The sequence below is a fragment of the Sceloporus occidentalis genome, unplaced genomic scaffold (assembly GCF_023333645.1).
Source record: "Sceloporus occidentalis isolate IW3139 unplaced genomic scaffold, rSceOcc1.0.p SCAF_8, whole genome shotgun sequence".
In the NCBI taxonomy this organism is placed as follows: domain Eukaryota; kingdom Metazoa; phylum Chordata; class Lepidosauria; order Squamata; family Phrynosomatidae; genus Sceloporus; species Sceloporus occidentalis.
Window position 1 is genome coordinate 10,444,292 of NW_028316988.1, and position 459,134 is coordinate 10,903,425.

The window sequence follows — 459,134 nt, forward strand, 5'->3', positions numbered from 1 at the left end:
AATCCTATTGTGATCTTTTCTCGGCAAGATTTGTTCAGAGGAGGTGTACCACCATGGCATGCCTCTGAGGCTGAATACACAGACTTTACATGTAGACATTGATGGAGATATAGATTGATATCGGGTGCAATGTCTTCTCCTTGCCAACCCAAGACAATCTACTCAAGACAACTGCAATGAAGCAAAGAGGAGGACGGTGCCATAAATTGTGAAAAGCATCTCCTGAAACGGCGTTTCGCACACAGGGGAAGGAGGCATCATGTGCCCTTGGAGGAAAGGACCTTCTTCGTCGTCTTCTTTTTAATGGATAATTACAATTCGAGAACCTTCCCTTCCTGGAAGCTCTCTGAGATCATTAAAGGTAGGAGCTTTCTAACGTCGGGAAAGTCTTGATTTACCAGGGGCTGCATACTCAAATGCGGCTTTCCGCTCCTGGCTGCCAACCTGATTTGCAATATCATCAGCGCAAATGGGCTTTTCGGTCGAGGGATCGCTGGAAGGACAGCCGCCGAGCCATTTCTTCCCAAGAGGCAGGTCAAGGCACCGGTTATGGGTGGCACAGGTCCAGGTCCAGATTTTGGTATCTAATCTGGAGAAGCACCACACGAGAAATGGAGCCTTCATCTCTAATATTTGTCCACCAAAATATCATTTTCTGCATAGAAAAAGGTGCTTCCTTTGCATCATGCATTTTCCTACCAAAACAACCGTGCACCAATTTTGTGCAGCTTTCCATCAGTCCAGGATTCGTCTAGTTAAGGTGACTTTGACACTCAGAAAACATGTGCTTCTCTGCCATTTGTGGAATTTTATCAATGCTCTTTCCATGCGTTCCAGTTATGGCGGGGGAAAAGAGAGTGGGCCGCAAGAAGCGACTCCCGCCGTCTTCACCTCCGCTGCCCTCCTCAACCTGTCTCCCTTGTATAATTCATTCCCTACTAATTGAAGGTTAAATGTAATATTGAATGTTTGGGACTTTCATTACCCGTTCCTGATGGCTTTCTTTATGGCAGGAGGCTGCTTTTTAAGAGCCTTTTCATTTCCTAGCCTAGCAACCGTGAAAGACACAAAAGACACACTCTTTTTTCCACGCATGCATGTGTTTAGTAGCCGGGCTGTCTATGGATACGAATGGGTTTTCATTGGGGCCGACTCAATAGATCTTCGGTGGAGAATTATAAAACTCGGCTAATAAAATTCACAGAACACAGATGAAGCTACTTAGGATGAGTCGAAAGCCATGAAAATCAAATCCAACAGCGTCGCCACAAATTAAGAAAAGGCTATAGCCTCATGGTTTGCAAAGTCCCAGGACGTTGCTCCAAAGTATTTTTTCTTTATCGTTTCTTTCTAAAGAAATATTCCTATTCCCACTTTGTATCTAAAAATCTCAGGGCGATGTAAAATCACATCAACTGAACCAATGCTCAGACAATGCACCATACTCAGATTTCTGTACATTAATCCCCATGTAAGCAATGGATTTCCACATTTTTTTCAGATGTGCAAAAATATATAGGAGGGAGCGCATTGGGAGACCATCCATTATTATGGTGGCTGGGCATATTCGATAGAAAAGGGATGCACATTGCTTATGGGGGGATAGAATATATATAGGGAATGGGGACTCAATGGGGCATCCAAGGGCATGGCTGCCTGGCTAAGAACATGAGGAGGAGCACTTGGTTGTTTATTCAAGTCATTGCTGACTTATGGCGACCCTAAGGCCAAGCTGTAATGGGGTTTTATTGACGGGATTTGGTCAGAAGAGGTTGGTCACAAGGCTGAGAGACTTACCCAAGATCGACCAATGTGTTTCATGACCAAGCCAGGAATCGAACCCTTGTCTCCAGAGTTGGAGTCCAACACTCAGACCATGCTGGATCTCTAATACAAATCAAGGATGATGGGTCGACCCATGATTACTACCCTACTCTTACTGTCTATGCTGCATTTCCATGTTCAGACACAACATGCAACCAACCATGGAGCGGCAATAACAAAGGCTAGCAAATCCTGCATCTGATGAAGAAGACCAGGTCTACAAAACCTTTGTCCAGTCCATGCATCTGATGAAGTCTACCAATGCTCATGCCAGTTCACTCCATGCATGAATGGCAGAAGTGAAGGACAAATAATCAGATTAATGACAGAGGCAGGGAAACAACCAACCTTCCAGGGATGACCGTTGCCTTAAAGACCTGTTTCAAAACCTTCAGAAACATCTAACCAGAGAGAAAACAGACGATTGGCATTTCATCCCCGAACTCTTCTCCATCTTATATCAAGCGCAGGCGCCTTTTCCTTCCGCTTTCTGAAAGCGTGCCATTAAAACAAAAATCTGGGCCCATTAGCGTTCGTAGCGCAAGGTAGCGAGAAGCCTACTTCTTGCCGAAGGCAGGTCCATAAATCTCCAGCCTTAGATCTTAAAAACCAATCAGGGATGTTAAAGGGACGTAGATTGGAAAGGTACGCATCGCCTGAAATTTATTTAAAACCTCATAAGTCAAGTTAGAGCTCTTTCAGATCTGTCCTAAATCTCGCTGGAGGCGATGGAACTCTTTTAAAAGAAAATCAAGAAGGATCAGTAAAGTGTTAATATTCATTTGAAAAACAAAGTGGTCTGGAGAGAAGGAAATTGGGGATTGTATTAATAATCCTGCCCTACCCAACGGATCTTTTGGAGGCCCATATCCTGCATTGACTACTTAGTTACAAATACATAACTAAGTAGTGCCTCCAAGTCCACCTTAACAACCAGCAGCTCCATCCAGAGAAGGAGCTCTGTTTAGCTGCTGATCGGGGCAGAAGGATGGATTTTCCAGCTTTTTCCTGCCAGCAAATAAGGCAACAAGGAGGGATCCTTCTTCTGATTGTCGCAGAAACATTATGGAAACATTATGTTCCTTGCAATCCTATCCACAGGCGAACAGACCTCCTTCAGCCAAAGCAGCTGCTGGTGGTTAAGATGGGTTCAGGGCAACCTTTGCAATCATGGCAACAGTACCACAATCCTGACTCTGCAGCATTACTGAATACTGAACCTGCCATATTCCCAAACTCCCTCCAACATTCATAAGGTCATCCCCCTCCCCCGGCCTTTGGCTACAGCTTTCCTCCTGCTTTCATCCCTCAAGGACCACTGCTAAAACTGCGCTTGTTGCTCATGCACTTTTAGGCTGCATCAATAGACGTCTAGTGTCTAGATCAAGGGAAGTAATAATGCCACTCTATTCTGCTTTGGTCTGTTCTGGAATAAACTTGTGTCCAGTTCTGTGCAAAACAATTCAAAAAGGACATTGAGAAACTGGAGCCACGTGTCCAAAGGAGGACAAATAAAATGGTGAAGGGTCTGGAAACCATGAAGCCCTATGAGGAAAGACTGAGGGAGCTAAGGGATGTTTAGCCTGGAGAAGAGAAGGTTAAGAGGTGATATGATAGCCCTGTTTAAATACATGAAGGGATGTCATATTGAGGAAGGAGCAATCTTGTTCTCTGCTGCTCTAGAGAATAAGATGGAAGCTCCAGGAAAAGAGATTGCAGCTCAACATTAGGAGGAACCTCCTGAGAGTAAGGGCTGTTTGACAGAGGAACACACTCCTTCCTTGGAGATTGTAGTGGAGTCTCCTTCCTTAGAGGTCTTTAAACAGAGGCTGGATGGCCATCTTTCAATGGGGATGCTTTGACTGAGAGTTTCTGCATGGCAGAAGAAGGGGGTTGGACTGGATCACGGCCCTTGCGGTCTCTTCCATCTCTACGATTCTATGATTCAATGATCCCCATCCCCACAAGTCTTGCATTACTAGAGCCATTCATGGTCTGGTTATAAAGGTTCTTCCTGGGCAATAGTTCACTCCATGCATCTGATGAACTAGACCAAATCTATGAAAGCTTATGCCTGGTTTATGCATTTGATGAAGCAAAACCAGTCTACAAAACCTCATGCTTAGTTCATGCATCTGATGAAGTAGAACAAGTCTACAAAACTTTATATCAGTTCATTGCATGCATCTGATGAAGAAGACCAAGTCTACAAAAGTTTATGTCTAGTTCATAGATCTTATGAAGCAAACCAAGTCTACAAAAGCGTATGCCCAGTTCATGCATCTGATGAAGAAGACCAAATCTACAAAAGTCCAGGCTAAAACATCTTTTGCACAGTTAGTCTCAAAGGTGCTACAAGGACCCTTTGCACACTGAGCATGGAGTTACACATCTGTAACTATAGCTCCAATACAAAACTCCAACACAAAACGCCACCCTTAGTTTCCAGCTGCCCCTCTTTCGAGGGTGGCTTCATCTGCAGGAATTACCAAAGTATTTGTTTCCCCTCTTTAGCCCCACAAACACCCTTCGCTGAATCATTTATTAGTCAAGTATGTCGAAAGCAGCTGGCAGGAAGAAGAGACTGTCGTAAAATTTTACCATGCAATACTTGCCCGCTCAGCGCTGTCCCTGCTGTTAAAGACACAGCTGCAGAGGCCAGCTGAGACGTTGGCAACGCCAGAGAAAGCCAGGAAGGGGCCAGGAAAAGAGCCAAGCTCTTGACCTTTCCTGAGATACTGGCTCCTTTTAGCTAGCCCCAATTCTCCCTTTTTCAAAGCTAAAACTATATACGCTGTGTCCCCCCCAAAAACAGCTAATACCAGTTTATGGTGGTTATTTGAAGGCTATGTACACGCATTTATATTAAAGAATATATATTATAACAATGATTTAATCAATAGTTACAAATTCCATCTTAAATTGCAATTGTAGGTAAAGCGTTCAGAATTACTATCCCTGCAAAGCAACGTACCACACATCTACAGCGCTATATAAATAAAGAATCAAAATCAAGATAATAATAATAATAATAATAATAATAATTCACTTAAAGTTTTTCTTGTAATTTTGCCACGCTTCTCTGCCATTGCAATCTTTAATGCTGCAAGTGCATTTGGTTTTCCAGCATTAACTCTATTCAAATAACTTGTTCTGTTCATTTATTGTTAGGCAATCTGCTTTGTTAATTTTATTGGTGCTGAGAACTGCTATGTATTTTTAGCTAATTATTGCTATTGTGAATTGCTTCGTTATTTTGTTGTTACTGTTTATTTGCTTTGTACTTTCTTTACTGTTGTAACCCGCCCTGATTCCTTGTGATTGGGTGGGCTATAAATAAATCATTATTATTATTATTATTATTATTATTATTATTATTAAATAAATAAATAAATAAACTCTATTTTTCAGGTGCAGGAAGAAGCTGTTATGGGAGCATACATTTTAGGATGGACATCTTATCTATCTCAGGAAGGGAACATCTAGGGCTTGGGAAGTATGATGATGATGATGATGATAATAATAATAATAATAATAATAGGATTTATTTATATCCTGCCCAATAATAATAATAATAATAATAATAATAATAATAAATCACTGGGAAAGCCTTAGCACTCATATCTATGGGGTCTATGGGGAATGCATGACCCATGATTCCCGCTTTTGCCTTGTAAGAATTGCAGAGAGAGAGGCTTGAACCCCAGGCAATACCTGGAACAACGGTCTCTCTCTATGCAATTACCTGCAATGTGAAAATGGCCTTTTTCTTCCTGCTTCTCTCTCTCTCTCTCTTGCAGCAAGGCCCTTTTAGTGCCACTAAATAAAGCAATAAAGGCATACATGGCCAAGCTTTACTGGGCAGAAATCTGTTTTGCTGCTTCCCAATTAGGTTTTTATCACCGCCTGGCATGCCGAGGGAGGGATGGGGCTGTCCTGGAGCCAGGGTTTCCGGGGTCAGAGTCGGGTAGGACTTTTCCATTCGCAAGAACAGTGGCATCCCATATTACCAGGCCTACGGCTCTCTGTTCCCAATAAACTCAACTGCAGTCCCTATAATCTCTGTCTGGAGGATGTGGGTTTCCCTGGGTGAAATCTCTGGGTTAGATTAATGGTGATAATGGTGTCGTTCTATTCTGCTTTGGTCAGGCCTCACCTGGAATAATGTTGTGTCTGGGCACCAGAGTTCAAGAAGGATGCGTAGACACTGGAGAAAGTCCAGAAGAAGGTGACCAAAACGGTGAAGGGTCTGGAAACCATGAAGTCCTATGAGGAAAGACTTAGGGAGATGCTGGGGATGTTTCACCTGGAGAAGAGAAGGTTAAGAGAGGACATGAAGGGATGTCACACTGAGGATGGAGCGAGCTTGTTTTCTGCTGCCCCAGAGAAGAGGACATGGAGCAATGGATGCAAGTTATAGGAAAAGAGATTCCAGTTTCTTCATCATTCACAGATTAAGAGCAAGCTTGTTTTTCTGCTGCTCCAGAGAAAAGGACATGGAGCAATGGGTTCAAGCTACTGGAAAAGATTCCACCAAAATGGTGAAGGGTCTCGAAACCATGAAGTCCTATGAGGAAAGACTTAGGGAGATGCTGGGGATGTTTCACCTGGAGAAGAGAAGGTTAAGAGGTGACATGAGAGCCCTGTTTAAATATTTGAAGGGATGCCAGATTGAGGAGGGAGCAAGCTTGTTTTCTGCCGCTCCAGAGAATAGGACCCAATGGAGCAATGGATGCAAGCTGCAGGAAAAGAGATTCCAGTTTCTTCATTATTCACAGATGAAGAAGAGAAAGTTAAGGGGTGACATGATAACCCTATTTAAGTATTTGAAGGTAGGCCATATTAACAATGGATCAAACTTTTTTTCTGCTGCTCCAAAGAATAAAACCCGGAGCAATGGATTCAAGTTATAGGAAAAGAGATTCCACCAAAATGGTGAAGGGACTGGAAACCATGAAGTCCTATGAGGAGAGACTCTGGGAGCTGGGGATGTTTAGTCTGGAGGAGAAAGGTTAAAGCCCTGTTCAGATATTTGAAGGGATGTCATATTGAGGAGGGAGCAAGCTTGTTTTCTGCTGCTCCAGAGAATGGGACATGAAGCAATGGATTCAAATTACAGGAAAAGAGATTCCACCTAAATATTAAGAAGAACGTCCTGATGGTAAGAGCTGTTTGGCTGTGGAAGATGCTCTCTTGGAAAATGGCAGAGTCTCCTTCTTTGGAGGTTTCCAAACAGCTCTTGGATGGCCATCTGTTTCTGGGGTGTTTTGACTGTGAGTTCCTGCATGGCAGAATGGGGTTGGACTGGATGGTCTTTGGGGTCTCTTCCAACTCTATGATTCTAGATGAACTGAATCAATTGCTGGATTATAAATCGACACATTGGTCAATCCCTCTGGCCCTATGGGTCTCCCCTGGTGGCACTAGCAGCAAGGGTTAGGGTTTGGCTAATTTGGGCCTCATTCCTGCTACCTTTTAAACCGGATTGCAAATAGGTTTGGACCGTTTTAAACTAACATGGTTTGCATTTGAACCAAATCATTGAAGCCAAAGTGATTTGGAGCAGGGGGGCATGCGCTAGACCCATTTAACCTGCATCTCTTTGACGCTGATTTTTTCCTCATCTTTTTGGATAAATCGATTCTATGCAAGTGTGAACCAGATGTGGATTGGATTCAATTTAAATTTGCCCTCCAGAGGGCTGGAGCGGGTCCATTTTGAATGGATTCATGCGTCAATGTGAACCGCAAGTGAATTATTTTACAGGGGGGGGATGTGATTGGAGCAAACATAGTGGGAACCACGCTCCACTGTCGAATCTGTGCGTCGATTCGGATCGCAAACCGATGTATTTGTAAGTGGGAGTGAGGCCATGAACTGTTTAATAACTCAACATTGTGTTACTTGACCACTTTGGTGGGATGCGATATATCATGTTTGGTGGGAGGGAAGGGTTATTGAAACTTGCCCATAAAGCGCATACAGTAGACCCTTGTTATACGCTGGGGTTTGGTTCCAAGATCCCTCGTGTATAACAAAATCCGTGTATGCTCAAGACCCATTAAATATAATGACATAGCATAATGATGTCCCTTATAAAAAATGGAAAATCAAGGTTTGATATTTGAAATTTATACTTTTTTTGAACATTTTCAAACAGTGTATGCTTGAATCCGTGTATAAAAAATCCGTGTATAAGAAGGGCCGACTGTATTTCAACTTGGCCTCAGAGGGAGCGATCAGGCAGACCCAGCAACATCAGGAACAGCCTAAAGGAAGAGGCCCCTCCCTCCTCAACTGTCATCTTGGCCTCAGAGGGAGCGATCAGGCAGACCCAGCAACATCAGGAACAGCCTGAAGGAAGAGGCCCCTCCCTCCTCAACTGTCATCTTGGCCTCAGAGGGAGCGATCAGGCAGACCCAGCAACATCAGGAACAGCCTAAAGGAAGAGGCCCCTCCCTCCTCAACTGTCATCTTGGCCTCAGAGGGAGCGATCAGGCAGACCCAGCAACATCAGGAACAGCCTAAAGGAAGAGGCCCCTCCCTCCTCAACTGTCATCTTGGCCTCAGAGGGAGCGATCAGGCAGACCCAGCAACATCAGGAACAGCCTGAAGGAAGAGGCCCCTCCCTCCTCAACTGTCATCTTGGCCTCAGAGGGAGCGATCAGGCAGACCCAGCAACATCAGGAACAGCCTGAAGGAAGAGGCCCCTCCCTCCTCAACTGTCATCTTGGCCTCAGAGGGAGCGATCAGGCAGACCCAGCAACATCAGGAACAGCCTAAAGGAAGAGGCCCCTCCCTCCTCAACTGTCATCTTGGCCTCAGAGGGAGCGATCAGGCAGACCCAGCAACATCAGGAACAGCCTGAAGGAAGAGGCCCCTCCCTCCTCAACTGTCATCTTGGCCTCAGAGGGAGCGATCAGGCAGACCCAGCAACATCAGGAACAGCCTGAAGGAAGAGGCCCCTCCCTCCTCAACTGTCATCTTGGCCTCAGAGGGAGCGATCAGGCAGACCCAGCAACATCAGGAACAGCCTGAAGGAAGAGGCCCCTCCCTCCTCAACTGTCATCTTGGCCTCAGAGGGAGCGATCAGGCAGACCCAGCAACATCAGGAACAGCCTGAAGGAAGAGGCCCCTCCCTTCTCAACTGTCATCTTGGCCTCAGAGGGAGCGATCAGGCAGACCCAGCAACATCAGGAACAGCCTGAAGGAAGAGGCCCCTCCCTTCTCAACTGTCATCTTGGCCTCAGAGGGAGCGATCAGGCAGACCCAGCAACATCAGGAACAGCCTGAAGGAAGAGGCCCCTCCCTCCTCAACTGTCATCTTGGCCTCAGAGGGAGCGATCAGGCAGACCCAGCAACATCAGGAACAGCCTGAAGGAAGAGGCCCCTCCCTCCTCAACTGTCATCTTGGCCTCAGAGGGAGCGATCAGGCAGACCCAGCAACATCAGGGACTGCCTGAAGGAAGAGGCCCCTCCCTCCTCAACTGTCATCTTGGCCTCAGAGGGAGCGATCAGGCAGACCCAGCAACATCAGGAACAGCCTGAAGGAAGAGGCCCCTCCCTCCTCAACTGTCATCTTGGCCTCAGAGGGAGCGATCAGGCAGACCCAGCAACATCAGGAACAGCCTGAAGGAAGAGGCCCCTCCCTCCTCAACTGTCATCTTGGCCTCAGAGGGAGCGATCAGGCAGACCCAGCAACATCAGGAACAGCCTGAAGGAAGAGGCCCCTCCCTCCTCAACTGTCATCTTGGCCTCAGAGGGAGCGATCAGGCAGACCCAGCAACATCAGGAACAGCCTGAAGGAAGAGGCCCCTCCCTTCTCAACTGTCATCTTGGCCTCAGAGGGAGCGATCAGGCAGACCCAGCAACATCAGGAACAGCCTGAAGGAAGAGGCCCCTCCCTTCTCAACTGTCATCTTGGCCTCAGAGGGAGCGATCAGGCAGACCCAGCAACATCAGGAACAGCCTGAAGGAAGAGGCCCCTCCCTCCTCAACTGTCATCTTGGCCTCAGAGGGAGCGATCAGGCAGACCCAGCAACATCAGGGACTGCCTGAAGGAAGAGGCCCCTCCCTCCTCAACTGTCATCTCGGCCTCAGAGGGAGCGATCAGGCAGACCCAGCAACATCAGGAACAGCCTGAAGGATGAGACTTCTCCCTCCTTTAACTGTCACATTGTATTTTGTATTGTACTGCAATTTTTTACTGTATACCGCTATGATCATTGCGGAATAGCGGTCTATAAATAAAATGTATTATTGTTATTATTATTATACCAACTGTGTTTCTTTATTACAAAATTTATTCCTTTTTGGGAAGCCAGCATAGATAATTATTGTTCACAAAGTAGGCTTGATCTCGAAATAGCTGAGAGGCAGCGGGTTCCAGCGAGAAGAAACCTGCGGAGTTTAAGTAATAAGCTGTTTCCTTCAAGCGGTGGCCCTTGCGTCTTTGAGAAAGAAAGAATTCAGCTCATTTTTTAAAGTCTCTTACTATATCCAATGACACCAGCGATCTGTCATATCTATTTTAATTGGAAGAGAAGCCTGGGAGGTGTGTGTGTGTGTGTGTATTCAGATTTGGGTAAACCTGAGCCTTGGGAAAAAAACCTTTATATAAAAGGAACGGTATCATTTCACCCGGACCATAAATAGGCTTTGCATTTCCATTTCAAGCAACATTCCCCATTAAAATCCATTCAAGGTGTCAAAGTGATATAGGAACCAGAAGGAAAACCTCACACAAGTTGCTAAGGCCCTTCGTGTTACATTTGTTGAATTGTTATATTGCATTTATCAAGGGGTCTTCCAGGGACCCCACATGACGTTTCAATATTACCCCAGACATCCACTGCACATAACTGACAAATGGGATCCAATCTCACATCGCAGACTCGGAGCGATGGGTTATTAGGAGGGAGTCCAAACAGACGCTTACTTCAAAAAGAAAGGAGTTTGCAAATTGTGGGTTGCTTGATGTCTTGGCGCCTGGGGAAAAAGGAACAAAATACATCACACCATCCCTGCAGGGTGGCAATGTGGATCAGAAACAGGTAGGAATCCTGTTGGGATCCGTTGTTGTTGTGTGCCCTCATGTCTGACGTATGGTGACCCTAAGGCGCACCTATTGTGTTGAAGGTAAGTCAACACATAGGACCTTCTCACACGAGGCACTGACCGCGCTGGAATTGTGGCCCAAATGCTTCAGAAGCGCAGAGGTGAGATTGCCGGCCGCGCTTCTGGAACGTCACTGAAGTGCATCCCGTCGAAGAATCATCCACGGAGCAGCTGTCTCCATGATAATGGCATCTTCCGTTGTGCAAAAAAATGGCCGCTCCGCGAACGTTTTGAGAACAGAAGAACAGCGAAATGCCTCAATGACATTTGAGAAGTGTGACTGAAGCATTTGGGCCACGATTCCAGCGCGGTCAGTGCCTCATGTGAGAAGGTCCATAGGTAAATCTGTTGTAGTTGTTGTTGTGTGCCTTCAAGTCATTCCCCACTTATAGAGACCTATCATGGGTCATAGTCCAATGCGCAAACCACAATGCATCTGCAACTCGTCGTTGTGTGACTTCAAGTCGTTTCCAACTTATGGAGACCCCAAGGTGACTGTAGGCCATGTATTGTTATGTTGCCCTTTTTGTAACTGTTACCGTCGCATTTTTATTTATCCAATTCTCAGGCGATTAAATCGATTCCAATCCGCATCTGGTACACACTTGCGTGGAATTGATTTATCAAAAAAGACGCAGGAGGAAAAAAATAATCGGTGTCAAAAAACATGGGTTAAATGGGTCTAGCGCATGCCCCCACCTCTCCAAATCGGTTTGCATGTGAACCAAGATCATTTAAACCGCTTCAAACCAATTTGAGAAACCGGTTTAAAATGTAGTGGGCATGAGGCCAAAGAGAAAAGGAAGAAAAGTGAAGAGGAAGAGGAGAAAAGAGAGAAGGAGAGGAGAAGAAACGGAGAATGGGGAAAAGGAGGAACAAGAAAGGGAGATTGTGAGAATGGATGGTTTGAAAGCAGCAACAATGGAAGAAAGCATGAGGATGGAAGCATCTCCTCCATGTGCAAAGTCTAATGATCTCTCACCACAGAAACCAAAACCTTCGCAGCCGGCGAGCGGAAGGAAGAGGCCTTCTTCTTTTCCTCTCCAGGCCTCACGGCGCATAATGCTGCCCTTGTCGCCTTTATTTTGCAATGAGGGGGTCATACCTCTAACTGGAAACAAAAAGGTGGAAGGGAGGGAATTAACTTTTAGGTTGCATCCGCGGAGTCTTTAATGAAATGGCCCGAGGTGCCATAGAATTTCTTCTTTTTCACGAAAGCCAGCGGTGCGCCTGGTTAGAGAACAAACGCTATTTGGAGCAGGTCGATCGGATCCTCTGCGGGTAACATGGCCTGCAGCTCCCTCTCAAAGCCTGCGCATGGCAAGCAGGGATTATATATACACACGCACAGCATCCTTCTCCTCCTGGCCAAAGTCTGGATGGCATTTAAATCCCCAAATACATGACGCAGAGCCAAAAGGGTGTCATCATGCCGTGCCACGGCTGATATGGTGCCCTACAAGAAGGAGATGCATTTTGCTGCTGCTTTTTGCTTCCTCCGAAGGCCAGATTGAGGCCGTGGCATGCGGCTGCAGCGGCCCCAATCCAGGGCAAAAAGGAGTGGTGTCATGTAATCGGTGTATTTTTTGTTGGTATGTTATTTGCATATATATATATATATATATATATATATATATATATAAATAGAATCATAGAGTTGGGAGAGACCCCAAGGGCCATCCAGTCCAACCCCATTCTGCCATGCAGGAAATCTCAATCAAAGCATCCCCATTGACAGATGGCCATATATATATAAAACATATATACGTACAGTCCTCCCTCTGTTCTCGCAGTTTTTGGACTTGCGACCCTTGCTTATGCGCAAGGGATAAACAGAGAGAGAATGAATGTGGCACACACCTGCACAGCCCCCCCCCCCCACACACACACCCAAGCCTATATTCAAGACAATGGGGCTTGAATATATGCAAAACTCCAATGGAGCGACTGTGTGTGTGTGTGTGTGTGTGTGTGTGTGTGTGGTAAATATATATACACTTGTCCCTCCATATTTGCGGCTTTGATATTTGCGGATTTAATTACTCACAGATTTGATTAATACGTTCTCTCTATGAATATCTAGGTCCTTCAGCGCAACTCTATGGTCAAATTTAACTAAAAGTGGCACTGAAAGACCTAGAGATTCCTAGAGAGGACACTCTCCTAGGCCTTTATAGCTCCTCCAGTGCGTCTCTATGGTCAGTGTCTGTTGGACATTGACCACAGAGTTGCCATGGAGGACCTAGAGATTCCTAGAGAGGTGTCTTCTCAAGTAAAACCATGGTGTTTTTGTTATTTGCACTTTTTCCATATTCACGGTGAGGGTCTTGTGCCCCTAACTCTAGTGAATGTGGAGGGACAAGTGTGTGTGTGTGTATTATAAATAACTATATATTTATAAATAATAATTAAGATTGCCAGGCTCTGGGGATTGCAAACTGAAAGCAGAAAGGAAACACAAAGAGAGAGACAGAGTAGGAAGGACTGCGCTACAGATGTCAGAATGGATATTATGGCCCCAGAAAGTGAGCTCTGCCGAAGATGAAAAGCAGATCTACCAGGATGAGGCAGCGGCGTTGTTTCGATTGCCGTTCGTGCCGCATGCGCTGCGAGAATAACCGTTCCCAGCAGCCGCATGCAAGCCATTGAGCTGGAATCGCCCTCCGCTTTCCCTGGTCTGGCTCCAGGCGATGCCTGGGGTGATGCCAGAAGCGATCCTTTTTAATGTGCGCCGGGCTTTTCGAAACGAAAGTGCGCGGATATGAAAAGCGTCAGGAGGAACAACCAGGGACTTGGAGGAAGCCGGATGCTGTCGCTGCCACAGTTTATGGGTCAACAGTCCAGAAAAAAATTAATAATCGCTGTCAATTTACATTGGCGAATGCTGGCGGACATCTTGCAACCATTAGTTAATGCTTCCAGGACAGATTACGCTCTTGCCTTTCGCCAGAGGATGGTTCTCATATATATGTATATCTGTGTGTGGGCTTTAGGGCTGCCATGAGTCGGAAATGACTTGAAACAGCAACGGATGGCGCACCGATCTGGAACAATGGCGGGGTTGTTGCGTCCGCACACCGGAAACAGCAATTTGACATGAACTTATCATTCATCTTTTCCCCTTTGAATGTAAATGCAACAAGATTTGAATTCTCAGTTTATCAGCAATGAACTGAACACATTGACACTTTTCTTCTTGAACCCAGGGGTGCATCTACACTGTAAACATAATGCAGTTTGACCCCACTTTTGACGGCCAAGTTTGACAGGATGGAGCCTTGGTTGGTAAAGTGGTGTCAAACTGGATTATTTATGCAATGTGGATGCATCCTGAAAAGGCTAAACCACTTACAAAACTACTCATTCTAGAAAGCCATAGCATGGAGCCATTGCAGTTAAAATGGTATCAAACTGGATGACTTCTGCAGTGCAAACTTTTCTCTGTCCCTCCATCGTTCATATTGCCGACCTGCTTTGGTAAAGCTCTGTATACATTTCATGTCAACGTGACAATGGCAGGAATTTAATAAACCGGTGCATCAAATATTCATCCCGATACAGAGGCGTAAGTCATTTTCAACGTGCCAAAACCAATGCAGCCGGTTCATTTTTAATGAGACGCCTGTAAAACAGGTTTCCCGGTCTCCGACGAGCGGATGCAGCAACACAATACATTTACACAACGCAAGGGCTTCTGCGTTGTTGGCCTTGTTGCCATTGCTTTCCCCCCCCTTTATATTAAACTCCCCAAAGAACCGGCGCTAAATAATGCAAGACGTTTACAAAGAGACCTTCTGTTTTCTGGAAGCGCTTTGCTCTCTGGGTCAGGAATTGAGGAACATTTGATACAAGGCACTTTCTTTTTTGGTACCACTTTCAGATTTCCAATTTCTAAGGCTGCGTCCGCACTGCAGAAATAACCCAGTTTGACGCCACTTTAACTGCCATGGCTCTATGCTATGAAATGATGGGTTTTTTAGTTTCGCAAGATATTTAGTCTCCTCAGGCTGCATCCGCACTGCAAAAATAATCCAGTTTGACACCGCTTTAATCTTGGGATTTTGAGTTTTGCAAGATATTTAGTCCTCTGAGGCTGCATTCGTACTGCAGAAATAACCCTGTTTGATACCGCTTTAACTTCATGCTATGGAATGCTGGGATTGGTAGTTTTGCAAGATATTTGGCTTTCTCGGGCTGCATCCACATTGCAGAAATAACCCAGTTTGACGCTGCTTTAATGCCACGGCTCAATGCTATGGAACTTGTTGTTTGTTCTGGCATCAGATCCATCTGACAGAGAAGGCAAAAATATCTCACAAAGCTAGAAATCCCAGGATTCCATAGCATGTAACTCAAGATTAGGGAGAGACAGGGCCAGGTGTGTGGGACGACCACTCCCAGCATCCTGTGCATAAATGGGAGGTTCTGGGGAGGGGTTGCAGCGAGGGTATTGGAGGCGTTTTGCATTGCTCCGTGGCAAGGGCTCTGTCTCTCTGCTTTTCAGCCAAAGGTTCAACTCGCGATTCCTTGCTTTGCGCTGCCACCTAGTGGCCAAAGGGGGAAGTACAGCAGGGTTCATTTCAAGGCAGTTTTTAAAGGAAACCTGCATTTGCCAAACTTCATTTCATCAGTATTTCCTAAGAGTTTGGACCAGACTTTCTTACCCCTTTTTAACCCTGGAGGAACCCTTGGGATAATCCCAAATGCAAGGAACCCTTGCGCTTTTGTTGTTGTCGGGTGCCTTCAAGCTGTTTCCGAACCTATCATGGGGATGTAGCAAAATAATATAATGTCATAACAATTATTATTATTATTATGTTATATTATATTCTAGTATTTTATTATTTATATTATTATATTATATATTTGTTTATTATAACATAATATAATATGCTATTATTATTATTATTTATATTATTATTATATTATAATATATTGTAGTAGTAGTATTTATATTATGATATTTAATAATAATAAATAACAGGTGTGTCTTGTAGAGCAGTCTGAACAGTGGGAATTTCAGATCCAAACTACAATCCCAGGATTCAAAGGAGGGGAACTGGAGCTGGCAAACTGGTATTTAAAAGATACCGAGATAGCATAGTGCTCTAGACTTTTCGTAGCTCTGTATCCCGTGCTTGGCAACCTTGCCCTCTACAAAGATGGCCGCAGAAACCTCTGAGCCGCCTTTGACTATTCACGAACTGCCTGAAGGAAATAGGTCTCTTTTAGAGGGATGCCCTCAACAAAGATGGCGACACTGGTTCCTCTCAGAGGGGTAAAGAAACCTCGGGAATAGGAGGCGGGGCTAATGACTCGGGGAGGCGGGCTTCTTGTGTGCGTCCTGATTGGAGGAGGGTCTAGAGCGGAAGTAGCCGGAAGTCAGGGGATGGAACCAGTGGAGCGGACCGGGTTGGGGACTAGCGGCCTCCTCCATGAGGCCCAGGAGGGTGAGCGCTCATTTGAATACGCTGATTTATGCAAATACATGCTAATATGGGCCTAAGGTTGGCGGCCATTTCAGGTTGTCCATTTTCCCCCTCATGCTTTGTTAGTCTCCAAAACAGCCCTGCGAGGGAGGCCCAAGAATGCTATGGAATTCTGGGAATGTGTAGTTTTGTGAATTATATATATATATATATATATATATATATATATGGCAATTAATGATTGGTATATTTGAACAATGACATATATATATAGAGAGAGAGAGTGAGAGAGAGAGAGTCATTCAAGTATACAAATCATTAATTCTTTTATATATATATATATATATATATATAGTGTCATTCAAGTATACAAATTGTCAATTCATGTGTGTGTGTGTATATATATATATATATATTTAATGGCTATATATATGTGTGTGTGTGTGTAATGAAAACATATATATATATATATATATATACACATACACATACAGTAGTCATGATTCAAGTATAGAAACCCTTGACTCTCCTTTCCTTCCTCCTGTTGCTGCATCTCTAAAAGGGACGGAGCCCCTTCCGTTCCTTCGCCCAAATCTCTCTCCCAAAGGCCCCAATCACTCTCCTGCCAATGAAGCTCCCCTGGGTTTCCTTGGCGTTAATCCCTTTTCCTTCGAGGGAAGAAGTGCTGTGTCTCCTTTTTCCATCGCACTCTTTCTCCACGATCCCTCTTTCCAGTTCCCTCCTCTTCTTCCCTCCGTCTCTTATTCTTCACATCTCTTCTCTCTTTCATGGCTTTCTGGCTGCCGTCCTCATTTCTTTTTGCGTTACTCTATGACAGGTGTCCATTCTTCCTTGGCTTTTCCATTTCAAAAGTGAACCAGCAGAACTAGGAAAGACTTGGTTTCAGTCAGGCTTCAAACGCTTCCCTGAAGAACTGGCTTTTAATGATTTAACGAGGAATCGTCATTTTTCATTGCAAAGGCATTACTGTTTAATATAACCTTGAGGCCTATTCCGAGATTTAGGTTTCATTAGAAGAGACATACAGACTAAGCAATTCTTCTGAATAGCTTTAAGATTAATTTGCAATTAATTTAAAAATGGGTTATGAAGATGATTTAAGGCTGCATTTGCTCAGACCTTCTTGGTCTCCTTGCCTTCTCTGCCATTGACCTTCTCTGTCTTTCTTTAGGCCTATCTTAGGTCCAACCCACACTGCAGGAATAACCCAGTTTCAGACCACTCCAACTGCCCTGGCTCAGGGCTAGGGAATTCTGGGAATGGTAGTTTTGTGAGACATTTAGTCTTCTCTGAGAGAGCTCTGGTGCCACAGCAAACTACAGTTCCCAGAGTTCCCTAGTTTAATTCCCAGGCAATTGAAATTGGTGTCAAACTGGATTATTTCTGCAGTGTGTTTTGGACCTTAATTAACAAAGCCGCCATCAAAGAAGTTCCTTTTTACAAAGTCTTTCCACAATTGCGTTGTAATCCCATTTGGGTTTGAGTTGAGAAAGACTGTTTTAGGATGACTCTTAATAATAATAATAATAATAATAATAATAATAGAATCATAGAATCCCTACATAACAGTAATAAATAACATTTTAAACATTTTAAAAATCAATTGGAAACAATCAGAGCCAGGAAGGCGGGTTTTGAGGGGTATTCAGAGTATTAGTCCATTTTAGACTAATGATCTGCTTGCAGTGGAAGCAGCGGTCTTTTTTTCTTTTAAACTCTTTGGGATTATTATCTTTTTTAATTATTTGTTAATTTGTCGACAGGGTTCTTCACAGAAAGCGACCGACCCACGGCCGTCCAAGAAGCTGAAATGTGAAAAGAAGAACCCGGGGAAGTTAGAGGCGCAAAGAGACGACGATCATCGCGCCAGTGCCAGCCACAGACTTCGCTCAGGAGAACCTGCAGATAAGTCCTCCAACAAAGACAATCCGCACAATCGCACAATGATGCTGCAGAGCGAAGGGAAGCTGGAACACAAGATGGATGCCGAAATGCCAGCGGCAGAGCAACCCAGCCTCTGCATTCAGCCGTTAGCGTCAGATTCGGACATCTCTTTTCTAAAAAGTGACGGTGGAGCTCATTTCCAGCCCCACATTCAGAATGTGGAGGAAGAAGAAGAGGAGGAGGAGGAGGTAAAAGAAGAAGAGGAAAGCGGTGGAGCCGGGTTGTCCGATGACTCGGAGATGGAGCCAGAAGAAGCAGAGAACCCGTCGCTGGAGTTGGACAACAGTGCGTTCTTGAACGAGGATAGTAACCAGCCACTGCCGGTGGACCGGTTCTTTGGAAGCGTCGCGTTTGTGCAGGTAAGAGAAACGCAACAATTTGAACCAGGATTCAAAGGATAAGCCTGAGCATCCTTCCTCTGGTATATGCCTGAATAACCTTGGTGTGCCTGGGTGCCATATGTTTGGTTTCAAAGCCTCCAAGGCCACATAAACTGTAGCTGTCTTTCCGCCAGGAGGAAAAGACCTTTTTATTTAGCCTTTGGTTTTTAAGGCTCTTGCAGCAGGTATTGGTGGATACGTCTCACTTTGAACATCTTAAGGATATGGATAGGATTTGTGAAGTCAAAGGCTTCCATGGCCAACATCCATAGTTTTTTGAGGGTTTTTCAGGCTAGAACATAATAATAATAATAATAACATTTATTTATATTCTGCTTAATCACTTGGAATCCAAGCGGATTACAACAATAAAACAAGATACAGTTAAAATTCTAAGAAACCCCTAACCCTCCCCCCAGTATACAAACATAGTAATATTAAAAAGAAATTAAACCAGAGAGATATTAAAACAATAGTATAAAATCACAGTTAAAACCAATAGAAGAATTGTAAAAAAGAACTGTATACCAGGGGTCCAGATAGGATGGAAAAGGGGATGGAGAAAGAGGAGAGAAGTGAAGGGGGGAGGCAGGAAAATGGAGGTGGACCTAGTCTGGAAAGGCCTGTGGCCAGAAGAGATGGTCACATAGCTCGAAAATCCCACAACATCTATGGCTAGGCTTCTTGGTGGGATGAGAGCCGCCACTTGTGTGTTGGAGCCTTCCCAGATCCTGCTGGAGAGGCAGCATAAAAATGCAATTCCTGTCCTGTTCTATTCCATTCCGGAGCAGGGCTGGTTGAGTAGATGCCCAGAGAGGCTAGACTGGCACCCTCCTTGATCTCTGCTGTTTTTGAAGACTGGGCTCACAGAATTGTGCCGTACTCTCCATCTGTGTTTCGTTTATCTGTTGTTAATGGCTGTGTTTTTCACTGGTTTTGATTTTATGGATGGTTTAATGATTTTTTTAAAAAAAAACTTTTGTATTTGGTATGTTGTTCAGCTGTGTCTCTTTCAACCGCTACAACCCCTGCCTTGAGTTGCAGACTGGGACAACGGTGGTGATGGGGGGGGGGGGGGGGTGGCAGTAATAATAACAACAACAAGATGAACTGAACTCCAACGATTGTTCCTCCCAAACTTCAGCTCTAACACTTTGTTGGCTCTCCCATTTTGCCTTTGTAATCTCCTCCATTTCCATGCCCTGCTGAAGCCTCCCGGTTTTAAGGCTGAATTGGGCTGTGCTTTTTGTCCCCCCAGGATCCTCCGCCGGCTCCCCTCACAAGGCCCACCCCCAGCAGGAGAGAGTTCCGGAAGGCCCACTTCATAGCCAAGGACGACGATGACGAAGAGGAGGAGGAGGAGGAGGTCATTTGAGGGCCCAGAGCAGACCTTCCCCTTTCCGTTATCGCTTTCTCTCATGCAGCCAGGGACTAGAGCTCTGTCTCAACAGGGTGGCTTCTTCTTTGGAAAGGTCCATCCTGACATGGCCGCAGAGCCATGGACAGCAGGATTAAAAGAGGCCAGTTTGGGACTAGTATTTCCCTGAGAAAACCTCTTTGGACAGCACTGCTTACTGCAATGGTGAGAGAGGACGCATAGTTCTCAGAGACCCCGTAGTTTTCTCTCTCGCTGTTATTAGGCTTGCTTTTCTTGTTTTGGTGCCTGCTTTATTTGACCAAGGAGCAGGTTGTCTGCTTGATCTCTGCTGCTCACTCTGAAGCTGAGTGTGGGCATTCGATGTCCTTGTCCCTCTGGATGGGAGAGAAAACATGGCGACCTGTAACTGGTTTTGGGGACCTTGAGTCTTAACAGCACAACCTCTCAAAAGGGGCTTGGAGATGCAAAGAGAAATCTTAGGACGAACTATCTGCACATTCATGGTGCCCCAAACTTATTATAGTCCTTTCTTTTTCAAAGAGGTTGCCATCCCTTTTGACTACAATATTTTTGTTGGCCAAGGTTTGTGTAGCAGCAGTTAGAGCACTTGAGAACCAATTAAACAATACAACACTGCCTGTTTTGCAAAGTTATTCACAGCAGGGAGGAATCTTCTCTCCGGGTTTCACTTTTCCTGATGACGGAAAGGAAAGGAGCCAGAGGCTTTCTAAAGGAAAGCACTCCTCACATTGGCAAGGAAGTTGCTTTTTCTTTTCAAGGCAGAAATCAATAAAATGTACAGAAAGCCAGGCAGCTGTTACTCTCTTCTCCAAGCTCTTTCTTCACAGTTTCCATCTCAAGGGGCAGCTCCTAAAACATAAAAAGGGGGCATTTTGGACTACATCTCCCAGATCTCTAGGCAGTGCAGTCCAAAAGGTGCCTTTCCCAAGCACTGAGCTGGTCAGATGCCCATTGGTGGCCATGAATTCACACTACAGGTTCAGTCTCCCTTATCCGGAATTTTGAAATCTGATATGCTCCAAAATCCAAACCTTTATTCATGGGTGGCTGAGATAATAATGGTTCAGTGTCCACAAGCTTTGTTTCATGCACAAAATTATTTAAAATGTTGTATACAATGACCTTCAGCTGTGTGTATAAAGTGTACATGAAAGATGAATGAATTTCATATTTAGACTCGAGTCCCATCGCCAAAGTATTTTGTTATGTACATATATGCAAATACAGGTATTCCAAAATTCAAAACACTTCTGGTCCCAAGCATTTTGGATAAGGGAGGGCCCGACCTGTCTTTTGCTCATTGGCCTTTCCTTTCTCATAACAGATACATCTGCCTCCAGAGAATCAGAAATGTTTATATTTAAAAACATTAATACAAAGTTACTTGGATCCCTGAGAACTGAGCTCTTATCACAACTCTGGTTTCGTTTCTACAATTATTACACAATGAAGCATTATACTGTTGCATCTTACTAGGCAAAATAATATAAGAAGGCACAGAATCAGTACTTGCTTCCATAAGTCCTCCTAAGGAAATGTATTCAAGAAGCAGGTTGCAGTGTGCTAAGAGCTATGGAGAACAAAATGTAAGAGGAAAGGTTGGGGTAGTTGGGCACATTCAAGCTAGAGAAGATGGAGGGGCGACTGGATTGCGATCTTCAAATATTGCAAGGGCTATGCTAGAGAGGAGGGTTTAAGCCTGTTCTTTGCTGCCCTAGAGAGCAAGACCACATCTAATGGTTTCACGTTACAGGAGGATAGATTTGGATATAAGAAGAAACTTCTTGACTGCAAGAGCAATGAAACCAATGACCCAAAGACATGGTTGGACCTCTTTCTCTGGATGGGTCTTCCAAAAGAGCACCTATGCTGGAGAAAGCCTTCAGCTTGGGGTTTCTAAAAAGTACTGCCTACCCCACAGATAGGAGTAGGCAAGTGGCGCTGGAGGAAAAGGTAGAGGCAATGAGTAAGATGAGAGCCTGCAATATGATCATGGACAGACATGACCACTGATGCAGACTATGGGGTCACCTATCCCACTGCTCAGAAATGTCTCCTCTTGTCCGCAGCCTGAGAAACCAGACTCCCAGCAAACGCCCAGCCAGGGTTATTTCCGGATCTTTCGGGCACGTTTCGTTTTTTGGTAGATCTTCTTTTTATCGCAGCCAAGGTTGTGGTTTGTCTTCTTGTGGCAGGCAATGTGGACGAGTTTCAAATTGTCAACAGTGAACAACAGCTGGTAGAAATATTCCCAGTCCACTTCCCTTTTGTCCCGGTCCTTAATGGCTTCGGCCAGCGTCGGGAGGATCGTCCGTTTCTTCTCGATTCTGAAACGGAGGAGAACAAGAAGACATGTATATCCACACTACACAACTGCAGCAGTAGCTGCCACAACTCCATCCTATGGAACTGTGGGATTTGTTGTTCTCTGGCCCACTCTCCTAGACTACAGCATTAAGGTTCTCTGGCAGAAAACTCCAGTACCTCCCCTTGAAGATTATGAATGAATGAATGAAATTTTATAATTTTATAGCTTCTTCATTTGAACAGAAAGGAGGTTTTAACCATCACCAAGGAGATGGAGCATGGCATTACACGCATGGAGCTACTGAAATGCAGAGTTAGTGTGTGCAAATGTGTGTTGTTGCAGAATGCCTCCATTGTAAGTTTAATTCTGTATGGATTCTGCAATGAAATGTGACTTGGGGGAACATAAGTCCCCTCGCCTTGGTGCATAAAGATGCGTGTATTCTGTATCTCCAAACACTGGCACCCAGTCCCCCTTAAGACCAAACAAGCCGTTTCATTTTGAGCATCCAAAATGGATGCCACACACAATACGTTGATCGCCACGGTCCATCGGATGTTGCCCAGGTACGTACACGTGGTCGAGGTTCCAGGTGCTGAAAAGGATCCGACTCTCTTTGTTCCCATAAGGATTGATGGAGTGTCTGCAAGGACAGTCCTTGGTGTCGAAAGGCCCCTGTTGGAGATACAACAACAAAGAGCTGACGCTGAGAAATTGCATTGCGCAGGGCAAGGCGGTGGAAGACTGGATGGCGCCTCTCTCAAAACAGGAGCCCTGGTGGCACAGTGGTTAAATGCCTGTACTGCAAAACCACAAGGTTGCGAGTTCAAGACCAGCAAAAGGGCTCAAGCTCAACTCAGGCTTGCATCCTTCCAAGGAGGGCACTAAAATGAGTATCCAGACTGTTGGGGGCAAATTATTACAGTTGTAAACCGCTTAGACACTGCTTAGGCGGTATGAAGCGGTATATAAATGAAGCTTGTTTGTTTTGTTTGTTTGCCTCGAACACAATCCTTTACCGTAAAAACTAGATATCACTCCCTGATGTGCTAGCTTTATTATTAGTTCTGACTGCTCCAAAATGCATAGTATAGGCCTCTTACAGACTGCCAAAATAAAGCTGCTTCGGGTCTCTTTGGAGGTATACTGTTTAAATGATGCATGCACCCTAAGAATCCGGAAGCTGCACCAAAGCTGCACTCCAGTGCTTAGGAATGGAGTGTGGCTTTGGCGCGACCTCCGGACTCTTAGGACCCATGCATCATTTAAACAGCATACCTCCAAAGAGACCCCAAGCAGCTTTATTTTGGCAGTCTGTAACAGGCCATGGATAGTATGGAGCACATTTGTACCATGTTGAGAAGTCCCTCTGGCCAAACAAGCCTCACAAAAATTTTGTAAATGTGTACCAAAAACAAGCCTCAAAATATCCCTGGAGATGTAGGGGATATTTCCACACGTTTTGGGTCCACTTTGAACTAATCTAGCCTCAAGAGAGGCTTTTTTGAATCAGGAACAGACTTCTGCTCACTTCCTTTTGTTTAAAGGGAGAAAGAGTCCTCTTCTGGATCTAACATGGCCCAGGAAGGCTCCCAAACATGGTGACAATGTGCCCTAGGTAACATTTGGGGGCAAAAATGGTTAAGTTGCGGGGTTTATAGCAGGCATGAATGTGGCTCTCCTACGTCTCCAGAGGGGGCTAATGTTTCTCAAATGTGTGTTTCCAAGAATAAACCTTACTTGACAAGAAAACCAGCCTTCTGGCGTGCAAAGACACACGTTCTCCTCCTCCCTCCGGTCGAAGTAGCAGCCGTTGTACCTCTCCGACTTCAGTTTCTCCATCATTGCTTCTGCAATCTGTTGGAATTTTGTACGGAGAGGTGGATGGATGGCGGACGCATAACTACTAACCTTACAAGAAACATAAGAAACATGGGTTTCCATGGCTGAGCAGGGATTCAAACACTGATCTGCCAGTGTCCTGCTCCAATTCACAAACCACTACCAGTCAAACTACACTTTGCACTGAAATTATAAATGAAAATCATCAACATCGATCAGAAAACTCCAGATAAATGTACTAGTTAATAAACAGAATTGCAAGACTGGGGGGCTAAAACTGAAGACCTTGATTCATCAACTGTTTAATCTTTCCAAAATGATGGGCAAGCGCAACTGAATGTCTGAATATAAAAACTGCTACCTCTTTCATGTAACCTCGGATTCTGCTCTCGCAGCTGTACCGCATGTAGCTGGACTTCGTCTTAAAGCGAGATTCAATGCCTGGAAGAGAAGGAAAGGATGCCATGGTCTCAATCGGTTGTAGCAAATTCAGCATGTTGTGTAGCCACTTATCAGCCTACCCACTTGCTGATATACTACAAGTATATCCAACGGCGCAACAACCATGGAGGCTGAGGGCTTCCATTGAAAGTCAGTATTGCTGACTAAGATGGCGGTGAGAGCCCAAAGGAAAGCAGTAACCAGAAGACTCTGTGTGTGATATGCCAGGGCTTCTACTTTCCTTTGCAGTGATGGCAAAGGAAGGCAGGCCAAGTCTGCCAGCCTATTTCTTATCTTCCTGACCTCCTTCACAAGCCTTTTCCTCCCAGCCAATGACACTGACACCAGTATAGTTACTGGTGCTGCCAGTAAGAGGAGTCCAATGCCAGTGTAATTCCAGCATAAATTCCACAGCGTAAAGTACATGAGAAAGGAAAACAAATAGGTGTGTAAAGGACAGAGCTCACCTTGGAACCACTTTTCGTCGTCCACTCGGCTTTCTGCAGCAATGTTTTCACTGAGGTTGTGGATCAGGTCCGCCAGCAGTTTCCGTCTCTTGGGGGCTTGTTCGTCGGAGAGCAAGCCTTGAGCGGCGCGGACAACGTCGTCCGTTCGGCTGGAAAACGCATCCAGAAAGCGCTGGATCTCGCTCACGTCTGCGGGGGACAGGAGTCAAGGAATAGCAAAAGAGACCAGGAATTAGCCCTGAATAATAATGCAGTTTGACCCCGTGTTAACGGCCACGGCTCAACGCCATGGAATTCTGGGGTTTGTGGTTTTGTGATGATTTAGCCTTCTCTGTTAGAGAGCTCAGCTAACAAACTACAAATCTCAGGATTCGAAAGCACTGAGCCACAGCAGCAGTTAAAGAGGTGTCAAACTACAATATTTGTGCAGTGCAGATGCATCCTGTCCCCATTTCTCCCTTTCTTGGAGTGTTAAGTCCCTTGTGGAGGTCTGTACAGCCTTCTGCCCCCAGAAAAACTCCATGACTATGCTGCGTCCCTTCTTTTTGAGCGCAGACAAGCGCAGGAAGCATAGGAGGAGAGGCCTTGGCCATACTTACAGCCCTGCCACTTCTCTCCCGGGGGCAACAAGATCAGCTCGGAGTTACCCTCCACCTTCTTGAAATAGGCCTCCGTCATTTCCGTCCCGTCTTCGTATAGACACAGCCGGGACCCAGGGCAAGGGAGCTGCGGGGGAAATCACACGCGGGTCAAAGAGGTGGCCACCAATCCAGCCTTCCTCATAGAGCAGTGAAGTCCAGGTTTTGTTGCTAGCAAAGTACACAGAATCACAGACCACAAGGGCCCTCCAGTCCAACCCTGTTGTGCCATGCAGGGATTCACAATCAAAGTATCCCCAGCCGACTCCGAAGGAGCGTCTTCCTCTGTTGAACAGCCCTTACTCTCAGGAAGTCTCTCCGAATGTTTACTGTAGTTTGCACCTATTGCTCTATAGTGTCCTATTCTCTGGAGCAGCAGGAAACAAGCTTGCTCCCTCCTCAATGTGGCATCCCTTCAAATGCTTAAACAGGGCTATCATAGCACCCCTGAACATTCTGGGAAGAATGAAGGATCTGGAAGCTCCTTTCCTCTCATTTGAATCCATTGCTCTGTGTCCTATTCTCTGGAGCAGCAGAAGACAAGCTTGCTCCATGCATCCTCAATATGGCCTCCCTTCAAATGCCATATCACCCACTTCGTCCAGAGACACTGGCTCCATTCAGACATTTTATTTCAAGCCACAGTTAAAGGAGCCTTAATTTCAGCACAAAGGACAGATGAAAGGAGTAACTGAAATGTAGGTTCAGTCGAGGGTTTGTTGCTAAGAGCTGCCAATGAACCCTATGGAATGGATGCATATATACACTGTATATATGTTTGCATTTGGTGACGTCTCACATGTCGTCACAAGCACCCATCATCCCCTTCCCTTCCCCATTGTCCAAGGCTGATGGGAGTTGAGAAAATAAAGCACTTCCTATGGGGCTGCAGTTCCAGGGCGCCGCCAGCAGGAGGCAGTGGCGCCCTCCCATTTGGGGCTCTCTCTGTGTTTTTGGGGGGTCCTCAACCCTCCTTTCTCACCTGGAGCAGGGCCCTGGCTTTGGCGAGCAACTCCTTCAAGCTTTTGGCCGCCACCCCGAATTTTCTGCCTCCTTCGGGTCCGCGGACCTTGAACGCCTTCGGTGCCATTTTGCCGAAGGCCCGCCTCGAACCGGCAGACTCCCGATTCTTTCCCTTATCTTCCTGGCCCTGCAGAAGCGGGCGCTGATTGGCCGCTAGAGATGTCCATCAAAACAAAGGCACGGCCTCCTCCCTTGGCTCTTAAAAGCGCAGCGCCCTATTGGCCGCCAGGGATGTCCCTCAAAACAAAGGCACCGCCTCCTCTCTTAAAGGTGGAGCGCCCATTTCCGTTACTCCTCGAACCAAGTAAAAACGTTTCTAGAAATAAGATTATTTATTAATTAGAGATAAACATTTATTTATAAATAAACATTTATGTATTTTATTCAAGAAAGCGAAATCTTTGTAAAGGGAGAGGGAGTAATTGGCTTCTGCTTGTTGACGCATGCGCAGGATGTCGAGTGAAAAGTGACGTCGCCGCCCTTTGTTCTAGCGTACAGGAAGTGCCGCTCTAGGAAGTGCCTCTCGCTAGTCCCAGCCACCTCCTCGTTGTTTGCGCCTGCGCAGTAGCGTCCAAGCGGTTGCTAGGAGATTAGTGGCCCTAGTGATGGAGCCGGAATAAAGTAGGTTGGAAGGGGGGAAAGGGCGGATTGGGGTCAGGGGGAAGCCGGGGAGAGGAGTCCCTAGGGCCCTGGGGGACTCCCCGCCACTAGAGGTGCCTCTTGCCTTCATAAACAGGCCTTTTGGACTACATCTCCCATCATCCTCAGCCCCAACAGTGAGGCTGAGCCCACACTGCAGAAACCAACCACTTCGACGCTGCTTTAACTGCCATGCTGGGAGTTGTAGTTTATTCTGGCCCTAAACCCCTCTGAAAGACTAGGCTCAAGGCCTCACAGGACTACAAATCCCAGAATCCCATGGCATTGAGCCAGGGCAGCTAAAGCGGTGCCGAAGTGAGTTATTTCTCCAATGCAGATGTAGCCTTCCTCCCTCTCTCTCTCTCTCTCTCTCTCTCTCTTGAAAGTGTCTCATTTATTATTATTGTTGTTGTTGTTGTTGTTGTTATTATTAAATGACATTATTATTATCATTTTAATGATTTGTCATTATTATTATTAATGAAATGGCATTATTATAATTATATTATTATTATTAAAGGACATTATTCTTATCATTTTAATGATATTATTAATATTTAATTGGTATTATTATTTTAATGATATTATTATTATAACTGTTTTGCTATAGTTATTTTACTAGAGTTTTTACTAGAGCTATTATCATGTTATCGTTATTCTGTGGGTCGCTTTAAGGAGGGAGGGGAAAGTGGGGTTGTTTCATTGTATTATATGGTCTCTACTGATGTAATCTGCCTCGATCTTGTTGAAGAGGCGGGAAATAAGTAAATAAATATTATTATTATTACTATTACTGTTATTATTTCTCACCCTCCTCTGCCTATGGATCGCGACAGGGAACACCAACAGACCCACAAATACGTAGCATCAGTAAAGAAAACACCAAGATGTCAGTCAACACAAATATCAGATCCAAAGCACACTGCGGAGATAGTCCAGTTTGAGACCGCTTTAACCACTGGAGGATCCTGGGAATTGTAGTTTATTCTGGCATTACAGCTCTCTGACAGAGAAGGCTGAGTGTCTCACAAAGCGACAGTTCCCAGGATTCCCTAGCACTGAGCCGGGGCAGTTAAAGGGGTCCCAAGCTGGATTCGTTCTGCCAAGTGTGCTTGGGACCCCTGGTCTCTTGGCTGGCGTTCGCTCTGGAGGAGACGGAGCTGCTCTCTGGTCCAATGCAATGCGCCCAGTCAATATCAGACCCTGAAGGTTTAGCAGCGCATGCGGTTTACCTTCTAATAATCCTCCGTTGCCTTTCCTTCCAGTTAAGCTCAAGAGGGCAGGATGCCGCACAAGGTTGGGTTTATTGTTGTGAGTTCATCAGGACACGAGGATGGCTTCAGCGCAAAAGAACTGATGGTCCACGCGCCGACCGTCAACGGATGGAGGTCACCAAGGTACACAAAGTGGAGGACATTTGAGGATAAGCGAGGGCCTGACCTCTTTTGCTCATTGGCCTTTCCTTTCTCATAAGAGATATCTGCCTCCAGAGAATTAGAGATGTTTATTTGTAAAGCATTAATACCAAGTGACTTGGATCCCTGAGAACTGAGCTCTGATCACAACTCTGGTTCCGTTTCTACAGCTATTGTGCAACAGGTCGCGACACAGCGGCATCTTGTGCCTTCAGCAATCATTTATTCATTTTTAAACATCTTTAAAAACCTAGTTTGACACGTTGAAGTGAAGAATAAAATGCATCGAGAGGGAACCGTTATGGGGTTTTCCCCCTGCTTTTATGTTACTTGGTTTACCGGAAGTCATGACATATAAAGGATTGCTCCTGGATTTGGTTACCATTTGATGACTGGATATTTTAAGGAACTAATTGAGATGTCTAATTCAGTATTAGTATTTTATTGATTGTTTGGATTGGATTGTATTATTTTAATGATGTAATCCCGTTTCAATCCTTGGAAGAGGAGGGATATATAAGTAAAAATTATTGTTTTCTTCCATTCCAGGCTCTGCCAATATCCCCAAGAAATCGTCCTGCAGATGGTGGAGCGATGTAGGATCCGGAAACTGCAGTTGCTGGCTCACCAGTACATGATCTCCAGCAAAATTGAATTCTACATCAGCGATAACCTGCCTGAGTACTTTGCGCCGTACAAGTCGGAGAGGTTCCGAAGGCTGGGGTAAGCCTCTCTTTCGAGTTTCCGAGTCAAGGAAGTATTAGTCCCACTAAAAACACACTAAGCACATTGTGCCCCTGAGAGAATTCGAAGACACAGCTGTGTTAGTCTGGGAAATCAGTATGCGAAAGGATCTTGCCGCACCTTTGAGACTAGTTGAAAGAAAGAAGCCAGAAGTGTGAGGTTTCATAGACCTGAGTCTGCTTCCCATGCATCCAAGAAAGTAGGCTCAAGTCTAGGAAAGCTCACGCTGCCAACTTCTTAGTCTCAAAGGCACTAGAAGATCCCTCTGCATATTGACCCTCCTGGGAGGTTCATCCCAGAACTAGAGGTGACCTTAGAGGAAGAAGGGGACCTCTATGGAGGGTAACGTTCTCAGCGGCTATTAGTCCAGGTACTTCCAGAGTTTCCAAGTCAAGGGAAATAATGGTCCCGTTCTGTTCAAGCTTCTTCTGGAGTAGTGTCTTCACTTCTAGGCTCCTTGTTTTACAAAGGCTATGGAGAAGTTAGAGCAGGTTTAGAGAATGGCAACAAGGACTCAATGGGATGCATTCCAACTCTTAAGGTTCAATTGTTTTATATATATAGCAATAGCAAGTACATTTCTGTACTGGTTATCAGTGCACTTAAGCTAAGCAGTTTACAATGTGTAAGCTAATATATATATATATATATATATATATATATGCGCTCTCCATGTCTCACTACAAGGAAACCGAATAGGAAAATGAAGAAGGTGGAAAGGATTTTGCATTGATAAAGCCTTATAGCTTTCAGGAATCTGAAGCTTTTAAGTGTCATGGTGTGTCACATGAGCAAAAGCCATAACTGTATCCTCATTTTTTGGTTTCAGAAGCCCTTGTTTTGAGATAATAAACATTTAGTGCTTAGTATGTTATAGAATCATAGAGTTGAAAGAGACTGCAAGGGCCATTCAGTCCAACCCCATTCTGCCATGCAGGAAATCCAAATCAAAGCATCCCTGACAAATGGCCATCCAACCTCTGCTTAAAGACCTCTAAGGAAGGAGACTCCATTATTCTCCGAGGAAGGAGTATGTTCCACTGTCGAACAGCCCTTGCTCTCAGGAAGTTCCTCCTAATGTTGAGCTGGAATCTCTTTTCCTGGAGCTTGCATCCATTGCTCTAGGTCCTATTCTCTGGAGCAGCAGAAAACAAGCTTGCTCCCTCCTCAATATGACATCCCTTCAAGTATTTAAACAGGGCTATCATCACCTCTTAACCTTCTCTTCTCCAGGCTAAACATCCCCAGCTCCCTGAGTCCTTCCTCATAGGACATGGTTTCCAGACCCTTCACCATTTTGGTTGTTCTCCTTCGGACACATGGCTCCAGTTATCCTGTTAGCGCTCACGATGCTCGTAACTAGATGAGCTGTATTGCTTCAAAAGGCCACTGCTGCTTGGCAGTCATTATTAGCAGATAGTATTTGAAGTGTTTTTCCTTCTGCCATGCAGTTACGTCTCTCTCTCGGATAATGAGAAGACTGGCTACAAAGCCCGAGAACTGAAATCAGTCTATGTGGATGCTGTTGGCCAATACCTGAAGTTGACCTTCCACAAAAACTATGTCAATCGGTACAACTTGTACAGCCAGGTAAAACACTTTTTTTTATCTTGTAGGTGGTACTTCTTGTTTGGCTAAAGTAGTTCTGGGGGTCTTTTCTTTGTGACTCTGTCTTGTCCTCTCCGAGATCTTGGAGTGTCATTCTTGCCAATCTGTTGACAAAACCAAAATAAACAAAGCAGCATAGTTTTGAAATAACGAAATTATGCAAAGTAAAGGGTTACTCTCCTTTCCTCTCAGTTTGTATTATTCTTTTCACAAGAGCCATGATTCAGAAATGCATTTTTTAAAAACAGGTGCAGAGGATCCTCCTCATCTCTCCTTTCTTTCTTTCTTTCTTTTCTCTCTCTCTCTCTCTTTTAAAGGTTGCTCTTGTAGCCATAAATATCATCGGCGAGCCTGCAGATTTCAGCAGTGACAACAGTCATGTAAGTCATGAAATGGTGGGATTGGAGAAAATTTGGAAGACGCCCAATTTTGGTTTCGGCTAAACCAGGGAGATGGTTTGGTTGTAACGTCACTCAGAGCTGGGTTTCCCAGGGCCTCTGTGGGAGACCAGTAAATTAGTCCTATAAAAACAAAGACTCTGCAAACATCCCGTGGGTATTTCATACAAAAAATATCCTGTGCCTTTTTCTTGCTCTTTCCAAAGGCTTCACGAGAGAAGCTGATTGACCATTATCTTGGAAACAACCCAGACGAATCGGCCTTAGATGGAACATACATTGGGTAAGGATAACTATGATATGACCCCCTCTTCTCCAATGTGGCCACACTTTCATCCCCGACGCTGACGCCACTCCTGACGCGTTTTCCATATATACGCCTGAATGTGGCTGTCTCTCTCAACCCCAGGAAGCCCGACTCCATTTCACCACTGGATGATCTGGCCTTTGACATGTACCAAGACCCAGAGGTTGCCCAGATAATTCGCAAACTGGATGAGAAAAAACACGAAGCGGTGCGCAAGGAACACTACGATCAGGCCAAGAAACTCAAGCAAGCCATTGCGGACCTGCAGAAGGTATTGCCAGAGCATGATGAGAATGGCTGTGCCATTGTTCATTTGCCCTGGAGAACTTGGTGGGGATATTTGGAAGGGAATTGACCTAGCAGAAGGTGCCATGAGGCTGCCTGAGTTGTCTGGAGGCTGCTTTGCCTTCAACAGTGATGTCTAAGCCCTTGAATTTCAGGTTGGTGAGCGGCTGGGCCGCTACGAGGTGGAGAAGCGCTGTGCAGTCGAGAGGGAGGACTACGATCTGGCCAAGCAGAAGAAGCAGCAGATGGAGGAGTACCGCCTCAAAGTCTACCAGCAGCTGGAATTACACAACCTCCTTGATCCGGACCTGATGGTGGGTGACGTCTGCATCAGTACATGTCACACATGCATTTCTTTACATGTCCCGACCCTTGATGCCCATTGGACTAGGAGTTGAGCAGTGGAGCTCTTCCAGCGAATGTTCGGGTAGCTTCAGGCATTGGCTCAGCCAAGGGGCCACAGGCTACACTTACCCCATTTTTATGAAATGAACAGCGATCAGTTTGGGAGGAAAGGCCCCCGCAAAAGGTCTGAGGGTGGAGAAAACAAAACTGTCAAGGGCAATGGTACTCCCTGAAGGTTTTGGTGGGACAAGGGGTCAGTTGTCCATCTCTAGGCCAAGAGTAATAGTTTTTTCACAATCTGGAATTTTGTAACGTTTTCAAGCCATGGATGCAGAATCCATGGGTAGGGAGGGCCAGCTGTATTAGATTCTTCTTAAACGTTAGGAAATAATTAATCTTTGATAGGATTTCTTCCCATGGCTCATTCCTCCAGGTCCGGCGGCCCCCCGACTTGCCTCTTGACCCCCTGGCTTATCCTGCCACGTCTCCTCACCAAAAGAAGCCTCTGCTTTCTCCCCGGCGGGACAGAACCGAAGCGGAGGCTGCCGAGGCTTTGTCTCCCGAAAAGCCGCCAGAGGCTCTTTCTCCTGAGCCGGTTCTTGCCCAGAGCCCCTCTCCTCCTGCAGCCCAGGCGGCCCCTCTCTCTGCCGAATCTGGAAATCCAAAGATAAATGTAAGCTTTGTTTTGTCTCGCGTGTGATGGGTTAGCCAGGCTTCAGAGCTCTTTGATAGAGAAAGCTAAATATCTGACAAAACGACCAATACCAGACTCCTATAGCATTCAGCCGTGGCAGTTAATGTAGTGTTGTACACTGTTATTTCTGCAGTGTAAATCCAGTTTGAGACAGCCCCATTATTTTGCAGTGCATGGGGAAGAAAAGAAGGAGTGGGAAAGGAACCAATGGCCTGTTACAGACTGCCAAAATAAAGCTGCTTCGGGTCTCTTTGGTGTTTAAATGATGCATGGGTCCTAAGAATCCAGAAGCTGCACTCCAGTGTTTAGGAATGGAGTGTGGCTTTGGCGCAACCTCCGGACTCTTAGGACCCATGCATCATTTAAATAGCATACCTCCAAAGAGACCCGAAGCAGCTTTATTTTGGCAGTCTGTAACAGGCCAATGTCTCCTGTGTTTGACAGCGTCTCCTTTCCCTGCCCTAGGCTGACTTCATCCCTTACGACGAGAGGCCTCTCCCAGCCATCCGGAAGCAGCAGCAGGAGGAAGGGGTTGCTTACCTGGATCCTGAAATGAACGAGGAGGACCTGGGAGACACGCCAAGAAGTGGCACTGTGGGAGAGCCAGAGCCATTGACGGAGAAAGCATTGAGGGAGGCCAGCACAGCCATTGAAGTGTTTGGCGAAGGGCTGGTAAGTTACCTTTCAGAGTAATTTGTTGTTGTTGTTGTGAGACTTCATGTCAACTCTGACTTAGGGTCACCCTACCTTAGAGTTTTCTTGGCCAGATTGATTCCAGGGAGTTTTGCCAGGGCTGACCCTGGTCAGCTTCCCAGGTCAGATGGAGTCTGGTGATGGAGCCCATAAATGACTGCTTAGCAAGGGCCTGTGGATGGTCCCAGTCAGCAATGGCTTCTCTCCCAATGTTTTTGTTTGGGGCAGGTTGCTGGGGCCTACTCCAAAACGTGGTCCTACCGGGAAGACTCATTGCTCGCAATTTACAAAAAGATGATGGAGGTGTCTCCCAGTACGCCAAAGGAAGACCTGAAGAACCTGCTTCGGGGTGCCATCTTTCTCATAGTGAGAGCCATAAAAGACATTGTCTCATCGGTGAGTGGGACCACAGTCCAGAACTATGCGGTCTGTGTGACAGGGGTAGGCCTTTAACTTCTTTCTTTCTTTCTTTCTTTCTTTCTTTCTTTCTGTTTTGTTTTGTTTTGTTTTGTTTTGTTTATTAATGTGTTTGCAAGTCTTCCATGTGCAGTCCCCTAAAACATTGTTTTTAATGCAAACCCATGGGTCGTTAGCTATGGCACCATTGGTTTCCTGGAGATGCCAGGAGTTGAATCTGAGATCTTCTCTTTGAAAACATGCGTTCCGCCACTGAGTTACAGCTTGCCCCTTTCCTTGGGTCCTCATTTCTAAAAGCAGATCAGTGAGTTGGGGGGTCATTGCAGACATGTTTCAGTGTCTTGATGTTTGTCTGCTGTTTGGTACGGCAGGTTTTCCACGCTTCCTTAAAACTTCTCAAAATGATCATCACCCAGTATATCCCCGCGCATAAGCTTGGGAAGCAAGAGACCGCGCATTGTGTGGAGAGGACTTTTCCCAACCTGCTTTCCAGGACCGGAGACTCCTCTGCCCGCCTTCGCATAGCGGCTGCCAACTTCATCCAGGTAGGTCAGCCTGCGGAGAAACTGTGTGAGATGAAGGCTCCAACTTAGCTCCTCTGTCAGCAGCCTGCAATGGTTCTGGATTGTGCCATGGGCAATAAAATCAGTTCAGAGTCCTGTCAGCTCAAAGTACTTACCTGAAAAAATGGAGGAAGAATCCAGGAATCAAAATACTAGGGTTCTTCGGATATCCATCTTCATAGGGCAGTGAGGTCAAAACTCTGGCCCTCCAGGTGTTTTGGACTTCAGCTCCCAGCATCCCAGACCATTGGCCAAGGTGGCTGAGGCTTCTGGGAGCTGAAGTCCAAGACACCTGGAGGGACAGAGTTTGGACATCACTACTATAGCGAGAATGAGGCTCATGCATTATATTGTTTTAATGTATTTTAAGAATTTCAGTCTTTTTGAAGTACTTGATTTTAGCACTGAATTTGTTTTAATTATTGTAGTCATTTAATTCTATTTTAATATACTATTTGTGTATGTTTTTAATTGTATGGTGTGTTTTTTTAATGTTGTAAGCCACCCCAGGAGAAGGATGGGATGATTATTATTATTATTATTATTATTATTATTATGTGTCCTTCATGCCATATTTGTCTCCCGGGGCTCTTAAAACTGCTGCCAAAACTCAGAGCAAACCACACTACTTGAGTTTGGATGGCAAACAAGGAGAACCTTTTCCTGTTTGCTTTTCCTAGCTTGCTTCCAAAACGCAGAGGTACAACTTGCTGTCCAGTTTCAGCCATGGAGAATTGTTTAACTGTTATGTCATTATGCTGCTGTGTCATATATATCCCCATGTTATTTATTCATTCATTCATTCATCGCTTTTTCTTAGTTGGGATTTCAAGGCTGCTTACAACGGATTTTTAAAAGGTGACATTTCTCTTCCCAGGAGATGGCCCTCTGTAATGAAGTAAGGCCCCTTCAGATCATCCCTGCTCACCTGGTGCATCCCCTGAAGCCAAATTCTCCAACGCATCTCGCAATGAGCCAGGTGGAATTAGTGGAACGGTTGCTAAAAGATCTTGGGACGGATAACACCGGCTTCACCATTGACAACGTCATGCGCGTAGGGGACTAAGCTGCTGTGTTTCCTTTGCCCCTGTTGGTTTTTATCATGGGATAAATCATCATAGGGTTTGAGTCACAGAGCAGAACCTCTCCCTTCAAGGGTTTGAAGTGTATCCCATCTTCACATTCCACTTGAACCCAAGCAATCTTAAATTGTTTCCAGAAATTGTTGTGCCTCTAACTGGCATGCATAGAAAGAGGCTTCTGTAAAATGGATAGCCATCAAGGGATCGCAGGTGCTGTGGCTCTATTTCAGAAGAAGGAACTGGTGAAACCAGCTCTGATTTTTCCTTGCCTAAGAAAATCCTGTGAAGTTAATGGGGTTGCCATAGGTCAACAGGCAATTGGAGGCACAGACATACACATCTGCAGGAGCCAAGCCCTCTTTGAGTGGTCCTAAGTGGTATTGTATAAACCAGTGAGAAACATTTGCCATCTGTCAGCCTAAAGTTTTGTTGTTGTTGTTGTTGTGTGTCTTAAAGTTTTTCGCAACTCATGGTGACCCTACCATGGGATTTTCTTGGCAAGACTTTGGCCCCATACAGACAGGCCAAAATAAAGCTGCTTCGAATCACTTTGGAGGTATGCTATTTAAATGATGCATGCATCCTAAGACGCCAGAAGCCATGCCAAAGCCATGCTCCAGTCCTAAGGACTGGAGTGCAAGTTTGGCGCAGCTTCCAGACTCTTAGTATGCATGCATCATTTAAAAAGCATAGCTCCAAAGTGATCCGAAGCAGCTTTATTTTGGCCTGTCTGTATGGGGCCATAGTCTCCCTGTGATTCTGAGGGTGTATGACTTGGCCAAGTGGGTTTCCATGGCTGAGCGGGGATTTCAACCCTGGTCTCCCAGGGTCCATTGCTCAAACACCTACACCACAGTAACTCTCCAGCCTAACCTAACCAAGACAGCAAATGCTCTCAGGCCAGCCCTATCACCTTTCAAGACTGTTCCTCTTCCTTTGCTCTCAGTTTGCCACAGGCGGCCTGGAGCACCGGGTCTACGAGGTCCGCGAAACAGCCCTCCGGGTGATCTTGGACATGTACCGCCAGCACCGAGCCATCATCCTGGATTACCTCCCTCCTGACGACGCCAACACCCGGAAGAACGTTCTGTACAAGACACTTTTCGACGGGTTCGCTAAAATAGACGGCAAGCCCACGGAGTCTGAGATGAGGGTAAGTGCAGGCAAAGCCCCAACATTTGTTTTGGGGTTGGGGAGCCATCAGGATGCAACAAAAATGGGGGAAGAAAGGGAAGAGTCCAAAAACCAGGCGGTCAATGGAGCTAAGATGCTGAAGGCATTTGTTTGTTCTTTTCTTAGGAATCTTGTATTGCCTTATCCTTTTTCTGGGTTGTTTTTCCTGCTGAGTAAAGTTGTTGGAAGTCATCTGCAATTATTTGTCTTAGTTCACTCTGTTCACTGTATTCTTTTTCCTCTTTGTTCAATTTAATTATTGCATTTCTCTCCCTTTCGCTTTTTAGTTTAGATGCTAGCCATTTGCCTATTTTATTAGCACGCTCCAAGTGATAGTGTTTTATGTATTTCATCTTAGGCCTCTTACAGACTGCCAAAATAAAGCTGCTTGGGGTCTCTTTGGAGGTATGCTGTTTAAGTGATGCATGCACCCTGGGAATCCGGAAGCTGCACCAAAGCTGCACTCCAGTGCTTAGGAATGGAGTGTGGCTTTGGTGCAACCTCCGGACTCTTAGGACCCATGGATCATTTAAATAGCATACCTCCAAAGAGACCCGAAGCAGCTTTATTTTGGCAGTCTGTAACAGGCCTTATTTGCTATTTCAGGTATTTAATTTTGGTGTATTTTGTTCCTTATACCTTGCCAGTCTTGTTGAATCTTTTTGTTATTTGGTGAGCTTTTAAGCTCTTGCTCTTTTTGTTTAAGTGTCTCCAGGGGTGGGGCCCGTAATATTTCCTAATCCTAAACCAATTGCAATGGCAATATTCCAGACATTGCCATTCCAAAAGATGGGGAAGTCCACCCAATTCATGGCATTGACCCAGAACCCCATGACTCTGGAGCATGTTGCATATGCATATGTGTCCTTTGATAGGCGCAGAAGAAGGCAGCCTCAGAAGAAGCCGAAAGACAGAAAAAGGATGAAATCAAAGTTTTGCAAGGTCAGCTGGCTGCTCTGAAGGAGATGCAGACAGAAACTCAGGCAGCAAAGGTACCCGGATCTTAGGAACATTTGGGGCAGTTTTGATGTTGTGCGCAACTCACGCACATGGGAGCGGAGGGGAAGCGTTCCTTGGTGGGAGAAAAGCGGGCTATAAATGGAATACAATAAATAATAAATTAAGTTTTCTACATAATCTGTAAAATAGATTAATTAACTCCTCATTAAAGATTATGACATTAATTAAACTTTAAAATACTTATACTTTCCTTTTCTTGTAGGAGAAAGAGGCCGATTTTCAGAAATCCAAGAATCCAGGTAGGCTGCTGTTGTTGTTTTTTAATGATAGACTCTCATAGAAGATGTTACCAATATTTCTGGTGCTTTGTGGAACTTAGATGTTCCAGAGCAAAATACCCCAAACTATGTGCTCTAAGAAAGGGGCCACTATAGAGCGCAGGGACATAACTTCAAGAAAAGGGGGATCTCATGGCCTTATAGAAGCCATATTTTAAAAGCAGCAGACCTGCAATTTTCTTTTGTTTGTCCCAGGAAGAAACTGGAACTCCAAGACAGATCAGAACCGGCCTTTTTCCAGACTTTAATTTGAGTGTTGGGATGATAGCAGTTTCTCCTCATGAGAGTTATTGCCTTGCGCTCCCATGCCCTCTCCTCCAAATAGGTGACATTTTCATAGGGGAAGGTCAGGTTTTTTATTTTTTAATTGAAAACAAATGTTGAAAATTAAAAACATTTATACAGTCTTCAGATTGATCCAGAATGTGATGAGTATTATTGGTTTTTAACAAACAAAAATTATTAGAGAAATACTGGCAAATGTGCAAACTTAAATTAATATTATACAACAATTTTGTATAAGTCATACTGTTAATTTCATTTCACCATATATATATATATATATATATATATATATATATATCTGTCATCCTCTTGTCAGGTAATTCATTTTGCTGCATCATGAAACTGCCAGTATTATTAACCCTTAAATATTCGTACTAATATAGGTCAAGTTTGAATATCTTCCTGGTTCTTTCTTCCTTCTTTCTTGCCTAGTTTCTCTCATTCCACCTTATTATACTCTTTTTAGCCTTCCTTCCTTTCCCTCAACCTCTCTTTCATAACCAAACCTCACTTCTCCCTTCATCTCCTCACTCTCATTCCTATTCTCTCTACTTCTTCTCCATCGACTCTCTCTCTCTCTCTTTCTTCCACTAACTTTCCTTCCTGCCATCCATCAACTTACCCTCACCTTCTGCAACATACTTAAACCTGCTGTTCACCTTCCTTTTCCCAACTCATACCTCTCCCAAACATTCTCTTTCCAATCATCCTTGGCTTCTTTCCTTTTATGCCGGGTCAGTTGATATTAATACAGACCTTTTTTCTCCATTTTCCATGTGAATTTTAGCCTATAATAAGAAGCAGATTTAAATTTTTAGCTATTCTATTTTGAGCTTAATGCTATACATATTGTTAGCTTTAGATTTATCATTCATTTGTGTAACTCTATAATATCCCCTTTTCAGAATCAAATAAAAAGTGTCTATTTTAAGCCCTATTTATCTGTGATTTTATAGACCTCTATTCTATTTTACTATAGTTTCAAAAAATTAATATATTTTAAGTCCTTTACCTTATGTCTCTTTTCTCATTTAACTTTCCTCATATCTTTTCTCAATTCTTTATAACCTTATTAACGCACCTTTATTTAAGTCTCAAGTCGAACTAGTGATAACTAACAGTAGCGGTCTTCCTCCATTCTTTATCTAATCATTCCAAGGTCTTACTCCATTCTTTTTTCCCTTCATTTTTCAACTGATTTCTAAGAAGTGCCATTAATTTGTCCATTTCTATTGCATCATATATTTTAATAATTGGGGGGCTTTTTGCTTTCCATTTTTGAGTCAGTGCTATTCCCACCATTGTTATTAAATAATGAAGACTTTTTCCATACTCTTTATCTAAGTCCTCTTCCCCCATATTTAATAAAAATGTTTCTGGTCTAAGTTTTAATTTTCTTTGGAGGATTGAATTTATTACACCTCATACATCTATCCAATAGTTTTTGACAGTCTTACATATCCAGAGACAGTGGTATAGTGTCCCAGGTTCTTTATTACACGTTCTTTATTCCCTGGTCAAGTTATTTAATGGTCTAGCCTTCTTTTCTTTTCTTTCCGAAAGTTGACATCTTAAAAGCCCCACAGCCTACGGACGTTGCAGATGATCATTCCTCTGTCACAAATTACCTTGACAAGTAAGTGCAAAAATTGCCTGCCAGGATTTACCCCAGGGAACATACTGTGAAATAATAGTGGTCAAAACCATCCTTTCTTTTAATTGGGGAAGAGTCGAACTAATTGACGTTTCCAAACTTGGCTACAGAGGTAGCCTAAGGTACAGCAAATTGCATCAGTCCAGCTTTGAGCTTACTAGTATGTACACTGCCATCTTTAGATCCACCAGAACAGCCCTCCTGTTGCATCTGCACCCAAACCCCATTCCTGCCCCAGTCCTATTTTGTCCTAAATCAGACAAAAATTGCCTTAGGGTTAGGGATGCTGGGAAGTCTTCCAGTGAAGGTATGACATGGGGCTGTGGCCTATGTGGGAACCAGATGTGGCCCCTGGGTCTGATGTTCATCCCTCTTTTAGGCAGTATTGAGATAGATGGAGCACAGACTGCATTGAGCCCAGCTGTCCCTTTACCTTTATCTCTGCCCTTGCTTCTTCTCCCCCATTCCAGCCTTTGCATCTTCTGTGGGGAAAGAGATGAATCTTTCACAGAGGAAGGCTTGGATCTCCACTATTGGAAGCGCTGCCTCATGCTAACCAGATGTGATTTCTGCAAGCAGGTGAGACCTTCCGCTTTTGCCAGGGTTACCATGAATATTTCTACATATGCCAGGGCATAAAAACTTCTTCGCTGCTTATGTAGTGAGCTTGTTGCCCTCTTGATTTCATTACAGAAATCGATCTGCCACCAATCCCATGTCTTGGTCAGATTTACTGCCTCTGCACCTCTAGGCAGGGCTGTCCCCTTTTCTCTTTGACTGTATACAAGTGCCACTGCCATTTGCACCTTTTCCCTATTCCAGATAGGAGTTTAGCAAAACCTTTGTTTACAACCAGGAGGCCAGGTCTGCTCAGGTCTCCTCTCAGACCCAGATCCTCCTCCCTTTCCCTGGCGCAGGTTGTTGAAATCGCCAGCCTGACGGAGCACTTGCTGACCGAGTGTGACAAGAGGGACAATTTTGGCAAGTGCCCACGCTGCTGTGAAGCCCTTCCAAAGGATGAGCTGCCCCGCCACATCAAGGGGAAGGCCTGCAACCGTAAGTGTGCCTTGGCAGACTTGGTGCCAAGAAACAGACAGGGTTTGGGACGAAGGCAGGTTTACTTACCTGAAATTGAGATGAGAGTTCTGTCTTGTTGCCATCCACTAAAACCTGCTGTCTTGATGCTTACTTCAGCAGGAAACGGGGAGATTTTAAAAAGAGATATTGTTTCTGGGTTAGTTTGGGACACAAACAGTGGGCCCAACAGGAGACTATGGCCTGTTACAGACTGCCAAAATAAAGCTGCTTGGGGTCTCTTTGGAGGTATGCTGTTTAAATGATGCATGCATCCTAAGAATCTGGAAGCTGCACCAAAAGCTGCACTCCAGTGCTTAGGAATGGAGTGTGGCTTTGGCGCGACCTCCGGACTCTTAGGACCCATGCATCATTTAAATAGCATACCTCCAAAGAGACCCGAAACAGCTTTATTTTGGCACTCTGTAACAGGCCTATGTGCACTCTTTGCAAAAATAAGATCTGTCATGTAATACCTTAGCCAAGACATTCGGAGGGGGACCTCTTGAGCATATGCAGAATTCCCCTCTTCTAACCCACAAGCAAACAGAGCCAGCTTCTGGGTTGCCGTATTGTGGTTTAGCGATTAATTGCTGAGCCTTTCCCATAGACCGGTCCCCCATAAAAGTGTCGCATCCAAGTGTATTTATTCAACCTGCTGGCTTACCTGAAGTTTCTTGTCTTGACTCCTTGCACTGACTTTAAAGAAGTGACACAGTTGCTACTTGTAGAAGGATAAGGAGAGCAAGACCGACCACAGTCTCATTGTGTGGGATGGCGACCTGTCCAAGCCGCTTCTTTTGTACAACAGTTCCCAGAATCCTGGAGCAGCCAATGCTGGCTAGGGAATTCAGTGTAAAAGAAAAGGCAATTTTGCCAAGCTCAGATATGGGAGGATGTAGAAAAGGGGCAGGTGAATGACTGCCCTTACCTTATCCTTTACCACTGATGAGGATGCAGGAATGGCAGCCACCTTGTTTCATACACAAATCAGCACAAATTGAAAAAGAAAAAGATGCCCACAGTGTCCCACCTCTGTCTGACTTCTGCCTTTCTTCCTGCCAGCTGCCAAACCTGAAAAGGTGGCCAACCGTTGTCCCTTGTGCCACGAGAACTTCACTCCAGGAGAAGAGGTGAGAGAGGCCTTGGGTTGCCTTCCCTTTAGCACAGCTTTTGTGCAGAAACAGTGGGCTTTGCATGGGATGTCCTTCCCCTGGTGTGTCTCTTAGGCATGTTACAGACTGCCAAAATAAAGCTGCTTCGGGTCTCTTTGGAGGTATGCTATTTAAATGATGTTTGGGTCCTAAGAGTCCAGAGGTCGCGCCAAAGCCACACTCCATTCCTAAGCACTGGAGTGCAGCTTTGGTGCAGCTTCCAGATTCTTAGGATGCATGCATCATTTAAACAGCATACCTCCAAAGAGACCCAAGCAGCTTTATTTTGGCAGTCTGTAACAGGCCTTAGAGTCAGAGGGAGGGAATTAGCCACACCTTGGAAGGGCCCTTTTCCCATTCAGAGAGGATCATCCTCTATCCTCAGCCAGCCAAAGACAGGGGACCCTTAACCAGAGTGATGTGAGTTTGGGGAGAAAGACAGGCTATAAAGTGAATGTATAAATAAAGATATCTGGTAATTACATTTATGTTCTGCCTTTCCACTAAGGAGCTTAAGGCAGCTTATGTGGCGCTCCTTATCCCCGTTCCTATTCTCACAACAACCCTGTGAAGTAGATGAGGCTGAGAGAGAAGGACTGGGCTAAGGTCACCCAGGGAGTTTCATAATTCCATGTGGGCTAGAATTGGAATATTCCCTGGTCCAGAACTGTGCCATTGCATCTCACTATCTATTACAGAAAGCGGGAGCTCCCTTAACCCATAGCAGTGATGGCAAACCTATGACACCTGTGCCAGAGGTGGCACTCAGAGCCCTCTCTGTGAGCATACGCACAATTGTCCCAACACAGACTTCACTAGAGTTTGCCATTAGAAATCCAGAGGTACATGGCACTTTGTGATAAATAAGTGGGGTTTGGGTTGCAGTTTGGGCACTCGGTCTCTAAAAGGTTCTCCACCACTGATCTATAGTGTTAAAGAAATGCAAAGTGTGTGACTCAGTCCTGTCTTGTGGTGTCTCCCCTCCGCTTCACTTTCTCATCCATGCAAAAGGTCTGACCCCTTCTTACCTTCTCCTCCACTCATTCCACTCCTCTCCCACAGGCCTGGAAGGTGCACCTCATGGGCAAAGATGGCTGTCGCATGAACCTGAGGCGGACCCAGATCTTGAACAAGAGCTTGCCATCGCAGTCCGTCACCGGTAAGGCCTCCATTCTGCACATTGTAACCGCCCCACTCAAAATGGCCAAGGATAATGCAGGAATGGGGAGAGTGCAAGGCTTGAGGGGTGGCATTTTGCATCCCCCAAAACCTCCTCTTCTATAAAACAGAATCAGTCAGTCAGTCAACCTTTATTGGGCATAGAAAAAAACATGCATTTACAATAAAACCTCAGGATCGTTATTAAAATTTAAGCCATACTCTTGTTGCCTCTGCCAGAAAATTGGCCATTAACCTGGTAATATGTGGGTTCCTATCTTCTAATAAGTATTCCACTGATAACCCATCCAAACAAATATTCATTTCCAATAACCTTCTTAGCAATTTTCCCCCTCGGAATGATATACAATGGACAAAGCAATGAAATATGATGGAGAACATCTGGAGCTTGATCACAGAATCAGTCAAAGATATTTCAAAGTAACCCAAACCACCGCAATATTTGGCAGTGAGTTGGGACCACTTGCCTCCCGCATCCCCTCCAGTCCTCAAATAAAAACTCACAAGCCCCATTAAAATCCCCCATTAGATTCCAAACAGGGACACCCTACAGCCTCTCTTCCTCAATTCAGACCCCACTGCTCCTCTTCTGCTTTCCAGGCAGATCCGCCGCGCCGCTCAACCGATCCGGGCCAACAGCCGTGAAGCTTCGCTCCCCTTCGGTCGGAAGCAAGATCCCCACTCCACGCGGAGGCTTAAATAAAAGCACTGGCAGAACATACGCCAAGCGATGACATGGATCTCTTCTTCCCCCGAGGGTGTCTTTGCAGGTGATGATGGCTACACCCGGTCTCTCTTCTTTGCCCAAGCGGCATGCGCCCCTGGCTGTCGGCTAGTTGCCTCGCTCTATTTATGATCGTAGATTGGTTCTCTGATAGGTTGACTGCATCCACCCACGCCAGCGCTTCGGTGTGGAGCAGTTTGGCCCCACAAAACCCCTGGCCCTTTAAGCCAGTTGGGGTCCCGTCACCCCTTGTTTGTTATCACTGGTTCTCAGGGTACTTAATCACTTGCCGCTCTCCTTGAGAAGCAAAGGGAGTGGCAGAAGGAAGTTAAGCCATACCTTTTTTTGCCACCAACGCCTCCGTTTAGTCCTCTGCTTTTCGTGTTGTTTACCATGAAGCTCTCATCCCAATTCCAGCGAGTTGTCATAGACCTTTCCTAGGCAAAGTGAACTGCAATCGAGGTACAGACTGAAGTGTTCATAGGGCGCATTTGAAATGTGCGTTCTCATTTTTCTTGGGGTCCACACAGAATTCCCCTTGTTTTTAGTATGGGTTTCCATGGGAGCTCTTCCTATTGAATTCTGCTCCTGATCCCTTGTCCTTCATCTGTCACCTCAAAGAGGCATCTCTGCTTCCCTCCTATGAAGACTGAGGTCCTTTCTAATTAGAGGCGCCAGAAACGGGTGGCTTTAAATGCCACCTCAAGACTTTTTTTCACATACATTTGTATATGATCAAAAGCCTTGTCCAGTTAAAAGGTATCTCTCTTTGTTCTCTGTGTGGTGTGCTGATACAGTATCGCACACAAGTGTGTGTTAGTGTAAGGGGCATAGCAGAGTGGACTGTGAAAGTGTTCACCTGTCCTGGTCATCTTCTCTGGTCTTCTCAGACCAGGGTTTTGGCTGTGTGTTCTGCTCTTCTTCATGCAAACCAAGAGCGCATCTACTGTTATCGTGTACTGAGCAGATACCCACAACCTTTGCCCCTAATTCCCCACATTCTTTGACAGGCGTATTGATGCAAAAAATAGGGAGGCCTCCTTTTGTGGATGGGGTTTTTTTGGTGGTGCTTACATCACACAAGCACCAGCCTGGTTCTGTACTAAGCACACAATACCTGCAGCCTCCATACACATCATGGTCTTGCTTGGAAAGGTCAGGGAAAGATGCCAGAAGATGGTCCAGCCTTCAAGTTGTATCTGACATATGGGGACCCTATCATGGGGTTTTCTAGGGTTGAGAGTGTGCGATTTGCCCAGGGTTGCCCAGTGGGTTTCCATAACTGAGTGGGAATTCGATCACTGATCTCCAGAGTTGTAGTCCCACACTCAATCCGCTGTTCACAAAAAGCTGGCTGGCTAGTTGGTTGACATTTCCCCAATATGTTTCCCCTGCATAGTTCTTTTTCCAGCAAAAACCAAAGAGCATCCTATAAAATCCCAAGAGGCATAACATAGGGAGCTCCCTTCTTTTCAGTTCATCCAGCCATATATTGCTACCACCAGTGGCAGCAACCCTCCAAGGTTCATTTCAGCCCCGCTTGGCAGTGTCAAGGATGGAACCTGGGACCTTCTGCATGCAAAGCATGTGCTCTACCCCAGACCTGTGGGTCCCAGCTGGACCATCTTTCCAAGCAAGGCCATGATGTGTATGGAGGCTGCAGGTATTGTGTGCTTAGTATAGAACCAGGCTGGTGCTTATGTGATGGAAGCACCACCAAAACAAAACAAAACCACCCTTCTTTTGCAGTTGTCTGGAACCACATTAGACTTACTCAGACATAAAGAGAGCTTGGAAAGCTACTTTTAAAAAATGTACTAAGTTAGCAGTTACAGTCCCAGGATTTGGTCCCAGGACACACACAGATCACAGATAGCAAAATCTGTGGATGCTCAGGTCCCATTATATGCAATGGGACCTTTTTTATATATAAGCTTTTATAACATGGCAAAATCAAGATTTACTTTCTGGGAGGGCGAAGAAACCTTTTTAGTAGATTCAAGTCGCAGATGGTTGAATCTGTGGCTACAGTGGAAATGCATAAAATGCGTCACGCAAGATTTCTGAGAGACAATCATGTTTATCTGTCGCAGCGTAAAAAGGGAAAAGGGAGGCGGGAATCTGGCAGCATCTTGAAGACTAACTGATTTATTTTAGGATGAGTCTATGATCCTATGAGTTTTCATGGGTTCAATCCACAAAAGCCAAAATGTTTGCAACCAGATGTGTCTCAGAGTTGGAATTTTTTCAGGTTTTGAAATACCCAAGTAGCATAATATATAGCTGTACTGTTTTCTCAGGCTGGAGAGATAGACATAAGGATCAGTGAAATGGGAAGCGTAGATTCATGCCGAACGCTACACTTAGATGACCGCCATTTCACAGATGCTCAGTCTTTCTCCAGCCTCATGCCCTTCTTCCAACTGGCCGCTTCCACTTTCAGAGTGGCAGTGGTGCTTCTGCTCCTTCTACCTCTCCAAACTCGCTTCTCATTCGTTCGCTACTTGCGTGGTTTATGAGATGTGAGGCTGGAGAGTGTTCTGCTTCCTGGGACAATCCTGTGTCCAGTTCTGGGCACCATAATTCAAGAAGGATGGGGACAAGCTGGAAAGTTGTCCAGAGAAGGACAACAAAAATGGTGGAAGGTCTGGAAAACAAACCCTCTGAGGAGTAGCTGGCTATGTTTAGTCTGGAGAAGAGAAGGTTCAGAGGTGATATGGTAGCCCTGTTTAAATATTTGGAGGGATGCCATATTTGAGGATGGAGCAAGCTTGTTTCCTGCTACTCCAGAGACTAGAACATGGATCAATGGAGGCAAGCTGCAGTAGGAGATCCACCAAAGCGTATTGACAGTAAGAGCTGTTGGACGATGGAAGATGCTGCCTCAGAGCTTGGTGGCATTTCCTCCTTTGGAGGCTTTTAAACAGAGGCTGGATGGCCGTCTGTTAAAGGGAGGGCTTGGATTGAGAGTTCCTGCATGGCAGAATGAGGTTGGATTGGACAGCCCTTGGTTTCCCTTCCATGATTCTTATAGATGAAGGAGCAGGAGTGCTAGCACCGCCGCCTCAAAGGCAAAAGCGGGCAGCTGGCAGCATAATTTTAAGGAGGTTTTTGGATTTCTGGATTAGGGGTGCTCAACTTGGACCTTTTTCCCTGGGTTGCTTTTACCCCCTTCCAGGCTCATTTCAATTCTGGAAGGAAAAAAACAACCAGTGTTCTGGCTGGGATCATGGGAAAGGGCTCCAGACCCCCCAAACTGACCCACACTATCCCTCATAACATACAACACTTTGGCTAGAGATTGCTGCCATAGCCATAGGTGCGCATCGGCGTGCCCTCCCTCCTCCTCCTCTGCTTCGGATTCGGAGAAGACGGGTCCAAAGCCTCTTCCAGGTTGCCATTGGTAGCTTTGCCAGGAACTTGGAGGCAAACGGGCAGCTTTGTGCCACCGAATGTGGCCCCGACTATCCTAGGAATGGCTGCAAAAACGGCCCGAGTCCAGAGTTGCTGTTTTTGTTGTTCTGCGCACTCCGTTTTTGTTACCCTAAACCAAGTTGGCGTACGTGTTCCTATTTGCTCTGAGACAATAAAAGGTCTATATTTTTAAAAAAGAAGCAATGGTAAGGGTTTTTTTGGACGAATGGATTTTATTTACACACACGGCAATGGACAGAATATTATTACCCACTGTTGATGTTGTTGTTGTATGCCTTAAAGTCATTTCAAGGCTATGGTGAACATATCATGGGGCTTCCTTGGAAAATATTTGGCCAGAGAGAGGGCTTGCCGTTACCATCCTCTGAGGCTGAGAGAGTGTGATCCGCCCAAAGTGACCCATTGCGTTTCCAGGGCTGAGTAAAGATTTCAGCCCAGGTCTCCAGAGGGTCTGCTCCTCTGGAGAAGTGCAAAAGGATGGACTGGGACCAGAGGAGGAGGATCTGATCCAGCTCTGGGATTTAGGGCTTGCCATTCATTTTGGGTAGAAGCCAGTGTCATTGAAAAGAGGTTGGGGGGGGGACATGGTGTCCCTCCCTCCAGCCTTAGTCCCCGCCCTCAAGCTCCTTTCTGGAAATCCCCAGAAGCCTTATGGCCAATATGTGGGTCTTTGGGGGGATGATGGGGATTCTAGTCCAAAAAACTCAGAAGCCCCATTCCCTCGTGTCCTGGAGCGCCCTCTGGCGGCAGCAGAGAGGGCTAGTTCTTCTCTCTTGGGCCCCTGGAGGCTTTGGTGCAAACCCCATTATGATTCCCTATCCTGGAGCGCCCTCTGGTGGCGGGAAAGGGGCGTTGCTGGCCATCTGGCTCCAAGGGGCCCATTATTCCTGGCTCTCTCTCTGGGGCGCCCTCCTGCGGCTGCAATGGCACACTGCAGCCTCTTGGGGGGGTTTGGGCTGGCTTCCTCCCAAAGGACTCTTTCTTGACCTGTTTTCAGGCAAAGGGGCCTTTGGGCGCCTCAATGCAGACTAGCCCAGTTTGGGGAGCTGGAGAAGACTGACTACCATCATCCCCAGGAGGCACACAAAATGGCGGCGGGGGGGTCCCACTCGGCCTTCCTCGGCTCCAGAGCCCTTCGGGGCCTCGGAGGAAGGCACTTCCCATCATCCCCAGACGAGGCAGAAGGTGGGGGCAGCCCCAGCTCAAACACTTTGGAATGAAACTCCCATCATCCTCTAGCCCTCAAGGGCAGTGGCGGTCATTTTTCCTGGGGGGGTGATGGGACTTGTAGTCCAAAAGCCGCCTAGGGATCTTGTAGTAGTGTTTGTAAAGGAGCTCCTCAAGGTTCAGGGAGCAGCAGACCTTTTGAACTGCAGGACCCATCATCCCCCTTCCCAGGGTTGGGGTCTTGGAGGACACTTCCCATCATCCTCATCAGGAATAGCACTGAAAGTGGGCGTGGCCCCATCGCCCTCAACGCTGCCTCCGTGGCCCCGCCCCCTGCTCCTCGGAGGTGCGCGCGACCCGGAAGCGGAAGCGGGGTTGTCTGCCTGTCCCCGGAAGGCGGCGTTCTGGGGCTGGGGAAATGGCGGCGCCGGAGGAGGATCCGTGGCCGGAGGTGTTGGAGCCGGGGCCGGCGGCTCTTCCTCGGCGGGAGCTGAGCCTGGAGCCGGGGGAGCCCCTGGAGCGCCGCGTCCGTTCCTCCGGGGGCCGCCTTCCCGCCGCCTTGGGCCGCCTGGGCGCCGCTCTGCGCCGGCTGGAGGTGCGCGGCTGCCTGGCGCTGAAGGAGCCGGGCCCGGCGCTGGGGCTGCTGTCGGGGCTGCAGGTGCTGGCGCTGCCCGGCTGCGGCCTGGGCCCCGAGGGGCTCTCGGCCTCCGGGCGCCTGCTCCCGGCCTCCCTCCGCACCCTCGACCTCTCCGCCAACGGCCTGGAAGAGCTCCCCCTGGAACTCGGAGGCGGAGGAGAGGGCCAGGGCCAGGGCGCCGGAGCCTCTGGGCCGCTGCTTCCCGAGCTGCGCCTGCTCAACCTCCGCCGCAACCGGCTCCGCGCCCTGGGCCCCGGCCTGGCCCTCCACGCCCCGGCCCTCCAGGAGCTGCTCCTCGCCGGCAACGCCCTCCGCCGCCTCCCGGGCGCCATGCTCCCCGGAAACACCGGCCTCCCGCATCCGCCGCCCCGAGCCCCGCGCCAGGCCCCGGCCCCCGCCTTGGCCCTGCTGGCCACCCTCGAGGCCTCCGGGAACCAGATCCAGGAGATGGACCCCTCCATGGCCAGGCTCACGGGCCTCAAGGCGAGCAGGGAGCCCCGGGAGGGAAGGGAGACAGGGGAGCTCTCCTGCAGGAATACATAAGGCCCTGGAGCTCTAAGAAGTCCCACCTTCCTCTGCCATGCAGGAATGCCAAGGACCCAGCCCAGCCCCCTTCTGCATCCCAGAGTCAGAGGGAACCCTGTGTCCATACATTCTAGAGCTGGAGGAGGAGGCCCAGGGACATCCAGTGCCACCCACCCCACCAGCCCAGGGATGCAGAGCCCCTCCAATTGGGAAGGGCCTCCAGGGACCCTGCAGGAAGCCACAGCCAAAGCGTCCCCATTGGCAGATGGCCGCCCAGCCTCTCTTGAAAGACCTCCAAGGGAATGTGTCCCACTTGCTCTCAGGAGGGTCCTCCTAATGTTGAGCTGGAATCTCTTCCTCTGTAGCTTCCATCCATTCCTCATTGTGTCCTGTCTCTGGAGCAGCAGAAAACAAGCTTGCTCCCTCCTCAACGTGACACCCCTGGGCCGGCATCCCAATGCCTTCGCCCCTGAGAAAGTGCCAGGAGGGCCTGGGTGGCTAAAGACTCCAGTTCCTGAGACAACCAGGGAGCCAGGGTGAAGGGAAAGGGGTTCCTGCTCATCCTCTGACAGAGAGAGCAAGGGCTGGCTAAAGGTCCCCTTGGCGCTCTCCTACTGGGCACAGGTGCCTCCAAGGCCCTCTAGCCCAGTCCGCTTCTGCCATGCAGTCCGCTTCTGCCATGCAGTCCGCTTCTGCCATGTCAAAGCTCTCCCTGGCACAGATGGCCCCCCAGCCTCTGTTGGAAGACCTCCAAAGAAGGAGGCTCTACCAGCGTCAAACAGCTCTCACCATCAGGACGTTCCTGCTAATGTTGAGCTGGAATCGCTTTCCCTGTAGCTTGCATCCATTGCTTTGTGTCCTATTCTCCGGAGCAGCAGAAAGCAAGCTTTCTCCCTCCTCAGTGTGACACCACTTCAGATATTTAAACAGGGCCATCGGAGAGTTGAAAGGGACCCCCAAGGGCCCTTTAGTCCAACCTCCTTCTGCCATGCAGGAACTCACAATCAAACCGCCCCATTGACAGATGGCCACCCAGCCTCTGCTTGCAAACCTCCAATGAAGGAGATGCCCCTGCTCTCCCTGGCATTGGAGGACCCTGGCATGGCCCACCTGGGCAGACACGAGGTGAGGAGGGGCAGCATGGGCATTTAATTTGGGCACAAAGGGTCCCAGATTCAGTCCTTACCTTCTCTAGTTCAAAAGATCTCACATAGCTGGACTGGGACAGAATCCTTTCTGTCTGAATGCTGCTGCCAGTTGGTCAGATAGGCTTGGACTCATGTCTGAATCAAAACAATTTATCCATCTCTCTGTTTTTATCCCTCGACAGACCTTGGACGTCTCCAACAACCAACTGTCCGAAATCCCTGTGGAGCTGGCCGACTGCCCTAAGCTGAAGGACCTCAATTTGAAAGGAAACACCCTGAAGGACAAACGGCTGGAGAAGATGGTGAACAGTTGCCAGACGAAATCCATCCTGGAGTACTTGCGGGCCGGGGGCCGAGGGGGCGGCAAGGGGAAAGGCAAGCAGGACGGTCCAGAAAGGGAAGAGCCAAGGAAGAAGAAAAGAGAGAGGGCCAGGAAGAAGGCAGGCAGCGACGCCGAGGAGGAGCTGGAGGAGGCCCAGAAGCTGCTGCTGAAGATCCTCCACATTGCCGAGAACCCGGCGCCTGTCGTAGTCAAAGCCAGCCCCAGTGTCAAAGAGGTCCGGCCGTACATCGTCTGCTGCGTGGTGAGAGGAATGAATTTAAGCCCAGGAAACGCCTTGAAGAGGTTCCTTTCTGTCCAGGTAGGGCTCAAAAGGTGGCACACTTCGCCCTCCACTTTTGCAGCTTTAGCGGATTTGATCATTTGTGGTTTGGGCTGATATGTTCTCTCCCCAATAAAGCATCCATTTACTCTTTAAGAAACAAGATGATAGAAAAGCACATTAAAAAACATAGTTCTAAACTATAAAACATCCATTTGTCCCCAGAGAGCCTTAAATCATTACTATTAGTAATTTCTTAACTATATATATATATATATATATATATATATATATATAGTATACAGGAAGATGTCAAAGTCAGTTTGAATCCTTCCAAATGTTTCTTCGGTGCTGTTTAGCTTATATTAGCAATATTGAAATGCAAGGCCAAGCTAGGACCAAAAGTAAATTGTAACAACATTCCAACATTTTAATTTATTGAATGATAGCATTCAGAACATAGTCATAAAATGTAAAAGCACTGCAAAAGTTTATTAAGTTTACACTGGGGGGAAAGGATGGTAGAAGTACTGAAAGCAATATGCAGTACTGTATATTGTGGTTGATATGTCCTCTCTAGGAATCTCTAGGTCCTCTGGTGCAACTCTGCCAGAACATGGCCAAAGAATTGTGCTGGAGAACCTATATGTTCCTATAGAAAACACTCCTCTAGGCATGTGTAGGTTCTCCAGTGTGATTCTGTGACCAACCTCTGGCAGATGTTGACCACAGAGGTGCACTAGAGGAAATAGAGATCCCCACAGAAGCGTTCTCTTAGGCAAAAAGAATAGTGGTTTCTTTAATTTACAGTTTTCCAACGTTCGTAGGAGGTGTTTCGCCCATAACCCCAGCGAATGTGGAGGGACCACTGCACTCGCAAATTTTGGGGTGCGTTGACTTGTCTCTCACATAGTGGCTGCATCTGCACTGCAGAAATAATCCAGTTTGGCACCACTTTAACTGCCAGGGCTCAATGCCGTGGAATCCTGAGATTTCCAGTTTGTTGTTGTGTTATGTTTAATAAAATATTTAAAAATTAAAAACAAAAAACGAAACCCACGGGGTGACCTTCGGCAAGCCACTCTCTCTCAGCCTCAGAGGAAGAAGGCAAGACCAAACCTCCTTAAGGGAAGCAGAATAATAATAATAATAATAATACACTCATATATAATTAAGGCATACATAGAATATTATTATGAATACCCCACTCTTCAGCCAAAAGGCTATCAATGTGGAGAAATCTTGTAGCACCTTTGAGACTAAGAAGCTGGCAGCATAAGCTTTCATAGACTTAAGTCTATTTCCTCAGATGCATTTGCATTAATAGTGGCAGTGGAGGTTGCCAGGTCAGTGTTGTTTGACTAGCCTCGGTTGTACTCTTAAAGGAGGCCCTGTTTCCCCAGAGTCTTTAATACCCTTTTTTCCTTTTAACTGCTTGCTTCCAACTTCAGACTAGACTCCATGAGGACGTCTGCGAGAAACGGACGGTGGCCACCATTGCCACACACGACTTGCGGCTGGTGAAAAGTCCTCTTCTGTATGACGTCCGGCCGCCAGATGATTTGAAGGTAGGATGAGCTGTGACAAAACGGCAATTCCACTGAGCCAAAGGTAGAATTACTTTGCCCTCCACATGTTGTCAGACTGCAACTCACATCAGCCCTAGTAATAAGTTAAACTTTAAATGGTTTGTTTAAATAAGGGTGGCATTAATGGAGATAGATTTTGGGCAAGCCACCCTCTCTCAGCCTCAGAGGAACGCATGGGTAGATCTCCTCATGAACAGAGAGATCTTGTAGCACTTTTGAGACTCATTGAAAGGAAGAAGTTGGCAGCATGAGCTTTCCTAGGCTTAAGTCTAGTTCCTCAGATACATTTAGATGCAATAATAATAATAAGTAGAGAGATCTTGTAGCACCTTTGAGACTCACTGAAATAAAGAAGTTGGCAGCACGAGCCTTTAGCATCTGAGGAAGTGGACTGAAGTCTAGGAAAGTTCATGATGCCAACTTCTTTCTTTCTGTGAGTTTCAAAGGTGCTACAAGTTCTCTCTACATACTGATCCTACAGATTAACATAGCTATATCTTTGAATTCTTCTCAGTGGAGACAGTGGAGGGTTTCTTTTATCTATTAAATTGTTTCTTTCAAAGCTATGAAGGAAAGAAGGGTGGAATTCCACCACTCTTAATTTTGCCGAATTACTGCTGTCGTTCACTCCAGTCCGACTGAGTGAACTTTAAAAATCAGTTGTCTAAATGCACCGGCATTTGAGCCACATTTTGAACGGCATCCACTAAAGTGGCGAGGGAAAGTGGCCGTAACCCATGTATGTGCTTTTGGTTGGCGAGGGGAGCCGCCCTCGAAACTGTGGCTGATGGGAATGATGGTGCTTGTGTTGCAGATCACCCCTTTGGGCCGGAAGGAGGTGAAGGCGAAAGACCTCCTGCGGCAGCTGCAGTCTGAAGCTGAGGAACAGCGGAAACAGAAGAAGAGGCAGAATATCTCTGGATTGCACAGGTTAGTGCTCACCTTTGGCCTTTTAAAACAACATGGAGTACAAACGTTTTAAAGGCGTTCAACATAGCCATTGAGACCCCCATTATTGCACATCATCTCTTGGATGTGTCCATTGATCTTTCGCCTTCTTTGCATCCTCCTGGTCCAGGTACCTTCAGTTACTCAATGGGAAGGAAAACTACCCCTGTCTCATCGACGCCGAGGGCACCGTGATTTCGTTCCCGCCGATCACAAACAGTGAGAAGACAAAGGTATGGCCAAGTCCATATTTCTAACCTGGCAAAACCAAGCATGGAATTAGCCCTGTGCAATAGGTCTCATTGCAAATTGAAGATCCTTACCAGCTTTGAAATGACAGCTCCTTGTAATGTTGGGATCATTTGGAAATTAGCAGAAACATGTTTGTTTGTTTTTTCCTCTTGGCAAGCCTTTTCCCAAGTTCCAAGAAAGCTTTTCAGTCTTTGCGGGGACCGGTTTGTAATTGTTTTTCTTAGGCCTGAGAATAGTAGAAGCCCGTCATGAAATTCCTTGCTCACGTGGCATTCTGGCAATTTCCCTTCTCCACGTACTTTTAATTTTTAAAGCTTGGAAAGAGCACATCTGACCTGCTTCTGGAAGTCACGAGTGCCACAAGCCTCCAGATCTGCAAAGACATCATGGACACCCTCATTCTGGTAAGGATCCTCCTCCGTTTTGTGCCTTCCCTGCTCTGTTTTCTCAGTCACAGGCGCCTGGATTTTGCTCGACGGGCGCATGCTCATGAGAGGAGACGAAGTTGGGTGGGAAGAAGAAACATCCTCATTTTGGGTGGGAAATGGACCTGGCTCAAGCCCTTTCCAGCTGTGAATTTCCACAGGGTGAATCTATATATCTGGAGGGCAACACGCTGACATGAAGGGAACTGAGGGAAACTAGGAAAAGCTTTCTCTGCCTGAGTGGAAACCACACAACCCTCTAAATGTTGTTGGACTCGTAAGTCCCAGCCATTCAACAACATAGGCATTGGTGAAGACTTTGAATGTTATTGTTTTAAGGTAGGGGGATAGGGGATCGTGTAGTTGTGGTTGTGTGTGTACTATGTATATTATTGACATATCTTGCTGTTGTAACCTGCTTCGATCCATAGGGAGAGTCGAGATATAAATAACATTTGTTATTATTATTACTAGGAGATGTGTTCCAACTTTCTCAGGCAATTCATTTTGTCGGCATTTCTGAGGGGTTTGCTCTTAGCCATTGCAATCTTCCTTTCTTTCAATTGCAGAAGATGGCAGAGCTGAACAGGTCTGCTTTGGGGAACATGGATGGGGAACCAGGTTCGGATCACGACTCCAATGACGAAAACGCCAGCATTCCTGCCGCCTCGCCTCTGGTCTTGGAACAGGTTCGGGTCGTGGACACGGATGGGAACCTGAAGGTCCTCTATCCCTCCAAAACGGACCTGGGCACAGTCTCATCTCTCGTCGCCGTCATCCATTGAGCGCCTTTGGCTCTCTCCTGTCGTGGGGTATGTCCTACAAGCGCCTGTGCGCAGCAGCCTCACTTTGGGACAATTTTAAAAATACAAAGCGGCAAAATATATCAGTCGCCTTGCTCTGGTGGGAGGGTCGGAGGGTTCATGCGAGGGTTGGCACGGCAGGGTTTTGTGGCCTCAAAAGAGACTGGAAGCCCCGCTTGGTTAATAAAACATAATCAATACGTGAATGCATTTTATTAAACCAAACACACCAGATGCCTTCACTTCAGAGTGACACTCCGATTTCTATCCTGACATAGCCGCACTCTTGTGAGAATGCCTTGGCCAGGGACAGATGGCCGAAATGCCATATTGGCCAAGGGTCAGGGAGGCAGGCCTTGGAACGGTTCCCAGCGCATGGCCACTAGCCAGGCCACCCTATGCGCCTTCCCTTTTGCCAAGGATGTGTTCCTTTCCCTGCCTTTCTGAGCTAGAGACAGATGGAGACTGTGGAGGTCTGGCTGCCATTTGCTGGCATCAGCTAGTGCCAGGGGAAAGGGAAACAGAGTCTGAAGAGACCCCAAAAGGGCTCTCCGGTCCAACCCCATTCTGCCATGCAGGAACTCACTATCAAAGCATTGGCCCCCAAGTACAGTCAGCCCTCCCATGGCTCCAAAATAGTCCCAAAACAGATACAACCCACAAAAGCAAACCTTGAGTTCTCCATTTTATGTACGGGGCCCCATTTCACTATACTATGGGGTATATTGGGACTTGAGCATCCAGTGATTTTGGTAACCATGGAGGATTGGGGGTTTTTCACCCTGGACCCAAACCCCAGCAGATACCAAGGGCCCATAATAATAATAACTATATAATGGGACTTGAGCATCCATGGGGTTTGGTATCAAAGGCAGGCCCTGGAACCAAATCCCAGCGGTGGTTCTCCTGCGGGGCTCCCACCTCTGGCCATAAAAGCCCGGCTTGGCTTTGGGGACTATTGTAATTGTGCGCGCATTGAAAGCTGGCCATTTCCTCAACAAAGGTCACTCAGAGATTGGCTGCAGTGGCCCACACTGACCCTGCCTCAGTCCCTGCCCCTTCCCCAACAAAGAAGACCCCGAGAGGCAAGTGTGTGTGTGTGTGTTTCTGTCTTGCCCAGGCCTTGAGCAAGAGGACAGCTGTGGCCTCCTCTTTCCAGGTAAATGCAGGGGCAGCAAACACTGAGGAGGGAACCGGGCAAGAGCCAGGGCAGGCGGCTGGCCCTCTTCCCTGTCCTTTGGACACCAGCGGACACCCCTCCTCCTGCCCCCGCCAGAGGCTTCTGAGAAGAGTGATGCAAGGTTTCATCATCTCTGGGAAAGGCAGCGTCCTCCCATGGCATCCCATTGGACTGCATCGGGGGCGGTGAGGGGTCATGCCCCGGGGATGCAGAGGCCAAGGGCAGCCGGAGAGGGAATGGCCAGGGCCCCTTGTGCCTCCAGAAATTGGGGAGGGGGCCTGCAGGTCCCCAGGAAGGCAGGGAACTGTGAATGGGGCTGATAGGGGATGAGGAGGAGGTTTAGTTTTGGGGCCCCAGGGAGCTGTCCAGGAGAGGCAGAGAGGTGGGCAAGGCGTGGGCACCCTGTGGGCATTGCTCCGTCTTCATCCCCTTGCGAAGATCTTCCTATTCAGAGATCAGTGGCTGCTGCACTTAATGCCTCTTGCTTCTTTTCACATGGACCTGATCCTCAGGCCTTACTTTGCTGTTTTGTGTGGGAATGGGGCCCCTTCCATGCGCATGCGCCCAAGATGGCTATTCCAGCTACTGTGAGGCTTTCTGTGGCCTCAGAGCAAGACTGGGGCCCTCTCAGCCCCCAAGGGCCTCCGATGCCCCTGGAGCCCAGCTGGGAGGCGGAAGGCCTCTGCATTTCTGAGCCACCTTCGGGGGCCAAGGAGGGGAGGCTGTTCAGGCGGATCAGTGCCAATCGGAGGCCCTGGAGGGTCCGGTAGTCCGAGTACTAAGGGGGCAGCTGGGCCTTTTCTCCTGACGACAGAAGGGCCTTCTTGGCAAGGTCTGTCCCGAGGCCAGGAGAGGGCCACTCCGGTCGGCTGGAGAGAGAGGGCAGGGAAGGCAGAGGCAGCGCACGGAGGCCGCTCTCGGGGCGCAGGGGCTGCTTGGCGTTGGCTCCGGCTGCCTGCCGGCTTCGCCTTGACGACGACGGAGAGCCATCTGCCCAAAGCCGAGAAGGCGCTCTCCGCCGCTTCTGCTTCCAGACCCAAACCGAGCGGCGGCGGCGCCTGCCGCGTTTTCGTCCCAGCGGCTGCTCTCTTGCCAAGAGGCCTGTCTCCAGGGCCCCGAAACCCGAGGCCTCCGGAGAGACGCCTCGCTGAGAGCCAGGCCCAGTCGGCCTTTTCCGGGGCTCCCTCCCTCCCTCCCTGGGAAGAGCAGCCCGCGGGCCCCGCGCCTGCCTCCCTGCTTCCGCCTGAGTGACTCACTTCCTGTTCCTCTCCCCGGAAGAGGCCTCCGCCTCCGCCTCCTCGGCTGACTCACTCCGGCCCCCGAGGCCCTCTGCGCACGGAGCAGCGCCCTCCCTCTCTCCCTCGTCCTTGGCCCCGCCCCCGCTTCCTGTCCCTGGCGCCGGAAGTGGAGGAGGAGGAGGCCCCGCCCCCGGCCCTCTTAAGCGGCGCCTCCTCGGTCTTTCACTCGGTCGGAACCTCCTCTGGGCCAAGGAAGGAAGGAAGGCAGGCAGGCGGCCCAGGGCCCCGGATGCCCAGGTAAGAGCGCTCCCGGGCCAGGCCTCCTCCTCCGACGGAAGGAGGGAGCGGCGGAGACGGAGGCCCTGGCCGCCCTCCTTCCTTCCTTCCTTCCTTCCTTCCTGGCCGGGAGGAAGTGACGGCGGCAGCGGAGGAAGAGCGCCTGGCGGCCCAGAGCCCTCCGCGGGGCCCCTGCAGGCGCTGGCTCTGCCGCCGGGCCTCTGGGCTCTCAGCCCCACTTGCCCTGGAGCCCTGGCCGGGAGAGGGACTGACGGCGCCTTCGCTTCTCCTTTCCCAGGAGGGACCCCAGGAGGCCAGAGCAGCGGAGACAGCAGCCCTCTTCCAGGGCCGCAAGGGCCCATGGCCTCCTCCGCGGGCATCGCCACTGCGCCAGGCGCCCGGCTCCCGCCCGAGGACGCCCTGCAGGCCTCTTGCGGCGGCGGAGGCGGCGGAGGCACCAGCCTGGGCCCCAAGTGAGTCCGGCTGGCGCTGCGGAGGGAGGGAGGGAGGCAGGGAGGGTCCTGGGCAGCCGCCATCCCTGGCTGTCTCTGACCAGCGCCGTCTCTCCCCGCAGCCCCTTCTTCAGCGCCGCCTGCCGCCGGAGCCCCTCGGCAGGGCCCCAGCAGGGCCTCCCCCGGGATCTCGGTAGGTCCTCCGAAGAGCCTCCCGCTGCTCCTGGGGCAAGAAGGGGCCGTGCCAGAGGCCTTTATGGCTCCCGCCTTCCATCCAGAAGGGGAGGAAAGACTCAGGGCAGCTGGGGCAGGGCTCCCCTGGACTGATCCCTGGCGAAACGGGGCTCTCACCCTTCCCTTCCCTCTTTCCATGCCAGGCCCCGATCCAGGGAAAAGGCCTGCTGAGGATGCCTGGGCCCTCCCTGCCTGCCCCCATCTGCTGAGGCCCCCAGACCAAGAGCCTGCTTCTGACCGGACCATGGAGCCTCTTGCTGCCGCTGCTGCTGCCATCTTGCTGGGCTTCAGCCAACTCTCTGCTTCCGATGAGACGCATCCGCATGCGCCCCCCCTCAAAGGTGGCCCCCTCCCGGCCGCATCCCCCAGCGAACGCAGCATCCGCCCGCTGCCCCCGCTGCCTCCAGCCGAGGAGGAGGAAGAGGAGGAGGAGGATCAGGATCGCCTGGCACGCCACAAGGAGGAGGAGGAGGAGGAGGCTGACCGGGAGGTGGAGTTCCTGACCAGTTCGGACACCGACCGCCTCCTGGGAAACAGCAGCCCCTCCACCTTCGCGGCTTCTGCGCAGGGACAGCACGGCTTCCGGGGCTGCGGCCAGGTCAACTACGCCTACTTCGAGGCCGCTGCAGATGAGATGTCTCCTGGGGACTCTGCCAAGGCTGGCCCGTGCCTTCCCTCGGCGCCCCCTCCGCCGCCACCCCATCGGCTGCACCGGCGCTTACGCCGCTCGCACTCGGGACCCGCTGGCTCCTTCCACAAACCGAACATAGTCGTGCGGGTGTCAAACCAGTTCCGCCAGGTGTCCCCCACTTCAGATGACGATGCCAAACCGGAGGTGCCCCCCCGGGCCCCGATCCCGGCCCGGGCACTGAAGCCAGACTACCGGCGCTGGTCGGCTGAGGTGGCTTCGGGGGCCTACAGCGACGAGGACAAGCCCCCCAAGGTGCCGCCCCGGGAGCCTCTGTTCCGGGGGGACTCCCGGACGCCCAGCCCGAAGAGCCTGCCCTCCTACCTTCATGGAGTGATGCCCCCCACCCAAAGCTTTGCCCCAGACCCCAAGTACGTCAGCACCAAGGCCCTGCAGAGGCAGCAGAGCGAGGGGGCTACCCCGAGAGGGCCCTGCATCCTGCCTATCATTGAGAAAGGCAGGAAAGTCAGCTCTACCCACTACTACTTGCTGCCGGAGAGGCCCCCCTACCTGGACAGGTACGAAAAGTTCTTCCAGGAAGCCAATGAGGCTGATCCCACTGGGGACATAGAACCCGGAAGAGATGGGCAACCATGGAGAGAGAGGGAGGCCGACCCGGTCAGGTTGGCACCGGCGTTGAGGGCCGAGCTGGGGGCCCCCATCAAGCGCAAGCATTTCCCCTGCGTGGTCTCTCCCTAGGAGCAGGAAGGACGGTGACAGCGGCAGTGGCCATGGTGAGAGAGTTCATGCGCACAGCATGCCTTTGCGTGGGGGGCTTTGGGGCCCTGACAATGCGCCATCCCTGCCCCCCAGCACACACAAAGTGCCCCTGAGCTGCTTGTGGACTCAAAGGGAGCAGAGGGAGATCTTTGGGGGTGGGAGTCGCCCAGGGCCCCCTCACCTGCGCCTGTCGTGCAGGACCCTCAGCGTAGGGAGGGGGGCTCGGCTTTCTGCTCTCAGTTGTACAGTCAAGGGAAGGTTTGGAGAAAGAATGGAGAGTGGCAGCTAGCCGGTTATTCCATAACCTAGAGTAATATATAGAAATATACATCTCTGTACATGCATATATAAATATCCATCTATCTGTAGAGAGAGATGTAGATATTAGAAACTTCCATGAGTAGGAACTGATTTGTTGTCTTGCCAGAGAGGGGAATGGCCTCAGCAGAAAGTGGTGGGAGGACAGTTCAGTATTGGGGAGGGGGTGATGGGTCCCATTGAGGACGTTCTTTTTTTACAGGGCGCGCAGGGTCCTCTTGTGCCAGGAATTGCCAGGTTGCAAACAGGTTGCCTAGGAGGGGGCTAGTCTGTCCCAATTTCACATGCCCCTTCTCCCCGGCACCATTTGGGTGTGTTGCTTCACAACCTCAACAGCACCAGGAGCCATTGTGTTTGGGGTGCTAGGGTGCCTGGGTCTTCTCTTGCCTGGGCATTTGCGGTTCTCTGCCTACCTGTGCCATCTTAAGGAAGCCCATGGAAGACGGGTGCCTCACGAACTAAGGCAGCAGAGCTGCAAATAAGGCAAGGGGGGACCCCACCCCGCCCCATGGGACTAGCTCCTGTCCTCCCCAGAGGGACGGGTTGAGACACAGCTGAGTGGCACAAGCGGGTCTTGAGCCACCTCCTGCCCAGTGTCCAGCCGGTGGGAGAGGACGGGAAGGAGCCTGCTGTGCCCTTCAGCAGAAAGGCCTCTTTTCTTTGAAGGCTGAAGCCCTATCAGCATCTGCACCTGCTTCTCCTCTCAGTGGCCTCTCTGACCCATTGAGGTTGTTTTGGGGGGAAGCAGTGGGGAGGGCAGCGAAAGGTGCTGCATTTTATCTCGCATGCTCTCCCCCGCCGCCACCTTGAGCCTCTTTGCCTTGGGGTCTCCCAGTAGCTGGAAGCACAGTAAATGCCTACAGTTTCAAAAACTGCTAGACAGAGGTTCCTCCCCACAAGTAAAACTTCAGGGAAGTAGTCTTGGTTCTGGGACAAAACTAAATGAAGGTGACATAGGTGTTTTTTAATTAATGCACTGAGGCTTGTGCATCCAGTGTACAGTATTGAGGAAGATATAATGAAGATGTTCACTTTGTATTTTGGATATTGCCATATCTTGGATTTAATAAAGTTACTGTGTACTTATTTATGGTAGCTTGCAATCCCCTTGTGCTTTCTTGCCTGGCAGAGTGAAAGGATGCCTCTCATTTTGGTGATGTTGGCACTCTCTTTCAACGTACTTGCTTTCCTGTGCCTTCCCAGACCCCCCAAGTGCTCCTGTGCCCCTCAAACCCCTGGGGACTCACCCAAAGTGGCACATGGTGGGGGGCTGCTCTGCTTGGTGATGGGGCAACAGTGGGAGTTGATCCCTTGTCCGCATCCAGGAGAAGGGGAGTGCACGCTGTGAGAATGTAATGATGGCAATGGGTGGCTGATGTCCCTGGAGATGCGGGGCAGGGAGGAAGACCAGGTGGTGCTGGTGGGGCAGCAGAGGGCTTGGGAGGAGGGGAGGGGATGGCCATGGGAGCCTGGGGGGCAAGTGGGGAGGGAGACAAGGCCAGATTTGCAGTGCTCCAGTTTACAGTGCTCAGCAGCGTCTGGGGCACAGGCAGCTTGGAACCATGGGCCCTTTCTGTGGTCAAGAGTCCAACTGGGCTTCCATCTGGGAGGAGAAGGCTTCTCACCCAGAGTTTCTGCAGCTGGGCTTCAGTTTTGGGCAAGGGGCTTGGAGGATGAGGAGAGCCCTCCATGCCTGAAAGGTGGCAATGCTCCCGCCCCCAGCTTCCGCTGCTGCCACCTCCGCCCATCCTGTGGCGTAATTGAGGCCCAGCATAATCCCTGCCCACATGCCAATTTCCCTCAGCGCACCATTTCCGCCTCACACTCCCAAATTACAGGCGTGGAAGCCACAGGATCCACGAGCCAGCCACCCTCCTCTCCTCAAGTTTGCCTCTGTGGGGAAAGGGTGCTCACCGAAAAGTGCTCCTAGCCTTCAGCCAGAAAAGCCTCCTCCTCCAAAACAGCACTAGGGAGGATCCAGGGCAAAGGACAGGAGGGTCCACTGGGCTGAGTGAGGTGGTCTCTCCTGCCTGCCAAGCCATTGCCTCTGTGGGGCAATAACCAACAAGACTGACTCACAAAGGCCACATCTATGGGCTCCTGGCCCCGAGACAGACAGTGAGAATAATGCTTCATTGACACCTGGGAATGGCTGAGGGCTAGGAGGGAGAGAGATGTGCTCTGGTGAGAAGAGGCACTGTCTGTGCCAGCGTTGCTCTTTTTCTCCAGCCAAGGGGATGCACACACATGTGGGTAGAAGGGGATGTGCTATGGCTTAAGTGCCCAGTTTGACCACTCCTTGGGTGCTGTTTGGTCTGGTTCTGTCCTGAGACGCAGTCCACATGGCAGCAGGGGCCCAGGATGCCTCTCTCCCACCACAAGAGTGCTTTGCCCTTGGACTGGAGACCCCTGTCTGAAACCAGAAGTGAGCAACCTCCAGGGAAGGTCAGGAAGAGTGCCCAGCCTGATGAAAACCTGGTGCCAGTGGGTTCTGCCCTAGATTTTACATAGGTGCCAACCAACCCGGAATCTGACTCTGAGGGTCTCATCTGTGGCCAACCTTTGGGGAACCAAATGCTGACTGCTATAAAGAGGCGTGCGGAGCCTTTTGCCCCCCAAGGGGCACATGGGCTGTGGGGGCTGACGTCCCCAAAAACTTTACCATGCGGTTGTGTTTTTGAGGGCCTGACAGAGTTGGTGAAGGCAGAGTAGCTCTCCTGTTCTGCAAAGCCCCCAATCCCAGCAGCAGCAGCAGCTTCTCATTGTCTGAAATGCCATCACCAGACTATAAAAATGGAGGCTGGAATAACTCAGAAATGAAGGGGTTTGTCTTCCGGTGCCTGAGCCACACTTGCCTGTCCGGTTGCAACGCCTCTTCCAGGAACTGAGATCAAGGACCGGATAGTTGCCATGGCTAGGCCAGTGGCACTAGTGGGCGGCTGATGAGCTGCAACTGGCACTGTGGGCAGGTTGTTCAAGAGACGCTGCCTTGCAGGGAGGGCAGACAGACAGCCTCTTTCAGAGGATGTGGGATGAAGAAGCTGGCGCCAGCATGGAGACCTGTGGGACTGCCTGAGGGCCTCTCAAGGGACAGCGCAGACACACACCGGCTGCCCTGCGAGGGTTGCTGTGGTGCTTTTAAGAAACGCGCTTCACTTTCCCTTTGAGCGCCTCTTGCTTTCTGGCCTTTCTTTGGAAGCTGCAGAGAAAGTTTCTCTGCTTAGTCTTGAAACTCAGGTGGGGCTGCGGGAGCCCCGGCTGCTGCCTCCTGGGCCCCACGGTCCCCCAGGTGGGACAGCCAGGCCTTGGGGGAGCCCCCCTTGCCACCAAGAAAGAAATGGAGGGGGAAACCGCTGCTGCAGCAAACACCATTGCCCACCTGCCTTTTTGCTTTGTAGGGGCCAGGGCAAAGCCAAGCTTGCTGGGAGTCCTGCCAGCCCACTGAAACCAGAGCAGGACTGTCTGCCCTGCCACCCATAATTTGAGGAGATTCCCTTTGTTTCACATTGTGTCTTCCATTTGCATTTTCAACTAGTCAAGCCTGGTCACTTTAGAGGGAGGTCAAAAGTGCCAGAGGTATGCTAAAAGGCAGCTGGAGGAAGCCCTTCCGCCCCCTCCCTGTCTTTGGCACACCCTTCGGGACAGAGGGATGGACGCACTGGGTCAGGAGGTCTGCAAGGGCTTTGGGGGTGTTTCATCCTCAGAGGCTGAAGGTGCAGAGAAAAATGCACCTAGCTGGAAGGCTGCCTTCCATATATTCTCTTGCCACCTATTACTATCATGAAGGAAACAAAGGAAGACATTTTGAGGAAATAGGAAATGCTTGGGAGCCATTAAAATGATTGGATTAAAGCCTCTCCCCTCCTTTTTTAAGGAGGCAAGAACTGGACCACTGGCCCCAGGAGGCAATACATCGATGATGGGAGTTCCACTTGCCTGATTCAAAACTCAAGCCCAGGGACGGTTTGAACCTTTAAAGCCCAAAGCAGGGTCTGGGTCGGGTCACTGCCGCTGCCTCCTCCATTACAAATGGAGCCCTGACTCTTGAGGTGGCCACCTGGGCTCCTTCTCAGAGTCCTTCTGGCTAGTGAGGCATGGTGGGCATTTGCCCAGACTCCCCCATTTCAGTTTTACTACAACCACTGATGAAACTCATTCAGCTGACTTCATGTTGTTTAAGGCAGACTACCAAAACCTGGTGGGGGGGGGGGGAATTTAAGCCGTCTGGGGCTGGCAGCTGAGATGGAGACAGCTTAAGCCCTGCCTCCTCTTGGGCTGCTTTGAGTATTTTCTGCAACTGGTACTTGAAAGCGTTAACCACAAACTTCCAGGGCACAAGGTGCCTATGGGGCAGAAGCCCTCTTTTATTGAAGGTGAACAAGACTGATAATGGGGAGAAGGGTTGTGGGTGAGGAGGCAAGCTCCATTGTGGCATCAAGACACCCTCCCTCCCTGCTACTGGCAACAAAATTCACTAGTTGGCTCCAAAGACAGCTGCCATCTCCACACCGAGGCAGCCACCCCTCACCATGATACTCTTCCTGTGCAACTGGACTGAGGCGGCTCTCTCAGTGGGGGGCAGGCAGGGTGCCCCTAATCTTTCAACACCAGGGGAGCCTTCACCTGGGCGGCCACCTCCTTCCCCAGCAGCTCTTCCACAATGGCAAGGCCAAACTCAAAGCTGGTGCCAGGTCCACGGCTGGTCAGGATGTGCCCATCCTTCTCCACACGATTCTCAGAGTACTTGTAGTGGTCTGAAGAAAAAGAAAAGGCCGGCCTCAGGGACAGAAGACAAACAACCCAGAGGCACAAAGGACTTTGCATGGGCACCTGGGGGGCTCCTAGGTCAGGCATCAATTCTGTTCTCCAGGACTTATGCCTTTGGCATCACCCAGCTGCTCACGGAATGGGAATGTGCGGCTCACCAGAAATCTGCAGAGAACTATGTTTTACTAAGCACACAGAAGGTCCCCCCACTTCCCCCTGCCCCTTTGGGCACTTACCTCCACTCATCATCTTGTCCTTGGCCAGGGGGTGCGTTGTCACTTTCCTTCCGAACCCTATTCCATGCGCCAGGAGAGCCGTGGGACCTGTAGAGAGCCACAGGGAGGAAGGGCCGTCACATGCAGGTGCACACTTTCCGGGCATGGCACATGCAGGGGACACAAGGAGGGGAGCCAAGGGGCTAGTGTGCATTTCAAAGCCTCCAGATATACTATTAGAGTTCAAAAATCCTCAGGCTCAAGAAACCAGGTTCAAGACCAAGCATCCCTTGTAATGATCCACCCCTCTCCTGAACATTCATCTCTGAATGAAAGCATACAGGTGTCTTATGCTACAGTTCCACTTCTAAAAAGACTGCATAAAGCGGGAAGGAAGTGCAAGGGCCAGCTAGTCCACTCCCATTCTGCCATGTAGGAAGACACAAATAAAGTACTCCTGGAAGACATCCCCATCCAGCCTCTCTTTAAAGACCATGGCCAAGCAGGGATTCGAACCCTGGTCTCCAAATTATCTGATTCCCCCCCCCCCCCCGCAAAAAATATGCAGCAGCTGCTGTTGCTCATGTTTGTGATGGCAGCTTCTGCAGCCCCCAAAAGTGCAGCTGAGGGCCTCTGGCTCCATGGAGGAGAAAGAGGAAATGGAAAGCACACCAAACTGGCTGGATTTGTAGCTGATTCAAAGGAGATTCCAGCCCCCTCCCCACAATCTCTAGCATCAAATCGCTAATGCCAAAAATGACGACACACACTTTATCACTTCAGCTTCTAATACCACCAGAGGAGGTATGGCCAAACCACGGAGCTGATGAAAGCACCCAGCGGAAAGCATGATAAGGCTTTTCTGGGTGTGCAAATTCCTGTTTATGCAAAAGAAGGAGGAAGCCCCTTTTGAGCTCAGCTCAAAACCTTCTGCAGGGGAAAAAAAAGCCAAAGCCCTTCTCAGGCCAAGCTGGGGCTCCTCAGGTCTCGGGGTGTTTGAAGCGGGGCTCCAGGAATCAGACTATCAGAACCATCTGCCAGAAAAAAGCCAAGAGGAAACCAAAGCCACAGGGAAGGAAAAAACGTTTCTCAGCAGGTAGCAAACACCCACGGCCAGCTTCCGGGCTGCAAAACAAGACGTCAATGGGGCTGCCTGAGAGAAGGTTGCACCACGCAGGGCAAGAGGGCGGATGGGGGCCACTGGGGGTTTCCAGCTCAGACCCACCCCATGTGCCCCACCCCCAGCATCACACACTGAAAGCACCTATATGGGCCTGCAAATTGCTAGCTCCATTGCTAGCAGCGGAGCAGTCGCCTGCCACAGGCCCCTCTGGCACCATTCCCTCTGTGGCCAAGTTGTGGGGGGAGCACTCCCTCAGCCCTCCCTTGGACCTGGGACCCAAACAGGGAGGGGACTCCCCTGGACTGCCAAATACCATTGCCCCCCATTGCCCTTCTTTCTCCCTGGGAAAAGGCCTTTCCCCAAGTGACCCAAGCCCATGGGTCACAGCCTCTGGGAGCGAGGAGGGAGTGGGGTCCGGAGGAGGCAGAGGATTCTGCTCTTGAGAGAAGGAAGCTGGTTCCTGGGAGGAAGGTACTGGGGGGAAAAGAAGGCTCCATCTAATGGCAGTGGGGCATTGCCTATGTGTGTTTGTGGGCAGTCAGCACTGCCAGGCCTCTTTCATCTGCCATCCAAGCCCAGGAGGACAGCAGTGACCGTCATGGGCAGCATTCTGCAGCAGTGCAGGGACATAGCCAAGGAGGGGAGGGGTCTTGGGGTCTGGACCCCGTCCCTTCCATTAGAAAAATGAATGGTGTGTGCTGCTGCACCGCTGTACCCAAGCCCCATTATAATGGTGGCACTTAGTCTGGACCCCCCCCCTTCCTAAAATCCTAGCTACGTCCCTGAGCGGTGGCCAGAAGGGATCTGGTTACCCCCCCCCCCAACCTTCCCTGCCCAGATGCTGCCCTCCATCCAGATAAGCAACAGAGGAGGAGGAGGAGGAGTAATCCTAGCCTGGCAGCATCCAAAGGGCAAAAGGTACCAGAAGGTCACGCTGGCACAAATGGCTGCCTGATCAGCCAAGGGAGTGCAAGGTGGGCCTCTCAGCCAATCTGGCCAATGAAGGAGGGGGCTGGGGGGGACCCACGGCCAGCTAAGCCCCTTCTCAGAAAGTCTCCTGTTTGCCTTCTGCCCCAAGGCCTCCTCCTGGCACACAGACCTGCTTTGCCTCAGGAAAGAGGCAACCTAGGCATCCGGGGCCTCAAGCTCTCCGCTATCAGCCGGGCCCCCGAAGGGCAGAGAGCAAAGCCTCCAGTCTGATAACAGGAACCGGATCTTTAGAAGGCTCTCCTGGTCTCAGAGTTTCCACTGAGCTCCCACGCTTCCCTTGGGGCTCCCCACGGCCGCAGCACCAGCTCAGGAGGGCCACACACATGGACCCTTTGCCCCCCCAAACCTTGTGGGGGTCTTGGGGCCCCACCTGCGCAGATGGCTGCGATCAGCCCTTTCCTGGCGTCCTGGTCTTTCAGGACTTCCTTCACCGCAGGAGACTGCAAGGAAACAAACACGGGATGAAGACAGGACTTCGTTGCAAGCGGCAAAAGCGCGCAATCGGCAGCACATGGGCCCTTAAAGGGAAAAGGAAGCTGGGGGGGTGCACCCAACAAGGAAAGGGGCCCAAGGGATGTCTCCCAGAGCGCCAGTCGGTCCAGCTCAGCCCACGCCCCCCAGGAAGAGAGCTAATGGTTGGGGGGGGTCAGAGAGGACCCCCGGGGCCCTCAGGTGCCTTTGTGCCCCCCAAGGGGCCCAGAGGGGGGGTTGTGCCGAAGAGAGAGGGGGAGGGGCCAGGGCCTTGGCCCCTCCCTCTTTACCTGGCAGAGGTTCTGGGCTCCCAGGTTCCCTCCGGGCAAGAGCACCACGTCGAAGGGGCCCTGGAAGGAAGCAAGGAAGGAAGGCCGAGAGAGAGCCGGATCAGGGGCAGCCCCGGTCGGCCGGCCGCCAGGGAGGGACCCACGGGCCCAGAACCCACCTGCTTCCGGGCGTCCTCCAGGCTGGCGTCCGGGCAGATGAGGACGTCGCGGCTGCACCGCACCGGGCCTTTCCCGGACACTCCGGCCACCGTCACCGAGACCTAAGAGGAGGAGGAGGAGGAGGAGGAGTGCTGCTCAGCCCAGGCCCCAGGCCCCAGGCCCCAGGCCCGCCTCCCTGCCTCCCCGGGCGCCCCCCCACTGACCCCTGCGCGGCGGAGGAGGTCTGCGGGGATCACGGCCTCCATCTCCTCCGCCCCTTCGGCCAGAAGCAGCAGCGCCCTCCGCGAAGCAGCAGCCATCCCCGGCCGCCTTCTCCTCCTCCTCCTCCTCCTCCTGGGTCCTGCTGGGACTCCTGGCTCTCAGTCTCCGTCGCTGCCTCGGCGGCGCATGCGCAGGAGGAGGGGGCGGGGCCAGGGCCACGGAGGGGATGCCGGGAGCGGTAGTCCTGGGAGGTTCCTCCAGTCGCCCCTCCGGGACGACGGCAGCGCCTTCCTGGGCGAAGGCTGGGCCCGTTCCTCCGCCTTCCTTCGGATTTGCTCATGTCCTTTGTACGCCGCCTTCCTAAAACATCGCTACAGCCTGAGGCCCAAGGTGTGCTGTTGCTGCTGTTGCTGTTGCTGTTGTTGTTGTTGTTGTTGTTGTTGTGTGACTCGCCAGGAGCCCCCTCCTCCCCCTCCCTCTCTCCCCGGGCGGGGATCCCCTTCTGCCGCCGCCCGTCACGTGACCCTGCGGTGACGTCCCAGCGGGGACTCCCTCCCTCAAAAGCGCCGCTCTGCCCCTCCGCCCGACAGAGGCCCCGCAGGAGATGGAGGCCGAGGGGAGGCTGCCTGCCCTGCTCAGGCTCATGCTCATGCTGATGCTGCTGATGCTGATGCTCCCGGGGGCCCGGGGCGGGGGGCGAGCCTGTCCCGAGGGTGAGCGGGGGAGGCGGCCCCTTCTTCCTTCCTTCCTTCCTTCTCTGCCTCCCTCCCTCCCGGACTGACCCTTGCCTTCCCCGGCGGCGGGGCTCTTGCAGGGACCTTCCGCGCGGACCCGGAACCCAACGGCTGCCTGCCCTGCGACGTCTGCGACCGTGAGTCCCTGCCTCCCTGCCTCCCTGCCTCCCTTCCCTGGGCTGCCTCCTCCTCCTCCTCCTCCGGGGCCGCTGCCTGGCTGCCTCCTTCCCTCCAACCTCTTCCCCTCTTGGCCCCCGATGCTGCAGAAGGCCGGACCTACCGCTCCCGCTGCAACGCCACCGCCAACGCCGTCTGCCTCTGCCCCCCGGAGAGGAACTGCGGGGGCAACGCCTGCCTGCCCTGCCAGGACCAGGAGGGCTGCCCCCAGGGAACAGAGCCCAGCCCCCGGACAGGTGAGTGGCCCTGGCCAGGGAAGGAGGGCGCCAGGCTCCGGGCCAGGCCCCGCCAGCCAAGCCCGGCCTCCCTCTGGCTCTCTCTCTCTCTCTCTCCGCCCGCAGGCTGCCAGAGCTGCCCCGAGGGAGCCTTCAACGCCCGCAGCAGGAGCAGGGACCCCTGCCGCCCCTTCAGCCGGTGAGTCCGACGCCCCCGGAGCCAGGCCTCCCTCCTCGGACTCCCTTGTTCCCCTTCTTCAGATTGGAATGGACTGGCCGGGTGGGATAGTTGCTGACCAGTGGTCGCTTTGGCCAGGGATTTCCTAGCCATTTCAGGGGCCCATTGCCTTCCTCTACACAAGACACCCCTCATGAATGTGCCGGGCGGCAAAAAAGAGCCCTCCGCAGCCATGGATTCTGCATCGGCAGATCTGACCCTCCCTGGCTTGGAAACATTGCAATTTTAGAAAATCCGGGCAAACGGTGGCCTTGCCATTTGACAAGGGCCCCAAGGGACAGCCCCATTGCGCCTGACGGAGTCTGAGGGCCACAGGCTTTGGGGGCTGTTCAGGAAGGCCTAGAAATCAAGACTCAGCCTCTGAATGAAATGGCCATAGACAGGAGGATCACAGCGGCACACTTGCCAAAAGCCACACAGGATGCGCCAGCGCCTCGTTGATGCTGAGATTCTCGGCTGGAGGCTGGCTCTCTTGGCGCAAAGGCTACTGCCGGACTGAAGGTGCCTTTCTTGGGGGTTTCCGTGCCCCTCTGGGCTTCCCTGCAGGTGCCCCAATGACCGGATCCTGAAACCTGGGACCGAGAAGAGCGATGTGGTTTGCCAGCCAGAGCCAACCCAGCCCCCCATGCCAACCACGGGGGTCTCCCCCATTAAGACGACAGGTATCAGTGGTGATAGTGTCATTATTATTAACAGCGATGACTCCGGCTGCCTCCCGGCTGCCCTTCAGAGTCTCCTGACCCAGCAGGGGCTGCGGGTCCATGGCCCCCTTTAAGGACCACCAAGACCAACGCAGCCCATGGCACCCCCTTCCCAGCTCCTGAGCCCCTCCTCAGGCAGCATGGACTCTCTGCTGCTTGGGCAGCCTTCAGAGTGGCCTTCAGGAGCCAGGAGCGTGCCCAGTTCACAGGGCAGGGAAGCAGTGGCTGCTTCTGCTGCTCTGGCGGGGCGGGTGGGTCTGGCATCCCCAGAGGCAGGCGCAGAGCTCTTGGCTCTGGCAGGGCCTGGGCCGGCCTCTGAGATGCATTCTCCTCAGCTCCTCCAGAAACAGATGGCCAGATGGTCCCCATTGCCATGTCCGTGGCAGCCCTGCTGCTCTGCCTCCTGGCCCTGTGCATCTCCTGCCTCGTCTTCAGGTCATGGACCCAAGAGAAGTCCCAAGAAGGAGGTAAGGCCAGCCTGCCATCTGCTTTCTTTCTTGGGGACCGTCCTGGGGGTGAGCACCGGCCCTTTTGACCCACAGGAGCACGGGGTGTAGCTGCCCCACACCTCGGCTTTCAATTCTTGGAAGAATGGGCAGCTCGTCCTCCCCTCCCTTTGGTCGGGCGCTGGCTTCCCTGCCCCAGAAAGATCAAAATGAGACCTGGCAGCCCCCAAGGGGCCAAGGAAGGGCCCTTGGCGGTTCCCCCTCCATGGGTCTTCCCTGATGTAGGAACTTTTGGGTGATGCCAGCTGGGGGCTCTGGGTGTGAATCCTGGGGGTCTGGGCTGGGAGGACACGGCAGGGTTGGCATGGGGCCCTGATCCTTTCTTCCCAGGACCCCACAGCTGCCTCTCACGGCCTCTGCTCTCCCCACAGGGTCTGCCTGCCGTGGTCAGCCGGCCCAAGAGGTGGACGACTGCAGCTACTGCTACCCAGAGGAAGAGGAAGGCGGTGATGGCTGCAGCAAAGCCTCTGGGGCAAAGTGGGAGCTGCTGCTTGAAAAAGTCCCCTAAGGAGCCCCCCTAGCTCTGCTCAAGGGGCCTTCCTCAGGAGGGAGGATCCTTCTACCAAAGGAAGAGGGGCCCAAGAAGAGGAGCCCCATAGGAGATCTGTCTTAGATGCGAGAGGGAGTGTGTCTGGAGGGGGTCCTTGAGCTTCATGGGGCAGAGGTTCCTCCTTCTGCTCAACCAGAAAGAGGGGTTCTTGGGCTGCCCCCACCTGAGACCTCCTCCTCCCTTGGGCTCCCACTCCTCTCTTTCAGGACTGGAGCCCCCTCTATTTTTTCTAACCCCATGGGTGGGCCGGCCTTCCTTCCTTCCTTCCTTCCTTCCTTCCTTCCTTCCTTCCTTCCCAGGGGCTGCTTTGCTTGGTCCAGACCTGTTCTGGAGGCTCCAAGTCCAGATTCTTCCAGACTGCAGATGCACCTTCAGTCCTGGAGAGCATCTGCACTCAGCAGTTACAGCAGTTTCATTTTGCTTTAGCTGTTATGGCTCCTGGCATCTGGGGAGGGGATGTTCAGAAGCCTCATCTTGTGTATGTAGATATGTTTGCGTATGTGTGTGTGCATGCTTCCTAACTGCAGGGGATTCAAAAGGCCCCTTCCCAAACTGCAACCTCCCCACCACCACCACCATGGAGTGTCTGGACAGATGGAGCCACAAAGGCGGGTCACGTGCCACCAAACTGCCACTTTTTGTGAGTGCCCTGGGCTTTCAGGGAAGAGAAAGTGCCAGCTGTTCCTGCCAACGCCACCAATGTGGTCGTGCCATCCTCTGTCATGGCACATGGCAGTAGCTCTGCCCCAGGTCCTCCTCTTGTCTGGCTCTCTTCATTACTGGGGGGGGGGGGGCATCCAGGGGACAAGGCCCTGCTTTCAGGTTTCCTGAGCCCCTTGGGCACCAGTGCAGAGCCCCCGTCGACAGAAGGCCCTGTCCGCTCTCCCTTCCCCTTCAGATACACACTCGTTCCATCCCTGTGAAAAGGCCAAGAGTTATGACTTGCTGCGGTGCTCTCCTTCCCACCTCTTATATGAGTCTGAGTCGGCTCTGGTGGTTGAGCCCAGTGGAAACATCTGGTCTGTGTGCTTGGAGCCAAGAGGCGGGTGACGACAGTGGCTGTGGTGGCATGTACCCTCTCACGCCGCAGAACCAGGGCTGATGTTCACCCACCGCAACCGGAGGAGGAAGCTGGAAACATTTTGACAGCACCAGAGCCTCCTCTCCTCTGCCGTCACCATGGAGGGCCATAGACTTTCCAAGCCGCCTTGAGAAACTGTGTGGCCACCAGTGAGGTCTGTGTAGTGTGTGTGTGAAAATCCTGCCCTCTCTGAGAAGGTCAGGGCTGCTGGAGAAGCACCACCTTGTGCCTGTGATACTGCAAAAGATATGCAGAAGTAGTGCTCTTAAAAGAAAAGGCTTCCAGAAGTGTGATCTTGTCCTAAATTTTATATGATGTGATATTTTTTTATGGATGGAGAAAGAAGGAAGTCTTGTCAGAAGCCCTGCGTGCCACTTGTTGGGATGGGGACTCTCTGGGGGCTCCTTGGAGAGAAATAAATGCTTCCAAGGAGTTGCTGGTGGCCGTTCCATTCCTCCAGTTTGACTTTTCCTCGGACCACCTGCCAGGGCTGTCCATCCTTCCAACAGCCCAGACTCACCTTGGCAAGCGCAGCTCTTGCAGGCCTCCCTCCTGGACCCTCCTTTGGGGTCCTTCTAGTGACCAGTGTGTGTTTGTGGGGAAGGCACTGACCCCCCTTCCATGGCTGCAAAGGTCAGTGACCTCTCTCAGTGACCATTCTGCGAGCGTCTCCCTGCGAACATGGGCAAGAAATGTGCAAGAACTAATTCTTATATAAGGGCACCTTTATTTTTTTAAAAAAAAATATATGCACGCACAAGCATAGAAAAGACATAAATACACAGAGAGAGATTGAGAGTAAACTTGTTTTCCAGAAGAACAAAGCAAAAAGGTTTAGCACCAGATGCAGCTGCTTTTCTTATAGCCCACACTCCACCACCACCTCTAAGTGTGGCTGGATTAGAACCTCCATCATAACTCCAGTCGGCATGGCCAATGGTTATGTGGGTGATGGGAGATGTAATGCCCACAGCATCTTTCTCCAGTGCTTGAAGCCAAAGGGTTGCTTCCTGAAGGGGAAGAAGGCAGCCTGGAGCCCCCCTTGGCCAGCTGGCCCAGGGCTTTTGCTTATGTCCTCCACTGAGCCTCAAGTACGGGACAGGAAAGGCTTTCATGGCCCACATTTTGGGGTTCCCAGCTATAATGGGGTGTCCCGGAGGCTCACAGGTGCGGAAAGCTGCTGGCAGGCTCAGGAAAGCCTCCCTGCATTTTGTTGCCCTTTCATGGCAGGCAGGCAGGAAGGCAGGGGACCCTCGTGTGGAAGCACATGGAGGCTCCACCAGTAAACATTGGCTGGATGAGCATTGCCCTCCCAAGGGGTCCAGACCCAGTGGTGGGGAGGCTGTGAGTGGGCTGGCTCCTGCCTGACGATGCCCTCATGCCCCTCTTGAGCAGAGATGGAGGCTCTCTGTTGGGAAATGTATGCTATATCCCAACACTCTCCCTGCTGGAAAGAGCTTGCCCACCTATGTGCAGCCCATGTGTGCATGAATGGAGTTCAGAACAACCCCCGCTGAGAGGTGCTCATGTGTCCTTGGACCCGGAAGGCAGGGGAGGGACCTAGCAACAGGTCTCCAATCCAGTTCTTTTGACCTGCTCCCCAAAGGCAGCCACATCCCCACCTTTTGCTTCTGCTTTCCTGGAGTCTCACCCAGAGCGCCTGGGGCAGGAGGCTCCTCTGCTGCCAAAGCCCCTGCCATCAGACCCTCACTGCTGCTTGCAGCCTTCCCTCTTCTCCCTGGACTTCTGTTGGCCCACATTTTCTGGATGTCGTTTTGTTGGGGACACAAATGGAAGGGCTGCAGTTTCCTCCAAGCAGTTGAAGACTCTGTCCACAGGGAGAGGGCTGCTTGGGGCAGCAGCAGAAGAGGCTGCGCAAAGGAGGGAGAAAGAAGAGAGCATGGCTCCAGCTGCCCACCTGGCAACACCCCACCTCCTTCCCAATGGCCAGTTCTCTAAAGGCTGCCTTTTAAGGGGAGAGTGTTGAGGAAGATGGTGTGGGGGGCCTGTTGGAGAAACCCTTCCCTCCTGCAGCGCCAAAGGTGCCCTGGGCACAAACCACGCAGAGGTCCCCCTCCTGCTGTGCCCCCCCCCCCCAGTGCCTTGGTCTGCTGCAAGGTGCAGAGTTGCCGGGTAAATGCTGGATCCTGACAACCGCAGGAAAAGGGCAGTTGTTCCTCTGCCACCTTCAGCAAGGGAGGGTCACAGAAAGCACAGAAGCAGTGCCTGCAAATCACCAAGAGGCAGGGAGAAAAGTGGGACCGCAGCGCTGCAGCTGGAGGCATCCAGACCAGCCATGTGGGTTGTTTTGCCCTGCTGCCATGTGTGCCACAGTCCAAGCACCAATGAAACCCTTCTCAGATCCCACACAGATGCCACTCCAGGCCACCATCAGCAGTGAGGGAACCCTGCTTGGAGCAGAGCGGCACCTCTCCCTCCCCTTCTCCATGTCTGTCCATTCTTGGAGATGATGGGTCTACCTTGGGGACAAAGGGCAGAGGCCTCAGAGGGAAGGCAGTCCAGTGCTTTGGCTCTGAATGTTGGGTCCAGATCTTCAGCAATATTTCGGCAAAGCAGCCGCCTGAGGGAAAAGCAACAATGTGAGGCAGCTCACATAGAAGAAAGACCCTAGCCACAGTTGCATGACAATAATAGGGCTGTGCGCATCAGAGGAACAGATAATAGTCCTTTTCCTGAGGATTCTAGGTTCCTCGATGGTGCACAATACCTGAGATGCCAAGTACTGGGGGAGATTACAGGGCAAGGACCAAATGTTGGCATTATTGGAAAATCTCTGTCCAAGTCCCCTGATAGTGCATCCTAATTCCTAAAGACAAGAATTGGGTTCAAGGTTTCCAATTTCCTCTCCCCAAAGGTGCCCGCTGTTGTGCGGTACACCAGCTCACCCCCTGCAGCCAACTGTGTGGCCTTCTGGCGTGGGCCCCTCCAGTCTCTCCAGGGGCTGGACCCAAATGGCGGTGGCTCCGGCGGACATGAGCTGGCCCCTTTGGCTCTGCTGGGCCTTCTGGAAAGGGCACCAGAAGGAAAACCAGGAGGAAAAAAAAGTCAAAAGTCAGACAGAACAGAAAAGCAAGAGCTCCACTGCCCCCCACCCCAATGACTTAGGATCTGCCTTCCAGCCCCTAAATTGGCTGATTTTGGCAAGGGCTGGATGGCTTCCAAAGAGAGCTGCCTCTTTCTGAGGCTGAGCCTCCAGTCAAGGCGGGGCAGATAGAGGGCTCCTCCTTGCAGGAAGAGGCAACTACTTTGAGACACCCCCCCCCCATCACCTCTTGGCTGCAGCCGCCACTGGGCCCCCTCTGCATCGGCTGGGTGAGATGGTGTGGGCCCTTGCTGCTGAGGGCTACCAACTCCTGGCTGGGCTTCCTCCAGTGTGCTTTCATCTCCTGGCCCTGGATGTAATGTGCAATCTCCTGGAGGCAGGGAGGGGGATACATGGGCACCCACATCATCCCCATTGCCTCCAGAGGGCTGGTGGAGATGGCCTCCCCATATGTCTTCTTGGTCTCAAACACCGCCGCCCCACAACGAGGCCTAAGGATGCCAGTCTTGGGCTCAGATGCTGAGAGCAGTCCCTTCTGGGACACACTGCCAGCCCCACCCCAGACTTTTCTGGGTCCCCCCCCCCCCCCATCTCCAAAGGCCTCCCAAAACCAGGAGGTCGGTCAGGGCTCTCAAAAAGGCTGTGAAGGAGGCAAGTCCATGACCAGCAGCCCCCTCCCCTGACCCCCCCTCAGCTTGATCCTTACCCCCCCAACAAAGCAGGAGAGGGCAGGCCTCCATGACCAGCTGCCAGGCAACCTCAGTTGGTCCCTGGACCCACAATATCCCCCTGGGAGCTGTCCAGCAGTCTGCCTCTTGGTCTCCCCTCCTCCCTCTTACCTCGTCTTGTGCTACTTGGGCGGCTCTGTAGTCCTCTCTCTGCTCCTGGCTCCTCTGGGCTCTCTGCAGGTGGCAGGGGGAAAGGAGTCACACCTCATGGACCCTGGCCCACATCGCCCTTCTGCCCCACCAAGGAAGCCACAAGGCCTCTGGCTGCTTGGGCTGCAGCTGCCCTCTTGTGCAGCCCCTTTCCTGCCCAGAGAGAGGGGTCAAGGGAGGGATCCTCTCACCAGGCGGCTCCACTCCTCCTCTTGCAGCTTCCTGGCAAGGGCCTCATCCTGCCGGAGCTGCTCCTGGGTCTGGGCCACTCTCCGACCAAGGGGCTTCATCCTACGCACTGAGCCCAGACAGGGAGAAAGGCAATGGTCAGAGAATGAAGCGCATCCCTGAGGGGACAAGGCCCATGGGACACATGGCTGCCCTTTCACAGTGTTTGTGGCAGGTACACTTTCTGTGGCCTGCATGCACAGGGATTGGGGAGGGGGCCTGAGGAGAGGGCCCCTGAAAGGGCTCCTGAATGGGGACAGGGACCCTTGCTGGCCCCCTTGGGGCCCTGGACTTTGAAGAAGCCCCTGTGGGTCCATTACCTCCGCTGCCTTGGCCGTCCCGATCCTGGCTTTCAGACGATTATCCTCCTCCCTACCTTTAGCAAAGCTAAAGGCAAATCCACCTGGGCCTAAACTGCTCTGTCTGCTCCACCTGGGAGGAGTGCAAACAGGTCCAGGCAAGTCTGGCAAAGGCATCCCGGCATCCCGAGCCAAGCCACAGCCAGGCAGACGGGCGTGTGGGCGGGCAGGCAGGGGCCTGTCTGTGCCAGCCTCTGCTCCACCATCTGCTCCTCCCCACTCTCCTCTCATACACTCAAGACTCCAGGTTCTCTCTTAAGACACCTGTGAGGGCTGCTGATCCCAGCAGGAAATGTTCAACCCCAGCAAATCCCCCACCCATATCTTCTGGGGGGCAGTCAGGCAGGGCACCTGGGGCTGGCTAGGAATAAACTGGCAGGCCACTCTGCAGGGCACCTGGTCCCAACCCAAGGGGAGAGAGGGAGCCCAAATCTCCAATGGGTCCCCAGCCCAATTGAAGTGCCTCTGGCCATGGTGCAGGGGGTACCTGGCCTCCTTCCACCTCCTTCCTCCCTCGGAGTCTCTCTGCTCCATCTCACTTTGGACGGCCCCATCCATCTTCTCCCTTGGAGGGTTGGGGGAAGGAAGGGCAGGGGGAGGCACCATTTATGGGGCACGTGCCACGTGTGGCTGGTGGCAGAACAAAAAGGGCACCCCAAGGGGCCTGATGAGCAGAGGGGAGCCCCAAGGCAGGCAGCCCCCCAGAGAGGGGGCAAACGATGGAATCCAGTGCTGGGGAAGGGACTGCTGCCCCACTTTGCCAGAGCAGACTCAGCCAGACTGGCCTTCTGGCCCTGCAGCCAAAAGGGTCTGAATAATGGGGGCAGGAGGTCAGGGGACCCTTCTGGGCCTGACCCTCTTTCTTTTCCAGCAAGGCAGGAGGGTCAGCTCCATTGCCTGCTTTCCTCCCCCTCCTCTCCGGGGTCCATGTCCTGCTGCCTCCCCTCACAAGCCCAGTGGTGGTGAATCAGATATTGTCAGGCCATGTGTGTGGAGGGAGTGGGTCAGTGTTTTTGCAATGGGGGCAGCCTTGACGTCACATGATGAATCACCAGAACATGGAGGGGGGGAGACAGAGGGGGAGTGCCTCTTGCATTGCTGCCAAGAGGAGCCAACCTTGAGAACGTCCCCAAAACATGGCTAGCTCCTCTGAGGGGGAGAGAGAAGCCCCTCATGAAAACCAGGACGCTTGGCTCCAGGGGTGAGCCAGGACTCCATTTAATTAACTTGAACAACAAAAGGAGCAGCAAAGACGTCAGTGGCAGCCATCCAGGCCTGGAGGTGCCAAGCCCACCCCCCCAAATGGGAACAGAGAAGGACCCACAGGAGCAAGGTGCCGTCTTCGGAGGGTGCCTGAATTAGTGGGTGCCTCCAATCTGGGCTCCCTGGAAAGAAGGAACCAGGACAAAAAAGTGATGGAGCCAAAGGAAGGGAAGGGGGGGAGCCCAAAGGGGGAAGGGGCCAAGGCGTTGCCCTCCATCCTCACCCCACATACTCTCCTACAGGCAGCGGGCCAGAGCTCAATCTTCCAGGACTGCAAAATCCCAACACATTGCAGGGCAGAAGAGACAGAAACCAAGGCACACATTGAGCCTGGGCCCCCGGGGAGCCCCCATCCCCCCTTTGGCCAACCTGCTAGGAGCCCCTCGGGTGGGGAGAGCCAAGGTTGCCCCTTCCCAGCACAGCCTCAGGCCGACATCCAAACTGTGGGTGGGCAGCCTGGGCCTCTGGGCTATTTTTGCAGCCCCCCGCTATTAGGCCAGGCAGGAGGGAACGCATATTGGAAGGGGGCTCGCACCTTGAGATTGGTTGTAACATCGAGAGGGTGGGCTTATGTGTTTGTGCTTGCATGCACACACACACACACGAGTGTGAGTGTGTATAAGGCAACCAACAAAGTTTGTGTGTGTGTGGTCTAGCATATGCTGTGATTGTGCAATAGAAATGTGTGATGCAGAAGTTACAAGCGCAGGAGGGGTCCCAGCTGGTGCCAGAGCCAAAGATTTGAGAGAGACTGGGGGGCGGGAAGGCACTAGATGAGACGTGAAAGGGCCTGGATTTTCCAGGGGAGAGTGGTGTTTTCATTTGGCGGTTCCCTTCTGGATGAAACCAGCCTGTATGGCTTCACAGCCAGTCCCCAAATGTGGACAAAAGGGGCCCCATGGCGTGTGGGTTGTTGCCACAGCGTGGCTCGGCTGGCAGTCCCTCTGGCCCTCCATTCGGCTCTTTTTTTGGGAGTTTGGAAAACAACAAAAGTCCCCCCGCCCCCTGGTTCTCCTGCTGTGTTTTGTTGTGACCTGCAGCAAAGCTTCTAAAAAATAACCTGCGTGCCTTGCTGTTATTTATCTCACATTCTGTATAACTTTGTGCTTTGCACTTTACACTGCTGCATAAATGTTAGCAACAAATGTAAGCAAGGAAGCATCACTGGACAACTGCAAAAGTTGTCTGTGTAAGCTGAGAAAGTGGAACGGAGTGAGGTGGACCTCTGTTCCCAGGCTGATGGGCTCTGGAGTCCTTTTTTTGCAACATTAACAGTTGTCCAATGGAGTGAGAAAGTTAGCTTGCATCAATGACCTTGCTGGATACGCTTTGGTTACTTATGTAGTTTAACGTTTAAAGATAGGAAAAGAGTAGCTCTTGCTCTTGCTGGCCAGCCTGTGCCCTCCCCATGGTCCACCACTTGCCTGCCCTGCCCTGCCCTGCTTCCAGCCTCGGCCTCCCTCCTCAGAGCTAGCAATGCTGGGCAAGCCCTCTCCAAAAAGCTGCCACCCCCCCCCCCGACGATACTGGTACTAGAATCACTGAGAGGGCCAGATGCGGGCAGATGTGCCCATGACTTCATCTCAATGCTTATTTTCTTATCACGGGGAGAAGGCTCCCACAGGAGCCTCTGGGGGGGATCTCCTTCATCCGTCTCCCCAAAGGCAGGGCAAGGGGTGGCAGTGGGGCTGCCATGGGGGCCCTTGCCATTGGCTCTTGCCTTGTGTCAGGCCTGCCCGGCCCATCCATCAGCCTTGCCATCCTCTGGCCATCACTGCCAATGACACATCCCCATCCTTCATTAGAGTGTGATTTATAGCTGGAAGGTGCTCTCAGATTTTTATGTCCAATTTATAAACTTTCTTACTCCCCACCCTCCTCCTTCTGTTACTGCGTCTGTCCGCTTTGTCCATCAGGCAAGGAGACGGGTAATTTATTGACTGAAAACTGCGTGGAAGGATGACATCAACGCACCCAGTGCTGCGGCGTGTGTCCCGCCTGCGGACCAGGCGCCCATTGGAGGAGCTGCTGGGGTGGAGGTGGCGGGCGTCACCGGGCCACGGGGGGAAGAGGCCATATAGGCCCAGGGTGGGGGCGACTTGGGGAGAAGCCACGCCGGCTGGCCAGGGGTCCCAAGCCAAAGGCAGACGCTGAGTTCGAGGCATGCAGGTGGGCAGGATGGAGAAGCTGGGCTGGATCTGCCTCTCCCTGGCCAGCCTCACTGGGCCGGTCTGTGGGGCGCTCTCCCCTGTGGCCATGACCAGAGACCTCACCTCTTGGTCCCCGGGTAAGTAAGAAGGCCCTGGCCCTCCTTCTCGATCCTCTCCAGTGGCACTTCTCCACTGGAGTAGAAGACCCTTGGGCAGTGGGAGGCTTTTTTTTAAAATCCAAGTGACCCAGGTGCCTATGACCCCTGCCCAATTGTGGAGGGGTGGTGGGAGACGTTGGGGACACTCAGTGCTGTACCCATGGGAATGCTGGCACTCCCAGGGCAGGAGGCACTTGGAGGAGCTCAGGCCCCTCTGTTGGGGATGCCACCCAAGAATGAGGCTTCAGGGCTTGGTACACCTTCCTTGTACCCACCCCTCCCTTGTCAATGCCAGGCATGAGTCGTGTGGAAGTATCCATTTCTTAAGGCATCAGCTGCCCAGCTTTTCACCTTGATGCCTAATCATTGTAGAAGGGCTCTCTCACCAGCATCCTTGGGCCAAGTGAAGGAGCAAGCCCTGAGAGGACAGATAGGAAGAGCTGGCTGGGTGCTTGACAGACAAAAGGGAAGCCAGAAGGCCTCTGTGGGTTGTTGTTGTTGTTGCTGCTGGTGCTGCTGCTGCTGCTGGGGTTTCCATTGCAGAGGTCTCAGCCAGATTAGCCCTCGCTGCCAAGAAAACCCATTTTGGGGGCCTCCCTTCTCCCAGAGGCTGAGGGGCCCAAAGTGCTCATTCTCCACAGGAAGCCTCTGACTCCTCTTGTCCCCAAACAGCACCTGACGGAGAAGATGCCAGGCTTGGTCTGGAGGAGCTGAACAGCCAGAATCGGGGGGTCCTTCGGCAGAGCCTGGCAGCACTTCTGGGCCTCGAGGAAGATGATGACCCTCCCAGCAAAGCAGGTGAGACCAGGAGACCCCTTGGCCACCTCTCCCTCCCCGGCCAGTCATCCTGGGCAAGTCTGTTCATCCAGCCAGCCCCCCTCTTGCATGTCTCCTCTCCCCAAAAGAGCCGCTTGGTCATCCCTCTGCCTCCCTTCCAGGTCTCCGGCCAGACAGCTTCCAGCCAGAAAGCGTCAAAAAGGTAAGAGGGAGCCGCCACACTAGGGGCCAAATCCTGTCTGCTGGACAAGGGCACCTTTCCAAAAGCACCCCACTGATGGCCGTTGGCAGCCAGCTCAGTTGGCACTTAGGTAGCCAGTTATGGTTGGGGAGAAGAGAGGCTGGCTTGAGCCAAGTCCCTGAAGACCCGTGACCCTTCGGGGCTACTGTGGCTACTACTAGTCTCTTAGTCCATTGGCTGGACATCCTGAGAGTTTCTTCCAGAGGAAAGATCTGGCTGGGTCAGAACTGCCAGTGGCTCATCCCTTCTTGGCCAGGTGGCATGGGAGGGTGAGGCTGGCAGGAGAGGAGGCCATGTTGGCTGCACTGGTCTGAGATGGGAGATGCCCAGTAGGGATGGAAAGGAGATTTGTCATTATTAATTCCCAGGTTGAAAAACAGGTTTCCCAACAGATGGGAAACTTGGTTGAGAAGAATAATGGGCTAGCAAGAATATTCATATTGCCTGAAATATCATGGAAAGACATGGCTCTTTGTACAAAGACATGTTTTCTGTGCAGCAAAAACATCCCTCCACACCATTTCAGGGTGTTCATATGTGGGAAGAAGGCTGGGGAGGAACATCCGTTTCTCCAGCAGTTAAAAAACTACCCCAGTTCTTCATCTTCACATGCGAGGACAAAACAGTGAACCATTTGCCTCCTCTTTAGCCCAGCATTGCCAGCTGGCTTGCCCCTCCTTCAGCCCCTCTGCAGGCTGGACCCTTGGTGCAGGGACGTAGCCAAGGGGGGGGGTCTTGGGGTCCAGACCCCCCCCATTAGAAAAATGGTGTGTGCTGCTGTGCTGCCGCACCCAAGCCCCATTATAATGGTGGCACTTAGTCTGGACCCCCCCCCCTTCCTAAAATCCTAGCTACGTCCCTGCTTGGTGGGTTTCTCTTTGTTGTCTGCTTCTTTCAAAATGTGCCCACTAAAAATCCGCAAGAGCCTGTGTTTGGCATGAATGGGCTCCACTCTTTGCTACTGGTTCCTTCTCGAAGGGTGGTTTGCCTCTTTGCAGCCCTTCCTGGCCCAACCTGACCTCTGCCCCCTCTGTCCTCTTCTGCTTCTCGCCCTTTTTTTGCCCAGGTGCTCCTCACAGGCCTCCCCCGGGCCATGCTCCTGAGCCGCTTGCTGGCGAACAACAGAAAACAGTACAAGAAGCGTGGCAACCTCTCTGAATGCTTCTGGAAATACTGCGTGTAACCGTCTGGGAGCAGCAGGTTCTCCTCTGGCTGGGCTCTCGGCCCCGGCCATCCCTCCTTAATCCATGATGTGATCAAGAAATGTGTTCGATCTCTGCATATAGACCTGTAGCCTCTCAGCCATGGCTGAAATAAATGACATCTGAAGTGGCAAAATTGTCCATGCTCCTGGCTGTCTGTGGGATGAATAAACCTCTGCTTGGTTTTGCTAAACACCTTGTTGGCCAAGTTCTTTCTTCTCCTCCCTGCCAGGGCCAGCGGACACATGGGTGGGCAAGAGGGGTGGGCATCTGTACCTTTTCTTCCCAGGAAGGGTGAGCGCTTCAGCCAAGCAAGTGGGCCCTTTGCCAAGGAGGGGGCCCAGACTGGGCCTCTGGAGCCGATCAAGGGCAATGAACGCTTTCATTCCCTCCTCCCAAAAGGGCACGGCCATCCTCATCCAACACGGTGTGCACACATGTGCTTCTAGGAAAAGTCTGCCCCCCCTTTCCTGTGAAAACTACCCCTTCCTCCATGACAATCCATAGTAGGAAATGACTCAAAAGATGGCAACATGGCAGGCTATGCCCATCTCCTCTATGCCCTCCCCGCTTGAGAACGGAGCCATTACGAGAGACTGGGTGGCCCTCATCCACACGCTTGAGGTGCTGCCAACACATGGGCAGAGCGCATGCCCCACACTCATCCGGTGGGAGGAATGAACGTGGGCAGGAGCAGACTTGCCCCAGGGATCCCTCCCGGCTGAGAGGCAGGTGAGAGGGAGGAAAGGGGGAGCATTTGGGAGCAGACCCCTTGCCTTCCGGGGAGCAGCAGGGCTGGGTCTGCTCAGGACTTGGATGGGGCCATTTCAGAAAACTCCGAACAAGCTCCACCAGGAAACGAAAAGAACCAACCCCTTCATGTTGCACAAGGAGGGCCAGGAGCCTGCCATTCAATTCCTTTCTGCAACATTCCTCCTTTCTCCCTTCCTGGGGCCCAAGGTGGGCTCTGAGTGGCAGGATCCGCACCTGCTCCAGTCCACCTTTCTCCCTCCCTCCTTTGCTGGTGTTGGGCAGCTTTGCCAGGGGTGGGTGCTGCATGCTGGTGGCCTTCCCCTTTGCAACCCAGGGGTGCACTGCCGCCAGCTCTCCCTTCCGCTCCTCAGTGAAGCATGGCTGCTGCTTCTCCCGGGTGGCCAGCTTCTCCCCGTCCTCCAGCAGCACCTCCTCCTGGATCCTGGATGGGGCAGGAGAGGGTTAGGTGGGTGAGCATCCCCCAATGCCGCTGAACTCCCAGACCCAGCTGAACAGCCTCCCGAGGAACCTTCAGCCCAAGTTTGGCTGGGCTGCAGCAGCACAAAGGGCACGAGTGGCGCAAGTGGCACACCACCTCCCCAACTGCTCCACTGCCACTCAGATCTTAAGAGCTCAGTGTGATGCTGAGTAGGAAAGCTGCAGCCATCACAGTAATCCCTAATCTGCCAAAAGCTTCCACCCATTGCTTCTTGGCCTTTCCTCTGATGCAGCTTCTCTCTCAATCTCCCTCACCTAAAAAAGGCCTTAGAGGAGATTAGGTCACACATGCCCCCCACCCCTCATGACCATCCAGCCTTTCCTTTGGAAGATCCATGTGGCAAAAAGCCAGGCAGGAGGCCATAGCCCCCTGAAGCAGGAGTAAATCATGGGGACTGGCTCAGGCCAAGGACCCCCAACCCATGCATCCCCCCCCCCCCCCAGCTGGCTAAGCTCTTCCTTCCCTCTCCTCCTTTTCTCTTCCTCTTTTCGAGGCTGCAAAAAGGAGGCATCATGGCTGGCCAAAGACCCGCTGCTGCTGTCTCTGCAGCCGAATTGTTAACTAAGCCTTGTGTCTAGAAGTTACTGCAACAAGAGACAACCTTTCATTTCACAAGTCCTGGCAGAATTTGTGTCTAGAAGTTACTGCAACAAGACACATCCTTTCATTTCACAAGTCCTGGCAGACTGGCTCTGGCCTAAGCCTGCAAGCAAACACAGCCAAAGCGAATGGCTACTCAAAAGGTCAGAATCAATTCGACAGAGAGAGAGAGAGAGAGAGAGACATATGTGACATTTGGGAAACATGACTTCTGATCCTATCGGCTGTCAAGCGCTCTGATGGTTATTTATTTGGCTATTATTCCTACTGGAGATTGTGCACAACAAGTCTAGACACACAAACTGAACACTATAATGATGCCAACAGGAAGGAATTGCTGAATCACTGTAAGCAGCATCACTATTCTTAGAGAGCCTCAGACAAATTGTTTTCTTAAGTCAAGGACACAAAAAAGAATCTTCTCTGGGTTTATTTTCCTCTGTTCATTCTCTATTTCTCTCTCTCTGTGTGTGAGAATACTGGAAAAGGCTGCTATCTCCAGATCTGTTGATTAATTTTGCCTTAGCAAACAAGAGGAAGTGGAAAGTCAGATGCTTCCACACTCAGAGGATGGCGCTGCACATGCAGCCGATCTGCTGAAAGGACAGGAGCTGGTGCCCGCTGTTCCTCCTGTCATCCCCACTGCTGTTGTTGCTGGCGGTATCTGGGTTGTTGCAGTATCTGGGTTAAATTTTGGGACAGCACAGTGTTAAGTACAGCACCAGCAGTTCACATCTTGGGCCTTCCTCCTGTAAGCCTTCCAGCTGACTAGGCCTCCGTGTTGACACCCATAGCTGGCACCAGAGCTGATGCCAAGAGATGTGGGCCTCTGGGGATGGCAATGAGAATGGCTCAGGTGTGTGTGTGAATGTGCATGTGAGGAGGGGAGGGTGTGAGTGCTGGCGATGGCAACGTTGGTCCAGGACCCTCCCACCACCCTTGGGGGCAGAAAGACTGGCATTGCCTCCATCTGTGTCTGTCTGTCTGCCCACCCCCAAAGACTCACCACTGGGCAGCACTGTCCCTGGAGCCCTGTGGCCCTCATCCAAACGCTGACTGTGTGACTCTATGTACAGCTGCTGACCCATGTTCTCCCATCCATTGGCATCTGCAAAGACCTGCTGCGGCGTCACTTGAGGGGGCAAAAGGAAGGCATCATGGCATGGTCAGGCTGCTGGCCACAGGAGAGGAGCCTCTGCTTCTCCTCTAGAAGGGCCCAACCCCATTCCTGGCAGCAGCTTCTCCAGGCAGAGAAGGCAGGAGAGCAGCCAGCCAGAACTGACAGTGGACCCAAGGCCTGGCTTGGATGGGCCAGCTGCTCCGGTTCTTGTCCTTTAGCTCTTAAAAGCCCTGAGCTCCGACTGCTGCCAGCCCAGTCAAGACCCCAAGGGGCAAAGCACAGAGACTTCACCATCGGAAGAGTGATGCTGTCATTTGGTCCCATTGCCCTCCTTACTAGTTAATGTGTGATACACAAAGTTCTATACTTTACATGAACACATTTCTGACATTGTGATGGCTGCCCATTGCATCTGACCAAGAGGGCAGAGAGGGACTTACTGGTTCCCTTGGCCTTTCCTCCATGCAGTTTCCATTAGAGTCTCTGGAAGAAGCAAGACTCGATGTCATGTTCGTAAGATCCGCTGCTACCCAGGCTCCCATAACTGCTAGAAGTGTTGCTGATCAGGCTTCTTCCTTCCTTCCTTCCTTCCTTCCTTCCCTCGAGGCTCCCCTCCATCCTCGCTCTGGGGCTATGGCATTCTCTTCCCCGGGAGCCACCGCTATCTGAAGGCGGCCCTGCTGCTCCCTCTCTGCGAAGCCCATGCTTCCTCCTCTTCCACCTTGTCCCATCATCCACAGGCACCAAGCCATTGCTGCTCCCTTGAATGCCCCCCCCCAAAGCCTGCCTTGGGAAGGGCCCTCTTGAGTCTGAGGCACCTTAGGCCCCTGGAATGCCTGGGGCTTGCCTTGTCCCCTTCCCCATGAAAAAGTAACTTCTCCAGGTCTTGGTCAGCTCCCACCCCCAGGACCGTCGACAAGAATAGAAATGATTGAGGAGCCTATTCAGCTAATGCACTTACTTAACATACATCCAACATGGGACCCAAGCCTGTTTAAATTCGCACTACGGACCTTAAGAGACACACTCCATCCTGTAATTAAGAACCACACGTAACAAGAACTTGCATTTTAGACTGAACTGTGAAAATGTGTACAGTTAGCAACTAAAGGATCTCCTCCGTTGGTCATAACTGGACCCTTTGAACTGGTGAAGCTGGTGCCCAATGGGCCAGACCCCTTGCTCTCTTCCCATCAATGGCAAGCTCTTCTTCAGAACTGCTTTGCCCTACGAAATGGCAGAGACAGGCTGCCTCCAGCTCCATCCCAAACACAACGTCAGATGATGTGGGAAACAAAATGTCTGCCCTGGTCGGGGTTTCCACAAACAGAAAAGTGTTGTTGTCATTGTTGGGCTTTTTTGCAGCCCAGGCTCAAGCTGAAATGAATCTTTTTTGCTTTTCCTTTCCAGTTCCCACAACGGTGGGAGAAACATCACCAATAAGAAAAAAAACATCACCAATAAGGAAGGGAAAACACACATTTAACGCTCCAGTGGAACCGAACAACGGAATCAGCTCAAAATGGCCATTGCACCTGTGTCAAAAATGAGTGGAAGAGTCCCTTGGCAATTTGCATGCCAGCATCTCGCAGTTCTTCCTGAAGTTCTTGTCTTCCGCGATCATAGCCTCCGGAACAAAAACAGCGATTACTCTGCTCATTTCCTCTGTGGATTTCCATCTTAATGTCACAATCCTTCCACCCCACTGAAAAAAGGAGGGAGAGAAAGAGAAAGAAAACATGCCAGAAGAGACTACAAATCCGCTTTTATTCAACTGTTACAAGGAAGGCACCTTTTCCTGCTGCAGGCAATTAATTCCAGGACGCTTCTCTTCCTGCTGCGGATTTATTCACTGAGAAGCCGTCGGATAAGAAGAGTGTTAGTTAAAAATCGTGGTAAGTGTTACAAAACCCAAAAAACCCCTCCTGTTTTGTTAAGCTCAAAATTTAGACAATTAGTGTTAATATTAATTGCAGTATGATTGACATGACAATAGCACTTGTTATGAAGGAAAAGCAACATTTCATGTGTCTTCAATCATCAGCCTGGTAAAGCTCCCAGCCCCTCCAAACTAGCAAGATGAGAAATCTGACATTATTATAAACATGTTTTTACAAACAGAGGGAGGAAATGGCCAACCCAAACCCCCAAAACACAGCCCTGGGCCTGTTTGACTTTAATGGTAAAGCAGCCTTTTGCCATTGCTCATGTCTGGAGGCGCCCCGAAAACAGACTGGGAACAAGGGGCAAGAGATGGCAGACGAACATTCCCAAGACAGCAAACTAAGCAAGTTGGTTTACTTTTCAAACACTGCTTTTGCAGACACCCTCCCCATCATCTTGCTGGGAGTGAAGTATTTCTTGCAGCTTTGGCTTTTACAGGAGGACAGCTCCTCCAGAAGCTTTCATTAAGTGCATCCAGGGTTATAAAAAGATTAGGAATACTTTGTGGCATTTGTTCAGGTCAAAGCAGTAAGGCACCAAGTTGTGGCAGTTTACCATAAGAAAAATAGGAACGGTATTGTGCAAGTGTTTTTTCTTTTGTCTGAAAAATTGTAAGGTATCTTTGGCAGTTGTTAAGTGCTAAGCATGTGCAGCACCATCCCGTCGTAATGTAAAAGCTGTGTGAGATAGGCAGGGCTTGCTGACGGTAGCCAGACAAATAGGAAGGTACTATTAAGGCCACAAAGGTGACTCCAAATGGCACAATGGTGAGTGAGAGGGTGACCTCTTCCACAAAGGCACTAATGAAAACTGGCACCTGTCTCTTTTCCAAGCGGCAAAGGCAAAGGATACTCACGGGACATTAAAAAACAGTACATCCCGGAAATTGCCCTTTTGTCCCAGAAGAGACTGTCTTACGCTTTCCTCTCTAGCTCACACAGCTCCCAGCATCCCCAGCCCACCCAAAATAACATTTACAAATTGAAGCATGCCACTTAAATAAAGGCACACTGCTGATGAACTACAAAAGGGTTAATGTGTCAATCCAAAACAATGCTTGATTTGCGCACCGTAGGAAAGCTTGACAATGCAGCAAGTTATGATGTCGGAGCCTGGAGTTTCTCGCTGATAGCTTCAAGTCCAGGGTTTTCCCCAGTTGCTCATGAGGACGTACTCCAAACTGTGTTTAAAAACCACATAAAACAAGATTTTATGCCTTAGCACTGACCTGTGAAAATATGCCTAGTTAACAGCTAAAAGAACATTCCCTTCACAAAAGATGTCTTCCATTGACCATGACCCTCCAAATGGACCAGACCTGTCATTCTCTTTCCATTGGTAACTTTCTTCTTCAGGGGCTTCTGATAGCTTTCTGGGAAACAGCTTTGGCCTACCAAATGGTAAAGCTGTTCTTTTCATGCCATGTGAGCCAGGTCACCTCTGGCTCAATCCCACAGCATAGCATCATACAATGTGGCCTGAACCTATGCGATATGGGATGAGAACAGTGGTCTTCCTGGCGGCTGCTCTGCCATCTTTTGCTCTACTCTATTCTGCTCTGGTCAGGCCCCACCTGGAATATTGTGTCCAGTTCTGGGCAAAACAATTCAAAAAGGATGTGGAGAAACTGGAGCCATGTGTCCAAAGGAGGGCAAATAAAATGGTGAAGGGTCTGGAAACCATGAAGCTCAGGGAGCTGGGGATGTTTAGCCTGGAGAAGAGAAGGTTAAGAGGTGATATGAGAGCCCTGTTTAAATACTTGAAGGGATGCCAGATTGAGGAGGGAGCAAGCTTGTTTTCTGCTGCTCTAGAGAATAAGATGGAAGCTCCAGGAAAAGAGATTCCGCCTCAACATTAGGAAGAACTTCCTGAGAGTAAGGGCTGTTTGACACACTCCTTCCTCGGAGAGTAGTGGAGTCTCCTTCTTTGGAGGTCTTTAAACAGAGGCTGGATTGCCATCTGTCACAGGGAGTGCTTTGATGGAGAGTTCCTGCATGGCAGAAGGGGGTTGGACTGGATGGCCCTTGGGGTCTCTTCCAATTCTATGATTCTTTCCTTCAAGGCTAGAATGGCTACAAGGCCTTCCTGCGTGGCTCACATTCCGACTACAAGGATGTAGGAACAAATAAAACCACTTTGCATGCAGCTTTTATGAAGAGACCTTGATACCCAGCGGATCCATCATTAACCTCTCTGCTCCAAACAGAAACTGTAAACTACTTCAGTATTCTGGATCTCTACTTTAAAAACCCCAGTGCAGCCCAGGGAGAGCCATGAAGCACACTGGAAAGCAGGGCCACAACTTTCCTGCCTCTGAGGTGGTGGCGGCAGCGAAAAGAGAGGGCTGCTAGCAAGGGCATAAGTGTCGCAAGGAACGCTCCCGGGTGTGTTGTTTTGCACCTTGGAGCAATGTGAAAAACTTACCAATGATGATGATTAAGAGGACAACCACCACAGCTATTAATATGGCCCACATCTGGAAAGGGAAAAAGAAAAAATGAGTATGGCACCAAGTGTTTACTTCGGGAGACAGAACTTGCAACTTCATTTTTGGGAAAGTCCTGTAAGAATGTAAGAGGCAAGCGACCTCCAAGGTGACAGAACTTGTGGCTTGGAGTTGTTCTTCTTTTGCTTTCAAAGAAAACACTATAAAACAACCCCAGGCCACCTTACTACAGACGCAAGTCCTGGAAACCTTCCAAATTCAGACTCGGTTATGTCTGGGGCTTGGAAATGTGAGCGCAAGAGCAACGGATCTTCCATCGCAAAGTCTTTCCTGTGGAAGCAGGGACACACCCGCCACTCACACAAAAGCAGCTGCACAAACACAGGAAGTCAGGGCACTTTTGTGCAGAGGCCTAGGAAGGCCTGTGGCAGGAGGGCAGTGGCTGCGCAGGGCAGAGCAGAGCCGGGGGCTTCTGGGGCACGACGCCACGCTGCCTGCGGGCGATGCCCCGCCAACCACCCACCGGCCCTCGACCTGCAGGAAGGAGGGCAGGGGGCCCAGTGGCCAGAGAGGGCCCTGAGTGGTGGAGGTGGCCCACCTTGCAGTTCTTCCACCAGAACTTGCGCTTCAGCTTGGCGGCGTTGGTCTCGAACTGGGCCGCTCCCGCTTGCAAGGCGTCCGCCCGGTCGTCCAGCTCCGAGAGCTTCTGGTCGCGCTCCAGGACCTTGTCCACGTTGACCCTCATGATGTCCACCACCTGCGGGGTCAGAGGTCAGAGGGGTCACCCCAGGCCCTGCTGCCCTCCCTGCCCTTTGCCCCCTGCCCTTTGCCCTCTGCCCTTTGCCCCTGCCTCGTCCACTTGGCTCTGCGTCTGCTGGAGTCGGAGGCTGGGGCCGGAGGAAGAGGAGGCTGCTCCGGGGGCTCCGGTGGTCGACCTGAGAGAGAGAGAGAGAGGGGGGGCTGAGGGGGTCCTGGGGAAGGGGCTCTGGGGGACCCCCCTCAGGGAAGGGAAGGGCGCCTGGAGGGGCCCAGGAGAGGCCCAGACCCCAAAGAGGAGGAAGGGGAGAGGGGGGCTGCAATGGGGCCTCCAGGGCAGGGCAGGGCAGGGCAGGGCAGGGCAGGGGGCTCACATGGCGTCGTCTTGCTGGGGGCTGTGCTGCTGCTGCTGCTGCTGCTGCTGGCCTTGGCCCTGCTCCTCCTTCTCCGGTTCCGGGGCTTTTGCACTCGGAGGCCGGCCCCTCGCCTTCCTCCTCCGCCCAGCTGAGAGGCAGCCAGCCAGGCAAGGCAGGCCGGCCAGCTGGGAGCCGGAGGAGGGGCTCCAGGGCCGGGCTGCTGCTCCTCTTGGCTGGGCGCTTGGCAGAGCCAGGCCTGGCAAGGAGGGCCCCTGGGCCCCGCAGAGGCCTCCCTCTGGGCAGCCTTCGCCGCTGAGCTGCCTGGCCTTGAGCCCAGAGAGCCAGCGGAGGGCAGATGCCCTCCTGGGACATTTGGAGGATAAGAAAAACCCCAGACGCTTCAAATGGGGAAATTTTCTTCTTTTTAATTTACAGCAGAAAGAATATAAAGCATTCAGAAAACATGTTCCATATTTTAAGGGCAATTCAAAACATTTTGCATGGTTCCAGCAGCTGAGTTCTTCGACAGATCCATTGATTCAGTGATGCTTTTAACATGCACAGTTACAAAAATAAAACTTACAAAAAGAGAGACATCTATACTAGGTTCACATGCAAAGTCTGGGGGAGACCCCCGTCCCCCCTCCGTTGGGGCGCCAACTACGCTGTGGAACTGCCAGGAAGCGTGCAACCGTCCAGGGGGTTCATGTTATATCCTTTATTTCTTTCACACAGGGCCATGCGTCTCGGGGACGTCATGTCGCACGAAGGAGCGATTCTAGTTTGGGGGAGACACAAGGGGAGCTGGCTCCCTGGGTCTCGGGGGCCTCGGTTGTCCGGAAGGAAGGGGACCAGGTGCCCTCCCTGCCCCAACCGAGTCCTGCCAGCCAGGGAAGGGCAAGAGCGGGGGCATCTGGGACTGTCTTGGGGGAACTGGTAAGCCAAACATGCCAGGTGAGCCACCGCCAACACACCCAAAGGGCATCCGTCTGTCCGCTCCATCTGGCAAGGGTCCAGCTGGAATAAGTGCATGGTGTTCCTGCAAGGATCCCACTTGGAGTTTCCTACCGAACGGAACGGGACAGAAGGAAGGGAGGAAGGAAGGAGTGACAGCCACGGGCCTCACACTGCCCTGCGGGTGCCAGCAAAATGTCCCTCTAAACCCCCTGAAAGGGCAGTGGGACCCTTCCCAGGCTTGGCACCGTGAAGGCCCAGGCTGCCAGTCCTATGAACACACCACCAAGCCTTGGATCTGGAAGGAATCACAGGGCGAAATGACCGCTTTGGGGAGAGAAAGAGAGAGCCTAGTGCTCTCCCTCCGAAAACCCTTATGGACCAAAGGGGAAGGGGGCCACTGAGGCCATCCCTCTGGCCAGGAGGGAAAGCAAAAGGCCAGTCCCAAAGAAGGAGGCCAGGCCCACTCCTCTTCCTCTGGCAAGGGCTGCTAGTGGGACAGGTGGAGGGCTGAAGGGAGCCCTTCTGGCTTCTGGGCCCCCGGCTCCCCGCGCAAAGGTCCCTCTGTCCAAGAGACACTGTGCGCAGGGAGCCAGGCCCTTCGGCCTTTGCCTTTGAGGGGCTTCTGGGTCGGTTCATTTCTGCATGTCATAGAAGGGCCACAGAGCAGGAGGCGCTTCAGCAACCCCTTCCCACCCCGCTCCCCCCACTGTTCGGTTTTCAGTCCTGGCAGTGAACAGAATCAATGAGAGAGAGAGAAAGAGAGAGAGAAAGAGAGAGAGAAAGAGAGAGAGAGAGCGACGCAGACACACACACATAATTAACAATGCTAGAAAAGGCACCAAGAGCACTGACCCCAGGCTGGTTTTTTTTTGCCACAATCTTTTGTGTGTTTTAAATCTTTCTTTTAAAGACACCCTTTAAAAACAGAAACAAAAACAAAACAACTTCACAGAATTGTGAGTATTTTTAGGCTTCACAACAAGCCTCTTGAGAGCAAGACTACTAAACCTCATCGTTTCCTCATCTGGGATCAAGCAAGAGCAGTTCCTGTTCCATCAACCAAAAGGGTCCCTCGAAAGGCCAAGGGGGCCGGCAAGGAAGGCAGGTGCGCCACGTGGGGCTGGGGGCCGAAGCGGGCCCAGCCTGGGCCTTGGCGACTGGGCAAAGGCCCCTGGGTCCCCGAGGAAGAGGAGGACGATGGTGCCCATCGGTGCCCCCTCCACCCGCGCGCTCTGCCTTTCTCTTGACCAAAAGGACTAATTTAAAACAGATTTCTTTGGCTCCTCTCTATGTGGAAATAGCAATATACCATGACACCCCAAACAAAACCTGCTTGCGTCTTTTAACACTTTTTAAAAGGTTTTTCTTAAAAACGTTGTGCAATTTTAGGTACGTTTGTCTGACTTCCGGCAGGAAATATGGACGGGTGAAACGTTTTGTTCTCTACTTCCCTACTGTTTCTTTTTTCTTTTTTCTTTTTTTAAAGTTTATGTTCATTCTACGTGTTCTTTATTGGAGTGAGAGTGTATGGTGTTAAGCTAGATACAATTTTGTATTTTTATGATTATCTGCTTTGCAAAATAACTTAATTTTTTTTTCTCTTAAGCAATATTAGCATTCACTTTACTTGGCACCATTGGCAAAAAAAGAAAAGAAAGAAAGAGGAGAAATTAAATAACAACGGAAGGATAATTGAGAAGGTCGAAAGAAACGGAAAGGAAACTCCTGGTAGCCAAAATCAAATGTAAACATATCTCTGTTTTTTTAAAAGTAACGTTACTTTGCCTTTTTTCTAAGTCTAAATACATTAGCTCTTTTGCTTCTGCAGTTAGTCATGCTTTAGCAAAATGTTCTTCTAAAGAACATTTAAAATAAAGTTTCTTATAGTGAAATAAAGTTTTTGTTTCATTTTACAGACCGTAAGCCACTAATGCTTTGCTTTTTCGTTTCTTTTTTTCCTTGAATTCATGCACATCTGTTTTAAATATATACAATATGTACAAACATCCACACTCTTCTGGCTCATTCAGACAAAACTATACAGATACGCCAAGTTCTCTTGCCAAGTTATTGACCCTTTGTGAATAAAATATTTAGCAATTAATCAATATATTCCCTTTCAAATATTTATTTCTCATTTGCCATTTCTACTTTCTCTCTATATACAGAAACTGCCTAGCTTCATTTTCTAAAAATGTTTTTTTGAGATGAAATAGCCAAAAGAAGGAATTTACTGGCCGGAAACGCAGCACCACGCTGCCTCCTTCTCGGTGGCCTCAGTGTCCAGTCGGCTGATTTGCGCATGACTCTTCGGTCGAACAAGAGGTTTGAAGGTTACCAAAAATGCTTTACAAACCATTTGCAAGTAAATAAGTAAAAATCTTGAGTGTGAAGTAAGGCCAGAAAATAAAGTGCCAAATATGAGAAGTGCATATGGCAGTTGATAGACTTGAAGGCTCGAGAGAGAGAGAAAGGAAAAAGGAGGACACTGAAAAAGGACCTTTTTGCTTGAGCTGCGTACCCCCACCATTGCCCCCCCATTTGCAAATACCCGTTTGCTTTAAAAAGACCAACAGCTTTCTGGGGGGGGAAAAGCAATTGCCACGGGGCGCAAGACCGGCGGATCTGAAACGTCGCATGAAAGTGTGTTGCGGCGAGCGGATTCGGATGAAGAACGGAAAGGCGGAGGAAGAGTGAAGGAAATGGAGGGGTCTGGACCCCGAAAAGCAAGGCCCCCCGGAGGACCTCCAGCGCTTCCCGGGTCTCGGAGATGATTGACAGGTGCAGGAATAGCGATTCTTGGATTGTGGGGGGGTTGCTTTTTTTTTTCCCTTTTTTTGGTATAATATTTGTACAGTTCCACACATTGTTTGTTTGTTTGTTTGTTTGTTTCAATACAGCCCTATATGAAAAGGATATTTAATTGCTTCTCTCTTTGTTTTTTTTTCCTTTTCTTTTTGGAGAGGAACGAAGCAACGCATGAAAGATCCTTCCGGGTGTCACTTATCCCCCCCCCATGATCCAACCAAAGATTTGAGTTCCAAGATGTCTTGCTGAACAAATTAAAAATTGTCCATGAAAGTGCAAATGTAATGACTAAACATTACCATTAAAATCCTGCAGCTGATGTTCTCAGCGTTGCAGTCAGTTTTTTTCATAATTAAATTTGTAATTGTTGTTGCATGTTTCTGCTAAAAACAGAAAATGAAAACAGTCTGAAAAGCAATGTCACATTGCTAAGGGATGCCGCCGCTGCTGCCGCCGCCGCCGCCGGGGCCACCTCTCCCTTCAGGTTCCTTGGCCCTTTTCAATTCTTTCACTCTGAAAGGCAAAGAGAGGGAGAGAAAGAGAAGCAAAACCGTTTGAGGCGACTACTGCTCCCCGACCTCTTTGTGTCAAATAGTAAAAGCCAGGGATCCATTGCGTCTGTCTTGCAAATGATACAACCATCTTAATCCCCTTCCCATTTTCCCCGCCAGGAATCACGCTGGCAGTGTTGACTTTTGCAGACTTCCTTAGTTGTGGATTTGATTAATATGTTCTCTCTAGGAACCTCTAGGTCTTCCAGTGCAACTCTGCCAGGAATTGTCCATAGAGTTGCACAGCAGGAGCTAGATATTACCAGAGAAAACACTTCTCTAGGTGTTTGTAGGCCATCTGGCGTGATTCTATGGTCAACGTCTGGCAAATGTTGACCCTAGAGTTGCGCTGGAGGATCTAGAAATTCCTAGAGAGCTGTTCTCTAAGGATTAGTGGGCTTTTCATTTGTGTTTTCCCCACTTTCACAGGAGCCCTGTGCCCTTAATCCCAGCAAATGCAGGGGGCCTTTGTATGGAACTGTTTAGTGGTATATTACGCCAAATAATGAACTGGAGCATCTGAAGTTAATTCAGCAGGTTTTTGGTAAAAAGAAAAAAAAGTAAGCTGCTCTGTTGCTTATGCGCTTGACTTGAGATTACAGAGGCATTCACCAAACAGTAAAAATCTGGGAAATATAGTTGGTTTCAACCTGGACGCAGGGAAATGAGCCTTTGGGCTTAGTGCAGGTAGACTCTGGCTGTCTTTGCAGCCGGCCTGCCTTACTCCTGCCTTGCCCCCGGTATGTTCCTGGTGCACTGCAGCGGCCATTTCGCCTTCACACAGCATGGCAGCATGGCAGGAGCCGAGGCCGAGGCTCTCTGCCCCTTCACCACGCAGAAAAGCTCCTTTGCCCTCTTGCATTGCTTCTCATGGCTGCCAATCTCCCATGGCTGCCTCCTGTGAGAGGCTCCTCCAGATGGCATAGAGGAGCATGTTGAAGGAGGCACCTGGGCTGCCTGCTTCCCTGTCCAGTGACATCGTGAAGCTTGGAGGGCTCAGAAGGGGCCAGAAAACCACCTGTCACCATGGCTGCTGAGAAGGCAGCTCTGCCCCAAGGAAAAGGTGGGTGCCAGCGGCAGCGGAAGAGTTGGGCACATGCCAGCAGCCTTTCCCTGGCTCCCGCCTGTTGCCTTGGTGCCCTGTGAGTGACGGAGGGCCATGTCTTGTGGCAAAGTCCACTTGGTTCCTGTGTCTGTGGAGCTATAGGACGGGGCTGGCAACGCCTTGCCCTTTGTCCCGGTGGTGGAAGGTCTGGGGCAAACCCTGGTACTCAGCAGAAGCCATATTGAGCAGCTGTTGGTGGGGTGGAGCAAAGGCAGAAACCCTAGCCCTCTTTTCTTCCTTTGCCAGCCAAACCCTCCAGAGAAAGAGGCTGTCTTCTGGATCTCATTGAGACTTTTCCTGGCTGCAGCCCCAAATAAATGCACCATCACCTAGGAGACAGCTGAGATAGCATAGGCAAACATTAAGACGTTTCGGCGGAGGAACAACGTGTGGCAGGGAGGCGGAGGAGGGAGGCATGCTTCTCCATGCAGCATCCTGTTAGGCGCCCATTGATTGCCCGAGTGTTGAGGCTCCCTGCCAGGCATGCTTGACTACTCCAAGCTGGTGGCACCTTTGTGGGCGCATGCCAAGTCGTGCACAGTCTATGTGAATGGAGCACCTGTGCTGGTCAGGGGAAGGGGCAGAGAGGACCCACATCATGCTTCATTGGGGCTCTGGTCAATCGGCATGCAGTGCCCCACTGATCCAGACCTGTTGCTATTGCTTGGGAAAACGCATGCAGCTCTTCACATAGTCCCATAGTTCCACCCACCCAATGGTCACCACTTGCATTTCACAAAACCCTTGGATGCACCTGTTTTGCCCATAAGAGACCAAGAGCACAACACAGGGCCCAAACCCAGCGCAAAGTGGGAGAGATGCCTCACCATTTGAGGCCAGGCTTCCAGTCTTGACTGGGAAAAGGGCCACTCAGCCAGAGCCCCCCCTGCCTGCACCTTCCCCAGGGTACAAACTTCCTCTCTTTTGTTGGAACCATCCCCTCAGCTTCTAAACCTGGTTTATGAGATAAGCCTTTTTAAATTAAAGAAAAAAGTGATAGCCAATACACTAAGGATGGATTATTTGGCCTCCCTGTTTTTGTGGCAAGGATTTCCTGAGTGACAGCTTGACTGTGGGGTTTGTTGGTCTTTGTGGCAGTCCACGTCTGGGGTGTGTGGGTTGCCTCCGCTGCGTCTCTGGGAGAGGAGGCCCACTGTGGATGCCTCTGAGATGACCCCCGATGAAGAGGAGGATCCTTGCCTGCCGCCATGCAGCCTTCCCAGGTCAGTGGGCTTACAAGCAGGGAGTCTGGGCTGTTAGTCCACAATGCGGCCAAGGAAGGGGCACAGCTTGTTGAAGCCATGGAAGCATCCTCCTCCTCCTCCTCCGCTGAGCCATTTATTCCTGCCCTTGGTGACCATCTATCTGCTGACCCAATGGGTTTGGGCTACTTGGAGAGAGAAAGAGAGGGGGGGGGGATTTTGAAGAGCAGGGAGCATGGCTGAGCCACAAGCGTCTTGCAAAGCTGTCTCTCCAGCGCTAGAGCTGTCTACAAAAGGCAGCGCAGGAAAAGAAATGCTGGATGAAGTGGGCAGCTTTGAGAAGAGTCAGCAGGAGGTGGTAGAGGTGGCCAAGGTGGCCGTAGCCCTGGGCAAGGGAGGACAAGGGAAGGAGAGACAGCTCTCAGTTACCTGTTGCTCTTAGAGCAGGAATGGTGGGTGGGTGGTTTAGGGAAGGGGGGCTCCTCCTTCCTTTCTCCAAGGCTCTCACTTGGGTCACAAAGACAGGAGAGAAGGGGGCCCAGCGGGAGAGACACCCCCCCACTGCATGACGCCTGCCACCTAACAGACAGGCTGACACTTCAAAAGCACTCCGCTCCTGAAAGAGGCAAAGGGAACAAGGTTACTGGGCAAATTGGGCCTGGGTTGCTTGGCCAAGGCTAAAGACCGCAAGAGAGGCCCTCCTCAAAAATGAGAGCATGCCCTTCTGCAGGTGTGCAGCATCACAAGAAATGTGTGGAAATGGTGTGATAGCTCACGCCAGCCTGAGAACGGCAGCATTCATGCACAGGGGAGGGCTGGCCGGGACACTGGTGGGGTGAGAGGCGCAGGGAGGCAGCATGCCGGCCGCAGTGCACCCTTCCTTCCTTCCTTCCTTCCTTCCTTCCTTCCTTCCTTCCTTCCTTCCTTCCTGTTGGACTAAGGCTCCAGCAGGAAACTAAGGTTCAAATCCCAGCTTCATCCTTGGAAATCCTTTAGATGACCCAGGGCAATCCCCTCTCTCAGCCTCAGAGGAAGGCAGTAGCAATCCCCCTCTGAGAAGGACACCTAGCCAAGAAAACTCGGTGATAGGATTGCCATTAGTCAGAAAAGACTTGAAGACACACAGCAATAGCAGGGACACCCATCTCCTTCTTTTCCAAAGTAAAGATCCAGCAGACCTTACAATGATGGAACACAAAAATGGACTCCATTGTCCAATAATTTATGCCGCCAAAGTGCAAAGTAGAGCCCCATCCCTTCCTTCCTCCCATGATGGTGGCAATGATGCATGCAAACATATGAGGAGCCCTCCTCTCCCCTCTTTAAAAAGGAGTTTTCCTCCAACAGTACAGAGCCTTGCCAGGGAAAAAAGGGGACTCCCTTCACCCTCCCCTGCAGCACTGACCACAAGAGTAAAAAGAATTTACTAATGTGTCTATTTCACTGACCACTATTCCTGCAAAACAAACAAACAAACAAAAAAAACCCCGCTTGGTTAATTTTCAGATAATGGTCAAAGAGTTTCCCAAATGATTCCCCTGTTTGAGATCCATGGGAGACGCACCTCAGGACTTTTAGGATTTTAGGGAGCTACTAAACCAGTTTTAAGCTTGTCCTGTGGATGAGCTCTGAATCCAGTCATAAAAAAGATGCCTGCAGCAGCCAACTCCCTTCAAGCCTGGGGCTGGGTGGGTCAAGCCAACATTTCTGCCCCTGTGGTTTCTCAGCATGCCCCCAACGAACAGAGCCCCAGCCGCTTTCCTGCATGCACACCTCTTGCAGGCTCTCCCCAAGTGAGGTGCAGCTGTAGTAGCGCTGTAGTACCCCCAGCAAGGGTTAGTTGACTGGCCAGTCGGCCCTTATGCTTACTGAGAGGGACCGATGGATGTGAAACTGATGGGCATTATTATCTCAGCTGCAGCCCCCATGCAAGCAAGCAGAAAGCAAGAGTAAACAGAGGTAGAAAGAGAGAGAGAGGTAGAAAGAGGGAGAGAGAGATGTATATATATATATGTATGTATAAAAATAAATATATGTGTTTGTGTGTGTGTGTGTGTGTGTGTATATATATATATATATATATATAGGTATATATAGGTATATTATTGTCAATGGAAGAGAAACAAGTCCAGCAGGCAGCAGCTCCACTCACCCTTTTGTACCGCCTGTGGTCCGCAAGTGGGCTTCGGGTGGGAGCAAAATGATAGCAAAGAGTGATTAGCACACACAGACAGCAAGAAGGGAGAGACAGAAAGAGAGAAAAAGAGAGAGAGTCAGAGGAAGAAGGTCCTTTACTCAGCACTTCCTCAGCTCAGGGCAGGGCAGGGTGGCCTACTTTGGAGGGAGGGATGGAGAGGAGAGGAAGAGGAGAAAGAGGAGACGACACCGGGGCAGCCACCCTGCCATGCCTTGTGCCCGTGTGCGTGCTTGTGGGCAGAGGGCCATGGGTGGGCCAGGTCCTCTTCAGGAAACAGCAGGCCAGCGGGCAGCTAGGAGTCACCTGGACTTCTGCTTGGCCACCAGCTAATTGCCCATCAAGGGCCACTGAGTTATAAGCAAACACTGCCTTTTAGCCAGTGGGTTGGCCAGGGCACATCCAAAAGCATGCCCTTTCCTTGTCCGTCCCCACGGGGTGAGTACCTACAGTATGTGTACCCAGGAACTTTGGGTCTGAATTGTGTGGAACTCAGACCAGACCCCCCTACGCAGAAGCCCCCTTGGAAGGCAAAGTGACCACAGCAAACACGGGGCTTTGGCATGTAGGGCTAAGGACTGTATGGCCCTCTAGATGTTGCTGGACTGGAACTCCCAGGGGTCCAGGGGGAAGAGCCAGGGGTGGGCAAAATGTACCTCCTGCTGCTGAGGGACTACAGGTCTCATCATCCTTTGCCCCTGGTTGTGCTCGCAGGGAGCAGACAGCTGTCACTGTCCAACAGCATCTGCAGGGGCTACACTTGGCCTTCCCCTGCTAGGTTTACTGATGGAAGAGAAAGTCCCATTGAGCTCAAAGGGATTTCCTTCTGAGCAGCAAGGACCACTCAGGACATTTTGCTGCCTGAGGCAGAGAGAAAACGCTACTCTCCCGCACCTCACCTTTCCCAGAGTTTGTGGCAGCCCCAGGCAGCCTTCCCCCCGGTCCCTCCCTCCACTAAAAAGATACCTTTTCCATTCTGTGGCCCCAGTCCCTTGCCCTCTTTGCTCCAGGGTGCCCTCTTGCAAACTGACCCTCTCCTTCAGACCTTCCCCATGGCCATGCGGAGGGCCATAAAGAATACCCAGTCATTTTCTCACCCTCAGCCCCAGCCCCAGCCCCAGGTGCCTTCTTGACACATGGCGGCACTGCCTCAGAAATGTGTGCATGTCTGAGTACTCTTTACATGTCAGGACTTCTTTCTGGAAAACCTGTTTGCAACAAGATGAGTGATCCTTTGGAAGAGAAAACATGGGGCTAGGGGTTTGGCATGCAAAACAACATGTTTTCTACACAACAGAATTCTTTGACAAAGTTCTTAAGTATGAACAGCTGTTGAAAACTGCTCTGAGATCTTCACATACTTGTTGAATGGAGATAAAACCGTTGTATGGATTCATTCATACATACAAGAATGAAACAAGGGCAGATTTATGCCCCTAGTGTTTTCCAAGTGTGTCAGTTCAAGTGCAGAGAAGTAAAACACCAAGAAATCAAGTGATGGACAAAGTAGTGCCAGAACTGACCCAAAGGTCAATGCCAGGGCAGTTGCCAACACAAATATGCTAGCTCATATCCCACTGAGTTTCATGAAAGAGAATTCAGTTCAGATTACCTGCTCCCCAATAAACAAAGAATATCAATTTTAAAGGGTTGACAGAAAAGATCTTCCCCAGTAAAAGGACCCCAGAACACTAATGCATGTGAACAGGCTCAGAGTCGGAGATACATGAGAGCCCTTCGGCTGGACAAGAGGCAGCAGGAAGGGAGAGAGAACAGCAGAGCCAGGACCGATGCTGGATGCGGTTGTGGAGGTGGCAGGGAAAGGGATCCCGCATGAGACAGGGCCAAAGATGGCCTGGCTGGCATCCTACAGCCCTCTGGGGTGGCCACATTTGGCCCCTGGAGTCCACTCTGGCCTCCTTTTGGAGAGCTGGAAAAGGCACACCAAAAGCAAGACGTCTAAGGACTGGGGTGGGTTGTTGATTGGCCTCTCCCCTACAAGGAAAGGGTCCCCTTTGGTTTGGGAAAGAAGGACTGTAGAGAGAGCAACAAAGGATGTGGAGAGCCACACAGAGAGGATGCTTTCTGAACAGCAGAACTTGTGGGTGCATGAGTGGATGTGTCTGTCTGTTGTTCAGTGTCACCAAGGGGGGAACAAAAGATCCAGGGAAGGCAAAGGGCCCCCTTAAAGCAGGGAGGGCCCTGGGTCAAGCAGGACAATCCCACTCTTGGAAGGACCAGGACAGCTCAACGGAGCCTCCATGTTCGGCCTCTGAGAGCCTGCCGTTGCTGCCAAGGGGCATCGGGGGGAAAGCTGCATTTGTTGAATCTGCTGGGCTTTTCTCATAGCTGGAGCTCATGTGGACGCATGCATGCATGAGCAGGTATGCACTCATGCTCCCTCCCTCTCCTCCTCACTTGGAAGTGACCTCTCTGATTCCTTGATAGTAATAACGTATGGCAGGTGCCCCAGTACAAACCAGTGCCTGCCAAAACCACTTCAGACTTCAAAGCCAAATGACTGGTGGCTTCTGTGGGCACAGCAAGTGCCCTACCCTGCCCTGGAAACTCCCTGGCAACAACAGTATCATCAAGCACCAATGGAAGGATGGCTTGTATTCCACCCAGAAAGGTTTTGGAGTGAAAGAGAGAGACAAATATTTAAGTTGACTAGCAGTTAAGTAAAACCACCTGGGATGTTGGGGATGTATTACCTGTGGCGGCAGCGTCGTAAGAACCGCATGATCTTGCGTGCAGCTTGATCCTGCTTCTTGGTAAGCAGGCTGCTTCTGCAAGAGGAAGGGGAGGAGAGGAAGCAGGGAAGTGTCAGGAAGCCCAAGGCGGCGCTCTTTGGGGGGCTTCCCAGGGCCCCAAGGACTAGCCCCCCACCTTGCCCTCTCACACGGAGCCCCACCTGAGCTTTTGCTGCATGAGGGCAGCCGTCCGGCGACTCTGCCTTCGCTTCCCACATTCCTTGTAGCTGCGGTAGAACTGCTGGATGAGGACAGCCGCCCGCCGGCTCTGCTGGAATTTCTTCTGCTCATAGTAGCTCCGAAATTTGCTCTGAATGAGGATGGCAGCTTGGATCATCTTCTTATAAAGTGCATACTGCAAAGGATGGGATGTTGGGGGGCACAAGGGAGCATGAGAGAGAGAGAGAGAGAGAGGGAGACTGAAGCATCCCATGGCCAAAGGAGCAGCCACCCGAGGAGGAGGACCATGCGCATCATGCCCAGTGGAGGGGCCAGGGGATGGAGGCATCCCCTCATTGCAGTCTGAGCCGGGGGGGGGGGGGCGCAAAGAAGAGGGGAAAGGTGCTACCTACAGAACACTTGGTCTTTGAGCATCCAGATTTTGAAAAATGAACCATGCAAAAAGCAGGGGTACACTATTTGTGTAGGTGGATTTACAAAGGCCCAGGAGAGCTGGTCTAAGATGGAAGAAGAGGCACCTCTTGCTGCTGTCCCCATGGAAGGGAGAAACCCCCAAAGAAGAACGTGGCTCTGGTGGCCTCAACCCAGCCCATGGTCTCCTGCCCATCTACTCCAGGGCAGTGCTCTGCCTGTTCTTGCCAGGGAAGATGGCCTCACTCCTTGGGTAAGACTGGTGCCAAGATGTCTGCCATGGCATGGGGTCTTGAGCATCCTATGGAAAGAAGCATGGGTGGCAGAGAAGGAGGGCAGCGGGCAGCCCCAGACTTCTCCCCAGGAGCTGAGAGAAGAGTCAGCGGAGGGAACCTCCAGCACCCCGCTCTCTCACAACAGCATCCGGATCCTTGGACAGACCAGGCCTCCCTCAGCTGGACAAGAGTTGCTCAGGACCACTACAGACTTTGGGAAGAGGGTGCCTTTTCTTCCTTTCTCCCTTTCCAGTGATGACACCTTGTCCCCCACATGTAGAGATCAGCAACAGGGGAAAGCCTTTCTGTAAGTCAGGAAAGGTAACACCCCTCCTCACTCTCCAATCTCCCCCACAGGAGGCTGGCTTGTCTGATTCACCCTCCCTCCCCCCCCCCAAAAAAAATCACGTGGCTGCTTAAGCTGCCATTCATGTGGTGTTCAGTTGCTGTCCTCCTTGCCCTCCTTTGGCGCATGTGTTTCCTTGAGACAGAAGGAAACTATTCGAGGGGCCCACTCTGAGCGGAGGGAGTTGGGGAGGGTTTTGCAGTACAGATGGTGGACCTGCTCCCCACTCCTTTTTAGACTTCCTTTTTATTTTCCAGTCAGAAGGTAACCACCAACACATTTTGCCTACAGAATAAGTACTGAAATGGGAAATGGGATGGCTGTCCCTGCCCCCCTGCCCCTCCCCACGTCCCATTTCTCAGGAGGATGGTGCAGACAAAAGGAGGCACCTGAGAAGCCAAACGTCCGTGGGCACCACTGAAAAATTGCACTGAAATTCAGTTCCATGATCATAACTCTGCAACTTCTTTCTTCTGTTCATCTTGCACTGGTTACCCTTCACCCTCCCTTCTCTAAGCCACCCAAAGTTCCTCCACCCCCCAAAAATCCACTGCTGGCCAGGGGTCTCTGGCATTAGGAGCCTGAGACTGCCACCCTCCATCTCTTCTGGTGGGCATTTGCAAGAAAGCAGCATTGCTGGCATGCATTTTTGACTCCAGGGCTGGATGGAACCCAAGTATGTTTCAGCAGCAAAAGAGCTGCTTCGCCATGAATGTGAGAAGCTCATGAGGAGAAAGGCTTGCGTGCACATGGGTTGTTTTTTTTAAATTCATTACCTTCAAGGCTATCCAAGTAAGCTTGGCAGGGGAGAAACAGAAAATACAAGATTAACGGTCAGTCCTGGCGTCCATCTGCTGTCTTTTGGAGGGATCCAGGGAAGGAGGAGCAGCAGAACTGGCTCCCTCAGCGGAGAGACCCCTGCTTTGGCGGAGTGGCTTCTTCGAGTCCAGCCTGATTTGGGCTCAGCCCCAAGCCCAATGCTCTGGGCAGCCCTTTTTGTTGGCTGTGGGGCATGGAGCTAGGCTTTGCCTGTGTGTCTGGGGAAAAGCCACAGCATCCCCATGCCCACCCCCCATTGCACCTCAAAGAGCCTTTGAGACCAAGCCAAGTGGCACCTTTAAAGGCTAGACTGGAAGGGATGCATCACCCATTTCAAGTGAGGGGCATTTCACTGGATCCTAAGCTGTTTGCCCAGAGCGGCGCTTTGGGGGATTGGCAAAGGGGAGGCCCAGGGAGTGGTGCTTCTGTTGTTCATGTGGGAATGTGGTGTTGGGAGAACCAGGTAGAACTGGGCCTACTGTCTACCTTCAAAGCATCAGCTGAGTAGGAAATGGAAAAACCAGGCCCTTCAACGAAGTTTCCCAAAATGAAACAAGGGTGAGAATGGCCGCTGCTGGTCAAACAGAGCCCCAGGCAGCCCATGACTACCTGGAGAGGTCCCCAGCTCACCTGTTTGTATTTCCGGTAACAGCGTTGAATGACAGCAGCGGCCACTTCTTGCTGCTCCCGAAGGGGCCGTCCCTGGAAAGGAAAGGGAACACCTGCTTGAGGAACTACAGCTGGCCAGTTCGCCTGGATGGGGGCTGTGTGGGTTGCCTGGTTGTATATGGGGACAGGAGATGGACGCAAGCAAGCATGGCTGCACAGAATAACAGGGAGACAAAATAGAGGCCAAGGACCAGGTGTTTCCAAGGTAATCATGAAAATGGAGACACCAGGCGCAACCACAGGGGTCTCACAAAGTGCTGGCAGAAGGGGAACACCAGACACAGTCACCTCCCTACGGCCATGCTCCAAGAAATGCTTTCTTCCAGGCCGATCTCAACCCCCTGGGCTCCACAGGAATGTGACAGGGACAGCAGGGACTGTGGGGACTCTGAAGTGGATGCACAGATGGCAAAGAAGGTGGCTGCCCAATGAGCGTCCAGGCGCAGCTCCTGGTGCAACCTCAGGTGGCTGCCTGATGCCTGAGGAATTGCTGGGGGATGCCCACCTGCCCACCACAGATATGTTTTCTCCTAAAGCAGAGGCAAATAGCCTCAGATAAGCCCCCAAACAAAGGTCCGGTTCTTTGCAAATGGGCACAGAAAACAGAGTGAGCTAACAGCAAGGCTGGCTGGCATCCCACGAAGCACACCCATCACGCCACTCATCACAAGAGGTCCAAATGGGCCCCAGGTTTGATCTCCTCTCCTTTCCATTCTGCTCAAAGGCACCTTCCTCCCATAGCCAGAAAGGTTACTCCCAAGGGAGCAGGGGAGGCTGGGGGACTGTGGCTACTACTCTGGGCTTTTCCCTTGGCTCCCCTGGAGAGCAGTGGTGGCCGTGGCAGCTCTTCCTCCTCACCTTGTATTTCCTGAAGACGGTCTGGACCAGCTTGGCAGCTTCATAGAGCTCCCTCTGCTCATGGTCAGAGAGCGTGAGCTGGGCAAACTCACTCTCAACCTTTTCGCTGGTGGAGGCGCTTAGGAATTCAGACCAGTCGGTGGCTGAAGGGAGGCTGGGCTCCTCAAAAGCCATGGCGCTGACGGGCGAGCTGGCGGGGCTCAGGCTGGTGTTGGAAGGAGGGGTCAGGGCTCCACTGTAGAGGCTTCTGTGGCAGCAGGAGGAATAAGAAGGGGTTAGGGGACCTCTCTGACCCCCATATGGAGAAACAACCCCCTTGTGTGGACGCATATGCAGGTGCTGGAGTGAGGGCCCAAGTGCCACAGACCTGATCTGGGCAGCACTTGGCAAGTGGTCAATATCCGCGAGGTAACTGGCCAGCCAGCTCATTGATGTGCCAAGGGGGGCACTCTCCGTCCTCTCAGCCAGAGGCGTCTCTGCTGGGGCAAAGCTCTCCCCACGCTTGATCCTCTCTGGTGTCGCCTCAATGATGTGCTCTGCCAGCGTCATCATGGTCACCTGCAAGTATCGGGGAGTGGGAAGGGCAGAGTTATTGGAGGCTGGGGTTGGGGTGCAAGGGGGGCAGCCCCCCACTGCTGGACTCTGACCCCCCCAGTTGATTGGAGCAGAGGGGGAGAAAGGGAGGGGAAGGGAGGGGTGGAACGGCAAAGGCTGAGCCCCAGAGATGCACCAAAGGGGCTCCATTTTGCCACTGGCCCTAAAGGATGCTCCTTGGCCAACCATAGCCACGAGGGTCATCCTCATTGGCCCCTGCTGGGGGCTGGATGGCCACCCCACCCGCCTTAACACATGTACCTCCAGGACACCCTCCCCTTCCAGGATTTCCCTAGTACCCCTCCTTCTTGGAAGTAAATTTTGCCTTTCTTCTCAGTAAAGATAAGACTGATGAGGCTGAGTGTTGCTGCACTTGGGGCCCAACTGGAAAGGCATGTTATATGAGGCTGGGTCATGTTGGTAGTCTAGCTGGGTCTGGCACTAACTGACATAGCTCAAGATGTGGCCTGTATTTGCACCCTACTCAGAAAAGCTCTTGCAACATTTCTGACTATTGATAGCCGCGGTTCTTTTGAGGCCCCCAACTCTTTTGAGTAGGGCATTTAAAGCACTTCTTACTTTTGCAAATGTGGCCTGAGGAGAGGCCTTTTGACCTTTTTGAACATTGTTGTTGTTGTGTGCCTTCAAGTCATTTCCGACTGAGGGCCACCCTAAGGCAGACTTATCATGGACTTTCCTTGGCACCTTTTTTCCAGAGGGGTTGCCATTGCCACCGAAGAGCCAAACCCCCACAGAGAAGCATCCCCTGAAGAACTTCTGAGTTTAAGGCCAGATTTGGTCCTGGGGCCCAAGAGAACCTACTCCTGCCACCTCCCCACCTTGTGCACACGTACCTGCAGGTCATCCACATGATGCAAGCAATCCTCGCTTTCTGCAGCATCCTGGAAGGCCAGCAGCTCCGTGTCCATCGCTTCCCGCTCTGGCCCCACCAGGGACCGCTGGGCCCCCAAGTCCCTCACCAGCATCAGCCCCTTGGGGCTGCCAGCCACCGGCATCCCAGGCAGGCCAGCCATGTAGGTCTCTTTTGGGCTCCACTTGATCCCAGAGTTGCTGCCGCTACGGTAGCCAGCCAGGTCAGGGCCCAGCTCCTGCGGATAATCCCGCCCCGTGTGCCGGGGCCTGGTTGTCTCAGGCAATGAGGTCTTGGTACCAGCGGAGTGCTTCCGGGCGCTTGGCTGCTCCAAGCTCAGGGCGGTGGAGAGGAGCTTCTCCTGCCGAGCAGAGAAGTATTCGGGGTTCAGTTTGTGTTTTTTGGGTGCTGGGTAATCCTTCTGGCTCTCGCTGCTGTAGTAACTGGAAGGTTCAGATCGAGGCCGCCTCAGTTCTGAAAAAACAAAGAGAGCCCATTGGTCAGGGCTGGAGGGAAGAGGTGGCCAGTCAACAGGGAAAAGGACAGGGAGTGCTGGACATCAGGCATCAGGGAAGGACTGGCCAAGGAAGGCAGGAGCTCCAGAGGGTCTTTGTTATGACCCCTGGGATGCCCACAGCCTCCACCCTTCCTCTGCCCCCTCCCTGCCCCTCCAGGGCCTCCCATTCCATCCATCCCAGACTGGAACAAACTGTCATCTGAAGCCATGGCTTGGACCCAGTGGAAAGAATGATTAATTTACCAGAGAGCCTTCACTAGTGGAGCACCCAGGAGGAGGAGGACGAGGAGGCTATGCATGTAGGCGCAAGGATCATACATAGCTTGGTTAACTAAATTGAGATGCATTTGTCCAAATCAATCCTCAACGTGCACCAAAGTCCCCAAGGAGCAAGCGAGGCATGGCAGAGAAGGGCCATGCTCCACCATCCTTTGCACGCCTTCTCTGCATGGCAGGAAGCAGCACAACCCACCTGTGTTGGAAGTGGAGATGACCATGACACCCTTCTGGGGCTCCTGAGAGGCCACCATTTCGCTGTGCCACTGGGTGATCCAGTTCTCGCCAGTGGGCTCCTCGCGCGAAGGACAGGGAATCCGGGAGGGCGGGCGGAGGCGGGCCTGCTCTTCCCGCTGCAGCTGCTCTAGGCACTCGGCCAGTTTGACATGGCCGCGGGAACGGGCGATGGCCAGGGGCAACCTGCCGAGGGAGTCTGGGATGGAGATGGCGCTCCTGTCCCACTTGTAGAGCACAACAGCCGCGTCCATGTGGCCCAAGGCACATGCCCACATCTGCAGGAGAACAACCCTGGGTCAGCACCGGGTGGGTTGGGGGGCTGGCGCTGCTGCTGCAGCAATCTTTTACAAGGGAAGCCGAATCTCCTTCTCTCTGTTCTCAGCCTTGGCAGGTTTGGAAAGCGCTACAGAACAGGCAGACCAAAGGGCAGGAGAGCTGCGAAGCCCATGGCCTTAAAACAAAGGCAAAGAGGAGCGACCCGTGCAACTCTCTTGCCCTCCAGCCTTGAGGCTTCCCTCCCACCCTCCTCTCCCTCTGAGGATGATGGTCAGGGGGCAGGCAGTACCAGCGGCGTGCAGGAGAAGTGGTCTACGTTCAGGGGGTCCACCTCCAGCTCCAGGTCAATGCTATCCGCATGTTTAGTGCTGGAGAGACAAAAGAGGGACGGTAATGCCAGGCTGCTTCTTCAGGGGAACCTCTCTGCTGGGTTGGGAAATAAATACCAGTGGGGCACCCTGCTTTCCACAGAGGGAAAGGTCACAAAGCACCCCAAAGGCAACAAAAGCTTCTTGGGCAGAACCTACAACTCTGCAGCACCTGAAGAGAAACCAGTTTTCTTGGGGCTTTCTCTGTAGTGGCGCCTGGACTGTGGGACTCCCTGCCCAGGAAGTTAGGCTGGTCCTATCTTTTTTAAGCTTCTGGTGGGCAGCCAAAACAGTGCTGTCCGGCAGGGCATTCAGTGTCTGAAATGGCTGCTTTAACTGTTTCGACTTTTGGATTGTTATTAGACTGCCTTTAGGACGTTTTGTAATGTACTGTTTGGCTCTCTGTATGATTTTAATCTTTGTTTGTTGCCTTGGGAGCCTTTGTGGGTGGGGAAGTGATACATAACAACAACAACCACAACTTGGATATGTGTGCCTCCAGTGGAGCTCACTTATCCCACTGCTCCTTCCTTCCCATGGCAGCCCTGACCCTTTTCTCCTGAAGCCTGGCCTTGGGCACTCACCGCCACTTGAGGAGGGTCTGGATGAGGGTGGCATAGCCCTGGGCAGCCGCCAGGTGGAGCAGAGTCATCCCCCGGAAGGTCTTGGAGTGGATGAGGTGCTTAGACCTGGCCCAGCAGGCCCGGCTCATCATCTTCTCACACACAACCACCACACGGCTCTCAAAGCAGTTGCCCAAAGCGGCCGTCGTCCCTGAGATGCACTGGGAGCAAAGGAAGAGTCGGTTTTCTTCTGTCCGCCTTTTTTGCTGCCCAGCACTCCCATCCATGCAAGGTAACGGGGAACGCAAGGGCTTGGACGACTCTAGAACTCAGTTGCATATCTTTGCTCTTTAGGATCTTGTCTAGTTCTTTCATGGCTACCCTTCCCATTCCTAGTTTTGTACTGATTTCTTGAGTAAACATTGAATAATTTTTGGTTGTTGTTAACTGCCCTGGAATCAATCTTGACTCTGTAGATGAGTCTTCTCCTAGTCTTCCTAACCCCAGCTGCTCTGCTTAGTTCCTGCATATTTATACCTGTGGCCTCCTTCATAGAGTCCCTCCATCTGGTGTGTGGTCTTCCTCTCTTTCTCCTTCCCTCCACATTTCCTAGCTGTATTGTTTTTCCAATGAGTCATGATGTTGCCAAAACATGATAGCCTAAGTCTAGGCATCTTGGCCTCTGGGGAGATTTCAAGTGTGGTCTCTTCTTATTTCTGGACTAAACCTTACTGAGGGGCAAAGAATGGGGCAACTGGTGGCAGGCAGGGGGCCTAAATAACTGACATGGATAGATCAGCTCCATGTCAGTGTGTTGCATGTGCGCAAGTGTAATGAATGGTGCAAAGGTGCACTGGAGTGGAGGGAGCAATGTCTGAGGGCCCTGTGCAGTCCTTGGGGCTGTTGCTTCTGTTGCTTTCTCCAAAAGCCCATTGGGGAGGAGGAGGAGGGGAAACCCTGTTTGACCAACTCTCCCCCAGAGTTTGCCTTTGCTTTTAGCTAAGCCCCCCACTTCACCCCACCCGAAGGGGAGGTCCTCCTGGTGGCCCAGAGCTTGGGGGCTGGTACCTGTGCTTGGCCGCCCCCTCCGCCTCCGGAGCCCCCTCCACCGCCTCCTCCACTGGGGGCCCCAGGGGCTTTGTGCGGCTGCTGCTGCTGCTGTTGGGGCCCCGGGCTCATCTCGGCCATGCGCCTCTCCATCTGCTCCAGCCGCTCCAGGATGGACATCCTGAACTGGTTCTCTGGACCAAAGAGAAGAAATGGGGGGGGGGGGGTGAGGAGGAGGAGGCAAGTGAGGCCCCTGGGGCCCAAGGGCCCATGTCAAGCCTGCCCCATGGAGGCTCTCCAGGGGGCTGGACCAGGGGTGGCTCTCCCAGGGGCTCCATAGGGAAGCCCAGCAGGGCACCCCCCCTGTCTCTTGGAGGGATGGGGACTTGGGGCCACTCTCCTCCCTGGGAAACTCCTCCTCCACGCTCTGTCTCTCCTCCACCGGGGCTCTCCCACCCGAAAGCCCCTCACCCCCCAGGAAGGAAAGCAGGCAGGGAAGACATGCAGTCCCCTGGGAAGACCCACATCCTGGCTGAGCCAAGGGCAGAAGGGCGCTCACCGTCGAGGGAGAGCCAGTCGTGCTGTGGGGAGGGCAGGGTGGGCACCGCCCGGGCTTTGTATTCGAAGACCACTGAGTTGGAGATGACCTGGCTGTTGAAGGCCACTTGCAGGGCCACGAGCCCCGTGTCATGCGCTGGAAGGCAAGGAAGAAAAAGAAAAAGTGAGGCTCTTCCTTCTCTGAGGCATCCCAGGAGGAAGGGAGCCAGGGTGGGGGACCATGGTGGAAAGGCAGCGGGGACAGGGCTTCCCATGGTCCCCTCTCCATGGCCTTTGGAGGCCAGGGAGGCCAGAAAGCGGGCCAGGGTCTCCTCCTGCGGGCCCCAGAGAGACAGGGGCAGGGGATCCTGCATGCTCAGAGGCAGTCTCTCTCTTTCTCTCTCTCAGCTTCAGGGAGTGATGGGAAGAAGGAGCCAGGAGCCTTGGGCTGGCCTGGCTGGGCAGAAGGAAGCCACAGGGACTCACCTGCAAGGCATCTTCCAGCCAGGGCTGCCAAGGTCTGGATCCCTCCCTCTCTCCCCCCAAGAAAGTTTCCCAGAGGGCCCCCTTGGCTCACCTGGGCAGTAGCAGCGCAGGACCCCTGGCTGGATCAGGGAAGCTGGGACAGAGACCTGGTCAAAGAGGCAGCTGTAGTTGTTGCTGGCCTCCTGCCAGGGCCCAGTGATCAGCACCTTCACGCCCCCCTGCGAGGAAGAGCAGAGAGGATGAGGGGCCGCCAGTGGGGAGGACCCCCCAAAGGCAAGCCCGAGAAATGGGGAAAGCTCAGCAGAGTCAAAAGCCAGCCCACTGCCAGGCCAAAAGGCCACCAGAACACATAGGGCAAGGGCTAGGGCTTCGGGTTAGGGTTGGGGCTAGGATTTAGGGTTGGGGTTTAGGGTTGAGGTCAGGGTCAGGATTAGCGTTAGGGTCAGTATCAGGGTTAGGATTTGGGGCATACAGAGCTGGCAGATGGTTGTGGGGGTATTAGTGCTTAAGAGAGATTCCACCCCCACCCCCACCCCCCACCCCCGCTGCCACAGAATTCTCAGGCCCTTTCCTGCCTTTGTTCTAGTATTTTATGTGGGTGGGAGCAGAAGAGTGGGCTGTGTGAATGGGGGGGGGGGAGCAGGAAGGTATTGCCATGTCAGCATGGAAAGGATCCCCCCCACCCTCCTGGCCCCCCACTCCCTGAAGTGCTGCACCCTGTTTCCCACCAAGTGCTGGAAGAATCCCAGCTGTGCCAGGCGGGCATAGGGGCACCTCCCTCCCCTCCTGGGCAACCCCAAGGCACTTGCCCCAAAGAAACAGCTCCCCACGGGTCACCCTAGCCCACCCTGGTGGTAGCGACTGATGACCCTTGTGTCAGTGGGGCAATGAATCCACTCCAGGCTTTGGTTAGTCTTACAGGAGCTCCCCGAAGTGCTGATCCTTCTGGGACTTATTCAAAGCCTCCATTGGAGCCAGAAGGGGAGTCATGCCCATCTGGAACTTCCACCATGACACAGACTCAGCCACCCACCCCATGAACTTTCTGTGGCTCACCTCTGGGTATGACCACTCGGGTGAGTAGTCTGTCACCATGAAGAGGCGCCCACTCTGTTGGAGCATTCCCAGGGTGCCTTGGGCTGCTGCTGCCGCTGCTGCCGCCGCCGCTGCCGATACCACCTCGGTCACATGCATGTAGGCCATGGTGCTGGCCCCGTTCTCTGCGGCGCTGAGGTGGAGGTTGGCTTGCTGAGGGCTGCAGCAGGGGATGCACATCTCGGCCGGGCCGTAGGAGGATGAGGCCCGGTTGCCCTCCTCTGCCGCCTGGGTCAGCCCAGCACCGTCTCCAGAGACCAGCTGGTGGCCGTAGAGAGCGTTGCCCCCACCCTCCACCGAGATGAAGTCGTTGATCAGGTCGGAGAACTGGTTGCTGAAGGAGATGTCGAAGTGATCCAGGCTGAGCTCCATGTTGGAGGTGCTGCTGAGGGCTGGGTGGGCCACCGGGTAGAGGCCAGGCACCATGTTCCCCTGGAGGACGGGGAGGCCCCCACTCCCATTACGCAGAGCCCCATTGGCCTCAGGTGGCAGGTAGTGCTCCGTGCCGCAGGCCTGTAGCTCTCCAGGCTTGAGCAGGCCTTCGGCTCCTTCCCCATGTGGCGAGGTCTCCATTGGGACCTCACCATCAGGCGCCATGCTCTGGAAGTTGGCTTGGAACTGCATGAGCTGAAGTGAGGAGGTGGGCTCGATCCGGGCCTCCACGGCGCCATTGCAGTGGGAGGCGCCCGGGGGTGAGGCCTCCGTCTTGACACTGGGGAGGCCCAAGGGGCCAACGAAGGAACCGCCCCCGCCATCAGTCAGGCTGTTGTGGGCGCTGGGCTCCAGGGGCAAGGGCTTGCTGGGGGCCTCCTGCAGAAAGAAGCTGGGCGAAGGGGTCTGGTGGATGTGGGGGCTCTGGACCGGCTGGCCAAAGCCTGAGGAGGAGTAGTCCTTGTTGGAGTCGATGGCGCTGAAGTCCATCTGCTCCAAGGTGGTGCTGGGGCTGAGGCCGCCGCCGGATGGGAGCAGGCTGGGCCCGGGGGCCAGAGTCAATGAGTTGGAGGAGGTGGCGGAGGAGGCGGATGAGGCAGAGGAAGAGGAGGAGGATGAAGAGGAGGAGGAGGAGGAGGAAGAGGAGGAGGAGGAGGAGGAGGAGGAAGAGGAGGAGGAGGAGGAGGAGGAGGAGGAGAAGGCGGCAGCCTCCTTGGAGATCTGTTGCTCGAAGGACGTGTCCTCAGTTTTGATCTCTTTCACCAGGGCAGTGCTGAAGTTGAAGCTCCGCTCCGTGGTGGGCGACTGTCGGAGATTGGGACCCAGGCAGCCGTCCCCCTTAGGGCCTCCTCCACCATAGGTCTGGCCTTGCTTGGGGTTGTTGAGGAAGCAGTCAGGGTCAAAGTTCATGGTTGTCTCTGGCATCTTCCTGCTGCTGTCCAGCGTGGTGGAGAGCACTAGCTCCTCTGAGACACTGGCTGGCAAGATGGACAGGCCTTCAGAGCTGCTGGCTGTTGTCGGGAAGGCAAACTTGTGGCCCTCTGAGCTGACAGCCAGGACCAGCCCTTGCGCCGCCGCTGCCGCATCTGAGGAGAGGAGGTGCGAGTTGGGGCCGGTGGTGGGGGACATGGCATAGACGGCCTCGCTGGTGACGTCCGACATGAAAACAGCGGCCGCAGCGGCGCTCTGAGATAGATTCCCCATGACGGAAGCCACAGTCACGCTGGAGACCCCTGTGACGGCTGGGCTGTCAGCCACATCCGGGTCGCTGTTCAGACCGCTGCTGATGGAGACTGGGGAGTTCTGGGTGGTGTCAGGGACCTCCACCTGGTTGGTGGAGGAGACTTCCGTGCTGTTCTGGTGCAGCAAAACTGGCTTGGCCACTTTGCCATTCCGCTTCTCCCGGCTGGTAGCCTTGCCATGGCTGTGCTCGTTCTTGCCCTCAGAGACATCATTGTTCTGCACTTCGGAGTGGACGCCGTATCCGCTTGACCTCGGCTCAACCTTGGGGGAGATGATCCGATGTTTGGCACTGTTGCACTTGTGGTGCACGCTGCTGCTGGCGCCTGTCCAAAGAAACGAAGCAGAGAAAGAGAGGAAGGGGCCCTGGGTCAGCAGGAGACGTGGCCCAACGGGACACAGCAAACCAGCCTCCCTTGGAAATGCCACTCCAAGCCCATACAGAAGGGGCTTAATGGTTCAGAGTGGGTTTGAATGGGAGGGCCCTTGTGGTCTCTTCCAACTCTACAGTTCTATGAAACACCATTTTTTCCCAGAAGTCCTCTGCCAGCTGCTATTTGCCTCTCTAAAATAAAGCAAACAGCAGCTTTGGGGGGGGGGGCAATTTTCAGAGGGGAAATTTAGTGTGTGCGTCCATGAAATCCCCTCTGTCTGAGACTGCCCTGCTGCCTTCATCCTTGTATGGATCAGACCCTGGTAGCTGCTTTGCTCAAGGAAGGAAATGTGAGTCGTGGCAAGCAGAGGATAAGTGGCCGTTCTTGACCAAAGAGTGTCTGGTGTGGCCCTCACCTCACTAATGCTCTTTGTCTCCTGTTCTGTTCCCTGCCTCTGCTGCTTCTATGCCTGGGCCCTGCCTTCAGAGAGCTGTTATCCCCATGCCTCCTAGCCAAACCGACGTGCCCCTGAACCTGTGCCACCAGATCTCAACTGATCTCAGAAGCCAAGCAGGGCCAGGCCTGGGGGGGGGGGTCGCTGGGGCTATTTTTTCAGGGAGGCAATGGCAATGGTAAACCACCTCTGAGTCTTCCTCGCCTTAGGAAACTTTGTGGAATTCATGCAGCAGTGGGGCTTTAAGCCAATGTGATGGCAAACTCTACTCCTTTACTTTTTGAGCAAGTGTGAGAGCTTCTCTGCTCATCCACTGGATCACCTGCTGTATTCTAGGGCTGGGGAAGAAGGGGTTCTGGGGTGCGAGGGTCAACCCTGCCTTGGCCTTGGCCTCTGGACTGTCCACCCAATGGTTGTCCAGCCAGGGCTGGCTTTTCTCTGCTCCTCCTCATTCAACTTCCCTCCTCCCTAAAACTCCAGCCCTTTTGGGGAGGACCTTGTGAGGGCTAGAAAGGCAGAGGACGCAACATTCCCCTGCCCTCGCCCCTTTTGGCCTTCCCTGGGCGCCTCCTCACCCAGGTTGCCGGTGCAGAGGCAGTTGTGCGTCCGAGGCTGAGGTTTGGTCTGGTGGCTGTCCAGGATCTGCTGCACCAGCTGCTCCACCGAGAAGCCCGAACTGCTGTTCCCGTTGCTGCATGTCCACTTGATGCCGTGGACTGTCGGGGGGGGAGGGGGGAGAAAACGAGAGAGAAAGACCATGCTTGAGAGAAGGGTGGGGGGATGATGGGTGTGGGGGTCCCAAGGCCAGCCCCTGCCCCCTCTCCAAACCAACCCCAGGGCCAGGCTGTTGTCGCTTTGCATTGGCTGGTCAGGGTGGCACCCTAAGATCAGTGGGTGTCGTGAAGGCTTTTAGTTTTTAGGTTTTTTTCCTTTTTGGAAAAAAGAGTCCTCTCCTCTCTGCTACCTTGGCTAAAAAGGAAGACGCTTTCTAAGGGAGAAGAGAAAAGCCAGGATAAGATGGGACTTGTTGTCCAAAAGAGGAATATGTTCCAGGCTCTTAAAAGGAGGCACAACTTGGCCCCAGTAGCATGTTTTTAAGAGGTGGCTGACGTGAGAGGAACCCAGTCCAGCCCTTCTTCTGCGGCCCACAATTTGGCCCCAAAGGCTTTGGAAGCACCACTGAGAAAAAAGAAATCCACAAGGCCTGTTTGATGAGAAGGTGGGATGCTTATGGCAAAGGCACAGTGGGCCAAGCATGCCTTGCCAGTGTCCTGAAATTGAGCACTGCACATCTCTGAGACTCTCTCCCCTGCTAAAAACCCACCCCCCAAAAGCCAGTGCTGGTTCTGGGATGATCCAGCTGGCCTGGTCCTGCTGGTGGTGCTTTTTGGAAAGGTCATCTTCCTCCATTCTTCCTCCTCCTCTTCCTCCTTCCCCTTCTGTTGTGAAGGTTATAAAATGAAAAGCCACTGAAGGGTGACAGATTGCAAAGAGAGAATTTCGGGATGCTTAATGTAAATGAGGGGCTCTCTTGGCACATCCAATATGCAGATTGTCTAGCTTTCCTCCCCCTCCTGCAGCCCCTCAGAAAGAAAACCTCCTCTGAGCCAGAGTGGTTAGCGCTGCATATAAAATACTATCAAGATGGCTTTTAACATGTCACGCTTGGCTTCCTGACACATAATGAATCAGCAGGAAGGGAGGAAGAGGAGGAAGAGGAAGGTGGGGAGGGAAGCCTTGGGAAGGGAAGGCAAGAAGACGCCTGTCGCCCGCCTCTCTCTCTCTCCCTCTCAGTCTGTGTTGGAGGGGAACCAACATCCCCCAACGCCGGGAAAGCCTCCCAAGGGACCCTCCTTGGTCTGGTCACACAGGAGCCAGCTTAGCCAAAAGGGCAGCTCAAAGGCATGTCACACATACAACCCCAAAACAGCTGACTTTGCACTTTCTTCTTTGGCCTTCCTGAGTAATTCTTCCAAGCTCATGATGTTTTTCACAAGTATTATGGTGTATCTTAGATTATTGATATCCCTTCTTTCCTGTTGTCTCCACTTCTCCTTCTTCTGAGACTAAGCCTGCTCTTTGTATGCCATTTTCTGCAGAGTGACAGTGCAGCCTTGCCTGACCTTTTGCCAATTGTGAGCCACTTGCTTCTCCTTCTTTCCTCCTTCCCCAGCCCAGCCTTTCTGAATGGGAAGGAAAGCCCCTACAGCCTCCTCCTCTTTCTCCTTCGGCACGGCAGCCACACGGTGGCACTGGCAGACCGGCGAAGGGGACGGATCCCTCTGGATCCTCTCTGGTACAATATTAAAGCTTTTGTTGTTAGGGGACCCAATCTCTCCTAGGGCTGCCATAATTGTCCACTTTTACCAGGGACAAAATGTAGGACAAATTCAAGACCAAACTGTAGGGCAACTGCAGGACAAAACTCAGCTCAAAATGTAGGACATTTAAGGTCCACCATTTTTCTTCAATGTCCTACATTTTGGGCTGAGTTTTGTCCTGCAGTTGTCCTACAGTTTGGTCTTGAATTTGTTCCACATTTTGTCCCTGGTAAAAGTGGACAATTATGGCAACCCTACGAGTCTCCCCCCCACTTTAAATATTCTATAATCACCAAGATTACGGTCTTAAGAGTTTATGTTGGATGTTTCAGGCCCTGTGCTTTGAATAATTAGGTGAAAGAAAGAACACGTTGCTTATAGATTACTGACATGGAGCAGTCTTTGTGGAAGCGAGGCTGGTTGTGATGTGGGGAAGGAGGAATGTGCCAGGGAGGGTCGATGGAGGGAGCCCACGGCTGGGCAGGCCAGCCAGCCAGAGGTCCCTTAGGAAAACCCCTCTTTCCTCGGGAGCCCCTGCTGCCCCAAAAGGGCTCTGTCTTCCCCCACCAGCCCTCAGCAGCCCCTCTAAACCCTCCAGTGAAGTGCAGAGGCTGGTCACCTGGTGTCCAGAATGCCTCTGAGCATGACAGGATTTGGTCTGGAGAGTGCATTCACCCCTCTGCGAATTCACCCATGGCGTGGAGGAATTCCTCTCAGCCCATGGGCACCACCTGGGCCTTGAGGTGGAAGGAGGAGATGGGGAGAGATGAGAGGCCTGGCAACCCCTCTGCCACTCTCAGAGACAAAAGGGTGCTGGCACCACACGGTGCCCCCTCTGCAAATCCAGGCTAGTTCAGAGGGACTTAGGGAAGCCCCACCCGGCCGGCCGGTGCATGTGGGGGGCTGAGGAACATGGGAGGTGTGTGTGTGTGTGTGTGTGTGGCCCCACCTGGCTGCTAATAGACTTTAAGCCCAGATGGCCAAAGAGGAGTAATGGCCTCTGCCTACATGGATATCCCTCCCGACCATCTTAACTGAGAACAACTATAACAACTCAGTAAAATGCCGACACAGACCTCCATGGGCTTTCTCGGAGACCATGACTCTTAACACCATCACTTTTCTTCTGTATGATTTTAGCACCCTTGCCAGATGAAGAAGCCAGTGAGACTTGGAAAGTTTGCATGGTGTGTTTTGTGCCTTTTGAAGGCAATTGCTCTTTTGTGGATTTTAGATGTTTTTTGTGTATATCTCTGCATGGCGCCTGGGCCTGGTAATGCAGTCCAGGGCCTGGAGTTGTGCCACCTGAGATCCTTGCCAGGAGAAAGCTCTTGTGAAAGGGGGCCAACTTCTCGGGAGGGAGTTGGGCAGATAGGGGGCAGATGGCAAGGGCAGGAGAGATGCTTGCCTGAACACTTTGCATTTCAAAGGCCTGGAAGATCTTTTGAAAAACCATTTCTTTGGTATCTGTCTAGGGAGCTGCATTGCACAACAGGCAAAGAAAGGAAGGTATGGGTTTTTTGTAGGTTGAGTGGGGGTCAGGGAGAAGAAGAGGGAGGGAAAGAGGCCCTCTCTGCCAGGCTCAAGCATCCTCCCTGGACACGGTGCTTGGAGGCTCCATGCTTGGATACATCGGCAGGCAGATCTCCTTGGGACAGAGGAACTAAGAAGCATCAGGAAACCCAGCTGTGAAGCCTGGGATGGAACGTGATTTATGTGGAAATGGGAGGGAGCTTAATGGGTTTGGCTCTAGGATTCAGGAGCAGGCGCTGCACTGGGCCCAAAGGGAGCCTTTCTCAGGAGCTGCTACTGTTCTCCTGGCCTTGATCCACAGGACAAAAAGCCTTCTGGTGCTCAAGGGATGGTGCTTTGGTGGACCCCACTGGATGCTCCCTAGGTCCTGCTTCCGTTCCCTCCTGAAATGGGCTCAGCTAAGAGTCGCCTTCCTCTCCCCCAGACTCCAAGGTCAGCATTATCCTCAACCCCCAAATAATCTAAACATCATTATCAACATCATGAAAACTGGGACCCTTTTAAAAAAACAACCAAGTTTGCTTTTCATGGGGTCCCTCTGATTCCTGGACAGATACGCATCTCTAAACAGGAAAGAGGAGGTGTGGATGGACACCCGCTGGAGAAGCTAAATCATTGGGCAGAACTTTGTACTTTGTACTCCCCCCCAAAGCATAAAAGAGATTTACAGCCGGCGTGGTGTCATTCTCGCACCGGTTTTTTCCTTCCCTGACGCAGTGCAGATTTTGAAACCTGCTGCTACCTATACCCACCCCCACCCCCTCCACTGAGGGCTGAAGAAGACTCCGCTTGGCCCTTCTCCATCCCAAACAGGGTGGGGGGCATGAGGGCACGGCCATTGGGCACGTCCTTTGTCCCCTGCTTCTGCCACAGCCCTGCCACGGCCTACACAAAACCACTGAAGCTCCCTAGAGCCCCACAGCCTCCTCCAGGGAAAGGCCAGGCCCATGCCAAAGGGGCAGGCGCAGGAAGAACGGAGGCCAAGGGATGGTGGGGAAGGATGGGTTCCGCAGCTGGGGGCAAAGGCCAATTCTAAAGGGGTCTCTCCAAGTCTAGCACCTTGGATAGTCCCTTTAATGTAAACCTCTCAGAGATGATTCACTGACTGGCATGAGACCCAAAGAAGGGAGCTGCCCCACATCTTGCTGGAGTATGCGCTTTTGCAAGCATGGTGCGGGGTGGGAGTCCCTTAGCTTGGAGGTCCACTGTTCAGGCCCCTCTTCCTCCCTGATCATGCATCTTTGGGGCCAATGGGAACAACCCATTGAGTCCTATGTTTGAGCAGAGCTTGGAAAGGTTACTTTTTTGCATTGCAGTTCCTGGGATCTCCCAGGCAGTGTGAGCTGTGGCCAGTGCTGGCTTTGGGCCTCTGGAGATCAGTTATGCCTCCAAGTAGCATTTCCCAGCTGCGATGCAGAGGGTGGGCTGGAGGGGCTGGGGCCAGTGGGGGGCGGCAGATGGTGGCCTGGTGGCAGTGGACTCTCCCTCAGCCTCTGACCTCTGAGAATGAGTCTGGAGGAACCTGCTTGGCTCCTGCCACAGCTCTTGTAGCTGCAGGACTAGAGAATGAAGGAGAAACATCATGGTCACTTCCATACTAAACTAACCAAGGAAAATTGGGAGGAAATTGGCGGGGGGGATGTGTCCCTTGGACAAGCCCTTTGGGCTGAATGGAAGAAGCAACCGAGGCTCCGTTTGGCCAGGGACCTTCCCATTCCCCCCTCCTCATTTCTCCCCCTTTCTTTCTCTTTCTCCTATTGACAAACCATTTCTTCTTCTCTCCCATCAAGAACTTGATCAGAATTCTTTTTAAATATATTCATTTCACAAGCCCCCCTTTGAAAGGCGATTTTTGTCTCTCCCTGTCAGCAGCTAGAGAAGTATTTTTCACAGATTTCCTGAATGAAAATAAAAGACAAATCGAACATTTACGCTAATTGCGTATGTTGGTGCTAATTTAATTTGCATTTCAAACTCAATTATCCTGTCAAAAGGAAGCTTGGCAGAGGTTTAAAGAACATTCCTCTGCCTGAAAAAACCTGAAGGCACACACACAAAAAGAAAAGAAAACCCAATCTCAACAAATAAACTTTGATTGAAGCCCCAACAAGAAATGGTAGAGCTGGGGGGACCCTCAAGGACCATCCAGTCCAACCCCCTTCTGCTATGTATACATAGGAATACATAGGATCCTAGAGGACATATAGTCTGACCCCCTGTTCAGCATCAGGATGGCACTGAAAGATGTGAGCAACCAAGGGTTTTCTTGGCATAAAGAGGAGCTTTGCCATGGGCTGACCCTGAAGCTGAGACAGTGTGACCCTTACAGAAGAGAAGGGGAGGGGTGGGGTGGCAAATGGCAGGGATTCTGCCACGGATAACACTTAGCATTGGAAGGGATTCCCAGGGGTCACCTTGTCCAACTGCCTTCTACCATGAAGGAATACCTAGCATTATAGGGTTGAGTTGAAGCTGGGAGCCTGGGCCTTGCCCAAGCTCACTCAGTGAATTTCTATGGTGAATTGGAGGCTAGCATTCTAATCCCAGCTCAGCCATGTAAATCCACAGGATGACATTGGGGAGGTCACACTCTCTCACTCATGGATATTCTGAATATACTAACCTATCCTGTGCTGTCCTATCCTATCCTGTTGTATCCTATCCTATCCTGTCCTGTCCTATGCTATCCCATGCTATCCTATCTTGTCCTATGTCCCTCTCACCATCAGTGCACTATGTCTCTCCTTCTGCTGTGAAGCTGAGAGCATGTGCCTTGCTCAAGGTCACCCAGTACAATGTCAGCCTGTGGCTTTACATGGCTGAGCTGGGATTAGAACACCATAGAAATTCACTGGGTGACCCTTGGGAATCCCTTCGAATGCTAGGTGTTATCCGTGGCAGAATCCCTGCCATTGCACCCCACTGCTCCCCGTCTTCTCTTTTGTGAGGGTCGCACTCTCTCAGCCTCAGAGGCAGGGCATGGCCAACCCTCTCTCTGCACTCTCTCATGGTGATGCTAAGGCAAACCTACCATGCATTTTTATTACTTGATTTTATTTTTGGCAAGGGTAGTTCAGAATATCCATGAATGAGAGAGTGTGATGTACCCAAGAAGGGGGTTGGATGAGATGACCCTTGGGCATCCCTAGGATTTCACCCCACCTCTGTCTTCTCTTCTGTGAGAATCTGAATGGGAAAGGAGCATGACAAGAAAGGAGAGAAGGTCTGAAACGCTCTCTCCTTTTGTTCTCTTTTGCTTTTCAAAGGCAAGCTGTGGGCAAAGATGGGGGGGGGGGGGGACATCACCCTAACAATGGAAATAGCCTCTGGCAAAACCCAGTATGAATGGTAGCTTTGCTTACACAACATGCGCAAATCCTGGCCATCCAATTGTCAGCCAAAGGGTCCTCATTCCTTCACTTCATTTGGAAATGATTAAAAACCAAAATTCTTACTCATTGATCAAGAAATGCTAATCATTCCTTCTCTTTAAAAAGCTTACGAAATCTTCGAATAACAGATATTTTGTGTGTATCAAATTTTGACGAATACTCTTTATGTCACTACAAGTTTCTCCTTCTCTCCTCTGCCCATTTTCTTGGCCCTTTGCATTCTGCAGCCAGCTTGGCAGAGAGATTTGCCAGGAGTGAGGCCATGCATGGCCTGATCCAGGCCCAATCTTTATGTGGCAGCAAAGGGGGCCTGGGTTGACTTCTCCCCACTTCAGACTGGGCAGGCTGGGCTGGTGGGGCCAGAGCGGAGGAGAGGGTCCCGGGAGGAGCTGGACCGGCACTGGCAGAAGGCAGCCGGAGGACAGCACCACCATGGCGGCATGTACATCCTGGCAACATGTTAACACACAATGCACACAGAAGATGGACACAGAAGACAAGTGGATCCAAGGAAATATTGTGTGTGAGTGTGTGTAATAGCAAATATGTGCCGATTCCCTAGACCTGCAGCAGAGTCTCTGTTAATTTAAGCTTTGTTGTCGCATACTAGGTGATTCTTGTTGTTCTAGAGATCAGCTATTAAAGGCGCCTCCTCCTTGCATCTCGAAGGCCCCAGTCCCTGAAAGGCTGAAAAGAAGGGGTCTCTTAGACCCGCAGTGATTGTTGACTCTGCTACAAATATCAGGGGCTTGAAACACAGCCCCACAACCAAGCCCCTCCACCAGGCGCTCTGGTTGCCTTACTTCCCCCCTTCCTTCCTTTTGTAGAGCAGCCTTCAACGTTTCCAAGAATGAAACTTGAAATCATCTTTGCTCCCCTCTGCCTTGGAGAAATGGGAAATGGGACAGTGCTGGACACACTTACAACTATCCCCCCCAAAAAAACACACACGGTCAGTTCTGCAGAGTGGATCTATGGCAGCAGGACCTCTATGGGTCTCTTGGTCCAGAAGGAGAAGCCTCTCTGTGTCTTGGGAGGAATGGGGTGAGAGGGGGACTTTTCCTGATGCCCCCTTGTTACCAAAGCCAGCCTTGCCCTGGGGGTGAGGACCTCGGACCCTGACCTTTGGCTGAAGCGCCTGCCTCTGCTCCCCCTCCCCAAGCCCCACCTACTCACACATGGGCTTCAGCTGGCCAATCAGCTCCTCCTTCGTCCATTTTGCCCACTCCTTCTTGTCGGTGTTGATGGAGCATAGGATGGGCCCGCATGGCTTCCCACAGTCCTCGATGGCAGGTACATTCAGGTAGTGGACCAGCACAATGTCTGGGTTCTTGAAGAGAGACACAACAGGCAAAGCGTCACCATCTTTTGTGCTGCTGCATGTGTTCCTGCCCTTTTGCTTTTTGGGTATTCACGGCAAGGATGAAAAATAACACAATACTGTTTTATGGCAGCACTAAAACCACAAAAATAGTAACCATGGCCCCATACAGACAGGCCAAAATAAAGCTGGTTCGAGTCACTTTGGAGGTATGCTGTTTAAATAATGCATGCATACTAAGAGTCTGGAAGTTGCACCAAAGCCATGATCCAGCCTGGATCATGGCTTTGGCGCAGCTTCCGGACTCTTAGTATGCACGCATCATTTAAACAGCATACCTCCAAAGTGACCCGAAGCAGCTTTATTTTGGCTTGTCTGTATGGGGCCTTAGTATTGTTCACCACGAAGTAGTGAGCCAGGCAGAAATATTACTGTACCGTACGTAGTGCGATACTGAAACCACCATATTATAAAATTACTTTGATTCTTTCAGTTGTATTCGTCAGAAAGCAATGAAATACAAAGTGAAGCAACACCACAATACTGTAGTTTGATGGTAAAACACAACCCTACAAAAGCAGTGCTACTTTTGCTCTTTCCTTATTGCTCAGAACAAAGTAGTAAACTATGTAATACTGTCACAACACTGTACTACAACGCTAAAACCACAATACTGCAAAGGTTTACTCTTGTTACGTACATACAAAAGCCAACTGCCCATCAATAAAAGCACAGAAAGGGCTCACAGTAGAAGAGGACAACATTAACCAGTGAAACCCTCCATTTTTATCAACTGTGTTCCAAGAGCTCTCAACCGAAAGTGGAGATGCTTCATCCATGGAATGAGCAACAGCTTCTGCTCACATGCAAGAGGGTTGCTTATGCTTTGTGCCGGTTTTTGCTCAATCCCAAGGTTTGTTGTACCCCCAAAAGGTAAAAAAGTATTTAAAAGAACACAAGTTACTTTTTCAGCAATATAATGTGTCATGGTAACATTCCTGCTTTTCAAGATAGATGGCAACCATGTGCAAAAAGTGCAGGAAGGAAGGGAGACTCGGCCTCCGCTGACACAGCGACCCACTGCCACAAACTTTGCAGTGAAGAATGTCAGCATTGCAGGGGTTGTTTTTTTTTTGGGGGGGGGAATACACAGATTAAACCGACAACCAAAAGAAGAGTGAGACGACCACAAAGCGGCCCCCGCGATGGGAGAAATGCAAGACTGAAAAATCAATCCCTCTCCCTGAAGTCATTTGCTCCCAAATTCAGAAACGAGAATGAGTGCTCTGGAATTATTTATAGAAATAAACAGGATAATGGTGTAATTAAAACCCTAATGTTTCATTAATGCTGCTGGAGGGCCGGATTCGCACGCCTGCCAGCCTTTGTGGGCCAGAAGGGAGAGTCACTTTGCTTTGGGGCAGAAAGTACCTGAGCAGCAAATAAGCTCCCCACCGACAAGGAAAAGGCTTGATAATGAAGAAAGGCTGCGAGGGAATTACTCGCTTCTCCTTCCGATGGGCTGAAGAACGCATAACGCATCAGGGGCCTGAGCCGGGCAAGGACCAAGGCCAGAGGGCCAGAGGGAAAGACAGGGACGTAGCCAGGATTTTGGGAAGGGGGGGTCCAGACTAAGTGCCACTATTATAATAGGGCTTGGGTGCGGCAGCACGGCAGCATGAACCATTCATTTTATCTAATGGAAGGGGGGGTCCGGACCCCAAGACCCCTCCCCCCTTGGCTATGTCCCTGGGAAAGAGCGGGGAGAGGGGGCTGAGCTGTGTGCCTGGCTCCGTCTTTGTGTTGCATACCGTCATAGAATCATAGAATCATAGAATCGTAGAGTTGGAAGAGACCCCAAGGGCCATCCAGTCCAACCCCGTTCTGCCATGCAGGAACTCCCAATCAAAGCATCCCTGACAGATGGCCATCCAGCCTCTGTTTGAAGACCTCCAATGAAGGGGACTCCACTACACTCCGAGGGAGTTTGTTCCACTGTCGAACAGCCCTTACTGTCAGGAGGTTCCTCCTAATGTTGAGGTGGAATCTCTTTTGCTGTAGCTTGCATCCATTGCTCCATTGGGTCCTAGTCTCTGGAGCAGCAGAAAACAAGCTTGCTCCCTCCTGAATATGACATCCCTTCAAATACTTAAACAGGGCTATCATATCACCTCTTAAACTTCTTTTCTCCAGGCTAAACATCCCCAGCTCCCTAAGTCGTTCTGCCCCCGTCAAGCCAACTCCGTTTTGTGGTAACCCTATTGAGGGCTCTCTGGGCCAGAATTTTTGGGAGGCAGTTTGCCACCATTGCCCTCCTCTAAGGCTTGCCCAAAGTCACCCAAAGTGCTTCCATGCCCAAGCGAGGACTCAAACCCCGGTGTCCCAAAAATCCTAGTCTAACACTCAAACCATTCCGGCTCATAAAAGATGTCCATGAACCATTGCTTTAAAAACAATCCCAGCAGATGATATGGTGGTTGCACTGTCAGACCCAGCAGAAAGCATCAGCGACAGTCAAAACAATAAAAGAATATGGAAGGCTAGCAGGTCTAAAAATTAACAAGAAAAAGACAAAAATGCTAATTATGACTATGACAAAGGCCGAAAAAGAGAAACTGTCGCAGATATCAAATTTTGAAATTAAGAAAAAAGTAAAATATTTAGGAATTAACATAACTACAAAAAATTCGGACCTATACAAAAACAACTATGAATTAGCATGGTAAGAAATAAAGCAAGATCTTCAAAGATGGGCAAAATTAAAACTATCATGGATCAGAAGAATATCAACAATAAAAATGAATGTTACATCTAAAATGTTATTTTTATTCCAAACTCTTCCCATAATTGCAAATGAAATCTCCTTCAAAATGCGGGGAAAAGACCTCAACTGCATTGATTTGGAACAAGAAAAAACCATGAATTGGACTAAAAATTCTGCAAGAGACAAAAGAGAAAGGAGGACTTCATTTACCAAATGTTAAACTCTATTATCATGCCTGCTGCTTAGACTGGATCAGTGATTGGATTACATTAAAAGAAGAAAAATTACTACGATTGGAAGGATATGGACTATTATACAGCTGGCATGCATATTTAATCTATGATAAGTTAAAAGTTAACAAAAAATGTAAAAACCACTTTATCAGAAAATCCTTAATTCGAATCTGGCTCAAATATAAACCGAGACTCATACCAAAAATCCCAAGATGGACTTCATTAAACGAAGCCTTCTACAGAAGAGAATGTATGATAAAAGATAAATGGATAACGTGTAAAGATCTTATAATCCAAGAAGAAAAAAGATATAGACTAAAATCACCAGAGGAAATAAAACAAGAGGGCTTCAATTACAATCGGTTCCTATATAGACAAATTACTGAAAGATACAAAACAGACGAGAAAAACTTACCAGATTGAAAAAGGAGAAACGGAGGTGGAGAAATTAATGCAACAAGGAAGACAACACCGGATATCAAAAATATGTAAATGATTACTAAAGTTTGAGATGGAAGGGGGATCGATCAAACAATACATGATCAGATGGGCTCAAGGCATTGGGAAACCAATTTTACTTGAAGGATAGGACAGAAACTGGAATAAAAGAATAAAACGCACATTAAGTTGCGACATAAAAGACTCATATTATAAAATACAACGCAATGGTACCTCATGCCTGAAAAACTAGCAAAGATCTACAAAAACTCAAAAGACACATGTTGGGATTGTCAAAAACCAAGGCTGAGGTACCATTGTATAAATAGCGAGGCTTCAAAGTCGGTCTTGATACCTATCGTTTTTGCATTTCTTTATGGATGGTGGACCAGGACGTTTTCGCGCGCTGACATTCACTTGCGGCGGGAATGTCAATGCGCGAAAACATCCCCGTCCACCATCCATAAAGAAATGCCAAAAACGATAGATATCAAGACGGACTTTGAAGCCTCGCTATTTATCCGGGGCACGACTGATAAGGAACTAGAATCTAAAGCAGGAGAAATGGCATTTTACCTAACCTCAGCCGCACGATTCGTATTGGCGAACAATGGAAAAATAAGGAGGAGCCCACAAAGGAAGAATGGATTGAAACAAATGATGAAATACTGGAGATGGACAATACTGGAGATGCTTTGATTTGGATTTCCTGCATGGACAAACGGACAATCTGTTGAGAGAAGGTGATGCCAATCGGTTTAATAAAGATGGTCACTGGTAATGAACTATCTTTCTAAAGGAAAAGGAGAGAAAGGTGTAATTGCCTTAAAGGAATAGAAAATAAATTTAAATCTCCTCTATCTATCTATCTATCTATCTATCTATCTATCTATCTATCTAAATGTAAGGATAATTATGTGAATATTCTACATTTTAGATATAAGAATAGGGGCTTGTTCTATAACTAATGAATTAAGAAGGGAAATAACACATTTAATTAATAGTAAGGAATTTGAAATACAGAAGATGGAAACTCAGAAAGTCAAAAGTCTAAAACACAATATCCAAAGTGAAGGAAGGGAAGTACTTTGTATTTAAATGCTTAGATGTGAGTAAGTATGTCTGGTTTTTTAATTCTTTCTTTTTTCTTTTTAGGTAACGCATAACTTTTGTTTGGTGAACTGTGTCTTTATATGTATTTTTATGATAATAAAAATAAATAAATAAATAAAAACATTCCCATGATTGACTGCAGTTTTTTTGATGTCTCAGCATTTCAATACATATATAACATATATCACACCTTGTACACAACATATACAACAAACATTACAAAGCAAAGCATTTACCACTATCCGCATTCTATACTAATCTAACAAAATCCCCTAACCTCCTTATTATATTTACTATTTCCAGAAACCTAATATACAAACATACTCTCTGTGTATCATCACTTTATGCTGTTGTTGTATATGATATTTGTTCAGCTTCCATTTAGTTCATACTCAGTGTCTTAACAAGAATAGTAACTGGCTTCAATATTACCAATTGACTACAGTTTTTAAGAAGTAACTTCTCATCTGAAAATGCCCCTAAAAGCTACTTGGAAAAGCAACTAGAAAAGTCACCTTTTGCACCATTAAAGCACCATTATTCCCACGTGTGACATTCCTTCTCCGTGCCACATCCTTGCGCCCTTGTAATGTGCCTGCAAGAGCGACCGGTTATGGGTCACACCATTACTTGCGCATAATGTCCAAGGTCTGCTTTTCTTAGGAGGCACTGCTGGGTGGATTTGCAGTTTGGCATAATGCTGATCTTGCTGGCACTGGCTGTTATTCCTTGAGGGATTGGAGAGGTTTGTGCCCCTTTGACCTTTGGATGTGCTTGACCCTGAGCTGTCAGTGTTTGACCATTAAGTTGTTATCTCTTTTTTCTTGCATGTGGCTGTTATTATGGCCTTGGCACCATTTTCTGTGCCTGGCTGTAAGGGCAAATGCTCTATGGAAAATGCTCTATGGAAACAAACTGATTCTGGGCAGCAGTGGTGTGGGCCCTGTGGCTGGACTTCCCTCCTCTTCCTCCGGCTGCAGGGTCTGTGCGCATGAGACCCATGGCTCTCTGTGGCTGCTCCCCTGCCCTCATTCGAAAGTCTTTGGAAGGGCCTCACATTAACCCCAAAAGAGAGCAAACCATGCCAATGCCAGAGAGGAGGAAAAAAGAAAGGGGGGGGGGAGGAGAACCGGGGGGGGGGGGCTAACCCAGCCCTGGATGGTAATTCAGATATTTCTGAATTATCTGAATTATCATCTCTTTGCTTGCTTCCCTTCGCTATAAGGAGTGCTATTAGAAAGGTGTGGTATCTATCTGCCTATGATTGTGAATTAATGCTGCCCTGGATGCTGTTATCTCAAGAAGCCCATTGAGTCCTTCATCCCCATCAGTTTTTATGGCCACAGAAACACGTCCTCCGCATGGAAAGCCTTCCCAGCATCCCTCTTCTCTCCCAAGAAAAGACCCCCCTCCACAGAGAAAAACAGCCCCAGACTCCCCTCCATTGATCTGTTGCCGGAGGCTCAGGAAGAAGTTGGCTAAAAACAATGCCACGCAAAGGGCACCCTAAATACGCACCCCACCACCGTCCTCAAGGACACCCCCCAAAAGAAATGGACTTACAAAAACCAATGGCAAATCTGCAAAGTCCTGTTTTTCTTCCATTTCTCTTTTGACTGATCAAGCATGGATTAAAACCCAGGGCAGATTTCACCATCCTGCTGGCATCAAAGCCTCTGGCTTTTGACTAGAACCAGTATTTGCTTCAGGTTTAATCCAAACGTTTAAAAAGAAAACCATCCAAGGTATTTATTTGCAGGCTTTACTAAGTTTTGGCAAATTAGATGGTTCCTGTCAAGTGTGGACTAAAAGCCAGAGTGAACGCAGGCTGCTTCTTCCTACAAACCCAGTTCAAGGGCAGCGTCAGAACCTCAGATGGCTCTGGACCAGGGTCCTGTACTAAAGTTACTCATAAATCATCATTCCTATGGAATTCCTATGAATGCAACAGTTGTGACAAAAGCAACTAGCAACATCAAATGGATACCTTTACACACTATAATATCATACGCACAGCCTAAATGTATATCCATGGACATAGTTTCACGTGGCTAAAGTGAACATTTAGATGTGAAAAGATGTTTTTTTTAAATCAATCAATCAATCAATCAATCAATCAATCAATCAAATGAATTTAAAAAATTAAACCCTGACACCACATTGGGTCCCATAGTAAGGATATCTGTCTCAGTGCTAATGCCTCTTATTACTTTGGGCTAGAATGGGGCATGACTGGGATTTCTGAATGACCCCTTGGGACAAGACCGAGGTTAGAGAATCGTTTTCTAATAATATTAAAGTGTGTGTGTCAATGACAAGGTTTCATTTATGGAACTCCTTGCCACAAGATCAGGCCAGGGCTGAGATTGCTCTGAAACGGGACTTTGAACATCATGGTGGATGCACCTGAGGTTCAGCAGTGATTCCGGCTCAGGTTTCCAGAGAGAGGAAAAGGTGGCCAAGTTCGGACTGAATGCCAGAGCAATTCCCTTATATTTGGGTCTCACTGGCCTCCTGGGAATGGTGACTGGGGAAAAACAATGGAGACATTCATGTAGGTTCATGTATAATTCAGGCATGGTTCTGGTGATGAGAGAAAAAACAATTAGCTAACTGCCTGCATCAGCTAATTTCAGTTAATTAGTTATTTGGATGGTCTAGTTACGGAAGGGTAACGCGTTCCAGGACCAGCACATCTGTCAAGAGGGATGGATGTAGGCATCTGGAGCCAGAGGAAGGAAGGAAGGAAGGAAGGAGAAAGAATGCTTTCCATATTCACATTTCAGCCTTCTGTCCTAACTGATTTCAACCAGGCTGTTCATGGACTAGGGCTGATACTATCTTAAATTGTTTTAACTGGTTTTAAAATGTCTGTTTTTAATTGCCAAGATATTTAATATATATTTTCAATTTTTAAAAACTATTGTTATTATTTATTGTTTTAAACAGATTTTATTGTAAACTGCCCTGAGATCTTCACCTATATATAGGTTGGGATAGGAACACTTTAATGTAATAAATGGAATGAACAACATGATAAAATACAATATCTTGCCCACAACCAGAAATATTTGCATTAAAGAGAGAAGAAAAGTCCCTAAAACTTTCATCAACATTTAGAAAAGCTGGCTAAAAACACAACCGATCTGGGATTGCAGAAAACAATGCACCTGGGGGTTGTTGTTATTTTTGGGAACTTGAAGAAGGCATTAAAGGGAGATGGGTGGGGATCATGTGGTTCTCTGGCCGAAATTGCGCATGTGTCTTTGGGTGACCATAGAATCAGAGAGTTGGAAGAGACCACAAGGGCCCTCCAGTCCCATGCAGGAACTCAGGCCCAGGACTGACAGTCCCTTTGGACACACAGCTATTGCTAAGGAACTGTCAGTGGTTCAGTGGAACTGCTACTCTGGGTTTTAGTCTGAACTTTAAAAAAAGGCTACCCAAGGCACCTCCACTGGCAACTGGCCTCCACCGCCGGGCAGGGAAGAAAGGCAGAGACCCTGTCCGGCGCCTGGGTGGGTCCAGGTTGGGACTGGGCCCTTGAAGGAGGAAGACTCCAGCTGGAGAAGTGGCTAAAATGGGAAAGTGGCCGCGGTGGAGGTTTTGATAAAGAGAAATGCAGCCAAACAGCTGTTTGAGGCGTGGTTGCAGCTTCATCAATGCTAAGTGGTCCATAAATCAAGCCAGCCTGGCACTATGTTCCTTCCTGGGCCTACCATTAATCTTGTGCCAGTTCTCATGAAAAATGAAGGAGGGAGGCCGGGCCATCGTGAAAACGTATACATTATCCAGAAAGTAATAATGGTGCGTTATGGTGCTCTGGATCTCCCAGAAGAGGTGAGGGTGGCAAGGCGCATGCGCACACAGACCCTGGAAGTTGGGCCCACAAACCAGCCATGGCCCTTGCTTCGTCCCCCCCGTCTCACGCTAAGGCCAGGCGAGGGAGACTTTTCCCTTCAAGGGCCCCAAAACAGAAAGGAAGCAGCTTCCCCCAAATCTTTGCAAAAAAGACCAGGACGGAGCCCAAAGGGGCGGCCAAGCAGCACACAGGTTTCCAACATCTCCTTGCAAGCTGTGTGCTGCTCTGGGGTGTCCCTGCCATGTCCCCAGAAGCAATCATGTAAACTGTTCATAATATTCTGGAAACGTATGATAACAACTAGAAGATCGCTGGAGGATGCCTTTCTGGGCGGCTGGGTGCTCTTCCTGAGCTGGCGGACGGAGACATGGGTCCATGCGGGGGTCTGTGTGTCTCCTCACAGAAGGCATGCCATGCTGGGGACAGAGGAATCTCCAAAAGGAATCCCTCCAGAGAGTTGTTTGAAATTCCCTTTGCTTCTTTTGAAATTCCTTAGAAGTTCAACTCTTCAAGGGAGTTCACCTTGAATTCACCTTGAAATTTCACTTGAGGCCAAATTGGCAACCAGCTCTTCTTTCCAGCACTCAAGGATATGATTCTTGACCATGAGAGCCGAGACAAGGTCCGGTGGCCATTTGGAGCAAGCTGGGACTGGGCCACTGAGATCTTGCACGAGGAAGATCCATGGCATCTCCAAACAACTTACACCAGAAGGAAGCTGTGGTTTGGTGGGTTGAGATGAGAGGGCGCACTTGGTCACCTTTTCCGCCCTCGTGAGGAACCTCCCAGAGACAACCATTGCTCTTATTTCCTTCTCTCCCCACAATCTAATTGAAAAAGGTCTCATCCAGCTCTTATTTTGCGGGGGGGGGGGGGGGCTCTGCCTCCATTTGCGCAAGGAATGGCTCCGGAACAAGCTACTCCCGGTTAATGTATTCCTTTCTGCTGCACATCACTCCAGGCCTGCCTGCAGAAGCAAAACATTTTATGTGGCTTTGACATTGCAATGTGGGGGAGATGGGCAGCAATAAACACAAGTTTTGGGAGAGAAGAAAGCGCACCACTGAGTGCTGAGAAACTCTGAGAGGGTTCATGGCTTTCTCCCAGCAGGAAGGGTGGAATATCTCTTGGTCCCACACCAGCCACATGCGATGGGTAGGCACTCTTCTGCTGTCTTCCCTTATGTGGCTTTGCCAGGCAGACAGGAAGGAAAAAGCCAAGATGGAGAGAGGGAGGGATGGAGGGATGGACAGAGGGAGGGAGGGAAAGAAGGTGGCCAGCAGAGCAGGCAGGCGGGCACAAGGCTGGGGCTTTGCTTAGGACAGAAGTGCTCAGACTCAGGAAGAACTTGAATCTGTTCCAGGTTTGAGCTCAGCCTTTGAAGTTGCAAAAGAATGGGATGATCCCAGGCCCCACCAGTTCACAACCCAGTTCCCATTAACTGAGGGCCCTGTACAGCTCTTAGGCCGACTAGACTGCAAAGGAATCTCCAGTACCCAGAAGCTCAGGGCCCAGGATAGTTCTCAGGAGGACCAGACTGCAAAGGAGCTGCAAAGGATTTGCCACCACTGCCACCCTCTGAGGCTGGGAGAGCATGACTTATCCATGGCTCCACAGTGGGTTTCCATGGCCAAGAGGGCATTTGAACCCTGGTCTCCCAGAGTCCAATCCGGCAAGATGTCTCCTCCTCTTCCCGGAAAGTCCATTGCAGAGTCCCACCTTTGCAGTCCCTGCCCTGAGATATGCCAGGGTTATAAAGAGTTATCAAGCAGAGCCCTAAGCGGTTCCTTCCCTCCCAAAACTGAGGCTGCGGCAGAACAATAGAGGCAGCAAAACAGGAGATATTTTAATTCCAAAGCAGAGCTGACATTCAGCAAGTGCTCTCAAGGTTTATGGTGACAGCGAGGGCCAAGGGGAATCTCTGGCGTTTATCACACTGAGGTTATTGGAGCTAAGATCAGGGGTGACTGTGGGTCGAACAATAGGAATTGACGTTATACCGTGACTGTTTTATCACACCTGGTTGCCCTTCCGTTACCCTTCCGAACTGAGGGGGAATCGAATCCAAGGCAAGTCATGTGATGCGGATTCAGGCAAAGCGGAGTGAGTGCACATTGTATTTCCACACTGGTGCAGACCATGGGGATTCAACAATTCAAACTGGGACCCTTGCGCATGCTCAGTGGGGCTCTGGACGCATCCTGAACCTTTGCACTTCCAGGGAGAAGAAGGGAGCCTGGTTCCACTTTCACCTGAATGACAGCTTCCTGTTTCTTCCTCCCTTCTATTCTCCCATCCCTGGCAGCCAAATTCAAAGGGATCCTCCCTGTCAGAGCCCCCAACCATTTCATCCACATCGACATCTATCCTCTGGTCATTCTCCTCATCTGTTTCATCTACATCTCTCCTTCCCTTTGTAACAGTTGCCTTCTCTTAGGTTGCATCCACACTGGGGGGATAATACAGTTTAACTCCACTTTAACTGTCCTGGCTCAGTGCTATGGAATTCTGGGAACTGTAGTGTCCTGAGACATTGAGCCTTCTCTGCCAGAGAGGTCTGCTGCCTCAGCAAACTAATAAATTATTATTATTATTTTAAAAATAAATTATTCTTATTATTATTATTATTGGAGTTGGAGTTTGTTGTGGGGTCTTTGGCTTAAGGCTATGGAATTCTGGGAGTACCATCTCTCCCTCCAGCCTCTGTTTCTTTCCCTTCAGATCTGCCATCTGGACCCACCCTCCATCCCTAGCCTCACATGAAGGATAGGGAATGTCACCTATCTCTAAATGCCCTCTGCTTCACCCGAATGTATCACCCACTGGCAAAACTATTGTTATTGTTGTTGTTGTTGTTGTTGTTGTTATTTTGCAGTGAATGTTTTTTTATTAATAATAATAATAAATTTCTTTCCCTGCAAAATAATCAGTGTAGAAGCTGCAGTTCTACTTGGAAGTAAACCCTGCCTCCCCCTTGGCCCCACTTTGGAGGACGCCTGCCCCCCACCCCCAAAGAGTCCTTTAGACGCTTTACTAACCCCACTCTCTCTCTTTGCCCCCCCCCCTTTTTCCCTTTCTCCTCGCCAGCATGGCTCCTCTCCACCTTAAAACGTGAATGCATTCTTTCAGGGGGGAGCACTGGAAGCAAATGGGGCAAAATTGCAGCACGGCATCATGGGAAATTTACAACCCGGGGGTTTTGCGGTGGTGTCCCAGAGCACAAGCAAAGTGTCATTCCACACCAGACCAATCAGCAGTGAATTTGAACCAAGCCCCAATGCAAATCCTGTCAACTCACTTTTTAGTGGACTCCCCAAAATGAGGAGCCAGTAAGGGTTCACTTTGGAAGCCCCATGCAAAGAGCTCCCATTGAAAGGAACCAGGTGTGAAAATACTTTAACGTTATGATGTGAATCCGCATTACTCGATTCGCACTCGCCCTGGATCTGAGCTGGAAAAACCCCGTTTGATAAACGCCTCTGTGACGGCCAAATCCAGCTGGTGGTACCACAGCTCTTATCTCTCGCCAAGGAGAAGAGCAAGCGGAGGACCTTCAAATCCCGCAGGAAATGGAGCCGCTTTCAAGCTCTCTTGGCTGAGATTCAGGGCTGAAGGAAGGAAGGGAGAAGAAGAAGTGGGAGCCCCCTCGCCTTGTCAATAAATAAATATTTCATGGCAACAGAACTGCAGGTGTTAGCCGAAATCTGCTTGTAAGAGACTGGAAATAGGACTGCTTGGCTGACGCTGGGTTTTTCCCTCTCTCCCCCTCCGACGACCCGCTCTCTTTGCTTCATGGGATTTCACTCTTTGGTTTCAGGTTTTAAGCCCAGGTTCCAGGCTGCCTTCCTGGCTTCCATCGCCCTTTTCACACTCATTCTGGGCCAAAAGCAGCAAGAGTTCCTGGCCAGTTTTTTTACTTCAAGGTGGAAAATATGTCCCAAGTCGGTCCGTTCCCGAGGAGGGAGGTGGGCTTGAAACATAATAATTGGACAACCAGTTTACTCTTACATTTCTTATTCTTATTATTACCACCACTATTTATCAACACCATTATCATCATGACCATTCTTATTTATATCTTGTTTTCCCCCAGAACTCTGATTTATAAATTAAAACAAAGGCAGTGTAGTTGAAACATACAGAAGATACATTGTTTTACTCTTCAAAGACGCAGCCATGTTAGTCTGGATCAGTATGCAAAGGGATCTTGTGGCACCCTTCAGACTTAGAACTTTATCACATGCGTTTTTCCCCCCGTTACGAGTACGAGAGGAGGATGTTTGTGTGTGCGCATGACCAGCCAAAAATGGATTTTATTGCACGCCAAAGCGTCCTCCAAAAGGCCCCGTTCCATCCCCTGGCGCCAAGCCATCCCCATTCAGTGCTGAGGGGTGTTAAATGGTGCCCCTCAGCACTGAACGGGGACAGCTTGGCGCCAGGAGACAGAATGGGGCCTTTTGGAGGATGCTTTGGCGTGCAATAAAATCCATTTTTGGCTGGTCATGCGCACACACGAGCATCCTCCTCCCGTACCCGTAACGGGGGGGGGGGGGAGAAACGGGTGCGATAAAGTTCTTACAGAGAGAAAGAAGTTTGTCAAGGGCCTATGGACAGACACTGATACCAGCAAGTGAGCAATGTGTGTGCCTTTACTAACTGAAATGCAAAACTTGTGGGCATGGTGATGGGCTGCCAGTGTCATGGTCTGAACATTGGACTAGGGCACTGGAGGGACTAGGGTCCAAGCCATGCTCAGCTATGGCAAGCCACATGCTTTCACCTTCAGGGGAAGGCAATGGCAAACCTCCTCTGAGTAAATCTTGCACAAAAGCCCCTATGATAGGTCCACTTTAGGGTCACCATAAGTTGGAATTGACTTGAAGGCACACAACAACAATGACACTGATGAAGAGGTGAGGAATTCAGCTTTAACCATGATCATCCACAACAGTAGTTAGGGGACAATAGTTTGAGGAAGGGGGTTATCTAAAGCCAAGATGAGGAGATAAACATTCAAATAATGGGAGAAATTCTTGGAATGTGGTATGATGCTGCTCCCTTGCTAAATCCCCTCAAGGCACCAGATTGCATCTGATCTTGGACTCTAAGCAGGGTCAGCGCTGGTTAATACTTGGATGGGAGACCACCAGGGAATCCCAGGTGCTGTCAGCTAGATTTCAGAGGAAGGAACTGGCAAAGAACCTCTGAAAGTTCCTTGCCCAAGCAAACCCCGTGAAACTCATGGAGTTGTCAAACGTTGACAGGGAGCTTGAAGGCAGGCACAGGCATTGACTCCAACTCTGGGGCTCAGGGTTTGATCCTGGATGTGGATCAGAGTGAAGGTGGAGGGGACTCTCCTGCATCTCGAACCCGCTTCCAGGGCAGCCCCTCCAGCAACAGCTCTGCTGCAGCTCCACTGCCTCCCTCCAACGCCTGCCAAAGAGCGGAGCCCATGTACGCTCCTCATCTGCACTGTGCCAGGGCACCACCAGCCGCATCTGGATGCATGGACCAGACTTTGCCATATTCTGCTCTGAAAGTTCCCGGGGCTCCTCTTCCCCTTCCTCCACAAAAGAGATATAAGCATCAGGGAAAGGAGGGGAAAATGGAATCTAAAAAGCGTTGTCAACTTGACTGATTTTTTTGCGGCTCCTGTCACTGAACAACCATCACCCTTCGGAGCTGGAGCCAGGCAATAAAACGGATAGAACTAATAAAAGGGAAGGCAGGGAGATTTGACGGATCTGAGCGGCCCTGACAGCTGACACTCAATTTCACCTGGGGCCAAATTGAAGCGGTGACAGGGAAGGGGCTGCCAATGCGGTGACCCTGAGCCAGCCACACGGACTGTTAATCTGGAGCCGAGTGCGAGTGCGTGATTGTGAGTGCGAGAGTGTCTCCCACTCTTGGTACATTCCCCAGCAATGCACAGAGCCTGAGTTACAGGATGGCCACCCGCCGGGAAAGTCTGGTTGTGGTGAATTCATCTCAGGATTTTCTTGGCCAGATTTCTCCAGAGGAGATTTGCCCTTGCTTTCCTCTGAGGCCGAGAGAGTGTGACTTGCCCAAGAATTCCTCTGCTCAACAGAGATTCAGACCTTGGTCTCCCAGAGTCCTGGGCCAACACTCAAAGTGCACACCACAATAGCTCTCTCCCCATGTTTGAAAAGCACTGAACGCATGCAAAACACGGGTGGAATCACTTTTAAGTTCCCCTCCAGAAGAAGTTGGAGACTGTTGTTGTTGTCTGATGCAGAAAACCCACATTCAATTTATTTGGTGGCCAAAGAGGAGCCAAAAACAGGCTGCCGTTGAGCATGAAGGGGGTGTTGGGCTGCACAGTGGTCCCACATTCAGCTGAGGAATCAGCCGTGCTGCTTTGCCACTTTGCAACAGAATTGTACAGCTCCACAGGCAGAGATTGGCACTGTGCAGCCCCAGTCTTACTGGAAAGAGTTTCTCTGAGCATGAGCAAAATACCAAAGGCCTTCTGCTTAAGGCTCCCCCAGTGACCCAGCCGAATTGTCAGTGTGTCCTCCTGTCCCAAGGCTGCGAGAAGAGCCACTTTCCTCCCATTGCCTCCAGGGTCCCTGCAAGGAAAAGCAAAGCATTTCTTCTTTGCATTCCTTGCTCATTTGCATTCCTTGAAAAAAGCTCTAAAGAACTGATTAGAAGTTTTAATTGTTTCCAGCAACTTTGAAGCCATAAAGCAGCGTGGTGTGTGTGTGTGTGTGTGTGTGTGTGTGTTGCATTGCGTTGCGTTGCCTGGCCATAAAAGTCTCCTCCCCTCCAAACCCAAGGCTTCATTTATTCCAGAACCGGGTACGGTTCCCCCTGTGCGGCTGCCAAAGGAAGGCACTTTTGAAGTCCTTTACTTACTAATAAATTAAAATGGTCTGAAATCATTAGCAAGCACATAAATTGTTTTAATTGACCTGAACTTTGTTCTGACCCAAGCCCCTCGCTTGGGGGACGCAGTGCTTTCCGGGGGGCTGCCATAACCAACCCATCTCCCCCACCCAGCAGTCCTCACTCTGAAAGGGGTCCTGGGGCAGCCCAGCCCACTCCTGGAATGGAGGGAGACTCTGGGGGTCTCTGTGGGGCCAGAAGAAAGCTTTGCTGTGGGTCAGATGGCCCCATAATCCCCAAGGGAGCTGTTGAGAGTGGGAACCAAGTTGGGGGGCCGCGCAGTGGAAGGGAGGCGAAGGGGGTGCAGGCCATGCTCCTCAGGGCAAGGATGGGGGGGTCTCTCTGATCCCCCTTCTTCCCAGTTTCAAGAAGGCTTCCCAGGGGCTGCGCCTGTCCAAGGCCAGGTGGGGCCAACCAAGCCCCCCCCTCTCAATCCTCTCTGGGAGACCCTTGACCAGAAAACCCCCAGGAGAGAGAGAGGCAAGGTGAGGCAGACATAAAGGCACAGAACAACAACAACAATAAGGAGGGCCCCACATATCCCCCTCCGATTTATGGTGAGGCCGCCTTGAGTTTTCTTGGAAAGATTTCATCCAAGGGGACTTCCTCTGCAGCTACTGAGAGAGGCACCCAGGGGGTTTCCTTGGCCAAGCAGGGATTAGAACCCAGGGCTCCCAGAGCAACACATAAACGACAGTCCCACACTGCCTCTCATAGCAGCATGCCTCTGGTTAGCAATGAATCACTCCCAAGAGACCCCTCAGTTCCTGTCAGCCCTTCCTCAGGAGCATGAGGGCTGACCAAGCCTCATATGCCCCCCTTGAGAAGCCCACCCCAAAGAAAGGGAAAGATCTGTGCTGGAAGCCCCCAACCCATTTCTGCTGAGTCGGTAGTTTAGTCATCAAGATTGAGAGGCTTTGACATTGAGACTTTCAGACAACAGTGAGGATGATGGCCGCATTAAATTTCCAGAGCGCTTCTTCCACTCCAGGTCTTTTTATGACCACTGGAAGCAGGAGGCGCACCTGCCATGCATGGCAAGCCTGCCCCTGAGTGTGCTGCACATGCATGCAAAGATTTTATGGGAAAAGCAGCCAAGAGAGAGGGAAGGCAAGTGAAGGAGGGAGGTTTGAGAGATGCCTCCACAGGGAGGGCAGCGTCTAGCCTGGAAAGCTCCCAGGAAAGGGCACCAGGATGATGGAGAAGAGCCGCCTTCCTAGAAACTAAATAAGGCCCTGGGAATCACCCTTTGCCAGTGTCTGACTCAAACACAGGGGCCCAAAGGCCAGCAAGCCCCATGGGGGTGCCTTTTTGCTCCTCTTAACGTATCGATTCCAAAATATACTGGGGTCATTGCATTCTGACACATTCAGAGAGCTGAAAATCACAGCATTTGGTGGAGAACCAAATACAAGGAGCAGCCCATGTCTGGATCTAGCCATCTGTCCAGAGGGTGCAGGCAATGCCCACAAAGAGCCGATTCCTCAAAGGATTCCCAGCCAGGAGGGCATATTCCATGCACGGTGCCATCTTTGGAGGATCTTCTGAGCTGCCTTGGAAGCACAGTGGGCACACATCTCCCAGGGAGTTAAATGCCTGCACTGTGGCCACTCCCTCACAAGCCACTTACACTTTGTAAACCGCTTATACATTGCTGCACGGCATAGAAATGCACTTGCTATTGCTATTATGTCCAGTTCACACTGCTCTCTGTCACAGATCATAGAGCTATTCAAGTGCCACTCTGGCCCCAGAGATGCTGCTGAGAGACCCCTTTCCACCTAGACAGCCCCAGCCCCCCTCACTGCTAGCAGGCTATGGGGGACCCCCACTTCCCAGGGCTCCTTGAGACGGCAAGTAGAAGCCTCTCTGTGTTTGTGGGGATTCCTGCTCCCTCCAGCCTTTTCTTCCAAAGGCACCCAAGGCTCCCCCCCCTCGCCTCTTGCCCAGCTCTGCTTGGCTGCTCCTTGGATCTCTCTGGGCTGGAAGACAATGCTGGGCACGTCCCTGTGGTTGAGCTTAGTGGCTGTCCGGCTCCTGCCTCCTGATCCGAAGCAGCACCTCTCTTGTCAGAGCAGAAGCGGACACAGGCGGGCGAGACCGTTTCAGAGACCCAAGTAGTCATAACCCGGTGGGCGCATAAATCCTTTCCCTTTGACAGGGTGGATGATTCCCTTCATTAGACTGCTTAGCTTTCCAAACACACACCATCCTAATTAGATTTTGCATTTAATTTCTTGGAGTAGGTTGTGATGGGGAGACGGTATTTGTCCTAGATAAATGTATTCATTAATTGAGTCTATTATAGTGTTTCCCCACTCCAAATCCTTCTGGTAGGAGAATGGCAATTAAACATGACCTTGGTTTGCATTTTTTCCCTTGCAAAAACTACCCATCAGGCTGGGTTGGTCAGAGATGGCAGACTCTCTCCTGGCTAAGGTGGCTCTGTGTCCCATCTCGGCCTCCCCAGGTAGGCTTGCCATAACTGTCTACCTCCAAACCTGGACAAATGTAAAAAAATGTAGGACAAAATTCCCCCCTGTAGGACATATTTTGAAAATGTAGGACATATTTTGTAAATTAATATAAATGGCAGCAAGCCTTCTTGGAGGCGGAGGACACTCCTCTGCCTCCGTAGAAGGCTTTGCCGATCCCGGCTAGGCTCTGAGGAGAGAGGCTGCGGCAGCCCAGCTCAGCGGCAAGCCTTCTCAGAGGCAGAGACAGGGCCTAGCCAGTGGGTTGGCCTCCAGAGGAGGAAACCGTGCGTCCGTGGCCTCCTCTTCTGGAGTCCAGCCCACTAGCTAGGCCCTGCGCGGCTCTGCCCCAAGCCCTCCTTCCTGGCAAGGCCTAGTATGGCAGCTAGGCCTTACATTACTGCCGCTGCCACGCTAAAAGCGCGGCAGCTAAGAGGGAGGAGGTGGTGACTGGGAGCTTCTGGGACTGCTGCCATACCTGGGACGGGACGTTCCAGATGGTTGAAAAACCGTGAATGTCCCTCCCGGAACCGGGATATGGCAAGCCTATCCCCAGGCCCAATGACCAGCTGACTGGCCTGGCTGACCAAGGGGGGGAGCGATGCCAAGTGCAGGTGTGCCTACCTGGGAGGATCCTTAACCAGTGTCTGACCTCCTGGAAAAGAGAAAGGTTGTCCTTTCTTCCCAAGGTGGCCAAAGGTGTTTGCAGAGTGGTCCTATAAAGCAACCACTTTGCCTCTTCTCTTCCCATGTAAACGCAAGGATGGAGCCAAGTAAGCACCATTAGGCCTGACTCATGGAAGCTATAAGGAGGCATTTGTCACCCTGATACGTTTCATGTATAATTTAGGGGGAGATCACCAAAATGGGGGAGAGAAGGAACAAGAGGAAGAGAGAGGGAGGAGAGAGGGGAGCTCTCTGATAACTCCAAAGGGGGGTTGGCTCTGAATCTCTCTCTTTCTCACTTGCACACTTAGTGTTTCAAGGGATGCAGCTGGGCCTGGATTGGGAGGATTTGATCTCGTTCCCAGCTCTTTGGAAAAGGGGCACAGGGGTGCTTCACCCATCAAGAGACGGGGAGAGCAGAGCAACCGGCCCACAGTTCCCAGTAGAAATGGGGAGGAAATTAGATCCTAGTTGTGACCAGTACCAAACAACACTCCTGACAAACAGCCCAGAGAGTTCCCATCAGGGCTGAGGCAGACCCAGCAATGGACTGTCCTCTTGCCCTGCTTCTTCCTGAAGCTGCAAAATGGAACATTTCTGGCTTCCCAAGCAATGCCTTTGCTTTTGATTTTAAAAGAGGATGTTTCTAGTGCTCATTTCTTCAAGATACACCTAAAAATGCATGCCAGGAGATGCCTGGGGCTCAAAGCTAAGGATTGATTTATATCCCTTCTTTTCTCCAGACCAAGGATCGCATGAGTACCAAACTATCTAAATTATGAAAATCTGAAACCGATGCTTATTTTCAATACATAGCTAGCACCAACTGCAGGGGCTTATCACAACAGTCTGGATTCATGCACTCAACAGTGCAGTTCATGTCTTTATTTATTCATTTTGTTGCCCTGGGCATCTCAGCAAAGTCAATTTGAAGCTTTAAAATCTTAGAAATCTTGGTGGCCCTGAAAAACGTTTCCTGCAGTCTGGTTGCGCTGCAGCCACGGGAGGAAAACTGTGGGCTGAAGGGAGCTGCTCGGAAGGGACATGCTGTGGCTGTGCCACGGGGCCTCCTTCTTGCACATGTGTGTCTGTGGGCAGGAGAGAAGAGGCCTTGGGGTGTCCTGAGGGTGACCTCACCGCACAGCGCCATATGGGCTACGCAGCCATGCCTTAAATGCGTGCCAAGAAGAAGGGCATGGTTGCTCGCTCTTACGCTGCTTAAAGGGAAGCAAGAAAGGGAGCTGAGCAGGAGAATCGGATTCAGGGAGGTAAAAATAGAAGACGCTGGAGCTGGAGTCGGAAGTGCTGGGTTTCATGGTGTCCTCCCCCCCCCCCCATTTCTGTAAAAGAGAGCAGAAAATGCAGAGTGTTCTCTTGCAAGAGCCAAAAGACAGCAGCACTCTGTGAATAACAAAGTGGGGATCTGCTCTGATCCACTAACCCACTTTAGAGCAGCTTTCTAAAACAAAAGAGGGAGAAATTCTGGCTTTTTTACAGGGATGATTCAGAGCTCAGAAGTGGCGCAGGCGGGTGCTCCTGGCGCTTTCCCAGTTGGCCCCGGTCCCTCCTCTGGGAATCAGAAGGACTCGGGGGCCTACCTGGGCAGGCAGCAACAAAGCCAGAAAATCCAGGCTGCCTGCCCTGCACAGGGTTTTTAAGCATAACATGGTTTAGTCCTGTTCCCTTTCAGCATTAAAAAAGGACGGGGGCCAGTTCTGACCTATGGGGCAAATAAGAATCTCTCCATCCTTCTGCAAATCTCCCTGAACCTTCTCCAGAGCTTGATGGGAATTCCTGGACTGTTAATATTTCATTTCCGCCCTGGGCAACGAAGAACCCAAAGGTGGAAGGAATGGCAATTCTCTGTGCCCCTCAATGGGCTTTGGTGTTGAGCCTGTTAAGAGCAAATATTGCTGCAGAGATCCTGAAAAGGCTGGGTCATGGCACCATTCTGTCATGCCCACATGGACTGATAGTTCTCTCTCAACAAATCCATCACAGTTACATGACCAAAATTGAAGCCCAGGAGGCCTGGCCAAGGCAGCAGAAGTAGCCCAGCATTTTGCAGACCAGGCCAGGGAAGGCGCTGAGCATTTAATGGGCCATCGCAAGCAGGTGCCACCCCTGGATGAAGCGTCACAGAGTAACCCCCCTTTGTTTGACTGCAGGCGAGGGAGTGCTCCCTCCCATGGCACAAAAGTGCCAGATGCAGCGAGAGAAGGTGTGCAGTTTGCAGGTGCCAGGGTGGCAGATGGAGAGGAACCTGAGCACCTCCTTGGGAGCAGAGCAATCTAGCCTTGGGCGAGAAGAGGCCTTTTCTGGGGTGCTGTTTTGGGTGGTACAAATGGCCCCTGAGAGTGAGAGGTGCTTCCTCAACATCCTAGTTCCCCACCACCAGCACCACCATGCTAATTTCTTCCAGCAACATACCTCCCTGAGTCCAGCCTGAGCCTGTAAACAACCTCACACTTCATCATCCCTTCTGCTCTGGCAGCCAAACTGTCTTTGACGTAGCTGGCTGGAGCACCATCCATTTGATGCTGCTTTGCTCTAAGTGCATTTTAATAATGCATCTTCTCTGTGCAGGGCGGCTGTGAAGGTGCAGCGCTGGAGGGCGGGGGGACGGCGGTGGGGCCGAAGGGGTGAACGGAGGATGTGCCAGGCTGCCTCAGAATTGAGCAGTTATTCATTATGGACACTCTCCTGGAGGATCGCTGGGAAGACAATAACTAGGCTGGCGGTCTGGGGATAATGATCAAAGCCCATTTGGACCTGGGGCATCGTTCGGAGGCATGATGAATGGTGTCTCCTGTTTGCTAATGTGTTAAGCAGGTTCTCCACATGCAATGACCTCCCATGGCTTGCTCCTCTTTCTGCTGACGCCGCAGCTTCTCGCCTCGCAGGGGGACTTTCCTGCTTTTGGAAGCTCTGCCAATCCCCTGCTCTCCTCCAAGCCAGGTGTTGTGGTGGCTTCCCTTTGGATGAAGGCACATGGGAGGTTGCTTTCGGTGGCACCCATTCCCTCCTGGATTATCTTTTGGAGGGGAATCTTCTCATGGCATGAACTGGTTGTGCAAGAGGATGTACATACGCCCTCATAGAAATGCACCCATCCAGGAGAGGCCCACTGAGTCAACCCAACAGTCCACAAATAACCCCACAGGTCTGCTCTCACTAAGACAGGACTGGGGACTTTGTGAAGGAGAAATCCCACACCTTTGCTCCCTCTTGCTTGCAGCTGCTTCCCCAGTCTTTCCTGGCATGCGTTGCTGCCGATTAGTTATGCACAACTCCAAGAGGGTGCAAGTGATGCCAACTGGGGACAGAGGGAGAGGTGATTTAATGCCATCCTTCCTGAATGGCTGCCTCTGCTCCAGGAAGGCAGAGCTTCTGGTCCCTAGCAATGTGGGGCTGCGCATCTGAAATGCACTGCAAGGATGGGCCCTGAATGGCTAAGCAGTCCCAGAGCGGTGGTTCTCTCTCACAAGCACTTGGAAACACTGATTTATCTATCTATTGATTTATCTCTTTGTTTTGCAAGCAGTGGCTTCTTCATCCTGCAAACCCCATCACCACCACGGCTCCTTGATGTGGAAATGAGCCTCACTGTGTCACAAGACGGAGGGAGGAGAAGCCGTGTGGCAGTGGTCCTCCTCAGGGAAGGGTGCCTTGCGAGAAAGTTTTTGGGGAAAAGCAGGACAGAAATAAACAGAATCACAAAGAGAACCAGTGTGGTTGAGTGGTTTATGTGCTGGTCTAGGGCTTTGGGAGACCAGAGTTCAAATCCTCACTAGGCCATGGAGACCCTCTGGGTGGCCTTGGACAAGTCACACTCTCTCAGCCTGAAAGGAAGGCAACGTCAAGCTTCCTCTGAGCAAAGCTGGCCAAGGAATTCCCATGACAGAGTTGCCATAAGCTGGAAACAACTTGAAGGCACACAACAACAACAACAGTGCCAGCAGGGGAATAAGTGGGAGGAGGCAGCTTCAACATCAAGATGGCAGAGGACCCCTGTGTTGGAAAAGACAACATGCTTGGCTTGGAAAAGCAGAAAGCAGCAGGAAAAGAGGGGGAGCATACGGCAGGCGGATGGGGCCCAGCAAGGAAGCCTCGGCTTCTGCCCCGAGTTGCAAGGCCTGAGTTGGGCAGCTGGTGACCGGGGGGCATCGGAGGCCAAAGCTGACTTTGGGGACCCCCCTCTTTTTCCACTTCAGCCCTCCCTAGTCTGGGACACAGAACAGATGCCCAACACACTTCCCTTCCTGTCCTTTCCCTTCCCTTTCCAAAGATTTTTAACTTTTGTATTTTTAAAATAATAATTTTATACAATTTGAATGAAATTATTTCAATTGTATTAAAGATGTATTGGTAAGTTTTAAAACAATTTTATCTGTGAGTTGCCTTGGATCCCACTCCAGGAGAAAGGTGGCATGTGAATAAAATGAAATAAATAAATAAAACAAATCTGCCTTCCCTTCCCTTTCTTTACAGGCTTTCCAAAGTTCAAGGTGATTTACATAAAAGTGCAATAAAGCAACAAAAGAAGGATAATTATGCATAGAAACGAGCTGAATGCAGAGGAATGAGGAATGAGATGGCACAGGTTGGCACTGCAATGGCAGAGTGGCTGCTCAGACAGATAGACAAGGAACGGACAGCCAAACGGAGCCGCCGCTTTCTCTGCCCCCAAAGGGATAGACTGGCCTTCCCAGCCTGGCTTGTTCCAGATGTGCAAGCTGGGAAGGGGATTCTGGGAGCTTTTGCTGAAAACACCTCCCTTCAGCCTAGGAAGCCCATCCAGTTACACAAAGGCTGCAGGCACACCTGCACTTCAAGAAGTTCAGTTCACAAAACACTCCTGAGTGCTGCTTTGGCCAGAGCAGAGCTGGGCCCCTTCCAGGCAAACCCGCTCAAACGTTGAATACAATCGCTTTTCCTCTATCTATTGATCAGAACTATTTCACACTGCTTCTCACCTGCCCAATTCCAAGGGAGAGTTTGCATCACCACCATAAAACAATAAAGCAATCCTAATGCAAGTGGGGGTCCCAGCAGCTCAAGGCTGGAGGAGGGAAGCCAAGGGTTAAAAAAGGAGAGAAGGAGATGGAGGGAGATGGATGGTGGTCAACAACCTTTGTGTGAAATGGCAGCCAAATGTGCAACCAAAAGTACAGCTGACTTGGCACTTGCAAAGACATGGCATGCCCAGCCCCACTTCTGGATGTTCTTGAACTGAGTCCAGGCCTTTGACGTTGGACAAAAATGTCCAGTCTCTTTCATAGAGGAACTTCCACAAGCCGAAGGCACTCACAGGATGCCATGAGGGTCTGCATTTTTAAAGTTAAGCTAATCCACACTCCTCAGAGCCATAGATGGACTGGCAAAGAGGCAGGGTTCGCATTCAGCACTTCTCCAGATTTTGCAAAATGTGCATAGATAAATACACATAAATTGGGAGAAATGACAGACAGCAAAGTGCATTTTATAAGTGCAAAATAACTAGTGCATTTTAGTCATTACACAAAGAAATTTAAGATGTTCCCAGGCCTTAAAGTAACATTGCAAATGGACTGTGATATATGTTGGGAAAGAAAGCTTCCCAGGCTGTCAGCCCTGTGTTGTGTGTGTGCCTTCCAGTCGCCCGTTGACTTACGGTACCCCGTGAATGAACATCACTGGGCTTTCCCTAAAGACAATGAATACCCTGGCCTTTGCCTTCCTCCAAAATGCACCCCCAGCAGTGTCCCCTCCAAGAGCTGCCTTGCCCAGGCTGCCAGTCCCACAGTCCCAGTGGAAGAAGCCCTTCTCTTGCCCCAATGTCTCTCCATGGCTACCAGTTGCCCAAAACCAATCCAACGCATGGTGGGCTCTGCTCTTTACTCTGCTACTGCCAATCTCCTCGGCCACTTGCCAGTCTCTGCACCTGGCAGCTGCCAGCGCTGCCACCCGCCTTACAGGGCTTCTCAGCCTCAATTGGCCAGTGAGTCATTTCCTTTCCAAGGGACAAAAATATCCGCCCCATGCTTCCTTTGGCGCAATCACCTTCCCCCTTTTCTTTTTAGGTGAGGGTTGCTGCCAAGGAAGGTTTTGTTTTAGAAAACTCAGCCAAAGGGTGCAGTAGATCAGGGCCTTGGCTTGCAGTGTGTTATCGGCTGCATGTCGTTTGACTTGGACCTCCTTTTAATCTGTAAGCCACCTTGAATCCTACTGGAACATAAACAAAGAGACTCAGAATGATGGATTGGTGGCTGTACTGGGTTTTAGTCAAATGAGACCCTCCAGGAAACTACAGCAGCCAGAAAGACTGAAAGGTGGCTGGCTAGTTGGCTGGCTGGGAAGATTGCCCCATGCAGGCTTTAGCTAACTGGTTATTTTGGGGGTGGAAGGGGCAGGGTCTCCCCTGCTAAAAACGAGGAAGAACGCCTTGATGGTAAGAGCTGCTTGACTGTGGCGGAGGCTGCCTGGGAGGATGGAAGACTCTCCCTCTTTGGGGTCTTTGTTCAGAGGCGGGATGGGGGTCTCTCGGGAGAGCTTCAGTTGTGGGCTAGAGAACTCTTAGGGGTCCCCTCCAATTTTGAAAAAGCTGGCAAAGCACTGGCACCCCACAAGGACGATCCGTCATCCGCAACCTCGGCCCTGATGTGTATCCTGGGGAGAGAGCAGGGGAGAGGACCCTCATCTGGGTCTGGATGTGTGTGTGTGCATGTGTGTCTGTATATATTTTAAAAGCAATAAATTACTAAAATACCCAAATGAATGAAGTTAAAAATGCACTGTGCACCCCCTCCGTTTTGCCGCCATCAAAAAGTCTCCCCTGCAACCCATTCAGTATTCCTGAGATGTCCAGACTGGGCCAGTGGTGGGTGGGCGGCCTCTTCTTTTTTTTTGGGGGGGGGGGTCTCCCCCAATCCCTTCCTTTTCTTTCCTCCTCCGAAATCCAACCCAATCCAGGCAGCAGCGCCCAGGAAGGATGCCGGGCTCATTAGCGGGCCTTTTATCTTAATGAATTTCAGCAGGGATAAATGCAAAGTACCACATTAGGCAGGAAAAATGAAATGCACAGATATAGGATGGGTGATGCCTGGTTTGAAAGCAGAGCATGGGAAAAAGACGAAGAGGTTTTAGAGGATCACAACGTAAATGTGAGTCCACAGTGTGATGCAGCGGCCAGAAAAGCCCCAATTCAGTCTGCAAGCTGGCTTTCGCTTTCTTTCCACTGAACAAATTCAACAGGTTACAGAGCCATTCCCAGCCTGGGGAGGAGCACTTTGTCCCTGCCTGCCATGTTGCTCTTCCAAAATGGAGAACCTGTCATGATGGGGAAAGGGGGGAAGGAAGAAGGTGGCAAAGCCCATTCGGCCCCAAAAACGCAGATGGGTGGCACTGGATTCAATGCTTGGCTCTTCAGTGCTGGGATTGACAAACTGAGCAGTCTTGCTTTCCCCCACATTTCAGTGTTTTGCATCACAAGTTATGAAGAAAGCTGTGAATTTTGGGATATTCTTCTCAAAACAGAAACTTGAAAAAATTCTCACCCCGTGATATTCTGGCAGACAAGCTGGTAAAATGCAGGCTACTGCCAGGTGGAATCACTGCCGGCTGCCAGGCCGATGAGGGCTCCCTGTCATCTTGGAGAGAAGAGCAGGGAGGATTCGGTCCTGGGCACAGCCTTGCTGTTCAGGATGTTGACCAAGTGGGACATGTCCAGTGGATGGTGACCAGGAAGGTCAATGGTCTGGACACCAAAGACATAATGAGGAATGGCTTAGGGAGCCTGGAGAAGGGGCATCTGTGAGGTGGCATGAAGACCATCTTGAAATATCTGAAGGGATCTTCTCTTGTAGACGATGGAGTGAGTTTGTTTTCTGCTTCTGCAGAGGGCAGGACCCTCAAAATGGAATGGAACCCACCCAGCCATCCATGGACGGCTGCCGCACAGATGGAGATGCACCAACGGAGTGGCTTTCCTTGGGCTGCGTTCCAGCAAAAGAAGAGCCAAAGCCAACTCTTGTTGAATGTTTTCCCTCTGTTGCCATTAGCGACCACCGACAAATGTTGGTAGGGATGTCAGAAATGTCAGAGCAGTTCCTTAGAAGAGCGTCAGAGAAATTGTTGGAGATAACTTCCCCGCAGCATTTGTGTGTGTGCGTGAAATCATACACTTCACTGGGTGAAAGAGAAATAAAACAAAAGATTATCTGACAACAACAAAAGGTAAATGAAGCACAAAACCTCCTTGGGCTGCAGATCCGGATGGCTGAGGACGGCAGAAGGAGCTCCAGGCAAAGCAGAAGGACGGTGATGGTCTCCCTGGCAAGATAAGGGCAAGGAGAGGCCAGGCTCCAAGGGCCTCCTGGTCTGAAGAAACCATCCAATACAGACACATGGAATAAAAATGTAACCCACAGCCCAGTAGGACAAACCCATGGAGAGCTGTGCCTCAAAAGACAGCTTTTGCCAGTAGCCAGGTTTAACTTAGTACCAAAACGAGGCCACAGTTGGTGGCCAGGAGGCGGTCCCATAGCATTGGTGCCACTCTCAAAAATGCCATGTCACAGGAGAGCCAGAAAGGAGGCAGCCAGCGACTGGAACCGACAGGGAGGCCTCACTCATGGGCATTATGGAGGCCCTTGGCTGGGTCCTGCCAACCTCTGTGCCCTTCTGAAGAAGTTCATAGAGAAGGGTTAACTCACACAGAAGAGAAAACCCAACTGAACGCATGGGACCTAGGACTGGCCAAGATGCTGCTGGACACCATCTCCCATCATCCCCAGCCAGCATGGGTGATGGAAGTGGTAGTCCAAAGGCACTTGAGGGGACTTATGTTGCCTGCCTCTGCCTTGGCACAGATGGATCCAAGCATTCCCAGTCCTGTGTGGTCTGTCTCTCGGTGTCCACATTCAGGTCAGCATGACTCAGCCGTGGCACAATGTCCAATAGAAAACACTCTGTCCTTACCAGGCACCTGACAAAACAAATCCATGGCAACCCAGGCTCCTCCTGGTGGAAAACCAAAAGCTGATGATGACAGCAAGTCACTGCAGGTCAACACCAACAACGGCGACTGAGACGACGGACCCCTCTGCAGGATACGGCTGGAGCCTTTGGAAATGTGCAACGCATGGATCTCCGGTGGCTGACTGGAATCGATTCAGTGCCATCTCCCAGCAGGTCACAAGTAATAATCCCAGGCAGCTCCCTGGAGAGATCTGCCAGGAGGGCTGACTCTGGATCCCTCAAGAGGATCCCCATCATTTGGCCCTCCCTTTGGATGGCAAGCAAAGCAGTCAGTCTGTTGTAAGAGTGAGACAGAGAGAGGGGGAAAGAGGGAGAGCGTGTGTGTCTCTCTCTCAAATAAAGCAGGCCCCACGGAGGCATCTATAAATAGAAAGTTTTAAATTAAAAAGAGCTAATCCGCTCCCTGGACGCTTGTAAGACAGAAAGCTGGGCTGCCGATCCAGGAGGAGATTCAAGATGGAGAGCCAAGGCCCTCCTTCCCTCCAGACCCCCAGGGCTTCCAGCATTGGTCCCGAGGGAGGGCAGCTGTCTGAGATGTCTGATGGGGTTTCTGAGGATGTGCTCCATCCATGGGGAGGAAGAGACACAGGCCTGACTCTGATAAGGCCCTTCTTATCACCCTCTGGGTCCATACCGGGGGATGGAGGGATGCTAAGGAAACACTGAAAGGAGGTGGGCTGGACAGACCCATTGTCAGCCATCAGGTAGCTGCTCTGCTCTGGAGAAGGAGGGTGGACTGGATGAGCTCCAGGGCCTGGTGGCTGCCAGCTCAGTCAGTTGGCCACTCTGGGCTTCTGGCCCAAACTGTAAAGGCACTATGCAAGGTGCTGAAATTCCATCCACACCAAGGAGCTCCAGGACCTGGACATCCCCTCAAAGCAGCACACCTTCAAGGAGCTTAGTTTAACAAGAAAAGAAAAGGAAGGGGGGGTTAAGTCAGCTGAAAACCAGACCCTCCATCGGAGGCCTTGACAGTAGAAGTGATAAGTACCTACTGTCCTTTTATGACAAGCAAAGACTTCTCTGAAGATGCCAGCTACAGATGCTGGCGAAACATCACGAATAAACTCTTCTAGAACATGATCGCATAGACCGAAAATCCCACAAAAAACTATGGATGCCAGCCATGAAAGCCTTTGACTTCATGAAGACGTCTCCCTTTCCTCCTTATGCACCGGTCTGGCAAGCTTTTTCTCCCCTGCAAATGCCATGCAGATGAGGGACAAGAAGGGGGAAGGGGCAACGTGGGCCCTTCAGGGCAAGTGGTTTGGCAAGGCCACTTTCAAAGCAAATATCAAACTGAGATGCTAATCCTGGGCCCAGGATGGAAGGAAGAAGGCGTGTGTGTTTGGGGGAACCTGGTCTCTGAGCCCTGACATGCCAACCTGGCACCACATCAGAAGCCTTGGCAAAGAACCAGACGTCTCAGCAAAGCAGCCCTGAAAGCATTGCGTGGGGCAGGGAAGCCAGAGAGGGATGAAGGGAGAGAGGAGGAGGAGGAAGAGGAGGAAGGCAAGATGGGGAAGAAAGTCTGTCCCGTCACTAATTATAGGCTGATGCTTTCTCTGCTTAAATGTTTAAATCACAAGTGACAGCTGCAAATCAATCCCCTTCTTTGTTGGAGAGTTTTACATGAAATATTCAGGCACAGGGAATGCCTCCATTTATTCTGATCGTTAATATGACAAGACTCCATTAAAATAAACTGGGAAGAGAAGGTGGTGGGGAGGTAGTTTTGTGTTCTGCACCCTGAAAAACTGGATTAGGCTGGGGAATTCTTCCTCCATGCAGCTTTCCTTCCTTCCTTCCTTCAGAGAGGAGGGTGGAAGAGGGACACAGCATGTGAAAACTTGTTTTGGAAGTCTAGATCCTAAGCAGGGAGGCTGTCCTCCCCCCCCCCCATCCCACATGAAATGCAAACCATTTGCACTCATCAACACCCATTTATCATGTGCCAGTCTGCCAACCACAGGCCCCCAGAATTCCAGCTGGGAAGAGCAACTTCCCAGGATGAGTCTGGCCCGGAGCCAGGGAAGTCATTAAAAGCAGCCCCTGCCGCCTTCCCAGGGAGGATTTTGCCCCCTTCCAAGCTACAGCTGGGCAGGGAAGACTTATGCCAGCTCCCCTGCAGCCCAGACCCCTGGACACCTCTGAACCATGAACAAAAGTATGCTGAAGCCAAAGCATATGCATGGATGCTGGAAACCTAGGGCTGGAAACGAAAAGCAGTGATTGCAAGAGTCTCACTGAAATCACCCATTTTGCAGTAAGAATGAACAACGGTGGCAAAGGATATAAGATTGCATGAGCTCCCCATTCTTTTCAGATTCTGGTCTACCAGGTTGGAAGACAGAAATGCATTTCTTGCCCCAAATAAAGTTGGCTCCTTGATCCACCAGGCCTGGTCTTCTAATTTATCCTAGAGTTAGAGGGGAAGGGAAGTCCTCTTCAGGCCGATATTTGGGTTTCTTCCACCGCATCTACACATGACCAGCCCCAGCAAGGAAGGGAAGGAGCAGAGGGGGCCCACACAGTAATGCCTGAGTGATGATGCCCAGCAAAGGGGGCCCAGGGGCCATTTGGAGGGAAGGTCCCCTCCTGCCCCTTCATTGTGGCAGCTGCTGGGCTTTGGAGGGCACCTTTGGTCTTAATTTCGGGGTCCTGAGGTTAATGCCAGCTGAGCCAGCTGGGACACTGAGCCAAGCTGTGGGGTGCCCAGCCTGGCTTTGATGGAGTGATGACCTTCCTGGGGTTGTCTGCAGAGAAGCAACTTTTCTGCAACTAATCAGCCAAATTCATTAAACTTCCAAGAGGCAGGCAAAGATCACATGGGATGCAGCCAATTAATCACTGCGGTTGAGTGGCGGCTGGTGCGGGCTTTCAGCCTCAACCATCTTTCAGGTGACCACTGGCACCTCCCTAGTGGCCTCTCACCTGATACATTATTCATGGCCAAGTGTCCAGCTGGCCACCACCTGTTCTGGGGACTGGGTGAAGGGGAGAGTGGAGGGTCCTGTGACCGAACCCAAGGCAGGCGGAGTGGGGTGGATGGGAGATGGTGTGTGTGTGTGTGTGTGTGTGTGTGTGTGTGTGTGTGTGTGTGTCTGTGTGTGCAAGCTCCTATCTCACAAGTCCTGCCTCGAGTCCAGAGCCTTGGCATGGTGCTCCCTTCCCCTCCTTCCTGGCTGCCTCTGTAACTGCTGCATTGGTCATTGCAGACACCGGCCCATCACTGGGCTGTAATTCATGGCTTTCCCGAGGATTCTTCCTCTAACTACTGAGGTGGAGCTCAGGAGGAGCGGGGGGGGGGGGGCTTTGCCTCTCTGCACGTCAAGCTAATGTGATGTGACTTCCTTCCAGAGTCATTACGCTTCTCCTATGGCGGCTGCCAGCCCAGACAGCGATGGGTGAGTGTGGCTTTGAAGGCGGCCATGAGGCACCTATGCTAACATGCCACCCTCTTCTCTCTCCTTATCCTTGCAGTTTCTCTGATGGGTCTCCCAAGTGGCCGCCTCTGAATTCAGTTTTGGAACAAATAAAGTTCCTGGGAAACCAGCTGCCGCATCCGATCAGTCTTGGCCTCCTCCTCCTCTCTCTCTCCCTCATGGACAGATGCACCCAGGAGAGCCTGAGCCCCACCGCCATCCCCAAGGCATTTTGCAAGTCACACTCTCTTAGCCTCAGAGGAAGGCCATGATGGCAACCCGCTCTGAGCAAACCTTGCCAAGAAAACCCTGCAATAGGGTCATCATAAATTGGAAAGGACCTGGGCACACAACAGCAACTACTGAGTCCACTGGGGCAACTTGTTGTACATGGTGAGAAAGAGGATGCCACCAGTCTGAGGGATCTCCTCCCTTTCTTACACACTTGTGGGGACCCTCCCTGGGGGCATGGCCATGGCCCCACAGCCACAATAGGCCTCTGTGCCACACCTGCCCCCAGCGTGGAACAGTTTGAAAATGGCCCCCTTCTGCTGTGGATTGCCTGCCACCATCTCAGTCCCTCGCTTTGCCAGCCTCATCCTTTGGATGGACACAGTCTTGCAAAGTGGGTCACCTGTGCACCCATCTTTTGCAGAGGTCCATCCCCAAAGCAAAGCTCATGTATCTACTTGTGGACACACATCATTTGTCTAAAGAAGAAAGGAGGCTGCCTTCTCACAGCATCTGCCTTTGTTTGCAGCTGGGCGTTGAGGGTCCCTTTGCTTTGCAACATAAACCAGGAAGCTTCCAAGATCGATCTATCTATCTATCTATCTATCTATCTATCTATCTATCTATCATTAGACAAAGAGAGGGAAGAGGGTGTGAGCTATGGAGAGTTTCAGGGCCTCTGGGGAAAACACGCAGTAGGGATCTTGATGGCAAAAGGGCCCCCAGAAACAATCCCAGATGGACTGAGAAAACACCTGAATGCCCAGAAGAGCACAGCTGCAAAACACACAGTGACTTGGAGCGTCATCCGGTGACACCTTCGGATACCTGGATTCTTGGACAGAATCTGGATCTCAAATGGTCCAAAACTCCAGTCAGTCATGGCTGTCCGACTGGGAGACTGATGATGATGATGATTATGTTTTCATGGTTGCTTTTAGTTGTATTTATGGTATTGAATAGGTTTGCCATGGCTACCAGTAGCACAATGGATGCACTGAAGCAGCAGGAGTCTTTTAGGATGGCTGCTGTGTATCCCTCTCTGTCTGAGTCTGTGTGATGCTGCTCAAGGGCCCCCTTCTCTCCCATTCTGCCTCAGAAGCTTCTTAGGTAGGTCTGAGTAGGTCCAAAGTGGCTGCTCAGGACATGGTCCTGACCTGTGTATGTGTTTGTTGCACACACCCCAAAAAAGGCCGAACATCAGCAGTGGCCGGTGGTGGTCACTGCCTTGGCTTTTGATCCAACTTTGGAAGGAGTTCTTCAGGGTCATGAGCCATAAGGTTCAGCCTGTGGGGGTGATGGGGGAACCCTCCAAGCTGCTCAGCCTGTTTTGGGAGACTAGAACCCAAAGTGGATTCACCACTCCATGGAAACTGGAGCTTTGAGCCCCCATTGGGACAGAGCCACCTGAGGTGATGGGGCAATGTGCCCCCTGACATGTCACCCTGCACAAGAGCCTCAGGGACAGAATGCCAGTCCATGCCCCTGCTGCCCTGAGACCCAACAGAGGCCTGGCATGGAGGGTCTGCCTGGGCAGCTGCCCTCAGACATCCTCCAGCCCCATTTCCTAATCCCATCCGCCTGACCAATTACTTGGACATTAATATGTTATTAAACTGAGAAGAGCCTGAAATTACAGGTTAATGGCCTTGAGACAAATAAGAAGGACAAAGGAATCCAATGGCTGAATGCAGGGGGAACACTCCCCAGGGGATGGCAAAATTCAGGACGCAAGGAGGGGGTTTGGATCAAGAGTCAGGGCCAGAATCCATGCCCCCCCCCAGGAGTCATGGCCCAGGCAACAGGGGCCAAGGAAGGACTCCCCTCCCAGCCATGGGCATTCATGGGGCGACTCGGGGGGGGGGGAGCTGGGAGCCAATCCTGCCCCTAACATGGGCGACCCCCCCCAACTAGGACCAGAAAGACAGCAAGGTCACCTTTGTTTTGTGTTTGCAAAAAACACTTACAACAAGGTGTACAGCAAATGCAAACTGCACTTCTGCAGAGGAGCTTCCACAAGTGTGATTCTCCTTGTTTTAAGTAAGAATAAATGCTGTTTTTTTGCTTGTGGAAGGTGGGCTGGGGGCTTGAGGGTCTGATGCGCTTCCCAACGGGAAGATGAGGAAGCAAACTGCTGGGGGGCTGTGGAAGGTCCCTTGCAAAAGGAGGGCCACCAAGACTCCTCTTTGCTCTGAAGGAGCCAGAGCCCCAGAGCCACTCCGCCTGAGCTCTACGGGGGAGAATCTGCAGTGAATATTTTAGCCTGTATTTTGTGTTAAAAGAAAGAAAGAAAGGAGAGAGAGAGAGAGAGAGAGAGAGAGAGAGAATGTTCTGTTCATCATTTTCAAGAGAGAATGAAAAAAAGAGAGTTTCCAATTATCATATCTAAAATTCATGATTCCTCCTAAATTTCTGACTAATCAAGGATATCATAAGCCTAATCATTTAAGGTAATTATCTTTAAAAAGTAATTTGTCCTATATTTCAAAACATAATGAGTTCCCAAGTGTATCCAAAAGAGAGAGATGGTGAAAATTACAGATGCGAGTGTAAAAGAAGGAGGAGAAGAAGCAAACCTTGCTTCCTCCTCCATCATCATCATCATCATCATCATGGAAAAGTAATGATCTCTAAGCTTAGAAGGGTAGCACATCAGGGAAGGAATGGCAACCCTCCTTTCTCCTGACATGCTGGTCTTCTACTTGCAGGGTGGGAGGTGTTTGGGGTATGGAGGGATCCTCAAGTTCTCTCCTAACTGCAAAAAGCTCCACATTATTGTTTCACTCAGCACATGAGTGACCTCTCAGCTCTCACGTCCCTCCATTATAAAAGACGGTTGGGATGCTGATGGGAAGGAAATGGGGAATTATCCTCTCAGGGAAGTATTCTCCTGACTCCAAATGGGACCCAGATGTCAAAGGAGAAGATGGCCAGACTGAGCTGGAAGAGGAGGCCGCCTTTCTGAAGATGCTAAGACACGTCCTTCTGATTACTATTTGTTATCAAGCTGATTTTGATCTCCGGGAATGCTGTGAACAAGAACCGCCAAAAGCCCCATTCATCCAACCTGTTGCTCAGGTCTTGCAAAGCCAGGGCAGCTGGTACTTCTTAGACTGAGTCCATCCACAGGGAAGATGGTCTTTCTCTCTTCCTATTGCCTGCCACCTTACCAAGGAGTCATGCCTTCCCGTGATATGCCCTAAGTACGACAGCCTCAGTCTTGGCTCCCAGGGAGAGTTCAGGACTGGCTCATTCGTTGTTCTCCTTAGCATTCCTTGGTGTCTGCAGCACCATATTTCAACTGAACCAACTTCTTAGTCGCCTTCTTTGCTGCCCAGCTCTCACAACCAGACAGAGAAATGGGAAACGCTACTTGATGACTTGACTTTGGTGCTTAATGCTGTGTCTTAAAACACTTGAGGCCCCGATCCTTCCTGGCAAGTCCTTCCTTGTGGGTGCACATGCTTTCAGGGGCCTCAAGGGCAGGAGAAGCCAGTTTCAGGTCCTTTGAAACACAGGGAGCCCTTGGTTTGCTCTGGGTGCAAAGGCCCCGGGTACTGGAAGGGCTGGGAGGATGGAGGTCCCTCGCCTGGGCTCCTCTCGCCCCCTGGACTCACTTCCATCCATCTTGCGCTCAGCTGAATGTTATTATGACTCTCACGTAAAGGCAAGACTAATGGATTTCTTCCTTGAGGCAATTAAAAAGTGATTTGTCACCCGCCAAGATGTATGGCTTCGTATCGGCAGATATTACTTTGCTTGTGCCACTGACGGAGGCAAGGGAGGCAGAGGAGGGGAGGAGAAAGAAAGAAAGAAAGAAAGAAAGAAAGAAAGAAAGAAAGAGGTAAGACAGACCCACCCCACCACGGCCCACGCTGCATTCAGGGCTGACAGGAAAGTTCAGCCTGTGGCTGGCAAACCTGGAAGTTGTCCTTGGTGAGCCACTTTCCTCCTCCATCATCTCTGAGCTGCTCAAAGCCTTGCCCAAGAAGACTCAGCAGGAAAAGGAAAACGGAAGGAGAAGACTCTTCATCTGTTCAAGAAGGAGGAAGAGGCTTAAGGGGAAGAGAAATGCCAGGACTGGCCCCATGGAACAATGGGGGACCAGTGGGGACCCCACAAGTGTGGGAGAGGCTCTGCCCCTTTGGAGCCCTTGGTCTTGCTGCTGCTGTGGGAAAGCAGCCCAAAGGCTCCCTGAACCAGGCGGGACTTTGCTTAGTAAAGGATCATTGCCTCAGATATGGGAGAGGGGAGATCCTTTGGAAAGCTACAACTCCCAGAATCTCCCATCCAGCATGGCCAGGGCAGATCATGGTCAACATGCACTCCTTAAAGCACCCAAAGAGCTGTCCAAGGCGTCGGAGCAGATGCCTCCCTTCATTCCTGTCTCATCCTCTTTGCTCCCAAGCCCGTGGGGGGGGGAACCTGCCCGTGCCAGGCCTTTGACCCCCCTCCGGTCTCCCAGCGCATCAAACTTTAAAGAACCCACATGATTTCCAAGCACGGCACAATGCCAAAGTCTAAGGCGCTTCTCTTTCATCTCTCTTCCTCTCTCTTATTTTTTAAAAAGCTGGAACTTTCTGCATCCAAAGGAGATGGAAAGGAGAGCAGCCAGCCTCCTCCAGCTTTTGCCCACTAATGGCTCATATAGACAGTTTTTCACCACCATTTACCCCCTTTTAGCAAGTGACCTTGGGTAACCTTGCCGCTCTCTTTCTTTCTTCCTTTCTTTCTCCCCCTTTCCTCTATCCAAGGCTCCTGAGAAAGCAGATGAAAGACCCCCAGCCCTCTCTCTTTCCTTTGCATTGCTTCGTGGAACTGGGGGAGGGGAGGCTAATAATGAAACAAATCTGATGTCCTGCAACATCAAACGCTCCTTCAGATAAAGGATAGCCATGGAAAACCCTTGATATTCAAAGGGACTCATGGAAAGTGTCTTTGCTTTAAGCCAATCCTCTCTACTTAAATTGGAAGGCCCTCCTACCCAGACTGTGAAACAGTTGGAGTCAGTAACTCAGGGCTGATTTGGGGGAGTTTATTTTTTGGGTGAGTGTATGTCGTCTGTTGCTCATTTGCCACACCAGGAAGCCACATCATAATCCACAAGGAACGCATGCGCCATTGCCAGCCTAGTGTTCCCTGCCCTCCATGCCTAACCCTGAGCCATGCATGCAAGGCATCCTCTTGGCCACTCAGCTCCATCTCATGCCCCAAAGCCACCAAGTTCTTCTTCATAACCTGGTCTGATGCCCAGAGGAATCGTGCAAATCTCTCTCTCTCTCTTACACACACAAACACACACACCGTGCACAGAGTGTCTCCTCCTCCTGTGTCTTTCTCACTCAGCTCCGGCACTTGAAGGGTGGAGCAGGGGAGAAACTACTTGTAAGAAATATTTCTAATCCACAGATCTCTTTTTCACCAACTATTGTTTGCCTGAACGAGAGACATTTATTAAGATTAATGCCAGGAAAAATCAGATTCTTCCTTTCTCTGATTTCCCCCAAGTCCCCCTTGCCCTTCCCTCTCTATTGATGGAATGTGGACCTGCAGGAAACCCACCATCCCTCATTTAACAGGTACATTTTCTGTGCCACGTTCCGGCTGAAGAATAAGACTGGCAGCCAGGGGCAGAGTGGCGCAGCCGGACCCTCTGCCTCCAGACCCTTCGTGTCGGACCCCCATTGCTTCGCCCACCGAGGCACCAGCTGTATGCCCCAGGGCCTGGGAAGCAAACATCTCTCTCAGTTTTCCCCCTCCCGCCTTGTTTTGGCAACTGATGAGTCCATGCTTTGGCCCTGAAACAGGCCCCGGGGGGGGGGGGGGGGCATTGCAAGGAACACCCAGGTTCATCTTGCTCAACCCTGTTCCTGGGAAGGAGTCCATAGCTAAAACACCCCTGAGAGGTGGCCATCCAAGCTCTCTTTAAAAACCTCCTCAAGGGAAGGAGCATCTGTCACTTCTACAGTTGTCCATTCCACCATCAAAGAGCCGTTGCCATCTGGAAGCTCTTTCTAATGTTTAGGTGGTCAGTCTTCAGCAAATGTCCTTAAAGAAAGGCTGGACAGTCATCTCTCAGGAGTCCTTTACTGGAGTCTTCCTGCATGGCAGAAGGGGGCTGGATCAGAGGACCCAGAATCCAAATCAAAACACCCCAAGATGCAAAAGAGAGGCGGCTTTGCCCTAGCTCCACAATTCTGTATCTCTATTATCTGAAGTTGGTTTGAGACCTGGGAGAGAAGGATCCCCAATCGGGTGTGTGTTGTGTGTGCATGTGAGTCTCAGCTGCTGCAGACCTTGAGAGTCAGGAGGCCAGAAGAGGCCCACAAGTCCTCTGATTTCATGGGCCTTGAAACCTTTGTGGGTTTTTTCCTCCTTCCCCTGCCTTTTTCCTTCTCATCTCCACACAGAGCTGCTTGTTTCTCCACAAACAAAACCCTTGACATGAAAAGCGGTGGCACATCTCTGCAATTTGTCTCTTTCATTACATGGTTTTTGGGAGGAAGGAAGGAAGGAAGGAAGGAAGGAAGGAAGGAAGGAAGGAAGGAAGGAAGGGGAAGAAGACCAAGGGCATCTGGCTCCTCCATAGTCAATGAATCCCCAGCCTGTTCCTTGGATTGAGACACAAGATGTCCTGCAAAGGGATCCCCTGAGCACTTGGGGCCACACATTGCCCAAGCCTATCCCTGGTCTGCCTCTGCAGAGGAATGAAAGGGCTGAAGACAAAGAGGAAAAGTGGGAGCAGGAGGAGGAGAGAGAAGCATCTGAACAAGCAGATGGCAGAGGATTAACCAGGGCCCTATCTGGCTAACTGGGATGGTGGGAAGGTGCTCCTGGTCTTTAGACTCCCACAAGTGTCTGCATTGTTGCTGATACCGATGCTGCTGATCCTCCCTCTTCCTTACAATGGTTGCCCCAATCCTCCCTTGTCCCCCGGTGCTCCCTCTTAATGGAGAGAGTTTCAGCAGCAGAAGGTGCTTCTCTCACTCTTAATTAAGCATTTTCCGAGTGATGGAGAAACTCCCTTTGGACACATTTTGAGACTCCAGCTGTCTATAAATTAACAACCAGCTCTGGGACTTCTGCGAAGAAGGCACTCAATGAGTCACCTGCCTCAAAACCACCAGTTCCCCCCACGGCTCCTCCTTCTCACCCATGCACCCCACCCCACCCACTTTCCTCTTGTCTTCTCTAATGGTCCTGTGATGTCCCGTCTGATGCAGGTTACAGTTAGAAGTGGGAACTCTGCTGTCTTGAGCATGGCTCTAAGCCTCCCCAGGACATGTGCCTGGATCGAGGGGCAGAAATGGCCTGTCTGGGAAGAAGGCTAAGCTTCACTCCATCTCTGAATCCCAATAGCTACCTGGGCAAGTGGCCACCAATGCAGAGCCAGAGGGCATGCTCATGCAGGACCCTTTCTTTCCTTTCCAAATTCTTGGGTCTACGGATGTGCCACATGGCCAGGAGCATAATCCTCCATCTCCTTCCCCCTCACAGGCAAGAATCCAAAATTTCTGTACTGTATTTCTTGCTGGTTGCAAAAATACATACTTACAGAGGACCTTATCACACATGGGGGGGTTTGCAGCTCAGATCCGCAGTCACTCCTGTTCTAGCAATGCAAGGCGTGATGTTTTTTCACACCAGATCCAGAGTCACTCCAGTCTAGCAATGCGAATTAAGGTTAAAATGTGATGTTTTACCACACCGGGTTGCCTTTCAGTTGCCCTTCCGAACTGAGGGGGAAGCGGAGTCAATTCTATTCCAAGCAAGTCACGTGATGCGGATTCAAGCAAAGGGGAGTGAGTGCACATTGTATTACCACACCGGAGGGTTCAGCGATTCGAATGGGCACCCTTGCACATGCTCATTGGGGCTCTGGATGTTGTCCTCCTACCCTGCCCCCTCCTTAGCTGTCATCCTTCATTGGGGTGAAGAAGCAGTCAGGGGATGATGGGATAGATGGCAGTTTGGCAGAGAGGGTGAGATGGGGATGCAGGAGCAATCGGGGGATGATGGGATGGATGGCAGGGGGTCACTGGGGCCAGGATTGGGATGCAGGAGAAGGCAGGGGACGATGGGATAGGTCGCTGGGGTTCCCTGGGGCCAGGATTGGGATGCAGGAGAAGGCAGAAGATGATGGGATAGCTCGCTGGGGGTCCCTGGGGCCAGGATCGGGATGCAGGAGAAGGCAGGGGATGATGGGAATAATGAGATGGGTTGCAGGGTGGCAGAAGGGGAGAGATGGCATGAAGGAGGAGGAGCGGAATGATGGAGCAAGACTCAGGGGGCCAAGGAGGTGACATTGGAGTGGTTTTCCACACCAGATCAATTCGCAATGCAATCAAAGTGAGTCTGGAAGTGAATTCTGTGAAGTCACCTTTTTTCCGGTTTTACCAAAATGAGGGGTCACTTTGGAATCACTGCAGAAGCACCTCACAAGGAGCTCCCATAGAAAGGAATGGCGTCTGATAACACATTCACATTATGACATGAATTCGCATAGTTGGAAGCACAGTTACATCGGAACTGACCTGCAAAAGCTCTAAAAATCTCCGTGTGATAAACCTCAGAGAGAAGTGTATATTTGCCACAAAGTGTGCAATTTTTCTTTTGCACAAATTTTGTTTTTGGGCAAAGAAGTCATATCCACCCGACCTGCTATAGTTGAATACTCCCACTCTCATTTGATAATATGGAAAACAGACGACGATTCAGATGCTTTAATTCCCTTATTGCAACACTGCTAGTTGATTAGTATTGTATTGTATAGAATAATATTGTTATATAATGTTGTTTTTAATCTGTTGTGCCCTTTGCAATTTGTATTCTCAATATTGATGTGATCCCGCCTCGATCCATAGGGAGAGGCGGCAAATAGAAATAAAAATGTATTATTATTATTATCATCATCATCATCATTATTATTATTATTATTATTATATTCTTAGAAGCAAAACAAGTTGTTGTTTTTCCCTTCATGCAAATCAGTTTGTCACAAAAGGGTCCCCATATGCCAACTACGATAAAATAAAATCTTGTGTTGAATGGACATTTTCTCCCGGGGGTCACTCAACCTGCCGAGAGTGGCTTTCTCACCAAGAATGAGACAATCTCTGAGGATCCTTTGCCTCCTTTGCGGAGAGGGACTTTCCTACCAGCCCATGGGTTGTCTGCAGCATTATGAGAGGCTGAGCACAATCTCTTCCTGGGGAAGAGCGAGGCACACATACAGCCAATGGAGAGATATTTTAGAGCTGTAATTCTGTGTTCCTGATAAGAGCCCAGAGAATACAGGCAGCATGTTAACCACTCCTGCTAAAAACGGGAGAGCGCTCCCAGAGATGCCTCTGGGGCTGGTGGTGCCCTCAGGGCCTCCCTGTCCTTCTTCTATCTGGTGTTCAGCCCAGAGACCCAGAGGGTTCGGGGCAAACCAAGAGTCCCTCGAAGGCTCCCTGTCCCAACCAAGATAAGGACAGGTCCCTTTGTGCTGGAAAGCCCCCCCCCCCCGCCTCCATTCATTGCTGCCCGTGGCTGGGCTGATAATATTGTTACTATGGTGGCAATCTCCATGCGGAGGAATTGTTCTTTTGAGATAGGCAGAGAGAGGGGGAAAGAGGATGGAAAGAAGGCAAGGCAAGGCAAGCTGGCAGTTTTGCTGTGTCCTTGTGGGAGCAGCAGGGAGATTCATCACTATGCAAATCATTACCCCAACAACTGAAGCATGGTGTCCTGGGGGTCATCAAGGAAGCAGGGAAATCTTTCAACCAGTCCTGAAAAGCTGATGCGGTTGGCAAGGTGGTGTTGGGGAGGAAGAGGGGTCTTGGTGGCAATGGAGAGTGGTTACAGCCCTTTGCAGGAGGCAGAGGTGTGTTGTTGTCCCCTTTCTCTAGGCAAGGAAGGACTTGGCATGTGCGTTTGATTCCTTGGGTTGCCTTTGCTCTCAGGTCACAGGGCTTCCCTGCTGCCTCCAGGCAGAAAGGGGAACGCAGCAGCGCAAGAACGATGCCAAGCTTGGCACACATCTCCCCATTCCGGCCTCAAGAAGAGAGTGGGATCTCCTGCTCCCGGGTTTCATACAGCACCTTTCTGCCTAAGACTTCTTTTACTCCTTCTACCTTCACAAGAGGTGTGCAATGGGGCCTTCTCAGTGGGGAACTCTTTCCCTTGGGATGCCTGAAGGGCTTCCTCCTTCTTGTCCTTCCACCAGCAGGAGAAGGCCTTTCATTCCAAAAGGATGTGGAGAACTGGAGGTTTTTCTCCTTTTCTTTTTAAAAATGAGATTTAAAGAGCATGCTGCAACAGTTTAATTGTACCACTTTTGGTTATTGCTGTGTGCTGTCAGGTCATTTCCAACTTATGGTGAACCAAAAGTAAAACAGATTTATCCAGAAGTCTGTCCCATTGCCTACCTTTGAGGCCGAGAAACCAGGAGGCAATTTGCCCCAGGTCACCCAATAAATCTCCATGGCTGAGTAGGCTTGTCCATGACCCAGGATTCCCATCCTGGCTTTCTTCCTGCCAATGAAGGTCAGATCCCAAGATCACTTTCCTTGTATCTGTGTAGCATCCTCGCTGCCCTGTGACTCAGTGGGAAACCCAACCACCAGCTGGAAAAGGTGGCAGTGGAAGTCATTCCACATATGGCTTCCTGGCTGCATGGAAGGAAGATGATGGCTTCTAGCCGCATGAAGCTCCCTTGGAACTGTCCTGGGAACAAGTAAAACACTCCCCCTTTGAGCAACTAGGCTGGAAAGAGAGCAGTCTGGCATTTCTGGGCTGCTAACGGATCTTCCCTCAGCAGCGTGTGATTTCATGCTTCTCTGGCCGCTCTCTGTCTCTGAGGAAATCCAAGCAGCTGGGAAGGAAAACCTTCTGCAAAGACTGGCAAGGCATGGAAAGGCCACTCGGTGCCCCAGAGATTTCACCCCATTAGTGCTGGTCTTCTGCACTAGAAGTGGCTGCAATGCCAGGGCTATCCAAGACTACATTTGGAACCCCAAACGGACCCACACATCACTGCTAAGGGATAATAAGCATTCTTCGTGGGCAATGGAAGCAGCAGGAGGACTACAGCAGAGGAAAGCATCATGGTCCTTCAGCAGCTGATGGAGGCTTGCATCCCCTCAAAGCACGTAGTAAAACTGGGTCCCTGAAATGACCGTCTGGAGAGGATCAATACCCCAGAGTTGTGTGTCTGGATAGTGACTCCCTGCACAAGGCAAGGCTGCAGCCCTGACCCACAGAGAGGCAAATGAAAGGTGTGAAGGAAACTGCCCTCCTGATAGATATCCTTGAGCTGCAGCTAGGCCAAAGTGTCAACAGTCTAGCAGGGCCTCCTGAATGCAAAATGGCCATTCCTGTGCCATGTGCAGCTGTTAATGTTTGACCATTAGGTTAAGAAGGACTCTAGGACCCATCTCTACATTCCCTGAGGTGAATTCACAGAGAGGAGGCTGGTAACATTCAGCATCAGAAACCTTGGGCTCTTTTGAAAACGTTCAGTGGGAACTGGTTCTTGCCCCACTCAAGAGGGGAGATGAGAATAATCTGGACGTATAAAACAACCCCTTCCCAACCTGCTCTTCCTTAGGCAAGAGAGGATGCTTTTGGAGGGAATCACCGCCAGGGAAGGCAGGAGTCTCTCTTTTCTGGTGTGCTTTGAGGGGAAGAAGCAGAGAGGCTCATTTCGAGGTCTTGCTCAGCTCCAAATATCCAGGGGATTTCCAAGGGAAGCCAAAGATGGTTTCGATAAGATTCACAAAACTTCTTGAGGAGTCAGATGCACATTCACAGCACAAATGTTCAAGGTGAATTTGGAGACTCAGCTTAAGTCAAACACCAGAGGAATTTTAAGAGAAATGCAAGGAGCCTCTTGCAAAGGAGGACAGAATTTCCCCAGCAGGTGCAGCAAATCCTGATCTTGTAGGAAAGGGAACACTGGAGAAGTCTGTTATAACACAAGGGCTGCAGAAGGATTGCCTCTTTGGCCAATGGCTCCCTTACATCACCTGCAACTCGGGCAGAAAGGGCAACCTGTCCTACTCCCCTCCATCAATGGCCATGGCCACGTCTGGTGGAAGGGAGGTCCTTAAGCCCATCATATTTTCAGAAGCACAGCTCATTCATCTGTTGCAGCACTTGAATGGCTAGAACAAGAGTTCTAGATTCATGGGATTTATTTGACCTCATTTTTATGGAATGAAGGCTGCAGCCCCTTCCTGCAAGAACCAGCACCTTCTTTTGGCTTCCCATGTGGTCCTCCTACCTGGAGATACACCTGGTGCAAGAGGGAGAGAGCCTGGGCAGAGGCTTTTAAACTTTTGTTCTAGCCATCATTTTCAATTGTTTTAACTCGTATTTTGAACTGCCAGAGATGTGTGAACTGGCCCCAGGGAGCCCCACTGAGAGCCCATTGCTGAGCTTCTTTGGGAAATGTCCTCCTGGGACAGGCTGGGCACCCGGCTCCCCTGGCACCTTTTCCTCTCTGCTTGTGAGAAGGGGCTCACCTCACTGCCCAGTTCACTAGTTGGAGGACAGTTGGTTCCAATTTATTCCATTTGTCTCTTCATCTGGTCTCAACAGGCTGCATGCAAGAGAAACAAGGAGGGAGGCAGGCAGGCAGGAGAGAACCACAAAGCGAGAAACTCCCCAGCCTTAATGCAAAAACAGCAGAGAGAGAGAGAGAGAGAGAGAGAGAGAGAGAGAGAGAGTTCTTGTGTGTGCCTGCAGACACTGCTTTTCCAGATGATTGTTGTGTTAATGAAGACAACTGGCCTTGGTATTTAGACGTTTCCAGGCTTGGTGGTAAGGCTGCTTTTTCCCAAGCATGAAGAGACCATTTTAATAAGTGTCAAAACACATCTTTCCAAACTGTGCAAGCAGCAACACAAGGCTAGAGTAACTCACCTCTGCCTCTCCAGTGCGTGTGTGCGTACATGCGTGTGTGTTTTTGCGTGTTGGGTGCCTTGCAAATGCCATCGCACTCCTGCCTTGCTGCTTTCATGCCAGACACCAGCAGATGGAGGCTGAGATCTTGCTATGCACAAGTCCTGGTGAACACGTCCTCCTCACATCGGTGAAACTGGAGCACAAGGCAGAGGTCCAGCTCTATAAAAATGCCATTTCTTATCTCTTCATTTGTTCCATTGTTTCTTATCTGCAGAGAGGCTTCTCTGGGCTTGATTATGATTAGAGAGAATAATGTTGCAATTTGCAGAAATGCCCAGCATGGATGTGGGGAGGCTGGGACTGTGTCTCTTGCAGCAAAGTCAAGAAAGGGGTCTGGTGGCACCTTGAAGATCAACCAAGGTTTTGGCTGTCATCTGCTTTCAGAGACTCCTGAGTCCACTTTTACATCTGAATAAGTGGGACTAAGTCCTGTTTCAGCAGGACATGGACAGCTGAGTGTGCAATGTGCCAGACCATGTAAAAAGAGGCGGTTGGGTGCCTACCACCTGGGGTGGGCTTATTCTGTGCGTTTTTACATTCAGGGGTTGGCATAGATGGCCCTTGGCAATCCCTTCCAACTGGATGGTTCTGTAGTTCTTGTATCTCCAAGCCTTGTCCTCTCCCTTGCAAAGTAGGCAGTGGAGGAGGAGACGGAGGGGAAGGAAGGCGCCACCAGCACCACTGAGCCGGGTGTGATTGCGAATTAAATTGCCTCTTCGAAGTGCCGACGGCAGGCCCGACATCTCCTGTCAAATTCATTAGAATTGCAGAAGTCCTGGAACGGCTGTGACAAGGAGGGGGCTGCACACCGCGCATGGGAGACGGCGGACGCCTCCGTGTCAAACTGTTTAGTCCTCGTTGCTATAACAACAGGAAACATCTCTATCTGGAGTGTGCGGCAGCGGCAGCAGCAACACAATGCACCCCCCCTGTTCCCATGTGCAGAGGGTCCCCTGCATTCTGTCACAATGTGGAGGCATCCCCCTCAAAAAAAAACCTTTGCTCAGGTGGGCAAATGGCTGCCACCACCAGCCCCACCATGAGAGCCCCCCAGGGCAGTTCTTCGCAACGTTTAGGCAGAAGCTCTTGTATGTGAAATCCAATGGTGCATGTCCTTGTCTCTGGAGGAGCAGGAAACAAGCCCCATCTTCCACATGACATCCCTTCACATATTTAAAGAGGGTCCTGTCATGCCACCTCCCAATCTTCTCTTCTCTAACATAGCCATCTCCCTAAGCTGTTCCCTGAAGGGTTTCATGGTTTCCAGACCTTTGACTATCTTGGTTTCCACATCTTTGACTATCTTGGGTGTCTTTGCAGCTCAGATCTGGGGCATCTGCGGATCGGGCCAGTCGCAATCACATGATAACGAGAATGTATTTTCATACCTGGTTGCTGTTCCGTTGCCCTTCCGAACTGAGGGGGAATCGAATCGAAGGAAGTCACGTGATGCGGATTCAGGCAAAGCAGAGTGAGTGCAAATTGTATTTCCACATCGGTGCATACCATGGGGATTCAACGATTTGAACTGGGACCCTTGCACATGCCCAGTAGGGCCCTGAAGGGCCTGATCCCTTACTTGGGTGTAAAAAAACCCTCACTGGGCAAGTCACACTGTCTCAGCCGCAGAGGATGGCAAGGGTGAACCCCCTCTGAACAATCCTCCCAAGGAAACCCCTCGGGCAAGTCACACTCTCTCAGCCTCAGAGGGTTGCAAGGGTGAACCCCCTCTGAACAATCCTCCCAAGGAAACCCCTTGGGCAAGTCACACTCTCTCAGCCTCAGAGGGTGGCAAAATCAAACCCTCTCTGAGATGTGAAGGCCCATGAAAAGAACTAGGATAAAGACCATTTTTGGCTCTAGTTTTCCTGAATCATGATAAAATAAAATACTCCATAATTGATTTTCTACCTTTTTCAACCCCCCCCCTTTTTACAATTTCCCCCAGATTTTTGCCCTACAGTTGACACACACACATGCACACATCACTACCACCAACAACAAAGAAGCTATGTGTATGTTTTTTGTGTGTATATATATATATGTGTGTGTGTGTGTGTATATATGTGTGTGTATCTATATATATGTGTGTGTGTGTGTGTGTATGTGTATATATATATGTGTGTGTGCGTGTGCGTGTATATATGTGTGTGTGCATGTGTATATATATATATGTATGTGTGTGTGTGTGTGTGTGTGTGTATGTCTCCGAGGTGCAACAAGATCTCTATAAGGATGTATGTTAATGTTTTTGAAATAGAGCTGGAGGGAGAGATGGAACTCCCAGAATCCCATAGCACTGAGCCAGGACAGTTAAACTGGATTATCTCCCCAGTGTGGATGCAACCTAAGAGAAGGCAACTGCTACAAAGGGAAGGAGAGATGTAGATGGAATAGATGAGGAGAATGACAAGAGGATGGATGTAGGTGTGTGTGTGTATGTGTGTGTGTGTGAAGAGAGAGAGAGGCAGCGAGGGAGAGAGCGCTGGCTGGCCAGGCCCCTCTGGAGAAGGTGCAGTGGGGACGGAGAGGGAAGGAGAGAGAGAGCTCCAATGGAGCGATGATCGCTCCCAGCCCCGGTTCCCCTGAAAGCAAAAGGGCCACTGGAAGCAAATGGGGCAAATTGCAGCAGGGCATCATGGGAGATTTGCAACCCGGGGGTCTTGCGATGGTGTTCAGGAGCACAAGCAAATTGGGATTCCACACCAAACCAATTTGCAGTGAGTTCGAACCGAGCCCCAATGCGAATCGCGTCAATCCTCTTATTTAGCGCACTCGCCAAAACTTGCCAAAATGAGGAGCCAGTAAGGATTCAGTTCGGAAGTCCCAAGGAAGCCCCATGGAAGGGGCTCACATTTAAAGCAACCAGGTATGAAAATACATTCTCATTATCACGTGAATGAAAATCGCCTGCTCCACAGATGCCCCAGATCTGAGCTGGAAAGACCCCGTCTGATAAACGCTTTAAGTACCTTGCCCATGTTCCTCCTCCCCACACATTCCAGTTTGTCAATGTCCTCCTTAGAGTGCCATGTCTGGAAATAGACATTGTTTTGTCCTGTCCTGGAAGCCATACCAACAACATAACAATACACAATGATGCTGTCTTGGTCAGCCTAGATATAGAGGAAGTAAGAAGGACATCCCAGGAAACAGGGGGCTTGGAGAGCTTGCTTTAGGCACAGCCTTCATGGCCCACCTTCTAACTTCCAGCTGCAAAATTCCCTTTTGGCTCAAGTTCAGAATCCAAAATCCATCCTGTCATTTCTGGCCCATGGCAGGGAGGCAGAAAATCCCTCAATTTCTCTCCAGCTTGCCTTTGAGCCAACTCTTCCAGAAGGTTGCAAAGCAATGGCAGGTAATGAACAAAAGCCATCTCATATTTAGGGAAAGGGGACACATTAAAAAGGTTGCAAAAGGGTAGAATGAAAGCAACAGAGAGCAAGCAACAGCTGCTTCCTTCCTAATTTACTCCGCAGGATCTCCTCCAGACAAGGCACACAATGAGGCCTCTCTGCCTCCTAATGGGGCAATTTCATCTTCATTTCTGTATGGCAACATGAAAGGAAGGAAGGAAGGAAGGAAGGAAGGAAGGAAGGAAGGAAGAAAGGAAGGACTGAAATGCACCAAATCCAGCAGTCTCAGGTCTCCCTCTGTCCCCCTCTGTCCCTGGATTTTATAAAAATAATTTTCCTCTCTCTTATTTTAAAATGGGGGGGGGGGAGTGAAATGGGGAAGGAGACGATATCTATTCCCCAAACCCACCAGCACTGCAACCCAGATGTCACTAAGGACAGATCACAAACTGACAATGTATTATGGGCTTTTACGCCATCCGTTAAAGCCTGAAGCACAGCCTGGAGCTTTGGGCTCACAGGAGGCTACTTCCATATCGAAAATCACTACAAATTCTGCAAAGAAAAAACAGGTTCTGAAATCACACGGATTCTGCCCTCAAGTGAACCGGTCCGTTTCTCTTATTTTGCGTTGTTTCCGGTTTTCCATTAGCCATTCTGTGGGAACTCACAAGAGGGATGAGTTTGGAAATGTGACTCAGAATCATGGTCAGCTGCTATGTCTGAATGGCGATTCTGGGAGCCATAGTCCAGAAAAACATTTTTGTTTCCCCAAACACTGGGAGAGGGAGCAGCACCGAGTGACGCTGGCACTTGAGTGCTCAAAGGGGGGATCTTCCCTCATGACTTTGGGTCAGTTTTCCTTACTATTTCTTGCAGCTACTCTTGTGAAAAACACAAAAGGCAGGCTGGCAAACTGAGGGCTTGAACATGGTTTGGATCCAGGTGAGTTGGGGCAAACCATGAGGCTTCTATGCCAAAAAACAGCCTCACTGCAGATGCCAAGGTGCCTCCGTCAGCTCTCCTTCCCTTTTGCATGTGTGAATGTGGGCCTTTGGGAGGCTGGCCACACATGAGGAACCCTGCGGATGCAGGGGTTTGGGGGAAGACATGGGCAAAAAGAGACCCTCCCCAAAGACTGGGATTCAAGCCACCTTTTCAAACAAACTAGCTGTTCCTCTGTTTAATGGCTTCTCCGCTGCTGTTTCTGCAGCACCAGAAATGGAATTTTATGGGGTGTTTTCTTACAAGGCCATATTTGGGAGGCAAAACGAATGCAGCACTCTCAGCAATAAAGTGAGCAAGATGCCTTTCCTGGTGGAAAGAGGGAGGGAGGAAAGGAAGAAGGAAAGGAGGGAGGGAAGCCAGGCCTCTTAGCTACCCAGACACCCCACACGCAATGCGGTCAGTGGGGAAGCAGGGAGGAAAAGCAGCAGGAGTGGGGTCCTTCCTTGCACCCCTGACTTGCTGAACCTGGCTGTGGCCCTCGGGGGCCAGTTCCCTTGAATGCACACAACCACCACAACAAAGAGCAAGGCAATCCTCAACGCTCCCCACAAGCAAATGTGCCCAAACTGAAGCTATCGTTCTTTGGACATAGCCTGAAACCACACGTCTCACTGGAAAAGAGGATTGTGATGTGGAAGACAGAGGGGAAAGAAGAGGAAGACCACTTCACAGAAGTGGATGGATTCAATCCAGGAAGCCACAATGGCTGCCCTGAGTTTGCAAGGCCTGAGAACAGAATGACTGGAAAGTCCCTTATTCAGAAGTCAAACCTGACTTGACAGCAAATAACAAAAATTAGCTAAAATAAACTGGAAACCAGCAAAGATCTCTCTCTCGCTGATAAAGTTGTTGGATGTACACGTTAGAAAATGTCATAGAGAAGACTGAAACACGTGAAGCAGTTCTCAGACCAGATCAAGACCATCCTTGTTAAGAGTGACCTTAAATCAAGCTTGGCCTTAAGGAAGAAGCATCTCCTCAGTCGCCAAGATTGATAAAGAGATCGATCACAGATTAGCAAAGGCATATAGTGCATTCGGAAGGCTTCACAAAAGAGTCTAGAGTAACAAACACCTGAGGCGAAGCACAAAAATCAGTGTGTATATTGCCATTGTACTGTCTATTCTCCTCTTTGGGTCTGAAACATGGGTCACCTATCGCCAACTCCTAGGGCTCCTGGAACGCTTTCATCAGCGCTGTTTATGCACAATTCTAAATATACACTGGACTGACTATGTGACGAATGTTGCTGTCCTTGAGCAAGCACCAGCATTGAGGCCATGCTATTGAGGACGCAGCTGCGCTGGGCAGGACACGTTTCTAGGATGAAGGACCATCGCCTTCCAAAAACAGTATTCTACAGTGAACTCACCATGAGTCAAGAGCATAAGAGGGGTGCCCCAAAGAAGAGATACAAGGACTCCCTGGAACAACACCTCAGGCTCAGCTGAATCGATCACCAACAATGGTCTGCCCTGGCCCGCATCGGGAGGCATGGAGACGCACTATCCACGATGCTGAAGCCTTTTTCGAAAGCTCACGGCGAACGAGTCTCGAAAAGAAACGACAACGCAGAAAGAACCACAACCTGGAAACATCACCCAAGGAGACTTTCCGCTCTGCAAACCAGACTTGTTGATCTCAGATTGGCCTTTTTAGACATCAACGCACTTGTAGAAAGCGCAGGATCATGAGTCCTTCCTGAATCATAGAATCATAGAGTTGGAAGAGACCACAAGGGCCATCCAGTCCAACCCCATTCTGCCATGCAGGAAATCCAAATCAAAACATCCCCAATAGATGGCCATCCAGCCTCCATTTGAAGACCTTCAAGGAGGGAGACTCCACTACACTCCGAGGAAAGAGTGTGTTTCACTGTTGAACAGCCCTTACTGTCAGGACGTTCTTCCTAATGTTGAGGTGGAATCTCTTTTTCTGTAGCTTGCATCCATTGTTCCGGGTCCTGTTCTCTGGAGGAGCAGAAAACAAGCTTGCTCCCTCCTCAATATGACATCCTTTCAAATATTTAAACAGGGCTATCATATCACCTCTTAACCTTCTCTTCTCCAGGCTAAACATCCCCAGCTCCCTGAGTGGTTCCTCATAGGACATGGTTTCCAGACCTTTCACCATTTTAGTCGCCCTCCTTTGGACACAGGGCTCCAGTTTCTCAATGTCCTTTTTGAATTGTGGTGCCCAGAACTGGACACAATATTCCAGGTGGGGCCTGACCAGAGCAGAATACAGTGGCACTATTACTTCCCTTGATCTAGACACTATACTTCTATTGATGCAGCCTTTTTAGCTGCCACATCACACTGTTGACTCATGTTCAGCTTGTGGTCTACTTGGACTCCCAGATCGCTTTCAGACGTAGTTTCATTCAGCCAGGTGTCCCCCATAATCCTATATCTGTGCATTTCATTTTTCTGCCCTAAGTGCAGTACCTTACATTTCTCCGTGTTGAATTTCATTTTGTTAGTTTTGGCCCAGCTTTCTAGTCTATTCAGGTCATTTTGAATGTTGATCCTGTCCTCTGGAGTATTAGCTATTCCTCCTAATTTGGTCTCTTCTGCAAATTTGATAAGTATGCTCCCAATTCTGTCATCCAAGTCATTGATAAAGATGTTGAATAGCCCTGGGCCCAGGACAGAGCCCCAATGGACACCCCACTGGTCACTTCTCTCCAGGATGAAAAGGAGCCATAGCTGACCATCCTTTGGTTTCGGCCGGTCAACCATTTACAAATCCATGTAACAATTACCTTGTCTATCCCACATTTTACAAGCTTCTTTGCAAGAATTTCATGGGGAACTTTGTCAAAGGCCTTACTGAAATCAAGATATACTATATCCACAGCATTCCCTTCATCTACCAAGCTGGTCATTTTATCAAAGAAGGCGATCAGGTTTGTCTGGCATGACTTCTTTCTCTGAAACCCATGTTGACTTTTTGTGATGATGGCATTGCCTTCTAGATGTTCACAGACTCTCTGTTTAATGATCTGCTCCAGAATCTTTCCTGGGATTGATCTCAGACTAACTGGAGGATCATTGTTGGGATCCTCTTTTCCCCCTTTTTGAAGATGGGAACAACGTTTGCCCTCCTCAATTCTGCTGGGATTTCTCCTGTTCTCCAGGAGTTTTCAAAGATTATTGCCAATGGCTCCGATATGACATTTGCCAGTTCTTTTAGTACCTTTGGATGGAGTTCATCTGGTCCTGGAGACTTAAATTCGTTTAGATTAACAAGGTATTCCTCTACTATCTCTTTACTTATTCTGTGCTGAACTTCCCCTATTCTGTCCTCTGCTCCATTATCCTCAGGTTGAACCCCTTTTCCTTTTCTGAGAAGACGGAGGCAAAGAAGGTCTTGAGTAATTCTGCCTTTTCTCTGTCTTCTGTTAGCATTTTGCCATCTTCTCCATTCAGTGAACCTACCGTTTCCTCCTTCTTCCTTTTGCTGCGGACATATCCAAAAAAGCCCTTTTTGTTGTTCTTAACCTCTCTAGCAAGCCTGAGTTCATTCTGCGCTTTAGCTTTTTTGACTTTACCTCTACACATGCTAGCTATTTCTTTGAATTCCTCTTTGGTGATTTCCCCATTTTTCCATTTCTTGTACATCTTCCATTTAAAACTCAGCTCCGTTGAAAGTTCCTTAGTCATCCATCCTGGTTTCTTGAGACATCTCCCGTTTTTCTTTCTCATTGGAGCTGTTTGAAATTGTGCCTTCAGTATCTCTCTTTTGAGAAACTCCCATCTGTCCTGAACTCTCTTCTCTTTTAGTATTTCTGACCATGGGATCACCCCCAGTATTTCTCTAAGTTTACTGAAATCAGCTTTCCTAAAGTCTAGGATGCGTGTCTGACTCTGCCTGGCTTCTCCTTTCCATTGTATAACAAACTCCAGGAGAACATGGTCACTTCTACCTAAGAATCCCACCACTTTAACAAGAGTACAAAGAATCTTTGTTTGCGAAGTAAAGCCAGAGAGAGAGAGAGAGAATGAGGGAGGAAGGCTTCCTTGGTCCTGGCAAAGCAGTCAATATCATCTAAATCCATCCTTTCTCTCTTTCTTTCTCTCAGTCTCTCTCTCCACATCCCCAATGCCCCTCGTGAATCGGCCGAAAGGTTTTAATTCCCCCTTTTCTCCAAAGTATGAGCAGCAGTTGGTCTATTCCAGGCCTCCGCACACTGTGAAAGTTTTATGGCCAAGTTATAAAGCTCTGAAAGATGGGGTTTATAATAGAAACTCTGACACACTGTCTAAAAATATAGCTGCGCTGTTGGGTGCAACGATAATACAGCTCTAATTTACAAAGCGCTCTGGAATCTTTTGCTGTTTCAGAACTTATGGATAATAATCCAGATAAGAAACAAAACCTGTACCATAAAACAGAACCAATTTCAATCCCCCCCCCCCAAAAATCTCCCCATTGCCTCTGAGCGATAACACCCAGAACCAGTGGACAATTTGGGAGCCCTGCCGGGATGCCGTGATATGCCAAACCTGGGAGTAAAAATCATCGCTGTACCAGGAACGGGGACATATTTCATCCAGTGCTGGGCCATTTGGCTTCCCTGAGTGCTGTATTTCTGCAGCAAAGAGGTTGATATAAGCAACAGCAGAAGATAAACAGGGACAGTGGGTGAGCAGAAGTGTGTGTGTGTATTTGTGTATGTTGGAAGGAGGGAGAATTGCTTTTTGGGGAGGTGATGGTGGAAGAGATGCTCCTCCATCCCCCCCCCTCCATTGACGTAAGAGATGCTTCTGCAAAATGAACCGCAATGTACTCTTGTTAAAGTGTTGGCAGAAAAGGGAGTTGGGGGGGATGGAGAGGAGGCAAAAGGAAACCAATTGTTTTCTCACTGGAGACCCAACTTTATCACTAAAGGGTTATAGTTGCAAGGCAGCAGGGTCTCCTGGGGCCTCTGCTCTCTGCTAAGAGGAATCGGAAAGTCCATCACTCACAAATGCAGAGCTCCAACTTTGCAAGTGGGGCCCAAGAGCCAAGGGGCTCAGAATTGGTTTTCCCCCCCATTAGGTTGGCCAGAAAAACCTTTTAAAAAGGAAAATGAAATCTTTAAAAAGGATGCTGAGATACTGAAGGATCACTACGTGGGCTGTGCTCTGTTTTTAAACCTGAAAAGGAGCATCATTGTGGCCACTTGGTGCCATCCTCCCAACACACGAAAGCAGGCACTTTTCTGCCACTTTCCTTGGCTTTGGGTCCAACGAGGGTCACCCCTGTCCCATGCCAGAGACAATGTCCAGAGAGAGATATAAATAAAGCATAATAACAACAACAACAATAATAAAGAGATGACCAAAGGGGGACCATGCATGCAGGCAAAGCAAAGGTTGCAGAGTCTCCAAATCTCAGGCCTGGACCCTTTTCTCTAGTCCTCAGGAGAAGAATAGAATAGAACAGAAAGGAAAAACTATTGTAATGTGTTATTAGGACATCAGTAAAGGAACAGAATGATTGAAAGAATATTGACTGAAAGAAGAGAGAAAGGACATGGGGAAACTAAGGGTTGGTGGAGGGAAGATAGTAGAGAGTAGGGTGGAGTATGTATATAGAAGGTATGTTAGGAATTTTATTAATGGGAAAAGTAAATGATAAAAACTATCAATAGAAAACATCCAACTCTCATCATCCAGGGCTAGTTCTCCTGGCTGGTTAAGAGCCCACATTTGGGAGAACCATTCCACCGTTTCTGCAACGCAGAGGATGGGAAGGCACCCCAAGAGAACCAGGGATCGTGCCCAGAGCACGGCTTGCGCCAACCTGGGCAGAGAGGAGGGCCTTCCCGCAGTCGCTCCTCATGCTCCCTTCCCTGCTTTCTGCTGCCCTAAAAATGGCTTCCTTTTTGCATTCTAAGCAAATCCAAACCTCAGAGGACAATAAATCAAAATTTATTACATGTCCCCCCCACTAAAACCTGGCAAATTTATTTCTATTTCTCAACAGGGCTTCACAACTTGATATAAATCAAGTGTGCATCTGCTTCTTGTCAGCCGTTGGAGGGAAGAGCATCCTCAAGGCAGCCCCACTGCCTGAGCCAACCTTGTGACCCCCAGAAAGCCAGAAAAGCCTCTGGACCATGGGCCAAATTGGGCTCCACCAGGAGATTTAGGGGTGTTAAGGCTTTTACCTCTCCCCAACAGCTCTTCCCTTGCCTCTTGTTCTCCTAGGGACCTCAACAGAGGCCACGATCCTAGCTCCTATGCCCCTGCTTGATGGGCACCATTCCCCCACTCTTTGCATGAGCAAACCCCAAATGTCTCTTCTGCCCCACGTCCAAAATGGCCAGAGCAGGAGGGCACAGCCAGGCAGTTTCTGGCTGCGTTCCTGCAGCCAGGTGGGCAGCGATGGCGCTCAGAGAGACCCATCCTTCTTTGCCCATTCAGCTCAGGTTTGGATGGCACTGGAGTTACCCAAGATACTGAACAGATTTTGGAGCAACCAGGTTCAGCACCATAGATAGCCACCTCTGCTAAAATTCAAGCTAAAACCAAGCATGGGTTCATGTCCTGGTCCCTCTGTAGGCTTGGAAGCCGCATTTTTCTCCCTGTTCAGCTGGGTTCAAGACAGCCTCCAGGCAGCTGGCTCCGAGTTCCAATCCTGAGAGAAGATCCTAAACCCAGCCCTGTGGGGACCATGACTGCAGGCAGAAATCCAAGCATGTATCCAAGCTGGTGGGGTGCTGAGAGAACCATTTCTTCTTCATAAACTAGTTAACAAGCTAAGAGTTCATTTGCAGTGGAAAAGAATGCACTAAAATCTGAAAATGCTCTGGAGGTGGAATCTGGCGAAAGACGCTTCTGCTGAGCTATAGCGCCACATCAAATTTTTATGGGATGCATTTCTGCTAAGAACCACTGCCCTAAAACCAGTCAGAATTTGGGTGGAGAGGAATAAATCCAGCTCTCTGGCTCCCCAGGAATGCCATGCAAGGGCAAAAAGGGCACCCACTCTTTGGAGAGGGCAAAGGGGGGGGGGCAGCTGTGTCCTCCAGCCTCCCATTCCTCCCAATGCCAGGAGCGGAAGGGATGGATCCATGGGGTGATGGGGGTCAGGACAGCCACCCCACCAAAGGAATAACTTCTTCCCCCAACACATCCTTTCATTATTAACTATAGTCACCACTGCTGGAGTATGGCGTTTCGCTATATCTCTTTGTGTGCAGGCAAATTCATAAAGACTCTGTGCTCCAATCCATCAGAATGAGAAATATAAAAACCCGCTAAATTAATCGGACGGATAATTGGATTGCAAGCAGGGCAGTCCAGGCCACTTAAGAATAGGAAGAACTCTGAGCTGCAAAAAAAATAAAATAAAGGGGGGTGCTGCTGTTTGCAAACCCTCTTTCCAAACTAGTTCCCCTTCTGGGCTTCGGGGAACGTGGGCCCATAGATGAGGACCTTCCGGGCCAGCAACTTCAGGGCATCTTATCTATGCAGAACTAGAGGCTGGCTTTGGGTGACCACAGATCCCTTCTAAACAGAAGGGAACCTTGGCCAAGAGTCGGCTCTTGAAAGCCTCCAAAGGGACTTGGGTGTCTCCCCATCAGGATCCAGAGTAGGCCCAGTTGGACAAAACTAGAGAAAAGCCTAGCTATATTTTGGAGTCCTCCCCCTCCGGATGGATAGGGACCCCCATATTCCATTGAGACCCCAGCCGGCGGAGGCGCCTCAGGAGGGGAGGAAGCCATCCCCCAAGTGACCTTGAGAAGTGTTGCATTCATTTTTCTTCCTCTGCTCCCTCCTGCGGCCCCCTCCTTGTGCGTGATGGATTTAACGTTCAATAAAACTGAAAGAATAACAGCCGCTGAAACCTGAGCTATTTGTACAGCCGCCAAACTCTGCTGGAAAAGTTCAGGGCTGTTTGCTGCACCTTGGAGCCAGAGAGATGCGGAGTGAGGGAAGGAGGGATGGATGGATGGATGGATGGATGGATGGATGGATGGATGGATTTCATTCTGCCTATCTTGGAGCCAGTGGAAGGTCATGCAGACCCCTCACACCTTCTGGCTCCAAGCGCTGAGAGCCTGGATGGGTAGAAGGAGGAAGCATGGAGTCCCACCACTTCTGGCGCCTGCAAAGGAGGTCCCTGGACCCCCTGAGGATGAAGTGGCTTCTTCTGTGCTCCATCCTCAGCTTCTGACCTGGGTAGGTCTGGGCCATGTCTAATGAGGCCCTGAACCAGCCGAGGCCACTGCCCCAGAGGTGCCCCCCAGAACTCATGGTACTTCAATGACACACACTTCTTGGCCCTCCAGGAGCAGCCTTGACCATTACCCTTCCACTGACTGAATGCAGAAGGGTCGGCAGCATGGCTAGAGAAGATGGAATCCAAGTAGGGTTGCCATGTCCCGCATGTAGGCGGGACATTCACGGTTTTTAAGGAAGCGGCACGGTCCTGTCCTGCTTCCTTTAATGTCCCAGATGGCCAGGGCTCCCAGGCTCCCTCTCGCTCACCTCACCTTGCTGCCTTGTGCGCTCGGCGCGCGCGCTCCAATAACTCAATGGAGAAGCGGAGGCTCAAGCTCCTCCAACTGGCCAGCCTCAAGAAGAGGAGGAGGAGCTTGAGCCTCTGCTCCTCCATTGAGCTTTGGAAGTGGAGTGCACGCGCTGAGCGCACAAGGTAGCAAGGTGAGGGGCGGCCAGCGGCAAGAGGCTGGGGGGTGGGACATGGGGTGGGAAAAAGGAAATGGCTTTCAGAGGGGGCTGGCACGCCTGGACTTGGGAAATGTAGTTGGCAGTGGCTCAAGGGGCTGCCTGTCTTGGTTCAAATGCTAAGGATGCCTGGACTTGGGAAATGTAGTTGGCAGTGGCTCAAGGGGTTGCCTGTCTTGGTTCAAATGCTAAGGATGCCTGGACTTGGGAAATGTAGTTGGCAGAGGGTCAAGGGGCTGCCTGTCTTGGTTCAAATGCTAAGGATGCCTGGACTTGGGAAATGTAGTTTGCAATGGCACAAGGGGCTGCCTTTGCTTCAATGCTAATTTTCCGTGGACTTTTATTTCCAATGAATGATATCTAATTCTGATTGATGCATTTTTTATACTTTTAATGCCAAGACCAGTCTGCCTTGTTTTGACAAAGATGGTGATGATTGTGATGATGATATTGATATCAGCCAGCTTCTGAGGCATGCGCCCACTATTTCTGAAGGCGAGAGAGTGTTACTTTCCAATGTGTGCTTTTTGTGCATTTTTTGTGCTTTTAATGCTACCAAATCTGCCTTGTTGTGACAATGACGGTGATGATGATGATGGTCATATTGATATCAGCAAGCCTCTGAGGCATGGCCAATATAAGTTGCTCTGATTTTTACAAATTCATGCGCAGCTAAGAAAAATCAAAGTACCTTGACCAAGTACACACTTCTGAGAAGTACAGTTAGTGTAAGAGACCTGAAACCGAGGGCAAATCCACTTCTTGTTAAACCACCTTGACATGTTCAATATGCATAGCCATGTTAACCCATGTTCATAAACCCATGTTAAATGCCCAAATGTGCTGTTGTGTATGTTTTGCAATGGAGGGGGGGGGGGTGTTTGGCCAGAAAGGGAAGTACATTTCTGCCATCTGTCTAGGAATAATGCCAAAATGTCCTCCATTTTGAGCACGCCTAAGAAACATGCGTTTATATTAATGCTTTTTTAAATTATTAATTTTTTTACTTGTTCGCCTGTCCTCCATTTAAAAATATGTCCTACGTTTGGGGGTAAATTTTGTCCCACATTTGTCCTACATTTTTTTACATTTGTCCCGGTTTGGAGGTTGACAGTTATGGTAACCCTAACTCCAAGGCGACTCCAAGGTGGGGCTTGCCAAAGGGTTTGCAAAAGCCCAAACTCAAAGGAAAGGAGAACGTTTTGGGAGGCCCTCTTGAAAACCAGAACTGGGGGAGAGCTCCCTCGCTCTCTCCTTGCCAGCCTCTCAGTCCCTCCAGGGTTTTTCCATCCAGTTCCTGTGCAAAAGAGGGGTCCCCTCACCCCACATTCCTCTCCCTCCCCATTGCTTCTCTCCTTTGTTTTTGGCAAGAACCACAGGTGTCTACCTGGCAGCAAAGCAGGTACCTTACACCTGCAGAATATTGAATGTCAGCCTCCTCCACTTTTCCCCCTATTTTTCAAAAATACCTCTTCAGGTTATTAAAGAGAAAAGGATTTCTTGCCTTAATTGGTGGAAAAAGAGAGAGAAAAGAGATGGCAGGAGAAAAAAGGACACACAGAGAGAGGGAAAATTGCAAATCCCTTGTGTTTGCAGCAATGGGGCTGCCTTCCTGCTCCTGGGATCAAGTTGGCAAGAGACTCCAAAAGACTCACACATACTCTCCCAATTATTATTATTACTATTATTATTATTATCCTGCCTCTGCACATCGCAATCAGGGTGGCTTACAACATTAAAATATACAATCCATATCCCCCCATCCAGTACCTTACATTTCTCCGTGTTGAAATTCATTTTGTTAGCTTTGGCCCAGCTTTCTAGTCTATTCAGGTCATTTTGAATGTTGATCCTGTCCTCTGGAGTATTAGCTATTCCTCCTAATTTGGTCTCATCTGCAAATCTGATAAGAATGCTCCCAATTCTGTCATCCAAGTCATTGATAAAGATGTTGAATAGCCCTGGGCCCAGGACAGAGCCCCACTGGACACCCCACTGGTCACTTCTCTCCAGGATGAAAAGGAGCCATAGCTGACCATCCTTTGGTTTCGGCCGGTCAACCATTTACAAATCCATGTAACAATTACCTTGTCTATCCCACATTTTACAAGCTTCTTTGCAAGAATTTCATGGGGAACTTTGTCAAAGGCCTTACTGAAATCAAGATCTACTACATCCACAGCATTCCCTTCATCTACCAAGCTGGTCATTTTATCAAAGAAGGCGATCAGGTTTGTCTGGCATGACTTCTTTCTCTGAAACCCATGTTGACTTTTTGTGATGATGGCTTTGCCTTCTAGATGTTCACAGACTCTCTGTTTAATGATCTGCTCCAGAATCTTTCCTGGGATTGATCTCAGACCACTAACTGGACGATAATTGTTGGGATCCTCTTTCTTCCCCTTTTTGAAGATGGGGGACAACGTTTGCCCTCCTCCATTCTGCTGGGATTTCTCCTGTTCTCCAGGAGTTTTCAAAGATTATTGCCAATGGCTCCGATATGACATTTGCCAGTTCTTTTAGTACCTTTGGATGGAGTTCATCTGGTCCTGGAGACTTAAATTCATTTAGATTAACAAGGTATTCCTCTACTATCTCTTTACTTATTCTGTGCTGAAATTCCTCTATTCTGTCCTCTGCTCCATTATCCTCAGGTTGAACCCCTTTTCCTTTTCTGAGAAGACGGAGGCAAAGAAGGTCTTGAGTAATTCTGCCTTTTCTCTGTCTTCTGTTAGCATTTTGCCATCTTCTCCATTCAGTGAACCTACCGTTTCCTCCTTCTTCCTTTTGCTGCGGACATATCCATAAAAGCCCTTTTTGTTGTTCTTAACCTCTCTAGCAAGCCTGAGTTCATTCTGCGCTTTAGCTTTTCTGACTTTACCCTACACATGCCTGCTATTTCTTTGAATTCCTCTTTAGTGATTTCCCCCTTTTTCCATTTCTTGTACATCTTCCATTTAAAACTCAGCTCAGTTGGAAGTTCCTTAGTCATCCATCTTGGTTTCTTGAGACACACCTCCCATCTTTCTTTCTCACTGGAACTGTTTGAAATTGTGCCTTCAGTATCTCCCTTTTGAGAAAGTCCCATCCGTCCTGAACTCCTTTATCTTTTAGTATTTCTGACCATGGAATCGCCCTCAATACTTCTCTAAGTTTACTGAAATCCGCTCTCCTAAAGTCTAGGATGCGTGTCTGACTCTGCCTGGCTTCTCCTTTCCACTGTATAACAAACTCCAGGAGAACATGGTCACTTCCACCTAAGGATCCCACCACTTGCACCCCATTAACCAAGTCATCCTTGTTGGTTAGGATCAGATCTAAAATAGCTGACCCCCTTGTTGCCTCTTCCACCTTTTGGACCATGAAATTGTCTTCCAGGCAAGTGAGGAATTTGCTAGAACTTGAGGATTTGGCTGAGTTTGACTTCCAGCAAATATCAGGATAGTTGAAGTCGCCCATCACTACTACATCTCTCCTTTCTGAGTGTGTGGTCATCTGTTCTAGAAAGATATCATCCAATTCCTCCGTCTGACTTGGGGGTCTGTAGTAGACTCCCACCGTAACACCCTTGTTGTTTCCCTCCCCTTTGATTCTTATCCAGATGCTCTCCACCTGGCTTCCATGATTGATGTCCAGGATCTCTTCACTGGTGTAAATATCTCTGACATATAGTGCTATTCCTCCTCCTTTCCTGTTTGGCCTATTTCTCTTAATAAGTTTATACCCCTCTTATTTCCACATTCCAATCATGAGACTCATCCCACCAGGTTTCAGTGAGGCCTATTATATCATATTTGCTTTGTTGTACTAGGAGTTCGAGTTCATCCTGCTTATTCCCATGCTCTGTGCATTAGTGTAGAGACATCGCAGACCATGGGTCCCTTTTACTTGCTGCCTGTGCAAGTTTTTTTGCCTCCCACTGTTGGGTCCTTGCACTTTTTTTCTTGTTTCCTCTATGTCTGTTTGACTATTTTCTCCATCCCTTTCGCCTTCCTTAATATTGTCTCCCTTCCCCACAGAACTCAGTTTAAAGCCCTCCTGATCAAGTTCTTGAGACTGTTGGCAAAAACATTTCTTCCAACTGGCGTGAGATGCAACCCGTCCGTTGCAAGAAGTCCCTCCTCATGGAACCGCAGCCCATGATCGAAGAATCCAAACCGTTCTTGGCGGCACCATCTGCGAAGCCAGTTGTTCACATCCGCTATTTTCCTCTCCCTTCCTGGACCATGCCCTTCAACTGGCAGAAGAGACGAGATGACAACCTGTACATCCATTCCTTTCAGCTTCCTACCAAGCGCCTCGTAATCCCTTTTGATGTTCTGCAGGCTGTGTCTTGTAGTATCATTGGTTCCCACATGGACCAAAAGGAAGGGGTATTGGTCAGTAGGCTTGACCAGTCTTGTCAGTCTCTCTGTCACATCACGGATCTTTGCCCCTGGAAGACAACACACCTCTCGAGACTCTTGTCAGGCCTACAAATCACTGCTTCTGTACCCCTCAGCAAGGAGTCCCCCACTACGACCACACGCCTCCTCCGAGGCTTAGCAGCAACTGTTCCCTTGGGTGGCACTCTTGGGCTCCCTTGCTCTGTCCCTGAAGTCTGTCCATGCTGCTCTTCTTCATCCTCCTTGATAAGGGAAAGAGCTTCGAATCGATTCTCTAGCTGCAAGCTCCTAGAACAATCCCTTCTTGGCTTACTTCTCTTTGTGACATTCCTCCAGTTGTCTGCCTCCTGTGTAGGTGAAGTGACCTCCTCTGCCCCAGCAACTTCCTCTGCGTGGTACTCATCCAAGTTCATTAGTTCCGTTGTGTCCAGGAAATCCTCTTGCTCCATAATATGCTGAAGTGTAGCTACTCTGGACTCCAGCTGCTGTACTTTCTCCTCCAAGAGGGCTACCAACTTGCACTTGGGGCATGTGAAGTTCTCCACTTCTGTAGGCAAGAAGACAAACATCCCACAAGTGTTGCAGGTGACTGCCATGGTTCCGTCAGTGTCCATAATGAAAGGTCCTAGGAAATTACTGGAACAGGACTGTGGGCTTCCTCCTAATAAAAAAAAAAACCCTCCAGAAAACACCAACGTTAAAGCCCCTGATGTTTCGCCAATTTCTGGCAGGGAGCTCAATCAACTCTGCCTCTGCTGCAGTTCTCCTCTCTCCTCTCCTCTCTGTAGCAGGAATTCATATACTTCTTCGTTATTTATCCCATGAGCTATGAGCCAAGAAGCCTCCAGGTCAAATAGCATCGCGTTCCTCAATTCTTTCTGTGACTTTCTGCAAGAGACTGGCTGGGCATGTGCCTTATTTTGGCCTACCTTGCAGGGCTGGCAGGCCAGAGGCAGAAGGGAGAGGGGTGTGCTGGGATTATGGCTGCTTGATTATTTTTCCTTCCCTCCAAGAGTCAAGCAGAGTAAGAATTTACCCAGGTATCGCCTCATTTCTTGGGTAAAGCAAGTCAGACCAACCCTGAATGTGGAAAAAGGTACCATTTCCAATGGAAAGAAGCTCCCCTCATTCTGCTGTAATCCTAAAACTCAGAGGGGTCCCAATGGAGTTTATCAAATGAGAGGAATTTCTCTTAAATTCGAATGAAAAGAAAGTGGGGCCAGACTTAAAGTCACTAGTTTCGCACAATTACGTGAATACGCATTGCATTCGAACTGGCTCCCCATTGCCCGAAAATAGCATGCCATTGCCCGAATTTGCTTGTGGCAGTCTATCACACAATAACGTGAAACCACATGATTGCGTTCGGACTGCCTTCCCATTGCCCGGATTTGTGTGTGGCGGTTTATCACGTAATAACATTAAATCCCATGATTGCATTCAGATTGCCATCGGATTATACTTCCAGTTCCCCTTGTCTGATAAACTCCAATGAGGCAGAGCCTTTTTGGCAGCAGCCCTTCACTGCATTCAAGGCTGAATTTAGGAATCCATCCCTCTCTGAGACCCCCACAGGCCCATGGCTTTGCAACATGGCTTTGGGTCTGTTTAGGAAGAATGCTCTGTGTTCCTCCTTTGGTTTTCCATTGCTGTGATATTTACTGATTTTTACTGTATGTTGCTTTGAAGGAAGCAAAGGCCACATATAAACATCTTGAACCCCTAATTGCACAACAGTTCAAGGGGGACAAAAACCCACCCTGTTTTCAGAGGAATATCTTTGAAACCTGATGCCCAAAGAGGACCATTTAGGAAGGAAATGGGAGCACTGGTGCTTGGATGCTTCTGGATGCAGGGCTGCTCTACAAGGATGAACAGATCTACCTTTGGGTTCCCTCAAAGCCAAGTCTCTCTCTCTCCTTCTTCTGTTTAACAAAAGTCAGGGATGCTACCAAAAAGCAGAAGAAGCAGAAAGAAGCAGCTGGGCTGGCAGTTTTGTTTCTGCATCAGACGGTCGGTCGCCAGAAACCAGACTCTGTGGCTTGTCCTTCTCCTCCCTGTTTTCTGAGGGAGGAGGAGGGAAGGGAACCAAGGCAGGTTATTTCAAGCCTTTGAAGGAGAAATCCCATTTCCAACGCCTTCCTCTGCTTCTCCTTTATCCAGAAGAACATCAGAGAAAGGTCAGCTGGACCTTTTGGTGCAATCCTGGCCTTTATTTATCTTCCAGGTGTCAAAACAAACTGCACTTACTTTTGGAAGAGAGGCACTGCTTATTTTTTCTATGTCTGATATTATGCCGGGCAGAAATTTCAAGTTCACATTGGTTCAAAAGTCTCCAATCCCCACATCAGCCCAGTGCTCTTTCCCTTTCCATCTGCTCTTTCTCTTTTCTCACCCTCTACCCTTTTTCTTTCTCTTTCTTCATCCTGGTGCTCACTCAGTTCTTCCTTTTAAGCATCTCTGCCTTTAGAAAGTAAGCCATTGCTATTGTTTGCAACAACAGGGAGCAAAGCAACTTGCTACCTGCCTCTTTTGCCTTTCTGTGTCACTTTAAAATGCAATATGAAAAAGTCCACTGAAATACCTCAAAATGCCCTTAAAACGTAACTTTTGAAAATGACTTTCTAATAGCCAAAAGAAGAGAACAATGACTCACAAGTTTGTTTCCACTCACTGAATTAGTTTTGCAATGCAATTTTGCACCTCTCTTTATGGGGCCCATACCTAACTATAAGGAACTGCTAGATTATGGCAGTTTTAGGCCAGGAAAAGAGCAGGGGATTAACCTGGGGGTTAACCTGGGGGTTAGCCCTGTTCTCATTGCCAGGTCTGGGCAGCCCCTCAGTGTCCTTTCTGCCCTAGATAACCCTCTGGCAGTAGTCTTGCCCTCTGTATGTATGTGGGAATAGTGGGGTGCACCCCAGGCCAGCCTTTACCCAGCCACTGACCCTGGGATGGCACTTGGCAGAAGCTCCACCTGCAAGGAGATGCTGCAGGCCCTCAGCTAAAAGGCCAAGAGCCCTTCCTCTGCTGTAAAGCCCCTGCTGCGTCCATTCACTACCAAGAAAGCCTATCCCATATCAGTCATGTTTGGGTCAGTGTCTGCTTTTGGGAAGACCTGGAATGGTGCCCCCAGCTCTCTTCTGCCCATCAGGCTTGTCCAAGGGGTCCTTTGGAGGCAGGATTAAATGACTCTGAACTTCTTCTGCTCCAGGGCATCCCTCCTCGCTTGTGGCAAAGCCATGGAGGGGAGGAGGAAGAGGAGGAGGACTTGTTTGGCTTGACCAATAAGGGCAGTGACCAAACGTCCAGCTTAGCTTTTCCCGTTGCAAAGCCATCCTTTCAGGGCAGCTGACAGGAGACTCAGCCTGGCTGGCAGCACAAAGCCCAGAGCAAGGCAAAGGATTAGTCAACTCACAAGCTCTGGATAATAAGTCTAATTAATAATTTCCATCTCTAAGGGCTCCGCGTCTGATTTGGCTGCTGCTTGTCTCCTCGCTTTATCTTTGGGCTTAAACAGCCAAGGCTTCCAAATTATGACAGACAAGGACTGGAGATCGCCAAGAGGAAGCTGGAGGGAGGAAACAGAATCCTGCCCCACTTTTGTTTCTGCACAAGTCTCCTCCATTCTCACCACCAACCTAGAATCTCGTATTTGGGGGAACCCTGTCCAGAAAACCAGATTATATTCTTTTCATAGCACCAGTCCCCTATCATCCCAGCTTTTGTTTTTTTCTCCCCTGTTCAATTGCACAGGATCTTCTGCAAGTGGCCAAATGCAGCTCTCCAGACATGGCTGCATGTTGGACATGGGTGTTTGTTACCCGCCATCATCCCACTGTGGACCCCTTCCAGATTTATCTCCTTGTCCATCCTCTGGACCAAGTGGGCCTTCAGCCTGGCTCTCAGGATGGGCCACTAAGTCCATCTCCTTGAGATCATGCCACCTCTTTCCTTTTGCTGCTAAAATAAAGGTTCCCCGATGTGGTCAAATTGAATATCAACCGAGAAAAATGGGGACGGTTTCTATTTTGTTTTATTTTTATCAGAGCGAGCTTCCAGCAATCCATTTCCACCGTCAGAGCTGCTCTTGTCAAGGAGAAAGAAGGCATTACTGACCTCCCTTTGTTATGACTTTTGTTGTCACCTTATCGGCCGAGCGCAGGAAGCAGGAAAGATAGTTTTGAAGAGACAAATAATTAAAGGGATGAAATGTGAAGGGAACAAAAATCTACAGTTCAGCTCCATTTAAGATACTGTGAAGTCAACACTTACAGCCAAGGTGCCAATTGGAAACGCTCTCTCCACCTTGTTATGGAGCGATAATACGTAGCCCCAGGCGAAGTTCACAAGAGCTTTTAACACCCATCTATACATCAGGCAGACATATATGGCCAGGGCCTGCTTCCCAACCATGGCTGCAAGCGGAAGGAGTGGTGGCTGCGGCCGAGCCCCCCATGCCCCCTCCCTGCATTATTGTGCATTTATGGATAACAAAAGCTGGCATTCACACTTACGGCCCCTTTTATGACCCAATAAGGCCCTCCTCCCCCTGCCGCTGGAAATTAACACACTCACTATCTATGAACTTAAGTCCCTCTGGATAAAAGGCTGCCTGCAGGAGGACCATCCATTTCCTCCCTCAACCTTTGGATGTTGCCCTCGAAAGTTCATGCAAGAATAAAAAAACATTTAGTTTAGAAGGTGCTCTACTATACATTCCTCCCCCTCTTCTTCCCTTCCTCCTTTTTATGCTTCAAGGGATTAACATGGCTACTTCTTTGAAAGGTGCTGAGAAGGTCTGCTAAGAAGCTGGGCGAGAGCTGCCTCTTTCTGCACCAGACCATGTTTGCTACAAGAGCAATGGCCATAGCAAGTACATTTCTATACTGCTTACCGATGTACTAAGCGCTTTACAAAGTGTAAGCTAATTGCCTCCAACAAGCTGGGCACTGCTTGCCCTAAGATGTCTCTACACAAAACCAGCATGCGCACAATTTCCCTCTTACACACACACACACACACACACACACACACACACACACACACGGCAAGCACAAAAGTTGGGGGCTGCTCACCTCTGTTTCCAAAAGAGCTTGTGAACAGCAACAGTCGGTCTGAGCTGTGAGCATCTGGGCTTTTGGCAGTTAGCACATGGAAAAGGCCACAACAACCATGCTCAGGCTGCTAGATACTGAGTTGGCAGCAAGGGGCACCTCCATGCACACCTCAAACACATGCAATCCCAACAGCCGACCATGGGAGAGTCCGTTTGCATTCTTCCTTGATTTTATTAGATTTTACTTTGAATGAACTATTTGTTTCCCCCTCGCTATTTGTCAGACTAAGAAACATGAAGACCTTCTCTCCCTCTGGAGGAAGACTGTTATGGAAACACATTGGGGCCATTTACATCTAACAATAAATTACTCCTTTTGAACTGCTTCCAGCAAACTAGATGGTGTTAGTCTGTTACTACAAAAAAACAAGAGAGGATTTTGCAATATCTCAAAGACTAACAGATTTATGGAGGCAGAAGCTTTCTGTGAACTAGAGCTCACTTTGTCAGATGTGTGAAGTCTTATCCTCAGTTGGCAGGTATAAACAGACAGACACAAACACACAAACACATGTGCACACACGCACACACAAGGGATGGAGAGGGAGGGAGAGAAAGTAAAAGCTCCATGAAATACTAGAGGCAATGGCACTTTCACCTGCAGCAGAAGAAGCACAATGACCATCCACAGAAGAACTGACCCACACTCACAAAGTCTCTCCACTTTTGCCATGAAAACTGAACTCGGTGGGACAGAGAGCCATTGTCTGGAAGGAACCCCAGATTAACATACCAAACTCACTAAGTTGTGGTTGTGTGTGCCTTCAAGTCATTTCCGACTTATGGCAACCATAAGGCGAACCCATTCATGGTGTTTTCGTGGCACGTTTCTTCAGAGGGGCTTGCCATTGCCATCCTCTGAGGCTTGTGATTTGCCCAAGGTCTTCCATGGGTGAAATGGGATTGGAACCCAGGTCCTAGTCCAACACTCAAACCACTAAACTACACTGCCACTAAGACTAATGCAGTGTTAATAAGCCTCAGGAACCCCGCTCCTACTCTTCCTTTTTAGATGGAGCATTCAGGATGAAAGGGAGACACCCTTTTAAGCTCAAGGCCCAGAGCAAGGCTTGGGATGACCCTCCCAAGACCTGGATGCTAGGCTTTCTCCCTGCATCCCTGCTGGGGATCTGCCTGTCTGGCGCACTTTGGGGCAATGTACCCAGCCTCCCTGCCACCCCCCATCAGCCAGATGCCTCCAAGCTCCTGATTCTCCAGAGCAGAAGGGAAATTCTCCCTTCTGCCGTTCAGCTGGGCCAATATTTGACAGCAAAGCCAACTCGCATTCCTGGCTTTATTAATCACAGTAAATATGAGCTTGTTTTCCATTACTAGAAGTCTGGTGCTGTCTAAACACAGGGCTCAATTGCATTTCTACACGCACACAAGCACACACACAAGCACAGACAAACACCCTTATTTTCCTTTGTCAAACAAGTCTCTCAGTGCAGCTGGCTTCAAAGAGAAGTTCTGCAAGAGTCTGAAAGGGGCTGAAAGCCTGCTGGACCTAAAGGAGACCCAGTGCCTTCACTCAGGCACTGATGGGTTATGCATTCAGCTATCCATCTGGCTGTGGCATTCAGTTGTGTGTTTGGCTGTACATTTGGTCATGTAACACAATGCCTTGAAATGCAAGGGTCACTTAGGTCTGCTAGGGCCAGGCGACCTGCACCTATAATGGCTGCTTTGAAGAGGACATCTGTTGCTTCTTACCTGGCTTTATGTGCAGCCCAGAATGACTAAATTAGATCACCTGGTTAGTTGCAGGGTTTGTAAGTTGCAGTTTAACTTGAGTAAACCTTTTGCTCAGCTCCCCTTCTCTGAATGCCTTCCCTTAAGACCCTGTTTTGAGTCCCAATGGCAACCAGCCACTATAGGGAAATAGGGAGGCCAGGGAGACTCCTTCTTTGTCTGCGTTCCAATTTTGGGCATTTTGGAGCCACAGGAATGCCAGCAGTGGCCGCGAAACAAAAAAGTGAACTTACTTAAATCTACCTGTCGACAGGCATCAAAAGTAAGCAGCTTCATGGGAGAGCTGAGATGCTTCTGGGTCACCAGAGGCAACGACAAGCCTGGGAATAGCTGCAGCCTGAAAGAACCAAACCAGCAACAATGGCAAGGATGGCGAGGGGTGTGTGTGTGAGAGAGAGAGAGAGGAGGTGCATGCATTTTTAAAGCGTTGTTCTAATTTTATCAAGGCATTACCATGAAGCAGGGATCCAGTTCTGGACAGAGAGGCAAACAGTCACAGAGTTTATAAATAGGTGAGGCTGGCGCTGCCCCTGAAGAGGAGTGGGGAAAGTGTGTGTGTGTGTTTGTGTGTGTGAATATGGATCAAGCATCCTCGGAGGGCATGGAGAAAACACTGCAAACTTGGGAGCAGCTCAGGTCAGGCAACTGAAATCTGTGCTCAGATCCCACATGAGATGGGACCCTCTCCCCTGCACCCATAACTGCAAGGGAATTTGGGAGCAGAAAGCTGCAAGTGGCAGGGTTTTGGGGGGCAGAGAAGACTGACTGCCAAGGGCCACAGACCCTGAGATGGGCCTTGAAGCCATCCCAAGTCCAAAGCCAGAAAGGGGGCTGCGGCTGCGGCTGCTCCATCCTGAAATGACCTCCTTGGTGGCTGCCCCCAAGATTTGGACCTCCCAGCCCAGGGAAGCTGGGAAGGGCCCCCTCTTTGTTGCCTGTCTATGAGCAGCCAAAGACTAATAATAATAATAATAATAATAATAATAATAATCAGAAGAAGAAGAAGAAGAAGAAGAAGAAGAAGAAGAAGAAGAAGAAGAAGATCATCCCAACAGGTTCCCAAATAAAGGGCTTAGAATGGGATGCTGTGCTGTTTTTAGTTGCACTGTTTTAAAACATCTTTTTTATGTTTAATTGGGATGTTTTAAATTGTTTTTAATATTGTTGATAATTTAGATCCATTCCTTCTGACTTTGAACAGAAGGTACCCAGGTGACACCTTCCTGAACTGAATGCAGAACCAAACCCCATTTGTTGAAGGAAACATGTGTATTAATGAGTTTGCAATCTGACATTCACACCAAAATGTGTTTGAGACATATGTACATTTCAAATAAGTGTATCAAAATAAAAACATTTTGGAAATAGTGATCGCAGAAATGAATATGGATTAATGCGCGAGGCAGGAAAACCTGTCCTCTGATGTGCTCTTCTGCTTTTTTTGATCTCTTTCTTTGATAAAATTACCAGTTTGTTAGATGAAGGGAATGCTGTGGATATAGTATATCTTGATTTCAGTAAGGCCTTTGACAAAGTTTCCCACGACATTCTTGCAAACAAGCTTGTAAAAAGTGGGTTAGACAAGGCAACTGTTACATGGATTTGTAATTGGTTGACCGGCCGAACCCAAAGGATGGTCAGCCATGGCTCCTTTTCATCCTGGAGAGAAGTGACCAGTGGGGTGTCCAGTGGGGCTCTGTCCTGGGCCCAGAGCTATTCAACATCTTCATCAATGACTTGGATGACAGAATTGGGGACATACTCATCAAATTTGCAGATGACACCAAACTAGAAGGAATAGCTAATACCCCAGAGGACAGGATCAAGATTCAAAATGACCTGAATAGACTAGAAAGCTGGGCCAAAGCTGACAAAATGAAATTCAACACAGAGAAATGTAAGGTACTGCACTTTGGGCGGAAAAATGAAATGCACAGATATAGGATTATGGGGGACACCTGGCTGAATGAAAGTACATGTGAAAGGGATCTAGGAGTCCAAGTAGACCACAAGATGAACATGAGTCAACAGTGCGATGCGGCATCTAACAAGGCCAATGCGATTTTAGGCTGCATCAGTGGAAGTATAGTGTCTAGATCAAGGGAAGTAATAGTGCCACTCTATTCTGCTCTGGTCAGGCCCCACCTGGAATATTGTGTCCAGTTCTGGGCACCACAATTTAAAAAAGATGTGGACAAACTAGAGCCATGGGTCCAAAGGAGAACAAATAAAATGGTGAAGGGTCTGGAAAGCAGGAAGCCCTGTGAGGAATGACTTAGGGAGCTGGATATGTTTAGCCTGGAGAAGAGAAGGTTAAGAGGTGATATGAAAGCCCTGTTTAAATACTTGAAGGGATGTTGTATTGAGGAGGGAGCAAGCTTGTTTTCCGCTGCTCCAGAGAACAGGACCTGGAGCAATGGATGCAAACTGCAGGAAAAGAGATTCCAGATCAACATTAGGAGGAACTTCCTGAGAGTAAGGACTGTTTGACAGTGGAACACACTCCTTCCTCAGAGGGTAGTGGAGTCCCCTTCCTTGGAGATCTTTAAACAGAGGCTGGATGGCCATCTGTCAGGGATGCTTTGATCTGGATTTCCTGCATGGCATAATGGGGTTGGATTGGATGGCCCTTGCGGTCTCTTCCAACTCTATGATTCTATGATTCTAGAATAAGCTTTTAGGGTAGAAACTGGAGAATGTGGATGAGCTTGGCTTTTGCCTCCTCCTTCTCTCCCTCTGAGCTGCCTGCCTTGTTCCTTGTTCTGCAGGGCTGGCCATTGCTGGGTTTCTGTACCTGCTGCAGCTTTCCTCTGTTCGGCAGAGATCTCCTCACAGCCCCCCAAAACCCTTGAAAGCCCTACTGATTCACCCCAACTGTGAGTAGGGATGGCTCTCCCATTAGGCAGATTTGCCATGAAAACCAACCTTTGGAAAAAACAAACGCACACAGAGAGAAACCAATCAATCTGTAAGCCACAAAGCCTTAAAACACATCCCATGTGGAAGGAATGGTTGAGTCATCGGTCAGTGCTTAGCAGATAGCAAACCCTCAAAATCATTGATTTTTCTTTCCTCCTTGATGGTATTATTTCTTTTGCAGTGCTCTGCGAAACACAGCTGCCCACTGGCACCCCAGGCCTGGTCTCCCCCTTGAAGCATCCTGGAACTTCCCCCCCAAACAGACCTTTCTTTGGGCTTGGCTTCACATCTGCCTGGTTTGCAAGTCTGACACCAAAAGAGGCCACTGATTCCACCCAAAGTAGCCAAAGTACCCCCTCCGGGCATCTTCCCCTCTTGGCCCAAGTGCCCTGTTCACCACCAGCCAAAGCCAGCCAACCTGCCAACCTCCCACTAAGGCCAGGCACCTGGAAACAGATGGCACCTGGAGGCAAAGTGGTGGCTCTCAGTTCTTCCTTTGCCCTCCTTCCACCACAATCCCTTCCAAACACTGCATGGTTGTACCTGGAGAAGACAGAAATGGCACCTCCTGACACATCTTGGAAAAAACGCAGTCTCACCAACAGGAACCTATTAAGATGGGAGTCCCTGCCTTCATCTCCAACCACAGATAACAGAAAATGCTAAAGGGAACTGTCAGGAAACCAACAAAAAACAACAACCCCCAAACGCCCCAAACCAAAAGACAGTCAGATTCTTCCCCCCACCCCCAAATCCCAGCCAACATGTTCATTATTGTCTTACCTGAAGAAGCCAGTAGCATCTTCTGTGGAAAGTGGGGATGATGGAGGAATGGACGTAACAGCCGTAGAGGCACTGCAAAGGAAGGGGGGTTGTGGAAAAGGGAAAGAGAAAAAGAGAAAAACTCATTCAGAGGAGGAAACAGGAGGCTGGGAAGATCGTTGGCTTCTGCAACCCAGGTGCAAACGTCCCCCACCCTTTAATTCTAGATGTCCTTTTGCCACACTACCTCTTGGTCTGACTGCTTCACACCTCAAGATGGAAGCACTTTGCTTTTGTGCCTCAAGGACACCAATTCCATAAGACATAAGTGACAAGATTTATCCTTCTCTGCCCAACTCTCCCTCCCACTGCTGTTGCCCCTGCCCCTTATGGATCTAAATCTATCCAAGAAAACTCTGTGACCATTTTGCTTTAGTTGGAAATGACTTGAAGGCACGCAACAACAACAACAACAACCACCGTTGGGGATTGGGGGTGATCCATATTGGAACCAGCTGGCACTTCAGGCCACCGCAAGACTTAATTTGGAAGCAAAAACTGGCACATAGACATAACTGCTGTAGGATGAGCTTTAGGAGTGGTAAGTAGACGATGGATCTGGCCATCTCCTGCAGGGGATAGTTTACACTCCCAAACTGTTCCTGGCCACCTGCAGACCCTTGAGCCACCAGGATGAAGCATCAACTATCTTGTAGGGCCCACTGAATGCAAAGTGGTTCTCTGTGGACCATGAGGCTAGTGAGGATGCTAGTACCCATCTGCCTGGTGGCAGGGGCCATGCTTGCTGTGGGGGGCTTGGTGCTTTTCACCCTGTGTTTTGCAAAGAGGCCTCTTCCCTCTCACACTTCCATCTGCCCCACTGTTCAGGAGGAAAGGCAGAGAGAGAAAGAGAGAGAAAGAGGGAGGCAGACGGATCAGAGAGACACGTAAAGACATCTTGGGAGCCAGCCTCCTTATGTAAGAAGGGAATTTGTTCCACAGTTTCCCAAGAACGGAAGGAGAAGACAACAACCTGATCTGGATTTCGAGTTATTATGTAGGACCCTGGTTCATTCTATTCCCCCCCCCCCCCAAATACTGCCTCAGCGAGCAAGTTTAACACCCTTCAGTGCCAAAGCATTTTAAAATATTAACACTATTAAGAGCTATATACACTGTAAATATTTTAAAACAAGCTGCTCTGGGTAAATATTAGCAACACCCGGATGCCATAAACCAGAGGATTAAGATAAAGCAGTTTTCAGATAAAGCAAAACTTTTCCTTCCTGCCTCTCTCGGCAGCTGAAATAAATACCAAAACTAAATAAGTGATGAGCTACAATTTGCCTCCTCTCCTTAAGACAGCCATGGCCCTCCTTCCCTCCCGCCTGAGTTATTTGTGGGATTGGTTTCTTCCCAATGGCAGCGGATATGCCATTCGGAGACCTCTTTCTGCCCAGAAGCTTTGGGGCTGATCACAAATTGCACGCCGAGAATGTCTTCCAGCATCCTCCTAGTTCCAGCATCCTCCTAGTTCAAAGGAGAGACAGAAACATCCACACATGAGTTTAGCTGAGGCCTGGCTGGTGTGTGCATGTGTGTGAGAGAGTGACTGTGAATGTGCACACAATTTTAGAACAAGAGTGCTGAGTCTTTGTTGCTGCTGCCGTTCTGGACCTAACCCCCAGATGCTCCCACCATCATGGCCACAGGCAATGGATGCTGGGAGATGAAGTTGAAAACATTTGGAAGACCAAAGAACCAAGATGCTCTGTCACAGAAGGAGCTTTGCAATCTGTCCCAGCAGGACCTGAGAGACCTCTAGGGCTCAAGGGACAAGTTGTCCACCAGCCTCCATGCTCCATCCACATTGAAAGGCCATGGCAGATTCCAGACTGGCCACAGAGCAGGAAGGCTCCTTGCCAGGCCAGTCATGCTCCCTTATCCTGGTTCCAGACCATCAGAAAGGCTGTTTCTCCCAATGCAATCCCCCCGGCTTAAAGATCCTCAGATGAGATCTGATCAGATGGCCTCTGCCATTTTTGGGCCAGCAAGGCATTGCTCCTTGCCAGGCCAGTTCATGGTCTCACTGTTTGCTCACTTTGTTACCAAGTTTGGATTTATATAAAATTTTGGGCACATGCGGTCTGTGCTATGAGCCCTGACTGACCCCACAGAGGACCCACCATTAACCTTAAAGCGGAGGGGCCACGTAGGCAGCTCACCTGACCCAGGCAGAGCCCTAGAAAGAAAGCTAAAATTGGGAAATTCCATAGGAAGTCTTGGGAGTCGCCAAACCAGAATCGCCTCTGCTGCCCAAATAAGACAATGGACTTGGCTTCTCACTTAATGGGCCAGTGATCAGCTGAACGGCTCAGCAATCAAGTCGGCTGCCCTTCCGAATTGTGTCCTGACCTAATGCACTGTGCAACCCATTGCTTGCTCTCGGCTTAACAAAGCCCAGGCAATCAACGCCTTTGTCTAGCGAGTCCCATAGCCTCCGGATACATTTCCCCCTATATAAACCCTGAGTTTTCAGACCCTCCTTGGGTTTTTTGAGCCTGGGTTCTTTGAGCATTGAGCTCTGCTGAAATCACTGAGCTAAACTGAGCTCTCATTGTCACCAACTTCAACTCGGCTCTTAAGCCTCCGCGGCCCTCTTTCCGTTCCTGCGGCCGTGATTCACTGTCCATCCAAGCTTCATCAGGACTTCCCGGAGAAGACTTCTAAGGTAGTATATCCTCCTGGTGCCTCTCCTTCTCAGCCTATCTCCCGAACTCACCCCTCCCCTGCTGTAGCATTGAGTGAGTGTGTGTGTGTGTGTGTGTGTGCGCGTGTGCGTGCCCCCTTTTGCTGTGTGGTTTTACTTGTGCTTTAATAAATGTTATTAGATTAAATGCACCTAATCGGTATTAGAGTCTCTTTCTCTTTGTATGGACTTTGGGACACGATCCTGGCACATAGGATTGTTAGGGCCACCTCTCGGCAATATTTGAGCTAATTAAAATTCCCCTAATTCGATCCTTCATAACAACTTGCATGCCTGGTACCTCACCATTGCCTCCCAACCCCTCGGAAGCGGCAGAGGCGGGAAAGGCCTCCATCCAGCCCTCGGCCAGTGTCCACCTGACAGGTCCAGCCTCCCTCCGCTTCCTTCACTTCCTTTGTGAATCTGGTGGGGACTCCCTTGGCGCTGACCTTCTTCGCACTGTTTTATCTCCAACAACAAAGACCTCCATCAGTTCTGAGGCAGATCATTCTTTGCCATCAAAGATCAGCTTGGAAATGGATTTTAACAAAAAGAAGGGGAAGGTGGGAAACATGTCTGCAAAAACAGTACAAAAGCACTCCTGGCCTTGCATCATGGTCCAGCCCCATGGCTGGATTTGGTGAGTCACCGGAAAGGACCCAGCTTCTAGACAGCCAACGGAGAGGCTGCCTTCCCCACTCCAGATAACCATTTGCAAAAGGGGGGATCAAATTAAGAAGGATTTTCAAGGCTCCTGGAGTTCAGCTATTTTTGCAAACATAAAATGCCAATGCTTAATAATATTTTCAAAACAAGTTGAGAGAAAAAGGCAGGCCCATCACCCCCTGCCAGTCATAAGAAGGAGCGGAGATAATACTCCAGCAAAGGGAAGCTGGGTCTGTTAAACCGGCTCCTTCCAAAAGCAAGGAGAGGCTGCTGTGTATCGCAACCTAGAAGCAGCCAGGAGACCCTGAAGTGGCTCTCCCCAAAGGCCAGAGGGGACCTGGGCGTTACCTCTAGGGATGGGAAAGAAATCCCTCCTTGGGTCCCCCTCTCCCTGTGAAGATCCCCATTTGGGTCCCTCTGAGAACAGCAGGTGGAACAAGGCACACTTGGCCATGGAGAACCATACCTGTTCAGGGGTTGTGTTTAAAGCAAGATAATGGGTGGCCTGTGCAGAAATTCAGGTACATGTCTGAAAAACACACGTTGGGAAAACGTCCGTATCTGAGAGAGGAGAAGATGCAGCCAAGCACAGTTTCATCAAGGGGAAAGAGCATTAAAATGTGTACATGATTAACAACCTGCACGGCAAAACAAAAAGCAAGGCAAGCTTTAGGAGGAAAAATTCTTCCTAAAACATGCATGGATTTTGCATCCCAGGCCAGAAAGTGGATGGTAGGAAGCGGCAGAGGGATCCAGGTGAAGGAAGGGTAGATGATGCCTGGCTTTCTCTGATGCCTTTGGAGGCAGAGAAGGGAGAAACCCTAGATGGGGGCAATGCTGGAAGCCTCTGGTGGGCACTGGGACAAAACCAGGAGGTGCCCTCGCCCTCCTGCCGTACCCAGACCGGGCCTCAGTTGCCCCATTTCCATTGCTCTGCAGAGATGCATCCTTCTGCATATGGGGAGATTCATCTGAGACGGTGGTCTGGCCAGTGAGAAGCACCTTCCTAAGACTCCCCTAAATGCACAGCCACTTTAGTGCTGACAGTTGGGAGATCAGTCACACAAAATCCACTGCAACCAAGGCCGCCTCTTTTGCTATCACAGCCCCAGAGATCTGTTGCAAATCCCTAAAGACGTCAGCAGTCCTCTACAGAAGGGACCCATTGTCTTGGTTGCCACCGTCAGCGTTGACCTGCCTTGATAGACTACCAGGATTAATGTTTGGTCTCATTCTTTTATTTTCCACCTTTCAATGTGATTTCAGGGTCTCTCACCAGTAAGAGTTTTGGTTGCCATGGATTTATTTTCATAGGTATATTGTATTTATATCGCGCCTTGTCAGGGGCATTGTGCCACTGATAAATAAAACTAATCTGAATCTCGTTCTTTCTAAATGCTTTGCAACCTTTATCTCATCCATCCATTTCTACAGACTATCCTGGAGGATGGTGCAGTTTTGTACAGAAAACTCCTTCTTGCTTCCATGATCTCTAATATAACCAGAGGAGAGAGGACAAAACGCATTACCTTCACAAACTCTGGTTGATATGTGTGGGGTGTGCATGTGTCAAGAAACTTGCAGCATCTTTCCATCCTCGAAAGAAGCACAGAGCAAATGTTTTTGGGTGATGATGGAGCCTCCAGCCTTGGGAAGATGCTTGCAGTTGTCCAGCATTCAAAGCCACCCAATTAAACCCCTATTTGTTTCCTGAGAGATGGAGAGGGTGCAACAACCCTCCTTTCACAAAACACAAGCCACTCTAGACTTCATTTCACTCAAATGCATTCCCATCTGATTTTGCCTCGGGTGCAAAGAGAAGGAAAGCCAGAGCCAGATGGGATGGGAGGAGAGCCCTGGGCCCCAATGGAGAAGAGAGTATTCCTCCAGAGCCTCACCGTCTTGTGGCTGGGAAGCTTCTCTTCTCACCATGAATCCGAACAGCTCTTACAGTAAAAAAGGTCTTCCTATTGTTTACTCAGGAATCACCTTTCATAAAACGACAGGATCACAGAATTGGAAGGGACCCCAAAGACCAACCTCCTTCTGTCATACACAGGAATGCACAAGTCAAGCATCCCAAGAGATGCCCATCCAGCCTTTGGTAAAGGCCTCCTCCAAAGGAGGGGACTCCACCAGGCTCCAAGGCAATCTCTCCACTCTCCAAACAGCTCTTACAGTTAAAAAAAAGAGTTATTCCTAACATTTAGGTGAAACCTCTTTTCTTGAAATTGAAATCCATTGGCTACAGTGTGTGAAAGGTGGCTCCATCCAACCTTCTCTGTCCATATCACTGGGGGAGGGTTGGGGTTTGGAGGTTTCTAAAGTGTAATTTTTAATTGTTTGATGTTTTATTTATACTGTTGGAATCCGCTTTGATTCCTTGTGAAAAAGCAGAATACAAATAAATGTTGTTATTATTATTATTATGATTATTATTAGTGCTGGAGGCCTTCTCCTTCTGTTTCTCCTCATCTCCCTCCTCCTCCTCCCAGTTCAAGTCCTTCACCTTCTTGCATTCAGCAAACTGAAGTCAGTGTATACTTTTGCTCCTTGCATGCTTCCCAGGGCCTAAAGCAGCTCCGGAGAGGTTCTGTTTCTTGAACTGCAGTTCCCAGAATCCCCCAAAGTAGCATGGCAATGCCCCGACTGACTGCCAGAGTATGGGACCCGCAGTCTGAAAGAAAAATGCACTTTCCCAGGAGACGTGGGCAGCCCCAGATCTGCCTTTGCTGGACTCAGAAGGAGAAGGGTGTTTGGTGCCCAGGAAACAAATCTTAATAAATCCAATTGCTGGAATAAAGACGACATGAGTGAAGACTGCAATAAAAATTAAATGTATTTCCAGATAAAAAGACATAAAATTCATGTGGAAGACATAAATTTGTGGGGAGGAGAGGGGAGGGTAGGTTTTTTTTTTTTTTCCTGAAGGGGCAGGAGGCAGGATTTCCAAGATTAATAATATATTAAAGAGCTATAAAGTGAAATAACAGCTAAAAATTGATAACATGTTACAATTGGATTTAGAAGGGAGAAAACAGGAAATTTGGTGCTGGGATTTTGGAACGAGAGAGAAATAGATTTAATTGGCATAAAGCTCAAAGTGCCGTCCTCCGGAAAGATGGAGGCCTCCACAAGACAGCGGCATTGGAAAGCCAAAGCCAAAACACAAAGCCACACTCAAACCTCTCTTTGCAGTTGGATCAAAGAAGGTGACCCCAGACCTGCTCACTTCAACCCAGTTGAAGGAACGGCTGCAAATCTACTCCGGGCTGCAGTCCGAAATATTGAAGGAACTATCCAAGGTGTTCAACTGTTTATTTATGGGGGGGGGGGGCATGAATTTCACAGGGTTTTCTTTCTTGGGCAGGGAATCATCAGAGGTGTTTTTGCCAGTCCCTTCCTGTGAATTACATCTCACAGCACCTGGGATTCACTGACAGTCCTTCTGGGCTTGAGGTTCTTCTTTTTGGACTGTCACTCCCAGAATCCCAGCGATGGAACCTACTATTTGTTTGCAATCTGAAGACAGCCAAGGGATGCCTAGTAGAGTGAAGGAGACTTTTGTGCTGGGATGGAGCAGGATTCAGGTTGAAAGAGGAGAGAGAGAATGGGAGAATGAAAGACAGACAGAGAGAGAGAAGATCCCTTCCTGGGAAAAAGGTGGGTCACAAATATAACCAAATAAAAGAGAAAGAGGCTGCAGCAACTCCTGAACATTGGGGGAATTTCAAAGCCAACCAACGGGCAAAACCACCAAATTGCCTATAGGATGACTCCATACCATCAACCCTCATTCACAACACAAGGAACAAATTTGAGAGGTTTCTCCACAGGCTAAATATCTGATGGAAAATTCAGAGAAAGGAAGGCAGCATGGTTGCAACTTCCCAAGGAGGTCTCTATCCCTGAGCTAAGAACACTGGGGCCTGGACCTGGAAAATGCTGGGCTGGTTGGTTGCCTTTCCCCTTCCCCATGGCTTCACCATCCCCATGTTCTCTTGCACCCGGTGCTGGCTGGAAGGAGACCTCCGTGTTAGCTATGGGCTGACTTGTGACTGAGCGCATGTCTGGATGCAGCAGAGGCCCTGGCTGGACAGAGGGTCTTCTTTCTGCCCCTCTCAGTCTTCTGCCAGCACAAAGGAGGTCCCCGGCTGGTTCTCCTCCAGTGAGCGCCGTGGCGTTTAGTTACTTTTTTAATGACAGCTGCATTAATGCTAAATGAGTTGATTATGATCAGTTTATCACAATGAATTAATGATAGGGGAATGAAAGCTGACTCCCTGTTTACTGCAGACAGTCTTGAAAAATTGGATTCCCAGTCATTCTGAACAAGCAGCTGAACACCCACATTGCCCAGTTCCCCCTTGGAGCATGAGAAAAGGTGTTTTTTTTGGACCCTTGGAGGTGCTGGGATGGCTGGCAAGTTCACAGGCAGAGCAGGGCTGGTGATGGTACGCCAGGGCATCAGAAGAGCCAGTCAGTTCAACCAGAAGCCCACCAGCTGGGAACAAGGGCCAGGGGTCTCTTGGGCAGGTTTCTTCAGAGAAAGTGTGCCTCCATTGCCTTCCTCCAAGGCTGAGAGAGTGTGGTTTGCCCAAGGTCAGCCAGTGGTTTTGCATGACCAAGCGGGAGATTTGGACCCTGCGTCTCCCAGAGTCCATGGCCAGCACTCAAGTCACAAGACCAGGCTGGCTCTCTGAAGGGGCCTGGGAGGCTAACACTAGCCCAGCACTCTTTGGCAGAGAAGGTGAAACCTTGTAAAAAGAACAGATCCCAGGATTTCAAGGGATGGAGGTACAGAACTTAAAGTGGTGTCCAACTGCATTATTTCTATAGGGAGATGCACCCTCGGTCTCTCTCTGTCTCTTGTTTGTGAACCTTGGAGGAGACAACCGGCCATCATGTCATTTGGCCTCACCTGGTGCTACTTGGCTGTAGCTTTGGAGGCAGCTTCCTCTTGAGTCAAGCTGCCTTTCCCATTCCTCCTCTTTTTTCTTTCTCTCTTTCTCTTTCACTCTCTTTTTCTCTCCTCTTTGGTGTCCCTTCCCTGCAATCCATTCCCCACGTGGCCAGAAGTGAATCAGCGTCCAGCCAGAGCTTCGTATAATTAGAAAATCAATGCCTATTTGCTTGTGTGAGGCCTCCTGGCAAGGTTCCTGCTTACCATAATTTAATATTTCAATCAGCTTCTCCCTTTTTTGTTGATTTCTGCTTTCTCCAGTGCTTGCAAAGTGGCCCAACTCCTCCATGATGGGATGGAAATGCCTGCGCTCCCTGAAGAGGATTTAATTATTCTCACAGTAGATTCCACATCTGCAAAGCCCACAGCGCCAGTGAGCGAAGGGCGTGTGTGTACGCATGCCCAGGTGCCAGCCACTGTCTGGGGCCAGAGATGCTCCAAGAGGCCACCTTCAAAGGACGCCAAACAGAAAGGCAACTGAAAGGCAACCAGGTGTGGTAAAACATCACGTTTTAACCTTAATTCGCATTGCTAGACAGGAGTGACTCTGGATCTGGTGTGAAAAAACATCATGCTTCGCGTTGCTAGAACAAGAATGACTGGGGATCTGAGCTGCAACCCCCCCCCCCCCCATGTGTGATAAGGTCCAAGGTTGGAGTCCAAGGAGTTCTTCCAAATGCCAGGAGGAGGAAGCCTTGGGATGCACGCCTCCCACTTGCGCCCATGCCAGCTCCCGGCAGAGGACTGGAGAGAAAGCAAGAGCCAAAGCTGCTGGGAAGGAGCAGAGGACTAGTCCCCCTCCCCTGACAACCAGCCCTGGCTTGTGCCACCCTTCTCTGCTGCCAGGAATCACACAGCATCCCTGGCGAAGGTAAAGGACACAGATGGCCATTTCGGGAGGGGAGCAACCTCCACCCTTGGGCTCTGCCCGCTAAACTTGCTGGGCTAAAAATCCAGCTGCTCTCTGAACCCTGTGTTGTCACACCAGGGAAGTGTGTGTGTGTCTCTCTCTCTCTGTGTAAGACAACCCTCCCAGGTGTCACTTTGCCAGGAGTATTTTAAGAAGAGCAAGGCTCTTGCAGCATCTTGGGGGACCTGAGGATGCACTCTTGCAATTGTACATTCTCAGCCCAAGGAAGGAATGGGTCAAGCAGAGGAGTGTGGCCAAAGACAGCAGAAGCACTGTCCTCCCAAATATGAATTCTGACCCCCTCAGATGACAACTTTCTAATATTGCAGCAACTTAACATGTCAGCCAAGCACCTGGAAATATTATTTAGGCACCCAAATGAAAATGGCAGGCAAAGCAACCTAGGTCATCTGAACACAACAAATGATAAGAGTTTGAGGTGTGAACAGTGTCCAGTGTCTCCTTTTCTGTAATGCTAGAAATATGAGGGCTGAAGAGACATTTAACGGGGGGGGGGGGGGACCCTCACAATTCCTGTTTGGGAGCGGAAGTGATGCAGGAGGCAGCCATGTTTCTGCCACCTTGGAAATGGTGGGCAGCCGCTCTCCTTGGCTCCTGTGCCGCCAAGTGGAGGCAAGCGCAATGCCATCAGCTGCAGCTCCCTTCTCTCTCTCTCTTTAGATTAAAGGCAGTTTTAAAATGACTCCTTGCTTAAAACATGCAAAAGAGGCTTCATTACCTTGAGTATTTTTCTTAACTAAAGAGGTAAAATGCATGCACACACAAAACAGCCCCCACCCACCCACCGCCACCACCAAAAACACACTGCCAGGGAGAGGCTTTGTGTATCTGTGGCGATGATAATGCCGGGCTGGGCTGGCAGCCAAGGCATTAAGTGAAATCGAATTCCTCAAACCAGCTTTAATCAGCAGATTTTTATGGTTAGAATTACTCTCTCCTCTAGAAGGCCTTGCCAAGGTTAATTCTGCCCTGAGCATGCAGAATTAATGGGCCGGACAGAGACAGGTGGAATCCCCATTGCGAGGTTCCGGGGTGGTCTTTGACTCCATCGCTGGTTTTTGCAGGAGAAAATCCCATGGCAGAGAAAAGGCAGGTTGCCCCCCTCCACCACCACAAAGGCTGGGTAGACTTTAAGGCCAGAAGGGACCAAGCCAAGCACCCACCAGTTAGCCATCACAGTCTCTCTGGGCTGGAGAAGTTTGGACCAGAGACCGCCCAGGCAGCCGGATTCTGGCCTTCACTGAGTGGCTCCTCCATCTCCCACCAGAATCATGTGTCCATTTGCCCCACTGCCAGAGCCTGGAAAAGTTACCCCTAAGGGTAAGCCAAGGCCTGGGATGCTGGGGTCAGGGCCATGGTCCCTTAGCCCCATTTAATGTGTGGGTCCCTGCCCACAAACATGTGCCAAGTCCAGATGGGATATTTTTAGCAAGGGTTACTCCAAGGTCAAGGTGGACTCCTGGGTCCTGGTGGTCAGGATGGGATTTGGCCAGTGGCTCCCATGCCAGGAGAGCCGTCAGTGGGGCAATGCATCCACCCAGGTTTATGTCAAGTGTAAGGTCCAGGGCCTTGGACAACACCTTTCAAGTTCAGAGTATGACCCCATAAAGTGGATTTTGGCAGCCGGGGTCCAGCCGGGGGAGGGATAGGGGTTTTAGAATTTTAACTGTCTCCTCTTTTATTGTTGCAATGTGTTTGGATACCAAGTGATTAAGTGGAATATAAATAAGAGTAATAATTTTATCTTGTGAGCCCTGCTGACCCCTTTATCCACTCGCCTTAAAGATGGGGGTGAAATGGGGTGGGCAGAGAGGGACCCCCTCCAAACACAAGGCCCTCTCTAGGTCACTGAGGCTTGTCTTAAAGCAACACAGTAGTAACACCAAGGTGTCTTCCCTTTAATGAGACCACCTTGGGGGCACCGAAAGGAAAAGAAATCTGGCATTTGAGCTGAGGTTGGGCAAGCTTTGAAACCTACTCCCTGCTGAATTACACCAAGGAGAGAGAAATATACTTTTAAATAAGAATCTCTTCCCTTCCCTCCACTTCAAAATCCTTCTGGATTTGGTTCAGTATTTCCCCCCTCCAAACTCGCAATTCCCCAATTCCCCTAATAAGAAGCTAAATCAATCTTTAGAGAGAACAAATCACATAAAAACCTCTGCTTTAAAAAAGTTTATATATGCATATCTGGATAAATTTACAGTCTTGGACCTGTGCGTTCCATTATGCATCTCAAAGCGCTCTTGGCGCTGGAAAATATGTGCATTGAGGAGGAAAAGGGGGGGCAGAAAGCGGTTTCCAAGCCTCAAGTTTGGGGGGGAGATGACCCTTTCTGCAAAGACCCCGTGGCTGCAGGTGGCACCCGCCTTCCTGGCGGCGGAGCAACAGGGAAAACCTTCATGTGGGCATTTTCTTTGGACAAAGTCCTGCAGTACAAAGAGGGCTCATAAACGGCACAGGAACCCCCCTATTCTCACGGAAAGTCTCTGAAATGTCCGCTCTTGCATGCAGGAAGGAAATTAGCCAAGAGATGCCTACATTTTGCCAGAGCATTTCTGCAGCGGCACACTCAGCACCAGCAATCAAAAGGCTCACTTATCTGACCCCTTTGAACATTATGGGCTCAATGTACATTATTAGTAGCGGGGGGGGGGGGTTTGGGTGGGGGAATCATATCTACGGGGGCTGCTGCCCTTCATGATCCCCTGACTTGATATGCAATTCTTTCCTCCAATCCCTTTTGCATGGCAGCCAATTTCTCAGGCTCAGCTCCCAAAAAGCAGGGGAGGGGACCAAAGAATTAACCTGACAGCAATATCCAGAATATCCAGATATACAATATACAGATGGGGGAGGAAGGCGAGGGATGGAGGCATTCTTCACAGCAAAAGGCCCCTGGGACCAAAATCTTTGCCCAAATGGACTTCCTCATAAACACAACCAGCAGCTTCTAAACAAAAGCAGTTGATTAGCAAAGGATGTTTTCCCTAAGAAAAGAAAGGAGGAGGTGTGTGTGTGTGGGGGGGGGGGGGCAACAGAGAAAACAGAAGCATAGTCCCTCTTTAGAACAACAGTTCAATGGTGAAATGTACTTTGCAAAAGATCTTTCACTGCCGAGGGAGGAGAGGGGAGGGATTCCCTCAGCAATTAATCCAAACAGATTGTAAGGTTAAGGAGAAAGAGAAAGGAGGAGAGAAGGGACTGCATTGGGCCAAGAGCTGCAAAGGCTGGGGGAATTGGATGGAGGGAAAGGGATGCTAGACTCCACCCTAAACCCAGGCACAATGGATGGATCCCCCTTTGGAGATGCATCTGTCATTTATGCACCTCCCCAATTTCTCCACAAAAGAGGAGAGAATCATAGAATCATAGAGTTGGAAGAGACCAGAAGGGCCCTGATCCAGTCCAACCCCATTCTGCCATGCAGGAAATCCAAATCAAAGCATCCCCATTGACAGATGGCCATCCAGCCTCTGTTTAAAGACCTCCAAGGAAGGAGACTCCATTACCCTCCGAGGAAGGAGTGTGTTCCACTGTCGAACAGCCCTTACTCTCAGGAAGTTCCTCCTAATGTTGAGCTGCAATCTCTTTTCCTGGAGCTTGCATCCATTGCTACATTGGGTCCTGTTCTCTGAAGCAGCAGAAAACAAGCTTGCTCCCTCCTCAATATGACAACCCTTCAAATGTTTAAACAGGGCTACCATATCACCTCTTAATCTTCTTTTCTCCAGGCTAAACATCCTCAGATCCCTAAGACGTTCCTCATAGGGCATGGTTTCCAGACCCTTCACCATTTTAGTCGCTCTCCTTTGGACACATGGCTCCAGTTTCTCCACATCCTGCAGAGGTCAAAGGCTATGGGGCAGAGGAAGAGACATGTCACAGTAAGGCCTTCTGAACAAAGCATGCCAAGCAATCCAGAAGATTATCAGGGTTGAAGGTATCAAAGATTGCTGCTGCAAGGTCTGGGAGAACCAGCCATGGTTGTCCTTCTCCACAATGCTGTGTAGGACTCCTGGAAAGTGCTGTTGTAATATTGTTAATAATTTACCATATATACCCCTGTATAAATCGACTTCATGTACAACTTAAAGGCAGGTTTGGGGCCAAAATTATGGATTTTGATATGACCCATAGATCGGTTGAGGGTGAAACCCTGGCCCTGCCAGGCCATACTGGCGCTTTGATGGATTGGAATGACTGAAGATGAATGGCTGAGTTTTGAAACGCACAACCGTGTGCAGGCTGCATGGGGTACAGATTTCTTGGATGTATAACAGGTTCCCTGTCGCCTGCAACAAAATGCATCGGCTTTAAAATATGAGCTGCCGAGGCTTCAAATGCAGCAGTATTGGATTTTGCAAGTGTAGCGTGGAAACTTCAGAGGCCCCTGGAGGCACCGTGTGGCGTGCGCATGGTGTGTGTGTGTGGGTGTGTGTGTAAATGCTGTCCCCGCTGCTTCCTTGATGCTCACAAAGACACCCCAGTGGTTTTGGGTGGGGAGGGAGGGCAGAAACAGCAGCCCGGGTGGCTTCTTTCTTTGTTATTTCTTTCCTTATCTCCCAGAAAGGCAGCTCCCTGGATCCCAGTATCACAGAGCCATAGAGCTGAAGAGGCCCAAAGGGTCTTCTATACCCTCAAAAAGGCCAAAGCATGGACAGTGCTGGCTGGGCTTTGCACATGGGGGCCCAGTGCCAGCCTGTGCATTTGCCACACTTCACAAAGGACTCCTTTTGCCCCAAAGACTGCTTGAGCCCCAAGGAATGGACCATGTTCCCAGACTGAAGGCTGGCTGGCACTTTAGGGTTCATGGGCGACTCCGGAGGGTCTCCCAGGGGGCAGCTGGAGGCTTCATCCACACCAGCACCTACTCTGAACCTTGAAGGAACAATCCAAGGCAATGCACCTATTTTTGAGGGGTGGGTGGGAGATATCATACTGCACCTTGGAGGGCTCCCTTACAGCTCAGACTGAGGTCAGACTCAGCAGGGGCTAACGGTCTGGGAATCAATTCCAGCCTGCCTTGGGTCAAGCATTTCCCTTCAGGATGCCTCTGAAATGGGGCAGAGGAAGCCCAAAAAAGACACCTCCTATTTTGGGATTAAAACAAATGCAAAGGGAGAGCAAGGAGGGCAAGACAAACATGTTGGTTGATTCAAAGGTGAACAGCATTCCTGGAAATGTAGCAGGTTTTTCCTCCATTCTCATGCTGCAGCCATGGACAGCTTGTCTAAAGCAAACCTCTCAATCTGGGCTTTATCTATCTATCTATCTATCTATCTATCTATCTATCTGGCTGAACTGGAATTCTGAGTCGTGAGGGGACTCCTCTGAAGACACCCCCCCCCCCGTCCTCCAATCCTTCCAATCCTCCCTGGTTGCTCCTCCTTTTCTGCCCCATTGCATCTATGCCTGGAAGGGCTGGGAAATGATGTGCTGGAAAGTATCCACATTCCTACAAAACATTACCCTTACTGGCGGGGTGTTTTCCCTGCCCCATCTGTGTTTGCAAAGGAATAACTGGGGAGACCCAAAATGGAAACAGGTTCTGAAAGAACGAGATAAACAATGAGGAAAACATTCAGCAAAGTATATTTACCCCCTAAGCAAAACCAAATTATGACCCCAAAAGAGAGATGCACAACCTCAGATATTTTACAGAAGTGCCACTAAGTCCCTTCCACTAAATAAACAGTCCTGAAATCTGTGCCTTGTTTTGAATGCCAGCTCTCCAGTAGCAGCAGATGGACTCCCCTCCAGGACTCAAGGAGAAGCCACCGACATTTTCCAAAACCCATTTAAACCCCAGATTGCCCTCATTGCTGTCTGCTGAAGGCCCTGGGAAGCATCTGCAGGGCCAGCCTCCATGTCAATCAACAGTCAGCCAGGGAAACAACAACAACAACAGCAATAGACCCCTGGGCAATATTGCCCCATACCTGGGCAACCCCCCCTCTTCCAATGAGTTAGAATCATTGGAAGAGGCCACAAGGGCCATCCAATGCAACCCTATTCTGCCATGCAGGAAGACACCATCGGAGCCTTCCCTGAGACAGAGGGCCATCCAGCCCCTGTTTGGAAACCTCCAAAGGAGGAGACTTCACCACGTTTGGAGGCAGCATCTTCCAGGGCTGAACAGCTCTTATCATCAGGAAGTTCTTCCTCATGTTGAGATGGAATCCCTTTCCCTGTCGTTTGCATCCATTGCTCATGCCTGCAATGAGTTTCTAAACATAGGGTATTTTTAAAAAAGGTTTGTAAAAAACAGCATGTGGAAAAGTAGCCCTAAAGGACTTTTCTGCTGCTGAGTCGAAGGCTGACAGTTGAAGGGGCCTCATTCTTTAATCAGGAGCTTAACCAGCCATTGCCAAAATCATGCCGCCTTCCCAAGCCCAAGAGGCAACCAGGCCCCTTCTCTTCTCTGGTGACAGAAAGACCGGATCTTCTCCTCCTTCGGGGGAAGACGATGGTGGAGGCACCCAGCGCTTGGCAAGGGAAAGGCGCAGCCACTCAGGCCTTGTGGAAGCGGAAGGCCAGCCGGCCACACACTGCCTGCCATGCTTGCCAAAGCTGTGGGACAACCCTCTTCCAGACCCACCTCTTCCTTTAGGGGTGCATTCTCAACCTACCAGGGCTCCTTGGATGACCAGCAACAGACAAGGCATCCAGCATCCCTCCTTAAGGACTGTGTCACCTGCAGAGGCATGTGCTGCTTGCATTATGCAACCCATGTGTTGAACAGCAACTCTGTGGAATCAAACCCACAAATGGACGCATGAACAAGCCAAGGTGCAAATGAATTCACAACTAAACACACCACCATGCATTGTCCCCCCCCCCTGAAGTGAACTGAACACAACAGCTATGCATGTGTAATTATGCTTCCATCACATCGCTCGCCACACCAAAATTTCCAAGTGCTTCCACAGGGTAACTCACATGTATATAAGATGCCAACAGCATTCTTTAGCACCACAGTATAAAACAGTCCTGAAGTGTCAATGCTAGTTATGAAGACCAAAGGTTGTATGGATCATCACAGCCTTAGCGGCCTGTTAGAAGCACAGCTGGGATGGAGTCACACACACACACACACACACACACACACACACACAGGTGTATAAAGGGGGAATGACATTTGGGGGGAATTTTGAATGTACCACCATCTTCCCTTATTCCAAAACGTATACAGAAATGTATCACCCCAAAGAGAAGGCTGTGCTTCTTTTCCACATGCGGGGAAAGAATCAAAGGGAGTGAAGAGATGAATGGGTCCCATGCGGGTGCATGAGTCCTGGGAAAGGTCTGGAGGGCACTAATGCCACCTCAGCCACATGGACTGCCACGTTTGCTGCCCATCTGGCCAGCCTTTTCCACCCTCTTGCCTCCTTCCTGACCTTCCTCCTCCTCCTCCTCCCCCCAAAGCCCAGTCCTTGAGCCCAAGCTGGTTTCCATCTATCAAACACTTAAACTTTTACAATGGTAATTCTTTTAATAAGAGTTCTTTAAATATTTACAACACAGAGGCCTGTGTGGTGCTTGGCCAAGAAATGATGACTTTAATCTCCCCTTCCCAGAGTGCCTTTGCTGGGGAGACAAATGGAGCCGAAGGGGCCAAAGCCGTCCCTCTTACCCCCAGCGGCCCAAAACGCGGCCCCAAGGACCCTGCGGAGGGTGCGGGCTGAGCATCCCCATCACAATCTATTTCTTCCATTTTTAAAAACATCTGTTTTAAACCATCTATCTTTTGTCTTACATCCAAGGGTCTTGGGTGGGGTACGGGCAGCACTGCAGTTTTAAAGCAGCGTAGAGCCATGTAACAATCTGAAAGCATTTAAAATGATTTAAAGCCATTTAAAACAGACTGAAATGATTGAACAGCAGTTTGGGAACCAGATGGGCCCTCAAGAGGGTTATGGAAGAGTACGTAACGCAAGAGCGGGCAAAGGATGGCCCTCCAGAGGCGAGGGGATCACTACAACTCCCAGCATCCACAGCAAGTACAGTGGGGCATGCTGGTCCTTTGGATCCTGTGGCACTGCAGGCAAAGAAGGCCCTGGATGTCGAGGGGAAAGGAGGACGAGGGATGCAATGCAAAGGAAAGAGGCAACACAGGGCAAAACAACACAACTGTGCTTGCAGCAAGGGTTGAAAATTCCCTGGCACTGAGAGGAAAGGAACAGAAACGGCTGTGAAGCAGTTTCCGTCATGCTCAATGCGCAGGCTAAAAGTGAGAAAGAGATTCCGCTGCAATCTCAACTGAAAGCCACAGGAAAGCTTCAAAACACTCTGGCAAAACTGTGAGATGCAAGATCTTTCCAGGCCAAACGATGGCATGAGCAACATCTGTTTGAGAGACAGCCTGGAAGAAGAAGGAGGGGATGTAAGAAGAAGATGGAGTCCAGCTACTGTTGTTTTGTTGTTGCTTCTGCTGGGCACTCTTCCTCCTCTTCCTCCTCCTCCTCTTCTTCCTCACCTCCTTTTCCTCTTCATTCCTCTCCTCTTCTCCCCCTTTTCTTCTTCCCCTCTTTATTTTCTTATTCCTCCTCTTCCTCCTCCTCTTCCTCCATCCCCACATGGACGAAATGAGTCCTGCCAAATCTTCTAGGAGTGGAAGAACCCCATGCGGCATCATGCTCTTTGCCAGGGCCTTGCCATTGGTATGTGAGGCCTGTAGTGGCCTATTTTGTTATGAAAATGGGGGTGTTTTCATCTCGGTCTAATTTTATCTTTAGGGAAGCCATATCCCTCATCTGCCTATAGCTTTAAAAAGCAAAACAAAAGACAAGCAACCGCCACCCGAGAAACTACCCCACCGGACCCAAGGTGGCAATTTGTATTCTAGGCTCCCTGCTGAGTCTGTCAACATGCGTGCTTCCGATATCTACTATCTGTTATTTATAATCTGGCTCCGATTAATGAATGACAGTGGTTCTCAGTGCAGGAATATTTGATTAATCAAATCTAAGTGCTTAATCACCAGAGCCTTACAAGAGGAGAGAGAAAGAGCTCTCAGTTGGATGTACAGGAATCAGGAGAAGGAAGGAAGGAAGGAAGGAGGGAGGGAGGAAGGAAGGACTTGAGGCTGCTCCAACCGAGAGTCAAGTGAGGGTCCTTTCCTGACCTAAATAACCTTTTTGTTTAGATTTTGAAGAAAATGCCATAAGTACTAAACTTACTTTGGGGGATCAGTTTTGGTGCCTTCCAGATGTGTTGGGCTGCAACTCCCATCATTCCTGGGGAGCTTGTCCAATGGCACTGGGTAAGGGAAGGATGTTGGATGGCCCTTGCAGGGATGCTTTGACTGAGATTTCCTGCATGGCAGGGGGTTGGACTGGATGGTCCTTGCAGTCTCTTCCGCCTCTATGATTCTACGACTGACCACACCTGACCCACAGTGGCTGAAAAAGGCTTTGGTCTCCCAGCTGTTTTGGACTTCAGTTCCCAGGCTTCTTGACTGTTGGCCAAACTGTCTGGGGCTTCTGGAAGCTGAAATCCAAAGCACCTGGAGAGCCATAGCTCAGCCCACAGCAAGGGGGTTGCATGGCATGTGTGCAACACGTGAAGCTCTTCCAGGTTCAAGCACTTTGCAGAGAATGGGGGGAAGGCATCCATTTGCCTCTCATTAGAGTACAAACCAAGCCATTGTTGCTTTCCCAAACCAGGACATAACCTGAAAGTTATGGGTATTTGCTCATCTCTGAATTTCATGAGTTCCAGAAGAACTGGGGGGGGGGGGGGAATGTGTCTGGTAGAACAAAAATGTGTACATTGGTGAAACACCCACATAAAGAAAATACATGAAAGCAATGTATAAAAATTGCTTTTGAAATGGAGACATGAACAAGAATGTGCATAAAAATGCATCCACATTTTAATGCAGACTTTAAAATAGCAACAAAACTGGTTTAGAAACTGCGGATGAAATGGGATGAAACAAATTGACATCTGGAAGAAAAAGAACAGGGGCTCCTGGGAGGCTTTAATGCCAACGTCGGACCTGTCTTTCAAACCAGAGGTGGACTTTTGGAGGGATTTGGTGGGGGAAAATTGTGGCAAGCCGTGTGGCCACTGGAAGGGCCTAAAAGGCCAGGAAAGTGGTCTCTGGACCTTCCTTGGTTGTTCAGCTCAGTTGTAAGGAGACAGAGGAGGAGGAGGAGGAGGAGGAATGGGATACCAAAGGTCTGAAAAGCTGGCAATCCTTAGCTTTGGCTTGAAATAATGGATGGGGAAAGGGAGGCCTGTGGTTCGCATGCCCCTCCAACCCTATGGGCTCCCAGCAGATTCCTGCGAGCCTCCAGAGATGTTTCCCATATGTTTGGGGCTACAAAATCATCACAAAGAAGCTGAAAGAGCAAATCAGAGAAGGAATCCCCTTCCTTCCTTCCTTCCTTCCTTCCTTCCTTTTTCTTGTCTTTCCCCTTCCTTCTGTCCTTTCCTTTTTCCAGTTGATGGGAAGGCAATCTGCCGGCACACGTTCACGCTTCTTCTTTACAGCTTCCAGTTTGTATCTGAGCCGCTTCCCCCCCAGCTCTTCCCCCACTCCTTCTTTTTCTTTTCCTGCCGATATGATGAAAACCTTCTAGTAAAATCTTCATTAACTCCTGTCACAGCTCAGCTCCAACATTATTTTTTCTTATATTAGGATTTCCAGCTCAGCTCGGATGGTATTTTTTTTATTGTCAGGCTAGGAGGAAAACACTTGTCTAATTTGCAACATCCCCATTATGTGCCTTTTATAACAGTTGCAAAAGGGAAATAAATGTGAAAGAGTTCTCTGCATCGCAGCCATATCTTCATATGACTTAAGGCTGCTGCGTGGTTTCTTCCCTCCCGCCCTCTGTCTCTTTGGTCCACCTGCGTCCCTCCACCATTTTGCAGGCAGCAGAAAAAGAGGGGCACCCCAAATCTCCCAAAGGTACCGGATCCCCTCTCATCTTCGAAGCTAAGCAGGGTCAGCCCTAGTGAGGACTTGGGTGAGAAACCTCCAACAAAGAGCAGGTGTTGTAGGCCCTATTTCAGAGGAAGGAACTGGCAAAACTACTTCTGATACTCCTTGGTTAAGGAAACCCTATGAAATCCATTGGGTTGCCATACGCTGACAGGCAACTTGAAGGCATAGACACAAATAAGAAGCCTGAACCTCCTAAAGGCACCAGATCCCCTTTGACCATGGAAACTAAGCAGGGTCAGCCCTGATTAATACTTGGAAGGGAGCCCTCCAATGAACCTTGAAGGACTCCCATTCACCAAAGCCAACTTGAAGGCAATTAACAAAAGCAAACTTTTATCACTGGGGAAAGGGATTAATTACAAGTAACTTTTATGTCATTACTTTTCAGTTGTGCCAAAGTGATACACAATCTCTGTGCAGGGAGGGTCCATTGAGCAACCAAAAATGAAAAATTAAAATGTTAGCAAAAATAGTCACATTTCCAAAGTGGTGCTTGGGCCCTGAAATACAAAACCGACATGTAGGTTTCAAAACCCCAATTTGGCATGAAATTCAAGATCTATCTCTTTCAGTCTTTAGATGTTTCAGATGCTTTGGATTGGTGAAATTAATAGTAAAAGCCAAGCAAAGCAAGCATTTGCCCAGTGCCCCAGAAAGTCAGCTATCTCCCGGCTGTTGGCTCCCTTTGGGCAGGTAGTGGGTCTCTCTCTCCGCTGTGAAATATTGCCAGATGCTGACATGCAACTCATCAGGTGTTGCCAAGATTCAACTGCTGTTGCAGATCGGCTGTCAAGCGTCATCTGATAGCAACTGGCAAGTCATCGCAAATGTGAAATATTGACATTGTTGGGTACCAGTGGATGTCAGCTGCTGATCTGGAGAATCTGGGCTTCCTCTCGAATATTTGCACATCCAGAGAGCACTTCAGACCAGCTCTTTGCACACCCTCCACAATCCCTGAGATGAAAGGTTTCTCAAATCAAACAGGTCACTTTACAGATTTGAATGGCTCTGGATTACATACTGGCTTCTGAGAAGAGTAAGATCTGAATGTTTCATGTGTTTGAATGATGCCACATGTCCTGCAGAGGCCCAAGTGCATACGATAAAAGAAGCCATTCGCACGGCTCTATAGGTCACCACAATACAAGTTGGAGTCAACTGGTTGGTTTATCTGGGTGCTCTCTCTTGGGTAATTTGTGGGCGGTGTACTCAAAAGTTTATTAAAATGGCGTATTAGATATTTAGCAGCTACAGCAGTGCTAGAAGTAGGAATGAACATACATCTTGGATGTGTGAAATTACATGTGAAAAGAGGTACTGCACAGTTAACTCCCACCAAAGTGAGGCTGACGCTGGAAATGCTGCAGGAACCAGCTTTTGATGACAAAGAGAATGAACTGCGTAAGACAGAACTGGGCTTCATCTCTCTGAGGTGCAAAAGGGGGCCATCTGAGAGGAATGAGGCTGGAAGGGGGCTGAGAATGGCCAGCCTCATTTCAACATCCAGATAGGAACACAAGTTGGATGGAAAGCTATCCTGGCAGAAGAGCAATGTCAGACTGAGCTGGCATCTTTTATAGTACTATAATAGAGTAGACAGACACTGAGCTCAGGGCCTTCCATTCTGGTCTTTGGATGGTGGCACAGAAATGCATCTCTTTCAGTACCGCTGGATCCTTGATCCATCGTCCCGGCCTTCTAATTTCCCCTGCAATTGATGGAGGAAGCGATTCCACTTCAGAGACTACCCAGTGGGCCGAAATCTTGTGGGTGTCTTACACAAACACATTAGATTTCCCACAGAAGCGCTTGGGCATTTTTCTCCAGAATGTGGAATGGTCATACTTGGTTTACAGCTGTGTGTGAGGTGCTGCTCCACATGTGCATGCATGCTGCCCAGGGATGTGCATGGGTGCATCTGCATGCCCATTTGGTGCCTTGATTCCATTGCACAATACTGCCATGCCACCCAAGGGCTGTGTAGTGGTGCCATGCCTGTTGGCGCACTCCTCCTCTTCCTCTTCTTCTCCTTTTGTGGCTCCTGGGAGGAGGCACCAGGCATGTTCCAAATGTGCAGCGCTCAACCTTCAGCTGTCCTTTGGAGAACTCCCCACTTGGCATGCTATTTATACAGCTAAAAGCAAATTATTGTGCTTGCTGGTCTTAAATCTTCCTGTTCCAATTTAAAAACCTCCCAGCTTTTCTCTATCACTCAGCAGCCCTGGCAGTTGCGACAGTAAGTAAGCCTTTAAGGATGGCTTTTTCTGGACAGGACCCTGGCAAAGAAAAGACCATGTTTACATTGCACACACCCCGCACATCAATTTCCCATCCCTCCCCGAAACCCCCCAAATGGAGGCCCACACGGGGCTCTTCTGACTAGTCTGGAGAAATTTACCAAAGTTCAGAAGGAGCCCATGGAGCTCAGCTTCCTTGACATTCAATAAGCAACAAAAAAGGTCGACATTTTACTTGTATTAATTTTTTATCAAAGCTGAAAAGCTCATTTTCATGGGAGATAATAAATGCCGTTGGAGAGCTGTTCCCGCAAGATACAGAGCTGAGCCGGTCGATTCCAGGATGCCATGAAAAATGCCAGGGCTTCAGCACCGCCTGTTCTCCCCTTCCTGGGCCAGGTTTATTTCCCCAAAGTCAATGAATGATTGTTCTGTTTCGCCAAGCGTTGTGTGGGGCAAGAGGATAGTTTGTGGCACGGAGGCTACTGCACAAGGCAACCTCCAATGGACTTTTTCTGGTCTCCCCAGTTAGAAGAGCCCCAGAGACGAAGGCCAGGGCCCTTCCCTTTCCCCCTCCAAGTTAACTGCTTCATTGAGATCTATAGCTTTGCCAGCCAACTCCCACAAGTTGTTCATAACGGGTTGTGAGATTTCTTTTTCCTTCCAGAATGGGAACTTGTAGCATTTACTACACCCATCATGTTGGTACACTGCAATGTTGTGCAGTTAAATGTGCATGCAAAATTGAAATATACATAATGCACCATGACATGCAAACTCACATTCATTTGCAGCACAGGTGTGCATCAGATGTGCAGCCCTTCTTCCTCAGCCTTGAACTGAACACAGCCATTCTGCATCAGACATAAAGTTCACATGGCCTCTTTAGTGGACCTTGCACATGTGCAAGATGTCAACATGATTCCTGCCCGTATCTTTGTGAGATGCCAACTCCACACTCAGGACATTTCCTTGATCAGTTTGGGACTTCCCAAACCTGGACCATGCAGGCTCTGGCCAAGGTCCTCTCTAGTCAGCCTGCCCCGAAAGATTGGTTGGAAGGGAGCTGGGCTCCTATCCACCCCTCCATATTTTGCAGCCAAGAGACAGAGACATGGTAACAAATAGTATCAATCAATACGGCTGTTTGGGTGGCGGTAATAGCATACCAGCCAGAAGGCCTGGCGTCGGCACTTTCCAGGCCTCCTTGTTCAGGTGGCAGATCGATATGCCAAGACAGGTGCCCAGCTCATGCAGAAAGGCAGCTGCCTTGTCTGATTTGCCTCCAGGTAGGTCCTTGGATCTTGTTGAAAAGCACTCTCATGGTGTCCATCGTCCCGAGAAGGCCAGACTTCTTGGGGAGAGAGGCAAATAGGGTCAGCTGGAGAAGAGGATACAAATCCCAGAGAAAGCCACTCTCAGGCAAAGGAGGTGCCACCTAACAGAGGCAAAGGCAAGGGCTCCATGAGTTAGAGCCAAGCAACAAAGCGAATTGGAGGGGAAGGCAAGGAAACCTGCAGGGAAAGACAGAAACCCTTCCTCATGCCATAGAAAAATTGTTTATCTTTTAAGAAAATAAAAGGGGGAGGATTTCCACAAACCTAGCCACACTCAACAAATCTGAGGCTGATGTCTGAGCAGCACAGAAACCACCTATTCTCCTGATCCTTCTCACCCTTGGCACCAGAAACAGCCAAGGGGGACCCCTCTACGCCCCCAAAGAGATTCCTGCAATTTGTGCAAAGTATCTTAGCTAGCACAGGGTTTTCTTGGGGCTGAGTGGGTGTCTTTTGCTTCCCTCTGAAGCTGAGAGAATGTACTGAAGATGCTTTCCATGGTGCTGAAATCTATTTGGGGATTTCTTTTTGGCTAAGCTCTCACTCGCCATAATTCAAAGTCAACTTGACAACACATAACAACAACAGGTCTCCAATCTCTTCATTTATCCACAGACCCGAACAGGAGCCACTGCCTGCCTGCCTGCCTTCCTTGTAAGAAGGATTCTTGCAGCTCAAGTGCCTCCTGACTGCCATCTGAAAATATCTCATGGAGATCCTCTGTGCTGCTGAATCCAACTTCAGCCCCGCTGATGGCCATAAATCAATGCAGCAATATTTCCCAAGCTTTCCAAGCCAAACTCATGTTTGTTTCTCGTTTGGGAAGGCGCCTGGGCTGCTGGCTTCCTGGAGCCAGAGATAAGCAGTATGTTAACACACACATGTGCTCACAAAGTATCATTAAAAATGGGTCCCCCGGGAGCGCCTTCTCCGATTCATCAGTTCCGACCAATGCACCACCTGCTGTTTTTCAAAACTCACAAAATTTAGCAAGGGTCCCTTTCACAAGCAATAGCCAGCCATGTATCATCGCCATCAACATCTAGAGGAGGAGGAGGAGGATGAAGCTGCTGGGGCAAGGTAAACATGGGCCATTGCCTTGCCACATTCAGTTATCAGTGGGATCCTAGAATTGCAGGCTTGGCTTGGACCTCCTGGAGTCACCTAGCCTAGCCCTTGCCATGTGCAGGAACCCACCATTAAAGTGTTACTGGAAATCATTAAACCAATGCATTCCCTGAGCTTCTTGGCGCATGCATGAGCACACAAAGGCTGCAAGAGCCATCAGGCTGCTCCCAGCAGGATAAAAGGACTCCCTCTCCCTTGGGATGGGGGACTTTTAACCATCGCTCCTTCCCTTGCAGTGCCTGGGAGGTCCTGCCCACGTCTGCTAGAGCTAAAGAGGAGGCAGGCCTCAGCAATGGTGCTACCCAGCCTCTCCTCTGAGGCAACTGCAGATCCACCATGGTGCACAACCTGCAACTCCAGGTGACAGTGGTCATGAACTGCATGGTTTATGGTTTGCCTCCCCATCCCTCCTTCCCAAAATGCATGGATGGGCTGCAGATGGAGAGGATCCTTGTGGAGTTGCCCTGACCCTGAGGACCTGGGAAGCAAGGAGGAGACTCTCCCTTCTGCGTCACAGAAGGAGGCATCATCTCTAGGGCAAAGGCTTCTGCACAGGGACAGTGCGGAGGCTTAAGGACCGGTCTCCGTGCCCCTTGCCTCCTCTTCATATGGCCGCATCCACCTTGTGCTTGTCCTTGGCTTGTGAACGGCCCCCCGGCCGGGAAGCACCTGCACATAGCCTCCGCTGTCTCAGTCCAAATATTGGCACTGCTTCTCGGGGCCTCTCTTGTCTTAATGAACAAAGTTTCTCACCAGTCGTGCAACTGCTGGAATAATAAAATATAAACCAGTTCCACCTGGAGCTCCCCAGGGATGGCAATGAGGAAAGAGAGAGGAGATCCCACTCCCTTCCAAAGTAGGCTTTTGCACCACCAAACCACTCTTACTGCCAGGAAATATTCTCCCAGATGTTGAGCCAAGATCTCTTTCATTGCAGTTTGAATCTGTCGGTCCATCCGCAGCTGGAGTACCTGATAGCAGCCCTTCAGATATGTAAAGGCCGATCTAGTTGAAGGCATCAGGGAACCATTTCATTTTCATTCTGAACTCTTCTTTGAAACAGGCTTTCTGCCTTGTTTCCCCAAGAGAGAGCTCTGGGCGGCCGACAGACCAAACATCTAAAACAATCTGAGAAGCTCAAATTAATAAGCAACAGCAAGAATAACATCTTGGGTTTTGTTTTGTTTTTAAATCCTGTTAACCATAATTGATTTGAATGAGATTCAAGGGCAGGGCTTGCGGGGGGGGGGGGGGAGGGTCCCTTTGGGGTCTGGGGATTACAACTCCCATAATCCTCAGCCAGTGTGGCCAGAGGATGCTGAAAAAGAGAGACAGAGACAAAAGGGAAGGGGATTTGAACCAGCTGAATAAACGTATCACTTGCAGACTGATTTAAAAGACCAGAAAGTCCTGGAGTTTGTCCCCATTCTTTCTGATTTTATTTTGGAGATCCATACAGGTTGGACTTTTCAATCGCCCTTAAAAAGTCCAGACAGTCCCAGATTTCTTTCTGCAATCATCTTTGGTTCTGCCCCAACAAGAGTGTGTGTGTTTGTGACAGAATACAACAGCCTTGACATTCCCTTTGTGATCATCTTTGCTCCTTTTTTGTTGATTTTTAAAGTGGTGTGTGTGTGTTAAAATAGTTTCTATGCCAGCTGTGTCAACGGCGGGGCGGGCACAGGACAGCTGGCACAGATGGGGGGCACTTACAAAGTCGACTGGTGGGCGAAGTTTCCCTCCACTTTCCCATGGTCCCATTTTCTGTTGCAAAATAAAAGCAAGCAACCTGGAGGCCCAGCATATCCATTGCAACATAATGGACCAGGCTGACCCTGCACTGGGGAGCCTTTGGGTTTCCGCAATGGGAAGAAAGCCAAAGGTGTTTCTCTGAGGGACACAGACCCCCTTGGGATCGCCAGGCTGGCCGTTTTGCAGTTGCTAATGTGCCTCTCCCAAACTTTTGATAGATTCGCATGTGAAACTGCAATTAACACCTTTCACAGGTCGCCCCACAAGATTAATTCCCCGAACACAGATTAATGAAAATGCGTTCAAAAATATTTTCTCTATTAATCTCAATCAGGAGCAGATTACAGCTCTGGGTAGCCAATGAAGATGTTGGACTTCACCAGGAAAGAAAGAAAGAAAGAAAGAAAGAAAGAAAGAAAGAAAGAACAGGTAGTGGCTGCAAGATGCCAATTGCCAGGGCACAGGTTTGCAAAAAAAAGGGGAGGGGGGTCTGGAAGCAGGATGGTGCTATTCAGGAGGGCACTTACAAAATGAAATTCTGTTCAAAGAGCCTGAAACAATCAGAAAAGTAACACAAAACATGACGCTGGGAATATTATGAAGAACTTCCCGAGGTAAGAACTGTTTGGCCATGGAATAGTAGACCGTTTTTGAAGGTGGAGGATATTCTTTCTTTTGAGTTTGTGAGCAGCCACTGTGTGTGGCCCTCCTCGCAGGGCTGTTTCAGCTGTGAATTCCTGCACTGGATTCAGGGGCAAAACCATGTGGCCCTTGGGGTCCCTTCTATGATCCTAAGAGACCTTTTGGGGCCAGAAAGCAGGAAAGAAGTGTGGAGAGCAGTCCTGGAGTGGGACAGACTGGAAAAGGGTGGCTGCTTTTAGAAGGTCAGATGAAATTCTCATTGGCTCCTGAGTTGGTGGGTGCAATACATCCCTCTGGCCACCTGCAGTGATGGCGCTGGAGAGCAAACCAGGGAGGCCTGGAATCTCTGGCCAAATACAATAGTAGTTCAGAGAGAACGTTACTTAGGTTTCTCTGCCTGAGACCCCCATAGCTGTCAGAAAGGGAACCGATGGTGATGATTAAACAATTGGCAAGGAAGGGGCCCAGAGGAACCCAGTCTCCAGCAACTGGAGATGGTCCCTCCACGATGGAGGGGAAGTGGCTGGTGGTTAGTTGACCATGAAGCAACCATTGCCATGCTCTTTCGTGGCCATTTCCCAACTGGTTCCCAAATGGTGGGTGTGAAGGAATCAATCCAGTGGGGCGGAATGGAGGAAGAGGGGCACAGGGGAAAGGGATCTGGTGGGCATTACCCGCGAAAGCCACTCAGAGCCCCAGCATCCTTCTTTGGCACGTCAGGGATGAAGGATGGGGCCCTTCCTTAAAAATGACTGGAATTACTGCCAGGAGGTCAATGGCTCTGCCCTTTGTGGAAGCTTATTGATTGCCAAGGCAGCTGAGAACGTGAAAGATCTCTTTTTAAGCATCCCGGGCCTTGTAACCCTCGTTCTTCCGATGAACAGAGCAAGACAAACTCCTTGGCCAACCAATTCTGCATTTCCAGGAACATCTCCCTCCCATTCTCAATATATGAAAAATAGAAAAGAAAAAGGGAGGGGAGGGAAATGTGGGATGTGGATTAAAAATAAAGACGCCAAACTCAGAATAAATTTCCTTGCTGAGTAACAGAGGGCAAGACGCAAACAAATGGCCCTCTGAAGCAGCATTTTGTTCTGTTCTCAACATTTCCATATAAGTCACACGGAATCTATGTTTTGGTGACGTTAAGGAGTTTGCAACCTTCAAGGGACCTTTATTTATTGTCTCACAAACCTGGTCATTGAAATACAACCGAGTGCCACAAAAACTGACGGATCGGCCAGGCAACTGCCACCAAGTCAGAAGAGTCTTTGGCGCTGGAGGATGCCCATTAAGACCTCAAAACAGGCTCCCGGCCTCCCTCTCTCTTAAATCCTGTGGCTGATGGGACATTTGATAGAACTGTCACCAGGCAGGTTATTGATCAACCCTCACTATAGGTCTGGGAAGAAAAACTCCAAGCGTTTTCTTTCCTTTTCCTGCTGCCCATCTGAGGAAAGAGGAGAGACGCTTTGCAGAATTTTCTCTGATTATTTCCCACTATGCCAACATTTTTGGGGGGGCAGATGGGCAGCTGCCTTCCTCCTTTCTCAGTACTACCCAGTGTCCCCAAACTGCGCAAAATGGTTGTCAAGCCGTCAATGCTTTTAGCAAAGAGAAAGAGAAAAGAACTAGAAAGGAAGATGTTGTGCTAAAGCCATCAGCCGGAATCCTGTTAATATCCTAAATTCTCCAGAGAGGCCAATAGTAGCATATTTTGCCCTTGCAAGCGAGGATGAATAACCCCCACAGTTTTCTCCACAGATCTTGCCAGGTGTTCACACTTCTTCAAGTGCGGTGGGAAATTATTTTGCGCCAAAATATGCATGAAGGTTTTTTCCGCACAAGAATTGTGTGTGTGATTATGGATAAAACCCCCCATTTCCAGACAGCCATGTGAATTTTGCACAAAAAACACCATGCAAAAAAAAAAAGAAGAAGAAGAAGAAGAAGAAGAAGCAACCTTACACAACCCAAATTGTGCACAGCCAAAATCTTGTGGAGAAAACAGCCTTGCACAACAAAGTCACATGGTTATTTTGTGGTTGTGCAAGACTGTTACTTTCCCTCCCTACCAGATGCTTTTGTGTAAAATGTTTGTTGTGCAAAATTGCTGAGTCTGGGATGTTTTTTAAAAATTGCATAGAAAACTGCTATCATGTATAAAGACACATGCGGCTGTCTGGAAATAGCAGAGATAGACAGAGATAGATACAGATACAGATACAGATATAGATATAGCATAAAACTCCACAATGTTAACGCAAAAAACCAAATGAATTTCTGTGCTGAACAATTGTTTTGAAACACTTTGGTGATGGCCAAATATCAGGTGAAAACAGCTCCCAAATTCTTGCTGCCATTATTTTGTTATATAGTCCCAGGAAGCCCATTTTCCAGCCAAGAAATGAAGAATGGTGGCTACTCTTTCCTCCCCAGAGCGCTAAGTCAAGGAGCAACCAACACCCAAATGGCCCGCCATTTTGTGGCACAATCCCTTTGCAATCCTGCCTGACACTAAGAACCTTTGTTTGAGACGGTATCGCCTTACTGTTTGTCTGGAAAGAGAAAGAGAGAAGAGGAAGAGACGGGGTAAATGGCTGAGACCGCATCCCCTCTCCTTTACAGGAAACACAAAGAGCTCTCCGGCGCATGCCAGCCCTTTGCAAACCACCTTGACCTTCTCTGGCAGAGCGCAACATAATCACAGCCCAGAGGCCATCTATGCCCCATCACCAGTTGCAAGAACCAACCCCAGAGCCTGATCCGCAAGACATGCAAGAGATGTAGCAGATGTGCTTCCACCTGGACCCCTCCAGCAACGGTCAAGAAAGGGGCGCATTGGTGGCTCTCTGGTCCTCAGACACCGGGATCTAGAAGCACCTTCCCCCCCCTTGCCAAACGGTGCCAGGTCTTTCCCTGTCAAAAGGGATGTTTCCCCCTCAAACCACAGATGTTTAATCAAGGGAGAGTAGACACCAGCTTGGATGTTCGTCCTCCAGTAAAAAGGCTCCAAGGGATTTTGGAGGAGGCAGAAAAGAGCTTGATAAAGACTAGAAGAATTTTTGATGGAGGGTTCAGACACCCCCATGTCACCCTCCCTCCCTCCCTCTCCCAGGGATATTCCAAGCAAAGCGGGGTGTGTGTGTGTGTGTGTGTGTGTGTGTGTGTGTGTGTGTGTGAAAAATAGAGAGATAGAAACAGAGAGAATCATCCAAGAGAGAACCAGCCAAGGGGTTGGTTCCTTTCCTCCTCTTAAGAAGGATGCTTTTTAATCTCACTCAACTCTAAAGGCATCTGAGGACTTACAGTTCCCCCTTTTCTTTCTTTAAAGAGGTTTTTTTCCCTTTCCATTTTATGTTGATCATTAATTAAGGCAGTTAATTCACACTGGAGATTTGTTACCTTAGAGGCAATCAAAACGGCTCCATCCATTACTTTGCTTGGTGTCAACGGAGCCCTTCTAAAACACCAAACGCCCCACCTTCTCTCAGAGTCAGTGTGCTTTGGTGCAAAATGTATGGCCTTCTAGGCAAAAAATACTGCCTTTTGCAAAGAAATAACTTTTTTCTGCCTCAAACTTATCTTCTCTGTAGAACAACCAAATGTGTTAAGCAGAATCAGCCTTGGTGAGTACTTGGATGAGAGACCATCAACGAATCCCAGGGGCTGTAGACTATATTTCACACGAAGGAATTGGCAAAACCAAAATGAAGAATGCATAGAGTCCCCAAAAGTTGACAAGCAACTTGAACACACACACAAACACACACACAATTAACCCAATAGACCCCCCTCCCAACGGGATCTAAGCACCTCAGCAATGAGGCATGCAAATGAAACCCATGTTCCAATGACCAATAACAAAAAGTAGCATGGCAAATGCAAGGTATATCAATGGGGGAAATCACATACTCTGACAAACAGATGTTGTACACCAATGTGGGGTGATCTACTGATAAAAAATGTGCCAAACGGATTGTTTAATTTGACCCAGAGACCGTGATTCCTTTGAGTGGCAGGTGAGACAAAAGTCAACATAGGGGTAAGTGTGGGGTGCCTCCCCACATCTTTCCTGTCACAGTCAAGAGCAGTGGCTCCCCAAGTGGCTCCTTGGCTTGGGATCCGGTCTGGGTGCAGAGGCCATTGTCGTTGCTGCCACCTCCGCTTCGTCCCCAATGCCCCCCTCATTAATGCCATTAGCCTGGGCAAAGCTCCGAGTCAAAGCAAATCTATTCCCTGATATGGGAGGGAAAGGTGAAAAATAATTGCCGTGTTGAGTTAAATGTCCTACTTTCCAGACCATTTGTAAGAACAGTTAGAGATTAGTGAGGAGTAGAAGATGGATATGTCCCCCTGTTCTGCCCAGTCCTTCTGCATCCGTTAATTGTCAAATGCCCGCTGGGGCATAGCTAACAGAAGGGGGGGGGGGGCTTTTGCCAAGGATGGAGCCACCCTCAGGGCACTGGAGGGGGGCTATGGGTCCTCCTCACTGAGGAACTAAGGGGAAGAGAAGAGCCTATCCCCTGCCCAGCATCACTAGCCAAAATGTCAGCAGGACCCGGTCCACAATTGCTTCACTGCTGGCACATGGTTCCTTCGGGGGAACCATGGAGGAAGGCAACGCAAGCAACAGCACTTGCAAGACTCAGTTTCCTCCCTCCCTTGTGCACCTCATTCCACTGCATGCGCTCAGGTGCAGGGGCACAGTCCTGATGTCACCAAACATGGCATCATCACAGCAGGATATTTTGCAAAGAGTTTGCCTGTGACTTGGGAGCACGTACGAACCCCCTTGGTGCAGGAATACACACACAGCCCCATCCAGGCAACTTCCAGGAGCTGCTGCATTCTCATCTGTACCCTGATCTGCACCGGTAACAAGGAGAAAAGGGGGGGAAGCCATAAAAGAATGAACATGTCACGGTGCCAAATGGTGTGTGCGTGCAAAGCAGTGTTCTGCAGTTCCAAATTTTTTTGGAGCCTGAGCAGTGGAACAGTGAAGGCTCCCTCATGCCCTGGGCTGGACCAAGTAGTTTGGAAATGGGGATGGAAATGTGATAAGCCTTCCTGGCTTCAGCCTCACAGGGAGGAGGAGGGCATTCAGCCCTTTTCCCTTCCAGAGTCCCTGGAGCAGAGGGCAGATGGGGCTGGCGAAGGTGGGTCCGTCACCCGCCTCTGGAAGGTCCTGGCCTCAAGTCCATCTCCTCTCGGCGGCTGCCCCGTTCTCCCAGGCTTAGCTCCATCTTTTCAAAGATATTCCTCCTCAGCCTTTTGCATGCAAATGGGATTTGGTTCTGTGAGCTATTCCCTGAGATGTCTCTTTCCCTTTCACTTCGCTTAGCAGGGTTTGCTGATGACGGGGAAATTTAAACATGCACAACATTCCCCCTTCTTTTGCTTCTTCTTCTTTTCCTCCAGAGAAGGGGATGCGGGGGGGGGGAGTATAGGTAAATATATTCAAACTAGAAGTTAAGAGCCTTGAGCAAACACTGGAGCAACCCTATTTGCTGAGAAATATTGAATGCTCTGGCTTCCCAGAGAAGATTAAGAACACTATTAATAGCAAATGCACACAAGGACATCAAAGGCTAAAACCCAACACCCAACTACTGTGGGCTGAGCCAGGGAGGAGGAGGCCGGCTGGTCTTTCTTTGGGGCCTCCTTGCTGGCTTGCCTTTGGCTTTTGGGAGCCAGGCTCCTTCTACAGCAGACACTGGTCTTGGCAGCCTCAGATAACACCGTTGGGAGGCAAAGCCTGCAAACTGGGCAGACTGCTCTCCAAGGCCACTGCTTGGTCTCCATGAAGCTGTTTTGCAGTTGCTTCACAGCACCTGCAGCCTCCCAAATGGTCACACCAATCCGCCCCACCAAAAAAACAACACTGCAAATCTGAGCAAGCCTGAGTTGTGCTCAACAGCTTCTCAAGAGGCCTTCTGAGCATCCTTGCTCCCTGGTGGAAGTTCCTTCACCAAAGCAGTTGCATCTTTTGGCCTGAATGTCTGCACTGAGTTCAAATCTGCAAAGCAATGGTCTCTGTGTGTGTCTGTAGCAGGCAGATGCATGCACGCATACCATGCTCATTCAATTGTGTGTTTGGTTGTATCAACACAAGGGTTGTGTTGCACAACTCCCTCGGTCAGTCTCAGTTCCTCCTCTGCTTCTCCTCCTCTTCCTCTCTTGGGCCTTTGACAAGACTTTTTTAGGTCCTGATAGATGTGGGATTCTGGGAATATCAAAAATCCCCTCCCCAAGCCCCATCTATGCCCACAGCCATCTGGACCACGTCCATTGCACCAGAATCTCATCCGTTTTTACCCCACCGGTCATGCGAAGACTCCCTACATGAAAGAGAAACAAAATCCCACTCTCTCACCCCATTCTCCATCCTGTGCATAAGAATAAGAAATGGGAACTCGAGTCGTATCTCCTAACCTAGCTGTATGGAGTTTTCCTCTTTCCAAACGCAGGCGCTCCCAGTGGGTTCGCTTTTCCCCATTGGGAGGGTCTTCCAATCTTGGCCATCCTACTTCGTTCATTCATTCATTTTGGTTGCTTTTTCTACCTCTGTGTCCTTCTTGCTTTGGGGAGATCAGAACAACGTCACAGATTTCTCCCCCTCTTTAATATAATTGCATATACTTCCAACCGGGATACAAATCTTCAGCTATCTTATTCGTCTTATGCAAAGATAAACAATTTCCATACTTTCCTCTGTTGGAATATTTCTGCAAAGGATTATCCTCTTATTTTCACATCCTGACGTGTTCTGGGGGTTGGAAGGCACATAAACAGGGACTGCCACATTTAGCACACACAGAAACACACTGGCTTTCCAAGGCAGTGCTATCACCCCAAGTTTCCTATCCCCAAAAAAGAGATGGAGAAGAGGGTCTGGACCCGGAGGGCTTGGGAGCCTATGGTGCTGCCAAGACAGGGATGAAAAGAAGATCTGTCCTTTTGCAGGCCTTCTCTTGGGTTGGGCTTCTTCCATTTGGCTTTGCCCCTCAAACACCAGTGGAGCACCGTCGTCCTCATCCCATGTGAGATTATGATGAGAAATTCATGCTCCCCCCGACTGCCCTAAGTCCTCGAAGGCAACATTATGAAGCCGCTCCATCTTAAACCAAAAAGAAGGAGAGAGAGAGGCACAAAGACATGATAGAAGACGCAGCATTCTTGATGCATTATTAAGCTGCCATAGTTCTGGAAGTGCAAAACAATTACACAAAATTAATTTGGAGGTGGAAATAACAGACGGCTCGATTGCTAGATAGTGGAAACTCCGCCCTCCAATCTGTTCCTTCTTCTCCTCAAATGAAATTTCCCAGCGAGGCCTAAATTGCGCACCTTCTTTCCCGGGAGAAGGCCTGGCAAATTTTGGGGATCTCCTTGTAGTCACCTTGAGGCAAGTGGGGCTCTTTGGAGCAGCCCCAGCCTCTTGGCCTCTTTCCCCTGGACTCATTTCTGCCCTTCTGCCAATGACAGGGAAGCCGCCGGGCTCCTGATCCATGTCAATCGCATTGTGCTTTGTAGCCCCTTTCTGCATTCTCAGATTTGGAGACACACAGCCGTGCAAATGGCATGTGATTTAGCTCCTGGAGATTTTGGTTGCCTTGATTGCTTTCAGCAAGTCATCCTGATTGCAAGGAGATACTTGTAAGCATACGGCCATATCTATGAATATATATATCCATCCATAAGTATGTCTGCATAACAGAGAGGAGCCTAGGAAGTTGCCTTTGCACTGAGACAGACCCTGGGAGGGGGGCACCCAGCCCAATCATGCACATGGCGGTTAAAAGAGGACTGTTTGTAGACGTCGCCTATCCATCCCGCGGTGTACATTTTGACAAGAGAGACATCTAACTCTGGAAGGGGAGCAACTGAAGGGTCCAGTCGAAGCTTGGCTCCCACACCAGGCTGGATCTGGGGCAGCCCCTTGCCTCCCAGGGATACCATTAAACACCATAATTAAGCATCGACTGCAGTGGTAAAGCAAGTATCTCGTTGCACAAAACCAATGAGGGAGAGACACACAGAGATGCGCCCATGTGTACCAAGGCAATGCTGTGTCCCTGGTGGCGCAGTGGTTAAATGCCGGCCCTGCAGCCATACGGATGTGAGTTTGATCCCAAGGCTCTAAGGTTTTCTCAGCCTTCTCTCCTTTCATAGGTTGGTAAAAGGAGCATCCAGCTTGTTGGGGGCGATTAGCTAATAGATTTTAAACCGCTTAGGGAGTGCTGAGTTCACTGATAAACAGCATGGAAATGTAAAAGCTATTGCTATTCCTCTCCCTCACACTGAGGACCAGAGAAGAGGAGCTGGGCCCTGAGATCTGGGACACTTCCTCCCTCAAATACCTGCTTTCATCCAAAGTGGTTGGAAATGACCTGACCTGATGCCAGTTCTGGCGCATGGAGATGTGTTCATGATGTGCAAGAGACAGTGTGATGACCACTAGCACCCCATCTGGCCAGCCCAGCCCATGGTTTCCTTTCATGGCCTGAGTGGGCATTGAAGGGCCGGGGAAATGACCCCTTGTTTTCAGGGGGCTTTTGCCTGTAGGGTGGTCTATATGTCCCATATGGGGGCTACCCCCTTGCCAGGTCTGTAAGCCCCCATGCCACCTTTGGGCTTGACATCACTACAAGGAAAAGAGCAGCTGTGATGGGTCCAGCACAGCAATTGTATGAATCTCCTGGGTGTTGCTCTAAGGAAAGTCCTCTGCTCTGAATACTGTGCTTTCTTTCCTTGCCCTATACACACATAGACATAGACGCACACCCCACTTGCTGCAAAGGATATTTTTCCCTAGTCTTCCTAGTTGCAGCAACAACTTGGCAACTTCCCCTCAGAGAGTTAATCTTTGCAGATAATCATCCTCCACAATGGATTTCAAATCACAGCAATAAAATGAAGCCGAGTGAAAAGGTTTCTGAATTATAAAAGGTGAATTTCAATTAAGGATCCATGGCACATTTCACTCCAGACCACAATGCACGCACACACACACACACACACTCACACACAACCCAAATCTCCTGTGAGTTTTTCGATTTGAATTTAAAAAAGGCGGGTGTTTTTGTGTGATACACACACATATATATATGCCAGGTTTGACAACGCACATTCTTCAGGGCATAAAGAGAACAATACTGTGTATAAAATGTAATTCCGAGGAGTAGATCTGAGCATATTGACATTATTAAAAAAAAAATCAAGCAGCAATGGGAAATAATATTTTTACAAAGGCTAGAAACATAAAATGCAAAGACCTCAGGGCAGTTTTCTACATGCCAAGGAAAAAACGTGAAGCGACAGCCACAATCAGAGGAGAAAGTGGAGTCGAGAGGCGTAGAAAGAGCGGGGGACCCATTGGGAAACTGGCATTCCTGGCACCTGGGGCACATTCGCACACCTCCTCCCATGGCACCAGCAAAACCCACCAAAACATCATCATCATCATCATCATCATCCCACCTTTCTCCCAATAACGAGACTCTGGATATATCACAACATACTGAAGAAGAATACAGACTAAAAGCTATACAAAAACTTCACCAAAAGTACAGACATAAAAGTTATATTTTAAAAAGTTAAAGGAATTTATCAAGTTAAACACATCCAAATCCACTAAAAGACCACACTGTTGTTGCTTTGTGCCTTCATGTCATTCCCAACATATGGCAATCCTAAGGCAACCCTACCATGCTTTTTTTGTGGTGAGATTTCTTCAGAGGGCGTTTGCCATTGCATACTCATGAGAATGTGTATTGCATTTTATGTGTGTGAAAGCCGAGTTGCATATGTGGCTCCATTGCACACAGCTATGCAACTGGCATGGATGTGCAGCACCCAACATATAAATGCATATCAATGTGTACCCACATGTCACATAAGAACATATTGATGTGTATCCACATTGTGCATGATTGCACATTGTGCATTGCAAAAGCAGCATGTGTGTGCGAGTCTGCAGTTTCCCTTTGGCTTGTGTAAGATCGCAAGCCGCTGAAGGAAGCAGCGTTGTGCAACTGCTGTGTGCCTCCAGGAGCATAAAATTAACATTCTGTCTTCTATGTGGGCTCTTGGCCATAGCATTACTTTTTGAAAGTGAGGGATGATGATGAAAGAGATGCAAATCAAAGGGAAGGGAGAAGGAGCACCTTTTTGCATATGCAAATACCTGTACTTGTAAGTGACTCCCTATTAGCATGCCTTGCTGAAAGTGCTGTATTATTTTGCATGTTATTTTCCACCCAAAATATACCAAGGCCCCATTCCCACTCACCCATTTGCCCTGGACAGAACTGGGAAGATCCGGTTGCTCCCATCTCGAATCTGCTGAGAAACAAGTGCCCACTACATTTTACCTTGATGGGGGCAATTTGCCCCTCTGAAGTTCACATTTGCGGTACAGGTTTAAAATGGAGCCTCCTCTGTTGTCTATCAAATTCACTTCCGCATTCGTCAAAGGTGACATATCCTATAGCCATTGGCCAACGGAATGGGTGCGTTCCCCCCTCCTTTTTAAAAAAAAACTGGTGGCAGTGTGCACGTATTCTGTCAACTTGTCAAATTTAAAAACCTCCAGGTGTGTGCGTGTGTTGTGTGTGTTTGGATCATTACAGATTATGGCAACCCTAAAACGACCCCATCCTGGAGTTTTCTTGGCAAGATTGGTTCCAAGGAGATTTGCCATTGCCTCTCCCCTGAGGCTGAGAGAGTGCGGCTCCCCCAAAGTCATGGGTTTCCACATGCCAGCCTCTAGCCTCCCCTTCGCTTCCAGCCCAATGCTACCTCCGAATCCCTTGCCTCCCCCCATGCCATCCTCTTCCCTGTCTCAAGGAGGCAGGAGTTAGACCACTCTTAAAAAAGCTTTCCCTGGATCCCTTGGATAGATATAACTATAGACCAGTCTCGCTACTACCATTCCTGAGCAAGGTGATTGAGAGAGCAGTCGCCAATCAACTACAAGCAGTCTTGAAGGAAACGGATTTTCTGGATCCATTTCAAACTGGATTCAGGACGGGATACAGAATTGAGACTGCCATGGTCACCTTAGTTGATGATCTCCTCTGCCCCAATGAAGGGGAGGCACGTTCCGCCCTCTGCCCTCCCTCTGCCCTAATCCCTCCGCTGAACCTGACCTTTGTCCTGCTCCTTCCTCCTCTTCCTCATCTTCCTTCACCCCGATCCTGCCCTCCATGGCACCCTTCCTCCTCCTGCTCCTCCTCCTCCTCCTCCTCCTTTGCCCCAATGAAGGGGAGGCATGTTCCGCCCTCTGCCCTCCCTCTGCCCTAATCCCTCCCCTGACCCTTTGTCCTGCTCCTTCCTCCTCCTCCTCCTCTTCCTTCACCCCGATCCTGCCCTCCATGGCACCCTTCTTCCTGCTCCTGCTTTTACCGGGGTAAAAGGTAGTCTAAATGGCCCCCAACATGAAAAAAAAATACCCCAAATATTTCTGGGGAGAATGGCAGGGAAGGAGACTTGCAGGTGGGGTGGATCCATCTTCTGCTTGGCATTCCCCACAAAAGAGACTGGCTTTGCCTTCTGGGGGAGAGGTCTGTCCCATGTCCCCCTGAGAAAGGCCTTGCGCAGAGGTGCATAAAACCCCCGGCCCCATTTGTCCACCATCAGGCCTTTCATTTTTCATACCCAACTTTTCAGCAATGTTCTGCTTTGAGAAGCACAAAGCCTCGCATTACAGAAGCTGGACATGGGGAGCAGAGAGAGCGACCCCCTCGGAAATGATCCATGACCTTAAATTATTTATCTCCCATTCCCTATTAACTTCCTTAAATGCCAGGGTGCTGAATCAGCTGCTAAAATAACACCAGGAACAAATAGAATAATGCAGAGCTCTCCCCTTCTCTCCATTGCTCTCTCTTTTCCTCTTTTCTTTCTGTTCCTTGTCTTTCTTCCCGCAACCTTGAAAGAGGAGCCACAACAGGGCAGTTTTATTAACTGAAAGAGATTGAGACAGAAAGAGAGGGAGGTAGACCAGGATCCCGACTGTGTCCTACACACACTTTCTTACACACACGGTTGCACTTTTCTGGTGTAGTGCAAAGATCTTATTCAGTTCACAGATGCGTAAACAGAATTGCACAAGTGTAATCATTTTGCATGAGCCTCAGTCCTATTGTTAATCCGAACTGGAACAGAGCTATGTGTGGACACGCCATTCAACAACTGATCTGATGGGCCTGTTTTGGCTGGGACTGGCCAACACTGTTTCTGCCCCACAGTTGTGCATTTGAGAAGGGTGCACAACTATTCCTCACTGCCTTCCGTGTGCCACTTGCATCCCTGGGTTTGTTTAAGCAGCCCCTATGTGGAACACATGGACAGATGCACACTTGGTTGCTCAGTGGGGAGCAGAGCACAACTACCTGGGTACAAATTTATCCCATGCTAGTACAGTGTTCTGGCCTCACAATCTCTTCATTGTGGGTCTGTGTGGGCATCTTGAATGGCACCCCGAGTCGTCCTGGGGAAACCCGCTCAGCCCAGCTGCCAAACGCCCTCCTCGCCTGGCCCTCCGTCATTTTCTGTCTCTGCAGAGGAACTCAGATCCATATTGGCAGAGAAATAAACCTCCCTTTCCCTCTCTCCTTTCTGCTCGCAGTCAATAAAAGATTCTTGAGCTGCTCTGTCCAGCGAGATAAAGGGCCTCCCTTTCTCTCCTCAGCAATACCTGCCAGGGATGTCATTATTTGGAACATTTTTTGTATCTAGTCAACAAGGGATGGAGGATGATGGGCTCTTCTGGCACCTGGGGGAAGGAGTGGGGCAAGACGCATGCATGCCCAGAGGTTCCAAAGAGGCCAGAAGGGCAGCATGGGGGCTAGATGTGAGGGTGCTCCAGGCTCACGGACCTTGCCCTTACCCTTGCAGTGTTTCTTTCCAGTGGTAAAATGGCTGGGTTGTGTCACAAGAGCTGAGTTCTTATGGGGCCCAAGCAAAGAAGCAGGGATGGGGCCCCAGTGGAGAAGGGCCACAACCAATAGCGGATGTATAAGTCTGTGATGGAGCAGACAGTGAATCTGTTCTGGGTGCAACGGCACTTCAAGGGGAGCTCTCCTTCTGCATCAGACTGACATCTCCAACAGCGGCTTCCAGAAGGGAAGGTACACAAGGCCTAACAGGACCCCAGTCTCAGTGTACCCTCCAGAAATGCTGGGCTTCTCCGTCTTCTGTATTCAGCCATCCTCATGTGTTGCAGACAAATTATTCTGCTTAGAGCGGAAACACACATTTTCTATCCAAAGACCCTGTTTTCTCTTCAGAAAACAGATTTCCTGGGGAAAGCCCTGTTTACTGAGCAGAGGGCATGCTTTCCCACAAAAGAATTTTTGTTAAAAGCAAAACAAGGGTTTTTTGTGCAACTCCTTTTAAAAAGCACATGCTTTTCACTACAGAAGAATCGGTTTGAGACAACTGGGGATGTTGGACAATATGGGGAGAAGATTGTAGAGGCGTGTGGGTTTTCTTCCACAGCAGGGAGAAAAGTGTTGCAATTGCTGCTCTTAGGAGGTTTCATGCACAAACCTCCAGCCCCTGCAGAATCTGGATCTGTTTTTAGCTCTGCCTGTCTGTGTGTCTGTCTCTTTCTCCAGCCATCTCTCCTGCTATCTATCCCCGACCCCATTCCCAACCAGCGTGGGAGTCCTTGATCTCCCAAGGAAGCCAGGGATGTCTGGGGCTGAGCGGGGAATACATCACTGTTCCCAGCTAAATGTAGCAGCACAGATTTGCTACGAAGCTGGGCCTTTTATCAACAGTGCAAATAATGAAGATTCCATGCACCAAGGACAATGAAATGAGCCGCTGTGCCATTGATGGGGTATTTGTGCAACTCCATGAATTATGTTGCAAAACCCAGCTCCATTAAAGGTGCAACATTCTGGCACTCAAAAGAGAAGGAAAGAGAGAATGAGAATGAATGGATGCACAAATGAATGAATAAGCAAATGAATGAACACTGGGCCCTAAACAAAGGAGCCCAGGCTGCTTCCCAGGTTAGTTTTCTTTTCTTTTTCTGATGAGACTTCTTGCTATCACTTTTAAGTCCAAGTCAATGCACAGAAACTGAACTCTGAGTCTCTTTCAAATATGGGCTTCCATACAGAGACGGAAAACCAGAAAAAATTATTTTCATTTCCCATCTGTACAAAATAGAGAGCAGGCGTGGCATAGTGGTTCGAGCACTGGGCTATGACTCTGGAGAGCAGGGTCTGATTCCCTGTTTGGCCATGGAGACCCACTGAAAACCATACAGAACCAGAGGATCTGAGAGTTGGAAGGACCCCAAGGACCATATAGTCAGCCACATTGTGCCATCCTGGGAAATGCATCTAAATCCTGAGTTACCCAACCAACCTCTGTTTAAAGACCTCCAAAGAGTGATCTTGGGTGAGTCGCACACTCTAAGCATCAGAAAACCCTGTAACAAGTTCACCATAGGGTTGCCATAAGTCATAATAACTTGAAGGCAAACAACAATAGTAACAACCAAAGTAGAAATAGTCATATCAGGAGAAAAGGGTCCTCCAGTCCAGAAACCCCGAGGAATGCTCCTCTCCAACCCAAACATGCCAGGTTTCTTTTTAAAGCTTCTCAAGTAATTTTGCCACATTTTACTGAAGATTGGCTTTTGCAAAGAAGGAGATTTTTTTGGGGGGGGGACCTGATCCTTTGTTTAGGACCCAGTGCTCATTCATGCTCAGTCCAGGCCATGCCACAGTTCAGAAGGAACAGGCCAAGTGATCACAAAGATGACACTATATTTGGAGACCACCATAAACCCCTGATTGTCTGCACTGGCAGCGAAAACCCACCAAATCCTTGCTAACAGCAGCTGGGCCCTCTTGGTTCAGAAATGCAAAGTATTGCTGGAAAGAAAGAAAGAAAGAAAGAAAGAAAGAAAGAAAGAAAGAAAGTGTTGGTTTATATTCCTGCCACAACTCTCCTCTGTCATAAAAGAGCCATGGCAGCTCCTGGCAGGGCCTGGCTTTCCCTTCCTGGTTGGGTCTGATGGCAATTCTGTTGAAGCCTTGGTTGATACCTGGAATGACGATCTTACCAAGGCTATTGACACTATTGCTCCTAGTGCCCTTTCTGGCCCGCTTCAAATAAGAAACCATAGTACATGCAAGATCTTTGAAAAATGAAGCAGACTGCACAACGGCTAGAGCGCCGCTGGCAGAGACATCAACTTTTACCTGATAAGACACACCATAGAAACTACCTGAAGTCCTATGGCGTGGCAATAGATACAGCAAAGAATTCTTTCCATACTGTATGTATTGCTTAGAGAACTAACTACATTGCCTCCTGCCCTGAAGTCACTTTTGGAACCAACAAAAGCCTGCTGTGGCGCATTTAACGACTTTTTCGCAGGTAAAATCTCTCAGATAAGGGTTGATCTGGACGCAAGCATTAAAACAGAAACAGTAAGAGAGATGCCCAGTGACTCTGTGGACCATATTAAACTGGATCATTTTGAGTTTGTGAATACTGATGAAGTGGACAAGCTACTGGGAAGTGTAAGGAGGACAACGTGCCCCTCGACCGCTGCCCATCATGGCTGACTCTCCAGGGAGGTGATGCTGTGAAGCATTGTTGCTTTTGAATTGAGTAGAGACACATTGTGTGAGTTGATGAGCAAATACAATATATTTTAAACGTTTACAGGCCACTGAGGAAGACTGAGGTTAAAACGCATCTGGCCTTGAGTTTTTAATATCATTTTAGGATTTTATTTTTGCATTTGCACTACTTTTAGTGGGGTATTGTTACCCTTAGAGAAATTTTATTGACGTTCCTGATCCAGGGTCCAATAACTCTGGCCTTGAGTTTGGATGTTTTATATTTTTTTTGCAATTGCTCATTTTTCAGTGGGGTATTTATACCCTTTTTGAAATTATACTGGACTCTCTCCTCCAGTGTTTATTTTATCCTTTATTTCTGTACAGAGGTGTCTTTTGGTAATTGGAAGTGGGTTATATTTTACACACATTATTTTCTTTGATAGAACCCTTTAGTTTGGTTTTTTAAAGGTATTATTACTCTCCATAATCAATGCATCCTTTAGGGAGGGTAAATTCCCAGACCAACTAAAACAAGCGGTGGTCAAACCGCTTTTGAAAAAACCCTCCCTAGATCCCCTGGTAAGAAATAATTACAGACCAGTTTCCTTATTGCCATTCCTGGGCAAGGTGATCGAGAGGGCGGTTGCCCTTCAACTCCAAGTTGTCTTGAAAGAAGCCGATTATCAAGACCCATTTCAAACTGGCTTCAGGGCGGGATACGGAGTCGAGACCGCCATGGTCACTTTAGTCAATGATCTCCGTCTGGGTACCAACAGGGGAAGTGTGACCTTGCTGGTGCTCTTGGACATCTCAGCGGCCTTCGATACCATCGACCATGGTATCCTTCTGGAACGCCTGAGAGAGTTAGGTATTGGGGGCACTGCGTTCCAGTGGCTCCAGTCCTATCTCTCAGGAAGGTTCCAGATGGTGGGGCTGGGGAACAGTTGCTCTCATAAGAGAAAGCTGACACCTGGCGTCCTTCAGGACGCTATTCTGTCCCCCATACTGTTTAACATTTACATGAAGCCGCTGGGAGAGATCATCCAGAGACATGGGGTATGGTGTTATCAGTACGCTGATGACACCCAAATATATTTCTCTATGTCTCCGACTGTTGCAGTGACTAAAAATGGCATCTCTCCTGTGGATGCCTGCCTTGAGTCAGTAATGGGCTGGATGAGGGAAAACAAACTCAAGTTGAATCCAGAGAAAACGGAGGTACTTGCGATAGGTTCCTCCAGCCCAGGGATGAAGATTTGTCAACCAATCCTGGACGGGGTCACACTCCCCCTAAAAGACGAAGTTCGCAGTTTGGGAGTACTTCTGGATCCATCTCTCCAGCTGACATCTCAAGTGGATGCGACGGCCAGAAGTGCTTGGTACCAACTTCGGTTGATACGCCAACTGCGCCCTTACCTGGACAAAAAGGACCTGGAAGCAGTAGTACTTGCACTGGTAATCTCTCGTCTTGATTTCTGTAATGCGCTCTATATGGGGCTACCCTTGTACCAAGTTCGGAAGCTTCAATTGGTCCAAAATGCGGCTGCCAGGTTGTTCACTGGTTCATAAAGATTTGACCACATAACACCTATTTTAAAATCTCTTCACTGGCTCCCGATCAGCTTCTGGGCGCAATACAAGGTGTTAGTTATCACCTTTAAAGCCCTACATGGCTTGGGCCCGGGTTACTTGTGGGAACGCCTCTCCCTACACAATCCGCCCCACACTCTTAAATGACAGGGAAGAATGTATTAGAACATGTTCCAACTAAGCTCATATCAAGTTCTCAAAGAGCTTTTACAGCAGCCGCTCCAAAACTATGGAATGACCTCCCGGAAAAGATCCGTCTTATTACCTCCTTAGATTCTTTCAAGAGGGCACTTAAGACGAATCTCTTCCGGCGAGCATATCCACCCGACCTGTTGTAATATCATCATATTTGTCCATATCACTGGACAAATTGTTGCATTACCACTCAATGGACCTAGTTCTGTATTAACTGTATTATTTTATCGATGTATTTAAATGTATTTTAAATGTATTTTATTGTGATGTATTTTTTAACTGGTTGTAATCCTGCCTCAATCCATTCGGGAGAGGCAGGAAAATAGAAATAAACCATTATTATTATTATTATCATTATTGTTGTTGTTGTTGTTGTTGTTGTTGTTATTCCTGTCGCTGCATTTAGCAAAAAGAGCAATGTGCAGGGTTGCTCTTGTTGTTGATGTTTTTGGGGCATTTTAGCTAGCAGAACCAATACACAGAAATTATGGGAGTAAACCCGTGCGGCGACGGCATTATTCTTCCTAACTCTGTAATATTTTAATAATGCTTGTCAATAAATAACTCCTTTGCCAAAGACGAAATGTTTAAAAGCTCCTTTTCCCTTCCCACTTGAATTCCACCTTCTCTGCAAACGGATCCGTTTATTCTACTGCTTTATGTGCATTTCTTTAAAAACGTGTATTTAAACACCCCTGGGTTCCAGGGCTCCTTATTACATTTAAAGCCTTCAGACTGTTGCAGGAAAGAGTTCTGCTCAATAAAGCTTACAGCACGCTGGATGTTTGATAGGTTCGCTTCTATTTTCTACTCCACAAAACACTTTTTCTAAATGCCATTAAAATTTAGCATATGCCATAATATCCCAAGCTGCATTTACATCATGCTTAAGTCAACTGCCTTCTCAGGGTTGTTGTTTTTAAAATTTCCCTCTCTATGTGGTGCAAGAAATCAAAGTTTCTGTGTTCCTGGCTTTAAAGGACAGAAGTGCAGGATGTATCCCTTTGGAGGCTCCACAACAGAGCATCACAGGAAGAACATAGGAAGAAAACCAACTCCTTTGAGATGTGTTGCTGGAGAAGAGTGCTGAGGATACTGTGGCCAGGAAGACAAACAAATGGGTCCTTGAACAGATCAAGGCTGAACATTCCCTGGAAGCCTTGATGACTAAACTGAGGCTGCCATACTTTGGCCACATCATGAGAAGAGACCACCGTTCATTAGAAAAAACAATAACACTAGGAAAGGTGGAGGGGAACTGAAAGAGAGGAAGGATGGACTCTATTATGGTCACAGGTAGGAATTATGGTCACAGGTAGGAATTTACTAAGCAGAGCAGTGGAGGACAGGGGTCTTGGAGATGCCTCATCGACACAGTCTTCATGAGTTGAGATTGACTCAACAACAATGACAAACACAAACCCTTTCTGACCAAGATGGTCCCTGTTCCCATGTGATGTCAGCCACCAGCAGGAGAAGAGGTCCAAGGGGCTGCCCCATAACAGCTGCCCCTTCGCCAAGAGGGTCATCCTGGGCAATGGTGATAGGTGTGAGAGAGAGGAGGGGTCCTTTGGTGCCCGTTGGCGTCTCCTCTGTGGGGAAGACGTGGCGAGAGAAGGCTGCAAATCTTCTGGAGAGGCTGTTTGTCCTAAAGTGCATCAAAACAGTTGTTAACAACCACAGAGCTGCCGTCACCGGAGAAGAACTCTGACGGCGGTTATAGTAACTCATGGAACCAAGGACTCTATCCTGTCCATTGATTTTGAAATACAGTGAGAGATAAATTTTATTCTGCAGCAGATTCATAAGCTCACACTCTCTTCCTTCTCCGGAAAACAGTTTTTCAGAGACTGCAGGGAAAGTGAAGCACTTAGAGACATTTCTTATTTTGTGTTTTGTAAAAGTAGAGTCTGTTGGGGAGTAGCTGGAAGGCCCAGGCTGCATTTTCCTGGGCAGCAAAAAGATATGGGAACGGGCATCTGGATAACATTTCAGCACCTATGGAAATGCCAAAGGACAGAGCGTGCGCAAAACAATGGGCACGTTTTGAAATGCAAACTCTAAAAAGCATAGAGTTGAATGTACGCAGAGGCACGCTTTAGCCCATGGGGAGAAAGTTGCCCACATCAAGTACTTTACAGCAACAAAGACGCACATTAGGAAAACATGCTTTAGAAATTGCAAAGATTTCCGTGTGATGAGAAATGACTGTGGTTGAAACTCTCTGGGCCATTTACTCAGGAATAGGAAGGGAAGGCGTTCCTCTGCTTCTGTGCAAGAAAGGAAAGGAAAGGAAAGGCAGGAGGAATTTGGAGAGCCTCCATCTGGTCTGCAACAGAGAGGCATTCACAGCACATGGGACTCATTGGAAGTCTCTCATCCAAGTCCTAACCAGGGCTGACCTTGCCCTGTCTCTCTGTTTTGCAGAGCGGGGGACTACAGTTCCCCAAATCCTCCAGCCAGCCTCAGGCCTGGGAAGGAAACCCTATGCATTCTCTCATCATTCCCTCCTCCCTGCAGTGTGCATTTGTGTGTCTCCATCCCACACATCCTCTGCAACCATTGTGTGGTCTCTAGGCCCCTGTCTGTCTGTTATGGCCACAAGGATGCCTCTATGATTTTGGCCAAAGGATATGTATAACACGAGGAGCACAGTAAGCCAAGCCCAATGATTGAGGGATGTGAAGTTTGGACTTTTCCCGGCCCAGCTTTCTTCCAGGGATGGGAGGCAGCATGAATCCAGCTGCACACCTTGCAAGCTGAGCCTCCTTCCTTCCTTCCTTCCTTCCTTCCTTCCTTCCTTCCTTCCTTCCTTCCTTCCCTCCTTTCCCACCTGGGGCTCTGTTCTTTACAGCAAATTGGACCTTTCTTTCAGAACAAAATAATTACTCTCCGAGGAGAGGGGAGCTGGCCCTGAATGCTGATATGACAAACAATGTCACCTTGCCACTCAAAGCCAGGGCTTTGGCGGCGTGGCGCATGGGCACCCGTCCAAGAGCAGGTTTCTCTCTCATAATGGAGGTCACCTCTCCATAGAATTTGTTGACAGTTTCCAAAATGACATGGGAGAAAGGCCCTGTCAGCAGGTTTCTCTCTCCACCTTGCCTCCTTCCTTCCCTCCCTCTTTCAGGGGAAAGATTGCCAAGGGAGGACAAGAATGGGGGGAGCGAAGAAGAAGGAAAGGAAGGGAGAGAGACAGAGGCAGGCAAAGGTTACGCTTTGCATAAATTGGAAATATAAAGGAGGGGCTGAAGTGCAGCCAGGGTCCAGGTTGGCGATCACAGCACAGGTGAACTCAGGTGCCGGTCTTGAGACACGGCAAATCAAAGGCTGACAAAAGGCAGGAGATCAGTCCTGACATCCCTTCCTCTGCCATCTCTCAGGGAGCACTGCAAGGTTTCCAGACAGATGCAGGGGTTCAAGATAGCAGCCTTCCATCTTGCCAAAAGGACAGAGGGGGTCACAAGCCGGGAAACACTTGGCGTGCAAATGCAGGACAGGGTTTTCAAAGCAAAACAAATAAATAATGCAAACTCAGGTTTAGCTGCCATTACTATCATTATTATTATTATTATTACTGCTCTCCAGGTTAAGGTTGTGGACAGTTTAGATATTCACTTTGTCTGCCACTGACCCAAGTCTGGGACAAGGGCTGCCAGGTAAAGTGCAGGAGGTCCCAGGACCAAAATGTGACAAAATGCAGAGAAAGACCACTTGCGATGGCACGGGGCAAGACTTGGAGAGGCCATTAAGCAGGAGTCAATCACGGTTGCCCTGAGCATAAGTAAGCACCAAACCTAAAACAAATTAGAAAGTATTGCTCGAGTTGGAAATTTGGTTTTGCAGCCTCTGTGCTGAATAGAAAACACACACTTTCCCCAGCTCTGTTTTTAACGCTTCTGCAAGAAGCCCTGATTTGAAGGATGTGCAGAGCTGAACCCAACCAAAAGGTGTTTTTCAAGCTTTGATGGGAACAGAAGGCCATCTACACTAGTTGTACATGAATTCAATGTGTCTACTTCAATTGGGACTACCAACAGGATTCAGGTATGTGTGTGTTTGTGTGTTCATTTTGCACCTCACTGCAGCCAACAAAACATCAGTGTTGAGCCTGAACAGCGGGGGGTCAGACGTTCCACTTTAGAGGACAACAACCTCGCAGGATCTCAAAATCCCCTCTTTTCCCCCATCATTTATTTACATCCCTCCTTTTTGTTCTTCTTGGTCTGCTTTTACTGCAGGGAAGGGATGTGTGAAGACAAAAGTTCAGCAATGCAACTAATCCAGTCAGACGCTGCAGCCTAAACTCATCTCTAAAAATGGCACTTAGTGTTCCTTTCTGGTTCAGGGGGTTTCAGGTGCCTTTATCTCTAAATCAATACAACTTTCTGGGGTTTTTTTGTTTTTGTTTTTTGTGGGTTTTGCTTTGTTTTGCAGTGGAGAAAAATAAAATTAATAAAAATGGTTGCTGTGACACCATTTGGGGGGGAAATCTCCCCAGAAAAAGAAATAAACCCCAACGCACCTAAACTCAGCCCTCAACCCCAAGTCAGTGTCTGGTTATTATTTGTCTTCCAAAGGTTTAAAGGCTCCCCAAGGGCTTCAGGAACAGAGATATCAAAGCCAGCTCCCTCACAGGTGATGCTGGAAACTCTCCTGGATATATTTCTACATCCATAACTGCACATGGGAGGCATTTCCATATATCAAAAGGCACCAGAAACTGCACTAGGCAATGATGTCATAACACAATGGTTCCCAAATTTTGGTCCTCCGGGTGTTTTGGACCTCAGCGTGCAGAATTCCTGATGTTAGCCAATTTGGCTGAGGCCAAAGCACCTGCCGGACCCAAGTTTGGGAATGACTGCATAACGAAAGGAGCCTCTGCACTAGCATTGCATCCAGAGGTGTTACGCGAAAGATCACCCAAGGGGCTCCCAATGCGCGTCGGCAAAAGCATGGACAAGACTGCCAAGCGGCCTACCCTCCGGGGAGACAAAGGAGAAAGCGTTGCAATGCCCCAGAAATTGGTGTTGGAGCAAAAGATCAAGCGGGGCTCCAAGTGACAGACGGTGCTCTCCGAAAGGTCAGGCTGCCTTGGCTCCCTCTGCCATTCATTACTTATTAACAGTTTCTCCAAGATTAACAACGGCACATCCATCGTCTGGAGCAATGCGGGTGAGGAGAAGACGTGGTCTTACAGCTCAAGGTCCCCGATGGGCACAACTCAGAAGGAAGGAGGTCTATGGGGCCTGGATGCTGGCAAGGTTGATCCAGCAGGAAAACAGGGGGGCATCTCCCTTTGAAAGTGACCTTGGGGTTCAACATTTCAACATCTTTATCAATGACTTGGATGACAGAATTGGGAGCATACTTATCAAATTTGCAGATGAGACCAAATTAGGAGGAATAGCTAATACCCCAGAAGACAGGATCAAGATTCAAAATGATCTGAATAGACTAGAAAGCTGGGCCAAAGCTAACAAAACGAACTTCAACACAGAGAAATGTAAGGTACTGCACTTAGGGCAGAACAATGAAATGCACAGATATAGGATTATGGGGGACACCTGGCTGAATGAAAGTACGTCTGAAAGGGATCTGGGAGTCCAAGTAGACCACAAGTTGAACATGAGTCAACAGTGTGATGCGGCAGCTAAAAAGGCCAATGCGATTTTAGGCTGCATCAATAGAAGTAGAGTGTCCAGATCAAGAGAAGTAATAGTGCCACTATAGTCTGCTTTGGTCAGGCCTCACCTGGAATATTGTGTCCAGTTCTGGGCACCACAATTTAAAAAGGATGTGGAGAAACTAGAGCCATGGGTCCAAAGGAGGACAAATAAAATGGCGAAGGGTCTGGAAACCATGAAGCCCTATGAGGAAAGACTCAGGGAGCTGGGGATGTTTAGCCTGGAGAAGAGAAGGTTAAGAGGTGATATGAAAGCCCTGTTTAAATACTTGAAGGGATTCCAGATTGAGGAGGGAACAAGCTTGTTTTCTGCTGCTGTAGAGAATAAGATGGAAGCTCCAGGAAAAGAGATTTCACCTCAACATTAGGAAGAACTTCCTGAGAGTAAGGGCTGTTTGACAGAGGAACGCACTCCTTCCTTGGAAATTGTAGTGGAGTCTCCTTCCTTGGAGGTCTTTAAACAGAGGCTGGATGGCCATCTTTCAATGGGGATGCTTTGATTGAGAGTTCCTGCATGGCAGAATGGGGTTGGACTGATGGCCCTTGCGGTCTCATCCAACTCTACAATTCTATGATTCTATAGCGTTTATCACACTGAGGTTATTGGAGCTAAGATCAGGGGTGACTGTGGGTCGAACAATAGGAATTGACGTTATACCGTGACTGTTTTATCACACCTGGTTGCCCTTCCGTTACCCTTCCGAACTGAGGGGGAATCGAATCCAAGGCAAGTCACGTGATGCGGATTCAGGCAAAGCGGAGTGAGTGCACATTGTATTTCCACACTGGTGCATACCATGGGGATTCAACAATTCAAACTGGGACCCTTGCGCATGCTCAGTGGGGCTCTGGACGCATCCTGAACCTTTGCACTTCCGGGGAGAAGAAGGGAGCCTGGTTCCACTTTCACTTGAATGACAGCTTCCCGTTTCTTCCTCCCTTCTATTCTCCCATCCCTGGCTCAGTGCTATGGAATTCTGGGAACTGTAGTGTCCTGAGACATTGAGCCTTCTCTGCCAGAGAGCTCTGCTGCCTCAGCAAACTAATAAATTATTATTATTATTTTAAAAATAAATTATTCTTATTATTATTATTATTGGAGTTGGAGTTTGTTGTGGGGTCTTTGGCTTAAGGCTATGGAATTCTGGGAGTACCATCTCTCCCTCCAGCCTCTGTTTCTTTCCCTTCAGATCTGCCATCTGGACCCACCCTCCATCCCTAGCCTCACGTGAAGGATAGGGAATGTCACCTATCTCTAAATGCCCTCTGCTTCACCCGAATGTATCACCCACCGGCAAAATTATTGTTATTGTTGTTGTTGTTGTTGTTTTGCAGTGAAAGAATTTTTTTAATAATAATAATAATAATAATAATAATAATAAATTTCTTTCCCTGCAAAATAATCAGTGTAGAAGCTGCAGTTCTACTTGGAAGTAAACCCTGCCTCCCCCTTGGCCCCACTTTGGAGGACACCTGCCCCCCACCCCCAAAGAGTCCTTTAGACGCTTTACTAACCCCACTCTCCCTCTTTGCCCCCCCTTTTCCCTTTCTCCTCGCCAGCATGGCTCCTCTCCACGTTAAAACGTGAATGCATTCTTTCAGGAGGAAGCACCAGAAGCAAATGGGGCAAAATTGCAGCACGGCATCATGGGAAATTTGCAACCTGGGGGTTTTGCGATGGTGTTCCAGAGCACAAGCAAAGTGTCATTCCACACCAGACAAATCCGCGGTGAATTCGAACCCAGCCCCAATGCGAATCCCGTCAACTCACTTTTTAGCGGACTCAAGGGTTCAGTTTGGAAGCCCCGCGCAAAGAGCTCCCATTGAAAGGAACCAGGTGTGAAAATACATTAAAGTTATAACGTGAATTCACATCGCTCGATTCATAATCGCCCTGGATCTGAGCTGGAAAAACCCCGTTTGATAAACGCCTGTGATTCAGTACCAGGCTTCTTCCAGTGGTTCACTCCTAGGTTTTAGTCCAAACTGCTCTTTCCCAGGGGCTGACCCTGACCCTGTGCCCACCATCACCACCATTGCAGGGGGTCCCACTGCCTCTGCTTGCCCCCTGCCAGCCCAGATATGCTCAGGACACACGAGGGACCATTCACTAGCCCAGAAATTGAAGACTTTCATCCCAGAACATCAGTTTGGGAGGAGAGAAGCCAATCCCACAAAACCAGAGGATCTTTTCCTAAAGGCCTTGGATAAAGGCCTTCCATCCTTTGCCTGTTTGCACTCCTTTCTCCCTTCTATTTGGCCCTCATTTTATTTTTTAATGGCCAAGGAGAGCAATTCTCCTCATCCCTGATGCCTATGTAGTTCATGGGCTCACCATAAGTCAATGGCAACCTGAAAGCGCATAGATACAGAGAAGCTGCACAGTGGCAACCCTGTGAACTGTAACTGGATGGAAAGCCCCCTTGCATCCCTCTGTTATTGCAAGAGAGGAAAAGGCCAGTTGTACCTCCAGTAACCTGGCCAAAGAAGATGGGGAAGGAGAACCCAAAAGACGGAGCAAGAAAAGCCAGTGGAGACCCTTTCTCTGAAGCCTTTGCCTGATGTGAATCCAGAGAGCGCAATCCCCCCGCCAGCCTTGCTCAGGGTTGCTCGATTTTTCAGTGTCCTAAGCCCATTAAGAAGGGCTGCTCGGCTCCCCTTCCCGTCCCAAAGCCTTGGCAAACTATGGCTGGATTTATGGCCCCAGGAAAATGACCCTATTACTTGCAGCAGTAAACTTCCTTTGTCAAAAAAAAAAGGGGGGGGGAGCAGGAGAGGAGAGGTTGAAAATAAGCAGCCTGTGCCCAGATTGCAAACAGAGATGAGTTACGGCAGCAGCAGCAACAGCAAAGGCAGAGAAATATGGCCCCAGATACAAAGAGGCTTCCACCCGATGTGTGTGAAAGCAGCCCCAAAGCCGCCTCTCCTCCCGAGGACGCTCACAGCACACCAAAGGTTTTCCTGCCCACTCTTTGTTACCCCTAAGGCACACAAACACACCCTTTGCTGCTTGGCACTCCTTTCCAGATGAACCGCCGGATGCCAACTCCTTAGCTTTCTCCACAACCCACTTCAAAAATTTGCCCTTTGCATAAAACCCCACACTCCCTAAGTCTTGGAGTATGAAGCTTCACTGGCTGTGCATGAAACAGTTTCCCATGCTTCTGTTTCTGTTCGTTGTATGGCTTGGAAAATTTTAATATGTTCTTATTTGTCAGGCATTACTTGAAAGACATGCTCTGAGCAACGATGGCTGATGTTCCAGCTCTCATGCAAAATGGCGGCTACAGAGAGCGGCTCCGGGTCCTGAGTTTTCTGTCTAAAATGTCAGGGAAGCCTGAAAAGCCACAGACAAAGAGGAAGAACCAGTGAAAGCGAGGGTCTCATGGGTCTCATTAGTGGCCAAACATTGCAAAGAAATGCAATGTTGCTTCTGAAGGGCTCAAAGTGTTTTGCTTGGGTTTAGTTTCATCTGGAAGAAATAAGCTCTCCTGACTTTGTTCACCAGATGCCAGGAACACGTTTGGCCAAAAAAGACCCCCAAACCTCTTTAGATGGGCGAAGGCAGCTTTGATGAAAGAAGATCGAGCCCAGGAAAATCTGGGAAATGGCATCCATTAGCAAAGGAACCCCCTTCTTCCCAGCAATCCCTGTCTCAATCTGGAACTGATGGAAGATTACACATTTGGGTTATAAATGACTCTGCTCTTGCTGTTTGAGGGAGATCACCACACAAGCGTGACCAGATCAATAATTTCTTCTTTTTTGGGGGGGAAAATACAAACAGTGTAAAAAGTAGTCAGGCAAAGATAAGTTTATTACTAATTATGAGCAGCTTGACATGCCCCAACTGCTCATAAAATAAATGAAGTCCGTTTTTAATACTGCTGGCATGACTTCAAGATAATAGACAAATTTGCTTCAAGGTCAGATCTCATTTGTCAAGTCAGGAGTTTTAACTACATGTACAGAAACCAACAAAGGAATCCACTTCATATTAAATTTAACTATGAATACATTAGCAGACCTGACCGAGTTTTCTTGATGCCTTTGTCTTTCATTGCCTTTTTTAAAAAATAAAAGATCCTTTTATTTATTTGCTTGCAAGAGGGACTGAGAGAGGGATGAAGAGGAGACAGAACCCCAAAGAGTGAAAGTGGGGAGATGCAGCCTAGAACCCCAATTGAGGATCAAGAACCCAGAAACTCCCAGGCAGACAGTGGGCCATGTTTCCTCTCTGCCCCCCCCCCCCAAAGTAAGGACAGATGAACTTTCAGCTCCTTGTCAATGGAAAAAGGATGGAGAAGATCCAGCCCCCCAGATATGGCAGATGGACAACTGCCATGATCTCTCACCATTGGTGATGATGATGGGAACTGTAATCCAACCACTCCTGGACTAAAGTGGTAGGCTATGGATTTGATGTAAGCTTCATGGGAGGTGGAGTGTGCCAGCATGGATCTATGGTTTGTACATAAGACCCACCTCTGGGCATCTGAAGCTGCCATGGCTCAACTGCACAGGTGCAGCTGTGATATCTATCTATCTATCTATCTATCTATCTATCTATCTATGGGAAAGGGTTTGGCTGATGAACTGAATCCCCCAGAAACCCCAAAACTGTTGCTGAGGGCACCATTGGATGTCTCTCTCTCACTCGCTCAGCCAGGAAGGCCCCTGGACCCAACACTTGCAGGATGGTTTCAATTTTCCGCTCTTCTGCTTTTCTGTTTTATGGTTGGCAGCATTAGGAGCCGGAGAGCATTGCACCTCTTCCCTCCCTCCTTCCTTCCATCATCCAACTTCTCCCTCTGTTTTGTGAAACCTCCTCTTGCTGGTGGTCTGAACACATTGAGGGCGACAGCCTCAGGGGTGCAAATGTCTCCGTCCCTGCTCAAATTCATTCATTTATTTATTTTTGGGTGGGAATGACTGGGATAAACTCATCTGGCCTCATGCTAAATGTGGCCGTAGGCATTTGTTTGCCAGAGCGCTTCCTTGCAGGATCCAGAGGACGATTCTGGGAAGTGCTGCCTCTCCCTGGAAGTGGGATTCCTTCCTTTCCTTTCCTTTTTCCTCTGGGAATGGAGGGAAAGCCGGTCTCCTCCTAAGGGCTGGATTTCTCCTTCTCTTTCTCTGGGGATCTGAGAGCCAGGCTTGCTAATCCTGCCGCTCAGGTGTTTTGCTAACTGAGCCGGTAGGGCTGTTAGGCATTTGCAAATGATGACATTTGTGTCAAAATGTCAACCGGAGTCAAAAATGTAGAAAGACTCTGCCATCAGCTGCCACTTTACTGAACAGCCTGAGCCCTCGCTCTGTTATTAAAGACTGGGAAAGGAGATTGCAAATAGAGATATGCCGGAAAGCTTTCATATATTCTCCACACCTCGGCTGAACTGGAGCAATTTTAAAGTGCTCTGGGATCTCTGCCTGTGGAGAAAGGAGCAAACTTTGAAGGGATCCCTCAGAAGGGAAAGAGAAGCCAAAGAGCAAGTGGAAAGGTGTTGAGCAAGGAGATGGAGGGACCCTTTCCCCACATTTGCATCCATTGCTGATTGCAGCCATGAAGGGCCCCCAGAGTCTGGAAGGCACCCTCCTTCACCACTGCACAAAGGCAAGAAAGGGCCATCCTTTGCCAAGAGGGATGGTGGGAATTAAGCATCTGCTGCCTTCCAAGATACTGTTTGGAAACTGTACCTTTCCATTTGCAATTGCAGACTTGGTGAAGAGAAAAGAGCGGAGGCTGGAAAGTGAGCAATGACTGATGCCGCTGGCATGGAGGAGGGTTCCTCAAGGAGCCATCCCACATTAGGGATGTAAGCAAGAGTTACAAATGTTCCCAACCTTGATGGGAAAGGAAGTCTTGATAAACTGAGGCACTTCACTGGCTTGGAAAATACCAACTGGCAAGAGATTTTCCATCCTTTCTGCCTCCTCAGCTCCTGTCGTCTTGTTCCCTGCCATGAAGACTCCACAATGCCAGTGCCACTCCATTTGCAAGTGGTACCACTGTCTCACTGATCCTTTCCCCCAGCACCATGGGCATGCCAGTCACACTCTATTTCCCCTTTGCATGCCAGGAGAAATACTTCCGTCCCGATGGGAGAAGAAAAGGAGCATTTCTGGGATGCTTCAGGTTGTGCAGAGACCCAGAGAAAACCCTGCAAAAGCCTCACGGCTGTATTATTCTTCCTGGCATGTTTGCCCAAATGTCTGATGGTCAAAAACAATGGTCTCTGTCCCTGCCCCTGTCATCCACCCAATTTCCTCATGTTAGGCCTGTCCCAAAAAGGAAAGCCCTGCTTCTGAGGATGAAGCAAACAGCTGTTTCTTGAGAGAGGAACAAGCAATGAAGAGGGAGAGGTCACAGCCAAGGGTCACCTCCCCAAATCCTGCTCTAAGTGGAGGGTAGTGGAATAAGGAGAATTAGTCTACAAAGAAGCCGGCATAATTAACTGGCGGCTATGGGAGATTTTCCTTATTGAGCGCTGTGGATGCCTTCGGTTTTGCTGACTTCAGGGAGGGAGGGGGCGGTGGTGACGGTGTATAAATAAATGTAAAGTACACCAGCGATGATGTTAAATGATGCTTCATCTAATTATCGCTATTCCGCGGTGTCATTAACATGTGCAAGCATGGAATGCTAATGGCTTTTAAGTTGATATCACAGCTACAATTTGTTGTCTCAGCCCCTCTGTATGGCATACAATATTCCAACTGATACAGCTGTTAAGAGCAGCAGAGAGAGAAGACCCTCCGTCCCAGAAAATGGCAAGAGAATGAGAGACAGAAAAGGGACCCCTCTTCTCAGCTGAAGGAGAGCAATGCCCTCTTGGAACGGCACACAAGGATAAAGGACATGACTAAGAGATACCGAGAAGAAGGAGGAAGAAGGGGCCGGGAGCCTTGCAGAGTGCTTCTCCCCCAATTACTTTTGTTGCTAAATACATTGCTGTTGTTGTGTGCCTTCAAGTTGATTAACTTCTGGAGACCCTATCACAAGGTTTTCTTGGCAAGATTTCTTCAGAGGAGGTTTGTCTTCCTCTGAGGCTGAGAGAATATGACTTGTCCAAGGTCACAAAGTAGGTTTCCATGTCTGAGCAGAGACTTGAACTCTGGTCTCCACAGGCCCAGCCCAACACTTAAACTACTACTATGCTAGCTAACCCCAGGTTTTTAAGAAGTACAGCAACAAATAGCGGGTGTGACGTAGGCAGAGCAATCTGGCTTAAATGGGAAACTCTTAAGCATGGGCTTAACTCTTCTGCTGAACGTCTGGATGCAAAAATCAGCTCACTGGCATTTCATGAAACAAAGGGCTGCTATTCTTTGGGACTGGTATGCCTTAGAATGCTGCAATGCCATCCATGTCAAAAACCCCGTGTGCTAAAACTCAGTATGTTAAGGGAAAGTGCAGAGCAAAGAAAAATGTGTGAATTAGGCACAAAACTGAGTACAATAATATATACACAGATGGGAAAAAATGTGTGCAAAAAGGCCTACAAAATTTTATTCAGGCTTTGGAATAAACAAAACCCGCAAAGTGATGCTGAACTGATTCAGCAAACTGAAGACTGGGAAAGAGACCATCCTATGGAAACCCAGATGGCCACTTCCACTGACTGCATTCATTGTCCTCCTTCCAGTCCTCCTCCTTTGGTCCTCCTGACCCCCATTTCCCCCCTCCTTCACACACAGACATGGGTCAGAGCCTCATCTGGAGTGAAGCCTCTTGGCCAGGACCTGGATTAATGTCTGATTACATGCAAAACTTGCCTCTTGCCTCCCAACTCCATCTGCAAGGGATTTCTATAGGGGAGAACTGGGGGGGAGTGTCTTTCAGAGGGGAGATGGAAGATCAAAGAAAGACTCTCTGTTGGCAACCTGCCTGTGAGCAATGCAATGCAGCCTGAGGTGGGGAAGGAGAGCCGTGCCTCCCACATCATCACAGGTGCCAAAGACTGCTGCTGCTGCCACTGCCAATAACACACATGCCAACGCAGCACCGCCTCCGCCTCACCACCTGATTGGCACAGACACAGCCAGGGCTCCCCTCCTGACACTCGCTGCAACCCTTTCCCTGCAAGGAGGCAGAGTGTGCATGCTTTGTATGTCTGTGTGTGTTATGTGTGCGTGTGTGTGTGTGTGAGGGAGGGAGGGAGGGAGGGAGGGAGGGTGGATGCAGCTGCCTTGCCAGCCGGAGGGTCTCTCTCTGCCAGCGTTGCTGCCGCTTGACCTTTTGTCCTTCAACAGCTCATCAGCCAGGAACTGAGCTGAGAAACGGCCCTGGGCTCCCTGGGCCAGATTCACAGCCAGCCTCCCTGCAAAGCATGTGCCTCCTTCCCAACACACTCCTTCCCCACAGCCCCACATGGCTCCACGGCTCCCTTTCCTCATGCCCCATAGTCTTGCGGATGCTGCAATGCCAGTCTACCAACTCCATCCCAATTAATAAGCTCGCTTCAATTTAGGATACTGTTTAGGACCAGAGGAGTGGCAAATACTGATGGGAGGACACCTTCGGGGCACCTTCATGTCTGGCTTCTTGTGGTGAGTGGCTGTGGGGGAAAACATGGTTTTGCATCAGGAGAGGCAGAGGAGATGCTCTGGCCCTATTCCTGAAACCTCTCCAAAATATTCAGGGGTTAGGAGACTAAGGAAAGTGCTGGAGTGCTTACTTGCAAGTGAGACAGTTTCTCCTGCTTTCTCACAAATACATGTTAAACTAGCAGCTAGCTGTCAATAGCTAAAGATCTCAAAAGTATGTGGATGATCCCCATCCCATGAAGTCCACTCAAGGGCCTCTCCTGAAATGCCAAGCCCCCCCCCCCCAAAGTGTGAGTAATGTTCCCTATGCACACAAAAATGATGTGGCGTGGTTGCAAAATGTACCTCCATCTTGCCTAAGGGGATAAAATAGATGTGTCTGTGTATGCACACACAGAGAAATCTTGACTTTCTTCCCTCCTCTCTGGATTTTATTTCTGTTGGTGGTGGTGGTGGCTTCCCCCATGATTCATTCCCAGAACCAATTTATATGTCTCTCAGTTTCAAGGAGCCAATCTTAATGCCAGGTATGACACATTAATATATGTCATCTGTACTTTGTGTGAAAGTGTGTTGGTGTGTATACACCAAGTAATAATCCTGACATCTCACACGGCTGATGCTAAGAAAGTGCGCCAGACGTTTGCGGCAAAAAAAAATACTTTTGAGATCTTTAGCTATTGACAGCTAGCTGCTAGTTTAACTGTAATTTAACCTCCATGTTTTCTTTGATAAATGTGCCAATAGACATTTGTTGCCTATAAATTGTCGGTCCAAGGAAAAGCGAGAGTCAATTTGCTTTAAAAGAAATTGATTAAAGGGTGCTATATTCATCATCTCACCGGAAAACAACAGGGACTGAATAGCAATTATATGTTCCACCAATAACTTTTGCTGAGCTCCTTTTTTCTCTCCTCTGGCCACTCTTGATAAAACGTCGGACCAACTTTCCATGAGCGTCTAGGCCTTCGCCTCGGTTCCCAGGTTGAGACCCTCTGAACAAGCATCTCCATACAATTCTCCCTGTTTTCAACAGTCCTGATTTCCCACCTCTTTCCTTACTTTGTTGTTGTGGTGTGCCTTCAAGTCATTTCCAACTTATGATGACCTTAAGGCAAACCTATCATGGGGTTTTCTTGGCAAGATCCCGCCTTCTGCTTCACCGAGCATCATTACCTCTTCTAATGGATCATGTCTCCTATAGCTTTCTTTTAAGTGCATTTAATTATATCCTTTCAAATGCTTCAACCTAGCTCTTGGGTTGTGCTTTTATCCCAGTTTTGGGATGGCATTGCCCATCCATCCATCCATCCATCCATCCATCCATCCTCCTCCTTAAGAATAGCCAAACCCTTGGATCATCTCAAAATGTCTTTTACAGGACGAAGTTTGCAGCTTAGGAGTACTTCTGTACTCGTCTCTGCAGTTGACATCTCAAGTACATGCGACGGTCAGAAGTGCTTGCTATCAACTTCAGCTGATACACCAACTGCGACCCTACCTGGGCCAAAGGGACCTTGAAACCGTGGTACATGCTCTGGTAACCTCTTGCTTAGATTTCTGTAATGCGCTCTACATGGGGGCTACCTTTGTACCAAGCCCAGAAGCTTCATTTAGTACAAAACATGGCAGCCAGACTGGTCACCGGTGCATCCAGGGTTGACCACATAACACCTATTCTAAAAAATCTTCACTGGCTGCCCATTCGCTTCCGAGTGCAATACAAGGTGTTGGTTATCACCTATAAAGCCCTACATGGCTTGGGCCCGAGTTACTTGAGGGACCGCATCTCCCCATATGATCCGCCCCGCACACTCAGAACATCTGGGAAGAACTTATTGGTAATTCCACCTTCCAAATATGTTGCCACATCCCAGATGGCCTTTTCAATGGTGGCCCCACGGATGTGGAATGATCTCCCCGAGAAGCTCCATCTGACAACCCCCCTAGAAACATTCAAAAAGAGGCTTAAAACTCTTCTTTTTTGTCAAGCCTTACCCCCTGAAGAATGAAGTTATCTACCCTGTTGCCATCGATTCCCTGTTTACCCTTGAAGGCGAATGATTGTGCTTAGAGTTCTGTAATTGTATGGTTTTAATTGTCTGTACACCGCTTTGATCTGTGGAAAAGTGGTATATAAATAAAATTTATTATTATTATTATTATTATTATTATTATTATTATTATTATTTTACAGAAGGAGCAGAGATCCTGGATAAGAAGATCCTAGATAAGAAGAAGCTGGATAAGAAGAAAATCAACTCATTTGAGATCTGGCGCTGAAGAAGAGTGCTGAGGATACTGTGGATGGCCAAAAAGGTGAACAAGTGGGTCCTGGAACAGACGAAGCCTGAATTCTCCCTGGAAGCCAAGATGATGGAAGTGAGGCTGCCGCACTTTGGCCACATCATGAGAAGGCAGGACTCATTAGAAAGGGCAATAGTGCTAGGAAAGGTGGGGCAAAGTAGGAAGAGAGGAAGACTGTATGCTACATGGATAGACTCTATATAAACAGGTCATGGGTATGCATTTACGAGACCTAAGCAGGGCAGTGGAGGACAGGAGGGTGATGCCTGATCCACAGGGATGCCATGAGTCAGAGTTGACTCAGAGGCAATCAACAACAACAACAAGAAGAGACCTTGGCAATGCTGCTTTGCAAGGCGGGTGTGGAGGCACCCATGTGGGGTCCCAGAGTGGCCCCCTCTTCAAGGTCTTGTGCAGATGAAAGCCTTGGCTGCAGGCAAGGACTTTGGCCAGATCCTCCTCAGGCTGCAAATCGGGAGGGAGCGCCAGCCTCCGTCACACCAAGCCGGGTGCCATCCTCATCCTCTTCCTCCTCCTCATTACAGCAGCATCATGCCCATCCTGTGTGGTGGCTCCAGATGTCAGGTGATAAGAATTACTGATGCGTGGTCCTCAAAAAGCCATTTGCTTTATGGCAGGCTTAGGCCTGCCACAGGAATTCAGCTGTGCTCCATTAGCATGCAGAATGACAGCCTACAGTGCGCTTGTGTGTGTGTCTGCATGTGTGTGTCCGCCTGCGCTTTCATCTCCCCCTTTAAAAAGATGGGAAGGGGGAAAGAAAAGCAGTGGCATTGACTTACGGTGGCATTGGAGGCGTCCGGCCTTTTCTTTCTCAGCTGTCTGCCAGTGCTGCTAGGTCATTTTCAGCAAACATCTGGCACGTGCATTTTTTAAAAATGGCATCTGTAGTTCTAATTAGGTTATCTCCTGGGATTGTCATGAGAGGAAGAGAGGAAGCGTTTCCTGAAGGGGAGAAGTTGGCATTTGGGGCTGCTGCACAAGAGCTGACTCAACTCATTCTCTCTCTCTCTCTCTCTCTCTCTCTCTCCTGTTATACAATCAACAGGGAGGCAACACATTCCCTCCTTTCTTCTTCTTTTGTTTTTTGGTGCACAAGGAAAGTTGTGATGATAAACATCACGCAAGGATGAGCAGAGGCTTCCTGGCTTTGAAGCGGTGTGTGACTTCCAGATCACATTAACCTCTCCAGAGAAATTTGGTGACGATTAGGCATTTTCTTTTCCTAGGGGAAGTATTTATGGGTGCATGTGTATGTGTGTTAGGAAAAATGTAGCTTGGATAAACTGTGTATGCCCAGAGTCCTGCTGAGTTTACACAGAGGCTAAGTTCCCTGGCTTGTGCGGCTATTCCAGGTCAACCATTGTGTGACAGTTGCATTCAGTTCATGGCTGGGGAAAAAGAGCTACACTTGTGGCAGGGACAGTTGTGAAGACCCAAAAAAGCCAGTGGGCTTCCAGTCTTCAATGCACCCCTGCAGCCTCCTCTTTGGAAAAAGAGTGACCAAAGGCCAGTGGACGGATGGGAAGGCAGTGGCCAGGGGAGGTGGACACCCTCCATCCATCCATCCATCCATCCATCCATCCATCCATCCATCCTTCCCTCTCTCCTTTTCTCCTCTGGCACCATCCATAAAACGTAAACAAAGGGAGATAATTTTGAGCAAACTACAACTATGTTTTATTCAACAGTAGGGATGACTATGTAACGCTCAGTACAGGATGCAAATGCAAAACAGAGGAGGCGAACCCCGAATCGTCAGCATTATCATTGTGGGCCTTTGCTGGGGATGCTAAAAATGCAAGAGAGGAGGGCTGGCTTTATGTTGGCTTATTTATGTCCTTGCAACATTTATAGGTTGCTCTGTTTATCCAGTCTGATATCCAGGAACAGGACCAATAATGCCAATGCATCCTTTCAGGTCCTCCAGAGCTCCTTCTCAGGCTGGGAGGCGAATCATATCAATGGACCGCGGGGCAGCGGAAGAAATGAGAGAGAATCTGGAAACTGGGGTGGGGACTGTGGATGTTATTTAAGCCTTTTGCCCAATGGGACCCAAGGGGGTTTACAGGTTAAAATGGGTACAATATACATTGCAAGACCTGAGCAGGGCTGTTGAGGACAGGCTGACTTGGAGGTCTCTCATTCAGACAGTTCCTATAAGTTGAAGGTGACTTGATAACTATGAAGAACTACAAAAACAGAAAATAGAAAAGAGAGCCAGACAACGCCCCCAGACCACAATTTGCAATTTCCCTCCACTAATAAAACAGGCACCTTGGCTGAGCTGTTTGGTTCTGCTTGGCAGAAAATTGTTCACAAAAATGCGATTCATATATATATATATATATATTTGAAAAAATTGGATTCTAAGAAAAACAATTGCAAAAAAAAAAAGGGGGAAATGCACTAAAAGCAAGCCTAATTATACATGCAGAAAAAGTGGTGGTGACAATTGTGGGATGGCAGGAACTGCCTTTCCCCATGACTGCGCACTCCTGAACTGCCAGAGAAATCTCCCCAGATCCTGAAAACAGCCCCTGGCAGCTAAATTACCTGATTGACTGTTGCTTCATTGGACTAATAAAAGCTGAACTCTTCTCTCTCTAAGTGATGGCACAATATGAACGACAGACACCAGCATGACTTCCCCAGGAAGCCCCCCCCCCCGACTCCCTTCCCAGCGCATTCAGTGGGCCTTGCATTAAAAATAGAATGGATCCCTGCAAACAGCTGTGTATTTATATGGGGTGTTGTGACAACTGTCATCCTGCATTCGTCAGGATGATCCCAAAGGATCCGCACAAGTATTAAACTCACCTCTCCCTTTCTGTTGTTTGCTGCCAAAATAGAATATGAGCCAACCTCCCAGAGACTGTCCTGGTGGGGTTTATAATCCCCTCCCTGAAGTCATTCATAAAACCAATATGTGCTCTGATGTTTATTGGAATACCTGGATGCAAAGATCTGAAGTGCAAGAAGAGGTTTTTAAAAAGATCCCCCATTAAGAGGGTGCTTAGCTCTGGAGACCTGTGGCCAAGAGCACCATGGCATCTTGCAAATTTGGGGTTTGCCAATCCCTTCTCAGGAGCATGGAAGCAAGAATGATAATACGATTAATAATGTCCAGTGGCTTTCATTTGGAAAACTCATACCTGCAAAAGACACCACCAGGATTCTGGCCATCACCTGATGTTCATTCTGGAGGAGTTTGGAAGCCTTGAGCAAAAGGAAAGTGTGAGAGCCCAAGTTGCACTTAGGTCCCAGGTGCTTCAGGGGAGGGCAGTGATGCCAGAAGCCTGCCTAAATCCCCCAAAAGCACCAAAGCTCATTTCATCTTAGAAGCTAAGCAGAGCCAGTCCTGTTTGGTACTTGGATGGGAGACTGACAACCAATAACTGGTTCTGCAGGCTGTATTTCAGAGGAAGGAACTGACAAAACCATCTCTGAGTTGTCCTTGTCTAAGAAAACCTTATGAAATGGATGGGGTCTCCATAAGCTGACAGGCAACAGAGAGGGATGCCAGGGACCATCTCCTGGGTCTCTGCCCCAGGTCCATCCTCCTTCCCTTTGCTTTCCTTCTTAGCTTGATGCTGCATAGCGGCCAAATAGCGGCCAAAGTCCCTCTGCAGCCAAAGCTCATGCTCAGGGGGCCTCTCTTCCCTGTCCAGACCTCCCTCCAGAGGTGGATTGGTCGAAGATTCAAAACTGGTTCTAGCTTTCCACCCCATCAAGAAAATAAATAAAACCACCAGTAAATCACTCGGGGGCTCTTGTGGCCCTGGCAGCCAAAACAACCAATTAGCACAAATCAAGCTGATTAAATAATTGCTTCATATTTTCTGAAAATCCATACCCTTGTCCTAGGCATGATTATGGACGCCTCCATTTGGAATGCAAATGCAGCTCTGAGAAAAGGGAATCAAAGCCAAGGGGAAGAAGGGCTTGCCGAGGGAGAAAGCCACCATTCAGGGAGTGGAAGGAGGCTGGTGGGGCTGACGTTCCATGAACCACCGCCAATGGGAGGAAGCGTTGGGTGCGCAGACCCAACGCCCCAGAAAAGAGCTTCCTTGGAAGGGGAAGCAGTGTGCCTTCGGTCTTTCTCTTTACTGGAAGAAAAAGCCCTCTTAGGCCTTAGGCAAAATAAAGACCCCTTTAGAGACCCTTCTTTATGTACATGGAGCCCTGTCATGCTCCTGGGCTGAGGCAAGAGGACAATTGAACTTCATCTATGGAGGGGGAAATCTCCCCGTCTCCATTGTGTTGTGTTTCTTCCAATCTCCATCTGTGTTGCCAGTCCCATGGCTGAACCTTAACATCTGCCCTGGCAGCTCAAGGGAACAGACTGGGAGAGGAAATGCTCTTGTTTCCCAATTTACTTCCACTCTTTTCTTAGCCATTTGGATAGGAGATGGAGTCCCACCTCTATATTTCAGTCTCCTTTCATTGCTTCTGCTCTTACATAAATAAGCCCAGGGACCCATCTTCCAGTAGCCTCCCAGTAGCAGGCAGACTGTGCGCAGGGTGAATAAACGCAACCATGCTCACAAATCTGGACTAAGCATAGGTTGAACAAATGTGTGGGTGCTCATTAAATCATTATTATTCTCAGTTTCATCATCTACCAGATGTTACTGACGGGGAAGTTGAATGATCAGCAAATCAGGCTGCTGGATAATGTGGTTTATTATTATTATTATTATTATTATTATTATTATTATTATTATTACACTGTCAATGTACTTGGCACTGTACAAAAACAAAATAGTAAAAACAGAAACTCCTGGCAAAAGAGAGCAACCTCATAAAAAAGGGACCATGGGAGGAGGAAGGGACCAATGCGAACACAAACCTCTCCCCAGTGTACAAACAGTCCAGACGTTCACAATCCAAACATGCATCACTGCGAGGGTAAAATTATACCAAAGAGCCCATGGCTTTAGAGACCAACAAGAACAACCAAAAAGGCTTTAACTGAGGTTTTAAAAAATTTAACGGAAGGAGCAGTCTGCAGATGTTTAGGGAGAAAAATCCGTGAGTACGGAGGAGGCAGGAAGGAAGCAAGAAAAGCCCAAGAGAAAGACATGCCAGCATTTTGCATTCCTGTTCAGAACAAATGCCATGCCCACCAAGAAATTCAGTTCATGCAGCCAGCCCCTTTCCCCTGCTTTCGACTAATTAAATGCCATATGGAGGCAAAGAAATTAATTTATGCCTGACCCGGAGCTTTGGTGGCTCTGTGCGTTTTTCATGACTTGGCAGCTTCCACATGGTCAAAAAGAAAAGAAAAGAAAAGAAAGGTGGATCCAGCTTCACTTGATCTCACCAGCAAACATACAAAAGACCTTGAAGCCTGGCTTGAACTCATTGCAAGAAATGCACAGCACCAACAAGCTCCGTCCCAAGACCCTCCACGGCCTCCTCCAGCAAAAGCCTCCTCTGGAAATGAGATATGCTAATCCTCGGTATTTTATCTGTCCCGAGGGTCCCTCCTTCCTTCCCTGTCTGCCCCCGGAAACGCTTCTCAGGCATAAAGTTCCCGGCCCCAAGGAGCTTCCAAGCAGGCAGCCCCAAAGGCCCAAGCCTCCACAGTCACCAAACAAAACTGCAGGGCCTTGTGATGGCATTGAGTGTGTGCAAGAGTCCTTTTAACTGTTTTAAACTAATGTTTGCAAGTTGATTGTGTTTAATGCTTTTTTGATTTGTATACTTCAGATTGTTTCAACTATATTGTTTTAATCGATGATGCAAGCAGCTTTGGGTTTCATATGGGAGGACAATGGGAAGTAAACTACACAAATCAGTCAATCAGTCAATCAATCTGTAAACTTTCTGTCACCAATTTTTCTTTTTGTCCTCCTGCAGATCTTTGGGCTTGCCATGTGCAGGAGATGGCATTATAGTGCAGAGAATTGTGCATGAGGCTCTTGTCTCATAGGACCAAGGCTCAGGCCCTAAGTTACCCTTGCAGCAGAAAAGGAGAAAAATCTTGGCAGGAGAAAGAGCAGAAAAGCCTTTCTGTTGGTGCTTCTGGGCCCTCCTTCTTCAGTCCTCCCCCCAAACACCAAAAGCGGGGCTGGCAACTTTATTCCAGCGATAGATTCAGGAAGGTCAGTGCACAATCTGCAGGATCAGCAGCAGCAATATTGCCTGAGAGTGATGGGTTACCTGTCTTTGCGTGCAGAGGGACGGGTTTTGGAGGGCAAACAGAATGCATCATGGCACCCATCAAGCCTTTCCAAAGGCAGAGATGCGTTGGGGATCAAATCCCTGTGGCAGCCCCCACTCCGGGTCAAAAACTGCGCTTGACAACATCTTGGCTTCTCTGTGCGAATGTCTTTCAGCGCAAACATGTTCAGAGCTCCTCTCACAACTGAAGCAAGGCAAAAGAAAGAATCTGAATGTCAAAAGGACTGCGAATGGATTGCCTTGGCGTTGTTGGCTCCGAATATTTGGATTTTGAAAGCGTAAGGGTTTAGTGTTGGGGCAGCAGTGTGGGGCAATGCCAGGCTGGGGTGAAGTCAAGAACAAATGCCAGCAAGCCAAGGGTCAGTGGACGGTACGCTCCGGGTGTGAAGCTTCGTGTCGGCTAAGAAGAGGCCGCGTGCCTCCAGTCCAGCAAGGAACGCCAAGCACAAGGTTTATGTCTGTTTTTCCACTGCAAGATTTCATGCTCTTCTGCAGGGATCCAGAGGGAAAAACAACCCAGCTACATCTGACTCACACATTATGCTTCTAGGAGCAAGTCTGTGAGGAGGCACTTCTGGAAATACAACACATGCATGGGGTCAAAGTAGGAGCCACAAGGACTAGCCTTGGCTCCGTATCAGGAGTAAAACACTTGGGGTAAAACTCTGGCGTTGCCACCACAAGATGTGGGGTGGACCGTTCCCTTCCGGGGAGGCAAAGAATATCCACAACGTTTCTTAGAAATTGCCCTTCTCTAGGCCGTTCCTCACCTTCAGGAAGAAAATGAGCTAAGGAGCCATTTGGCTTTTTCTCCAGGTTGCTGCAATTTGCCCCCAAATGACTCTGTGCAAAACTAGCCTTGTTTCCCTTTGAGAACCCACACAGGGAGCATCCACCAAAGGAACAGCTGACTGATCGGAAAGGTACAAACAACCCGCCTGATGCTTCTCATTTTGAAAAATCCACCCAGCAAGGCAACCGATGCCCTAGTTTAGCTATGCAATTTGAGCAATTCGGTGCAATTCTCTCTCTCTCTCTCTCTCTCTCATATATATATATATATATATATATATATATATATATATTTCACCTTTATTCCAGTATGGGATTCAAGGCAGCCCACAACCACTGGCAGCTTGCACAAAAATTGTTCTTCCAGGCCTGCAAAGCCTTGTGAGATCAACAGAAAATACCTCTCCCATCTCACAGCCACATCTTGCATGTGCTCATTTTGCCACAAGACAAGCAAGGACTTGCAGCTCTGCACCACATCCATTTGGGGCTAGACTACACAGAGCTGTATTATGCGAATTGCTGCGGAGTTTTGTACATTTGTGTTGACATTCAATTGTCTTCACTTTCATGCTATATTCACATCTATTCACCTTCCCTCTGCCAAAAATGCCTAGCCATTTGAATCCCTGCTAAATGAATGGACAGCCACATGTTCCACAATGTGCATCCTCATGAATGCTCCTGGATTCTCTGTAAAAACCACGCTACCTTTTGCTCCAGAGTTTAAGCAGCTTTCCAGCTGGCTCCTCACCATTAAAGCCCCAAAGGTCTGCAATTCCAATGTGGGTGGATTGTATTCTAATCAACCTCCTGAGAGTAAGGGCTGTCCAACAGTGGAACACACTCCTTCCTTGGAGTGTAGTGGAGTCTCCTTCCTTGGAGGTCTTTAAACAGAGGCTGGATGGCTATCTGTCAATGGGAATGCTTTGATTGGGATTTCCTGCATGGCAGAATGGGGTTGGACTGGATGGCCCTGTGGTCTCTTCCAACTCTATGATTCTATGATTCTATGAACCGAATGAGGAATATTTTCTTATAGACAAGCGCTTGGTCTAGCTAGAAGAGGCCTCTATGTATTTGCATATTAAGACATGTTTGTCCGGTGCATTAATTGCATCTGTATCTGCCTTCCTGAATGGCATGAGTTTGTGGGTTGCATGGTTTCTGTCCCCCAACAACACAAATCTCCCTCTTTTGGGAGTGTGTCTTGGTGGCAACCTTGAACCTGGTCCCCTGAAGTCCAGAGCTCCATTTCCAAGGGCTGAACCTCCGTCTTTTGGGCCATCCACCTTTGCATTTCCCCCAAGTTCAAGCCATGCCAGGCAGCCTCCTTGAGCGAAAGGGCCCGATCCAGACTCAGCCAAAGGCATTGCAGTGGGATTGCACAGCCCCAGCTCCTTCCCTCTTATCAGCGAAATGCAATTTAGTGGCTCTGTTCTAATCTAGAAAGGGAGCTTTATGGTTGGCTGCCAGGATAACTCCAGGTTTATGGCATAATGGAATTAATATTTACTCTGAAAGCTGCGTAAAGTGCTGGAATAAAAATTGCTACAGGCAGAGGTGCTTTTACCTTGGCATGAGATTATTAAGTTTCCTTTAAAAAAGACTGCTACTTGGAATGCTGGGAAAGTACAGGAGGAAACATCAGGCATTGACATCAAATTCCACTGCTCTCTGCTCATTAAAAACCATATTTAAACAAAATTAAGATCAAAAGCAAAGGGTGGGGCGACTTTGTGAGAGAATGAACTGAAACTCCTAAAAAGTGGCAATTGAAAAGAATAGCCAATCTCTCCTTTTGACATTTTTCCTTCGCAAAGTATGAAAACAAGCTGATGGCGAGAAAGCAAGAATGCTGAATAAGAGCAAGGGGATTGTTTAAAAAAAGGCAAATAAATCTAAAACTCTCCTGATTAGAATACAGATCCTGATTAGAATATCGGCTGGAAGAACCAGCGTTTAATGGCAGACCGGGCTCCTCTTGGCACTGTCTGGTTTTTAACAGCTAATTTTAAGGCTACCATTGGTTTTACGACTGTCCTTAATAATGTTCTGCAGGGTTTGCCATAAAAGGGTTGCTTGTAAATCTTATTTAAATAAATACCTATGTTCCTAGGCTTGGGGAGGAAGGCAGGGCTGCCCACGAAATGCTCTTTGTTCCATTTGCACTCAAGGCGCCTCAGACCTTCTGTACCCAGGAAAACAGTGGTTACGCCGAGTGCAGCCTTTATTAATTATCTGTTTATTATTGTCCTGCCTCTCCATTCCCTTAAGGAGTGAAGGGCTGGGATCACGCTTCTTCTTTGGATCCAGCTGCTGTCCTTATAACTGCCCTGCAATGGAGGTTGGGCTGGGAGAACGGCCCCACCATCATCCTGGGATCATGCGTTGTATCTTTTTTATTGTAACCCACCTCGATCCGTAGGGAGAGGTGGGCTCATCATCATCATCATCCCAGTTGGGCATAGATTTGGAGACTTTGCCAGACTGGAGGTGGAGGCCTGCCTTGTGCCCTCTCCTGGGGCAATGAGCCATCCTTTCTAGTTACGTTTCCATGTAACGTTTCACATCCCAAGCCTCCCAAGCTTTGACTGCCACACTAAACCAGAGCAGCTCTCCTAAAGGAGATCATGATGAATTAAGCAGGCAAGGATTGTGCATCCTTGGCTCCAGCACCCTGTGAATTTATACATTGGCCTCCATGCTCAGAAATTGTTTCCCTGAAAGAGTCTGAAGAAACTGATTCTTAGAGGAAGAAAGATTAGGAAAGGGCAGGATAGAAATAGAATAAGAAAAGATACTAACAAGGGAATGTACCTCCTTTAGGCATGTTTGGTTGTTGTATGATTTAGTGCATATCTGGTTGTCTGTATTTAGAATATGAATGCTATTTTACTTTGTTTTGCTTTGGGGTTTTTGTTTGTTTGTTTGTTTTTTGTATACATGTGTAATTTTAATATGTATGTTTTAAATTTAATAAACTTTTTCAAGAAAAAAATTGTTTCTCCGAAAAGAAGAGCAACAAAGTCCTCTCATTTTCTCCATCCAGCAATAGATGGTGGCTTCCATGTCCACTTTGGGGTTGAGTCTGAACTTTCTATGTCCAAAGTGCTTCCCAAAGGAACCCTCCTCAGCAGTTTCAAAGGAGAAATGCAAAGCACCTCTATCTCTGTAAGACAGATTCAGCACCTTGAGGAGCCCCTTTGAACGTTAAACTTTTGGAGATTAAAAAGAATTGTAAAAACTGTAAAGTGTGGACTAAACCCATAGCGGATGGCCATCCCCCCCAGCTGCCGCTGTCCTTCCTCAGTCAGTGTCATCACAGGCGTCTTCATTTCAACCCATTCTCAGAGAGAAAAAGGAAACCTTCCTGTTGCCTCTTCCCTTCTCTCTCCTCCTTCAAAACAAGTCAGAGCTCACCTGAAGGAATCCTGGACTAGGCGGCCCTTGTCGCCATTTCCAACTCCAATTCATCCTCCTTTAATTATTCTTTGCAATCAAAAGCTCAGCTACGGATAGGCCTTGTTTGAAATTGGAATTGAACCATAGAGACCCACATATTTGGCCATTTTGATGCCTCCTGGCAACCTGCGCTGGGAACTATCTTCTTCATTCCTATTCTCAACCTGTTGAATGTTAATTCTGCTGTTGCAAGACAGAAGCCCCTTTCCCCAGGGCCATTTGCTAGAGATTGTCCATCCCTCGCCCCTTCCCTTTTGAAAGCCCCCTTCTTCAGGAGGTGTCTCATTCCCTTGATCGTAATTGCTCTCCTTCTCTTTCTCCCGTCCCTTTATTCCCATTTTGGAAACAGGACAATGGAGACGCTGCACACTGTGGCTGAGGCATTGATTTCTATTAAGGCCTGACAAAAGCAACCATCAAGCATTGGTCTTTTTTTTAATGCAGCCACTAACCAGTGTATGGGAGAAAGTGGCTGATGAATTCATACTGGGTTACAAAGTCTCTGGTTCCCTTCCAGAAAAGGAGAAGGGAGACCTTCAAAGCCTGGTGGGAATTTGAAAGCAAAGCCCCAAATGCAGTCCTTTGGCAAGCTGCTGCTTAAAAAGCAATGGCCTCTTCAGAGGCCTTCTTGGATCAGAGCTGGGAAAGGTCCATCCTGAGTATTTAGGGATCCCCTGTGGTTGGGTCCAGCTCCTGACCAAGATGCAAAACCTTCTTGGTCCCAGGGGATCAACTGAGGAGGAGATCCCACAAGTCTCCTCTGCTTCTGTTGGTCCACCATTTTGAGACAACAGAAAACAGGGGGAGAACTTGCTCTTCATATCTGTCAGATGGTTGCCTTCTTTTATGAGCCTTCTTGGCCCCAGAAAACTTCAGGAGAAGTCCTTCTTTCAGTCCCAGATGCAGCTGGTGAGGACATGAGATGGGCCTTCTTGGTGATCCCTGGAGAAGCCCAAATGGACACCGCCTGGCCATCCTTCCACTGGCAAGCTAATACTTTATTTTATTCCATCAGGTTTTGGAGGACTGGTTTTAGGAAAGGAGCTTTTAAAAGAGTGCTGCGGGATTTTAGTTGTAGCTTTTAAAACTGCTTTTTAATATGTATTCTATTTTTTCCAGTGTCTAAAAGATTGATTTTAATGTTGATCTGTTGTATTTTTTAACTCGTATTTGCAAGCTGTCCTGAGTTCCAGGTTTTTGAGAAAAGACAGGTTATACATACGATGATGATAGTGATGGTTGGGATAATGATAACAACAACAATGGCAACAACAATGCATGGGATTAGAGAATGTATGAGAAATTTACTCCACCGGCGGGTTTTTAAAAAATGGATTTTCCCAAACTTCACACACACACCCCAGACCAAATGCAGATATGGACCCCGTTTGCACTTGGAAATCCAGAGGCTTCTGGACTTGCAACCAATTCTGTTAGAAAGGGATATTTCTTATTCTGTCCTACATCTGAACATCTCAGGGCTGTGTACAGTAAAATCAGTTTAAGACAATAAACAGCCATAAGAATAATTTAAAAGACAACTGGTGAAAACAATTTAATGCCAAAATCAGCACATGGGCAAACTGGGTAAAATCAATTAGTCCCAGAAGGCATTGATGAAAAGCTATGTCTTGCCTTGATCCTCTGGAAGAGAGGCTTATGGCTTGGGGGATGCATGCACCATGCAGCGTAGGGGAAAGGGCTCAAGAAACCCCATTATTGTACCTTAACAAGGAGTAACACAATTTCTTGTGCAGTGTAACTGTATGGTTACTGAAAGTGGCCTCAGGAAACAGGGGAGGAGGAATATCACACTGTTCCAGTTCTGGCTCAGGCTGCGGCCTCATGCTCTGGGAATGGGTGGCAATGAGGTGGAAAGGCAGAAGAGGGTGTTTTGTACCACTGGCAAATTCCTTGCAAACAAGATCAAATAATGCATTTGGCTGAAGAAATTGCATAGAAGAAATACACACACAGAAAGAGACATGAATAGGGAAAAATGGGCTCTAAATTTCCGTGCCAACGCTTTGTTGTCTGTTGCAGAAAGGAAAGCAAAGGAATGTGTGATTCAGAGCATTTGGAAGTCGGACAAATGGAGACAGACTGATTTCTGCTGCAGATCTCTACCTGAGACTGAAAACAGACTGACAGTCCTGACTCTCTGGCTTTTTGCAAGGCAACAGACTGCAAAGTCAACTGATCCTCCTCCCCTTCCTCCCCTAAATCCCTCCAAACCTTCCCCTTAAACCACTCAGAGAGCAGCCCCGATCTGTGTGCCCCCATCATGAAGCTTGGCACAAAGGTCCCTTTCGGGTGGCAGGAGGGAGGACTTGCTGTGGGTGCCAGGGAGACGTGCCAATTTCCCTAATCAGTTGGCAATTGCACGGCACAGAGGAAACTTGGAAAAACAGTAATTAGTTCCTCCGCTGTGGGGAGCAGGTAGCAATCAGGCAGAGAGGCAGGTCTCCATGTTGGGTGACAAGAGCGCTTCTGCCCGGGGCATGGCTGGCACGGCTGGCACCTGGCATCCAGCAGCTCCAGGGTTTCCACCCCCCATTCATTCCCTGAAGGTTAGGAAGACTGTGGCCCATCCAGTGTAACCTGGCACCAAAGGACTGCTGGGGGCTTCTCTGGTTCCCCACAGAGCCCAAGGCAACCCAAAACCAGGGAGGGAAATGGTAGAATGGGGAGAGACGCACAATGGCTAAAATCCAGCATCCCCCCCTCCACCCAAAGCATAGCATAAATATCTGCATGCAGAGGAGATACACAATGCTGGCACGAGGTAATCCCCATGCAGAATAACAGCGTTACATAGCAACCTAGACCAGCGACTGGAGGCTATTGCACAGCTGCAGTGCACAATATACAGCGGGCAACCACAACACACAACACAAAATTTGCCACCGAAATGCCCCGTATATAGTGTGCAACTACAATGTATAGTAGGCAATAATGTGGCATGCAGAATGCACAGCTGCAACACACGAAGCTCGATGTGCAAAGACAAGTCGAAGAGGAGCATGCTGCCTGTGCCGCTCCACCTCTGCAGGACAGCAAATGCTTTCTGGATGGAAAAAGTGTTGCCCAAGGTGCTGAGGTTTCCTGGGGACTATGGGACTCAGCCCCTTGGATGCAGCTCCTTTAAAACTGGGAGCAGGTTACCTCTGACTTAGGAGCCATGAGGATTCAAGCAGGAATGTGGGGCTGAGCTGCTTCCCTCCCCCTTGAAAGCAGGTGAGAGAAAAGTCTATGGAGATTTGGGGAAGATGGGCTCCCACCAGATGTAAAAGGCAGGTGTGTTTGTGTGGCTTGCTGAACAAACAAATGGCCCCTTCTCTTGCATTGCCTTCTTGGGTTCAAGGCCACACAATATTCGTCTAGGTCTGAAGGTCACCTCCAGAAACCGGAGCACCAACCGGGCGAGTGGCAGTTATACCGAGTCTGTGAGCATCTTCCCATTTTTATGCATGCAGGCTTTTTAGGAGATGAGTCGGTGTGGTGGGTAGGTTGTGTGTGTGTGTTTTTAATGCCCTGCTCTTGTTTATGGCAACAGGAGAGGGAGAAAAAGTCACAGCAAAAGCACATCCATAAACCCTCCTTTCCTGCACACTGCTGAGAAAGGTACTTAGGTCAGAACGAAGTCATAATCTTCCCAAACAGCTTTATAGTACTGTAAAACGGTGCAGTCCTGAGCCACGCAGCATACCTCCTCCTCTTTTCACAGGTTAAAAGAGGGGGAAAGGATACTACCTATTTGTTGCAAGGAGCAACGTAGAGAAAGCGGGAACGCCAACAAGGTGGGAGGAGAGAGGGGAACCATAAGGCAAGGGAGACTTATGGGGCCTCAGGAGGATGGAGAAGGTCGTCAGGAGTCAAGCGCTCCGTTTCACAATGCCATTATCGTGGAGAAATTGCAGCCACAAGAGGGTTATGGAGCAGGCACCTCTAACAACCCTTCCGTGTGGCTGATGGCACTCCAGTGCCATGCAAGGAGATGGCAATTTGTCACTCACCAGGCTCCATTTTGGGTCCATGGCTGGCCACAGGCCTCCAGGGGAAGAGGATCCTGTCCCTTCTTCCTCTTCCTCTTCCTCCCTCAAAATACCATCCAAGAATCCTAGAGCTGGAAGGGACCTCAGAGGTCATCCAATCTGACCCCCTTTGGCCACGAAGGAAGGCACTGTCAAGGCACTCCTGATAGATGGACATCAAGACTCTTAGGTTAAAAAAACTCCAAAGGAGGAGACCCCTGAACACTTTTCAGCAGAGAAATAATCTTTACTTTTGCAAGAGGTTTTTCCCCTCCTATATTTTTTTTTGTCTGATCCATGTGCATCCTTAATCCTGAACTCGACTAATTTCCAGATGAAAGGGCATAACAACGACAATGATAAAGTAATGTGAAACTCTTCAATAATATTTTAAAGTGGATACTTAAATGGATTGCTTGTCCTTAATTGCATGATCTGAAGGCCTGTTTCCAGACCCGTTTCCCATGTCCACCAAAGGCCTTTCCATTTTTTGCATAGTCTTCTTCTTCTTCTTGCGGCTGCTTCTGAGGTCTCTGAATGGTTTCTAACCCCAGACAATAAAACCTCCCTTTTGTTTATTACCGGGATGATGAGTTTGGCTTTCAACTTTTATTTCTTTTCCTATTTCCCCAACTGGAGGGAAAGTGGGGGGAGAGGATAAAACTATCTCAGCTGCCTTAAAGATTACTGCTCTAACGCTGGATGTATTTATAGTTGCTGTTTGGATAACATGAAATAAAATCCCATGCATATACCAAACAGTATAATTTTATGTGCCAGGTTATACGTAATATTGTTCGATCTTGCAGCGCACGAAAGGCAGCAAGCCTCCTCGGAAGTAGGCCTTGCACATTCAAATGTATTTGGGAAGTGTGTTTTAAGGACAAGAAAGTGAGTATTCCACATGCTTCAACCCTCCTGCAACATGTCTGTTTTAAGACAAAATGAAAAGAGCATTTTCTCCCTTGTTTCTTGAAATCTGATATTCCTCGGCTGCATTAGAGAATGGAGGCTGTTTTATGATCCCGCAACCCTTAAATGAAAAAGGGTATCCTTAGTTTATTTGGGTTTTTAAAAATTGCCTGGCAGAGGTGCAATGGGAGCTGGGTTTCCACAAGGTGGCGGCAGAAATAAAATAATGGCTCTCCCGGATTAATATTTCCACAGCAGGCAAGAGATGCAAAGATGCAGGTGCCAATGCCAGGCAGAAAGAAGAAGGAGAAGACCCCAAGAGAGGGGCAGATAAGAGAAGAAAGACTGGAACCCGGGACCTTTCAGGGCAATGCACCGAGGTATGAGCTGTTTCTCTCCTGGGAACCTTCAATGGACAGGTTCCCTCCTTATGCAAATCTCTGGGAGGCAGAGAGCCATTCTTCCCTACACCAGTGATTCCCAAACTCTGGCCTTCCAGATGTTTTGGACATTGGCTCCAGAATCCCAGACCACTGACTGAGCCTTCTGGGAACTGAAGTTCAAATCACCTGGAGGACCAGAGTTAGGGAATCGCTGCCATAAATAAATACATACCACACGCAGGCCAATAGAGGCTGAAAGAAGGAGGCTGGAGCCATTTTGGGGGCCTGTTGGAGGACATTTGCAAGCCTGTTCCAAAAAAAAGGGCATCCCTCCCTCCATCTTCCCTTCTCAAGATGCTGTCTGAAGGTGAGGAGGCATTGATTCCTCCACCTGACAAAGACCTTGGAGCCAGATCGGGAAGCAGGAATGGCTGGGTCATGGGAAGTGGTGATGATGGTGGTGATGATGGTGGAGGAGGAACCAGCGCTGGTTTTCAGAATGAACTTTAGAGGAGCTGCATCCAAGCTGCTGAGCTCCCATCCCTCAAAGTAGGCCCAGCACCTTGGACAGTTCTTTTACAGAGAGAGAGATCTTGTAGCCCCTTTCAGACTAACTGAAAGAAATAAGTTGGCAGCATGAGTTTTCGTAGACTTTAAGTCCACTTCCTCGGATACATTTGGTGGAGCGGAAAGCCAGGGACAGACCTATATATGCCATGAGTGTGTGAGAATGTCAATTTAAGCTCAAAATCCTTTGTGTATGGAAATGAAGTGTCTTAAGTCTAAGGAAGTTCGCGCTGTCAACTTCTTTCTTTCATTTAGTCTCTTACAAGATCTCTCTACATACTCATTTTGCAGATTAACACAGCTATATCTTTCAGTTCTCTTATAATTATACATAACATAATTATAAATTTAAATTTTAAGTTGGGTGCTTCACGGGGCACTGGACTAGCTGTCCTTGGGGACCCCTTCTGACTCCATAATCCCATGACTCCATTCCCTGCCTCCTTCTGAAGCAACAACATTTTGTGGCTTACAGCTTGATGGCTTGACATCCCACCTCCAAAAAAGAGGACACAGCAATATTAAGAGATTTAAAATAATTCCTCCCCACTCGCCGTCTTAATGTCTGGTCTGATCCTGCAAGGTGGCTGGGTGGCACTGAATGAGCAGCTTTTTTGGATGCTGAAATCTGGAAGAAGGGGAGGAAGGCTCTGCCTTTTATTCCCAGCTCAGCAAGTCCAGAGGGGCAGCGGGACCCCTGCCAAGCTCTGCCCCCCAAAGCCCCCCACTTGCCCTGCCATCCACCCACCAAGATGCCAACCTTGTTCAGATGGTCAAATGGCTCCCTCATTAGCCTCTTTGTGCCTAAACTGCTTATTTCACATTTTCACTGCAAAGCCGCTCTCTGGGAACTGTCTGAGAAGCATCTTTTGAAAACATATGCATAGATATATATTTAAAAAGTCTTGTTCCTTGGAAAACCTTTAAATGACTAAAGCCAGATTATGCAGCAAGAGAGGAGTAATCACCTTGAGAAACGGAAACAACCCCCAGTTGGCAGCTGCCTCTCTTGGAAATGTGGGATGGAGGTGGAGGGGATTTGGGGTCCCATGCTATATATACCCAACTCCTTTCCAGGCAAGCATTCCCTGAAGATGCCAGCCACAGATGCTGGCAAAATGTCAGGAAGAAACCCTTCTAGAACATGGCCACATAGCCTGAAAAACCCACAAAAACCTATGGATGCCGGCCATGAAAGCCTTTGACTTCACATCGGCATGGGAAGACACTGCCACCAGGAAGGGGTCCATGAGGCCCAAGTCATTGTCAGCTTTACATTTCCAAAACAATCACCCAGCATTACAGCAACATTTCAACAGTGTGCCTACATAGCCTTCCATGTGCCCCAAGGCTTGTTTCCTCCACCTCTTTACCAAAAGAATCTCGAGGCTTATATATTTCAGGCGATGTTCATAAATGTTCCCGATGGACAAGATATTTTTATTTTGGTTTACAAAAAGTGGGTTTTTTCTGCCCAGCTGGACATCAAGGATATAGATGGCGACATGTTTTCTGACAAATGGCACAACGATCAGCAACAGTGCATCACCCACTCGACACCACATTTCTTAAGAGAAAGGCTTTGAGAAAATTTTCTAAATGGCATCTGAGTCCTGTGCAAACGAAGGACAGATTGTCCCTATAAATCCTGCCTGGAACATCTTGGCAGGGAACAAAACAACTGACTCTGCAAGGACCAAAGGAAGATTTATGTAAGTCCAGGCAGGGTCCAGGCCCATTGAATTCTCAGCATCAAGGTTAGGGCTTCTGGCTGAGGACCCTCCCAGGCCCTGAGGTCTCCAGGCCAGAAGCTGAGACCAAGGGACAAGGGCTCCTGGTGAGGTCAGAGGAGGTTTGCCATTGCTTTCCTTGGAGGCTGAGAGAGTGTGACTTGCCCAAAGTCACCCAGTGGGTTTCATAGCTGAGCTGGGAATTGAACCCTGGTCTCCAGAGTCCTAATCCAATGCTCAAACCACTACCATGTTGTCTCTCTGTCCAAATGGCACCAAGTCCCAATGGCCACTTCTCTGCAACCCTTGCGACCCAATTGGGAGACATTCATAAGGGTTGGCCTGCCATCTTGCAGTTGATTCAATGCCAGTTGGGAGCAGAAACCAGAGTTTGGGGGACAAACTGGAAACAAATTGTAGAAGATAGTTGCTGCTCAGGGTGTTATTGCAAGATTGCAAGAAGGAAATGCTGGGTGCCCCTCTTTTCTTTTCTTTCTTTCTTTCTCTCTCTCTTTCTTTCATGGTTGGGGGGGAAGAGGAATTGCATTTTAAATTGTCAAATGGGGAAGAGAAAGAGGGAAGATGGCACAGCCAATAAACCTCTCCCCATTCGACCCCCCCTCCATCCGATCCTGGGCCACGGATTCCTGCAATCCAATCTCCATATCGTTTATCCTTAAGATATTTCATCTCAGGCCCTCAATCTTTAGATCGGCGGTTGGATTTTGTTTCTGTAAAATGATTTCTTTTCTTTCCCTTTTTTCTTTTCCCCAGAGTGCCAGCAGAGAGGTATATTTCATTTTAGATTCCTTCACACTGAAAGAGTCAATATAAACATCAGAGCACATTTGGGCACCAGCTGCAAAGTCAGATGGGGGGCTTCAGTTTTGGGAACCCCATGCCTCCCCGCATTAAAGCCCATTTTCCAGAGCCCCCTTTAGGCCTATGGAGAATGGGGACAGGAGGGCTTCCCTCCTCCTTTGTTGTTGCTGGTTCATCCCCCCCCCCCTTCTTTGTGTGTCTTTTTCCTCTTGAATTGTTTTAATTAGAACAAATTCTATAATTACTTCTGGATTTGGAGTGCTTACAGTTTGAGGCAGCTTCCAGTTTCCTCATTCCATTGGCAACCTTCCCTCTCCTCCACTTCACTCATATGAATGCACACATGTGTTGGTAAAATATTGCAAAAAAGGAAAGCAAAGCAGGCACAAAAGCATCTTCAGTGCAATGGCATCCAGAGTTGCATCCTCCACACCCCACCTCTCAAGTGCAATGGTGCATTTCCATTGCATGGCCCATGCTTAAATAAAGCACACCATGCATTTGTGGTCCACGTGTGTAAAACCCAGTGAGGCATTTCCAGCAGATGACCCATGTGCAATGCACAGTGGTGTCCTTCTGGTGCACAATGCATTTGTGAGGCCCATGGTGCATATATAGTTACTCTTCCAAAGGAGGTGGAAGTGGAAAAGATTTCCTCTGTTCCTTTCCCTGTTTGGTCCTTCTGCCTGAACTGCTTGCCGCCTCCTCCACACCATTGCATCACATACATTTCCATTTCAGTGAGCCAGAAATCCCAAAATCTGACAGCCAGAGGCTATGAAGGGACAAGCCAAGGGACGTGTGTATACTGTCAGACTGTTTGCATGTTCCTCCATTTAGGTTTCTTCTCGCACACTTTGGAAATCAGCCTGACTGGGCACCATACTGCAGACGTCAGGTGTCCCTATGCTCCCAATGCCAGCTTTTATTGCATCCTCAAACTCTTACTCTGCTTTTAATAAATAATAGCACACTGTTGAGCTGATGCCCTGTGTCTGCGCCTTCAACTAGCAGGCTGAGAGATGGCCACCTCTATGGCCAGCTCCTGCTCCGCTCTCATTTACCCTTCTAGCCACCTGCTCAGTGCAAAGAGAAAGCCAGGTCCCTCCTTGCCAACTCCGCTCATGCCCAGCCTTAGCTGCCATTCTGCCAGGACAAGAACCCCCTCTATCAGCCCCCCAAAGACCCCTTTTGCATGGAGGGAAGAGCAACGGAAGAAAGGTGACAGAGGTGCCTTAGGGCCAGGCAATACCTGGCAGGAGATGCTTCCATCCATCCCAGAAAGCTAGATATGGCATGTGCTTTGCTCCCTTTGCTTATGCCCTGAACCAGGGGTCACTTTCTCCAGAAGAGTCGACAGAAGATATTATCAATGATACAGCAACAAGACATTTTCAGTGCTTCCTTAACTCAATTTAAAAAAAGGTATAGCTGCTGCCAAAATCGGTACCTCTCAAATGCTGCCTAAAACAAAACAAAACTGCACATCTAACATAAAAAAAGCACAAGGTAGGGGAGAAAAAAGGAAATGTGGCAGCACCTTTATGGCTGACGTTTTCTTACTTTAACATGAGCATTTGTGGATATAAACCAACTTCTTCAGATGCAGTACAGAGTGGTATTACAGCCTCAGGCACAAAGGATGTTTACACAGTTGTAGGAATGGGTTGGATTGCAAAGGGATCCAGAAAGAGGCAAAGCATGACCTTTGCATTAAATTTGCAAATGGCATCCAGCAGTATCCCAGCTGCATTTCTTTTCTTGGTGGTGATGATGGTTGCTCCTCTGCATGGCCAAAAACCTTTGCACACCTGGAGCAGAGTGCAAGGCAGCTAAAGGGGAGCCTGCACAGACAGGAGTGTTATCACGGAACAAGCAGTGTGTCCTTGCTCACAACAAATCCCTGTTTCCAAACAGGGCGAACCTCTTTGGAAGCAGAGAGGAGAAAGGCCCTCTTGTGTCTGGCTGTCCTTAGCAGAAGTGCACCATCTCTGGCCCCAAACAATTGGCACAATGGGGCAGGTGAGAAGGCAGCAGCGGCGGCGGCGGAGGATGTGCATTACTAATGAACGGGCAATTTTCTGCTTCCAGCCATGAAAATGATGGGTGTTCAATCTGCCACTCCTTTAAGAAAAAAAGAACAGTCAGAATTAGCTGGCAGTTTCTAGGTGCAGTTGGGTCTAAAAAGGTGGGAAGGAGCAGTGAGGAACTAATTGCTCAGCCCCCGATTTCTCCATTGTGCCAGAGATGGATTCGGGGGCTGGCTGCGGGAGCAACAAGGCAAAGGCAAGGTCTCCTGTCTTCCACAAGAAGGATGCCATTGCCGCCTCCACCGCCACATTCGGATCAGAGTCAAAGGGAGAGAAATCCTCCTTCTTCAGAGGGCCATTCTCTGCCCAATCCTCCTTCCCTCCCAGAGGTTTCCATTTTCTGAAAAGCCCAATCTGTAGCTTCAAACTGGAGGCATCATTTCACAGAAATGAAGGAGAAGCTGGTCTGCCACCCAGGAATGGCTCTTTGCAGGTTTATGTTCTGTCAGAAGAAGATGGATTGAGCTTCACTCTCCCCACCTGGATGGCCAAATGCAGATAGGGATTGAGGTTTCAGGACCCATGATGTCTCACTTTCACTGTCTTTCACATCAGAGTATTGCAAACCCTGGGGCACCTTGATGGAAAGAGAAGTAGCTGGAGGACTCTCTGAGTTGTGTTGTAAAATAGTATTCTTTCAACTCTTGGCAATGACTGGCAGGAGACCTGCAAGGAGTTTTCTCTGCACAGAAAGACTTCCAGATGCATCCAACCTGTTGTTGTGTGTCACTGAAGACAGCTCCAGTTTTGCCTGTATTATTGGTAGGTGGCCATTGCCTTCCTCTGAGGCTGAGAGAGTGGGATTTTCCCAAGGACTGAACAGGGATATAAGCCTTGGTCTCCTGGAGTACCAGCCCAGCGTTCACACTGCTATGCCCAATCCTCCTTTCCTGCCAGAGGTTTCTGGTTCAGTTTTCTTGGCCAGATTTCATCGGAGGAGGCTTGTCATAGCCTTCTTATGAAGGCTGAGAGAATGTGACTTGGCCAAGGCCACTCAGTTGGTTTCCAGGGCTGAACCAAAGGGATTCTGATGACTTTGTGTCCTGGGAGTCCTCTTCTCCCATATCCAAACCGCAGTGGCTCCAACAGGACAACCTTAGACTCGGATTCCTTGGCAAGAAAGACATCCATAAAACCAAAGGTCTCATTCAGCTTATTCCTCCTCCCAAGGTCCCTCCTGCTCATGTCAGGGTTGTTTTTCAAATTCCCAGCCCCAGCTTTACCAGTCAGGCCTCCAGAAGGCTGGAGATAATGGGGACGGTTTGCAGCCATGCTGGGAATTGGAGGCTCCTTACCTGGCTTTTAATTAATGCCAGAGGCATCCTGAGCTTTGATTTAAAAAGAGCGCTGAGCAGGAAGGCAAAGGCTGGGAGCTTCTGCCCTTCGGAGGGTCCAAGCAGCCTTCTCTCCAGATCTCTCTCTTTTTCTCTTCTGTCTTCCTTTGTTGGTTGCTTTTCTTTCTTTCTTTGGGAGAGGAAGCATTTTGTCTGCCTGCAGACTCATAAAGGGACTCCAACCAGACAGTGCAGGCACACTTAAGGAGTTTTTTTTCGGGGGGAAGGTTCACGGCTCCTAAACACGCCACCTTTCTTCTTAGCAAAGGCTGCGTATGATGAGGCACAAATCAACTCTTAGAGACACGAAGAGGAAGGTCCAGCGCATTCCCAATGCAACATAAGCAAACACGCGTTGCTGTTCTTTTTAAGGGGTCTCACTTCGGTTGCTGAAGGATATGGCCTTAAAAAAGTCCCCTTAAAAGGTCTCCTCCTCTGGCCCAGGGCTATGAACTCAAAAGCACCCTTTAGGTCTACCACACAGATCCCTTGTTGCAGCAGCTCTTCTGCATGCTGGTCTCTTTCCAGGCATAATTCAAAGTGTGGTGATGCCCCATAAAGTCCAGGTTCTGAAGAATCGTACCTCCCAACCTGAGCTTGGCTGTGTTTTGGGATGATTGCTGGCCCACCATCTTTGCAGGTTCATCTCATGGGAAACAAGGCCTTCTTGGTGGTGGCTGCTGTTCTGTAGCTCCTTTCCAAAAGAGGTTAGACCTTCCTCTCATCCTTTTGCAGGACCTTTTTTCCCTTTTGTCACAGCAGGACTTCGATGGCTGATCGCTCAGAGGAAGAGGGCCTTTCAGCATGCGCTGGGCAGTTGATGGTTGCTCTTTTTTGTAACCGCCTTGCTCTTAAGTCTATGGCTTTTTCTATTCCTGATTTTAAGTCCATTGTCAGCTAAGTTATATATTTTTTGAAATTTTTGTATGACATGAACTTTAAAGCTGGACACCAGAGACATGCATCGCTAATTTCAATCCAAAGATTAGAAACATGTAAGAGGAATGCCCCTTTTTGATCAGGAGACCTGGAAATGCTTCGCTTGGGAACCTTGGCTTTCCCCCTTTTTCCCCAATGCGTCTTCTGCAATCTGCAGGCCAAGGCACTGAGCGCATGATACTCCAGAAATGGTCCTTTTCGGAGATGCTCCCCCCCAAATGACAGTTGATCCTTTATATATTTCCCTTGCTCCTTTAATGAGAGCAATTTGGGCTCTGCAGATCCATCACTATAACGTTCCTTACCGTTACAATTCATAATTAATCTCCACAATTATAAATAATTCAGCATTTGTTTATTATTGCCCTGCTGGTTGTAAGCCTTGAGAGCATGGCTGGCCTTCCTCCAGTTCTATGGCCACTGACGAAAGGGAGACCCTCAGTTTCTTTGCTTCAGGGGTCAGCCATAATGGCCACCAAGAAGGTCCCACAAGCCAAGGTCATGTGGCTTCACATGTGGGCCACCTTTGGCAACCTTTCTTCATTGGAAATATGAAGAATTTGGGGTCTCTTCCAGCTCTATGATTCAATGGAACCAGCCATCATGATAGCTCCCTTGTGGGACATGTCCCACAGCTTAACTGCACGCAATGAATCCCCCACAATGATCGAAACCATAACAGAATTGTATTGCCTTTGGAAGCAAGTTGCTTGACCCCTGACATCCGAAAACACAGATCATCCTTCAAACATTGGAGGGAACCAAGCCCACAAAGGAAGCTTTGCAGCAAAAGAGAGAGAAATGCCAACGGATCGTCGCAGGCACCTGCACACATAATAAATAGGAAAGAAATGCCAAAAAGCATCCATTGCACAGAAATATTGCACAGAGGAAGGAGCCAACCATCGCCAGTCTGGTCTGTGCTCAGCATTGAAGAAGCAAAATCAAATGAAAAATGTGGATTTCTCCGTAGGAAAGAGCCGCACTCCCAGAGGTATCCGCGACATTGGTACGGTATCTCTAAATTAATAATAATAATTTTTAAAAAGTGAGTCGGTAATCAACCAAATTACTGGGAGCCTATCAGGGATTTTAGCATCCAAGAGCCAAAGTTTTTGCTAGAGGTTTTCTCAGCAAAGATAATGAGTTGTGTAATTTATGCTGCCTAAAACATTTGCTAGATGTAACATAAAAGGGCAATATTTATCTGAGATGCTTTAGGGAGCAAAAACAGGCGGCTGGATCGTTTCCCCAACACTCCTGCATTCTTCTTCTTCTCCTATTAATAATTTTTCTCCCAACGCCAAAAACACAGATGGGAGACACATGGCGGGTATTTACAGCGAGGAGCAGAGATCTATTCAATATTGAATTCACAGGTTTAAAAGTGGATTGGGCAGAGAGATCGCTTATATTTACAAGACACAAATGACTAATAAAAGGTATAGATCGGGGTGCAGCAATATATATATATATATATATATATATATATATATATATTTGCACTTATGCGTTCATGGCAATATATCATCATTCAAAAATTCCCTAATTAGAAGGAGGATCATGTTTGCAGAGTCGCTTCTTTCTGGCTTGAAACAAACAAACATCAAACCCAGAGAAATTTGGAAGGGCTATTTCAACCAAAGGAGGATCTCCCTTCCCGAGATGAGTGCATGTATGTGTGAATGCGGAGGCACATGAGTGCGCACCGAGGCAGGTGAGAAAGGAGCCATTTAATCACCCCGCTCAGGATGGATTAGGAAGGGCCTCTAAGTATCTTGACACTGCAGTGCTTAGCGTAACTGTATTAAAGGACATTAAAAATGCAAGGGGAGATAATTAAGCAAAATAAATTAAATACGTTTCCTGAAATATTCTGCAAGACAAACACTTTTTGGCTGCTTAAATGTTTCCTAGCAGATGTTTGCCTCTCAGCTTGCTTATCCTTCAGTGAAATTCGGAACGCCAAAAAACAAAAATATGTTTAGAAGCAAATGCACGCCGGCGTCACCAGCGCTGGGGCTCAACATCCTCCCATAACTGTTACTGCAGCAAAAAGCATCTCGAAAGCAATGAGGCAAAATGTTTGCAAGGAGTGGGTGGGCGAGGGGGAAGGAAAGGCTTCTTCCTTGTCTCGGGGTCTGATTTATGGCTGCAGAGACAACAATGTATTTGAGTAGCATCTTCTCAGCTGGGAGAAGTTACCTTTCTGGTGGCATTACAATCAGTTGCGGCCAGAGGCTTCCATGTCAGTGGGTCGGGAATCCAGTCCAAGTTTTGATTTGAACTTTCAGAAAGCCATCAGCATCAAAGTCCAGTCAATGATCCAGAGTGCCTTTTGTGGGGGAGGGGGGTCTTTGATGCCATTTAGCACTGGGATAACCCCCTCCCAATGCCTGAGGATCCCTCTGAATTAAATTTTGAATTCATGCAGAATCATAGAATCATAGAGCTGGAAGAGACCGCAAGGGCCATCCAGTCCAACCCCCTGCCATGCAGGAAATCTCAATCAAAGCATTCCTGACAGATGGCCATCCAGCCTCTGCTTAAAAACCTCTAGAAGGAGGTTCTCCACAGTTGGTTTGGGAAATTGCGCGCCAAAAGGTATGGCAATGGAGACAGATTTCAGTGGCGTAAAAAGTGAATTAGTGGAGCATGAGGTCCAGCAACCCATCTGTCATTACGGACAAATGGATCCTCCATATCCAGGGGTAGTTTACCTCTAAATATCCAATCCTATTGGGAATGTGCAATAAAGAGATTGGCTGATATTGCACTCTGGACTGACTCAGCTGCTCCCCCTTGGAAAAAAAAATACCAGCAACATATCTCTGCATAATCTGCATTTGCAAAAGTTTCTTCTTGTCACAAAAGTTTTAAAAGAGAAAGCCTGCAGAGGAATTCTGGGTGCTGTAGGATCCCTGCAGCCGGAAGGCAGCATTTACAGTGGGTAATTCCCATCATTTCTTTCCTCTCATCTCTCTAAATCATACCAAAAAATAAAACAAAGAAGCCTTCATCTGTCCCAAGTCGGAGCCCAACGCAGCATGCAAACCCAGTGGACTGTAAGGAGTACCAAAAATAAGATGGCTTTCTTTCTGTCGGTTAAGAAGCCCCCAGAAAAAGGCTTCCCTCTGGCCTGGAACTGCTGCTGCATTTGAGAGTCTTTTCTCACTGTAAGTGATTTCCCCCCCAAAATGCTTCCAGAAGAATCAACTGTAAAAGAGAAGTAAGAAGAAGGCGGGCAAAGGGGAGGATGCCAGACATCCAAGGCATGATGCCTCTGGAGAGGGAGGCTTCACTGGTTGGCACCAAGTGGCTCTTGATATCCAAGCAGCTTTCTCCTTTGGACATGACAGTTGCCAAGGAAAAGAAAGCAAAGTGGCTTTGAAACGGTTTCATGCCTGCCATGAGAAACATTCAAAGAACCTCCCTCTTGAGCATTAAGGGAAGAGAGCAGCGATAACCCACTAGAGGAAAAGTGTTTGCTTTTAATTTATGCCTCCATGCACGCATACATTAGGATCCCCAATGGGGGGAGGGGGTGATAAAGGGGTGTGTGTATTGCTATGCCGGTCCCCTTCTGAAGAAGACCCTCCCGGGCCCCATCTGAGAAGGAATAAGAAGCCGTCTTCCCACCAGGAACGCGGAAAGGAAGGCGCCTGCATTTCCCTGGCGAGGCCTTTGATGCATGAATCGTTAAGGAGCAGTAATGACCCTGCGTTCGGGAGATCACACGCCGTGGCAAACGTTTTCAGAAATAAATCCCCAAATAATCAATTTGTGAAGAGTCAACATTTTTTAAGCGGGCCTTGTAATAAACGCCTGCCGATCACATCCATCACGCCATCGGCACGGGATTTATGGCAGCCCCAAATTACAGCGAGGCAGGCAGAGGGCCCTTTCTCCCATCGTCATCATGCAAATGTTTAACATGCAAAAGGAAAGGGAGGCGCATGCGGCATGTTTGCAACCAACAGCCCAGTAGGATTAGATGGGACAAAATGGCCCCAGGTCCCTTGCAATGGTCTCCCACCAGAACCCAAAACTGCCCATCTTTCTCTTACATCTGGAAACTGGGAAGCTGAACCATGCCAGGCCTTCCCAAAGGTTTCTACTCATGCTTTGTAGTCTGGACTATTGCAATGCAGTATGAATGTGGGGCTGCCCTTGAAGACTGTCCAGAAAGTCCAAACTATACTCTTTGGTGGCAAGGGGAACATATTCTGCCTGCTCCACCGTCTTGCTGCCACTCTCTTTCCAGACTGGATTCAAAGTGCTGTTTTGACCAATGAAGTCCCCATGTGGGTTTGAAGGCGACAAAAGGTTGGACTCGGTGGCCCTTGAGGTCTCTTCCAATGATTCTATGAAAGGTTTTCATAGATATGCTGCTGCTCCCCATTTTCTCATGGCTCCACTTCTATATCCATACAAGACCAGCCTCTGGCCCTCTCTGCTTAGAGCCCCCCAGATCTCAGGGTCTGGAGATGCATATGGAGGGAGGGCATGCTCCCTCAAAAACTGCAAAGGCATCCTCTTGCATGTCCCCCATTCCACCAGAACCAGAGGGGTCTGGAGCCAGTGGGTCGGGGGCCATGGAAGGAGACCATGGAAGGAGAGGAGCCTGGCCATCCTTGAGCCAAGCGCGGAGCCTGCAGAGGCCAAGGCAGAATGCCTTCCTCCAAGCCGTTCCCGGCCTCCTCCTCCACCACCAGGATTTTGCTGAAATGCATTAAGCAGCCAGTCTGAACAACATGAACCTAATTAGTTTGCAAGCGACGCAGCTCACCTCCGATGGAGAGTCAAACCCATGTTAAATTAAAGCAGATCAGAGCATCCAAGGAATAGTTTTGCAAGATTAGCTCTGGTCTCACAAGTTGCTTCGCCCTCCAGTAATAACCCAGGAGTACATTTCCCCCCTTCCCTCCTTCTTCTCCTTCTCTCTTTGCCAACAGTCGCAAGGAACTGAGTAATGCGAGAGTGTTTTTGCAATTTGAGAGCCAACCGGGGATTCTTTACATAATGCCAGAAAAACCTATCGGTCACTTACTAAGAGGGGATGTTTTTAATAAAAAAGAAGAAGCCAAAGACGGGGGGAGGCAGTGTTTTCCGAAGCATCCCTTCCCAGCTCCCAAGCTGTGTTAATAATAATACTCTATTATCACCAAGGTTATACTGGCAAGGGAACATCCAGAGAGGCAGCGTGCGCATGTACTGCTCATTTCCACAGAAAGGCTGCTGCAAAAAGCTTTGGGGATGTTTCAGCAACAATGTTCTAGAGCTTACAAAGTAATTGGAAACTTTGCCCCCTGGAAAAAGAAAAAGGAAAACCCAAATCGATGCATCTGGGCCAACTGGCACCAACGTCAAGGGACTCTAATGATGCAAGATGTGCATTTTTTCCTCCCATAAAAAATTGATTTCTGGTGTCCCTTTTCCCCATAAGGTCAGTGCAAATGCCAGGGTTCATTTCAAGCAACATCAGGAGGGGGTCCCCTGAGACCCTGCTCCAAAGGCCCATTCACACCACACCAGTTATATACCACTACGATTCCACTTTAACCACCTTCTGGGGAAAGGGATTGGGAATTCCATGCCAGAGAGGTGTAGTGCCACTCCAAACTATAATTCCCAGGATTTTGCAGCAGGTGACCCAGGAAGGCAGACGCAGGGCCAATGTCCATCTCTCAGCAACCAGCATCCCACCTGCCTCCTCATAGGGTTGTCTATGGAAGGTCTCCAAGAACCAAGTTGTCCCCCATCATCACCATCTTATGCCAGGCCTTGGAAAAGTTACTCCACTGGACTACAGTTCCCAGAATTCCTCCAGACAGCATGGCTACACCTCAAGATCTAAAAGCAGTGTTGTTGGGAGGGGGGGTTAAATTTCTTTTGGACTGCAACTCCCAGAATCCTTCAGGCAGCCTAACCATGGGATGTGTAACTGACAAAAGCAGTGTTTGCACCTGTCCCGTGGAGCACTGCACCCAGATATAAGCAATATAAGCGATGTGGAGTATTGCACCCAGATATAAGCGATGTCTTGGCCAATTTACCATTTCAGCATTTGCAGAAGAAGTTCAGTTTTCCTCCGCGTTTGGCAGCTTGTGATGCCAGCCATTTTGAGGAGATTTAAATGTTTGTTTCCTATGAGAAAGTTTCCAATTTTATTATGTTTCTAGGTCACAGTTTGTGATCTTGGGTTTTCTTATGCTTGTTCCTGAATCCCAACTGCAAATGATGACATGACATACAGTGCAGTATATGTGTGTGTGTATATGTATACACACACACACACACACAGAGAGAGAATATATATATATATATATATATATATATATATATATATATAAAATATCCCCTTTCCTCAGATCAACCCTTCTTGGGACTATATTCTTATTGACGTAATTCCTGGGTATTTTAGAAGAGTGTTGCCCATGGAAATAAAGGTAGCCCCGCCACGAACTGAAGCATCCAGCTATAAATCCAGTCCAAAGAGAAGCCGTGTGCGACTCCCAGCTTTGCCTCTATTTATTAGTTGAGTTTTTTAATTATGGCCAATTGACTGTGCAAACCCCACCAGGGATACTAAACAAATTAGAGGTTCAGGGAGGACAATGGATTGCAGGCTTTTTCAGCATCTTCCACCAAGAGATTTCAATGCCGGAAGGCCAAAGGAAATCTCTTGCCACCTCAAGAGGCCAGGGATTTTGTTGTGGTTGTTATTAGCATGTTCGCTTGAAGTTTTTGTTTGAGGAACGGTGGACCATTTTGAAAACAGAATCTGTAAGTTCAAGATCTGCTTCAACCCATTTTCTTCATTTTTACCAACCGATAAAGGCCTTCTGTACTGAAGTAAGCATTTGATCAGGTCATGTTTTTAATCTGCATCTGTATCTTTATTGTTCTGTCTTTTTAATGATTTTATACTGTTTTAAATCATCAGAGTTTTTACATGATAGCTCATTAAATTTTTAAAGAAACGTTTGCCTTTTCAGGCTTTTCGTGGTACCTTGTTTTTCGTTGCAGAAAGAAAGCTTTTTCTTGTGCAGAAAATACTGTGAGAAGAAACTTATCCTGCGCAAAATTCACAAATGGTCTCTTTTGCACAGAAAACTGTATTTTCTCCATATGAAGCAGTTTCTTCAATACAGAAAGTAATATTTCTCCATCGATATTTACACATACACACATAAATCCATTTTTATTTCCCAGCTGACACTCCGTCAACCCACTTTTTAAAAAGAGCGAGGTATAGCCCTCTTTAATTGAAAACAATAATAAATTTACCATTGCATAGAAACCTAGGGGCGATGGAGGGACTTTTAACAGAAGAAGAGTACAGTAAGTCTGATTTAACCGATCTGCTTTTATTTCCTCCCTTCCCCATTTAGTTGCTGATGATGGCATTTTAATATTCTGACTGTATGTATTTGAGTGGCATCTGTCTTTTTCAACATTTTCTGAGCCAAGATGAACCCCAGTCCTAAAACAGAATGGCAAGATATACTTTACATTAAATAACAGACACCCTCTATTAACTAATTCATAGTCCATTTATAGATGCCCTTGTGTTCCTTGATAGGACTTTTTTGGTCCAGTCCTGTTGGCACAAACCACGTGGGTTTCATAGCAGAAGGTGTCACCCATTCTTTGCCTGAATATGTAATTCTCCTTCCTGCTAAATACCGGTGTGTTGCATTTCCCCCTTTTATTCCTGCCTTTCTAGATGTTTAGCAATGCTCCCACTGCTTTTAGTTTGTACCATCCATTTCCCTCTTCATCTAAGCCTTTAATAGCAATGTTGGCAACTGCTGGTCCAAGTGGGTTCCCTTCCAGATCCCACGCAAAGGTTTCACCCAGTTTGACAAGGACCCACTAGCAAGTCCCACTTGAGGAGACTTTTCTAACCAGCTTTGGAAAGACTGGGTGATTTTATCTACTAGCTTGCATTGGTCCAGTTCCCTGGTTTGACAATTTGACAATTCCCCAGTTTGTCGAATGCTTTGCAGAAATCAAGATAAATTACACCCCCAGCACCCCCACAATCCACTAAGCCAGTAAACCAATACGGAAAAAGAGATAAGATTAGCCTGTCAAGAATTAATCTTCACAAATCCTGCCTCGCTTCGACTAATCATTGCATTGATAAAGACGTTGCAAAACCCCACTCTCTTATCGTTTGTTTTAGCCTCTTTTCCAGCATCAAAGTTAGACTGACTTGTTTGTAGTTCCTCCATTTCTCCTCTCTCCCTTTTTCTGAAAACTAAAACAACCGAAAGTGATTTACAGGTTGCCATCCTTGAACAAGGGAATTGCAAAGGAAGACTAGAAAGAGAAACTGCTGAACTGAATTATATTCACAAATCCCAAACCATTAGCAGAGGCGGGAACAAAGAAAATGGCTTCATGTCGCGCTACATGTATTATTGCAAGAGTCCTCACTACTGCGACAGAGAGAGATTTGAATCTAGGCAATCTGACTTCTGTCAAGCAGATGTACTGCTTTCACCCATCAATATTAGCTGACCAGAATAAAGACCTGGAAGACCTTAGGCAGCCCTTTGAAATTTTGGTGCAAATGGCATGGGTTGCATCTGTCTGGATCCTATTGCATTCCACCCCATTTCTACAACTGTGTAAATATACTTTATGCCTGAGGCCTTAATACTAAAGAAGTGGGTGTATATCCCCAAAAGCTCATGTGAAAATAAAAACCAGTTAGTCTTACAGGTGTTGCCATCCTTCCTTCCTTCCTTCCTTCCTTCCTTGGGTTAGGCTCCTACCATGCCACCCTGAACCACATGCCCAACCATGATGGATCCCAGAAGCTAAGGAAGGACAGCTTCGGTCAGTCCCCTGGTGGGAGGCCGTCAGGAGGGAATACCAGGGAATCCCAAGTAGTGCTGGGAAGGAATCCCTGTCTTGAACCTGGGAAGCCACCATGGTTGATCCTACCAAAGTCTGACCCTATAGAAGGGCAGCCTGCCCCCAAGCCATCCTCCATGATTTCTCCAAGATGGCAGTGAAGAATTCAAGTTCCTTCTGCAGCCCAGGAGACTATTCCTCTGGCCCTGAAAACCCAAGCTCATCCCATATTTCATGGCCAACTGAAGCCAAAGGGAAGGGTTGAGTGGCATCTGCTTCCTCTTTGCCACTGGCTAGGATTTCCCTGCCATTTCCTCCTTTCTCCTCTTGCTCCAACCATCAACCGAAGAAGGCCTTTCTGTTGCTCTTAGCATCTCTCGCCAGCCCCCCGCCTTTCCTATGCTGCAGCTTCACAGGTACCTTCCCTGCAGACCTGGGCTCCTTGAGATCTGTCCCTCGCCCCATTCCTTAGACATGTCAGTTTTTTAAAAATTAAAAATGCTGTTCCTGTCAAAGCTGGAGGCTCAGCTGCCTCTGCTCTTTGGGCCCCACCAGCGCCTCTGGATCCTCCCTAGCCTTTCTTTCTCTCTTTGGCAGCCGGGTTCCATAAGAAGAACAAGGCAGATGAAGACGGAGGCCGGCTGCCTGATCCATCGCCTGCCCTCCCAGCAAATCCTCCCAGCCTCCCCACTTTGCACAAACACCTACAATTTGCTGGATCCTTTTAAAAATCTAAAACCGCACAGTGTTTGCCGTTCCCCCAGGTTTGCACCGTTCCACCTCCACTCCATCACTGCAGACATTTGGAACAAAACCGTTGCAACATCCTATATTCGGAGCCAGTTCTGCGCATCCAGCAGCTCCTGCCTCTCTGTTCAAAGAGGGGGATGCTCCCTGCTTGGCATTTTTACTCCCCATCTTTAAAAAAATATTAACCCTTCTAAATGGAGTTACACCGGAGCAGTAAATCCACCGGCCTTCCTGGGTTTGTTGTGCACAATGGAGTACAGTTGTCCCTCCATATTCGCTAGGGTTAGGGGAGCAAGACCCCTGTGAACATGGGAAAAGTGCAAATAACAAAAACACTGGTTTTACCTGAGAGGACACCTCTCTGGGAATAATCTCTAGGTCCTCCGGTGCAACTCTGTGGTCAATGTCCAACATACACAGACCATAGAATGGCACTGGAGTAGCTACCAATGGTCTTTCAGTGCAACTTTTAGTTAAAGTTGACCACAGAGTTGCACTGAAGGACCTGGACAGTCCTAGAGAGAACATATTAAGGAAATCAGTGAATAATCAAATCCGCAAATATCAAAGCCGCAAATATGGAGGAATGACTGTATTTGGAGGAGATGTGCATCTTGCACAGGGGTTAATTCTGCTTCATGCTGAGTATCTGTGGCTGACCCCAACCCATGCATCCCATCATGTGCTTCTCCCCCCAACATTGCTGGCTACCCATAATGCCTGAAAGAGCATCATGCTCAGAGTTTCTCTGTCCTGTGTGAGCCAGTGCATCAATACAGGATGGACAGCCCCTGGTTTCCCATTTCTTTTGCCAAATATCACCACAACCTTTACAAAAGGCAGAGAGGCCCTGAGAAACACAGTCCTTCTTGCATTGGGAAGGGGTTGGAATAGAGGACTCTTGGCTTCCTTTCCAGTTCTATAGTTCGGTGAGTCCATCTGACCCAGCTGACATCCACAAAATGGCAAATGAGGAATTACCCCTTGCCCCCACCATGGCCACAAAATGCAGCAACACTGGAAAAGCATGCAAGAAATCCCCCCCCCCACCTTGACCTTTTGCAAAAGAGGACTGTGACCAATGGCTCTCATCCTCTGAAGGTAAGCACTGGACAAGGAATGGTGCTGCTGCTGGTTGCCATGCAACAGCCTCCAAAGCCCCTCACTCCAGTCAGGAGGCAGAGGAATAGTTGCCCCCCCCCCCCAATGCCAGGCAATGCCAATTCATATGCCAACCCACCCGGCCTAATCAGTGCCTCCCCCGGGGTCTGGGAACTGGAGGTTTGTGACGGGGGGGGGGGGGCTGAGGATAATCTGCAAGTTGGAGCGAATTGCAGGAAGGAGAAAGATGGCCAGAGGGAATGGTTTTTCTCTGCAGAACAGCTTCCTTGCTGCTTGTCTCTGCCTTGCGTTGGGTGGAAAGACACAGAAGACAACAAATTGTGTTCACAGATGTGTGAACGGTCAGGCAAGAAGGCAAACACCTTCCATGAAGGCAGGGCTTGGGGTCCCTTGGGCCAAGATGGACAGCAGGCCAAGAATGTGATGCACCCCCTTCTCTTGAGGGAACCTTTGGGCCAAATGCAAATCTGAGCCCATGCCAAACCACACAACCACAAAGCATCCAGGACTCGTGCCAAGGAAAGCCCCTTTCCCAAAGCAATGCTGGGCAATGGAGGGGGGCCTTGTGTAGATATCTCCTGCATCACAGTTCTGGGGTGGAGGTAGGGAGGAGTAGGAACCCCAAAGCCTTTCTGCATGATTTCACAGAGAGAGGACCGAGAGAGAGACGCACGCAGAATGTTCCCCCGGATCTCCCCAGAGAGCGTTTAATTATTAAGCACTGAAAACGGGTCTCTAGCAGCTAACGGTCATTATGGCTCCTTATTCTCCCCAAAAGCATTTTCTCTTTTCACTGGTGATGACAAACGCCACAGGGCATCGCGTCGCTAAAAACCGGCTGGCAGGGATTCAAAAGTGTTGCTGGTGTTCCCGCTTTTGTTTCTCTTTATGTTTATAGACAATTATTTTTCCCTCCCTTTTAATGGCAAATCTTGCTCAGTGTATCAGAAGCTAAAACTTTAAAGTACAAGAGTTAGTTAGAACAAAGGCACTCTGTCCCTTGTTAAGATATGGGGAAAAACAAAATCCCATCGTACCGAGGGCCCTTTAAACATACTGCATCTGAATAAATCCCTTCTTTAAAAGCATTCTTGCTAATGCTTTTCCTTGGATCTAGAAGCCATTTCTTCACAAACAATTATTAAAAGACAACAACAAATTCAACACAAAATGGATCAAAATTGAAGGTAATTCTGCCTTGACAAGTTACTCCCTGAATCTGTTTCTCAGGAAAATAAATCTGCATTGACAAAGCCCATATGGATAAGCTACCATCGTAAGATGCTTTCAATCCACGCAGCAAACATCTTTCCCAAAAATGCCATAAAAATGATGAATGAAGATTCTACCCTTTGCAAATGCCCCATGTTTTGCTGGAGACATAAATATCGCATTCACACACTCTTTGTGATCCAAATAACATTGTAAGAAAAACTGTAAGAGAACCTGACCCCCAGGTTGGCTAGATATCGCATCACAGCTCCCTACCTAAACAGAGAAAGGTCGACACCAAAATCCAGCCCCAATGTCTGTAGTAAGCAGGCACTGCGCACCAACCGGACAGCCTCCTCCGCTTACTGAAGCGGGCAAAAGACCCAATGACATTGCAACAAGAGAAAGCGAACCAGCCCTGAAGGACCGCTCTTTGCAAAGGCTGGGAGCAAGAGGCCATGGTACAAACAGGACCGCGTTTCCACGCCACCTACCTCCACTCCTTGCACCTTCAGCTTCATGTGGTCCTCTCGGGTGGTCTTCCCGTCTTTCCGCTTCTTCCAGCAATATCCATCTTTCCTGTATTTCACCTTCTTCCTGTTGTAGAGGATCATAGAGCCATTCTGAGGCCTGCAAAAAAGGGAACAAAAAGGAGAACGCTCAAGAGGCAGACCAACAGGGCAAGTCCATGCACATGTACCTGTCGCTTGGCAGCTAAGGCAACATTTACAGCCTGTCTGTAGTGATGATCCTGAGTGGCTTGGAGAGCTAAAAGCAGAAGGCTTGACCCACAGAACCTCTGCTCCATTCAGCTGCCATTCATGGGGGGGGGGGGAGAAGGAAAGGATGCCTATCTAGACCCACTCCCATTAATGAGGCCCAAGGGAGAAGATGCCCTTCATGGCTGTGGAGACAGAGGCCACCTTTTCTGTATGGCACTCCCCATATACTCCACAACTCTGCCTTTTCTGCCTTCACAAGGGGGTCTTGCTGTGTGTGGGGGGTGTGTTGCTGCAAAGAAGTGGGGACAATGAGCTTTCCATGTCAGAAATGTATTTCTGAATCAACTTTGGTCAGCAAAAACTAGGAGGCAGCTATTTGTCCAAACCATGGCTGTGGCTGCACATTCGGCACCCGGCTGCATTTGTCTCCATCCCAACCCCCAACTACTTTGCCATATGGCAAACTGACAGGCTGGGAATGCCACTCTTGTGCAACATCCGAAGAAAAGAAAAGGAGGAGAGGAAAAAGCAAAGGAAGAAAGGAAGAAGACAGGAGAAGGAGGGCGGGGGAGAAGAACCAGAATTCCCTAAGAAGAGGCGATGCATCATGCGCAGACAGCAGCCACGGAGATGGTTGCAAAAATTTATAGAAGTACATTAGTCACAGTAATTTGGCTTTGGAACACCAAGAACAGAAAGAAATACAACAACATGAGCAGCAGTTGCAGCAATAAACAACTTCCGGGGAAGAGGAAGAGAAAAGGAGTTGGAGGCATTTGCGCAGGTAGTTTTTCCAAAGTTGGAAAAGAGAAGCAAGGCAAGGTGAGGGTGAAAGGAAGACCAGCCCCATCCCACGAAGACCATGCCTACAAATACTTAGCCCCAGACTTTAAGACTTACAACAACCCCTTGTCTGTCTCTGCTGGTCTGTGTGTGACCAGAGAAAGATGGAGATATTCAGAAAACTGGAAACATTGCTGAGAGCCCCAAGTGCCCCGCCATACACACCAGAGTGTGGTCCAAAGGCAACGCAAAATGGCCGGATGCCCCACACACAGCCTTTGCTCAAACAGCTTTTGCAGATTTGGGAGGCCATTCACAAACTCCTTTGCCCAGATTATCTCTTTTTAGATGGGACCCTCAGCACCAGTTCAAATACTGGGATACATCATCCATAGCAGACCATGAATTTTGTCTTCCATGGAGAAATTGAACAAACCGGCGTATTACTTGTGTTTTGTCGAGGTCCACAACACACGCGGGACCAACGTCTGAGCGCCACTGTTTCCAAAAGAGCAGCCACTGACCAAGGACTTCAGTGTGCAAACCTCTGTTTCAATGAACTGCTCATGTTCAAACAAGGAAAGGAAAGGAATCTCCACGATTATTAATTTCCTGGCAGAGGAAAGCGTTTCCTGACGCTTGAGAAATCCCATCGGGAAGAACCGAGGCAGTTGTGAGATTCTTGGCACATCAGCGAACAGAAAAATCCACATGATTTTGGTGCATAGAACACATTTGGGGAGGGGGAAAACATGCTTTCTTTGCAGCAGATTAGATTTCTGCACAGGAAAACACTTTAGCGTTCCAGCTTTGGGTTTAATAAGTGAGGTATAAAGAGAAAGATACCAAAAGGATCCCAGGTGGTTTGCCATCCAAGGACAGCCCCATTTCCAATCTCTTGAGCCTGTTTTACAGCAATACGTGATGAACACGCTTTGACCATCCCTTACCCGCCTTCCTTGCTTGCCTATTATTTATCCGTTTCTTTATTTTAAGGCAGCCGATTGCAGATAACAGATACAGCCTCCGTTTTCAGTATCAGACCTTCAAGGTGGCTTGTTTTTTGCAAGCTCAACCCTCCCAGGGTCAGTTCTTAGATATCATCCTAACAAATGAGGGTCAAACTTAACTGGGTATAAATTCTTCCTTTGGATTTCTCTCCAATTGGAAAGGGAAAAAAGAAAGAAGGGGGAGATGGATGAGAAAAAACCGCTTTCCTCTGGGCTTATCTCTCTCAAACACAAACACTGCGAGGAGTAATAAATTGGTGGCAAAGGCGAGGCAGAACAGAGATCAAGATAGAAGAGAAATCCTCCAAACCAGGGCTTGCCAGCTACATTACATAGCAAAAAATGAAATAAAACCATGCCCCTTTTCCCAAAGCAACCACACCCAGAAGTTTTGTCTCCAAACTTTCCTATGGAGATCTCTCTCCTCCATCACATTTCCATCGGCCGTGTGGCATTGCTTCCACATGGAGGGTCCTTTGCATGGGAGACTGTGGCTTACATGGAAACCCACTGGAGCTCATTGGATGAATGCATCTCGGAGGCAACCATGGCTTCGGCCAGGGGCCCCTTTCGTCCCTTGCCTTAACTGGAGTGGCAATGTGTGTGCCAAACTAGTGCATTGGCATGTGCCTTCAGGCCTCCTGTTGACTTATGGTGGCCCCATGTATTTCACTGGGTTTCCGCAGGCAATGAAGTGGCGGTTCTGCCAGTTTTTTCCTCTCTAAAATACAACCTACCTGGAGGGCTGGCCCCATTCTGTAAACCCATCTGCCTCCAACAGTTGACTCAAGTAGGTGACAGAAGGAATAGTGGCTCTCCCATCTCTTGCCCCATGTGTCTGGGGCGCACTGCTTCAGTTCATACATTCATGAGTTTGTTGGCTCCTTACAGCTCCTACCAGAGAGATGGCATTGTTTTATATGTGTGTGTGTGTTTGCCCATGATCTTTATCTATTCCCTTCCACCACTTCCACTATTGAGACAGCACAGAATATGTTAAGGACAAGCCTTAGATGAGGATCCCTTTGAATTTCCTCTCTTTTATGGCTCCGTGGCATTTAAAAACTGCTTGGCCAGCTCTTCTTGTTTGGGGCCTGGGGGAAGGACACAGGAGAGAGCCGTTTCAAAGCAGGGGGTTATTTGTCCCGGGAGCTCAGCACTGGGAATTTAAGATGCCTATCTCCTCATTGCCTGTTTATCACCACAAACACCAGCTGCATCAAGCTCTGCAGAAAACGTGCTCCTTCTACCACAGGTACTGGAATCCTTCCTTCCTTCCTTCCTTCCTTCCTTCCTTCCTTCTATATTAATGAAGGCTAGGGCACTGTGAGACCATCAGAGTGGTCCAGTTGGCTCCCTCTCTGCAAATCCATTGCACCTTAAAGGCAGGATGGAGATGGCAGTCTGGGAATCATGCAACCCAACAGTTTTCACCCTAACTATGCTGCTCCAGGGGCTGCTGGGAGCTGCAGTCCAACAGCTTCAGGAGGGCCACATGGTGCCCATCTTGGTGTAGATGTTCCAGCCAGATGGAAAATAGCTTGCATTGGGGAAATCTCTCCTCTCCTTCCACTTTCTCCACTGTCCAGGGCATGACCAGGACCCAGGTAAACATGCTGAAAACTATTAATTTATTTAAAACACTTCTACTTCACCCTGTAACCAAGGGATCACAGAGTGGCTTGCAAGTAAAATTAAAACAGCTTAAGATCTTTAAATTAACCTAAATGGGACACGGAGGAGGGCCCCTCCAACAGACTCTAATTTCCTGACAAGAAGAGGGATGGGAGAGGCGCTCCTCCAGGTTTTGTGGTCCCAAACCATCCAGGGCTTTGGGTGTTATCCCCAGAACTTTCAGTTCGAACTGGAAATGTACTGGCAGCTAATACAATCCTTTCAAAAACGTGATTATCCCAGTCTTGTGTTGACAGTGGGAAAACTGGGATGCTTTGGGTGGTTCAGATCAGGATGCATGATCAGGGTCAGGATCTGGATTCAAAGCCGCCACTTGCAGCTGCCCTGAGATTTCTTTCCTAGGAGCCAGAGCCCAGTATACGCAGCAGCAAATATTGTGGACAATGACCCAAATTACCCAGAAAAGGCACCCTTGTCGTCCCCTTCATAGTTCCAATGTCAGCAGTTGCAAGGAGGCTGTTTTGGTCCAGGGCTGCCCCTTTTGTAGCCAAGGCTATAAATCAGGAGCCCTTTTGGTCCAAATGGCCATGATAGCCCCCTAATCACATTACTGCAATATTAATAAGGCTGTTTAATGCAACCAGTTTCTTCTAAATTGTCACATAAAAATTTGGTAAATGTCAGGCGTATAATTTAATCGGGAACTCGGTTTTACAGCCCAGGGAGCCCAGGGTCTGCAGTAAATATTGCAACGCTAACAGTGACTCCGAGTTTTTTAGAACAAAGGAGTAAGGTCACCCGAAAAAACTAAAAAATAAAACAGCTTTGAGACGGTCCTTCTTCTTTTTTTCTTAAAAATTGATTTCTCCCCCCACACTCCATCTTTTTACTGTTTCACTTGTCTAATTATTTTGGATGGCTGCAGAGAAGAAACGCAGAATGCTTCGACTCAACCGCTATTGTTCTTAAAAAAGGGAAAATCAGCTCAGAGAAGGGAAAACACTGGCAAGGTCAGCCAGCGTTACTGATCACATCCCTTCCTTTGGGTGAAAAGCAGTTCAGAAAACAAGCCCTGCTTGTTAAGATCCCACCCAAGGGCTGGGGGAAAAGCAACATTGCTGAGCCCTGAGCTGATGGTCGGATGCTTGCAGCCCTTCAGCTGCAGGAACCAAGAAGAAAGCAACCCTCTGCAGCTGAACAAGGAAAAATGCAAAGCGGTGCATTTCCAAGAGGAGCAGCACGTCAAGAGCAACACCTTCCTGCCCTGGTCAATATCCAGCCTTCTTCCCATGAAACAATTTGCACATGGTTCCACATGGATGGCCAGCATTGTTACAGGCTCACTTGCTTAATGCAACTTGGGTGAGAGGGAGGGAAGGAAGGAAGGAAGGAAGGAAGGATCCAACAATGTTTCTGGCTTGTGCGCAGGAGACAGGGAAGTCTTTCTAGAAAGAGGCCATTGGTCATTTCAGTACCTCACTTTACAGCCATTTAGATCTTTTCAGGCACATCATGGACATTGCTTCAGTCAAGCGATGGGCAGTCAGATGTTGCTTCAGTCTTATCCCAAAACAGATTAACACTGCTGTCTCTCTACTTGGAAAAGTTACTTGTTTTGACAACAACTCCTAAGTTCCCTCCTGTCCAGCCAGAATGGCCCCTGGCCCCACTGAGAAGCAACCCAGCTTTCTCCAACCTCTGGCCTCCACCTGCCTAGGATGGCACCTCCATTGCTCATGCTGGCTGGAGCCAGGGAGCTTTCCAAAAATATTTGGGAGGGGGAGAGGGTAGGCCAATTTGTGGGCAACTTTTCTTTCTTTTTGCCTTAAAACCAGCCAAAAATATCCCAGACCACCTAAAAACACCGTGGAAAAAATGGCTGACAATTAGTCAGAAGTGCCATCACATCACTTTAGACAAGCTGGTCCAGTGGGTGGGCATCGGGTAGGAAAATGGCCCCTAGCCCTACATCCTGAGCAGAAATGCTGGTGACCAAGAAGGCCAGCAGATCCTCAGTATGGCCTACAAATGCAGATCAGTTATCTATTTCTCCAAGGCTGGTTGACTTTCCATTATGGCCTTTCCCCCCTGAAACCTCCTAACTCCAAAGAAAAGGACTCCACTTCCCTTCCTGGAGGTGGAGCTGATAATCCAGTGCTGGGCAGCCGGAGTCTCCATTGCAAGAGAGACAGAGAGAGGAGTCTGCATGGTTTGCTTTGAATTCATCCAAAATAGCTGCAGCAGAGTCCTTGCGGGGGGGGGGGGGGGAGCAGGGAAGGCACCCCATGGCTTCCCTTTGATGCTCTCTCTGTGCGTGTGAATAAGGGTTTCCCTTCGCTTGACTCATTTTAATTTCTGTCGCACTGCTGACTCCTGGCTCAGTCATCACTTGCCTTTCCATCAGCTGGCGCCTTGATTCAGTTTAGCCCAACATTCATGTTACCAAAACCACGACAAAAGAGCCTCTTCTAGGATGCCCAGGGATAACTAACTTAACATCATGGTGGCATAAAACACCTGGAGAGCAGCACAATGTCAGCTGTTGGCAAATGTTGGTCTCCGATATGGGAGATGGATGAATGGATGGATGGACAGCCACCAGAACAGCTACAAAAGGCTCATGGAGAGGAGAGAAAAGGTGAGCCAGATTCCATTTTGGGGAACATGGCACGTTTACGAGAAAAGCACGATAGCCGAGCATTTTGCAGGGTGAAACAAATGAAATTTGGTTCCTTTCCTAAGCTTGAATCAATCTTTCAGGCACTGGCTGTAAATTAGAAACCCAATTGATGAGCCACGGTGGAGCATCTCCAGGTGCTCAGGTGCTGCAGCCACGTTTGGCTTCAGGGAGGGAAAGAAAAGCAAAATCCCTAACAGATGCCAGGAGAGGAACTTGGACATCGCTCGTGTCCAGGACAGGCCCATGAAGAGGGGAACGGGGCCTTCATCCTGCAAAGACAAGGAGCCATTAGGGTCACTGAGGCAGAAAACCCACAAGTTCAGTGGCCCAAAGACAAGCCTGGGACCAGCAAGGGTTCAGAGAGGCTTCTTGGGGGCCAAAAGTGAAAATCCCTCTTGTGCAGCATGCTAAGGAGAGGGAATGGAGTGGCAATGGAAATGGAAATGGCTGCTTTTGATGCCCTTTCAGACAGTGTTTCCCCTTCTTTGTTCCTCCAAGTCTTGTTGGACTGCAGCTCCCAGAATCCCTGAGCACTACCCAAATGAGCTGTGGCTTCAGGGAGCTGAAGTCCAGAATATCACGAAGACCAAAGCAGGAGGACCTTTGTTGAGGCCGATCCAATGGGCAAAGCCTCTTAGGGACCCTTTGAAATGTCAGGGCCAGGTAGAAACTGCACAACACAACTGTTGCGTTTGGCCACACACCTCTTTCTATAAAACCTTTCTATGAAAAAATCCCTCTTTGATCAGGAGACTCAGCAGGCTCTGGCCTCCATCTCTTGTGGAAGACAAGAGCCCACCAAAATGAGTAAAACAAGAAGCCTATCATCCACCAAGGGTGCTCACAACTTGTGACACCAGCAAGCCAACTCTGCCCTGGACCATCACTCCCCAACTCTCTGTTCATCTTGCAAAATGAGTGATTGTCTTTTAGCCTTGAGCTATGGTTTGTGTTCAAGCTGCTGGAATCGAAATAATAATAATAATAATACATTGTTGGTTTACATCTGGGCTCTTGTAACCAAGCTACAAACAAAAGCAATGCCACCCGCCGGAGCAGCATTACACAAATCCACAGATTCTGATGCCAAGCAGAGGCTCCGCGGCAGCCATTCGTCTTGTGGGGAGGACTGAGGCATATTTATCCTCTCCTTCCCTCTCTTCCTCTCTTTTGAAAAAGACCCCTTGCGCTTCTCATTATCACGGAGCCAATATTGGGGCCAAAGGGAAGCAGGAAGAGAGAGAGAGAGAGAGAGAGTTATGTCTGCCTGCAGGTTTCGGGGGCCTCCACATCCCACGAAATTAGGATTCTAGCGGCGAGATCCTCTGCTACCCGTGCGAGGCAGCGGCATAAATCCTGCGTGCACACTCACCACGCTGGAAATGTAAATACGCCAACTCTTCCCTGAGTCACCGGCATTAAAAATGCATTTGCATTTCAGAAGGAAGGCCCCTGTGCACTCCCGCACGTCCATGCACACCTCTGCAATCATTTGAAGGGGTAGAAACAGGAGAAAGTAAGGCTTCAGAGGCAGAGACTGTTTTTATCCACAGTCAAAGTGGGGCCTCATCCCACCATGGGCACATAATCTGGCTCCTCAGAGGATCCAATGTGGGGCAGCCAGAGGCCATTCACCAATTCATGCTCTCCTCTTCCTCCTCCCTCCTGGCAGCCCCCCTTCAGTCACACATTGAAGCTGACATTTGGCATTGCCAAGGGAATGCCAACCCAAGCTGCAAGCAGAGACCGAGGGATGGTCCCTGGGGATGGCATCAAGCAGGACACCTGAACCACCAGCCATGCTTACTGTTTAGATAAGAAAGTCTAGCAAGTGAAGAAAACACACATTTCAAGTCAATTTGAGGCAGATACCTGGATCTGCACAACCCACTAGACATCCAATGTTGCTACATCCCCTCTACATCACCCCTAGAGGAAGACGCAGCAAGAAAGCAGTGTGGAGCAATGGTGAGAGCACTGGGCTGGGGCATTCAAGGTTCAGGTTCGTCCCCTGACTCAACCATGAAAAGTCACTGGGGCAGCCTTGGGCCTATTGCCTTCTCCATCTTGTCTTCCTCCCCTTCCTCTCCTTCCTTCCTTCCTTCCTTCCTTCCTTCCTTCCTCCCTCCCTCCCTCCCTCCCTGGTTAGTAACCCAGCGTCTCAAGAGGCCGGCTGGCATCATTTCTGGGTTTCTCTCCTGTCTCTGCAGTAACTTTCTGCTTCTCCCTCCTTGGGCTGCAGATAATCTCCTGCCACCAACAAACACACAAAAGCTGAGCTTCTCATCCCCTTCTGTGCAAAAGAACCAGATAACAATATCAGATGCTGATAATTCTATCTTTGCCACTCAATTTGAAAAATTTTCTTGAAACAATTTTATGGGCCGCTCCATATACCAGGCAATTTGAGTCCTCCGCATTACGATTTAGGGCCGAAGCTGGGAATATTAAAATTGCCATTAAGTAGAATGCAGACGAAATACTAAAAGTCGGCTGATGAATAATTTCTGGTTCTAATGACGTGCTATAGACTTAAATCTTGGTACTAGACACGGGAAAAGACAGTTAAATCAACTTTGTCCATTTAAATATAATTTTAAGGGAACTCAGAGCCATCGCTTTACAGCGGAACAACCTTCAGCAATTTCTCCTGCCCTCATTTATTCCGCGCTCCTATGGGGAATGCAGCTTGATTTATGGAAAATTAGTCCTTACAGCAAGTGAATGTTTTAAACTGTTTTCATATAAATCACTCACATATCTGTTAGTGCACCTAAGAGGGAGAGGGCCCTCTTGATCTATATTTCCAAATATCGCTACAGGGATCCAACACCTCTCTTTGTGTTAAGCGTCATCTGGTGTTATTGATGCCATTCTCTTCGTAAGAACGAAGAAGCCTTCCTTTCCAGAATCCACTGTTCAAATTTAAGGAGGGATAAACCCACCCCATAATGTCTTATTTTAGCACATCTTAAATCTTCTCACTTTGGAGGGGCTTCGCCGGATTCTGAGCAGACGTTTTGTTTTTCCATGGGGAGGAATAGGGAAAGAGAAGGGGGAAACTATGACGAGTGAAAAGATGGAAGGAAGAGGGAAGAGAATGCGCAGAAGAAAAAAGATGGAAAAGATTAAAGATGCAGGAAATTCAGAAAGGATTCAGCCAGGTGAAGAGAAGGCTGGCAAGTGACATGATGCCCCAAAAATGAGAAGGCAGGACTGTTTGCTGCTAGAATGAGGTCTGATTGTATTATGTTAAAGGTGGGTAGATTTTGATTGAATATTAGATTGAACAATCAGCTCCCAGAAGCCCTACCCAGCTTGGACAATGGTTGGGGATTCTGGGAGCTGAAGTCCAAAACAACAAGAGGACTGAGGTTTGGGAACCACTATGAATCTAGCTGGAGAGCTTGCCTTGATCATGGAGTTGGAGTAAGGGTCCTCTGGGAGACCCTTCTGATGCTACAATCCATTGGTTTCATCATTCCCATGACTTCACACTTCACTGAGAGTCACAAAAGGGCTCCAGGGTTGGAAAGAAAGAAAGGAAAGACTCCAGGGTTGGAAGGAAGGAAAGAAAGAAAGAAAGAAAGAAAGAAAGAAAGAAAGAAAGGGAAGTCCCCAGGGTTGGAAAGGAAGAATAGAAAGACTCCAGGGTTGGAAAGAAAGCTAACGCTGATGGCTTTATCTTTGTGTGGATGTGTCTTACAGGTGCAAACTTCAACCACTTTTATGCATACACCTAACCTGCTATTGAATCCTAAGAATCTCATGAATTCTTCTCTATTTCTCCCCCTCTTTCCCCTCTTCTTCCTTTTGTGAAGAGAGAGAGAGAGAGAGTTGGGCCTATTTTCCCCCTTCGAATTCTGTGATCCAAATCTCCCCGTCCACCGAAAAGGAAGGTTTCTTTCTCTGCAGAGGTTTCCCGCGTCTCGCTGGGTGTCGTGCCTGGCAGACGACGTGAGATATTATAAAGTCAGCAAATATTTGAAAATGGAATAATAACTTGTTAATTATAAATTTTAATTGAGAAGGACTCTGAGCCAATATTACATCTTTGACAGCCAGCTACCTCCTTCCCTCCGCAGCAGCCAGCAAGAAGGAAGGCGGAAACCGAGGTGGGAAAAGGACACACTCCACCTCTGGCCCCTCAATACATCCTTACCATGGTTACTACTACTTTTTAAAAAACAACTCTTGCATTCCCTGTTTCACAACAACAACAACAACAACAACAATATATCCGGGGGTCACCATGTTGGCCATATAGCGAAGTACACTAACATTCCAAATCCACAAGACAGGGACACCTTTATTGAGCCAACCGATTTTGGTTGGCCCTACAAAGGTATCCCTGTTTTGTGGGTTTTGAATCATTAAAATACTGTAGTTGCTTTTCACTCATTTAAAATAAAAAATAATTGCATTATTTCTGCAGTGTGGCAGCAGCTGTTATGCCATGAGTTGCCAGTAACTGGTAACTGGTACCAGTAACTGCAAGCAACAGTAAAGCGTAACTACTAGTCTCCTCCCACGCTTCCGCCCCAGGATTCGCACATGGCACAACTCCCTGATTAGCGGCGCAAGCCAAGAACAGCCGCAAATGTGCACCAAACGCCATGTGAAGAGAGGCCACGGCAGGGGAGCGCCCGCCTCTCCCTTTCTCCACGCAGTCAGAAAATATTTTACGCAACATCGCAATCTAATTAAAAAACGTTGATTTACTCAAGAGCTCTCGTTTGATTGTTGATTAATACTAATTATATACATAAATCCGGGCTGACCCAGGGCTGAGAGATGTTCGGCGCATCATGTAAATCAGACCTGGTGAAAAAGCGGGGAGCAAATCATTCCTTCCCAGCACAGACACAAACACAGACACACCCTCATCTTCCCTCAATTTATAGTGATTTAGCACTCAGTGCCAAGTTCTCCTGCTAGGCTGGGAGGCAAGGTCTCAGGGAAATTTAAGGGAAAGGCTTCCTTTATACACAGTACTCTGGCCCACTGCTTTGCAAAGGGTGCGCAGCAGAGAATCGTCACATCATGGAATTGCATGGGATCCCCAAAAGCCCTTCAGTCGAGCTCCATGAAGGCAGTGAAGTAAACCCATTGCTAAAGCTACCTTGAGAAGGGAAGCCCCCCAAAGATTGTGGGTGGCATATGTGTCCCTCCTGTGCGCATATGTCCTTTCATGATTTCAGCCAGAAAACCCAAGCTGTTGGGAATACCTCCATGCCACTCGCTTCAGCAATCTGTGCTGTGCCCCACTCCACAGTCAGGAGCCTGGGACTCTTGCTTGCCAAAGGGCAAGTGGAGTTGCAAGGAGGTGCGATGGATATGAGTAGAAGAGGAGTTGGCCATGTTCTGCAAGGAATGCCCATAGGATTGCATAGTGCATTCATGTGCACATCATGCTGTGATTGCAAAGCTGATTGCTCAGTGCCACAAGTAACCCCACAGGCGTGAAGCTGTACTCCATCTCCTGGATGCAGGCCTTGGCCAATGCATTGGTGCAACATGAGCTGCAACTTGGAGGAAAAGGAGGGGTAGTCTGTCTTCTCTGCACATCATGCTCCCTTGCAACACATCACAAAACAGCTCTGGAATTAAGCATGGCAAGTATTGTGTCCCTCCTTTCCATCTGTATCTTCCCCCACCTAGCTAAAACAGGCTCCAAATGAACATCAGAAATGCCATCTATTTATTTATATGGCTTCTGAGACATCAATTAATAATGACAAGCCAATTAAAGTGGGACACCAGAGAGGAGGGACGCGGCGGAGGAGGCTCCTCTTCAGGCAGGACTGGAATCTGTTTTATCTTCCCAATCAGTTTTCATTAATGCAAAGTATCCCAGCCAAAATGGAGCCGTCAAGGAAAGGTCGGCAGAATGACACCTGGCTTTGGCCTGGAAAGGAGGAGGCAGGAACTCATCCTGTCCATATTCATAGTGTCCGTGTGTGTGTGTGTGTGTGTGTGTGTGTGTGTGTGTGTGTGTGTGCATGTTGTGAAAAGTTATGCAACCATTTTGGATCCATTTAACATGTGTATGTGGTGTGTGAGTGTGTGAGAGCCTTCAAGTCACCTGTTCATTCATGGCAATTGCATGGATTTCCTTGGGTTTTCTTAGGCAAGGAAACCTCCAAGATGGTTTTGCCAGTTCCTTCCTCTGAAATGTCGCTTGCAGCACCTGGGATTCCTTGGCGGTCTCCCATCCAAAGACTAAACAGGGCTGACCCTGCTTAGCATTCAAGATCAGAGGGTGCCATCTCTCCCTTGCTGAGTTGGGGATTGTGGCTGCTGGGCCGGTGCCATTTGTCATGCGCGCCATGCGAGTCGCAGCCGACAGGACCCACCCTTCCACCTGCCTTGGCCCCGGCGCATGCCTTGACAGATGGAACAATATCTCCGGCTTGTTCTGAAGTTATTTCAAATCTGAAAGGGCTTTATCTCTCTCTCTCTCCCTCTCGTTCTTTATAGGCATAAGATAAATGCCTTGCCACAATCAAAATATTCCAATATGCAGCCAGGATATTTATTCAGGATGTCCAGCATTTTTAATAGTGATTTATTCCATATACTTCCGTTGCTGAAAAGATACTCAGAATGTAACCTTCGGTCAGAGGGAGAGAAAAAGCAAGCCAGCTGACAAAACTTTTGAATGCAGCATCCATCATGGTGCTGACATTTGCCAAAGCCTCGTCTCAGGAAATAAACGCTTTCAAATATTCTCTCCCCTCCTACACTTTTTTATTCTGATTATGCCTTGCCATAATACCAGCACGGTTTTACAAGTTGCCTTTTTATGATAAAGAGAGGCACACCTTAATGGAATTGCGTTATCAGATCCAGGCTGTCCAACTGTTCAAATAAGATACCGTCTCCTCTGGCTGCGCACCTGAACCGCTCTGCAAGAAACGCCGGGGAAAGAGATTTCAGCCCCCTGACATTGAAAGTGGAGAGCTCCTTCAAGGCAAGGAACCTCCCTGGAACCTCCCCAGTCCAAAGGGGAATCAGGGGGCAATCGCCGCCTGCACCCCAATGTCTTTGGAGCTAAATTCTCCTTGCAATGTGAAGCAGAGGAGGTGCCTCTGATAAACCTCTACAGGGCCCTCCAAATTCATCTTGAAGAGTTCTGTGCCTGGCTAGCATTAAGGATGCCCTTCTCACCGCCGGTCCTTCCTCCATTTCATCTCATGGTTGCCTTGCTCTTCTGCAAGCCCTCCTCCACTCCAGGCAGATGCACCATGGCCAAGATTTTACATTTTGCTCCCTCACCTTTCCATACAGTTTTATATCCATGCACATAAGTGCATTGAATGCAAGCTGAAGAATGGTTGGACTGATGGGTGAACTGAGGAAACACAAAGCCGCAACCAAGTGAGTGCATACAAGGGGGGCTAGGAGTAAAGATTTGGTAGTAAGAGCAGGCCAACAGGAGTTCCCTGAACCCAGAGCAAAACTTAGGAGAGGACAGTTTGGGCAAAGTCCTTCACCAAGAGAGCAGCTGTATATTATCAGGCGCAAGAAGCAGCGTGTGCATCCCATGTACTTGCATAATAAGCAGCGCATATGGAGGGAATGAAATTGGTGATTTAACACAGTCAACATTTATGGCTCTATCCCGTCTTCCCTTTTTACTTTTGTCAGTAATTTGTACGCAGGACAGCCTGGTAATTCAGCATGCTGCTGGTTACTGCCATCTGCTATAAAGCCTCCCTTTTATTATTATTTCCAAAGCAGATCCTTTGCATTTCCATGCAAAGGGAAGGGGTTGGGGTGGAATATCGGTGCAAAAGGACACAAGGGAGGACTGGCTAGGGGCCTCCCAAGAGTCGTTCCCACAAGTTAGGGGGGTTCTTGGTCATCGTGGCCAGGATCCCACAAGACCCCCAGCCACCCGCTCCTCTTCCTCCTCCAAAGGAGACTCTGTGTATTTGCATGGCATAAGTGATGCCCATTTCAATGCCAACGTCCGTAATCTAGGCACGCTTTCCTCTCCTGATCTAAGGATTCAGGATTTGAGGGGGGGGGGATGGCTAGCCATCAGTCATGGCGGATCCATAAAACTTGAGCAGGACAAGACCTCAGCTTTTACCAGTTAGTTGGAGTGAAGTTCACCCAACTTTCAGGACCCCTGAATAATCCTATAAAATGACTAATAAACACAGCCACAGATTATTACTTTGTTAGATTTCATTTTACTTTGCAATCTTTCAGAGTCTTAACTAGATTTCCCTTTTATGGCCCACATTCACTTGCCATTTAAGTCAGTTCTGCAACCTTACTAAGCCGTTCTTAGCAATCCAAAGGGTGCTTCAGTTCATTCCCAAATTGGGGCAAACAATATTCTTGTCCCATATGAAAGAAGTGATCCATATTTACTATCCCGTTCTGGCTCCACAACGCCCAACAGAGACATTTATGGTAACACTGCAAAATCTACTTGTAGGATATTTCTCTTTTTGAACGAACCAGACGATCCTGACTTTGGCATTTAATTATGTATCTCTGCCCTTCAGGATTTTATCTAGTTCTTTCACAGCTGACCTTCCAAGCCTTAGTCTTCTTCTAATTTCTTCGCTACAGTCTCCATTTTGATTGATAACTGAGCTGAGATAGAGACTCTTCCAAGGTTTCGTCCTTATGGCCAGTCCTCCTTGCTGAGGATGCCCTTCCCTATCCTTATTCCTCCAGTGCCTTGTTTTCGTGGCACACTCCATGGTGCCATCTCTATTTCGGCAGCTCAGAGTCACCCCTGTTCGTGGCACAGCTCCTTTTGTCATGAATCCCATTGACCCCCTGAAACTGATGGTGGGATTATTGCTCTCTGGATGATGAGGCTCAGCAGCCTCTTTAAATTGCCATTTCCAGCAGTCCATAAGAAGGAACCATGGTACTTAGAGTGGAATTGTAGTGCTATGTTTGTGTATGGGGAAAGGGCCCCTGGAACTGTACAGAGATCATAATCATACTCACTGTACAGTCTTATTATGGTACAGTTATCATCATCCTCACATAAGACCTACACATTTTAAAATGATCCACATTTTAAAATCATCATTTAAAAATCATCTTTCACTGCCTGGGATTTGCAGATCGGAGGTACTTAGGAGTCTCTGCAAGGGAGTTCTGCTGCTCTCCTCTTTAGTCCTTCACTAAACTAAGAATCCCAGGATTCCTGAGCATGGAGCCACAGCAGCTAAACTGGGACCAAACTGAGGTAACTCTGCAGTGCAGATGCCCTCACTGGCAACTGCAGAGCAAGGAGCGGAGATTGGAGCAGCGCAGCTGAAACTGGATGGAAATGGGCCTCTGAGCATCTACTTTTCTCTTTCCAGTCCGGCACGAACTTGAATTTGTTCCATTTCTGACAGCAGGATGCAGTGGGGCCGAGTCAGCACTAAGAGCTGCCAAAATGATTCATGGCCCTCGTTGGGCAGATAACCCTTTTCGGTGGGGGGCAAAATTAATTGATGGCCTGATCCTCAATCCCAGGACAGCTCAGATCTAGACTGGACTGGGCAGGAGCCAACGGCTGGGAGACCCACAGACCCAGACCCCATCATACAGACACACACACAAACACACAAACACACATCCCCCTCTTCCATCAAAAAGAGGCAGGCTGCCACTTTCCAAGGTTATGGAAAGAACTCCTTTGCCACTCGTGAATTCCCTCCTTCTGCATAAAGCAAATACCAAAGCTTTGGGCCCCTCAGCTAAGAAAACATTTGTCACTAGAAGGAAATGTCCCCCTTGCAATTTCCTTCCTCAGTTGCATTTCTGCTTATGGGGTGGGATGGGGGTCCTCTCTGCAAAACACACATCAACTCAAAAAAAGTTATGGCCAGGAGGAGTTGACAATACTCAATTTCCCTCTGTATAGCGTTAGCAGGGACCGCCAAGGGCCACCTAGTCTGATAGATAGATAGATAGATAGATAGATAGATAGATAGATAGATAGATAGAACTATTTTCAATATAGATGCTTATTTAATTATTGCTTTTTAACTTTGTACTATGCTTTAATTGCATTCTCTTTTGACTTACATTGTAAACCACCTTGAGTCTCATTTTCGGAGAAAGGAGGGGTATCAATAAAATGCAATAAAGTAATTTTTAAAAAAATTACAGTGGAATTAAATTCTCATGCAAACATCCACACACACAAACACAAACACACAGGTGTGCAAATCAGGCAATGCAAGTGGCTTGCATTACCTGTTCAAGGTGTAGCTATTGGTGGGAACGAGAGACTGTTGCTCCTCCAGACAGGAATCCTGTCCCTCCAATGAAAGTTTCCTCTATTCCCCAAATTTCTAGCATTGCTAGGATGTCAGCTGAGCATTTAGAAAGGCAGTTTAAGCCCCCCAAGAAATGAGGCTGGAAAAGTGTGCCAAGCGAATGCTGGAGCGCTAAGTGGGAAAGATGTGCAGCATCTCACTCTCTGTAATGCTAGGAATTGGGGGACTAAAGAAACATTTCATTGCAAGGCCAGAATTCTTATATTTGAGGAGGGGATGTCTTCATTTTGCCATCACTAGCATCTGGTATAGCAGCGCACCTATGCATTGTTGATCTCATTCCCTTTATCTGCCTGACTTCCCTTCAAGCAAGAGGGGAACGCTCCCATTGGAAACAGAACCAGGAGAGAGAGAGATTAGCAAACGTGGGGATCCCATTTGTGCTCCATTGAGATGCATTCACAAGGCGCTCCAACCTGTCTCAGTGCCCCAAAGGGATAAAGGATATGCCCACAGTGCCATCTTGGCCATCGCCCAAAGAGTGCCCATCTTGAGGTCGCAGCCAATTATGGAGCCCAGTTCTCCCCGCTCTTGCCTCCTTCTCCCTCCAAACTGAATCATCATAACACCCTTCAGATCGAAGGCATTTATTACAGTGACTCTCCACCACCGAGTATTAACAACTTGTGAAAGTGACTTTGCAAATCGCTGGACTAATGAAGCAGGCCGGCCGGAAATGACTGGAGAAATCATTCCCGTATTAGAGAGAGAGAGAGAGAGAGAGAGAGAGATCAGGTAGGAAAGAAGAGGGGACCAGCCGCAGCCACCAGATGCAAAATGCTAATCCATGCCCTGAATTGCACAGCATTTTTAGAGCCAGGAAAAATCCTGACAGTTCCTCACCATTGGCACTGATTCCCTTGGAAGGCAATGAGCATGCACACAAACACACACAAAAACACACAAACACACAAACCATGGCCTGGCCAAGGTGTTTGCACTACTGCATGGCCTTTGGCGGCTGGTGACTATCACATGCCAAGAGCAAACCCAGTTCTGTTAATGCTCCCTTTGAACACTGGAAATTGGAAGCAGCAACATGAGATATTCAGCTCAAGGTGAGCTTCTCTGTTCATCACAGCCTCACAATTCACCAATATCGCCATGATATTCAACGAAGCAAAACCTCCTTTGCACAAGGCCAGTTGCCTTGATAGCCAGCCCCCAAAATTTCTGCCTCCTTGGTGAGTTTGAAGCCCAGCTCATTCGCCGAGAACAAAATGGTTTTGCAGGAGCAATTTCCAAGCAATAAACAAACCCAGCAATTGATGCAAATTGTTCTGATGCCTCAATACACACAAGCAAAATACACACACACACACACACACACACACACACCTCTGCATCCCAAATTGTTCTGGCCTGCTATTCTGGGCAAAATGTCCTGGAAACCAGAGTCGACCTCTCATGTGAAGGGTAAACCAAAGCCACGCAACCCTAAATGATGCAAGGGTGAAGTATGGGCATTAATGTCACCTTACACCTGCAAATATGCAAACCTTTTCAGAGGCATCTCCAGAGGCACTAGGTAATCCCACATAAATCAGAACTAAACCTTTCCAGAAAAACAAACCTGCTGTCATGCAAAGAGTTATAAATAGTTACTTGTAGTGAGGATGTTATGTTGTGGAACATAGGAGTTGGAATCAGTGGGAACAAAGTCACTTTACTGAGGCAGCAAGCACTGTTTCCTTGCTACCTCTTAAGGGTAGATTTTAACAGATTTTCAACAGATAGCCACATTTTAACCCCCCCCCCCCCCCGTTTTATGCTTTTGCAATGATAAGGTTCCCCCTCCATAGCAGAAAGGTGTTGAAAATTAACATGCAACAAGTTACTTTTTAAACCTTGCAGCAAGTAATGGTGACAAATTAGCCTGCAAAGCTAAGGGTTAGTAGTCTTAACATGAGAAGCAATCGTCCACCTTCCAGTCTAGACACAGAGGCAAACCCCATGGATTCAGTGGGTTTGCTCTAGTTGGGGCTGAGGATAGGTGATTCAGGTCATTGTGTTTACAAGGTAACAATACTGTAAGTAATAAGAACCTGTTCCTTTCTTTTATTACTTAAAAGTAACTTTCCAATCCCTGCTTTCTTAGAGATCCCCCGTGATCTCAGTAATAGAGGAATTATTGCTCAAGTCATTTCAGAAGAGCTGCTTCATTAGCTCAGTGACAGTTTGACAATTTCCAAAGTCACTTTCACAAAGTTTTGAATGCTGGGAAGTGGCAAGGAGGAGGAGGAGGAGGAGGAGGCCGGTCCACTGCCAGCCTGAGTGCCCCCATGTGCCTCCACACGCACAGGACCACCATCACCAGTATCACCAGCACCACCAGTCTGTGTTTGCCACTGGGAGCAAACCCTCCGCACTGGGATACCATTTCCAAGGCCCATTGTGTCTTCCTCTCCCTTTGGCATCCTGCTCTGTCCTATGACTCTCCTTGGCTCCATGTTGTCAGTGTATGTTAGGGACAAGCACCCGCAGTTTGTTCTTGTAATCCTATTAATACCTCTAGCATTGGAAAAGGGTAAGGCATTAAAAACTATCCCCACCTGGAACTAAAACCATTGCTGCTGGCAAAATGTCAGAAATAAACTCTTCTAGAACATGGCCTCATAAACCGAAAAACTCAGAAAAAACCCATCCCCATTTGCTGGATGCTCATGCGCTTTGCCTGCCCCCTTTCTTGGGATGTCCAACTGTATGCTGAAAATTTGGAGACCAAAGGGGAGCTGTTATCAAGTATGGTTTCATATAAATTTTGGCTGTCTCTCAGGCCTCTAGTTAGCTTTGCCCGCTGGAACTCAGCTCCTAGCCACCGTGGTCGCCGCTTGTTTTTCCCGTTCCCACGGCCGTGTTCCACCATCCCTCTCATCTGTCGCTTTGGAGAAGACTCCTAAGGTAAATATCCCAACAGTGCCTCTATCCTTTCTCCGTTACTCCTGAACTCACCCCTCCCTTGCTTTAGCATTGAATGTGTGTGTGTGTGCGTGTGTGATCCCTTTTGTTGTGTGGCTTTAATAAATGATTATAGTTTAATTGCACCTCATTGGCATCCGAGTCTCTGTCTCTTGGGGTTGGACTAGATGACCTCTGGTATACACATAGGGACACGATCCGCTACGTGCATTGTTAGGGCATGCCTCTCGTAAATTTGAGCTAATTAGATTCCCCTGATTCGATCCTTCCTAAGAGAGCAAATTGCCTCCCCTTGTATCTGCTCCCCTGGGCTCTTTTTCCCTTAGCTTTAGTCCATTGCCAAAGGAGTCCAGGGATGTTCCACTTTAACTGCCATGGCAACATCCCTTGCAATCCTGGCGTTTGTAGTTCTGTCATGTCGTTTTGCAGTTTTGGATTGCTTCCTGCCTTCAAGTCAATTCAGATTTCTGGATGGCTCTCCATGGATTTTCTTGGCAAGGTTTGCCCTCTCTGAGGCTGAGAGAGTGTGAATTTCAGCAGAGGGCCAGTCCTATCACATTTACAGTTCCCAGAAAGGCAAACTTTCAAGTATCATGGCCCTATTTATGGTCTCTTTTTTCCCCGCTCTCTCTCTCTTTTTTGGAGGGTGGGGGAACCTGATTTGAATTGTTACTCTGGAAAGTAATGAGCAGCTAGCGTTGTCCTTTCAAAAGTTTTAATTTTTACATCTCAGCCAGTTCATTAGCTTTGCAGAGCAACCTCTGAATCCGGCGAGACGGAAAAAAGAAAGAGCAGAGAGCGCTTTTTCCTCCCCGTCTTCCAAAATGTTCATTATAAGAGAGACGTGGGCACTGCCTCCTGCTTAGCCAACACTTTCTGCATTAAAGGATCCCAAATCTTTTTAGCCTTTCCTCATGTCTTTTTTTTACTGCCATACTCAGCAGCAAGTTTATAACACACACAAATACACAGACACACAAAGAGACACCAAAGTAACCTTCCTCAGCAGCAGCAGCTCCATCATCGCACAACTCTGCAAAGGAGTCATGGAACAGCATTTGGAAGGAAACACTTAAGAGAGATGCAATTGTTTTCTTCTGCTGAGGGGCATGGCTTTGGTGCAAGCATCTATCTATCTATCTATCTATCTATCTATCTATCTATCTATCTATCATCAATCTATCTATCTATCTAATACACAAGATCTATCCATCCTATCTATTAAATTCTTTTCATACCTTCTTCCCTTTCCAAATGCTACACGTTGCTCCAGGGACTAAGATTAGAAATACCAAGAAGCTCAAACCTCAATGTATTTATTAGGTCACTTTAATGGCATAGCTGCCCCCTCCCAAAGGGTTCGGGGTTAAATCCGAATCCAGGCTTTATTCCCCTTCAGGTGTTAGTCTGAGATTTAAGAGACCTTTCCCATTCATTTAACCCACAATCCTGTTACCAACCAAGAAGATTCCTCTAAGAATCACATGATGGAGTATGCAAAGGCCATAGACTTTCCCATGAGTATAAAGAGTTGTCATTCCCTCCCCGCCTCCTCTTCCTCTTCCTCTTCCTTCCCCAACTTTTCTAATACTAAAAAAAAGTCAAGGAAAGCTATATCTCCCTCCCTATATCCATAAAGAGTCCAATTTTCCTTGGTCTATTAACCAGTTTTTAATGACTGTCCTGTGTGTGTTGAATTAAACTCCTTGTTAAAGAATGTCCTTATACATTTTTCCATAAATATAGTCAATTAACATGCTAGCAAGGCCAGTAAAAACTATATTAAGAGGCAATACCGAAGAGCGGCCTGGAAACGTGGCCAGGCTGCAATGTTTGGGGTGGAGGGGAAGCCATAAACACAGATTCATTGCCTGACAGGTGAGCAGGGCAGGTGCGCAGCGCTTTTGCTCCGGGAGGAGAAGGGACTCGGCCCAAAGAAACAACAGAGAAGGAAAGGGAGGATGGCTAAACCTCTCACCTATAGTACAAACCAGTTTCAAACTGGTCTGTTTGAGAATTGTTCCACCCGCCCTTCCTGTTCAGATTGGGAGCTTGCAGGGTCAATGGCTGTCTTTGCCTGGTTCTGGTTCTTGGATCATTCTGGTTCTTAAGTTGTTCTCTGGGCCAAACTAGATGAAACAACTAGTTCCACACTTAGAAGAGGTGCTCCATGAAAAACAAGAGGTCTGGCTTGTCTCATGGCGACGCTTTGCAAATCAGCTTGCTTTGTTGGGGCTTGGTCATTGGGAGTTGGTTTTCAATGGACAAGTCGGATTGCTCAGGGAAAACCATGGAGACTTGAAGGAACTTTCTTGTTGCAGGTAAAGGATGCCATTACAAATTCCCAGCCATTCAATAGGTCTGCTCTAGCTGGGATTAACAAGAGGCTTTGTGCCATGATGAAATTCCTTCTTCAGAACTAAACCTTTACATAGATCCTTAAAAAAAAATCAGAGCATTAAGATGGAAAAGCAAAAGGCATCCGATCAATGACGGAGGGGGTGCTCCTCACCTAGACAAAGGCATCACATCACATCAAGTCTAATGCAAAACAGTCAGCCCACCGAGTATGGATCCAGCAGGTCTCAAAAGGCACTTGATTGAATAGATCTTGATTAAAATTCTGTCAGGCCACCAAGCAACAGAAATATGGCTCTGGGTGTCAGATTTCTCTGTACCAGTCGGTCGTAGGCCATCCTAGAGAGATCAGAGAAAGCAGGGGACCCGTGTTTCCCAAGGCTTGTGAGGCAGCCAGAAAGCCCTCAGGGCCCAGTTGCTCCAGAAGTCAAGAAGGGGATGGGATGGGATGGGGGCCACCCTTTTGCCCAGGTGAGCGGAAGAAGGCATCCGTCCGTGCTACAAATCACCCAGGGATGCTCCGTGCCACCTGCCTCCCACCTCCTCTGCCGAAGACCCGACAAGGCTGATTCATTGCCTTGTCACTTGTATTTACAGGAGGAGTTAAAATATACAACCTCATTTCCCTTGTAAACATGCCATCTTGCTGCCATCTGTATCACTCAGTGTCACCGTCCGCCATGCTCCTGGGAGAGGACCCAGAGACCCTGCTCTCTGCCAGCCATGCTTCCTCTGAATTGGGGGGAGATGGGGGTTGAGGGGAGTGTGGACCCTTCTCCAAGATCCACATCTGCTCCTCCATGGGGCTGGACAGAAACACCAAGTCACATCGCCACAGGAGCATAGGAAGAGACCCATCAGCTGCCTGGTTCCTCAAGGTAAACAACTATGGCAGGTCTGAGGGCCACATGTGTGCTATGGGGATTTCAGGGCAGTGGTGCATGGACCCCCAGAAATCTATTAAATCCTTTGCTAGCAATCTAGTCCAGCCCCATACTGTCACGTGGAAATACACAACCTCCGCACACCACAAAGATGCCCATCCAACTTCTGACTAAAGACCTCCCAAAAGAGAGGGTCCGACAGCCTCTGAGGCCATTTGTATATCAAACAGCCCCTATAATAAAACAAAACAAAACAAAACAAAGTAATTCCTGAGGTTTCGGTGGCATCTCATTTCTTGTAATAATGGCGGGATACAGACCAGCAGAAAGAGGCGGCTGGGAGCCACCTCTCTTTTCCACGTAACCACGCCGCAGCAACCAAATTGTGCAGGGCGGCTACGTGGAAAGAAAAGGAGCGCTGAAAAGCGGCTCCTTTTAGTGCCGCCACAAACTGCGTGCAGTGGCACAAGCACATCGCTGCTGTGCGCGCCCATCTGGACGGCACGCAGCTGTGATGTCCTGGTGACGTCGTAGGGTTGTGGGGCGTCTAGAAACGACGCTCCGAGGCAACCCTAGCATGTCACCAGGACATGCTAAAGGGCCCGTTTGTACAGGGCCAAGATTAATCTGATGTTTAGTATGAGGAGCAGCCGAAAACAAGCTTGGTCCATCTTCTCCATGACATCCCTTCAGATATGGAAAGATGGCTGCCGTGTCATCTCTTAGGCTAAACATATACAGCTCCTTATAAGCCTTGGTTTCCAGACCTTTAGCCATTTTGGCCAACCTTCTCTGGACATGGTCAGAGTCCCTCACATGGTCATATTCAGCAGAAAGGGATGCCTGTATGGATGTACAGCATAAATGTGGGATCCTGGTTTTTCTCACCCCATCCAAGTCTGTGGCTGATGGACAGTCCATTCCCATAGCTCCCAATGCCATGCGCCTTGGCAGCCTTGCTAGTCTTCCAGCCCTCCAGATCCATCTCCATACTCTTTCTTTCTCACTTTCTCTCTCTCCTCCTCTCCCTCTGTCTATCTCCATCCCTCCCATACATCCTGGAGAGATAGTCACTGACATTCAGGTTCCTGTCTTTGTAACATTTGCACTGACGCTCGAAGGTTAATTAAAATGTGGAAATGTCACAAAGGGTCCCTGGATGCTCGGTCGCAAACCCCTTCGGCAAATCCTAAACCCATCAAACAACAACTCTGGAGAATTTAATGTGCCAAACGGCCGTTGTTGCCAGCGACAAAAATGAGAGAAATTCTCAGTCTTCCTTTTGGGGAACGGGGGCAGCGGAGGACAGTTTCACACATTACTATTATTATAAAGATTCATTTATAGGGCCAAACATGGAGAAAAGCCAACTGGGTGAACTGTCCCAGATTTTGCAACACGAATGGAGGCAACCAACAGCCTTGCAAAGATCTGTGTTTTTCAAGATTTCAGAGTATGCCCCTCAGAGCATTGAAACAAGAGTTATCTCACAACCCTCACATATTCTGTGGACATTCTCTGGATGTTAAAGACTAAGACAATCCCACAAGGTCTTGAGAATGGATAAACCCATGGGAATCAATGAGTTTACATGGACTTAAATGTAATCAGATTGTGACCATGAAAAGAAATGGACACTCCTGCTTTTGGAGGGTTGCTTGGAAGGTGTTCTGAACTATTTAAATGTGGTACATCAACATGGAATTCATGGTCTGTAGTCATTATTTTAAAATAAATATCCAAAAATGTGCACATTTGGTTGCATTTTTACTTTCACACTTGGTGTCTTGGTTCAGTTGCACAAGGTTGCCATTGATTCAGCACAAGGGCTGTCTTGCAGAATTAATGGATGCAAAGGAATCTTGTGGCATCTTTGGAGACTATTGAGCTAAAGATGTTGTGGCATAAGCTTTCTGAGCATCTGCATCTGCATCCGAGGATGTAGACCAAGTCAATGAAAGCTATGCTATGACATATTTGCTCAGTCTCAAAGGTGTTACAAGATCCCTTTGCACACTGATATTGCACAACTATGTCTCTGAATTCTTACACGGTTAATGTGCAACACCACAAACCAAGATTTACACCATGCCAACTGCAAGGTAGGATCTCACTCACAGGGTTGGAAAGGACCTCAAGGGCTGCCCATGCAGGAAACCACCCCTGCAAGGTGGACCTCCAGCCTCTGCTCCTAAGATACTAGTGGTAGCAACCAGGCACCTCTTGCACATTTGTGAAAGGCCTGGATCACACTTGCCTCCCCACGTTTTCTCCCCACACTGTTTCCAAACATACACAGATTGTGTTTTCTGGACTGAGACCCAAAGAGAGGAAGCCAGGAATCGGGGAAAGAGGTGGGGCAGAGGGAGGTACGGCCGAGTCCCATCCGTGGGGTTGTAATATGGCTTTAAAGGTATATTTTTTAATTAAAAGGAAAGAAAGCCCAACGCTGCGATGCACCATCATAAAGCAGATAATTTTACAGCTGGATAGTCTGCCTCTGATGTTCTTGAAAACCATTTTCAAGCGACATAAAGTTTAACATACCGGTACATCTGCCTACCCACTAGATTCTACATGGAATTTTAAATTTAATTATATTAAAGTATTGTTACAGAGTGCCTAGCAAGAATGCTAACCAACTGGAACTTGGAAGAAAACCTCTGGTTTTTACCCCTTTCCTTTCCTTTCCTTTCCTTTCCTTTCCTTTCCTTTCCTTTCCTTTCCTTTCCTTTCCCTCTCCTCTGGATGTTTCCCCCCTTGGTCCAATTTTTCTCTTGAAATCTGTTTCTCGCAGGGCCGAAAAATCATTTTGACACATAGATTTATGCTACCGTTCTATATATATTTATCGATTACCAAGCAATCCAGCCTCGGCCTGAAAATGTTTATCCACTTGTATGCTATTTGCTGCCACAAACCCTCCCGGCTCCCACAGCTTATCTTTGTCCAGGAGCTGAAAGCCTTTTGCTCAGGGACCGGAGAGAAAAACAAGGACACACACAAACACACAAACACACACACTAAATATAATCTCATTAGCAGCGCAAAGGACAAGAGACTAGCCCTGTGCCTATTTTCTTGCACTGTTATTTATAACTTGTCCTATTCACACGGGCTGAAGGTGAGTAAAAGAACACACAATATTGCAAGATAAGAAGGACCACATACACACCTCTCAGCCAAGTGTTGGTCAAGATATATATATATATATATATATATATATATATATATATATGTGAGACACAGAGCACCCTCCAGCAAACGCTATTCACCATTACCTAAGAGCCAACTCTCCCAGTTTCCCCACTTCTCTCCCCATTTTGTCTCCATTAAATGGTGTGATTTGTTTCTGCCCTCTTCCCCTGAGGTTCCAGTAACTCCTCTCCGAGGGGCTTTGGAAGCTGCATTTCACTTTGCAGAAGAAAGGCGGATGTAGTTAGAGGGTGCTAGATCATCATGCAAGAAATGCAGGTCTTGGGGTGACTTTGGGGGAGTCTGTCTGCTTCTCCTTCTCTCTCTGGGGCTTCCTCTCTACCTCACAGGGTTGTTGTTGTCCAGAGGCGGTGGGGACACAGCATGTCCTGTATCACCATCTTGAGCTCTTTGGAGCAACATCTTCATCATGGTAGAAATTTCTAGGCGATTAACCATTAATCATTTTGGGGGACCCTAAGGATCATTAAGCACTAGTTCTCTTCTGATCTTAAAATTTAAGCAACATCAGGCCTGGCTAGTCCTTGGAAGGGAGACCATAAGAAATACCCAGGGCTACAGAAGAAGGCAACAGCTAACCACCTCTGTGTACATTGGCTTCTTCTCCTCTTCTGCCTCCTCCTCCTCTTCTTCTTCTTCCTTTTCCTCTTCTTCCCCATCCTCTCTTTCTCCTTCTCTTCCCCTTTCCTAACCTTCTCTTCCTCCTCCTCCTCTTCTTCCTTTTCCTCTTCTTCCCCATCCTCCTTGTCCTTCTCTTTCTCCTTCTCTTCCCCTTTCCTAACCTTCTCTTCCTCCTCCTCTTCTCTCTTCCCCCTCACTCTCCCTCTTTTCTTCCTCTCCCTTCCTCCTCTTCTTCCTCCTCCTCATGTCCAAGCCACAGACATTTCCGCTCCAGCCATGAGCATGGAGGCATGGCCATTCAGATGCGCAGGCTGCCATTTCACGCCCTGCAGCTGCCAAGGCCCAGTTTGAACAGTTGATGACCTTTCTCGGGACAATTGGGTTTTTCTAATGTATTTTTAACCAAAGCAGTAAAAACACGCTCTTGGCTCTTAAATCAGTGACTGGCCGGCCATTGCAAAACAAACCGATATGGTTTGGAATAAAGAGTGACCTCTTGGAGGGACATCTTGGAGGGAGCACCAGAGGGAAATAAATACACACAAACACACACAGACAATATTGACCACCTTCCACAATACACTCGGGATGCTTCAGACTTTCGATGGTGCTCCTGCAACACTCTTAACCTTAAGCAGTAGTGCAAAGACTATGATGAAAAGGAACAGGTCCATCCTCAGTTTGCATGGCTCCATCCATGTGCTGACCATTGCACCATGGGCAGAAGTGAAGTGTTGCAAATGTGATTTTTTAAATGCAAATTAGCCAATGTGAATTTTGCACAGGATAAATCCCACAATGACAGCCTTTTCTGCATAGGAAAGACTCTTTCCGCCTAGAAAGTTTAAACCCTTGTTTCCTGCAGAGAAAAGGCTGTTTTCTGCTCAAAATAACATGTGAATTTTGTGCAGAATAAAACCAGATTTTTATTTATTTATTTATTGTCATTCTAGGATTTTTCTTGTCAGGGTTTCTCAGTGCTCAAAACACATGTTTTATTAAAAACCCTTTCTGAAAATTGTCATCCATCCCTATTCTAGTTGAGACTAACAACAAGACTGTGAATGAAAAGATTAGGATTGGGACCCACATCCAACTCCTCCTGACCCTTGAAGTTCCTTTGGGCTTGTTTTACCTTACAGGGTTGTTGTGAGGCTAAAGTGAGGAGACGTTTGGATGAAAAGTAGAATAGATATTTGTTGAAGGCCAAAAAGTTCCAATCCCAAATTTTAGGTGGAGAGCACTTTGGATGGGCCAAGGTAGAAGAAAGAAAGACACAGTACAGATTGGTGCAACAGTCTCAGTTGGTGTGGCGTCTCCATGAACCAATTTTGGGGGAAAGGAGTCGCCCGAACTCCAGCGGAGCAGAGAAAGTGGAGGAAGCAACCCCAAAAGGCGTCTTTTGGGGGTGGTAAGAGGCACCAGGCCCAAGTAGGGCTTCCGTCTCATCAGTCATTGTCCATTAGGCAGAACAATTAAACCCTCAGCTGATGCTTACTTTCCCGATTGTGTTCACAATCGCCTGGAACAAATAGATGGCAAATTGGAAGCAGAATATTTAAAACAGAAGAGCCATGCCTATGAATTTTTAAACAGCCCAGGCTGGATCCAAAGGTAAATGTCAGACCTTTCTGTCAGTAATGGCTGGGCTGGGGTTGGGGAAGAAGACGTGACAAGTCCAAAAAGCACCTGGAAAGAGTTTCCTCACAAGAGGGAAGGGGGCAGTTTTTAGGGTTGCCAAGTTCAATGTGGGACGAAGCGCCCCTGACTTTAATCCTGAAGAGATCACAGAGCAGGAGAAGGTCCCATGAAGCTTCGTTCCAACCCCAACCTGCCATGAAGGAAGGCACCATCAAAGGCCTCCCTAAGACTAGGACACCAGTGGTCCCCCATCCAAGGTTAACCTGACTCTGCTTAGCTTCCAAGGATAGATGGGGTCTGGTGCCTTCAGGGTATTTGTTGTTGTTGTTGTTGTGTGCCTTCAAGTTTTTTCTGCTTTAGGTGATCCTAAGGCAACCCTACAGGGACTTTTATTGGCCAGATTTATTCCAAGATGGCATTGTCATGGCCTTCCTCTGAGTGAAGACCTTGTCAAATGTCATCTGGTGGGTTTCCAGGGTTAAGCGGGAATTGGAACCCCAGAGTCTACCAGAATGTTAGTCCAAGACTACACCATTCTGGCTCTCCCAAGGGATTGAGGCCCTCCCGAATATCCAGCCTCCTGGTCATCTTCCCCTTGACCTCCAACCAGCTGCAAACCCTCTGTGTACCACCCTTTTTTACTCGTTGCGTGTTAAGAAATGCTTAACCCAATGTGCAGTATTAAAAACTCGGAGGGGGGAAAATATTTCCATTTAAATGCAAAGTGGATGCGATACGTTAAGAGGCCAAGATAAAGGGATGCACGAACAGTTTCTCTCCAGGTAAACTCAGTAGGCGACCCGGCTCTCATTCCGCTCCCCACGTTACCATCAACGCTTTGCAAGTTGTTTGCTTAGGGGTCTCGAAATTACATTGCCGGCTCTGCCTCCCTCCCACCCTTGCTTCCCTGCTTAAATTGGCTTTGGAGCTCCAGCCAGGCTGGAGCTTCCAACTATCAGGCATTTGAAATAAAAGGAGGAGAGGAAGAGAGAGGGAGAGATGAACCCCAACCAGCATCGCCAGACTTTCATCCTCCCAGGTGATCCGGAGGAGGAGGGGGCCCTCATGAAAGATGCATCTCCGCAGCAGGGACCCCGAATGCAACCATCATCTCCACCAGCCTCCAAAGCTCCACAGAGATCCCCAGCAAGGCAGCTAAAAACTCCCAGTGAGAAGAAACAGAGAGGAGGCGCACCTGAACAAAGGAACAAGCTGCACAAAGAGAGGATCAGAGATGGGGGAAGGAAGGAGCTAGTGAGTGGTGGCATGGAGGACACAGGAGGCTGGCACCTAACTGGCATCTCATGGATGGCAATGGTACCCAAGAGTGAGAGCCTAGGACATGAGGCACAGCTATTGCGTTGCATTGTGTGCTGACTGGGATGGAACACTAAAAGACATATAAATGGGCCCTGGAGCAAATCGAGTCTGAACTTATCACACGACTTCTTCACTACATTCAGCTGCACCACACTGTCATTCAACACAAAGGGTGCAGCACACAACTGATGCATTCTGTGCTGCAACTCGGATGGAAGACAGCAGCCATTGACCACTGTTTGAAATTCCGGTTAGGGAAAGAAGACTCGGAAGAAGGAAGGAAGGAAGGAAGGAAGGAAGGAAGGAAGGAAGGAAGGAAGGGGATCAAGCCCAGAAGCAGTTCAGGTGCAGAAAGTTCATTTCGCACAACCTGTTCCCCAACTGCCATGCATCATTTCAGCAAGAGAACCTCGTTCTCCTGCTCTGCATTATTCTGCTGCTGGTTTTGGTCCTGGGCAAGGGCAATGGTGAAGGGACACCTTGGTTGTTTGGCAATTGGGTTTGGCAGGTTCTCCTCTATAGTTTCCCTGCTTGGTCAGGAGGCCTTTGGTGATTGAGAGAGAAAGCGAGAGCTCAGCTGGCAGGGAGGAACATGAAAGCCAGCTGTGGGACAGCGTGTCCCATTCTCCCCACCGAAGAGGCTGTCTCTCTCTTTCTTGTTGGCATCAGTCACATTGCATCTGTCAGGATGGAGTGCCACAAAGCTTGTAGCATTTATTGGGGTCCTTGATCGGGGAGAAGAGTTGGGGGGAAGTCTCTTCCAGGGATGTTAATGTTCCTGCAGATAACATCAAAAAGACTCAGAAATCAATGAAACCTTCCCTGGTCCTGAAACAGATTCAATCCAATTAAACACCCTGTTTTGCCTGTCTTACAAGTGTCAGAACGGAGAGTGGATCAAATGCTAACATCCGTTGCTGGCGAAGTCATTCAGAAGGCCAGCCGGCTCTCCTTAAAAAAGAGAAGAGGAAGGAAGGAAGGAAGGAAGGAAGGAAGGAAGGAAGGAAGGAAGGAAGGAAGGAAGGAAGGAGGCCCATCAGGGTGGAAGATGGACCCCTAGAAGAGGGCAATTACACAGCAGGGGAACGTATTGCAGAAGCCAGGCAAGGATTCACACCATCAGTCCAGAAGCGAATGAAAATGTGTCTGTGCATGTGATACTGTGTATTTATTAGAAGGATTAACACAGTGAACCTAATAAATAAATTAGCTACACATAGAATCATAGAATCGTAGAGTTGGATGAGACTGCAAGGGCCATCCAGTCCAACCCCCTGCCATGCAGGAAATCCATATCAAAGCATCCCTGACAGATGGCCATCCAGCCTCTGTTTAAAGACCTCCAAGGAAGGAGACTCTATCACCCTCCGAGGGAGTGCATTCCACTGTCGAACAGCCCTTACTGTCAGGAAGTTCCTCCTAATGTTCAGGTGGAATCTCTTTTCCTGTAGCTTGCATCCATTGCTCCGGGTCCTAGTCTCTGGAGCAGCAGAAAACAAGCTTGCTCCCTCTTCAACATGACATCCTTTCAAATATTTAAACAGGGCTATCATATCACCTCTTAACCTTCTTTTCTCCAGGCTAAACATCCCCAGCTCCCTAAGGCATTCTCATAGGGCATGGTTTCCAGACCCTTCACCATTTTTGTCGCCCTCCTTTGGACATGCTCCAGTTTCTCAATGTCCTTTCTGAATTGTGGCGCCCAGAACTGGACACAATATTATTCCAGGTGGGGCCTGACCAAAGCAGAATACAATGGCACTATTACTTCTCTTGATCTAGACACTATACTTTTATTGATGCAGCCTAAAATTGCATTGGCCTTTTTAGCTGCTGCATTACACTGTTCACTCATGTTCAACTTGTGGTCTACTTGGACTCCTAGATCCCTTTAACACGTAGTTTCATTCAGCCAGGTGTCACCCATCCTATATCTGTGCATTTTATTTTTCCACCCTAAGTGCAATACCTTACATTTCTCCGTGTTGAATTTCATTTTGTTAGCTTTGGTCCAGCTTTCTAGTCTATTCAAGTCATTTTGGATCTTGATCCTGTCCTCTGGGGTATTAGCTATTCCTTCTAGTTTGGTGTCATCTGCAAATTTGATAAGTATGCTCTCAATTCTGTCATCCAGGTCATTGATAAAGATGTTGAATAGCCCTGGGCCCAGGACAGAGCCCCACTGGACACTCCACTGGTCACTTCTCTCCAGGATGAAAAGGAGCCATTGTTGAGCACCCTTTGGGTTCGGCCGGTCAACCAATTACAAATCCATGTAACAGTTACCTTGTCTATCCCACATTTTACAAGCTTCTTTGCAAGAATGTCATGGGAAACCTTGTCAAAGGCCTTACTGAAATCAAGATATACTATATCCACAGCATTCCCTTCATCTACCAAGCTGGTAATTTTATCAAAGAAAGAGATTAGATTTGTCTGGCATGACTTGTTTCTCTGAAACCTGTGTTGAGTTTTTGTGATTATGGAATTGCCATCTAGATGTTCACAGACTCTTTGTTTAATTATCTGCTCCAGAATCTTTCCTGGTATTGATGTCAGACTAACTGGACAATAATTGTTGGGATCCTCTTTTTTCCCCTTTTTGAAGATGGGGACAACATTTGCCCTCCTCCAGTCTGCTGGGATCTCTCCTTGGTCTGGGGAATTTATCATTAGCTCAAACAGAGGAGCGGTCTCTATCCTATGTATATGAAGGTAGCCAAGGTAAATAGGTCAACAGAGACAAGTTTTATGAAAACTGAATACTGTTTATTATTCATTCACACATAAGACAATCATACACTCACACAATCATCCAAGAACTCAGGAATATAGTAAGTTAGCGCTGGATAGATAACATGAGGCCTTCTAATGGGAATATTCACCTGTATTGTCCAGATTGATGAAGACTCAGCAACACGGAGGGGAAGGAAGGAGGGGGAGTGGATTGGAACTATATCAGAACTCAGACTGACATGAAGCCTGTCTGAAGTCTAACATGGAACATAGACAAAAGATTTGAGGGACCTTAAATAGGCAAAATCTTGCCTCAGGCGAAGAGTTGTTTCCACATTTCAAAGCAAAGCCAAATCTACATATTAAAGATTGCTTGATCTATAGAAGTCTTCAAGGTGAGAATGGTTCTGGCCTGGCAAGGCATCCTGGCCATAAATCTGCCTCAAAGGTGTAAATGACTCTTTTCTGTTGGCAACTCCTATCTGGGCCTCTTTGATCTATGCTTCAATAGCCTACGTGACCTGTCCGTCTTGCAGTGATGGAGAACTCTACCTCAGGTATCCCATCAGGCACTCTGCATAGGGTCATCAGAAGAAAAGTCATACACATTTAGGATTTTAAGGCACCAATGCTGGTAACAGTTCCCCTCTTTTGAAGACTTTCTACATTCAAGCAAGGCTGGGACAGTAGGAGGTCTTCACATCCAATTATCTCCGCCAACATGTTTTAGGTGTGAGAATTTAGGGAGTCTAACCCAAAGCTCAGGTGGATATTTGTGGTCAGTAAAGCCTCTTGTAACTATCTTAGGGTAGGGACATTCACGCCGGGAACCCATTTATCTACTTGTATAACAAAACACAATACACAATTAGGACAATTGGCCAATGCAAAGCTAACAATGGCAATCTGTAAGCAATCTGGACACAGCATGTAATATGTGTCTGAGACAGGGCAAAACAAAACACTATACATTAGAGTAAAAATGAATCAAATATCAAAACAAACAAATGAAGCAATTATAACCATAGCTAAGATAGAGCAAATCTAAGCAATAATCAGTCAATAGCAGGCAATATGGACACAACACTCAATAGGTGTGTCTTCTACACATTTCAGCTTCTGCCTTCTTCAACTGCTGATAGCAAAAGCGAACTCCGTGTAAGTCAAAAGTTTAGGCACACTCTGTTGCCAATGCTCTGAAGTGGGTGATGGGATTCCCTATTGTCCTCTAGGATGAGACCATGAGGTTTTTTATGGTCCTAAGTCTGTGGATCCAGAAATGCTCCCTTGTCTATGAAATGCTTGAAGGAGATGGCTACTCAGTCCCAAAGAGGGACAGATCAGGAAGGATGTGATGTTCTGCGTTAAAATGTTTGGCCAAAAGTTGCCCAGGTTTCCTGACCAGGAATGCATCCCTGGGACTGTTGTATCGCATGGCTGTGTTGCACAAGTGAATGCACAATCAAAGGCACAGGCTCAGTGCTAGGGGATCCCAGTGCTAGGGAATCCTGGCAATTGTAGTTTACTGTGGCACTCTCTGACAGAGAAGACTAAATGTCTAACTACAGTTCCCAGGATTCTTTAGCATTCAGCCAGTTCAGTTAAAGCCATCTCAAACTGGATTATTTCTGCCGTGCATTTTGGACCTCAGTCTCTACAGCATCCCGTTGTATCTGTTGTTTTTGCCCAAACACACACACAAATGCACACCCAAATGCCCACTCAGACACATGCATCCAAAGGGGGCAGCAAAGATCCTTTTCCCATCCAGCCAGATACTTAAGAGTCTCTTTACGTGACAACATGAATGCAATTGACGTTGCAGAAATGATATTATTTTTATCGCAAATAATGCCACTTTCCTTGAAAACAGACAAACACATCCCAAACCCGAGGTCCCTGCAGCAAAGTGCCAGTTCAGCCGCATTTCTCGCCCCATGCGTCTCCCTCTTAATAATGCTTTTTCTCTTTTGGCTGATCACAGGCGACGAGGCCGTAATTGAGAGCCTTGGCTCTCATCTCCAGCCTCCCAGTTTTTGTGCCAGGTTTCCTGGAGGAAGAAAGTTCTCAAATAAATAACTCCAATGCAAAGGGCTTGCGAAGGGGGAGAAGGAGCGGTCCTCCTTCCCTGGGCTTCAGAGAAATCCTCCTCAGGTCTCTTCAGCCCACCTTCTGTATCCTGATGCACACAAACAAAACTGGCAAAGTGGAGGGAATATCATTAAAGGTTAATTATGAGCAACTTAAAGGTCATTTTTGCATATCTCACCTCCTGGACAAAAGCTCGCTCTTCATTAACATGCCAGAATATAAATTAAGCTGTAAGGCATTTAAAATGCCATAAAGTCTTTAATTTTATTACTTGGTTAAATATCATGAATAAATATGAGTTTGCAGCATCCCTCTGAACTGTTCTGAACTTTTCTCTGCAAAGAGTCCTCCCTCCAAATTCACAAGGAGACCCTCAGTAAGTAAGTCCCAGATCCCAACCATCTCACAGACCCGTCTCCCTTCTTTGCAAGAATATGAATGACGGAGAAGGGATCTTATTGTCATTTTTGCCTTCTTAAAATAAGGGCAGATCAGGCTGTCCTAGGGAAATGTTCTTTCCCCTCTTAAGAAAGCCGAGGAACATCTCCCTCTTTATAAATTTAATATTTTTCCCCCAGTTCCACATTTATTCAGCACTTTCCTGCTCCGCTTAGCTCCCAAATCCGGCATGCTGCCTTACGCAGCACTTTGGGCAGGATTGAAATATCAACATCGGCACCAATTAAATCTCTGTATTTGGTACACCGCAGCTCTCTTCTGCAATGCCTAAGCCGGCAGATTTTGTCTGTCACGGCGTCAGTCTTGACGCTCTCCTCCTCTTCTTCCTCCTCCTCCGTTGCCAACTGTGTCTTCAGTAAACCAAGGACTAGGAGAGGAAGATGCCCTCTCTTTCACTCCCGCTCTTGCTCACCTGCTGCCAGGCTGAATAATTCATGGCAAACATATTTAAAATGAAATAGTCAAAGACAATGAACTGGCCTCGGATGTACCGGCACTTCTGCTATTCGGGCCTTTTAAAACAATGTCAGGCAAAAGACATTGGGAGGATTATTTATTGGCTCCCCAACTCCGCCGGACCTCTGCGCGAAAAAGCAGGGAGGAAATCTTTACAAATCAATGCCTGTGATGCCATCTCTCTGTATACTTTATTCTCTCTTCTGAAGATAGGAATTGAGAAGGGAGGGTAGCTGTCCAGCTGGAATCAGACTGAGAGGAAATCTAAGGACCATAAAAGAGGGGTGGGCAACTTGTGGACTCCCAGATATTCCTGGCCTTCAGCTCCCATCCCTAGCCAGCACTACAAGGAGGAGAGAGAAACTGGGGCATTTCCAAAGCAGCTGGGAAAGTGGGATGGCAGAGGTTTAAATGGGATTGCAAAACCAGAGCAGTTGGTGGGTTAGGAGCTCCATCCCAATGTGTGCACCCCACATTCGCTGTTACAATGCTCCCCCTTTGCCCCACAATTGACAATCAGGGAAACAAGATGCATCCCCCCCCCAAAAAAAAAAAGACCAAGAAAGGCAGGATGCCAGGGAAATGCTCCCAAAGAAGGGGCTTCTGAAACTCCTCCAGCCATCTTCAGATGACGGTTTCGGCATGCAATTGCACCATGCTTTTGAGAAACCAAGAGGCCTCCTCCTCCGTGAGCAGAATTGTCCCTCTTCCTCAATGCATTTCTTGGCCACGTTTAAGTTTCTCTCTTCTTAGGAAGTGGAACCTTTCAGAAACCAAAAAAAAAAAAAAAGAGGAGGGGGGGAAGAAAGCTTCATGATTTATTAGGTTAGAATTTATCAACAGGAAAAAGGAACCGGAGAGCCCCATCCTGCAGTCCTTGTCTGCCGAAGAGAGAAAGTGACTCTTGTTTTCCTAAAAGCTGGCAGAGGGAAATTAAAATGCTAAAAATAAAACCAGGAGGTAGCCAAAGTAAAACTAAATTACCACAAATAGATACTGACACCGCATGTAAATTGCTATTGATTCGCAGGAGTACAGGAGTTGCCGCAGAACTTGGGGGCCTTGGAAATATTCATCATTGCCAAGTCCCCCGCCGAGGAGAGCCAAGCCACAACTTTGCACAGAGAGACAGAGCTCTCCAAAAGACAGAGATGGAAGGAGGCTAGGCTTGCAAAATGGAGCCCCGGGCAACTGGCAAGGGGCCAAGCGCCAATACAAACCCTTGGCAACCATGCTTCCTCTCCTTCTTACCTGCTTCTCCACCAAAACCCTGAAAAGGCGAGGGGCAGCGTGGCACAGGGGCTTGAGTGCTGCTGGGCAAGACCAGGGTTCAAATCCCATCTCAGACATGGAGACCTGATCCTAGGCAAGTTACTCTCTCTCAGTCTGCGGGGAAGGCAATGGTGGCACACCTCCTCTGAATAAATCTGGCTACAAAAACCTTATGATAGGACTGCCACAAGTTGATATCAACATGAAGGCACAGGCCAGTAACCACAAGTCTGTGTGGGAGATGCAGTGTGTTGAGTTGGTTTGAGCATTGGGCTGGGAGTCAAGGAGACCAGGGTTCAAATCCCTGTTCTATTACAGAAACCCACTGGGTGATCTTGGGCAAGTCTATCAGCCTGAATAATTAGGAGTGGCACTAATGTTTCCTAACATTCATCATAACTTTATAGACATGGTTGGCGTTTCTTGGCGCATGTCTCCAACCCCTCGTCCCCCGCCTTTTTGACTCTCTGCAAAAGCACCAGATTAATTTCCATGGATATCTTTAGAAATTGCAAAGATGCCTGTGATGCTCCTGTGCTCTGCATCCCTTCCATGCGTTTGTTTGTACCGACGCGCAGGCAGCCCTAATGACTAGCCATTCGGTTGTGGATTCCTTGGCCAATTAAAGGGGAGGGGGAGAAGAAGTAAAGCAAACAAATGTGATTACCAGAAAAACATCAAGGGGAGCATGTCACAAAGTGTACTTTGTTAATTTATCTTGATGTGGCATTTAGTTTTTAATTAGTTTTAATAATACTCAAGTCAACGTATTAGCATATTTTCTCACAGCAACCAAACAAAAAGAGAGGGAGGAAGAGCTATGGCAATTTTAACACTCGAGTCCATCTGCATCCGAGAAACACATCGTAAGTCCAAGTCCTTTTATGACCCTGATGGAATAAAACAGAAACCGAGAGGCTTCCAAAGAGCTGAGTCCAAAGGGCTGGGTCTGCAACCTCTAGTCTCTTCCTATTGCAAGGTTCTTGGTTGCAAGACATTCCTCATCGATTCCTCCTCCGACTCTCCCTCTCCCCGGTTATCACTTTCCGAGCAGCCTTTCCCTCTTTGGTGATAAGCTGATGCAATCAGAAACAAACCAATAAGCGAATAAAGAAACCTGTGATAGCGGGTCTGGGACAGCCGTCTCATAACAGCCGCCATTTATCACTCCAATATGACTGCGTTTGACTCAGGACTTGCAACCCAAGAGCCGGCTGCTTGTTAACAGATCAATACGCAAAACGTCTCAACTTCTCCCCTCTGCTGAGCCTCGCATTGTTTCCTTTTGCCCTCCAGCAGCCTTCAATTCACCGTTGTTGGATCAGGCCAAAGGATCAGCGTCTTTGGCCTCCACAGCTGCCAGACAGGTGCCTCCAGGAGACCTCCAGGCCAAGCATGAAGGCAAGGGCTGCTCCATGCTCCTGGTTGCATCTCCAGGGCCATGGATCCAGTGGTGCCAGAAAACCAACTGGTTGCAGCCCCTTCCTCTGTGGACATTGCTTGGCCCTCTATTGAAGGACGCAGACTGCAGGAAAAGAGACTCCATCTCAACATTAGGAAGGACTTCCTGACAGTAACATGTAAGGTGCTTCCTCGGAATGTAATGGAGTCTCCTTCTTTGGAGGTCTTTAAACAGAGGCTGGATGGCCATCTGTCAGGGATGCTTTGACTGAGAGTTCCTGCATGGCAGATAGGGGTTGGGTGACCTTTGGTATCCCTTCCAATCCTATGATGACACATAAGGCAGCAGTAGTAGCCCTCACCAGCCACCTCCAGCATGTTGTGCATTGGGAAGCCAGGAAGGAAGTATGATTACTGGGAGAACTGGTATGGTGTAGTGGTTTGAGTGGTTGGATTAGGACAGGGGAAGGCAACCTTTTTGAGCCGGGGGCCGGGTTGCTGTCCCTCAGACAACTGGGGGGCCGAAGCCAAAAAATAAATAATTAAATAATTTATTAAAAAATTAAATATATAAATAAACCAGGACAAATGTAGGACAAAATTTTCAAATGGAAGACACTTTTTTTAAAAAAAATGCAGGACACGCGAAAAAATTTGCTGATTTTTTAAAAAATGTTAATATAAATGCATGTTTCTGAGGCTTCTATAGACAATTGCCCCCCAAAGGCTCTGGTGGCAATCGGCGGCAGGACCAGCTGGGGCCAGTCCCAAGGCCTTGCCGGGCCGCATCCGGCCCGCGGGCTGCAGGTTGCCTACCCCTGGATTAGGACCTTGGGAGATGACCATTCCCTCCACCACCTTCTCCCTGTTTCCACAGAAAGGTCTCCCGGGCTGCATCCACACTGGAGAAATAACCCGGTTTGGCATTGCTTTAACTTCCCTGGCTCAAGGCTATGGAATTCTGGGAGTTGGAGTTTGTTGTGGGTCAAGAGCGGAGCAGAGCTTAAGGAAGGATGGCCCCACAGCATACTCCTAACTCCCAGAATTCCATAGCCTTGAGCCAGGATGCTGAAAAGCAGTGCCAAAGTGGGTTATTTCTCCAGTGTGGATGGAGCCCTGGATGCCACTTCTCTACCAATATTTCAACAAGTCACTAAACAACATCAGGCAATCCCCAGCCTACTCTAAGTAGACCTGCCATCAACCAACGTTGTGCTAATTTTTCATAACCATTAATGGATTATATTTTTAATACCATTGTAAACAGCCTCAAATGTGTTTGTGTGGGGGCTAAATAATTGCAAAGGCATTTTTACAAAACACACACATACACACATAACATCTTTATGACCTACGGCAGGCGTATGAACAGGGACCCTTTCTTGTTCACACAATGCATCATTTGATTAAGAAACTCTATGAACTGTCGAAGCCACGCAATTCATTTTTATTAATTTTTCTTAAACATAATTAGTATCAGGAGAGGAAGAGGGGGAGAAACCAGCCCAAAGGAAGGAAGGAAGGAAGGAAGGAAAGAGAGGGAAAATGTTCCAGTCCAGCGCAGGATCAATGCCATTAATTCCTTAATACCAAGAGGCCTGTTTGTATGAACTCAGCAATAAACTGCAGCAATTAATTTCAATACATATATATATATATATATATTCCAAAGCAAATTCAAACAAGTAATGTGAGGTCCTCACACAATATTTGCATGCACACATACACACACACAAAGCCTCTTTTCTTCTTTTCCTTCTCCTGGGACATTATACTTTCAAGTATAAACACAGAGGAGCGGGATTTTGTAATATTAATAGAAAAGGCACTATTTCTGTGCATAGCCTTCAGCAGGATAAAGAATCCCTCAAAGTTTTGTGTGTGTGTGTGTGTGTGTGTGTGTGTGTGTGTACACACAGAGACACACAGACACACACACAGGGGGCCAAGCCAAGAAGGAAAGGTACCAGAGCTTCTGTGATGGAAGGCTTGGCTTTGTAAAGAGAAGAGTCAAGATTCAGTTCTTGACATCTCCAGGAAGAAGTGGCTCCCAAACTTTAGTCCTCCAGATGTTTTGGGACTTCAGCTCCCAGAACTCCTGACCGTTGGCCAAGCTGGCTGGGGCTTCCAGAAGCTGAAGTCCAAAACACTCGGAGGACCAAAGTTTGGGCATCCCTGAGTTAGAAAGTGGCAGACCTCAAAGCTGGGGACCACCTCCTTCTGCTCCGCTCTGGGCCCACAACAAACTCCAACTCCCAGAATTCCACAGCCTTGACCCAGGGCAGTTAAAGCAGTGCCAAAGTGGGTTATTTCTCCAGTGTGGATGCAGCCTGGAAAATGCTGAGGTTATGGGAAATGCTATGGTCCCAAGGTTATAGGCAGCAAACTATGACTGACTGCAGGCCCAACCAAATCCCATACAACCCCCCCCCCCCACCAAAAAAAAGACTGTCGTGGAATTTATCCCCTTTCATTGTCCCATTAGCAACCTTCTTATGAAACACAATGAGCCATATGGGCTATAAGCCTATATTTAAAAAAAGAAAACTCCAGCACATTTGAAGCAAATGGACCGTGAAGACATCTATTTCCCAGAGTCCTATGGAGAGTCCTTTGGAAAGCAGGAAGGTCCTGCTTGTTGCAACCCTCCCTTCTGCTGCGAAGAAACACTGGGAGGCCCAAGGCCCCGCATCCGTTATGGACAATAACTGATCTTGCCTCCTGCTAGAATTCCTTCCCCTCCAAATTAATTACTGAGGAACCTGATGTCAAACCAAGCAACAAGAGAGACCATAAAAAAGAAAGAACCCGGGTGCATTTGGCACAGAAGGAAAGGAGGAATGGATGCGACTCCAAAGTTGGGTCTTCCATGCCTTCTCCCCAGCTGGGAAAGCACCTTTCCTGCTCTGTGCAAAACACCCAGCTCCCCTGCCCCAAATCCCAAATAATAATAATAATAATAATAATTATTATTATTATTATTATTATTATTACTATTATTTATATGTCCCGCCTCTTCCAAGGATCAAAGCGGAATTACATCATTAAAATAATACAATGCAATTAAAATACTAATCCCAAAGGAGGCTTCCAAGTTTGACTTCAAAAAAGGAGACTTCACCTCTGTGATCAGAAATAGTTGCTTCTCTCCTCTCCGTTTTTAATGGCCAAAACCTGGAGAAATGGTTTTTAAAAACAACCGCAACAATGCCTTCTTATTCCCTGAGGAGTGAGTAGTGCTGGAACTCATCTCAGCCAGTCTTCATTCACTGTGTATTAATTAGAGCTGGAATTAATTGGTACCCTGAAACCTACTCAAAAAAGCTGCGCTCCAAACCCCAAACTTGAATAGGCACCAAGCCGTCTCAGAGCCTGCGATGGCGGCCCAAATACTGCATATTTGATCACTGTAGTTGGCACATAGGCATCTATGTTCAGTATTTACCAGTATTTCGCCGTTGGCATGGAGGGCTATTTGGCTCCATCTGCGAGGAACAAGGAGCCCTATTCAGGACACAACAAGCGGCAGCATAGAAACCAACCAGGGCAAGGGCAAGGTCCACAATCCCACCTTTCCATCCCAAATGGAGCAGACCAGATGGGGAGTCAACATAAATGTCCACCCCACTGATTCAATGGGATCAGCAATAGGATTCAAGCCTTAGGATGCAACAACGTTGTACCCTTACAGTTTTGTGCAACCCATTAAACATAGAATGATGCAATTCTGAATGGGTGTGCAAAGACCGAAGCGGCGAAGAAACCACATGTTGAAACGAAAGGACCATGTACACTACAATTTCAAATTATTTAGTGGCAGCGTTTGGACATTTTCAGTTTTTCTTCTCATTTTTGAAAAGACAGTCAGCCCTTTATAGCCATGGATTCGAGCATCTGGAGCTTGAAAATATTTTTAAAATATACACATTCCAAAAAAACCCCAAACCTTGATTTTACCATTTTATATATGGGACGCTATTCTACTATGCCATCGTATTTAATGGGACTTGAACGCCCATGGATTTTGATATCCTGGAACCAAGGGCCAGCAAATTATTATTATTATTATTATTATTATTATTATTATTATTCTGCTTAATCTCTAGGAATCCAAGTAGATTACCACAGTAAAGCAAAATACAGTTAAAAGAGATACAACTTCCTTTTATCCTACTGAATAAACCCTAGGAAGTGGAAGGTGAGATATTCCCATCACCCCCAAAAGTCATGATTTAAACAATGCGACTCAAAGTAGTGGTCCTTGAAAGGGTACCAAATCGGAAAGCATTGGTTTCTAGTCTGGGCAATGATGCCAGGAGGGTAACAAAGAGGCTGCGGATCCCTGTTTTCTTCTAGCAAGGGACCTGTTTTATGTGTCATTTGGAAGCAAGGTCGCTGTTGACAGAGGTAATCTTTGCAGCCACAAAAAGCAAACCAATGCATGCAGTGCTTCCAAGAGGAGAACATGAACCTTTGAGGAATGAAATGCCAGTAGGAGATGCCTTCTTAACCCTATGGAATTTGCCAACAACAAGTCAAGGAAACACAACTCCCTACAACTTGCGGCTGTTTTGATTTAAACGCCTCCCCCGCCCCACAAAAAAAGACAGTAGTGAAGGCTAAACAGTTATGGCAGTTATGAGACCGTGCAATAATTATTACTCCAAGTGTTGACAGCCTGCCTTTCTGGGCTGAATCTTCCGGCAGAACGTGGGGAGGGGTGTCTTTTGCCCCTCTCAATAAGAAATGCAATGAAAGCCAGCACTGGAAGGTAATATCGGTTTAGAAGAACCCGTTTCCCTTCTCTTCTGCTTTCTTCATTTTGCCATCTGGGTCCAAAGGGTTTGTGACAACTGGGAGCGCGACGGCAATGCGCCGACAACACCCCTTCACTCAGCCAAACCCTCCAAAGCCATCCGGAGCAATAATTAAACATTAAGCCATTGAGTTCAGCCCCCTTTTTTCCCTCTCTGCCCTCCACCTGTCAAGCCTGCAGATGGACTGGTTTTAATCAATCTGATTTCATTCACTAAAATACTCATTAAGTCAATTAATGAGATTTTGGCGTCACGCGCCATCAAGCATGACTTGGTTGGGTTGGTGGCTCTTCCTCCACCCCTGATGCCGCCTTGCTTTTTGCCTTTGCTTTCTGACCAACGCATTGATTTAACCAGTCAAGGAAAATCAGGAGGAAAATTAATCAGTGGACATTTTCAGAAGGAAGAAAGAGAAAAGGACAAGAGGAGCCTCTTTTGGGAGCCTTACCTGGTTTTCGGGGAGGTTGTTAGCCACTCGTCATGTTTCTCAAATGTTATTAGATAGGCAGCAATTTCCTGGAAAAGGAGAGAAGAAAATGGTTAGAGGGCTATTTTTAAATGTATTGCTACTACTACTACTATTATATTATTATTATTATTATTATTATTATTATTATTATTATTATTATATAACCTGACATACTTTATATTGCTACAGAACAGTAAGAAACCCGTAGCCATCCAGACGTTGCTGGATGATACACCAAGCATGCTTCATCATTGGCTACACTGGCTGTGGCTGCTGGGAATTGTAGTCTTTAAGCCCAGTAGTACTGGAAGACAATTCCACCACTCCTCCCAGTCCATCCCACAGGCCCCACAGCTAAAAAGCCATGGAGAGGTGGGCATTCAACCTCCGACAACGTCAGGTAACAGAAATGTATGCATAAGTAACAATGTGCTTTTGTTTATGTAATAAATGCTGTTGTCTATGAACACACACACACACAATTAAAAAACCACCACCTCACCTGTCAACATGGTGCAAAACAAGTCTTGAACTGTGAGTAGTCTTCAAACCCTGCACCGTTTTTGGGTACCTTTTCACAGCAGGATGAACATTGCTCAGCTTATGCATCGTTCCTGTGCAGAAATTGTATTTTCGCACGCACCGGCATGAAGCTGTGTTTCCCAAAACAATGTATTTGTGTGTGAAAAACAAGGAGTTGTGGGGTATATTCTTTCTGTCCCTGTCTTGTAGTGAGGGTTTGTCATAATTTGCAGAGAACTGTCTATGGCCAGTTAAAACACCTCCAACTCTTCAAAAGAGACTTCCAATCTTCTCTGACATCCCAGAAGCGTTCGGACCTGAGATGCCAGAAATATGTAACCAGGTTGGTTTGAAAAGAGAGGTGTTTTTTTAAAAGAAAAACACCAAAAAGGCTTTTTTCTGTAGAGTCTCAGACCCAAGTGAGGAGGGGGAAGGCGGTTGGTGAGACCCTCTCCCCTTTTTCTCCCAAGCATCTGGCCCAGGCATCTGCTAGAGCCTCCAAATGCAATTATATTATTCCCAAACGAGACACAAAAATATCTCGTTTCCAATAGTCTTGGTTTTAAGGCTCATACTTCACATCCACTGGGCATTTCTATGGTGCCAGGTCTCAGCGCTATGTACTTTATTAGAGCGGCGTGAATGTCATATTAATGACTCCTGAGCAACATGTTTACCCAGGAAAAGAAGCCCTCCCAGAATCCACTTCTGCAAACTTTAATGGCCTTCCCTTGGAAAAACAAAACACCCGAGGACGCCTCAAAGGACACAAAGTCCACCCAAAGCCAAAAACTGGGTTTCTGGCCAAATTCGACTGTTTGGATCCTCAAAAGCCGTTCCCGAAGGTGCTGGAAAGAGATGATTTCCAAGAAGGATTGTGGGAATGGAGGGTGGCCTTGCTTTCTGGCATGAAACTCTTCCATTACTAATCCTAGGACTTGCGTGCCTGACCTTTCTCCATCCCTCCCTGACCAGAACCTAAAGAAAGCAGGTGTATTTATTTGATTTACTGATTTCAACATTGGGATGCAAGGTGGGTTGGATGGACTGGACGCCCCACTCCTTTCCCTGTCCATTGATGGGTTTTGCTTTTCCATTATTCTAAATACACAAAATGAGCAACACTAAATACAGAGTAACCTTGTATATAAAAAGGAAACAATTGTCTTTATCCCTTACTGATACAACAAGCTTACTTTTCTCTTAAACCTTTTTACATACAGCAAAACCAGTAAGTACTACCTATTGCAGCTGTTGGGGCTAATATACATTCTCTTCCTAACAAAATATAAGTGAGTCTTTCCTGGTGCAACCATTCTTAAAGAGACATACAACTTTACTATATCTAAACTAAATCAGGCTGTATTTCACTGTCATCAGATATCAACACACGCTTCATGACGTTATACAATGCAATGGCCAAAATATCCTCTACACTATGATAATAATACCATGATAACTGACCAGAAGTCAAATTTAACCCTAGAGCAAAAAGTGGCATTTAGCAAATGTCCAAACAGTATAATTCTCAGATTGTACCTTATTTACAAAAAAAAAAAAAACCCCTAATAAATCAAGACGTTCATTTAGCCCTTGAGGTTTTCTAGATGCTAATATATGTATTTATATATTTATGTATTTAGGTATATGTGTTTATATGTTTAGTTTACATCAGAACTTTGGAAAAATTGGATTATATTGGACTTTTCATGACGATTTACAGCCTTTCTCTCTATATATATACACACACACACCCCAAACTTATATAAAGGGATCTCCCTCTCCAAGAGGTTACCATAAAGAGATATTAATGTTATGAGAAAGAAATTTATGTTCTTTTTTGCCACATTAAAAAAGAACACACTAGGAGGCCTGGAGAGATGGAGAGAGAGAGATGAAGGGATGGAGAAATGAACGGCTTAGAAAGATTAATGGCCCCGCCAAGCCTTGGTGCAAAATCTGGCCTTTATGGAGGCTGCCTGGGTCTCTTTGGGGTTCCTTCTTCCTCCCACTTGTGTTGAATCAGGGCTGCTTGAAATGCCTCCAGACAGAGACGCCAACTCTACCTCCAAACGCCTACATGCTGTTTACTCACTTGGCTAATCCCAAATTATCACCGTTTCTGGGGATCTGGGTGGCTAGGAACAGATTTCTTTCTGCAAGTGGCACTAGGATGTTTTTCTTCTTCTTCTTTGGTGTAAATAAACAGACTGCTATTAAACATGAAAGAATGATGCTTCGGGGTTTTTTTGAGGTAGGAAAACATCTTCCTGGACTACAATGGAGGCAAAAATGAAATAAGGCGCATGCCAGTTGTAGCACCAATCGTCCATCTGAACGGTTTGTCTCCTGGGAATGTCAACCTTCCTCCTCTCCGGCTCAGAGATGTGCTGCCCAAGCACAAGGAATCCTGAAGACCCGGGTTCGAATCCCCACTCAGCCAAGGAAACCCACTGGGTGGCTTTGGTTGAGTTTCACACTCTCTCAGCCTCAAAACCACACTGGCTGAGATTGAACCTCCATATGGCACATAGTCCTTGTGCTGAATAGCAATTTTGCACAGCTGAAGGCATACCTAAATGTGCAACCAGAACCACGCATGCAACCATGAGCTGCTTGAACGTCTCTACTTCTGCAACCTTGGACTGAATGCAGACAAGCCACAGTGGCCAAAATGCCCCAAAGATGCAAATGGCCCCATTCCCAAACTTTTAATCTGTGCCACCTTCAGTGTTTTCAATGGGGAAAGTGCTGCATCCATCCATGCCTCCCTCCTTCCCTCCCTTGTGTGCAAAGCCTTCTTCATTTGCCTTCTTGGTGGGAGAAACTGGGAGGAGGGGGGGAGCGTGGAGAGAAAGATTCTTGCACTGCCAGAGATAACAAAGATGTCATTAAAATAATAATTAAAAGACAAAAGGCTCCCCGCGTGCGGCGATAATAAACCGCCTTTTGGTGCACATCCGAGTCCCCTAATGATCGGCTCTGTGTGTCTTACAGGGTCAAATCAATGTCTTCCCACAAAAAGGGGGAAGAAGAAAAGGGAAAAATCAATTAAGGCCCATCCATTGTCCCTTCCAGGCGGGCGCATTGTTTGCACTCCTCTCCTATCTCCCCGTTTGTCACTTGCAGTGTGCCCAAGATGGCAAACAAAAGCCAGGATGCCTCTGCCAAGGTCAGAGGAGCTCATTCCGGCACAATGGGGCTCCTTGGCTCCCCTCCCAGGCCCTTCGTTTGGAAGGAAGGAAGGAAGGAAGGAAGGAAGGAAGGAAGGAAGGAAGGAAGGAAAGGAGGACAGACACTGGCTGTAGTGACCACATGGAAACCTCTTCTCTTTCTTATTACGTGGCGCCAGAGGCCCGGCGGAGATTTAAATCCTCAATTATTTTGCCCTCACATCCCAGGATGAAGAATTACCGGTCTTTTCTCCTTCCTGCAAAGGATGACAAATGTTTATGCACAGAATCTTCCCCATATTTGACCATCCTACAGTGGGTCAGAGAATACTTATGTGCAGAAAAAGACACATAAAATATAAAACACCTTCTGTGGAAAATGTGGGTTTTGCACACCCCCCCAAAAAAAGGTTACATGCTTTCCTACACAGAAAGAGGATGCAAGAGTCGCAGCATTGCAGAGGAGCATCGTAGTGACCATGAGTTGTAGTTGCAAGCAGCAATCTGCCTTTCCCGACTCCTGTCTTGCACAGATCCCCATCCCTCTCCACAGACTCAATGGGTGGCATTTCTATGTAGAAACAAGAATTTCCCCCAGGGAGATTTGCAAAGAGGCAGAGTATGGCCCCACAACAGGTTGCGATAAATTGCATCCTTTCATCTCACAAGCAAGGGCTGATGGGTTCTGACAGCTGAAAGATGTGCACAGGTATCTCTGTGACTGAACACAGCGTGACGCAGGACGCCTCCACTATCGCCTCCCCTGGTCCCCTGCTCCCATTAGGAACTAAGCGAAGGAAGCGAAGGAGTCCACAAGGCCCCGGGCACAGGCATTCCCACCCGGCCCATTTCGGCATTCGCTCGGGGTCAGGCACCTGCCATTTTGCCCTCATTTCAGACAAATAAAATGTAGGCACCGGATGAAGCCTCCTCTCCAGGTGAGCCATTGCACAGCCATGCGCTGACTGATGATGCTGCTGGGCCTCTCCATGGAGAAGCACAAGAGGGAGAGAGCGCATGGCGATCGTGGTCATTGGCACCTGTGGCTGATGGCTAAGGTATGCTTGCTTAATGACATTCTGTAGTTTCTTTTTTGTGACATCGTTTTTGAAGCACCTCCAGGACTCCTCTCTTGTGACATCTGAAAGGTCCATCCCTAGAAATCTCAGGCTTTGGTCCAGAAATCTCAGGGCCTGGGATGGTCTTCACCTAGGGAACCTTTTCTAGGTGACCAGTTGTCCTATTTCTGCACAAGGGGGTGGGGCAAATGGGTTCTTTTGACAGTGCACAAGTGGCCATCCCTCTTCCTTGACCCACAGTCTTTCACCGCAACTCCATGCGCAGGCCATGATATGAGCCGAGCCTTTCTCTGGTGGCGTCCTCTGGTGAGCACCGGCATCCAGGCGGAGGGAGATTGGCTCCATTTAATTGGCTAACGGCAGCACAATAAAAGGCAATTAGATCATTTATGTTGAAAAATCTTGGCCTGTGATGTTCGCCTCCTCCAGAGCATCCCATTTACTGGGTCAAATGCACTTTAGTCAACTGAGCTGCTGTTTCCTTTCCTTTCTTTCTTGTTTTCTGTTTCTTTCTTTTTGCATTTCTTAACATTTGTTAAGACGATTAGTCTGAACACATCAAAGAGAAACAACCACAAGCCATTAAGTGATAAACAGGAGCCGATATTATTATTATTATTATTATTATTATTATTATTATTATTATTAGCCAGGCCTTCCCTCTGCCAAGGAAGAAACCTACTTTCCACCAGAAGCGGGAGATCTCTTTTAAATGCATTGGAGGAAAGGAGGAAAGAGAGACCCGGAAGAAGCAAAGCAACTCACGGTTGGCCCAGGCTGCATCCACATTGCAGAAACAATCTAGTTCGAGACCACTTTAGCTGCCAAGACTCAATGCTATGTAATGCTGGGATTGTTGTGGGACTCCTTTCCATTGTTTCTTATGGCAGGCAAAGACCTTTCCATTTGGGCAGGCCTTTAGCTCTTACCTTACTGTAACAGAAGCTGTCTTTTAAAGGTTCCTGTTATGCTTTCATGTCCCTTTTGCTAGGTTTTAATGCATTAAACTGTTTTAGCTTAGTCTTTTCCATGGAACTGTCTATTTTGTGGTTATTAAACTTTTGTATCACATAGGTTTGAGCTGCACTCTACCATGAGAAAGATAGGGGATAGATAGATAGATAGATAGATAGATAGATAGATAGATAGATAGAGATAGATAGATGATAGATAGATAGATAGATAGATAGATAGATAGATAGATAGATAGATAGATAGATAGAGGGAATGCACTACTACAGCACAGCAGCCTGAACTACTACTTCTTTTAATGCAAATGCAAATGTAAAATGCTGCCTTCCAGCCCAGATATCCCTTCCCTTCCCTTCTGCCTGCATCCATCTCTCTGCTTCTGCCTTTGCCAGGCCTGCTGCCTGCCTGCCCTCCAGGAAAGCCATTTATAGGCAGGCGAGAGAGACATGCGCTTCATAGGCAGCTGCCTCTGAAATGCCTTGGCAGTCCTCCTCCATCTCTGTGACGGTCAAGAGGCCAGCGTCAGCTTGCATGCCTCCAACAGGATCGGTCAGTCTATCCAAAATGTAACAAGCCAAAACAGGGAGATGCCTGGCCTCCCCATCTCTGGCCTGTTGGGCCACCCTTGGAGCCTTTTCTCCACATACATGGCAATCACTTAACCATGGGCGGCCTCTTAGGCATTCATTGAAACAACAAAGGGGGCAATTATTGGGTTTTTGAGCCTACCTTCTCCTCCCCAAAACAACGCAGCTGGCCTCCTGTATGTAAACAGCAGCTCAAAATAAACCTTGCCAGCTGCAGCACATAAAAGCGGCCGGCTGCACACTGCGCAGTGCCCTCATGCCCACGGACTGGAGCATCACTCCCAGAGAACCAGGAAAGGGAGATGGTCAAGCTGGACCGCATCCAGAGAAGGATGACCAAGACAGCAAAGGGACTGGAAATCCCCAATCCCCACAGAGGAAGACTTAGGGGGAAGATGGTTGCATTCATTTCCAGTGAATTTCATGCCAGCATCTGCACTAAGGAACAGCAATCTCAGATGATGGAGCTGATTTATCAAAAAGTTTCATTCCTTTATGGCAGAGTCTTGGACAGCACCTTGGGCAATTTCTTTAGTTTGAAGGCTCATGGAAAGCTCCTTCATTTGGTGGATGGTCTCACCTCCTTAGAAAACTCCTTTGAAATTCAGAGTAGATTGACTGCCCCAATGACATGGTAACTCAAGGAAAGCCACCAAGATCTGGGTCTCCCCCATCTGCACTATGTTCTTTGGGGCAGCAATATTAGCATGAGATGTGATCCTTTTGCACAGGAGACCTTGCAGTTCATCTAAAAGATGTTTTCATCTTGTTCCTTCATCTCCGAATGGCAATAGAGATCCTGACTGTATTGTGTGGCTATGATAGCTGACAAAAGTTATTTTTCATGATCTTTGCAACCGCCTCAGAAAAGCAGAATGCTTTTCACAGAACATCCCCATTCAGCTTTGGGGAGCAATCCTTTTTGTCTGAATCCAGCCTCACATTTCAGGTGCATGGCTCCTTCATTTCATTTAAGCATTGCATAATCTTGCAGCCTTGCCAGCCTCATTCCTAACATTAGGCCAGGACCTTTGAATGCAGGAGAACCTTCCCAAAATCCAACCGATCCCCAAATAACATCATCATCATCATCATCATCATCATCATCATCATCAGGGTTTCCATCAATCAATCATGGCCGTTTTTTATGTCTGCTAAGAGCGCTGTAGCTTTCTCAAGGCAAGCCAGCTTTTGCAAAGTTTGCAGGAGGCTATTTTGCTTTGGCAAGTTCAATTTCTGACAAAGCATTAAAAGAGGAGAAAGCGCAAAGCTGGCAGGAAGAGCGTCCCCAATACGGTCGCCTTGTCATTTTGGAAACCGGCAGCCAAGAACCAATGCAAAGTAGCAGCAGGAAAAAAAGGAAAGGAAAAGGAGAGAAGGCAGAGAGAAAGACAGAAAGCTCAGGATCGAGATGTCCAGCAAGCTAAGCATTTTGGAGAAAGGGATTTTGGAATTGTACGAAGTATTCTGTTGTTTTACTGGACATTATTGCACACTAGTCCAAGAGCGATGTGGAATATCATTTCCTTAATAGGTTCTCCACAAAGTAGTTTGATAGTGCCAGTTTAGGCAGGTATACGCTTTTTGGCTTGGGTGAAAATTTGAACTCATACCACCATTTTGGCATTCTTTGTGTGTGTTTTTGTTTAAATGTTTACCACTTGAAAAAGAACCTCAGTGGTTTTGGAATGGATTTTGGTGAGTGGTTCTGGGAGGTCCACTTCTCCCCTCCACCCATGGGAAAAAGTGGGAAGGGGAAACTCTTAAAGGAGACCACCATCGTGAGTTGTTTCCCCCTTGGAGATGGAGAAAGAGTCACAGTGGTTGGCTGGCAGGTCTTTTGGAGACCCAGTCCTTCTTTTCAACTTCAAGGAGAGGTTCGATCCTTCCAACCAGATCGGATGGGCAAAGCCCTGATCCAAGTGTGTTAAACCAGCACCTGTAGGAACACCCTGCTTTTAACCCGGTGTAGAAACCGGGTTATATGGCAGTGTGTATGGCCCCCAGTTTGTGCCAGGGACAAGGGAGGAAAAAGTGAAGCCCTTTCACTGGGGCAGTCCCTAACAGGTTGAGGATATTGTGGAACGTCAGCTGCAAATGAAACTGTTAGCATACATTTGCACTTGCAAGGTATGCGAGTTTGGCACTGCTTCATCCATCATGGAGGTCTGGGATTTGCAGTTTGGGAAGGAGGGTAAAGGAGGATTCATAGGATTCTTAACATTCTCTACTGAGTGCATTTCTGTATAGAGTCCCAAGGACATCCTCCCCAAACTACAAACCCCCAAGTCCCTACAATCTTGCAGATTTCACACTCTGTGACCGCAGCTTATGAGGTTTGTTGGGTCAATGTTGCCGCCTCCCAGTTTCTTCTGCCTGAGACTGGGTATATATATGTATATATGCACACAGACATGCACCTGCACCTTCGTCTGACATTTACCTGCAGATCCCAGGCAAGCCTATGGAGGAGCTAGCACTGGGAGAGGCCTCTTTCATGGGTCAGAAGCTAAGAGATTCCTCCTTCCTCAGCAGAGGCACCCTCAGCCCTGCAACCCCTTTGCCCCCTTAGTCCTGCTCTTGATTCCCTCCCTTGACCACCAACAAATCCTATTGCAGCCCAAATGCTGGACTTGGACTGTGGACGGCCGCACGAATCATCCCCCCTTGTAATTATTTCTCCCCCATCTCCTTTGTTGTTGTGGCTGAATGAAAGGCGCAAATAAATTAAAACTACATTTTAAAATGTGAGGGTTTTTTTTCTAATTGAGAAAGGATGCACCGAATAATGTCCTACCTAATTAGATGAAAGCAGGATTTTTATTATCAGCATCTGAAACCATCACTAATTGACTCATTTCGAGTCCCCTCTGCAGCAAGGAAAGGCAACCCAATCCACAGCGATAAGATAAGAGAGTGAGAGACACAAAGCGGCAAAGGCAACACGCAAATACACATGCACACCGCAACCATTACCTTGGAAACACAAAGCAAGCCAGGTGCACTGTCTAGGGATAGAAAGAATATTTAGAACTCTTTGAAAGGGTGAAGAAAGATTGGTTTCCCAAATGGGGAGAAGAATGATCAAGGAGAAGAAGCTTCGCAGTTCAGGGCTTAGTCTTCCTGGAAAATGCTGGTCTTTTGCCACCAAAAAAAACCATGCATTTTCTGCACAGAAAACAGGTTTCTGGGGAAATGCATGGTTTTTGTGCAGAAAATAATACTTCTGTGTTGAAAATTCCAGAGATGAAAATGGGGACATGTGAGGCCAGTCCACATCACAGCGAGGTCAAGATGGCAAAAGTGACCAATGAGAAGGAACAGGCAAGCTAGGAGAGGCTGCGGCTATTTGCTTTTGCCTGAGCCTCCAGGGAAGGAAGGGGTTCTGGCCCCTCATCTCCCCATTGCTGAGTTAAATGAGTGCAAATGACTTTTGCGTTCTGAACCCAGTTTGAAGTAAACAGAAGAGAAAGGGGGAAAGGAGAGAGAAGCTGGGACATTTTAAAAGCAGGATGACAAATTGGGACCCTTCCTGAAAAATCAAGACAACTGGAGGTTAGGAGTTCCTCAACGTTGCAGAAGTCTTGAGCAGATATGGCAACCATGAAGGCCTCCAGATGTTGTGGAACTGCAAGTCCCACAAGCCCCATAAGCAGCAGAGCCAGTGGGACAGGATGCTAGATGTTGTAGTCCAACAATATCCCTGTTCCATCTCAGACCTCCTCCAAGGGCCATTGCAGCTGCTTCCCTCTGCTTTCCAGAGAAAAGTCAGAACTTCCTGCGGGTTCCTTCTGCGCTTCCCTTCATTGGCACTGCGGGACGAGGAGTGAGCCTTCCGCACAGTGGGACATTTCCATTAATAACCAAGTCTTATTAAGTATCTGCTAAAAGGTCCGCACCGCTAATTTAGCTGGAAAAAATTGAACAGATTACTCTTACCGGTTTCAATTAAAATAACATGATGCCTTCAAACTGATACCTTAATTAGACATTAGAAAAATGACATTTAGGACTAGCTGGGGCTCCGATTAGCCACTTTGGAAGTCATCTGGCTGTGAAGACGCTTCCCGCATCAAGGCCTCAGGTGACCTTTCCGGAGCTCCAGAAATCCCCCCTCCTCAACTTTTGGTGCCCAAAGGAGTTACAAGACCCTTTCTCTCTTGGCTATGGAGGAGAGGCCAAGGGGATGATGGTTGTGATGATGACAAAGGGTCTCTATGCAGGTGTTTCTCCAAAGCAGGAATGGGAGGACCTACAAAGGGAGAAGGAACACATAGGCTTCCCAGACTCCCAAAAGTTATTGATGAGGAAGGACAGACAAGCTAGGAGAGGCTGCAACAATTTGCTTTTGCCGAGGGAAAGATTTCACTCCTTCCTCTGCTGAGTTAATGGAGCGCAGACAACTTTTGCACTCAGTTTACAGCAAATGAAAGCAGCTGAAGACCAAAGAGAACGTTGGCGAAGAAGAGAGAAACTGAGACATTTTTTAAAACAGCTAAAAATGTGGGAACACAGAGGATTAATCAGGACAGTCTCTGAAAAATTGGGACAATGTTGGAGGGTATGATATCTGAATCTGTGGTGGGATACCAAGATGAGAAGAGGCAAAACTTGGCAGGACTTCTTGGCTGGATTGGTGCACAACTTGCAACAAATGACCCAAAACTTGGAAAGGTTACCTTCTGAGACTCCCCCATCCCTACTGACAAAGTTACTTTTTAAAATACAACTCCTCAAAGCTGCCAGACCTTCAAGAAATTGCCTTTGGATTCCAGACCCAAAGTTTGGAAAGGAGAGGTGCCTTATTCCAAGAATGCACCAGCCAGAAAAAAAAGGTAACTTTTCCAAGCTCTGCACTGCCCTGATGTATGCAGGCGCATGGACAGCACATTGCAAAGAATCCTTGGTATCTGGGAACACGAAGATGGCTGGAGAGATGGGAGCAATCCATCCACTGTTATTACCGGCTCACAATCTGTCGCTGAAGCGATTTGGCAAAGAAACTGCAGAATCACTTCCACTCTTAGAATCCCAGAGAAGAGAATGTAATGCCTTTAAAGAAGAAGGAGAAAAACACAGACGCCAATGCCACTTGGTTAGGCAGAAGGAACAACGGATTGCCAGGTAGGCCCTTCCTCGGCTCCGCAAGGAGCGCCTTCTGCTCCCAAGGGAAGGCGGGGAGGCAGCCACCTTGCGACCAGCCATCTGTCCCCCAAAATTGCATGCAAGATATCACACAATCGAGCGACTCCAAATTAGTCAAATCAAGATACTGCGCCGGGGTTTGTAATTATCTTCTCTTTTTTTTAGTTGCTAATTTCACAATTTTAATTTACAGCTCAGCAATGTTATGTGTGTTGTTCAAAATAATCAGCTTGGCTTGCAAGAGAGAGCGCTATTATATTTTCAGCACACTAAGGGGTGAAAAATTGTGCATGCACGTTCACACATGCACACACACATTGAAAAAAGTATGTTTGCTATGGAAGGTTGTCCATAGCGAGAATTGTGATTCTGTTAAGAAACGCACTGATTTGGTTTGCAGGCATGCAGTCCAAATGGATGCATAATTTATTCGCGACTGAGATCCCATGGGTGCCTTAGACAAATTCCCCTCCGGAGGTGGTTGGGCATTTTTGCCCATTGAAGACTCTCCGCCTTCAGTTGAAGACTGCAGAGGCAGACTGCCATTGCGCATTGCGCTTTGTAGACTGCCATGGACAGCGGTCCAAGGTTATATGTAGCAAAGTGAGGGAAGGGGATCCAGGTGCAAAAAGTCACTGGCCCTGATCCCCAATTCCATGCTTGACCAGAGCAAAAGCTTATTCCACAGACTCCCTTTCCATTCAAGGCTCTGGTGGCAGCCATTTTGCCTGAAATCTACTTTCAAGGAGGCCACTCGCTCCCCAAGAAGTACGGGAAGAGAGGTTCCACATGTGATTTCACACATCCGCATAAAAACGTATTAAATAAATGAACATTAAAAACAATTAAATAAAAATTCTCTATGTGCGAGCAGCTTCACTGAGATGCCTTGATCCCAGGCATTTTTATATCCATTTGCTCCAGTAACAGGCATGATGCTCATGATACCAGAAACGTTGAGAGACCCATGGAGGTAAGGAAAAGCGATGTACATTCTTGACTGTTTCCTCCTTGCATGCAAAGATAAATAATTTTAGGCGTTTCCTTCTTGTTGTGGGAGAAAACGAATCATACTCTTCTCCCCATATTCAGACTTTGTTGGGTGTTGCAAAGGAACTACACTGCAGAGAAAACATGTGGAGGGTTTCCCAGAAGAAACCTCCTTGTTTTCGGTGTGGGAATCCTGATTTCCTGGGGAAGAAACCCATTTTTTGCACAGAAAACATGGTTTTCATGCCAAAATACCCACAAGTTTTTCTCTGCAAAATAAATCTTCCACAACATTTCAGGACATCCAAAGTGCACAAAATTCTCCTTGGCCCATTACTCTTCTTCTTCTTCTTCTTCTTCCCAACTTTGGGGAGCCTGTTTTTCAACCTAGAAATGAATAATGGCATTTTCCTCCTGTTCCAAGGAAAAACATCCCTGTAAACCTGGGCCCCGTTTGCAAGATGGCTGCCCCACAATCTCCAAGGGAGGACTGCTGGTGTCGCTTGGGGAACGCAGGAGGGTTTCGCGTTGCTCCGCTTCCTCTCTTTGTCCGGATCCCGTTTTGGGGGCCTGGGTTCAGCGTATCAAGGCTTCCTCCATTTCCCTTTATCTATAACCAGGCATCAGCAAACCTTTCTGCCAAAGAATTGTACAAGGATCATTAAAAGGAAAATGTCCGTGGTAATTGTTCTCTTCTTTCCCCCTCCATCTCCTCCCTGCTTTTCCTTTTTGCATATTCTTCCTTCCAATATCCCCGAAACATAATAATGCTCCGCATTTCTGAAGAACTGTCTTTTCAGCATGTTTTCGCATTACGCCTAATTTTGTACGAGTTTTTTCAGGCCCACATAACGACACAGTTCAATGCAAAAATCAGATATAAATCTGGCTTAAGAGACTCTCGGCAGGAATTCATTTAAAACTGTAAATGTTAAAAGATTCAGCCTCTGATTTATGGAAGAGAAAAATTCCTCTCTCCCTCCCACTTCCAATCCCCCCCCCCCCAATTTCAAGCAGGGAATTAAAATGCTTTCGAAAAGAAAGATGCACATTAAATCAATGGCCAACTCAGGTTGCAAAAAGGAGATGCTGTGATCTATCCAGACAGCAAAAGACGGAGGCTCTCGTTCCTTTACGGGGGTCAGGAGTGCTCCCCTTTCCTCCCACTGTTTCTCTTCCTTCTCACCCCCAAAACCCACCATTGCAACCAACCAAGACATTCAGATACTGGGATCCTGCCTTTGACCCATCTGGCCTAGACCCAATGCTTAGCCTCAACTGCAGGAGACCCATTGGGATCAATGGAGCTTACCAAGAGGTTGGCCATCCCAGAGGCCATCAAGGGGATGGTTTTAGCTGGAAGTAACCATTGCATTGAAGTAGGGATATAACCATACAGCTGGAAGGGACCACAAGGACCATTGGTTCAAAGCCCTGCCATGCAGGGATGCCCAGCAAAAGCGCTTCCAAGAGATGGTCATCCAACTAAAGACCTCCAAACTAAGAGATCCACCACTCTCAAAGGTGATCCATAGTGCACTCTTGAGCAGCAGAAAACAAGCTCCCTCCATCTTCTATATAACATCCCTTCAGAGATTGCAAGACAGCGGTTTAATGTCTCTTCTCAGTCTTCTCTTCTCCTTCCTTGGAAGGCTCAGTTTCCAGATCTTTGATCATCATGGTCTCCCTTCTCTGGAAGCTCATCTGTCTCCTTTGCGATTTGTGATGTCCAGAACTGGACACAGGATTGCTCCAGGACAGGTCTGACCAAAGCAGAATAGAGCAGAAAGCCTATCTAGCATGCTTCATTCCCTTGCTGAGAAGGGGCTTTCCTGACTCTCAAGCAATCCCATTGGAAGACACAGAGGCTGCGTGCCACAAAGCTGCTGTGAGCAAGTGTTTGAATGAAAAAACACATGTTTTTTTTCTGTGCGGCGAACATGGTTTTATGTATAAATGTGCCTTCTGCACAGAAAACAGGCTCTTTTATACAAGACACAGGAAATATATTTTATGCACAGAAAGTGTGTCTCTTGCACAGATAAATCGCACGTCCTTCTATTACTTTCCCAGGCCAGAAGAAACGGAGGGGAAGAAATCTTTGTAGTTTGGAGGAAGAATGAGAGAGAGACAGAGAGAGAGACAGAGAGCTCGTTATAGAATCCAGGGATGATGTTGTTCCTCTTATCCCCATCAAGAGCCTCCATGGTCATCATCTCCTGGGGTCAGGGTTCGGATTGAGGCCTTTTGCTATTAAAAGTAGCCCTTAGTTGAATGGTCAAGGACTCCTTCAAGGTGGCCCATGACTTTCACCTGTGATCGCCAACTCCTTATTCAAGCTCAAAATGACAAAGTTCCGTCCCCTTTCCTCTCCTGGCGGCAGAGCTGCCACCTCCATAAACCCACATAAGCCCTTCTATGGCAAATGGTGATCCTTTCAGCTCTCTATGGAGGAATGCGCACATTTTTCGGGAAGAGAGGCAGCCAGGGAGAAAGCAGCCCCCTTTCAGGTCAGCTTTGGAAATGGTGGCTAACAACTCTGGGTTAATGTTCCTCTGCAACTCATCACCTCCGCAGCCGGCATGAAACCATCCCCTCTTTTGCAATTTCATGCAGGGCATAAAAGTGCAAATATTTTTGGCTCACGTAAGTAGCAAGCTATGAATATTAAAGACAGCTTCCCTTCCCCCAACCCCAATGATTCATCCTGTGCCTCTATTTTAAGCACTATTTTAAGGGATGCAACTCGGCCCCTCTTGGACCTTCATGTCTCTCACTGCTTTTGGCTGGGAAAGAGTCCTTCTCCCTCCCAAAACATGCAATGGCCAAACTGCACACTTACTGCACACACTTGTCCATTGCTCAAAAACCTGGAAATAAAAGCATGAGGCCTATTCTTAGTATCAGATGGAGTAAATCCATTGAATCAATGGGATTTCCATAAGTGTTGAGTCAATCTTTGGCAACTGAAACCATGGGTATGTTCTAGTGGTAACTGAGGCTGAAATGGTGTTAACATTTGGACCCTCTCCCTCCAAAAATGAATTAATAATGGAAAATTTCAGGAATGAATTGATCTTTCCATAGACTGACCACGATGGCCAAGAGAGTGGCATTGCTCTCTGGGTATGTCTGTAGGAAATGAAAATAATAATAAATGGATATGATTGGAATAGAGCCAGTCTTGGGTAATGGTCTGAGCATTGGACAATGACTCTGTGGTTCAAATCTCCGCTCAGCCATGGAAACCCCCTTGGGCAAATGTCACACTCTCTCAGCCTCAGAAGAAGGCAAAACCGCCTCTGAACACACGTGCCATGGAAAGGCACACAACAACAACAACAGCAACAACAACAACAATGTTTTAAGTGTGCTAGTTGCATTATCCAGATTGCATTAAAAATCCCAGATCTTGTTCCTCTTCTTGATACTTTTATACTGGGTTAAAATAAATGGAGAAGCTGATCTAAAAGTCTCTGATTGTACCAGAAACCTTCTGGGATGAACAAAATGTGTATGGATCTCTAAAATAAAACCAGAAAGAAAAGAAACACTATCTAGGAGTTGCTGGTCTTGGATGTGTTCCCACTGCAGTCTCTGCTGGAAATTGCAATCCAATGACGGCTGGAGGGCTGTTTATTTAGTGGCTACACTCCTCCACTTTGGCCATTGATAATGACAAATGCACTTCTCATTCCGGGGCATTCTCTGGAGCTGCGTCTGTTTGCTAAAAATGGATGGTTTTCCACAGCGGACAGTTTGCTGATGCAAAACAGAATTTGCATCCTATTCACTGCGGCAGGTCAATGTTGTGACAAGCTGCTCTGGGAGCCTGACAGCAGGGTCTTTGCGCGAGCGAGAGACTGAGCAAGGGCACCGGCTGTGCCAGGCGATCGATGCCCAGAGGCCAGCAATGGATGCTGCGTTCCCAGAGCGGCCCAGTCTCCACGGCAGGTATCAAAACCCATGCAAAGGCGTCCGGAGAAGGGGCACTCCTGAATCCCCTGGCCTTCTTCTCGTCTCCAAGCTAAACATGCCCAACTGCCTCAGCCATTCCTCATAAGATTCCCAGACCTTTGACCATCCTGGTCCCCTTCCTCTGGACACCTTCCAGCTTTCTATATGCACATAGAAAACAATATTGGCTACAGAGCGTGATGGCAGAATTCTTTCTGCCCCCTCCACATCCTTCTCTTAAAAGTCTCACTCACAGGATCCTTCTTTCTATGTCCTTGAATCCTAAAGCTCTTGATATCTGAATGGTTTTGGAAACAAAAGACGGAGAGGAAAGGAGAAGCATTGCAAGGAATGCCTTTGCTCTCGCTGATTTCCATTGAAACCACAGATGCCAGAATGAACAACCTCAGGAACTGAAACGTACTTCTAAAAGTTACTGAAAAGGGACCCGTTTTTAAAAACGCTCTTCATGCCTTTGGACGCCTATGAGGCCTAAGAAAAATCCAGCAACCTCCAACATTTGCAAGCTTGACTTCTCAATGTATAAATAAGGCTTACCACCAAGATAAACAGCTCTGTTTGTTTGTTAAACTCTCAGATTGTGTGGTTGCCTTGAAGCTCTCAGTGGCTGTCAAAGTTTGCATGATGATGAAACCAAATGGAGAAGCAACTATCCCTCCTTCGGTCCTGTTTTCCGAAGACAGCGGTGTTTGTGTCTTCCTTGCGTCTCTGCGGAAAGAAGCCTTTTCCCTCTCCATATCTCCAGGAAGATGGATAGAGTCTGAGCTGTTTACCTCTGATCACTATGAAGCCAGGGCATCCTTCTTCATCTCTCAGAGAAGGACTGGTGCCAATTTAATATCCATGCTCCAAGCATTTGCAATCCATCAATTGCTGCCATTCGGTACCTGCCATTTTGTTGTGGTTCCTTGCTCAGCTTAAAAACGTAGTGTTGAATTGGGAAACCACCAGCTCTTTCCCAATTGAAACCGAGGAAGAGTGGGATTTAATAGATTTAGGGCCTATTGCAAAGAGGATCAGTATAGGATCAGTCCAAGGTTGGTTTGTCTTTAACCTCCCCATCTTTGGGCTGCCCTCCTTGTGAAAGTCAGGCCTTTGGACTGAGTTCTGTTAGAAAAAGCTCCTTGAATCAGCTGTTGAATAATGGGTCAACTCATACTTCAATGGGCCTACTCTATTTAATATTTAGGGACTAAGAGTAAGATCTGTTTTTCAGATGCCCATGTGATATAAAACCTGGAGGTCAGGAGCAAACACTTTAGAGGTCAAGTTAAAAATTCAAAGCAATTTGCAAACCAGAGAGTGATGCATTTGTCAATTAAGATTCCACCGGCTAATTGGCAAAATGCACCCACAAATAGACACAAAGGGCCATTCGGGCAAAGAGGAGGCGAGTTCCTCCCTTCCATAGCCTCCCTCTCATTGCAACAGAAACAGCTTGCAGAAAGGAAAATAGCTCTTTTGCACAGCAGCATCTCAGGACATGATACGGATCTTCCAAAATGACTGCTTAGAAAGCTAGGAGTCGGCTAGAAGGAGGACATGACAATTCACCGGATGCCAGGTCTTAAAATGGAACAACGTTGGTGCCCAACTCCAGTGAAATTAGCACAAATTTACCAAACTAACATACTGTTGGTCTCATGTGTGCCTTTGTTAAATCTTTTGGGAGAAACATTCACAGAGTAATATGCGAGATTCTTAAAATAAGCTTTAACTTGTTACTAGAAATATATTTATTAAATATAGTAAGTACGGTACCGAAAGAGATATAGAAGAAATACATTAAGATTACTGTTATATATGATTACAGCTACAAGGCTGATTTTGGGGGGGAAATGGAAAACAAGCACCTTCAGTAAATGATTGGATTTGGAAAGTATTGGGATATAATAAGGATATATTAACTGCGAGATTAAAAAGACTCAATGCACATAAAGCAGAACAGGACCAGGCCTGAATACTATTGAACTGTATGAAGGAAAATTTAAATTGATCAAGATGCTATTTGTATGAATTAAGACAGAGTGATCAAAACGAATTAAGTCGGTGGTTTAACACAGAGAAGAATTAGTAAAATATTGCATTTGACTTGAAGATGATAAGATTTACGTGATAAAAGTGTAGACAAACTGGATGAAGATGGGAAGTCAGTTGTAAATGTGTATATTGGAAAAACTTAAGTCTGGTGGCTATTTTGAATGCTATTATTTTGTATATTATATCTTGTAAAAAATAAAAACAAAGTCATTTCATGGCTTATTAAAAACAAAACAAAACACAAAATGACTGCTAAGACCACAGGGTCCATCTGGCTTTTCTTGGAAAAGTTTTGCTGTCACATAACAACAACAACAAAGATCTTGGGTGCAAGAAGAGTCCTGTTGCACTGAATTGCTGCCACTTCATGCTTTGATGCTCAGCTGGGTGAAAACGGAGGCTGCGCCATTAAATGCAGAGCTTTTTCTAATAAACTCCCACATTCTCTCCTGAGAGACAGAAGAGATGGGAATTAGTGGGAGTTTTGCAGATTGGGAAAAAAGAACAGAAGGGGAGGTTTCTCTTAAAAGGATATGTTCCACGGTTCTCTGACAAAGAGGGAAAAGCCACAGAGGCATTGCACAATCCTGTAAAATGAAGGGGGAAATGTGTAACAGGAAGAAGCGCTTTCATTTTTTATTTTATTGGTAATGAAAGACACACAGAGACACATATAAAAACCCCAATACGCTGTCAGTTAAACCATATGCAGAGGCAGGCTCTCCAAAGCAGGGAGCTGTCTTTACTTCAAGGATTCTTGGTCCTGAACTCCAACCCCAAAGTATGTTAGACCCTTTAGACGACTCCTCTGAAGTTTGTACTGAATGTGAATCAGATCCAGCATCACCGCAGATGTGGAAGCTGTTTCCAAGGTACGTGAATTCAAATGGAAACAGCTCAGGTCCAGGTTATTTGAAGGTTCCTATCCCCAAATCCCCATCAGCTGGACAGTGAAGCTGGACATTGAAGAGGACTGGAAGAAGAAAGAGGTCAAGCCCTAGAGAAGAGTGCTGAGGATCCCACGGATGACCAGGAAGGTTATCGCATGGGGGCAAAACCGTCCCCCGATGTGTTCTAACGAGCACGAGCGCAGGCGCGCACGGAGCGTGATGGGAACCCGATGGGAACCAGAACGCTAGTTTACCGCACGGTGGAACGCCACCGCTGCCGCCGGCATTCCCATCGGGTTCCCGATGTGTTCCAGGAGGCGCCATTTCTGGGAACAGTTTCAAAAGCGTTCCCAGAAATGGCACCTCCTGGAACACATCGGGAACCCGATGGGAACGCCAGCGGCAGCAGCGGCGTTCCACCGTGCGGTAAACTAGCATTCTGGTTCCCATCGGGTTCCCATCACGCTCCGTGCGCGCCCGCACTCGTGCTCGTTAGAACACATCGGGGGACGGTTTTGCCCCCATGCGATAACCTTCCAGAAGACAAACAAATGGGTCCTAGAGCAGATCAAGCCAGAAATCTCCCTGAAAGAAGCCAAGATTGTCAAATTGAGGCTATTGAAAAGGCAGGACTCATGAGAAAAGACAACAAGGCCAGGAAAAAATTGGAGAAAGTTGGAGATATAGAAAGATGGATGAGACCTATGTAGAGAGAACCTTTCCCCCACAAAGTGGAGAGAGTGGTTTTCCTAAATGAGCTGAATATATTGTTTCCACAAATCTGAAGGGAAATCACTGTAAAGTATTATATCATTGATATCTCAGGCCGTTAAAAATTAAATAAGACTAATCAGGGAATAGTGGATTTATGCTGCCATTGTCAGGTGGCAAGAACAGGCAGTCGATATATTTGGTGGGATTGTCCTGCAATTCAGGTTTTCCGGAAGGCGGCCGTAAAAACCTACAAGACTTATAACGTCATATATTTCTCTGGTGTCTCCTTCAGTATGACGCTGTTCAGGATATATTTTCTGTCCCCGGCATCCTTTAGCCACTAGAATTTGGCTAGGAATCATTTAATCATTATTTCATGAGTTGAAAGCACAAGAAATAGAAATACTCAGAACAAAACTGGGACTGGGAGATACTGAGGGGTGCATTGAGAATATTTTTAACACCTTAAACATTATGATTATGTAGTCAAAGAAAACCAGTTATACCCATTATTTTAGACTATACTGATAAAATTGGGGAGGTATGTCTCCAAAAAGAGAAGCCACAGAATGCATTTTAGGTTTTCTCTATTGCTTAAAGCCAACATGAAATCTAACTTGCAGAAGTCCTGGAACCAAACCTCACCGGAGACCAAGGGCCTACTGTTCTTAAAAAGGCAGAATAAAAGGTTATTTCCTTCTTCATTGGCCATAAGTATATAACTTAAAGATATTCAATTTTAAACATACACACACACACACACACACACACACACACACACATAGAACCACAACCCAGAAACATCACCCAAGGAGACTTTCCGCTGTGCTTTCTGCAACCGGACTTGTTTATCTTGGATTGGCCTTTTTAGTCATCAGTGCGCTGCTTGTAGAAAGCCATATATATATATATAGAGAGAGAGAGAGAGAGAGAGTTAGGGAATAAAATCCTAAGTATAAAATGTCCAGATGTGAACAGTGACCACAGGGAACTACAAGTCAATTTCAGTTTGCTAACAAGGCAGTTGATTGCAACTAATGAGGGTACAAGGTCATGAAGTGTGTAACCATGTGTCACCATGCTGTGTCATGCGTCCTGGTTGGGGGACAGCAATGCAGGTGGCACAGGAAAAGCCAAAGGAAGAGGCTGGGCACAGTGACCACATGGCAAGTGCCTATATAAGGCCCAGGGCCTCAGTGCACTGTGTGGGTTGTTGGCTGTTTGTTGGTGGATTGGTGATAGTGTGTAGCTCGAGTTAAGGTTCGTGTTTGTAAATACAGCAATAAAGAAGAAGTGCCTCTTTTTGGAGATAAGTCTGGCTTCGGACTCGTTCCTTCGCTGCCGCAGGAGGAGTCCCTGAAAGCCAGACAGCTCCAAGACAGCCGGGGTTTTCTTCACGAAGGCTTCGGAAAGCCTGTCTGCGCACTCACTTCTGCGACAAATATATGTTTAAGATGAACTTATTTCCTTTGGAGAGGCCTGTGCCTTTTCATGGCCAGCGAATATCGTAAGCCTCTGAATTACAACAGAACTGACACATTTTTGACAATAGAATACATGTTTTATTCTATATTTAGAGAAGGTGGTCTTTGGAACGACTGCAAATCCATGCTGATCACAGCTCTTTAGGCTTATAAAAGAAAGAAAAGGGGTTTTAATTATTTTTAATATCTCCAGCCATTAAGAGGGGAAAAATCACGTTAGGCTTGCTCAGCCACAGATTTTAAGGCTCTGCTTCATCACAACAACACAAGGGAACAAAGGCTTCGTTTCTCCCAGCTGTAAAGACACGACAACCAGGTATTTTCCAACACCAAGACGTTTGCACACAAAGGCATTGGAGATCTCTCATCTGCTTCATGGAGGTTGGAAATGGCCATCGAGAAATTAGGAAGGTTTCTGCCTTGGAGCAAGATCCAGGGAGACATCAGTCTGTCACATAATCTAGGCTCCTCTCAGAGATTGAAGGGTTTCAGGTGCATTGCAGACTGTAGACTATTACCTCTTCTTCTTAGGTGTCCCAAAGCCTCTTGTTGGTCTAGATCCATTGAATCAATGCTGGCTTAGCATTCAGCAATGGATCCAACAGGTCTGCTCACAATGTCAGCTCTCAGCCAGTGTGACATTTCCTAGACTGATTTTCTTTAAAGCCCACGTTCCAACCAAACCATGTCCCTTTCTGCTCATAGCAGATCCTAAAGAGATGGGATCCGCTTTGTCCTGCAGTCAGAACTGTGATCCTGGCCCTTGCAAACGGCTTCCTTCTCTTGGCCGCACGCTTTCCTCCTCCTCCTCCTTTCCTCGCTCTCTGCTCCAGAGCAATCAGGAAGTTAAAAGCCTTTCCCGTCTTTGCTATCAAGCCTGCAATGCCAGTCAGTCACTGGGAAATCATTCTGATGAGAAGGGGAAGGGGGAGAGAAAAAGAAAGAAAGCCACGCTCATTTTCCTCCCAGGCATTCTTTTAATTTTAGGATATGATTTGCAAAGAGCAGGTTACAAACACAGAGAGAGAGAGAAAAGGGGAAAGGGAGATGGGGGGAGGTATAATGAATTGCTAAAATGCACTTCACTGGGGAAAATGAACCGGGAGTAGGAGGTAGAAGGGGGGAGCCCATATTAATTGGCCCTAACTGAGAATCCAGGCTGGCCTCTGTTTTGATGATGGACTGCAATTTATAGGCGGAAACAAAACAGCATTTTCTGATGCCTGCTGGGAACCAATTGCACCACCATGGGCTCTCTCTCTCTCTTTTTCTCTCTCTGTGCCCCTCAGTGCCAGCCTTTCAGACAGACAGGAGAAACCCTTGTGCCTGTCTTCTGTCCTCCATTGCCTCCCCAGCCTTACTGGGCCTTCTGGGGCTCACACCAGTTGCCAGCCCAGTAGCTATTGACTTTATGCCTTTACGGTCACTTTTTGTGATCCTCTCTAGGGCAATTTCAAAGATTTTGCCAGTTATCTCTGGAAATGAGTCCAGAGCGCATCCTACCATCGGAACCCAAGGTCCAAAGGCCGCCGTGAGGAATTGCAACCGGAGCAACCTCCCTTCCGATTGCCGCAGCCTCGTTCGCTGGAGGGAAGGTGCCGGAAACGTCATCCTGCTGGGCTCTGATCAACAGATGAATAGATGTCCTTCTCTCAGTGCAGCTGCTGGCATTGAGAGACAGGTTTAGGGGCATGCATTTACAATTGGGACCATAGTTTGCAATGGTGAATGCACAGTATTACTTAATATGGAGCAGTTGCACATCCATAACTATAGCATTCAAATCCATAACTGCAGTACAGGATGTCATCCTTCTTGTTTGCTCTTCCAAATAAATCCCACTTGGCTCCATTCACCTTCCTTGGTGGCAGTGGCCTGTTCATCCAGTGCCTGGAAGGAGATTCTGCTTCCGTCTTTGGCTTCCCTCTCTCATTCCATCTCTGATATTTCCCTTTGCAGCCTCCTTCTGCACTCCTTCTACCTCAAAAGCTGCATCTCCTGCTCTTCCCTGGATTGGGGCCGCTCTCTTTCCTCTCTTTCCAGAAGGAGCCCAGCTGTGCCAAACATGGGTTTCGCTTCCACTTTGAAAACTCCATGGAAGAGCTTCCAGAATTTGCTTTGTTGCCGGTGGCTCTGGTGGCTGCAATGCACTTCCCAACACACACAGACACACAGACACACAGAGAGACACACAGCCAAGGAAGGGGGATTGTGCCGCCTAATCCTGCCTTCCTGAAATATAAGCCTCTTTGCTTGATTATCTGTGGCAGCCGAGAACAATTGGACTCCAACTTCTTTGCAGCAGACTTTTGACTATTTGAAGATTGTTATCAAGTTTGTTCCCCCTTAATCTTCTTTCCTCTAAGCTACGTGTTCCCAGTCCCTATAACCTGACCTCAAACAGCCAGCCTTGGAGCTCTTTTTCTTTTCCTCTCTGGCTTCAGAAACACAGGGAAAGTGAAATCCTTCCCTCCCAAGGACCCAGGTCCCTCTGGGAAGGAAACACCAGGTTTTTAGCCCCCTGAACATTGCACATTCCTGGCAGACAGCAAGAGATCTGTAAGCACAAAAACAAAATCCTAGCACCCACATCTCCTTGTTGCAAGTGCTGTTGCTAAACAGCAAACACAAATGACGAACAATCCCTCTGTAAGGTTGAGACTTTGAGGACTTGTTCCAAAACCATGTCCGTGGGGATATCATTTCCAGTGGCCTGGAAGGAAGGCCTACAAGTTTTTTACATGGGTGCAATGCACACAACAAAGGGGTGCAACACTTTTCAGCTGGGGTGCCCTGGTCTCCTCAAATCCTAAGTGCAACATGGAAGCTTTGTTGTTGTTGCTGTTGAGGTTATTGTATGACTTCAAGTCATCCCTCTGGAGGCTTTCTCCATTTGGCTTTTCAGAGCCAAGTCAACAGTTTTTGGCCAGGCAAGGTCTGATCCCTCCTTAGACTTTTCCCCAAAGGGCTGTGCACTTATTTCTGTCATCTCTTGCATGAAGCTTTTGCAATTGGTCGACTTAGGAGTCTCAGGAAATGAAGGCTTCATTCCCAAATCCCAGCTGGCTTTGCCCAAAATAAGAGCTCTGTGGTGTGGGTGTGTGTGTGTGTGTGTGTGTGTGTGTGTGAGAGAGAGAGAGAGAGAGAGAGAGAGAGAGAGAGAGAGAGAGAAATGTACACGCACACCCCAGGGACATGGAGGAGGGGGTCACTTTAAATCTCTGAAAATATATTTAGTATGATGTATTTGCCATGCAACTCCCTTCCCTCTCGGCTGGACGAATTGAGATGATGGGGAAAGAGGCGGCACTGGGGAAATTTCAGAAGCAAAGCCAGTAGTTTGTGATGGAGGAGAAGCACAGCTACAACACCCACACACACAAACCCTCTCGAAATTGACCCAGTAATTCAGTGAGAAAACAGCTTCTTCCAGTGCTTTCTTTCTGCAAACTGTGTTTCTGGATTCCTCACCAAATTTACTGACAAATTAATCCCACCGAAGGCAACAACGCTCACGGCAGATTAGGCAGCCTGGCAATTGCACTGCTGGGATCCTCTTCCCTGAGAAGCACTTGGACCGTTTTGTCTGACCCAGAAAAGCCCACATTTGGTCCTAAGTTGCAGAACAGGAGCAGGAAGGGCAGCTGTGAAAGAATGAGGCAAAATCCTACAGTGCAAAGATATAAAACTGAATGCAAAAAATGAGAATACTCCTAGCCATTGTATTCTTTGTCAGTATGTACGGATGCAAGAGCTGGACAGTGAAGAAAGTAGATAGGAAGAAAATCAATCCATTGGAGATGTGGTGCTGGAAAAGAGTCCTGAAGCCAAGAACCTGAACAGGTCAAGCCTGAGCTCTCTCTGGAAGCCAAGATGACCAATTTGAGGCCGTCGTACTTCGGCCACAACATGAGAAAGAATGAATCACTGGAAAATGCAATAATGCTAGATGGAGGGCAGTAGAAAGAGAAGAAGACCAGATGGATGGACTCAATTAAGGATGTCACAAGTATGAATTTGCAGGACCTGAACAGATCAGCGGAGGACAGGGAGTCTAGGAGGCCTCTCATCCACAGGGTCACCATGAATCAAGAGCATTAACAACAAAACAAATCACTGTGCATTTACACATCAATGGTGATGAGGCACTCACGTCTCTGCATGCTTAATGTGGCTTCATTGCCACACTGTCCATGGATGTGCACAGGTTTCTATGTATTTGCAAATGGTGCAATGTCCAAGCAGATGCGCATGCCTGTTCCGTTGCACAATGTCTCAATTCAGTGTTGCACAACTGCTGCATAAGTCCACCAACGTAACATTATGCTCCGTCTTGGCAATTGCAATCCATTGTAGCCCATGTTCCCTTCCTTGAAGTGGGCTTTTTTTCCCTTTGAAGTCTGAGCACTTTGGCTAATTCTGTTCCCAGAATAAATCCCATGACTGCCCTCTCTTTCTTTCAGGTACTTCTCTGTGTTTCCTCTTGGTTTTTATCCTTTAGTGCTGCCCATGAATCAGTTGGATTTCAGCTTTCTGCCACTTAATGTAGACAAATTATGTTAAATATTTCATCCACTAAAAACCCAGATTATTACTGAATTGTACCTTAAGCAGTAAGGAAATTTAATTCTTCCCTTTCCTTTTGTGCACTTATCTAGCAAAGGGAAATAACCAACTGAAATGAATATTTTACTGTCTGTGCGAAACAGGTCGGTCGTATTAGGCTCTCCTCCCTTCGCTGCTTCATAGATCCATTCACCTCTCTACATTCCTCCAACACCCAAGAATTTGCTTAAATGGGCTACTTAAGGAACATTCAAAAAGAGCAAATGTCAAGGTAGAAATCTTCTTTTCTCCAGAGCTGAGAAGACGTTTTAAAACAACCTGGACTTTACTTTTTTTGAACAAATCTGTAGGTAGTTTTCGGTCCACATGGATTTGCTCACGGTTGCATTGCATCATCGGTTTCCACTCCTTCTTTTGCTCAGAGCTGAAAATGCTGATAGCAATTTTAGCAAATGCTGCTGGGTTCCCATCCTGGCTGTTGTGCTGAGAGCTGAGTTCGAATTGAGCTCCTAGGTGCTAGCATTTCCTTCCTAGGAAGACTGGACACGGTCCTTCCAACTTCTTATGCCAGCGGGCTTTTGGAAGGTGACCTGTTTTGCAAGAAAAGGGTTTTGCACCACTGTTACCCTTTGCTTATGTATTTCAAATGTTTTTAACACTACAAGAGAGCGTAAGCCCCCAAATGCAGGACAGCAAAGCGGAGCTCCCAGTGACCTTAAGGCCTTTCCATTGCGCAACGTTGGCCCCTGAGAAACCTCTGCGTTTGCCAAAAACAGGAGTGTCACCTTGCTCCGTTTCTCCCGCTTTTCAGAAATCTTGCCAGGGAGGAAGTGTGGAAGACATGTGTCCCTGCTATCTGGTGTTGCTTTTATTTTTGCGCGCCCTTGTTCTGATCCCCTGTAAACATGGCAAGCAAGCGCCTCTCTCTCTCCCATCAACGCAACGTCTGAAGCCTCCCTGCATTTGCTGGGGGTGAAGGTTGTGTCAAGTGTGTTTCACAACAGACCCAGCACAAGGCTCTCACCCCTTTGGAGAGATGCGAGAGATGTGTCACGGCAACACAGATGTCACCGAAGCCTCCAAGGCCAGGAGGAACATCTCTTTATTGATTTGCAAGGAAGGGGGGGGGGGGAGGCAAGCCCCATTTGCAGGGATCTTGGGAAAGAAATCACAGGCTGAGGACATCATCCTGCCTGGCCTCTTTTTGTCCAGAAAATCCGATGAGAGCCTTTTCTCTAGAAATCCCTGCAGTTAGGCTCCAAATCACCCTGGAAGAATACATAGAGAGAGGCTGAAAGGCATGGGAGCGTCTCTGCAACAAAGCAGCCATCTTTAGACCACTTTGGGGCATGTCTCCAGGTTTTTCTTTTTGCAAATTCCATCTCTGGTTTTTTTCTCTTTCATTCCTATCCTGGGCCAGGCATGATGGGGAATGCTGGGAGTTGCTATCCACAAAGGTGACAGTTCCAAGCTGCCTGATTCAGGAGGGATGGAAATCTTGATTCATTTCAGGCTGGATGGAGATTCTGATTCATTGGCCAGAATCGGGCAAAACTGGGAAGTTTCTTTACAGTCGGGATGGAAAGAACTTGTGATCTCTTCGTTTCTAAAACGACGATGGGAGGAAACCAGCACTAGCCGATCTACGTGCCCAGATTTGGAAAGAGTTTGGGTTTGAATCCCTGCAAATGAGGCTGGTGCAGAATTAAGCTCTACCTATAAGGATGAAACACAACCAAAAAGGTTCACAAATCCAGAGCGAGGGAAGATTTAGTGTCACTCTATTCTGCTTTGGTCAGACCTCACCTGGAATAATCCTGTGTCCAGTTTTAGACACCAAAAGGGATATTGATAAGTTGTAACAAGAGGAGTGACCACAAGATGACCAAAGGTGTGGAAACCAAGCCTTATGACTGGAGGAGCTAAGAAGGTTCAGTTTAGAGAAGAGAAGACTTGAGAGGTGACATGATGGATCTGTCTTTAAATATCTGAAGGATGACATGGAGAAGATGGAGCCAGCTTGTTTTCTGCTGCTCCAGAGACTAGGAGCATGAACCAATGGACTTGAGTTGCAAGGAAAGAGATCCCATCCCAGCATTAGGAAGAACTTCTTGAATCTAAGAACTGCTTAAGAGTGGTTTACTAGTTGCTGAAACGGTTTAAACAAGCCCTTTCTGGCAACCATCTTGGCTGCTGCGGCGATGGAGAAAAATCACCCACATTCCAGCTTTTGTTGTTGTGTGAGCCTTAGGGACCAGGGAAATGGGCTGTTGAGAAGGCAGCCCCTGTCACTGTATTTGTATGGAGCAATCCATGCTTAATGATAGTAGGAAGAATTACCAACCGTTGTGGGGTCACAGTATTTTGGAAACATCCCAAAACATTCATGCACAGCTGAACAAGGGTTAAAATATGCCTAGCAGAGTGCAGAAGAGGCTGGTCTACCTGCTTAATTTCTTTTTTAAAATGACTAATTCATTCCTCTTCCCCCCCCCCCTCCTTTTTTGTCATTATTTAGAGCTACAGGATGGCATTTGAGAATGCAATTCTTTTGAAAATGAATGCATTTTGTGCCACCCAATTACAAGAATCCCTGACTTTCATTAAAACACACACACACACATATATCAGCATGAACTAGACAAAAAAATCCTGCTTGGCCATTTATAAGTTAAGAGAAGGTGGGCAGGGGAGAAAGAGAGAGGCAGGGAGGGAGAGAAAGAGGCCATTTCTGTGCATTACAACCTCAGGACATCTTAGCTGTTAAAAAATGAAATTACAGCCACTCCAAGTCCGCAACCGAATGCCCCCGGCTGTTTTGGAATTTAATCAAAATAAGGAGAATGGTAACATCCATTACAATAATAACAACAATAATTAATAAATTGGAAACCACAGAGAGCAAGCCCCCAAGTCACTCACACAGAGAAGATGCCCCCCTGCATCGCATCTACTGCTTGAGCAAGAGAAAAAGATGGATTAATGGGTAGATAGACAGATAGGCAATGTGCGTACATGTGTGTAAACATATATGGATGTGTGTATATGCTTATGTGTATAGTAGCGCCTTGGTATCTGCTGGAGTTTGGTTCCTGGACCTCCTATGGATAACAAAATCTATGGATGCTCAAATCCCATTAGATACAATGGATAGTAAAATGGTGTCTCTTATAGAAAGTGGCAAAAACAATGTTTTCAATACAAAGAATCTGTGGATATGGAGGGCCAATTGTATATGCTTACCTCGCACACACACAAACCTACACAACACACACACCTATCCCGCAATGGCCAATTGCTGTTCTCCTGGCCATTCCCACAAAGTCACAAAATGGCCTCCTGGAGGCGAGAGGATTCACTGCCGTTGTCACAATGGAAAACAATGGAAACCCAAAAGCACACGGGTGGAAATTGTGGCATAAGGCCTTGTTTTTATGTTCAAAGGATCAAAATTGCAAAAGAGTGCCTAGGTGTGAACAATGATACAAATTAATGCAGAAAAAGGAGAAAACTGCTGAAAATATTCAGTTTAAATTAGCAAAGGTTGGAGCTAAAAACAAAACAAGGCACTTTTCTAAAGCCAGAAGGTCTCATCCTGATGGCTCCATCAACATTCAAAAATATAAAACCACGAATTGAACGGAGGCCATGGATTGGCATGACCTGGGACCAGCGCCGTCCCTTCCGAAGAGGTTCACGGTCCAGCTGATGACTAATAAGGACGCGAGTCCCTCGTAAATTTTGCCCAGGGGTGGCTTAAAAAACTTACTTCCCACAGAAATATGCCAAAGAGGTTGTGTGCTGCAAATCTTCCTCCTCGGCTCCAAGGAGATAAGTAGGACCTATTAACCTTCCATGTTATTTCCAACTTCATTATTTGAGCCGACACGACAAGGGACCACAGCGGCAGCGACTCTTTCGGGCAGAGAGCATGCAAATCGCCTCCTCAAAGGAAATTACTTCTCCAGTCTGGATGTTATTAATCTAAATTCTCCCTTAGTCAAATGGTGGCTCCTAATAAATACAGAACAGGTGGCGATCCTTATCTCCAGTGGCAGCCGATCCCAGTGGCAATCTGTCACACACGGACATACGCAAACCCATGCGCACAAACACAACACGGGTCCTGGTGTAATGATGCTGGGCCTTCAAATGTGCAACTGAAAGGCCCCTCCATATCTCCCTCCATAATTGCATGCAATGCGCTTCCTATGTGCAGTGCACGCACACACAAGAGCTCTTAAAGTGTTATGGTGTTGTGCCATCAAACATGCAACTAAAAGCCCCTCCATAACTTTCTACACAATGCATGCAATGCGCTTCCTATGTGCAATGCATGCACACACCATGCATTGGATGTGTAGCATTGCTTCTGCAAATGTGAACTAGAGGAGGATGTTTTGCATTAGGTCAAAATGTCTATCTTCTTCAGTTGGGGGAACTGACACAACCACAAGACACTCCCAGGATCCTGGCCTGTCTCTGCTCACATATTTTGCCCCAAATGAAGTTCACTCTTGATCCCAAACCTAAGTTGTGCAAAATTTCCCCTCTTCATCCCAAAGAAAATCCAGCACTCACATCACAACTTAGTGGATCCCTCAGGAAATCCTCCTGAGAGAGAGACAGAGAACGATGCACAAAAGCAGGCACATGGAGCTCGAGAGAGCACCTCTGAAGCATTATAAATCTGCCGGTACAGAAAAGGCCTTTTGCTCATTTCTTAGCCAGTGAGGTGTGAAAATGTTAATGAAGGGAGCGATAATCTATGAGAGTCCTGCCATTAAAATGTAGCCCGCGTCAGAAGGCTCCTGCTTCCACATGGTCCACCATGCCGCATTGGCCCCTTCGGCAAGTGACCCATAAGCCATGCAGTGGAGCCACATGGGGCATTTTCCCACAGGAAACAGATTTTTCTGTGCAGGAAACAGCGTCTTCTGCACAGAAAATAATATTTTCCCAGTGGTTGGTGCATGCCTTAGCCATCAGAGCCTGAACCCCAGATACATTTCATCAGTCAATAAAACTCCATCCATCTCGCTTTGCTGAACCCTACCTTCTGGTTCTGTAATATCTCAAAACAGCAGTATTTTCTAAAATGGGCTTTATGTGTTGTATTTAGGGATAAGAATAAGCATTCTCAAGCAGACTGACCAGCCAGCGGGGTTGCTCTGCATCGCTCCACATTTTAGCACTGATGGGTACTTGCTCATGTTTGGGAATCACTGATCTATTTCTTTACCATTAAACATGTTTCTCAATAAGACGTACACTGCTCGATTTCTCCAACAGTTTTTATCAAGAAAGCACTGGTTTCTATAACTTCCATCTTCTATAAAAGGGGTTCCCAAACTGGGGGTTGTGACCCTTTGGGGGTCGCCAGGTTGGGAATCCCCCCCTTCCATCTCCCCTTCTCCCCGCGGGTGCCAGCGCTGGAGCAGGCATTGCGCGGGGGAAAGGGGAAGGGGTGGGGCTCCCTCCTTTCCCTTCTCCTTGCAAGTGCCCGCACTGGCACAGGCAGGCGCAAGGAGGAAGGGAATGGAGGCGGGGGTCCCTCCTGCTCTCCCTTCCTTCCCGCGGGTGCAGGCACCCACGGGGAGGAAGGGAATGGAAGCGGGGGTCCCTTCTCCTCTCCCTTCCTTCTCGCGGGTGCAGGCACCCACGGGGAGGAAGGGAATGGAAGCGGGGGTCCCTCCGCCTCTCCCTTCCCGCAGGTGCAGGCACCCACGGGGAGGAAGGGACGGGGGGTCCCTCCTCCTCTCCCTTCCTTCCCGCGGGTGCAGGTACCCACAGGGAGGAATGGAAGCAGGGGTCCCTCCTCCTCTCCCATCCTTCCCGCGGGTGCAGGCACCCACCGGGAGGAATGGAAGCGGGGGTCCCTCCTCCTCTCCCTTCCTTCCTTCCCGCGGGTGCAGGCCCCCACGGGGAGGAAAGGAATGGAAGCGGGGGTCCCTCCTCCTCTCCCTTCCTTCCCGCGGTTTCAGGCACCCACGGGGAGGAATGGAAGCGGGGGTCTCTCCGCCTCTCCCTTCCTTCCCGCGGGTGCAGGCACCCACAGGGAGGAAGGGACAGGGGGTCCCTCCTCCTCTCCCTTCCTTCCCGCGGGTACAGGCACCCACGGGGAGGAAGGGAATGAAAGCGGGGGTCCCTCCTCCTCTCCCTTCCTTCCCGCAGGTGCAGGCACCCACGGGGAGGAAGGGACGGGGGGTCCCTCCTCCTCTCCCTTCCTTCCCGCGGGTACAGGCACCCACGGGGAGGAAGGGAATGGAAGCGGGGGTCCCTCCTCCTCTCCCTTCCTTCCCGCAGGTGCAGGCACACATGGGGAGAAAGGACGGGCGGGCCGCCTCCTCCTCTTTTCCCTGGGGCTGCCAGGCAACCGCGAGGAGAAGGGGATGGGACTGCAAGCCCCAGCGGGCTTTGCGACCGGAAGTCCCGCCCCTTTTCCCTCGGCAGCCTCCCTAATTGTTTGGGAGGCCGGGAAGGGGTAGGACTTCCGGCCGCAAAGCCCGCTGGGGCTTGTAGGCGGCTGAATGTCCCGCCCCTTCCCAGCCTCTCAACCGATCAGGGAGGCCGCGGGCGGGACTTTCGTCCCCAAAGGGGGTCGCGGCCCAACAAAGGTTAGGAACCGCTGTTCTATAACTACTGAGAATTTGTTTTTTCTTGGAAATATGCCTTTGCTCTCCTTTGAGGGTCAGGCTCTACGATATAATACTACTTCTCCTCATTCAAAAATCATGGAAGGTGGGTTATTATAAAACCCATCATGGGTCAAGATCATGTGAAGGACCCTCTGAACAAATCTTACCAAGAAAATCCCCGTGATAGAATTGCCTTGAGGTCACCATGGACCTTATCACACATGGGGGGGGGGGGGGGTTTGCAGCTCAGATCCGCAGTCACTCCTGTTCTAGAAATGCAAAGTGTGATGTTCTTCCACACCAGATCCAGAGTCACTCCTCTCTAGCAATTAGGATTGAGGTTAAAACGTCATGTTTTTCCACACCTGGTTGCCTTTCTGTTGTCCTTCCGAAGTGAGGGGCAAGCGAAGTCAGTTCGATTCCAAGCCAGTCACGTGATGCGAACTCAAGCAAAGGGGAGTGAGTGCACATTGTATGACCACACCAGAGCATACTGTGAGGGCTCAATGATTCGAATCGGCACCCTTGCACATGCTCAGTGGGGCTCTGGACGCTGCCCTCCTTCCCTGCCCCCTCCTTAGCTGTCATCCTTCATCGAGGTGAAGGAGGAGGCAGGGGATGATGGGATCTGTGGCAGGTTGAAGGAGAGGAGCAGATCGGGGTCTAGGAGCAGACAGGGGATGATGGGATAGGTCGCTGGGGTTGCTGGGGCCAGGATTGGGATGCAGGAGCAGTCAGGGGATGATGGGATAGGTCACTGGGGGTCTCTGGGGCCAGGTTCGGGATGCTGGAGCAGTCAGGGGATGATGGGATAGGTCGCTGGGGGTCCAGGGGTCATGATCAGGATGCAGGAGAAGGCAGGGGACGATGGGATAGGTCACTGGGGGTCCCTGGGGCCAGGATTGGGATGTAGGAGCAGTCAGGGGATGATGGGTTAGCTTGCTGGGGGTCCCTGGGGCCAGGGTCAGGATGCAGGAGCAGTCAGGGGATGATGGGATTGGTGGCAGGCTGAAGGAGGGGAGCAGAACGGGGTCTAGGAGGACTCAGAGGATGATGGGATTGGTGGCAGGCTGAAGGAGGGGAGCAGAACGGGGTCTAGGAGGACTCAGGGGATGATGGGATTGGTGGCAGGCTGAAGGAGGGCAGCAGAACGGGGTGTAGGAGGACTCAGGGGATGATGGGATGGGCTGGTTGGCAGAGAGGAGGAGATGGCATGAAGGAGGAGGAGGGGGACGATGGAGCAGGACGCAGGGGCCAAGGGGGGTGGCATCGGAGTGCTTTTCCAGACCAGAACAAATCGCAGTGCCATCGAAGGCAGCCTGGAAGCCAATTCTCTGGAGTCACTTTTTTCCCTGTTTTAACCAAAATGAGGGGTGACTTCAGAAACGCTGCTGAAGGAATTCGCAAGGAGCTCCCATAGAAATCAATGACGACTGATAAAACAGTCCCTTTATGACATGAAACTGCATCATTGGAAGTGCAGTCACGACGGAAGTGAGCTGGAACTGAGCTACTAAACCACCCAAAAGCTCTGTGTGATATACTCCCATAAGTCAGAAATGACTTGAAGGCACACAGCAACAACAACAACAACGACAGCAACAACAAGCTAATAAAAACCAAGGCAAGCTCTCGAACGCACACACACAACATCACTGCTGCTTCCTCAGCCTTGTGAGTCTTAATTTTCCTCTAATTTCAGGCTGCAATGCTGGCATTAAAATAAAATCCCTTAGAAGTGTTTTAGGGAGACAGTAATGGTCCCATACTAAAATAATTCAACCAACACTATAATTTTACTACCTCCATCAAAATGAAATAATGGCTGTTTACCACATTACACCTTTCAAATGACCTTCATCTGAATACAAATGGTGGCCTCAGAAGCTGGAGAAAAGAAGACAGAGAGGGGGAAATCTGGACTTTCGGGGGCTACAAAATGGAAGCCACCCACAAGAGGCAACTTCTTTCCTCCATGCCCGGCCAAAACAGGGGTCATCGTCATCACCATCATCACCATCTTCACCATCACCATCATCATTTCTAGCCCACCTTTTCCCCAAGTCTGGGACTCAGGATGGTTTACACATGAGACAGATTACCATCCAAAACATACAAAATGTCAGCCTTAAAATTAAATTGAAGCCATCATATTAAAGCCATACATTCTAAGAAATGATTTGGGGACATAGTTTTTTGTGGGGTTTTGGGGCTATGTGGCCATGTTCTAGAAGATTTGGGGAAAGGCTCACAATGCAATTTAAAACCATTTCAGGAATTCCTTCCACATCGCTTCCTCATAGGAAAGGGAACTCTCCAAGGCCCTTCCTTGTGCATCTGCCACTGCAGAAATAATGCAGTTTGACCCCACTGCTGTGTCTCTCTCATACGGAATCCTGGGATTTGTGGTTTTGAGAGGCACCAGCACACATTGGCAAGGAAGGCTAGAGACATTGCAAAACTACAAACCCCAGGATTCCATAGGAGGGAGCTACAGCACTGAATGCCATGTCAAACTGCATTATTTCTATAGTGTAGATGCGGCCATGATTTCCTGGTCCTGACCTCTCCATATGCACCAAACCTCCCTCCAGCCTCAGACAACCCAGACTGCAAAGCCCATCTTCCAAGGGACTGTGGGGCGAAGGAGAGGAGACCTGGCGTCGCCAGTCCTGCCTCTTTTTCTCCTTTGATTCTTCCGGAGGGGAACCCTCTTGCACACGCCACATCACTCAGCCCAGCCGCTCTGAAGGTGGCATTTGCGCCTGGTGCTTGGCAAGGACCCTTCACAACAATTTTCATTTAATTGTGATGGACAATTATTCAGTCACTTTGAGTCTTCTGCAGAGCGAGGAGAAGGAGAGCAACAGCCACCCCTGTCTTGCTGGGAAAGGCTCACATACTCTCCTTCCTGACAACATTGTTGAGGGTGGAAGGAAGGAAGGAAGGAAGGAAGGAAGGAAGGAAGGAAGGAAGGAAGGAATATTTAGGGGGAAAGCATGGCTTCTGTCAAGGTATGAAGGAAGGAAAGATGTCTAGAAAGAAGGAAGTAATATAAAGGAAGGAAGGACAAAAGGAATATTTAGGAGGAAAGCATGGTGTATATTAAGGAAGGAAGGAAGGAAGGAAGGAAGGAAGGAAGGAAGGAAGGAAGGAAGGAAGGGTAGCTTGCCCAATGTTATTCACGGATCTGTTTTTATTCTGTTATCTTCAAGCCGGCACCAGCTTCTGGTGACTTATGACACGGGTTGCACCAAAAGGAGAACATGTCTCCCAGATCTGAGGAGGAGCAAGTGTGGCCTACAAGCCCCCCCCCCCCATTCCAGATTCACAGAGAAGTTTCCAGAAGGTGCTCCAAGTGATGCCAAGGCATTTCCAGAAGAGAAGCGCTAATGTAGGTCAGCCGCAAGGCGCGCCCATCCTTCTGGAGCATTCTCCACCTCAAAGGGGCTCCTGCGGTCATGTCTCAGGACAGAAACTATTTCTAGATTGTGCTGATGCGATGTGGCATCGGGGCGTGCGCAAAACCCATTAAGCAAATAGCAGCTCTGTAGATGTGTGCGCATTTGCAGACATCAGCCACACCACCCAAAAAGGGAGCCCAAGGTGAAGGCAAGGCAGGAGCTACCTTCTGCCTTTTTCCCTTGGCCAAGGGAAGTCAAAGCAACCATCTTGGTCCATTTCTCAGGGCTGCACATGCATGTTCTAAAAACATGGAGAACGGTGCGCACTCTGAGCTAGAATCCATGATTACAAAAGGATCATATTATATGCCTCCTTGGATCAGGGATGAGTAGTTCCCAAAGATGTTTGCATTGAGAGATAGACCCTGTGCATTGTCTGCAAAGGCGTTTAAACATATCGGCAGCATAAATGAGATCAAACAAGGGAGAGAACCAGTCCTGAGATGCCAAAGAGGGTAGAACAACAATCCCAAGGTGGTCTTTTGAGAATGGCGTAGCCCCCCTGGAAATGGGGAGAATGGACATTCAGTGGTCACCTTTGAGGGACATTTCTATACAGCGGCCATCAGTCCCAGGGGAACCGGGGGGAGGTGAGGAGGAGGAAGCAGGAAAGCAAACAAGTTGTTTAGTAATAAATGCAAATGGCTTTAATTGACTGCCAAGCCGATTGAGTCTAATGTGAATCATGTCTAGATTTGTAATGGAAGCCATGCTTCTGGTGCTCAGGGAACATGTCGAACAGGGCGAGGCTGACCGAGAGGGAAGGCCCATTTGGCCACATCGGTTCCCCCGAGACTATTTTCTCCAGCCGCCGAGAGAGAAAGCATCCATTGGTTGCTTCCTTTTGCATTAGAGGAACTTCTCCATCTATTCCTCCCCCTTCCCATATATATATATATATATATATATATATATATATATCCTCTCATAAAATTACCAGCATTCATTTCGAAATCTGACAGCAAGGACTGCGCGGGAGACGTCAAGGTCAGGAGACCAGCGTGATTCTCGGCAATCTGCACCTCTTAAAACAGTGACAAATATGTTATTTAATTTTAATGAGCTTTTTTGCATCTCAAATCTAATTACAGCATTATCAAGTACTGCTTTGAACTGCAGGTGGCTTCTCGTTGCTTGCGTGGCGGCTGCCACAAGCGGTTTTTCGTGAATACTAATAACTGCTTAATTTTTACTATAATTTTTTTAAATATATATTTTTAAGAAAGAAAGAAAGAAAGAAAGGTGGCGAGAAATGAAGGGAAGAGGCTTCCTTCTGGTTTTAGAAACAATGGCCAGACTCTTCAAAGGGTTAAATAGTGTCACTCACCAGCCACTGCCATTTGGCCATGAAGGCGAGAAGAGTTGCAAACACAGAGTTGGTTAATGCATGCTTTGGCAGCCTTCTGTGGGCATTTTTTGAAAGGTCCACTTTGGTCTTGGTGCATTTGGAAAATGCACCCATTTTTCCCACGAACGTATCCACAGTTGTCTGGTCCCCCTGAGGCTTTACGAAGCACAAACGGCCTTCAGAGAGGCCTGGATGCGTCAACCGAGACATAAGGCTCAAAATGGATTCCTCACACCTGAGGCTAATGATGCTAATGAACGAATGGACTTGTGGAGAGACACCAGAAGCATGGAAGCCTCTTCTTTTTTTAAAAAGTACTGTTTTTATTATTACATAATAATACATAAACAATACATAACCAATACATAGACAAATATCTCTACATATCTCTACATACCTACATGTACAATACCACATTCTTTCTTCACAAATCTTCTCACACACTTGCCTGCCATTGCATTGGTGCAAACTGCAAACGCACACATCCTCACTTTGCTCTTGCTGCAGTTTTCTTTTTTCTGGAAAAGGACCCAGTGGAGAAGGATAGTGGGAAAGAATTATTGCTGTTCACTAGACACCCTCTTAATTCTTCATTCCCCAAGATTTAAGTGGACTCTCCAAACAGAGAAGAGAACTCATATATATATATATATATATATATGAGAGATTTTTTTTGGTTTTGAGTTATGCTCCCGTAAATTAATACTCTGTCAGCAACCAGGTAGCTCTGAGGGAAAGTCCAGAGCAATATTCGGGGAGAGGCAGAGGGTTTTCTCTTTGCAAGAACAGACAGATGAGCTTGATTTCAGGTGCCATATTTTTCCAGGCACGCTATTTACGGCCCGGGATCTTTCTATGGGCAGCCCCTGGGTCCTGTTAATAACCTGGGCTTAGAAACAAACACTGGGAAGGAAGAGAGGCAGCAAAAGCCAATCCATTTTGGAAATTGGAGAGGGAAGGGGGACATGTCACTGCAGAAGAACTGCTGCAACTTCCTCCAAGCCTTGCAAAAAGGCTGAATCCTGCCATTTGTTCTCTGGCCAGCAACATAAAAACTGACAAAAACTGGGCAAACAAATGGAAAAGTTATTTCAGAGCCCTGTTTAGATACGCCACTTAACCAAAATGCACATGTCCTTTGCCACATGTATTTCGTTCACTGGAAATAATTGCTCCGTTCAAAACATGAGGGACCCTTAAGTGATGTGCTTTCACAGAGGACAGCAGAAATTGATATTTGATTTTGACACGTCCATCATCATCATCATCATCATCATCATCATCGGTTATTCAACCAAAGGTCATTGCAACAGAGGAAGAAATAATATGCACCATCAGCAGGTCTAAATGAAACTTTGGGCAAAACCATCAAATCAGCAAAGCCACCAGCAAGTTGCACACAAACCATCTTTTTGTTTCAGGAAAGGCCTTTGTGGGAGGGAAGACTTGGTGTTTCACCACCTCTAATTTTTCTGGGTCCCCTTAATGGGACTCAATGGGACTTTCTGAGTCCCCTTAATAGGACTCAAACACTGCCTTTTATGCTTGAAGAGCTCCAAGTCTTGGGTGAATGTCAAAATTTTGGCCTCTCCAACATCTGGAGTTTTTAGAATCTGATTTTTTTTTCCCATCCTGAATATAAAGGAATCCGTGATTTCTGATAAAGTCTCGTTTTAAAAAGAAGTACGTACAAACAAATGGTTGTTCATTTCTTCTTCCTCCCAAACTCTGGCGGGTGGATTCATTTGCCAAAGGAAGATGGATGAGATGCCACCCTTTTTAGGAGATGCACCCATGAAATATTCCTTGCAAACATTATAATGAATGTTGGGCTTGGAATCCAGAGCAACCTCTGACATTCCAGACTCCTTTTCTTCCATCTTAAGATCATCTTGCAGATTGCTACCAATTTTCCAACAATGGAGGAGGGAACAAGAAGGCTGAAAAAGGAACAATGCAATGGCAGAATAGGCGGGCAGAGCCGCCCCACGTTTCATATTGACTCAACCTCCATGTCTGTCTCCAAACAGACTTATGGTGGTTAATCTTCTCTCTCCCCCCTTTTCTTTTTTGCAGAGGGCATGGGAATGGAAGGGAGAAGGAATCTGCCAGGTTCGGTCTTTCCTCTCCTTCCCTGCAAAAAAGCATCATTGCGTTTGGCTCTTTGCAATTTAACCGCCACTTTAATGAGTTTGGGGGCCTCCCCTCTCTCTGTGAAAACAGCTTCTGTAGCCCAGGATTCCATTAAGAAAAATGACAAGGCTTTCATGGTCTTGACCCCCAGGTTCCCCGCCGTCAACAGACGGACCCCCTTCCCAGGCAAAAAGGGCAGGAATGAGTCCAAGAAATCCTTCGACGCTTTGCCCAGGCAAGCCGTGGCTTCCTTTCTCCTTCATTTCACCCTCAGCCAGGAAGGTTTCTTTTCTTGTTCTAATGAATATGAATGAGTTAATCTGGGGGTATTTTCCAACTCCAATGAGAACTCCAGTGCGTTTGTTGCTCTTGGTATTTGAGGTCAAGTGTGGCTTTCTTGATGGAGTCTATCCCCCTGTAATGTGGCCTCCCTCTTTTTTTCCTATCGCCAAGCATTGTTTTCTTTTCTGGTGAATCATGGGGCCTCATGATGTGTTAGGTCGGCCCTTCACATCCGCACAATTTCCTAGTGGTGAGAGCCCCTCCTCAGTGGATCACCAGCAATGGCTTCTCCTTTGCTGGAGACATTTGAGCCAAAATTGGACATCTGTCCATCAGGGATGCAGCTGCTGCTTTCTGCATTGCAATGCATGCCTTGATCAGGAGCTTGGACCAGATCACCGATTCCCAAACGTCGGGCCTCCGGGTGTTTCATGCTAAATCATGACAATTGGAGGATACGAAACATTGTACTGAATGCAACTCCCATCAGCGGTGAGGAAGGCTGGGACTCCAGTGCATTTGAAGGACCAGGGAATGTCCACTTCCAGACTGGACCAGAATCGTAGGTCCATTCCAACCTAGGTTCTGTGAGCGACAGAAAATGCTTTGGAAAGAAGTGTTTTTTGGGAACAAGGTGGGCAATGGGGACCCAAATTAAACCAAGGGGTTGTGGGTGTTGTGACACAACCCTGGAAAAACTCAGCCACATTTGCCTCCAACTGAACAATAATGCCAGACCCAAAACTGTCCTTGAAATCCCTCTTTTAGGAACTCCAGAATGACTGCTTTGAAATCCCCCTAATCACTGCTTGCAAAAAAAAAAGTGGTACTGTATAAGTAATTAAAAAGGAACATCTTTTTAATTAACAAATATGTATCTCTACACAGAGAGGTGGCGAGAATTGGAAACTCATCTCCCTGCTTGGCTTTATCGCTTCTTCTTTCACCTCCCGGCTTCAAGATATGATTAAACCTAAGTCGCTCCTTTCTCTGGATCCAGAGGCAACATAAATCTCTTCCCAAGAATCCTCCTCCGCATCCTTCCCTGCATCTGCCATCACGAAAGGTTTGGATGGGGATTTAAAACAAAGCTGGCTCCAGTAGAGGTTCCCAACTTTTGGACCTCCGTTTGTGTTGGATTTCAGCTCCCAGAAGCCCCAGGCGACTTGGCCAAAACTCAGGAATTATGGGAGCTGAAGTCCGAAACATCTGGAAGACCAAAGTGGTACTGTATAAGCACTGCTCTGGTGGTTATTGTTTTGGGTTGGTCCACCATGAAAGAGGGAAAAATTGATGGGACTTTGGATTTTCTTTCTTTCTTTCTTTCTTTCTCTCTCTCTCTCTCTCTCTCTCTCTCCTTCTTCTTTTTTATCAGGCCATTCATGGGATTCCGTTGCCGAGCCCATTAAGGCTAGTTATCTCTTACAAAACAGTACCACACAGGTACCATTCCCCGAGACAAGTTCATTTAAGAGAATTTATGGCCTAATTGTACAGCTGTTGCCTTCCAAGCCCGTTGGAAGAGATTGTTACACAAGCGCTGTCATAATTTAGTCATGTTTTCATCTCACAACTGTACTGTAATTACCGTTGTTAACAGCCAACAGTAAACAAAAAGGAAAGTGCAACACAGTCCAAGTCTTCTGCCAACAGACCATGAATCAGAGGGATGCCTCTTTGCACGGCTGCTCACTCCGTCGATGGCTCAGTAGAAAGCAAAAAGGACCTGGCGCAAGACTTGTGTCTGGCCGTTGGGGGAGAGGAAGCATGCGCCTGGACACACAACGCCATGCACAAATTTTACCATTGGGCTGGAGACCTTCAAGCAGGTGGAAAGAAGGGGTGACTTTGAATGGTATCCAGGGGTCTTAGTGGACCATAGGCCAAGCAGGAGTCAAGAGTGTTGCAGCAGTGCTGGGAATCATCTGCCCCACAGAACAACATTTCCTTCCTATCCCATACAGTCCTGCTGCTCAGTCATGGAGCTAGACTCCTCACAGGGCTGTGCCTGCTTTCAAAGAGGGTTGTTTTTCTTTGACTCCCCATATTCTTAGCCCCATTTGGGAAAGGTTGGGGCCAGGAGCCAAAGCAGTCCCGAGGAGAGATGACAAAAGCTGCAGCGCTCCTCAGAATCATCTCTGGCTTTCAGGCGCCACAAACGCCACTCTGCTGCGTTGGGACGGATCCCCGCAGCAGAGCGACAGTGATTTTAGGGTGCAGTGCTGTATTTTAATAGTCAATTGAGGTGGTGATTAAAATTCAGCTTTACACATTAAAAAAAAAAATCCCTATTGCAGATGTAGGGACATGAGACACTCTTGTAGTACACAGCAAGCTGGAAAGCTTTCCAAGGCTGCAAAGAGACATGTCCGCCACCTTCTCCAGGCCTGGATTCCTGGGGCTTGCTGTGAGAAGTGGGTCGAGGGCAAGAGGTTTTAAATCTGCTCTCCGCAACCAAGGCATCCCAGTTCTGCCCCCAGAAATCTCCCTTCAAGGGGCAAGTGATGCACCCTTTTATTGTGCACAAGTTATTGGGCCATTCAGTTGGAAGGACTCGAAGGGTCATCCAGTGCACTTAAATAACCCTACAATCCCCAAATTCCATAGCATTGCGCCATGGCTGTTAAAGTGGTGTCAAACTGGATTGCGGATGCAGCCTGCATCTGCGTCCCTGTGTGTACATGTGAGGAGGAAGGAAGCAAGGACAGAACTAAAACAATTATTACAAAAGTTTTTTTAAAAATAACTATATATATATATATATATATATAATATTAAAACATCTATTAAAAGCAGGGTAGTTAGCAGCGTTTTGTCTCGCCTGACCTCGGCGCAATCTGCAAGGCGCTTTCTGTCCTTCTCCCAAACTCCTGTGTCTACACCACTCTCATTCTTCCTCTCTTTCAAACAATTCCAGGCAATTATTGCCACACAATTGTTTAATTATATTTGCCTGCACATCATGCCAATTGCTGTTGGTACTACGCAAACGTCATGCCGTGATTACCAGATAAAAGGGGTTGTTTCCCGAGATAATTGGAACCGAGCGTCTGTTTTGTTTTCCTTGACAGAACTTAGGGCTCTCTGGAACAAAGAGAAGATGGCAGCCGCAGCGGCAGAGAAAACCAGTTCTGCACAGTCAACAGATCCAATGGAGGGAAATGAGGGGACACATTGACATCTGAGCTGAGAAAGAAAGGGAAGGGAGACATTGTCCCCCAATGGACCGCAGCCCTTCTCTTCCTTGGCTTTGGCCAAAGTGGGCACCTGGGAGCTCTGGTGCAATCTATACACTCCTTAGGCACCCAGATTTCTGGAATCAAATGCCCAGTGCCCTCTCTCACTCTCTTTCAGACACTTTTAAAAATTTAAAGATGTTAAAAAGAAAGCAAAGCATCCTCTGTGATATAAAGAGGGGGGATGCTGGGTCATAGAATCATAGAGTTGGAAGAGACCACAAGGGCCATCCAGTCCAACCCCATTCTGCCATGCAGGAAATCACAATTAAAGCATCCCTGACAGATGTCCATCCAGCCTCTGTTTAAAGACCTCTAAGGAGGGAGACTCCACTACACTCCAAGGAACACTCCAACAGTGTTCCACTGTTGAACAGCCCTTACTGTCAGGAAGTTCTTCCTAATGTTGAGCTGGAATCTCTTTTCCTGGAGCTTGCATCCATTGTTCCGTGTTCTAGTCTCTGGAGCAGCAGAAAACAAGCTTGCTCCCTCCTCAATATGACATCCCTTCAAATATTTAAATAGGGCTATCATATCACCTCTTAACCCTCTCTTCTCCAGGCTAAACATCCCCAGATCCCTAAGTCGTTCCTCATAAGGCTTCATGGTTTCCAGACCCTTCACCATTTTAGTCGCCCTCCTTTGGACACGCTCCATTTTCTCAATGTCCTTTTTGAAATGTGGTGACCAGAACTGGACTCAGTATTCCAGGTGGGGCCTGACCAAAGCAGAATACAGTGGCACTACTACTTCCCTTGATCTAGACACTATATTTCTATTGATGCAGCCTAAAATTGCATTGGCCTTGTTAGCTGCTGCATCGCACTGTTGACTCATGTTCAACTTGTGGTCTACTTGGACTCCCAGATCCCTTTCACATGTAGTTTCATTCAGCCAGGTGTCCCCCATAATCCTATATCTGTGCATTTTGTTTTTCTGCCCTAAGTGAAATACCTTACATTTCTCCCTGTTGAAGTTCATTTTGTTAGCTTTGGCCCAGTTTTCTAATCTGTTCAGGTCATTTTGAATCTTGATCCTGTCCTCTGGAGTATTAGCTATTCCTTCTAGTTTGGTGTCATCTGCAAATCTGATAAGTATGCCCCCAATTTTGTCCTCCAAGTCATTAATAAAGATGTTGAATAGCCCTGGGCCCAGGACAGAGCCCCACTGGACACCCCACTGGTCACTTCTCTCCAGGATGAAAAGGAGCCATTGTTGAGCACCCTTTGGGTTCGGCCGGTCAACCAATTACAAATCCATGTAACAGTTACCTTGTCTATCCCACATTTTACAAGCTTGTTTGCAAGAATATCATGGGAAACCTTGTCAAAGGCCTTACTGAACTCAAGATATATTATATCCACAGCATTCCCTTCATCTACCAAAATGGTAATTTTATCAAAGAAAGAGATTAGATTTGTCTGGCATGACTTCTTTCTCTGAAACCCGTGTTGACTTTTTGTGATGATGGCATTGCCTTCTAGATGTTCACAGACTCTCTGTTTAATGATCTGCTCCAGAATCTTTCCTGGGATTGATCTCAGACTAACTGGACGATAATTGTTGGGATCCTCTTTCTTCCCCTTTTTGAAGTTGGGGACAACGTTTGCCCTCCTCCATTCTGCTGGGACTTCTCCTGTTCTCCAGGAGTTTTCAAAGATTATTGCCAATGGCTCTGATATGACATTTGCCAGTTCTTTTAGTACCCTTGGATGCAGTTCATCTGGTCCCGGAGACTTAAATTCATTTAGATTAACAAGGTGTTCCCCTACTATCTCTTTACTTATTCTGTCCTCTGCTCCATTATCCTCAGGTTGAGCACCCTTTGCCTTTTCTGAGAAGACTGAGGCAAAGAAAGTCTTGAGTAACTCAGCCTTTTCTCTGTCTTCTGTTAGCATTTTGCCATCTTCTCCATTCAGTGGCCCTGCCCTTTCCTTCTTCCTTTTGCTGCGGACATATCCAAAAAATCCCTTTTTGTTGTCTTTAACCTCTCTAGCAAGCCTGAGTTCATTCTACGCTTTAGCTTTTCTGACTTTACCCTACAAATGCCTGCTATTTCTTTGAATTCCTTTTTCGTGATTTCCCCCTTTTTCCATTTCTTATACACGTTCCATTTCAAACTCAGCTCAGTTGGAAGTTCCTTAGTCATCCATCCTGGTTTCCTGAGACATCTCCCATCTTTCTTTCTCACTGGAACTGTTTGAAATTGTGCCTTCAGTATCTCCCTTTTGAGAAACTCCCATCCGTCCTGAACTCCCATCTCTTTTAGTATTTCTGACCAGGGATCACCCTCAATACTTCTCTAAGTTCACTGAAATCCGCTCTCCTAAAGTCTAGGATGCGTGTTTGACTATGCCTGGCTTCTCCTTTCCATTGTATAACAAACTCCAGGAGAACGTGGTCACTTCCACCTAAGGATCCCACCACTTGCACCCCATTAACCAAGTCATCCTTGTTGGTTAGGATCAGATCTAAAATAGCTGACCCCCTTGTTGCCTCTTCCACCTTTTGGACCATGAAATAGTCTTCCAGGCAAGTGAGGAATTTGCTAGACCTGGAGGATTTGGCTGAGTTTGACTTCCAGCAAATATCAGGGTAGCTGAAGTCTCCCATCACTACTACATCTCTCTTTTCTGAGTGTGTGGTCATCTGTTCTAGAAAGGCATCATCCAATTCCTCCGTCTGACTTGGGAGTCTGTAGTAGACTCCCACCGTAACATCCTTGTTGTTTCCCTGCCCTGCTCTCCACCTGGCTTCCAGGATTGATGTCCTGGATCCCTTCACTGGCATAAATGTCCCTGACATATCAGGCTATTCCTCCTCCTCCTGGGTCATTCAGTTGCAGACAGCCAAGACAAAGAGGGTACAATCTGAAGTAAGGAGGCTTCCTCTGTCTGGCTGGTGGCATTCTTAATTCCCCATCCGCACCTGCCTTGGGTTTCGGTCCAGTTCCTTAAATCCTTAAGTCTGAAAAGGACCCATTTCGGTGGCTTCTCAGCTTCCAATGGAATCCAAACCTAGATATTTTGAGTCCAGAGAACACCTTAGTGAGCTCTCAAGAAATCCACTCTGGATTTGCAATCGGAGCCTGAGGGTCAAGCTCTAACTTACAGAACACAGTCACTAGAAGTGGCTGCCCTGAAAGACGTCTGATTGTCCCAGCGGGAGCTTTTCCTCCTTCCTGCAGCTTGCAAATTAAGTTGCTTTTTCTTCTGACTGGTCATCAAGAGGCATAAACATGGGCTACATTGTGAAGCCTGATTGCTCAGCCATGTGGGTCCCACAGGGCTCTGTCCTGGGCCCAGGGCTATTCAACATCTTTATCAATGACCTGGATGACAGAATTGGGGGCATACTCATCAAATTTGCAGATGACACCAAATTAGGAGGAATAGCTAATACTTCAGAAGACAGGATCAAGATTCAGAATGACCTGAATAGACTTGAAAGCTGGGCCAAAGCTAACAAAATGAAATTCTACAGGGAGAAATGTAAGGTACTGCACTTAGGGCAGAAAAAATGAAATGCACAGATATAGGATTATGGGGGACACCTGGTTGAATGAAACTACGTCTGAAAGGGATCTGGGAGTCCAAGTAAATCACAAGTTGAACATGAGTCAACAGTGTGATGCGGCAGCTAAAAAGGCCAATGCGATTTTAGGCTGCCTCAATAGAAGTATAGTGTCTAGATCAAGGGAAGTCATAGTGCCACTCTATTCTGCTCTGGTCAGGCCCCACCTGGAATATTGTGCCCAGTTCTGGGCAAAACAATTCAAAAAGGACATTGAGAAACTGGAGCCACGTGTCCAAAGGAGGGAGACTAAAATGGTGAAGGGTCTGGAAACCATGAAGCCCTATGAGGAAGGACTTAGGAATCTGGGGATGTTTCACGTGGAGAAGAGAAGGTTAAGAGGTGATATGATAGCCCTGTTTAAATATTTGAAGGGATGCCAAATTGAGGAGGGAGCAAGCTTGTTCTCTGCTGCTCCAGAGATTAGGACACAATGGAGCAATGGGTGCAAGCTCCAGGAAAAGAGATTCCAGCTCAACATTAGGAGGAGCTTCCTGAAAGTAAGGGCTGTTCGACAGAGGAACACACTCCTTCCAAGCACAGAAGAGGGATATTGATCAAAAAAAGACACCAAAAAGCCCATCCAGCCTTTCTACTTCTTCAACATCCATGCAAAGGCAGTTGCAGCAACCAGAGGCTCTGTCAGAATTGCGCGGCCAATTTCTGCAGGGAAACCTTCTCATTCATTATATTGCGACCCTCTTGGTACTTCATGCACAAGAAAAGAGAGGGAAAAAGAAGAGGTTTCCCATTCTCAGATGAAAGAATATAGCCTGCAAGGACTCCATCCCTGATCGTCACTTTTGGAGGTGGAAATGACAGAGAGAGCAATTTTTGGTCAAATCCAGGGAGGACACTCCTGGTTCCATTATGTTCTTCCTGGCTCTTTATTTCTGTTCTCCTTCCTGATCAATAAATGGAGAGGGGGTGCCATCAAATGCTTTTCTAAGCACAGTTGCTCCATCAGCCCTTTTATCCGGTTGCAGATAAAAATGAGAGGTGATGCTGTTGTCTTTTACCCAGATTTTGAGCTTCCAGGAGACATCTATGTGGCCACAGTGGAAAGCAGAGTCCCAGACTAGTTGGATTAAAGCCTGGCTCTTCTTAAACTAATCCAGCCCCAGGGACCATTTAATCCAACCCTCTGCAACGAAGGAATACATTTCTAAAGCTGCAACCCTGAAAGGCAGCCTGCTCAAAAAACTCAGCAAAGGAGAATTCAAAGAGCTCCGTTCCACTGCTGCTTTGAACAGCTCCTGCCCTGAAGAAGTCTTCTTGGTGGCGCAGTGGTTCAATGCCTGTCCTGCAGCCACTCACTCAAAACCATAAGGTTGTATGTTCAAGACCAGCAAAAGGGCTCAAGCTCGACTCAGGCTTGCATCCTTCTGAGGAGGTCGCTAAAATGAGTACCCAGATTGTTGGGGGCAAATTAGTTTACAGTTGTAAACCGCTTAGACACTGCTCAGGCGGTATGAAGTAGTATATAAATGAAGCTGTTTGTTTGTTTGTTCCTGAAGTTTAGTTGGCATCTCTTTTCTTGCAATTTGAATCCATTGGTTCATGAGCAGAAGAAAACAAAAGGAATTCCTCCGGAGGTGGTTGGACTGCAAGGCCCAGCATTCTTCACCTTTGTTGGCAGTGGTTTGAGGCTGATGGGAGCTGCAATCCAGCAATATCCAGAAAGCTGCACAATCCCACCTCAGGCAAAATCCAGTCCCTAGTCCCCAAATGAAGTAGACCCATTCATTCAACAGGATTTGCACTTGCATTGACTTAACTTTCAGCAATGGGTTGAAAGGCTGGCAGGGATTTCAGCTCAGCCTCTTTGTTGTTGTGGTCCTACAAATCATTTCTGACTTATGGCGACCTTAAGGTCGGAAAACCAAAGATGGAGTTTTCTTGGCAAGGTTTGTTCAGAGGAGGTTTGTATTTGTCTTCTACTATGACTGAGAGAGTGTGACTTATCCACAGTGCGTTTCCATAGCTAATGAAGACTTGAACCCTGCTCTTTAGGAGTCCTAGATGAAGACCCAAACCACCAGCAGGAGAAGGTTGACACACTCTTTCATGAACCTCCATCATTCAGCCTCATTAATGCAGAGGACGCCTCTTGTGTGCACAAGCATTTCTGTGCAGGGCCATTGTGGTCAGGGGAGGCATTTCAATGTTGCTTCCCTGCCAAGGTTTTATTTGCCAAAGCAAGGAAGGAAGCTGGAGGAAAGTTGCAGTGAAGTCAAACAACGGAGCAGACAATTAAGAGGGAGCAAGCGCGGCTCCCCCAATCTGCATTTGCTCAGCTGCTCCTTCACCGAGCTCGCCATTTTCCCGTCTCCCACAAGTCAATTTGCCCAGGGAGATCAGCCTCTCCTCCAGATAAGCACATTGGCTTTAAAATAAAGTGCGCGCCAACAGCTGCGGCACCCGAGACGAGAGCAGACAGGGACGTGGCGTGGAATGATAATTAAAGGCATTTTCTCCATCCCTCATTTCCCCCTCTGCAGGTGCCAGCATCGCAAACCGTCACGCGCCTTTTCCTTTCCCTTTTTTCAGGGGGACGAGGGGTCAGCTGGCAGATCCAGGAGCCCCATATGGAGTCTCCAAGGTCCAGACTGTGGCCCCACCACAGTTGCAATCTTCTAAACCTTGCAGTCAAATGTCAACCATTGTCATCCAGTGACAAAGTCTTAAATGGCGGTTGGATGCCCATCATTCAGTGGTACTTTAGCAAAGGGCTTTTGCACTGCCAGCTGGAGAATGGTTTTGGTGGTCCTTGGGAACCTCTTCCAACTCTATGACTCTATGCTCCCAGATCCTGGAAATGGCATTTTGCTTTTGCTAGGCAGGTTGAGCACTGAACACTAAAGTTGGGATCATCCAAAACATGGTATTCCTTAACACCATGTACAGATGTGAGAGCTGGACAGTGACGAAATCAACCGAAGGTCAACTCCTTTGAGATGGAAAAGAGTGCTGAAGATACCGTGGGTGGCCAAATAGATAAACAAAAGGGTCCTAGAACAGATCAAGCCTAAATCTCCCTAGAGGCCAAGATGGTCAAATCCTTTAGCTGTCCAACTTCTTTCCAAAGGAGAAGCTGTAACCCAACTTTTGGAATCTTTGTGGATGTTTCATAGGGTTTTCTTAGGCAGGGAATCCTCAGAGGTGGCTTTGCCAGTTTCTTCATTAGAAATTTCGTCTACAGTATCTGGTATTCATTGGCAGACTCCTATCCAAGCATTAACCAGGCCTGACCCTGCTTAGCTTCTAAGATCAGATAGGATCCGTTGCCTTTTAGAGTATTTCAGTCCTGTGCCATATTGTGTGCATGTGTGCTTTCAGGTTGCCTATCAACTTGTGGAGACCCCATGAATTTCAGAGACAAGGAATCTGGTATCTGTTGGTGGTCTCCCATCCAGGTGCCCTTGTGGATTTTGTAGGGGTTTCTTAGGCAAGGAATCCTTACAGGTGGTTTTGCCAGCTCCTTCCTCTGAAATTGAGGCCACAGCACCTGGGATTTGTTGGTGGACTCCCATCCAAGTATTAACTGGGGCTGACTCTGTCCTAGCTTCCAAGACCATCTCTCTCACCTCCAACACCCCAAAATCCCAGTTTTGCACTGTGCATCCTATATTTCCAGCAGAGCAACACTTCTCTCTCATTTTCTCTCTCTCTTGCACAGATGCACGAATGCTGCACACCCCTCCCTTGCACTCCATTGTGCGCCAGAGCAGAGCTATTCCACTTTGCACAAGGCCGGCTTTGCTGGCAGTGTGCGCTGAGCTTTGTGGCAACGCTGCATTTGATTAATAGGGTGGCACTGTATAATTAGAAACTGCAGGTTTAAAAAGTCGCAGAAAGCAAAGGGGGGCCTTTTTCACCTCCGAGGAGGATCCCCGGTTTACTTTATCACTAATAATAGCGTCAGGGTTTCCTCAAATAACTGCGCTCATGAATACTTCAAAGCAAAGCTAAGGCAGCAGAAAGCTGAGCTAGGGGTGAAATTTAAATTTCAAAGCTGGGGCAGCTTGGCAGAGAGGAAGCCCAGCTCACTCCAGTCTTTCTGCGTTTCTCTCCCCAAACCCTCCCTCCACTCCTTTTTCTTTTTTTCCATTTCTTGTGCAAGAGACACATTTTTCAAAGGCTGGAAGTAAGAGGGCATGCAAAGTACAGGCAAAACCTCCTCAACTTCTTAAAAAGGGGGACAAGCTACTCCCTCATTGCCAACCCAGGCACTCAGAGGAGCTCCAGATGAAGAGCAGCAAAGTTTTCACAGGGTCTGCAAAGCAGAGCAGAGGCAGAAAAGGGGGGAGAAACACATTTTTCTCTGCACTGGAGATGAAACCTATACGTCTGCCTTTGACTGTTAGATCCCTTTGCCGATTTGCCTTCTGTTTAAATAATTTGTTTGGTTCCTGACAGGCACCAAGGAGGCCTATAAGTCACCAAAGGCCCAGTTCATGTCCAGTTTCAAAGATGCACCTTTCATGATTGCATCATGAAGACTGGAAGCTTGACCAACTGATGGGGTTCTGGTTTGAGAGTCAGACTACAACTCTGGAGATCATGATTTGAATTCCTAGCTCAGCCATGTAAACCCACTGGGTGTCCTTGGCCAAGTCAAGCTCTCTCAGCCTCAGGGGAAGGCAATGGCAAACCTCCTCTGCACAAACCTTGCCAAGAAAACCCCAGGTTAGGTTCACATTAGGGTTGCCATAAGTCAGAAATGACTTGAAGGCTCACAACAACAACAACAACAACAACAAGCCTGACCTCACCATATGCCGTTTTTTGCAACCTGCAAAAAAGCAGGACATGAGCAATAGCTTATTGCAAGCTAAAATATCCAGGGAAAAATGTGAGATGAGGAGGAAGGAAAAAGCCTGTGGGGAAAAGCTGATGTTTCCTTGGTGAAACAAGGCTGAGCTTGGCCCTCCTGGGCTTTCCTCCTCCTCCTCCATCTATCCTCCATCCCACTCCCGTTTTGTAACATTGGTACTAGAGATAATTCACCCTCCTGTCAATAGAAGCAGCAGCTTCCACAGATTTGGGGTCAGCTGCTTGTAATGGGAGTCGATCCCGCTGCAGGCTCCGTCTGGCCTTTTGCCTGACCTGGCAGAATGGAGTTTGTCGCCTTTTGCAAAGGAAAGGTCTGGGAGGCGAGTTAATAAAGCAGCGAGATGCTAAAGGATGGCTCTTCTCTTATGTGAGTCATCTCCGTGGATTTCAAGGATATCTGTGGGAAGTGGAGGGCTGCTCTTGATTCATCACCAGAAAGATCACAACGCAGGCCCTTGGCATCCGCTGGGGGTTGGTTCCATGGATGCTCAAGCCCCATTACATACAATGGCCTAGTAAAGTGGTGTCCCTTATATAAAATGACACAACCAAGATTTGGTTTTTGGAATATATACTGTATATATATATATATATATATATATATATATATATATATATATATATAAAATATTTTCAAGCTGTGGATGGTTGAATCTGTGGATGCAGAGGGCCAACTGTATTGTTATTGGATTGTTACTGTTGGCATTTTCATATCATTATCATCATCATAGCATTAAACACAGAAATGAGGATCATCCCGGCCATTGGTTTTCCAATTCTATTTTAGGGTACTGAAAGCTGGACAGTGAGGAAAGAGGAATGGAGGAAGAAAAGATGTGGAGCTGGAGGAGAGGGCTGACAAAATGGACAATAAATGGTCCCAAGAACAAACCTGAATGCTTGCTAGAAGCCAAGAAGACTAAACTGAGGCTGTCGTGCTTCAGATGTCATGGATATATTCTCAGCATTGCTACCTTTCAGGTGGAGACATGACTCAATAGCAAAGATGTAGGCGAGATGGACTCTGCCAAGGAAGCCGCCATGGCTGCAGCCCTGACTTTGCAAGACCATTGCCAACAGAGTGATTTGGAGGTCTCTCATTCAGAGGGTCACCATAATGTGAAGCCAGCCTGATGGCAAATAACAACTTCAGGAGGTGTGAATCAGACAATAAGAAAATGGGTCTGAGAGCAAATTAAGTGTGAGCTCTCACTAGAAGTTGGAATGACTCCGCTGATAGCCATAGGAAACATGCCAGCAGGTTGCCCACAGGGAGGTTGGCTCCCCAAGTTTCCATATCCTTGAGCAGCCAGGCCAAAGCATCAACCGTCTAGCCAAGCCTTTCCAAGCCACAGGGTAGCTGTTACCAGCGGACCATGAAGCTGACGGATTCAAGAACCCATTTGCCCGATGGGATCCTCCACGTGCGCTGCACACCTTGCACAGGTGATTTTTGCAAAAACAGCATCCCTTCCAGTGGATCTGTAAGTGCTTTCCCCAGCAATCATGTATACACAAACACACACACACATATCCCTAACTTTGCAAATCCACTTGCGTTCTCATGCCAGGAGTAAGAACTGCCCGTTTAAAAAGCTGGCAGGCAAGCAATTAAGAGCAAATGTCAATAGAACAGAACATTGCATCAGGATAATGGCCTCCCGGGTGCCAGGTAAGTGCCTTTGTGAAGCCGGGGCATTTTTCAAACTTTAAAAACCCAGCAGGGGAAAAAGAAAATATCTCCCCATGTACGAAAGTGGGATTTGCAACGAGGAGAGAGACATCCCCTCCTCGCTCTTCTCTCTTGGTGAGTCTCTCTTTGTTGTTGCCATTTGTTGTGGCAGCCGGAGATTAACGATGCAAATTTGTGTCATTTTCCCCCGTGTGATGGATAGGCAGGAAAGCAGAGTGGCAAGGATGGTAGCAGGGTTGCTTTCTTCTTAGGAAACGCCGCCATTTCATTGGAGTAAAGAACAGGCCTGCCTCCATCAAATGGACCGTGCAGCCAAAGGAATAAGCAAAGCGGATTGGCAAGAGGGGGTCCATTTGCCAGTCAAAAGGGGCCATTCGTCCGGCTGAGAGGCAGCCTGGCACCAATTGTGGAAGGTGATAGTGGCACATGGGATGCCGGCACAATTGAACCCAGCAGAGGTGGAAGCCTGTATGCATACACAACATTCAATTCGGTGGATTCGTTTTACTCACTCAAGGTCATGACAAAAATGTTGGAAGTGTAAAAGATGCAAAAGATATATTTTCACAAATTTTCAGAGAGGAAAAAAAAGGGGGGGCATCAGTCAACTAAGTAGATATATGTTTTATTGATCAACTGTCTCTCTGCCGCTGAACTGATCTATCGAGTGCCTTCAAATTCAAAACAGATTCGCAAAACTTCATTGTGAGCCTTTCAGGGATAAATCATTATCCAGCTTTGGAGAAAGTAGCATAGATACGTTATAATTTGGTGGGTTTGTGTGTGAAAGACTCCTTTCCATCCTCATGGACATACACCTCTTGCTGCAATAAGTACATTGGAAATACTGGAGGTCTAAAAAATGTGTAGATTGCTCCATTTGTTGGACTGCAGTTCCCATGACCCTTAACCACTGCTTGGGATGGCTACAGCTGATGGGAATTGTGGTCCGATGGCATACAAAGGCCCCAAGTTGCTCATCTCTGTTGGAGTCAAAGAGGTTGGTGCATTTTCTTCCTTGGCTGGATCTAAAAGATCTTTTAGCAAAAACAGATGAGGGAAAAGCCAGGCTGGCAAGACGTGAAGTTTTAAAAGGAGCTGATATTAACTCAGGCCACTTCGATTAACAATTCAGAAATGGCCAACTGATCCTATTGCCCTCTTCGGAAGGATGCTGCTTCTTGGGATATTTATGGCTTGGCTCATCATGGCCACCTTCGGATAAAAATCCGCTTTTAAAAAAACCAACAAAACACACCAAAGTGTGAGTCTGCGATGACATTTTCCAAGCAACGTTTCCAAAAGCTCTATGGGTGATATACCTTAAACAAAATTTAAAAGGCAGGACTGGCGAAGCAAGGACGATGCAGACAGAAGGGCTCGCAATCTGTTGTTTTGTTTGTCTGGTATTTTTTTGTTTTGCTTTCACAAACCGTGTGTGGGGGAAACACAACCTGAGTGTAAGAGGCCAGGAGAGGAGTTGCAAGGAAGTCAATCTAGGAGGAGGAGGAAGCAGCTGCAGAGAGAAAACATGGCCCTGTTTTACTGTCTCCGCACAAGCTTGTCAGGGTTCAACCATTCTCACCCACAACCTCCTTTGCAACTGGGACCCAGCAGAACCAGGACTAACCAGCAGCATCTCAGTTGTGCTTTTGCACATTCTTGGCTGGCAAAAGGGACTTCATGGGTGCCATCAATGCACCAAGGGCAGAAGCAGCCATGACACAAAGGGACAAGAGGCACATGCACAGATCCAGCTTCAGTTGCACCAGGGCAGTGTTTGGCAGAAGGCTGGACAAGGGCAACCACTGTGCATCTATGTACAATTTGCACAGTAGAGGTATCTTCTGGCCAACCTTTGGTCTCTTCTGATGGAAAATCATATATGAGGAAGGCAAGATTTGTGAGCCTCTCTTGTTTCCTCTTTGCCTCTCCAGACGCTCTCCTTTCTAAAACGGATGTGGAAGGGAAGCAGAGCCCAATGGCTCTGGCCAAGTGTTCCTGCTGATGTGCATCTGCACCCTTCAATCTAAGCATCCTTTGGCGAGGCTCGGATTGGGACCACTCGGCATTACCCATCACCCCATGTACTCACAGATGTTCTTGGGCCTTGGCTATGTTATCCTTTGATCTGACGCCTTTTAATTAAATTCAAATTGACTGAGCTGTCCCTGGCATTGACTTCAGAAGTTGGGGGCTATTTTTAAGAAGGCTGAACATGACTGAATTAGTATTGCACGTTCGGCTGTCAATAAAAGCTTACGATGAAAAATCACAGAGAAAAGACGGCGGGGAACAAACCTTCCAAGCAGCAGAAGAAGGTGAGGAGCGTCACCCAAATTACCTGCCTCCGGTGCCATCAAAAGAGACCCCCGTGGCGCCCGGAGGTGGCTGACAAGGGCTTCTTTGCAGAGGGAACTCCAAGGGCCATCATCCCCGTTTTCTTCTTTGGTCCAGGTACATGCATTGCCTCTCCTCCAGGGCCAAACCAAGCCCTAGGAAGAGGCAATGTTGTCCTGCATTTGCAAACCCTTTCTGAGCAAAGCCTTTGCATTGCTACTGCAGCATCCTTGTTTTTCATTGTTTAAGAGAGAATAGAAATAGCCAGGATTAACAGCAGCCCTTAACATGATTATGGACTGCATGCAGCACTTTTTTTACAACAGCGTATCTATAAAAGAGGGTTAAGGCACCTCTTTTTTTACAGCCTGATCCGGTCACTTGTGTTGTTGTTGTTTTTCAAAGGGAAGGAATAGCGAAGCCTGTTCTGGACCTCTTTGTGAAATGAAGAGCTGGAGGCACCAGGTTAATTATGTCACACCTGGACGAACTGGAAGAAATCCTCCAAAGAGAACCGGCCTCCATCCTTGGGGCACGACAGAGAGGATCCCCTCTCCTCCTCGTTCTTTATTTAAATAATCATCTTGTTTTACCTGCTTCCGTTTAAGCATATCAATTAAAAATGCATAACCCCTTAATGTCTACGACAAAGATTACCAGCAAGGTTATTTCACTGCCGGCAGTAACTCCAGCCTTACCTCATTTTCTGTATCAGTGGGGTAGAACAAGTCTAAAATGGAACGGTTTTATTTTGTTCTCTGTGCTGCACCCTGCAGCTACGTGGCGTTTTATTTAAGGTTGGAGCATAGCAAGGAGCGGGGAGGAAGGGGAAGGAAACCCAACAGATTTTATCTCCTACATGGTGCTAATGAAAGGCGTCCCAGGCACCCATTCGCCTGGCCATTTCCCCGCCAGAATTGGGAACAAACGGGACTGAAAGGACAGCTGTGTCTCACGGAGACCTGGAAAGCGCATTAACTGGTTGATTGACCGCCTGGGACTTCAAGGACCAAGAGGGAGATTGGATTCTCAGGTTACAGAAATGGGACTCTTTCCCTTTAGGTGAGGAATGCCCAGAGACACCCAAGAATTTCTGTGGGTTTTCTTAGGCGAGGAATACCCAGAGACCCCCCTGAATGTCATAGGATTTCCTTACATAAGGAAAAGGTAAGATGGCGTTCCTGTTTGCCATTTCAATAAACCCACACCAACAAAATCTTCCTTTAATCCAGTGCCATTACCAACTTCTCAGAGTTTATCATTCTGTTCCTGAAGCGCATGAGGGGAGGCCAGTCAATTTGTTACAGCCTTGACAGGTGCTTTGGTATAAAAATAAAAAGTGCTGATTTTTGCTTTTCCTTCTCTCTTAGCCCCCCCCCCCCAGACCTTGCTGTGGCATCCGCCACAAGGCTTCACCTGCAAACCAAATTTGCAACAGAGGGGGATGCTTTGGGCAGCCAAAAGGCCAAGGCCGAACTGGGAACCCCCTTTGAAGGGGAACATGGTCCCCTCCTTACCCAAAAAAGCCTGAAACGAGGACAACTGCCTCGGTTGAGGTGGCTCCTGGCTTTTGCCGTTCCTTCGAATCATTTAGACCACAAAGAGGCTGACACTGTGAAATTGTAAGACCCAGGAACATAACCTCCCACCTTTCCATTGCAACCCTGAGCAAGAGAAGTTGCAAAGTTAATTTCCCCCAGGACAGGAGAATGTCTAGAGTTAGCACTGCTCTGCCCCGGTCCTCCTTGTTAACAAAGAGACTTCTGTTTTAGAAATAAATCATAGGGATTTATAGGACAAAGTCCACTAGCTGGACCTTGGGCTGACAGGCCATCACTCAGGCCCTGGGCACGGTCCCTCTGACCCTATGGCATCAAGTGCCACTGCCATGCAATGAATGCTGCTTCCATAGCATTGACTCATTTGGGGTTCTCTTGAATGCTCTGTTTTCAAAAAGGACCAAGAAAACGTAATGGATTGGGTAGCGAACAGGTAACACAGCAGGAAAATGCACAGCACCATGCAAAAAGAAAGTAAAGTCAGCCTTCCATTTCCATGGATATTATTTTTATCCTCGAGATTCGGGCATCCATAGTTTGAAAATATTTTTAAAATATATGAATTCCAAAAAGCAAACCTTGATTTTTTCACGTTGTATCGGGGAAACCATTTTACTCTGCCACTGCATTTGATGGGACTGGAACATCCATGGATTTTGGGGTCCACAGAAGGTCCTGGGACAAATCACATTGGATACCAAGGGCCCACTGTATTTCCGCAGCCAAGTGTCAGAAGCCACAAAAAAGGCTTGACCCAGTTTGGATGCAGCATCATCTCAAGGGCCGAAAAACAGACACACAACAGCCTTCAACAGACCCCAGACCCAAAATAATAAGGAACAGCTAAAGGTGACCCCGATACATGGCATTAGGTGAGACAGGGTGGAAGATACCTGCAACAGGGATAGACATCCGAAGAAGTCCTATCCACTGGTGAAGGGGCAAAATAAGCCATATTTCTCTCTCTCTTGAGCTCTTCTGGCAATGTATTCAATGCTGGAAGTCTGGTTTTCTTTTAAAATTGACCTGGGTGGCCACTGGAGAATTGTAATACACTCACAGCCGGTTTTATAGCATGTGTCATCTGCAAGAATGCCGTTTCTTTTTCCTTCCTACGGCATGAAAACTCTATATGGGTCAGGAACCACCGAGTCTTTCCAATAACAGCTAAACCATCTCAAGGACCATTGGAAGAAGGAAGGGGGGAAAAGAGGAGCTTGCAAAAATATTAGTAGCACTTTTATAAAAGTAGGCAAAAAAGATGAAGTTTCCCCAAAGTGGGGTTGTTTTGTTTTTGTTTTTAAATAAAGTTTCCTCCATCATCGAGAGGGAAAACAAACAAGGGCAAAGAAAGTCACTTCCGACTTCTGCAATTTTGGTTGGGCCATTTAAATTGTGCCTGCAGGGTAATCCCAGCAGGTTGGGGATCTGCATGTTCTTCAACAGCCTCTGCAGTCAGGGAGGAAGACCTTCATTACTCGGCGCAAGATAACAAGCGCAGATTTAGACACGGAGGCCGCGGGAGGCAGATTGCGAGGGATTCGATGGGGAGGAATGAGCGGCCGTATCCATAAAACATGCAGCCGGGGTAAGAGACTTGCATCCCCCCCAGATGCTGGGTGAATCCAAATCCTTGCATCCTTTATCCTTGGCTGTGCTGGCTAATGCTGATGGGAACTGCAATCTGAACATCCAGTGGAATAATGAAACTATAGAAACCATCTAGAACAAGGGCTCCCAAACGTTTTGATTTGCGGAGCCCTTATTTCTATAGCAGAGCCTACCCTATGTCTTACAAGTTAATGGTTTTTAGGACTATATATAAAAATATATTCTTATTATTTAATTTCATTCTATTTTTATTTCTTTCATCTTCCTGGAGCGGCTGCAGAGCACCTGGAAAGTGCACGCGGAGACCTAAGGGCTCCTCAGACCTAGAACCCCTGATCTAGAAAATGAGCATGCAGCAAAATTATTGGAAAGTAACTGTAATGTAAGGTACCCCATCTCTCAAGCAAAGGAGTTCACTGATGAGTTTAATATGTTTTTACATTACTGTTAAGTAAGTATTCACAGGTGCCAGGTTAGTGGTTAGTCCTGGTTAGTCTTTTTTGTCACTCAGTTTAGAGGCCTTCTGTGTGTAAAGGCACATTGCCCTATGTGTGCCTTTGGGGAGTTGCAGTCCAACTGCATCTGGAGAGCCATACATGCACCACCTCCAACAACTGGTTGTTAAGAGTCAAAACGCAGTCAACCTCTGTTTAAAGACCACTTTCCAAGACAATTTATTCCACTGTCAAACAGTTCTTACAATAAAGATGTCCTTCCTAATGTTTAAGTGGAATCTGTTTTCTTGCAGTTTCGATCCATCAGTGTTCTAGTCTCTGGAGCAGCTGGAAACAAGTTGGCTCCATCTTTTCTGCATGGTATCCCTTCAGATAGTTAAAGATGGCTCTTTCGTATCATCTCTCCATCTTCTCTCTTCCATCTCGGTCTCCCTCAATCGTTCCTCAAAAGGATTGATGGTTTCCAAAGCTTTGATCATCCTGATCTCCCTTTTCTGGACACAAAAGACGGACTGGCTGAAGTCTGAAAAACTATTGATTGAGGAGACCGATCGCTTATGGACAAATCAAAAAGGGCCACGTCTCCGTTTTTGCTCTCTGGTGGTTTTGCCCCATCTTGCAATAATGCCGCTAAATTGCCAAAAAAACACAGAGCTACAAAAGCTGAGCCACTTGTTAAAATTATAGGAAGTGTGTAAATGCAAGCTGTCATTTCTGTTAAAAACAGTAACCCTGCCTGGAATGTATTATATGGTGTGACACTTTAAAAACAGCTAGTCCAGCGATAACACATTTCCATTCAAAGGAAGTAGGAGAATCGGCTTTGGGTTCTTTTCCCCCTCTCCCTTCCTCTAATAATTTTTCTCGTGGATTAAACTCAGGTTCAGCTGCAACCAAAAGCAAGTTAAACATTCCCTTTCTATTAAAATATCTAAATCAGAAGATTAAAAACCTGCTTTGCATTTATTTTATTTTATTTTATTTTATTTTATTTTATTTTACAGAAAGGAACAGTCAAACCAGCAAAGCGGCCGCTTCGTTTCGTATTTAATGCCGGCATTTTCTGATGTTGAGAGGTAATCAATTTGGGAAAGGGAGGGCAATTCTTTAAACTTCTCAAAAGGTGGGGAGGGGGAAAAACCCACACATTTAAACAAAGCTTTTAATTATAATATCTCTCAAAGAACAGCTTCCAAAGCTGTGTCTCCTGCCAAGCCTAATAGGCTCTCCTTAAAAGGCTGTTCTTGCCCTAGATTTCCTAGTCAAGAAATTTTGTACACTGAAATTCACGCTCTAATACATTGCCTGCCCATTTTAGATGATGTCTTTTTTAATTCATAAGGGATTTCGATAGGTAAAAAGTTTAACAGCAGCTTAATATTCTGCCTTATAAATCATACATGGAGGGTATAATCAGATCTGTGTTGAAACAAGGAAGAACGATGTATCATGGTTAAAGCATCAGGAGCAGGAAGAAGGGAGCACCTTCTCCTTCTTTACATCAAATGCAGGCCTTAAACACAGTTAACAGCAAGAGTAACCAGGACTGAAGTTGGATATGAAACCATGCTTTCATGTTGTTGCTGTTGTTATTGTTGTCGTCATTGGGTGCCTTCCTTAGGCAACCCTAAGGCGAACCTGGAGTTTTCTTGGCAAGATTTGTTCAGAGTTGGTTTGCCATTGCCATCCTCTGAGGCTGAGAGTGTGACTTCTTGCCCAAGTTCACCACATGGGTTTAAATGGCCGAGCCAGGACTCAAACTCAAGTCTCAAGAGTCAGAGTCCAATGCTCAAACCACTGCATCATGCTGTCTCTCAGTCTAGTTTAAGACTATGCCATAAAAACAGTGGGTCCCAACCAGATGTATTGAAGTGTGCCGATTTTTGTGTGTCCACAAAAGGTCCTTTGAACTGTTACTCCTGTTTGCAGTTCACTTTGCTTCATGGAAGCCCCTTTCCGTTTCTGCTTACAAAAGGAGCGCGCCAACCCCTTTCTGCAGCAGCAGAAACCGAGGCATTTAACGGATGCCTGAAAAGTTTATAATTATCAAATTATTAAATATTAAAACTGTTTGTGAATAATAGCGGTGCAATTATTTATACACCCATAACGTCTCGCAGCTCGCAAGGATGCCTCACGGAACGGAGAGTTCAATAGATGTGATCTATACTTCATCCTCAGCTTTTCAGATCATTTTTAAATTGAAGCTGAATAAATCTCAGGCCTAAATTATTGATTGCGCTTCAGATTGGGCAGCCATTTATCTGTGCCTTGACACAAGAGAGAGTCCCAGAAATGCAGGCGCATCAATTGATTTGCACCATGCATTATAATAATAATACTTAGCATTTGTATAGCCGGCTTCGTCTTCAAAGACAGTCACACACATCAATTAATGACTTTTAAGAGCCGGCACTTCTGCTGGAATGGAGCCCGTTTTGCAGCAATTTATTCCTCCCACAGAAGTTTCTAGTTCTCATCAATACAGGATAATATATGCAAGCCATTTCCCTTTAGCCCTGGACACACAAGCATAAAATGCTGCCTATATCGGAGCAAAGAAAGAAAAGGATAGGGGAGAAAATAGACCGGGTCTGTCTGCTCTGAGCAACAGCAGATTGGACCCATTCTCTGCATCTGCACTGAGAAACACTCCAGTTTGACACCCCTTTGGCTGCCATGGCTCAGTGATCCAGGGGCTTGTAGTTTGTTGTGGCACCAGATCTGGAACCTATTGGGTCAAAGGCTGGCCTGCTTTCCTCTGCTCTGGAAGGCTGCTGCATCCATTTACCAACCAGGAAGCTCATCTTATAGTTGTGATACCTGTCCGTTTTCAGGCTTTTGCCTGGAAAAAGAAACCATGTGTTTTGTGCAAAGACCTTTTGCCCAAACAGGAGAAATGGGGAGGAAGCCCTCATTTTTGCAGGGGAAATCCCACAGGTATTAACAAACCTTGGATGCAGTGGACAACTGGCATCCTTACTCTTGGTCCTCTATTCTTGGCAGCTTTCTTCAGAGGGGCTTTGCCTTTGCCACTGACATCCTCTGAGGCCAAGAGAGGTCTCCGTGGCCGAGCCAGGATTTGAACCCTTGGCTCCAGAGTCCAACGCCCAAACCACTCCTAGGCCTGCATTTCTGAACAGGAATTTCCCACAGACCCTGCAGCCAGGGCCCCATAATTTGTGGTCTCCCTTACGCACCTGGTAGTGTTGCTTTTTTGCCTCTGTTATTCAATGGTGCAAGTTCCTGGCCGTGAGGAAGGCGCAGGCTGACAACATTCTCCTTTTTCCTCCAGGTAATTCTCTGGGGAGGCTCGGAGCCGCATTGCTTTGCCAGCCTCCGGTTCCAGAGGACGGCTGTGACTCAAGTGTGAAACTCCATTTTAAAAAGGCCTCCCCAGTGTGGGCACAAACCCTCTTTTCTCCCTCCATGCTCCCTGACACCTCACAATACTTTTAAGTCTTCATTAGGAAAGAAATCCCCACAATAAAGCTATGGCCATTTCAATTCTGCATTTGCTTCCATGTTGTTGCTGTTGCTGTTTTTAAGAAAGGAATGTTCTGTCCCTTCCCCCCCATCAGATAAGGAGAATTGTGGGAGGAGGAGGAAATCGCCCTCATGAGCCGGCTTTATTTATGTTTTGGAAACTTTTATTGGATTTCTGCTTATATGTATATATTAAAAGGCCTCCAGACACAGGAGCAGCCCATTCAGAAGCAAGGCATACTGAAATATGATGCAGCTCCTTCGGCCCATTTTGGCTCCATGCAAAGGGGAGTTTTGTCTCCCTGGTCAGGAGATTGGGGAGGGGGGGTGCCATGTAATGGCCTTCCAGATGATCTCTAGGGACCCTTTGACCCCAGATCCTGGCAGTCCTTGCTTTCTTTGGAGACCCAAGTTGTACTTGGGGCATGGGAGACCTTCACAGCCAAGATACTCAGGTTGGGAGGTTTAGCCCCCCTTTGTTGCTCTTAAACAACACACAGAGGGAATGTCTTCAACCCAGTGCATGAAGAATGAGAAAATGCCATGCGCTCAGGCACACCCATGGCAGTGGCCTTACTGTGTGCCTGCCTGCCTGCCTGCCTTCATTACTTCCTATCTATCTATCTATCTATCTATCTATCTATCTATCTATCTATCTATCTACACACACACACACACACACACACACACACAGCTGGCCCTCCACATTTGCAGCTTTGGTTAATGTGTTCTCTCTAGGTCCTCCTCTGTTGCCAACTGCTGCCAAAAGTCACACTGAGATTCCTAGAGAGAAGACGTTTCTAGGCATTTGGAGGTCCTCCAGTGCAATTCTATGGTCAAAGTTCAGCAGATCTTGGCCAGAGTTGAAATGGAGGACCAAGAGCTTCCTAGAGAGGTGTTCTCTCAGGTTAAAGAAGAAGAAGAAGAAGTGTTAGTTTATTTGCATTTTTTCCACCTTCACGGGGGTCTTATGCCCCTAACCCCAGCAAATCCCAGGCTCTGCTCTGTGTGTGTGCGTATATCCATATATGAGAAATGACATCACAGTTCATCCACAAATTTCCGTTGCACGCTGCCAAAGCCGCCAGAGTCAATGGGACAGTCAATTGCGCAATCAATTCAGTTCCTTTTACTCCCACATCAATAGCCAATGCCACATCCACAATAATCAATACTGCACGAAAGTCAATTTCAATACATTTCAGGTTCATTTTTATATATACATTGATTATCAATCAAGAATGAGCATGAGATTTCGTGACGGATGGGTAAACGGGAATGATATTTAAAGAAAATTACTGTTTAATTAATTTCACCTTCTGGAAGTCCATTTTAGAGATGTGCAGCTAATTAATATGCATTATAACCCATCCACCGCCTTTTTTTAAATGCCCAAGGCATAGGCCTGGCCCTGAGGGGAAACCTGAGGTGTTCGGAAGGGACAGCGGACTCAAACACGGCTGGCTGGGAAAGAGTTACATAAGAGTAACCATAGAATATGTATGTAACCATTACTTTGCTGTGAGATGTATAGGGATAAGCAGGATTCTTGGGCATTGGTCCCATTCATGCCCTCTCCGTCTGGATTCCTCCATTTGCTTTTGGCCGAATCTGAGTTGCAAAGGCATCTTGCAGCAGCTTTGGAACAAACCAGAAGAGAGAAGCTGGCAGCTTTTGTGGGCTCCAGCCCACTTCCAGAGATGCTACTCAGATGCTCAAGCCTATGAAAGCTCAGGCTTCCAACCCCATTTCCCCATCCCATGCTTCTGAGGAAGCCGGTGCATATCTACAACAGCCCATGCGTCCAACTTCTTCCTTTCAGCGAGTCCCAACGATGCGCCAAGACGCCTTTGTGCACTGGTTTCCCAGACCTACATGGCCACATCTTTGAATTCTGTACCTGAGTGAGGCTCACCTTGCTGCACAGAACTGTCTAGTTCTGTCTTACCTGTCGGCCAAGTGCCCACCAAAGTCCATAAAGCGCATGAAAGCCATTGGCTGCTTGCGTGGCTGCGTCTTCCTTTGCCAGGCTGACGATCAGCCCAGGACTGAGAGAGGCAACGGTGGCTTGTCTTAAGACGGGGCCTTCTTCCCTAGTTCAAAAGGACCACCTTTCCCTCAGGAGGGTGAGGGGAGAGCCTGTTCCTGGCCTGCGCTGCCCCTTTGGAAAGGGTTTCTGCCTTGCCTTCCCAGTGTTCAAGGAGGCTCCTTTCCTTTTCCTCAGAGGCGCAAGGAGGGGGGTTTCCCACCAAAGCCAAAGGCTTCAGCTTCCTCCTCCTCCTCCTCCTCTCCTTCCTCCATTCTCCCCTCAGACTGAAGGGACCAGAGAGGGCCAGCAAAAGCACTTAGTCTCCCCTAGTTTTGGAGGTTTCAGTCACTCCCTGAGGGGAATTTGGCCAAAAAACCTATTTATTGCCCTTTGTAAACAAAGAAGAGGCCAAGCTGGAACCAAAGAAGGCGCGGCGGCCATTTTGATTCAGGGAGCAAGGGAGCAGCAAGGCAAAAGAGGACAGGCCTGCTGCTTCTGCTAACCCAATGTGCCTCTATGAAAACAAGGGGAAAAGTAACTATAACTATAGTTATTCCTCAGAAGAGGAATGTGGTCTGAAAAACCAGAAGCCTCCGGCCCTAGACTGGCTCCTGGCAAAATGTGGCTCTGGGCTCTCTCTCTGCTCATTTCGTAACGGTTCTCTGAAAACCTGCTCCGAGGGAAAGGGCAGTTCATTTGGCCCGTTTTAGTACCACGTTCATGGAGAAAATTGTTCCTAGCCCCCCTTCCCCTCCTCTAATGCCGACACCGGAGGCGAAGGGCTCAGAGCTGATTAGCTAAATGAATCTTTTCAGTGTGGCATTTTCAACCCTGGAGCTATTTTGGCGCACAGGAACGACCACGCCGTTGCTGCCCGAAACGCCAGCCAAGGCGTCCCACACTCTCCTCCCAATTTCGCCACAGTCCCCAGGGCGAGGTCCACTTGTTACGACTTCCAAACGCAGACTAAACTGGTTAGCTTCCCAATGGAGAGCAGAACCTCCACTGTGCCACTTGCAGCGGAGGCAACCAGGTTTGTGTTTGGATGAAGAACAGTCAGGAGAAACTGAGAAACACAACCAACAGCACATGCAACGGCTGCGCTAAGGCTTCCAGATGGAAGAGAAGGACCAAACATTCAGCCAACGAAGGCCTGGTCATCTCCACTTCACTGCATACAGAACCAGAGGCACCGAGGCTGCAAATAGGCAACCTGAGGATTTCCCAACTGAAGGGGAAAAGAAACTTGGTGCCCTCTTTTTTGCCCCTTTCGGTGATGAAAACTTACTCAGAGAGATAAAAAAGCAAACAAAACCAGAAGTTCAACTTACCCTCCATCTTCATTTTAATAGTTGATGTTTGTAAACTTTTAATATTGGACAAAGTGGTGAAGCAGGAGAAGTTACTTAGATGGGAATTAATTCCTTTTTTAAACCATCTTTCCAGACTTTGTAAAAAGTATGCTCATCGCTTTACATTAGTACAAATATTCCAAAATAATAATAATAATAATAATAATAATAATAATAATAATGTCTATATACAGCTTTGGATGTGTCTGAATGCAGTTGGCCCTCCGCATTTGTGGCTTTGACTCTTGCGGATTATTTGTGGATTTGATTAATATGTTTTCTCTAGGAATCTCGAGGTCCTCCGGCGCAACGCTGCCAGACTCTGACCATAGAGTTGTGCTGGAGAGCCTAGACGTTCTTAGAGAAAACACTTCTCTAGGCATCTGCAGGTCCTCCAGTGTGACTCTATGGTCAATTTCTGGGAAATGTTGATCACAGAGTTGCACTGGAGGACCTGGAGATAAATAAATAATAAATAATAAAACTTTGATCTATATCCCGCTTTTTGTTACCGCAATCAAAGCGGCGTACAACCTTTAAAAAATACAATATATACAATTTCCACTGCCCCCCCTTAAAAAGGATTAAACAATTCTATCCATTAAAATTACAGACAATAAAATCTAAAAACAATAATACAATAATAGAATAACGGTGGGCAGAGTCTTTGCTTATATATGTCTGTGGGGGATCTTTACATGGCCGGATTCTATTCCAGGAAGGCCTGCCGGAAGAGATCCGTCTTGACAGCTTTCTTGAAGCTCTCTAGGTTGGCAATTTGACGGATCTCGTCCAGCCGGCCATTCCATAAAGTGGGAGCGATCGTGGAAAAAGTCCTCTGGGAGGTTGCCATCAATCTGGTCTTTGTGGACTGCAACAAATTCCTGCCAGGGATCTGAGGCTGCGGGGCGGATTATGTGGAAGGAGGCAATCCCTTAAGTAGGTTGGGCCCAAGCCATGGAGGGCTTTAAAAATAATGACCAACACCTTGGACTGCGCCCAGAAACTAATAGGCATTCCTAGAGATTCCTAGAGAGGGGTTCTCTTAGGTAAATAGAATAGTGGGGTGGTTTTTTTCCCCATTTGTGGTTTCTTCACATTCAGAGGGGTCCTTCACTCCAACCCCAGAGAATGTGGAGGGAATGCTGTATAGTATTTCAACCAAATACGCAAAATCCACTAATGTTGTTTAGGGCATTGGAAAATTTTCCAGTTCTCCTTCCCCGCTGATAGGAAACTCACCTCGCTGCACTCACTATAAATATCAACCATGTCAAATCCAAGGTCTCTGCTTCCATCAGAGGATGTTGACTGTGATGCCTGCGTTTCTCAAGAGCTTCTCAAGCTGTCTGATGTGGCAAACCAGGAGGTTTTTCTCCTCTTGTGCCAGACACCAGTGCCATATTAATGCCACTATGTCCTGGAAATTCACAGCTGAACTCATGCACCAGCGTTGGTCCAGAGACTCTGAGTAGTACAGTTGGGCCTACAGGGTTTCTGCTTGAAATGTTCCAATATCTCCCCCAAACTTCCAAAGATATCTAGGGGCCTGTGGTGGGGGCAGGTTGGGATATCATGTATTTCTGTGCTTTGCGTTATTTATTCCGTATTCCTTCCCACCCAATTATTTCAAGCAGGATGGATGAGACTTAGAGACAATCCGCTTAATTTTACAAGCAAGCACTTAATGTTGCCGTGTTAACAGCAATGCAAAAGAAAGAAAAACGCTTTTAAAAGGTTCCATTTAAAACCCTTAACCGCCATTCCGTACAATGCCTTTGGAGGAAAGGGGAGAGGGGGCATCTGAGTCACATTGAACCAGATCCTTTCACTGAGCAAAAGACTACAATAGATAGCAATTTATTAGCCTGGGTTGAGCTGCTACTTCTCGCCTTTCTTTTTGTTGATCTCTTCAGGAACCAGACATTCTCTGTTGCCAGATGCCAGAGGGAACCAACAAGAAATTCCTTAATGTATCTGAGAACATGGAAACCAGATAAATCAGCATCTGGAAAAAGGGCAGGGACAATATGAACCAGCAAAGAGCCTTTCCAAACCTTGGGTCTTTGAGGGAGGGACGTTCATATAACAAAGCAACTGTTTCCTTAAAAAAGCCAGAGTCAAGCAGGAACCATCCCTCCCTGTTGCTTTTAAAGTACTGCCTTTCCCTGCCAAGAGGCTATAAATAGCAAAGGGATTCCTTCTTTGGAACGCTGGTTTCGGGAGCAAATGCTCCTTATTGCATTTACAAACAAAACAGCCCCCTTAAACCTCTAACATTTGTTAAGCTCACTCTGGACTTAAGGGAGGCATGAACAGTCCTTTGGCTGTCATGCCATATGGCTTGTTTCAGAAAAAAGAAATACTTCCAGCAAATCTGATTCTCGGGCTTTGTTTTAAAAAAAAGGTATTCGCTTCCATTTTTAGTAAAGCAATTGCCTGCTGCAGGAAGGATAACATCTCTTTCTGCAAGAGTGTGTGCGTGTGTGTGTGTGTCTCATGGACTGTGCAGCAGGTCTGCAGTTTCCCAGCTCCATGCCCCCAGGACTTAACCTTCTGCCGTCTGCTCAGAGAGTCTCCTTGACTTCCAACAAGGATGACAAACCATCGCAGGTGTGTTCTGTATCACAGTGCAACACAATCTCCTCAGGCAGGCAAGCGGGAGGTGGGGGGCCCTTCCAGGTGCCGCTGCACAGCAACTCCGGTCGCCCCCTCACCAGCTGGGGATGCTGGGAGCTGCAGTCCAACAACGTCCCGAGGACCAAGCATGCCGTTGCGCACTTCACTGGGGTCCACCTGCAAAATGCTTCAAGGGCTCACCTGAGGATTCCTGTCTCTGGCGCAGCTTTAGCACAGCTGCTAACCAATTTTTTTTAAAGAAAGAAAATATCATATTGGATCTCTATTTGGAAGGTGACTAGAATTCAGCCATGGTTCTGAAAGCCAAGATTTGGTACTCAGTTTGGGACCGTTCCAGGATTCGCCCAAATGTTTGTGCAATTCTTGACCCCTTGACTGCTATCTGCACCAGGCCTGCTCTGTATTTTAGGGGACCTGGGTTAGTCCATCTCTCCTAGCTTTTCTGAGGATCACCTCATTGATGGCAGATGGGGAAAGGGTCCAGGAGAGGTGAGAAATGAAGCAAGAGGTGTAGGGGAGCCAAGATCCATGTGTACAACTGTTGCTGGATCCCGCTGTTTTCGACAGAACCTGCAATTCTCTTCCTCCCTTTCCTCCTACATCTACTATGCATCCTAAAAATGCTCAGAGACCAAACAAAAACCCAACCCATGGTGGGTTTTTGAGGCCACAGAGAGCTGCAATAGGCAGGAGTGAAGAAGAAAATCCCACTTTCTGTAGTACAGCCACTGGATCTTGGCCTGTCTGCTCCCATCCTTTTCCAGCACCATTTCTTCCAAAACCCAGCTGAACTTCTTTGTGTTGGCAAAGCAAAGTAACCTGCCCTGTTGGCCAAGTGAGGGAGAGGGGTGACTCTCCTACAAGCCTTCAAGACCTTCCCTTCCCTACCCAAACCGTCCTTTGTGGCAGTAAGAAGAAAGAGACGTTTCGCCGACAAGAGGACCTAAACCTATTTCCGTGTTCTGCAGCAAGCTTCAGCTGTGTGCAATTAAAACTTCAGCATTAAATGTTAGAGAATAAAATAATGAGGCACTTAAAAAATAATCTGTGCTCCAGTGGGCTATGCTCAGCACAGATTTCATCAGATAATTCGCAGGACAAAAATAGATTTCCCAGCAAAGTCACAGCCGCCGTCCTACGTGGACCGACTGCTCCAGGAGTCAACACCTTCTCTGTCACTCTCTCCTCAGATGACGCCGGCTCCGGGCATCAATTATCCCGAGACAATGAGGACGGAGCGCAGCCGTGTCAGGGTGCCACGGTATTTATAAAACCCTATACCCTCTCGCTTAACAGGAGACTCCACTAAAACGGATGGGATTGAGAAGCCCGGTCTAACTTCTTAAAGCTCTTCGTTTCAACTCTCCATTAACTACCTCTGTCTCAGAGAGTCTGCGAGCTCACTTCCTTTCCAATTTAATACCTTATCTTCTCCCCTAAAGTCCTCCTGCCATGTGTGTCAACAAGAAGGCGGCTGCCCCATATTCCTTTCCTATTAGCAGATGGATGTGACGGATAAACTGTTTGGAGGGGACACTTGATTACCTTTACTCTGGCACAGAAGCACTGTGCCTCTGACTCTCAGAGCAATCTGTCCCGATCATTTAATATATGATTGCCCGAGGATATGTAAACCTATGGCTCCATCTCTTAATAGTGACTAACACAACACAACATGTGGCTCAGAAAGGGATGAAGAGTACTTGGAGGATCACCTCTCCCTATATACACCTGACATGAATGAGGTGTGCTGGAGGGGTCCTTCCTTGTGTTGGGGGCCATACCTTCTGGGGGAACATGGGAGAGGGTCTTCTCCACTGTGGCACCCTGGTTATTGAATACCTTCCGAGCAGCACCTTACACCAGTATCATTCAGGGGTCAAGCAAAAGACAGCTTCTCATTACAACCTTTGGTTTTATACAATTTAAAAATGTTCAAACTGCCTTGTTTTAACTACTTGAACTGTTTGATATGGTCTTGGTATGTTTAGATTATATCCCCCTCATTTTATAAGATCAGGCGAACTTACATTCTCACGCTGCCCTGAGAGCACAGGAAACCGGGTGGGAAATAAGTATTTTAAAACGTAAGATACGACTCTGGAGGTGCAATTGCCTTCCCATCGGCCAGTTCCCAGGCTCTTCCCTGCAGCCACCCTCCTTTCCTATCCAGCCCCAAGCCACCCACTGAGTTTCCAACCAAGGAAAGGGGGCTCAGTCCACAGACACACATCCATCACCTCACCTGGCAAGGTGGGCACTGAGCTGCTGGTTATCTTCAAAGAAAATGTTCATTTTTAAAAAGCAAATGTGGAAAGGATGTGTTTTCACAGAAAGGCAATGCCTTGAGTGTTTCTTAACAGTGGTGTTGGGAGAAGGGGCTGTCTATGGATGGATGGATGTGTGCATGGAGGGAACTGGTAAGGCAATGTGAATAGGAGGTGCTGGTAGTCAGAGGGAATGGGACGCTTGGTGGCACGCTAAAGCAAAGAGATTTGCTGCAATAGGTCTAAGGGACTCCAAAGACAGTCACGACAACAAGCAAAGTCTTGGTATCATAATCAGTCAAAGGCTTCCCAGTTGGGATGACAATTGCAGAGTCTTCTAACTAACTGTCTGTAAGAAAACACAAAAGGGTACAGGGGGAATAAAGGGGAACGAAAAAGACCCCGTCCTTGCACACCATGTCTTTTGTTTTCAAATTAATCTCACCGAAAAGAGGTACTGAAGTGTACTACATTAGACATACATTGCTTGGAAATATATATATATATATATTCTTTTTTATATATCATGAGCTCGTTTAAAAACATGACTTGGGCAAGAAAAAAGTTTTAAGAACACATGAGCTTAAAACTTGCACTCTTCAAAGATGTTAGTTTCTAAGTGCTCTGAACAAATGGCTAGAAAAAAACAACATAACATAATAGATAAGAACATGCACACTGTTAAACATCAAAAGAAAAACAATGAGGACGGCATATTTATTTAAAGAAAAACAAATGAAATTTTAATACAGAAAATGAGGCTAACAATTTACAAAGTACTTATACTTAGGGAGGTCAAAAAATGTTACAGTCTGAGAAGGTGAAATGTTATAAGCTTGCATACCAAAACTCAAAAAATGAAAATTAAATTAAAAATGAAATGGTTACCAAGATAATGCAGGTCAAGGGATCAAAGGTGAAGGGTCACACATTATTAAAAAGAAATCCAAAATGGCGGCTGCATCAAGATCTCTGCAAAACAAAGGAGCTACAGTAAGTAAAAAAGCTAATGACCTTAAACATATTCACATTTACTGCAAACGAATCTTAACATAAAGCTATTGGTTAGCAGACATCAGCATTTACAGCCACCTTTCTCAGGTCAGCATGAAAATACATCTCTGCTATTTATGGGGGAAGGACAGGTAGGCATGTTAAACTTTGTTCAGCAAATAATAAAAGTAATTCCCATTGCAAACAGTTGGTTTTGTAACTAAAATCCAGAAACAGAATACCAAACAAGACAACCAGTACATGGTGCAAGGCCTGGTTTCTAAAACATTAAATGAAACTATATGCTTTAATCACAATAACTAATAAAATATGATTTTAGAAAACCCTTTTACTCAGCTGTAGCCTGGCACCTCTGCTACGGCTTTGTCTTTTAAAATACAGTCGGCCCTTCTTATACACGGGTTTGCCATCCGCAGATTTGAGCATCCGCGGATGGCAAACCAGGAAGTTGTCTCCAATGGCGGTGCACGTGCACATGTGCCGCCATTGGGGACAACTTCCTTCTCCTCCCCTCCTCTCCTTGCTTCCCTCCTCACTTCCCTCTCTCTTACTTACGTTTCAGGCCTGGGAGGCCTCTGGCGCGGCTGCTTGACCTCTTCGCCACCGCCACAGCCACCGCAGGAAAATCCAGGTGGTGGTGGCAGCAACCAAGCCTCAGCCTCCTCGCCGCCGCCGCGGAAGGGCCTGATGGCGGTGTTGGAGGCCAAGAGGCCTCCAGCGCCGGCACCCGGCTTTCTCCATGCCTCCGCAGAAGGGCTGGATACCAGTGTTGGAGGCCAAGAGGCCCCAGCACCGACACCCGGCCCTTCCATGGCAGCGGCGAGGAGGCCGAGTGGCAGTGCAGGAGGCCTTGAAGGCCTCTGGCACTGCTGTGCTCTGCCTCCTTACCGCCGCTGCAGGAAAGGCCCGGTGATGGCGGTGGCGAGGAGGAGGTGGAGCGCAGTTGCGCCAGAGGCCTTCAAGGCCTCCTGCACTGTCATTCTCGCCACCGCGGAAGGGCCGGGTGTTGGTGCAGGGGGCCCTTCTGCGGAGGCATTGAGGAGGTTGGGTGCCGGCACTGGAGGCCTTCAAGGCCTCCCGCACTGCCACTCGGCCTCCTCACTCGGGCCCTGCCATGGCGGCGGTGAGGAGGCCGAGGCTTGGCCTCTGCCGCCCGGCTTTTCCCGCGGTGGCGGCAGCGGCGCCGAGGAGGTAAGAGGGAGGGAAGTAAGAGGGAGGGAAGGGAGGGAGGCAGGGAGGAGGGAAGCGAGGGAGGGAAGGGAGGAGGAGAGGGGAGGCCAAGTACTTTTGTTCCCAATGGCAGCGCGCATGAACGCACGCCGCCATTGGAAACAAATGGGACTTGAATATACGCGGATTTTGGTATATGGGGGGTCTGGAACAGATCCCCTGCATATACCAAGGGCCCACTGTAAATGACTAATGAGTCCCAGTTAAGCCACTCTATTTAAATCAACAAGTCCCTTGAACCGCTGCTCTTGATTTAGCAAATGCTATAAATACAGACAAACACATTAAAAATTAGTGCTTACATATAAGTCTAACTTATCAACAGAAGGCTCTTTTAAAATGTGGCAAGTCCTGAAAAATAATCAAGGGTATGTCTCCTTACATATCTCACAGGAATACCCAACTCAAGCGGAAATGAACAGCGTTACAGTCCTTCATGTGTTTTATCTCCCACAAAACCCCGGTTGTAAAGAGCTTCGTTTATGAGGCCGGGAGAGAATCCAGAGTTCAGCTCACCTAATATGGCTAATAAACGCTATACGAGGCTTACGCCAGGCGCCACAAAAAATGCGTCTTACAAAACCCTGAACGAAATTTGAAATGCCCAGATGCGTAAGTGCTAAGAAACCATCTTACAGGCCTCAACCTGTTTTTCCAGGCATGCATCAGACTCTCCAAGACATTTCCCACCAATCCTACTATTTAATTGTCTTCAAGCTTTCCTGAGAAAGTTAACTGTCTTTTGCATATCTGCCCTATGGATAATGCAAGACAACCAGGAGAAGAAAGTGACAGGGTCAGGACAAACCAAGGCCAGCCGTTCTCAGCAGTGAGCAAAGGACTCCTAAACCATCTCAGCCAGCTTGTTCTTTTCCCCATTTGGAGCTTGAGTCCTTCCAAGTTTCCAAGCAAAGCCTCACAAACGGAGGGAGAGACAGCAAACGGCCGGAGGAGCACCTGAAGTCCACCCCAAGCCCAAAAACGCAAGAGAGTGAAGAACTTCCTCTTGTTGAGCCAACAAAACCTCTGCAGCTCAGCTGCAGAGACAGATGCCCTTCAACAGATCTTCATGTCTGGCGTTCCTATGGACATTCCCACCCACAGACTGCTCTATAGGCCTGTCCCTGGGCTTTCTGCTCCACTAAATGCATCTGAGGAAGGAGGCTCGGGCTCTTTCCTCTGGCAGCCCCCCTAAAAATGGTGACAGGAGGTGAAGTCACTGAAGAGGAAAACAGCAGCATTGGGGGGTAATACATGGTGTTGGGGTGCCTTGGGCAGGCATTTTGGTGTGTTTTCACAGTTGGAAGGACTCTCTTTGTGGTTTGGGGAGTGGGGAATGGGGGCTTCAGAGGCTGCATGCAGCCCCTGGCCACCCTGTGTCCATGCCATCTCTATGCTGTCTCCATGATGTTGGCATCTGGCAACACAGCTAGTGTATTTGGGCTTATTCTTGGGGATAATGGGCAACCCTCTTCCCTCAAGTCTCCCTCGTTGTGTTCGCAAGCAGCTGAAACCAAGTGGGCTAATGCCAGAATAAGGGGTGAGAAAAAGACCCTGCGGCCAACACTGTATACAAACAAGAGTGGACTCAGGCCAATCCTCCCCTTATATTAGGTTTTATTAAAATCACTTGCAGTTTCCAGCATCGGAAACCAAACCTGTCATTTTTTTTAGGACTGCCTCTCTCCAAAAAGAAAAAGAGACAAGAGAGAGTGAGGAAAGAGGGGCGAGAGGGGGTCCCCACGCCCCCTCCCTGCACACAAAGCCTCCGGAAGAGGAACCCAAGCCTTCCATCATGTCACTTCTCTCTGCATTCTCATCTCATATTGCATCTGTCACAGGTACGACTCACTGCTGGAAGGCACGCAAGCCATTTTGAACGTTACAGAAAGAATCAATATCCCATCTCCCTGTCAGTATGAGGCCTCCTTCAGAGGCATGGCTGCCTCCACTGTTCTAGTCTTAAAAGGGGGGAGGCGAGCATCAGAGAAACCAGACAAGCCTTATAAGCAAGGCTGACTGATTCTTATCTGTCTATCTATCTATCTATGGATGGCTGGGGGAGCAGGGAAAGAAGCGTGGCACAAGCTGCTCTGTCTTCCCTTGGCAATGTTCCCCCACTAACCCAAACCCAGTTCAAGCCCAAAACGTATATTCTGTGGCAAAACATTAAGAAAGGGGCTCAATTAGCCACAGGCTGAAGGCAACGAGTAGCTCTGAATGCAAGAGGTATCCCAGAACTGAGCTACCCAGAAGCAATTCATTTCAGTTGCTTTCCAGCAATAGATTGCTTCTATCTAATCCCATCAGAATCCTTGGCAAAAAGGCAAAAGCCCAGACCTTAAAATGGCCACTCTGTGTACCTGAAGACCAGCTAGGTTTAAGGACTTTAAAGGATTTTGAACTATAAATCTAAGTTTTAAAAAAAAGATATACAAGCTACATTGACAACACCTTATAACTAAATCCAGAAAGCTAGCAAAAATGGCACCCGGCATTAAATTAACAGCTCAGTTGGTTGAAATGTGGCGCCGGAGGAGACTTCAGCCAAAAAGACAAGCAAATGGATCCAAGAGCCTCAACCCTTCCTGGAAGCCAAGATGGCTAAACTAAGGCTGTCATACTTTGGACATACCAAGAGAAGACATGACTCCCTGGAAAAGACAATAATGCTTGGCAAAATAGCAGTGGCGAAAGAGAAAGGCAGCTTGCCAGATGGATCGACTCCTATCCTGGAAGCCACAGTTGCCCTAAACTTGCAAGACCTGAGTAGGTCTCTCATTCATGGGGTCACCATGAGTTGAAGTCAACTTTGGAGCAACCAACAACATCATCCAAGTATACCTGAAGCCCTTTTCTCCTGCAAAATTTCAGCCCTATGATTCTATGTGAACTGCCATGGCTGCATCCTACAGAAACCTGGGACATGTAGTTTGATGAGGGACCAGAGCTGTCTCACAAGGCGTTCTAAGTATCTCATGTAACTATGAATCCCAGGATTTGATAGAAAGTGGTGTCACAGTCCCATGAACATGGAGTGAGCAAGGACTCCTGGGTGACATAGGTTATCCTGATCTATTTCAATATGGGATTTTAGGTCCTGCTCCACACCCAGCCCCAAGGAGAGAAAAACTGGTCCCTGCCCTTGGTTTCATGGAAATTTCACATCTATATCCAGCCTCACAATCCTTGCTTTCCCACAAGCCATCAAATGAATGGTACAAATGAACCCTGGCCTAGGGAGTATGAGCACTTAAAATCAATGGCTAGTCCCACTAGAGCAGACACTTTGAATCAATGGGACTTACATGAGCTCAGAGCCACAGACTCGGAGAGGATCCCCAGGGCCATTAGTCCAACCCCAGGCCATTCACGCAACGAGACTAAGTTTGGCTGGGAATAAGCATTAGATCCAGCCCTGAATGTTGGGTTCCCAGGGGATTTACATCTGAATGCTCCACAGCACCGTGCATGATCCTACCCTTTGTGCAAGGCGCAAACATGCTCAGAATGTGCCAGCAGAAGGGCTGGCAATGCTAGAGCCATTTGTTCAGTCTTCTCTAAGTGGTTCCTCTGCTTACCTGCGGGGCAGAAGGAGCAATTAACTACTGCTGCCTCCCCAACACGCAGCCCCTGGAAATCAGCATTCAAGGAAATGTTCTGCAATATGTACTGCAGGCTCCTGGTATTTTACACAGGGTTTTACTATTTTCCAAAGTCAATTTAAACGTCATTCTGCAAGAGGCTAGAAGAAAAGCAGCGGATGAACTGACTCACTTATCAAATGAATTGAGAATGAAGAATATTACATTTCCTAAGTTGCTGAAATGCTGCCTCTTCAATCTTGCCTTCTGTGCTTCCAAGGGGGACAATCTCACACAGAAAACAAAAGCAACAAGAGAAGTGGCGAGAGGGAAAATAGACCGGCAGCAGAGGAAGAAGGGGCCCATCAAAGAAAAAGACTCTGGAATTGATTTCTGCAAAGAAAAGCCAAGCATTCTAAATATATCCCAAATATAGAACGCTGTACAGAAAGCAAATCACTCCTGCCAGAAAGCTGGGGGAGGTGGGGGGAATGCTTGTTTACAGCCGCCTCCTGTAAGTGGCATCCAGAGAAATCCTAACACTGACAGAATGGCCACAAACCAGACAGTGGCACATACACAACACACAAGACACAGGCCCCTGGGACAGCCAAAGTGGGCACATGACAGTGCCAACAGGCTCTCTCACCGACTGGAAGCCCAAACGTACCACCAGAATACTTCAAAAGCATTAGTGGGTTGATGCAGCTAGGATTAATCCTTTCAAAACATGATATCCCAGAAAATGTTTCTGTCTCTTAAAAACAAGGAGAGAAATAATAACAACAATGGTAGAAATGATCTGTAGTTTCCAATTCTTCTTGAACGACTGTTCCCTGCCAACTTATTCCAAGTACGCATATGCAGTATATTGTCAGAGAAGTCTTTGCTAACATAGATAAATGTGAAGCACTCTAGGCACTTACTGCATTTGGACCCACATCTATCTGGCTTGTCCCTGTATGTGAATGCACCCAACCAACAAAATGGATGCGCTGGCAGCCAAGTACCACCAAATGGCCATTCGTCTGTAGGCCAACCCAAGAGTAGGAAGACAAATGTTTCCATGGCCTTCCATTCATAGGGAATTACTCCATCCACCAAATGGAATAATGTGAACTGAGATGTTAAAGTAGAGAGGAAGATTTCCAAAACTTGGCTTGAGTCCTTGTGTCCCAGTAGAAAAGGCACTGTTCTTGCATCTTCAGTGGTGCTGTGTAAAAGCAAAGAACGGAGAGAAGCCTGTCTCAGTCAGTGTGAGTTTTATCAAGACTTGGGAGTCTGTCCTGCCTGACCTACAATCTTGTTACGCCCATGTTTCTATTCCGGGAACCCTAGCAAAGATAAGCAACACGCCAAGGATGCCACCCTGTCAATGCTGCAGAGGAGCACACACACTTCCAGCCACGCTTGGCCATGAAAAAGAGAGAATGGCCACAACAGGCAGGGCACCAGGCAACAGCCCAAGGCCACAGTCCCACAGCAGAGGCAGCTGCATGTAAAGCCCATTGGGTTTACAGTACTTGGATGGAGGGAAGCAGACCGACACTTTGAATGGAGCCCTTAGCCAGGATCATTCTTCTTGTAATAGGCAGACTGCAAGTTGCATAGCCAAGGGACTGTATTAGATTTAAATATCCTCTCAGTCCTGAATCCAGGCCACTAGCAAGGCTAAAATTGGTCTCACTTTCTCTCCTGAATGAGCAAATGATGAAAAGCCCATCACATTAGACTAACGGGGAAGATTTATTGGCCCCATCGGCTAGCAAACCTGTGCTTCAAATGGTAGCCTCATCTACTTTTAGTAAACTATTAACTGGGCTGTTTAAGCACCATGGCTATTAAACTACTCCCCTCCCCAGGAAGGATCCATTTGCATCTGCCAGTCACTCCGCAACTCCTTTTCCACAAAAGGCCCCCAAACAGCCATGTTCCCAAACAAGCGCATCAGTCCAAGCCACATCCCTCCAGGATTTCTCCTTCAGCAATACTGTTTGGTAGCAAAAACCCACTCACTGAATACACCGAGGAACTAAACGACTTGTCTGTGGGCATTTTTCACAGTTTCCAACAAGACCATAGCTTTATATCAGAAGCTCCTCTGAAATGTCCATTCATAACAATTAGGCAACACACACTTCAGGAATATTAATTCAGTTCGGCAGCCCACTCAATTTTTTTTAAAGAAATACATTAAAGATCCATTAAAATGTGATTGGTTTTCCTGTGTCAGATAAGCACAACTAGCCATTGGAGCCCATGGCTAAAAATAACGGTCAAGATTGATAAGTGGAGGAGACTCCAAAGGAGGCTGGCCTCCCTCCCACTCCCCAAAACACAACCCCTCCTTTGCTCCCCTGTCTCTGGAAGCCCACCAGTTGGCAGCCTTTGTTTGTTTAAAAATCAACCAGAATGATAACCTTTCAATTGTGTGAAATTACGGAGCCTACTCAGAGCGCTTGCTAATTTGGTAAACATGAGTGGAAACATACAGCAGGGCAACATTAGCAACAAATTCGGCACTATGTAAATTTAACACCGCACCGAGGAATTTCAATTCCGCCTCAAGGTTCTTTTAAAGACAAAGTACACCATTCAGGAAGCGGACACGGGCCAAAACTGAGCAAGATCAATTTTGACACAACGTCACAGATGGCCCAGAGGAGACCTGGGATCAAGGGACCTAAGGTCACTCCTTTGTAGCCGGGAGCTAAAACATCCCCTAGCACTCAGAAATATTTCAAGAAAGAGGAAAGTGCTACCATCTTCTCTCTACAATCAGTGTGATCCTCTGTAGCTTCACCACATCTCATGGTTTTCAGGATCACCAATACCCCGACGATCGATTCCTCTAGCCCCAAAATGTCTAACCCGCCTCTCCATGCCTGGCTGGTATCTCCATTTGGATCCTGTGACATCTTCTCAAGCTCAGCCTTCCTCAAGTGATCTTCTCATCTTTCCTCCCAAGCCCTGCAGGCGCAAAGCTCTGCATCACTCTTCCTCTTCCTTCCTGCCCTAGTTTAATGTGTGTTTCCACACTGTTTGCAAAACCACTGCTCCATGCCCTGGCTACCCCTTGACTCATCTCCTGCAGTCTTCCTTCTGGCTCTCCAGTGCCTCATTCTGCCTTTGTACATTTTGTCCAGCATTCCTCTCCCAGACTTAGTGATCTCTCATCCCTCTGACTGTGTGGAGACCATCCTTAAATCTCTGTCCAACCCTAGTCTCCTCTGCACAGGGCTCCTTTCCTCCATGGCCTTGCCCAACCTGTCCTTCCGCCTGTGATATCCTGGGGGGGAAACACACCAATGTTCATGGATTTCCTGCTTCTTCTGCACCTAGTCTTTGTCTCCCTTGCTGCCCCAAACCATTTCATCCTTTACTGAGCACAACACACACTGATTGCGCAAAAGAACTTTAACAAATACACCTTGGCTGTCTAATAGAGCCATCTAAATTTGAACCAGCTATTATTGCAACCAACTAGTGAGTGAGCCTCTCTCACTCAGAAAGATATATAAATGCGAAGTTGACAACTGTGTCTACTGGTGTCAGTTTTGAGGACCTGAAGCTGTCCTAGCAAACTGTCAAGACCATGCGGTTCTCTCGACCTGAGGCCAGTCCTGTCCCCTGGGCTGACAACAAAGCTCCAAAGTCTCCAGCCCTGATATCTGAATGTCTCTAATCAGGCTCTCCTTTTAATTCGCTGTTCTGCCAAGGACAGAGTATGGAAAGTATGAGCTCCATCACTGAGCGGTGGCTGATAGTCCCAGGCAAAAGTGAAATGGGAGGGCTCCAGCCCTCCTCCCTGTGGGCTGCCCCACAAATTCACAGGCCTGTCGGTGTCCCTGCCTGCCCCCCATTAGCCTTCTTCCCTTGACCAACAAACTACTCAGCTATCAAAATGTGGATGCCAAAGCTAAGGTGCAAAGATCTGGCCACTACTATTCTATTCATTTATGTATTGGATTTGTATCCCACCTTTCTCCCAAAATGGGATTCAAGGCAGCAAAAATAACCGTAAGCTGCAAAAGACTCACAGGACCGCTTGTGGGAAAATAATCATCATAATAATCCCAATAAAACGTGGATTGGGCAGCTGAATTTATCAAGATATTGAGGCTGTGCATTTTTTAAACGCAAGACATTGCTATTGTGTGCAGTACAAATTGGCTTGGTGTTCGGCACACGAACTATGGGAGTCCACAGGAGGGTGTCTTTTGTACCGCTGAACTAAAGACGCGCAAACGTAGTTGCTTATACCACTGATTCTTAAACACATAGCAAGTCTGCGGCTTTGAAGTTTCTTGGCGGAGAGAAATCGCTCCAGTACCTTCCCTTACTCCAGCTCTGAACTCCACAATAGACAGCTGTGCCTGTGATTAACAGCAGGTAGCCTCAGTTTCTGTCAATTTAATGAACTCTGTCAAGACAGAAAGACACTGTGCAAGCCAAGAGGCAAAGCTGTCCCCGCGCAGAGGGATTTCAGAAACCTCACCAGGAAGGAGCCTGCTCTCATTGAACTCCATTGTAAAAACAATTTCTGCTAGCATACAGTAGGTATTTGGAATTCTTTGCAAATAAGAACAATTAATGCCTGCACTAAATTAAACTGACAGCCTCTGGCAGTCAAGTCCTGATTGTTCTGTGTTTCTATCACAGAGGCACTGCGTTATACAATGCTCAGAGGCAGCAAACCTGCGGAAGGGCATCCATGCAGTCTATGCACCCACTCACTTCCCTGACAGCGGTGCTAAACCTCTCTGAAACCAGCCATGCCACGACGCTGTCTCCTCTGGGCAATAGGACACTTCTTGGGCGCTTGCTCCCTGGCAGTTGTTAAAAAGCTGAAGTGAAGAAGCCCATCTGGCCTAACATTGACCTTCAAGCTTGTGTCTAGATCCAGCTTTAGCCAAGTGGCTGGCCAGCTAAATGAAAGGCTCCTTGCCCCCTTCTCCACATCATGGCTGCAAGATGGAATAAGTGGAGATGACGCTCACAGTCAACATCAGGTATGGATGATACGTGTTTCTTCTTGAAGGAAGCAGCCCTGGAGCAGCCGTTGTCCACTGTCATGGCTGGCTATCCCAGGTGAATTGATGGGAGATGCAGGCCAACAACCTTTGGAGGGACACAAGTTGTCCTTTCCCCAGTCAAGATGGCTGGCCAGATGGCTAATGGTCCCCTCTCTCCTAGCTTTGCAATACAAATGGGGACTGAATGTATGTTTATATTACTCTGAGCACTTTTGGGTGAGAAAAAGCAGCATTAAAATTTAAATCAGGTTCAAGCTCAAGCCCAGTTTTGATGGACGTCATGTTAACAGAGGACTGCTGTGTATTGTATCAACAGCAGACAATACTATTAGCAAGTGAGAAGGGGCCCTGTGGATGCGACACTGGCGTCTGCATGTTTTTAAGGCATTCACAATTTCAGGCCTGGAGAGTTGTGTAGCAACCGTTCTCCCAAAAGCAAAAAAGTACAGAAGGGTTAGTTTGCTAGAGAGCCAGCACAACTGCTGCATATTCGCCTAAATGTAAGAGGAATTATTTAAGAGGCATATACATTGATATGCATCATATACTGATGTGAGAGTTAACGGGCAGCAGATGTAGGCCCTGGATGGTCATACAAAGCAACTTTTACCATCCAAAATATCAAACGCTTGCAGATTAGTACATCTCGACGGCATACAGTGACAATGAGACAGCTAAAATAAACCTACAATAATTTCCAATTTCCAGTTTGGAAAGGGAAGACCCCTTATCCAGAGCATTCATTTGAGGACCAAAAAAGAAAAAAGGAGTTACAAAAGTGGTTTTTAACAAGATAGCATTTAGATCTACCAATATGCATGTGTGTACAAGAAGTCCATCAAATGTTCAGCATAGAGTTGCAATAAATAGCAACTATCTCACAGCACATCTCTGTACAATCTGAAATGTCCCCTTTCTCCGCATGAGAAGAGTTATTTTACACAACAGAGGGTCTTTTGTTGTTGTCTTTTTGTAAGTTTCTATCTCTCTCCCAAGAATCCTAGGCTACAGCTGTTCTGCCCATTTCAGAGATGAGGAAATGTGCTTATGGTCAGCCAACTGCTCTTTCTTCTGAGAGACAGCAATAAAGATGAAATTACAGCTCAGAACTTCCAAGCTATTTGCTTTAATCTCTCAATAAAGACGCATCCTCAACTTCAAGAACACCATCTGCAAAGCCAACCATTTGCTTCTTGCCTGATCATACAACTGTTTATGCTACATAACTCAAAGCCGAACACACACACACACACACACACGCACACGAGCTAACACATAGACACACACTTGCGATTAATGTCATTTTGGTAACAAAGCAAGTTACAGTATAAGTTGTGGTTGCAATTTGTTCTACTGCTTGCCCACGGAAGGTACAATCTCTCCAGCACAACTGCTGACATGACTTTTGCTTCTTTCCTGGAAAAGAAGATTTCCACATCGACTCTCTCCCATCCCCAACTCCGGCAGATAAGCTGCAGTCATGTTGGAAGAGTTTCCTCCAAAGTGAATGATCATCAACCATCCAGAAAAGACCCTGGAAGATATGAATCTAAGCAGCAAAAGCTACCAACCTCACCTGATGCCTTCCTCTCATTTGTAAGCCTGCTCCCACCGGGTAATGTTGAATGATTTAACCATGATCACAAAAATGGAAAGCCATTGTTAAGGATTCTTTATTTGTTCAACCTGGAGGAACTAGAAAAAGGAGCCCTACAAATTGGCGAACAGAATTTCTGCCTCCTATTTCTGAGAGTACTTCCTTTGTACAACTCACTCATTCCCTGCGCAGAGAACGTTAAGATCAGATCCTGCATCTAACTTACTATATCGCATAGCTTCTCACTCAACTAGGAATTCTCTTCTCCAGATGCGTAGAAGGGCCAAATGCCCAAGGAGTGCCTGTTTCCAGAAGTAAGTAGCTAATCTAGGATGGCTAGTGGAGCAAATCCCTATGAAGGACTCATTTTTATTTTCATCACTTCCCAGTGAAAAGAAAAGACCAATGAGGGTCAAAATCTAAGCGAGAGCATACTTCTGACAATTAAAAAAAAAGATATTGGCTGACAGATTTGAGGCTTCCTTTACGAAATGCTGACTTTCCTTCTCTAACCATCTGCAAAAAAACTTGCAACAGAACTTTCTAATTGTATTTACAATGGTTAGCAAATAGTACTGCAGCAATGTAAATTTACTACATTACAGAGATACAAATCAACTGTGTAAGACAAATAGCCAAAGATAATACAGAGCGATGGTCTAGCAGAACTTGTTTCAGAGAAGAAGGGAAAAGATGATGCAACCAATAGACAAGAGTCACCAATTGTAAAATGTCAAAGAACAGGAACAAAGTAAGGCTCAAACTGCCACCAAAGGGCAGGTGGATCCAGGTTTAATATAGCCTGAAACTTTATTCCATATCTGTAAGTACCTACTATTTTGCTGCTCAACACCATGGCTACAATGCTGCCATGTTACTGAATCCAATGCATTAAGCACTTAAATTTCCCGCTGAAACCAATTACATGCAAACCTTTTTAACTCTGGCTACTTCAGCAACTGGTAACACAACTCTTACAAGGGATAAATAGACCACTAAATCCACACATACAGAGATTATTAGCCATGCACATTCACCACTTCTAAAAGACACTGATTCTCATAAAACCTAAGCTTGCTTAGTGGCCTTGTTTACTGGGGCTGCTTAAACTGAGTAGTTTCCAAAATTATTTCACTCAAAGTCATGGACCTAAACAGCCCCTGGAAATTCAAAGTGCGTGGGTTTTTACCCATACTTAACAGACTTTGTCACACATAAATCATGTCTGATGACAACCGAAAAGGTTTGGTTTAACAAACAGTGTGAGAACATGTCCTCATAGAGGAGTCTGTCCATTTCTTTAAAAGCCAGGCTAGAGTGCTACTCTGGAGAAGTTTACCATTGTCCTCCTATCTTTGATCAAATCTACATTTGAGACAGTGGTGCACTAAAGCAACAACACCTCCATTTGTTCCTGACAAATGTAAGAGTGTCAAATACATACGGATTTCAACTATGCCACGGAGAGAAGAGAAATGCAAGATATGCAAACAAATGCCAACACCTGCCACATGGTATAGAGGGAATGGGAAAAAATACCCACAAACAAGTCAAACCCCATGCTAAAATAAAACCCTATGATTCGAGTTACACATTTTGCAGAATATGAGATTTATCTTAACGGTGGCAGAATAGTTCGAAACACAATTCTAATTCCAGTGTTTTCGGATTCAAACAAACCAGTGTGAAGTCACATAAATTAGATCTAGCTACCTCATTTGTGTTCCAACGGTGCCTCTCTTTTGGTAAACTGGAACATTTTGGTAGACATTCAAGCAGCTTCTTCGGTAAAAAGATTTTTACATGACTTCCATTGCTGTTCCCATGATCATCTGAAAGTGGGGGGGAAAGTAAATATGACTCATTTGCATCAGAAACAAGGTTTGCAACTATTTAAGATAGCCCTTTAATGCAACATAACCCCAATGTTGGGGACATATGGTGAAAATTCCACTCTGTAACTTTAATATTTCCTTTATGACTTAAAAAAAAGCCATGGCTGTTGGCCATTGGAGAAGCCGAACACTTGTCTCAGTCTTGTGACAGTTCTCTAAACTCAGGGGCTTACTTAGCATTGAGGCTGTCCACAAGCAGGAGAGGCCAAACTCCTTCCATCTCTGCAAAACAACCACCCCAGGCGGATAAGACCTGGCAGACCCATAAACCCTTGGAACAGAAAACCCAGCTTTGGAGAATTTGGCCCCAGGAGAAACCCAACTAAGGAGATGCTCTCCATTTGCTCTTAGCTTCCATTTTAGCTTCCTTTCTACAGAAACACAACTTAGTACTACAGGCTGTCTGTATAAAAAACAACTAAATTGTGGGCTCTTGAGGAATTTTAAAAAACATATGCTGGTGACAAAGCCTCATGTCATAGTGAAGCATATTGAGCTCTGGCTCAGAATTGGCAAGGTAGACCATGGAGCAATGCATGCAACCTCCAATACTTTTCCCCATCCACCATTTCCATAAAATCCAAGCGTTACAGCAAAAAGAGAGACACCATGGTGCAGGTTTGTCTGCAGAGGGGTAGAATCAGGTCTAATGGCTTGAAGTTACAGGAAAGGAGTTTTCGCCTGACCATCAGAAGGGAACCTCTCGCGTGGTTCAGCAATGGAGGGATCTCCTTCTCTGGATGTCTTCAAAAGAAGCTGGACAGCTCCCTGCTAAGATGACTCTAGCTCAGCAATCCTGACTCTGGTCCTCCAGGTGTTTTAGACTTCAGCTTCCAAAAGCCTCAACCATCTTGGCTAATGGTCTGGGATTCTGGGGGCTGTAGTCCAAAACCCCTGGAAGGCTAGAGTTTGGAACTCACTGCTCCAGTCGGAGATTCTGCATTCTGCATTGAACAGGTGCTTGGATTCTAGTATTATTTGAGCTACTCTTTGCTATGCTAATGTGACCAATTCTGGACCAAGAGCCATGGTCTCCGGGGACTCAAGCGTCTGCATCTGGTCAAAAGCACCACAGGCTCCTGCAAGTCAACAGAGCTCACACGCCGGAGGCTAAGTCATGTGGGTTTTCTCAATTCCAATCTGAAATTTTCTCAGCATCCTAAATCAACAGGGAACTGATTAAGCACGTTTTACTTGTTATTTACTAGACCATCTGAAGAGGGGGGGAAAAGATGTCATGTTAGTTTTACATGATGTTTAAGTCTCAAAAGACTCTCCAACAGACAAAAGTAGTTGGACTAAAAATATCTGATTACAAAAAAGCAATAAAGCACGCAATGTGATTTCATTTAATTACAGCCATCATTTTGGTTTCACTTGCAGTCTCAGATGGAATAAGAATGTTATTTTTGGTTTGACTCACATCTAATTAGGGAGTTTCATAACTTGATTTCTGATTTCGATTGTGTGTACTTTGGATTTTAATTACACCTATTTATCACCGTCCCACAGTTACATTGAAATCTGGCATGCCTGGTTGTGTGTGAGAGTGTGCAAATGGGTCTGAGTACTGGGACAGTGGTAGGCCAAGGTCCAAATCTCCACTCAGCAGCCTTGGGCAAGGCACACTCCTGCTGCGGAAGATGGACAACATCCTCCCATCATGGAGCCCAGCTCCGGCCATTGCTAGCCCCTCCTGAAGACAGTAATGTGGTAACAGCACCAATATGGGTGCCCAAAGTGTCCTGGAGCATGGCCAGGTGGGGACTGAAACCCAAGGGGACCCGGAAATGCAGGAAGCCTGTATGGCTGCAGGGCTTATCTTTTAAAAGTAATTGCGTTGCGCAGCACCTAGTGTTCAGGGCACTTTCTAAATAAATTATGAGAGGATTAAGGACAAGTCTGCCCTTCAGTCAGGAAAAGGGAAAGAGGAACCACAACTGCAGTACAAGCAACCTGACAATGAATTCCTCTATCAATATTATCAACATACCAGATGATGTGGGTTGAGCACAACTGATAAGGCAAGTCGGAGTTTATCACCTCGGAGCCCAAGATAGGGCAGGATAATGCATTCTGTAATAAGTGGTAATTCACATGGGATACATTTATTTTGCAGATAAGGAAGTGGGGGGGAGAGATAAAAATTAGCATCCTATCCTGCTACGAAGCAGATTGCCATCAGCTGAAATTTCCAAATGTTTCTCTATTTCCACTCTTAATAGGGAATGAAACTATTCCATATGGCCTGAAGTAAGACATTTGGAAAATGTCTTCTCTCACAAGGAGCTAAGATCAGCCATTTCCAGTTCCAAGAGCATCAGGTTTAGTGCAGGAGGGAAGGCAGGGCCAGGACAGCGGTTTCAATTTGGGGATGGGGAAGACACAGTACTCCCTCACTTTATTTATTTATTCATTCATATTCCACTCTCCTTCTCCAAGATTGGGACTCAAGGAGGCTAAAGATGACCTTTAACCATGCAGCAACAGTGAATTGAAATTTAACATTGTAAATAAGAAGGTTGTCAATATACTATTATTAGCGTTATGAGCAAACAGCTGAATTTTTACAGGCTTTCAGTGAAAGGCCATTTTCCTGCCTCAAAATCTGTATCAAGATGTCAACTGCATGACCGAACAATTCTGAGCAAAGATGTTTCCCTCTGAAACACTACCATAATTTCTACACATGGCGCAGGGGAGAGAAAGCATATGGGAACTCTTGAATCACTCATGCCTGTCGTTGTAGTTGTTATATTTATTTCTATCCCACCTTTCTCCCAGTTTGGGAGTCAAAGTGGCTTACAGCAAAATAAGAATCCACAGTTAAAAATTCACAAAATATCCCAGAGGAAAGCTATCCTTAAGAGAGACACTGGAAGGAGCTCATGCAGAATTGGGGGACAAGGCCTCCAGTTATTCATGCAAATAGGGACGAACCTTTGGACTTGACTGCTGAGAAGCCAGAGAACCTGCTTAAAGAAAGCAAAGCACCAAGGCTGCAGGTCAAGATGTACAGAATGAACCACAAGACAAGAAGACACTTTAACTTAATGGCCGAACAAAAGCATGTTTTTGGTGCAATACAAAAATAAGTCGTAGTAGCAATCATTATTACAGAGAAAAGGGTGAGTTGCTCACTTGAAGATCTGAGGGTACAAGAGTGCTTCCAAAGAGAGATTCCAAGGGACAGCAAAAAGAAAAAGGCAACAGCTCAGATTAATCTTGGGAGAGTTATATTAAAAACCCAGTATAAAACTGTAATCCTACAGGGACTTATCAGGGCATAAACCCCATTGAACTCAATGGAAATAAACCCCACTGAACTCAATGGCCTCAAATACTCTTCCCCATCTACCATGGACTTTCTATCAGCAGTTGGGAAGAAGATGCCTGTGCAGAGAGAAAGAGCGCACAGAGCCATAAATGTGGAAGTGGTGGGAAAGAGAGACTTATGCAATGTACCCTTCCTGGGGGGTACACTGGGGAAATAGGAGTTACGACATATTGTCCAGAAGGTCTTTGTGCTCAAAAGCAAAAGCTGGGACCAACAACAGCCAATAAATCCAACTGAATGTTTAAACCCTTTTAGAAACTGTACAAACACCACAAGGGTCATGACTCAAAGGGTATGAGGATGGTGGAGGAGGAAAGGAAGTTATGGAGAACAGAAGAAGAAAAGGAAAGAGCAGGACTAGATTCAATTTTGTTTGCTTTGGTGCAGACATTTCTGACAGACATCTCATATACCTTCTAAACCTATTAGTCCTTAGGATGGAGGGCACTAGGAGAAGGCAACAGCAATAGCTGTCTTTGTAACCTCCTTATTATTATTATTATTATTATTAACCTTTATTTATGAAGCGTTGTAAATTTACACAGCGCTGTACATACAATCTTTTTAGTTAGACGGTTCCCTGCCCTCGGGCTTACAATCTAAAAAGACATGACACAGAAGGAGAAGGGAGTGGTGGAGGGAAAGGGTAAGAGGTCCAGCAGTTCCTCTCTACCTCTGAGGCCTGGACCAAGGCAGATGGACTGGAGGGAGGGCTTGGCTTCAAAATGGAAGGTTAATCTTCATCCAGGGAAAATATATACTCTCAAGTAGGATAATACAAATACAGCACATAGCAATACAGGAAATGGTTTGATAAACAGGCACTAAAAGAACATCAGATGGTAAGCGACAATTATGCAATGCCTGGGAAGGCTTCTCTGAACAGGATGGTTTCCTTTTTTTACCATATCGTAGTCACACCTTCACTGGAACGCTAATGTTTGACCATAATGAATAGCCAGAATTGTTTAATAAATATAGTTTACTCTCTAAAGCACATTGGTTTGAATGCTTCCCAGTTCCTACCTTTACCCAAGCAAGGGGAAAAACCCAGAAGCAGGAGACTTAATGTAACTTCTGAATCTCATCTGCTGCTTTGTTGCTCTCAAAGAAGATGTAATTCAAAAGTGAGTAAACAACCCTGGCTTATTCCTAGCCTATAAACCTTGATAATTGAGGACAACAAACCAGGAGCCCCGGGCTCATATTCAATTCCTGGTTTCCTGTACCCACTTGTGCAAACAGGGAAAAGAGTTGGCTATTTTAGCCCCTTGCTCACTCCCAGGAAAGGAAGACAAGCCAGCTATTCTGGTTTACCATTATGTGCAACACAGACAGGCTGAAATTAAGTCTGAGTCAGCTCCAAACCGTTCCTCAGCGCCAGGACCCAACTTGGACTGGAGAGCACCCCAACACCCGCGAAGAATTCACATCTGCACTTTGGGGGTAAAAATCCAAAAAAGGGCAGCCTATAAAAGTCCACAAAAGAGTCCTGAATTAATTACACACAATACAATCTTGGTAATTTTATAGCCTCATTCACATTCCTTGCACTACATCCTCCCCAAAGGAGGCAACACGGACCATAAAACTTTAGAGCACACAACAGCAAATCACACCCCTCTCCCCACGTCTGCACACCTTCTTTTCCTTTACTGGTACTTAAATCTTTAGACAAGCCCAAAAAGTGGGATCTGGAACCAGAGGCCTTTTAACTATCTCTGTTCTGATACAGAGCATTCATCCTTGTTTCTGAAATGTGTATCTTGACATACAGTTGAGTGGTAGACCCCCGGGCAGGGATACACCTTTGCTATCCAGATGGGAAAAGTGAAGCCTGCAGATAAAACACACAACTCTGAGGGCACAGCAAGGAATATGAGTATGTTTTATTTGGTCAATGACCAGCAAAAGGCACAGCAAGAAAGGCTTCACTGCATACTTTAAGGGGCTTTGGATCTGAAACATCTGGCTGAGCCTCCCAAGGAAAAGCCTTTAGCAATGCGTGTCTTAACATGCATTGGCACAGCTCATGTAATCTCTTGGGGATATTGCAAGCCAAGCCTGAACTCACACTAGGAGCAAATGTGACTAAACTGAGACTGTCATACTCTGACATACTCTATATCATGAGAATAAAGGATTCGTTGGAAAAAACAATGCTAAGTAAAGTAGAAGGCAGACAGGAAAGAGGGAAGCCGCACCACATACGGACCTATTCCACATGTACTGCGTGCAGCTTTACTCTTGAGTCTGCAAGATCTGAACCATGGAGACCAGGGCTCTTGGAGGTATCTCCACAAGTCAAAGTCAACTTGACAGCAGACAAGAATGCTGGATTATTTCTGGATATCTGTTAAACATATATTTCTGCTCCTGCCTAATTTTTATTGTGGGTGATTGACACGTGTCCAATTGGAAAATCCTGGACTCAACTTTCTTCCAATACAAAGATATCCCAGTTGATTTTGTGCCCCAAAATGTTTTGTCTGTAGAAGCCATCACATCTACTGCCTGCAGGTCAAGTGCGCATTTGCAAGAAGTGGGCTTCCCTGCTACATAACACTTGGACGTTCCAAGCTACCAGTCCAAAGTAAGCCACTCCAGCTATTAATTGGGTCTTAGCACACTGCTTGGCATCTCTTTTTAAAGCTATTTTGCCAGCACTGAGAGTAAGCACTGCGTCACAGCCCAACCCTTTTGGCTGCCCCATTGCCCCACATACGTGAACAGGGTCACTAACAGGCAAACCATATGTATTTAAAACCAAAAAACGCGATGGGAAGGAAGCCACAGCTACAGTAATAGGAAATGTCTCTCCAAAACAGCCAGTGTCGCTCGTGGGCAGGCTATGAATGAGGACAAAGAAATGTACTTAATGAAGTTATTGCTCTTAGGCAGAATTGCTAGATTATCCCTCTAGGCGATGTTGGGAGTCGAGAGAAGTATTTTTGAGAGAGAGGAAATAAAGATGTCATTGGAGACAGACTGCAGCCTGATTATCCGATTCAAGACATTTCTCCTGAAGATTTGAAAAAATAACATATTGGGCTGAACATCTTGTCCCTCATTTACCTAGTGTGCAGTTCTTCTGGATCATAAACAAGCTGATTAATTCTATCAAGTCCTCGCTATATAATAATGTGATGGCAGAACTCCCCGACGCAATTACTCCCGCGCAACTCTCTGCGGCTGCCGGTTCAGAGCCTGCCTCTTTCCTCTGTTCCCAACACCTTTATTCCCAGGCTGAGAGCAGTTAAAGGAGGCCGGTATGTAGATTGGGAAGGGGCTGACTTCCAAGCCACTCTGTGCCAGACGCTGGAGTACACCTCAAGCAGCCCCCTCCAGTCCCCATTCACTTTACGGATGAGAGATTTTAAAAAGGCGCCAAACGCACGAGGCAGACTGCTTAAGTCACAAGCCCAGCTCAAATCACTGAGCAAGATCAAACATATCTAAGAATATTCCAACAAAAAGGCTCGGTGTCTAAAAGATGGAGGGGGGGGACTGAAAGTGGTAGTAGGACTAAAAATAGCCGGCTGAGTGACAGGTAGAAAGCTCAATGTGTGCTTGAAAATGAACAAAGCAGCCATACATACCAGTGCCATTTCCAGTGAGGTGGAAGCAGATAGCTGGTCCTTTTTCAAATACAGAGCCCTGGAGTGACTGTGTTTGTACTGTTTAGGTTTGCTCCTGGGCACTCGGGTTTTTTCCAAGCCCTGAAACGTTATCCACACACACACATACCTTTGCAGATGGAGCACTTCGCTTTAACAATAATTATGGAAGAAGGAAGTAAATAAAAGGCAGAGAAACAAAAAGAACCTAAAACAAAGAACACACATTTGCAGAGTAATATCTAGATGCATGGTAATAACTGGGGGGGGGGGGGGGGCAAAAGTTCCCTTATGTTGAAATGGATACCCTATTGTTTTAAAAGAAAAAAGAAAATCAGCTTCTGGGCGCAATACAAAGTGTTGGTTACTACCTTTAAAGCCCTACGTCGCTCGGGCCCGAGTTACTTGAGGTAATGCCTCTCCTGACATGATCTGGGAAGAACTTATTAGAAGACTCAAAGATCAGATTAACAACAACGTCCCACAGAGTGAATACAGCCATAGCCCCTAAGTTATGGAACAACTTGCCGGAAGAGATCCGTCTTATCACCACCTTAGATGCCTTTAAGAAGGCACTAAAGACGGATCTCTTCCGGTGGGCTTACCCACCCAACCTTCTATGAAGAACCTAAAGAAAATCCTACTTTGGGCTGTAATACCACATGTTAGATGATGCTTTTAGTGTCATGAATTGTATTTTTAAATGATGATATGTTATTGTGGTTTTATGCTTGTAATCCCGCTTTGATCCATTGGGAGAGGCGGGAAAATGAAATAAAATTTTATTATTATTATTATTATTATTATTATTATTAAAAAGAATGCAATTGTGGCGCTAAGGAGGACTGGCAAAAAGAAGGCTACTCAGAGGTGAGAAAAAGGCTTCCAGAAATGGTGTGCTGCTCTTCTAAACTAAGTGCACCAACTTGCAGTGAAGGTACTGGGTCTGTTTCTGGTTCTGGCCTTTAGTGTCCTGTACAGCTTGGGTCCAGGCTATCTGAAAGACCATACCTCTTTATACAAACCTGTTCAAGTTTTAAGATCCTTTGAAAAAGTTTTCTCTCCATCCCGCCATCATCAGAGGCACATTTGGGGAGGACCGGGGTCCTTTTTGTTCAAGCAGGACCTTGCCTTATAATTCCTGGAAGGCTCCATTCAACAATGGAGTAGACATTTTCGATCTTCTTCTGAAGAGAAGTTTCTTCTTCTCAAACCACAATGTTTCAGAAAATTAACTAATAACATAATAAATGAGACCAATCTTAGTCAGACTGATCAACGTCAAACTTGTAATTAATTTTCCAGATGACTGCAGCGACAAAATATCTGTATTTTTAAAATACGGCTCTTGGGGTGTTCTTCAGCTAACAGTTTTCAATGCTATGTTATAAATTTTTAACAGTGTAAGAGAAATAAAACACTTTTCTCTTAACTGACTTACTAGGACTCCAATAAAAATAACTGCCAGGTAAATCTATGAATTTATTTAAACATTCAAACCACATGAGATGTAGTTTGAATTCTTTTCCGAATCAAACATTTCAGTTTAAATATATGGAGTACGTCCGCTTAGTTTAATAAATAATACCTGAGGGACTATCTCCTTCCATGCCATCCCTGGAGAGCCCTGGACAGACTTAAAAGACACAAAAGGCTTTTAATGTTAAGGCACACTTTAACCTCATTCACTGGTGACACTTTTTAGTATATGGTTCTGTTCCATTTCCTTACCCTTTGCTTTAAATGATGTGCTGATATCCTTCATGGCACAGCAGGCCCTTCCCATCCAGTGGGGTTTGGTTCCCCATGGATTGGGAGATCAAGCCCATATTAATCAATGGGTCACAATGTGGCTAATTGGCACCACTCACTAATACAGTGATCCCCAGGAGATCCAATCCACGAATGGCTAGCCCACCAATATGCCAGACTCACTGTATACTGCCACAACTGCCTTCTTGATGGAAGCTGAGATTTCGCAATTCCAACAAATAAAATATAAAAGAAAAATGGAAAAACGGATGATCCAAATAAATCCAGGAGAAGGGAAGACGCAGGGAACAGGGCACACTGCATGGACTGCCTTTTACTAGAGATCCTAAAAACCTCTACCAACTTGGGCTAGCTGCAAAAGACACACACTTGGGATTAAATATGATTGTGCCTCCAAGCAGTTGCTGAATAGCTGTAATAAGTTCCTTCCATTCCGAGAGCCATTTCTAGTTACCCTTGAGCTTTTCTCATTTCAGCAGAACAAATTGGGAAGATGGGAGTGGAAGGGAAACAGAGGCATTGTTGCTCTTGCTCAACAGTACAAATCACCACACAACCAATACACCACACATCATTTAGAGATTGACAAAAGGATGCCAACACACCTTTAGGGCATCAAGATACAAGATTTCACTGGAGTGGCCACTAACAATACCTCTATTCCCGGTCTTGTCCAACTCCCTGTTGCTGCCATTGCAGTAGGTGGTGATCTTCTCATATGGGGTTTTATAAGTGAATTCACACATTGTTTGAAGAAGAGTTTCCTTGAACCTTTCTGAATCAAAATGACAACCATGCTTCTTCAAGACACCTGGCATGAGACCACCAAGAGGGCCTTTCCAGGTGACCCACAACTATGGCCCACCTAGTTTAGGGTTTCATAAATGAATGACAATCCCTCCAGCAGAAGTGTTATGCCATGGAGGCAGGCCATACTACTTGGAAGTTAATACTTTTAAAAGCTCCTTTCCTATATTGATTTAACTCTTCTTTCACTAAATGCAGCCACTGTTCTTCTAAACAGGGAGGGCCCTCCAACTTTTTCACCGCATCTGCTTCTCTTCATGAAGGCCTCTGAATGCCAAAGTCTGGCAAGGACAGACCCTGGGGCCTTCTTCCCTGCCTTACATGGGCCAGGCATTGCGGCGCTGGCCATCCTACTTTTACTCCACTCTTGATTATTCCTTGCATGAAAATGAGAATGAAATGAGTGAAATTTTACTTTTTCTTGCTACTTGTACATGACGTTACCTGTGGCAAGTTCAATGCTCATTCAAATTTCCAAGGAGGCCAAATATGTCCTCTTTTAAAAGAGAGCAGAGTCCCAGTATGATTCCTTGCAACCAAACAGGAGTTACTGCCTTCCCACTCCATTATCTGAAAGCCTGAAGGCCAGTGAAGATCTCCAGCAAATCCTGCAGGCAGGTAGGCTGTGATAGACTAACATCAAACTCCACAGCAAAGATCCTTCTGTTGATGATTTGCTGCCCCTAGCCTACAGTCGGTCAATAAAACCAGAATTCAACTGTTCTTCAACAGCAGCAGCAGCTGTGTACTACATTTTACAAGCAAAAGAATCAAATCAGACAACCACAAAAAAAAAATTCCCTCCAACATGAACCAGGCCTTCAGACACCTGTTTATCAAGCTGCAGAGGTGAATATAGCAAACAGAGCAGGGATGGGGCTTTCCCCAACAAAAAGCCTAGCCTCTTTAAATCTAGATTTTGCAACAGACACCGCCAGAAGCATCCCAGTACCCCACATTCCCACTTCAATGCCAGAAGGAATAGGAAAACCCACTGGATTTGAAGAAAGCAATGATGGTACAGTACGTGTGACCCCACACCAAACCCACCTCCTCTTGGCACTTCCCTCATGCTGCCACAGCAAACCTTGACATTTGAGGTACAGTCAACAAATCCATGGAATTAAGGGGCCATGTCAAAAGCACCAAGGAAGACGTGCTGGGTTATGATATTGGTTCCCTCACTACCCCATCAAGACTGGCACCTAACTCTTCCATCAGGCTACACACTACAATAGAGATGGGAGGGCACTACTGTTGTCTCTAGCACCTTGAGATTGAATAACTGGTACAAGCCCAAGAATGATGCCCATCAATGGGGTTCCTGAACTGCCAAACCAGAAGATGGAGGACACAGACTCAAGATGGAACTAGTGTCTTGTAGCACTCCAAGAAAAGCCTTCCCTGAGCATCTCTCTATCCGGCAGCCAAAGGGCTTACAGTACACAGATGGAATTTCACTCCCCAAGATGGTCAGCCCACTTGATTTCACACACAGTTAAGTCTCGAGATTATTAAACATTAAGTTTTATAAGTTAACCGGAACCGCATCTCCAATTATAAACCACTAGTGAAATGCTTGTCTTTGTACAATCATTAAAGGAGAGGAATGGCTCCCTTTATACTTTTGACAGAGGTTAAGCATCATGTGATTAAGCGATGGAAATTTTGCCATTTTTCTCCAGCAAAAAAAAAAAAAGGGGGGGAGAGAGAATAAGCATACAAGGTCAGGCCAGGAAAGCTGCAATACATATTTACTAATGGCGGGTTGGTACTGGGGAGAATGATTGTCAGGCTGTCCAGAACAACCTGAGCTTCTGAAAGGACAGCGTAACCTATTTCGAAATTATATAATAAACTTGGTTTCACTCAGACAAAGAGAGATAACACATACTGTCAAGGATGAAACATTTTCTCCCTCTCAAAGAAAGGGGTTCTCAAGAAGGTAAGTTCATAATGATCCCATTTCCCCCCTGTGACGTAAGAATTTTATTACCAGCCTTCAAGATGCATTTTGCAGCTAGTGCCAACATGGTGGTCAGGATGCTCCTTTGAGGAAAGAAATACGTGAGGATGATTCACATGACCAACAACATCTGACGCCTCCCGTCCCATGACAAGTACAAATTTCTCATGAAGTCCCACTGGTCTTAGAGAAAAGGACACAAGCCAAGGTGGGTCTTCTGCCTTATTAGATCACAGAAACAAGTGCCCTTGCAGGTTAATCGCCTGAACATGTGAGCAGCTGCTATGCATCCCAGAAGAACTAGCGTTCCTGAACATTTTACAAGAACGTTTGAAACGTCATTCAGGGTGTGTAGTAAACGCTCTTCTGCGTGAAATCCATCCACCTTACGTTACACCCCTGTAAAAGCTTAAAATATAAGGCCAGCATGTGCTGCTCCATCTACTCCCCGTCTTGCTGCATTATCCCAACTCGCACTCCTGTTACTATGATGAAATTCAAGTCCTTACTTCTTGTTTTTTAAACAGATCGAGGAACACGGGCAGGACGAAATGATGATTTTAGGAACTTGCACCTGTGATTCTGTAAATGCAGGCAAGAGACTTGTTTTAAAAGTGTACTGTTTGGTGTATCACCTGGAATAATCCTGTGTCCAGTTTTGGGCACCACAATTCAAAAAGGATGTTGAGAAGCTGGAACATGTCCAAAGGAGGGTGACCAAAATGGTGGAAGGTCTGGAAACCACAAAGCTCTATGAGGAGAGATATAGGGAGCTGGGTATGTTTAGCCTGGAGAAGTGACAGTTAAGAGGTGGCATGATGGCTATGTTTGAACATTTGAAGAGGTGTCACACTGAGGAGGGAGCAAGCTCGTTTTCTGCTGCTCCAGAGAACAGGACATGGAGCAATGGATGCAAACTACAGGGAAAAGAGATTCCAGCTCAACATTAGGAGGAACGTCCTGACAGTAAAAGTTGTTCAACAGTGGGACACAATCCCTCAATGGAGTCTGGTACAGTCTCCTTCTCTGGAGGTTTTTAAACAGAGGCTGGATGGCCATCTGTCAGGAGTGCTTGGATTGCGTCCTCCTGAATGGCAGAATGGGGTTAGATTGGATGGCCCTTGGGGTCTCTGCCAACTCTATGATTCCAAGAAACACTCTGGCCAAGTTCCACAAGGTACTTTGGCACCCCACATTGCCAGAAATGAGCCTTCCCCCCCATTCTGTGGTACTGAAACCCTGCTCCAGAGGATCAGCCTGAGTGCCTTGGGGTGAAGGAGACCCAGGAGGAAGGGGGGACTGGTGCTTTGGACAGAAGCGGTGGGATCCAGCAGAAGTCCACCATCCTATCCTGGCCAATGTTTCTGACAAAGCTATGCAAAGAAATATAAAACAAGATCAGAATGGGGACAAAACGCCAATGGCTTTTTGAGTTGTTCGGGACAGGGAGATGAGTTGTAATCTTTTAACAGTAAACATCCTGTGTCTCTTTTATTGCAGCCACTGAACTGAAGTTTGGGCCCTGCTTTTTGCCACCAAATCTCATTGAATGTCCCCAAATGTAACCAACAAAAAGGCAGTGTTGTATTTGATACCTTGGGAAGCACACATGTAACCATTTACACTTGACTGCCGGCCCCCATCCCTTCCGAAAAAGGAACCTATTGTTTAGCATTTCAAATTGTCCAGTGATGAAATTCTTTTGAAGATCTCATTAACTTAAGACTCAACTATACTCCTTCAACACGGGCATCTGAAGTCTTTTAAAAAGGACCGGCCAATATTTCTGCTGCAAATATCTTTGACAGTACATCACTACCCCCTTGTGGATACGCAATAAAAGAATCGTCTTCTGAATTTCTGATCCGCCTTCTCCTCCCCAGGCAACTTCCACCAGCGAGTTACAGAATTTTCACCTCTTCCACACTTAAGTCTTGTTTACTACCACGCTCGCCCTTTCATTCCAAGACATAATGAAAGTCTTGTCAGTGAAATTCCACACAGTACCAGTATTTCAAACGCTTGTGGCATATCAAACAACAACATTACCTTTATACAAAACATACTAGTCTGAAATGTAGGGCTTGCTAGCCTGGCTCATTATTTTAACCCCAAACAGACACTCTCAGCATGATTATTTCAGAGGAGGATTCCTCCTCTGAAATAATAAGCAGTAATATTTGAAGCGCAAAAGGGCTACATGCCCACTTTGTTTCATAATCCATACCTTCAGTGAAATAGCATCAGTACACAGTCAAAACAGAAGCTGAACTGCATTTTTTACCACACAAACTGTGGGTCTTAGGATGCCCCACCACTACCCATATTTTGCACATTCCCTACCCCTATATTTGGTGTGGTTCTGGGACAAGACTCCAGCTTGAACGTCGGAGCTTACACAGCAGCATCCCATCTACAACAACAAAAACAACACAAAAGGCCTTGAATCAAAATATATTGCATTTTCCACCCACAGATTCAAAATAACTGGTGAAGTCCAGATTCAAAACAACTGGACGTTCCAAATATTTTGTGGGAATTAATTAACATTTCTGCCAGCACCAGAATAATCCAGATGCTCCATCATCATCGCCTACAGATAAGGTCAAGCAAGAAGCCAAGACATACCCCACAACATACACAGCATGAGGGTGATCTGCACATGCAACAGAAGGATGCCTATTCCAAGCAGCAGAACGGACCAGTGCAATCCATAAGAAGCACACACAACCAATATTTAAGGGAAAGGGGAGTGGGGAAGATCACCAGACCAGGGTTCAAAAATCCACGCTACTAGAATGGAGTAAGTGGACGATGGCTCACCTCCCACTTGCACAGAGAGTAGTGACGCCTTCGGAAGGAAGCTGCCTCGCAGAGAATGCGGGAGCAAGGACGCCAGGCACAGAGCCTCCCAGCTGTACATGCTCCTTCAGACTGGCAGCATGTGCAAAGGCAGGGGAGGGACCAGAGAGCATCCCACACCAGCACCACCAACACCAGCACCGGGGCTCTTGACGGGGAGGAAGGCAGTCCACCCACCTGAATCTGCCTTCCACACAGTGAGAGGCCAATGGCCCCTTGAGCTCAGGGGGTCTCCTCTTACTGGCAGAGGGTTCACTAAGGTCTCCAGTGGATGGACCTTGGACCTTCTGCATGAACATCAAGGGCTCTGCAAATCTAGCAGCCAACGTTTGGGGATGGGAGACACTACCTTTTCTAGGGATTCTTACCTACCACTACCTGCCCCTTCTCCCCCTCAGACACTGATCTGTGCAAAAAACACACTGCCAAGCTCTGCCTCCTCTGTTGCCCCCAGATTGCGAGAAGCAAAGGAGAGAATAAACACTCTGCCAACTGGTACCAGAGGCAGATGAAGTCTCCTACAGCTCCGCGGCCCCTAGGCCACCTTGCAAGGGTGTCTGGAGTACACACACAAGCTGGAGCCAAGAGGGGAGGATGTGATGGAAGCAAGGCCAGCCAACACCTTTAAATATGTGTGCTCTTTCAGCTGTTGCTATACATTATATCTGTTTATTTCTAAAGAGAAGTATTAGGAAAGCAAAGGTTTAACTATAACTTCCTGACCCACCAAACAGACAGTCAACACAGAGAGAGAAGGGAGGAAGCATCCTTCCTAAAGAAATGGGTTGCATCCAGGCCAGAAGTGGGCCAAAGCATGCAGGCTGAACAAATGCCATAGAGTCTATTCCTTTCCACAGGTACCTCCATGCAACGCTCTCCTTTATCCAAGTGTAAGAGGAAGGGCCTCAAAACTGACTCTGAACCAGGGAAGGTGTCCCTATGCACACATACCATACACAGAGCCCTCCCACCCGGCACCTCCAATGCCAGACCTCCTCCTCCGCCGAGAGCATCCCTGGAGTCACCCACCTGCGCCTCCACCAGCAGGAGATCATCTCTGCCCCCTTCCCAAGGCGGTGGCAATGGCGGCGGAGGAGGAGGCATGTGCCTGTGCATATGCTCAAAAGGCAGGGCCCACCCCTCCAAGCAGAGGGATGAGCAGTCACAGGGTAAGCGATGAAGCATCCTGCTCTACCCACGTTTGCTACCCATCGCCAGTGGAAAAATACGCCCTTATCCTCCTAGGCCTGATTGGTGGGGGAAAGCAGCCAGGCTTCGAAAAAGGGCACCTTCCCTCTGCCAGGCCCTCCGCTGCTTCCTAGCTCTTTCCTTCAGGTGCTGGTCTTCCTCCACATCCCTGTCCTTCTCTTCACACATAGGAAAGCATCACACACTGTGACCTCTTCAACTCTGGACACAGTGGAGTGTGCCTCCATGCCCTTGGGTCTCCTCAGGTGTTGCATGTCCCATCATCCCCCCTCCACAACCATGTGTTTGCACATTTATCTCTGCCCAAAGTTGGCTTTCTTCATAGGGAGGGACCAATTCATACTGTTGTGGGAAAATGTGTGTGTGATGCCTGTTGAGTCTTGGCTGGCCCTCCCCTGGTTTGGGGGCTATGCCTGACCCTTCTTCCTGGTCCAGGAGGGAAGGAGGGAGGGAGAAAGAAGGGGCCAGTGCTGCGTGTGCGAGAGAGAGCGACTGCCATGGCCTAGGAGAACAGGTGGAGAGGGCCCTGCTGCCTGTGGGTCAAGGGAAGCGGATGAGGCCTCTTTGCCATCCTCTTCCTTTCCTCATAGAGAGAGCAAAGGGGAAGAGCCTTTGCTCTTATGGCGTCTTATGGCTGCCAGAGTGACCCCTCAGGAGCACATGGGCCTCCATAGGCGCCCCTCCCTCCGTCAGACGTCATCACAGCCGGGCAGCGGATGGTCAGCCAAGGCTCACCTGGCATCTCCCTTTCTCACACAGACACACAACACGAATGCTGGCGCCTCTGTGTGTCTATTTGTGTGTGTCTCTCTCAGACAGAAACACAGGGGCCAGTACCTCCACCGTGGCACCATTGTGTTTGTGTGTCTTTCTTCTTCCTCCAAGGGGAAGGAGGAGGGCCTTTCCTGTGCATTTCTGCCCAAATGTGGCACACACAAGGTGAACGGTGACAGTTGTGTGTGTGTGTGTGTGTGGTGTGCATCTCTCTCTCCCTCTGCTCTAAGGAAAGGAGGGCCTTCTCTGCTCAGGTTTTACACACACACACACACCCAGGGGCCAATGCCTCCAGATCCCTTGGCTGCGCATGAGAGAGTGCCTATGGCCCTTGCACCTCTCTCCCTCTCTCTCAAGGGAGGCCTATCCCTTTGCATTTCAGCTCAAGCGTTACACACAGAGAGAGGCCCATTGCTTCCCTACCAGATGGAACTGTGGCCCTTGTGTGTGTGCAGATGATATGTGTGTGTGTGCCTTCCTTCCTTCCTTCCTTCCTTCTCCATTTCAACCCAGTTCTGACACACAGGCAGAGGCCAGTGCCTCCTCCTCCTCCTCCTCCTCCTCCTCCTCCTCCTCCTCCTCCAGGCATTCCCTGGCTCTTGTGTGTGTGATCTCTCTCTTTTCGAAGGCCCTTCTCTGTGCCTTTGAGCCCAAGGGCTGATGGCGCTGGCCTTTTGCCCCTTCCTTCCTTCCTTCCTTCCCTTCTTCCTCCGATCGAGGGCCATTTGGGGAGAGGGATGGCAGATCCCCCTTTCTGCCAATCCTGGGGGGGGGGGTCTTCCGAGGGAGGGGGGTCTCAGGCCTTCCTCTGCCTCCCGCTCTCCCCCGTCCTCCTCCTCCTCGCCAGCCTTCCCTTCTCTTCCCTCGGAGCCTGATTCGGGGGAGGGGAGGGGAGGGGAGGGCAGGCGATGCCGAGGCTGGGGAGGGGGCTCCGCGCATGCGCCCTCCTCCGCTTCGCCCCCCGATGACTCTCGTTCCCTTTCTTTCTGGCGCTCACCTTCCGGCTTGTTTTCGGCGGCCATTTCCCCTCCGCGCGCCTCATCCTCCTCCGCCGCTTCCTCCTCCTCTCGAACGGGATCCCGATCCCGCCGCCGCCGCCGCCGCCGCTGCTGCAGCCGCCGCCTCCCGCTCGCCCCGCCCCTTCCGGCCCCCTCCCCTCGGCTTCCGGTTCCGCTCCCACAGCCCCCTTCCTCCTCCTCCTTCTTCTTCCGCTCTCCTCCGTTCACCACACAGATGCCTTCGCCTCAGCGTCCGCCGACCCAACCCGCGTCCTGCTCGCCGCCGCCGCCTCGGCCTCTTTTTTCCCCTCGCGCGGACTCCCCGCGGCTCCCATTGGTCCACCCGCTCGGATTGACGCGCTACTAGAGCCAATCGTCGCCCTCCGAAGGCTGGCCGGAAGGGAGGTTGGGCCTGACTGGCAGCGAAGGCGGCCTATGGGAGGCTCCGGACGCGCAAAGGAGGCGGGAGGTAAGGGAGGGAGAAGCTCGCCTGAGCCGCTCGGGCGGCCATGATAGTGGGAGCGCGAGGGGACGGAGGGAGGGAGGGAGGGAGGGGAGGAAGCTGTGGACCAATCAGGAGAACGGAGAGAACGGCGTGGCCAATCGGATCCCTGCGATGGGGGGAGGGGCTGACAGGTCTCTCACCCAGTAGGCTCTGAGAAAAGAGGCAGGCCAGGAAGGAGGCGGGGCTCAAGTGATGACGCAAATGAAAAGAGCCACGCCCAGCGGAGGGACAAGAGCTGAGCGGCCCAGGAGGGGGCGGGGCTAAGAGCCGGCGCCCGCCCCCATTGGTCAGCTAGCCTTGACAGGCAGCCGCGCCCCTCCTCGGCCCGTTAACCCCAAACAAAGGCGCTGATTGGCGGAGGCGCGTGAGGGGCGGGGCGTCCAATCGGAGGGGGCCCCGGCTGATCCGAGGCTTTGATTGGCCGGGAGGCTGTCCCCTCCGCGGTCCGCTTGCCCTTGGGGGGGAGAATGGATCCCCAGAGATCCCTTTTGTGCCCGATGGGGGATCCTTTTCCCTGTCAGTCATTTGCTAACGCCTTTTCCTGGCCAAGGAAAGGGCCCTGGCGCCTGGCTGCCGTTGCGGATCCCTGCCCCGCTCTCAGGAAGGCCGCGCCCGGGGCGCCACCGGCGGGGAAGGCGGCACAAGCCGGGTTCTGGGGGCCCTTTTCCCGTCCACTCCGGGCTTCCCCTCCGCCGGAGCTCCCCGAGGTCTCCGGCCCAGTGCCTTCGCCTCAGGGACAGCTCCCCTGGAGAAGGCCAAAGCCTGGAGTGGACGCCATGGCAGGGGATTCTGGGAGTTGTAGTCCCTCCCCGAAAGGCAGGGCTTCCAAGGAGGGGAGGCTGGTGGATGCTGGGAGTTGTAGTCCAAAGGGCCTTCCTCAAGGGCTGGACCACGGGGCCTCTCTCTCCCAAGGCAGAGGCCGTTATGTGCAGCGTTAGATCCGTCATGCCATTGCTTCGGAGCTGAATGGCTCTGCTTTCCATCTCTGTCGCTTTCTGCTCAGTCTGCGACGCTGAATAAACAAAGCATCACAACAACAACAACAACAACAACAACAACAGATGAAAACAATATTCAGCCAGAAACCGATCATGGGAGACCGTTGGTTTTAAACTTAGAACTACATTTTACGAGATTTTATATTATATTTGATGGTAGATATGTCTTATGGGATTTTTAGATAGATGATTGATAGATAGATAGATAGATAGATGGATGTTTTGGCCATTTGGGTTTTAGAATGAGTTTTAAGGCCTTGGTTCCTCTGGGAGAAACCTGGCCAGAGACCCAGGAAAGAGGCGGAAGGAAAGGAAAGGAAGGCCTGTTACAGACTGCCAAAAGAAAGCTGCTTTGGGTCTCTTTGGAGGTATGCTGTTTAAATGATGCATATGTATCCGAAGAATCCGGAAGCTGCGCCAAAGCTGGACTCCAGTGCTTAGGAATGGCTTAGTGTGTCTTTGGCGCAACCTCCAGACTCTTAGGACCCACGCATCATTTAAATAGCATACCTCCAAAGAGACCCCAAGCAGCTTTATTTTGGCAGTCTGTAACAGAGTCTGCCAGAGTCTTAGGAGCCTCCTCTTGGAAGCCATGATGGTTGAAAGGCAGCTTGGAAGCAGGATACTCAGGACCCCAATGACACTCCTAGGAGGAATAGGACTATGACTATGACTGTTGTATTGATATCCCGGCCTTCTCCCAAGAAGCGCAGTTTGGTTGGTTGGTTGGTTGGTTTGTTTATGGTCTTTATGCCCCGCCCTGAAGGCTATCTGAGCAGCTTTATCTATTTACTTTAATCTGTATTTTATTTTCAATCTGTATTTTTATTGCTAATGTTTCTATTTATGGGGAAGGGTTGGGGGATTATGTTTGTTTTATTATTTGTACATCTCTGTGTTTTATTGAAATGCATTACAACCCACTTTGATCCGTAGGGAGAGGAGGGATATAAACACATTACTAGTAGTAGTAGTAGTAGTATTTGAATACATTTATTTATAAATGATTACAACATTAAAAATACAAAAGCCTCCTCTCTCTCACGACACCCAAAAATGTGGCGACCCAAAGAAAGCAGACTTTTGATGCCATCTCAGCCCTATAAAAGCTTCCATGCCATTTTGCCCCTTTGGAGAGGCCCAGGCCTTCCTTGCAAAGCCATTCATTGACCTCCTTCCCTGGGAAGTCATTAACGCATTTTGAAAGCGCAGCCAAACACAAGATGCTTCATAATCCATAACAGATCTGCCCAGTTTCCTTAATGGCCTCTTGTGAGGAACTTTATCAGGGACCTTTGAGAAGTCCAATACGTCTTATCTGCCAGGGATCCTTTCTCCACAGCCTCTTTGGCTCCTTCAAGGAACCTTATTTCAGCTGGGAAGCGGAAGCGTTGCCTCTCCCGGAGCCCCACTGCTTTGCCCTGACGGATCAGGCTACCTTTAATCATTCTTGCAGCCCATTTACCTGGTTCTAAAGTCAGTCTTGCTGGTCTATAATTCCCAAGACCACCCTCGGGGTGTTTTTTCCCTTCCCAAACAGATAGGCAAAGCCTTGGCTACCCTCCAGTTGCAAGCCCTGATCTTAATGATAGATTAAGTTGCTTCTTCTTTTCTTCTTAAGAAGAATGGCTGCTTCATTCTTAAAACTTGCTGAATTCTTGAATAAATGCAAAGCCCGCTCCTGTGATTAATTGCAGTTTGCTATATTAATTTGTTCCACTGCCTCCTCTTTGACATCTCAGTCTCTTACAGCTTCTTTTTTGGGGGAAGTAAAATTCAGCCCCTTCGCCTTCTCTCTCTCCTTCAGCCCCTGAAGGTGGCCATCTCCAGATGTCTATGGAAGGCTGTCCTCTCATAGACGCTGCAGGGAGACATTGCTTTCTCTTGCTCTGGAGGACAGGGGTTCAAAACGATAAGGACCAGTTTGGGACAAATGGCTTCAAAACGGCAAGAAAGAAGATTCCAACACTGATGGAGAATTTCCTGATGGCATGAGCTCTTCGGCCGGGGAACAAACTCACACAAGAAGGTAGTCTGCATCTGAGGAAGTAGACGTTAGTCTATGAAAGCTCATGCTGCCAACTTCTTTCTTTCAGATAGTCTCAGGATCTCTCTACATACAGAAGGGGGTCTGTTCTCCTTTGATGGAGGCCTCGAAACCAAGATCAGACGGTCCCATCTCAGGAAGACATTAGCTGTAATTTCGTGCACCAGTCATGGGTTGGAGTAGATGGCCCCTGGAGTGCCTTCTGTTAATCTATGGGTGATGGCCCTTGGATCCACTCTGGTTGCAACTAAAATAGCTAGATGTCTTGCAGAAGATGGAGCCAGACGACCCTAAGCTGAACCGTACGTAACGATCACATAACACTGGTTTTGAAATCCCTTCACTGGCTGCCAATGAGTTTCTGGGCAAGGTCCAAGGTGTTGGTGATTATTACCTTCAAAGCCCTACATGGCTTGGGCCCAGAATACTTAAGGGATGGCCTTCTTCTGTAATGTCTGTCCTGCACTCTAAGGTCCTCGAAGGGGAAGAATCTACTCCAGCCAATAAAATCTAGGCTAACTTCAGTCACCCAGAGGGCCTTTTCCATCACAGCTCCAAAGACATGGCATGACCTGCCGAAGGAGATCCGCGGCATTTCTACTCTTACAGCCTTTAAGAAGGCTCTTCAGACGGATCCCTTCAGGCAGGCCTTCCCTACCTAGTTCCTCTCCCCGTTTACTGTGACTTACGTCACTCTCTCCACCAATTCTTCTCTTAAATTAATGAGAAGAATGAAATTAAAATTAATAAAAAGGATATTCTTGCCTGAAGAAGAAGAGCCCTCCTCCGTCCCAACGGTCCTCATCAGACCTGGGAGGGAGGGAGGGAGTGAAGAAGACAGGCCCAGTTCCATCAGGCCTAACTGGGAATTACTGTAACTCACGTCACTCTCTATTATTTTGTTGTATTTTATTTTATTGTATTCTCTATATTTTTATTGTTGTAATCTTCCCAGATTCCTTGTGATTGGGCGGGCTATAAATAAATTATTATTATTATTATTATTATTATTATTATTATTATTGCATTTGGATGCATCAGAAGGGCCTAGTTGTGTGTCAGACGTGCCCAGTGTGCATCAGGAGGGTTTGATATGCATAGAAATTGACAATGTGCCACAGAAGGGCTGAACGCACACTGGGCCATTCTTGCCAGGACCGAGACCCACATCTTTGCAATGCACTAACAAGGTTTCTTGCACCTTAGCTTTGCAAAGTTGCAAAGCCCATACTGCCATGTTGGATCTCATCCATTCCCTTCGGCCGCTGTCTTCTATGCCTACAATGTCCTATATTGGCTTTCAGGTGGGGAGCACAGCAATCCTGGACCCATTCCTTCTACACACTTGGACACCTACGCAGCCCCAGGTGCCCAGAAGCGGAGGCCGTAATGAGTCTCCTGGAAGCCAAAGCAATTGCTCTGTCTTTTTAAAAATGGAAGGAGCCTTGGCCGGGTGATCTATTATTTGCCTGGCTGAGCCGTCTTCTTCTCTCCGTTGCTGCTGCTGCCGTCAAAGCCTGGGATGTACTTGGCACTTCTGTCTTCTCAAGCACAGCCTTTGTAACTGGACCACATCTAATGGCTGCACAATGCAAATGAAGGCTGGGAGGCTTGTTTCCTTTGATGTGTGTGACTAAACGCTCAAAAGGGAGATTTCTCCCCTCCAATCCTCTGCTGAGGAGGGAGAAGGAGTGTCCTCCTCAAAAGACCTGTTGGCTCTCTGGATTTGTTTTCCTTGGCTTCCTTTTGTTTTTCTGCCAACGACTGAAGCGACTTTGTGGGACAGACAGTCGGAAGCTGGAAGCCGGCCCGGTTCCTTTTCTTTTTGCCCTCCAAAAGGCGATCAAAGGAGAATTTCCTTTCCTTGTGTTTGAGCAGCAGACGCACGTAGGCTTTGCCAACATCCAGCCAGGAAACAATGGAGCCTGGCTCGCTTTCTGCAGCAAAACGGGCCTTGCCCAGCTAAGACCTGAGGTCTCTGAGCCAAGAACCGGGGGCCAAAGGGTGGCCCAATGTGGGGCAGGTCCTGAGGATGCCCTCCGTCAGGACACACTAAGCGCCCACCAATTGCTCAGACGCTATGGCAGTCATTCTATTTTTTAACCATGCAAACGGAAGCAGATGCTCATGCGCAACGTGTATAATATGCCTTTGGGTCGGTCCAATATAGGTATCCCTGTTTGGTGGATTTCGGATGATGCTGTACTTTGCTACATGGCCAACACGGCTACCCCTGGCTATGTTTAATGAATTCAGTTATTAATTCATTCCATGGCCATGGCCCGGTTTTGACAGAGATCTGGGGTTTTTACTTTTATGTTGTCTTTTTGGATAACCAGCAATAAATGCAATTCCAAGTCCTGAGATGGCATCCCGAATTTCCCTGGACTTGAGTGATGCTTTGGCTTTGTCCTGACCTTAGGAAGGCAGCCCTGGCGATGCTTCCCTGCCAGAAATGAAGTGCTCAGATGTGTCAAAAGCGCAAGGAGTCATCGGATGAGCAATGGACATGGGAGCAGAGGCGGGTGCGGACAGGCATTGCCAGCTTTTCTGAGGAAGGCTGAAAGGAGGCAGGGAAAGTTTGGCCATGGCTCCCCTCCTCCTCCTTCCTCTCCTCTTGGCCTGATCTTTCTTGTCTGAAGGGAAGCTTGGTTAATTGGGTTAATGGGATGAAATGGCAGGAGAACAGTTTCCCAAAAATAAGAGAGACAGAGCCCCCTCCGCTGTGGCACATTTCATATCCATGGCAAATGTGTCGGAAGCTTTGGGAGGATAACAAGAGCAGACTCCATTTCGAGGCAAAGCAGGGGCCCCTTCCCTGCCCTCCTTCCCAACCCATTCCCCCTTTTCTTTTGGTTTTATTTGGGTGACTGGCACACACACGCTTTCCTGCCAACCTTCCCTGGGGGAAAATATTGCTATAGAAGTCTGCAAAGGGGTTAAAAGGGCTTAAAGGATGGTAGAAGATTTGTTTAAAAACACAAAGGACCCATTTGGTAGCACAGCTTGTGTGGACCACATCTAAGGGCACATGTTATGCAATTGCAATGCTCAATGCAGGGCACACCATTGAATCCCAAGGGCCATCCAACCCAACCCCATTCTGCCATGCATTGATCTCCAAACAAGGAGACTCCACCGCTCTCTGAGATATTGTCAAATGGCTCCTACTCTCTGGAGGTTCTTCCTAATTTTCAGCCCGTCTCCATCTCATTTGTCTCCCTGGTCCTTTACGGTGCCCTGATTTTGGGAAGTGAACTATGAAAGTCCAGACCAGAAGGAAATTGCTGGAAGTCTGCATGTAACAAAACAGTTAAGGACAGCAGGAGAGCATTTCCCTCATGTCAACAATAAAACCTGCGGCTGGTTTGAGGTTGCTGAGACAAGCGCCATGAATTATTTACAGACTAAGGGTGGTTAAATATTAAATATTTCAGCCTGGGACAGAGCAAGGGTAAGGCGGAGGGGAGAGAAACAGCCCTGTCAGAGCAACCAGTGTAGTGCTGTTGCAAAGATATGAAGGCCCCCAACTCCTGGAAAGGTGGAGGATTCCTCTGTTTGTCCCCAGATAGCCAAGGAAGGCAGAATACTGGCCAAAGCCTCCATTGGGTCCTCTCAGCCAATCACCCACAATCGGCCTGTTGATGTCCGCTGGAGACCTCCAGTCCTTTCCCCCAAAGGACCACACTAGAGTTTCCCAGCAGCCAGAGTTTTAAAGCAGCTTTAAATGCAGGGTGCTGCTGAGCCTAAAGGAAGGAGAGGGGCTGAGGCTTTGGATCAATCTCTTAAAGGTCAAATTAACTCAGGTTCACAGCCTCATTGCAAGGAAAGAGATCGGCTGCCATTTGTGCTAAGGCCACTCACCTGCCTGGCACTATTCCATCTGCACCATTGTTAGCACAACAACAGATAGATAGATAGATAGATAGATAGATAGATAGATAGATAGATAGATGATAGATAGACAGACAGACAGACAGACAGACAGACAGCTTTCTTTTAGGTGCCACAGAAATATTATGAATGCATCTGCTTCTAATTCTTTGTACGTATATGGCTTCAGCTACAAGCCAGCATTTCTAGAAAGCAAGGGCATTCCACTGATTAAAAAGCCTATGACAAATGAATCGGTTCCTTTTTTCTTTTCTGTTCTGTTCTCCTCTTAGCCATTCATGGAAAGAAGAATCCCAGAATGGGAGGTTCCTGAAAAGGCCACTGGTTTCTGCAGAAAGAGAGAGAAGGAGAGGTTTCCAAAGCCCCTCCGCATCCCAGCCAAATCGTGTCGCGTTCTCACTTTTGGACACGTTTGTCATCTGCAAAGTCTTCTGGAGGCTGTTGCCCAGGTCCATGGTGGGATTCATCCTCTTAGAAAACAGGAAAGCAAAAGGGAGGGGAAGAGAGAAGGTGATTTCTCCCTTTGATTGCTAAAAAGACCTTGAAAATAAGGGCTGCTCAGTGAAGTGCCTTGTTTGTGCGTCGGCAAGTACACTGAAACACCCCTCTCTCTTCCTCGCCCCTTTCCTCCTTTCGCTTCCTGAGTGCTCTTGGAAGGTGAGCCCTGCGGGTCTCAGCACTCACTTGCCTCTCTTATGTAAGATATATGGCAGCCCATTAGGAGCAGGCTGCAAGATGCAATGGGCCCTGATGACAGGTAATACTCCGGCACCCATCTTTACGACTCCCGCTTTGTCCACGTTACTCCAGGGCCATTACTCACCTCTTCTCCTCCAGCCTGGCAGAAGGAAGAGAGGCAGGTGCAGAAAAGGATGGGAGCCGGTCCCGACCCGAACAGCCATCTTGGAGCCACAATGGCCAGAGGCCACCCCTTGAAATGAGCGGCTTTGCTTCTTGACCGGGAATGGCTGGTGGCCATTCTGACCCATATGAATCCGCTCTGGGCTTTCGGACTCAGCACTTTGGCCAGAGTCTTTTACATTCTCCACTGAAATCCACGCCACCAGCTGCCTCTGCTTTTCCTTGCCTTGGCTCCTATGCTTCTTAGCCACTTGGTCTACTTGTTATTGTTCTTGCTGTTGTTGGGTGCCTTCAAGTTGTTTCCGACTATGGCGACCCTAAGGCCAACCTATCATAGGGTTTTGTTGGCAAGATTTGTTCAGAGGGGCTTTGTCATTGCCTTCCTCGGAGGCTGGGAGAGTGTGACTTGCCCAAAGTCACCCAGTGGGATTCATGGCCGTGCTGGGATTCGAACCCTGCTCACCAGAGTGATAGTTGAACAGTCAAACCTGGAGAAAACCCTAAACAGTCCAAGGAGGTGGCAGCGGCAGAGAGAGTCCAGCAGCAAATGCTCCAACCTCATTGAACTACCTGGTGAAAGCAACCCTAAAAGCTCTCTTGGGGCCAATAAATATCCCAAGGATGAAAGGGAGAGGATTGGCGGCCAGTGCTTCTGCCAGAAAGGCAGGGCCATGCACAAGGCAAAGCACATGGACATGGGATTCGTTTCTTGCACTGAGGCATCAAAATATAATTTAAGGCTGCCCTGCGGAAGGGAAAGGAAGGGAAGGAGCCCTTGCCTTTTCCCCATCTGGATCTTTCTGTGCCTTCGGTCGCTAGGAAAGTGTCACAGAGAGATGGGGCATTTCGAAAAGCCATTTTAGGGGCTGTCCTTCTCCATGGCTTTTTTTCCTGGGTGCTGCCAATGGTTTTGCAAAACCCTCCTCCAGTCCTCCTTCCCTCGGGGAGAGATTTCCATTACGGTGGCGGGTGGTCGTAGCTGAGGAAATTCCAGCAGAGGAAGAAATACGTTCCCATCAAATATTGATGGCACCGTAGGAGGGGAGAACGTTGTTAGGGATGATGGGAGTTGCAGCTCTTCTCCTGGCTTTCACTCTCACCCCCTTGGTCAGCGGAAGAACAACCAGTTTGACCAGTAGCTCTGAGAATTGGCTGAAGATGTCTTCCAATCTTCTCTGGAGTCTGCTGGCTCTTGTTCAGCTCTCAAGACACCAGTCAACACAGTAGTCTTCTTGAAAAGATCTACTTTTATTCTACTATATACACTATGCACAAAACAATTCACTACTCACAAAACTCTCACTACTATACTCCTCAATACTCACACTACTATACTCCTCAATACCCACAAAAAGTATTGCCATACATTATTGTTTATATAGACATTTGTCTCTCTATTCATTATACAGTTGCCACCTCCTGGGCGTGTACATACATTATGATTGACATACCATACTTGGCTCAATCTAGACCTCACATTGCATCATACATTACTGTCCACTCAATGACTCTCAGGTGATATCAATTTGCACCTTTTCACTTTGTCATTGCCTCATATGTCCTTGGCTTTCAGGACCTTCTAATTACATTACTTACAACACCTGTGTGACAATTCAATAACTTTTGCTGTGTCATGTTACCTTCAAATACACTCATATACATATTATATTTCTTGTGACTATATATCCCATGTGGCTTTTTCCTGACAATCCCCTCCGAAATAGAATATTGTATGTGAATTATATTGTCATTCCAATCAACTGAGACAATCTCTCGTGTTTTTCAACTGTCAAAGCCTTTGTAAAAATGTCTGCTATGTTGTGTTGTGTCTCTGTACTTTAACTCTATTTCTCCTTTCTGGACCATTTCTCTTACGTTCTGGTATCTTACACCTACGTACTTTGTTCTGTTTTTCAGACTTTCTGTTTCTGCCATTGCTATACAGGACTGCGAATCTTCATGAATTTCTACAGGAATTTTAAAGCTTTCATTCAAATCAATCAATAATTGTTCTATCCACTGTACCTCATTTGTGACTTCATTCAAAGCTGCGAACTCAGCCTCACTAGTGCTCAATGCTACGTTTGTCTGTTTTCTACTTCTCCACACAATGGGACTTTCGCTGTATCTTATAATCATTCCAGTCACTGACTTTTTGTCCCCTGATTCCGAAGCAAATGAACTATCTACATAACAATCCAAATCAGCATTGCTTTTTCTAATTATCAACCTCTTGTCTATGGTTCCTTTCAGATACCTAATCAAATGTTTCACTGCTGTCCAATCCTCAATTCTCGGGTCGTTTACTCTTCTTGCCAAAACATGAACCGCGTACGAGATGTCTGGTCTGGTATGGCTAGAAATAAACTGTAAAGATCCAACAACACTTCTAAACAATCTTTTATCCTCAAAAGCTCTTGTAACTTCCTCTGACACAAAACTTGTAGTCATCGGAGTTTTCACAACCTTTGCACTCTGTAAACCACATTTCTCAATTAACCTTTCAATTTTCTTGCTTTGATTCAGCAAACAATGCCCTTCTTCAGTCCATTCTACATTTATCCCTAAGTAAGACTTCAACATACCTAAATCTTTCAACACAAATTTCTTTGACAATTCATTTTTCACCAACTCAATTTCTTTCTTTGATTTGGCTGCAACGCACAAATCATCCACATAGATCAACAAAATTACATCTCCTTTTGTGTATACACAAGCATCAGCAACACTTCTCTTGTAACCTAACTTCTCCAATTCATCATTGATGCATATATTCCAAGCTCTTGCACTTTGCTTGAGACCGTACAATGCTTTCTTCAACCTGTATACATTCTGACTACCACCTACTTCAAAACCTTGAGGTTGCTCCATGAAAATTTCTTCTTCTAAATTGGCATTTAAATAAGCCGTCTCAAAATCAAAATGCTCTACAATCAGATCTCTCTTTCCTGCAACTGCTAATACCATTCTTAAACTCTCTGCTTTTGCGGTTGGAGAAAAAGTTTTGTCATAATTTTCAAACTGTTCCTGTGAAAAGCCTTTTGCTACCAACCTTGCCTTATATTTCACACTACCATCAGGCATGTCTTTCCTTTTATAAACCCTCTTGCAACCAATGACTTTTTTATCCTTGGGTCTTCCTACTATTTCAAAAACATCTTTCCTTTCTAAGCAATCAAATTCACACTCCATTGCTTCACACCACTTCTCCTGTTCCTCTTTAGGAAAATTTTCTATTTCAGCAAAACTTTCTGGTTCTTCAAAAACCAAACAAGCTTTTGCATTGGTCACCACAAATCTGTCAGGAGATTTTCTAGTTCTTTGACTACGTCTAGGTACTAACTCTGTTGTTCTGCCTCTCTCTTCCTCATCTCTGTCTACACTGGAAGTTGTGGCTTTCTTACTGAATCTCTTGTCCTCTGTCATGCGTGTGGTTTTTGGTCTGGACATTTCACTATCTGAGGAGCTATCACTGCTACTCGTGGATGGTTCTTCTGGTTTTACTATAACCCCTCCATTTCCTGGAGATGCTTGGCTTTGGGTCTGAGTCTCTGCCTCACTTGAGTTGCCTAACTTCACAAACACTTCCTTATTTGCATGGAGTTTTTCCCAACCAGCATATCTTTCAAAATTGGCAGATCTCGAATGTCTCACTTCTTTTCCTCCTAAATAGAATTTGTAACTGTTTCCAGAATACCCCAAAAACATCATTCTTCTACTCTTGGGTTCACCTTTGTTTCTAAAGCATGCAGGTGTGTACACATATGCATATTGACCAAAGATTCTTAGGTATTTAAAATTAGGAATTCTACCATATAGAACTCTATAAGGAATATCATCTATTACTGAATGATAGAGTCTATTGGTTATGTGTACAGCTGTCAAAACAGCTTCACCCCAAAAATTATCACTTACACCCGCGTCAGCCATCATACAAGCAGTTAACTTTTTGATTTCTTGAATCTTTCTCTCTGCAAGCCCATCCTCACTAGGACATGCAGGATTTGTTGTGTGGTGTGTTATGCCAACCTTTTGAAACCAATAAAACAATTCATTAGATAAAAATTCCCCGCCTTTATCAGTTATAATTGTGTCTACTCTGAAATCAAATTTTCTTTCAACCATTCTTATCCAAGATTTTAAGCTTTGCCCAGCGTCTGACTTATTTTTCAGTATTCTGACAAATGTAAATCTAGTGTATCTGTCCACAATTACCAAATAATACTTGCAACCTCCTATAGATAAACAGTTTGCGTGGGCAACGTCAGCATGTACAAATTCAAAAGGTCTTCGTGCAATTCTTTTTGTCTTTTTTGCTACAGGATATGACTTAATTTTCACTTGACTACAAATGGTACAATCCAAATGATTTTTACAGTCTGCCACTCTCAGATCAGGGCACATACTGATTAGGTTCTTTAAGCATTTAAAGCTTGCATGACCAAATTTTCTATGTAACTCATGTATACAATCCTTGTGTAACGGAACATTATCAACATTGTTTACATTCTCTACTTTGTAATGATCAACATTTTCCTCTAGGAAATAAAGCTTATCTTTCTTTAGCCCTATTCCGCAAAGCTCACCATTTAACTTTATCTTGCAAAAATTCTTTTCAAAAATTACAGTGTAGTCCTGGTCTGTTAATCTACTGACTGATAATAAATTGTTTTCCAACTCTCTCACATGTAGCACATTATTAAATTCTTGTTTTAACCCCGGAATGTAAACAGATCCCATTTCTTTTACTGAACTTACTTCATTGCCATTAGCTAGAATTACTGCATTAATATTGGCAGATTTCCTATTTTCAATCAACTCAATGTCATTACACATATTACTAGTTGCACCAGAATCTATTAACCATTTAGAATCTTTTCTATGTTTCTCTTTTATCATTGTTGCACGTTCCTTCTTGTTGTAACTGCCCCTGAAAAATGTCGGCTTGTTCTGTCTCTGTTGCTGAAAGTTCCGCGTCTGCGGTCTGTTATCTCTCTGTCTGTACTGGTCAGCAGCCAATTGTTGACAGTTTCTTTGCAAATGTCCTGCCTTTCCACAGTGGTAGCAACGTCGTTTTTCTCTCACGGGAGCTGCTGCTTGGTGTTCTCTTAACTCAGGAGCCTGGTGCAGTCTAGGTGCTGAGTTCTGTGAGTCTTCTTTTTCAGACAATCTTCTCTGATTTTCCTCCAAAATTCTTGCTACTATTAAGTCTCTGCTTAGTTCAGCCTCAGGCAGATTCTGAAGACTGTTAGTGATGGAGTCCCATGAACTGTCTAAAGACTCTATTAGGATGTAACATTGCTGTTCTTTGTTTATTTGGACACCTCTTAATTCTGCCTCCACAAACAGGTTTTGCATTTTTTTTAAATGTTCAATCACACACTGTCCCTTAGTCATCTTTTGTCTATAGATTCTTTTAGACCAAAGCATTTTGGCAAAAGCTGTAGTTGGAGTATGTAGCCTTTCAAGAGTCTCCCAAACTTCTTTTGCGGAGCCCTTATCTCTCACATCGTTTATCATGTCCTCTTCGAGCATCAAATACAAGCATGCTTTTGCCTTGCTATCTCTTTCTTTGGCGGCTGCATTTGCATCGGCTGCTAGCCCCGTCTCGACTGTGGCCCATAAACCTTCTTTAATCAGTAGTGACTGTGCATAAACTTTCCAGGTGGAGTAATTGTGGGAGTTTAACTTGCTAAACTTCAACACTTCCATCTTATCTTGTGCAGTGACTCAATTTGGCAAAGTCCTTCCTGAGTTTGCACAGCTGCCTCGTCTCGGGCTTTTCCAAAACACAAATCACTTCACTCACGAGCTTACCAGTGCAGCGTACACAGCTTGCTCTGATCGGTCGTCCACAAAACTTTCTTTCTCTTCCAGGAAAGTTCAGCTTCTGTGGATGCTGGGTGTTCCAGTAACTGGCTCTGGGCCCGTAACCCTTGTTAGGGATGATGGGAGTTGCAGCTCTTCTCCTGGCTTTCACTCTCACCCCCTTGGTCAGCGGAAGAACAACCAGTTTGACCAGTAGCTCTGAGAATTGGCTGAAGATGTCTTCCAATCTTCTCTGGAGTCTGCTGGCTCTTGTTCAGCTCTCAAGACACCAGTCAACACAGTAGTCTTCTTGAAAAGATCTACTTTTATTCTACTATATACACTATGCACAAAACAATTCACTACTCACAAAACTCTCACTACTATACTCCTCAATACTCACACTACTATACTCCTCAATACCCACAAAAAGTATTGCCATACATTATTGTTTATATAGACATTTGTCTCTCTATTCATTATACAGTTGCCACCTCCTGGGCGTGTACATACATTATGATTGACATACCATACTTGGCTCAATCTAGACCTCACATTGCATCATACATTACTGTCCACTCAATGACTCTCAGGTGATATCAATTTGCACCTTTTCACTTTGTCATTGCCTCATATGTCCTTGGCTTTCAGGACCTTCTAATTACATTACTTACAACACCTGTGTGACAATTCAATAACTTTTGCTGTGTCATGTTACCTTCAAATACACTCATATACATATTATATTTCTTGTGACTATATATCCCATGTGGCTTTTTCCTGACAAACGTGACATCCCTTTTTAAAAAGATGAGTTTCGGGTTTGCTCCTCCAGTTGGAAAAGTAGCCAGAAAAGCCAAAAATCTAACACAGTTAATTGCTGTGATGGGCCTTCAAGTCCACCTCAATGTGTGATGACTGTCTCCTGGTTGTTGCATGCTCTATGGGTCTCCCTTGGGCTCCCGAAAGAGAAACCCCTTTTAGATTTCCTGCAGGCAATTAATGTTCAAGCGGTCTCCAGATTTTGTCAAAGAAGCTGTTTACCAAAGCCCAAAACACTCCCATTATGTGGTTTCCTTTGATGAGATCTTTAGACAATTAAAGGGTTTAAATCCATTATCTGTCTTCCTTTTTAACACCGCGATCGGTCCATTTATTAAATTAGCAGAGAGCAAATGCTGCAGCATCTGTGGGTTGCAAAATGATTGCAAAGTTTAATTACCTTAAATTATTATCCTCGTTCAAAGTAAGCGGATAGAGGAGATATGGACCTCAACCACCAGGAAAATTTGGCCATGACCATAAGAAGGACTCTAAAACCCATCTGCCTGGTGGCCATGCTCCTACACTCCTCTTCTTGCTTAGGAAAGAGATAAGGAGGAGCTGGAGGCTGAGATTCCTATAGGGAGAAAGGGAGGTGCAAATTCAGGACCAGGCCTGGGGGTCTTCTGCCCGGCTTTGTCCCCTGCCTGGGTCCCCCATCCTTCCCTGGCCTGTCCCACAACCCAGCTCCGACCCTGGGCATGTCTGGCATCTGCTTCTGGAGCGAAAGTGTGCCACATTAAATGCCACATTAAATGCCCAGCTTGTTGGGTTGCAGGATCTGCCAAAGTGCCCCCCCCCCCATTGCCCCAGAGCCCTATAGACTTGACTCTTCCCTCTGTACACCCACCAAAGTGCATAAAGGAAAGGTTACGCCGGCAACTGGAAAATAGAGAGTTTAATTAATCCCAGAGTGTCCTCTTCTTCTTCTTCTCTGTTGGCAAAGCGCAAAGTCTCTCTGTTTACTGAACTAGATTCGGAGGGCCATTAAGGCGGGGGTCTGGCTCATTGGCCCCCATTTTCTCCTTCTCTGGGACTCTTCCGTCCCCAGCGTGCCTTTTTGCGGCTCTCCCATTAAAAGTAAGATCTACACAGGGAAGCATGATTAACGAACATTGAAGAGGCTGTGGGTCCCTTGGCGGGAGGGATTGGCGCCGTGGCATTTGCCATGGAGCAGAAGAAGCCGGCCTTCACTTCTTCTGTGGGAAAAGTAAACTCTGTTCAGGAGGCCTACATCTTGCTCCTAATCCCATTGAATTAAGTGCAGGCAAGGAACTGGCAAGTTAGTCCTAACTATCTGAGACCCAGCTACCAGGCCTCCAGGAGCTGGGACTCACCTGCCACTTTCCAGCTAGTTGACACATTCCAATGTAGGAATCAGCACTGTTATTATTGTTGTTGTTGTTTATTTATATAGCACCATACATTTGCATGGCACTTTGGGGACAGTGCCACTCATTTGGCGCAAGCTTGGGCCCCGAGGAGCAGAGAACCAAAGCCTGGAAGGAGATGTGGGTCGAGGCAAGGCAGTGGGGCTGGACGCATGAGACTCCAAAGACCCCTGACAAGGTCGAAAGGTCCTTTCCCAGCCACTTTCGCCTTACCTCTCTCTTGCCTCCCTGCCTTGCCTCCCCTCCTTCTTCGCTGAGCCTCTTTCCGAGGGTCCAGGGAGCAAAGCAGCCATCAGGAAAAGTGACAAAAATAGCCTTAAATCCCCATCCCGACTCAATGACAGGAGAATAATAAAAAGATTATAGGTAATTTCTCCTTATGAATTATAGAGGAGGGCTTAGATTCCACAGTGGCACAGAGAGAGAGAGAGCTGCCTCTGCCTCCTTTGCCTGGCAATGCCACCCTTGGGACCCTCTTGGCCTTTTTTTTTGGGGGGGGGGGAGCCTTGGGTCAATTTGGAAATGGGAAGGGGGCAATTCCCATGCAATGCCAGCCACCCTTCCCCCCCTTTCCTCTGCCCTCCATGCGCACACATGAGACCTGTGAAGAAGTGGGGAGCAGCAGCCGGGATAAATTGACTTCTGTTTTGAAGATAAGCGCCAGCAATAATGGATTTCAGACCTCGCTTGGCTGCTGCAGTGTAAATTGTTTTGCCACTTGGCTTTCGGTGGGGAGGGAAAGGAGGAAACAACCCACACAACAGAGAGACAGAACACACACACAAAGAGGGGGACAGGTTGCGCATGCAATGCCAGGTGCCGTCAAGAGATGGACCATGAAGGTGGATGGCGAAGCGGGATACATTTTATTTACCTGTTTTAGTGTATATGGACCCTACCTGTATTAAAGAAAGCAGGTGTGTAAATGGAGTGACACAGAAGTTGTGCAGCACTAGAACGCCACTATTGAAACGTTGTGCAACCAAATTCATGTACGCATCGCCATGTGCATTGACCCACCCCAAAAGAGTCCAGAAATGTCCATTTGCGCACGAATAAGACACATCTCCACCAAGCCTTCCTTTTTGCAGAAACATGCAATTCCATCCCAGCTCACTCTCTCCTGATTATATATATATATATATATATATATATATATACACACACACACACACACACACGCACACAGACAGGTATATATGCAGGATTTGAATTATAGAACTCAGATTTTGAGCAAGCTTTCTGCATTAGGACACCCAATTTAATTAATTAGATTTTGTAATGCTATATATATTTCAGAGGGAGAAATTTACATGAAAATTACCTTTCCAAATATAGGGACTTGCAGGTATGCAAATGTCCTCAAAGCAATTAAGCAAGGAGACCAAAAAAGCCCCACCTCCCGCCTCGGAAGGCACTTGCGCCGCACAAATAACGGGGGAAAGGCATGCGTGAGATGAGAAGGCCGTAAGGAGAAGGCCTTCCGGCTAAATCTGCAGAGGAAGGGCTTTGGGCCGCATGGATTGCAGGGCCATGTGCGGATGGCTCCAGGAAATGGATTCAGAAGAGGTTTCCTGTGAGGCTGAGAGAGTGCGACTTGCCAAGGGCAACGATCACGATTCGAACCCTGGGCTCCACAGTCACAGCCCAATGCTCAAAGCAATGCTCCACACTGGCCCTCAGTTACATATCAAGCTATATGCACACATAGGCTAAGCAGCTGCCATACAAACACACGCACATATGGCAATTCTTCAGCCTATTTAAATATGTATATACAATATATATGTACATATATATATATATATATATGGCTTTACTTTGCAAACAAAGATTCAGGAAGGACTCATGATCCCGCGCTTTCTAGAAGCAGCGCGTTGGTGACTAAAAAGGCCAATCCGGGACAAACAGGTCCGGTTGCAGAAAGCACAGCGGAAAGTCTCCTTGGGTGATGTTTCCGGGTTGTGGTTCTTTCTGCGTCGTCGTTTCTCTTCGAGACTCATTCACTGTGAGCTTTCGAAAAAGGCTGCAGCATCGTGGATAGTGCGTCTCCATGCCTCCTGATGCGAGGCCAGGGAGGACCATTGTTGGTGATCAGTTTGGCCAAGCCTGAGATGTTGTTTCAGGGAGTCCTTGTATCTCTTCTTTGGGGCACCATACGTATACATACA

At 48.0% G+C, this 459,134-nt stretch overlaps 9 protein-coding genes across 14 annotated transcripts; 5 read left to right on the forward strand and 4 right to left on the reverse strand.

Moving 5' to 3' along the window:
• The first annotated feature begins 16,304 nt into the window (after positions 1 to 16,304).
• Positions 16,305 to 20,729, forward strand: CUNH1orf174 (chromosome unknown C1orf174 homolog). The gene is made up of 3 exons (XM_089534524.1): positions 16,305 to 16,391; positions 18,155 to 18,694; positions 19,974 to 20,729. Exons 1-3 carry the CDS (start codon positions 16,377 to 16,379, stop codon positions 20,088 to 20,090), a joined length of 672 nt encoding a protein of 223 aa, XP_089390650.1. The 5' UTR covers positions 16,305 to 16,376; the 3' UTR covers positions 20,091 to 20,729.
• Positions 20,730 to 20,792: 63 nt separating this feature from the next.
• DFFB (DNA fragmentation factor subunit beta) lies at positions 20,793 to 27,252 on the reverse strand. Of its 2 annotated transcripts, none has more exons than XM_089534523.1 (7): positions 26,793 to 27,252; positions 25,772 to 25,898; positions 25,173 to 25,361; positions 24,626 to 24,705; positions 24,163 to 24,279; positions 22,997 to 23,097; positions 20,793 to 22,441 (listed from the first exon to the last, which is right to left on the reverse strand). In XM_089534523.1, the coding sequence occupies exons 1-7, from the start codon at positions 26,898 to 26,900 to the stop codon at positions 22,222 to 22,224; spliced, it is 942 nt and encodes a 313-aa protein (XP_089390649.1). In that variant the 5' UTR covers positions 26,901 to 27,252; the 3' UTR covers positions 20,793 to 22,221. The 2 variants fall into 2 exon arrangements, with proteins under 2 accessions (XP_089390649.1, XP_089390648.1); XM_089534522.1 differs by having other exon boundaries at positions 24,163 to 24,333.
• A 133-nt stretch (positions 27,253 to 27,385) lies between these two features.
• On the forward strand, positions 27,386 to 48,151 carry LOC149307854 (centrosomal protein of 104 kDa-like). 4 transcript variants are annotated; one of them, XM_089534518.1, is made up of 22 exons: positions 27,386 to 27,454; positions 28,738 to 28,869; positions 29,437 to 29,610; positions 31,083 to 31,221; positions 31,557 to 31,619; positions 31,844 to 31,920; positions 32,047 to 32,215; positions 32,385 to 32,543; positions 33,008 to 33,247; positions 33,734 to 33,940; positions 34,190 to 34,357; positions 34,750 to 34,923; positions 35,819 to 35,995; positions 36,970 to 37,176; positions 38,072 to 38,188; positions 38,419 to 38,455; positions 40,343 to 40,415; positions 40,904 to 41,012; positions 41,351 to 41,489; positions 42,573 to 42,640; positions 43,724 to 43,820; positions 44,441 to 48,151. In XM_089534518.1, exons 2-22 carry the CDS (start codon positions 28,757 to 28,759, stop codon positions 44,572 to 44,574), a joined length of 2,841 nt encoding a protein of 946 aa, XP_089390644.1. In that variant the 5' UTR covers positions 27,386 to 27,454; positions 28,738 to 28,756; the 3' UTR covers positions 44,575 to 48,151. The 4 variants fall into 4 exon arrangements, with proteins under 4 accessions (XP_089390644.1, XP_089390646.1, XP_089390645.1 ...); XM_089534519.1 differs by lacking the exon at positions 27,386 to 27,454 and adding an exon at positions 27,627 to 27,787; XM_089534520.1 differs by lacking the exon at positions 28,738 to 28,869 and having other exon boundaries at positions 27,388 to 27,454.
• Positions 48,152 to 49,547: 1,396 nt separating this feature from the next.
• LOC149307855 (leucine-rich repeat-containing protein 47-like) lies at positions 49,548 to 56,285 on the forward strand. The gene is made up of 7 exons (XM_089534525.1): positions 49,548 to 50,286; positions 51,659 to 52,117; positions 53,530 to 53,646; positions 54,482 to 54,597; positions 54,746 to 54,848; positions 55,182 to 55,271; positions 55,862 to 56,285. Exons 1-7 carry the CDS (start codon positions 49,585 to 49,587, stop codon positions 56,075 to 56,077), a joined length of 1,803 nt encoding a protein of 600 aa, XP_089390651.1. The 5' UTR covers positions 49,548 to 49,584; the 3' UTR covers positions 56,078 to 56,285.
• Positions 56,286 to 57,844: 1,559 nt separating this feature from the next.
• Positions 57,845 to 62,296, forward strand: LOC149307856 (uncharacterized). The gene is made up of 5 exons (XM_089536819.1): positions 57,845 to 58,036; positions 58,554 to 58,810; positions 58,927 to 59,262; positions 59,364 to 59,434; positions 59,619 to 62,296. Exons 1-5 carry the CDS (start codon positions 57,845 to 57,847, stop codon positions 60,860 to 60,862), a joined length of 2,100 nt encoding a protein of 699 aa, XP_089392945.1. The 3' UTR covers positions 60,863 to 62,296.
• A 3,230-nt stretch (positions 62,297 to 65,526) lies between these two features.
• LOC149307857 (protein/nucleic acid deglycase DJ-1-like) lies at positions 65,527 to 69,584 on the reverse strand. 2 transcript variants are annotated; one of them, XM_089534528.1, is made up of 6 exons: positions 69,420 to 69,583; positions 69,216 to 69,317; positions 69,058 to 69,117; positions 68,667 to 68,736; positions 66,205 to 66,291; positions 65,527 to 65,955 (listed from the first exon to the last, which is right to left on the reverse strand). In XM_089534528.1, exons 1-6 carry the CDS (start codon positions 69,513 to 69,515, stop codon positions 65,795 to 65,797), a joined length of 576 nt encoding a protein of 191 aa, XP_089390654.1. In that variant the 5' UTR covers positions 69,516 to 69,583; the 3' UTR covers positions 65,527 to 65,794. The 2 variants fall into 2 exon arrangements, with proteins under 2 accessions (XP_089390654.1, XP_089390655.1); XM_089534529.1 differs by lacking the exon at positions 69,058 to 69,117 and having other exon boundaries at positions 69,420 to 69,584.
• An 88-nt stretch (positions 69,585 to 69,672) lies between these two features.
• On the forward strand, positions 69,673 to 74,196 carry LOC149307858 (tumor necrosis factor receptor superfamily member 9-like). The gene is made up of 7 exons (XM_089534527.1): positions 69,673 to 69,807; positions 70,232 to 70,288; positions 70,418 to 70,564; positions 70,670 to 70,742; positions 71,328 to 71,443; positions 71,818 to 71,949; positions 72,360 to 74,196. The coding sequence occupies exons 1-7, from the start codon at positions 69,756 to 69,758 to the stop codon at positions 72,494 to 72,496; spliced, it is 714 nt and encodes a 237-aa protein (XP_089390653.1). The 5' UTR covers positions 69,673 to 69,755; the 3' UTR covers positions 72,497 to 74,196.
• Positions 74,197 to 74,346: 150 nt separating this feature from the next.
• LOC149307859 (uncharacterized) lies at positions 74,347 to 78,310 on the reverse strand. The gene is made up of 7 exons (XM_089534530.1): positions 78,110 to 78,310; positions 77,753 to 77,859; positions 77,523 to 77,585; positions 76,910 to 77,053; positions 76,526 to 76,644; positions 76,100 to 76,200; positions 74,347 to 75,490 (listed from the first exon to the last, which is right to left on the reverse strand). Exons 2-7 carry the CDS (start codon positions 77,849 to 77,851, stop codon positions 75,327 to 75,329), a joined length of 690 nt encoding a protein of 229 aa, XP_089390656.1. The 5' UTR covers positions 77,852 to 77,859; positions 78,110 to 78,310; the 3' UTR covers positions 74,347 to 75,326.
• An 18,160-nt stretch (positions 78,311 to 96,470) lies between these two features.
• On the reverse strand, positions 96,471 to 440,746 carry LOC149307860 (calmodulin-binding transcription activator 1-like). Its single transcript, XM_089534531.1, has 22 exons — positions 440,637 to 440,746; positions 423,113 to 423,231; positions 337,836 to 337,903; positions 294,554 to 294,689; positions 197,562 to 197,633; positions 125,330 to 125,483; positions 117,483 to 117,623; positions 114,370 to 116,405; positions 113,405 to 113,531; positions 112,850 to 112,984; positions 112,312 to 112,484; positions 111,265 to 111,464; positions 110,602 to 110,680; positions 109,996 to 110,311; positions 108,990 to 109,480; positions 107,909 to 108,099; positions 107,542 to 107,788; positions 106,645 to 106,716; positions 105,972 to 105,992; positions 104,145 to 104,338; positions 103,945 to 104,019; positions 96,471 to 96,691 (listed from the first exon to the last, which is right to left on the reverse strand). The coding sequence occupies exons 1-22, from the start codon at positions 440,659 to 440,661 to the stop codon at positions 96,607 to 96,609; spliced, it is 5,157 nt and encodes a 1,718-aa protein (XP_089390657.1). The 5' UTR covers positions 440,662 to 440,746; the 3' UTR covers positions 96,471 to 96,606.
• Positions 440,747 to 459,134: the final 18,388 nt, after the last annotated feature.

What these genes read in the sequence shown, in the direction of transcription:
- CUNH1orf174 (XM_089534524.1), top strand. An exon ending in GAAGCGTCGCGTTTGTGCAG is followed by an intron (nt 18,695 to 19,973) that starts GTAAGAGAAACG and finishes TTGTCCCCCCAG; the next exon opens with GATCCTCCGCCGGCTCCCCT.
- DFFB (XM_089534522.1), bottom strand. Translation starts at nt 26,900, where the DNA reads ATGGCACCGAAGGCGTTCAAGGTCCGCGGACCCGAAGGAGGCAGAAAA. An exon ending in GGGAGAGAAGTGGCAGGGCT is followed by an intron (nt 25,362 to 25,771) that starts GTAAGTATGGCC and finishes TGTCCCCCGCAG; the next exon opens with ACGTGAGCGAGATCCAGCGC. An exon ending in ACCTGGAACCTCGACCACGT is followed by an intron (nt 22,442 to 22,996) that starts GTACGTACCTGG and finishes CCTCCGTTTCAG; the next exon opens with AATCGAGAAGAAACGGACGA.
- LOC149307854 (XM_089534518.1), top strand. Translation starts at nt 28,757, where the DNA reads ATGCCGCACAAGGTTGGGTTTATTGTTGTGAGTTCATCAGGACACGAG. An exon ending in CCACGGAGTCTGAGATGAGG is followed by an intron (nt 37,177 to 38,071) that starts GTAAGTGCAGGC and finishes GTCCTTTGATAG; the next exon opens with GCGCAGAAGAAGGCAGCCTC. An exon ending in CAGAAACTCAGGCAGCAAAG is followed by an intron (nt 38,189 to 38,418) that starts GTACCCGGATCT and finishes CTTTTCTTGTAG; the next exon opens with GAGAAAGAGGCCGATTTTCA.
- LOC149307855 (XM_089534525.1), top strand. Translation starts at nt 49,585, where the DNA reads ATGGCGGCGCCGGAGGAGGATCCGTGGCCGGAGGTGTTGGAGCCGGGG. An exon ending in AATATCTCTGGATTGCACAG is followed by an intron (nt 54,598 to 54,745) that starts GTTAGTGCTCAC and finishes CTCCTGGTCCAG; the next exon opens with GTACCTTCAGTTACTCAATG. An exon ending in CAAACAGTGAGAAGACAAAG is followed by an intron (nt 54,849 to 55,181) that starts GTATGGCCAAGT and finishes TAATTTTTAAAG; the next exon opens with CTTGGAAAGAGCACATCTGA.
- LOC149307856 (XM_089536819.1), top strand. Translation starts at nt 57,845, where the DNA reads ATGGCTATTCCAGCTACTGTGAGGCTTTCTGTGGCCTCAGAGCAAGAC. An exon ending in GGCACCAGCCTGGGCCCCAA is followed by an intron (nt 59,263 to 59,363) that starts GTGAGTCCGGCT and finishes CTCTCCCCGCAG; the next exon opens with CCCCTTCTTCAGCGCCGCCT. An exon ending in GGGCCTCCCCCGGGATCTCG is followed by an intron (nt 59,435 to 59,618) that starts GTAGGTCCTCCG and finishes TTTCCATGCCAG; the next exon opens with GCCCCGATCCAGGGAAAAGG.
- LOC149307857 (XM_089534528.1), bottom strand. Translation starts at nt 69,515, where the DNA reads ATGGCTGCTGCTTCGCGGAGGGCGCTGCTGCTTCTGGCCGAAGGGGCG. An exon ending in ACCTCCTCCGCCGCGCAGGG is followed by an intron (nt 69,318 to 69,419) that starts GTCAGTGGGGGG and finishes TCCTCCTCTTAG; the next exon opens with GTCTCGGTGACGGTGGCCGG. An exon ending in TGGAGGACGCCCGGAAGCAG is followed by an intron (nt 69,118 to 69,215) that starts GTGGGTTCTGGG and finishes GCTTCCTTCCAG; the next exon opens with GGCCCCTTCGACGTGGTGCT.
- LOC149307858 (XM_089534527.1), top strand. Translation starts at nt 69,756, where the DNA reads ATGTCCTTTGTACGCCGCCTTCCTAAAACATCGCTACAGCCTGAGGCC. An exon ending in GCTACAGCCTGAGGCCCAAG is followed by an intron (nt 69,808 to 70,231) that starts GTGTGCTGTTGC and finishes GGGCTCTTGCAG; the next exon opens with GGACCTTCCGCGCGGACCCG. An exon ending in CCCTGCCGCCCCTTCAGCCG is followed by an intron (nt 70,743 to 71,327) that starts GTGAGTCCGACG and finishes GCTTCCCTGCAG; the next exon opens with GTGCCCCAATGACCGGATCC.
- LOC149307859 (XM_089534530.1), bottom strand. Translation starts at nt 77,851, where the DNA reads ATGAAGCCCCTTGGTCGGAGAGTGGCCCAGACCCAGGAGCAGCTCCGG. An exon ending in GTGGCGGCTGCAGCCAAGAG is followed by an intron (nt 76,645 to 76,909) that starts GTGATGGGGGGG and finishes TGCCCTTTCCAG; the next exon opens with AAGGCCCAGCAGAGCCAAAG. An exon ending in CTCTGCCCTTTGTCCCCAAG is followed by an intron (nt 75,491 to 76,099) that starts GTAGACCCATCA and finishes TCCTTTGCGCAG; the next exon opens with CCTCTTCTGCTGCTGCCCCA.
- LOC149307860 (XM_089534531.1), bottom strand. Translation starts at nt 440,661, where the DNA reads ATGGCCGCCGAAAACAAGCCGGAAG. An exon ending in ACAACCTCCCCGAAAACCAG is followed by an intron (nt 294,690 to 337,835) that starts GTAAGGCTCCCA and finishes CCTTTTTTGCAG; the next exon opens with GCCTCAGAATGGCTCTATGA. An exon ending in GTTACCGGAAATACAAACAG is followed by an intron (nt 105,993 to 106,644) that starts GTGAGCTGGGGA and finishes TCCCCTGCCAAG; the next exon opens with CTTACTTGGATAGCCTTGAA.